The 550,833-nt window shown below is 45.6% G+C and overlaps 11 protein-coding genes and 1 long non-coding RNA gene across 22 annotated transcripts in view; 6 read left to right on the forward strand and 6 right to left on the reverse strand.

Moving 5' to 3' along the window:
- Positions 1 to 12,271, reverse strand: part of TBX4 (T-box transcription factor 4) — a 31,118-nt gene extending 18,847 nt beyond the window's left edge. Inside the window, exons 1-2 of the mRNA XM_058037725.1 lie at positions 12,070 to 12,271; positions 11,180 to 11,274 (exon numbers count right to left, since the gene is read on the reverse strand). Of these exons, the coding sequence (XP_057893708.1) occupies positions 11,180 to 11,274; positions 12,070 to 12,225 (251 nt within the window). The 5' untranslated portion in view covers positions 12,226 to 12,271. The remainder of the gene's footprint in view (positions 1 to 11,179; positions 11,275 to 12,069) is intronic.
- A 29,659-nt stretch (positions 12,272 to 41,930) lies between these two features.
- TBX2 (T-box transcription factor 2) lies at positions 41,931 to 50,319 on the reverse strand. The gene is made up of 7 exons (XM_058037669.1): positions 49,949 to 50,319; positions 49,047 to 49,314; positions 46,616 to 46,762; positions 45,328 to 45,404; positions 45,069 to 45,253; positions 43,202 to 43,809; positions 41,931 to 42,371 (listed from the first exon to the last, which is right to left on the reverse strand). Exons 1-7 carry the CDS (start codon positions 50,311 to 50,313, stop codon positions 41,931 to 41,933), a joined length of 2,091 nt encoding a protein of 696 aa, XP_057893652.1. The 5' UTR covers positions 50,314 to 50,319.
- A 13,539-nt stretch (positions 50,320 to 63,858) lies between these two features.
- BCAS3 (BCAS3 microtubule associated cell migration factor) lies at positions 63,859 to 357,721 on the reverse strand. Of its 9 annotated transcripts, XM_058037743.1 has the most exons (26): positions 357,640 to 357,721; positions 356,134 to 356,220; positions 353,482 to 353,536; positions 352,077 to 352,149; positions 351,161 to 351,267; positions 343,323 to 343,404; positions 336,756 to 336,828; positions 324,020 to 324,127; positions 321,575 to 321,651; positions 311,305 to 311,381; positions 309,567 to 309,650; positions 304,131 to 304,301; positions 297,192 to 297,285; positions 287,754 to 287,887; positions 280,155 to 280,419; positions 265,355 to 265,505; positions 258,498 to 258,542; positions 252,757 to 252,881; positions 251,996 to 252,161; positions 250,819 to 250,919; positions 239,957 to 240,057; positions 235,894 to 236,090; positions 234,146 to 234,243; positions 84,209 to 84,376; positions 78,914 to 78,979; positions 63,859 to 64,791 (listed from the first exon to the last, which is right to left on the reverse strand). In XM_058037743.1, the coding sequence occupies exons 2-26, from the start codon at positions 356,202 to 356,204 to the stop codon at positions 64,643 to 64,645; spliced, it is 2,838 nt and encodes a 945-aa protein (XP_057893726.1). In that variant the 5' UTR covers positions 356,205 to 356,220; positions 357,640 to 357,721; the 3' UTR covers positions 63,859 to 64,642. The 9 variants fall into 9 exon arrangements, with proteins under 9 accessions (XP_057893726.1, XP_057893718.1, XP_057893719.1 ...); XM_058037735.1 differs by lacking the exon at positions 78,914 to 78,979; XM_058037736.1 differs by lacking the exons at positions 78,914 to 78,979; positions 357,640 to 357,721 and adding an exon at positions 357,118 to 357,138.
- Positions 357,722 to 359,944: 2,223 nt separating this feature from the next.
- On the reverse strand, positions 359,945 to 379,862 carry PPM1D (protein phosphatase, Mg2+/Mn2+ dependent 1D). Its single transcript, XM_058037769.1, has 6 exons — positions 379,318 to 379,862; positions 375,061 to 375,289; positions 372,376 to 372,500; positions 366,421 to 366,611; positions 364,370 to 364,609; positions 359,945 to 361,348 (listed from the first exon to the last, which is right to left on the reverse strand). Exons 1-6 carry the CDS (start codon positions 379,754 to 379,756, stop codon positions 360,818 to 360,820), a joined length of 1,755 nt encoding a protein of 584 aa, XP_057893752.1. The 5' UTR covers positions 379,757 to 379,862; the 3' UTR covers positions 359,945 to 360,817.
- Positions 379,863 to 388,146: 8,284 nt separating this feature from the next.
- Positions 388,147 to 408,926, forward strand: APPBP2 (amyloid beta precursor protein binding protein 2). The gene is made up of 13 exons (XM_058037749.1): positions 388,147 to 388,306; positions 397,365 to 397,453; positions 398,116 to 398,267; positions 398,790 to 398,913; positions 402,929 to 403,097; positions 403,760 to 403,849; positions 404,293 to 404,360; positions 404,439 to 404,544; positions 404,836 to 404,960; positions 405,095 to 405,180; positions 405,482 to 405,672; positions 406,028 to 406,193; positions 406,382 to 408,926. The coding sequence occupies exons 1-13, from the start codon at positions 388,166 to 388,168 to the stop codon at positions 406,633 to 406,635; spliced, it is 1,761 nt and encodes a 586-aa protein (XP_057893732.1). The 5' UTR covers positions 388,147 to 388,165; the 3' UTR covers positions 406,636 to 408,926.
- Positions 408,927 to 416,648: 7,722 nt separating this feature from the next.
- LOC131091582 (uncharacterized) lies at positions 416,649 to 425,937 on the forward strand. The gene is made up of 3 exons (XR_009115407.1): positions 416,649 to 417,000; positions 423,575 to 423,631; positions 425,863 to 425,937. It is a non-coding gene; the product is annotated as an uncharacterized LOC131091582 (long non-coding RNA).
- A 4,300-nt stretch (positions 425,938 to 430,237) lies between these two features.
- On the forward strand, positions 430,238 to 493,526 carry USP32 (ubiquitin specific peptidase 32). Of its 2 annotated transcripts, none has more exons than XM_058037589.1 (34): positions 430,238 to 430,340; positions 450,399 to 450,526; positions 453,968 to 454,073; positions 454,594 to 454,712; positions 457,572 to 457,731; positions 464,844 to 464,975; positions 466,357 to 466,464; positions 467,206 to 467,321; positions 467,874 to 467,936; positions 469,492 to 469,575; positions 471,871 to 471,932; positions 472,043 to 472,145; positions 473,422 to 473,614; positions 474,703 to 474,878; positions 475,582 to 475,722; positions 477,374 to 477,491; positions 480,131 to 480,285; positions 480,909 to 480,990; positions 481,478 to 481,552; positions 482,032 to 482,170; positions 482,415 to 482,520; positions 482,941 to 483,114; positions 483,586 to 483,760; positions 484,364 to 484,515; positions 485,108 to 485,219; positions 485,416 to 485,618; positions 485,923 to 486,107; positions 486,461 to 486,547; positions 487,460 to 487,580; positions 488,252 to 488,443; positions 488,999 to 489,290; positions 489,705 to 490,114; positions 490,388 to 490,480; positions 491,146 to 493,526. In XM_058037589.1, the coding sequence occupies exons 1-34, from the start codon at positions 430,283 to 430,285 to the stop codon at positions 491,317 to 491,319; spliced, it is 4,794 nt and encodes a 1,597-aa protein (XP_057893572.1). In that variant the 5' UTR covers positions 430,238 to 430,282; the 3' UTR covers positions 491,320 to 493,526. The 2 variants fall into 2 exon arrangements, with proteins under 2 accessions (XP_057893572.1, XP_057893573.1); XM_058037590.1 differs by having other exon boundaries at positions 473,422 to 473,467.
- A 10,163-nt stretch (positions 493,527 to 503,689) lies between these two features.
- CA4 (carbonic anhydrase 4) lies at positions 503,690 to 517,955 on the reverse strand. The gene is made up of 8 exons (XM_058037584.1): positions 517,835 to 517,955; positions 509,669 to 509,719; positions 509,020 to 509,190; positions 507,076 to 507,236; positions 506,845 to 506,937; positions 506,495 to 506,558; positions 506,235 to 506,398; positions 503,690 to 505,271 (listed from the first exon to the last, which is right to left on the reverse strand). The coding sequence occupies exons 1-8, from the start codon at positions 517,890 to 517,892 to the stop codon at positions 505,083 to 505,085; spliced, it is 951 nt and encodes a 316-aa protein (XP_057893567.1). The 5' UTR covers positions 517,893 to 517,955; the 3' UTR covers positions 503,690 to 505,082.
- Positions 517,956 to 523,355: 5,400 nt separating this feature from the next.
- On the forward strand, positions 523,356 to 524,564 carry LOC131091656 (lysophosphatidic acid receptor 1-like). Its single transcript, XM_058037838.1, has one exon. The coding sequence runs from the start codon at positions 523,356 to 523,358 to the stop codon at positions 524,562 to 524,564; it is 1,209 nt and encodes a 402-aa protein (XP_057893821.1).
- A 2,266-nt stretch (positions 524,565 to 526,830) lies between these two features.
- On the forward strand, positions 526,831 to 528,767 carry ZNHIT3 (zinc finger HIT-type containing 3). The gene is made up of 4 exons (XM_058037649.1): positions 526,831 to 526,911; positions 527,255 to 527,286; positions 527,363 to 527,512; positions 528,292 to 528,767. Exons 1-4 carry the CDS (start codon positions 526,832 to 526,834, stop codon positions 528,492 to 528,494), a joined length of 465 nt encoding a protein of 154 aa, XP_057893632.1. The 5' UTR covers position 526,831; the 3' UTR covers positions 528,495 to 528,767.
- A 91-nt stretch (positions 528,768 to 528,858) lies between these two features.
- MYO19 (myosin XIX) lies at positions 528,859 to 546,456 on the reverse strand. Of its 2 annotated transcripts, XM_058037512.1 has the most exons (25): positions 546,409 to 546,456; positions 545,314 to 545,403; positions 543,621 to 543,765; positions 543,103 to 543,251; positions 542,758 to 542,871; positions 541,916 to 542,048; positions 541,632 to 541,701; positions 541,159 to 541,261; positions 540,850 to 540,946; positions 540,336 to 540,412; positions 539,884 to 539,974; positions 538,389 to 538,560; positions 538,120 to 538,193; positions 537,905 to 538,026; positions 536,187 to 536,300; positions 535,651 to 535,827; positions 534,656 to 534,802; positions 534,355 to 534,462; positions 533,774 to 533,844; positions 533,301 to 533,410; positions 531,395 to 531,558; positions 530,731 to 530,860; positions 530,511 to 530,596; positions 529,943 to 530,212; positions 528,859 to 529,583 (listed from the first exon to the last, which is right to left on the reverse strand). In XM_058037512.1, exons 2-25 carry the CDS (start codon positions 545,323 to 545,325, stop codon positions 529,455 to 529,457), a joined length of 2,865 nt encoding a protein of 954 aa, XP_057893495.1. In that variant the 5' UTR covers positions 545,326 to 545,403; positions 546,409 to 546,456; the 3' UTR covers positions 528,859 to 529,454. The 2 variants fall into 2 exon arrangements, with proteins under 2 accessions (XP_057893495.1, XP_057893496.1); XM_058037513.1 differs by lacking the exons at positions 528,859 to 529,583; positions 529,943 to 530,212; positions 530,511 to 530,596; positions 530,731 to 530,860; positions 531,395 to 531,558 and adding an exon at positions 531,647 to 532,947.
- A 163-nt stretch (positions 546,457 to 546,619) lies between these two features.
- PIGW (phosphatidylinositol glycan anchor biosynthesis class W) lies at positions 546,620 to 548,713 on the forward strand. The gene is made up of 2 exons (XM_058037665.1): positions 546,620 to 546,694; positions 547,179 to 548,713. The coding sequence occupies exon 2, from the start codon at positions 547,193 to 547,195 to the stop codon at positions 548,711 to 548,713; it is 1,521 nt and encodes a 506-aa protein (XP_057893648.1). The 5' UTR covers positions 546,620 to 546,694; positions 547,179 to 547,192.
- Positions 548,714 to 550,833: the final 2,120 nt, after the last annotated feature.

A 550,833-nucleotide genomic window follows, 5' to 3' on the forward strand; every position in this document is an offset into this window, starting at 1 on the left:
GTCAACACATCCCTGTTTGTGGGAGGCCTGGACAAGGAGCCCTCACTTCTACAGGAGGCTCTGCCTGGCTTATGGCAGCACCAAAATTGCAGATTTCTTGCTGCTGTGGAAGTGTTTGAAAAGTCTGGAGACATGACTGCCTTTCAGAGGAAACAGAGCACAGGCTTTGTCATCCAAATGATCCCAATATCCACCAGGTCCCACCACTCCTCCTGTGTTCCCTCCAACAAATAGAACTGAGGATCTGCAAAGCCTGGGGGAAACAAAGGGTTAAACCCTGAGGTGGTGCAGACAGGCTCCTCTGGCATTCCCAGATTTCCCAAATTCACAGCACACCCCTTAAACCTTGCTGGAGCCTGGCAGAGCTTCCCACCAAAATGTGCCTGTCCCACTGGCTCCAGCAACCAACACCAAACTAGAGCATCCCATAAACCAGTGCATCACAGAGAACATTGACATGCCTTACAGTTCTAAAGACTCTTTGTGATATTAAATGATACTTTTTTATAAAGCTATTGCTGTGAAAACAGCCGGTTCCGTCCCAGTCCAGCCCTGCAATCCAAAGGAGAGGGCCCTAATGGATACTGACACTGCCATGGGCTTCCCAATCCCCCGAGGCCGCATCAGCAGCCAGGATTTGCAGGATTAGGCACTTCACATCCTCAGAATAACTGTTTTCTTGGCTCCATCTTCCCCACCTCCTCCTCATCCAGTAAAAACACCCGAGTCAATAGAGCAAACTGGCTCACCACAGCCCTCCAGCCAGGACACAAAGTTCTCCTTCCACAGGGGATGGAGGATGAGAATTGCCACATCCCGGCCGCGTTCGAATTGCGTGAATTAAGATGGGCCCAAATCCTGATGTCATTTCTCCATCAGACATCAAGGCCACTCTGTCCCCCACTTTATCCCTCTTTTCCTGAGCTGGTCCAAGTCTGCAGCACCATTTTGTCGCTGCTTGGGGAGAAGGCAACAAAATGGGCCCTGTTCAAAATCCTTTCAATTGACTCTTTTAACCGCCCTGCATAAATTCCAGATGTTTACCATGTAATTAGCCTGGACTAAAAAGGGGTGGTTTAGCAATGTCCCTCTTTGATTTTCATTCATAAACTCTGCACTCCTCTTAACCTTGTCCTCCTACAGGTAAGCACCTGGGTAAATACAGTAGGACATTTCAATTTGTGAATACACAGCCCAATTCACACATCGAAAAAAAATTGTATAAGGAATCCAATCTGAATGCCAAGATTTTTTTTAATTAGGCCTTAAAATGGCATTTTAAAATGAAACAAAAAAGGAAAAAAAGAAAATTTAAAAAAGAGGATAAAATTATTTAAAAACATAAACGAAATGAACACAATTTGACAGTATCATACCTGCACTGGGGATTTTTATAACATTGAGCTTCTGAATTTCTTTTTCCCTCAATCATTTCATTTACTGTAGAACATCCAAGCTGCTAAAGTAGCTGAACTGATATATTGTAAATGTTAAGTGCTTTTTTAATGGCATTTAAAATTAAGCTTCAGCATATGGAGTTCATATAGCATGGACATGCCTGAGTTTATAATGTTCTTTAGTATAGCCCTCTAAAATAAATACAAAGAGCCAAAGTACTACTATAATATATACAGCTGAAATTCTTTAAGGATAACAAATGGGGACTCACATCTGATTGAAGGTGTTGCTTAACTTGCAAACCACTCACTATCTCGCAGTGGTAGCATTGTGCTCAGCAGTCCACAGGCCCAGCTACAACCAAGTTTGCCAACTCTCCACATTCTTTTCCAGGAAAACATGGGTAGATTTTAGTAATTTGGCTGTGCACGGACATTTCATCATTATTATTAGCTGCTGCATTTTGGCCTTAAAGAAAAAATATGCGACTAATGTGCTGTCCAGGGACTTGTCAGTTTAATTTTCTTAATGAAAACATATTTCTCAACCCCTTGGCAGAGGCTCGTTTAGTAAATATCTCTGCAATATGATACAAACATGGGTTGTGCATCTCTGATGGGAAGGCATGACAAACCCAAGAGCTGGGGCCAAGGAAATGCAGTCATAGAGATTGAATTAAAATGAAAAAAAAAGAAAGCAAGAGACAGCACCTAACATCATGTCCTGGCCTTTATTAAAAGTCCCATTTTTAAGAAGGGAGCAGAACCCCCCGGTGGAGCTGCACCAGCCCTGCTACAGTGGCTCTATAGAGCTCCCTGGGAAGGGGCCAGGAACCTGCCTGCTTCCCCAGATTTACTACAGGTCAGTGGAGCTGCTCAGAGGCACGAGGAGCCGCGGCTCAGCAGCAGCCTTGCCCGCGCAGCCCCTCCGGCAGCCGGGGCAGGCAGAGCCCGGCGGATGGGCGGCTCCGGGGATGCTCCGCTCGCCCGGCTCCCGCACAATGGGCTGTTTCATCATCCCTCGCTCGGGGACCGGCAGAGGCACAAGAAGCACCCAGTGCTGCAATAAAACTTGCCAAAGTCTTGCCAAGCTCTGGGAAAGCTCAGCCTGGCTTTGGTGGGAGGTCTGAAGCAAGAGCCGGGCAGATCTCTGTTTTATCCACCCTGCTACCCACATGGCTCCAAACCGGGCCAGAGCATTGCTGTGCAGAAACTGGGGACAAAAACTGGGAATTTGGGGCTTCTGGGGAGTGTGTGCAAGCAGGTGACACCTGATGCTCAGGGCACCCCCTGTGCCAAGGACAGCTGCAGCCCTGCCTGGGCAAACGGGACTCAGTGAGGTTCAGTGATGGGCACCAGTGCAGCACAGATACACTCAAGTCTGAGCCACCAGCACTCAGGAGATTCATTGCAGCAATTCCTGGCCCCATCACCTTTTGCTCAGACCCAAAACCTGCTTGGACACAGTGTCCATGGGCTGCAGCAAATGCCCTGAATGTGCCAATGACAACACCATCCCTGGAGTGGGGATGTCCAGCACTGGACCCATTTCCTCCCAGTTTATATTCCTATTTTTGAAATCCACTCCGGGTGTGTGTCCAGCCCTCAGGTGGAGGCAGCAGGGCCACTCAGGGAGCAGGGCCCAGCAGCAGCCCCACAGCTGCCCTGCCCACCCAGGGACCAGCCACGAGCCCTGGAGCACCCAGGGATGCACAAGGCACTCAGCACAAGCAGCCAAGCACCAGCCCCAACAGCCTCCTCTGCAAAACACCAAAATTGACTCCAGTTTTAGGCACATTCAAACCCATTTATCCCTCCCTCCAGCTCCAGCCAGAGCAGAAGGGACCATCCAGGCTCCCCAGCCCTATCCTGAGGGTCTCCTGCTGGGTTTAGTGGCTCTGTCAGGCACATTCCTGTCCCACCCCTGCACTGGGACAAAGGGACAAAGTGCTGCTGTGCCATGGCAGCAGCTCTCACTGCCCTTCACAAGGCAACACTTAAATCAGATTTTATGTTCACAAAAGAAAGGCACCCTCAAAGAAAGCAATCATGGGGGAAAGGCTGCGGTGCCTCCTGTGGCATTAAAACCCCACAGTCACTGAGTGATGCCCAGGGGAGGGCAGAGGGGCTGAGCCTGGCACTGGGACCGTGGGCAGTGGGAGCAGGGCTGGCATCACCAGAGCTTGGCACCACACTGCCACAGCCTCAGCTAAACCCTTCCCTGCAGATGAAATGTAGCAAAAACAGTAAAAGCCAGGAAAATAAACAAGCAGCACAATTCCACAGGCCTCCCAAGCTTCAAAGATGATGTGCTAGTGAATTATTTGTTCTGATAATGAAGCAGTCACTGCTTAGCTAAGTTTATGCTAGGCACATTTTATCTCTACATGATATTCACAAATTGTTTTAAAATGAACTGTTAGAATAAGCATCTCTTGTTTATTTATTTATACTATTACTATCCAATCCCCTTAAATGTGGAGCAGTTGCTGACATGGAGCCAAAGCTTCTATTATTGTTCAAACAAAGTTTAATTGATGTGTAATTGGCTGGTTGGGTTGGAAGTGAGAGATAAGAGAAAAGCTTTGCTTTTCTTTGGGGCAGCAGTTCCCAGCCTCTCGGGCTCTCCAGCCTTGGCCTCTCTGTGGGCATCTCACGTGTGTTTCAATGCCCAGATGAGCAGGTCTGGTTGATCCTGGAGGGATGGGTGGCTGAAAGTCTCCCATATCCAGCAAAATCTTATTTTTTTGGGCTGGGGATGGCAAACCAGAAAAGTGGAATCAGAGCTGAGTGAAGAGCTCAGATACTCACCTGAACAATGACTGTGCTGTGCCACAGTGCACATCAGCAACAAACCCTCACTGCCCTCCTGCTCACCAGGATGGAATCTGACCTTCACTTAGATGCCAACACCGTTCCTGATGTCCCTGTGGATGCATTGGCTGGGAGGGGATGTCTCTGACCAGCACAGGGCAAGCAAGGAATTCAAACAGTATTTCCATAGAGAAAACTGCACAGAACCAGGACACCTGAGCAACCCAAGCCATGCCTCACCAAAGGTTGCCAGTGCTCTCTGAAACCCATGGATTTTTGAGGATTGGTACTCACTGCACGTCCCTGAGGTGTGAATGGGCCTTCAGATACCACTGAGTGCTTGCTTCTGTCTTTTCAAGGGGATAAAGACATCCTCAAGCACTTCAGCAGCTCAGCAGCTGACATTCTACTTTTTAAGACAATAAGACAAAGATTTCAAAAGACAAACAGAGATTTTACAGTCCTTGCTTTTGGGATGGGTCAAGTAAAGCAGTGACTGGAGTTTTGGAACTCCGGTGCTGTGGTGAAAGGTTGTTTTCTGATCCTCAGGTTGTGAAAGGATCAGAAAACAACTGCTCACTCAACATCTTGGCTAACAAACCATGTCATGGCTGAGCAAGCACCTCCTCAGAACCTGCTGGGCATGCTGAGATGCCTCCAGCAATGCTTCCAGAACACCAAGGCAGGTGAACACCTGCATCCCTGATAACGACTCATGTGGCCCCAAATTCCTCCTGAGACTTGGCCATGGCTGCTTGAGGATGTTCTCCTTGTCTTCACTGTTAGAAGGGAAAAGAATGGCGTGCAGAGCCTCCAAGAACTATGTCTCCATTTTGATGACCTTTCTTCATTTTTTTCCAATTTCCCTTCTTTCGACAAGTATTTCTTCCACTGACTTAACGCATCTTTAAAAAGAATATTCTCCAGGGCAGATTAAAACAAATTTGGGGATGTCAGCTGTTTCTTTTAGCCTTTTAAATGGCATTTCCTTTTTGATAGATTCTTGCTTTCAGAAAATACTTTAAAGAGATCAAAGAGTTTTTCAACAGGGTCCCATTTTCCCAGTGTATCCTAAGCCTCAGTCCCTTATTTCTCTTATCACCCACGCCACTCCGTTATGACGCTCTGTATACAAAGTAAGAGCAGTTAACTTTGAAGTGCTGGATTAGCCCATGCCAGATCCTTGCCTCAGAATAACAAACAATACAGGTTCAACAGGAGTTCTCATCAGTAGTTCATTTTTCAGCCCCAAATTCACTGTCACTAACACAAGCAACATTGAACTCTCAGTCTATGGGCAGATAGCAGAGATTTATCTGGTGGCAGGACCATGACCTAGTGATGAGAAGGTCAGACAGTTAAGGGATTTTTATATTTTGGAATGGCGAGGTTGTATTTTTTCCTTCTGGCTAGCACATCTCATTTTTAAATAAAACATTGTTTCTCACATACTTGAGAACTTGGTGAGCTGGATGGCTGCTTTCATGGTCTAGAAACATTTCCTTTCTTTGCCCCATGGTGACTCCAGGCACGGGCAGGCTCCTGGCCATGGGCTGCTTCTCTGGGCTTTCATTTTGCTGCAGCTCAAGTTGAGCAGAGAAAGTCCCAACGTGCAGGAGGATGGGAGAGGTGGTGCCAGCAGCACCAGCAGCACAGCACAGAGGTACCTCAGAGAGAACCTGGTCACCAACAGCATTTCAGGGCAGGTTTGCTCCCTGTCCAGCCCAGCTGCCTGGCCATGGGCTGAGGGAGGAGCTGAGGCAGCCTTGGCACTGCTGGAGCCACAGCCCCGGTGTCCAGGAGCCTCTGGGGCAGCAGCAGAGCCCCAGCAATGGTTGGGACCTTCCCCAGCTGATCTGGGCTTGACCAAAGCTTCCCCTCACTGTGCCACAGCTCCAGCACAAGGACAAGCAGGGAAAGCTTTGGGAACACCCTTAGCTGTGAGCATCCCATGTCTTTAAACAGCAGGGATGAAGAGAGAAGTGGATGAGGAACCAGACTCCCATCCCTGCCCTCCTCGGCGTGCACAAGCTCTGTCTCCCCTGCCAAAGCTGTCTGACAGCTTCAGCAGCACAGCCAAGAGCCATTGGAGTTCGCTCCTGCTTTTTCTCTAAAAGCAGGAGTTTGCCTGAACAGGATAATTCCAGGACCCCAAATTTAGGAGCAAGCAGATCAAACATTCCTCAAATATCTATTTTATTTCTATGTTTTATATTGATGGTTCACATTCCTTCGCTGATCTCGGATATTAAGGTTTGCTTTTGAATCAAAAAACATCAGTAGAAATTCTTGTAACTGCCTCAAAAGATTCTGGACAAATATTTCCCTTTAATTGTAATGAGAACTGGGCATCCATATGCCCTACAGAGCCATGGAAAATTTAACTTTTAAAGGATTATTCACACAGGAAAGCTGCACCAGCTTAGCCAAAGCATTTATACTTCTTCAGACCTTGATGTCCTAAAAACTAGTTTTATTTTGGTTTACTAAAGTTGATTGGGAACAGATTTTTTTAAAAAAACTGAAATAAGCCACTTTTAAAATGAAACCTGAACATCTAGAGGGGATTTGGGTCTTTTCCGCACGTGCAAGATGCTTTATCAATTCTATTTTTTTCCTCTGCAGCATTTTCCTACTTATGCTTCTTAAAACCTGCTACCATAGAGAGCAAAGCTGGCTTTGTACCTGTGCATACCCTGCACTCCAGCCAAAACTCAAATTCAGCATCTCGAGCCTCCTGTTTCGCCTCAGGGGCAGTTCTGCTGCCACAGAGAAATGACACATTATTTTCTCTTCAGGAGCTGCTCACAAAAACTTGACCAGACACCCTATGAACTGGCATTTTTTTACTGATGAAACAGAAACTTTATCAAATGGTTTATCCTTGGCAATACCTGGATAGAAATCACAATGCTGCAAAGACTGGCACCTTGGGAAAAAACCCTAGGGAAGAGCTAAATAAATAATCTAACAGAAAGAAGAAATCCTGAGCCAGGAAAGCTGTGGAAGCAAAGATTAACTTCCAGCAGAAATAAAGCCTGAAAGATGAGATTTCACAAAGAATGGTTTGCCACGAGCTACAAAAGAATCTACAATTGTTCAGTCAAATAATAGCACATAAAAGTGAGAGGAAGAAATCGGAAAGCCAGATTTATAACGAAATCCCTCATTTGCTTTCTGCTTTCCCCACCCCTCGCACAATTTCACAAGTGTGGAATTCCTGAGATCCCGCAGGAAAGGTGTGCACCCTGCTAGGACACAGCGATGCCCCCACAGCAGGGCGGCCAGAGGGGAGGAATCCAGATGTGCAGCTGCATCTGCATCCTCTAATGCACCCCGTGCCCTTCATCAGCGTCTAGATTGATTTGATTAATTTCATTTAACAGGATCTCACCCGCTGGAACTTTTCAATGGATTTTTAGGGTATTTTTTGGTTCTGTAGTTTTTCTGGGAGAAGGGATTTTTTGGTTGGTTGGTTTGGTTTTGGAGCGGTTTTTGTTTGTTTTAACAAACACATATATATAAATACACACACACGGGAAAGTTTGTGAACAATCATTTCCAAAACCAGGCACTCACAGCTCGCTGTGGGCGCTGGATTCATTCCCCCATCCCTGGAATGGGCTGTGAGCAGGGGTGGGGACCGGGAGCGGGGACCGGGAGCGGCCGGGACTCCGCAAAGAGAGGATGCTCAAACAAGAGGGGTTCCCTCCGAGGAAAGGGGCTGCTCAAACAACGGGATTCCCTCTGCCTCCCGAGAAACCTGCCCTGCAAAACGCCCCTCGAGACGGGCAGTGCCCGAAGGGATCCCCCGTGCCCGCTTTGCCTCTCGTTCCCCCCGGCTCGGGCAGCCGCGGGTACCCAGGGCAGCGCCGGGGACGGGCAATCTCTGCACCGCAGACTTCCAGCCCTTTAAAACCACCAGCAGATAATCCTCCGGAGGAGAAAAGCGGAATTAGAGCGAACCTCAAAGAGGAGGAAGGAGAGGAAGGCTCTGAGTGATGGAGCCGGCGCCCATCCCGCTGCCACGGGCGCTCGGAGGGATCCGAGCGCTTTTCTCCAAAGTTCAGGGAACTTTGCTAACATAAACTTTTAATCTTTTGATGATCCTTTTAATATAAAATAATCTCTTTTTTTCCCCTCCCACAATGAAGCAGTCGGACATTAAAAAGATAGCGAGTGCATTTTAAAGATGTTTCCACTTTATAAATCAAACTTTCTTGGCAACAACATGATTTCTATTTCAATGCTGAGCTTGCTGTGTTCTCCTAATATCTCCTACAGATCAGTCCTAAGAGGGAGTAATAATCCCCTAAAGTAATTCTCAGCCCTAAATTCTCGATAATTTATAGTTGGCTCGTTCCGTGGAGCTCCACAAAGAACGAAACAAATGACTCCCCCTTTCTCCCCCAACCAAGTTATCAATATTTGCCTTGTTTATACAAAAAAAGCAATTTTACACCATTGCCATGGAATTAACGCTTCCGCTGAGCTTTACATTTCCTCCCCATTGAGTGAACTTGTCATTAAAGTCACTCTCTTTTTTTGTTGTTGTTTGAAATTTAAAAATTAGCCCTCCATTTCTTTTCGTTTGTGCCCCTTGAGGTCAGACAGACCTACATTTAAGTGATTTCAACTAACGGCATTCAGGGGCATCTCTGTGCCTGCTGGGAGGGGGATTAGAGTCCTGATTAGTGCCTGCAATTAGCCGCTTTCCCTCTTTCCACACCCCCCCAATGCTAAATGCAAGTGCACACAAATCTCCATTAACCATCGTTTTTTTAATTGGCTCAAGAGGAGGTTTATTATTGCGACTCCCTATTTAAAAAGCCTGGGTAAAATAAAATCTGCACGAAGTAATAATTTTCATTTTGTCCTTTGCATGGGGATTAGCAGCAGACTGCAGCTCGTGGGCTGCCCTGCCCTCAGCACGGCCACGCGTGGCATCGCTGTGAACCGGGACTCGAGGCACCGCGGCATTTCAGTTGTTCTATTTTCATGCTAATTATTTTGTGTGTTTTTGCTGTCGGTGCTGCGGCAGAGCCCAGCCAGGCCGGGGAACCGAGCCGGGTCCGGCACCGGCGGCAAAGGGGCTGCGGGGCTGCTAAAAACACCGATAAAAGCCCTCGTCCTGGATTTTGACACCATTTGCAGCTGAATCCAGTGAAAAAAAATAATATTCTTTTGTTCCGTGTTATTCATCAGCATTTCAGCCACTTCTTTCATTATTTTTTCTAAATTCAAAACCCTTCATGATAAAAAAAAATTAAATTATTTTAGCTCGATGGTGCTGCACTGAATTTCACTAATGGTGAGTTTGACTCAATAACGTAAAAAAACTAAATTTTTGTACATCTTGTGGTCTATCCCACCTCCTGAAAGGTGCACTGCCAGCCCCACCGGACAAGGAATGTGGGACTGAGCCCTGTCCATCTGGAGCTGTTTAAACAAGCCACGTTCAGACTTCCAGAGAGATAACATGCACGTTTGGGATGCTTAGGGTCCAGAATTTGGTACAGATATTACACATCTCCACAGGCACACTCAGATACTATAAATTAAGGGTGAAATATCTGAGGTCTTGATCCCCTCATCCGAGCTGACTTAGGGAGCAGAGCCATCCAAATGAAGCCGGCTCTTCCCGTCAGCAGACGCTGCAGAACAAGCCCTGGGATTTTATACGCCAAAATAAGGTGCGAAAAGGACAGAGTTACCTGCACCACCACTCCATAAACAGCCACAGAGCAAATAAATGGAAGATTTCTGGGACATACAGCCCCTCTCCAGCGGGAATAATGGGAATTTATTGCTTATTAGAGTCCAACTTCCCTACACCAAGCAGCACTGCCGGGATGGGGGAAAGCAGAGGGAAAGTGCTCAAATCAATCCCAAAAATCCAACGCCGAGGGTTGGGTTCTGGGTCTCACAGTGGGAGCAGCAAACAGGGGAGAAAAGTCACACACACACTCCATGAGCACCCACGGCCGCTCTGCACGAAGGATCCGAGACCACAGAGAAATAAATACTGCACAGAAATTATTTGTGGGGTTTTATTCTCTGTTTTCTCCCCGTTGTTTGAGTGCCTGGCTGCACAGCTCGCTAGCACGGTGTAAAACAGCAGTGGCAGGGCAGGCAGAAGCGCTGAGCCGTGCTGGAGTTAAATGTTAATGCCTCAATTTTCCTCCCCAGCAGCAGCGAGGTGAGCCCGCTGCCGCAGAAGCCAAGGGCAGATACTTTGGTGCCCACAGTGACACCCGGCTAATTTTCTTGGGAATTAACTGATTCCCGAGCTGGTAATGGTCTGAGGTTTAATTCTGATTCTTAATTTTCAGGCATTTATTCTGCCTTCTCCCACCAGAGCAGCCCGGGCAGAAAATGAGCCCTGAGCAGAGGCAGGGCTGAGTTCTCTGGGCAATTGAAGCCTCTGGTCTCCCTTCCTGGGTGTGCACACTGAGGGGGCTTTGTTTTGATAAAAATAATTATTTGTTTCCAAGGGAAAACAGATGATTTTTTTTTTATCCAGAAGTGGCACCCTTTTCTCTTTCAGTTTTGAGATTAAAAGAACCTTCGTACTGCTAAAACTTTGGTGCAGAGTGTCCCAGCACAGGTCTTAGTGCACAGCACAGAAAAGAGAAACGGGGTTTGCTTTGTTTTGGAAAAAAACCAAAACATCATAATTACGCTAATTTCCTAATTTAAAAATAATTAAAAAAAAAAACCTTACCAGAGAGAATCAGGACTAAACGTTTCAAACAACCCCACAACATTTTCTTGCATCTACATTCCAACTGCCACACTCAAACACATATACAGTTTACACTGAAAAAATGATCTTACTGAAATCTGCAATCACAATAATATTTTTTAAATGCCACTGATTGTACCAACTCTGCAAAACCCCGTCTTGGCAAACAGGACATTTCATAGAGATCAGAAGCAATACATGTTTGCAGGGAATTTTCACTAACCTGCCTGCTTTGGTTATTATCATTTCCGTGCCAGCTTCATGAAATTTCTTCCATAGCTCCTTCTCATGGAGATAGACTTTGATATTTTCTATTGTCTGCAAAAAAAAATAAGATCATGAGAACAGCAAGAAACGATGGAGAAAACGTGCGAGGAGGGCTGGGCAGGGCCGGGGAAGGGCTGGGGACACTCAGGGCCCGCGCTGCCGCCGAGGCTCCGGGCGAAGCCACCAGCCTGAGCGGGAGGAGGATGGAGTCTCAAAAATTCCGATCTCCTTTGCCAAAAATAAGAGAAACAAATGGAGGCCGGTTTTAATTGCAGACTTTCACAACCAGGCAGGACACTGCGGCTAAATGGAATTTTTTTCTTTTTTTTTTTTTTTTTTTTTCTTTCTTTTTCCTCGGGGGGAAAAAAGTCTTTTGGGGTAGACTCGCCCTAAGCCTCCCAAAAAACGGGGACAGGAGCAGCCTCAGGGATAACGGATCCGCGTCCAGGGCCGCGCTTCGTGCGTTCCGCGGGATGCCGGGGACATCGCATCCTTGTGCGGAGCGAAGGCACAGAAACCGCGTTTATTCAGGGGTGGAAAACCCGCAGTGAATTCCGGGCCGGGCCGCAGCCCCGGGAGGAGCGGGGCGGCTCCGCCACGGGTCGGGCCCTGCCGGCCGCGGCTCTCAGCGCTCGGGTTCGCCTTTTACCGACAGCGGCCCGGCCGGCCTGCTACGGACAGGGAAAATAGAATTATAACAATAAAAAATGAAAACAAATAAAAGTGAAGAAAAATGGGCTTTCCTCGCAATCCCTCCCCGTGTCGTGGCCGGGGGAGATGGATGCGCGGTGTCGGGCCGGGGAGATGCAGCAGGGCAGGACGCGGGGCCGGCCGGACGGAGCGTACCTGCTCGGGGTCGGGGAGCTGCGGGCTGCTGAGCGGCGTGCTGCTCCCCCCGGCTACGCCGAGGACGGGGGAGCCGGCGGAGGTGTCCGCATGGCCGGGCGCGGGGGCTGTTGGAAACCCTTCCTCGGTTTCAGACAGGCTTTTCTCCTGGAGCATTTCCTTGGGGGAAGAGAGGATCAATGTTAGCTCGCAGCACCGGGGGCCACGTCCTGCCCCTCGCCCAGCCCCGGGCACAGCCACCTGCGAGGTCAGGCCCTCCCGGGCCGGCCCGTGCTCGCTCCTCGGGCGGCGGCCCTGCGATGTGACACCGCGGGCCCCGGGGGAAGCCGCTGTGCCCGGCTGAGCCCCCGCGGGGGAGCCGCCCACGCGTGAGGCCAGGGCAGCTCAGCTCTGTTGTGGCCGCAGCCCCCCAGCCCCGATGGTTTCTCCCCTCCGGTACCCGTCGGGAAGGGCGGCCCGGCCCGGTCGGTCTCTCTGCCCCGTCCCGTCGGGGCTGCGGGGGCTCCGCGCTGAAGAGCTGCGGCGGAGCCGGACGGTGTAAACAGGGGGAGTGCTGGGCTCCGAGATAAAAGGGCCCCTCTTAAACTTGGACGGAGACTGGGAAAAGCCAATAAAGATAAGGCCTGACAGCTCCGCCGGGGCTGCCGCGCATCAACGCCGACTTTTACAGCGCGGAGGGACGCGGCCGCCCGCCCCGCCTGACGGACAGACAGACGGACGGACGGACGGACGGGCAGCGGCGGTGCGGAGGGGGAGCAGCTCCGGGGGGCTGCGGGGTGCCGGTCCCGGGGACCGAAAGCGGCGCTGGCCGCAGTCCTGCGGCCCCCGAGGGAGCGCTCCTGAGCCCGGCCCGCAGCCCCGGTGCCTGCCCCGCGCCGCCAAGGCCGAGCCGCGCTTCGGGACAGCGGCTGTGAACGGGGAGAGAGGGGCGGGGAGCCCAAAGTGCAGCTCCAGCACAGCTCCGGTGAGAGCGCGGCTGGGACTCCCAGCTCCATTCGCACCAGAATTCCAGGGACAGCTCCCGCCGAGGAGCCGGACAGCCAGCCCGGCTGTGTGCGAGCGGACACACATACCCCAGCGACCAGCCGCGATCCCCGGGGCAGGGAGCACCGAGCGGGGAGCACGGTACAGGGCTCAATGCCCTGAGAACGCCACCGGTCCCTCCGCCCGGTGCTCGGGGTGTCGGGACGGAACAGCCCCAGCCGAGGCGCGGATGTGTCCCGGTGCCCAACCGCAGAGCGGAGCCGGGTGACCGGGAGGGCACAGGTGGGAGGGAGGCGTCCGCGGCGAAGCCCGAGGGCAAGGCTCCAGCCCGGAGCTGTGCTCCCGGTAGGTAGGGAGCAGGTTGGCTGGCGGGGAGAGCGGGGAGCAGCAGGGAGCAGCGGGGAGCAGCGGGGAGCAGCGGGGCAGGCTGGCGGCTGTGTCCCGCCCAGGCCGGGGCTCGGCGGGCTGCGGGGAGCCCCGCGCCCTTGGATCCCCCGCTCCCTCCCGTCCTTCCCCCCGCACCCCGGGAACTCACACGGCCGGCCGAGGGGCAGGAGGCGCAGCGGGGGGCTCCGGGCTTGGCCTGGGGGCGGCTGCGGCATGAAGGGCATCCGCGGGGTGCTCAGGCCGGGAGCGGCTCCGCGGCCCCCGATGGCAGCGGCGTGCGGAGCATCCCCCGCTGCGCGGATTCACTTTCCCTTGATCTCGGCGGAAAATGTTCCATAAAGATCCAGTTTGGGGCCTTTCGACTCCCTCCCTCTTTGTCTCCCCCCCCCTCCCTTTTCCTTCCCCTCCTGTTGCTGACGTTGCCGCTGTCAATCACGTCCCCTTACACCGACTCTGGCCCGCTCCGCCCGGCCCGGCTCGGCCCGCCCGGCCCGGCCCCGCGCCCGCCCGACGGTCGGCACCGGGGGGCACCGGCGGGGGTAGCGGCCGCCCGGCTCCAGCGCACCAGAGCCGGCCGCGGCCTTCCCCGGCCTGCCTCGGCGCTGCGCCGGGCCTGGCGGCGAGCGGAGCCGCTCGTTGCTCCGGGAGGAGCCCGGGGAGAGGGGACATCCTCGGCACCACCGCCCCCTCACAGCCCCGACGGTCCTGGGGCTCCCCACTGCCCGCCGTGGAGCCGGGCAAGGCCGAGGCTGCAGCGGAGGGCATAGGCCGCGCATGGAAAGGCACCCGGTTCGGCGGGACCCCGCGGCGGGAGCCGGGCTAGCCCGGGAGAGGTGATGGGGAAGAGCCGAAATCACGCCTGGGCAGGGGTCCCGCCTCAGGAGGGGCCCACAATCCCCGTGGGGTTCCCTGACCCTGCACTGCAACCAAAGTATCCCTGTCCCGCGGCCTGCGGCCTGCCTTCCTTTGCGAGTCTCCCTTGCGAGTCCGGGGACGAGGACAGGGCTCTCCCTCCTCTCCATGTCGCGACAGAGAGCCCCGAGCCTTTCCACAAGGCAGGCAAGACCTGGGGGCCACAACAAAGCCAGGCCAGGCCGCCCCGAGGTGAGGGCGGCAAGGGAAGAGGCCGCCCCGCTGGAGCTCCCTCACCGTGCGGCACCGGCACCGCCTGCCCGGGGCTCCCACCGCCCCACTAAACCCCCAAATCAGGAGGAGAACCCTTGGGGGAGAGTTCCCGAGTGCTGTCGCGACTTAAAGGGCCACTTCAGCTCGGCTGTCGCGATTACCGAGCCCCACACACACAGAGCCCCGCAGCGCTGCCGAGCCGCCCCTCACATCCGAACCGTGCCTAGGCCGCGCTAACCCCTCTACACACAGGCCTGTCGCGACAACTCCACCTCTGTGCCCCGCGCTATGTCGCGACAGCACCAGGCTCTGCGCTTCACCGTGCCCCCCGAGCCCCTGCTCATCGCCTTACCCGAGCCGGGGGTCCCGGGCGGGCGCCGAGGCGCCGCTCGCTGCCGCAGCGCCGGGCTCACAGGGACCCCGCCATGGGCCGGCAGGGGCAGGGGTCTTATCGGGGTTTTCTTGAAAGTGAATTTAAACCCAAACTCACTCCCACCGTCACGTGGTGCCGAAATTGGGAACAGGAGCAGAATAAAAAGTAAAGTGGGGTCAACCTCGTAATGAACCTTTTCCCCACTCCTACCAAAAAAAAAAAAAAAAAAAAAAAAAAAAAAAAAGAAAGAAAAGAAAAAAAGAAAGGGGAAAAAAAAAAAGTACCCGAGCGGGCCGGGAGATGTGAGGCGAGTGGAACTCGCAGGAGCCAGCGGGATGGGGCAGGTGAGACCGGGCCGCGGCGGGCCCCGACGGGGCCGGGGCGAGAGGGGACCCGCGGCCGTCCTGTCCCTGCACGGAGCGAGCGGGGACTGAGAGGGGGCGAAGGGTGAGGGGGCAGCGAGAGGCCCGGCTCAGCCAGGGCTCCCGGAGCGCCGCTCCCGCCGCTGACCTGCCCCGCTCGCTTCGGCTCGGCTCCCGCTGGTTCCGCGGTCGCAGCCGCCTCTGAGCCCCGGGCCCTGGCCGTGCCCCAGCCCTGCGGCCCCTCGCTCGGTCCCGCCGCCGGTTCCCACCCGCGGGCCGGGCTCTCCCCGTGGGCTGCAGGACCGGGCTCCACGGCAAGGTGAATTTTGGTGTGACTCTGCTGCCTCAGAGGGACCGGGGGCTCGGCTTTGTCTGGATGGGTCTCCCCTCAGCCCTTCCTGCCGCAATCGCGGCAAGGGGAAACGCCGGCTGCTACCTGAGCTTCCCGACGTTAAATGCAGTGTTTTCCCCCTTGAACAACAACAAAAAAAGGGCGGAGGGGCAATCCCAGGTGGGGAGGATTTAATTAAGGTAAATCCAAAGGCTCTCAGGCCTGATTTCCCCGTCGGTGCGTACAGGGATGCAGGAGCGGAGGGGTCGGGCCCATTCCCCGCCGTGCGGCCCCGGCTGAGTCCGGCCGCGCTCGGCTCACCGTGCCCTGAGCCCGGGCAGCACCTGCCCCTAGCGGGCTCCGGGATCGGTTCCTCCGGGACCGCAGAGATTCCCTCATCCCCCGAGCACGGGGACGGGGCCGACGCCGAGGGGTGAAACGTTCTGGTCGGACGGAGCCCCCGGCTGCGGCAGCTCCGTGCGCTTCCCGAAGGCTGCGGCAATTGACGGCGAGGCGAAACCAGCCCGACTGTCATCACCCGGCAGATAAACGGCCGGATCCCCGACGGCAGGGTGGCTCCTATTCACGGCTCATCAACGCCGAGCCAAGGGAGCGCTTTCAGGGACCAGCGCTCCAAACCACTCATCACTGTCACCGAGCTCGCTCATGCCTTGGCCCTGAACACCGGCGATTAATAAAAGTTCGCTGTCGCTTTTCTCCGAAGTTACACTCAGTCCGCGGGCCGGGGAAACCCGAGTGGGATCCGTCCCGCGGATGCTCCAGCGCTCTTCCTTCCAGCCGCTGCCCCTTTCCGTGGCTCCTCTTTCCCCGAAGATAACCTACTTCTCTTTCCCCCCGAGAAAAGCTGCCAAGCTCGACGGAGACGAGGGGAGCAGCGAACCCCGAGCCCGCACCCGACGGGACCCGACGGCGGCGGCTCCGAGGCGGGGGGAAAGTCAGGACCGAGCCTCGACCGCGTGGGCTGGCACAGATTTACTGACTTGAGAGGAAACTCACCGGTTTACACAGCTGAGAAGGGTTTGAATGGATGAGTACTGAGAAAAAGTTGCCGAATTTGGCCAGTAACAAAGCTGGAAGAATGGAAGGCTAATACTGAGTTATGCATGAACTCGGGAGGAATTACACAGCATCAGAGCCTTGCTTCTAAACAGCGACAGTGCCAAATTTCTAATAACTGTGTAATATGCTTACTTATACCATACAAGGACTTACAAACCTCATTGTGCATAGCAGCTGGGTCATATTTCTTTACCCTTCCATTCCTCAGGCTCTTTTGCCAAGAGACTGGTACCAAACACTTCTAGGCTGAAAGGAAAACACAAAATTTAATCGCAAAGAAACGATGACAAGGAAGGGTGGGTAAGATACGGGCTGACGTGCAGCCCTTTAATCTTAAGCATCTGCCTAAAATAGATGCACGAAGGGGGCATTGGAAATATGCACGGTTTGAAATGCGAGTGATTCTCTGCTTCTAAATCGTTCCCCCAATTATCCACATGTATTTCCCTGACCTGGGCACGTTTGTAGGCTCTAAGGCTTTGTTTTAAACTGTTAAATAAATATTTTAACGAATGTTTTAAAACGTTGTAAACGAATGTGCTGCTCAGTCTCGCACCATGCTCCGCTGGATCCGGGTAAATCAAACGAGGAACCATATTCCCATTTGTTTTTAAATATTTGGGGGGGGTATTTGTTAATTTTATCCCAGCGAACCAAGTGTACTTACCCGTCATAATTTCCAACAAAGCTATGCAAGATGCAGCCTTGAAATGTTAAACCTGTATCCAGAAATAATTAAACTATGAACGAATATTCATGTATGTAGACATTTTTTGAAAACTTAAGTATTTTAGAAAGAAAAGCTAACAATCGTGGAATTGGTTTAATTTTTAAAACTAAGCCTAATTTTGTCCAAATGTTCTACATTTTTATATTTGAATATGCTCACTTACTATTTTTTGAAGTAGCATCTAAAATACTAACATTTCAAATCAATCGCACAATTTTGAAGGGAGAGATTTTACCATGAGCTTGGCAAAGTCTTTGTAAGAATGAATAGTCCAGAGATCTCTGCCCTGCTGAGCGTCAGACTGAGATAGTCCCCAGTGGCATTTCCAGCCAAAGCTCTGATTTAACTTCAAAATTTACATATATTAAAAAAAAAAAAAAAAAAAAAAAAAAAAAAGCTCCATCTATTTTGCAATAACTTTTTTGATTTAAAAAGCCCTAAAGCTGCAACATGCTGGAGGATGGGAGCAGGCAAATGGAGCTGGAGTGGGAATGATGGTTTAAAAAATAAAAGGAGAACAAAGCCCAGTGCTCAGAGCTGGTGATTTCTCTGCAGCCTGGCTTCCAGTGCCACAGCAGCCCCAGCTCTGCTCCTGCACCCACCAAACTCTGCTGCGGGGTGGGCTCTGAGCAGGACCCGCTGTTGGCACAGGATGGGGGCCAAGCAGGCTGTGCCACTCGGAGCAGGTCAGTGCCTCTGCTCACACCATCCCGAGGCCTGGAGGGCAGCCTGGGAGAGAGGGGACCCAGCTGTGGGTCAGGGTGGCAGCCAGATGTGGGCATGGAGAGGGGACAGCAGCCCCCGGGCAGCTCAGGGTGCTGCAGGGAGGAGGACACGTGGCACCTCCTGCTGAAGCTGCTCTGGAGCTGCGGGCAAAAAGCAGAGAGGCACATCAATCCAGCAAGGGACAGCACAGCGAGTCACTGCCACGGGCAGGGAGAAAAGAGGAGAGCAGGAAAGCGCCTTAAGGAATGGCAACTCCAGGCCAGCACACTGGCAGAGCAACGTGCTGTGGCTCTGCCCAGAGTCCTTGGCATCGCCCACCCATCTCCGTGCAGGGATGAGGGACTGGCAGAGTCCTGCCCAAAGTGATTATTCAATTTGTGCTGGGCATGAGGAGGAGGTTATTGCTGTGGGAAATCGCTGTCCTCCAGGGTAAACAGAGGGAAATGCTGGTCTGGGTGAGAAATTCCCAGTGTGAGGAATGAGGACAGGCAGCTGCCAGCTCTGCCTCTGCCCTGGAGCTGGGCACAGACGCTGTCCAAGCCCCCAGTGTGGCACAGTGACAGAGCGACCAGGGCCAGTGGGGCCAAACAATCCTGTTCAAACATCAGAGCCCCCTGAGGGGCCAGAACCCCTGCCCACAGCCCGAGCAAGGCAGCACAGCAATCCTTCACAGCCACCAGAGCCTGCTGCTCCTTTGGCCTGTCCCTTACCCCACGGTGCTGCCCACAGGGAACCTTTCCTCTTTCTCCTCATCCAGGGCTGGACCCAGCATGGCAGGGGGTCAAAGCAGGGCTCAGCACTGCAGCTCTGGGGAGGGAACAGAAAACACTCAGCCAGGAGCAAACAGGGGCCCTGGGGGATTAAACCCTTGCCAGAGAGCAATCACCCTCCCAGGGACCAGTCCTGTCCTGCCTAAATCACCCAGGGCAGCTTTAGGGCTGTGAGGTTTCAGAGATGGGGAGGCAGCTGGGATTTCACGGGGCAGAGGGGAGCAGGGAGCAGCAGGAGCTGGAGTGGAGAGGCTGGAGCAGAGGCACAAACATTCATCCGGGTGTGGAGCTGCTGGGGAGGAGGAGGAGGCAGCACAAGGGCATGGAGGAAGGAGAGGGGAGAGGGAGATGAGGGCAGAGAGGAAGGGAGTTTGGGGGTCTGGGGAGCAGGAGGCCACCCTGGGGAAGGGCTTTGCCTCAAGGGCAGCACACATCCCCAGCCAGCCCCTGGATGTGGCAGCTTGCTCCCTGCTCAGTCACATCCCTCCCACGGCTCTGTCCCACTCCCGGACCCTGACGTGAAACACAATCCTTGGGCTGCAGGGGACAGGGCCAGGCCTGGGACAAATGCTCTTCTCCATTTTGGGGACTGTCCTCCCTGCCCAGGGAGTGGGTTTGCTCTCAAAACAGGGCTCAGCCTTAGGGGTGCTGTTGTCCCCCCAGTAAAGGGACAAGAACTGCAAAAAGGCCCCACATTCCCATTCCTGGGGAAGGTTCTCAACAGAAGCAAACAGGAAGGGAAAGGACAGCCAACTGGGATGGGGCCCAGAAGCTGGGAATTTCCTCCTCCTGGCACATGATTTGCTGTGGGACCCCAAATTTGCTGCAGGTAGAAGGAGGGAAGCTGGAGAGAGGGGAGGGATGAAATGCTGGAGCAGCATCTGCCCCTGGCTCCAGCAAGGAGAGAAAGGATGGCTGAGATTCATTAAATAAAGAGACAGGAAAACCTTGCTTAAGGAGCTGTCTGGGAAAGGGGCCATTTCAGGCCTGCTGTATACAAGTGCCAGTGATTTGGGGCCAGAACAGACAATTGCTAAAATTTCCTCCAGGCTCCGCTGTGCAAGGAGCTTCTCAAGCAAAGCAGTTACAGAAAGTTGTGGGGAGCTCGTTGGTGTTTTCTGCTTGGGTTCTGCTTTTCTGCTGGCTCCATCAGAAGGGAAGGGAAAAGATCCCTCAAATTAGGAATTTTTTCTCACACAACAGCTCAGAGCACTGACCTGGTGGTGCAGAGAGGACGAGGCAGCTCCTGCTGGAGGAAGCATCTCACCATGCAGTGGGAACAGAGAGGGATGGAAAAGGGATTTCATGATCCTCAGGATCAGTCTGCACCTGTCAAAAACAACAGGGTGAAACTGGGGGAGAAGCAGGAGCAGAGGGGACAGCAGAGCTGTTCCCATGGAGAAGGTTTGCACCACTGAACCTCAGCACAGCCACAGCCACGGAGCCCAGGTGCTTCTGCCCCTGCCATTCCCTGCTCTGACCTGGCAGCCAGGCAGGGAAGAGACCAAAATGGGCTCTGCCCCAAACCCCAACACTGCTCCACCTCCAGAAAAGAGGGATCCACGCTGGGATCTCTCACCTTGCCCCAGGTGGTGAGGCTGCTGCAGGTCAGCCAGCTGCTCAAGGGGCTGGCCTGGCTGCTTTGGGACATCCTCAAGATCATTCCCCACCTCTGCCACATGATGTTCATCCATTTCCATGCTGGTAAATGGCTGGAAAATGCTTGCCTGGTTTGGGAATATCAACCTGAGGAATCACCTTGGCCATGGAGCCTCAGGGACTGTGGGGACAGAGCCAGCAGCAGGATGATCCTCTCTGATCCTGACACAGAAATCAGGAGCTGGGGAGGGTCCATCCCCTCTCTCCTGCTTTGCCATGTTCCTGCTCCGATTTGAACCTAAAAAGCGTAAAAAATCTGGGTAAGAAATGCTGCTCAGTGCTTTCCATAGCAGCACCCCCCATCTACAGCACATTCTCACCACAAGGAGAACGCTGTGGTTTTGCCTCGGTGCTGGTGCCACCGACAAAGTGCAGAAAAGCCTCAGAGCTGGAGATAAATGCCCTGAACCAGATGAGATCAGCCGGGAACACCTGATCCTCATTCCCACAAGGTTATGGTCGAGGTTGCGAAACGAAGGAAGTGCCGCACTGGCATGCTGGCAGCAAATCAAAGCAAATGACATTAATTAAAGCAGATGTTAGGAATAGGAAATTAAGCTAAAGCAACATTTCATCTGCAGCGTCTTCTCTGGGCACTTCAGAGAGGGTATAAGTTTACTGTAGGGAAAGAGAAATGAGGAGGCTGGTGCAGAGGATAGATGTGCGGGAAGTTAAAAGAATTAGAGGAGAGTTTTAAAAGCTTTAGACTATACATTCAAGGTCATGTTCACTCTCTGTATTTATTTTGAATTGTGGGTGAGGGGGAAGGCTGAGAGTGCTGGCTGGCACTGCAGGGAGACTCAGGCTAACATGGACCAGCATCCTTGACAAGGGGGCTCAGCTCTGAAATTGGCACCCTCCACACTCCTCCCTGCACGGCACTGATGGACCTTGTTACCGGTTTTGTAAAAATAATCTCCAAATTTTGCTCTTTTTCGCTCACTCAGGCCCTGGATTCACCAAAGCTCAGCGCATTTCTCTGGGCAGTGGGGACAAGGGCACCACTGTCCCCTGCACAGAGGGGAAACTGAGGCACAGCACGATTAACAGCTTTGGAGCACGCAGCACGCACAGGGCTGGCAGCACCCACCAGAGCTGCCCTCCAACCCCGTGAGGAACCACGAGAAGCCCCTCAGACCCTCTCCCGTGGTCTGCCTCACCCACAGACCCTTCCTCCTGCTCCCATGCTCGGGGCTGGCAGCGATGGGGGCGCGGCTGGGGCTGCACTGACGCACCCGTGTCATCCCGGGTCACCCAGCCTGTCCCAATCAGGGCCACACGCCTGTCCGTGCCGGGCTGCGAGCCCGGGGCCGCTTCCACGTGGCCCCTGTGCCAGCTCACACGGCGCACGTAGGTGTCCCCATGTCCCCAAGGGAAGGGGGTGACATCGCTGCTATGTCCAAACTGTGCCAGGAGCTGTGCCAGGAGCTGTGCCATGCGGTGTGCCAGGAGCTGTGCTAGGAGCTGGGTCAGGAGCTGGGCCAGGAGCTGGGCCATGCAGAGTGCCAAAAGCTGGGCCATGCCATGTGCCAGGAGCTGTGCCAGCAGCTGGGCCATGCCATGTGCCAGGAGCTGTGCCAGCAGCTGGGCCAAGCCATGTGCCAGGAGCTGTGCTATGCGGTGTGCCAGGAGCTGTGCCATGGGCTATGCCAGGACCTGTGCCAGGGGCTGTGCCATGGGCTATGCCAGGAGCTGTGCCATGAGCTGGGCCATGCCGTGTGCCAGGAGCTGTGCCAGGAGCTGTGCCAGCAGCTGGGCCATGCTGCGTGCCAGGAGCTGTGCTAGGAGCTGTGCCAGGAGCTGTGCCATGCCGTGTGCCAGGAGCTGTGCCAGGGGCTGTGCCATGCGGTGTGCCATGTGGAGTGCCAGTAGCTGTGCCAGGAGCTGTGCCATGCCGTGTGCCAGGAGCTGTGCCATGCCATGGGCCATGCCGTGTGCCCGGAGCTGTGCCATGCCATGTGCCATGCCGTGTCCCATGCCGTGTGCCAGGAGCTGTGCCATGCCATGGGCCATGCGCCATGCCATGTGCCATGCCGTGTCCCGTGCCGTGTGCCAGGAGCTGTGCCATGCGGTGTGCCATGCCATGTGCCATGCCGTGTGCCATGCCGTGTGCCAGGAGCTGTGCCATGCGCCATGCCATGTGCCATGCCGTGTGCCATGCCGTGTGCCAGGAGCTGTGCCATGCCGTGTCCCATGCCGTGTGCCGGGAGCTGTGCCATGCGGTGTGCCATGCCATGTGCCATGCCGTGTCCCATGCCGTGTGCCAGGAGCTGTGCCATGCCCTGTGCCCTGAGCACGGCAGAATTTCCATTTCTCCCTCCGCCGTGCCCCGGGCGCGGAGCGATGCGGGAGCCAGGGTCGCTGGAGCAGCTCCCGCTCCCGGCGCTCTCGTCCCGCCCTGCCCCGCTCCCGGAGCGGCTGCCGCGCTTCCCCCGAGCCAGAACTCGCTGCGGGGCCCCGGGCACGCTCCCCATCGCGGCGTCTCCGCCGTGGGTTACGAGGAGCGAGCGGCTCCGCTCCAGAGCCCCAGCGAGGCAGCGCCGCTCGCTCCCTCCTCCCGCGCCCCTGTGCCCCCTGTGCCACCTGTGCCACCCTGCCCTGCAGGGTTCCGCCCCGTGGCACCCCCTGCGCGCCCCGGAGTGCCGAGCAGCGCCGGCTGGAGCCGCTGTTTACCCAGGGCGAGCGGGCAGATGGCTTGCTGACAGCTTCAGGAACACCTTGTAGCAGTTGCGGTGATTCCCGAGATCCGTTGCTTCCCATTTCAATTCACACATCATGATTTCTAAACCTCAGCTCGTACCTTCCCAGCAGAGCTCCCCACCTCCGCTCCTGCCTGCTCGCAGTCGCTGCCGGCCCGGGAAGGACGGGGAAGGGGATCCTGTGAACCACCCTGCCACCGCCTCCTTCACCAGCCCTAAACCTGCCAAAGAAAGGGGAACGAGCAGCGCAGAGGCTGGAAATCGCTTTGAGGGTGTAAGTGCTTCTTAGGGACGGAGAATTAATTTCCCAGCTGAACGATGGTTGTAAATGCATGGACAGAAAACAGGGAATTGGGGCCTGAGGTTGCCATGTGGCAGTCTCTTTTGCTGTGGAGCATCTCCGCTTGGGATGGGTCCCTGCCACCCCTGCTGGGACCAGCATTGTGCCCAGAGGGCTGTGGCAGCCTGCTCAGCCCCTGGTGGTGTTTGCCAGCAGCTCAAAGAGCCAGACTGAAGCTGGGATGGAGCCTGGCCGTGGTGGCTCCTGTAAACAGCCCAGGTTCGGTCAGCAGGAGGCTCAGCCCCAGCTTCCCCACCTGGGATGGCTGCTGGCCCCACCTGCCCTCCAGGAATTGCTCTCTGGGCCTGGTGGGACCCCAGAGCTGGTTCTGGGACCTTTGTGCTCCCACAGCAAGTGTGCAGCAGAGCATCTCACACTTGTGTGCGTTCCCTGCCCTCCTTGTGCTGCTGTGGCAGAGCCTTGGCCTCGGGGTGACAAAAGGAGTATGTTTTTCCAATTAAAGGAGCCAAATGTGTTTTCCTGCCAGTATTTAGTCCAGCCTAACATGCAATGTCTACATTTTAACCTTGAAGAAGCCTCTGGAGACACTGCAAAATAAATCAATACTAGTCCACGTGCTGGAAAACAGAACCAATAAATAACTTCAGAGCAGCTTTTCTGTTTACCCTGTGAAATTCCCACTCTTGGCCGTGTGCTTCAAAACAGAGTCTCAAAATAAAATAGAAAAGAAAAACAACCCCCTGAACCCTTCATTAGTGGCCCAGCGTGAGGCTCTCCAGCCAGGCAGGGCTGGTTTCAGATTGCAGGTGCAGGGCCAATTCTCCACTGACCTCTGGGCTGGGATTTGGGATTGAGGTTGCCTGTGCAATGCTTTAAAAATATTAAATAAAAACGTGAAAAAAAAATTATATATACACACCCTGTATGGTTTCTTATGGCATGGAAAGGAAAACAAGCACCTGGGTTCTTGGATAGGACATCCCCAGCCTGGTTCCTGAGCCTGATCCCAGCTCCAGGGGCTGCAGCCAGGATTCCCTGAGCCCATCCCAGCCACGGGGACCTGCACCCCACGGGTTTTACCTGGTGTCATTGCTGTGTCCCCAGATGATGAGGGATAACTGTGTCCCTCAACCTTCTCCCTCTGCTCTTCCCAGGTTGGTTTGGGGCCAGTCAGGGATTCACCAGCTCTTCCTCCTTTCTGACAACAATAAACGTGTCTTTAGCATTAAACAAGATTTACAGGAGCTATTAAAAGGCAACTCAAAGGCATTTTCCTGCATCCTGCTGAGGAAAGGTCTCATGTGGGAGGCAGGTGGGGCTGCAGGGACACACACAGGGCAGCTGGGGACCCACCTGAGCATGCAGGCACTGCTGGTGCCACCAACAGCCCGTGCTGGTGCCACCAGTGATGCCATGGACACATACACAGCAGTGCCATGGACACACAGCAGTGCCATGGACACACAAGGGCACACCCTGGACGGGGCAGATCCCACACAGAGTGACCCCACACTGCACAGACTGCCCTGGGATGGACAGATGGACACACAGCAGTGCCATGGACACACACACAGCAGGGACAGGACACACAGGGACGCCTCCTGCACAGGGCAAACCCCACACAGTGACCCCACGCTGCACAGATTTATCCCCAAAGGCAAGGCCAGCAGGACACCAGGAGCACAGAGCAGGAGGAGACATTCCCACCAAGGGGGCAAAAGTGGGAAAACTTCAGCTCCTGCACCCAGGAAGGTCCCTGTCCCTGCAGGGACCCAGCAGAGGATCCGTGCATGGGGTGGGTGTCAGCCTTGCTTTGGGCAGGCTCTGTGCCATGCAGCAGCTCCAGGAACTCTGTGGGAAATGGGACAGAGGCAGGGTTGGGTTTTATAGCTGGGAAAAGGAGCACACAAACCTGCAGCTCACACAAGGTAAGCACCAAATGCACCCCAGACTTCAGCTCACACATTCACATCCCTGTCCTGCTTCCCCTGCTGCACCCCAGGTCCTGGTGGCACCACTGCCACCCCTCTGCTCCTGTCCCTGCCCTGCACAATGAGGGGAGAGGGGACAATGATGACCTGGCAGGGTGTGTGTCACACTCGTCACTGCCCAGTTTATACCCGTGGGTAGAAATTTATACCTGTGGGTATAAACTGGGCAGATTTAGCAACTCCAGGGCCTTCTGTTCTTCCTTACATCTCTGGGCCATTTCCCCACCCCTTAAATGCTTCACATTATTTATTACATTTCATTTAACCCCAGCCACGTCCTCCAAATAAAATTTATTTTGCAGCTGTCATTCAGGTTTACTCCAGCCTTAACCTCGTAATCCTATTGATTCCCTCATTATTCTGGGAGTGGGGATTGATTTCATGCCTTCTGTGCCGTGGAGAAGCCTTTGCTCATTAATCTCACCCACGTTTACAAACAGCCCATCCTGCTCATTCATCATTTCCTCATTCCCTGACTCACGAGGTGCTCAGCTTGTCTGCTTTGCCTCCTGGTTTTGGGGTGTGGATGGAGAGGGAATATAATCCCTGTCCTAAAGGGCATCCTCACAGCCTGGATCTCCGTGTCCAGAGGAATTCCCGTGCAGGGAATCTGCAGAAAATCCCGCAGAGCTGTGCTCTGCATCACCTCTGGGACATGCCCCAGGTCTGCATCCTCACAGGAAACCACTGACACCAACTGGGCTGGGAAAAGCAGAACCAATGGCTGAGAACCAGAACAAATCCAGCTCAGGAAGGTCTCCAGATGAGCATCCTGCACCCACAGCCAGGCCCCGCTGCTCAGGGCTGTTGGACAGGTACCAGCAGTGCCTGTTGCTGATGCACACGCGTGTGCACACTCCAAACACACCACAAGTGTGTTTATAGGGTGTTATTAATCACCCAGAGCATTTCATAGAGCCCCATCCCTGTGCACAGCACTGTACAGTGTATGGGGGAAGACATGACCCCTGTCAGGGAGGCTTAGAATAAAAAATAGGCAGACACTGTAGTTCAGACACGTAATAAATCCCCCAGAAGGGCCAGTCTCAAATATTTCAGCTCTTTCTCCCTCCCCTCCTATAATATATAATTGTCTTTGTTGGATCAATACAGAGGGGCTTTGTGGAAGGAGCAAGTTTAAGGGAAGATTAATGTAGTGAATTATACATGCAGCTAGGAAGAATTCTAATATTCAGCTTCCAGGAGGAGAGGGAAGGGTCTGTGGGATCAAATCCTCCCTGCAGGGTGGACACACAGTGCCTGGGGGTGCCTGAGGGATGGATGGATGGATGGATGGATGGATGGATGGATGGATGGATGGATGGATGGATGGAGGGATGGATGGATGGATGGATGATGGATGGATGGATGGATGGATGGATGGATGGATGGATGGATGGATGGATGGATGGATGGAGGGATGGATGGATGGATGGATGGATGGATGGATGGATGGATGGAGGGATGGATGGATGGATGGATGGATGGATGGATGGATGGAGGGAGGGAGGGAGGGATGGATGGATGGATGGATGGATGGATGGATGGATGGATGGATGGATGGATGGATGGATGGAGGGATGGATGGATGGATGGATGGATGGATGGATGGATGGATGGAGGGATGGAGGGATGGATGGATGGATGATGGATGGATGGATGGATGGATGGAGGGATGGATGGATGATGGATGGATGGATGGATGGATGGAGGGATGGATGGATGATGGATGGATGGATGGAGGGATGGATGGATGGAGGGATGGATTCAGTGAGTGTGATTTCAGCATGGCATAAATCAGAGTACCTGGGCTGCATCCCTCAGCCCCACCTGGCTTTGGGGCAGGTTTTGTCCCACCATGAGGCTGTGCACCACCTCACCCTGCAGACACAGCCAGCAGAGACCAGACAGGGCTCTGAAATATTTGTCACTGGGATATTTGCCACTAAACACCCATTATTCATCCACAGCAAAGCCCTGTGGGTTTTCATTTTCATAATTTCACTTTATCGTTTCTCTGGGCGCACAGACACTCCCCATCCTCTGCTCAGAGCATCCTACAAATGAATGCCCCCAACCCCATGAATTGCAGTGCCACAGGGTGAGCAGCACAGGGCTGGCTGAGCCTCCCCAGCAAGGTGTGCATCCTGGGCAGCACAGGCCTATCATATGGAATAAATTTAACTGAATCAAGTTTTGATTAAATGCCATAAACATGATTGATTTGGTTACATACCCTCTGCATGACGGTCTGTTTAATTTATTTTTTCATTCTGAGAAGGGATGTTGCATTGATCCCAAACATTAGCTTTGACTGCCACCATAAATTCCCATTTTTTAGGGCGACCTGCAGCAGCCTTATTAATATTTTTACACTTAGCCAGCAGTTGGCAGGGTTAACCCTTCCACAGCGTGCCCAAATTGTGTTGTGGGGTGGGGTGACCTCAATGAGAACAGGGGAAAGTCACCTGCTTTAATGCCACCACTCCAAAGCCACCAAACCCTCCTGAAACTGCTCCCTGGAGCCCTCAGGACCAGGGGGATCAGCACAAACCCTGAGACAGCATCTCCACAAGGCCTTGGGAAATGAAATTTTGCCCATAGCTTGTCCTAAGTGAGCTGTTTGCTCTCTGAAATCCCACAAAACCCAGCCTCTGAACCAACACTACCTCAGAATTCCTCACAACAGCTTCTATATCTTTCTTTTTATCAAGGGTAAGGGGAAAAAAATCCTGCCCAAATATATATATTTTTTAATATTACTAATAAATCGGAAGAATGCTTTATGCTTTCAATATATTTTCAATTTGCTGCCATGGTCAGTATCTTGGTTGCTACGTGTATTTTATAAACAACATCAATGATAACCAGATTTAGCTGTTGGTTTCTCCATAAATATTGTGTTATCCACCAGAAGTGATCTCTGGGAACACAGTGCCATTAAAAATAATGCTGAAAATCACCAGGGAAACACCAAAAGCAAAAAAGAATAAATCACTTCCAAGCACCTCTTGGAGAGACTGGAATTTTTGAGGGTTAATATGGAAGATAAGCTGATTTTTAACACATATTTTGGACAGATCCTGCAATCCCAGTGCCCATAAACCCCTCAAAGAACACGTGAGCTCGTTGCAGGCCAAAGCAGGAAGGGTTTCTGTGCATTTGCACTCAGGACAGTGACAAAGGACACTTGGAGCCTGCCCAGGTCTCATCCCTGGTAGGTGGGACTCTGCACAGACCTACTCAATATCACTCTTGCCTCCTGTGTGGTTTTGCATCATTCCTTTCACAAAATCCCAGGATGTTTTGGGTTGGAAGGGACCTCAAGGATCATCTCATTCCACTCCCACCATCCCAGGCTGCTCCAAGCCCCCTTCAAGGCTCTGAAGAGCTGAGCAGGGCAAGAATGTGAGGGCATCTCCAAATACTGAATTATTCAACAGAAACATTCCTGCTGCTCTCCTTCCAACCCAATTTATCTGTGTTTAATTTAATTGCAAAGCACATTCCCTCTGTTTTCATACAACCTCTGGGAGCTGGGCTGGTGATTCTTAGTGAGAAATCAGCAAGGATTTCACTTAGGATTAAAACTTTTACCTGCAGGAGTCCAGCCCAAGGATTTGGGCCAATTTGACCTGGATTCCAGGAGCAAAGCTGGCAAATGATGCTGTGTCCAGGCTTGGTGCAGGAACAGGAGCAGTGCACTGCCACCTTCCTTCTTCCTGGGGGAGAGCAGCCCAAAATCACCCAAACTCACCCAAACCCACCCATCCCCATCAGGCCAATTTTAGCCTTGCTGCAGGCAGATCTCTCACTCACCTCAGCTCTCTTTTATGAGCTGGACAGTTTGTTCTCACTGAGGTCAGGTCCATCTTTCCAGGGTGCTCAAGGGAAAACATCCAAATCTCTCAGCAAACAATCCAGCACAGCCTGAACCACCACAGCTCCTCAAATCCCAGCAGCCCTCAGCCAGCACCTGCTGGGGGGGGGGGGGGATGTTTAATTAATGAATTAATCGATTTAATTATTGATTTAATGAATTAAATTAATGAATTAATGAATTTAATTAATGAATTAATGAATTTAATTAATGAATTTATGAATTTATTTAATGAATTAACGAATGCTGCGCAGTAAATCCACAAATTATGAATAACAAACGTCCCAGGACCCTGCAAATATCACCCAGGAGATAAATCCTCACATCACCAGCTACACAGGGGGAGTGTGGATGGGTGCTGGCACCCTCTGAGTCCAGTGAACCTCGTGCTACAGCCCTGGAAACACAAAAACCACCACAAAGCCATGGCAGCATCAGGGGTTTGTCTCCCTTCACCCTTGGCAGAAGCCAGGAAAACCTCAGCTCTGTATTTTCCCATGGTATTCTGGCTTTCTTGCTTTGAAGAAAAAAAAAAATTTAATTATTTAATGGATTTAAAGGTTTCATAGCCTCTTTTCATCTAATATTTAACGTGAAAGAGTTTCTGCGTACCCCAGGTTAGGTAAACATTAGAGAAGATTGTTTATAGAAATTATATACAGAGCGGCGCTGGTTTAATTTATCAAAAAAGGTTTTGTTGAAATAAATTCATTTTACAGTGAAACCCACTTAAACCTGTGAAAGGAGTGACCTGCTTGCAGTGAACCTGTTTGTGCCTCACCTCAGGGGACAGCTTGAGCTGCACCACGATAGCATCTCCCATGTAAATATTCCCTGCCCTCCCAGAGAGTGGGACAGGGCAGGAAAGGTGCCAAGGAGAGGGGTGCCAGGCCCCACAGGGATGGAAGGATGTGGCCTTGGAGCTCACATTTGGGAAATTTGGGCACCACTGCAGTGATTTAATGCTGAATCCACCTCTCTTGTGGGGGAGATGGGAGCAGGGGGTGACAGAGGGGTTCTGGGCTGCACTGGGATGCTGCAGAGGGAATGAAGGGGAATGCAAGGGGGAAATAAATAATGCTGGGGAAAATAAATAATGCTGGGGAAAACAAATAATGCTGGGGGAAGGCAGGGGGAATGCTGGGGAAGTGCAGGGGGAAATGCAAGGGGGAAATGCAAAGGGGGAAATGCAAGGGGGAAATGCAGAGGGGGGAATGCAAAGGGGGGAATGCAAAGGGGGGAATGCAAAAGGGAGAATGAAAGGGGGAAATGAAAGGGGGAAATGAAAGGGGGAAAGGCAAAGGGGAGAAAAGCTAAGGGGGAAATGCAAGGGGAAAAAACAAGGGGAAAAAAACAAGGGGGAAATGCAAAGGGGGAAATGCAAAGGGGGAAAGGCAAAGGGGGGAAATGCTGTGGGAGGGAGGGAAAATTCAGGCAAAATGCAGGAGAAATGAATGCAGCTCTAGCAGGCATAAAGGATGTCAAAACCCCTCCAGCCTCTGCCTGCCCCTCAGCCTCGTCTGCCACTGCTGGTTTGCCATGATCGATTGCCATTGATATTGATAACTGCCGTTATCAGGCTCTTATTGTGGGAAATTACCAGAAATAACCCAGCAACCATTTTTCCCTTCCCCCGAAGCTTACTGCGAGGTGGGGAAAGGCAGAATCTCTGCTCTCGCCTCCCCTCTGCTGGCTCCAGCAGCTCTTGGCTCACGGATGGTTTTTCTGCTCTATTTTAAAAGTGAAGCTCGGGGAGGACAAACAGAACAGAGGGGGAAAAGCCCACCAGCATTCCTCCCTCACGACACAGGTCAGATTAACAGGGGGAAATTAATGCTAGCAGCTTTAAGGGAGATGAAATGCCTTGGGAATGAGCAGATGCATTAATTTATAGCATGTGGCTTTAAGAGTTAATTTCAGTACCGGGAATCACACTCATTCATCCATCCTTTGAGGAGGCATAGCCAGGTACAGGGCTTTGTGCAGTTCCCACAGTCTGGCCTAAAGGTATTTATAGTCTAGAGCTGGGGGAAAGAAAACACAGAAAAAAGGGATGGGATAAGGGAAACTGTGCTTTGGAAGAAGTCTGTGCAAAATCCACCAAGGCAGAATTGTCTCGTTAACGGAGGGAGCAATTTGAAATTATATAGGAAAGGTGGATAAAACCTGGAAAGCATAAGAGCCAGCTCTGATTTCAAAGTCCATGGGAGCATTCCAAGGCAGAGCTTTAAAATTAGAAACAGCATGCAAAGGTACTTTTCCACTGAAATGTCATGTTTTCCTTGAAAGGAGCTTTTTCCATCTCGAGAACGCGTTTTGTCACCGAGCAGTGAGTGCACTTCTCCCTACAGGCCTGCTGAGGCAAAAACCCTGGGAGAAAATGGACAATCACATCCAGGGGCTTGGCAAACAAATAAAAGCCAAGGATAGAAGGGATTGAGCAGCACGTTTCCATCAGGGATGTTTGCAGATCGTCCTGGGCTCCTCTGCTCTCTGTTGTCTGTCCTGGAGACAAATTCAGGTGTTGTTTTCACCAGGTGGGGTGAAATCACTTGTGCAAGGTCCAGGAGGATCTCAATATCATTCCTGCCTCCTGTGTGGTTTTGTATCATTCCTTCACAAAATCCCAGCATGTTTTGGGTTGGAAGGGCCCTCAAAGGTCATCTCATTCCACCTCCCACCACCCAAGGCTGCTCCAAGCCCCCTCCAAGGCTCTCAAGAGCTGAGCAGGACAAGCAGGGAGCAGATCCCATTCCCAGCTGTCACTTGGATGCAGGAGAACCCCTCTGTGGGTTTTCAGGTCCCTCTGTGCTGGGGGTGATCCACCAGCACCCTCTGAGCTGTGGCAGCCACAGCCACCACCCCGAAGGCCAGCACAGTCCCAGCTCTGCTGCACCCCGTTGTTTCCAGGTGATTCAAGTGCCAAACCCCACAAACACACCCTGAGGGACCCCCTTGTGTCCCCCCAACACCGGGTATGTGACAGAGGTGCCACCAACCACCCCTGGCTGCGCTCATCCACAGAGAGCTGCAGAGGGAGAACAGGAAATTTAGGAAAGCGGGAATGTAAAGGGGGATGCAAAACTCCAGAAAGTTCCTGGCTTGGCAGAGATCCCCTGCAAGGCTGAGCTCACCAGGGGACAAGAAGGGGCTGGAGGAGGAGCCCCTGTGCTGTGTCCCCCACAAAGAGCCCTGTCCTTCCGTGCTTTCCAGAGCAGCCGCGAACACACGGAGGGAGCGAATTCCCGGGGCAGGGGGGATGCTGGGGGGCATCCCCTGTCCCAGCCCTGTCCCAGCCCTGTCCCCGTCCCTGTCCCCTCCCGGGGCCGGCAGGTGCCCTGGGGACGCGGCTCCCCCCGCACAGACAGCCCCTCTTTGAAGCGCTGCCGAGGCTGGCGGCAGCGGCGGGGCTGCGATGCGATGGCTTTTAAACTGGGAGCGAGATGAAAAGCAGCCGGAAACGCATCTGAAGGGTGACTGCGGGGCTAAGCCTGCTTTTCTCATGCTCGCTTATCCCGGGCTGCTCCGCCACAGACCGGGTCCCCCGGGAGATGCTTTCTCAAGCTCTGCTGCCTGTCCCGGCTTTTGCTGCTCACATCTCTGCTCTGCCGGGAGGTGAAGCAGCAACAGAGATGTAGACAGAGATGTAGATGACATCTCTTTCAGCAGAGATGTAAAAAACCTTTTTTTAATTTTTTTTTAATCATTAAAGGTCCTGTGTTGTTTCCTGCCACGGCTCCCAGGAGCCCAAGCCTGGTCCTGAAGCAGCAGGCGAGGTGCTGCCGTGGTTCTGGAGCAAGGGAAACTCCTGTGCTGCTTCTTGGGGTGATTTGGGAGGAGGAATGGGAGACTGGAGGGTGGCACTGCCCAGGAGTGGGCAGCACTCAGCAGTCATGCACAGCACCAGCAGGAGAAAAATAATTCCCTTCCCCAAAGCATTCCAGGCTAAATCTACTATTCCTGAGCACTGACCACCTCCTCCACTGCACCCCAATGGAACATGCCATAAAACCATGGCCAGACAGCCCCATTCCCCACGGTGCCAGGCCACCAGGCAGCCAAGGCCAAGCAGAGCTGTCTGGGGCACACCAGAGCACAGAAACCACCCTGTGCCTGTTGCTCAACAGGGGAGACACCCCTGGGCACCATCAGCTGAATCATTGCTCTGACAGAGCAGCCAAAACTTTCCAATCAGGTTTAAAACACCCAAGGGCCTTGAATGGCTTGTTACCTATCAGATTTCTGCTCTCCTGTGCATTGACTGTCGTGGAAATGGCTCTGAGAAGAGCAAACCCAGAATGCTACGGCTTGGAAGGAATTTCATTGCTTGTCGCCTGCACAGAGCCCCTGTGAGGGGCATTAGGAACACAGGAGGCCAGGAGAAGCCTGGATCTAATGAGATTTGTGCTAATTCATGTGATTGTTTATAAGAACTACGCTGCTCTAAGCCTGTTAAGCCACCCTGCCTGGCCAGGACTATCCCAGCTCTGGGCTGAGCACCCTCCAGAGCCTGAGGTTTGCTCAGAGCAGCTGGGCACACGTCGTGCCTGGGAGAACACACAGAAATCTTTGCTATTTCTCCTAAGGAAAGCCCTCAGAGCACTCTTAGGAGAAATCTCCCCCTGTTTTGCCGAGGATGCTGTCCCTGCACAGCGCCAGGCTCTGGGATTCACGGGCTGGGAGCTCTGCAGGGACAGCAAAGCAGGAGCAGCCCCGGGGCTTTTCTGCCTCCTGCAGCTGCCAGCCCACCACCCCTGGGCTTCTCAGTGGGTTCTCCATCAGGAATTCCCAGCACCAAGTGGGTGCTGGAGAAGAACGCTGGGACAAACCCTCCCAGTCACTCACTCCCCGACCCAGATCACACAAACCGGGGCCTGAATTTCCTCCCACCACCCTGCTGGAATAAACTGCTGCTGCTGTTGTTGTTGTTGTGTGTCCCCTTCTCTTTTCCTTTGTTCCTTCCCTTGGTTGGAGCTTGTCTGAGTCTTCCTCTGCTCTCCCAGCCAAGCCAGAGGTTACCCCAGCAATCAGCCCCTGGTGCCAAAGAGTCTGCGCCGAGCTCAGCCCCGGCTCTGGGGGAGCCAGACACGAAGAGGGGGCTTTAATCTCAGATGTGCAGGCTGATAATCTGCTCTGCAGTTTGCAGATAGGGCGGTCTGGGCTCTCCCAGGCTCCAGGGAGGGCAGGGGCAGCCAGGACCACGTTCCCATGCAGGCCTTGGGCTGGACTGTGCATCCAAACCACCCACAGCTCGTGTGGCCACCACGGCACCCGGACATGATCCTGTGCCCCCAGAGGTGGGAGATTTGGCCTTGGGTTTGCTGCAGTCACTTGGGAAATTATAAACAGCCTGTTCCTGTTCTGGAATGATCACCAGCATTGGGGGGAGTCTCTGAGTGACTCAAAGAGGGGAGCAGTGAGACTGGGGAGGGTGGGATCCCCCTCAGTCCTGAAATGGGGTCCCACAGACCACCCCAGGCCACAGCTGAGCTGCCAAAGCCATTTTGTGCCACGAGGAGCCCCAATGGGTCAGGGTCCCCCCAGCCATCCCTGCCTGGGGACCCGGGCAAGCCCAACCCAGGGCTCCCCACGGTTCAGGGCTGGCTTGGCTGCTCCTGCCCTGCCCCACACCTGACCAAGACCAGGCACACCCCTCCCCCAGGCACCCCAGTAAGAAGGAATTCTCCTTTTTGATAACCCCAAAAGGAGGAAAGCATCCTCCTGTCCATGGGGGACAGGACCCTCCACCCAGCCAGGGAGGGAGCAGAGCATCCCCTCTGCCCAGCGTTCCCCCACGCCAGGAAAACGGGAATTCCATGCAGGCAGAGGGCCCAGACGGCCCCGGGGATGGGCTGCGCTTTAAAACAACCGGGGAAAGCCAAAACAGCCCGGCTGGAACCAAAACCCCTGCAAACGCTCCCTCTCGTGGAGGATGGCTGCTCTCCTGCCCGCGGCACACCGGGAGAGGTCTGGCCCCAAAAATGCCCCAAAACTGTCCCAAAATGAGGAGCTCTGTGGGAACAAAGGGGGCTGGTGACACCTTCTCCTCGCAGCATCCTCATGGTGCCAGCCCCCGGTGCCCAGTGGGATCTCTGGAGCGAGCAGGACACAGCAGGCTGAGCTGGGGGCACATCTGAGTCCAACACTGAGGGGCCTGGAGGCCTTCGAGGCTTCAACAGCCAAATTCTGCCCCTTTTCCCTGCTGTGGGCAGCCAGGAGTGCAGGGAAACCCCAGGAACTCCTGTTGGCATGGCCTTGGCTGAGCCCCTCGTGGAACTGACCCATTTTGAGGGTGTCCCCAAGGCCTGGAAGGGGAGGACGGCTGGAGCTGGCCCAGGGACAGCAGCACTGCAGTGTCCCCTCCAGGTCATTATTTCCCAAAAGTCTTTAGCTGATTCCCCCCCCCCCAGCCACGCAGGATTTTTGCACTGACAACACCTTTGTGCTGGGAGCCGAGCCAGGATCTCCACAAGGTCATTTTGCAAAGACAATTAGGTAGTGCCTCGACAGAGCTGTCTCATTTTAATTAGATCTTATTTCCAAAGAATTACCGAGCGTGCCAGGCCCGGGGCTGGAGGCAAGGGCCATTTACAGGAATCAATGGGAAGCAAAGGACAGATGTACCTGCGCTCACAGCAGCGCCAGGGGGAGAGGAGCAGCCTTTCCTGCATGATTTCATCCATGAATTCCCCAGGCAGTGCGAGACCTTCCGTGCAGAGCACAGAGCATCGCTGCTGCAAGCTGCTTGTGGGGGCTCAGGCACCGCGGAGTGAGCACTCCCTGCCTTCCGAGGGGCTCTGGGCATGCAAAATCCCAAGGGATCCTGGCTTGGCAGAGATCCCCTGCAAGGCTGAGCTCACCAGGGGGACAAGAAGGGGCTGGAGGAAGAGCCCCTGTGCTGTGTCCCCTACAAAGAGCCCTGTCCCTCCAGGCTTTCCAGAGCAGCCACGAGCACACGGAGGGAGCAACTCCTGGGTTGGTGGTGGGTTTGTGGCAGAACCCCGACAGCTGCTAGCATGGACACATGGACAGAAAAAGTGATCAGATACCCACATGAACCTCAGAAAGGTGGCCATGCAGGTGGCAGGACACAGGGGACAGACGGACAGGAGGGCGGGCACAGCGTGGGGTACCTGCCAGAGACCCCCCCACTCCTTCGGGCTGCAGGAAGCCAAACCCCTGGGATCGCTCATAGCGGCACCCATACGGGCTGCTGCCTCTGGGGAACCCCATGAGGACCCCCGGGACCCTCCCGAGACCCTTTGGGGACCCCCAGGACCCTCCCGAGACCCTTTGGGGACCCCCGGGAACCTCCCGAGACCCTTTGGGGACCCTTAGGGGACCCCCGGGACCCTTTGGGGATCCCCGAGACCCTCCCAGGACTCTCTGAGGACCCTTTGGGGACCCCCAGGACCCTCCCAGGACTCTCTGAGGACCCTTTGGAGACCCCCAGGACCCTTTGGGGACCCCCGGGACCCTCCCAGGACTCTCTGAGGACCCTTTGGGGACCCCCGGGACCTTTGGAGACCCCCGGGACCCTTTGGAGACCCCCGGGACCCTTTGGGGTCCCCGGCTCGGCCGCGCCCCCGGGGCCGCCCCTCGGTGCGACGCCGCTGCGCCACCTGGCGGCCGAGCCTGGGACAGCGCCGGGATTCCCTGCCCGGGTCTGGGGCGCGTCTCGGGAAAAACCCGGGATTGGTTTGGGATTGGTTTGGGATTGGTTTGGGATTGGTTTGGGATTGGGTTTTCTACCACCTCACAACCAAGCGGTGCCGTTCCCGTGCCGCGGGCTGGGAGCGCTGTGGATTCACCGGAGGGGCCAGCGGGGCTCCCCCCGCCGGAGCCTCCTCTCCTCCGCTCCATCCCGTCGGATGTCCCGAGCTGAGCCTCCTCCCTTCCCGGCTCCGAGCGAGGCTTGGGAAAAGGCCCCGGCGGGCGCCGAGGGGCGACGGAGCTGGCTCTGCCTCGGCATCACCCGCCGCTGTAAACAACCGGGATAAACCGAGAGCCTCCCCTTTCCCCTTTCCCACCCTGCCCGAAGAGCAAGGACGGAGCAAACAGTGCCTGCGGCTAAGAACCGGCTCCGTATCAAAATAAACAGCTGCTTTTACACTGATAATTCTTTACCCCCCTCCCCTCCGCCCCCCAGACACCCACACGGATCAAAGCGGCTCTGGGAACCTTGCGGGACAGCCTGGGCGTGCGTCCTTCCCACAGCCCCGGCCCGGGACAAGGACCGTGCCCCGGCGGGGATAACGGGGCAGAACGGAGGAATGGAGGGGCTAAGGAGCCCGGAGGAAGGACCCAGGCAGAGGGTCCAGGGGCTCAGCCCTGGAGCAGGCAGGACAGGCAAAGAGCAGCTGAACTCCCCACCGGAGCTCACCCCACCGCCCCATAAACCCCGTCCGGCCGCAGGTGCGGCCGCGCATCCGCCCCGAGCGCGCAGGTGCGCGGGGATGCCGGGCCGGGATGGGGCCGAGGATCCGCCGGGAGCGGGGGCAGAGCCCGGCGGGCCCCGCCGCTGCCATTGTCCATTGATCCGCCATCGGGAGCCGCAGACAGAGCGGCGGCCCCGCCGGTAATTGGGGTCCGGGGCCGTGACCGCGCCCCCCTCGCCCCTGCGCTCCGCGGGGCCCTCACTGGGAGCGGGGCCGGGGCTGGGCCCGCTCCGCTCTGTCCCGGCTGCGGAGGCAGCGCGGCGCCAGCCCGGCACAGGGAGCTGCCGCCCACCCGCCCGTTCCGTCCGTCCGTCCGTCCGTCCGTCCGTCCGTCCGTCCGTCCGTGCGGGGCTCCCTTTCCCCGACGGCCGCACCCCGCGCTCGCACGGGCGGGAGAGGCGGATGCTCGCTGGAAAGTTCCAGCGGGGATTGGATCCTGTGTCCCCAGGCCCTGGGCTGGGAGCAGCTCCTGGTGCGGGGCAGGATGCGGGCACCAGGCATGCCCAGCTCCATGGCATCGTTTCAGACCCTCACCCCTTCTGCGACTTTCAGTATTAAAGGGGAGCTTGTAAAAAAATAGAGAGTGACATTTTACACAGACAAGGCAAGGGAGATGATTTTAAGCTAAAGGAGGTGAGATTTACATTAAATGTTGGTGGGAAATCCTTCCCTGTGAGGGTGGCGAGGGCCTGGCACAGCTTGCCCAGAGAACCTGTGGCTGTTCCATCCCTGGGAGAGTCCAAGGCCAGGTTAGATGGGGCTTGGAACAACCTGGAATAGTAGAAATTGTCCCTATCCCCAGCAGGATCTTGGAACACGATGGGTTTTATGATTCCTCCCAACCATTATTTGGTTCTGCTATTCTGCCCCACGCCCAAAATGCACAGTGGCCCTGGGGTAACACACAAACACAGCAGCCCAGATGAGGGGCGGGGGTCCTGCAGAGCCCCCCTGGGCTGCCCAGGGACGAGAGCCGGGGCAGCATTCCCCTCTGCAGGGCTGTGAGATGCTCTGGCATGAGCTCCTGTTCCTGTTTACAAACAGCCGCCCATGGAGCCCTTCCAGCAGCGCTATTGTGCTGCACGGCAGCTCGGCCAAGGCGCTTTGTCCGCCGGGCCCACGGAGCCCTCGGGGCAGCTCTGCTATTTTTAGTGCCTGGCCAAGCACCTCGTGCATCGAGCTGAAGAAATCCAGAACTCGCCACTAACCCAGTGAGGATTTCGGTGTGTGAGGATCTCGCTGCTCTGCGGACACGGCACCAGCGTTTAGGTGGGGAAACAGCGGCTCCAGAGCACCCAGAGCTTTGTTTTTGTGACAGGACAGTGGCATGGCCGGGCCAGGCTTTGCCAGGTGCTGAGCCGGGTGTGCCCCTGTGGGGCCTCCCAGCGCCCTTTCCCAGCTGAGGAGCAGAAATCCCAGCCCAGTGCGTGACTAATCGGGAGCTGCTCATCGAGCTGCTTCAATGGGGCTGCTCAGAGCCCGGGGAAGGCCAGGGAGCAGCTTGGCTCCTGCTGGATCAGCCTGGCTGGGGGGGCCGGGCCCTGCTCCCTGCCTTTGGGCACTGTTCCTCAGGGTCACCATCATAACCCACAGAACACCCTTCCCCTCCCCAGTGAAGGGCAGCTTTGTGCTCTGTGGGCAGGTTGGGATGTCCCGCTGGCACCAGGGCTTGGTCCCCATTCCAGGATGGGTGACGGGGTTGTCCCTGAGCCACCAGGATGGCAGGGACCCATCGTGAGGCTGCCCCAGCATATTCTGCAGTACCAGCACCATCTCCTCGCTGTGATTTTCCCAACCACCTTTGCCTAAATCCAGCCTGGATGGATTAGAGGGAAAGGGCCAGAGGAGCCCCCACACTGGAACAGGTTGTCCCCCTCCCTAAACACACAGCCCATTAAATTGCTGCTCATCCTGAGTCCTGTTTATTCCAAAATAATCCTGCCAGCCTAACTTTAGTCACCACTCTTCCCTCCTCCTGGTGAAACCATTTCCACCTGGCTGCTCCCCCTCAAGCAGAAATACCCACAGAGGCAGCATCCCCTCTCCCCCACCGAATAACCCCCCAAGGCCTCTCCTCACACCCTGGGGGCGTTCAGAGCCCCTTCCCGGCCCGCGGCACCGGGAGCGCGGGGGAGGCCGAGAGGGGCCGGGCCCGCCCCGTCGGGGCCGCGCGGCGGAGCCAGCAGAGGGCGCCCTGCGCCCGGCCCAGGGCCGCGAACCGGCACGGGAACGGGAACGGGAACGGGAACGGATGGGGAACGGATGGGGAACGGCGCCGCTCCTTCCTCCGGGGCCGCGAACCCCGATGGGAACGGGGAATGGCTGAGGAACCAAAAAATGGAGGCCCCGCGACGGCCCCACCGGCCTCGGGGCGAACGGGGGGATTTAAAGCCCACCGCTAGCAGCGGCCCCATCCCCGACAGCACCGGCGCGCCCGGGTCGCTCCGCCACCATCCCGGACGGCACCGGCGTGCCCGGGTCATCCCCTCCCCATCACCCTTTCCCCATCATTCCCTCCCCATCACCCTTTCCCCGTGCCCGCCGGTGCCGCTCCGCCCCGCTGCCTCCATCCTGCGGGCAGCGCTCCCGGTCCCCGCCGCTCCCGCAGCGTCCCCGCAGCCCCGGCGGGGCCAGCCCGGCACCCGCGGAAGGTCCGTCCCGGTGCCGCTCCCGCGGTGCCTCCGCGCACCTGCCGGCCCGGGAGGGCGAGCCCCGACGGGCAGAGCCCTGCGCGGTTCGTGCCCTGCGCTCCGCGGCCGCGCAAACCGGGGCGTTCCCCTCTCTCCCCGTCTATCACGGAGACTCCGCGCCCGCGGAAGGGCAGGGGCGCTCCCAGCGCTGCGCACCTGCGGAGCAGCGGCGGCCCCGCGGGAATGAAACAGGCGGGAGCCGGCAGGACTTCTACGAGTAGAGGCTTTTTTTTTTTTTATTGAAAGATGTGAGAATTCATCAAAACTGAACAGACAGATACCCGAGTAACCAGCACGTTGCAAATCATGTATCTTTTTATTTTAAAACAAATATAGAGCACAGTCCTGTGATATTTAAATTTATTATACTTTTTTTTTTTGTTCTGGAGTGAAAAATAAAAACCTGAGGTTTATTCCTGCATTCTCTATACCCCGCACTGTAACAATAGTTTAGTTAACTTTTGGATTCGTTAGTTTATTTTTTTTCTTCCAAAAGTCCGTTAAAGCATTGAAATCTTAGTTTTAATAACTCCAAAAATTGTTTTATCAGTGGCACATGATTGTCCTAGAGAACAGGCGGGATAAACAATATTTTAAAACACAGAGAAACCCTATCTCCTTCAATCACAAAGAGCTAAATAGTTTTCATTTACAATATATATGTTCATGTAAAATGAAAAAAAAACCGAAAAAAAAAACTTAAATGCGAGGAGTTAAACTCTAAATATTATGTACACACCAATGTACAACTCTGAATAAATTAATACCAATTTGCATATTCTGGGATCCTTATAGCTTATTTACACAAATTACCATTTATTTCATAAATATCTGCCCAGGTACCCAGGAGGCCGTGCCCGCCCTGCTCGGCGGCGGCTGCTGCCGAGGCGGTTTGGTTTCCACCTTCCTTTTCTTATCTCTCTTTTATTTTTATTTTTTTTTTTCTTTTTAAATTATTTTTTCCTTCCCCCTCCCCTTGCACAGATGAGGGTTTGGCGATGAGGGTTGGGCCCTTCTCGCCGCTCACCGAAGCAGGGGCCGCCCCGTCCATCAGGTGTGTCGGTACCAGCTCCTCACCGTGCCCCTGGAGCGGGGGGCTGGGGGGTCCTGGGGGCTCCGCGGCCTGGCTGGGGCGGGGGGAGCCGCTCCCAGCCCCCCCAGCCCGGGGGTGGGCGAGCCCCGCGCTCCGGCTGCTCCCTCCGGGCTCTGGGGCGGCGGCTCCGTCCCTCCGCTCGCCGCCAGCCCTCGCTCTCCGCAATAAATATTTATACTGTGCTGTACAGAACGCCAGTGCTTCTCCGCCCCGCCGGGAGGGCTCGCTGCCCGCCCCGCCGCTCACTTCGGGGACTCCCTGCCCGGGGACAGCTCCCGCTGGCTCTCCAGCCCGCTCACCAGTCTCTGGATGTTCTGCAGTTCATTGAGCGACTCCTTCAGGGAGCCCTTGGGGGAGGCGGCGGCGCGCTGGGCGCCCCCCTTGTGCAGGGGCGGCTCGGGCAGCGGGCTGGGCTCCCGGCTGCCGCCCTTGGAGCCCTCGGCGCTGAGGCTGGCGGGCAGGCCGGTGGTCAGCAGGTTGGTGCTGGGCGGGATGCCCACCGGCAGCTGGTAGGGGCTGAAGCGCAGGCGGGGCCGGCTGCTGCCCAGGAAGGGGTTGCGGGACAGCGGCCCCGCCGCGGCCGCAGCGCTGGTGGCCGGCATGGCCGAGGCGGCGGCTGCGGCCGCTGCCATGTAGGTGTAGGGGTAGGGGAAGAGTCCGCCGAAGGTGGGCATCGGGATTCCCTGAGGAGAGAGAGAGAGAGAGAGAAAGAGCTGTCAGAGCTGTGCCGCTGCTCTGCTGCATCCCACCCTCCCCCCCAAAAAAAAGCCAAGGCAAAGGTGGAACAGCCCAGTGTCGCCCTAAAACCAGAGTGTGGGGGTATCAGCCCGTTCCACGCAAAGAGAGGGGGTACAGCCCCTGGCACCCCATCCCGAGCCAGGCTGGTGCCACCGAGCACAAACCCCTGCCTGAGATCTGCCCCATCCCCTCCCCGCACGCTGCCTGAGCAGCATCGCAGCCCCTTAACCACATTAAAACACATTGTTAAGCAGGATGGATAAATTAGGGGAGTTCAAAGACATCTTCATGTGTTCCACCAGAGGAGATGGGAAGGCAGCACCAGGGCAGGCGCTGTGGGAGCCCTTCAGAGCTGACAGGAAGACAGGGAGCTGCTGGATGGGGACAGCCAGGTCAGGCAGGGCCACAGCTCCTGACTCTGCCCTTGACTATGGAGGAGCCATAGCAGCTGCAAAAAATCGAGATTCCTTCTCAAATCAACCTCAAAGCCGCCTTCAAAATGTCCTCCGCGTTCTGCCTGTGCCAAATCTGGTAACTTCTCAGAAGTGTGTCACCCCTTGTCCCTGTGGGCTGCAGAGGGCCTGGGCGAGGCTGGGGGCACCAGCAGCTCCTTCCCCACAATGGGGCCACGCTGGATGTCCCCACACTGGGGGTGACACTGGCCAGGCCTGACCTGCACCCCCAAAGTGCTGCGCTCACTCAAGGGGTGAACACAAAGAGGAGATTCCAGAGCCCAGCCGGACAGCAGGGACAGGGATGGCGACACAGGGCTTACCTGAGAGGCCAACATGTGCTGGGAGAGGTGGAAAGGGAAGGGGGTGGCCGTCCCTGCTGCGCCCGGGGCGGACGAGAGGGCTCCGTTCTCCAGGCTGCCCCCGCCGGTCACCGAGGCCAGCAAGTGTCCCATGCCCATGGCCGAGAAGGCGCCGGGCGCCATGGCAAACTGTCCCGGGTGGATGAAGAGGGGCTGCCCGGCGCCCAGCGGGCTGAAGAACTGCTGCCCGTGGAGGCCAGAGAGCGCCAGGCTCTGCAGGTGCCCGGTGCTCAGGTGCGGGGGGCTGTCCGTGTGCACCATCAGCGGCGCGAACGCCTCCTTGCCCAGCCCGCCGCCCTCCGCGTCCTTCTTGCCCGGCTCCGTCTCTTTCCTCCTTCCCTCCACCTTGTCCTTCTCCAGGCCCCGTGCGCCGAACAGGCCCTCGCCAGGAGCCTCCCGGTCCCGGGGGGATGCCCCGTCCTTGGCTTTCTCCGGGCTGTGCCTCTCCTTGCTCCGCTCCTCCGGGCACCGGGGGCTGCCCCGGGGCGTCGCGTCCTCGGCGCTGGGGCTGGCTGCTGCCACCGGCCGCTCCTCGGGCACCTTCTCCGCCTCCGTGTCGCTGTCAGCCCCTGGCTTCTCCTCTGCAAGGGGATGGAGGGGCACAGGTCAGAGCAGAAGCGCCAGGGGAGGTGACAAAGGGGTCACTCACAAGAGTCCTGGTGTCAGGAGGAGGGGGGACAGCGAAGCCGCGATCGTTATTTATGGGAGAGACTCATTTTGGGGGTCCTCGTGCTGTGGTCACTCTGGAGGATGGGGATTAACAACACCAAGTCCTGTGGCCGTGCCAGGCAGGAAAACCTGTTCGATGGAGAAGCAGAAGCTGTCCCAGCATCGCTCTCCTCAGCTGCACAGTCCGAGCGGGCTGCAGAGAGCGGGCGCTGGGCAGCGCGGGAGGAAATGCTCCTGCGTGTATTTAATTACATGGAGCTGATTGCCAGCGCACCGTGGATTTATTCCAAATGCGCAGGTTGAGACAGGTTAAAGAGGCAGTTTTAAGGCTGGGAGTATGGTACAGACTTCTCTAAAAAGGGCTTTAATTTAAAAAATCTCATTGAGCTCTCAGAGGAGGCAGGGGATGCGAGGCGAGGGGAGCTGAGCCCCTGCCTGAACGGCTCCACTAAACGAGAAAAGCCTTTTGCTGCGGGTGAGGTGAAGCTCTGCAGGCTGGGGCAAATATTCAGGGAAGCCTTTGAAAGTGGAGAGGGGTGTAATAAACCCTCCCTGCAGCTCGGGTGGGGGGTTGCAGTTTTGATGAAGGTTTGCAGGGAATGGAGTTGGTGGAAAGTTTAAAGAGCAGATTGATAGTGCTGCGAGACAAAACCCAGCATCAGCAACTGCAGCGTGGGAGATGCTGGTTGATTTTCATTTACCAGCCTGAAGCCCTGGAGTTACAACATTTTTTTTTCCTCTTTCAAATGTACTAATTCTTTTTCTTTTCCCTTTTTTCTCTCTTTTTTAGGGGAGGGTGAGATTCCCATGGAAGGAAGGAAGGGCGTGCCAGGCTAATGTGGTGAGCACACAGGGTGCTTTGCCATTTCTTCTTGTATAATTTAAATACAAGAAGTATTATATCCACATCAGGTGTACAGAGGATCAAATATATATTGATATATATTGATCAATCAAATATATATTCCAAAGAAAATACATAAAGAGAAAAACGCGGCAACTCGCGAATGCCGTTTGCGTTTCCTCAGATTTTATCTTTTTGAACCCCGAGCTCCGCTGTGCGCATCCCCATCTTTATTTTCCCCAATGTTTTGCCTCGCTGCCCACAGGAAATCAGCACGAGCAGGAGGTTTGGGGACATTCGGGGACATTTGGGGACCGCATCCTGCCTTACCTCTGCCGCTGCCCTTGAGGCGCAGGGGGCTGGGCAGGGCGCCCACGGGCGAGTGCAGGGCATCGCGCACGGCCGAGGGCTCGCACGACGAGGCGTCCGACTCTCCGCCGTCGCGGTCGGGCTTGCAGGGCTCCTCGTACATCCGCAGGGACGGCAGCGAGAGCTGCTTCCTGCGGGACAAGGCAGCGTCGGGCCCGGCCGTGCCCCGCGGGCGCGGAGCCGGGGGCACGGGCGCGCCCCTTACCTCTTCTCCCGCCGGCCATTGCCCGTGTCCCGAAAGCCCTTGGCGAAGGGGTTGTTATCGATTTTCAGCTGCGTGATCTGAGGAGGAGAAGGAGAGAAGGGGCGATGTGAAGCCCCGGCCGTCGGGGAGCGCGGGGGGCGCGGCGCAGGCTGCGGAGCCCGCGTTAACACACCGCACGCTTTATTAAAAACGATGCTGAGGTTTGGCCTTGAATTATTAATAGCGTCTTAATGATAGGAAGTTATTTTTCACGGCCCCCCGGAGGGAAGATGGCGACCGAGCCGCTCGGCGCTGGTTAAAAGCTATTCTTATCCCTGCCTGCCACGGGCTGCCGGGGCCGGCGACACCGGGGCGCTCAATAATGCATGGCCCTGCGACACGGCCCCGGGAGGGCTCTGCAAAGGGCCCGGCTGCCCGGCCCCGCCGCGACCCCCGGCCCGAGCATCCCCCGCCCGACGGGGCCCACGGCCGGCCCCAGCCGAGCAAACAAAGTGCTCTTTAATCGATTGTGACTCTTCGCCATAAACTTTACGAGGGAAACAAGCCCACCAGGACCCTCAGCCAGAGCTGTCAATTAGCATCAGCAGCCAGGGCTGGAGGTGGGGGTCAGCTTTTGGGTTAAGACACACACACAACGCTTGGAAGGGGATGGCAGAGGCTCCCTGCTCCCCATGGTGCTCTGCCTGCTCACGGAGTGACACTCGCTAAATCATGAAAGCGACTAAAATTAGCTTATCTGCCTCTTTTTTTTGGCTCCTCCAGAGCCCTGGGCACCTCCTTGGTGAGGCTGCCCAGGCCTGGTGCTGCTCTTCAGAGCCTGGGCCTGCAGCAGAGGCTCCCAGGGCCCAGAAAGGCGCAACAAACTCCATGAGGGAATTATCGATAGCAATAACAAAAATACTGACAACAGCATTAATGCTAACACTAAAAACAGCCACAATAATACAAGCAGTGTGAGGGTGCATCCTCCTCTGAGGGCTCGGGGTTTAACCTTTTGAGTGTTTCTGCTTTTTGCCCTGAAATATCCTCGCCAACACGCAGAGACAGAAAAATACCCTGATAGAGGGTGAGGGATGGGACAGGGGTGGGAACGGGGAGAGGGGCAGGGATGGGGACAGGGCAGGGACAGGGCAGGGACAGGGCAGGGATGGGGACAAGGGTGGGGACAGGGCAGGGACAGGGATGGGGACAGGGCAGGGACAGGGCAGGGGCAGGGACAGGGATGGGGACAGGGCAGGGACAGGGATGGGGACAGGGCAGGGACAGGGCCAGGGGTGCCCGGCCGTACCTTGTCGTTCTGGTAGGCGGTGACGGCGATGAAGTCGGTCTCGGGGAACACGTAGGTGCGGAAGGTGCTGTAGGGCAGCTTGAGGATGTCGTTGGCCCGGACGATGTGGAACCTGGGCTGGTACTTGTGCATGGAGTTCAGGATGGTCTGGGATGGGCGAGAGAGAGCACAGCCCGCGGCTGCCGTCAGCCTCCAGCTCCCTCCCTAAAAAAACCCTTTTCTCCCGAAAACAGCCCCAAAAAACACTCAAATTCACCATGCCGGCCGATGCCAGAGAAGGAGATTTCTTTTTTTTTTTTTTTTTGCTGATGCCATTGCAGGATCTGTCCCCAAAGAAGGAGGTCAGGGAACGCAGGCAGAGCAGCATCTTTGCGGGTGTTAAGCACGGCAATAAAGCAGCAAAAGGGATCTCCCAGTTTTATTACAACCCTGCAAACGCGAGGCGACTTTTCGACACGTTTCTCACCGCTTTTCATATTTCCGTCCTTAAAAATAAATTACTATCCCTCGCCACCACAAAAAAAAAAAAAAAAAAAAAATGTTGAAAGGCTCTGGGTGAGTGTCGGGGGCGGCAGGAGCCGGTGCCAGCCCCAGGCAGCGCCTGCGACCTGAAAGGAGCGTTTCACCACGAGCCATGGCAAATTTATGTCTCGGAGCAACGCTGCAGAAGGAACAGACTTTTTTTTTTTCTTTTCCAGCCAGGTGTCTGAAAGCCTCGCCAACACTCCAATCCGTTCTCTACTCTTTCGTTTTTTTTATTTTATTTATTTTTTTTTTTTAGTTTGGTTTGTTGGTTTTTTATAGTAAAACCCGAATTCCCCGTGATTTGGCTGAGGATTTTTGGAAGCGGCTGAACACCCCAAGCCGCTCCGACCCCTGGCCCCTCGCTGCCTGCTTTCCTGCACGATAGCTTTTAAATAATTCCCCAACCTGCTGTGGTCGGGCTGAAATGCAGAATTCGCTGCCCAGAATTCGGAGAGGGACGGCGAAAGCTTGAGTAATTATTGTCAAATAACGTCAGCCAAATGGCTAAATAATTATCACTTCATTTCGGTTTAGAAGGTAATAAAAAAAATCCCCTCCTTTTTTTTAACCCAAGCAATAATCACCTGCTGATGAACTGTCGGATCGGTGTTATATTGATATAATCTAGATGGGATTTATCATAAAAATGGTGCAAAAAGTCTCATTCAGGCGTGCAAATCTGCATTCCTTTAAAAAAAATAATCATCCCTCTCTGACCAGATGGGCACTGGCTAAACCCTCATCTCGCAGATTTAACAGTCCGGATTTTGGACAACGACAGACACCAGAAATCTTTAATTGAAGCAGGCGAACCGTTAAAAGCGCTGAATCAAACTAGTTTTTCACCAGTACAAAAAAAAGAAGACGTTTTTTAAACTCCTTCTCTATCGATTTACCTTTCTGGCTATAAATAACCTCGCAATGTATTATTTAACAAAGACGCTGTTTCCTGCCTTAGGAGAAAAAAATAAAAGTGAGAGAGAAAAAATGAAAAAAAAAATTAGAGAGAGTGGAAAAATAGAGAAGAAAAAAATAAAAGGAGAGAGGGGAAAGAAAGTTCTGCGGGAGATGCGGAGCTGCTCGGAGCGGGGTCCCGCAGCCCCCGGGGTTTTACCGTAAATTACCGCACCGGCAGCGCTGCACGATGAACTTTCCCTTTATCGCCCCGAATGCTCGCTCGGAGGAAGGAGAGCCGGCTGGGGCGCTGGCATTTCCCCCTGCGAGCGTTCCCGCAGGATCGCGCTCTGACCCTGCGGCCGCGGGTCTCTGCAAATGGCCAGCGCTGCCTCCCTCACTGCCCGCCGCCTTTCCTTTCGCTCTCCCTCTCTCCTTTTCCTTTCTCTGTTTGTTTTGGTTCGTGGCTTTTTTGGCTTAATTCCTTCGTTTTGTTTTTACCTCCTTTAGGTGATGCAGACAGCATCAACAGGGGTACAAACAGGGGCTTTCTGTGGCAGATGGTGCCAACGATTCCGGCGCTTCTCCCGCCTGCGGGCACCCAGCGCAGGTGCGGCCGGCCCGGGCAGCGACAGCCCCGGCTGCAGTCCCCGCACACCCACCTCCCCAGATTCCTCTCCCAAAGAGCCTCCAAGGCTGGCAAGAAGCACCAGGACAGGCCAGGGGATGCGGGAGCCAAGGGGAGCCTGAGGCCGCCCGCAGCTCAACCCTTATTTTCCCCCGGAGAACCGGAGCTGCCCCTCGGAGCCGGGCAGGACCAGGGGCTGCGGGACAGCCGGGGCACCGCAAGGCCCGGCCAGGCCCCGCCGCGCAGCCCGACACGGCTGGAGGAGGCTCTAAAGCCTCACGGTTTCTCCAGGGATATCACGGGCAGAGCCCGCGCCGGGCAGAGCCCGCTCCTGCCCAGGGTCCCTGCCCGGGGCGCTCCGCTCTGCCCCGCAGCCGCACTTACAAAGCCGTGCTTATCCGAGATGTTGTTGGTGAGCTTGAGCTTGTGAAAGGCAACAGGTTTGGCCATCCACTGCTCCCCCGTGGCCGGGCTGTCGGGGTGGATGTACATGCGCTTGGGCATCTCCGGGTCGGCCTTGCCAGCCACCATCCAGCGGGAGTTGTGGAATTTGTACCGGCAGTCGTCGGCCGCCACTATATCCATCAGCAAAATGTACTTGGCCTTCTTGTCCAGGCCGCTGACCCGCACCTTGAACGGGGGGAACATCCTCCTGCGGAGAGACCCAGAGCGGTACCGGGCTGCCCCCGCCCGCCGCCGGCCCCGGCCGCGCTCCCAAACCTCCATCTTTCAGCTCAGGATCCCCAGCCTTCCTCCCGTCCCACCTCTTCTCACCCCGCTGTGCTGCCCACACCGTGGCAGAAAGCAGGGGAAGAGCTCAAAAATGCCATTTCGGGAAATAAGGGGAGAAAATATATTCTTGTTTTCCTCTGTTTCTCTGCCCTTCGCCAGGCCGCTCGCTCGGCACCTCGGGCTGCCTCCCCCGGGCCCGGGGCCACGGGCAGGGCCGGGCACGACCCCGGACGTGGGGAAAGTTTGGCAGGAGGGAAGGAAGCGGCGGGAAGCGGCGAAAACAACGGGAGCGGGGGGTTCCGAGCGCTCAATTAACGCGCACGAATTTAACTTGGGATCGCGCTCGGAAAAGCAGCAATGGGAGGCGGAGGGGAGCGGTGACGGGAAAGCTCGGAGGAGCCGGGGGGAAACACCTCCGAAAAACTCCAGGGATCGAAACTCCCCGCGTTAATTCACGGCAGGGATGGGGAGCGGGATGGAGCGAGGGGCGAGGGCGCTGCGCGGCCGCGCAGGTGCGGGGCGGGCTGGGGGGGCTGCGCGGGGCCGGCTCTCACCTCCCGGACTTGGTGATCACCATCTCGGTGCCCAGCTTGTGGAACTGGTCCCAAAGCTCTTTGGCTTCCAGCGTTACTTTGGGGTCGTCCTCGACCTCCTCCTCGGGTTCCAGGCTTTTGAGCGAGCGCAGATGGGCGGCTTGGTGGTGGTGTCCCAGGGCCGAGACGTGCAGCCCGGCCTCGGCCGCCCCGGCCAGCCCCGGGTCCGGCATGGGCTTCGCCAACGCCGCCGGAGGCAGAGCCAGAGCCGGGAAAAAGGACGGCTGGGCGGCTGCGAGGAAAGCGGACATGGGGAAGTCAGCCGGCCGGGGTGCGTGGAAGGGGTGGTAAGCCATGGCAGTCCCTGGGAAGGCTGGATCTCTCATCGGTGCATCCACAAATCCAGGAGAAAAAGAGGGATTCCCTTTACAAAAATGCTGTGTGCGTGTGTATTTGTTGGGTTTTATTTTTTTCCCCTCTCCTGCCCAGCCAACTCGCTCGAGTCTCTGGAAGAGGAAGGAAAATCAACAACACACACACACTCTCCAAAAAAAAAAAAAAAAAGAAAAAAGAAAGCATAAAAAAAAGAGGCGAAAATCAGCCGAACTAGATTCGGGATTTAAAAAAAGAAAAAATATAAAAAGAAAGAAAAAAATAAGAAGGGAAAAAAAAAAAAAAGGAAAAGCGAGGCAGTTCCCGGCTCCTGGGACTCCCGGTCTGCGGAGGGGAGACAGTAGGTCCTTATTTTTTGTTGTTGTTGTTGCAGCGAGGGAGAGCGAGCGAGGGAGCAAGCCCTCCCAGGAAAGTCCTTCCCGACACTAAAATAGAAACAAAAGCCGGGCCGGGCTGCGCGGGGCTGCGCGGGCGCGGCGGAGCAGGGGCGGCCGCGCTGCCCTCACACCCCCGCGGGCCCGGGCTGCGCCCCGGCGGGGCCGCGCCGGCTCCGCGCTCCGCGCTCGGCGCTGCGGCTCGGGCTGCTCATGGCCAAGGGAGCCGAGTGCGAGCGGCGAGATCTTGTCCTGATCTCTGTAAAACTGTGACTATCTCACATGTCCTTCCTGCTCTGATCCGCCCGCTAATGAGCCAAGCCCCCTTGATTGCTGATTTTACGCGTTTCAGACCAATTGTGGATCTGCATAGGCGGGGTTTTGACAGCTCCGGCCAAGCTCCGGGCGCGGGGGGGCGGGGGGCGCGGAGGGAGGGAGGAAGGGAAGAAGGGAAAAAAAAAAGAAAGGGAGAAAAAAAAAAAAAAAAAGAAGAAGGTGTCGGAAGCATCGGCAGTAAGAAAACATGTCAACAGAATAAAATATTAACCAATGACAGAGAAAAGTGCTCGAAATCCCACCCCCGGCTCCTTTCCGCATACCGGGTCAGCCGCCGGTGCGGGGCCAGCGCGGAGCCGCCTCGGCGGAGCGGGGAGCGGAGCCTCGGGGGCGGGGGGCGCGGCTGAGGCCCCCGCCGGTCTGCGCGGGGGCGGCGGGCCGGGAACGGGGGGGAGAGGCCGGGGGAGCCCGGCGGCGGCCGCCTTGCGACAGATCCTGGAGAGCGGATCGCGGTGGGGCGCGCCCTGCCCGCCGCTCCAGCCGCGCACAGCCCGCGCAGAGCCGCGCAGAGCCCGCGCAGAGCCCGCGCAGAGCCCGCGCAGAGCCCGCGCAGAGCCCGCAGAGCCGACGGGGCGGCCGCCGGAAGCGCGGCCCGGCGAGAGCTGCGGGCGAGGCCCCGAGCCCCGAGCTCCAGGCGGGTGAGTCGCTCCCAGGGGTCGCCCCCCACCCTGCCCGCAGCCGCCCCGACCCGGAGCGGGGGGTCCCGCCCGCAGCTCCGCGCCCGCGGAGGAGGCGCAGAGCCCCGGACCCCGCCGTCGGGGCGCGCCGGGTGCGCGGCGGTGCCCGGCCGGAGGGGCTGTTTACCCGGGCGGGGGGAGGCAGATAAGAGGAGGGGGGACACTCCGGGGCTGTTTGCTGAGGGATTAGGGCCGGTCCCGCCGCGCCGGGGCCCGGGGGGGCGGCGGGCGCGGTGGGTGTCCCCTCGGAGAGGCCGGTTTGGAGATCTGCGCTGATTAACTGAGGGCCGCGGTGGCTGAAGAGGGCCCTGGCGCCAGGCGGCTGAGCCCTCACAATAAAGACCCGTCTCTTGTCACTTCATATTTACCCCCAAATCTTCAAAAAGCGCCCTGCCATCCTTCCAAGGCTCCTGCCCCCGCCGCCTGCGCTGCGACCAGGCGGGACGGGGGGGTGGCGGCCGGCCCCCTGCTCTTCCCCCGGCCTGTCCCCCCTCGTTCCCGGGCCCCGCCGCTCCGCGGGTGCGCAGCGAGGCGCGGCCGCCGCCGCTCGGAGCCCTCGGGGTTCTGTGGCGCGATGCGGGGACCCCCGGGTGTCCCCTTCCCATCCCGAGTGCTCCTCTCTGTTCCCCCGCCCCGGTTCATCCTGCAGGCAGCGCCCCCCGCCCGCAGAGCCCCATTCCCATCTCCATCCCCATCGCGGGGATCCCGGGGCCGATCTCCACCTGCCCCGGCCCCGCGGCAGGTTCACCTCTGCCCGCGCCGCGCCCCGCCCCGGGGGGGTCCCGCTGACCATTGAACGGGCAACGGGGACTGAAATTTAAACCCAATTTGGACTTTGCTTCCTCGCCGCCGTGGAAAACTGCTGACGGCAGCTTTGGCAAAAGTGGGGCTTGCTTGATTTTTTTTTTCCCCAATTTCCCCCCCACCCACGACAAGGAAAAAGCGGAGCCTTTCCTTGCCTCGGGGCGATCTCCCCACGCCGGGACGGTTCTCCCGCGGACTCCTCGCCCTCTGCTCCGCGGGAGGACCCGGGGCCGGCCCTTCATGGCATGGAGCGGCCGCGTTTCCGCGGGGAAAGGTCGCCTGTCCTCGGGCCACGGTCCCGCACACCGCTGTAACGCCGCAGAATAAAACCGATCCAGAGCAGCCTCGGCTCCCGACCTTCCCTGGCGACGGCCGCCGGTGGGGCTGCGGGATGGGGGCGAACGGGGGCGGGGAACAGCGGGGGCCGGGGAACCAACGGGGGCCGGGGAACCAACGGGGGCCGGGGAGCAACGGGGACCGGGGAACCAACGAGGGCCGGGGAACCGACTGCGCTGCCACCCACGCGGGCCCGGACAACATCCAGGAGCCCGCGCCCATGGACGGGCCGTGCCCGCATCGCCCGTCGGTGACCGGGCACCCGGCAGGGACAGAGGAGGCACCGGGCAGGGACAGAGGAGGCACCGGCCTCGGTTCCCGTCCCGAGGGCAGCCGTGCAGTGTCCCCGCTCTGTCCCCTGTCAGGGAAGGTGTTCCAGCCTGCCTTCCAGCGCTCGGGGCCGCCGTGCCTGGCTCCTGGGAGCCGTCCCGGTCCCCAATCCCCGCGCCGGGGGTGTGGAGACCGGGCTTGTCCCGTCCTGGGATCCGTCCCGGGGATCTGTCCCGGTCCAGCCCGGGTGAACCGTCCCGTCGGGCCGCCCCCGCCCCCCGGCCGCCCCACACCGCGGCCCCGCTCGCTCTTCCCCTTTCATCTCTGCCCATCTCCACTCATCATCCCTTTTCTATTTTTAGCCGGTAGACTTAGGCCTTGGCGCCAGGCCGTTTAAGACCTGTCAAAGTCCTTCATATTTCCCTCATGTCACATGGACCTTTCGCTCTCTTCCCCGCGCCATGCGAGGGCCGTAATTTGGATCTGTGAGCTGGTGAGCAAATGCAATTTGCTCTTCTCCATCGCTGTGTTGTCTCCGTGACCCCAGCCAGCAGGACGGCTGGTGTCCTGTCCGGGGCACTTACACAAATTGCGGGTGATTGATGAAAAATAACAATTCTCACAAGCAGCCGGGCCTCCGCCTTCCCCTCCTCCCGCTGCAGCGGCCCCGCGCCCCGGGGAGCGCTGCCCCCGACGGCTGCACCGGCCCAAAGGGGTTTTCTCGTGCCCAGGGCGACCCGTCGGGCCCCCCATGCCCTCAGTGATGCCACGGCAAGAGGAGACCCCCGGGCCCTTGGGGAGGGCGGCCCGGCCGCTCGCACCGTCCCAAACCGGGGTGGAAACATCACGGAATGGGGGAAGGACGCGGTGCCACGGGGCTGGGCTCTGCTGTCCGTCCCCGGGAGCAGCCGGACACACAGACAGACCTGGGGACGTCAGAAATTCCCTGAGAGAAGCCACAGGTGCGGCGTGGGGGAGCTCCCTCTGTTCCCAAGGGAATTCGGTCCCCCAAGCCCCGGGTGCGTCCCCCGGTCCGAGCCGGCCCTGCAGCCCCAGCCGGGCCGTGGGGAGGCGGGGAGGAGGCGAGAGCAGCCCCAGCAGCTTCGCAGCCCCTTTTCCCCGCTCCACCTAGGGGGGAAAAGAGCTCCACTTGTGACGGGACTGTCCTCGTTTGATCTCACCCACCTGCGCCCAGGACACCCCCGCTCCCCATCTCCCCTCGCACCCCTGGGAATCCCCTAAAAAACCCCCCGGGAGATCCCGGGAAAACGACTCCGCTGCCCCGCCGTGCCCCGGTGCCCGCGGGAGGGGACGGGGAGGGGTGGATGGGCACCGGGGCCCGGCTGGTGCCCTTTAATCGACAGCTGCCCTGGGAGATGCTCGCTCCGACACCGGCCTCGGCACCGCCACCCCGCTTCTCCTCCCTGTGCGCTGCCCTAGGGTGCGCAGGGAACCCCGCGGAGCCCCCCCAGATCCCCCTGCCCTCAGATTGTTTAGATTTCCCTCCAGCTTTAAAGAAAATATTTCCAGTAATCCAGATTTCTGGAAAATAACAACATGCGGGGAGACGCAGACACAAACGCCGCTGAAGTTTATGCAGAGTTTGAACAATTTATAAACACATTTCCCAGCCTGTTTGGCGGGGCGGGCGGCGAGTGACCCCGGCCCGGCCGGGAGGAGACGCACGCATCCTCCATCCTCCCGTTACACCGCGCCGCTTGGAGCTGTGAACCTGCACTTCATTGAATTTTAAATTATTTTATAATTTTTTGAGTTACGGAGCGCCGTCCCTGCGCGGGGGCGGAGTGACCCCTCCAGCCCAGCGCCCCCGGGGCTCTCCACGTCGGGGCGCGGCTCCGAGCCCGCACCGAGCCCGCTGCCTTAAAAGGAGACGGGAGCCCCGGTCCGGGCCGTGCAGAGCGAGGGGACCCGCCTGGAAGCGGGGCTGGCCCCGGGGATGGGGACGGGAACGGGGATGGGGATGGAGGGGCGCGGTGGGGGATCGCGCAAATCCCTCTGTTTAAAAAACTTCCATTCGAGAAAGTGTGTCACATCCCGGCGCGGGCGCCTAATCCCGGCCTAATGGCATTATCGCCGCCTCATCGCCGTCATGGGACGGGGCCGGGGCCGAGCACAGCACCCCCCGCCCGCCGCCACGCGTGACCGCGGCTCGGTGCTGCGGGGAAACGGAGCCGCGGAGCCCCCGCGCCGTCGGGGCGCTCCCTGCCGGGAGCCGGGCTCGGGGTCGCTGCCCCTCGGGTCCCGCTGTCCCCTGGAGGGTTCAATCGGCCCCTATCGATAATCGGGATCCCGCTGTCCCCTCGGGGCTCTATCGGCCCCTATCGATAATCGGGTCCCGCTGTCCCCTGGAGGGTTCAATCGGCCCCTATCGATAATCGGGGACCCGCTGTCCCCTGGAGGGTTCAATCGGCCCCTATCGATAATCGGGTCCCGCTGTGCCCTGGTCCCTCCAGGGGCTTTATCGGCCCCTATCGATAATCGGGTCCCGCTGTCCCCTCGGGGCTCTATCGGCTCCTATCGATAATCGGGTCCCGCTGTCCCCTCGGGGCTCTATCGGCTCCTATCGATAATCGGGTCCCGCTGTCCCTTCAGGGGCTCTATCGGCCCCTATCGATAATCGGGTCCCGCTGTCCCCTCGGGGCTCTATCGGCCCCTATCGATAATCGGGTCCCGCTGTCCCCTGGTCCCTTCAGGGGCTCTATCGGTTCCTATCGATAATCAGGTCCCGCTGTCCCCTGGTCCCTTCAGGGGCTCTATCGGCCCCTATCGATAATCGGGGTCCCGCTGTCCCCTCGGGGCTCTATCGGCCCCTATCGATAATCGGGTCCCGCTGTCCCTTCAGGGGCTCTATCGGCCCCTATCGATATCGATAATCGGGTCCCGCTGTCTGCCCGCGTTCCCCAGGCGGAGCCGGTCTCGGGAGGGACGAGCCGGGGCTCCTCTCTCAAATCCAGCAGCTCCACAAACGGCGTTGTTTGATACAATGATATTGTTGGGGTCCTCTTTCTGCTCCCTCTCTGCATTAACAGCGAGGATTTGGGGTCCGGAGTGGCCGGGACGAGGCCGCCCCACTCCCGCAGCCTGAGACCTCCTGGTGAACAGGGGAAAAGCGACAGAATCGGTTCTGGAGCAGAGAGAGAAAAAAATCACTGGGGGCTCCAAGCACGGTGCAACCTCCCCAGTCGGCCAAAAAATCCCGTTCTGAGAGGGGACCCTGCCTGTACAACAAAATCCTCGAGGACAGGGGACATCCCGGTTTCTCTCCCTTGTTAGTTTTAATTTTCAAGCTGTTCCTGGTGGGTGCAGTCCCCTCTGAAAGGGGGAAGGAGCAGGGCAGCCCCAGCCCTAGAGGGTCACTCAGCCCCCCTGGTCCCCAGAATCCATTTTCTCCCTGTTTGGGGCCAGGAGTTTGGCAGAAGTTGGAGGATCAAAGGAAGGACGGGTGAGCCGGCCCTGCGTGGGCAGAGCTGACAGGGTCTCACATCTCGGCCTGTTTGCTTCAGACGGGATCTGGGAACTTGTCTGGAATCACATCTGAAGCAGGATCTGACGCCGCTGGTCCCACGTCACGTGAGTTGTGGTTTTGGTCTAGGTTCGACTTTTAGAATTGCAGAAAATCACTGTCTCGTGTTTATTGGAGAGAGCATTCACTGGCCAGAGAATAAAACCAGCCAGAATAAATCACGAGCTGGTCCTGGGCAGGAGCAACGCTTTTCATTGCTTCTGTCCCTGTCCTGGGTGTTTCACCATGGTAAATTTGATGCACACCAGCCCTGCGTGGAAGGGCCAACTCCCATAACCTTGATTTACATTTCCTCCAAAACCCAGAGCTCCTCCAAGCCAGAGAGGTGGAACATGCCCCTGCAGGCAGCACAGGCTCTTCCCATCCTTCACTTCTTAAAACCAGTCTGAAAACTCAAACTGCGCTGGGGCAAGGCCTCACCTCAGCCCTGCATCCAGCCCCATTCCCGGGCACCTCTGCATTTAATTTAATTTTCTCATTGCCCAGATTTTCCCTCATTTCCCTGTAGGTGCTGGGCTCTTGCACTGACCATCCTGGGGCATTGGGGGATTTTGGCACGGGCGGATATGCTGAAACCCGCTTTTCCAGCCTCCTCGCCCTCAGGAGCTCGGCGGTGCAGGCAGATCGCTCTCCATGTGTTTTCCATGGATACCTCAACGGAGGCAGCCCCAAATCACAAGTGAATAACAGCCCGACGCCGGCACAAAGCCAGCAATTGCCCTGCCCGCAGGTCACCAAGCTCTTGACACGCGGTCTTTGAGACCTGGCCACGGGGAGCGAGGCTGAAAAGGAAGCAGAGATAGTGGGGACAATGGCTGGCTAATAACCCTCGTCCCAGCTTTGTCTGGGACACTCGGGGTGGCGCTGGGGCCGATTCATCCCCGCAGACAGAACCGCGGGACGGTGCCGCTCCCCGGGCTCCGCGCAGGGCTGGAGCTGCCGCAGGTACCAACAGCCCCCGTTTTGTGGCCGGCAGTATTCCCCGCTGTGTTTTCCCCTGCACGCTGAACACAAACCCTTCACTTGATCCGTTTGTCCTCTCCGGTTGCCATCTGTCTTGCATCCTTCAAATCTCACCTTAAACCAGCGCCTCTCGAGCAAATCCTCGCCGCCAGCCCCGGGGCCGCCTCGCCCGCTCCGGGCCCGGCGCTCCGAGCGCTCATTGAGGCGGAGGGGATTTGAGATTAAGGGCACAGATTGCTCTGCCCGGGCTGCAGCTCTGCCTGCCCGAGCCTCTGCTCCCTCCCCTTGGCCCCAGCGAGGTGCCAGCCCCATCCCTCGGCCCTTCAGGTGCTGGTGGGATGCAGGGATGCACCCGAGCCGCCCCCCGGCTCCTCCTGCTTCCCCTGCAGGTGTGGGAACAGGAGAGGCGGCACCGGGGGCTTCACACACGGGGCTGCTCTTTGGGTCTCGGGAGGTTTTGCTGTTAATGGCAGCCCCGTGAAAAGTCTCTGTTTCTGCCTGCATGTCTGAAGAACACGCAGGATTTCTTCAGTTTTCATTCTTAAAGTTGTTTATTAAATCTTATCTATAAATTTTTTCTCCCTGCCCAGACGAGATCTGCTCAGCAGGGCAGCCAAAGGCGCTCTGACCGCCCCCGGGGCAGTGTTGTCTTTTTATACTACAAACTACATATAACATATTTACACTTAATTCCCAATACCTATCACCTTTATAACATATCTACAATTACTATCTAATACCTATCACCTATGTTAGACAGTGCCCTTCTATTCTAAACCAATCCCAAAGTGCCAACATCACTGCAGAAAATGGAGGTAGAGAAGAAGAAGGAGGACTGGACACGCCCGAGTCTCTCCATCTTGTCCCCAAAACCCCCTTTCTAAAAATCCCAAAATCTACCTTTTCACCAGGTCATAATTTTATTATTGTACTATTTAAACTTCTGGGACTTTCAGGTCCTCATACAAAGCTGGCAATTTGCTCCATGGGTCAAAATCAAATCCACAGGTGTTCTGGGCTGTGTGCCAGGGTCTGCGAGCCTGTCGGCAACTCTGGGCACCCAGAGGGATGCACTGAGTTCTGGCATCTGTACAGATGTGCAGGTGCTGTCTCACCTCACATATCCCACCCCATCCCATCCCATCCCATCCCATCCCATCCCATCCCATCCCATCCCATCCCATCCCATCCCATCCCTTTATCCAAAGGGCAAAGGGCTCACACATCCCGTGAAGGTTCAGACCAGCACATCTCCCCGTGCCTCCATTTTAGCTTCTGAATTATATTTAATTACCTCACATCCCCCTCCAGCCCTTGCTGTGGTGGGGATCACCTGCTCCCATCAAAATCTTGCTCTTCTTTAGGAAAACCCCTCCTTGCTGGGCTTCATGGGCACTGAGAGGAGCTCAGAATTCTGATCCAATCCTCTGGAACTGGTGAGATTCCTCCTGGAAAATCAACCCACGGCAAAGCTGATGGTGTGAGCCACAGCAGGGTGACACGTGGTGGTTTTTGGCTGGCAAGGACAGCCCTGATCCTGCCCAGCTCCACGGACACTGTGGATAACCAGAGCAGGAGTGTCACAGTCTGGCCAGTCACCCGGGCAGGACAATGGCATCACTGCCACATGACAGCTGGACTTTCCCCTTTCCACAGCAAAAAGAGCAAAATTCAGTGTACCTTGAGAGGTGGCTGCAGCAAAAAGAGCAAAATTCAGTGTACCTTGAGGTGGCTGCAGCAAAAAGAGCAAAATTCAATGTACTTTGGGAGGTGGCAGCAGCGTGGGCACCCTGGCATGGGAGGAGAGGCCGTGGGACATTCCTGACTTTCCCACTGGGGCTCATGGGATGGGGAGCACGGGCAGTGGCATCACCTTTTATTAATGTCCTGTAATAATATTGAAAATACTCACTGGGAAATAATTATGTCCCACAAAAGAAGCAGCAGCCTGTGGTTTGAGCCAAGACTGGTTAGCAATACTTGTTTTTATTAAAGAGACGTTTCATGTCTCGTTTACAGATTAGATTTTAACCTGACAACCTTTTAACATTGTATTAAATTAGAAATTAACTTTGTACGGCTGCTCACCGAATAATTGAGCCACCGATAGGCCGAGTGCTAGGGAATATTTCAGATAGCAAAGTTCCCAAGAAAATTCAGAGCCTCCTCCTTGATCCAGACCAGGGCTTTGCTATTAATTAGTATTTATGACCAGGTGGCAGGAACGCTCTCCAGGGAGCATCCCCGCGCTGTGCCCATCCCCAGGGACGTGATGGAGGGATGCTGCAAGCCCCTGACCCTGCTGCCAGGATTTCAGCACAATTTCCTGCAGCAGAAACTCCCAAGAAAGGCAAAAATTCAGCCTGGGAACTCCCTGACAGATGCTGTGCCCGGCTGGGCAGGGACAGGGACGGGGGACAGGTGACAGGGACAGGTGAGGGGCACAGCTGAACCTCCCTTCCCTTCCCTTCCCTTCCCTTCCCTTCCCTTCCCTTCCCTTCCCTTCCCTTCCCTTCCCTTCCCTTCCCTTCCCTTCCCTTCCCTTCCCTTCCCTTCCCTTCCCTTCCCTTCCCTTCCCTTCCCTTCCCTTCCCTTCCCTTCCCTTCCCTTCCCTTCCCTTCCCTTCCCTTCCCTTCCCTTCCCTTCCCTTCCCTTCCCTTCCCTTCCCTTCCCTTCCCTTCCCTTCCCTTCCCCATTCTGCTCCCAGCAGCTCCTGCAGTCCCGGCAGACAAATCCTTGTCCCGCTGCCTTTTCCATCTGTGACACAGGCCAAGCAGTGGATCCAATTATTTTTTTTTCCTAGCACACAAGCCACTAATCATTTATTGCATTAAAAAAAAAAAAAAAAACAAAAAAAACCCAAAAAAAACCTCGTCTCCTCAACTTTTGTTCCCCTTTTATCCAATTAAAACTCAAGGCAAAAAAAAAAGGAAAAAAAAAAAAGAAGTTTCGTTTTCTCCTTTTTGCAATCACAAAGACCCGATCTCAGCCCCATTGACTCGCTAATTGTAAGCACTCAAATGGTCGGGTTTAAAGTTACACTTAGCAGCTGTGAAACATTAGGGTGAAGTGATTACAACCTACTGGAGGATACCGAACATTTTTACAATATCTCAGGAGCACGAGGGAAAGACAACAGGAAATGGCGCAAACTTTCCTACCCTGCACAGCAACAGGCCAGAGCAAAGGAGCGAGGAGAGAGAAAATAAATGTAGAGACGTGGCGCAGACGTGGTTTGGATGCTCAGAAAGTCCCTGAGGAAGCCGTGGTGGGAGCACCATGGATTTCCCCAGGGAAGATGGGGAGCAGCATCCAGGGATTGCACAGGGTGCAAAGTGTGCAAGGTGTGCAAAGCGTGCACGGTGTGTGTGCCAAGCTCTGCCCCGGGCTCTCTGCTGAGGAAGGAGATCCTGGCAGTGTTTTGCCCTTGGCCAGACCTTTGCCTTGTCCCAGCAAATATTCTGGGCCCGGGGAAGCTGCTCAGGGCAGGACAGAGCAGAGCCTGTCCCTCAGAGGGACGGGATGGGGTTTGCCTGGGCTGGGGCTCAGCATCCCCAGCAAAGCCACCAAACCCTGAGCTCCACGAGCTCTGCAAAGCTCCAGGAGACCCTGATGGTGACACCCAGGCCCTGGACTGCTCCTGGGATCTGATTTCATTTGAACTCCGAGCTGTCACGATGGAAAACCACTGATTTCCCACTCCTTTTCCAGCAGCCCAATGTCCCCCTCCCATGATTTAAGCTTGCTACACGTGTGTGTGTATTACAGAAACCAGGGTAGGATAAGAAAGCAATATTTCATGTTAATTCATGAAATCTGAACTCAACTTTTAATAGAAGAGCCCCACTTTATGCCCAGAGTGATATACAGTCAGCCCTGCTTTAAATGAGACATTTTGCCTTTTGAACTCAGCAGGAGCCCTCTGCTTACAACTACTGGAAAGAGTTTAAAAACCTGCAAGTCCCCGTGTCTCTTGGGCTCTTTGGTTTATGTCATGGCACAGCATTCTTGCTGGGCTGCCAGCTGCTGTGCTGGGAACCTGGCGTGTCAGAAACTCACCTGGAGAATTTCCACCGCGAAATCCTGCAAAGCCCACGAGCCTCTGGCTGCTTTCAAGAGGGGTTTGGATCAAGTTCCCAGGCTGAAAACCTGGTTCTGTTAAAGCCAGGGGTGAACCTCCCTTAAGAGCAGCTTCTAGACTTACCAAGGAGCAGAAATGTTCTCTCCTGGTGCCTGGAAATGAGCTCTCATTTGGCTGCTGAGGCTGAGGAGGAGGAAGGGTGCTGTGGCCACCTGGCACCCAGCTGAAATGGGGCTTTTAGGGCCATGGGTGTGAGTGAAGAACACAGTGCAGGGATGTCTTGCATTTACTAATGAATCAGATCCTACAGAGTTATTATTGAATGAAATCCTACAAAGTTATCATTAAATCAGACCCTAAAGACCTTAGAGTGAGTGATAATTCAGACCTCATGGAGTTATCAATGAATCAGATCCTATACAGTCATCACTGCAACACACTCAGTTTTCTCTGGCTCACAGAAGGGCTGGAGCTCAGTGGTTATTCTGCTGGGTCATCTGTGAAAGTATCAAATTAAAGTTAAATTAGCCACCTCATGGCAATGCTTATTTTTTTTTTTTTTTTAGGCTCTAGACTTTCTTAACAGTTTGGCTACAGGGCTATCAACAGCAGAGAATTTAGGACATTCTTTTCAATGAACCAGACTGAAAATATTTTGGTACAGCCCCAGTTTGTAGGGTTTTTTTGAATCTCTTCCCCCCCACTTTAAACAAAACATCCTGATTCAAAGGAGCTTCTTGCAGACTGGGAATTTCCACATGGCCATATTGCAGCACTTATAAAAAGTGATTTAATGCCTGCCAACAACAAATACATTTGCAATGACACCACTGTGTGTTATGTGCTATCCCACTCGGTGTGCTCAGCCAGAAGCAGCCAGGCTGTCCCAGGCAGGAGGGAGAGGAGCTCTTTCCTTCCTTCCTCTCTCCCTCCAGGAGAACTTTATCCCTTTCCTCGCTCCTTGGAAAGCCTGGGAGGAAACAAGCATCACGGTGACAACACAGTCCCTTCTGTATGTGTTAATCTGGATTTTGTTTGAACTTTTGGAGCTGACCTTGGCTTGAACTGTGTTAAAAACCCTGACTGGTGTGGACTGACTTGACCCTGCGGTCCCATTTGTCCGCGGTGCCAGTCCTGCCCTCAGCCCTGCACTTCAAGCCTTTATTTTACAGACAAAAAGGAACATAACATTACAGCAGATATAGCCAGCAGGCCAGAGCTGCAAGTACTTACTTAGAGGCAAAACTCTCCTCTGATTTCGTCCCAAGGAAGTTATTTTTTTGCTTGAGAAGAGACTGACTGAAAACCAAGCAAGAAACTGAAATTATTGCTGTAAACTCTCACTTTTTATTAGCGGTTTCCAAGCCTGAAGAAAACAAAACCTTCTGAGTGGCTGTGTCACAGTCAAAAGCAAAAAAAAACCCAACAAAACCAACCCAAACCAAGCCCAAGACTGAACTGGGTGTTTGGGGATGGAGTAGGAAGAGGGTGGTTGGTTCTGCATCCCTTGGTGTGGCTGGCTGGAGCTGTAAGATTTGTGGCTTTCGATAGTTTCCTCTCCCTGCCATGACTCAAACGGCTTCTATTAAAAACAAGTAGTGGGAAGGAAATTTCATAAGCTGACAGCCCCATCTCACTCTGCTGCTAGACACAAGTTGGCTGAGATGTAGGAATTTGTGTGGTTATGATGTGTGAGCCCAGAACTGTTTTATCAGCAGGGTTATGCAGTGCTAGCTCTGACTGTGCACGTTCAGAAGGGTGCAGAGGTTCAGGCTGCTCTGCAAATCCTCTGGTCCATGATCCTACAACAGAACAGATGGAGATGGGGGCTCCGCCTCCTGCACCTGGTCCTTGTCCCACTGGAGTCAGTGGGATGAAAAAGCAGAGCCCCAACCAGAGCATGGTGTTGGTTTCAGAGGAGCCAAGTGGGTGCAAGGCACACCCCCTAAATACCTTGTTTTAAAAATCCTGTCTGTGCACACAAGGACAAGGAAATGGGGAGACAAAACCATGCTAGACTGGCTGCATAACAGCCACTGATGGCTTTAATTAAAGCCCTCAAGTCAGTAAATACACACGGAGTCTGGTCCAGGGAGGTACACAAAGCCCACAGTCAGCCCAGTAACACTCCATGAACATTGCCATTTAAGCAGTTTTTTGTTTAACTTAGATTTATTCAATGACACATGCATTTCTGGACAGATAATCTGAGTTCCAATGAACAACTTTTATAACCAAATATGAGAAATCCGTGACTGCAATTAGTCAATTAAGTACATTTCTAAAATACATGACTAGAAGAAAATCGGAGCGAGAGAGAGAGAATTCTTCCAAAGAACAAAAAGAAACATTTCCATTGGTAATACTCCTGGCATTGATGAGTATCAGAGGGGAAGAAGGGCAGCAAGGAGACATGATGAGGAAGGAATAACATCATCAACCCTGTCCACAGAAAGTCCTCCAGTTTCCAGTCTCTCCAGTTCATCCAATAATGCTCGGCACTTTCACGAATGGTGAGAGCTCCCCTGATTTACAGAGATTCATCTCTCAGCACGAAAAAAAAGCAGAGAACAGTTGTGAAACCTTGTGCTTGACCCAAGATGGCTATAGGAGTATTTCTCCTCACCCAACCTCCTCCTGAAGACAGCGAGAAAAGAAGCTGCAGAGCTCTCAGGACTGAAGATGGAGCCTCTTCGTATTGCACAGGAACACAGAGTCAAGATTTCATGAGGATGCTTCGGGAAGGTTTAAGAGTCATCAATATTCATCAGGGTAACGAGAACCATCCCGGGAGCTGGCAGGTGACAGACACAGCTGGATTGACGGGGGAGAGGCGGCTCCATCCCCCGGCTGGGTGTGTCCCTGCATCACTGGGGAGTCCCGCGGGGAACAGGCTGGACGTGTCCCCTCCTGGAGCGTCCCCGAGGGGCGGCGGCTTCAGGGGAATCCCGTGGGGAACAGGCTCAGGGGCTGGTTCTCGTTGGTGGGCAGCGGGGAGCGGTAGCCGTCGAAGTTGCGGGGGATGCTGCCGCTGGTGGAGCCCGAGCTGTTACTGAGCGTCTCTATGCTTCCCTCTCGCTGAAGCTCTGCAAGGGAGAAAGAGAGAGAGAGAGAGAGCAGCTCCCGGTTAGAGTTTGGGATAAACCCCCAGAGCCGTCAGACAGATGCTTTACTGACAAATCCCTTTGTTGTTGCATTGCTCTGAGATTTGCTCATCGTCCTTTCCTGGGCTGGTTGGGGAATGGCTCCTGAGGAACGCCAGCTCCTGCTTCCACCTCTCTCCAGATGGAGACATTGCTGCTGCCCTTCCCTGGGGCCGAGGGGACAGGACAGGGCTCCATGGTGGGGATGTCACAGTTAAACTCAGCAGGGTCTGAAGGGGACAACTGCAGATGATGGAAAACGCTGGGAAGGGCCATTGGCAGAGTGTGAACCACTGCCATTCCTCACTTGGAAACACCAGGACTTTCCACAGCCCTTAATCCTGCCCAAATGGATGTAAACAACTCAGCTCTTTCAACTCAAAGAGAAAATATCCCCTTTCCTGAGCTGTGCCCCAAAGCACAGAGGAAGCAGCCTGGCTGTGGCTCTCCCTATCCCAGCCATCTCCCCTTGCTGACCTCCAGGAGCCTTTGGTGCTCCCTCATCTTCCAGAGGATTTCTGGGTGTGCAGGGCATGGCTTCCAGCCCTGTGAGCCACTTGAACCCTGCAGTGGGCTCGGTGGCCACACTGGCAGCACTCAGCAGGGACAGCAGGCAGAGCCCCAGGGAGGGCACAGGAATCCTCCCCCAGGGTGACAGTGGTGACAGGAGACACAAAATACTCTGGGGAGTTGTGATGTGGGACCCCGAGCATGACCTGGTCTAGGGATGGGGTGGGGACAGGAGTTCTGGGCAAATTCCTCTGCTGCCAAGGGGGAAATGGGACCTGGAGGGGCTACAGGAGAGCTGGAGAAGGATTTTTTATAAGGGCATAGAGTAACAGGACAAGGAGGAATGGCTTTAAATGGGAAGAGAAGTTTAGAGGGGATACTGGAAAAAAATATTCCCTGTGAGGGAGGCGAGAGAGCAGAACAGAGAAACTGTGGCTGCCCCATGCCTGGAAATCCTCAAGGCCAGGTTGGATGGGGCTGGAAGCAGCCTGGGATGGTGGGAGGGGTCCCTGCCCATGGCAAAGGATGGAATGAGATGAGATTTAAGGTCCCTTCCCACCCAAACCTTTCTCTGGTTCCATGTACGACTTGTCTGGAGTGGAAAGGAGCCTCAGGAGCTGCAGGGGCAGTGCTTGCTCTGCTCTCTGCTAAATCTGCTAAACATTCCTGCCCTTCCACTGCCTCACCTGGGATATTTAACCTCCTTTAACTTTGCCTGCAGTGGGACCCTGTGATAAGGACAGATCTATACACAAAGAACAGGGAACAGCAAAAATTCAGCTTTTCCCTAAAACGTAAAGTATCCATCCCAGCCCAGCATCCCAGGGCACTGCAGCCCTGCCCACACCTGGCACTGAGGGCTGGGGGATTTAATCCCTTATCCAGGAGGGAACCTGTAAGGAGATAATCTGCCCAGCATACACGGAAAACAAATCAGCAGGAAGCTGATCACCCTGCAAGCAGCGCTGGCAACGACCTCAGCTGCATTCAGCACCATCTCCTGCCAGTATCTGGTGAAGGAATGTCCATGTCTAAACCTCTTCATTTTCCTCACATCCTCACTCTCCCCTGAGTCCAGGAAGTAAAAACAGTAATTTAAATCAGAAATGAGTGGCGTATCCCACACTAATACTGTGCTTATCCTGTCTGATTTGGGGCTTTCATCTCCCTCAGCACACAGCTGGCTTTGCTTAGAGGTCCCACGTCAGAGCTGGGGATGCTGGGCAGTGCTGCTGGGCTCCCCCACACCCAGCACTGCTCCTCCTGGGGTGATCCCACTCTCTTTTCCACCCACAATGGATTTCCAGGCAAAGTGTTTCCAGCACGGCAAGGGAGAGGGACAGAGAGAGGAGTTTTGTTTTCCAGTGGCTCCTGTTCGTCCCTGGGGTTGAGCTCCTGCCTGGTGTGGGACCCTGCACCCTGTCTGGGTGGGATTTGGGTTTTTCTGGGTTCTGCAGGAGCTGGCAGCTCCTGTCAGCTCTGCGGGGCCTGCCAGGGGGTGGCACTGCAGAGACTGATGCCAGGCAGGGAAAGGCAGGGAGCAGGAATCCGGGATGCAGGGCTGCGGGCACAGGGCCGGGATGGATGCAGGCAGGGAAGGGAATCCTGTCCTGGCTGTGTCCCACAGCTCCGAGCTGTCCTGAGCTCCCCTTGCAGCTGCCAGGCAGGAAAACCTGGCAATTCCCGATGGAGAGGGACAAAAAGCAGGGCACAGGAGGGGCAGAGGCTCTGCAGAGCATTTCCCAGCCCAGTCCAGGTTAGGGGGTGCCAGGCTAAAACCCAGGGAGCTCCCACATGCGAGCTGCCATCCCTGGGCACACATTCCCCATGGAACCCCAGTGCTCTCTCACAGCCCAGCTCTCTCTCTGGAACTAATTACCAGGCAGGCAGACGAGCAGTGAATTCTGATACCCGAGGAAGCCCTGGAAAAGTGCTTGGCTGCCACAGGGAGCTCTGCTGTGCTCAGGAAATTGGGCTCTTGCCCTCACCCTGGCTGGCTCTGCAGCCTGGCTGGGTCACACCAGGGGGGCAATTAGCCATGACATGGTCACCAGGGACCACCTGCCCACACAGCTGAGCCTGCACACAGGCTGAGAACAGCCTGTGCTCCCCCAAACTGCTCTGTTTCATTAATAAAAAATAGTAATAATAAAAAAAATCCAGTGTATGTTATTATTGTTCCTCCCAGCCCCTAGAGCAGAGCACAGGAACATCAATGAGATTCCCATGGGAAGCACAGACCAGACTGGGAATGGCTCCGTGGCATGGGGACACCCTTCCTGTCACAGGGGGAAAACTGCAGGACAATTTCTCACAGATCTGGAGAGACCAAGCAAGTGCAGCAGGAGCTGCAGGGTGGGGCTGTCAGGAGAGACAGGTCCCTAAAGCCACCCTGGGATGGGACAGCTAAAAAACCTGGAAGGACCTGATGTCACACAGTCAGACCACTGGGAAAACACAAAACAGGAGCAAATCTCCATGAGAAGGAGGGGAGTGGGTGTCAGGAGAGCAGCAGGACTAGGGAGCAGCAGCACCCCAGGGCTGCCCAGGCAGTGATTCCCTCCTCTCCAGTGGAGTTAGGCCAGGAATGGACTTGGCCCCAGCAAGTCTGAGGGTTATTGTATCTGCATTCCCCCATGCACACACTGTCGAGATGTATTAACTTCCTTAAATGTACCAGTGAAACAACCTCTTATGATACACTTTAATGAACTTGTACAGTAGCCAACAAATTGTGCATCATATAAAACCCATTCGGCCTTATAGACTCCCTGGCTATTTTGTAATAACTGCAATTTGCTTCTGCTGAAGCAAGATAACCAGGGTTGAGAAGTCAGGCTCTGCAGAAACCTAAATATTTGATTTGGGGGGGAGTGGGTGGGAGAAGGAAGAAAGGGGCCTCTGGGAGCTATTTATGGGGTCAAAATAACATGAGACCTGCTCTTCTTGTAGCATTTCCACCATCAAGGAAATGAAATACTGTGAGAAGACCAGCACTTGCATTATTTTGGCCCCATAAATGGCTCCCTGAGGCTTTCAGAAGCCCGTGAAAAACAAACACAAATACAAATAAATGCTAATACTGGAAACGTAAATACTAAAACCTGCCCATGTCCCCGGAGGAAACAAATCACAAAGTCCTGCCTGCCCTAAAAAAAAAAAAAAAAAAAAAAAAAAAGGGAAAAAAAGTGAAGGAGCTGGAACATCTGCTGAAGCCATGAGGAGAAAGTCACTTCAGGGGAGCTGGGAACAGCCCTGCCTGCGCTTTTGACAGTAACAGTAATGGGCACTGCTGGCATCACCCAGGGTCCCAGAGAAACGGGATTTTCAGGGCACACACACACTTTGCACCGTGCTGGAGGCAGCAGCAGCAGCAGCAGTGAAAATCCTCGTGGCTGCTGGTGTGGGATGGCAAGTGGCCATCCTGAGTCCCTGGGCCAGCCCAGGGCAGCCATCCCCTCTCATGGCACGGCTCTGGGCCTGGGGGAGCACTGGGACAGCAATGGGGCACCAGAGGAGCTGGGAGCAGATCCTGGCTGCTCCCTGCCTGCCATGGGTGCCAGCAGGGCTGCCCTGCAGTGTGGAGGGTGTTCCATGAGCAGCCGGCAAGGAAACCTTGTAGGAAAGGTTTATTTGTGCTGATATTCCCAAGTGCCACGCTGCAGCCGGCCTGTGCTGTCCCTTGTTCCTCTGCCCCAGCCACGCTGCTCTCCTGAGGTGCCTGCTGAGGTGGAGGGAGGAAGAAGGGGAAGAGGAGGAAGATGAGGAGGAGGAGGACGAAGAGGAAGAGGAAGAGGAGGAGGAAGAGGAGGAGGAGCTGCTCTGGGCACAGCCCGGGGTCTGCAGGCCTGGGAGAGCGCTGCCGCTCGAGGCCCAGCTGCACCCTCCATTCCAGAAAGCTCCAGGAACTGTCAAAGGACCCCATCAAATCCAAGGTACAAAGGCCTGCCAAGCCTAAATGTGAAACCATTTTATAGGGCACATTAATTCAATGCCTGAAGAAAATCTATACAGGCCTCTTTTGCCCGGAACACTCATAAATTATGCTGCCTTTCTTAGCCGTGCCGCTCTCCTGTAGTGGCCCACTCGAAGCCCTGGTATCTCCTTTATGTCCACTCAAAAATCTCCTCTCCAGTGCATTATTATTTCTTCTAATGGTTTTTCCTTTCTCTCTGTTTGCCTTTCCCCTCTTTAAGCCCAGTTTCAAAACATCCCAAATCGTTTGCTGCAGGAGCTGACCCTTTCCTCTTACCTACGGAGGGGCTGCCCGGGATAAGTGATCCAATGACAGCAGCCTGATGTGTCAGGGCAGCGGGAAGCGGCAGCAACTCTGAATACAAGAATTATTCTTCATCATCTCAAACTGTCACAACACATTACCCTCAAAGCCGCAGCTCGCTGAAGGAGTGACCCTGCACTGAATGGGAGAGTGCTCGGGGAAAGAACTAATTGTAGCCTCTTTTCACACGTCAGTCACTTTTCACAGCACCGAGCCTTTCAAGCTCAACTAATGTCAAGTTCCCTTTTCCTTTTGCTGGGCTGAGTATTTCTGATTTTTAAGGATGGCATTTTTAAAGGAACAAGGTCTCCGGTGAGGGATGAGGCCGGGGAGGGGAGGGAAGGAAGCGTCGCAGTGAGCATGCATCAGAAAGTCCATCAGACGCCCCAAGACTCGTTAGGAATTAGACAATTAACAAGTAGGAATGCAGGAAGTGGGGTAATGGCCAGCAGAGCTCGAATCTCCTCGATTTCATTTCTGTCATTCACAGCAATTACTCTGGAGGACTTTTCAGGCTCTGCCGTGAGGGGGAATGTGTTCAACCCCTTCCCGAAATGTGGGACAGGAATTTTCCAGGGCTGGGGCACAGACACAAGGTGCTGCTCACCAAACCCACCTCTCCCCATCCACGGGGGCTTCTGAATAAACTAAATAAGCTAAAAGGCAAAAATTCAAGCCTGTTTTTAAAATCAGACATTTCCCTTTCGTTTTGGAGGAGAGTCCCTGCGGAGAGAGCTCTGGGAATGCCAGCCTGGTCCATGATCTGGGGCAGGCACACATAAGGGCCCTCCACAGCTCCTTGTCTGACTGGAATCCTGACAGATTCTGTGGCAAGGATATTTTTTCACCCTTACATTTACACAATGCCCATCATAGGGGACTTGCAGAACTGACTGGGGCTTCCCGAGTGTTATTTATTAACTGTAATGAATAATAATTATGGAGCTTCTGCCATCTGGATTCTCATTCAAAAGGGCCCTATTTAAAAGGAACGCTAAAAGGCAATTTGTATTAACACAATGGAAGTCTTGAGGATCTCTTAAACTGTTTGTAATTTACACAACGCTCCCCAGTGAATGGGTGAGTTAAACATTTTAATTTCCCTGATTGCTGCTGAAGGGAGCGGGATGTGCTCCCCCCAGGAGCTCACACGGGCACTTGTGCAGGAAAGGCTCCATCCTTCAGGATTCAGACAACATCCCGAACTCTGCTGGGTGCTTCTGGCACTGTTTCTGCAGGAAACATTCACTCTGAGCATCATCCCTGTGCCCAGGGCAGCGGGAGCTGCTGCTGGGACACACAAGGTGGAGAAGAACTCAAGAACTGATGTGAGCTGGGAAACCACACTGGGATGAGGCAATATCAGAGTACTGGGAAATTACATCAATTACATCGCTGCTACTGCACTTGGAGGTTTTTCTTATTTCCCTTTTTATTTTTTATGAAATGCAATTATGCTAACGAGGGAGCTCTAATTATAATCCATCTCCAGCACCCTTGGCGGCTGCTCGGAGCGAGGGGCTCTGGGGATCTGCTGGCAGGGAGGGCACAGGGGGGCACTGCACCCCCTGGGCAACCTGTGCTCTTGGGGATTTGGATGAACAAAAATTGTAATATTCAACTGCAGTGAAATGACAGCACTGAGTCCTCGTTAAAAATCTTAATTTTTCCAAGTTGGTTTTGATTTAAGATGGCCAGAAATTTCTGGGCAAATGTGTGTTGCTCCTTTCCAGAGGGAGCACAGGCAAAAAGTCAGTTCCCAGTTTTATATATGGCTATGATTACAATTTCCCAGTTTTATATATTGCTATGATTACAATTTCAGCTTATTATGATAATGTTCCAAAGTCAGTTAAAGCTGCTCTCTGCCCCAAGCCTTGTTCACCTGCACTCAGCACAGTGGGACTGACTTCCTGCCATGCTCTGGGTGACAGCCTGACACACCTCAGAAATGCTTATTCTTCCTTTTTCATAAACTCAGCAGATTCACAAAAGAGATTTTAAACTCTTTTCAAATGAGGAAATTAAAAAAAAAAAAATCCTGTCATCTGAGCATTGAAAATCAATTCCTGTGTTAAAACTGTCTCATCCTGTCACAACCTGAAAGATGCTGAGATGCCACAAAAGCACCTCCATTAAATTTGCAAGTAAAGAAGACTCGGAAACACTGCCTGAGCAACTTCTGTGAAATCAGGATTCAGTGGCCTATGTAAAATATTAGTTCCTGTCAAACTGCCTTACAGTAACTCCAGTGCTGAATCCACCCAGAGCTGGCTCGTGCCATGCACTTGGAGATGAAAGCTGGCATCCTGGAACAAAGGTGGCAGCAAGGAGATGGGGAAAGGAGAGATCCAGGGGAATGGAGACAGAGCCTTGTGAACATCAGAGTCCCTCTGAGAGCCCAAATCTCATTCCTAGTGCCTGATTTCACTGCAGGGATGCCAAACAATTTAACACTTGCACAACAGGGAGGACACCTGAGCTTACAGAAATGCCCAGGTCTGCTTCAGTACAAAGAGATCAGTGAGAAAAGGACAAGACTTCCTGCAAGAACTTCTAAACAGGTTGTTTACTCCTTTAAAAAGAGCAAATGTGACCTGAGCCCATGGAGTAGGAGACCCAAGACTCTGGCATCTCGCCAGACTTGACTCTGAGCATTTTATGGAAGGTTAAAAGTGCACCAGATAAAGGATTGGTATTTAGAGGGAGAATATTCTTCAAGATAGGCACTTTCACAATGACTTCCAGTGCTTTTAAAAAATAATCTCAAGTTTCCTAGAGCTGTATATTTTTGTAAAGAGGTTTAGGATGTTTTCCTACATAAATGGCTCTTCAGAAGGATGAGTTGCCCATTTCAGCCAGCATGTGAAATCTCAAAAGCTAGGACAGCCAAATAGAAAATAATTTCTGCAGCCCATCACATCCTGCAAGCCTACAACTCCTTGTGCAAGATTTACAGATGAGGTTTTTGAATGAATATGCAGCAGTGCTTGGGTTTAAAGGAATTCTGTCTTACCCCATCCTGAAAGTTTCACTGTGCTGCTACTCCAAATTCCTGTAAGATATCCTATGTGGAATACATGATTTCCTGTGCCAGCCAGCGTGTGTGGACAAGTTTTTGGATGCACTTAGGCAGAACTATCTTGCATCTTTGGTTACGCAAGCAGCACATCTGTGTATATCAGACCAAAAGCATTTGCAGAGAAAACACTGTATTAAAATTCCTGAGTTTGCTCTCTCATTCCCAGGGTTATGGGAGTGCCTTGGATTGCTCAACACTGACCCCTCTGTCAGCCTCTAGTCCACGAAGGAAATTACAAATGCAAAGTGAAATGCATGTTTATGACACCTACCACGTCCTGCACCCACTGAACCCTGGGGATATTGCTCAGAAATGCTGGAGGCAATGCTCCTATTCCTGGAACATCTTCTGGCCAGAGCAGGTGTGGATCTGAGCATCCCCCTTCCCTCCAGAGCTGGAGTCACTCGTGTTTCAGGACACAGAGGTAAGGACAGGGATGGCCAGGAGCCCCCAGCGAGTGCTGGGCTCAGCCAAACAGTGCCAGCAAAAACCTGGGTTAGGAAATGCTGCCTGAAGGTCAAACCCACAAACCTGGTGATGACCTCGGGGTCTGAGCAGTGACTGCTGACACTCTGCATGAGAGTTTCACACCTGACCCTCCAAATTTCAGTTCCTTTCCCATCTAAGACCTAATTCTCTCCTCTCTGTGATGCCACCTCAGCATTTGGCCTCCTTAAAGGCAGGAAGGGAGCCCTGGGGTGGACTCAGTGCTCAGAGAGCCTCTGTGCAGCTCCCACATGTGCTCTCTGTGCTCTGACACACACGCACTGCTGAGCTGATTTTAAAAGTATAGGATTACAAAGCAAAGCCATTCTGGCACAACTTCTAGTGCTTCTGACACAAAGTGGCCTTTTGGGCCAGTCAGAGGCTCTGGGCTGCTCCCCTGGTGCAGATTGATGCTGAGGAGGAAGCTAGACCAGACTGGAATTTGGGTTTGATTCAAAGGAAAAGTTAAAAAGTTTTGGGGGGGGAGCAGATGCTCAGCTGGTCCAAATCAGGAGAGTTTTGCTGAAGCTCACGAAATGATGTCACCCCAGGCTCAGCCCTGGCTGCTCATCTAAACACTTCAAGGCTCTTGAGCTGGGAGAGCTCAGGTGGAGCTCAGGACCAGTCTCCTCCTCCCACTGCCCTGGCAGAGGTTCAGTGTCACAGGAGCTCCAAACCCATCCAAACCATCCCAGCTCCAAATGCAATTTATTTAGTCTATTCGCTCAATTTTTAAAAAGATTATGTTGACATGGCTGCTTCAAGCAGACCAGCTTTGTAAACACAGCCCTGATTTTACAGAGCACTCAGAGCTTGCAGCCATTCCCTTAAAATCACAGCTCTACCTTGACTGAGCGTTAACCCAGCCTGGAAAAACAGCACGCAGTCTTGTGGGCTCTTTCTCTTGCAGGGCTGCTTGAGGCTCTAAATTATATTTATATTTATATTTATATTTATATTTATATTTATATTTATATTTATATTTATATTTATATTTATATTTATATTTATATTTTATATCTATAATTATTTTCATATTTATAGTTATATATTTATATTAAAATATCTATAGAAATAATCTATAAAATTATAGATATAATATACATACAATAAAATATATTTTAAAAAGATATAATATATTTTAAATACATATTATATTTAATAGATATTTATAAATATAGAAAATTATATATTATATATAATATATTATATATAATATATATAGTATATAAATATATAAAAATATGATTTTTCATATATATATATTAAAAAAAAATCTCTTATTTACATAGCTCCAAATTCTGATGTGGGACATAAATATCAAAGAGCCTTGATAAAAATGGCATTCAAAGCTTAATTTGCCACTTTGTTCACGGAGCTGTTGAACACAGCAATTCACATTTGTGCTCCTGAAACCAGAAGGCAGCTGGAAATAGTAAATTCAAGGTTTTTGCTTTTTGAAAGTCGTATTTTAAAAATTGTTCCAAGCACTGATTCTATTACACTCCATCTTTGTAGCTGCACTCTTACAAACGTGGGGATGAGCTGCAGCTGGTGGAGGAGCTGGTGGAAGGCAACCCTGTGTGAAACCTGAAAAACCTAATGGCAAACCAAGGCATTCCTCTGGTCACAGCCCCCAGAAAAAGCAATTTAAATCATGATTCTGCCCTGTATTTAGGCACCTGGCAGTGAAGTTCACACAAGTGCCCTCTCCTTGTGTTATGCTCCTCTGCAGACTTTTTGCTCCCATTTTGGTGGGTGACCAGCCACATTTCCAAAAGATAAACCAAAGAGAAAACACAGTCCTGGCATGATTTAACCAAAAATTTTTTTCCAGAGGGTGTGGATAAAAGTAGCCCTGAGTGGAGGACAAAAAGCACCCCAAATATAACATCAGGGATCTGTCCCTGCACAATTCACCTCCCACTGCTGCCTCCGTGGCTGCAGGAGAGGGAAGAAGGCTGCAAGGTTAATTTGTCTCTTGATTTGTGCTTCCAAATTAATTTCTACCTGACAAGGTGGGGAACAGCTGTGCCATGTGGGAATAGATGGGAGAAGCCACCCATGGGGATGCTGTGCTCTGCCTGAGGAGAATTCCAGCACAGCAACACATCCAAGCCTCTCCACAACACAGGGCAGTGGAATCTTTTCAGGAAAATTCCATCATTTCCATTTCCACCCCAACCAGGGCTCTCCATCCCCAGCCCCTCTGGCTCCTGCATCCCCTGCTATGCCCCTGAGCTGGAGCAGAGCCTTCCCACAAAAAACATCTTTGGAAAGGGTCAGAAAAGTGATACTGACCCTTTGTCTTTCACAACACCATCGAGTTTTGGTGTAAACACAGAGTTCATGTCTTGGGCAGTTACTGAGAAAGTCACTGGCCAAGGGAACAACAAATAAATATCCCAAATAAGTAAATAAACAAATAAAAGAAGATGGTGTTTAAGCTGTGGGGGTCTTTTTGGGAAATGGCATGAAATGGGTCACACAGAAAAAGGCAGCATAACTTTTACAGAGCCCCATTTTTACTGAAAGAATCTCCCTTTTGGAGGCTCAGCTACCTGCATGAACATCTGCAGGGGGCTGAACACATTCCCCATTTATGGGGACCCTTCAAACAGGGTTTTCTTCATTTTCAAAACGTTCCAAACCAATTTGTCATTTTCCTTCCTCTTCATTTTTTTTTTTTGGTCAGTGGATGGTGCACACAAAATTGAGCAATAATAACCAGAGGAGGATGAAAACTGCAGCTTGAGAAGGAGCTCAGGATATGATTCCTCCTCACCGGATGCCTGGAAGATGTCACTGAAATTCCCTCTCCCTTAGTGCAACCCGTGTGGAGCCAATATGAACTCCCAGCAAAGTGCTTAAAACCCCATTATTTATAATAACTGTTAAATGATGAGACATTGTTTACCCAGATTGGAAGATAAATTCTCACTTACAGAATGCTCGCCTGACCGTCCTGAACGTCATCTGGTTTTTATTTAAATGCAAAATGAAATTAGGCTCCCAATAACACAGCAGAAGAATTCAATAAGATGGGGCTTTTCACTTACAGTTTAATATTAACATTTTCCCATAAATGTTAATGAATAAAAGTCTACTGTTTTATATATTATCCATGGTGGGGAGACAGCAGGCTAGGGATGGAAGGAAAGCTAATCTTTTCATACCACAAATTAGGATATATACTTCAAGGAGGACTAAGTGTTCCCAGCATTGCCAGGGACCTGGCCCCAACCCTCCTTCCCCTGGGGGCAGCCACCAGAGCTGATCCCATGGGGATGCTCAGGGAGTCTCCACTGATCACAAGATCCTCCCCCAGCCCAAATCCCTTTGGCTTTGCTTCTCATTTTCCCTGGCCCTCTCCTTCTGCCTGCACACTGTGAACATCAAACACCCAACACCATCACTGTCCAGCACGTCCTGATGCTCTCAGACTCCAGGATGGAGAACAAGGCAGGATTACTGGGAAAATCAGGTGGCTCTTTGTGTGATATCCTGTTAGAGAAAGGGACAGGGCTGATGGGAGGTGAGGGCACAGCTGCAGGCCACAGTGACAGGGAATGATCCAGCATCCAAAGGGAGAAGCACCAGGAGCAGATCCTGTGCTGGAAGAGGGGCTGGGATTGCTGGAAGCTGCAGGGCCACAGGGTTGGCTCACACTGCAACCTTGCATTGCCTTGGCACTTGACTTCCCACTTACTGCAGAGGGTTTGCTGTGTTAATGTCTATTTTGCTGTTTGGTGACTCATACTTCACCCTACCTCTCTAATTAGTGTTCATTTAACAGTTTGACTGCTTAACAATTTATTGCACAAATGGGTTTCCATTCCACAGCCTGCTCTCCCATCTCCCCTGGAGAGGGGAATGCATTGTTTATGAGATCTCTGTGATGGCCTGTGCTGCACATCCCAAAAATCAGCAAATACTCAACGGCTCTCTGGGGCTGCTGGGCTTGGGAGGAGGGACAGGAACTGTCTTGTCTTTATTCTGCCACCACCTCAGCAGCTGCAAGAGGTTTTGGCTCACAAAACAGCTGTAAAAATACCAGTCCTGGTTCAAATGCTGGGACCCGAGGGCTCTTATACTTACTGAGAGAGATATGCCTGCCATAAGTCATATCCTACACAAAAACACCATAGAAAGACTCCTAAAAGGAATGACAAGGTAATTATAGGAATTACAGATGGAAAAATCCCCTTGTCTCTGCCCCCTTCCCAGTGTGGGACCGCTCGGTGTGGGGCAGGCTTCAGGCCTCAGACTTTTAAAGGGAAGATTTAATAAACACTGAGAAATATTTCCAAATATTTAGAAAACCCAAAATAACACATTTCCAAGCCAAGCTGTGCAAACAGAAAATGAATTTAGAAAACTTGTTAAAAACCCAACAGCTTTTGCGTGCACCAAAACATGTTTGGGTAGCAGGAATCACCTCGTGGGCAGGATGCTGCAAGCAGAGCTGGAGGATGCTCAGCCCTGGTGCAATACCTACCATGGCTCTCCTCTTGCTGCCCCTGGAATCACCAGCAGAAGCCTCAGGGATGCAAAAAGCTCCATGCTTTAGGAGGGACTCAGCAGACAATTAAATGTGAGCAAAGCCAAGCTAGACAGGACAAAGCTTTGAATTTTCCTGTGAAATTCTGGAGCATTGCAGTTAATTTGCTTAATCATTAGGAGGAAAAACCACAACCCCAAGCAAACAAAACAAAAAAAAAAACCCAACACAGCAGCAAATCTGCAAGGAAAAAAGGGAATTGTGTCTCTGTTCACTGCTTTTGAGACAAAGCACTGGAAGAAAAATGTCCAGTTCCAATAATGTCATAACCTGATTACAGCCTGACCAGAAGAGCTAAAACACTTGCAGAACAATGAGTAAGAAATTAAGTTTTAAATTGAGTGCTGGCCCTATCTCGTGTCACTTCTTTATGTTCCAGTGGAAAGGACAGTGCTGAGCTCATTTCATATCGAGCAGAGTGAGATGCCTGGATGCAGACACCATTTAGTCATCTCCTATATGTTCCTCCCCATTTCTTTCTCTGGGAGGAATGACAAATCCAGGAATGTGACTGCACTTTGTTTTATTATGATATTGATTTTCCCTGCAGAGGGGAAAGTGCATTTATCCCCCAGGTCTGTGTGCTGGCAGGGAAGGGTTAACAAAATGTTTATCACAAAGCTGGCTTCAGAGTTGAAAGTAATGTGATCAGTAATGAATTTTGTGTTACATTAGGTTGTATAAATGGACAGACAAGCGCAGACAACAAGTGGCCAGGAGTCGGGGCTAATCTAATGATGTAAAAATAGAGACAGCACCAATTATACTTGGGGCCAGCTCAGAGCTCCTGCAGGGACTGCAAATGAATAGGTACAAATCAAATTACTGACTAATAGACGCACTACAAGAGAGGGCAGTCAATGCTAAATACATTAGGGCCTTGTGACCTCTCTGCTCTGAACAGCAGAATCCTAAATTTGACTTAAAAAAAAAAATCAAAGAAACTCTTGCTCATTTAAGGAGAGCAACAGAACAATGTTATTTGTGAAATGACTTGAGACACTTTGATATTTTTTGGTTTGTCCCCCTATGGCCATGTTAGGTACATGGCCCTTGGAAAGCTGAGAGAGGGTTTGCTTTTAGAACAAGGGAAAATACTTTTTGTGCAAAAGTTAAGACCTGATAACAATACAGTTATGTTACATACCAAAACATTTCAAAGCCATGTGCCTCTTTGTGGTGATGTTTTTTACTGCTACTTCACCGGCTGTGTCTGTATCAAAAATAAAATATTTCTTAAATAAAAAGGCCTTGATTTAATAAGAAGAAAAAGAAAAGGAATCTCCCCACACCACAGTTGATAATAGGCAAATGCAGTTGATCAAGATTGTTATCAAATGGCAGAAAGTCAGAGGTGTCTTGTGGCATCAGTGCTCCCGTTAGAGTTTTCCTACAAACAGCAATGAACCTGAATTCACATCAGAAATATTCATGGTATCAGCATTCACACCCTCTCCCCCTGAAATAATGCATGACCTGGAAGAAATTCCAGTAAAACCTCCCAGGGCTGGTGGCAAGATTGGATTTGGAGACATGGGAAACTACTGGGAAATTAAAAATGTCCTTGTTGGACCTGCCCAGGGCTGTGGGATGGGGCTGCTCAGGGACACCCTTAGACAGGAGAGAGTAAAAATCCCACACTGAAGTGTCTGAAATCCCAAAATGTGTGCAAGGCCAATGCTCCTCTCATCCAGTACTTCCAAAATGGTGGCTCCTAAAGAGTCTGAATTTTCCTTTCTTTTCAACCAGGCTCATCCAAATAAACCTTTTGTAGGAAGAACTGAGCTCCCAGACTTATTGGAGGGGGTAATTTAATCTCTGACCCTGGGATGAATATTGTGAAAGTTCAAAGGCTGCTTTTAGCATCGATGTTATTTGATCCACCAGTGGGTTTGCTGCCCAAGCTGGTTTTGCACTGAACCTATGCAGAAATCTCCTGGCAGAAATGCTCTTCAGGGGGAAAATAATTTACTTTGTGTATCTGTAGCCCATGTCTGAGTTAGGATAAAACACAGTTGAGGAGAGAGAAGGGGAAATTGTCTTAGAAAGATTAAAGAGGAAGGCAGAAAGGAAAGAAGGGAGGGAGGGAAGGAGAGAGGGAGGGGAAGGCACCACTGAAAGCTCTACCTCTATAAAGGGTTAATCCCATTCCTCAATGTACAGGTACATCAGTGTCCAGGTGGCTGCTGATCCTCGAATAAAGCCTGTGAGCATGGATATTTTCTCCTCTGGACAAAACCCCAGGAAGGATGGTCCTGGAACAGCAGCCACCTTGCTCTCCTCCCTTTGCTTCCACCTTGGCCAGGCACTGCAGGAAATGTGTGACTTCCCTTCTCCAACCCCCAAATCTCTCAGGAAGGTTCCAAACCCATACCTCTGCAAAGCTCAGAGGTGTCCAGACCCAAGTTAGGCTCAGCCTTGGGGCTCTGGCTGAGGACCAGGACCCAAAGTGCCCAGAGCCCCAATCCTGGGTATCCTACAGGCCATTCCCTAACACACATCTAATTAGCTCCACTTACTTACATCCCATTAATCAGGTTAAAGAGTTTGCTTCAACATATGAGCTTCCTTCAGCACATTATGAGCCTGTTGATGAAATTTGGAAGGAATCCAGGCAGTTTCCTGAGGGCCAGAGGTGCTCCTCCCTGTGCCACCTGTGGGTGAGGGCTGACCTGGAGGCTTGCAGGAGTTTTGGAAGAAAGATGCATCTCAAAAACCATCCTGCTGCTCCCCTACCATAGGCTGATTTCAAATATTAAGCCTAGAAGTGATCAAAATACACTGGAAAGCTTAAAAATGTACTTGCTGAAGGAGTAGGTAAGCAGAGGATTTATTAATTACAGTATTTTTGGAGGGAAAGATTTCTAGCCTGAGCTGATAATTCCTTCCTGTCCAGTTTGAGTGGAATCCTGTCAGGGATATTTGTCTTCTGGAAGCAGAGTTTCATAAATCACAGTCCTAGGGTGGTTTTTTTTTGGGGGGGGGTGGGGAATGCAATATGAAGCTCCAGCACACACTTAAGAACTGCACTGCAAATGTAAATATTGTAGCTGCTTGAAAACAAAGCTTTGCAAGCAAAAGAGGGCACTGACCACTAACATTTGTGTCTAGACTTGCATAATTTTTTTCTTTTCAGTGAGAGTTTGACAGAAACTGGAACAGCAAAAACATCTTTTTTGCATCTTTGCCAATTTATGCCTTCCTTGGAATTAAATGTGTATCTGGGCTGACAGCTTATGTACAGCAGACTCCACTTCAGATAGACATGGGTCATCTGAATAATTGGATAACAAGGGGAAAAGCTGGTTTCCCAATCAAGCCAGCTAGCTGGACAACTGCAGTTATCATTTAGGTCACAAGGAAAGGAGGTTTTTGGGGGCTGTTTCCAGCCCTGGTTCTTCTCCCACCCTGTATCCGACAGCCCTTGGCACGGAGTCAGAGGTGGAACAGCCCCATCCAATCCCCCTTCCTGCAATGCCAGATTATTCCTGATGTTTTCAGCATCCTCCAGCTGGATGTTGGTGCTGTGACCAACTTTTGGGTATTTCTGCCTCTGCCAGTGGCCAGAGCCAGGTTGGTGTTGCCACCCCTGCTTTGCAATGCAATGGGGCAGGTACAAAACAGAGATTGTGGGAATGTCAGCTCTCCAGAGTGGTCTGTGCACCACGAGCACACACTGCCTGCACACCCCTGCAGCCTATCAGCCCTGATTTCTATATAAACCTACGTGTCAGCTATGCCCTAACAGTTAAGGCATTAAAAGAATCTACTTATCTCCTGCCATTAAGTGCATGTCAGGACCAGTCGAGCACTTGACAAAGTCTCACTGTCCACCCTACTGCCCAGTTTGTGTCCACACATTGGACCCCAGCACTGCACATGCACAGATCTTCAAATTCCCAGCTAGAAATATTCATTAGTTTGTGCTGAAGTTTGAGTAAGATTTTGCAAGTTTTGTTAAAACTCTGCAAAATCCATTTAAGGACTGAAGAGAATGCACAGAGCACAATCAGAGGTTAAAGCATGCAAAACATAAAGGCGTGAATAAATTAAACTATTTTAGGATTATTAAAAGGATTATAAATTCCACAATTTTGAGTCCAATGCAGAAATATAAACACTGGTTTTGAAAGAAGCAGCAAGACAGAAATCAGTTACCAACAAACAAACCTCCAGTGTCCTTTCTGCTGAACTCTTTGCTGTCATTTGACTGTGGTGAGTGGGCAGCAGAGAACCCAAGGAGGAAAACTGAGTTTTTTCAAAGATAATTCAGTTCAGCCAAGCTTGGTTATGATATAAGTGGTTTGAGGGAAGTGAAAACTCTCCTACTTGTTATGAGCCAACAAAGACACCTCTTTTTTGAAGTGAGGGTAATGCAGCTCCACGCTTATCTCTGCCCATTTATTAGGCAGCAGACAGATGAGAGCCCTGTGGTGGAATGGTGCTGGCAGCCAGCTCCAGCCCTCTCCCTCAGTGAGTGCAGCTCTCCAGGTACATCTGAGCAGGAGGGAACTTTTTCTGTCTGTCTGCTAAAGAGGAACAGCTCAAGAGCTGTTAGGGGATGGAAGTGGAAAGGGCACGGGAGTTCACCCTCTTATCACTAGGTTTTCTCTGCTGCTCTGAGTCACCACATGCCCAAATCCTGAGAATAAAGTGTGTTAGTGGTGGAGAGAGTCCCAGGACAGGCAGGGCAGCACAGAGTGTTAATGACAGGGAGAGGAGGGTGCTGGGATGGGGTGAGCTGGGTCAGTGCTCATGTTACTCATTATTGCTGCGTAAAATCGCTGCTCTGAGATGGCATCTATCTTACACTCATTAGGGAGATTTATGGGGCTGGGGCAAGGGCTGGGAGAAATCTCTCTGGATGAATATTAACTCAGTGATGGCATCTCTATAAACAGCTCCTTTCTGTCTTTACACCTGCAGGACTCTGAGCCTCATGCCAAAGAAGCTGGCACTGGCTGCCATCAGCTGGGTTTGGTGAAAATGGAAGGAAAATACAGAGCCCTGTCTCTGACAAAGTTCTTGCTTTACAATATAATACACTGTCAAGTCTCCAGGGCAGCCAGTCACCCTAACCTGGCACATCTGGAAGGCTTCAGCTTTCAGAGGAGCTATTCCCCTCACCTTTCCCCTTCCACACACAGCCTGAGGGGTGCTGACCCATTATCAGCAGTGGACACCCTCCCAAAGTTCACACTGATCACAGCCTGGGTCAGTGAGTGATGAAATATGTGCCTTTCTCTATTTTCATAGCCTGCTTCTTCCACCTTCCCAGCCCTTTACAGACATGAGCTGATTGAAGTCCACACCAGCAATGTGAGGGAGGCATCTCTGTCCTCAGTGCACTGGTGGCAAAAAGCTGGTGAGGATTTGCACCAGAGTGCAGCAGACCCACCCTTAGTGCTCAACCAAGCCTTTCAGTTAATTCCAACTCTAACTCCTTTGGTTTCATCTCTCTCAAGATGGAAAGCAGAGGAAGGACAGCTGGCAAGGTGACCAGCTGGGTTATGGAGGGGTTTCTGCTGCCTGGACCTACAGACAAGGGCTAAAATCCTACTCCTCACATCCCCCTCCTGCAGGCTGTGGGAAGCTGCTGCAGTTTGGTACCTGCTCCACAGAGGGCAAAGTTAGGATGAGCCCTGATGGGAGAGGAGCAGGGAGAGCTCAGAGCAGCACAAGGCCCTCAGTGATACATGAGGGCAAGAGCAAAAGGAAGAGACAGCTCCTGCTCTTCCTGGAAAACCCATAAGTGGGCATTCTCACACCTTGCTGCTGGTTTCTCCTCTTTTGCCTTCCCAGGGAAGCTGCCAGGAGAGTGACAAGTGAGTTGGCAGCTGATGTTAGGGGCCAGCATCACTCTGAGGTGTTTTTACTGGAGGTGTTTTTTGGAACAAGTAGAAATTGATGGAGACAATAAACCCACAGTAACTGTGCTTTAATTCCTGAGCATCTCCTGCCACGAGGCCCCTCCTGACAGCCTAATCTCTGATGTGCCATTCCATTTACTTAAACAGATGATACAATTTATCAATATAATGGACACTGATGAAGATGGATTAATTTGGATTACAGAACCAGCGCTTCACAGTGGCTCTATTGAGGACACAAAATGAGGATATGTGTGATGATGGCATTGTTTGGAGCAGGGCAGCAATCTGCACTGGAGGGGATGCAGGGGAGCCCTTGTCCTGGCTATATGATAAGGAAGCTTCATGTGCCAATATCTCAGGCTGTGTTTATGTGATCTACCACTAAGTTCCTTTTAGAAATGACTTCTGAGATCCCCACAAAGAGAGAGAGATAAATAGAGAAATAGAGAGAGAGGGGGAGAGAGAAGCGTACAGAGAAAAAAAAGCGAAACTTAAAAAAAAAAAAAATTAAATCAAAATCACCATTGGGTGAGATGTACGTGATCTCTGATCACACCTCTTCTTTGTACCTGTTCCTGATCCCACCATGTCCCTGCTGGGGGACTCGCACATGGCGTCGGCCAGGCGCTCGCGCAGCCCCTCCTCGCTGGGCTCCATGGAGGACATGTGGCGCAGACCGAAGCTCTCGGGCCAGCTCCCACACACCTCCAGCAGCGTCACGCTCCGGTCGAAGGCACCTGTGGCACACACAGACACAGGGGACACGTGAGGGATGCTGGGGGAAATGGCTGCTGGCTTTGGAAATGCAAAAACCTTAACAAAAATACAACAAAGGAAAAGTTCGCGGCGGTGGGAACCACCCCTCGTGGATACCATGCTGCTGGTTCATCTTCAAAATGGATGTTCACCCTTTTATACCCCTGGGGTTTGATCACCCAGCCCTGGCCCCTCCCAAAGTCTATCACTCAGCTCTTTTTTGCCATTTATCGGCGCAAACTGCTTTCCTGTAACTGGATTGGAGGTCAGGTGTTGCCTGCCTCACCCCCTAAGCATCCCCAAGCTTTTCCATTCCCACCTGCCCTGTGGATGCCATGGGACAGAGAGACAAATGACAAGTGTTTCTCACAGTGGATTGTGAGAAGTTTTAGGGAGCTGGAAAGATGTGATAACCTGTTGGCTATAAACAATTTGCAGGTAGTGTTTTTCTCCTTTATTTTTCTGTTCCTCTCAAGGACAGTGTCTGAGAAAGATGTTTCTGTTAAGTTAGCCAATAGAACAGAATCTATGGTACCACTCCATAAAAACCATGTGGTTCTTTTGAATAAAGCCTTCTTTGCCTTTGCTACCATCCTGCCTCTCACCTGTTCCTGTCCCAACCTCAGTGCAAGAGTGACACTGGCCCAGGTAAGGGACACCTGTGCAGCCTCATTGTACCTGTCCTAGACACCCCAGGCTGTCTGATGGCAACAATAGAGAGGAAAAGGGAACCATGGGGAGAACAGAGGGCATCTAAACTACAATAACATAACTATACATCACTAAAGCTTTTCTTAATATTCACCCAATAGTTATCCCTTAATTGTGAGAGTCAATTATCTCATTATCCATCTGTAACAGACACCCTGGCACCAGCTTCCTCCTGTGTGTGCTGGTTTTGGGTGCCTGAAAAGCTGATTTTAGCACATGAGTTAAAGGTTGGTGTTACAGCACAGCAGAACCCTAAGTATAAACCAACTTCTATCAAGTAGCTGTAATCAAAAAGGTGAAATTAAAATATAGATTGGTATTAAAATACATAATAAATACATACTGAAATTAAAATACAGACTGGTGAGAGTCAGGAAAGCAGTACAATAACACAAATGTAAATGGCATGCAGGTATTTTTATGTTAGACAATTAGGAATTATTTTTGATCAGTCTTCCACTGGGATGCTGCAGAGATGCTTCTTCCCCCTCCTCATCTTGGACAATGGAAAGAGTAATTTTGTCTTTGCTAATGGGAAAAAAATTTACCTAAATTCCCGTTCTTGCTCTGAAACAGAGAAGAAGCAGAGCTGCCTTGTGTCTGATGAAGGAACAAATGGATCAATTCCCTCAGTCTGGGATATCTGTGGGTTTTCTCTGGGAAGTTTTAGCTCAAACGTGCTCTAACAGAGGCTTTTCTACCAGCAGCCCCTACTGAAGACTGGCTCTTGTGAGGGAGTGCACGTACCTACAAAAGATCCTTCAAATAATTCTCTGACTGCAGTTATTACCTCATTCACAGCAGGGTATGATGTTCTGCCGAATGCAAAGATTAGATTCTGAATTCAGGATCACTTCAAAGTACAAATTAAAATTATTCTCCTTTATTATACAGCAAGTCTTCTGCGAAGGCTTACTTAAATCATTCCCACTTGGAACAAGATTACAGTTATGCTTTGTTCCTTCAAGCACATACCATTTACTCCACTATTAGGTAACTGAATATGCAGCGTTTATTGTGCCTGGTTTCTGCCAGCCTAGCGAGGGGAAAAAATGCAAATGCCAATGTTTCTCAGAGTTAAAAGTACATGAAACACGTCCTTGTTATCAGCCCTTTGGTTTTCCCCTTTGATCAGCCGTCAGAAACTATCTACACTTGTAGTCTGTGACTGTACAGCCTCACAGCACACCCCCTGCCTCTGACAGGTGGTAATAGAAAGGGTGAGAGACCAAGCCCCGCGGCAGGCGGCCCTTCCTCTGATAACGCCCCGAGCACGGGCTGATAACGATGGTAAACACTCGGGCAGCCAGCGAATCCATCCATCAGCAAAGAGGGGCTGATAATTCCGAGCTCTAATGGCACGGGCTGCAGCGCCAGGGCTGGCATTCAGGGATTTATATGGGCTGCACTGGTGACTCCTGGCTCCTGAATTTCATCGGCGCTGATTTATCTGCTGGCCTGGCTGCAGAGTGGATTCCTGGCACTAGAGAACCATCAGCACTGAGAGGGACCTCTAGAAAACACTGAGGTGGATCTTTGCAAAATGGGGGAGTGGATTCCTGGCACTAGAGAACCATCAACACTGAGAGGGACTTCTAGAAAATAGGGGAATGGATTCCTGGCACTAGAGAACCATCAGCACTGAGAGGGACCTCTAGAAAATAGGGGAATGGATTCCTGGCTCTAGAGAACCATCAGCACTGAGAGGGACCTCTAGAAAACACTGAGGTGGATCTTTGCAAAATGGGGGAGTGGATTCCTGGCATAAGAATACCATCAACACTGAGAGGGACCTCTAGAAAATGGGGGAATGGATTCCTGGCACTAGAAAACCAAAACCGTCAACTGAGATGGATCTATGCAGAACAGGGGAGTGGATTCCTGGCTCTAGAAAACCATCAAAACCATCAACACTGAGAGGGACCTCTAGAAAACACTGAGATGGAGCTTTGCAAAATGGGGGAGTGGATTCCTGGCACTAGAAAGCCACAAACACTGAGAGGGACCTCTAGAAAACGGGGGAATGGAATTCCTGGCACTAGAAAACCATCAGCACTGAGAGGGACCTCTAGAAAACGGGGGAATGGATTCCTGGCACTAGAAAACCATCAGCACTGAGAGGGATCTCTAGAAAACACTGAGATGGACCTCTGCAAAATGGGGGAATGGATTCCTGGCACTAGAAAACCAAAACCAACACTGAGAGGGTTCTCTAGAAAATGGGGAGTGGATTCCTGGCACTAGAAAACCATCAACATGAGAGGTACCTTGACACAACGGGACTGTGGCTCTCTGTGATACACACACTTGAACTCTGGATGAGTCCCAGTTTCAACCCAGACGAGGAATGACCAAATATTTCAACTTTTAATGGCTCTCTGGATTTATAAAGATGCTCCAGTCTACTAATTTGTTTTAAAGCGAGGGTTCTTGAAGCTTGTTTGAGAGAATGCAGGGAGGAGGCAAAGTAATTGCGATGATGTTTAAATCTCTACAGCATTTTCATGATGTCAGCTCTCCTAAAGGCAGGAGGAAAGGCAAAATTTGGGGTTTTTTTTAAAGCTTTTTTCCCCCAAGTAATCCTTCTACAGTTTCATGCAGCTCTGAGACGCCCTCTCAAGACCCCACAGATTTCAGGTGTTTTTGACAGAGCTGTTCATGTACCCTGAGAGTGATCAGGACTTTTAAACCTGCTTCCCAAACCCCAGGGAAGCAGCAGGGACACGATGAGCTCCCACAGGTTTGCAGGGCTGTGCCAGAGATGAGAAATCTCCTCTTTCCTGGTGTCAGCCCTTATTCCAAAAGTGAGAAATGGGAGCATTTCTGCTCCTATAAGCAGACATATGAATAATAAGGCAAATGGCTTTTGAAGCTCTGCCAAGATGCCTGCTTGTGTGTACAGGGAGAAACTTCATGGAGTGCTGGGCTCTGGCTCCTGAGATCCTTGAGTGAGAGCAGAGGAGACAAGTGCAGTGTTACCTCTGCAATCAGGGCCAGGAGCTGCCAAAACTTCTTAGCAGCAACGTGTGAGGCTGCAAGTGTTAATGCAAATGCAGGTTAGAGGGATTAACTGCACTGAAAGTTTGCTTGTTAAAAAAATGCAGGGCTGGGGAAGCTGTAGTTTTATCTTTCCTCCCTTTTCACTCCTTCTCCGTGGTAGCAGTGCACATCTGGCAAGAGCATTGATATCCAGACATCCAGCTGGGATTCAGCAGCCACCGCTGCAGCCCGTGGGTGATCACTGAATCAGGCAGAGGAGCTCCTTGCTCCATCATCTGCTCTGTGCTGCAGTGGAACCCATAAATTCCCCCTCATTTCAATGGGTGATCACTGCCTGAATCAGGCAGAGGAGGTCCTTGCTCCATCATCTGCTCTGTGCTGCAGTGGAACCCACAGATTCCCCCTAAATTCAATACAGACATTGATAGAATGGGTTCCAGGTAAAGCTGAACATGCAGAGTGTGACTCAGGTTATTCAGGATGTGGGGGTGGAAAAGGGGACCTTGCTTGGGCAGGCAGGTTCCTTCCTCCTGTAAATCCCTGGCTCTGTCCCTCTCTGATGTAAAACAAAACTGTTTCAAGAAAAACAAGATTTATTGTCATGCACCTTCCTGTTCCTCCTGCCAGTGCATCAGCAGACACCACATGTAGCAGAGTAAAAGAATTAAATAATTTTTTCAAGGCAGAATGAAGTTCTGGGTATTTTTACACCTTGCAGAGTGACTCTGGAGAGTGTGCCATGGCCATAGGCTGGCTGCTGCCAGGAGCCTTGGGTTGCTTTGCCCTGCCTACATCATTCCCAAAGGCACAGGGGCTAATGGCATTAAACTTCCACTGATAGCAGCCCAGCCTATCTCTGCTATTTATTATATTGTAATCTCTCCTTGTGGCTGCCTCACTCTCCCCTTTTCAATCCCAATATCTCACTTGATAAGGTATCAGATTCTCCATCACTGACCAGCGAGGAGTTTACAACCAACTTCTTCTGGCTGGAGAGTCCTGCCCCCAGAATGGCCAAACCAGAACAGAACCAGGGCACCCACAGGGCTGAGAAAGCTCCTGCTGATCCAGGGACTACTGAGGGCTGAGGGGAGCCCTCCTGCCAGCCACCAATGCCAGCCCCTGACGTGGGAACCCAGATTCCCCCTGTCCCCAGCCTGGACACAGCATGGGTGGGGAACAGGTCCCACCTCAAAGGAGAAATTCATTTAGGAGCAGCTCAAGGGTGAGCAAAGTAGGCATGATGTGAGGCTGGCAATTACTTGTGAAATCCTGGTGAAATCTCATTAAATCACCCTAAAGAAATCTTATTGACTTAAAATTGTGTCAATATTTCATCTTATTGCACAGTGCTTTCAAGCCTGCAGAACACTCATTCTGCTTTATTTATTGAAGATGAAACTGGGTGGGAATGAAGATCATCAGTCTCCTGTGTATGATATCCAGGCATCATCCCAGAACCCCAAATCACCCAAATGGAACAAGCAGGACCCTTGTCTTGACCATACAGGTCCACAGTGCTCAGTTTTACAATTCCAGCCCAAATGCTCTGAGCTAATTCTGCTTCATACACAGAATTGTCCTAATAAAACTTTAATTTTTGCCTGAAATCAATCTCCCACTTTCTTTCCACAGATATTTGCCTCTCAAGGAGCACCACCCTTTTCTCTTGCCACTGCTGATGGAGCAGAACCAGGTTCCCATCTTTCTGCTCAATATTTTATTAATGGCAAAGGCTTCTGTCATTACTCACACCAAATTACCTTGCTTAGACACACAGGATTTGTCTCTAGCATTGCAATTGTTTCAAGGCTTTTAATATAAAAGCAAAATAAATTTTACTGAAGAAAGGAAAAGAAAACCCACCCTAAAGCTTGGAAATGCCCTTTCATTTCAAAGCCGAGAAAACCAGAGAAACTTCTTCTCTCTACTAGTAAAAAGTATTTTTACAAAATGTTTTAATGCTTTTAGTGTGTTATTTTTCTAAGTCAAAATAGCTAAGCTAAATCTTTCACCATAGCTCTTTAATTCAAAAGCCAGGGGAAATTTTTTTCATTAAACCTCTGGACGGCTTTGTTTAAAATATGAAATCAAGTAGCTCCATTTCCTGTCTTCTAAGGAACAGTAAATCAAAAAAGAGAATGTTCTCCAAAAATATAGTAATGGTTCTATTAAAGAGCTTGACAGTTTTGAGCCTCACCTTGCATATTGCAACATACATGTGAGCAAAAATACCAGAGCAAAGAGGAGGGGAAAGAACCTGCCAGTTTTAATTGATAAAAGATGCACCCTGATCAATGGCATGCATTGACCCTGGTGATGTCAGACCCTGAGGAGCCACCAAGAGGGACAGAAGGGTTTTCCATCCCCTCTCCTGCTTTTCCTGGCCTTTCCAGAAGCAGGAGTGGATTTTGGAGGGGCTCTTGGTGACTTCGGCCAGGAGCAGGAACCCCTGGGTGTGTGAGGAGCCAGCACACGGAAACTCCTGGCCCAAAGCAGTGACTCAAACTGCACATACCTCCTTTGAACATGAAAGGTTGAACTTTCCTACAGGCCCTGCCAATTCCCTTCTGTGCCACAACTCTGTGATTCCAGCGGGAATGCCACAAAGCGGCCGCTCTGAGCACTTGAAGGGGAGTCCAAGCAAATATTTGAGTGTGGAGAAGGAACATCCCCCTGAGCTGCCCTGGATCTGGTGGCTCTGGGCTCATGGCACGTGCTGCTGCTGCTCCTGTGCTTGGCTCACATGTTGCCACCCCTGTGTCCCACAGCACACCAGGCACCAAGGGACAGAACACTGGTACACGAGGTGTGAGTGTTAATTATTGCCTCTGGAAACCATGGCAGGAGCCACAGCCTTTGGAGTGACTCTGCTCCCTGTCATCCTCCCTCCCACAGGGTTGCTTTTTTTCCAGAACCGCTCACAGTTCTGCTATAAACAGGACATTACTCACCAGCTCTGTATCCTGTGAGTGCATTTAATTAATGGAGCCTTCAGCCAGGGTACCCCGTCCCACAGCAACCAACACTTCCAAATGCTGAATGCCTTTGAACTCTTGGCTAAGTCAGGCTGAGAAGTTGCTCATCCCTCCTCAGCACCACAGACTTGTAAACAGAATTGCTGTTTGTCCCTCTGTCAGGATTTCTAGAGGAGGTTGGGCCCAGCAGCCTCAGGAGCTCCATGCCCAGCATCTCCAGGGATGGATGCTCAGGGAGGAGGTGCCACAAACTCAGCACGGTGGCCCAGGCAGAGTTGGTGATGTCCAGGATCATGGGGCAGGTCCTTAGGGACCATCCCACCCTCCTCCTCCTCCTCCCCACATCCCAACAAACTCCCAACGCCCCAGTGCTCCTGCACAAAGGGTTAACCAGGGGCTCAGGAGATTTGGGATGCTCAGGAGCACAGCCAGCCATCACAGCCGTCCTTGAAGGCTTTCAAATGCGAGCAAGGCTGCAATTTTCAGAGCTGGAGCAGCGAGATATTTTTATAAATACATAAATCTTTTCAAGGAAAAACAAATACAGAGAAAAGAATGTAAACATTATTGTAAAATGCATAATAAAATGTCTGTTGTTTGTTAATTTTGCTCCTTATTATCCAGCCTATCTGTACCACCGATGTTGAAACATTTGCCTTTAAAAAAATTTTTTTTATACTCCCTTATTCATTTAAAAATAGTTTCCTGCATGTTATATGAATAAGCAAAACCTAAGGTTCTAAATCCAGGGGAACTTTGAAGTATGAAACCCATGGTCTATGGGAACTATGTTTTCATTAATCAAAGTAGATGTTTCTAAAGCCATCAGATTTATCATGACTGGATTTCATATGTGAAACCCAATATACACACAGACATACACTGCTTGTCCTTTTGGATTAGTGCTGACCTTTTACTCTCCTTTCTGAAGGATCTGCCTTTCCTCAGAGCGGGGCTGCCCTGCTTTGCCAGAGCAGCCTTGACAGAGTGCGTTTCCAGCTCTCTGTGTCTGACTGCGAGTCTGGGCTAAGGTCAAAACATTAATGATTAAGTGTATTTATTAAACTCTGCCTTTGCCTTGAATGCTCCCAGTGCCTGTCAGATGCCATCCAATTGTGCAGATTCCTGCTGCCAGCACACCTGGCCACCAAACCCGGGGCCCTGGTGCCTCCACAGCCCTGTGACCCCAAAAGCAGAACAGAGCCCCCCAAAGCTCCCCCAGCACTGCCAAGGGCTCCTCCAGCCCTTACTGAGCTCCTGGCTTCCCCAAGACATTGAGGTGAGTGCAAGGACACAGGATGGGTTAAACACTGGAGGCAGGATGCGACAGCCACCCAAAGCAGGGAGAGAAACAAGAAAACGCAACAAAATGCGTGCTTAGCGTCAACAGGGAAATTGGTGTGGTGGTACCAGAATTTGGAAGTATTTTGCAGAATTTTGCAGTGCCAGAAGCACAGAACTTTGTCATCTTGCCTCACACAACAACACAAGGGGCTGGGGCACAGGTGGGTGCAGCTCACCCATAGCCTGAGGAGCACAGTGCAGTGAACAATCAGCTGAGAGCATTTTCCCAATACTGGATGCTCTTTATTGAGCTGCCCAAAAGCAAAAAGAGATGGGATCTCCAGTATAAATGGATGCTATTATGATTTTGAAAACAAAATCGCCCTCTGTAATAAAATTAATTTCCAAGCAAAAACTTTCCCCCTCCCCCTTGAATACCAAGATTTGTGCATATTTTAATGCTCTACAGGATCAGAATGCCTGGAATAAATCAGGAATGCTACAACCAGCCCCAAGCCCCCTTAGAGATTAACATTTCTTTATATTTAATCCTGGCATAAGGCAGAGTGTCCTGAAGAACCCAGGGTTCTGCACAAGCCTGAGTTCCCAGGTATGAATCTGCACAGCAAAAAACTTCACCTGATGTTCTTTCAACCTCCAGGTTTGGAAATTTCATTAAAAAAGGATTCACTAAAGATCTTCAGCACTTTTTAAGTTTTTGCAAGGTTGGAAATGTTTTCTTGTGGTATTCACATACTTATAATTCTCAGTCCTGGTTAAAATTAGAAAATCCAGTAACTTTTTTTCCCCCCCTAGTAAATTTTCCCACTCTCCAAAGATCTACGACTTAGCTAAGCTTACAATAAGATGATTATTGAGATTTTCAACAATGCCTAGGAAATTTAAACACAGAATGAATTCCATTAAATCTCAGTGGAGGCTTTTTTAGACAAGCCTTTATTTTGTTTGACTTCTCCTCTGAATAAAAGCAGCGATTTTAGGATGCTGAAGCCTTTTGTGCTGGCTTCGGTGGGGAAAACGCTGTGTGAGATGCAGGAAGGATACATCTGGTATTTCTGTGACACCACATAATGATCCTTATTCCTTTACATGCCAAGTAATTTCTGAACTCTTGGGAAGAGGTTTGCAGCCATACCCTGTCTTAATGAGGGAGGAATATGCCAACTCCACTGCAGGGGCTGCAATAATGCATTACTTCCCTTAAGAAAACAGATTTATCTTGCTTATTATCAATCTGGGGGCATGTGCAAATGCATAGCCATATACACATGTACAAAGGACACACAATGGATTAGAAAAGGCTCATATTTACCCACAAGTAAGGAAAGATCTGACAACTCATTGGGGTTTTTGGGATAACTGAGATCTTATGTTACACTTTGAGACACAAGCGTGGATTTGTCATCTTGCTTGAGCCTTAGTGGTGGCTGTGTGAGCCAAGGAATTTAATTCTGATTGTTTCATTTGAATTAAAAAAAGAAATCTTAGTGTTGAAAAAACATTGGAACTGTGCTATGTACTAATACATCACTCAAATTGTAACAGGAGACTCCTCCTTGTGTAATAGCAACAGAGAGTGTGGGAAGGCCAAGTTCATCATGGGGAGAGTTTATCTGAGCTAAATGTTGGGGAGACCTGTTTGAAACCTGCTGCAAAGGAGGGGTGAAGGCTTCCCCATGCCCATCCCAGCTGGATGGAGCTGCACAGCAGGGCTGGGTGTGGTTCTGTGCCCAAACCCTGGCCCAGGATCCTCAGCATCCTCCCCACAGCTCTGCTGGGCTTTGGATCATTTCTCCTCTATAATATAAGCAATTTGCAGCCTGAGAGATGTTCACAAACAAGGGGGGACAATGAGCAGTTTCTTGTCAGCCAGGACAGGAGAGCTCAGAGCAGAGCATCTGTGGGGAAGCAGCTGAGCACTGAGCTCCGGAAAGCAGAAATTTGGTTTATATCACTAACAACCCGTTAGGAGAGAGAAACTGGAATATTTTCTGCATTATAAGAGCAAATATTTCTCTGGTCTCATATCACCTTTCCCAGATGAAACATTTCACAACCCAGCTGACTTATAAACAGAAACCAAAATATTTTCCTAAGGTGGATCAGTGATCCCACTCGGTGCTTCCAAGCTGTAATTTATTTGTCTTACCTCACTGTGAGATAATGTGCACGCTGGTTCCAAGCTACTGTCTAATCACTGCCTGGACATGGATAAAGGAATCTCACTTACAAACACCAGGCACCCTCTGGGTGTTTGGGAATTGGCCACAGGGTGACTCTTCCAGCACGGGGGTGGCAGTGCCCAGCTCCTGCAGCACAGGGTACAGAATTCCAGAATGGTTTGGGTTGGAAGGAACCCTCAGGACCATCCTGTTCCATCCTGTCATTGTCAGGGACACCTTCCACTATCCCAGGGTGCTCCAAGCTCTGTCCAAGCTGGCCCTGGACACTTCCAGGGATCCAGGGACAGCCACAGCTTCTCACCCTGTGCCAGGGCTTCCCACCCTCACAGGAAAGAGCTTCTTCCTAATGATGAACCTTCTGGAGGAAATCTGAATTACCATACAATTTATTAGGGTTATATCCAACGGGATGAGCAGAGCCTGCTGGAATCACAGCTTCCCCTCAAGTATTTTAACATATTTCAAACCTGGCCCAGATGGATTCAGGTGTTAAAGCAGAGTGATGGAAATGTTTGTGTTTGGGGCAGCTGAGCAGGATACAGCACCATTAACTTCAGGAATTCGTTTGGAAACTCAGCAACTTCTTAACTGAATGACCAAGACCAGGGGATGGAGAAGAGGTTACAAAATACACCTAAAGCACTGAGGCAAAATGAGTTTTCAGGGCTGATGGAGAGAATTTTGTTGTTTACACCAGGGAAGAGCTGGAACATCGAGGTTTAAGTGAAGGTGACCACAATGAAATCTGCCTGAGGACAACCCAGTGCAATGCCACATCTTCGTACAAGGTGTGAAAACACAGATGGGACCTCCAGAGCCACTCCTGCCCTGGCCAGGCAGCACATCCCAGCACCTCTGAGCATTTTGGAAATTGCTCACTCCAAGTCTCAGGATCCCCCCAAGAACACCAGAAAAATGTGTTTCTTTAAGGACTACAGAGAAACATGAAATTTTATGTTTAGAAAGTAATAAAAACTCAACAAAACCTTAAACTTGTTTCCTTGTAATCCTTCCAAGGCAGGGAAGATAAATTTTTTTGGCCCGGTTCTGAATTCATTAAAAGCCTGTGCCAAGTTGCACGAGCAAATTATCTGAGCTCCAGCAAGGACTGGACCTACAAAGCACTGAAACCTCTGGTCCTGAGCCAGCTTAAGCATACACTTACTTTTAAGCATGCAAACAGCCCCAGTGACTTCAATGGGAGTATATATGCTGGAAGTTAAGTGTGTGCTTAAGTGTGCTGCTGGAGCGTGGCCAGAGAACTCACAGCACCAAGGCCTGATCTCCTCCCAAAGGCCATGCAAGGCAGGGATTTCACTGCAGCCAGGCAGGACACGGCTGGGCAGCAGCCAGCAGCCCCTGAAGTTCTCCTCTGCATCCATGGAGGAGGTTTTGCCCTTGTCACTTGTGTTATCCATCAGGCATCTGCTGGCTGGATAAGGCAGAGCGACGTGGCAAGGTGAGATGATGGAGTGAAAAAATGATCACGGCTGGCACATCCCAGCCCGAGGCTTTTGGTCACTGAACTCATCTCCCTCTCATCCTCAGCACACACTCAGCTCTGAGGGACTCAGCCTTTCCCAGCTCCACGGTGGCTGCAGCAGCTCCGAGTGCAGAGAGGAGCCAGGGCTGCACTCCCTGCACTCCCTGCTCGTGGCTCTCAGCAAAGCTCTCAGGAGCCAGCAAGAACTCCTGAAAAAAGTCACACAAGGTCTTTGAGTGCCTTGAGTGACAACAGCATTTTGGCACTTGACAATGGCACTGACCTCCTGCTACAGCAATCACTAAAAGGTGACTGGAAGGGTGTGCCTGTAGGGTATCACCCTAATGGGGATGGATTAAAAGGGAAATTTTCCTTACTCTTTCTTACTTTCCTTCCCACAAAACCAGGAAAAAAAAGATGAAAGAGGGTGCATCAACCCAAAATAATGCAAAATAAATCATAGTTAAAAGGGAAGTCTGATAATTCATATTGATGAATCACAGTGAGCCCTAAGTTGGAAAGAAAAGAAGTGGATTTTTATGGTCAATTTTTTTTTCTTCCTTCACTAAACTTTCTTCCTTCACTTCCATTTTGGAGCACTGATGGCAAGGACATGCTTTGCTCTGATTTATGATGCAATAAAACCTCTAATGTCAACTGAGATGGACTAGGAGTCACCTGGTACAGACAGAGGGAAGAAGGAGACATTTCAGTAGAAGTCCAAACCATGCCAACCCCAAATCCCTGCCTGAACCAACAGATTTCCCTGGATCTAGGAAGAACCATTTCAGTTTTCATGGCACTGTGGCCCTGTCCTAGCATGGCCCAAACGGGTGTTTCTCACTTCCCACTTCCCCAGGAAGTCCTGATTCAGCTTCACAGCACCTTCAAAACACTTTACAGCAACTGATTTAAGGATGGGAAATGTGGGATCACCCCCACCTGGAGCTGGAGCTGCCCCAAAATACAGGGCAGAGGAGCCCCAGGTCTCTCCTCATGGACCAAAGCATCAAAAACCAGCACTGTGACTGTGACTTTCTGGGTTTCAACACCTAAATCCTGCTGCAAAATCAGCTTCAACCCACGAGAAGAATTTGATGATTATAAAGATGCTGCTTGCAAAGGCAAGATGGATTCTGAGAGCTGCAGCCTCCCATTCTGGTGGACAATAAATATTCCGCTTAAATCATGGCTTGTACATATTTGAAAGGATAAACCTGCTACTAATAACCACGAATCAAAAGAGAAGATTCCAATTTTTATGCCAGAAAGCTAGCAAAAATCTTCAGTGTGTTATAAACAAGTATCCATCATTATAAACTAAGTTCAACATGTAAAAATCCAAAGATGGAGTTTATTGTCTTTAATGGCTGAGAAATGACAAGAGTGTTTGGTTGAAAAGGAATTTAGCAAGAAGTAGTTCTGTACAAGAACCAAAATCTGTCTTTAAACAAGAAAATCACTGCTGACAGTTTTACAGTAGAATTAAGCTGTGGTGAACTCTCAGAAGTGGGGCTAATCACAAGTTTCTGGGGAATTTAATGTGGAAAAGAAAGCTGATTATTAGGGAGACTGACATAATTCAGGTAGAAGCTGCTCCCATACCTTTTCCAGACCAAAATGATGAGTGAAATTTGATGTTTTTCAGAGGGAATTCTGCAGCCTGCAGAACCACCTCCTTTGGGGAGGATCTGAGATCCCATGGGATCCAGTGCTGCTCCAGCTCCAACCACCCTCCCAGCAGCTCAAAGCTTCAGCAGGAAAAACTGACTCCAAAGCAGAGAGAAGCAAATCCAAGGAGGCAAGGGAGCTAATGAAGATATGAGAGGGACGCAGCACTCGTGATGATGTGGCTGTGTAAATTCAAGGGGAAGTATTTCCTCCAGTGGGCAAGCTCAGAGGTGGAAGTTGTCCAAGGGGAATCTCTCAAAAGCCCTGGACAGCAGCAAAAAAACACGACAAGGAACTTGCCAAATGTTTTAGTGCTGTGCTGAAAGATCAAGGTGAAAGGAGCCTCTGCGCTGGCAGCCGCGGAACAAAGACAGAATTTCCTGGAACAGAGAGTGGAGCTGTGCAAACCCATCATCCCAGCTGTGAACTGAAGAAATAACAATAATAACTTTATAGAGGGAGAAGCAAAAGGGAAGGGGGGAGAAATGAAGTAAAATCTTTTGCCAGATCTAGGTAACACCACCGTCCCAATCTGCAGATTAATTTAAATCAAGGAATGAGAAAAAAAAATGATGATGAAGGAAAAGAAATATTTCTAAGCCCATTAAGCGACCAGATTGGGAATGTATCCTGGGAGAAGTCACTTTTGCTAAGCACAATTATTACCTTTGATACATTAAAAACTCAAGAGAGGCACCAGGAGTTTCCTACATGGAGAAAAGATTCCAAAAGTGTGTGAGGGCACGTTCAAAGCACCGGGGGAACAGCGGGGCAGCTCTGGTGTCTATCAAGCCATGTTTATTGATGTTCTTGCTAGCTGAGGCAAGGTTTGGGAACATGGATCATAACACCATTTTTATACCCTATAAAATACACTGTGAAGTGATGAGAAATGGGAATTGCTGAGCTGCACCAGGCAGGTCCTTTAGAAAGGAGCGAGCTCTTTCGTGAGAGTTTTTACAGTGCACACAGCAATTCTCTTCTTGCTGTGAAAAAAAAATTGGGAAGCCTCCAAGGCATATGTTTCACAAATCTCCAAAAAGTGGAAAACAAGATTCCAAGAGGAGAAGTGTGAGAACAGAAGTTCAGGGCGAGCTTCCTGTGTGTCCCACACTGGGGACAGATGGGGCAGGGACCAGCCCAGGACATGTGCAGCCTTCCCAAGCTGCTTGCCTCATAACTGGTGTTAGGATGAGATTTGGGACTGCACTGGAAGCTGGTTATTCTCCCCGTAGTCACAGCAGATTTTATTTAATTGCATTCAAAACAGAAGGCAAAAAATGGAGATGTTTAAGCCCACCTGCATTTTCTGCTCAATTGAGCAGAGAACTGCCTTCCCATTGCAGGGGAGAATTAGCATCTTAGCACCTTGTTTCTCCAGGACATTTGACCTTTGCAGCTCCACAAACCAAGACACTGGCTAATTTTCATCTAGTTGGACACTGTTAGGAAGCTACTGAGGAAGCGGGAGACCTTGGAGGTGTTTTGGTGAAATATTTAAACTGCAGAGTTGCCACTGAGCTGGAGGCACCTTGTCCCCAGAGCCCCTGAAGCCCTGCCAGGCCTGGAGATGATAATGACCTTCATGGGTATAATTCCATCTTTTCCAAAAGTCAGAACCAAATCTGTGCCCAAAGCTCATCAGGTGGGACAAGAGAGAGCATCACCTGAGAATGTTATACCAATATGATAATTTTTGAGGAGATGCAATAAGGATCTCCTTATTGGAAATGTTTCCAACACACTCTGAATACTGCGGACACCAGAGTAAAATAACTTTTATAGTTATTTTCCTTAGTAAAAGACTCAGCTTTATGTCTGAGTCCTGTTGATACTGCTCTGCCCAGTCCAGGGGAGTCACCTGTCCATCTTATGGCTCAATTTCCCCATCTGTCTAATAGACAGCAGCTACCTGACTTCAGTTTTCCAAAAACAGGTATGTGGGAATGCTCTGAGGGCTCAGCAGTAAGTCAGTGCATGCTGCTGCTCACAGCAGACCCCCTGTAGTTAACAATATGGCTCTGGAACACCTTGAAAATCTAAACCAGATGAGTACAGTGCCCATCTACATCAAAAAGCTGCTTTTTTCCAGACTGTGCTGTTGTTAGGTCAGAGAGCTGCGAGGCCCTGGCTTCTGAGGGATGAGCATCAAAAGGTTCCAGCAGGTTCAGAGCCCCCATCCTAATTCTCACAGCAGCAGAGACAAACAGCCTTGAGCTGAACTGGAAATCTCACTGCTCACACAGAATGCACTTCACCTCTGTGCTGAGAAGGCCAATATAACATTTAAGACTCATTTTCAGGGCTTAGCAAGACTTAAGTGGTGCAGAGACCTAAGGGCAGCCTCTGGCACAGGAGGGGATTTTATTCCCAATAAACTACCAAGAGCCCACAGTGCAAATTTCTGCAGGACCCTTGACAGGATGACAGCTACAGAAACACAATAATCCAAGAGACTTGTAACCACCAATCCACCTACCCTTCTCCTATAAATAACAGGTCCAAGACAAAGGAAGTGGGAATTAGATGCTTGTGGTGAATCGCAGAGAGCCAAAGACCTTAAATGATACCCAGTACTTACATCTACACTTAATTAGGAGTGAAACTGCAGACATGAGACCTCAACATGTGGTATTCACATGTGGGCTCAAGAACACTGTCAAAGGCACTTTTCCTAGGGTTGAAGCAGCGAGGGGATGATGCAGAGGGGAGGTCTGGAGGTGCCTGCTGGACGTCCCTGGCTGCCTGGGTAACACCCTGTGCCCAGAGCTCCTGCTCTGTCCCCACACAGCTCCAGAGAGGTCCTGAGGTGCCTGCTGCATGCACTGACTGAGCAGCTCAACCTAAACAATCTGAAATTCAGATGTTAGTGTCAGCACTAATGGGAAACAGGAGGCAGCTCCAGCACAGCTCCACTGGTCCAAACTCTGCTCTCAGTTATGACCTGGCCAGCCCAGTAAGGGCTCAGGGAATCTGCATTCTGCTGTGCTTTAATGACTTTGTCTTGTAGACTTAAAAATAAACTTGTAACTTTTTTTTGACCCTCCATAAAACCCCAGCTTGATTTTCTCCAGGAATAGACACAGGTTTCCTTGTTATCCTGATATTACTTCAGAGATGCCTGCAACCAAGTCAGGGGTCTACTGCTGAAATCCCAGTTCCACCAAAACCAACAGGACTTTTACCAAGGCATTCAGAGAAGGCAAGGTTTCAAAGAGAAAAATACATCAAAAAAATACATCAAAACCCAAACAAAACCTTTTCTACAGATATTTTAAATAGATTTGAAAGAAGGTATTCTGAGAGTGCAACTCCGTGGATGTCACCATCACATTGTGGATGAACAATTCATCATTTCTACAACACTGTAGTGAGTTGGACAAGCTCTCTGCCAACAAAACCAGAGACATCTGCAAATCGGATTTAAAACCTTTTTTTTTTTTTTTTTTTAAACAAAATGATTAAAAGTTGAAGAAACACTTCCATATGGAAGAATCTTACCCCAACAGGTCACCACAAAGACACTTCAAACACAATAAAACAGGAAGTGCTAAAAAAAGCATAGCAGCTCACAAAAACCCCCACAACCTTTTCCACAGAAAAAATATATGTCACCCTGTGTAGAAAAACCATTTGGCAGCATAATGTGTCTTTAATCTGCTCAATTTGCTTATTATAGTAAAGGGTTAGAGGAATTTTCAAGCAGTGGCCAAAAATACTACAATGATATCCTCCCCTTGCAAAGTAAACTTACTTAAAGTGAATTAACTTCTTCAACTTAAATATTTCAAAGCTGAAAGTGCCCCCACTGAAAAAAAGCAAAGCTCCTGGCCACAAAGGATGGTTTAACTGCTCAAAGGCAGGAGCAGCAGTGTCTGCCCAAGCTGGGCTGTGCCAGGCTTTTGCAGAACTCGAGGTAGGAGAGCAGCAAACACCCAGCTGAGCTTTTCATGTGCCTCTTACTGGACTTTAGGAAGGCAGATGCACTTTGAGGCAGCAGGAAAATGTAATATCCCAATATTTCTCAACCCTAATCCTGGTGGTTGCATGCACAGGGCTGGGAGCAGAGCTCTGCTGGCGGCAGAGCCAAACTCAGGATTACCCCATGTCAGAAACAAATTGATTCTGAGCCTATTGATCTGCCAAATTGCTTATCAGGTTTGAGAGCCTTTAAAAGTCAAGATAATAGTTAGAGGGGATGGAAATGACCCAGGGAAACCACGTTCCTTTAGTGCCTGCCCTGACACAAACGGGGCACGGGGCATTGCAGTGACCATCGCTCCTGATCTCTGCTCTCCTGACCCAAGTGCTTGGTCCTGTTAAAGCTGATAATTTATACAACTGCTGTGGCAATTTCCCATCTTATCTACAGTTAGGAAACTGTGCATGTGACCAACTTGCAGCTGCCTGTGGCACAGCTGGGCACAGCACTGACCCAGGGCAAAGCAGCATCCCCTGTCCTGCACTACAGAGATGCCTGGAAGGGGCCAACAAAGACAATAAGAGGAAAAATTAAGGAAATCAAGGCTGCCTGCTCTTGATATTTAATATCCATGGGCTAAATACACAAAGGTGCAAAAAGCTTAATAGTATTTGTGGCTGAAATTAAAACTTTAGAAGAAACTTATAGTGAGCAGTAATGTATGCAATGACATCTGGGGCTGTAATCAGCAAACTGCTTTCAAGAGCTGCCAAAGCAAACAGCCAAATAACAAATCCACTTTACAGATCATCAATCTGGTCGGGCACTTGCCAAGGTAAATAGTACAAGGCTGAAGTTTGCTTTGCAAACCAGTGAGCTGGGAGTTTAGCAAGGCCTGCTTCCAGGACAGCCAGGCTGGGGCAGGGTCCTTGAGGGAGAAGTTCAACAATCTGAATTCAGCCAGTGATCAGGGGGGCAGAAAGATGAAATATAACAACATCAGGGATTAAAAGAAATGATAAAAGGGACTCAGGTTATGCCCTTAACTCATTCACAATGGTGATTATTAGTGCTGGTACAACTCAGACCCAAAGGCTCAGCTGAAGCAGAGTTTACTGTAACGCTGCTTTGCAGATTGGGCAACACTTCATGGGAACTCCAAACCTAAGACTGAAAAAAATTAGTAGGAAATGAACCTTCTTTTATTTTCAAATGAGATAAAATCTGGCTCCAACTACCATATTTTACATTTTAGTGAAGAGGATATAAAACATCAAAACAGTGATTTTCTTTTTTCATTATGAATGCAAGAAAGATAATTTATGGCGGCTGCAAAACATTTATTTAAGAAGTAAAGCCTTTATGTTCTGTATACAATTTATGGGGCTGTAAAAGAAAGAAGTGAAACAACTGCAGCCATAACATGTGCATTTATGAATAATAATTGTAAGTCCATTTTGCTAAATACAACTTCTGCTGCAGAGTTCATTCCTCAGTTGATTGGGAAGTCCTCGAGTGCAACCTCAAATTTTTTAAGCTTATATTCTTGGCTCAAAAGGGAGCTCAAGACAAAATTGCTCAGCAGTTTATGTCAAGAACTGGACAGAATAATAGCACAATGACTGCATAATATTATTCAAGTGGTGAGAGATGGCATATTCCTGGTGGGAATTGCCTCAGCTCTGTCTTCAAGCACAAATATTTGATTTTGGTTGCAACACAGACTGAGGAGCCTCCAAGCCAGGACACCCCACGCATGGCTCCTCATCCCTCACCTCAGGGCGAGACAGAGATGGACTCATTCCCTCCCTGCAACCAAAGCCCCATTGCTTAAGTGCTGTGTTGATAAACATGAGCCAAAAGTGATGAAATTGGCCCAATACTGACTGCAGGAAAGGTGACCATTAGCACAGCTGGAACACGATGGGGACTCAGGGGCTATGCCTGCATGTTTGTGTGGGCAGTTAATGCACACTGAGCCTGGATTTTGGGCATTTATTTGCCATTTCTCCTGGGCAACAACACACAGCATGGTGAAAGCTGCAGGTGGTTTGTCCTTCAGTGCTCAGGAACCTGTGCAGGGGTTACCTCCAACCCCATCCTCCCCCAGCAGCTCCTTCTCCCCACCCTAAATCCCCACGAGTTCCCACTCCACACCCTCTGGTTTGATCACTGTCACCTGTTTTTTTTTGGTCACGGTGAGAGCCTCAAACAGTTACAGCAAAATTTCAGCTAATCAAAGCACGATGCAGCATGGGAACAATTTAGAGCTGTAGTTGGAAGTAACTAAGTGGATCCCCCACAGGCACAGAAAACAATTCTGATGACGAATCTTTCACAGTAATCAAGAGGTCCTGGACCCGTAATGAGTCGAGTCTCACGAACCTCCAGTGGGTTTTTATGACACTGCCTGCTTTGAAGGGCTCAGAAAAGGCATTTTCCTCTCTTTATCCCACAGATTGTTCTGACCCCAAAGAGTTCCCTGCCTTCTGTCCAGTGGTCATCTCTCCATCCCTGCCTTAAGCTCCAGCCCTACCAAGCTTAAGCTGACCCTCATCTTTCCCTGGCTTTTACTGACAGGGCTATTTTCTATTTTGGGAATTTTCCCCTTCTACTTCTGTTACACTGAAGAAAGCCAGCATCTGCTGTGACAAGACAAACAGATATGGCTGCCCCAAACCCTGAGCTTTCAGAGGCTTGGCAGGAGCCCCACGAGGAGCTGCCGGTGGCCAAAAACCCTGATAAAAAGGATGTGTAAGTCCTCAACACTATCCATGATGGAAACAACTGCAGCTCTCACTGGAGGTCAGGATGCACACAAAAACAAGGCTACATGTGTAGCAGATTACAACAAACACATGGCTGAGATGGACTCGACAGATCAAATGTTGGACTCGGACGATGACACATGGAAAAGTGGAGTTTAGCAGGGGGGAAAAAGCAAGGGAGAGCCCATATGTTCAATTAGTGAGATACAAAGCTTTTGTTGTATACCAAAAATAGCAAATAAAAGTCTGTTGTCATTTTGGGATAGCCAGATGTGTTTCATTTCCAGCTTCACATCTGAACGTGTGGACCTGCCTGGAGATGAAAGGGAGGAAAGTGTGGCAATGGCTGAGGGGTATAATTACATCAAAACTCTTCCTTCCAAACAATGCCTGAGCACGCTCCCCCGCACCTTGCACAGCCCTGCTCGGCATCCAGCACGATTCTACAGGATTCCACAGGATTTTACAGGATTCTACAGGACTTTACCTGCTTCCCAGAGCAGGGACTGCTCCTTCCAGGCCTTTCCTCACCAACAGAACCCCTCCTCATGCCAGCAGCTGCCTCTCATGTGCTGCCAGCCCAGCTCCTTGGCTCCTGTGCAATGACATCCCATGGGAGACGCAGGCTGCAAGGGGGAGTGCTCAGTGGCCAATTTTTGATGGTTACTTGGAAAGATCCCACCTTTCCAGAGAACAGGACCGGGATTTGTACCCCCTGAGCAGACTCCCAAAGGGCAGAAGTGGGTGCCAAGTCATGAGCAGAGCAAGAGCTACCTGGCCTGTGAGTGTATAAAGCAAACACGAGTCTATAACCAATAAACACAACTCACTTAGGTAGCACTCAACCAAAACCAGATGGGCTCATCCACTGCAGGTTTCCCTTCCTTTTCCTCATTATTCCCCCCTCACTGCTTTTGAGTTTAAGTTATGTTCAAACCAGGAACGCTTGCCAAGGATGTGACTTCCCAGAGTTCAGGTGTGCTCCCTGGTTTGACATGCTAATTTAGGCAGGAGTTTATTCACCCAGCTTTTGGAGAAGGAGAGGAGAAAATGAATCCCAGTGGCAGTGGAGCAGTGTGTGTCCTCAGCAGAGCACCTGGGCAGATTTTCCTGGTGGCCACCAGCACCATCTCCCAGCCCTCACCTCCCACACAGCAACGTGCTTCCCCTCCCAGCTTGGGGCAGTGTTATTATCTCCCATTCCCAAATGGAAAAAGTGAAATATGCAGGGATTCAGTTACATGCCCAGGATCACCCAAGAAGCCTGTGGCTGAGCAGGGATTAGACCCTGGAGCTCCCCAGCCCTTGCCCAGCTCTTAACCACAACGCCATCCTTCCTGAGTGCTTTCATGTAGTTATATTTATCTTTATGTAGGGTCATCTTGGCTCCCATCATGAAAAGCACATATGGTTTCCAGTCCTCAAATTGCCTGGGTAAGGGTTAAATATTCAAATATAATGTTATTCCTGGCATTTATGGAAAAGTTTCTCAGTGCTGATTCCAAAATCCCATGGCATTTTTGGAGCTGCTGCTCTGTATCACTGATAGTTATAAACAGGCTTGTCACTTCCAAGCCTGTGAATTGATAAAAACAAAGTACTTTATCCAAAGAATTAAAATTAGGGTAAATGACGAGAATGTGGCCACACATTTGCATTTGCTAATGTTCTAATATGAATTTTATGATCACTTAACTGCGATCCACAGAATTACAGGAAGAAGGAAAGCAGTGAATGCTGCTGCAATTACCTATGGACACCCAGGTTAATCTTGATAAAATTCCTTGTGTTAGAGCACTTTACATAAATTCTCAACTCATAAACCCCCTCTGGATTGCAGTGAACAGCTGCAGTACACAAAAGGTTAATCAAAAAAGAAATCACACAAACACCAAATGCACACAAACCCCTCGAACCACCCTGATCTCATTGGTGCTGCTGCAAAAAATGATTACTAAAGAAATCCAAATGGCAAAGCCACTGGTCCCAATCTGTACTTAGGGGATATTCAGGGCACTGCCTCCACCTGGGGCTGTGGTTAAGCACTTTATTCCTGATTCAGCTAAACCAGAACTGCTACACTTCACCTCACAGCCCCTTTGGCTTAATCCAGACCATTCCAATACCCACCCAAACAACTTAATTCCTCTTGTGTTCCTACTGCTGTGTGCAAAGCCCAGAAAGAAGACGACAAAAGGAAGATTTACTATCACAGTCTATCTTCTGGGTTAGCAATGATTGATGGACTCTGTGTTTCTATCTGATTTTTGTTTCCACTCAGGGTAATGTATAAAGGAATAAGAGGGTGAGCAATAGATCTTTTCCCAGGGAGCAGCAGAGAAGCAAAGCCAGGCTGGGCATCACTGCCAACACTGTGCTGGGCATTCCAAGGGACAGGAGCTGCCCAGCAAATGCCAAACTGCCACCCAGAGAGGAGGCATTATGTGTCCTCGTGTTTTTCAGCTCCTTCAGAAAGGCTGTGGAACGCTATCAGCAGCAGGATTTGGGGAGCACTGATAACCACACCACAGATGAAGGAAGCTCTGTGTTTGCACCTCATCTGCACCACGTGCAGGTCTCAGATACCACCACCCTGTGTTGCTGCTGCAACTGTTCACTTCAGTGTTTTTAAACAGATCAGCCACAAGACCCATCCAGTCAAAACAAGGGGAAAACACATTCCACATACAGAAGGCAGTTGGATAAAAACCCTTCCTGCACTCATTAAATACTGTGTCAGACACTCACCAGGCACCACACTTTTCAAAGAGCTGCCTGTTTACTCCATCATTGCTAATATTCAAGATACATTTAAAGTAAATAGGTTAGGAAAGCATTTGATCTCATTGCTGCCTGGTGCAGAGGCTGGGCAGGCTGGGTTTCCTGGTAGAGTGAAGCACTCTGAGATTCCTTGAAATCTCCACTGGTTCTCCTCTATTCCAGCACTAACACCAGGGGAAAGGAAACTGCTGTGGAGAACAGAAAATCTGTGTGATTCACTCCACAGCTCATAGCTGTGGGCCCAGCTCAGCAGAGCTCCAGGAACTGTAACTGCTCCAGCTGACTCAAAAGCTCAGCCCACATCTTAGGATGCCCAGGGAGGTGGAAAGTGCCCCATCCCTGGAAACGTCAGCTGGATGGGGCTCTGAGCAGCCTGGTCATGCAGGAGCCTTTAGAAGCCCCTTCCACTCCAAGCTTTCAGTGATTCTGGTGGGGTGTGAGCCCACACCCCTGCCCCAAGGCAGAGCCAGCAGTGCTCACTCAGCTCTCACCTGCCTGGCTCTTCAAAATGAGCTCCAAAGGTCATTTGGGCTCAGTGGCAGCTGCAGGAAACCCATTTTGCTACCAGAGTTCATTGGAAAAAATGAAAACCTGCCTCTGCTGCATCCCTTGTCATCCTTCCCCTTGCCCTTCATGGCCTTCCCTCTGCTGCACCACCCCATGTGCTCCATCTCCTGCTTGATCACTGAAACAATGCAAGAAACGCGAAAAAAACCCAACCCAAAGCCACAAACACCAAAAAGTTGCAGCAGCAAAGCTGAGGGGAAATGAAGTGTGGGGTTGGAAGGAGAAGGCAGGGTCAGGGAAGGGCTGGGAGCCTCTTAAACTGGCTTTGCTGCGGGATAAGATGCTCATGTAACTACACCCTTATTAGTGTTATTTTTTTAAAGCTGGATCATTTCACAGATCTGCTTTAAAAACATGTCATAAATGAGATCTGCTGCAATGGAGCAGTAATATGTGCCTACAGCTGGAGCCTGAGCAGAGCTGGGCTAATTTAGCCCAGCTGAAGACCTGAGCCTGCACTACCCCAAACTTTGCTTCACCACTCTGAAGGGGGAAAAGTCCTAATTGCCCATGCACTGCTCTTCCCTCAAATGTAACCCCTGTCTGGAAGATTAATTTGCTTGGTACTAAAGATTTAAAAAGAAAAAATTAAACCACCCCTCCAAGCCATCGATTTAATTTAAGGTTTCGTTTCGAAATACTTGGACAATTTCCAGATCTTCAAAGTTTTGACCAAAAATAGAAAGCATATTCTGCGACTGATTTTAAAGATCTGTTCTGTTTATTTACTTATTCTAATATTACCACAAGTGCTCTTAAATAAAAAAAAAAAAAAGAATCCCAAGGGATTCCTTGCCATTCAGCCCCTGACAGGGAGGCACCTGTACTCCTCATCCTCGTGCAGGTGCTGCTGGCAGGGAAATGCCCCTAACTACATAAAGGGATTACCTGGCACTCTTTAATGGGGTGGATGAGAGCCCTTTGGCTTTTTAAGTACCTCAGTGCCTGAGAAGTGCCTGAGAAGAAGTCCTGGCATCCCTGCAATCCCACTGGACACAGGCGGGGAGGCAGAGGTGTGGGAGCTGGAGCTGCAAGGCTCAGCGTGACCACACAGCCTGGGCATTGCTGCTGGGGGACCAGACAGGTCCCTTCCCACACACAGACCCCTGCAGAGGGGGAAGAGAAGAAAAACAACCCGCCCAGACAGCCTGTCCTGTCAAAGGCTGTGTGTTTGCTCTCTGGAAGAGGCACAAGCACAGCTCCCTCCTCACCGCGGCATCCCCAGCGCAGCCTGGGGCAGGTCACTGCAGCTCTGGAGCTGTTCCCCAGCTGCACAGACAGTCAAGCCCTCCTTGCAGTGCAGAGCAGGACTCACTAATGCCTATAAAACAGTTGGTGCTTTCCACATGCAAGTGTGAGGAGGAGGAGGGGTGCTGCTGCTCTTTCAAGGAAATGTTCTGCGGCAATTACACCGTGAGAGACGCCCCGGGACTGCCAAGTGACAGTGCTAGGAAACTATGTAGACAAAAGCCAAAAGACAAAACCTTTTTAATTATAATTCTGGCACTCCAGCAAGGATTCATATTTACAAGCCTCTATGGAAGTGACTGGTGCTGCTGCTGAGGGATGCACGTGGCTCCAATGGGGTTTGCACGGGGCTGGGACCCTCACCAGTTTCCCAGGAACTTTCTGCTGCACAGGAGGAGGAAAAGGGGATGGGGAGGGCAGAAAATGTCCTGTCACTCCTGTAGGATGGCTGGCAAGTGGATTATGGAGCCAGGATGCAGGGATGCTCAAGCAGGACCTTCCCTGCTCCTTAAATATTTATGACCCTTGTTTTTCCCTGACCTTCTTGTTCATACCCTGGTAGCTGCTGCTCTAACACTCCACAGGTTTTTAAAGCCATTCCAGCATTTATAGGTGTTGTGGTACTTCTGAGGGGTTGAGTTCCACTGGGACACTGCCATGGGAAGCAGCAGCATTCCCATAGGAAAAGCAGGAATGTGAGCAGAGAGGGGAGCCTGGATCCCAGCTGGGGTCTGTGCCACCCTCCTGGGCAGCACCATGGTCCCCCTGCCTTCACCCAGCACAGCAGCAACCCCTGCTCTGCCACATCTGCCTTTCTGACATGTTCTGCATCAGTAATTTACTGGGGAGGCAAGGCTAAAGTTACAAGGCATTAAATCTTGCACTTCCAGCTTCACACAAGTTTTCAGGACTGCTGGGCCTGGGGCTTGTTTGGAGTAGCCCAGAGGGGGAAAAATCCACAGTGTTCCCATGATATATGTTAAAGTAAGCTGCTCTTTATTTCAATTTAGGGAAAGTTAAGTAAAGCAAACCCTCAGATCTAAGCTGCAGGATTGAAGGAACAGGTCACAAGGAAGCGAGGAAATTCAACCATATCCACATGAATGACTTAATTTTGGTTTCTAAACCCATATCTGATTAACCAAAGACCTCCATTTTCATCTAGTGACTACATTAAATATAAACAGACATCCATCACAGAGAAAAAAACAATAATTACTATCTGTTGAAGCCATCACTTCCGTGCCATTTGGCAGAGACCTTTCCATGACATCCCCATAATTTGGCATTTTAGGGCAGTGAGAGACACTGCTCGACTCTGCTGCTGCTGCAGCTCACTCCACTCACAGGAAGAGCCAAAAGGCATCAATTTCTATAAACCCCTGAGCATCAGTAGAGTGTAGTAAAAGCACAAAACTCCGGCCAGATGCTTTGAAAGCCACCAAGCCACTTCTTTATTTTCCCCTTTCTCTCTGGAGCAGCTGCACCCAGTGAGTTCTCAGCACGCTCAAGAGTCAGGGAGAGAGTTTCAGTCTGACTGATGCAAAATTTAAGGACTTGTCACCACAGCCATCCTCTGGGAAGTCTTTCAACACTTGGCTTTTGTGCCTATTAAGATCCTTTTCAGACCTAGCATTATCTGTGAAAAATCAGCATATGGAGCAATGTTTCTCAGAGACTTTTAAAAAAGCAAAATCCAAGTGGGGAACTTCTAACAGTGCAAAATGTCACTAATACAAATGTACCCTAAGGAACAATTTTACTGGGGTCACGTAATATTCTTCAGTTTTTTATTCCAAAATATTTTTCACAGTTGTCATTAGATGGCACTTTTGTTTGTTGGCTGAGCAGAGATACCAAAACCCAAAGCAATTACACAGAAATAGGATTTCAGGCTATTTCTCCCTTCTAAAGCTGGTCCCTGTACACTGGGATGGAGCCTTCCCCTTGCCCCTCACCCAGCCAAAGCCATCCTGTGCTCAGGGCTACCAACACAGTGCTCTCCTGACCTCCAAATTCACTTATTTTAATAAAACATGCTACTCCAGCCATCTGACATTTATTATGCTTAAGCAACATAAAATAGAAAAGAAACATCTATGACCAGAAACAACCCTTCAGCTCCCTTTTATTGCCAAGGTTCTGAAATTCTTTTTTCCCCCTTTTCTCTCTGCTAATAACAGCCTCCCTGCTCCACCTTGGTGCTGCAATATTGCAGGAAATTCCCCCAAAAAACCCCTAATGTGGATGGCAGCTGTGCAGCTTAAAGCTGCTTTCATTTCAGGGTTGAGCTGGACTGTTCCTGTCCCCATTCCAAAGGTGCTGACACTTTTCCTGCTCCTCACAGAGCTTTCTGCATGGGAAGGGTGGTCAGGCATTGGAAGGTGGTGGAGTCCCCATCCCTGGAGGTGTCAAAGGAGTGACAGATGTGGCACTGAGGGTTGTGACAAGGTGATGATCAGTCACAGGTTGGATTCAAAAATCTTGGAGGGCTTTCCCAGCCTCAATAATTCTGGCATTCAGAGCTGAATGAATGAATGAATGAATGCACAGAGAGCCACTCTGGAAAACCCTGGAGCACCAAGGATGCTGAATCTCACTTTTCAGATCCATCTTGCTCCCAATCTGGGAGCCAGGCAGGCGAGCAGAGGAGCTGTGACTTTAAGATCCCAACCCTTTTCCCTGTGCCCATATATCACTGCTCCATGCTGTGGTGGCTTTCCTGCCTGCTGCTCAAATTTGTCCAATTAGACACGGCCCCACAGGGTGGAATTCAGTGTGAAATGTGCCTACTGATGTCTGCAAATGAACCAACACTGACCTGCTGCTTTAAGGCCTGCAAGTGACAGGCAGAAAAATGCCTGCCTGGGACAAAAGCAGGAGGGCTGGCTGTGCAAAAGCCCAGATCAGCCTGTTAAGGGATTGCCAGACTCAGCAAGGTAAAGTGTGTGAGCTGCTGTGGCACTTCGCACCTCAAGCTGTGCTGTCTCACACCCCTGACCCCTCCATGGCGACATAAGTCTCAAGAAGAAGCCAGGATTATCTGTCTAAGAGTCTTACATGTGTCATGTAAGGTCAGGTGCCAACTGCAATGTAAATTAGTAGTTAAGAGTATTGCTAGCTAGACAGATGCTGGGAGCCTCAATTAGAAAGAAAAGTCAGATTATAAGTAATTAAGAGATACAAAAAACGCTTCAGGAGCTAAATACCTAAACTGCCTCCAGTGTTGTGTTTTGTTTTTTGTTTTTTTTTTGTTTTTTTTTTTAAATAAAGCACGCATTCCTGAGCTCTCCCAGATTCTGTTTGGAACATCTCTGTAGACTCCAAAGCTGGTCTCCATACAGACAAAAATCCCTGGTGTGCTGTGGCCAGAAGGAGCAGGAGGGGAATTTTGGATGCAGGTGTCTTTATTGGGCACAGCCATGGCTTTTGCTGCCCAGCTGCTGGAAAAGGGGGAGCTGCTCATCCTCTGCCACCAATGGGTCAAACAGCTTTCCAAATACATGTGTAATTTAATAATTTAATAATTTCTGGTGTGAATATTGTTAAAGAAGAAGAGTGACATCTATCTCCCTGCTGTCCATCCCAGATCCAGCTAAACATGGGCACATGCACTCCCAAGTTGCTCATGGCCTGGTGACCTGAATCTACTTTATAAATATAAAGACCTATAATATCTGCAGCACAGGAAGAAAATAAAACCATGAATCTCCTTTTAGAGACAGGAAAACCAGAGTGGAAAATCTGAATGTCACATCCAGGTGAGTTTGTGGATGAGCTGGGAAAGCTCCTGCAGCGCTCCACCTCCCTGCTTCAGCTACACAATATTTGTTTTAAGGACTGCGTTTAAAAGCTTTGCTCAGCCTGGAAGAAGCCAAACAGGCACTTAAGGACGTTCTGGATGTGGGGGCAGAGCCATGACCCCGTGGGATGGGGGCTGTGGGAAGCACTGGCCCCAAGGGGTGTGTGTTACACTGCAGAGAGCGTTAGGACACATGGAAACCACACACTTGGGCTCCTTATCAGGGAGCTCCAGCTTTGAAGAAGCCACTCACCATTTTAAAGTGTTTTTCCTTTTCTTTTTTTTTTTTTTCCAAGCCAAAAGACTGTAATGGGCTCCTGAGAGCTCTGTGACACTACAGTAGCACCTGCAAAGGACTAAGGAACACTTATGTCAACAGGGAGTTCAAGGCTAAGGCAAGCACTTCAAAATCCGGAGAAAATTCTTCCAGAATTTCAGTGTTTCAGTTTGCTTTGTTTTCAAAACATCCCATTTGGTGGGGGAGATGCTCCTTGTTATTTTACAAACCATTCTGTATTTCCCCAGCCATATATCATGGAAGGAATTGACAACCTCCTGACGTTGATTAAATGGCAGCTGATCCCTCAAATTGTATTACCACTGTTTGTACAACACCTAAGGTTCCCAAATGCTGTTAGCTCTGGACAAGACCTATAAAAATCTTCTGGCCATGGACCTTACTCATGTTTTCTAGCACAGCAAATGATTAGGAAAAAATAAGTTCAGGCAGAAGAGCGTGGAACTGAAAATGCTGTTGCTGCCATGCAAGTGAATGGGGTAAAAGAGAATCATATAAAATATATGGTCTGTGAAAAAAGGATAACTGGATTTTTTTTCTTCCAAAAAAAAGCATATTTATGGTAAAAGTATTACAATGCTACTGTATGACCTTCCCACCAGAGGCAAAGGCCCTGAACTGCCCTGGGATGTCGAAGGATGCCTAAGACAGAAGCATCAATCACTCAGATAAATGAAACTATCTCTGGGTTTTTATTTTTTTTTTCTGTTATTTAGAATCACAGAATAGTCTGGACTGCAAGGAACATTTAAAGGTGATTTAATCCAGATCAGGGCAGGGACACCTTGCACTAGACCAGGCTGCCCCAAGCTCCGTCCAACCTGGCCTCGAACACTTTCAGGAACGGCATCAATTTTTCACCAATTTCTTGGTGAAAAGGCTGTTTTTCTCATTCAATTACAGCTCTGGAAAAGTTCTCCACCAGCTGCACACACAGGGAGCAGGGCAGAGAGACTGGGAGGAAAATCCCTTTGGGAGGTGGTGGGGAGGAGGAGGCGCTGGCAGGGGCGCCGAGCCCCTTCCTGCAGAACAAGGAGCCCTTGGTTATCAGCAGGGACAGGGCTAACTGCAGAGCCCATCTTATGCTCACAAGTTTTGCCATAGGACACGGAGCACAACAAACTTCTTTGTAATTTAGATCACAAGTTACAGAGATATCATCCTGTGACGATAAAACTTCCCTTCTGTGACAAGCCGGGCCTGAATGAAGGCAGGGCAAAGACTGGGGAAGTATTGTTAACACGAACCTTTGGAAGGGTTTCTGCATTTTTTTGTCACCCTTTTGTCCTTTCAGAAGCTGTGTGGATGGTTATGGCAGGGCTGCCTATGTTATCTTATGTACTAAATCCGCCTAGATCTGTAGATGATGTCTTAGGGGGTGAAAAAGATTAATAAGGAATCACTCCAATGGCTTTAGGACAGCTAAGAATCTTAACCCATTTAACCTCCCCTAAAACACACAATCAGATCAGAGGAAGTTGTAGGAAACTCATTTCAAAGACTCCAGGCGACACTTTTTAGGTCAGATTTACAAAGCTCATTAGAATGAAGGTCTGTTACTTTGGATTTTAATACTAAGACACACTAAGAAACCCTCTTGCCCCATTTAGGAAACACACAAAGCAAAGAATGCAAATTTTAAAAAGAAACTTAATCTTAATGCATGTGTTCTGCCACCAAATCTGTGTAAAACCCTCCTAGCTTATGTTCTTATGGAAAATGGGAGGAAACGCATCAAAAAGGGACAACAAATGCCTATTTATTGACATTTTTATCCTTTCAAGTGGAATGTACAAAGAATGTGATTCTTTGCAAATTATATTTGCTTGGGAAGGAACTGTACTATTGAAGTACTGATTCTCCTGGTCCCTGCCACCTTCCTAAAAATCTGTTTTTCCTAAAGGGGTGAGTGTGGAGGAGCTGGAAAGATGTTCATGGATTTATGGCCGCTTAATTGGACCCTGATTGGGGTTGGGTCCAAACCCAGCCACAAAAAGAGGGGAAAGAATGGGGGGGGCAAACTCCTGCTCTGTTTTGTGCAGAAAGCACAAGAACTGAAGGTGAGCTCTTCCTTATCTTCTTTGTGATAAGACAGTGCCTCTTAAGCAGAGGAATTAGGACAGAAAAATGGAAAAAAAATACAGGAGGAACCTGTAATTTCATAGCTTAATATAATTGTACTTATCTGGCCAGATTTTGGTATCCTGAAGTTGAAATAAAAAGGAAGAGATCACTTTGTGCAGCATCAGAATGACAAGCCATCAAAATTCTGTGGTTAATTAGGAGGAAAAAGCCCTGTGTAGAATGAGCTAGATGGCTTGGCAAACTTTAATTTTAATCTTGTGATATCTCCTAATAACAAAAGGCCTCCATGATATATCAAACAAATTTATAAATGTATGATCAATGCCTTTGACATGTTATTTAATTAGGATTCTTCGTGACAGAGACAATATGAAAAACTAGTGTCAACATTGTGACAGTGGAATAAATAAATAGATGTAATTATTTCTCATCCTGATCCCTGATGAATTGTAATGTATCAGGCCAGACTGCAGCCCAGAGTTCTAAGGTTTCCCTAATATGATAGAGTTTGATGTAAGGGGTGTCATGTATCCAATATTTTGCTGTTTTATTAGAATAAAAAGCTCTCTGGGGATTTCAAGTTCAAATGGTCACAAGTCTCCCCCCTCCATTCCTATTGTGCCTAATGCAAGGATAAGCACTGAAATATGTTTAGAAAAATGCTAGTGCAGCTGGAAAAAGCCAAACATTAGCCTGCATGAACCTGAGAAAAACCCAAAACACCCTGGGCCAGCTCCAAATTTACCCCTAAATACAATATTTTGGTAATTTTTCTCTACCTTAAGCCCAGTCTTGGAAAAGAGTTTTGGCCATACCAGATAAGGGATGCGTAAGGACAGTTCTCAGGGCTAAGCACTGAAATAAGGATAAGCACAGAAATATGTTTAGAAAAAGCCAAACATTAGCTTGCATGAATCTGAGAAAAACCCAAAACACCCTGGGCTTGGCAATATGATAATTTTGGTAATTTTATACGATATTTTGGTAATTTTTCTCTACCTCAAGCCCAGTCTTGGAAGAGAGGTTAGCCCGTACAAGAGAAGGGATGTGTAAGGACAGTTCTCAGGGCTAAGCTGAGTTTTTCTGCTGGACAAACCCACTCCCTGCAGCAGAGCCGGGCCTGGAAATTCCTTCTGGAGGAGATTGAGGATCCGGAGCCGAGGGCAGCCAGCACAAGTGTGGCCATTATCACACAGACAGGAAAGAATGCACTATCTGTTCCCTTGGCCAAGAGAAATTAGAGTTAACATTTAATATGAGGGAAAGGACTTCAAAGGGAGAGGCAGCTGGATTTGAATAATGGCAGATGAAAATGCTAACAGCAGCACAAACTCGCAGGTGGTCGTGTTTGGCTGGAGAGAACACATCCGCCGCCGAGGAGCCTGATGGAGCAGCCCTGAGAGAACCCTGCTGGAGAGCAGAGAGGAGCAGAGAGCTCTGGGGAGCTGCTCTGGGCTGGGACATGAGCCTTGGAATGCCAGCACGTGGAATGGTTTGGCTTGGAAAGACCTTAGAGGTTGGCTGCTCCATGGGCAGGGACACCGTGCACTAGAGCAGGTTGCTGCAAGACCTGCAGATAATCAATATTTCTATAAAATTCCTCACTAACTCCTGCAGAACCACACCTTCCTCATGGATTACATCCCAAATCCAGCTCTCTGCACAGCATCAGATTTGGAAGAAGGCCTGACCCTTTTTAACTTGGAAAAAGCTGGAGCTGGTTCCTCTGGGTTTATTTCTGAAGCTGAACTACCCCAGAGATCCTTTCAAAAGCCATGGATGTGCCACCTCCTTTCCTGTCAGCTGCTGCTTCATACACAAGAGCATTTTAGACAAATACCCACATTGCCACAAATTACATCAATTAACTCTGCTCAATTAAACACAGGTATTATAATGACATGATTATTACCAGGAGAAGGTGCCAGAAGCAGTGAGATTATGCAGAAATCATCCTCTCAAGTGAGTTTTGCAGGATTTTTCATTACTTTTAAAGGCAGCTGAATGTTCTGATATCTCTGTTCATATTGACCTTACCAGAGCACTTATAAACAAATAACACCTGTAAAACTGGGATAAAAGTAACTACTTACTGCCCATTTATAGTATAAAAACTCTTCAAATTGTAATGATTTGGCTTCTCTTCTTCAACTTCAGCCTGAATACAAGGGACAAAAGGCAAATACAGAGTGGCACCAGTCCCTGAGGGAACATTTCATTCTCAGCCTGTATCAGAAGCCAAACAGATCTCAAATATTGGCTTACAGAAGCTCCTGATGGTGGGAAGAACCTGCACATTCAGTACCTGAATTTACCTGTGCATTGTGAGCCAGTCCTGCCCTCAGCTCCCTTCAAGCAGCTGGGATGCAGATAAATAAATCCTTGGCCTGCTGCATGGACACAGCAGGGCCAGAAATATCTGCAAGACAAGGGAAGGAAAGTGCCACAGTGCTGTGTGGCAGGAATTTAAAATGGAATATTAATAAGGAATGTGAAGAAGAATTAATATTGCTGCAAAGTGAGTTTTAGACAACCCTGCACGAGGCAGCAGGGCAAGATTTGCTGCAGTTCCTGTTTTGAAGTGTTCCCAGTGTTCCCTTAGTCCCTAAGCAGATGATGCTAGTTTTAACAAACGAAGCTGGATTAATTTAAAGTATTTAAAGTGATCAGCGGCCCTTAGGTTAACAAACATATGTCATCTTCTTTTTGGATGAAAATATCCTGCCAATCTGGGCTCCTTGGGCAGGGAGCTACCTGAATCCTTGGCTACCTGCCTTGGTACCTCGAGAGGCAGCTGGTGCTGTGGGATTAATGGGCAGCAACCTCCAGGGAGATGGACTGGGGAGGTCAGGGAGCTGCAAGCGGCCGTGCCACGTGCCATGGATCACTGTCTGCCCTGCCCAAACGGCACAGCCAGCCCGCCCCACGGGCCTAATGGGTAAATGCATAAAACTATTAAATGCATGAGGATCCTCTTCACCAAATGGCAAAATAGAAGGAAAGTTTAAACTGTTAATTGAATAAACCTCTTAAGGACAGAGTGCATCAGTGCGTGCGGTTTCGCCGCTTCCCTGGGAGGTGCTGTGGGATTCCTGAGGATGGAGAGTGCCTGGATCACTCTCCCTTCCCAAAAATCAGGCTCAGCACCATAATTAGCACTGTGAGCTGCCTCCTTGCACTTGCTTTGAAATGCAGAAAGGCCTAAAATTGTTATTAATGTTTAGGTAAAGGCAATAAGCTGTAAATTCCTGCTGCATCAGGCAGGAAATCCTCCTCCTGCAGCCTGAGTTAAAGACACCTGGAAGGAGAGCAGAAACCAGGAATTCCCTGCTGGGTTACAGGAGGATGGGTTGTCCTTGTCCTGTTTGGTTTTGGTGGTGCTGGTGCCTGAGGATGCTCTGTGAGCAGAGCAGCCCTGAGGAACAGCCCAGGATTTTGGCCTTTGCTAATCAAACACACTTATTTCAGAGGCCTGGGAACTAATTGCAAAAGTATCCCCCCAATACTGCATTTGGGCTTCATTTTGGACTCTTTTGGACACAGAACCCTCATTGCTGCTGTCTCAGAGGGGTGGAACCTGTGATAATTGATGTTTTGTAGAGATTTCCTGGGCTATAACTGGCTTCTCCAGAGATAAGCACTGCCTTTGGCCTCACGCTTTATCCTCACAGCAACAAGATTACTGCCTCATAAAACAATTGCAAAGCTACAGCACCATTATCCTATAAACAGTAAAAGAAGAAGGGGGGGAAAAAATGATTTATGAAAAATACCATGATCCTCCCTCCCTAACCAGGGGTGAACAACAGCAATTGCAGCGACAGTAACTAATCTAATGGTGCATTAGGAGAGCACAGGGAAGGAGATTTGGCCACTGAGCCCAAGTCATTAAAGATTAGAGCAGCTGGTTTCACAGTTAGGAAGTGCTTTTGCCTATCTGGGCCCAGGATACAATGGGAGTTGTTTTTTGATTTAATGTCTGTGCTGTAAACAACACAACTCCTTGGGTAAATCAATGGCTGACATTGACGGGACACAAAACTTATGGAGCTGAGAGAGCCTTTGAAATGCAGCTCTCCAAAGCTCTGCTGAGAAAAACACTCAGATTCCAGCTCAAAGTAAATCTGCATTCATGTATTCTATAATAAATGTATGCAATATGAGCCCACAGCATTGCTTTTTTTTTTTTAATTGATGCAAATGCTGTATTTATTTATATGGAAGGAGAGTGTGCCTGGCCACCTTTATGCCAACAGATTAAAGGGGAAAAAAAGGGGAAGAAAAAGGAAATTAAGGCAAAAATAGGAAGAGAAGGAAAAGAAAAAAGGAAAATAAGGAAAAAAAGGAAAAGAAAAGAAAATAGAAAAGGAGATAAAAGGAAAGGGAAATAAGGGGAAAAGGAAAAGAAGAAAAGGGAAAAATAAGGGGAAAAGAAAAATAAGAAAAAAGGAAAGGGAAAAGAATAATAATAAAGGGCAAAACAGGAAAAGAAGTGAGAAAGAAAATCTAATCTCTATCTATATATTGCTACAAAGGAGAGCAGCCTTGAAGGAAAGGCACAACACCATTATTCTTTTGCCCTAAGAAAAGCTTTTGCCCTTTGAGAGCCACATAAAGTTTCCAGTATATTCAAATAATAAATAATATAATAACATATAATAAATCTCTGCCTGGTGGTCAGAGCACCACCAAAATGTGAGCTCCTGGAAGTGTGGAAGAGTCACAGGACAGCAGATAAAATCTGTTCCTACTCCTGATAATTATCCTTAGTTCAGACTCACACTAAGAGGAGCTCCCTACTGAGCAAAAAATTGGAAAAAAGGGCAGGAAATGATTCCAGTGCCCAAAAAACAGAGCCTCTGGGATGGAAGGGCACTAAATAAGACTGATTAGTTTGTGGCACTTAAGTGACCAAAGGGGAATCCAGGAAAACAGTGCTGGATGTGGACCAAGATGCTCTGGTGCCAGGAGTACACTGGGATATTGTTGATGGGACACAGGGAACTCAAACATAAATAGTGAGTGGGATTTTCCTTGCCTTGCCTACAATACATATGTTTGTCCAAGAAAGAAATAGCTGGAGCAAGAAGACATGCACGTCTGGTGTCAAAGAAAAGCCTGTCTGTGTCACACACAGTGGGGAAATTGTTCCAGAATAGCTCATCTTTAAAGGAGGATCCCCCAGAGATGCTGCCAAGGTCCCTGGCACTTGGGCTTCTGGCTGTGGAAGGGCTGCAGCACGAGGAAAACCCACCCTGGTCGGGGCTTTAAATGTGGATATCTGACATTTCACTGCCTTTTCAAGGCTTGGGTCAAGCCCTCTCTTTGTCACCAACGGTGCCACTGAGCCTTGGGCCACCAGGGACAGTGGCCATGGCACAGGTGATGCCAGGTAAGAGCCAGGACACCAATCCCCGCTCAATAAACAGTTTGGAAAGAGCAGCATCTGTCAGATTTTCAGAATTGTGTTCTGGACCATAATCAGTGAATAGAATTATGAATCAGAGAGCTAAAATGTTTCCTATCTTCATCCTATGCTGACCATGAATCCTCTTCTTCCTCCAAGTGTCTCCCCCCACTGACAGAGACATCCTTGGGGCACTGCAGACACTAAACCCCTGAACCCCCTGCCACACTCACACTGCTCCAACACCTCTGGAAATAAAAGGGAAAGACTCCCTTCAAAAGCCCAAGTTTTGGTCTTCATGAGACCAGAAATGCCTGTAATTCACTGCCAACATTTTTCACTTGTGACCTCTTTATTTGGAGTTCCTGATTTTCTTCATTATGTGTTTCTAATTTATCATAAGCTGAAGTGCTTCAAAAGCCTTGCACATTCTGACACAACCACGGGCAAGGTATTCCAATGAAATCTCAGAGCTGATTCATTTTCCCTCCCCTCTGACACCAGAGGTTTAGTTAATTTAGGAATAACAGAGCTGCTAAAATTAATGGCTGAAGGGCAAGGCATTCTCCTTGTCACATTATATATAATGCTCTGGTTCAGCAAAAGAGTAGCTGGATTATTTTGATTCTTTACTCCTAGTTAATTACAATTAAAAGTAAGACTGTAATTACCTTTCTTGTAAACTTTGGCCTGAACTGCTGAGCACAGCAGAACAGAAGGAGGCTTGGTTAACCTCAGTGGAAAAAAAAAAGAAAGGTTTTCATCTGAAATAGCTGGAGCTGGGCATTCAGGGGGAACGTTCCTGGGAGGGTGAGACAAAAGGCAAACCAAGAGCCAGCATCAGACAGATCATTTATAAACCAGCCCAGCTTCAGGTGGGAGGGGGCACCAAGGACTCCCTGACCCCTCGTGGGGACACTGGAGCTCCCAACAGCTGCATTTCCAACCCAGGGAGCTCAGTACAAACCTGCCCTCTTTCTGCTTCTCACTTTGTATTCATTTGAACAGTTCTCCACCGTGCTGCTGGGGAAAGCAGCAGCTCCCTGTGCCTCTGCATGGATCCCCCAGGGATTGATTCCCTGTTCCCCCTGCTGCAGCCTGGACAAACCCCACACTCTGTCCTGACTTTGCTGCCACCAGAATTCCACCAGCCCCATTTCCCTTATGTACCCACACAATCCCTTATTTCTCTCCCTAAACACAGAAGGGGCATCTCAAGGGTGTTCCCAACACCAGCCAAAGGATTTTCCTGTGCACATTGGAGGAGCTTTCTAGAAAAACAAACACGTCCATGCTGGGCTGCTCCGAGCAGACCCACAGAGAGGCTGAACTGGTCGGCCAGGACACAACAATCCATAGGGAAAGGAGACTATTTTATTCCATTTTATTCCATTTTATCCCATGTTACTCATGTCTGTGCCAGGCCCAGCACAGCCTGGCACTGGGGGCCAGGCAGGGGAAGGCTCAGGGGCTGCCATGAGCCCCCAGCCATGGTGACAAATGTGCCATTGTGGCTCCATCGCCTGGGGATAGGGGCACAGACAGCAGGGAGGAAGGAGGGAAGGAAGGAAGGAGCTCTGCAAGACAAAAGTTGTTCTTTGGACAGCAATTATGGATATTTAGAGCTTTGAATGGGCAGTCATAGGGTGAACTTTTGATTTCACAGTGTGTAAACACTTCCCCATCTATGATTCAACACTGAGGATTCTGGGGAGCACAGTTAAGCCTTGGAATAGCCTCAGTCTTAAGCATCATTATTTTTTATTATTATTGAGAGAATATCTAAAATGTATGCACATTAAAAACTCTGCTTCTCCAGAATTAATTAATTTTTCAAGCATTCCAATCTACTCCAGGGTATTATATTTGGTGTCTTTTTAAAATCTTTATAAGCATTTGTATATAGATTTAGTAATAAGAAGTGTAGGAGGGAAGAAACATAAAATAACCCAAATCCCTGCCCAACAAATGCTGCTAGTACATAAACTTTATAAATACAATGTTGGCAGATTCCTATATATAAAAAGGTAGCTAAAAAAAAGTAAGAGCCATAAATAATGCCAAGTAATAAAGGAGGTGAATGTTTTTGTTATTAGATTCTTTCATTGTATAAATCTGTTTAATAAGCTGGCTAGGAATCATTGATAGAAAACAGACTGCTCGTGGTGTTACAGATCAACCTGTTCTAAATGTTCTTTCCTACGCTCCATGCCAAGCAATACTTTTTACAAATACAATTTAAAAATTGAATTTTCTTTCATCATCCAAAGGGAGCAAATAGCACTAAAAGTCAGAATGCACCTTTTGAAGAAGGCATGACACGTGTCTGTACCAGCAAAGCAGAAAATCTTGGTTTTCTAATTGTTTAAGTCTGCTCTGCTCTGATTCAGGGTAATTAATTCCATACATCTGATTCGTCAAATGTGATCAGTGGATGTGTAAAACTCTTGATTTAAAAGTCTTATTTCCCAACACGTGTGTATTTTTGGAAAGCCCTATCATATATTTTTCTTCAGAAGTTCATGTAAAAAAGCCTGCAGTAACATTGCACTGTAATGAAAACTAAATGTTGTGAAATGTTATTGAGGTCAGTGATGGGTTTGTGACGTTAATCTTTGTACACTATTGGTTCTCATTACTGTGGGGTATTTTTGGTTTTCATTACTCCTCCAGGAAAGGACAGAAAAAAAATGGGATGCTGTAACTAGGAAAAGAATAAACGCTCAAATGCAAAAATGAAGATGATAATAACAGTGAAAAAAAGAAGAACCCGTAAGGATGTTATTATTAATAAATTGCTGAACTTAAAAAAGTCGCCCACATTAAAATGTTAAAATCCAAGACAGGATTTTGTGTATTATTATCCCACAGATATCCTTATTACTGCTTTACATTTTTTTATTGCTGCCTCAACTTCTAGAACAGGTGGTTCAAGTGTGCAGCTCTCAATATCCTCATAATCATTTCAGGTTCTGACCCTGATATGAGGAAATGCAGCCCAAACAGCCCCAGCTCCCCTGGCTCCTCAGCTTTGGGAATTTCATCCAGTGATTCACCAAGTGCTGCTCAGGAAGACACTGAGGTCTCCAGCAGAGAGCCCATTCTTGGAGTACATCAGAGAAAATATAGAGAAAATTAAATTAAAAGAGAAATTACATCACCAGAAACATCAGAAACAGAAATTGCATCATCAGAAACGGAAATTCAGCCAGGACGTGATCATTACCTGAATTTATGGGGAGTAGATTTGCTCTCAGTGGTGAAAACTCAGCTGAACTAAGGGCAGGAAAGCCTCTGCCTGTGCAGCCACTCCCTGGAACTCCTGGCATGTCCAGGGTTCCCTGAGCATCACATCCAGGCTGGCAGGGACTCCCTGGACCCCCTGACACATCCAGGATTCCCTGGGCATCACATCCAGGGATGCTCCCAGCACCTCCCCAGCAGCATCCTCACACCCTGTGGGGACACACACCCCACTGGTGTCCAATGAGAAACTGGTTTAAAAACTGGAATAAACCCTTTCCCAATGAACCTGACCTCTAAAGGGATGAGATTGATCAGAGGGAGCCCTGGGAGGAACCAAACTGGATAAAAAGGGCAGAAATCAGCAAACACCAGGGACCAAACCCATCTCTGGACATATAACCAATGAGCTGTGCCCGAGCACAAGCTGGTATGCTCAGGGGCCAGGCCACAGAGGGTTCAGCTCTAAATCACTGCTTTAAACCAGCCCAGGTGGCCGTGACTGGGAGCAGCCACCACCTGTGGCCACTGTGCCCTCCTGGCATCCCCACCCTGGCAGGGCTGGCACGGATGGAAGAGGGGCAGGGATGGATCAGGGCTGATCCCAAAGCTCCAGGAAGGGAGGACAGCTCCTTTCACCCTCCCCCAGTGCCCCAAGGGGGCACAGAGACCTCAGGGTGCCCCAGGTGCCACTGTCACAGCTGCCACTGAGCTGCTGTCCCCGTGTCAGTGAGCACTGTTTGTAATACTCCCAGGAATGCAGAGATTCCCTCAAGTGTTGTGCACAAACATCAGAATATAATCCTCAGGGCTTCAAAGCCAATCCCAACCACTAATCCCACAGATAAACAAAGCTAAATCTCCATTTGCCTGCAAAAATAATGAGCAAACATTAGGGCTATCAGTGCATTGGAGGTCCTCAATCTTCTGAGGGAAGGTCTCAACCTTCACCCAATTTGTACAGTGACACTCTAATCTACTACAAATTGTAAAATCTAATTAAAATCAGGGAAATTGAGGTAGGGAAACCTTTCAGAGCAGCTCTGCTAAGATTCATAGCTGTGCTCCTCTTCATTTCAGAGAGCTGTTTGCAAACCTTGTACTCCTGGTGAGGCACTCCATCCCTCTGCCTGGTCTAAGTGTTTCTCCATGCTGTATAAAATAGATTTACAGCTTGACTCCCTACTTAGGGTGGAACATTATTGGTCAGGCTGCCTATGACATGCTCAGGCTCTCTAAAATAACAGCATTAAACTTCCTTCAGTCCCAAGAGACACTGAGATGGGTTTGAGCTCTGCTGCAAAGAACTCCTTCACACAGACACCAATCTATAGATTTAGTATGAGTTTAAGGCATTAACAGGAAACAAGAGCCACACTTGTGTGACACCAAAGCCATAAAGAATGGATATTTCTAGGGGAAAAGGAACTAATCTGCATAGGTGTCACTCCAACAACTGATGATCACAGCTGCTACAGCAGCAAGGCAAGGAGAAGATAAATCAGGTGGTTGCCAGAGGTCTGCTGAATAATTGAAGGAAGTAACACACTGCAAAATAAACAAAGTTTTCATCTCTTTCCACATACTTGCAGTGCAAGATAGTTTAGATCCTAAACCAAGGCACTTGAGCAACTTTGTGCATCCCCTTAGGACTCCTTGTGTGGATAATGCTCCTCAGCAGAGACACCAGCACTGAATCTGCTGTATTTGTTTCAAGATTTTCCAGCTGATGAGACTAAGAGCCTGTCAGAAATCCAACCAGGACAGGACTCACCAAAGCATTTCTGCACCACTCCCTGGCCGTGAGCTCAATCCTTCACCTGCACTACTCCCTGCTCTTACCAGGATCATTCCATCCTCAGGTTTTATTTTTAAATTAACCTCAAAATCCAATGGCAACAATAAATATCAATCCAGCTGCAGCTGCAATCAGGGCCAGAAAACCACGACAGCAAAGCTCACCCACACCTGAGTAACAGCCCAGGAGCTCTTCCATCCCCACCATCAGCTCCAGGTGGGTTCCTGCAAGCATCCCTTCAAACCACCCATATTTTGAGGAAGATTCCTAGAAAACAGCAGTTCCCACTGTCCTTCCCAAGGCAGCTCTTGGAGGATCCATGCAAACCCAGTTCTGGCAGCTCCTCCTTGCACTGACAAACCCTGGGAGCTGCTGACGTGGCAGATTTATGAGTGTTTTCTTTCTCAGGAAATGTTTTCTGGCTGGGACACCCCTGAGTTGGGGTTTCCTCTTTTTTTTTTTTCCTTCAGATTTACTGATCAGAGCTGATAATGGCAACTCAACTGCTTTTCCATCAGCCGTGACCAAAATCAAAAGGGAAAATTCAGTGAAAAAGGAAAAAAATTGGTGCTGGTGGAGCAAGGTTTGCCTGAAGAATGTGAGGCAAAGTGGAAGTGCCAGTGTGTTCAGGAAACTTCTGTCAAAACCAGTAACAACATGTTGAAGTGGATATTAATGGATGCTTAAATCACCCTGAAATTCTTAAAGAAATACAAATCTGTGTTACCATGAAAATGTAAATACACTTGGAGAATAGAGCAGTAAGGAAACTATTCTTGCCTTCCTACTATTAAATAAAGCCTAAATATTCAGTAAAATTAGATACTGAATTATTCTAAACCCAAGGAAATAATGGAATGGAAATAATGGCTCTGAATAACTTGGCCCAGTGGGAGCTATCCCCCTAATTCATGTTGGAATGAGATGATCTTTAAGGTGCCTGAAAAGCTAAACCATTCTATGATTCCATGACTGAAAAGCCTCTATTTTAATTTGAAAAGGTAGTAAATGAAATTCTAGGATTTTCAGCATATTCTAATTATTTACGAAAAAAAATTCCCCTCAAAACCCCAAATAATAAATGCTTTTTCTGAATCCAAACCGAACCACTGAGCTTTAGGTAAAAGAAGGACTATTTGTAGGATCAGTGATGGCAGGATCTAGTCTGCATAGAGAAGGCACGTGGGTTTGGCAATTACAAATGGGTTTAGAGATCAAATGGAAGGAGGTTTGTTGCTGAGATTCAAGTTCAAGGCTCTGGAGCTGTGTACAACACAGAGTTTTACTTATCTCTTCCAGGAACAGCACAGTAGAAGGGAAGCATGAAATAAATCCCCATTTGCTAATCTGGTAAATGTTGTAAAAAAGGAAAAAAAAAGGAAAAAAAAATCCTGATATTTGTCTGGTTTATCTCACTTCTAAGATCATGGAGCAGGAGAAGCTATTTTTAAAAGCAGTCACAGGACTGTGAAATAAGATGTAGATTTCGTGGAAAAAGAGTTAGAGTTCTTGGCCGCCCTGCATCTCCAGACTTGATTATTTCAAAGAATTCTTAAGGAGAATTAATGGGAAGTGACCACAAGACTTTGACCAGGATCTGATTAGGAAATGAGACAGAAAAGTTTGGCACAGAATGGGTGGTGAGGCTTCAGACACCGTCAGGACTGGCTGGTGACCCCAGGGTTTGTCACTGTGCTTGGGGCACAGAAGGAAGCAAGGGAGAAGGAAAGGAAGGAAAGGAGAGATTCAGAAATGGAAAGGCAGCAGTGGTTTTATCAAGTGGCTCCTGAAATGAGAGCACCCACTCCTGACAGAGGCTCAATCCCCTTTGCTGGGCTCTGGGAGCTGAGCACGGTGCTCAGGCCGCGCCGGCGTCTGCTGGGCCTGGCTTCCAACAAACCAACAGCAAAGCTCCCAACTTCAAAGGGAATGAATGAGGCCAATGCCAGGAGAGTTCCAAAGAATCATCCTTAAATCCTTCGTGCTCATAACTCTTCCTGAGGGAAAGCAGAGAGTCAGGGCTGTGTGTTCACACAGGCACTGGAGCCCTCAGTAAAGGGGCTGGACCTGGGTGAGCCCCACACATGAATTTACCCTCTGAATAAACTTAATCTTGCCCAATTTTCAATACTGAGCAGGTTTAAAGTGAGAGAAGAACCTGGAAAGAGAGAAACCCATTAAGGAGAGGCTGCTCAGGGAGAGCAATGTCTGAGAGAGCTGGGTAAGGGTCCCTCAGCCCTTTCAAGGCGCAGGCTCCAGTCCCCTGCCTTCCTCGGAGAAGAAACCCATGGAACAAAAGGGAAAAGTCCTTAAAAACCAGTCTCTCTTTGGAAGATCTGCTGCAATTTAATTCCTGCTAAAGGCCCTTCCCCAGTGCTGGGCACACACCTGCCCCTGGGCAGGCGTCTGTGGCACATCCAGGGCTGTGTGAAATCCAGCCCCGCTCTCTGAACGGCACCAGGGAGGCTCTGGGGTCCAGTGAAGAGGCTGCACACATCTGGCTCTTCAGTTCGAATCAAATTGATTTTCTTTAATGTAAAAATCTACATTAAAGCCAAATCAGACATGTAAACATCTGACTAAAAACCCCTCCTGGCTGGAGAGGCAATTTGCAGAGAACAAGGCTGTGCAAGCAGCTCTGAGCAGCAGCAGCAATGAGATCACAGCCCCTCCTCTGTGAGCCACCTGAGCAGCACCAGCTCTGAATTCACCCATTTATCTCACAAACCACCCTGTCCTCAGCCTGCTAGGGCTGCCAGGCACTCCTCACCCTGCAGCAGAGCAGTGCTTCAGTCACAGGTTCAACTTGAGAATGAGGGCATTTGTTTTCTTGTCTGATCAAGGTCAAAACTATTAAAATACCCTTAGGTTCTCAGCCTAGTGAAATGAACTGGTAATACATTTGGCAAGTTAATCTGTGGATTGCCTTCTCACATGAGACCAGCTGTTGTGTTTCTAAGTACAAGCAGTATTTACCTCCAATAATGAAATGACTGAATATAATATGAAAAAAATTAAAAAAAAACCCCAAAACAGTGTTGCCTTGCCTACTGCAGAGCCCTGGGTTACACTTACAGTCCTAATAAACTGATTTGTCAAACCCATCAGAAGCGAGGATGATCATCTGGACACCAGATGAACTAAAATTCGTGTAATTAGAAGTTGCCCATTTGTTCTCTTTTATCTCCCACATATCTCTGCTTTGCTCTCAGCTACGTGTGCATGTTTATGTGTAACCAAGCATTTAGCTACAGGCCTAAACTCCAGCCTTTTATTGCCACTTTTACTGTAGTCTGACACGAGAGAGCTCTTACTTCATGGCACACTCAGGCAAAATAAAATCCTGGTGACGTTGCTTTTGTATTTTAATGCACAGCACGTGCACATGGACTCACTGTGCATATATGAACAAATAAAAAAATACAGCTACAGTCAGACAGAACATGTTTCCAATCCCAAATACACACTCAGCTTGTCAATTAAACATGTCCACAGATGAAAATTACAGAATCAAATGTGATTTGATTCTACTTCACCTAATTTCCTAAACAGTACTATTATAATTACTATTATAATATCTATATTAATATAATATAAATATAATTCATATTATATAGTAATAGAACAAGGCTATATTAATAATATTATAATATTTATATTAATATAAATAGTAATATAATATTTATATTAATTAATTTACAATTACTATTATAATGTTTAATACGACCCCACTGCTATGCAGGAACTGGTGTTTAATTCTACCCTTTGAATTAGGATGGCAAAAAGCACCAGAGGTGTATTGGTGAATATTTATAAAGGCAGAATATTATCTCTTTTGAATGTATTATATTAATAATATTTCATAGCATGTATTTAAAATATTTATATGATAAGGAACAATCTGAACAGGCACACTCACAAAAAGTCTGACAGGAAAACAGAGAACAGGACAGAGGAGAAATGATAAAGAAGGAAGCAGCCGAGATTGTAAGTGACAGTGGAGGAGGATGAATTTCCTGGAAGATGTTATTTTTAAGGAGGGATTTGAATGAACAGACAACTGCTGGCAAAGTGGTGGGAGACCTGCAAACCTAAGGAAATGATACCTGAGGGTGAGTAAGGAGAACACAAATGAAGAGAGATATGGAAATAAAATCAGGCATGGAAATCAGTCTGGGGACAGACATGACAAATGAGCTCCAATTCTGAGGACTCAGCCCCTCTCTAATAAGGGATTGCCATGATATCCAGAATTTCCTGCAGCCTGCCCTGGAGAAAGGGGAGGGCTGAAACACTGAGCCCAGGGGTTGCAGTAATGAAGGGGTTTTGCTGAACTCCTCAGTCAAAGAAAAGCCATTTTCCATCAACTTGGGGTACAAAGCTCACTCTGAGCCTACCTGAAGCAAATTCAGACCAAATCAACCCCACATACTTATGTGCAGGCAGGTTATAACTTCCATGAAAAAAATCAGAACTCTTTGCATGCTGGAACAGTTTCAGCCTGCTTCTAAAAGCACTGGCTTCAGAGAACTCCTTTTTATTTTTTTTTTTCTTATTTCCCTGATAAAGAAGATGTCTCTATACAGATCTGCACAGAGTCACCAGGGGTATCCAGCTGCATTAGAACATCCTGCTCAGATGAGCCATAAAGATTTCAGTGGCCACTGCAAAACAGCATCTCCTTCAAGGTATTGAAGATATTCCTGCTTATGAAGCTGTCAGAATTGCTCTGTGCCCCGAATTTAAACCAGAAGTTTTTGATCTCCTCTACTGAGCTGCATCCAGGTGCTCCAAAAGCAGGAAAGAGTTTGGCTACTGGAGGAAGCTGGCATTTTGGACACTGGAATTACACACCAACTTATCTGAAAATTAAATGCCCACTGCTAATAGACAAAAAAAAACCAACTTTTTTGCCTGGCTTGTTTGAGGCACAGAATGGTGACCAAGTTATGGACACAGTTTCTGTAAGTTCCTCTTAAAAAGTCAGTGGAGGAGATAAAACAATTCAAGCTCTTTTTCTCAGGTGCTGAGTCCCAGCTGGGATGGATCCCAGCCTTGGGGCATTCATAAACACCCACAATTTTTTCCAGATATAATAACAGTTCACACTTATTGCCTCCCATGTGGTCATTTAAAAACACTGAATGGAAATAGTCTTGCTCTCAGTTTTTAAGGGGAGAGGGAATTCAACCATGTACCATGAGAAATAGTAAAATAATCACAAACAAAACTCCTGTCTTCTGCATCTTCCTTCTGCCCTCTAGTTCCCACTTCTTCCCCCACATCTCTGAACTTTAATTTTAAATATCCACACACCAACGACCAGCCTCAAAATCCAGATTTTTATCCATCTCCCTCCTCCCAGTAGTGAAAAATCCCCATGTTTGTTTACAGGCTTGGGAAGGTAGCTTTGCAGTCAGAAGAAATTCTCTCTCAACATCCTGAGTGGGAAGATGGAAGCAATGCCAAGAGGAAATCTGTCCAGGGACTGGACACAGCCTCTGAAATCTGCCTCCAGTGCAGCTCCTACAGGCCTTCTCTAAATAGATCTTTTCCATGCAGGAATCCCAAGTTTCTCCCTACACCTTTCTATATATTTAGCTCATTAGAAATCCCCTCTGCAGAGGTGCTAGAACAGAAAAGCAGGATGGAATACTTCAGCCCTGGCAGATAAACGGCGAGGCTGAGCTCCCCAAACTCCTCCAGACTTCAAAGCCCTGCAGATATTGTTTAATCAATGAGAGAGCTGCAAGGCCAGCTGTGTTCTTCTGTTTGTTCTTACATGCTAATCCAAGTTTACCAAAACTCAGGGATTTTGCATCTGGGCTATTTGGATCCAGGCCCACTCCTCTGCTAACCTGTCCTTGGCCTCTCCTTCCGTCTCCGTGGCACGTTCCACCCTCTCTCTGCTGTCCCTGGTGCTTTTTTAGTGCTGCTTTCCCTGTCTGGGAGATCAATAATTGCTTTGTCATGCTTCAGGACAAGACCTCTGTGCTCCTGGGTTTCTGTGTGAGCCCACTGCGGGTTGGGACAGGGCTGACGTTTATAAACAGCATCTGAAAGCTCTGTGGGCCCTTCCCTCGTAAATCTCCTCCCCAAATCTCAGTTCTCTGCAGCTTCCTGCTCTGTTTGAGGCATGGTAAAAACAATCAAGTGTTTCTAAGCTAATTATATGCAAAGCTGAAATACATAAAACTGAAGTTTTCAGGTTTCAGAGCCCCTTGCAGGCGTCACCTCTGTCCCCACAGCAGCATCAATCTTTTCCCTGCTCTGCTTTGCCCTCTGCTTCCTTGTGTTTTACCATTTCCTATTTTATTTGGGAGAGCCTGAACAGACACCAAGTGCCACCAGAAGAAAAACAAAGCCCAAATGGATGTCAGGTAAACAAGGCACGGGGGTCCAGCGCTGTTTGGGGCTGGCACTCTCAAGAACAATGCAGTTTGGCTGGGTGCCTGTGGGGCAGGAAATAACCTCTGCGAGCCCGTGACCCCACTGCTGCCACAGGGAAAAACAACCTGGTAAAACCAGCTTCTTGCAATGATCTGCCCCAACAAGGAGCTCAGGGCTCTGCTGAGGGCAGGCAAGCTCTGCTCAGAGCCTTCAGCAGAAGCGTGATCACCAGTTTTGGCTTTTATCCTGTGGGGTTTTTATCTTTTCTACAGAGCTATTCTAACAGAGGGCAGCTTTTCCTCTGAGTGCTTCACATTTTTCAAGTTTCAGTCAGTTGTGTTTCTAAATCCTCTCAAGGTCACCATTCTGGGAGCACAGGTTGCCTGTGCAAAGAGGATTCTTTGCCATAAAACTGCTGTTACCATTAGAGTGTGAAAAACCCCCCAATTTCATGGCTTCAGGAGCCAAGACTGATCTGTCCCCATCCCACCTGATGTCCTGGCAGAGGAGAGGGAGCAGGGACAGGATACAGCCTCTGCTGAGCAGGGAGAGCACCGGGGGCTCCTCTGGAACAGCCCCTTCTCAGGGTGCTCCACCTGAGAGGAAGGAAATTGAGATTCCACCCCAAATCCCAGCAGGCAGTTTTGAGGATTCCCACATCTTCCAAAGATTAAATCACCACATGTACAGCTGAAGTGCCTCGAGGTCTGGAGCAAGGCCCCGTTTTTGGAAGGCTCTGTGGGAGGAGCTGCTAAGAGGTTAAAATCCTTTGTGTTTGCCCCAAAAACATTCACAAAGGGATTGCAAGAGCAGAAATGAGAGCCAGCTCTGAGGTGGGGTGAAAGAAGGACCCAAATGAGCCAAAAAGAACATGTCCTTTCCCTCACAACCAAGAGGGCTCAGTAGAAGAGGTTTTAATGAATTTGTTTTAAATTTTGACACCAGGCCTGCTATCTACACTGCTCACAGAGAAAATATCCTGCCCCCTGCACAAACACAGAAAAAAAATATTCTGCTCTCTGCCCAGTTTGGATCCCCCTGATCCAAACTGGATCCCCTTCAGCAGAGGGGAAGAGCAGGAAGGTCCCTACCCACTACACCATGACTCAAAGCTCCACGTGGCTTCTAAAACAAATTATTTTCTAAATAATTTTCAAGCCTTGGGATTATTTAAATTGCCTCCAAGAAAGCAGAAGACTAAAGCACAGAAGAGCACGGTGTCATTTTAACAGCGGTCAAAACGCATCCCTGATTTCAAATCTATGTTTTTAAGGCAGGGATGAAGTTTTGAGCATTCCTAGCCCATCCTGCCATACTTTTCCAGCCAGCCACCCACGAGGGATGTGCAGGGCACACCAGGAGTCCCTGCCAGGCTGGCACACAGGGGAGAAGCCCACGGGAAGCAGTCGGTGCTACCCCAGCAGGATCACGCTCGTAATCCCAACGAGATAATCACAGATGTTGTGACCCACTTAAAAAATGAGTTCATTTTCCACAGATCCAATTTCAGTGGCTTTTTAGGACATTACCCCCCTGTAGGTTTACGGGCAAATGAGTGCTCAGCTTATTCTCCATCATTTTCTGCACCAGTAATGCTATGCCATGGGAAGTGTGAAATTAGTCCATAATCTTTATAAGCCCCTTGTTTTCTGGATGACAGATACTTGCTTTGCTAACAACCCCAACCTCCTTGCAGAGCTCCACTCCCTGGGCAGAGCAGCACATGGAATTCTATGTTACCTTGCCAGGCATAAATATGGGGAGATACAACAGCAGCAAACAACCCCCAACTTTTCACACCCCACAAAAAATGCCTTTTTAGATCAACCATTCCTACTCAATCCCTTTTGCCATGGGATGCAGCACCTTAGAGAAATCAGGGAATTCTAAAAAGAAGGGGAATGAAGGAACCAAGTGGCACAAGGAGCACAGAACATGGTTTTTCATCAAGCTGTCCTTGCACTCTGTGCTCAAACCATGCCAAACTCCAGTGCTCAGAAGATGCCACTGAGGGCAGGAAACCTTTCCCCACCCCAGAGTTCATTTTTCACCTCTCTGTGTCAGTGTCACCAGGTGCCCAATTTAAAGTCAATTCCATGCAATGCTGAGGCTGATGGGGTAGCCTGGATTTCCTAATTCTACCTGTGCCTCTGGTTTTTTCAACAAATACAATCGGTATGGAATTTTTTAATAAAAAAAGGAATCCCAAACACTTACTGTAACTATTTTGATTCTGCTTCTAATGCAGGTAAATTAAAAATGAAATATTCACTTGTTTGAGGGATTTTTTTTCAGTGCTGGCTACTTTTCCCCCATGTATGGAAGCAGCACAAACCACTGTGTTAATTATGAAATTTTCTTTACACAGTATTTGTGTTGCCCCTGTAGAAGAGAACACGCAGAAATTCCTTGTAATTACTCAGAAAACCCAGTGATATTTGTTTTAATCATGCTTCTCTTTGAGCTCCTTTCTATGCAATGCATTTTTGTGTGACAGAACCCTCATAAGAACAACTAAAAAAAAAAAAGAAAAAGTTGTTTATTCCTAAATTAGCATTACCTTCTACCAGGGAGAAGATGACCTTTTCTGACATAAATTGACATGCTACTTCCAGCCAAAATATCAGTTAATTTTGATTTGGATCATAGTTGAGTAGAAATCTGGCCAACTTCTCTCTAGATACAGACACCACCCTTGCTGATATTGCTGCCCTTGGAAAATCCATCTTGGGAAGTCCATCCAGCTGTCAGTCACTTCCCAGTAAAGCCACCACCACATGAGAGCAGATTTCTTTTAAAAAATGCAAATTCAACAATCTTTAGAAGTACATTCTTAGGCTGGACACACTAGAGTATCCTATTTCCAAAATATTCCAGTTCAATTACTTGGGTTTCAGCAGTCCCAAACCAAACCAGTTCTGGCACAGCAAAGTTTATACTTTTAAATGTTCCAGTCTTTGCCTTAGATTTAGAAGGGCTTTGCACCTCTCAGGACTTGGCTCATGGGTTTCAGAGGAAGAGAGATGAAAGACAAGTCAGTGCTGGTCATGGAATCACAGAATTATTGAGGTTGGAAAAGACCTCCAAGATCATCAAGTCCAACCTTTGGCCTAACACCCCCATGCCCACTAAACCACACTTGGAAGTACCACATCTACTGATTTTTTTGGACACTTCCAAGGACAGTGACTCCACCACCTCCCTGGGGAATGTTCCATCCAGCAGAGGCGACTCAAAGAACAGTCACTTACTGAACTGCCAGATGGCAGAAAGAATTAAGGGGAAGAAAATAATATTTTAAAAATTTTTATTTTAAATTGCATTTAACTTCTTCATGTGTCATTAAAAATCCCCTAATTGGAGCACTTTCCCTTTCCAAAATGGCCCTTCTTGGAAGCATCTGCAAACCCCTCCAGAAGAACACGCTCCGCCACCTCGCAGCCAGCGCTTCGCTCCCCTCTCTTTCCAACCCAAACCACCAGACTGGTCATTGCTTCCCTCTTCTCCCCAAACCACTTTCAGCAGGAAAAACACACACAAACACGGGGTGAGAGATCTTTCCCAGCCCTGCCTGTGGGTGGTAAGGAGGGCCCAGCCCAGCCCAGCCTTTCCGTGCGAGGCGACGGCTCCGCTCGGGAACACGAATCCGCAGGGCTGTGGCAGGTTCTGCTTTTTTCCAAACCGCTCTCCCCAGCTGCAGCACATTACTTGTGGCAACTTTTCTTGGATCTTAAATGGGTTTTGAAGCCATGCTGTCAGCTGCCTTCATGTCACCCCGCTATATTATGATTGAATCTCCTGTTCCTTTTATAGAGTTGTTCTCTCCTAATAAAACACCAACTGCCGGTCGGAGCATCGGCATCGCCGCTCGGGGATGTGATAACCTCCTGCTCTGCTCCACCGTGCTCCTGGCATCCTCCAGTGCATCCAGCCAGCCCCAGAAACTCGCCCTGTTTATACAAAATCCTGACCCCACCCCCATTTCCAGTTATTTTAAGAGCTCATACTTTGGAACTGGGCAATATTCCTGAGCACATGAAAGAACACACGGAGTACAAACAGCTATAAATGAATATCTGCAGTTCATTGCGGCAGCCGCCCACAAAGGTGATACCTTCAAGCTGTTTGTCAGAGCAGAGCAGCAAAAAAAGCTGTTACTTGTCAACTTTTGGATAAGATGCATTGCAAAACAATATTCATTTTCCCTGGCAAAGGCAAAACCGCATTTTATAGGTGTGAACTATTTCCAAACTTCAAAACTGTATCGTAAATGAACTGTGAACGGGTAGAAAAACACGCCGGGCACGGTGGCAAGGAAGCAAATGACTTCAAATGTAGAGAATTAAAATAATCACAGTTTATTTTTAATACGTTTAAAGACTAAAAATATTTTCACCTTCCATCCTACTGCATTTGAACAGAATCCATCAACAAGAGCTTATAAATCTGTTATTCTTAATGGGTTTCATGCCAATGTTGTGTTTAAAGTCATGAGACTAAAAGAAAAACTACATTCCTGGGGCATAATGCTGCACAGTGAAACAGAAATGCTTCGCTGAAATCTAACTTGACAACATTTGTTGTTAGGATTTCCAGGACTTTCATCAGGGATGTTTCTCAAAGAATCCTGTCTCTCAGAAATTGTTTTTGTCGTGGTAAGAGACTCGACTATTAATGAGAAAACAGTAAGAAGCTTTAGTGTCCTAATGGATACTAAATGACCTGGAGGATCTGAAACACTTATGTGCAGAAAAAATACATATGTGCAATTCCTCTGCCTCGGGAGATTTGTTAGGTGGGATGCAAAGCACTAAAGGAGGTAACGAAATACATGTGGAAAAACAACAGTGTTTTACATAAAAACAATCCCATTAACCTCACACTTGAAAAAAAAAAAATCATATCCTGCCTAATGTGACTTTCACAAATCAGAAGAAACCAGGTCATAATAGCAGATAAATATGCAGTGCCTGGAAGCCTCTCAATGTCCTCAAGACAGCGAGGCTACGGGCAAACGCTGACATTTGACACAGATACAGCTGTTTAAAATATGTCTTCATCATACTCAGATGGAGATAGAGACAGAATAAAATTCCTCTAGAATAAATCCAGAGGTTAAAAAAAAGTAATCTAAAACCATATGCTGCAGGACGTGCAAAAATGAAGATGCAAATTTAATTTTGCAGACCTGGAGGGAAATCCCCGCCGGCATTCACGCTCAGTCCACCTTTACTGAGGAGCCCACAAAAGCTCCTCAAAATCAACAGCAATAAATATTTTGAAGGAGGAAAACTCTGTAAAGTCTATTCATTTTACTTTCTGAAATGGTGCAAAAATGTTACCTACTCCCTGTGCAGTTATTATTCTCCGTAATGTAACATAACAGATACTTTCTAAATCCTTTTAGACCTTCTCCCCCTCACTGGAAAGATCATCATTTTTTTTATTTCAAAGTGGATTTAATAAAGAAAAGGAGTGCTGTTAAAGTAATACGTGAGGCTTTGACATTAAGCAGTGCAACCCTGCAGAGTCGGCAAGAACAGGGTCTCTAATCTCCAGTGATTTATAGAGGGCTCTTCCTTCATCTCTGCACTCAGGGAGGGCCAAAAAGTTTAGAGACAGGCTGGCGTCCCCCCTGCTCCACACCGCCAGCTCCTGCTGGCCAGGCTGCCGGCACAAACCTTTAACCACTTCACTGCTGGCTTCCCCTCACCCATTAAAGGGCCTTCTATTTATTTGTATTTATAGAACAAAGTGAGCTCAGAGTTAAGTAATGCCCACGGAGGTAAATGTTTATGTCTGTCATCAGAAATTTATAAGCAGAGGGGGAGAAGCTAATAGGCAGAGAGGAAAGAGCAAAACTGTGGAGTGTTTGATGCTCCTCTGAGTAAGCTCTGAAAAGCTCCGAGTAGAAACACATCTTAATTAAAAACTTACAAATATATACAGTTAATTTTAAAGCTAAATAACTGAATTACAGACACCAGACAGCCTATTACCAGCTGAAGAAGAATGTTTGCCTTACACTGGCTGAACGTTACACAAAAGTTCAAAGAATACGTTTCCAAACACAAATGCAAGAAGCTATTAAGCTCTTGTCACAAGACAGAAATATCTCATTTGAATGGATTTCAAATCCATCATTTTTTAGGGAAATGACCAATTCCTTCTGCACTGTAAAACCACAGAAGCCTCTGCTGCTCATCCAAAAATTAAGCCTGGGTCTAACATGAACTCAGTGCTGGGAGATTTGCATCACCAGAGGGAATTCCATTGGGTCAAGAGGATCAGATGCGCAAAGAATAAAACTTCAGGCACTGCTGAAGTCAAGCCTGGGAATTCAAGCACCTTTCCCTGCACAGGTGACCCCTCTGAGAGAGGGCAGCTCACAGCCAGGTGCCCACAAAGCCCAGCAATGCCCTTCCCTGTCCCTGTATCTCTTTAAGCTCTCCTCTCCCCCAGAACCCCAGCAATCCCAGCAGAGCAGGACCCCACACAAGAACACAAAAATCAAGCTGAAATTCACCACAGTGTTGATAGGATTTGATGTTCCCATCTGCAGGAACACACAGAGAAGCCACAAAACACGTGCAGAGCCACCCTGCACTTTCCCAGGCCCACAGAGGTGACAGTGGCATCTCTCAGCTGCCACTGCTTGGACTGAAGCTTTCTGGCCAGATCAAGCTGCCCTTGAAAACTGAATCCTGCACAAACATCTGCTGGATGTTTTAGGGCTTTTTTTTTTTTTTTTTTAATATTCATGTGAAATTACCCTAAAAGGTTGGAGAATGGGAATATTGACATCCTAATTCAACATTCATTAACCAGCATCTTGCAACCTATACAACATATTGGCATTCAAGATGCATTATCTGAAAAGTTTGCTGAATTTTCCTTTGAGTGACTGAGCTCATTCCTTACCCCTCCTCTTCTCAGTGAGGCTGAAATTCCTCTGTGGAGCTGTCTTGGGGACAACCTTGGGGAATAAAATCACTCCTAAATGGATGTTCTGCTCACAGGGCACTTTTCCTGTGTTTCCAGCTTGGATTTCAGATCATCACAGGATATTTCTTTATCATCAAGGTTTTCTGATATTTCTTTATCACCAAGGTTTTCTGCAGGTTGTATCACAACTCTATATGTTGTATTTTTGATGTATACATGGATGGTCAAGTGGGGTTGTTCAAGGGTGTGAAAGAACACCCAGAATGTTCAAAACCCCATGCCATGATGCTGCTTTTATTCCAATTTAGGGGAAAACCAGCAATCTGAGCCTGCTGGGTACAATCAGCTTTTCCCATACATGTATGAGAGGGGTTTAAAGCTCTGGTTAAGATTTTTCACACAAGGAATGGTTTAGGAGCAGCCCTCACCCTCTGCAATGGTGTTTCATGAGAATTTATTTTAAGGTTTCTTGGTGTTGCTGCAGACAGCACCGGGGCAGTGACAAGCTGAGGAAGATGGAAGAGAAAAAACACTAAAGAAAGAAAAACCCCAGTGGGGACAAGGGGAAGGGGATGCACTCCCAGGCTGTGCCCCACACCCCCTGCACAACATTTATTTGTGGAGGCTCATCCTTCCCCTCCTGCGTGAACCTTCCAGGGAAGGAAGGGTGCTGGAGCTGCCCTGGATGCTGCCCTTTCCCTCCCATGCCCAGGCACCAGCATGTGCCTACAAAAGGAGTGGAAACTTGGCAGGGTGGGAGCGAGGAGAGCAGCCCAGGGTGGGAGCTGCTCCTGTGGGAATCACACCAGGAAGGTACCAGGGCATGGGGAACGGGCTTGGATTTTCCTTGGAGCCTCCAGCAGCATCCCTGACAGCTGAGGAGGCAGCAATGGCATCTCCACAGGCATCCCCAGAGTCTGGGCACTCTGCTCCACAGCATTGCCCTAAAATGCCCCAATTCCCTGGGATGGGCAGGGTCACTCCATGCAGGCACCAGCTTCAGCCCTTCATTAGCTCAAAAATGCTGTCTATAATTAAGAATCCTCCCAAACATGCATTTTCAGATGAGTTAACCCTTTAACACTTTGGCTCCCTGAGGGTATCTGCGGAGAAGAGCCTGGAATGGGAATTTCAGTCCTGAGCAGGCTGGAGATGATGGCATTTTGATTTCTCCTGCACGAAGCCTTGCAGCAGTAAGCAGAATAGGTAATCAAGCCTTCCATCAGGCCGTGCTGATGCTCAGCAGGCCTGGGACAAGCTGATGTGGCAGTAAACAAGTCTTATCAGGGCAGCCACAATTAACTGCTGTAACCAGGGGATGTAAATCACTCCACTCCAGAACGTGCGATCCCAATTTGCACCTCATCCACCCCACATTATTTACACAGCCTCGGATCTCAGCTGTACCTGCTGGGGGATGAAGGTCCGTACTTAAAATAAGTGTAAAAATTTTTTAAAAATTGAAGTAGGGGGAAAAAAATTTCTAAGATGACTTTTAGGGAGACCCACTCAGTTTTGATCATGACACACCTTCCAACTCCATTCTCAAAGTAATTTTTACAGTAGTGAAGGGACAAGGTCTCACATGAAACACACTTTTATTCCCAGATACAATTGGGAAGCCACAACTTTCCTCAAGGCTCCTGAAGTAGCAATAATCTTGTTTTCCCTGTACAGCTCCTGGCACATGTGAACCCAGTGTACAGCTGGTGTCTAAAGACACTACTCCAGAATAAATCTGAAATGCAAATAACTTATTTAAACTATAATACAATCACATTTCTTTTTATAGCAATCATAAATCTCTTTCCTTATTATAATCACATCTTATCACATATAAAGTAATTTAATACAAGTCCTACCTTCCTACATATTATTGCATTAAAGTGAGCAAACTTTTTCATTGTTATTTATTTCCAGGAGAATTTTCAGGAGGCACTCTGGCTCTGGAAGGATTGTGGCCTAACTTGGAGTAAATTCTTTAGCCTGAATTAGGTTAAGAGTTGTTAAATGAAGTTTAGTTAGAGCTTTTTGTAAGGGAGAAAGTTCCTGAACACCCAGAGCAATGTGGGAGATGGCACGTGCGAGACACCCTGAAACCACACAGGGGACGGAAGCAGACTCCCAAAATCCATGTGAAAATCACTGGAATTCTGGTGAGTGCTCACACAACTGCTCTGACCAGGCTACAGAGCAGCTCCAGGGCAAGCAGAGCCTAAAGAGTGAGGAGAACTTCCCAGAGATTTCCCCACCAGCTGCCCCAAACCATCTGCCAAGAGCAGGAGCGCCACGAGCTGCCCTGGCACTGCTGGGGCTCAGTCCCTGGAGCTGCTGCAATTTGCTCTCATTTCTGATGAGGGGAGGCTCTGGGCAGGGGAAGAGGCTGGAGCAGAGACTGCCAGGAGCCCCCAGAGGCTGCCAGGAGCCTCCAGCCCAGCCCAGCCAAGTGAGCAGGGAAAGCCAAGCCCAGCCCAGCCCTGCCACAGCTCCCCAAGGCTGGCCAAGGCTGCCTTGTGGTTACCTGCCCCACTCTCTGTTGCACAACAGGAGATCCCAACATTCCCCCAGTCTCTGTGGCACCACGGGTTAGGTCACCATTAGGAACATATTTTGCAAGCCACATAATAAACACTTTATCCAACTTACTAAAACAAGCCCGGAGGCAAAATGAGTGTAAACACAGGCACAAAACTACTGATATGTGGACAAATACTTGACAAAGTGAGGAGCAAAATTTGCCAAGCGTCATTCTGCAAAGCCCATGGCTTTCTAAAACAAGCTTTGCTTTTTATCTTTGGTTTACCAAAGATTATGTGCAGCAGCCAATACAGTATCAAAGCTTAAACCTCAAGTCCCTGCAATCTCCTAGCCATCAAAACATTTCCCATGGTTTTATTAGCACTAACAATGAAGTCAATGGGAGAAGAATCTGGCCAAAGCCAAAACAAAAACCTCACACGCCATTATTTTGCACAAAATGAGCAAAAGACTTGTGAGAAAGGCAGTATCACCTAGCAGGGAACCACAGATGTAATATTAGATATTACCAGTTCCATCCCCAAGGAAAGGATAATAAAAAAGGATTAAAAAAAATAAATGCAAGGGAATAAACAATCCCACCCCTCCTGATGCCAGGAAAACCAACATGGGCAGATAAATGCACTGAAACTCAGTGTCTGCAACAGGTACCAAGGAGAGAGATTTAATAAAGGTTGGAAAACCAGCTGGTGATCTGTCAGCAAAACCCCAGCACCTTTCTCCTGAAAATCAGTTTTGAAGTGAATAAAGGAAGGAGATTCTCCCCCAAACCTTCCTTTTGATGTTTTTTTTTTTTTTTTCATTTTTGGTGTCTTTTACAGCAGTAGCCACATTAAGTTCTAGTTGGGCTCTGGCTGTTCTTATTTTCTCCCTCCCAAAATCCTTCATCCTCATCCTTGGATAAGCTGAACCAGCACAAGATTTACTTTCTTTTGTAAGCACTCCAGTGTTTAGAGATTGAATTCTGCCTATGAATGGGTGTGTGTATGTTACCAACACACATGAGTAAGTGCATCGTACACTTTTATATAAGTGATTTAAACTACATGAATCAGGAATTCTCCAGCTCAGATCCCTCAGCATCTAGGGGAGCTAAAGGCTGTCTCAGCCACTGTTACAATGCAGAGAAACAGCTGTGGATTGGGATGCTATGAGAAGTTTGAATTTTCAGCAAAGTTTGCAGCCTTGCCTCTCCTGGTGATCCCAGCCCGAGCTGCCGTGTTTATGGATCCAGAGCCAGGAGCTGCTTGATGAGCTCAGATTTGTCTAATTACAGCTCAGCAGCCATAAGCAGAAACCCAGAGTATAAAATCAAACATTCTGGTCAGCTACAAAGCAGACCTGAGCACTGAATCAAGCAGTAAAGTGCCTTGGAGTCTCCTCCAACAACTTCTCACTGTCACACGCGGTGCCACCAGCAGCTAGCACCAACTTGTCATCCCAAACTTTATTTACAAACTCAGCCATAGAGTTTATTCATGGCAAGAAGTGCTCTGGACTCCTAAATGGCCAAGCTGGACAAAATGGTGGGAGTTTTCCCTTTGAATTTCTAAGGAGTTTACAGGCTGCTGGGTTTGGAAATCATCTTTCTTCATGAGAAGACGACGAGAGGCTGCCTGAGGACATTGTTTATTAAAGCCTTTTGTTCAATTTACAAATTGAAACAAATAATTGTGGAGACATTTGCAGCTATGGAAAAAACGTGTTTACAAAGTGGAATAAAATACAGACTAAATACATTTGGATTATAGTGGATCAAAACATCTGAGTTTCTAACATAGCATAAAGGGCTCGACACTACGGGGACAGGAGGAGAGGCGCCACTGACTCATGGATTTTATAACAATCTGGTCACTTGAAAGACTTTGGAGGGTTTTACTCTCAGAGTCCTTGACATGCAAGAAACTCAGAGCCACTCTGAGCAGCGAGCAGCCCTTGAGATCACAGACAATCCATCCCAGGGACACCCACCTGCTCCTCACACATGACAGGAGCTTCCTCAGAGGTGAGAGAGCTCCCTGAACATTCCCCTGGAATATTTCTCAATCTTCACTTGGGTTTGGGTTCAGCTTCCTCACTTGGTCTCACATGGAAACCCCAAATGCATCCAGAGATTGCAGAGCCATCTCATCTCCTCCTCCCTCACACACAGCACTGCTCTCTACAGACATCTGTCTCACTTTAAATGTTTCACATGGTGAGGCTTTCACCTCTTGAGAGATTATTCCGCAGTTTACCCTCATGTTCTTGGGAAAACATATTCTGGATATTGGATAAATAATACTGATTGCCAATCCAGGGAAGAATTTCCTCCCTGTGAGGGTGCCCCGAGCAGCTGTGGCTGCCCCTGGGTCCCTGGCAGTGCCCAAGGCCAGGCTGGAAGGGGCTTGGATGAACCTGGGACAGTGGGAGGTGTCCCTGCCATGCACTGGGTGATCTTTAATGTCCCTTCCAGCCCAAACCATTCTGGGATCCTGTGATTTGGTATGGAGTAAAGGGTATTGTATCAGAAATAAACCTCAAAGAGCCCAAAGGAGGCAGGGGAATTAGATCAGTGGAAAAATGGCACAAGAGGGATGAAGTGCTGCTCCTAACTGTGAGCTCTCAAAAGCTTATCTAAACAGCAATTTCCTCTAATATCTTAATTAACAGCACAATGACAGAATCAAGGGCTGTCTGTAACTCTGATGGGAATTTCCAATAGAAGAAATCTATCACCATTAAAAGAAGGGACAGAATTAATCAACCAAATTGTTCTCCAGTTTACAAACTCCAAGCAAAGGAAAAGAGCCTTTGCTGCCAGTGGAATACCATGGCTAAGGAGCTCTTAGTAGCACACAAGTGTTTTCTTAACATCAGTAAAGTATGTTAACTAATATTATATTTAGTTAGCTGAACTCCTCCGGGGATTAAAGGCCCACTGTGCCTAACAAAACTTTGTCTTGAAACAGCCTAGCAAATGTTATTTTAGCACAGAGTATTTGATAGCTAATCGTGCTATAAAACTATAAAATAAAGTTGTGTTTATTGGTACAATTAATCCCTCCATAGCCCACAGGGCTAGGAAAGAAAATGGGGGGATGAGGGAGATCAGATCAGGGGGGTGGGGGAGAAAGGAGGGGTAGGGAAGGACCAGGAGTCAGCAGTGGTGGGGCTTGGAGGAATAATAATAAAATAGTTATTATTATTATTATTATTATTATTATTATTATTATTATTATTATTACTACTACACTTGTAATCAAGAACATCATCTCCATCTGGGAGTGACTGAGTGAGAAAAAAGGTGAATTTCAAAATTTTGCCCCCCAACCACAGCTAAATGTGTCACTGCACAGCAGAACATCCCCACCCCGTTCCAACAAATAGATTCCCTATAAATAATATAATAATGCAATAAAATAAAATAATACAAATTACAATTCCTCCCCACTGCCTGAATGTGTTCACAGCTTTTCCAACTAGGAGCAATCTGAAGAAAAGCACCAAAGGAAAAAACCCCATTCTGTGATAGAAGAAACATATGCTTGAAATCTAGAGAGCAGGTTAATTGTGGTTAATATGTGATTTAAATTAGGAATGTACACAACACTAACACTCAGAGCCCATGCAGGGACTTCCTATTTTCATTTTTACAGCTTTGGCATTAATAACCAGCAATTGCTGACAGTTGCCAAAGGCCTCTCCTGCACTTCTAGCAGAGGTTACTGGATACTAATGGAGAGCAAATGTTTCTAAGGCAGAATGTGCAGGGCCTTCATCTTGAATAAAATAAATAAATAAAGTACCTGAGGACAACAAGGAGAAAACTGCAAATTTTGATAAAATACAACACAATAAAATACAATTTTATATCCCTTTGAGCTGTCCATGTAGGACATGGTGAGGGAGCAGAGCCAGAAGTTTCCTGTGACTGCCTTTGGGATGGACACTTCATGCACAAACAGCTTTAAATCCCCAGTGACTGATGCAGTTCTGATGCACAGAACCCAGAACCACCTGTGGGGTCAGGATCTGTCCCCAGAGTCCCCAGGAATTCAGCCCCCAGAGCCCTGCTTGGTTCTGCTGAAGCCACATCAGCACCCAGGCGGGCAGCACAGCCTCGGTCACAGGGCAGAGCATTTCCCCTCTCATGATTTTTCCAGGAAAAAACTCTCCTCCGCAGATTTTGCAACAGATACCAATTGAATTTTTAAGGTTGATTAGCCACATGCACAAAATTTTCTCATCTGTAGGAAATGTCCACTGTTGCAATGAGAAAAAGGGGAAATTAATGATAAATAGCACATGGTGTGTTTGTGGATTTCTTACCCTAAATTCCAAGCTGGATTAAACACAGGAGAGCTCTGCTAACCCCACCTCGTGTTCCTGTGTGGAATTTGGGATCACATTGACTATTCCCATGGCACAGGCACCTGATGGTCCCAGCCCAAGCAAATATTTTAGATATTTTATTAATACAGACCAAAAATCAGCCAGACCCCAAACACCCTGCTATGAAACTGGGAGCAGGAACTACAGGTGGCAAAAAATATCACACAGACCTGCCCAAACCATGGGATAAGAGTGAGATAAGCTCGATGATCACCCTGGAAAGTGAAATCACAGACATTTCAGCATCCTCAGACAGTTGTTAGACTAGCCATGGGCTCAGGGTAATATTTGTACTAAAGAAAAGCTCTTTGGTTCAATTGGCATTAGACAAATATTGTGTGAGGTTCTGTGCAAGCAGGCAAGGGACAAAAGCTCTTCTCAGCAGAGCATCCTCCTAAATTATAGTATTTGTGTTATTTTCATAAGAAATTGAAATTACAAACAGCATTCCCAGCACAGCATCTCTGAACTCAACAGCAGCTTCTCAGGGCTGTTGGTGGTATCAGTCTGTGGACAAAGTCAGTGCTAGCAACAACTAATATACAGGAAAAATTGATAGATGGTGGTTTCTCTAAAATAAATCATGGTTTGATGGAGTTGTTGCATTAATTCAAAAGATAAAAAAATAAACTCTCAGCATGGAAATAAACACAGCTCTTTCAATGAACCTAATAACATGAAAGTAATGAGTTTGGAAAACAGATGTGGGAAAAGGCAAGGCAAGGCTACAACACACTCCAACGCAATCTGGGAAGGGATGATAAAAAAATTTACAAGCTGTTTTGAGTCCTGAATAAAAGGGGTAATCAAGGCAGGCTGGGCTCGGAGCGGGACGGGCACAGCAGAGGCTAAGCAGAACACCTCACCCTCCTGGCCTGTGTGCCCATGCTGCCACAGCTCCAATTCCTGCAAAATTCCTGCCCTTGCAGCCCATAACTCACGGCACTTACTGTAAGGCCTTGTCACCCACTCCTTCCCCCTTGCTTGTTTGATTTCTGGCTTTCTGCTGGGGCAGAAACTGCTTCACAAGCGTGGGGCAGGAGGGGAAACCGTGAGAAACGCAGAAATCGACCCAAAATGCAACGCAACACCCTGAACAAAGACACCTCACTGCAAGAGAAAGCACCCACAGAGATGATTTCCATGCTGCCCAGTTGCCTCTGTTGCTGACCATGATTTATGAAAACATTTAGGCAAGAGAGCCGTCGGTTCACGGAGGACGTTCCTGTGCGCAGAGCGCTTCTCAAAATGGCACTGTGAGAAAACTCCCCTCTGCAGTTGTTTTACTTTTGCCTCTGAAAAAGCTTTCAAATTGAACTGCTAAAGTTCAGCCAGCATCTAATTTTAACCGTGAGTTCCAGGAGAGAGTAAAGCTGGTGGGAAGATTACAGAGTTCCTTGAAGCTCTGACCTACAACAGGAAGAGAGTTGTCAGCCTTCATGTCTCTCACTCTAAATCCCAAGGGAAACAACACTGGCAGAATGTTTTATAACACGTTCCCACTGTAAAAATTCTGTATTTGAGAAATATGATGCTTGCTCACTCCTTCTCCTAGACCTTTGGTGTGTCAGTAAAAACAGATGACCTTAAATGAGTAATTTTAGTTTTGCCTTTACACCGCAGTTCGGGTACTCAGGGTTCACAGGGCTCTGTTTACAAAATCAGAGAGAACTGATACTACACAAGAGCAACACATGCACCCACACCTTTAAAATATTAGTGAGGAGCTGGCAGCTTGTAGCAGTGTAATAAGCTCTTTTTCTGCCTTCTCAGGTTAACTCTATAACTCAAGAAATACCCCCACGGAAGGCTGCAATCTGGGATTTTCATAAGGAAGGCTGAAAGGCTTCTGTCAAAGGGCCAGAAAGCAGCATCTGCAAAAGAGCTCAGGAAAGAGAAATTAAAAATAAAATAATTGGATTATGATCTCTCAGCTAATGAAATCAGACCTACTGTTTTTCTCCGAGTCAGGGGTTTTAGACAATGCACAGTGGTGCAGGTCTGGATCCTTCCCCACTGCCCAAAGGCTCAGGGTTTCAGGTGCTGCACAACGCCAGGAAGCAAAGCAGGAGTACAGCAAAGAAACTGAAAACGTTTTCATCCCGATGGTAATGAAGGTGTGGTGACAAATAACCAGGAACTGGGCAGGATGTGAACAATAACTACGGGAAAACTGCTATTCCAGGAGCAGGTCTGGGAGCACACGGACAGCTGAGGGAATCCAGTCACCCTGGAGCAGCTGAAAAATCAGAATTGCCCTGTTCTTTCCCATTCCTCAGCTTTTTAGCTGCTGGGAATGATGCCCTGAGCAAAGCCACGTTCCCTGGCTCCTGGCACTGGGTGTGAGCAGGGGCAGGAGCAGCTCCTGAACTTTCTCCTCCCCTCCATTCCTGCAGATAATGAAATCCAGAAACACCATTCTGGGACACAGTTGTTACAGACCTCACTTTATCTGCTGCTGACCCTCAATTGAGACATCTCTTAGTCGGGGATGATGATTTTTGCGCTCATGAATAATTAGTTTTGCTGGTTTTAAGGGGAAAAAAAACCCCCACCAAGCGTATCTTTTAATCAGAATCTAAATGAAAAAATGCTAAAAGCTATTCCCCAACATCTGCCAGTCCAGCATAGATTTAGAAATAAAAATCAAGAGGTATAGACTCATCTCAGGGAATTATGTGTTCAAATCCTCATTTATGGAGATGAGAATGGAAGTGTTAACGTTCCCAGTCTTCTGCTGCATATCCAGGCATTAGGGTGGCTTAATGAGGCACTGTCTGAGACCAAGAACAAGCTCAAGTTCCTCCCTCACATGCACATTGAATTTTGTATGTAATTACTCAGTTCTGAGTAACAGCAATTTATTAGATTTTCCCATCAAACGGATGAGTTGTTGATGTACAACATCTCACAAATACCCAGGGCTCTTTCCAAAGAAAGGCAGGAGTTTTTAGGAACCCGAACACTGAATGGAACCACACACTTTATCCACCCCATTTCTCTATAAAAACGTTTTTGAGGTGAACTTAGTGGCTGTGAAAAGCAGATTTTTCTAACCAGGGAATCAATTTCTAAGGGCAGAAGAGTGGCTGCAAACAGCCTGTACAAATGATCAACATTTATTTCTACAGGGAAATGAAGCACAGCCAAAGGACAACGCTCAGGAAGGAGTGACTGGAGAGCAATTGTGTTCCCTCTGCATTTAATATAAATTATACCATTGCAGGATTGAAGAAAAATAAAGTTTCTCTGTTGTATTACTCTTAACACAGAGCTGGCTGCTAGAGAAAAAGGGAAATGTGGACAGCAGAGATCCTGAAGAAGGACACCCTGTGCTAGGGTCCCATTTTGACCCTTTCCCAATTGAGAACAGCAATGAAAAAGTCCCCAGGAGTGGCAGAAATCATGACACCATGAACTAAACTGACTCCAGGCCAATGCTATTTCCCCCCATTCCTGTGACTACAAAAATCAAGAAGACAGTGCATGGAGGGAACACTTTGGGATGAGAATGGGAATTTGTGGGATTATGTGGAGAAGTTCTTGTGTGGATAAACCAGGCTGAGGGCAGGAGAGGAGCTCAGGCACCTTCCACTGTCCCAGAGGGATAATTCAGACAGAGGGATGGACACCAGAGACATGTAAAGTTGTGGGTTCACCATCATGCACCCAAGTTTCAATGTCTTTTTACAGCTGAGCATCCAGACAGGATGGGAGAGTAAAAAGCAGAGCCTGCTTCCAGTGGTGGCTGCAAGGCTCCAGCCTGGCCTTGGGCACTGCCAGGGCTCCAGGGCAGCCACAGCTCCTCTGGGCACCTGTGCCAGGCCCTCATGGGGAACAATTCCTGCCCTGCATGCCACCCAAACCCACCCTCCTCTCTCGGCTCCAGGCCATTCCCCCTCGTCCTGTCACTGCCTGTCCCACCCCACACAGATCTGGGGACAATGTCCTGCTGCTCCTCCAGTGAGAGGCACAGCTGGCACAGGCCTGGGGAGGGCAGAGGATGAGGATGAGGAGGAGCAGAGGGACCAGGGCCCTCAGCAGCGGGACCGAGGCCCTGCTCCATTCCCAGGCCTGTTTTATTTATCCATTTCTATTTTAATAAGCTGCCTCCCTCCCCCTGGAGCCCTGGGTTATGTGAAAATGCTGGTGCCAAGGGCGGGGGCGTGGTGGGGCTCCTGCTCCTGACGTACTGTGTGGTCAAGGAGCCGGGACTGGGGGGCCTGAACCAGGGCCAAGCCTTGCACTTCAGCTTCCTGACCTGGCAGCCATTCAGAGAGACCCTGCTAAGTGCTATTTCCTAAATACACCAGCTTTTCATAACAATCTTACCACATTGCTTTCCTTTACAAGCTCTCTTAAAAGAGAACTGGACTCCTTCTGGTTAATCTACACAGACTGCATTTGGAAGCCATCAGAAACTGAACTGTAAACAAAACGTTATTAATGTGTTGTAATCTGCCCTCAATGTTCCAGATGAAAAGAAAATGTTTTATAGTTTTGGAGTATACATTTTAATTGCCTTTTAAGAGTGCATATACTTTTAGTGCTCTCTGTTATAAAATTGCAGTATCTGTTTCTTGATAACTGTTGAATGATCTCAGCTATTTTTATTAGGTTTTCTCCCCCACCCTGGTCCCCTTCCTTAAGCTACCACCACTGGAAGGCTTTTCCAGACTGTTCCTGATACTAGGCTGGCAAAAAGTTCCATGCCTGAGATACTAACTCCATTATAAACAACTCCTTTACAACATCCCCTCACTATAAAAACACTCGGATCTAGAAAATTAGTTCTTTAAATGAACTTAGAATCCAGTTACTTTCAGTAAAAATCTGAACTAAATAAGGGCTAAACTGAATTTTCCAGACTTTGAGCTCTTTCATGCTTGGTTTCCTTTGGTGCCTTGCTGGAAGAGCTTGGCTTGGGAGGAGATGCAGGAATTCAGCCCTGGAGATGTCACAGCTGTCCCCAGCCCATCAAATGAAGGCTGGTCCATGGTGAGATCCTGCCTGAGCTCTAAGCCCCAAATTCCTCCCAAAGCAATTCCCCCCTGGAAATGCTGAGCAGAGCTCAGGAGGTTTTGTTTTGCTGTCTCCCCTTGCAGCAGACACTGCCTCACACAAAAAGGGCTTTCAGTGCTTCTGGGATAAATGGGAAATGATCACCAAGGTACCTGGCAGCCTTTCCAGGTATCTTCTTACTAGGGAAATACTTGGGAAAATAAATAGAAATCCAGGGTCATAAAACTAACCATGGGGTTTGCTGTTCATGAAGCTGCAGCTCCAGAAGGTGAAGAGAACCCTTCAAATCCTGCATTTCAGGAAATATCAGGCATGTGGACATCACTGTTACCCTGTTTGTACCAACAAAAGTGCCAGGAAAAACAGGCTCAGCTCTCCAGCTCCAGCTGTGCACTCCTGAGTCCCAAATCCTGCTCTCCTGGCACTTGGCTCTTACACACCTCCCCTATTAATTTCTTCTCAGGGTAATTAACTTTCTCAGCAGCCCAAACTTCACCTCCAGCTCCTCCTGTGATGTCTCTAACACTTCCCTAATACCTTTTTGACTTGCAAGATACTATTACTTGATGCAACACAGGCCAGAGTATTTCACAGTGGGAACTGCTTGGAGAACGACCACTTTTCAATGTTTTCCTCTTATTCAATGAAAATATTTGAAGTGACAAAGCCCCTCTCTCACGTTGGGTTAGGATTCACATCATGCAAGTTTATTGTCACTCTTTTTAAGTTCTTTTTATCTTCAAAATTATCAGCGCCCGTAATTTCTTTTTTTTTTTTTTTTTAATGTTGTTTTTAAAAACATTTTTCAGTATGCAGATGTGCTTGTGGAGATTAATGGACTGGGAACACTGAAATCTTGTATTAATCAACTTCAAGGGAAGGGAACTGCTGAGTAAAATTTTCCACAGTGCTGCACACAGGAGTTTATCCAGAGAGCTCCTTGTCTTGGAGGAGCCCTCTGTGAGTTCTGCACTGGGACCAGCCTTGGGTGGCTCTTCCTGAATTATTCCCTGAGCACTGAGCAAGCCACACTGTGGGGAACCCTGTCCAGCGTTTATCACAACCCCTGTTATCAGAAATAGCTGATTTCTTCCATGTGCCAGTTAATCCTTGGGCTCTGTGATGGGAACCATCCCTCCCTGGAGGATCATCCCTCCAAAAACGCAGCTGCACGCGACCTCAGGGTGCAGAGCCACGAGAAGCCCAGGAACCAGAGAAGTTCTCCTCAAGAGGAGACCCCAGCCCACCACCAGAGGGGAAAGGAGCTGGGGAAGGGGCTGGAGCTCCAGGAGAGGCTCAGGGAGCTGGGAAGGGGCTCAGCCTGGAGAAAAGGATGCTCAGGGGGAACCTGTTCACTGCCCAGCTCAGTGTGAGCAGCTTTGGAGCAAGGTGGGGTTCACCTCCCAGGGAACAAGCAAAGGGATGGGAGGAAATGACCTCAAGGTTGGATATTTGGGAAAATTCCTTCACACCAAGGGTTGTCCAGCCCTGGCACAGCTGCCCATGGCAGTGGTGGAGTCCCCAGCCCTGGAGGGATTGAAACACCCTGTGAATGTGGCACTTGGGGACATGGGTTAGTGGTGGCCTGGCACTGCTGGGGAATGCTTGAACTCCATGATCTTGGACTATTTTCCAATTTAAATTATTTTATCCTAAATGCTTTAAATATAGATTATATGGAGCTAAATCTGCTTTCTGCAGCAGGGTAATGACAAGAACCCAAGCCCAAAGCAGGGGCTGCAGGCAGCGTGCGTGCACACATTTCATTAACTGATAGGTTAATTACCCCAATTTCGTTACTAATTGGATCAGTTTAAACCTGCTGCATTGGGAGTCTCTTGGCAGACACAAACATCCCCATAATTACAAAAACAACTGGTTTCTCCAGTTACATAATGCTGCCAATTAAGTAATTCCTCCACATGTAAAGCAAACCCAACCAAAGCCATTTGGGTAGTTTTGCCTCATTTTCAGCAACGTGCTCCTTCCCAGTGCTGGTGCCTACAGAATCCAGCAGCATTCCTCGTGGCAATCCTCTCCAAGGGCAGACCCATTCCTGCTGGGGGAAATGGAATTTGCCAGAGTGATGGCAAAGCAAGTTCTGTGAGAAGGAAAAGCCACCTAAGCTTTCAAGTGCAGCTTTTGGCAGAAATCTTTGAGGTTTGATCCCAGTTTGAGGGACACCACCACCCTTGCTTTGAGCCTTTCTCCCTGGGCTTGCTACAAAGCAAAACTTCCCTGCAGCAGCACAAGGCTCCAAATAGTTTGGGATTTGCCAAAACCAGGGAGAGTTGGATATCTCACAAGAAAAGCTGGGTTTTACTGATCGTGTTAAATAGTTTGTCAAGGCAGACTGTGGTGAGTGATAAAGCTGCTGGGTGTGCTCAGCTCTCCTCTTACCAGCAGGTACTACCCAGGTCAACTGAAATTATTACACCAACAGAAATTACTGAAAGGAACAAATGTGAGTAAATTGTTTCTGATTCTATGAAAACAAAAGGCCATACCAATTTAATTTTTTTTTTTAGCTTCCTAAGCTAAATAGAAATTCTGTAATTCTTTACAAAATTAAAAAGCACAAATAAATCTCTGTTTTTCATGACTGAGATTTGCAATTTAAAGCCCAGGGAGCTCCAGAATGAGTATTTCCAAGGACTGTGCTCCTGACAAGTTGCTGTTAATGCTGATTGAACAGTTCCTATAGGCAGCAGGAGTTTCAAGTATTTCCTTCTAAAAAGAAATTGCAGAGCTCAATACGAAACCAAGAAACCCACAAAAATTATATTTAGCTGCTCCCTATATCACACAGCTTTATCTCCAGGGAGTTTCTGCCATCACATCTCTAAAATGAGATTTCATGGGAAGTTCTGGAAGTCAAATAATGTCCCACCTACCAAGGCATTAACACTGAATTAAGAGTCTCCCTTCCCCTACATATAATAATAGTGAATGTTCATCTGCTGAAAAAAGCAGATAAATTAAAAAGCACTGCAGTTTGTAAGAGAACACTGCTTGGGAAATAACCTTTGGAGGCACTGGAAAAACTCAGAGTTCAATCAACTTTATTTCCAGTACAAAAGCAATTAGATTTTTCCCATCAGAAATCAGATGAAGTAGTAAATTAGGATTTGCTGGTGATGGGAATTCTAAACTTGTGGCATAAATAGAATTTCCTTATTATTATTTTCAGCTATGGCCATCCATCTAAACCCCCATTCCAAGCACAATTTGTGAGAAAAAAGCTGCATTACAGAGTTATCACAGATATCTACATTTGAGTTTTCCTCCTCCTTTTAAAGCAGAAGTTACTTTAATTAAGCTTTAAACAACAAACAATCAACCCACAAGAACCAACAAATTTGGCTTCTGTTCCATTCACCAAAAACTCTGACTGTACTGAGAAATCTGATTTAAACAACTCCCAAACCATTTGCATCCCTGTGACCCTCAGAAGGCTGCAAATATTTTTGTGTGTTCCACCAGTCCTGAGAAATCAAAACACAGATAAAAATGCAAATTTTGAACTGTTTTTTGTGCTTGCACAGAAAATATTTTACATCTAATATTAATTAAGAATAAATAAGTTCAAAATAATTTTGCTTGTTATAACGCATCTGGAGCATCAAGAGTGGCTCCTGTAGCAACAATTTCAGTGAGAAAAAAGTTCAAAATCTTCTCTTTCTGTTTCCTAACACAGGGGGCATTTTGAATACAGAGAAATACATTTCCTTTGTAATGAGAACACATTTCCTTTCCCTTTACATATCTCTTTACATGAGATACATTTTTTTCCCAAGCACAGCTCTGACTGCCTGGTGAAATTTTACTTCTCACTTTGACTCCTTCACTGTGAAATTTCTTCTTTTTTCCTCTGTGATTTAATCTGAACTGGTTTAAGGTTAAGGTGAATATTAATTCCCAGTAAGTCCATGAAATAAAAAGGATGAGAATTGTAATTTCCAGAGAGCTCTGCAATGGCACCCAAGTCCTGCCCTGCTTCCTCTCCTTCCCTCCCTGCTGATCCAGGAGTAAATCCACCAAACAGAGCAAGAGGGAGAAAGAGGAGATGAATTCAGGCCACAGATGAGAAAAATCAAGACTGGGAATAATTTCTGAATACAATATTGGCTCCCTAAAATCCAAGACTGTTTCCTAATTACCATTACAGGAAATATTTGAAGAGCAAAGCTGCTGAACTGTGTCCTGCACACAGAGCTCCTTGCTCACAACTATCCATGGATCATTCCTGTTGATTCCTCCTTGGCAGCTGGGAGTATATTCCAACTGTCTGAAAAGAGTCTAAAACCTGAGATTGCCTCTGTCAGCACCTCTCTGATCAATCCCAATCCTGTGGATTCCTGTTCTGTTGAAATCCAAGGATATTTCCTTGATGGACACACAGGCCTGCACGTGGATCCAGGTTGGAAACCTCCTTTAGCCAGGAAAGCTGATTACAGAGTTATCACAGATATCTACATTTGATTTGAGTTTTCCTCCACTCCAGCCATCTCACTGTGCCTTCAGAGGAGTCTGTTCAGCACAGACAGCAGGCAAGGAGAGCAGATGGAATAAACAGAGATTTCTTCTAGCCAGAAAGCAAATGCTGGTGCTGGAAATGAAATATTGTCATGGAAAAGACTCATGGGGGCATCCCTGCTGCTCCTCAGGGCTGGCTGAGAGCAAAGGACTGGGGACACAGAGCAAGAACCAAATTCCTCCCCAAAACTGGGAAAGAAGCTCTTGATGGCCTCCCAGGCACACAGCAGGAAACCTCAAAAAAATCCAAATATTCCCCCTCAGACTGCAGGTTTGGGTTCCTCCTCCTGCAGGCCCCATGGCCCCCAGCAGAAATTCAGGAGTTTTATGGAAATTGGCCCAAAGTTGCCCAATGTCCTGGTTCCTGGGGAGAAATTCTCCCTTGAGCCACGAGCATGGGAAATGCTGAGTGTTGGATCCAAATCCAAGAGCTCCTGGAGCCCAGGGTGCCCAAATCCCCCCTTCCAAAGCAGCCACCACTGAGAAGGTCACGTTATAAAGCCACTCCATTAAAACAGTAATTAAAGAATAAACATTAACCAGCAATTTTTCCTTAGGACTTTCTTACTTGCAGTTGGTATCATTCCTCCCAGAGCGAGCTGTACCTTATGGATCTGCACGTTTATCTTGATGAAAAATCTTTAACTTCTTGGTGTTCAAGGCAAGAAAAGCCCTGTCCTTCCATTGAGAGAAATCCTGCTCCCTGCTCTCCCAGCTGCAGCAATCCTGTTATCTTTATTATTTATCCCTGACAAAAGTACATTGGGACATGGTAAAACTGCCATGAGAAAGAAAATCAACTTCTCCATGCTTTAATAAATGGGAATTTTAATTATCTGTGAAGAAGACCAAAGATAAAACTCCAGGTAGAGCCTGCTAACCATTATCTAGCAGGTGGGCTCTTGCAAACTGGATAGTCCTGACTGCTTCAATTTCAATCCTTATTCCTCACTAAGGCTTTCAGAAAATGCCAACAACAAACACTTTCTTAAAAAAGAAGCTGAGATGAATCCATGCTCAGAGCTCCAGCAGGGGAAGCTGTCAACTGGCCCCACTCCATGGGAATTAATGCAGAGGCATTGATTTGTTCTAGGCTAATGATAAGGGCTCTTGGTTTAATTTTAGGAGAAGAACTTTCATTTTCTGACTGGCAAACAGAGCTATTTATTACACAACCAGAAAGCCAAAGTTCAGCTTTGCAAGTGACTAATCAAAGCCAAGCCCTCCCCGTAGGAAAGGAGGGAAAACAAGTCTGGAATGGTCAACAGCAGTTTGCTAAAACAAAACCCAACTTCTGCCTCTCACCCCCTGCCCACCCTGGAGCAGCTCCACCAGGATTCCAGGCCAGTATTGAAGGCACTTTTCCAGAGGGATGAAAATCACAGCAATTCCAGGGATCACCCAGATCCTTCAAGGACACAAACCTCTCTCACAGCAACAGGAAACACACAAAAAAAGACAGAAATTCAAACAAAACCACAACAACGCTGTTGAAAAGACAACAGGAAGACAAGGGAGTTGAACAAGCTGCTGCTGGTGTTCTTGCTCCTTATCTCAGAGGAATCCTGGATGATGAACATCACTGCAAGTGCCACAGCAGCCACCCTGTGCTGGCAGGGACAAACTGCTCATCTCTGTGCTGGCCAGCAGCTCTGTGTCAGCACTGAATGCAATTTCTGGCACTCTGCATCCAAAGAGTTAAGCTATGTCCTGTAAAGATAAAAATCTCCACTTTTATTACTTTGTAGGGCTCCTGCCAAACGAGGATCCAGCTGTAATTGTAACATTCCAAGCTCTGGAGGTGCCAAGTTTTACTAACTATAATTTAACTGGTCCAGCTGATGCAGTCCAAATTCTTGTTTGGATAATCAGCCTTTGTTTAAATATGGACTTTCAAAAAAAAAAAAAAATTAAAAAAAATAGAAAGAAAGAAAGCCCAGGCCAGCATTAGCCTGCAGGCATGTCATGTGAGCTGATTACCCTGCAGCAGTAGCAGACACTCATGCACAAGAGGAGGATTATTGTGCCAGAATTACTGTTACGGTAACACAGAATCAGAGCTCCTCTCCCCCCAGCCCCCACCCTTCTTCTTTTCTTTCTTTTTTTTTCTTTTTTCCTCCCCCCTCCACAATTCACAAGTCTTCTTTCCAAGTTCAAATGAAGTTTAAAGGTGAAAAGGGCAAGAAAGTTTCATGACTGGCTGTTGAAAGAGGGAGAAATAACCAGGGTCTCCAAGTTTGCGTTTACTAAAAGCTCAACAATTTTGTATTTTGCTGCAATTCATAACTGCACAAATCCCTTTTGTTGGGTCTGTTTGGACTGAAATTAAACACTTGTCAATAATTTATAACTTAATATCATTAGAAAATAATAATAACTGTCAAGCAACTACATTCAATACATAAAGCAAGTTGAGTGGCTCGTTAGATTATTTGTCAAAGCAACAATTTCTATATATTTCAGCTTATTTCTACTGGGAAGAATGGTTAAAGAGCCACCCAGCTTGCTTGGAAATCATTTCTCCACCAGCTGGGAGCAATTCCCAAATTGCTGCACCTCAGCCACATCCAAGTGATGCTGGCTCCCTTTAAAAGCACTCCAGCCTGACTCCAGGAGGTGCCTTCAAAGTGCTGCAGGAGGGAGGGCCAAGGGCCTTTGCTGCTCCCTGCCCAAAAATGCAGGGATTATGCAGGAAATGCAAAAATACCCCGCACTGCCCATGCTCTGCTCTGAATTTGACATCTGAATGGAACTGAGACAGTGGCCAGCAAACCAACTGTCAAAATGAGCAAAATGAGGCATTTGGGAAGAGAAAATTCTTAATTCAGTTTCATGGTCAAGGACCTGAGCTGCACAAAGCTGGGGCTGCCCTCCCCAGGGCTGAGTGCAAACAGAAGAAATACTTGTGTGTGTTTGTACGTGTGAGGAATTTTGGGAGCAAACTCACTTGTCAAATGTCACAGGCTGTGTTCTTCTCGGGAAGCCGTGAGAGTGGCTTTTTGCAAAAACAGAAATGGAGAATCCCAGAATGGTTTGGGTTGGAAGGGACCTCAAAGCCCACCCAGTGCCACCCCTGCCATGTCAGGGACAGCTCCCACTGTCCCAGGTGCTCCCAGCCCTGTCCAGCCTGGCCTTGGGCACTGCCAGGGATGGAACAACCACAGCTCCCCTGGGCACCTGTGCCAGGGCCAAGAATTCTTCCCCATATCCCACCCAACCCATGGGATCCAGTTTGACATCAAAGCTCATCAGACATCTGACCTATTTTATCACTTTTCTCTCCATGTGAGCACCTGTGGCAATTCTATTTTTGTTGCACATTAATCTATGAAGTTGAAAACATAAAATTTAAGTATACTAAGCAAGGAAGTTGGAAATTCAGATTAAAAACTTTATCTGAGCCAGTCTGCCCCGACCCTGGGCTCGTGTAAACTGATTTAAGGCAGTGGTGCCACCAGAACTGACATCAGTCAGGGGTCTGCTCTTGCTTCCATCCATTTACCTGAGATCATTTCTAATGTACTTAGTGAATGAGAATTCTCCTTTATTTCCTTCCAAACTCCTTCTGTTGATTTTGTCCCTTCTGCCCCTTTGCAGAGTGAGGACTGCACACACACCCAGACAGAGCCACCTCCTCCCACCCTCAGCTCTTCCCTCCTCAGCCTCTCCTGTTTTCTTCCCATGATTTCTTCTATTTCTTATATTCCTGCAATATTTCAAGGAAGCAGAGGAAGGCTCCAAACACTGCAGGTTATTTACAGCTCTCAAAATATTATTTCATTCACCTTGAGGAGCTGCCCAGGGTCCTCATGCACAAACAGGCTTTGGGGTCCTTTAAAGTGGCCATACAAATAGGAAAGGCAATAAGAGAAATGGTATTTTATTGAATTGACTTTTAAAGTCTCCCATGCTTCTCCCAGAAATCAAATGGTGCCTACAGAGGAACCAGAAATGTCACTCTGGTTAGTGACAGTAGGTCATTATAGGTTGTAATTAACTTTTTTAATTCTCCAATTTTTAGTTAAATGTGGAAGGTTCCTTTTTTTTTTTTAAAGTGAACACTCTCAAACACATGGAAAAAATACAGGAATTTATAAAATTGATCTATAACATATTTTTACTTGAGAAAGGATTACAAGGTTGAATCTTAACATTATACACTTAAAACCATTTCTTGTTCCACTGCCTTTACAGTTCCAAAAAAAATGTACATTTTGGAGACAAAGGCCTTTATCCTCTTAAGTGCTGTGGATTTCATGCCAATCTCCCAATATAAAGCAGACTTCAGAGTCAGACCCCAGAGAAATGGTCTCGGAAAGATTAGATTTTCCACCACAAAATAAAACCCTTGTGTGGGGAGCCACACCACTCCAACACCTCCTTCCTCCTGAGCTCTTGTCTGACAGGGAGAACACCCAGCCCATCCCGTGCCCCCTGCTCCAAATGGAAGTGGTTGGATCATTCCTCTGCTCTTGTGCCAGTTTTTCCATGTGCAATACACCCAGAATTGTCACAAATCAGGATTTTTCTAGGTTTTTTCCTTATTCTGTATAATTTTGCAACACGAAGTTTGCTATTAATATTAGAGTACAAAGTGAATTCTGACTGGTGATGGAAAATAGACAAACTCAGTGTAAGGGGCACATGAAGAACATAATGATGAAAAATTCTTGTAAACCAGCAAGATAATTTTAGGAGTTGCCCATCAAGTTGTGCACATCTAATAGCAACAGCATAATACATGAAATTAATGATGCCAAGCCAAATAAATACAAGAAGAAACTTAAATTTCTCATGAGGTAGAAATGCATTGTAATCAATCATCCCCGTATTAGAAAACACAGATTTTTCAGGATATTTCAAACTCAATTGCCAGTAATAAAATAGGACAAGCAAGGAAAAGAGAGAAATATAGATTCAATACAATGTAGCTCCTGAGGATTCAATTTTAACACCACCAGAAAAGAATGAATTCAAGAATCAGAATGTACCCAGCTCAGGATTGCAGATGGGAACTTTCTTGAGAACACACAGTTTAAATTCTAGTTAGGATATTCTGTGATTAAATGCTCCTCCAATTTTTGAGTACATCACTTTTTTCCCTACTGGCTACTGTGATACAAAAGACATCTCCTGCAAACACTGGTAAAAAAAAGAAAAGTGCAAGTAAAAGCCATTTAGGTTTCCAGCAAAGACATCAAAGCAAAGCAGCTAATGGACATCCAGGGTAGTCAAATCACTCCTGCAAAATCCATTAGTTACTAAAAGTTCTGGAGGGCTCAGTTTTTACAGTAAAACCTGTAAAAACTCAGTATCCAGTTTCTCTGTTGGGACACTGAGGTGTGAAGATCCAAACGATGCTGGAACTGAACTTGTATATTTGAACCTTTTGAACTCCAGCTGCCCTTCATAAATTACTTTACCACCAGCTTTAACACGTTCCTGACCCACCGTGCAAGAAAAGGGAGGAACCATTAAAAACCCCTGGAAATGGAACTGAACTTTCCAACACTTGAAGTGGAATTTGTCTTGGTTCAAGAGACAAGCACCTACGGCAGGGCTGGGGGAGGAGGAGGAGGAGAAGCTTCCAGATAGAGCAGTGAAATTCCATCTGTGCTCAGGCTATGAAAACAGAGTGGCCAAGCCCCCTCCCCAGCCCAAAGTGACTGAAATGGCCCCAGCCAGGAACAGGGAGCTGCTCCTTCCCATCTGGAAATGCTTCAGGGAAGAAAACCCCCAAAATTCCCAAGAAGTTTGTTCTGCACCTCAGAATGGGATGTGCTGTCCTGGATGGGCAGAATTTTGGGATGCAGAGGGTTCTCACCACATCCCATCCACAAGGAGACAGGTTCACCCTTCCCCTGAGGGAACCTCAAATATCCAACTCCAAGACAATGGCAATAAAGACTCTTAATTAATTTTAATGTGAATTAAACTGCAGGACAGCAGCTCAAGAGCTCAAACACAACATTTCCTGCTTTCCATGGGAAATGAGGACAACCAATAAATACAAGAGGAAACTTTCTTAAACTTCTCATGAGATAGAAAGGTATTTTTATCAATCATCCTCATATTAGAAAACACAGATTTTTCAGGGTATTTCAAACCCAATTGCCAATAATAAAGAAGGACAAGCAGCAGGTCCCTCCTCATTATTTTTTAGACTCAGTGTGTTTATAGACAGTTGGTCACTGAGATGCTGGGGAAAAGTAAAGGTTTTGAGTCCAGAAGAATGGAAAGGCCTTTCCCAAACAGGACAGCACATTATCCTATAACCAAACCAGATATTCCTTCCTCCCACACCTTTCCCTGCCTGCAGAGAGCTCAGCAGCCAAAGCATCAGCACAGAATCCAAATCTCCACAGGAACTCTTCAGCCCCAGCCCTGCTTGCTCAGGAAAGTCACCAATTTTTCCCCACCTGAGATTTGTCATTTACAAATGAGGAAACTGTCCATCTTAGAGGTACGTGCTTTCAATGGGTCAGCTAATATAAAAATACTACTTTTCTCTTTGGATGATGATGTTATCACATTAAATCTGGACACTGCATTTCACTTTCTGTTTAAAATGATCTTGCTAAGCAGCAAAGGGACCCAGCAGCTCCCATTTTCAGGTCACCTCAGGTCTCCTGAACAAACTGTGCCCCAGGGTTTCAGTGAAACTCAGGAATTCCAAAAGCAAAGCACATTGCCCTTAGCACACAAAATGCTTCTGATTCGCAGAATGACACAAATGTACAAGAAAAAAAAAGGATGTCTGATTATTTTTTGTAATGGATGGCTTTTAGATGGGCAGAACACACTCAGGCATTTCTTAAAGCCCCAACCACGGGTGATTTCCAACAAAGGCCTTGTGTGAAGTGCTGCTTGCTTATCACAAAGACTGGGAAAAAGAATTTTCAGGGGTTGAACTCTTGAGTTTTAACCCTGGACAAAGAATCAGATGCTGTACAAGTGTGTGCTCCTTAGTCCTGTGGTGCTGCCACACCGCTGATCTTGAATCCTTCGGATTGATAAATTTGTGTGAAATTATTTGACATTTCAAAAGAAAATAAATAAAAAAGGAAAATGACACAACTTTCTGAGTAAAGTCCATGGCACAGTTTGCCTGCTTAAGGAATAAGATACATGAAATCTTATTAAAAGTGGGCTTGCAATTTATGAAATTACCATCTCCATTAATTACAGCTGCTAACGAGACATTACAATGAACCATGTGGACAGTCCGATTCAGATGAATAACACAGATGTTTAAAAAAAAAATAAATCACTAAATCTCACATAATTGAACCTGTTTTGCTTCCCACTTGCATGAAGAAACACTGGTGGTTTCTCCTTCCCTGTCCCCCAGCACAGACTGCCTTTCTTTCCCTGCCTTCCCCCTTGGAAATGAGCCGGGGATCATTTACAGACTTCTGAGCTTTGCTGGGACACTTTCTGAGGATCCCTTTGGAAAATGGAACCACATTTCAAACCAGAGGGACGCAAGTAGGAACCTTGAATAAACAGGCCAGCAGCCAGAGTGGTCATCAGTAATTTTTGTTTAAATGTATTAACAACATAATTTAGAGCATTCACATCATGCAAGCACCCCCAGTCTGTGCAGGGGGATCTGCACTCATTACGTCTCATCAGCCAGGAAGGACCCACATTTCTGACATCAAACCAGCAGCAGGCAAGGTCCCAAACCCAAATGTCAGCAGGAACCCCTGTGCCCAGGGCAGTCCCACAGAGGCACATCCCAGCTCTCAGCCCTGGGACTCCTGAACAGCAGCAGTGGGAAATGCCCAGGCTGATCTCCTCTGAGAGAGGCTTCATCTGCTGGGGGGCATTACCAAATAGCAGAGATCAGTCCTGCCTGATGCAGAGGTTAAGTGACAAGAATAACATTACATATTGTACAACAAAATGTTAATTTACAAGACTCAAATGGAGGCCGGGACGCACCAGCCCCACGACGAGAGGGCACGGAGGAACCAGAGAGGTCTCAGAACACTTCTGTCTCTTAGGCCATTTTTGGTTTATATATTTTGTTTCACTCGTTGATAATCTTACAGACAAGGGAAACCATGCTGCTGGGGAAGTACTAAATCACACCAAAAGAGCTAAGGTTTTTAGATGAAACAAGAAGCTGATTACACATGCACTGAGTATACCAGTCACTAAGCGTTTCTGGATTGCAGGGATAAGATACTCTCTTTGCTTATTACTGCCTCCTTGATCCAAAGAGATTTAAGCAACTGTTTTCAATTAGATGTTTTTAAGCTAGTAAAACTACATCCATAAAGACATATTTATAGAACAACTTAAAACGAGAAGAATTAAAACGACTGCAAAACTGATGAATTCCATTCCCCCACCAACCCTCCCCCCCCCACCCCGAATCATTTACTGACCATTAACGAGCAAAAAGCACTGCAATTTTAAGAATTAATCCAGTGTTGCAAAATTAAATCAGATACACTAGGAGGGATAATGACAAACTGGTGGCTCCAGCGTTGTCAGTTTGCGGGTGATACAAGTTCAAGTCGTCTGTGCTAGTGGTCACTCTGTTGGAACAAACATGAACATAAAAGGGAACATTAAAAGTGCAGCAGCACCAACTGAATCAATTCTGTCACTGAGGGTGCAGGCTCACAAGTGGCACAGGGTGAATATTTTGGGATGTATTTTGGAAAGGAGCTGCCCAGTTCCACAACTGTGAGATCTCAGTATATGTTAATAAAGGAAGAGGCAGCAATGGAAGTAAACGAAGGGACAGGATCCTCATTTCCCTCTGAATTCCAGAGCACAAGGGCCTGGCAGTGTGGCTTTGCCACACATGACTGCTTCCAGCCCCAGGAACCCATGAGGAATATTCTGAGAGCTCCAGGAACAAAACTGAGCTTTGATAGTTTTCATCCAACAGCTGCTTACACAGAATTTGCCTAAAATGCTCTGCAGCATGTGACTGGAACTGGAACAGCAGGATGAGCTGGAGAACACAGGGCCATGGCAGAGGTCTGGGATGGTCACAGCCACAACAGGGACAGCCTCACCCCTGCCACAGCCTCCAGCTGCTCACTGACATCTCCCTTTTGTACCTGCCTGGCCCATGCTGCAGGTAAATAACTGGAAAGGAAAGCCCCACTCCAGTCCTGCCTCTCCTGCTGCCAAATCCATCTCAAAAAGCTCAAGGCATCCTAAATTTTATCTTCCCTAAACTTCCCTACAAGCTCAATTTGTTCCCACCTAAGCACATCATCATGAAAACACTTAACGGTGGAGTGACTTGGAGATTCAAACACATCACTTAAACAGATATTTTATACATTTAACACCCTTCAGAATCTGGCCATAAATACAAATGGATGTTACAATGACCCAGAGCCTCAGTCTGTCACTGTGGTGTTGGCCTGGGCTCCTGGGGTGATGGGTGCTGTGCCTGGACCTGGGAACCTCAGGGAAGCACAAGAGACATTTTATTTTCCCTCTTTTTTTTTTTTAATTTGCAGTTTACATCTTCTCCATGGGCAGCATAAGGAAATTTCAGCCATTATTTTGGGTGATTGAACCCAGAGTTACACACAGGGTATGTAAGTTTTTAAGGGAACTCTTCAACCCTGAAGGAAGGAAGTGCCCTTTGGCTACGCAGCACCTTGCCTGGCCCCAGACAGGTGGGATAAAAACTTATTTGGGAATAAAGGAAAGGAGACAGGGAGGATTCAAGCAGTGACATAACCCGTGCAAATGCAGGCTGGTTCCTGTTCCATGATGTTCAGGAAAAGCTGCAGTGATGAATTCATCCCTTAAATCTCTGTACTGATCCTGCACAGCCCAAACCCTCAGGCTAGGCAGATCCTCACGCATCCTCTGGAACCACTTTGTGCATCCAGATGAGCCTTGGGGTCATTGAGGTTGGGAAAGACCTCCAGGACCATGGAATCCAACATCAGAGGCATCATTACATCAGAGTCCCCCTTCTGAATGAATGTGCCTGACTCTCTGACTTTTAATTGGTTTTGATCATGTTTAGAATGTGTTAAGAAACAAGATTAGAAATATTAATTTTTGTTTATGGGAAATTCAGGAATGATCAGGCCAAACCAATGCCTTTCATCCACCAAGGTTCTTTCTGCTGGTGTGAGCAAAAGCTCCAGGATAAAACCAAAAGCCAAGTTTCATCCAATTACATCCAAATTGGCAGAGCCAATCTGTGAGATAGAAGGGAACATAAAAGCAAGTGAAATAACATGGACAGGGAGGCAGCAAACAACCTTGCCTAAGGCACAACACTAATGCCAGACTAACTTCAAAGCAGCCACTGAACCAGCACAGGTGACAAACAATCTGCATAAAAATAAGTCTAAAGCAGCTCTGGCTCCTTTCCTTCCATCCCTTCTGCTCTTGCTCATTGCAACTCTTTTTTATTTTAATTTTAGACATGGAACAATGTGTATAAATGAGAATGCAGCATTGTGGCTACAGGTTCCCTCAAATAAACTCTTCTAAGAGAAGCCCACCACATCCAAAGCTTTACTCTGCCTATTTCTTTTTTACTCTGCCTATTTCTTTTTGTTTTGCTCATTGTAATTTATAATGAAGCTCTTCCACAGTAAGCTGACTCAGGGAAAAACCACTCTGAAAGGCATCAGCTACTGATGAATTGTTTTTATTAATTAAGTTAGAGAAACAAAAACCACAGTGGTTTTCAGTGCTGCAACTTGCAGCAGAACCCACAGGCTTGGAGGCAGAAAGTGTGAAAATCACAGCTCTGCTCTGAACATCTCCATTTCTCCACTGAGGGGCTGAAATTCCAGAGACAAGGGGTTTTTTCCTCTCTCTTAACCTAAAGATTTGGTCCTTTGAGCAGCTGCTTTGCACTGAAGAAAGCACCACAAAAGCCACTGCCTTTAGTGCATTAAAAGCTGAAATAATGGGCATTAAGCAGAAGTGGCTTTTATATACCCTGATATTTGAGAGGTTCAGCCTGCACAGGGCTTTGCTAGAGAAGAGTGGATGGAAGAACAGAGTTAAGAAAAGCATTTAATCCCGCTGACTTCCAAAGACCTTTGGATTTTCCTTTCAAGTTTTAGCAGCCAGGAGATTCAAGTTTTATTTTCACTCAGAGGCTGAGGATATTGAGGAGAATCTCTGAATTTTGGGACATCACACCAAGGAAGGTGAGGTTCTCTTGCTGGGATTTCTTCCCTTAAACATGCAGTTGGTGAATAAATTATTAATTTTCAATATTAAAATTTAGGGATTCCCTTCTTTAAGCTAGACTCCTCTTTGAGTAGTGACATTTTATTTATGAGCCTCTACCTTTGGCCATCAGCTCTTCTCCTGCTCACCCACTCACCACTATTTTATCCAATCCCACACATCTCTCATGGAAAGAAACAAAAATACCCTAAAATTGCACATGCAATCAAAAGGAAGCTTATTCACACAGTTAGGACATGCTTTTTCATGCACTGCTGGTTACTGGAAAGTTTAACTTTTGTTAGAGGATAGAAATAAAACAAAACAGGAAAGTGGATATTTTTCTTACTTATTTCAAGTGTACATATTTTGGGTAATTTTATTTTTTCCCTGTGACACAGAATAGAGACTCTTCTTGGAGACTGTTTTAGCCCTCAGCGTGTTTTCCACCAAGAATGCAAAAAAGAAACACTTTTGCTGCAGAAGTCATGGAAACTGCTAAATTGAAGACACAAGCCCTCATTGAAAAGCTATAATTTTTTAATTAAATTTACATGTCAGTGGATCTTTTGAGCTGGGCCTGTGTGTTTTTTGTAATGTACATTTCTCGTGCTTTTTCCCATGGGTGTTTCTGCACTATTTCCAAACTGGGATTGCTCAAGTTGAAGTGTGATAAAGGGCACATTATAGTTATATTAAGCAAAATAGGGAGGAGAAAGCTTTTCCATAGTGCAAAGAAAGCCTCTCCAAGCCTCATTTCTGGTAACAAGCAGAGCAAGGCAACCACTCAGCTAGAAACTGCTGCCATCAAACCAAGGCTTTGTCCTGAGCAAAGGGGGGATTTATTCCATCCTATCCTGTTTTCTGCTGAAAATTAAACGTTGTTTCCTTCAGAATTGTTAAATCTTGCTCTGGGGTACCACAAAAAACACGTTGTGAGTAACAGAACCAGGGGAAACTGTGTGTTGTCAGGTTGTGTGCGGCTGTTTGGGGGATGCAGAGGAGGGGATGAGGAGGGATTTGGGTTCCCTGCCCTGCCCAGAGCTTTCACAGCTCCCCTGGAAGATGCAGAAGCTGCTCAGGAGCATTTGTCAGCAGTGCTGCAGCCACAGGGACAGGCAGCAGCTGCATGGGGAAGGGAAGGAAGGGAAGGAAAGGAGGGCATGTCAGCTCAGAGCTGCAGAAAAGGTTTTTCACAGCAGCTATTTGCAACCCTCCAAGGAGCTGCAGAGGCTGCCCATTAAAACCCTGTTAAAACACTTCTGATGTTGTCAGCAGAGGAGAGCTGAAATAGCACAGTGATCACTGAGATACTATCTGCCTCAAGCAGTTCAGTGGTACTGTCAATAATATGAGCAAGAAGGTACAAGATGAGCAACAACCTAATTCCTGCATCAAAATTTCATAAACTCCCTCAGCTGGCAAACGCTGGAGATGTGGGCAAACACAGGGCAGCCAATAAACCACCCAGGAAAGATGACCTCAGGTCTGGAACCTTTCCCAAAAGCTTTGAAGCTTTAAGTTAATTTACACTTTGAAAGCAAAGCAGGGTGATGCTGAGGGGAAGGGGTGAGGTGATGCCTCTCCCAGCAGAGCTCCTGAGCTGCTCCTCAGAGCCCAAGGAAAATACACAGCACCACTTTCAGGCATTCACCCTGCCAAATATCCCAGGACAGAGTTTCTCCTCACTTTTCCCTGCTTTAATTTTTATTTTCAGTACTAATTCCTTGGGATAATTTCTCCAAGTGCAGTTTTACCAGGTAGGAAAACTTGCCACTTCTTGAGGAAAGCTCCTTGTTTGAAAACAGCTCCTGATGTGCCAGGGAGCTCAAACTGTGAGTAATGCCAGCAGGATCATCTCCTGCTCTGCTACTCCATGGTAGTAAGGGCTACTCACAGTGAGTAATGGCTGCAGAAGCAGGGCCAAGGTGAAGAGTTATTTATAATGCAGCAGCCACTGAGTAAGAGCTCAGCTATGAATTCACTGCTCTGGCTACAATTTCGTGAGAAAACAAACAGAGCCAGCTCCTGGTTTTCCAGTTTTAAAAGTTACACACACAAAAATGACTCAGGAAGGATTGGGGTGGTTATTTGTGAAGCAGCCATAGCAGGGATCAGGTGGATGTAGGACAAGCAGGATGCTTTAATTCCTTAGGTGCTTCCTCAGGGTGGCTGTGGCAGGCAGGGAAACTCCTAGACTTGGCTTAAACCAGTCTCAGGTGTTTTTATGCAATAAATTTCCACTGCAGAGAGCCAGAGCTTGCTGGAAATCAAGCAAAGACTCAGACTGTCACCTGCTCAGCAGTGTTTGGGTTAGGGGTCAGAAAAATCCCCCACTTTTAATAGGAAGTGACTGTGCCAAGGGTCTCAGAACCAACTCCTGCATCTGCACACATCCAGCATGCCCAGCAATATTTCTGAATTGCTTCTGTCAGCCCACAATGAAGCCCACAAAGGAATAGTAACATATGTGGGCACTAAAAAAGAAAAAAAAAGGGATTGGGAAAACACTGGGATAAAGGATCAAGCTCAGCACTCCTGAATTTCCTACACAGGAACATGTGATTTCCCAGTGCACTCTGCAGAATAAATGGATATTTTCCAACTCCCACATTACAGGTCATGACTTCCTGGTGCTAATTTGGATTCTGCTGAGGAACTTTTGATCCACTGCAGTTGGGAGAGGAGGCACAGCAGAGCCTTTGGGCTGGGCACTGTGCATTTCAAGGCTGCCCTACAGAAAACTCTGATTTTCATCCCCCAAGGACACGTAGCTCAGATTTGGGATGGAAGCAGACACTTGGAAAACCAGAAGGAACAATTCCCCAGTTTAATTCTGAATTGGAAGCACAAAAGGGATGGGTTCTTAGGGGATTTTTAAACCAACTGCCAGCTTTGCTATCTGTTGTGGTTCCAGTTTGGAGTGTCCAAGGGGGATATTTTCACCTTGACACAAGAGTTCTACATCAAACTGAGCTCTCCCACCTTTTTGGCAGGGAGTTGGTTGTTTTAGTGCCACTGAGCCCTTTGCAAGTGGCCAAAATTCCTCTTAGATGAGCCCTGAGTTCAGACAGAACCACCTGAAAAGCAGATTAAAAACCTACAAATCCTAAAACTAAGTATCATGTACTTTTTACATGTCTTATGATTTAAAAAAAGTTGTCTTTTCCCCTTTCCTTATCTAAAATAAAATTAAAACCATTCGTTGTTAGGGAGAAGGAATACAAAGAGTAATGACAACTTCTCTCACGAGCCTGAAGTTAAATGCCTGCCTTTGTACAACTGCTCCCCTCCTTTTATGAGCTAAATATTGTGGCACCAGAGCACCAAGAATAAAATTACAAGCATTTGAGATGAGTGTAACTTTTACAAGAGTCAGATATCCCCAACAAGCCGACAGTCAATAACCCAGCACAAATTAACTCTGGCAAATAATAGGTGTGTTGACCCTAAATTCATGAGGCAATAAAACCTACCAACAGCCTCTTGTTTTTAAAATACTCAGGCACTTCTCAAAGACAATATAGTTTTTGTTTGGGTGCAAGAAGATCATTAATTAGGAAAGCTTTTAAAGGAAGTTTTAGTATCATTAGCAAAAGCTAATGGGAAAATAAATTAAGTTACAACATCTGACACCAAGTATGGGAAAGAAAGGCACTAAAACCCCAAAGCTGCCTTACACATCCCAAGAATAGCAGCCTTCCCCACAGACCTCCATAATCACAAAAAACTTAAATTTCTTCCATTTTTTGTTGCATTTTGAGTTAGACACACGTTGCTGCCAACACACTGCAGTCCCAGAGATAAAATTGGAACCAACTTTGTTCACCCCTCCAACTCCATCACAGTGAAATTAGCCTTAGAAACACAATCTAACAATCTGTTCTTCCCAATTTGCTTTTTATTTCCAGAGAGCTTTCCAAGCATAGCAAAGCTCAGGTAGAGTTGTCCTGTTGTGAGCTCCTGTGCACATTCTTATTCCATGTAGAAAAACAAATTTTCTGAATTTTTTGAGATTCTGTTTTAAAAAAATAATTAAATAATACACTATGAAAAGTGACCTAAAATATTTCATGGCTTGGAGGAAAATTTTCTTTTCCCCTGCCCCGGATGCTTTGCTCAGAGACGCCACAGTGTCTGTCAAACAATTGTTGCACACGAAGGAAGGCACATAATGCCACTGTCCATTATTTCAACCATGTCAGCTGAGGAATTATGAAAGATTTATACCTATTCCATATTAAAACTATTTAGTAAATGTCACACAGCACAGCAAAAAACCACGTTATTGGGAGGGCACCACAGAGCTCTGCAGGATGCCCAGCCAGAGCAAACTCTGCAAGCAAAGGGTTTGTGTGGCCATAAAACACCTCAGTGACACCTTTTTTTAGGAAAACAGAAAACACACAATTTAAATATTATATAATTTTAAGAGGAAGGTGTGCAGAAATTAAAATTAAATATTAATAACATTAAAAAATTTGGAAAATTAACTGAGGAGATTAGAATTGCAGCAGCTCAGGACATCATAGCCCTGTTCCTGCACAGGCTGCCTAATTTAAGCCCAAGATGCATTTTCCTCTTCCCTTTTCCTTCAAGCTTTGCTCCTATGAGAAGTCAAGTAATTAACTTGCCAGGGAAAGACATTTTCCTCTTCGATACCTTTACATTTGTGGAAAGCAAAATTATCCAAAATGCTGCTGCCAGCCCCCAAGGGAGGATTCCGTGTGGAGCCCACCCTGAGCTGCTGCTGGCCCTGGGATGCAGCAGGGCCCGGGTTCTCCTGCTGGGATGCAGTTCATCCACAGGAAATAAGAAGGGAAAATTCATGCTCAGCTGCTTAATGGGAACTGACGTGGCCTCTCCAGAGAGGGAGAAACTTTGGATGTCAGGCAGGTTAGCACAGGGCAAGCAGACGGTCAATAAAATATTCAATAAAGGACTCTGATATGATAGATCTAATATTGTGGAAAAAGCCAGGAGTCTTTCTTATTTTCCTTTTCTTTTTTTTGGTGATAAAACAAGTTTTAAATGGTGGTTAAAATGGTCTATACAATATTAACCTCCTAAAGCTTGAAAACAATTGTGGCTGGGTTTTGAACTTGTTAGAAAAGGTAAAAACAACTAAAGGCTTGTGTAGCACATGACACATTTCTGGGCACAGGAAAAATGGGTAATTCACAATAAAAGCACTGCAGTTTTTATAAAATCTGTTAAAAATTATTTCAAAACCTTTTTAATAATATTTAATTATTAAAAATAAAAAGAAGAAGAGTATCTACTGATCACAAATCCACAGGATGCTCAGGAAAACAGGCACAAACCTCCCCCAGGCTGCCAGCACAGATCCCAACCCCAGTCCCAGGGCTTGCTCCTCTCCTCCCCAGCAGATCCAACCTGCTGCTCATTTTCCCAAGCAGGATTCCAACCAGATTTCCTCTCTGAGCAACTTTTCCAGCCCAGCTCTTCCGTGCCCTGCAGTTCTGCCCCCTCAGCACCAGGGGTTGGTAGGAAAGCCCTGGAGGGATCAGGGAGCAGCCAGCCATGAGCAGGGAATCCCTGCAATCATTCTGATGAAGCTAAATCTTGGGAGTTTACATAAAAGGAAAATTAAATCAAGCACTGGAGTGGATTGGAAAGAAATGCACCAGGAGATGGATAAAGTTAATCACGTTTAGGGGAGGCTGATGCTGACCTACTCAGCCCTGCCTTGGAGATCCCCTGCACTTGCTGAAGTTTCATTATTTGGGGACACAGAGCAGCACAGGGGGCTGTGGCAGCTGCCCTGAACTCCTGCAGTGCTCTCTGTGTGCAGTAAATCCCACCTCAGCCTGCAGCACCACTGCTGGGAATGCAGGAGAGCAGGGCTGTGGATTCTCATGCGGGGGCTCCCAAAGTCTGGCTCTGTCCTTCAAACCCAGGGGAAAACTTCACCTAAATAAAATAATGGCAGCAAAATGTCACTGTTGCATTCTAGCAGGGAATCACTGAGGTTGGAAAAGCCCTCTAAGATCATCCAGGCCAACTGTTCCACTGCCAAAGCCACCAGGAAAGGTCCCCAAGTGCCACAGCCACACATCCCTTCAATCCCTGCTTGATGGGGACTCCACACTGCCCTGGGCAGCTGTGCAGTGCTTTGACACATTCACAGGAGGCCCAAACTCTCCTCAGTGGCCTGGCAGGAGCCAAAATTCTGGTAGACACAAGGTACTGGGTGTTTTGGGGATGTACTCAGCCCACAGGGCCCCATGCTGAGTTCCAGCTGACATTTATAATTTAAGAAATTGAGTTGTATTCCTCAAAATGCAGTGCTGGAGCAAATGTCTCCTCCTAACTCCTGCTTTTACCAGTATCAGCTACACAAACCACACAGTCTCCTGATGAAGGAGCAAAAGATTAGGATATGAATCTGTCAAGTTTGGAATATTTTTTTCTGTATAGCTCTGTTAAGTCACTGAGGACAGTAACGCTTCAGTTTGTTCTGAGAATAGCTCATTTGTTCTTTATTTCAGTGTCACAGAAAAGATTATTTGCAACTATTCACTTCCTTACAAAATATTCAGATTCTTCAATGAAAAGCGTTTCCCACATTGTGGAGCCACCCACACAGCTCCATTTGAACGTGAATGAAAAGCTCTGCTTGATGCTGCTGAATATGTTAACCTCTCCTGGATCCCCAGCCCTGCTGAGCCACTCTGCTCCTGCATCTGCACAAGGGACAGCCTGGAAAACAAGCTGGATTCTGTTGATTCCAGACAAATAAAGACAACAAAGGCATCAGATGATTATGACTGAAATATCCTAATCTGTGCCCCAAGTTGTTTCATTTCTGGCAAACCAACCCTGAATTTCAGTTTACTACGTGCAACAGATCATAATTAGTAATGGGATATGAATAATTTTCCCTTCCACTTTGCGCTGCTGGTGTCAGCTTTGCCCAGCTTTAACTCAATCAGAAATCATCACCATTTAATGACCAGTGGTCAGTGTGAAGCAGCCTGGTGACTGAAGTCCTTTCCCAATCACACTGTCACAATCAGCACTCACAGAGCAACCTAAACCAAATTTTTGTGGGAACATCTGTTCCAGTCCTTGTGTCTTTGTTAGAAAAGTGCAGTTTGCACTGAAGTGCTGCTGTTTGAAATGTCTCCTTGGCTTGTCACCACCCTGGCAGCCCACCAAGCTCGTTTGTGATGCCCAGGGAGAACAGGAGGGGCAGGACACTGCTGGGTACAGCTACAAATCCCAGAGCAGCTCATTCCAAACCAGCAAAGCCTCCTGTGTGCTCCCTGCCATTTAATAAATGGCTTTAAACCTGAATTCCACCTCTTTAGGCCTCCCGTGCACAAGGATCTCCCTGTGGGCACACCAGGGTCACCTGCCCCTGGTGCTGTCCCCTCATAACATCCAACACTGAGCTCCTCCACATGCTGCCTAGCACCTCCCCAGCACCAAACATGGGCATGGATGGCCAGGATGAACCATCCAGAGTGTCCAAACAACACCAAACACCCCTGGAATCTGACCAAATATTCTGCAGTCTCTTGTTCTCCTGAGCACATCCTGACCCGGACATCAGCTCTTTACTGCCTCCATTTCCTCCCTGTTTTCCTGCTTTCCCTCCTCACACATCCCTGAATGTGAATCCCAAGGATGTGCACGAGGTTTAGGTACCACTTTTCCCTTCCATCATCCCATTTCCCTGGGAAATCTGACTCTCCCCTCTGTCCCTCCCCTCCTGACGCTGCAGCGCCCGCCCGGCTCCTTTAAGGGATCACTAAAAGAGATGGCAAAGAAGAAATTCAGAAGGGAAAAAAATAAAAAAGAAAAAAAAAAAAAAAGGAAAGAGAAAGAAAGAAAGAGTTGCTCTTCTTTGAGAGCTGGCTGGAGTGCAGAGCTATCTTCATAAATAGACAGGAAACAGAAAAGACTAATGTTGGGCAGATGACAGATCCCTGAATTCAGTTAACTGGCCTTCAAGATATGAACTGTTCTATTAAACATAGAGGCATTATGTTGGTCATCCACTTTAAGCCCAAGAGTGATTAAAATGCTGGCAGAAAATAAAAACTGGCTATTGAAGAGCTTGCCCCGAGGTCCTAATTTCAAATCAAATTTTACAGCGCCGCACAGGAACAATGGCAGCCCAGTACTCCAAGTCTTCTTTTTGTCACTTTGTACAAAGAAACCCCCTCAAACTCTCTCAAAGAACAATGGCCCCTCTAGATTCACAACTACGCCAAGAATGGGCTCAAACCATACAAAAACACATTTTAAAAATACATTTTACACTGCCCTTGACATTTGAGATAAATAGAAGCCAATGCATTGCAATTCCAAGTATTTTTTATATCCTTTCACAATGTGAATTTTTTATTTTCTCCAGTCTACTTGATCTTTGACATTCTGGCCTCTGCAAGTGAAGGACACAGCAGAGCAGTCAAAGAAATTAATTATGCAGATAATTGCATTTTATTAAAATGATTACTGTAGCAGGGAACGCCACAAACGACAGCGACACGGCCCTGGCCCCCTGAAGAAATCAAGAGGACACAAACAGTTCACTTTTAATTGAAAAACTTCTCAGCTATTAGCATTTAATTATCTGTTACCGATATATGGCACTAAGTTTAATTAGCATTTTTCCTTACATCAGGTTGGCTCCTCAGTAAAAATCCTCTCTTTTATCCTCTGAGCTGCTGCAGATTCCCCCTTCCTACAGCCCAAGTTTATGTGAATTTGGCAGCCTGGAAACAGCCAGTTGTTTCCTAGTGAACAGCACACAAGACCATATGTTTCAACATTTAAGCAATCTAGTATCAGAGGTATAATTCTGAGTGTCCTTAGCAGAAATTGTACATTAAATACCCAAAGGATGGGAGCTCTACAAGAGCTCCAGCCTTTTTTAGCACTTTTCCCATAGCAACAAAACCACTCCACACTACTTATATCATCCCCTGGAACCACAAGCATGTGCACAGCAGTGTGAGCAGCAGGGACAAGCAACTGGATCATTTTCCTTTCCTCCTTCCTGCACCTCTCTGCCATCAGGATTCATCCCAAACTCCCTCTGAAACACACCTGTGGCCAGCACGTGTACCTGCTTCCTTGATGTGGGGACATCTATTTGATAAGAGACCATTAATCAATAATTTCTTTTGCTAAACGCATTTCTTGGGTTGTTCTCTTCATTTCTGGGGTGATGGAGATGAGCAGAACTGTGGATTTAAATCAGATACAGCACATCCAGCAGGATGGTGCTGGTTTGTCTGCTCTGCTTCTCCTCGTGTCAGGTCCCACAGCCTCCAAAGGAATATTTAAATATTTTAAAAGGAATATTTTAAAAGCATATTCAGAGAGAGACAGAAACTCAACAAATCCTGAGAGGGCTCACACCAGTGAATCCATCAGTAAATATTCATTGTGCTAACCACAACAACTGGGGAAAAAAAGAAAGAAAAGGACAATCCAAGATGAAAATTCAGTGATATTTCCCACACATGGCTAGTTCATTTTCTTGAATTTATGTAATTTGCATGGAGTAAATAATAATTTACTTCGGTATTCAAACCCATTTCCTCCTAGCTTTCAACATAACACTGGCATTAAATAACAGACATTACATTAATAATTATAATTTCCAGACAAAAAGTATTTTCAAAGTATTTTTTGTCAGTATCTAAAGCTTGTTTCCTTTTGGGGAAGGTTCTCTTATTTTGACTTGGTAGCCTGGCACAGAAAATTCCCTTTGAATGCCTGAGTGATTCTGAGTGATTAAAACAAGCAAACAAACCCTCCAGAAATAATTCCATTTGTGGGTATTTCCTTTAACAGCATTAATAATCTAATGCATTTAAAAGGAAGATTTAGAATTCTAATTCACTTGTATTTCACAGGATTAAAAATGCAATATATGTAATATAGCCACAGGACAGAAACAGAACCAGAGCAAGGAGGTATTTCAACAATATCCATTCCTGTTGAGCAGGAGCTCAATGTCAACACCTCTCCAGGTCATTTAAATTTTACTTCACCAATCTGTAAAATGCAAAGAAAACATTTATTTTTCAGCTAGGCCTGAAAATATGCATTCAGTGGGATACAGCTCAAAGAACAAACTGATCAGGACTGAAAACAAAACTATATTCTCATTTGAAACTAGATTTAAATTCAATACCCAGTCCTGAGTGATCTGTACAGAGGACATGACCTGCCCTTAATGTCTTTACCTTCTGCACCATCAATTGCCAATTTACAAAAAAATATTCCATGAAAGATCTCTTTTTATTTCCTTACTCTGAAAAGCAGAGAGAAACGATATTTCAGAACTAAGAACGCTGAAAGAGACTTTCTGTAGTGCAGTGTGTCTGTCCTGTGCTGAAACCAGCAGCATTAGCAAATATATTATAAATACAGGAATTATAAATATGGGAAATAAATGTAGGTTTTGAAAGGAAAAGAGGGAACAGAGAGAAATTCCCAGTCTGGGAGCAGCACGTGGCTACCTGGGCACGAGGAGCCCTCGTGCCCTCCCCAGGCAGCCCAGGTTATTCCTGTCTCCTTTTTCCCTAGAAATTCCACCCTGACCCTGAGAAACTGTCATTCATCACAGCAAGGCCATTTCCATGAAACATATCTCCACTGTGAAAACATTTAATAAAAACATTCCCATCCCATTCTAATTTTAATTTGCACTAAGTTGCAACGCAAAGACCAGGCACAGCTGCCTGATTTCCTTCTCCAAAGCATCCCAAGTTTCAAGTTCCCTGCCCAAAACATGAAATTAAATCTGTGGGACTTCAAGGCGCATGAGGCAAATTAGCATTTAGGAAAATTAAGCTTTTAATGAAATAAAAATGCCACTTAAATATTACTGGACTCTTTGGGTAGGGTACTAAATGTTATTTAGCGAGGGTACTAAATAAAGCCTTTATAAGAGAAAAAAAAATGCACACTGAGGGAAAATAGGACTGTTATTTTTAACACTGATAATTTTGTTTAAAAGAAGATTCCTTCCTGTGTTTCATCATTTTACGTTATGCTCTATTATAGAAACTAATGTGGGAAAAAAAGTTCAGAAAAATCCAGGCCCAGAATATTATGGAAAAAAGAAGCACCAAATGTAAAGGTCCTGTAATATTTGGTATCTTCAGATTTTTCTGCACTGGTTCACATGACCCCCCATGTATTTTTAGAAAGGCAGCAATTCCCACTTGGACACGGTGCAATACCTTGTACCCAAATGTTGCTTTGCACAAATAAACCATAGAAAGTGTTGACTTAAAAATAAAACATTGGAAAAGGAGAAAGTTTTTTTTCCCTGCGAAAATTTCCGGCAAAGCTGTAAACAAAGGCAGGTTTGGCTCGGTGGCTGAGTGGCTCTGCTGAGCTGTTGGGGATGGGGAACATCTCAAACCTCACAGAGTGAGGAAATGTTTGTAAAACAGTTAGTAAATCACGGGCAGCGGGGTCAGCGTGTTTAACAGCGGGGGTGACGCTCTGCCAAAAGCCCAGCTGGGCCAGGGCGGGGACACCCAGCCCCTCCTGCACATCCCAAACCTCAGCTCAGAACCAACCCAACTCTTGGAAAGCAGGGACAACCTGCAGGGTTTCCAGCGGGGAGCTGTGCCAGGGTGACACACTCACCCACTGGGTAGCTTCAACACCTGGGTCTGGTTCACCAGAGCTGTGAAATCACCAAGAAAATCTCTGCAATTGGTGCTGCCTGACCTTTTATCACAGGGATGGAGCTCTGAGTTCCTGCTCCAAATTCCCACACTGAAACAACCCCAAAAACCTGAGAACTGGCACAGGCAGGAGGTGAAATCACACATTTTAAACGCAGACACTGCGAACCCACGTACGAACAGCAAGAGTTTAATTCATCTGGTGCCAAAAAAGCCAGGAATGGTTATTTGGAGCTGAAAAGTTGTCATGCAATCACTTCATAATATGGAGAGATTTATGGAATGACTCACCTGCTACTGCAGGACCCAAACCCTGTCCTGGGGCTGGCAGGGAATGCAGAGGAAACACTTGAGCACACACTTGACTTCAGCTCCCTCGTGTTTGAAGTTAAGCATGGACCTAAGTGCTGGACAACCATGATTTAAAAAAAAAAAAAATCCTTCCAAATTTCTTAGATGTGTAAGAAATTTCTTATCTGTGTTAAAACGCGGGGGTTTAAATGAGAGTTTATGATTAATTTTGTCAGTGTCCTGCTCCTCTCTTCACCACGTTATGAGATCACACTATCAGGAATCAGGGGAAAAAAGTTGGTGTGCAGTGGTGAAAACAGTTTTTGCTTTTTGAGAAGAACCCATGGGGCACTGCTCCTTCCTTTAGGTGGCAGAAAAGGGACACTGCAGTTGGAAGGAGCAGGGCTGGGAAGGGAGAGATTAAATAAGAAATAATTTGCTCAGTGCCTGTTAAACCATAGGGAGGAACTGCCCCATGAAGCCAGTGAAGTTTAATGACAAAGTTAAATGTTCTCCTGCTTCCTACTGGAGGAAAAAGAAAGAATAAAGAAATATTCCATTTGAGGGGGCAGTTTTTTTCTTTTACCCTTTCTGCTTTGCACTATGAATTCTTTCTTTTGCTCTCACTCTGCTACTTTTTATTATAAAGTAAAAGTTTCAGTTAAAATGACTCCTGAATCCAAATTCTACATCTTTTGGACAAACACAGTGTGGTTAGAAGGGTTTTCCTTATCACCAACCCAACCAAACCCTTAAGTAATTTTTTTTGTGTTTTTGGGGATTGGTAAAGATTTCAACTTTGCCAGTAAAACTCACACTGCCCTCAAAGGCACTTCCAGTCCTGCAGCCACTACTGAGTTCCACAGTGCCCCTTTGCCAGGGGCTCCAGGGCAGGTGTGCATTTCAATTGTCAAGGAAAAGGAAGGAAATGACTTTAGGCTACACTCAGGTTATTATTTTCACTGGTTTTGCTGCTTCAAACCCAAAGATGACTGCTAAGGAAAAATATTCACAGAGTAAATTTCATCCAGGGAAGTGCTAAAGACTAATTAAGGAGTGAAGTTACATTTATAGGAGACTTGAAAGGATCAAGTTAACACAAAATAATAAAAAACTGAGGCCAACATTATATAAATTCACAGGACAAAGCACTAATTCTCCTGACACTACATTTAGAGAAACAGGAGTTTCTATGTGAATATGGTCATATTTAACACAAACTCCACAATCAATGCAACATTAGGAAGAGGAAATTTATCCTAAAGGCAAGGAAAAGGAGAACAGCAGAGGTTAGGTCAGTACTCCATAAACCTGAGAGTGACTTAAAATAATTAAGCCACAGTAGTGCAACTTCAATCATTTCACCTGCTCTGTTTTAAGAAGAGAGACTTTCTTAAATGGAAAATCCTACAGGGAACTGATGGACCTGACTATTAATTAACCAGTCCTGTATGTTGAACATTTCCATTTGGTTAATCTTCTGGAAAGGAATTACTGCTTCATTTTATGAAATCTTCTTATTTACTCATTCCACGAAGCTTTGGGCATGTCTGCTACTGTGTAGTTTATTTTTCATTCTTTTCTTCTTCTTTGGTCCTTCCTGGGCAGGTTTTGGTCAGTACTATGGATCAGTTGAGCAGTTCAATGAGATTAAATCAACAATATGTTTCAAACTGCCAGTACATAAGTTAAATTTTACCTCCCTTAATCCATCTTATGTGCTTCAGAATTGTGCTCCAAGAACCAGAGATATTAATTAACAGACAATAAATGCACTATTTAACAGCCACAATGTCTGAGGAGAGCTCTGGCTGCCCGATATGATTTTGTTTAGCACACAACCCTTCCTCCCACTTCAGCATTTGGGATAATCTTGGGTCTCTCCTGTCTGCAGGATATTTAGGGACTATCCCAGGAACTGGAATTTGTTTATTTGTTACCAGTAAGGATAAAACTGTCCTGAAACACTCCTCAGAAGGGACTGGAGGGGCTCAGACATTCCCATGGAGAGCTGTTGTTGCAGGTGTTGCCTGCTCCTCGTGGAGAAGCTGCAGATCACTGCTGCTCCCAGCCCAGCCCTGCATTTCCCTTGGCTCAGCCTCAAGGAACATTTCCCTGCTCTCCCTGCTCCCAGCACCACGTTTGGTACAGGCAGGAGCAACCAGACTTGCTCAGGTTTTTCTGAGGTGGGCTGTGTGTCCTGCAAGGGAAGTTGGTGGGACCTGGATTGTGGAATTGGAATTGTTCAAGCACATCCTGTGGATGTCACCAGTCCTGGACACTCTACCTCTCACTTCATGGAATATACCTGAAATACTTTAAATTTGCTTTCTGCTTCTATTAAACAATGTAAAGAAACAAATTTACAATAATTTTCTCATTGTTACTTCTGAGGGTTTCCAGCAGTAAAATTGCCACCCTCAGACAGTGTCTTACACTTATTTAGCTTTATATACCTTAATTTTTGTTGTCTATCTGAATTATCATTTTGTAAACAGAGAGCCTTCAATGCAGATGTCTTAATGAGCAATTTTGAGTTTCAACAGAACACATGGCTCTGTTTTTAACTTGATACACCATCACCATCTACTGCTTTAAACTCCTTGTCCCATTCAGACTCCACACTCAACTACTGAGCTCTGTTTCACAAAACTAAACAAAAAAAATAAAGTTTAACCCTGTCAAGACAGAAGTCCAGCAAAAATCTTTAGAAGAAACAACACTGCTTGGCTTTGATGGAACCCTGCTCTCTTTTCCCCTCCAAGGCTGAGTCTTTCCATGGAACTCACATGCTTGTACCTGAGCTTATCTTCCAAACCCCACTTCAGCAAGGCAAGAGTTAAGAGAAAAAACAGAGAAAGCAACCGAAATAGAGAAAGCAAAAGAAATCAAGCAGCTTATTAATACTTCTATTAATCCTCCTGCCAATCCTTTATGGAATTAGAACCTCTCCAAACTACACTGATTTTTATATTCTGATTTTTACGTGCATTCTTTCGAGCTGTACAAGTCTCGGTGTATGTTTTTCACTTTAAAAAGTCAAATGACTGTATCTGTGTAAAAATATAAAAATATACAGTAATTTCTTGAGTAAATGCATTCCTAACTGGCACTGCAAAGCCAGTCGAGCTGCCCCCATACCCTGGGTGCTCATTTCTATTTAAAACCAGCCCTCTTGCACCAGTGCCCTTATCTGCAGAGGAGATTGCTGCGCAGGCTGCTCGGTGTTTCCAATTTCCTTATATAACAAGGCTCCAATGTCAGGAGGAAGTGGGCAGATACTGGGAAATCAGGGTGGATAAAGAGCACTAGACCTGTAACCCCAGGGTCAGGAGGTTACCACTCCAGGGCCCTGCAGTAAGGTGGAAGGATGTGTTCAGGTAGTTTTAAATTACCTTGTTTTACTGCTCTTTTCCAAGAGGAAAAGAGATAAGATCAAATCCAGAAGATTCATATCATCCATGTGAATATACACACAGAGCCAACACAAGCTTTACTTCTCATTTCCCACTGTAAATAGCCTCAATGTGCAGAGGTTGAAAATTCCTCTCTCCCCTGCAACTGTGATTTCACAGCTAGGAGAGCTCAGTGCTGCCCAGATATTGAGAGCTTTCTTACCCCTTCTGCAAATAACTGTTCTCAGAACCTAAAGACGAATTTATGTGACCCCAAGTTGGTTTCCAAACCCTGACAGGCTCGGGGACAGCTGCAGATGGAAAAATGGAGCTTCAGTCCCACGTGAGGGATTTTATGGATCTGCACATGCAGCAGACAGCACAGAAATCCTCTCCCCACCAAAGAAGGAGTAGAGAAATCCCAGTTTGCAGCTTGGATGCTCAAGTTATGACATCATGACCATCAAAGAACCAGCACTACTGGTCAGGATGGCAGGAAACTAAAGTCAGAATGCAAAATTCATGTGCACAAAACACACCAGCAGCAACCGTGGAAGGCCTTTCTGGCCATCACTGTGTGGATGGACACGATGCTGAAGGAAAGAACATTTAATGCCAAAGTTTCTGGACAGAAAAAGGCTTTGATTGGGCAGGTCAAAACATGCTAAGAGACAGGTACAAGTAAAAGCAAATTGTAGGAAGAACAAAGTGTATCTGTGATTTAGACCTCAAAGCCATGACCAGCAACTCCTTTGTCTCTCCTTCTGTTGAATCTGATGATATGAACACTCAGAAAACATAAATCTTCACATGATTCTTCAATCTGTCTACAAATGACCATGACATTACACATAAACCATTCCCTGGAATCTATCTGCTCCCCTTTGAAAGAGTTAAGGAGTGTATCAGACACCGTGATAAACACAGAAAACCCAGCGTGAATACCAATAAATGCAAGCCTTCCGTCTCGGAAACTCTTCACTTATTTGATTAAGTTAGGTGAAAAACAGAGCAGTCATGCTTGTAGCTTTTCTTCCTTTTTCCTTCCCTGCACTCTTTTTATTCCTAATGCGAATCGGAAGTCTATGTGGAGCAGCCTGGCTACCCCCGGTGTAACCTCCCCATCTGGAAGGGAACTAACCAGCCTTGGGGCTACTTCCAACCCTTCCCAGCTGTTGGCTTTGGGATTTTTGTTTTTGTGGGCTTGAGAAAGCATATTTATATAAATGATTGCCATATCCTTTGCCAGCTGTTGACCCCGCTCTGGGTCTGTTTGGGGCATGTTTTTCATTTCTGGCGGCCGCGGCGCGGGGCTGACCCTGGCGGAGGCAGCGCCCTGTGCAAACAGCTTCACGCGCCCCGGCCCGGGCTGCAGCACAATGGGTGCCCAGTGCTGCCCCGGTGTTTCCCTCTGGGCTAAAATCCCCCCAGCTCGGAGCTGGGAGCAGCAAAAATAAATGATGAGATTCACAGCGCTGGCCCGAGCCTTCCTGGCCCCGGCAGAAGCGCTCGGCGCTTTCGGACGCTCAAAGTTGGACAAAAACACACAAATGTGGAGAGGCATTTTCACCTCAGATGCAGCTCCTGTTAGCAGAAAGGTTAATGGAAACACACGTGGGAAGGCATTTTCACTTGGCCACCTCTTATTTGGGAGCAGAAAGTTCCCTGAGCTGAGCTGTCAAAACAGCCTGGGCTGGTTTGTCTAGACTTGGTTCTCCTCGTGTGGAACTGCAAGGTGATGGATCTGCACTGAAGTTCTTGAAAAACTGAAGCTTAATCAACATCATCATCACAAGGTTCTACTTCAATAATTTTAAACTTTTAGCTGAAATACATCTGAGGAAGGAAACCACCTTCTCCACATCCCAAAGCACTGCTCAGAGTGCATCCATGTTTCCCCATCACCTGTAGCTATGCTGAAACAAAAGTTTTGATTTCCATTGAAGAAATACTCTGTAAAAAAGGAATTCTCTCAACAAATCCTTCTGAAGCAACAGCAGCCACTCACCTTGGCTGCCACCTCACCAGCCAATACTGCTGAAGTTAAATGGGACACAGACAATGAACTCCAGCCAGCCCTTACAACTTTCATAAGCATTATCAGATTTTTTGATAATAAGTGGAGGTGGCATATGTGTTCTGTTTAGTATGCAGAAGAGCCTCATTTTATTCTCAATGCACAGATTTAATTAAAAATAAATTTACTGTTAACGCTTAAAGTGGTGCCAAGATTATCCAAACAGAAGGTTTATGATACTTAATAATTGATAAGGGGAGGGAAATTCACAGATTGCAAGTGATTATTATTTAGCAGGTCTGTTTGCAAAGGTGAAAGTGGAATAACAGCCAGCCAAAATGAAAAAAAAATTCCCTAGAATTTGTAAAGTTGGAAAAATTTGAATTTAGCAAACACTTTTTGGAAGCATTTGGAATGAAACCGATTCCAGATCCCGACAGTTTGAGCAACAACTCCGGATAATATTGAAAGTACTCAAAGTGTTTCTCAAACATCAGCTTCTGCCCAAATCCACACAAGGGAGGGGTTATTTTATCTTTTTTTTTTTTAATTTGGACACATGCAGGAGATCAGCTTCTTTAAGGCGCTGATTCTCTGCTTGGATTTCAGACCAGCTTTAGCACAATGTGCCAGAAATTTCCACAAGTGCTGAGAGAATTAACTGATGGGATCTTTGAAGCCTCTCTATCCCAGATTAACTAATGCAAAATCTGTGAAATCACAGTTCAATCTTCTTTTTTTCCTGGCTGGATGTGTTTGCAGCAGCCAGGACGACAAGATGCTCCCAAGCCATCTGGCCCCTCGCACAGGATTTGATTCAGAAAATTAATAGTAACACCATTGGTGTGCACAGATTGCAGCAATCCAGACACGTAGGCCTGTTACACAACCCAGCCTTTTGTAACTCCCCCATAGGTTACACACACTGAGAACACTGAAAAGATTTCCATAAAATCCTCTGAGTAACCAGGGAGAAATTCCACTGAACACCGAGCCCGGGGCTGCCCTGCTCTGCCTCAGCAGCAGGCCAGGGAACTCACTGCTTCTGTGGGGAAAAGCCGGACTTTGAGCCCTTCCTACAGCACAAAAAATGTAATTATTTTTTTTTTTTTTACTTTCATGTATTATGCAAATATAATGTTTATAAATAATGCAGCCCCCTGCTCTCAATAAGTGCCACCTCGCACGTATTGGCCGAGGAATTAAATCTTTGTTTTTTAGGACTATCAACCTCTGCCCGTTTCCATGGCTGAGCAAAGGCTCTGTTGGAGGCAAGCTGCAAGTTTTATTTACAAACCAAATTCTGAACATCCAAACAACAGGGCTGGGAGAATGTAAAGGCAGCTTTGGACAACTTTTCCTGCACGATCCAGAAAAACCCCTATTCTGTATGGAAAAGAAAAGCTTTTTGGCAGAAGTGCTGCTTCCTGGAACAGACTAGGGGTTAGAGGAAACTTGTATAAATTATCTATGTTAGATAAATTGTGTATTAAAATGTTACTTTAAAAGATTATTTTTGTTTGGTTCAAGCCGAACATCTCACTATATTTTACATAATTCAAAGCTTATTCCCATTAAAATTCATTAGATCTGTGTATTCAAACCCACGAGGTACCTTTGGAAACACTGAGCTCGTGTTTAACTGCAACTGTGAATTTTCAGCTTTCTTTAAAGGTTTCTAAAGAGGGATTTTGTGCTGCACCAGAGGCTGCCTGGCAGAGGAGGAGGAGGAGGAGAACTCCTGGGAAATCCTGCTGTGTCAAACGCACGGCAGAGATGGGAACAGAGGGGATTTCAAACAGGTACATCCACTCTCAGAGTGGAGAAGATGGGAACAGAGGGGATTTCAAACAGGTACATCCACTCTCAGAGTGTGCCCTGCTGAAGGGATGTTGAGGGCTGTACATGGCTCCAAACACAGAGTAACTTGTAAATACAGGGAACATTAATGGGAACAGTTTTGTCTCTTTTACCGGCGCTGATGGATTTCACCGCTGCGTGTGAAAAGAGGGGGAGCCTTGCACTCCTTGGCATGAATTCTTAAGCCCCTTAAGGGGTCCAGAAAACACAGTACACAAAGTATACAATAAAAAAAAACGGCCTTTGGAGCATTAAAAGCAGCAGCATCTATAAAAGCCAGGGAGGTGAGAGGTCCTGGGGGAATCGCCGCTGCCCGAAGCTGCAGCGGGAGAGCTCTGAATGAACCAGGCAGGAACAGCCATCCATCCCCGGGGTCTTTTGGGCAGCACTCCCGTGTTTTCCCTCTCAGAGCTCGTTTGGAAACACCTTCAGGGGAAGTGTTTTTGGAGGGCTGCACTTTCTCAAAGGCAGGTCCCTTCAACGTGCCGGGCTGCTCACCCCAAACTGCTCATCACCGCTGCAAACCCCATCTCAGGCTCCTCTGGGCTTGCACATTCCTTAAAAAACTGACAAAAGTGGAAAACTTCACTTTTTTTGTTTTATAACGAGCCTCCACCTCATCAGTCCTGAGTTCAGGTTTCAATCACTGCTGCTGCTGATCATTTTTATTCTGTGATGTGCTGGATTAGTCCGACCCTGACCCACCGAAGCCAAAGGAGCATAAGGCACATTCCCCCTTCCTCCAAACAGATTTAAGCCATAAATGAGCAATTTTCCTTTTTTTTTTTTTTAAACCATACAGGGATAGCCACAAAATGCACAAGACTTTACCCTCCCAAAACCCCCTAAAATTCAAACCCTAGAAAAACCTTTCACAGCCAAATTCCTTGAGATACAGAAGTTTTCCTAAGTCTGGAAGGTGCTGAGGCCCCTGCACGTCCAGGGCTGCTAAACTTAGGTTAATAGCTGATGACCCTTTCCATTCTTAACCCTGAGCTCTGACCTCCTGACCCACCCCTGGTGACGGTGTTTATAAGCGTGTTGCCACTGGTGTAAATAAAAAAGGAACACAATGTGCTGAAATTGTTACTGGTGATGACAACTGACACACATTTTACACCGCCAGTGGGCAAACCCATCAATAAATAACTCCAAATCTGCTGCTCATGTGCTCAGGGCTTCTTGCAGTGCTCCTGTCATTTGTGCTGCTTTTTCTTCTTTTTCTCTATTTTTGTACAACAAGCAAAAGGTTTCCAATAAGGAAACAGACCCAAATTAAGGATAAGGTTTGCTGTTAGCATCAGGCAACAGCTGGATTTTCTACCTTCAGAGGTGCTCCTTCAGATATGAAAAAACCCACGAAAATCTCCTGCACCACAGATCAAGCAGGACAGCCTGTTTTCTAAAAGCTTCCAAGTGAAAAACCATGTGGCTTGTGATGAAAATAAAGGTTTTTGAAAATCCCTGGCTCTGGGGTACTGTGAAAACTCTTGTTCTCCATGCTGTCCACAAGTTAACCAAAGCAAACTTTTAAAAAAGCCAAAACCTATTAGAATGCTTTGTATAAAAATAAGATAAAAGGACAGATGCTACAATTGCACCCATCTCTTTAAAAATCCCTTGGATTTTTTTATTTAAATAATTTTTTCTAAGTTTCCTGCAAATTAAATTTCAATCCAGATTAGAATTACAGAGTTCCAGTAAAAATTTACAATATAAACAACCACATTCTGCACCAGAACATGAGCTCCTGTGATTGAAATTTGCCTCTTTTACTGGAGATACTGCAATGGCAAATACAGACTTTCTTAATTTATATGAATTATTTAAAATTATAAACGATGTAGGGCACAAGGGCTCTTTTTTGGAGTCCTCAATCCCATTCTTAGCTCTGGCAGTCCCTGGCAATGGCTGAGATGAAAACACAGAAGAAAAACAAAGGGGAACCACCAATCAAAAAAATATACATAGATTTTAACATTTCTGAGTTGGAAATCTTCTGATCACCTCCACCAATTTGTCAAGGGACTGTGAAATCCTGCAAGGCCAGTAAGAAAAAACCCTGGTAAAATGTGGATTCCTGAGAACCAGTTGATATGAAATGCAGGAAAATGTAATAGCAAAATGTAATATTTTCTCAAAGTCCTGCCAACTAACATACAAAATCTTGCATTTAGTGGTGAGCAGTTGAAATCTTTTTTTTTTCTTCTTACTGTTGCTGCTACAATTTGATGAGGCAAAAGCTCCATGAACGTGTTCCTAAAGGAACAAGTTCTAAAAGTGATTCTAGTAGATGTAACAACTATAAAACATGGTCAGATAACAGTCATCTGTCTTCCTCCAAAAAGAAAAATCAGATTACACGTAATTGCAAAATCTAATTTACATTCCCCTCTTTTCCATTTCAATTTCCACTTTTAGGAAATATTCCCTTGCTCCCGAGTAGTGCCTGTGTAAAAGCTGCTGTGGCAGGTTTCTAATTGATTCGTTTTACACTATGGAAAGGATAACAGTGATTTCCCAAGGAATTCTTTCTGCCTTGCACACATCTCTCATTTGCCCATCTTAATTCAATTAAAGGAAGTAAGGACGGTTTGACCCATGAATGAACCATATTTTAACTGAGGACATTTCTGTGTAAACTGGAATATACCAAGCACTAATTCTCAGCCAGTTACTTCCGAGCTGCAACTTTTATTTTGAAAGGTCACGGCTTGGTCACTGAAAAGACAGAGGATATTAAATGCTGGCAAGCATTGTACAACAGTGCAAAACTGCAGGCTGATATCAAAAGATTTTAAACTCAAATGCAATTTATATGCAAACAGTCTGTATTTATTCTTAGCTATCAGTAGCTGGAAGTCAAAACTTGAAAGCAACTCCTCTTTAAAAAACAAGAAATCTTAAAAAAAAAACCTTTTAAACCAACCCAGCTCAGTGCATTGTGTGTCTGGTCCTTGGAAGGACATTAAGGAAAATATAATTTCTCTGTTTCCCATAGGATTTATATTATATTGCTGGGAATTGCTATGCTCTGGACACTAAATAGATCACTTCTGTGGGCTGTTAAAGGAAATATGTACAGAAACACTGAGCCCAGCTAGCAAAATTTATTTACAGGTGTGAAGCAGGGACAGGTTGCTGTGGATATCCAGAGGTAGCTGGAATATAATTTCTGCCCTTTCACAAATTTCATTCTCTACATTGACCTGGAACACCCTGGAATATTGGGATAAATTTTAATCTGTCAGAGAGGTTAAAAGTGAAACAAAAAGCAACGCCTTCAAAGCTTAATTTAAACACACACATCTATTTTCTAAGACTGTAAAGAGAATGCTGCCACCCCTGCTGTGAACTTAATGAGAGCATTTATTTCTACATCAAGTAGAGAATTCTCCATCCTCTCCCCAGACATGGACACTTTGCTGCCTCCTTCAAGTTCAAGGAAAATACAGCAGATTTGCTGAGGAGCAGCAACACTTTCTGTGAAGTATTATTAGACACAGACAGCATTTCAAGGACAAACAGGTATTAATATATTTCCGGGATTGTTCCCTCAGCACATTTTGGCCACTGCTCTCAACCTCACTGCACAACAGGAGGTGTCTGCAGACGATGGCAGAAGAGGGAATGGTCAAATAAGGATATTTTTAAGGAAATACTTGCTGACAGCACGCTGAAATGAGGATAAACACATGCCTACTGTTTCAAACCAGCTGCAAAGGCTGAACTTTTATTAAATAAACACAGCAAACAAGGCAGCTACAGCCCACAGGCAAGATGCTCTGTCACCAGGGAGGTGAGGATGATGAGGTGTGTCCTTGACCAACTGCTTGGGAAGTTCCTCCTGAATCTGAGGGTTTAAATCTGAATTTCCACTGAGAACAACAAAGCATGGGGGGACACATTTGCACCAATGATAGGGATAAATTCCAGGTAAGTTTGGGGCTCTAAATGTGCCTTCTCTCACTGCCACTGGTGCCCTCAAGGAGACAGAGACACAGGGCTCTCCCCAGAACAGACCTCACACAAGAGATGGGGTTTTTGTGGGTTTAATTTCAGATCAGTCTCACACATTTGTCCCTTTAACAAACAGCCAAGTTAAAAGGGATGCAACAAGTTTTAATCAGGATGGTGACAGAATTACCTGCTGGAAATACAAAACCCCTGACAGGTTTTAGAGCTCACATTTTGGTGATCAGGTAAAATCTGAGTCACTTGTGGAAAGCTCCCATTTGCATCTAACACCACAGAGAGGACATTTCTGTCACCAAGCAGCGCTGAAACCAAAAAGTTACAGCTCCAGTCCCACGGAGGGAGAATTCAGAGCAGCAGGAACAGCTCCTGATGCTGGCCAGCATTATAAATAAAGGACATCCAGCCTGTGCCACGGGGAAGAGTTATTCCCATTTGTGAGTTTTTCCTAGAGTGAGAGCAAACCCCACTAAATATTCCTGTCTGCCTCGGTGTGCACAAAGAGCCCGGAGCACATAAATCTGGAGGAATATTGCTGCTAGAAGGACCAAGCCACACTCACAGAGATGCCCAGGGAGATGATTGAGGGCACAGAAGGATTTTTGGGGTGGCTCTGAGGGATGCCACAGCCACGGGGTGGGTGGCAGCACCCGGTGGGTGGCAGTGGCACTGCCAGCCTGGCCAGGCCGTGTGTTAATGACCTCGCAGCAGCAGACAGATCCAGTCCTTCTGCTTTTCTTTCTCACTGAATGATTTCCCTAAAGCCAAAGCCGGGCAAAATGCCACTAATGCTGCCGTAAAACTCCCGCTGCGTGAGGAGGGAGGGAGGCAGGCGACTGAGGGTTAGGAGGTAATCAAGCTTACAGATTAAGGCTCGCTAAAGCTACAAGATCAGCACGGCTCGGGGTGTTTATTAACTCTTTGGAAACCAAGATGCAACCACTTCCTAGCACGTCGAGGAAAAGGAGGTTTTCTAACCAGCCCTGACAGCTGAAGTGTTTTGCAAGATTAATTCTAATTTGTGCCAAGCCAGGAGCGCAGAAGAGATGCGCTTGAAATCTATTTGGAGAAGTTTCAGTATAAATTGTGCTTCAAACTATGAGAGCACATGGCAAAAACCTCCCCAAAATTACAGACAAGGAAAATTTACAATCATTCTTTCAGTTAAAAACGTTGCTTTTTAAATTAAATCAGGTAAGCTGAAAATCAGTGAGTTCAACATCCTGCTGCCCCCTGGGCGCATCAAAGCTGTGACCTGGGAATTCCTCATTTGGAGCAGAGCAGAACGGGTTAATTTCTGAATATAAAATGAGGTTGCTGCAATCTGGGTGTTTTTTGTTTTGTTTTGTTTGTAACACAAAGCAAAATATACTCTACAGATGCTTGATTAAAATGCAACAGCTGTTTATGGCGGTGCATTTTCCGCTAATTTACTGGCGCAGATTTTTGAAGGAGCCTTGTTTTATTGCATCTTCATTTGCATAAACATCCATAGACCACAGCAGTCTGGCCACTTGTCACTGCCTTGGCGGATATTTAAGGTTTAAGTTCAAATTTGGCCAAGCCATGCACTCTCAGAAGGGAATAAGGTGTTCCACCTCTGCCCTGGGATCCAACCTGCACTTTGCACATATTTCACTTCCCAATCCAAAATATTTCATGTTTTTGGCATCGTACACAACTAGTTGTTAATCTGCTCTTCACATCTGTCTGGGTAGGTCTGGTGCCACTTTTTTTTTTTTAATATATATTATTATTTCCCTTTTGTTTATTTGATCTGTTACATTCCTTAAGCTTGATGACTAATCCAAATTATTCACAAATACAAAAGGGTTTATGTAAATTATTGTGGCCAACAAACCCAAATCACAATTAAAACATTGTTAAGTGAATTAGACAACAATGGCTGCAGCTTCCCTATCATAGATTGAGGCAGAGGGATTTGAACTTTATTGACAGTAGCAGCAGAAAGCCTTAATCACTAAGCACCAGCCCAGACTGGGTTTCGTAGGGTAATGACCCATCTATATATTCATAACAAGGGTCTCATTCATCATAATTCATATTTAAAACAAAAACAAAAAAACTTCATGCAAAACTAATGGAGGGAATGTGTGAAAAGTGATTGGATGGGTAAAGCTCTGTGGGGCTGGAAAGGCTTTAATTGATTTTATTGTGCCGTGTCTAAGCCTCCTTGCCCAGTACATCAGATCTGTATCTAACTGCATTTCAATTGATTTTCACTGATAGGCTTCTTTCTTATGTCTAGGGCTTAAGTACTAAACTAATAAAAGGATAAAAGACTTTGTAATACAGATTTTGAAAATAATGTGCACACATGATTTCCAGGGAAGAAAATTGTGTGATGTGTTTGTCCTCCCCAAGTGACTACAACCAAATGTAATAGAAAAAAAATGCAACTAATATGAAGAAGATTACTGAGGTGAGAGGGGGAAAGGGAAGAAAAAGAAAGAAAATAAGGAAAAAATGTCCCTTGGCTAAAATCAGCTTGATTGTAAGCAGACTTGACTTCAATGGAGTTGTACCTGCTCACATTAGGGGTGATTTTGACTGATACCTCAAACTTGATTGAAAGAGATTTTATAACTCATTTCAGATGTGGGTTAACTCTTCATCATTTTAAATAATGAATCATATTCTGATAGAAGTACCTAATGTAGATGTCCTGATAAAACAACCTGAAGCAAAATGAGCTGGGCTTTAACTGCTTAGGGAAGATTGTTTGCTTGGACCTTTAAAATATATTTTAAAATTTTTAAGCCTCTAACTTGTGGCATATCCATGGGACAGATACAAAACTCATTTTAATGCAGCTGCATCTACACCCAGGTCAGACTCAGCTTGTTCAAGCCCCAGGATGTTGCTGATGGGGCTTTTTATCAAATAACGACTCAAAGGAGGTGATAACACACTTTGAATAACTGATTATAAAAGCAACAGGTTCACCTTAAGCAAACACATATGAAATGCAAATACCCAACCACAGGTGGAAAACCAAAACACTGCACAAGTGAAAACATCCCCAAAAAGCCATTTTTTCCCCATTTTTCATTCTCCACACCCTGCTATCATTTGCTAATCTATTGCAAACTGCACTATCTGCCCGTCAGATGGTTTGGAACATCTGTATAACAAATGATAATGTACAATAGTTGTTCTGGGTTTGTGTTCCTTTATGAGGCTTGGTGTTGATAATCTCCAAAGCACACCCATGATTCTTTAAATTAAACATAAGAATCTTGTCTCACAGTACAGCTAGGTTATCCATGTGTAAGAGCCCAAGCCAAGTAATTACACATCCGCTCAAAGGATTAGACACATAAGATTTCTTTAAATTTTTAATAAAAGTGCACAGCTGTTGTAGGGAAAAAACTCTTTTGTTCTAGATTTTTTTTTGAAAACCATTAAGCTCAAAGTGATTCACAGTTATGCTTCAAGAAAAGTACTTTCAAACTATTTCTGTTAGGCACTTTTTTTTTAGTAAATTTAACATCACTTTAACCTCATTGCAACGGATTTGAGCCAGGAATAAGCTCATGGAGAGGTATTTGGTCAAGTTTTAAAGAACATTTCTCTGCTCTTCCCTGGATACCTGCAGATGCAATACAAGCACGTGAAGTGCACATAAAACCATGTGGCATTTGCTCCATGAAATCAGGCTGGGGGATGGGTGGAAAATTGGGGTTGGGGTGGCACCTCCTGATGGGAGTGAGGGACACAGGGACAGCCCAGGGACACAGCTGGGACTGCCTTGGACTGAGAAATAATTCTGGGGGGGTGGAATGGGCAGTGAAGCACCCAAATGATGCTGCAAACATCCTGGGTTCTGCCCCTGGAGTGCTCCCAGTGGGCTGCATTCCCTGGAACCACACCAGGAAAACCACCACAAACACAGAACCAGAGCTGGGAGGGACAAGAGCAGAGCAGCAGAAATACTGGAGCAGCACAAGTGTTCTTCAAAAGAGAAATGAGGGGCTGGGATGAAATCAGGGAGATAGAGGCAGAGGGTGACACCAGACAGGTGACAGCATCCACACAAGCTCCAGCAAAGTCAGCAAGGACTGGGGGAGACCAACAACAGGACAATGAAAAATCTTTACATGGCCTTCAAATGTCATGGTTCTGGACAGAGAGGAAGAAACCTGGACAACTATCATGAGGATCCAGAAGAGAATGTGGGGACTATAATGATTAAAAGTTGAATTAGCAGAGAGTGAGAGGTCACTGGGTGCAGCCTGAGGACAGGGATGGGACAGAGCAGAAAACAGGAATATTGTCCTGCTCAGCTCAGATGTCACCTCAAACACGTGTACCAAAACTCCTGTTCCAGCTGGGAACTTGAGAGAGATCCAGAGCAGCCTGATGGGGGAACAGAGAGCCTGGCTCTGCTAAGGAGGGAGCAGCAGGGCTCCTTCCACTGCAGCTGGGAGCCAGGACAAGCACACAGCCCTGCTCCACAGGCACTCCAGGGAAGGAAAAACTGCTTTACTGAAGGGCAGCATGGCCACAGACCCTGGTGTGCCTTAAAAGATTAAATACAAAGTTTGAGAGTGTCAAATCCAAGTCTCATCACCCATGTCCATCCTGATTTTCTCACTGAAATGTCTGAACTTTGGCTCTGCACCTTGGTGTAAATGTACACCATAAACATTTGCTAGAATGTGCAATCTTACCAACCAACAATATGCAGGATTTACAGATAAACTATGGTATGTGGGTATATTTACAGCAAATCTAAATCTCTGAAGGTTTTAATGAACTGCAGCTGACCTTCATCAGTGATTCAAAGCCCAAAGCAGCTTCTACTCTCTCACACATTACTAACCTTTGCTACAACATTTATCAATTTACCTTCTTGATCTCTCAAGCAGGTCATGTTTTCTAATCAGCCACTAGCTCAAAGACCTACATCCCAATTAAATTACTGAATGAAGACATGCTGGAATGTAGGCTTCTTTTGAAAGAATTAGCACAAAATACACTTAAATACTGGATTTGCCATGTCTGAACTGATTTTTTTTAAACACTCAAATAGAATATGCAAGCACAAATACATATCCTGCTCAGAACTGTTAATGTCATCCCTGAAACACTCTGTTTCCTTGGATGTTTTCTGTTTTTGCTTCCCCAAGTGTTCTGTGCATTAATACTGACCTGAGCTTTAAATCATCTATGCTGAGCCGTGAGCTCCTCAGACACTGGCTTGTCTGAAATCTTTGGGTAGAAAAAAACACACAGATGTTTATTATTAAGCATAAGAGCAGCTTCACAGACTTAAAACCACTTGCAACTTAAGTTAGACACTTATTAAAATGTCCCTGAGATCTGAGCCTCATTTTTTTTTTTTTCTCTTTCAGTGCAGCATTTTTTTCTCTCTACATACAGCGAGGGGCTGAATGTCCAGCTGAGGGGTGAAATGTCCATCTGAGGGGGTTCTGTACACCCTCTCAGGGTGGTGGATTAAGAGCAGAGTGCCCAGAATTCCCTTCCCAAGGGATCTGGGGCACTGGCAGCAGCCACCCTCAAGACTGCAGCCAGCCTTGCTTTGGTTTCACAAGCAGTCAGTGCAAACAGTTGCTCTGTGCTGGCCAGGGCAGGGTGCTGACAGAGGCTGGATGTGCAGTAGCTCAGGCACACAGAAGCTCTGATGCTGCTGCCTGGATGTGCTGCACATGTTGGGAATGCTGTGCCCAGCATGTGCAAAACCAGGAGGGGGAAAGGAGGGGAGCCTCACAGCATGGCTGATGGATAAATATATAAATAAATAAATAAATATCCTCCCCATTGCTGCTGCTTCTAACAGCACTGCTGCAAACAGGTGAGAAGGAATCCTCTAAAAGAGAATCCCTTGTTTTGTTGTTTGTTTTTTAAATTTCCTATTTTTTGCCACTCTCAGAATCAGTAATGACAGGCACTGACAAACCTCAAACACCCAACACTTCCCAGACACACACAAATCATATTCCTGGTCACTGAGACAGGTGACAGACATTCAGAGCATCAAAGAAGCAGCAGTTTCAGATGAAATTTTGATTCCAACAGGGATTCCTCTGATTTTGGAAAGTAGTTTGCTTCCCCTCACAGCCCTAACTTACACCAGTTGTTTCTACCACACTCAAACCATCCAAGTCCCTTTATCAAACATTTCACAGGGAATTCAGACTCATCAATAAGCCAAGAAAGAAATGTAAAGCCACATTTTATGCAACACAGAGAGCTTGGATTATTTTAGATTGCAGGAAGGTGGAGGAGATGCCAAATCTGCAGGTGCAGCCTGTGAGAGCAGCTTTGGTGCTGCTGAATTCACCTTGTCCCTGCTGGGAATTTGCTGGGAATTTCCAGGAGGCAGCACCAGGAATCCCACAGCTCCAAATGGATAAGAAAGCTCAGTAAGGTAAAGGGATTTGAGGTATGGAAAAGGGTGAGAACTCCTAAATTAGGGAAATGCAATCAGGATTATTGCAAGGATCAGTTAGTTGAAAAAGATGTGACGTTTGCAGAATAAAAATGCTACTTAAACACCAACTGATTTTCTATTTTAATTTTCCTTCCTCCTGCACATTATTCAGTTGTGGGATGAATTAAATTTAATGCATAAAATACTTCTGATATTTCAAAAGGGGTGTGTTGAACCCCAACACTTTGGGAATTGAATGATGTAATACTGTCCCCTTGTCCATCCTCCTGCCCCTCTCTATGTCACTCTGTGCACGCAGTAAAACTGCTTCATTAAATTGATTTTTTTCCCCTGCACTAATACAAGGGCTCTGCCATGGGGAACAGCTCAGGAAATCTCCCTTTAAGGAGCATTTTAGGATACTTAAACCTCACAGGTATTGTATTTTGATGCTGCTGTCACAGGAAAACAAAAACATGCTGCAAAAACTGCCCCACAACACGCACAAGAAAACACTCCTCGCTCCAAGTTTAATTTATTTGTTGACAGAGAAGATCTACTGTGCTTAATGCAAAGTTCAATAGGAACCCATGGAATACAGATACCCAGAGTCAGAACTGCAATAAAATCAGCTCCGCGTTTATCTGGCCGTTAAACGCAATCCAAAAAATTTATTGGTAAAAAGGAATCAAATTCACTTATGGCATAAAATGTATTTCTTGCCTTCCAGGAGAGCAAGCTCCCTGAGCCCCATCCATCACAACAAATCAGAGCTGCTCATCTCTCCCAGGTCTGTCCCTGCACACGGAGCCGGGCACCGCTGCCCTCCCACCCTGCTCCACCCCTGAAAAAGGCTCCAAAAACCCTCACCCACAGCAGAGCTCAGCCCTGCAGATGGCTGGCTTTGCCCCTGGTTTGTTGTTTTTTCAATGAAGCCATCAGCTGAGGGCTGGCTTTGGGGTGGATGCTCTGAGGTTTGCTGTTAGAGCGCTTCCAGGCTGGTGCTCGGAGTGGATCCGCGCCGACCCGGGCGCTGCCTGCTCAGCTCCTTTTTATGGAGTGCTTTTAAAAGGTGGCAGTAATAATTCACAGGCAACGTTTATGACAGAAAAGGAAAGAAAGAAAAAAAGTATTTCATCAGCTCCTCCAGCTGCTGTTTCAGAAAGTTCTCCTCAGAAATGATCCACATTAAACACTGAGCACTTGCAGTTATTGTGCATATCTCCCCTAATTACAAATTCATAAGAGTGGAGACTTCCTTGGTGAGAGATCCAACATGTGTCTTTTTGCCTTGAGCTTACTACTCTGGCTACTGAAAACACAAATATACTAAAAATGAAATAACTTTCCCATTTTAATGTGGCCATAAGCTTCCTGCCAGGCTGCGACCTAATTGAGACTTTTGATCTGAGCTTTTCCCAAACATGTTATTCTTCAGAGTCTGTAAACCATTTTAACTGCAGCTCTCCTGCAATCATTACAGAAAGCTACGGGGAATAAAATAATAAAAATAATTAAAAAAAAGGGGGGGGGGGGGGAAAGGGAATACTCAGTTTATCAAAGTCAATGGAAATACAAGGTATTAATTATGCTAAATGAAGAAATATGGGCGTTTTGGTTACTTTTGGGGCTCAGGAGTGTTTCAATGCTGCCTGTGCCTGTGACCTGCGCATCCCCGGCACATCAAAGCAGGAGGGGGTGAGGAAAGCGGTGCCAAGGTCACCAAGCTGCCTCCAACCAGCACGTTGTTATCAATTACAAGCACTGATAAGGACGTGACCCCTGGGTGAGGCACAGAAATGGGGGATATCCGTGTGTGCCTGCCTGCCCGCCCCCGGAGCCAGGATAAAACTGCCCAGCACATTTCAATTCTCCAACAGGCTCTGAGGGAAAATAGGAGCCAGAGTCCAGTGCTGATAAGATGCACTCAGATCCCCGAGTGCAGCTCCCTTGATTGGGTTAACTGAGCCAAGCGCACGGCAGAGCACAATTAAAGCACAGGGGAAATTTTATTTCTCCCCTACAGACGGCTCTTGTGAAGTTTCATCAAAGCAAACCCAAAAATGTCTTTATTATAGTGAGACCTACAGCAGGAGCACATGTAACCCCAAATAAGGGGTGTTACACAGTAGTAAGTCACCTAGTAAAATAAAAGTATATTTTCAATAAAGATTAGCTCTGCATTTTATTTCTTGAAATTCTTTGATCAAGTAATTTTGAACTACATAAAACCAGCCAGACCTCCCTAACTGAGCATTCCTCAAGAGATTGCTCTGCTGCACTCAGAATGCTACAATTGCATCTGAGTCTACTTCAGGTGAGTTTGCTCCTGTTCATTTTAAACCCATAGCTGTTTTTGCTCACATTTGTTGAAGATATTTTCTTTTAGAGAAAAGGAAAGCTCCAGATACAGACCATCCTATTTTTCAAAAGGAAAGCTCCAGATACAGACCATCCTATTTTCCAACTGGAGTGCAAAATATTTTTTCAGTACTCTAGCATTTAAAACGTTCTCAAAAGTGCTGAGAAAATTATACAGACAAAGGTGGAATATAATTAAACCCTTAATGATTCAAAATGCCAAATTTAATTCATTCCCATTGCATTCAGAATGAACAAGAAATTAAAATGTTAACACTGTGAATCATCTTGGTTTCTGCAAGCCAAAGTTAAACACTAACCAGTTTACTCTGTGTGCCCAAAATATTTACTAGCTCTGACTCAGATTTAAACAGTATAAAACATGATCATTCTGGAGTGCAGAACAGTTCTTACACATACAAAAGAGGTAATGAGGTGAAACTGGAAGGTACAGAGCTGTATCTTTCCAATCTACCTACAGGTTTGGATTTTACAACGTTTTTTTCCCCCTGAGGGGACCAAAAGGGCTGTATGTGGTGCTATGGAATTAAAGAGCTACGATTATTTCATGTACCTTTGGAATTTAGCATGAAGTTAAGCATATAAAATACAGTCAGGGAGACTGTTTAAAAGCCTGTGGAATGGGGAAGGGAGGAACAGTAGGATGTAGCCTTTAATCCTTTAACAAACTTCACTGTCTGTGCCAAGAAGCAGAGAGAAAAATACATTTTACATTTTATAAATAGTCGTGAACATAAGCTAAAGCATTTTGCCACTTCTGGGAAATCAATAGGCAAAAACAAGCCACTCATTTGCAAATAATTTATGTGGCTTTTTTTGCTAATGCAGGACAATCTCTCTGTGAAAACGAGGGCAATAACTTTATTATGCTCATAAATGCAATGCAAAGCAAAGAGAGACTGATGCCCCTGCTCTGTCTGCTGAACAAAAGCTCAGCTTCGATCACATCCATCAGACTCTGGAGCTGCACAACTTTGTCTTAAGTCAGGCAAAATTACAGAGCCTATGGAACCAAAAAAGCCACAATTATTCCAAAGACGTGAGATAAGCTGCCATTTGTCATTGCTGATATCTGCACTGGAGTTTCTGGGGAGGAAACACCTCCAGAGCTGCCTCTCACATGGGCATGGCAGCAGCCCTGCCATCCCAAGGCGAAGCTTCTCCTGGGGAGGGAGAGCAGAACGAGGACAACCACCTCCTGAGTGGGCAGAAATGAATGCCATGGCACAGATCCTGCTGGGGCAGGGCAGGGCAGCCCCCGCTCCATCAGCACGAGACACACAAAGCTCCTTAGCCAGGTCTGTATGTAGGGCAGGGAGGAGCAGCAGCATCCCCGTGCCCAGCTGGGTGGGACACAGGCTGCACCACGAACACCCCCTGCCCTGACACCCTGGAAATCCTCCTTTGGCAAGGGGCAGAGCAGCTCTGGGGGGCTCCCATGGCAGTGCTGCCCTCCCAGCACCCCTCACCTGCGCCAGCCCTGTGGGACACAGCAGCAGCATTTTCTGTGCCATTTTCTTGTCTTTTTATGATTAATCCTGTTTCTCAAAAGTGCTGAAACTTCAACAGAAACTTTGCTCTGAAGGGGAGACAGGGAGCAGCTCTCAGGTATTCTGCTGCTCAATTCCCTGTCAGGAACCCAGCTCACAAGTCCAACCTGCCCTGTATCCCACTGTTGAGGATTTTTTAAAGCTCAGCCATTATTCCATAAGAAGAAATCTAAAGAAAAATAGTAACTTGTGTAAAGCTGGTACTTGCCACAGGCTGTTAATGCATTGTGTTACTGCTCTGCTTGCAAATGTCTAATAAATTACAAGAGCTGCATAAAGCCCTTATAGGAAACATCACCTCATGGGTCTCCTAAACAGCACAGAGACAACTGATACAAAACACAATTAATGCAAAGGCAGCTTGAAAGTATTTCAGAAACTCATCCAGCTTTGTTATGGATTTGAAGGTTTTATTTCAAAGGACAAAATGCTAAACTTCTCCAAGACTAAAGGGGGGGGGGGAAGAGTTTCCATTTGTGCAAGAGAAATGCACAAAACATCCATGATTAAATAAAACTTCCTGTGATTGAATCTGACTACCATTTTACAATATTAATGCTAATGGATTATCATCCTCTTGTTTGCATGTTTAACTTCGGTTCCCATAAAAGTTGCTTGTACACAGGATCAGAGGGAAATGGCATTTCAGAAACTAAAAACAAAACACACACGCTAAGAAGCAAAGCCAATTTTAAGAGCTACAAAATCAGCAACATCCAGACAATAATCAGTTTCCAATGTCAGACCAGGAAGTCAGGCAGCAAAAAAAGAAAAGATGCGCCCGAAAAAAGAAAAAGACTTTTAGGAAACAGCAAAATTAAAGCAGGAGCAGATATGTAAAATAGATGAATGAAGACAAGGTCTTCCTGCACCGAGGGAGTTGTTTAAGGAGAAGCAGTGTCCGTTTGTGGCCACGATAATACTTTCCATTCAATAGAGTTTGCAGCTTGCTGATTCATATGATTGCAGGCTGGCGCCCCGCTGGCGAGCCCCCTCCGCTGAAATTAAATCCACTCTCTTCAGTTATAAATTATAATGCTCTATAAACAACACTCCCACTGGGAACGGGGAGAGAGAGAGAGCTCTCTGCATAGTCCACTCACTGTTTAATGCTCTGCTCTTCTGCCACAAACAAGGACTGTATGTCTGCCACAGACAGCACTCTTGCTGTAATTTATAGACTGTTTGATGTTGAGAGCAGGGGAAGGAAAGCAGGATTGTAATGTGAGTCAAAGAGGAAAAGAAGTTGGAAGTGGGTGAGTGTGCAAGAAAGAGGAAGGGCAGAATACATTTTACACACATATTTTAGAGATACATCACTGGATGTATCTTTGCTGCCCCTTAGGAATTGTCTCCTCCAAAAAGAAAGGGAAAAACAATCTGGAATACCACTTAAAATAAATGAGACGTCCACGCCGCAGCGTGCGACGCCAGGATCATTCCATATCAATCAGGAGCCATCTCCGTGGCTGAGACTTGAAGTCTGTTATCACAGAGAATATGAAAACATTAAAATGATAAGGATTTAACAAAAACTGACAGCAGCCCAGAAATTCCCAGCCTGGGCTGACGAGCTCTTCCCGGAGCAGCGTCCCAGGGAGCCCATGAGGCAAAGAGAGCCAGATTGGAGCAAAAATCCCAGCCCAGGGCAGCTCCCTGCTCACTGCCACCTTCCTCATCTGTGTGGGGCACAGGGAGATCACTCTGGCTCTTCTTCATGGTTGTTATGAAATCTTTTTAAATGCACATGCAACAGGCACCCAACTGCTCCGAACGCACGCACTAATCCAACTTCTTTTCTTTTTTTTTTTTAACCAAATGGATTTAAAAATGCCAGCGAAACTATTTCTGCTGTGGGAAAGATGAAGATTCCAAGTAAAAAGTATATTATTATCTCTAAGAACAGCCTGCATTACCCAGCTGACAGAGTACTGGGAAATACCCCATGGGCCAGCGAGAGCTTGAGCCTGAGCAGAAACCAGCACGAATTTCAGAGCAGAACCCCTTCATTATTGTCATGGAAATTGCAAACTAAACTGTGAGGGAATGACAGAGTGTTTAAGAAAATGGACCCCAGGATTGAGATGTCCATCACTCAAGATTTTGATGAATGGCTACAAGTCAGTGATCCCCTGCCCGACCAAAAACCCCAAATCTCCTAAAATTGGCACAGCACAGTCACATAAAGGTCTCCACAGGATTTTTAGAGTTACTTAGGACATTGGCCCAAGGCTTTTTTTTTTTTTTTGCTTAATAATATTTTTTTTTGCTTAATAATATTTTCCAATTTTCCCCCAAACCCCACCACTACACCTTTCTCTTCCTTTTCTTTATTTGAAGAAAGGTTTTAGGCAGTAGCTGAGCAGCTTTTAGGTTGGAAGGAGGGAGGGCAGAAACCTCCTTTACTGTGAGGTTGAGCCCTTGTATGTCAAATCTGGCCTGGAGCAAATTTTCACAGCTGAATTATAAACCCTGTAAACAAGGGTTTATGATGGAAATGCTGACACAACCTTAATTACAAACAGCGTGAAGTGGGGGGAGGCTCTGTAACACACACTCCTTTTCACTGCCAGTCCTCTGGCACACCAGCCTGCCATCCACAGAAAAACCCCTCCAAAAACCACTCCAAAAACCACTCCTGCTCCTCACTGCTCAGGCAGGAGCATTTTTATCAAATCTGCTTGCTCAATACTGTCCTTTAGAAAAGGAAAAAAAAAAAAAAACCAACAAACCTTGATTTTGTAATAAAAGTATAATGTATAGCTTAAAAATAAATTAAATAAAGGAAACATTAAAAGACAAATGGAGCAGGATGCTCTATGGCTGAGGTAATTTGAGTGGAAAGGGAAGGAGGGAGTTTACATTAATAAATGATTAAAGGCCTTAACGAGGGCCTATCTGGTTGAAGAGAGGAGCAGAGTTCTCCACCTCTCCTCCTTCAGCCCAGCTTTTTTACATTTGTTCTCAATGCTGATCAATATGGTTTTCATTTAGTGATTTCCATAATGCCATATGTGATCTGCAAGGCTGACATAATGAAGGCAGAAAGAGAGCTGAAGTCATTTGAACGTTCTCGCTTGCATGTCTGTCGCCAATTTAGAAAATAAATATCTATTGAGAGTTAGGGTTTCCTCCTGTCTAGGAGAATCACAGCAAGATTTGCATATGCAGATTGCAGAGCCCGCTTTTCTCCCTTCTCCCCCTGCCCCTCTTTGAACAAATAAAAATGATGTTGAAGAATTTCTTCCCCTCTTGTGTTGCAGTGAGTTTGTGTTTTTATAATGAAGAGGAAATATTAATAAAGTTTAAAACTGAATGAAGGTTGGCTCCTCTCTGTTCTGGCTGAGATCTGCTTGGCAGCCCAAAAAAGCAAAGGTTTTCTGTCTGCTGAGTCACACTGACCTGCTGGATCCCATCAGAGACCACCTCCGTTTGAAATATAATATTTAAAAATACAAATAAGGTCTGTACTAAGCAATATTTGGTTTCATCACACCATTGTCATCATGGGCAGAGTCTCAATCAATGCTGCAGAGGTATCACCCTTGTGAACTGACTTCTTCTGCCCCTCAGAGGTGTGAATTGCATTTATATAGCAGCATTTCTATAAATTGTATGTTTAATAAAAAACCAGGACTGGTAGGTACATTGTGGAGGGCTGGAACTGGGGTTCCTGTGTAACACCCCTGGCACAGGAACAGTGTAAGGGCCATAATGAAATTGTAAAAACGTCAATGGCTCATGGCAGACAAGATGCCACAGCAGATTAAAAGGTGTTTGGCAGCCAGCTGAGCTCTCAGATCTCACAGAAAGGATGAACTGGAGGTTTCCAAACCCTCACCCTTCACCTGCAATCCCTTCTCACAGACACCCGACTTCAGGGCTTAATTCTATTTATAAAAACAAGCAACAGGTTAAAAGCTGCGCTTGAGACTGTCATTATTTGTGTGACTCCTCCCTGATCCAAATTCCCAATTCCTCACCAGAGCAGGGAGATCTCCTGAGCTACATCCCCACACCAGCACACAGCATTTGCTGCTGCTGGGAGGGAGCAGCACACCCTGGGATGCTGCAGCTGCAGCACAGAGCTCCACTTGCTGCACAGGGAGGATCCTCCCCACAAGAGCTTCTGCTTTTAATGCCCCAACGTGAAAACAGCAAAACAACCCAGGAGAAATCATAGTTTGCAGTAAATTTTAGGATCCAGGCTGCTGCTTTGGCTACTTTGAGCACGTACATGGAGTTGTACTACAAAGGTTTCAGAGCTTTGCCAATGCTGAGTTGAACATTGAGCCATCAAAGTATTATCTGAGCTGCTGTTAATAAAACTAGCAGTTCATTATGGGTATCTGACAGAGAAAAACCAATGTAAATAGGGATTTTGTGAGTGGTGAGCAAGCTTTCCATCATAAACAAAGTTTCTTTGAGGTTCAAAGAGTTTAGTTAACGATTTAAAGATTTTTTTTTTCTCTCATTGTTTTCAGGCATTGCCAACTCTTTGTCTACAAGAAAATAGCTCGAAAAAGCTGCTCTTTGCACACATTTTTCCAAGTTCCACAAATTGCTATAGATATAAAATGCAACCATGGAAAAAAAAAAAAAACCCACTGCTGAATTCCAAGAAGGTTGTCAAAATTAAAATACCCTGATGATATTGTTAAAATTATAAAGGTTCTCCCTCTCTGGAAGTGCAAACCAACATTAAAAGAATTTCTTCTCCTTCTGTTCATATCACACTTCTGCATCTCTGTTTACCCAGTGTAACTAATGCTAAGGGATTTCAGCTCCCCAATTATGATATTGCACTGACCTAATTGGGTTTCTGGAGGGCTTCAGGGAATTCCAGCCTTAAAGACTTTGTTCCCACTAAATTAAGAAAGATGTGCAAGTGTGGAGCTTTCAGAAAGGGACACACGAACCTAGAGAGGAATAGATCCTGGAATAAACCGGGTTGTGAGCAGCAAAGCCCTGAGCTGTGCAGCCTGGCTGGGATGGATGAATGAGAGAAATGAGGAGAAATGAGGAGAAATCGGGGACGGGAGAGCAGCGAGGGCTGAGCGGAGCCGGGGCTGCCGCTGACCTCCCGCCCAATTACAGCCTCATTGGCAAAGCAAACAAGGAATTATTGCCTCTTTAGTCGGGCTTTTCTTCTCCCGAGCCGGGCCCTGCTTCTCATTCTGGTTTTTTCTCCCCTTTTCCTGTTAGGTGAAAAAAAAAAAAACCAAAAAAAAAACCAACCCAAAAAACAACCCAAATCTCCCCCCCAACCCATCCCATCTGCAAACACCTGATTTTCATCTGAGTCCTGCAGTCGTACAGTCTTGTTAAATTGTTACCACCTTTTCCACGAGCAGTTTTGGCAATTAACCTCGTGGCCATACACTTCAAAGGGAACAACTGTTGAGTTTAACCTCCTTGAGCTACCATGGATTCCTTTATGATTTTTCTTCAAACACTTTCATCCCCAACAAAAAAAAAAAAAAAAGCAGACTGATAAGATTGGTGTTTATTTTTCCATTTTGTCAGTTTATTGGGATGACAAATACCTCGACCAGTCACCACTAGTTTGTGCTCCTCCAAGTCTGAGCAGAAGGAAGCTCTCCTATTAATTCACATTTCTCTCTGCTTTGTGGAATCCATGGATTTGATACATCTGACCCTTCCTTGCCCCTGTTTGCAAATCTCTCATATATTTCTCACAATGCCCAAAAGCTCCAAAAACAGAACATACAAGCAGAGTTAATGCTGAGGACATGTGATCCCATTACAAATAATACATATTCTACCTATTTATTTTGTAAAACCCCACCATTACTGAGAGACAGAACTGCTTTGCACATGAAAAAGGAAAAAGAGACTCCTCTCCCCTCAATTAGAATACCAGTTAACAGGATCAGGATCTGTGTTAGTACAAACCACACTTTCTCTTCTGTCTAAACTTCTGCCTACAACATTTATTAATTTACCAGACCGTGCAGCTGCTCCTTAAGCAACTGGACAGCAAATGACAGGAAAGTACCAAAGCAAATACTACAGGAGTGTGATCAGGTTACTTGGAATGTTGTTTCCCCCTGCATTTACATTCTGGTATTATAGCACATTTTTTCCTCCAAAGTAATCACAGAAATGTAAAATGCTTTATTCTTAGGAGAAGCTTTCAAGAGAGAGCCAAAGAATCCCAAAAAAAGTGTCTGAGTGACCTTTTGGTAGGAGGCTGTGGCCAGGGGAAGCATCACTTTTCTCTGGCTGCAAACTGCCTTGGGTGGGAGAGGGAACAAAATCCCTCTCCAGGAAAACAACGGAACAAAAGTTTCGCAGTGCAAGAAGGGGAAGCATTTGGGCAAGCATATGGCATGTGTTTCAGGTTGTGAGGGAGGCAAAAAAAAAAAAAAAAAAAAATCACGATGTTCCGTGCAGTTCAGACCAAATAGAAAACTTATTCTGACTATTCTCATTTGTCAGAGGCTTTTCAAAACTAAGCAGATCTCTCCATGGCTCTGATGTCAAAGGAGGAAGGAATCGGCGGGTATCGAGTTTACATTTTTAGGTTCTCTTTTAACTGTTCCCACTTTTAATTTTAATGTGCTTGTCAACAAAATGAGAAACTCCTTCACTCAGAGGGGGGAAAAAAAAAAAAAAAAAAACAAACCAAAAACCAAAGCAGAAATTAGCACATTAAATGATACATGGGTCTGGTGCTATGCTGCACAGTTCAGTGAACCCCAGCACAGATCAGCAAGATGGCTGGAAATGTCTCTTTCCGTCTGTTTTTCATCTGGCAGGGCTGTGCACTCAGCAGAGTGTGAAGAGAGCCTCTCTCCCCTCCGACCGCTCCTGCCCGCCCCCCCAAAGCCCCTGCAGCAGAGAGCAGGAACTGGAGCAAATGCTTTTGTGAATTAAGAGATCTTGTGAGCGTAAATTTGGTCAGGCTGCTCCTTTCTGCAGGCCAGCCCCGGCTGCTGCCCCAGGATGTGAACTGTCAGTTCGCATAGCTGGTGATGAGTTGCAGAACCATCAGTAAAGGTGAAGACGGCAGAAGCAAGAAAGATTCAAGACTGGTGGAAATCATTTCACAAGGAAAATTTCAGCCATCAGTGGGAGGAAGCTTTGAAAAATGCTGCCATTTCCGAGTCAGAACGAAGGAAAAATTAAATTACTGCCGGTGAGGCGAGCCAAAGTCGCATCTTACCCTAGGGAGAGGTTTGATAATGGTAAACATTTGACAGCTGGCCTGAAGTTGTTATCTTGTTCTAACAGTTGTTATAGTCTGAGTGAACATTTCTGATAAGAGAACAGAAAGAAAAACACTAACCCATTTTTAATTTCTTGCTCTCTGTATTTGAGGCTGCGGTGCCCAAAGCCAAACAGGTTTAAAGCCGTTTGCCACCATCACTCCCATTAAAGCCTTGGCTTTTACACCGAGCTCAGGCTTGGGAGGGAACAACATCACTGGGTACAGCAATACCTCAGCAATGATTTAAAATAACTTCAACCTCTCCCTCTCAATATCCCTTAAATACCCCTCCTCTGCTTCACCACAAGCAATTACAAGAATTAGCCCTAAATTAGAGTGAAAGTGGAAAAATTAATTAGTTTAAGTATTGAACTTCAAGATCTACCACAAAATCTTGTTTTGGTATTACTTTACTCCAAGCTGTTGATGTACAACCACAAAACTTGAATTCCTTTATTATTCTTTACTAAAGAATACTTATTCAGACACATTAGAAAGACAGCAAGCTGGGTTCCACCTGAGTGGAGCAATAATAAATGAAAACCAGTTCTGTTTAAGCAGAAATAGGTATGCTATCTTCACAGGAAATTTAATTATACATCAGAATTTTTTTTGTGCTCAGTTGTTACTGACAAAGCATGTATTGAGGAGGGAGACAGGGCTCTGCTCCCTCCTGCCATTAGCAGCTTCTCCTTTAGGAAAACACAGCATGGGTATGGAAAGTACATTACATGTATGTCAAAATCAAACTACCATGGGCTGCTTGGGTTTTTTGTTGTTTTTTTTTTTTCTTTTTTAAATCAGGAATGCATTTCTAAGCTGTTTAACACAGCTTAACCTCACAGAACACATAAACAAAGCATTCACCTCCCATTAAAAATAATTAAGATTAATATTTGCCATGGCTATTAAACTCTGTTCAATAACTTATTGATATGGACTAGGGGTAAATCTTCCTATTCCTGAGCACCTAAAGCTTCCCTGTCCCATGTGCCTCCTCCTGCAGGGAAAGCTGACAGAGAGCTTTTCCCTGATGGTCACGATCCCGATCCCAATCCCAACCCCAGGCACAGGATAAAACCCCAATTAGACAGGCAGCATGTCCCTTAGACACCTAAATTAACTCCAAAACTCTTTCTCTATCTCCTGCATTAACAGGTAGAAAGTGTTTCATTACTTTTTCCAGCGACTCTGCCCCTCTCTTAAAGCAAGAGTGTATAAATTGATATTAAAGTATGGTATTTTGAGAATGTTTCAAAGTAAGGTCAACCTCGTATTAAAAACCTACTAGTGTAGGCTAAAATAACAGTCTGGCTGAGCAGCCCTGGGTGCATCTGGGTTCAATTACCCACTACATCCTTGCTGTGTTTTCTAGCAGCAAGAACAACGCAAGCACGGCTCGGAGTTCACGGGTAATGTCAACGTTGGGTTACTCAAAGAGGAACCAGATAAATCATCCAAATATCACAGTCATATTGGCAGCCCGTTTTTCCCCCCCTTCATCACTGAAAGCAGCACAAGGTTGCATAACAACAAATAGAGGACAAAAGTCCTCACCTCGGGAGGAGGAGGGAGCCCAGCTGGAGCCCTGCTCTCCCTCACACACAGGAGTGAAAAGCACACGCTGAAAACGCCTCACAAAAAAGGAGGCAGAACCCAACCTAATGCACAAAGCAAACAAACACAATTTACCATGCTGGCACCCTGACTGATTCCTTTTTATTTGGTGTTTGACCCTGGAACAATGAGGCTGGATTAACATTCATTATTTGCATTCAAGGAGCTGTCGTGGGGAGCAGGAACTGCTCCAGCACCAGCCTGAGAAACAAGAGAGCCTGGGACACTTGTGGAGTCATTGGCTCTCTCCTTTCTGACCCCCTCCACGGTGCCCAAAAATATTGGACTAAATAAAAGCCCCCCCATGTGTTGCTTTCATGTTGTCAAGCTGGTTAACAAGGATTTAAGAGTTGCCTGAGTAAACATCACACTGGGGCTCCATCAGCAGCATCCTGGGAAAGGGGATGAGGGATTGGGAGCAGCCATCCCGAGCATCCCATCCCAGCCAGGCTGCCACAAACTACACAAAAACACACTCCAGTGTCACCAGCCCTCCCAGGGGACAGTGCCACATCCCTGCACCCCAGCTCCACCTCCCCAACTGGTCCCAAACTGGGACCATGCACTCAGAGCCTGCATAAAACCTCAGCAGTGTCTCTGTCTGCAAAGGCAGATGCTCCTCCAGGGAATGCAAGATTGTCCTCTGCTTCCATCAAGGCCCATAAAAAAGCAATTGTCAGTAAAGTTGCTCAAAATTATGTATGTTCTGGGAGTGCTGCACCAAGTATTTTTAAAGCAGCATGTTTAATTCTGAGCAGCTCTGTATGCAACATGGTAAAAGGCAGCAATAAATCACCAGCATCCAAACTGCCTCTGTGGTGCATGAGGATCAGTTCATCCAGTCTGGAATTCTGTTTGCATCAAAGTAATAACACATTTGCACAGTGATCAATCAGATTAAATTTAGAGGAAAATGTGTTTTTTACCCAAACAGTGCTTGTCAGAACACTTCCAAGTTAGAACATAAGATTTTACTCCAATTTTCCAATGCTCCATATTATACATATATATATATAATAAATTCATGTCGCTGTAATGTACCTAATTATATAAGGTCATTTCTTATAGAAAAGCACAGGTATAAAAGTTTGATGCCAGAACAGTCTGGCTGTTTATTAATTTACTATTGCAGATGAGAAACCCTCCTCTGGCTGCTACAGGGATGGATGCAATGCACTCCTGCCTTCCAGAACAGCAACCTGCCAGCTTACAAACATCACCCAGGCTGCAGAATGCCAGGCTGGGGCACCCCAAGGCTCAGGGCTGTGCTGGAGCCTCCTCTGCCTCTCCCAGCACTGCCCTGAGCTCACCTGTTTCCCTGGAGACCAGCATTTGCAATCAGGGCTACAAATACTATAAATACACACAGCGACTGGGCATCTTTGGAAGCAAACCTTCCGAGCCATTTGCCACCTCAGGAATGTTTTAACTTTTGGCTAGAGAATGATTTTGGTCGAAAAAGAATATGAATGCAGCCCTCAGATGGGCTCAGAGCTGCAGTGAGGGGAAATGTGAGGGGAAAGTGATCCCTGGACAGGCCATCACTGCTGCCAGGGAATGGAGAATTTTATCAATGAATCCAGACTTTGCTGCCTGTTCTCAATTGGGAAAAAAAAGCTTAATATCACTGTGAATCACTATAAAATAAGAAACTGAGATTATAAACTTATTTCTCACCACCTACTGCTAATGGGCAAGGAAAGGCCCTAAAGCATCAGCTGATGCTGAAGGAACTGATCCAACAGCAGCTCCAAACCTCTGCCTGCCTTGTCAGCTCCTTGCAAAGGCTGCAGGATTTACACAATTCCTTTTGCCAAGTCCTGGTGGAGATCTACCAGCATTCAAAGAAGTCATTTACACTTTGTTGGGCTCAGATTATCCACACAGTTCCTACTGACTAAACAGGGAGGGGCAGCTTGTCTACTAAATAACAAATAATTTATTTTCTGGACAGGACATGGTCCAGTGGAAAGTGTCAGGAGTAGAATTAGATGAGCTTTAAGGTCCCCTCCAATCCAAACCAATGCAGAATTCTGTGGTTTGATGTTTCTGAGGCAACCAAAACAAACTGGAAAGATGCAGAGGTGTGTGCACACAGACAGATGCAGTAACAATACCTTCTAACTCCAGCAGATTCTCTGTCATGTCCTTTAATTTTATTTATTCTTCCATCTTATCATGTGAAGGTTTCAAGATCCTTTCAAATACCAGTTGTAAATCACGAAATAGTATCTTCAGTAAAATGCCCAATTTTAGGCTATGATTGAAGATACCCATTTACATCAGTGGAATTTCAACTTTGCCAAGCACTGAGCACTTCTCCAGCCAGGAAAAAGGAATTTCTTTTGCACATAGCACTTCACTAAAACTTTGGCAGGTTGGGCATTAATGACCAGAGAAACAGAAGATTCATATTTAGTTCTTACTGACCCTTAACATCTGACTGGCACAGTGGTAAATCAAATACAATTTCATGCTGAAAACTAAAGTTTCAGGTGCACAGTTAAATACAGCCTGGCGGGAGGGAACAGAGCTTCCTTCCCTGCCTCTTGGAGCAGACAGAATTTTCAGCAGGTTCCATCAGATCCATGTTTGGTACCTTGACACAAACCTGCTTACAAAGGTACAGGGACTGATGTTGGCTTTCAGGCCTTGATCTTGCTCCAAAAATTCATATTCCCAAGGGAAAGCACCCCAGTAAATAAATATTGAGACACACTATTAAAAACCCCAGTCACTGTTTTCCTGCTGAGTGCACTGGGGAGAGCTCAAGACCCTCAGCTGTGCAGGGGCAGAGATGAAGTCTCCCCTCACAGGACACTTTTAGTGCCAGGAGGGGAGTGGGGCTTTTTAACCCTGCTTGGGGCTGAATTTACTTCCAGAATTTCAACCTTTCCCTTGCACTGCAGGCTGGAATTGGGAGTTCTGGCAGAAGGGGGCTTTGGGGAGTGTATTTTAGGAAGAACAAAGGGAAGCAACTTCAATACAGCCCTGAGCAGACTGCGCAGGCAGAATTGGTTTTTGTAAGAACAATATTCCTCTGACAAGGACGTGTAAGTGTCTGCTCTCATCTAACACAAAGCCCTTTTGAAGTAGGTGGTTTGGGTGCCAGTGCTGGTGCTCCTGACACACAAGAAAGGGTGGCTGAATGCAGCAAAAGCTTTGTCTGATCTGCATCACTTTGAACCATAAAAGCAGCAAGAGGGAAAACAGAGGGGAAGGCAAGTGCTTAATCCTGGACAGCGACTTTCTTTAAACCTCCTCCAGTGCCCAATTAACTGCAGCAAACCTGCCCTGCCACAGCACTGGGTGCTGCTGCAAAAGGACCACTGAGGCTGCAAACACATGTAAATGATAAGTTTGTCTAGAATTTAGCCAGCATTTCTTAAGTGGTTACTTTTATTTCTGTAGCGTTGGCACTGCTGAGATGCCAGCACAGAGGAGCATCCATCACTCACCCTGGTATTTATGAAGAATTCATGGGGACACCTCTGCAGACACTCTGGCATCATTCTGAAGCACCATGAATTCCACAATCATCTTTTGGGAGGAGTTGGGAACTTCGTTTCCAGTACATTAAGAATGAATGTGGGTTTTTTTTGGACATTCAAGTTTATTTTCTACTGCACATCCTTGAGTCCATCTTTACAGACTATTTGCCCACAGTCTCTGTCAAAGAGGCTACTGAGCAGCTCAGAAATAAGAATCCAGGTGATTTTATTTAATTCTGGCCCAGCTGAGAGGAGTTGCTGAGATCTGCTGAAGTATCACATCCCCTAACACTGAATTTCTCCAAAAGGATCTCAGACCAAACCATCCAAGTTCTGGATGATCTGAAGAGCTCCTGCAGATGGAGCACACACAGAATCCCACTTTGCTGAACACATCTCCATCCCAGAATTAGCAAATTCTTTTTAAACACTTTCCATGTGATTATGCCTAATGAATAAACAAACACACATTTACGATGGGGAGATGTCACGGTTCAAAAAAGCAACACAACATCTTTCAGCTACCCTTTCTCAAAGCCCTAATAAGCCTGTGCATAAATCAAACCCTTCCTTGCTTGGATAGACTCTCACTGAGACGTGCCCATGGTGCTAATTCAGAGCAGAAAACACTCTTATTCCAGGCCACTGCAGTGAAGTGACATTTACCTAATGCAGCTATAAATTTCCTGATAATTAGTGGGCAGCTGATGGTGATGCAAACTGACTAGTGCAGCAATGCCAGTCTCAAACTAGCTCTCCAACACCCACAAGTTAATCAGATTGAAACCCAAAAATTCCCCAAATTCTGACTGGTGCAGTGGCTCAGGGACAAAGGCTGGTGCCACCGAGCTCCCACCAGTGCTGTGATCTCTTCATGGTGCAGACACAGCCACTAACGAGGTGGAGCTCCCCTCAACACTCCATTTCTCACATCAAACAGCTCACGTGACTCTTCACTTAGCCACAAGTAATCAGCATTTCCTGAATTCTGCATGATTGTGGAGCAAATGTAGATTAGTTCACTTGGAATTAAAATAATGGGATTTGGAGGGGTACAAAATGGTGCTTTCTAAAGTAACTTGCAAAAGCCACTTCTAAAATTTCACAGCCAGGTTTGAAAGCTTCTGATGTCAAGCTGGATTTTCAATGTTAAGTAGGTGAGCAATTAAAAAAAAAGTTTAAAAATAAAAGTTAAGGAATCTGGCATCAAATCACACAACCTTTCACTCATCATGAAGTGCACACTCTGCAGTGCTGCTTCACTCTTTGTCTCTACCCTAAAAAATAATTCAGTTGGACAAAAATATATTAAGGAGCCTTAATTTTAGTTTTCTTTTTCCAACGTTTACATTCTAATACTTTGGAAGTATCAGAATTAGAATCAGACTAAAGAGCAGCCTTAGATGCACAGTGAGTTTATTTAACTCTGCAGGAACTACCATGGAAGCTCAAGTAGCTTCTCAGACAGAGAGAAAACACAGACCCATCCTTTAAAATACTTTCTCAAAACAGTCTTTGACCTTTTGGGTGCATCATGAACGAGGCCAGTCAATCAGAGAAAACCCTTCTCCCTGTTTTTTTTTTTTTTTCTTGGATGAACTGTTCCTTTATCACACTATTTTAGGAAGAAAAAAAACCTTTTGGCATGATAGGTCAGAATGTTGTTCTAAAGCAAAGCACGAGCTAAAATTTCATGAGAAAGTTAATTAACATTTGGAAAATACCCTGAAATTCTCCCTGAATGCAAAGGGCCATGCACATCTGTCACTGGTCAGAAGTGCCCAGCTCTGCACTGATTCCCAAAGGAGGGAACAAGGAGTGCTGGCACAGCTGGCACAGCTGGAGGGGGGCACAGGGACAGTGCCCAGCACAGCTCCCAGCCCTGGGGTGCAGCAGGCTCAGCTGAGATGCAGGATCACAGTTTGCACTTTCCCAGCTGCACTTTGGGTTTTGCTTTCCTGTTGTTTTGGATAACCAAGCTCAGGGAGGAGGGACAGACAGGTCCGAGTGGAGCAACCTGGGCTGGGAATTGAAGCCTTGAAGAAAACAGGGAGGAAACTCTGCTCAACTTTCCAGACAACCCCAAACTGGAGGGGGTGTGGGAGAGCTCCAGGGGACTCAGAGGAACCTGGTGAGACCCCACAGGACAAGTGCAAAGTGCTGCTCCTTCCCCAGCAGCTCCTGTTGAGGAGCCACAGCTCAGTCCCTGCTGCTCTGAGGAACTCCTGCACCTCACACAGCTCCTCCCTGCATCCACAGCATCCTCACACCAGCACAAACCTGACAGCAAAGTGCCTGCAGAGATCAGGATGGATTTTAACAGACCCATCTAGTCCCTGCATGAGGAATGCACAGACCAATAAAGGCAGGGCACATTTTTCCACATACTCAGCTTTTACTTCATGCACTAATTATAGCCCAGGCTGGTCTTTAAAAGTGGGAAAAACCACAGAGTTAAAACCAAAAAAACTACAATAGGGTGAAATAATTGCATTTATTTTTGTTCTGAATTCCTGATTAATAGAAGTGTCAGACCATGCAGAACCTACCAATGTGCTTCTGAGACTTGTCTCTGGTTACACAGCCAACACTAGATAGGAACTTTATGACCTCTCTGATTTAAAGCCTGGTTTGTAAGCATTACTTTTTGTCATTCTTTTTCCTTATTAAAAAGGGCAGTGTGGAAAAAAGATGATTAAAGATATCAAACAAACACCAAACCTCCTGTGAATGGACTGTTGGAAAATAAAGTACGATTTAATGACGTGAGAAATTAGATGAAACTGTCAAGTTTAAAGAATCTTAAAATGGTTAACAGGTCAAAACATAAAAACTTCTTTATGTATAGACTGAATATAAAGGGAACATGGTAAGTATCTGCCAAGGGTTAATTGCAACCCTGCATGAAAAGCAGTTAACAAGTGAGAGTTAGAACACCCAGGAGGAAAAGAAAAATTTTTCCAGTGCCATGAGAAATAAACAACAAGGGGGAAATATTTCCTTTGGCCACTGTTACCTCCTCTCCAAAAGCTCAGAGGAGCAGTGGGAATGCCAGGGCCTGGTTTGCTCTTGACTCCCTCTGCAACATTTGTCTTCATTACCACTCTTTTTAATCAGGGCTCCTTCATGAGTGTTTCTGCGGGGCCCCCAGGGGCGGCTCCGCGCTGCGATAAATCAGCGGCCGCACCGCAAGGCACCGATCAGCGCTCTCAGGGAAAGAACAACACTCAGCGCCGACCACGAAAGGCTTGCAGCAACCTGAGGGCTCGCTGGCCTCCAGGAAGGAGGGCCCACATCAAAACCATCAGCCACTGAACCATCCCTACCTCCTAGGCTCGGCGGGACTTGCACTCGGAGATATTATTGAAAAGCGTCCTGCGCGCAAATTGGTCTCGCTGGGTAAAGGGACTTTCTGATAAAGCTCTCACCCCCTGAGCTTGGTTCCTCCAATTCAGTGGATTGTACTTGTGCCTCCTGCTAGAAAGCATTCAGAGAAACAAACTTGGTAATGGATATCTTGTGCTGCCGTCCTAACGCATCTTGAGGGAAAAAAAATCAGTGTACAATGAACTGAAAGAGGAGGAAAAGGAAATGGATAGAAGATAACACACTCCCAAGGCACCTCATGTATTACTGCAATGGAAAAAGAAAATATTTCGCCCATTTCTTTTGTTTTCAAAGGTTATTTATAAACACAACTAAACAGATGTCCTCTCAAAAGGAAAATATCTGCATAGGTTATCTGTGCTCACACCCATCCCACTGGATCCAATCCCTTTAAAACTCCTGCATGATGTTCCAACAGCAGAAACAATTGATATTTCAATAGCTCTTATTATTCCTTAAAAGTGTCCAAAACCCCCACGCTGCATCAGTGCTTGCCAAGGACACCACAGAAAAAGCTGAATGCACACCCAAGCCCTTGTGCCTCCCCCAGCTGCCAGCACCTCTGAGAAATAACCCTGAGCTGTAAAGCTGAGCACTGGCACCCAAATTAGCAAACTAAGCATCCTCCCATCCAAGGGCTCTTGAACAAAAATGCCAGAGCAAGCTTTTCCAAAACCACAACTGCAGCCATCCATGGGTTTGGTTTCTTTTCCTTGTTAAGGCTCATCTCTATGGTACCTGGAAATCTGGCCCATGGAGATAAAGAGATTGTGGAAAGATCACAGAAAAAAAAAAAATCTTCCACTGTTCCTACTTCCAAAACTCAGGAAGGTCCAGGAATCACATCCCTGCAGTGAACTGACTCCAGCACTGAAATTCAGGCTAATGTAGGAAAATCTCCAGTCCTAAAGCAACAAACCAGAATTATTTACTGTTGTCTCCTATTCTTTTTGGGCTATACAAACTGCAGGATGGATTCCCTTTGAGCTGAGGGAATCAAAAAGCCTCCTCATGACTCTGAGTGGCAGCACCTTGGGCCTGACCTCTGCCAAACTGTTCCCAAACCCAGAAAGCACCACTGGGACAGAGCAGCTCCTGACTGCAGGTTTAATCCTGAGCACCAAAAAGGGAAGGAAAGAGAGACAATCTTTGCTGTGAACTCATTGTGAACTTCTGCAGAGTTGCAGGCTCACACTCAGGTTTATTACCATGAGCAAGATTAAATATTTACTGTGGTAATTAAAATACAAGTAAATAATCTAATTATGCTTGTTGATGAATAGTAATTTGAATTTTGGAGTTATCTAAGTAGCTATTTTCAGATCACTGAAAGGAGCATAGAGTATTCAGTTAAGGGGACACACTGTGCTCCAAAGCCCAATCTTTGAGCACTATAAATAGGTGGTTTAGGAAAGTTAGGGCCGGGTTCTATTAGAGGAGCTGCTAAACCAGAGCATGGAATGCAGCAGAAATATTCCCTGCACCAACAGTGCTCCTTACTTCAAAGAATTCAATATACCCCAGCACTCCCTTCCCAGAGATGAAAATCGCCATTTGAACTTGTCTGGTCCCACTCCACTTAAATGATCCTTTAATTTCCTTTCTGATCCCGAGCCCTCAGGTGCCCGGGGTCGCATGAGGAGTTCACAGCTCCTCTGCTGAGCTCCTGATCCTCTCCCCAGCAGCCCTTTCCTGTCTCGCTGTGCCTTGCGTGCTCCGCGTCAGCTGCCAGCCCCAATCCCCCTCCTGCAACGCCCCTTCCCCCTCCAGCCCGGGCCTGACGTCCGGAACTCACTTAGGAAGTGCTCTAATGGTTACCAAATTTTTTGGGAACTGCCTCAGCTTTTGGGAGCTGAACATGTGTTCAGGGCAGGCAGCATCCACCGGCACCACTTGACCTCACGGCAGCCTTCGACTTGCTGATTTTTCTTTTCTTTTTTTTTTGTTCTTTTATCCCCCCCCCCCCCCTCCTTGAAAAAACAAGAAAACTTTTACCAGATAACACATGATGTAAATGCAAAATTATGTTGTGAAATGACTGCAAACATGCTGTTTTCCAGATGTCTGACGAGACAGTAAAGAACCAGCACAAAGAAGGGTCAACGCTTTCCGTCAGAGACTCTGCTGGGTTCCACGTGAAAAAAAAACAAACCCCAAACCCCAACATTCAGATCTCATCAATTCAAGGGGCTCTGCACAGCTGACAAGCTATTTAGGCTTTAAAAAATAAAACGTGAGCTTGCTCTGTCATCTGCCAAATTTCACTCCATCCATAGGTGGTTAAAAGCCATTTGACTGTTAACATTCTATGAATTTCCTAAAGCCATTATTGCCTCAAATGCAAGAGACTGCCTGGGAATCTCTGCTCCTGGGAAAAGCTATCTGAGGTAAGCAGGGCTGCACCCTCTGCTTGCTTATAAACACAAATCTCCCTGCACAAGCCCAAAACTTTGCAGGAGAAAACGATCAAAAAGAGTTGGAAGAAGAGATGAAAGAGCAGAGCAGCTGCCAGGCACTTCCCCTCATCCCCACCGTGCCAAGAATGCCTGACTATTGCCACAAGGAAAACCAGCTTTTGTTCTCATCCCAGCTGATGCCAGAGGCACAGACAGATCACCCTGGCAAGCTGGGACCAGGGGCCATCTCTGCATCCAGCCATCAGCACTGGCAGGGCTGCAATTCCATTTTCTTTCCAGCTCTGCTTCCTCTCCCAGGACACAAACCTGTCCTGTTGCGCCAGGCCATCAGCAGCAGGGATTATAAAATTATTGCTACTCTTTTCTTCTCTCCCCTTTTCCACTTAAATAATTATTATGGAGTATATGACTTGTGATGGGCTGGGTGATGCTTTTTACAGAAATTCAACAAATTAATCTTGAATTTCAGCACGTTTCTACACAGGGAATCACCAACCATAATTCACAGACAGCTGTGCAGAAGTGGAAGCTGCAGTTCCAGACCCACTCATTTATTAGTGTGGGATCCACCCTGTGCAGGATCACTTTGGACACCTTTTAAAGACCTGTGGTCATGACATGACCTGGGATGTCTGCATGGTGCCTGCAGCTCAGTGAGGCCAGGCTGCTGCTCTCAACAGCCTCTGTGCAGCTCCAGGCTGCATCCCTGAGGTTCTGGGAGCAAGGAAAGGCATCCCCTGAGATCCCCTACACGAGGACACCACGGTGTGATTCCAGTGAGTTATGGTTTGTCTTTATGTGAAAGCAACACCACTGAAAACATTTTAACTGCAGACAGAGCATCTATGGATGTCTCTGAAACTCCTGGTTCTGTTCTAGATGCACTCATCAATTCCCCTGCAGACAAACCCCAAGCCCACAATGAATTCATTCACTGCACTCAGCAGCCAGCAGTAGCCAGTAGTTGGCAGCACGGTCCCTCCACCTCAGCCACAAGCCTTGGGGAAATCTCCCCTGGCTGGCAGGAATCTGCATCTGACAGTATTTCAGGAACATATTTGTTCTCCCTCCCTGCAGTAATCAGGATAAAAAGTTCCTGTGCTCTGCCTGCCTCTCTGACAAGGCAGGATGTTCCTCTTCCAGGAGAGTCTGACACACGAGGAGCTGGATTTCCCCGTGTTACTGAACCAATAAAATCCACAGCTTGTCTCTCTCTCTGTTATTACAGCACTAAAATATTGCAGGAATTGAAATATGTACTTAATTTTATTTACAGTGAAGGAAATAATTCATTTGGTTGTGAAAGAGTTAATAAGGAAGAAAATCACACACAGTGCGTGTTAAAGGTTAGAGGAATAATCAGTCATTTGAAAAACACTACATAAACATTTTTCCGGATGCAATTTTCAGTCCAAGGATACATTTCCCAGTAGAAATCAGCAGCTAAAAAGGAAATCATTTAGTCTCCATAAGTGCCAAATTGTATCCTGATTTTTCCTGGTCTGGCTCAACTTTCAAAACTAGTGGTTCAACTTCTGCAATCTTTCACCCAATGACTATATAAACACATCCTTATAAGACAGACATAATCCTTGGGTGGGCCAATTTATGTTGGATTATGAAAATACTTAAAGTACAGAATCGTATAATGACTGTTGTCCTTTGGTTTCCACTAAAAGGAAAAAATCCCCTCCAACACAGACAGTGTCTGCTCCTTCCAACGGCTCTCCACGACACTCATCTCTGGCAACTGTGTCAACATCTCCTCAAAGTGATTAGGTACCACTCCATTTATTATTTAGTTATCACAAGCTCTGTTTTAATGACACCTAATGTGACAGGTATCTATTTTGAGCTTTCACATGCAAAAGGAAAAAGAAAATAATCCCTGGCAAATTGTCTGCACATCAGTGTGGTGAGTCCCTGCTGCACAAGGGGAGGGGGCAAGTTGTTCCCCACCCCAGGCAGAAAAACAGTTCTCACTCTCAGAAATCCTCTGGCTACTCTCTGTTTGGTTAAAGGTTATATAAATAGTAGCTTTAAGAAGGATAAAACAATCTCCATACAAAGCAAACATATTCATTGGTAATTTATTGCTGCCTGATGCACATATACACATACCCAAGTATAGATGTTAAATCCAAAAAATTATCTGTTCCTGCCTGCTTGTGCTTTCAGCGATGGAACTGAGGAACAATGGAAACTTTTATTCTTTGTGGAAAGGTAAATTCTGTTTTTTCACTTCCCCTCTGAAACTCTAGAGTTTTTACAGGCAACTACAAAAGTCAGCGTGTTAAAGCCAACAGTATCCCATCTTCAACACTTCCATGTGGTAGAACAAAACTTTCCTTTCCCTCCAATGTATAAAGTTATGTGAAAGAAGACATTTTTTTCAAGTCTACAGAGAGTAAAGAATAAATTATAGTGATAAGATCTGGAAAAGTTTGGTTGGAAGTTAAGAGATTTTCACATCTGTGTCTACACATCCATGCCTTGGGAATAATGTATCTCGAGTACCAGTCACATAAAAATGCAAGAAATTGTTCCTCTCTCAAAGGCAGCCAAATCATTCATTGTACTCATGTCTACACTTTGACTGGTAGCTTCCAGCAGAGATCTGAGCTAGCAAACTCCAAGGTTTCCCCTGATTTCAAACCCTGCCTGTTTAACGTGTGGCTGCATTGAAAAATACATAATTAGTAACATATACACAGCTTAATTCACCGTGGCATTATTCCCTCTTTGAGCTGGAATAAGTTAATTTATTCATGCTGTTCAAACATAAACCGAGTGATAGTGCAGGGGCTGTGCCTGCAACACCCTGAGCCTGATTTATACCCCTGCAGCCAGTGACCATCCTTCCCTGCCTTCTGAGGGCTTTGGGATTCTCTGCTTTTCCAGGCAGATTCTCACACTGTGCTGGGAATAACAGCCCAGTGTGATGTCAGCCAGGCTGAGAAATTCCTGCTCATTTATTGAGACAAACGTGGCACAGCCTTTCATGCCTGCTGCAGAACCCTTGGGTGCATCCCACGGCAGGAACAGGAGGATTGAGCTGTTTGAAATGCTCCTCAAAGCTTTCCTGAGCTAGCTCAAGATGGGAGAAGAGCTGAAAATAAAGCAAAATGTGCAGCCTAACCCTGTATGGGCATTGCCCCCTGCCCAGTACAGCTGCTCAGGTAACATGATGCACACCTTGACACACATTCCACAGCTTTATTTCCATAAAGAATAAAATTATTTCAGCCATCAAGACTCCAATGCTTTCCTCTGGCTGTCTTGTATAATGTATGACTTATTTACACAGATCATATGATGAACCTCTAATCCACAGATATTAATATTAATTAATAAATACCTCATATTCCAGAGAACACACACTGAGATCCTCCAACAATGAAATCTAAGTACCTCACATGCTCACTTTATCCTAATTTTTGACAGGGCAAAACATCCCAACAGGTTCAGCAGGGCAGAATTGTAGCAGGCACACTAAGAAATGCCCCAGTAGCTCTTTGAGGCACAAAAGAAAAGTTTTTGTTCAAAATCAAGAATTTCTGGCTGACATATTTCACGTTCCTTTTGGATTTAAAACACCCTGCTCTGAAAGCCACCATTATTTCCAAGTGAAGAAAGAAAAGGGAATTTGCCCCATTTCTCCCCACTCCTCACTCTGCTATTGTCCCCTGTATCTATTTCCAGGAAGCCAGATTCATTAGGGTTAATCTGCCTACTAAATGAATAAACAAAGGATTTCTCTGTCACTGAGGGGCCAGGTGAGCTGATATCATCTTCTAACCCAGAAAATCACCCACAAAAATACAGAGCAGGAAATTACCTGCTGCAATCCCACACCTGGGATCATTTGGCAAGTGCCTTAGAAATGTTGAGTAGATGACTGAAATCAAACTAATTATGTGGGGTTTTTTTAATGCAGATCTTCTATCAGGAGGGAAAAATGGCCTTTCTGAAAATGTGATGTAAAAAGGGCTCGAATGTCTTGGTTTACCTCACTTAGTGAAAATGCAGAGAACTTCCCTGGATGAAAATGTTACAGGATTTGTGCAATTAAAATATTCTGCTTCCTCACAATGACAGTCACCTCTGGCTGTCCCCAGCAGTGCCCTCACTGCACAAACAGCCAGGTTTACAAATTGTTGCTGTGAGAATCTAATAAAAGATACAGAAAAAGGGATCTGGTGGAGCTGAGATAAATATAATTTCTAACACCACAACACCCACCTGCCCAGGGAACTCCTCACACAGACCCAGCTCCAGGAGCTGTCAGTTCTCACATTCCTGGTGGGGGTCCCCAGCTTTGGGATTTGACACCTGAAGGAGGAGTGGAGATCTGGAAAAGGTTCAGATTTTACTTCCCAGATCTTGTGGAAAAAGTAAATCAAACCATGGGATGGTCTGGGTGGGAAAGGACCTTAAACACCATCAATTCCCACCCCCTGCCATGGGCAGGAACATCTTCCACTACCCCAGATTGCCCCAAACCCTGGACCTGGGACACTTCCAGGGATGGGGCAGCCACTTCTCCAGGCAAACACTGACAGGCACCAGGAGCAGGAAGAGAAGTTGGGGGAATTTACCAAAAAACTCCAAAGATGAGACAGGAACAAGAATTCCTTCAATGCAGGGTGTGAGCTGGGCATGTGTTAGAGCAGAAAAGGAGCCAACACAGGGATTAAGAATACAGAAAACACCATAACAAAAGTGAAGATGTGTTCAGCTGTAGCTGGAGGCAAGAAAATCTGAGGAAAAACGAAACAAAAATGGAAGAGGTCCCAAGATTCAAAGAAAGAAGGCACAGCTGGGTAGAAACACAGGCACAGAGCCCAAAATTCAGAGCTTGGCAATGCTGTGGAGGAAGAAAGGGCAGGATTTGAAGCTTTGGGCTGAATGCTGCTCCCAAAATTACCCAGCAAAGTGCTCCCTTCCCTCCTGCAAACATGGATTGCATTTGATGCTCCTTCTACAGCAAGCAAGAAGAGATAAATTAAAGCTGAGAACCTCGAGAGGGCTTTGATCCTATTGCCTGCAAATATGTAGAAGGATATTTTCTCCAGACATACTCGTGCTATATATGGGAACCAAATGCTGACTAATCATACAAAGCCTCTGGTGCCTGAGCACAGCTGGGATCTGCACAGAACACTGCCACAAGGGCCCAGGAAAATGGGGAAAGCCAAGAAATTGCTGAGAAAGAGGAGAAAATGGTGATCAAAGGCACTGGAGGCCGCCTCAGAGAGGAGGGAGAGTTTCAGGCTGCTGAGCTTTAAGATCAAATTGACACATTTATTCTTGTATTACTGAAATCCAACAGGCCAAGTCATGATTATCTCTTTTCCAAGAGAAAAATGATCCTATCTGAGACCTGCTGACTCAGGACAGCAGCAACGGGATGCAAAAGGCTGAATTTTGGTTTATTGGTTCATAGACAGCAGCAGCTGGCAGGGATGGAGCTGTTCATCAGGACATGGCCTCACGTCCCCGGCACAGACAGGGATGGGATGGGGACAGAAGCTCAGATGTGGCATTGTCACTGTGCTGATGGCCAGGGCACAGTCAGGGCCTCACAGCTTGAGTGTGCTGAGGAAATGGGGGTTTCATTTCTCTGGGTACTCCTTATCCTCTGAAGGGGGAGAAACACCAACTCAAAGAGCAGCATCAATTCTTGCCTTTCACTTAAAGTGCTCATCAGCGTGGCATAGCTAATTAATGCTTTCAATAGGTGTTAAAAATTCCTGGGCTGCAAGGCAGTAAATGCATTATGAGCAGGCAAAGGCAAGTGGCTCCAGTTTAGAGGCACAAAGGTGAGATAATGGCCTTCCACATCACTGAACTGTCAAGCTCATTTAGCACAAAGCCTGGCATCTGGAGATTTCAAATCATACAGCCGTTTAAAAATATATAGAATGTTAAATTAAATGACAAACACGGGACATGTCACCTTTTACAGGCAGAAATGTAAAACCAAAGCATATGTTCTCCAACTGGATTTGCTTCAGGATCAGCAATATTTTTGTAACCTCATTAGTTTCTTGACTTGGTTTTAAACATGCAAGGATGGATATACAAATAAGTTGCAGGTCCTCCACGTGACATCCTCAATTATAAGTCAATCTTTACCAGCAAAGTAAATTAAGAACTGGAAGTTTAACTCTTGTGGAAGGTGAAGACAACGAGGAAAATTTCTGAAGGCTGTTAGGGATGAAACTCCCTGTGAATCCAAGAGATGAGTGCAAATCCCCCAGTTTCAAAGCTACATTTACAATGTGGCTCTGTGTGTGCCAAACTGGCCCTGCCACCCCCAGGGCTCAGAGGCAGCAGTGGACCCAAGCTCTGGCTGTGTGACAGAGCCCAGGCTGTGGCTGGCTCCTCACAGGGCAGCTCTGGGTGTCATCGTGTCCTGTCACCTCTCTGGTGGCAGTGCCACATCAGGGCAGCTCTGTGGGACGAGGGGAAGGTGACGAAGCCCAGTTCCCTGCACCATTGGGTACCTCTGCGTGGTGCTGCTGCTCTGCACAGACCAGTTCTGTGTCCCCTGGCAAAGGAGGCAGCCCTCACCTGCCACCCCTGTGTCCCCTGGCAAAGGAACACCCCTCACCTGTCCCCCATGCCAATTCCATGTCCCCTGGCAAAGGAACACCCCTTACCTGTCCCCTGGCAAAGGAACATCCCTCACCTGTCCCCCATGCCAATTCCATGTCCCCTGGCAAAGGAACACCCCTCACCTGTCCCCTGGCAAAGGGAGGAGCCCTCACCTGTGCCCCATGCCAATTCCATGTCCCCTGTGCCACCTCCCTGTCCCTCCCCGAGCTGTGACCCGCGCGGGTGCTCTCCCTTCACGCCTTGCACAATCCCTCACTCAAGGGTTATTAAAAGGCCAGAACTGGGCCAATAAAGCTGATTTTATTTGTTCATGCACAGCAGTGGGGGAGTGCTGCCTGCTGATGGCACCATGACACCCCCAGTCTGAGCTCCTTGTCAGCTCCTGCTGGAGCAGCTCCGAGTTTATCAGAGCAGTGCTGGAAATGGCCACATCAGGCAGAGCTGGTGCCCCTTCACCTTCCCCTCCTCAGCCCCAACAAAAACCATTTTACAGCATGGGGAATATTTGATATACCACCTAATCATCACCAATTAATAATCTTACTGAGCCCTGATCACCTTTAAGCTGTGCATCCTCCCACGACCTTCCTTTGCAGGAACCAGCACAAACCAACTCCAGTAAAATTTAATTTTTTTGGGTTTTTTTGGTCAGGCAGATTCACAAAGTTTCAATCATGTTCCATTGGAGAGAAAGGAAAAAAGCATGAGCCAAACTTTGAAATTAAATCATGAAATAGTGAAGCACTGCTGGCAGTTCAGCTTACTGGGCATCAAAGTTTAAACTTTGCTTTCAACCTCAGTTTTCCAAACATGCTGTCACTCACCATAATATGGGTTAAAAATAAGAGAAAGCAAAGATGAAATGTAAATGATTTAAATGCATGCATATGTTCTTTTGTAAAATGCATAATGCAGCTGCAAGATTTTTCCTCATATTTTGGACACAAATCAAGGGGGAAATGGTTCACTTACAATACAGTGAATTTTTAACTTCAGTGCTAAGATGCAGCTCCCTGCAAGCATTTCTGTGTATACTGAATTGCTTTTATTTGGGCTTTTTCCCTAGAGTTTAAATACAAACACCAAAAGACTACCAGAGCACTTTTTGCTTCTCCAAATTCTTTCACACCAACTTTTGGCTTGTTATAAATCCACCAGCAACACAAAAACTTTGCAGATGATCTATGGCCATTTACCACATCTTACATTCAATCCCAAGTAAAATCATCCTTGTTTTTAAAATATATTTTAAGTGATGGGCAAAAAGTAGAGTACTCAGTGGTTTGCTCAGTAAATAGCAGAGGCAGGGAATGGGAGCAGGGAAAGGAGGCCCTGATTGTCACCATCCTCCTCCTCAGCTGCTCTGGGGTGCAAGGAGAGTCCTGGAGCTCCCAGCCTCAGCTTTGGGGTTTTTATTCCATCTTGGAGGAGCCCAGCTGGGATGTGCTCGTCCCAAAGGGACCATGGTGACCATCAGGAGCTCCTTTCCCTGCTCTCTGCAGCAGGCACTTGCTGGCACCAGCTTTGGCCTTTCAGAGCTCTCCAGGCAGAGCTGGAGCAGTAACCAGCACCCAATTTAGCCTGGCTTGTAATAAAAAGTGAAAGTTAAAAGCAATGCAAGCAGCAGATAAAGAACTATTAAAATCTGGCTGGGGTGGTGCCAGGGATGGAGTCCAAGGCAGGGGAGGAGCCACAGCCCCAAGCCAATGGCTATCCCACAGTGGTGGGTAATTAGGGAAAACAAAATATTTTCCATCTGTTTCTTTACCCCTGACGTCACCGAGGCAATAAAATATATACACAAGTGAGCACCAACAGGCTGTATTTCAACTTAAATATAAATATTTATTCCCAGCAGAGAACATCTTTACTCCAGTGAGTAGCCAGGGTGAGGAGGCTGTGATTGGAGCACCCTCAAGGTATTAAACTGCACCTTGGAGTAGATGAAATGCCTGGCTAACTTATCATGCCAAATAGCTCAGTTTTATGCGTCACATCCCCAAATCCACACTTCTGCTCACTCATCCTTATCACACTCTAATGGACAACTGCTAAAACCTGCTCCTTTTGGGTTAACAGTGGTGAAAATAAGTGCTTATGCTGATATTACATTAAAAATTACAGCAGGAGGAAGCTGAGAGACAAAAGGAAGGGTCTGCAGAGCCCTGAGGACAAGGGCTGATGTTCTGGAACACCTCCTGAAAACAGGGCAGGACAAGCTGCAGGATCTCAGGATGATCAGAAGCACAATCCTGAAACCATTAACATCCAACAGACACTGCAGGCCAAAGTGGCAACAAGAAAAAACTGAGGCATATTTAGTTGCTTTCAAAGCAAACATGGGAAATGGTGAGCAAATACTTTGAAAGACAAAGCCTAATTAATGAAATCACTAAATAAAAATGTCTCTATTATAAACTGATCACAAATAAAGCTTTCCCTGAAACAATACTCCCTCCAAAACTCAAACACTCTTTTAATTTGCACATTCATTTTAAGGCCATTTCAAGCAGTCTAGATTATTAGATGAGCTTAGCATATGTTACAAGCTTATAAAAATATAAAGATTTGCAAAATGCCTCCTTTAAGCAGTGGAGGAAAAGAGCAGAAATGTCAATGCACACGCTGCCTGCAAATACCAGTGGTGTGTTATTTCTGTGCAATCTCTCAAAACACAAGTACAGACACTGAGGTTTCTGGATCTCTTGTAAGTTTAACAGTAGCTGGGAGCTCTTAGATCTCCAGCTATAATAAATATTGTATCCTACAGGAGCCCATCGGGAATCTCAGCTCATGTGTTGCTCCACAGAAGATTGTGGTGTCAGATATGATTAGAATCAACACTTCCCACTTCTTCAGAGCTTTAAAGCTACCTACACACAGCATTAACAAAGATAATTAAGGGGCACATCAGAATCTCACATTAATAATGAGTTTTTGTTAACCAGCACAAAACACCCAGGATAACAAGATTATTTTTTCCCCCCTAAATAAACCCATGGCATTTCTGTGCTCACGCCGTGCTCCAGCCCAGTGCAATTGTTCAGCTGATGTGAACTGAAGGTGCCTTCCCCAGCTGGAAGGTGGAGGCTCACACTTGAGCAGTGAGACACTGCAGGGGCTGCACTAATGGAGCCTGAACACACGTCAGGCAGGTTGTGTGACACAGGAACAACTGTCTGGGAGCAGCAGCACCGTGCCAGGGACCATTACCAGGGCCCTGGGGCCACGCTGCAACTCATCCTGCTGGGGAAGGAAAACCCCATCCCCTGCATTTTAACCATGCTGGGGAGGACACAGCTCACCCAGGGAGCTGGGACATAACACAGGAACTGCTGGGCCAAAAATCACCTGGGACAGGTGAACAGGGAGAGCAGCATCCCAGGAACCTCACCTGCTTAAAGCCAAATTCCACCCAATACAGCAGGGCCTAGGAATTTAGAAACTGCTGAGTTTTGATTTTCATTCCCACCACTGGAATCAGATGCACACAGCAGTGGTTTTTAAGCTGATACAGGCTTGGTTTGAAATGCAACCATCTCAGAAGAGATGAACTGCTTCAGTCACTGCCAGACTGCTCAGCTGTACCACAGGCACACTGGGATGAGGAGACTCCTCTGTCCCTTGCAGGGCAAAGCTGCCCCACATCACCACACTGTGCTGTGGGGAGTGAGCTGCCACCTCCAGAACTGACTAAACCACCCACAATCATCACAGGCTGGAAAATTAAATCAGCATCTAATGATTCTGCTGCCTTTCACTGACTGCTGCCATGCCTGTCCTCTCCAGTGTACTTCTCCTGCCTGCAGAAAACACCCACCAGTGTTTGCAGACATTAATGCTGCTCCATGGGCCCCTGCAGCTGAGTCTTTTCCCAGTCCAGGCAGAGATCCAGCAGCAAGTGCCCCATCAGTAGTGTCAGGTCATTTCAATTTCTCCTCACATCTCCCCAGTCTATAGGGCATGGCTGTTTGCAGATGTAATCATGAACACTGCACCGGCATCTTGGAGCCTGGTGGAGTCACTTCTGTCTTAAGGCTCTCTTCAAAAAATCATCAGATAACATTTTCTCAAATTAGATGAAATAAATCAAGTTGAAAACATTCTAAGTACCAGGATTTTGCATTATGCAGCTCATGCACACACACACTTAGCAAGGCAGATGAGCTGGATGGAGACAGCAGGAGCACATGTGAGGAAACAAAGATACCTGAGATATCCCACATGCTGTCACCAGGCAGGGAATAATGCAGAAAATGTTATGCAAATAGGTAACATAATAAGCATTTTAAATAGATACATTAACAGGATCAGCACAGAAGTTATTCCAGGAAAGCAAAATAACTTAAACTCATGTAAATTCAGGCTGACAGCATGAGTAACACAAACCAAGCAGCACTGGGTTGGCTTTTCTGTGTTCCTGAACAGGTGATGCCCCCTAAGAGCAGCTTGTTCTCTGCCCATTATTAAAACCTCTCAATTACTGTGAAGAACAGCCCAGGGGCCAAAGCCCTTCCTTGCCTTCAAAGCTCAGCATTATCCCCTGCAGCCCCGAGTGCAATCTCTATCTGCCACAACAAACCACCTTTATCCCAGGCAGGTAATTACAGGTTCAGGTCAAGGGCTGCAGCCGGATCCATTTCACGGCAGGGAGCTCAGCAGCCCTGACACCCGAGCTGTGTCCCCTGCCCCAGCCTGGCACTCATCGCCTGTGGCAGCAGGGACAGCCTGGGAATTCACAATGCTGGTGACTTCATCTGCCAGCTGCATTCACACATCTTTACTACCTGAATAACTGAGCTGCGCTGCTCCCAGGCAGCACTTTGTGCTCTACAGCGTTTGGGAATAAATATTTGATTGTGCGTACAACAGAAAGGAGCTCAGATGGTTTAAGGTGTGATGGCAGAAGTGTTTATTAAACTCCAAGTGAGAGCATTGCTGGACAGTAAAAATTTGTCCCGTGGTCTGTGCCTCACAGGTGTGGCGATGAACAATAAAAGGACAGCTCCCTCCCCAACAAAGGCCCAGTCAATTCTTCTGTTCATTAAACCCTCTGCAGGCAGAACTCCCTGTCCATGACCAGCCAGTCACACACAAAAGAGAGGGAAGTACTAAATTACAAGCTGATTTTAAGTGGGCATTGATTGAAGTAACCAGAAGAGAGCTTAGTGTTGTCAGAGTTTCATACAACAGTAATAAACAATCTTCATTAAAAAATGATGTGTGCATCCCCCTGCAGCACAGCACTCACCAGGTTTCAGCTGAGAACATTAAGGTTCCCCCCACCCCACACACAATTAATGAGGAAAAGAATCCTCAGGATCTTTATTTAATGAATAAAATTAATTTGTAGAGAAAAATGTCATTCACTGAAATCCTTCCCACTCAATTTCTGCATTTATTCTAGGCAAGAAAGAAATAAATTTATGATTCTATTCTGTGACCTCCTCCCAGCAGGAAAGGAAGAGGTTGATGCAGAAAAACAGATTAGACAATTCCTCTGTCAATGTTCTCATCCTGCACTAGCAATGCAACCAAATCATTACTTGGCTGATGGGTAAGTGTGCAAAAGCTCTTTGTGTGAGGGAACAAACAAGGCTTTCCATAGACAGACACACAGATGCAGCCACTTCTCTGAAATGAGCAGGGCTGAGTCCCTGAGCACACCTGAGGACCTGAGCCCACACCTGGGTGCAGCTGAAGCCAAACACTCAGTGCAGCTGTGTGGGCAAACTCCCTGACCAGCAACTGCTGCAAAATCCTTTCCTGGAGCTGTTCCAGCTCTGCAAGCTCAGAATTTACTGTACAGATACCCTAACCTGCCCCTAATTTCTGCATCTCTCATTATTCAGAGAGCCCCACCAGGTCTGTTTTTTCAGATATGTCACACATATGATGTATGTCATCTCCACAGGTCACAGAATGAAAAATTCAGAGAGGTGCTGGTTGGGGTGGGTGTGCAAAGATGTGACCTTCAGCTGCAGCATCACCTGCACACTTTAAGGTTCCTGTTTAATTTCTGGGCTCATAAATAAAACCTGACCCACTAAGGCTTAACCCAAAGCCTGAGCACACCTTTGGGGAGGAAGGACAGACAGACAGACACCCTCTGCCTGCTGCACACAGTGAGCAGCTCTGGCCTTGCAGTGGCTCTGCTGCTGCATTATCACCAAAACCTTCCTGCTTTACAGAGATTTAAACTCACTCTTGTCCCCCTTTAACATTTCCAACTCCAATCTGGAACAGCATCTGGAATTCCAGTGCATTTCATCCTTCAGGGTACATTCTCTGTGATGCATATGACTCAAATATGTGCACTGAGGGACAAGTGTCCAGTTGCTTTAGGTGACTGAATTTTTGCAAACTTTTCTTGAAAAAAATAAACCAGAGAAGAGTCTTGGGAGAATTTTGAGTTGAGAGAACCAAGCTGTAATATATATATTTAAAATACATCCAAGTAACCTTTACAGATTCACCCACCTTGAGAATGACACTAAGTTTTCATTATTGATTACCAGCATTAGAGTTTTGCACTTTTTAAATTGAGACTTTTCCAAGTGATCCAATGAGATTGTCCTTAGCACAGCTTTACAGACACATGAGGAAAAAAACATGCTTTAAAAAAAACATACAAACTGCTTAATAAATGCACCAAGAGGAATTGTCACCAAAGGGGGAGAGGGAAGGAAGCTATTGGGGATGGCAGAAGGATAATGGAGATGATAAACATGTACTTGGAGTCTTTTGATAGGAAGGAGAAGTGATGAGTCAGATAAGCAGAGGCGCCACACGGTTGCATCTCCAAGCAACAGGCAATCAAAGCTCCAGATAAAATCTTCATAAAGTGCAACAGGCCCCAGTGCAGGGCCAGAGCTCAGCAATCACTTCCTGGTTCAGCTCAGGCAGCAGAAATTTATGACCTACTTAAAAATCCTTCAAACCTAAAAATGTCTTTTCCATAAAGAACATCAGCAACGTGGGAAGAGCAGGAAATGAGAATACTCAAAGTGGTGGACTGGAACACAAAAAGCCAATGCTGTACATGAGTGGTGCTAAAACCAAACCCTTCCCATCCACAGCTGAGATTAATGGAGTTTTCTGCACATCTCACAGGTGGGAGGAGAAGAAAATAAGCATTAAGTACTCTTCTTTTCTTTTCTGGACCCTGTTACAAATACAGTTTGAAACCTCAAAACCAGTGTGTATATTTTCCTTGTATCTTCTTTACTCTGCAACAATTCACACCCCTAAACCATCACACAATTCAGACTCTGAACCCCTAAGTTCTGCATGGGAAAGAGTGAGGATCAGGCAATACAAAAGCTGCAAGGAGATGCTAAAATTCCAGAATCAAAAATCAATTCCAACCCAAGCTGTCTGGGTGAAGCGAATAAAACTCTGCCATCAGCACGTCCCTGACAAAAGCCATGTATTGTTTACAAGAAACTTATGGAGTGTTATAACCAAACTGAGTCATACTGCACAGTAAATATATTCTCAGTGTCCTAACAATGTATACAATGGATTTTGGCAATTTTAATATAGACACACATGTTAAAGGCATTACAAATGAGGCTTCACCACACTCACGTGGGTCAGTTCATATTAAAGCCCCATCCACACCTGAGGAACTGTTCAGCATGGAGGAGGCACAGCCCTGTGTGCCCGTTGTTGCTGCTGAGGATGGGGTAACACAGCTTCAGAAATGCTGCAGTCACAGAATGATCACATTTCAGAATTACTGCACAGCCCTGTTACAGGTGAAGGCACTGCTCCTGCACAGGAGGGAAAATCCCCACCCTGACAATGCTGATATCTCTCTCTGCATCAGCTGATAGTGAGCACAACTCTGCCATTAATCACTCTGAATCTCAAGTGTCACAAATACAGCCTGAAGCTCTCCTGTGATTCCAACTTGGAACCTTTTAGGAGCAATAAGCATAGATGAACTAGGCAACAAAAAAAAAAATCATAACTGATGCATTAATATTTTCTTCTGTATCAAACAATTATTTTCAAAATTACTTTGCCATGTAGTAAAACAAACAAATTCCCCTTCAATAACCAACACCAGATGTTTGTCTAAGCCCAACAGGAATTAATTTAACAACTTTTAAATATTTGAAATGGAATTTATAAGGACAATTCTCAATATCCAAAGTAAATGTGGTTACTATTGAACTCTGTTATAAACACATACATGAAATATCCTGTAATACCCAAATAAATTCATTTGGCAAACAATGAAGTATCTTGGACTCAGCATTTATATCAAACAGCAAACAGAGTCTGAAACAGGAGCTTTTATTTTAACTCTCTTTAAACCAACCTTCAGAAACCCCTTTCTGTATGTGTTACAGTCTCTTTTTACAGTTTAACCTCAATCCAATCAGGAGTCTCCAGGGATTTTCAAATCACTGAAGATTAAAATCCTCTCCGACTTGACTGTTTGACTAATGCTGTGTGTTTAATAATTCTACTTGTGAGAGATTTTATTTGACAAAATCCTGCTGTGTGGACCCTCAGACACTGCACAGCTGCACTGGAACATAAAGCTCTGCTGCTGCCATTGTTTCTTTAGACAGGCTATTCCCCAGCACTGAGGGGAACAGAGAACTTTATAGCACATCTATTACTCTGTTGATATTAACACAACCACTGTAGTATTAAATCCACACACTCTTTTCAGAGCAGAGCAGTGAAAATGTGCCTATTACACAAACATAGATAAACTCTCCTGTTGTCCCAACTGCTCACAGAAATCAATTACATTTATGATTACATTTCAATGAAAGCTACTTTATAAACGAGACAGAACTGTAATAATCTCTGCTTTAGGCATTCATTAATAAAAGCATTTCAGTGTTAGTATTTGTAAATGTTCTGCTTTTTAGTTTAGGCAATTTTTAGTATTCTATAGCTCATGTTAAACTTTACATAAATATGTGTCCAGACCTTACCACAATGCTGTAACTTCACATTTGAGTGGTAAGAGGAGGGAGAAATAAAAATCATCATTATGGCAGGATCGAGCATTTGTATGAGACAGCACTTACCCTGTGGTGCAGAAAACCAGGACAACTTTGATGGCAACAATTAGTACACATATTACCAGGCAGAACCAAAGAGCAGGTTGATGATATGGAGCAGAAAACGAGGCTGTTCCTACCTGAAGTAGCATCGATGACCGTGGAGACGCCGCGCCGGTCGGCCGCAGGCCGCGGGGACCCCGGCATGCTGACGGGCTCCGAGCGCACGGGCTGGATCCTGGCGAGCACAGAAACCACAGTGAGCCAGGCTGGAGAGCAGGTGAAGGGCATCAAATCCAGCCTGTGACCTGCCACCTCCTCATCCACTAAACCATGGCACTGAATCCACATAAACCACAGTGAGCCAGGCTGGAGAGCAGCCTGAAGGGCATCAGATCCAACCTATGGCCTGCCATCTCCTCATCCAGTAAATCATAGCACTGAGTCCACACAATCACAGTGAGGCAGGCTGGAGAGCAGCCTGAAGGGCATCCAGTTCAACCCATGGCCTGCCACCTCCTCATCCACAGCACTAAGTCCACACAAACACGGTGAACCAGGCTGGAGAACACCCTAAAAAATCATCCAGTCCAACTTCTTACCTGCTACCTCCTCGCCAACTAAACCATGGCACTGAGGGCCACCTCCAGTCCTACTCTGAGCAGGTCCAGGGATGGTGGCTCCACCCCTCCATGGGCAGAATATTAACAGCCACCACCTGGCCACAATCCCACCCAAACGAGAATCACCTGGGACAAGCAGCAATTTCATTGTCAAGTGGCTTAAAAGCCGTTGGAAAGTTCTGGTTTCCCTTGATTGGTTGCAGCTGAGATTGGGATGATCTGCCCAGAGACTCAAAGTGGGTACTCCCAAAGAATGGCTCAGATGGGAGCTCTCAGGGAGCCTCAAAGGATAAAGATCACCCTACCCAAACTTGGTTAAAAGCCTCCATTGCTCTCCTCAACAGCAGAATTTTAAAGACCCATTTGTAACTGTTGATTCCTTTTATAACAAAGATCTGTATTATTTCTTTTTATTTCTGCTTTCTTTCTGTATATGCATACATATATATTTTTATATTTTTTAAAAATTTGACAGCTACATCCTTACTCGTGGCAATAATTACACACAAGGAGAAATCAAACATTTCAAACCCATGGATTTCCAGTCCAAGGGTAATCTGCCCACTTTTCATGGGACAAGTCATATTATCCAGCTCTCTTGATTTAATCCTAAGAATTTCAGACACAGTCCCAAAGAATCCAAGTCCCTACCACAGAACTTTGGACTTCAAATCACATGCAGAGTCAGGAGCATGGAAACTTGTTAAATCTGGAGTCACTGGGCAGGACACAAACACTTAGAGCATAAATCTTTTCTACAAATCACCAGTAAATGTAAACCCACAGTTACCTTCACTCTCCTTCCTTCCCTTCCCTAAGCCCATCCCCTGCCCCTAGTTCCAAATCAGCTGATGTCCAAAACCAGATGAATTAAATACATGAAAAATAATTACAAAGAAGGAAAAAAAGGAGTGGGAAAAAACAAAAACAGGGAGGAGGAAAACATTCCAGAAGTTCACTTACTGTTCCAACACACTGACCGCTGTCTAAATTCATGGCACAAAGCTCCCACTCACGTCTGGGAAAATGAATTTATTAAGCAATGCAGAAACTGTGAAAGGCAAGAGCACACTGAGCAAGGCCACCAGACTTTGTGCTGTCTTTGTCCGACAGCAAAAGGAATCTGAGCTGCTCAGCCTGGATGGACCTTTCCCACTGGCGCATCACCACTCTTCCAAGACCTTCCTCTGGACAAGCCTGATAAAAACTGTGACACATCCCACAGAAGCAAACGCCAGGCAGCTGGGAATTGGTGTTACTGTTACCTGAGGCTGTTGAGATCGAGATCATCGGTGTCAAAGTCCAGCAGGGGCTGGGGGGTGTCGCTGGGCCCGTGCGACTGCAGCACGGAGGAGCTGGAGGAGATGACGGTGGTCTGGCCCGACGGGTGGATGGTCTTGAACTGGAACTGGGGGCCCATCCACAGGCGCCGGTGAGGCCCCGTGTGAGTCACAATTTCCACCTGTGCGAGGGGAGATGGCCAGGGATTAACACTGAGCTGCAGCTCCAGGTAATGAGGGGCTCTGTGGTGGTGATCACAGGGGTCACAGGATGAGGGGAGACATGGGAATCTGACTCCATGCTTCAGAAGGCTGATTTGTTATTTTATAATGTATGTTATACTAAAATGATATTTTAAAATGATACTAAAAGACTAGAAGAAAGGATTTCATCAGAAGACTAGCAAGGAAAGGCAAAGAAAAGAATGATTATAAAATCTTGTGACTGACCAGAGAGTCTGAGCCACCTGACTGTGATTGGCCATTAATTAGAAGCAACCACATGAGACCAATCACAGATGCACCTGTTGCATTCCACAGCAGCAGATAATCAATGTTTGCATTTTGTTCCTGAGGCCTCTCAGATTCTCAGGAGAAAAATCCTGGCAAAGGTACTTCAGAAAATATCAGGGCTACAGAGTTCTTTTGGTGTGCTGGACTCCTGGAATCCCACTGTTCTCAGAGAAGGGTGCTCTGAGCCAGGGTGCTTGCAGGAATGTTTAACAAAGGAAAATTGGAGACGTCTTTGCTGGAGAATGATGCTTCAGCCAAAGCCAAGACCTTCTTGCAGAGACTTGAGAGCTCGTGAACCACCAGCCTCAGGACACTGAACTCCAGATCTTAAGTTGTTCTAAAGATCAAAGCTTCATCCTGGCCTGATCCTGTTAATTCTCCCCCTTGCCATGATGAAATACACCCCAAAACTCAAATGCCATGACTGACAGGGAACACATTTCTGCCTGAATCTGCATGGAGCAGAGAGAGGAACCAAGGGCCCACATCCCGCAGAGATCCCCAAGCAGGGGAGGGAGCACTTCCAGAGAGCTCCTCCCAGCTTTGTCACAGCTGCTGTCTCAAAGTTCTCAGCTTCAGCTGCTTCCCATGGATCCAGTGAGAGCTGGATGGTAAATCACAGCTCCTAATTCCTGTTGGCACATGCAAGGAGAGGCTGGCACAGAGCACCTTGTGGGAAGCACAAAATCCATAACCCAGAGCCATGGGAAGAGTGCTGGGATGAGCCCAGGTCACACTAAGCACAGGAACACAACCATGGATGTGCCACAAACACGTCCATTTAACCAAAATTCTGACAATTAAACAGGAGCAGGGTGTTTGTGATCAGGGAAACCGTAAATAAAAGGGTGAACAAAGCATTCAACTTCTCTAATCACGAGAATAGAATCATTAAGGCTGGAAAGATAATGCAATACAAGACTAAAAATCAAAAAGAGCTTTTAAATATCAGGAAAATGAAAGGTAAAATGAAATTATTAAGCTCTGGTGAACTCATACTTTTAGAACAGAAAATAGACTATAAAGTACCTATTAGTTTCTGCTAAAACAATCAGCATCACAGCAGAAATGCAAATTAGCAGGGAATTCACGAAAACAGATTTTTATATAGGTACACAGATGTGCACTAGTAGTGACTCTCCATCTTCAAGGAGCAATTGGAAACCCTGGCTGATGTCAGTTCTCTGCTCATGTCAGACAACAACCACAGCAGCTCTATTTCCATCCTTGCATTTAGCTCAGCCTAACCCAGCTTGGCTGCAGCCCTTTCTGAGGCAAGTAGCTTTTATGTAGCAGCGTAAATTAGGCCACAGATAAAGTAATCTGTGTATTTTAAGCTTGAAACCATCAGTGTCACAGAGCCCAGAGGTAAACAGATGCCTCTGCAATTTCACTGAGGCTATGGCCAGATGTTCCTATTCACTCTCCTGTTGTGTGCAGGACAAACATATTGTATCTACTTCCCACTGACAGCACCCATTACCCACTGTTCTAATTGAAAAGTTGAAGTGAAGGGCGGTGTTTTTTCACTGCTTGCTGTTGCTGTTGATAACAACACTTTAATTTTGAAAAACATCCTTGCACTTTAGGCTTAATCTGAAGTGGCTGGCTCGGGGAGAGCCAGCGTTGCTGTGCTCCAAGGGCTCTCATCACTGCTGCTCTCAGCAGGAATTAAACATTCCAGGAGCATTCTCAGAATTATCCCTGTTCTGTGACATCACTTGGGATTTTTATTTCCTTTTATAAATTTATTTATTCTTCTAGGGGGATGGATGTGGTGAAGTTCGAGCAGGCTAAGTTCTGCTGACATCTTGTATCTTCTAAGAATTATTAATAAACAAAAAGCCATAATGTAGGTTTGCCATAATCTCTTTTTCCCTGAGGTTTCACCAGAACAGTAAAATAAGGAAATGCCTCCAAACAGTCCTGGAGAGGTGGAAAACTACAGAAACTACAGGTGAAATCTGCTCCCAGTGAACTCAGAGATAAAATTCCTGTTGACTGCCCTGACTGAGGAGTTTCATCATCTTTGTGCTCTGAGAAATCAGACACAGCACAAACAAATGAGACACCTCAAAGTGCAACCACATCTGAAACCTCAGACAGGTAAATGAATTCACATGACTGGATTCCCCAGTGAATGCTCCTCCTGGACAGGTCCATGTGGAAACCTAACCTCTCATTTCAGGAAAAAGCTGTGTATGATTTATTCACCAGTGGGAGAAGCAAATCCCATCCATAAATATTTCATATTTATGCCATACACCCCAGCAACACATTTAATGCATCACTCCCATAACAACATTGTTCTTAAACCAGAGGAAACCCACCTAATTTGTCAGGGTGAATTCCATGGATCAGGTACCTTGTAATTGCTCTGGCAAATCCAGAGCATTTGTAAATTTTATTTATTTATTTAACTCTAACCTTTCATTTCTAACAGGAACTAATTCTCAGTGTATTATTCATGACCTACATTCTTACACTGAGGTTCTGAGCCAAATGCTCAAGTATTTACTGAGTTCTTACAGAGAAGCTTCATGGACTGAGACAAAGCAAGACTGGATAACAAGACAAAGATTAGTCCTAAAGATATAAAAATCCTCCACCAAGCATGATAGTTTTAAAGCAATAGAATATTTATATCTGGCTAGAAGTCACAGGGAAGGAAGGAAGGAAGGAAGGAAGGAAGGAAGGAAGGAAGGAAGGAAGGAAGGAAGGAAGGAAGGAAGGAAGGAAGGAAGGAAGGAAGGAAGGAAGGAAGGAAGGAAGGAAGGAAGGAAGGAAGGAAGGAAGGAAGGAAGGAAGGAAGGAAGGAAGGAAGGAAGGAAGGAAGGAAGGAAGGAAGGAAGGAAGGAAGGAAGGAAGGAAGGAAGGAAGGAAGGAAGGAAGGAAGGAAGGAAGGAAGGAAGGAAGGAAGGAAGGAAGGAAGGAAGGAAGGAAGGAAGGAAGGAAGGAAGGAAGGAAGGAAGGAAGGAAGGAAGGAAGGAAGGAAGGAAGGAAGGAAGGAAGGAAGGAAGGAAGGAAGGAAGGAAGGAAGGAAGGAAGGAAGGAAGGAAGGAAGGAAGGAAGGAAGGAAGGAAGGAAGGAAGGAAGGAAGGAAGGAAGGAAGGAAGGAAGGAAGGAAGGAAGGAAGGAAGGAAGGAAGGAAGGAAGGAAGGAAGGAAGGAAGGAAGGAAGGAAGGAAGGAAGGAAGGAAGGAAGGAAGGAAGGAAGGGTCACCACCGTTCTGCCAACTTCCTTTATCCCTGCCCTAAAAGGACCATGCCAGGAGACAAAGGGAGGCAGATCACTTGTTACTGCCAGCTGAAACTTCCCACTTCATGCTGGGCTTCCCAGGGATGTGTCAGGAATGCTGGGGCTCTGTCAGCTCTGGCACCATCAGATCCATTCCCACACCCACAGCAGAGTCACCTTCACACACACCAACACCCTGCCTGCAGGAAGGTTAATTCCCACTTGGGGGAAAGTTGGGAATTTTGCTTCCAGAGGCTCCCACTGCTGTTCTGCTGAGCTGGGAGCCCCCAGAGCCTACCTGGGACAGCCACTCCTCATCCTCCTGCCCGCTGTGGTCGGAGGCCAGGCTGTCGTAGGACTCGTGCCGGGTGATGGGCCCAGGGCTCCCCGGGGGCACCACTGCAAAAAACCCACAAAACACAAATCAGACTTACTGCTGAATGCTTTATTAAAAAAAAAAAAAGCTTTTAAAGTAAGTTAATGGCACAGCAATGTATGTTTTCTTGAGGATTCACAGTACACTCAGAATATGAAATCACAGCACCCACTTCTCTTCCTTGAAACCACACAAGTACAAACCAAACCCAATATTTTGACCCATTTTGCTGCTGCCCTCATGCTCCCCACATCTCCTGGCTCCCTGAATCCTGCTGCCTGTTTCAGAGAGCACAGCTGATCAACTGCAGGCTTTCCTGTTACTGAACTCCCTAACAAACTCCATGGCTCCAGCAGATGGTTTTGCTTTCAAACCAACAGGAACTTTATGGACTGATCTGAATTTTTTTTTTTTTTTGTTCTTTCTGTCCCAGGGGCAACTACCAGAGCTGTCAAGATTAGGGAAGCTGCAAAACCACAGCCCAGGGAGCAGCATCCCCCCTGTCTGCTCGCTGGATTTCTCCCTTGGGGAATACTTTCACATTTTACTGGAGATTCAAGATGGCTTTACAGTGAGAAAAAAATTTGAAAAAACAACAGAAAAGCTGAACAAATGATTCGTTTTGGTGGTGCCCTGGAAGCCTTTCCCTGAGGAGCCACAGCTCTTGTGTTTCCACGCAGCATTAACCCCTTCCAGCCAGGAGTGATGGAAATGCTGAATTCCATGGAAAAGCTCTGCCTGGGAGTTCAGCAGCAGGGCAGCAGTGATAAAGGCTCAGCTGAGGTCAGCCCTCAGCCATTTATTTGGCTGTTTAATAAAGCTGCATTTCTGTGCCACACCTAGCACAGAAGCAGTTTGGAGGGGCTGGTTGGGATGGGGGATCCCCACTCCCACCATTCCCAGTGGGAATGTGCAGTGAGCTGGGAGAAATGACCTTACAGACAAGTGATCCTGGCTGGATCTGCCACCCCTCTGCTGCTTCTTACACACGTTCATATGGGCAATCTTTCCAACCTGAAAATGCCCTTGGAATTGTAGGAACAAACACAGTGTAAAAATGCAAAGCCCCTTTTCCTGTTTCCCCCTTTCCTGGGCACACACCTCTCACATCCATATCAAGCTCCAAGATGAGATTAATTTAACCCTGGTAGGCCATTTCCAGGAATTTGAGTAATCTTTTATCTTCCAGCTCAATTCCTTGAAAATCTGAATTCCCACTGGAAATTACAACAGATTCTCACTCACCACTGAGGTTATTCTGATGCTGCAACACAGAGTATTTTAAATTTCTGAAGAATTTCCCAACCATGCAGGATAACAAACAATAAAATTCCAATTCTTGCAAAGCTTTGTAGCAAGTTTTTTACTGGTTCTCCTGTAATTTCTCCTTCATTGGGAAAAGTCACAAATGGAGCAGACACAGAGCAGGAGCAAGAAAGCCTTGGCTGCACAATTTTACTGCAATTGCAGGTGGCTTGTACCTTCTTAAAATAATCAAATCAATTAAATGCCTTGTGTCTGAGCTATGCTAAATTTTAACTTGTTCTCACATCAATATCTGGAACAAACACATCAAATTTCTGCAACTGAGTTTCTTTAACCTAGAAATACACAAACACAAAAGTGAAAAAAATACAAAAAAAATAAGTGCTTACTAAAAATCTAAGGTGAGAATTCAAACATACAACTTCTGTCTGACAGTATGACAGGACATGAGTTCTTACAGTTTGCTTATTAAATTAATAAAAAAATGAGCATTCAAGGACACTTCTGAAAAACTGGACTGATACCTATAGCAAAAATCAGTTTTGCCATCAATATTTGGCAAAAAGGATCTTTGAGCTGCTCAAAAGTAATAATGGCACCTTTAGTCTCTGTCCTCCATCAAGGTTCCTTTCTCTGCACTGACAGAATTGGTGTTACCATGATATTGAAGGAAGGTTGTATCTGGAAAAAGCACATTGCAAATGAAGTTATTTGTGATGATTGTTAGTGCCAGGAAAACTGCACAGAAGGGACTGTGAGACACAAGAGTCACCACAAAGCAAAGCAAAGGCTGGAACACAGCAGAGCTGATATTCCTCTGGAGTTCCAGACCTGATTCACACAGCTCCATGAATGAGTATGAAAAACTCCCCTCATTGTTTAAAAGCTTCTCCTTGATATTTACTGACAAGTAAAGAAAACAAACAATTTGTATTAATCTCAAATAATTTGCATAGACATTCCTGCCACGTGAGCAAGATAAATACACATTGAGGAATATTGGAATTAACACAGTGGGTTTGTTCATGGATGGGCTAATTGTACAATAAATACCTAAAGCTAAGACAAATCTTCCTTCAAGGATTATAAATTATCATCTTTCAGCAGCATAAAAGTGTTGGAACAAAGAACCACTACAGTTCAATTGTAGTGTGTGCACTTATGGCTTTAATTTGGGAACAATAAATCATTAGTTTTACTTAGTTTTGTGTACTTCTTGAACCAAAAGGTTTTAATTTTCTCATTTATAGAAATAAGCTTTGCACAATTCAATTTAATTGAGAGTTATATATGAAATTCCCAGTGTGCTCTTCTCTAAGGGCTGCATGTTTGTCCAAATTAAGAGCAAACAAAGGCATTTGAGCACCACAAAGCCTGTTTGTTTGGTGCACATGCCTGCAGACACCCAGAGCTTGCCTCTTCCATCTCCAGAATTATCATTTAATATAATTAACGTTAATAATGTCAGATGAGTTTCTAAAATGCAGTAGCAACAGGTCAATGTACTCTTAAATAACCTCTCCAGTCTCCAGGGATGTCTGTGGTGAACAGGTACACAAGATAAAAATGATATGTACCTTATTTTCATAAAAACCCCACCCTAACACCTGATTTTGATGCTTTTCCTCTGATTCCTCAGTTACATCTAGGTGGGGTAGAGACTTGAGGAAATCATAAGTTTCTCAACAAACTTCAGGAGTCCTTGTGCTGGAAAATTCAGCTCCACAATTTGAATTACTTCCTTCATGCCTTTGTTCCAGAGCATCACCAGCAGAATGTGATGGTTCTGGCTCACCCCAAATTCACCACATTCACCTTTTTCCCCTGTAATTGATGTGATCTCAGCTCTGCCAGGGTGGTTTTGGTGCCCCACAGTTGTGTAGCTCACATCCAGCTCGTGCTCTGTGGGTTTGTGTCAGAGCTGCTGCCTCTGGCTCTACCTCTGCCCAAGTGGGACAGCAAAGCAAAGCGCAGGATTTCATTCTGGGCAGAACACTCACAGCCATGTTAACAATAAACTGTTTGTAGGCTGGAGATATGCTCCATGTAAGTTTTCTTGTGGCTACACGTTACTGAACAAAGTTCTGGTTTTAATGCAGTTTTCAGCTTGTAAACTCCCACAGGAGCATGGCACACAGATTAAAATATCCTCTTTTACCCAAAATACTCCCTGCTCATTTTTTTTCCTGTTAGGACTTTCTGAGACTCTCATATGCATAAATATAATAAAATTAAGCTAAAAAAGGGCTATAAAGCAGGAGTTTAGCCAGACTAACAGCTATTCCACAGCACCAGTTGATTAGAGCTGGATTCATTCATTATTTGTGTTCTGTCCACAGTTTATTTGGTGCTTTATGGACCATCCACTCTCTGTATCAGCACTTTAATAAAGATATAGGTAGGTCTGTAATTAGGAAATTAATTCTTAGATTTTTTTTATGACTGCTTTACTTACTCCTTACTCACCCTGGTCTGACAGTCAACAGCCTGGATTTTTTCCCCCCAAGTTAAAAATTCCCTGGGCTTAATTTCAGCTTCCATCTCCAAAGTTCCCTTAGGAGGCCAGCCTAGCACAATGCACTTCTAAATCTGTGCAGAGCTAGACCCTGATATTATTCACAGCATGGAGAACCTTAAAGCTGCTCAACACTCAGACTGCGAGCAGACAATCAGTTGGGCACCACAACAGAACAAACATATTCTTTTCTGAGTTAAAGAACAATTTGAACTGCACGAAGGCACGGTGAAATCCATCTGATGGCCATCTTTAAAGAATTATGGAAGAGGTAACTATTTCTATAATTCACCGACTTCAAAAGTATGTTTGACATTATTGTCGGGAAAATTATGTTAACCATGGATTACTGTTACAATCAAAGTATGTAGTGAGAAGTCAAGAGGCTTAGTAGTAAATTTTCAAAGCGGAGCGTGGGGATTTACCCGTTTGACTCCCATTAGCGGCAATGGGAGGCGCGCGGCGAAATCCCCGCACGCCGCTTTGAAAACTGACCCTGCGTGCTCACGGACCCTGCTCTAAGGACTTCCAGATGACCATGCAGCAGGAGGAAAGAACCATTTCAGCATGTGCCCTTGTTCATTACTGTTGTTTGTACACATCTGAAAGTGTTTGAGGGGCTGTGCTGGCGCTGTTTGCAGCGCTGGGTTCGTAACGCGCGCGTCGGGGCGGGAGAGCTGGGGCTGAGGAAACCAAGCCCGGGCCCAGGGCTGTCCCTGCAGCACAACCTCGACAGGCACATCCCCAGCAGCCAAGGCACCTTGCAGAGCTCATTGCCATCTCTATTATTTCACAAATACTTCACAAGAATGTATCGTGAGTTATTCCGCTGCTCACTCAATGATTTACCTACAGTGCTCTGCCAGAAATTAAATTTTCTTCCTTTAACACTCAGTCCTGGTTCTTGCAGAGAGCAGAAAGTGCAGGCTACAGTCTTAGTTTTCCCTAAAAAAAAACCACCATGAACTCAGTTTCATTAGAAACACCTTTTCTGGAAGAGGAAAGGGAGGCAGTTTAACCTGCAATCTGTCACGCCTCCGAGTGTGAGAAGCAAACTTGAAAACTCCATTTTCACCATTTGTGACTCTTTCCAGGAAACCCCAAACACATTCTCTATGAGAAAGGCCTGCTTGGAATCAGTTTTCAACAGGAATACTGTAACCATAGTTGTTTTTTTTTTTTAATTATATATATATATATATATATATATATACACACATTCATATAATACAGTAGTACTATAATAAAGTAGAATTTAATGAAAATTATTAACTGACTTGAGGCAACATTGGGTAGAAAGAATAAAATGGCAAAGTGGGAATCTAGAAGATGGAATCTCTGGCCCTCTGATTTTGCAGTTTTAAGCCTGGAACACTCAGCTGACACAACCTGGTGGCAAGGCCCTCACCTGTGGCACTGGGCACAGCTGAAGGGCAGGGGTTTGGGCACCATTCACACAACCAGCACAGGAAAATGAGGTGGAAATGTGCACCCATATCCCATGGCTTGTTCCAGCTCCTCTCCACAGCAGCTTGGGTGAGCTCAGGTGAAACTCCCCCACTCCAGGGCAAGGTCAGAGCTGGGTTTGGACAGGGATGGACTCCAGAAGTGGGCTGTGTTCAACTGGCCAAGTGCAGAACCAGTAAAGCCCAGCAGAGATGCTGGAATGAAGCTGAAACTGCCCCAAGCTCCTGCTTGAGCGTGGCCCTGCCACAGAGGCTTTGAACACCTCATAACCACACAGCAGAGTAATTGTTGTTACTGCACAGGCTCTGCTTTTGATCAGTTTTACTGTCTGAAACCCAGCTTGCTGTGACAGACATTGAACATACCCAGAGCAAGAGCAGCTCTGGCCTCCCAGAAATGCTACACAACTCTCTGGTTACACCCACAGAAAGGGATGTACCAGCACCTGCATTCCTCCATCCCAAACCCATGGCTAAAGATGTAAAACTCTCAATGAGGAGAGGAAGGAGAAAGAAGAGGTACAGCACAAAATGGGATTATCAATCCAGCTCATTCAGCAACGAGTGAGCAGCACCTCACTCTGCTGGGCACTGAGGAGGGCTGGAGGACCACAATGTCCAGATTCCTCCTGTGGCACTCCTTGGCTGCCACTCCAGGCATCACAGCTTGGTTTTCATGGTGTCTGTGTTTACAGAACATATTCACAGCTATTTCGTACACTCTCCATCTTACTTTCAGACTTCCCACAATACTCACTAGCTCTGTGGATGTATTTTTTATTTCTGTCAATGGAATGTATGAAAGGAACATAAAAGGGGCCATAAAGAACCACGATGCTGCTTGGAGACAGAAGTCTTGCCCAGGGTGAAGAGCTTTCATTAGAGGGAGCAGGAAGTGCAAACATGATGTCAGAGCTACAGAGATTATCTGTATAAATGGTGTTATCATTTAACCCAAACAAACAGCAGGGAAAGGCTCACCCCCTCCCTGTGAAGACAATGGACAGTTACTAAATTGGACTTGTAATGAAAGCCATTTTCAGTGAAACACAAGATATGTGCAACAGTTGGTCCAGAAATAAAAATCTGTCGTAACAGCCAAAAGTCAAAGGCAGCTATAAATACAGGCCTTAATCTTTTCAAGAATCCCTTAACAAAGCCTATAAAACTGATTGTATCTTACTCAAGTGCAAATTCTTACTCAGAAAAATGTAACAGCCCTGCAAGTATGACTTGGAGAGCAGTACAGGGACAAGGAAGGAGAATACAGAGTGCTGGTTAGCATACTCACATCTTGGAATACAAATGACATTGCATTAAGAATAAACAATTAATGAGACAGCAGAAGCCTCAGCTACAGGTCCATTTTTCTGAGAGAGAAACAATTTCCAGAAGCGGTCAGAGCGGGATGCAGGAACACTGCATCTTTCCTTTTAACACAACAGAAATGCTCTTTGATTATTTAAAAGCCAATTGCAAAGATCTGTCTTCAAAACCTCCTATTGCAGGTTTAATAGCAAAGAGGTGCAAGTACACTTACCAGCAACACGGGAGTAAAGCACAGACTTCTGTTTTAACAAAATCTATATTTATACGATTACATTTCCTATGGTTGAGGGCAGCTGTAATTAATGGATTTCCCTCCTTCCCCTAATGCAGTCATTTGTCAATTTAAACACAGAATGCCCAATCAATTTTGATGTATTTAGTAAGCAATTTGTCAGAGTACTGCACACCAGTTAATATATTAATTCTTGTCACTGGCCCATTCTGACAACTGCAGGCCCTGTCCATGAAATTGGTCCTGATGAGCCAAAACTCTTGCCTGGAATGTGAAGGTGCCCTTTGCAGAGCCAGAGGAGAGAAATCAGATCTCAATCCATTCAATACCTTTTTGGGGCAGTTTTTGGACAATTTTAGGGGGTTTATTCATTAATGTGTTAATTTGCCATATTTCAGGTATTGCATCTACTGTGCAATGGAAAAGTGAATTCAGAGTGGAGAGATGAGGAAGAAAGGAAATAAACATGAAATGAGGATGTCAGACTTTCTGGTGATTACCTGTTTCCATGGCAATTCCACTGTGTGCCATGAACACTGGCTGTGTCAATTCAAACATGCAAAAAACATGTGAAAGACACAGAAGTCACACAAAGGAAACAAGGGGTAAGCCAGGCAAATATGCAAAACTTCAGGGCCTGGTGAAAGAGGAAAGAATTCATTTGAAAGAAACCTGAACACAACCAGGGGATTGTCATGGACATCTTAGCAGCATCCTCAGAAGTTTATACAACCCAAAGCACCTTAATTCCTAAGTAGCAAACAGCAGGAAGAAGGCAGGATTTAAAGAGTAATTAATGACAAAACTTGGAAATTCTGTGGAAAAAGCTTTAACGTTGCAAGGTCCTGTGGACACCAAATCCCTCCTGTGCACACATGCAGTGCCTGGCACAACTCTCCTCCCACTGCCAGGACACTTTAACTACATGAAGCTATTTATGCTATAGCAAAAACATCTAGGTAGAATAAAATGTGACTTAGATTTCCTCTGTTGTGGTTAGATGTGGAAGTTGCTCAGGACACAGGTGAATAAAGACACAAATAAGGTAGAATACTGTGTATTAAATGTGAGGAGTGCAGAGAAATATCTGATACCTAAAAGCCAGCACTGAAGACCTGAGGATTGTCATTAATCCAGGGGTTTGTGGGATGGACTCATGGGAATCTCTCTGTCAGAAGCAGCTCTCAGGACTGGTGACACTTTCTCTGCAGAGTTTGGAGCAGGATCCTGACACTTCCAGCAGGCCAGCAGGTTGTGGAATTGAATGTGCAAGTTCACTTTCAAGCCATGAACTTACAGAAAGCTGTAAATCCCTCACTTCCACTTTCTCACCTGTGCAGCAGCCCTGAGCTGTGCTGACATGCTCAGGTAGACAGAGCTGCACACACTGATGCAGGTTTCTGCAGCAGATGTCACAGATGACCTCAAAGCAAGGAAACAGCTGTGCTGATCCACTTACAAATACCCTTGGGATAAAGGTCTTGGACACTTGTTGTACAAAACATTTCTTCAAACAATGGCTCCTTGTTCCTTCCTTTCTAGCTGCAAATAAAACTTTCAGATTCTTTAAAGATATTAAAAGCTGAACCATGTGTTGATAACCTAAAGCAGGATTTTTTGAATATCCTCTGTTTAGCACAAGAAGTCACTGGCCTGGTTTATATTTTTCCAAAGACTAAGGAAGGTTTTGGCCCTGTGTTTTGGCATCAAACCTCTTATTTATGAAAACCTGGCCGTGCAGCCCTCCAAGCAGCCTGCCAGACGTCTCATTGTTCTGCCCGGCTGCTGACAGAGGTACTCTGTGCTAAAAAGCACACTGAGGGTTTTTCAATGACCCAGGGGGCAGAGGTCACTTATTATAAATGGATAATGAGACCTAATGCAATGTTCTGAGTGTGGACAAAGAAAGGGTCTATCCATACCCCCTTGTGACTTGGTCATTCAGGCTTTTATTTCCCCTGCACACTTAATGGAGCCAAACAATCGGCAGAAATGCTATACAGAGAGGGAGAGAAACTGCTGCATTCTACCTCCAGAGACAGCCACAAATAGTGACCCTGAAACGGCGCCACGGCTCCTGTGCCCTGACGTGGCAGACAGATGGAGCAGCCCCCCTCAGCCCCGGCTGGGCCATTTGCTGGCAATTAGAGCACAGCACAGCCAGGCTGCAGCTAAAGCCAGCCCAGGTAAGCACAGCCTGAGCCGGGCTCAGCAGCTCCTTAACAGGTGGCTTTTGTGGGAAACTCCATTGTCAGGGACTTCACTGAGGAGCTTTGGCCTGAATAAATCCAGAAGACAAAAGTTCAAAGACAATCAGACACAAGTTTCACTGATATTGCCATTTGCATAATGTCCTCTAGATACTGTGTTGTCCTTAGTGGTTATTATTCTATTATTCTTTCTGTTTCACATCCAGCTTAAATTCTTAATATGTGAGTTAAAATCTGAGTTAAAAGTCTAATAATTCAAATAACACAAGTTGTTTAATTGGCCACGTGCAATGGAAAAATGAATTCAAAGTGGAGAGATGAGGAAGAAAGGAAATAAACATGAAATGAGGATGTCAGACTTTCTGGTGATGCAAAGTTACCTATTTCCATGGCAATTCCATTATGTGGCATGAATGTGACTGTATCAATTCAAACATGCAAAAAACATGCAAGGTACAGAAGTCACATAAAGGAAACAAGGGATAATTCAACCAAATATGCAAAACCTCTTTAAGTTCATTAATTTGCTGGAATTTAGCTACTACTCATTATTTTTTCTTTAAAAAGTTTTCAGCACTAAATCATTTGAAATGTGTACAATGGATTTGTACACATTGTATACTGTACTGTGTAACAATACTTGAGCTGTTAATAAAATACACAAAATGAGCCCATCCATCCCTGGTTTCACTCTGTGGGATACAAGTGAAACAAGGCAGGAATCTAGCAAAAAAAATCCAGCCAAAATGCAAATCCAGTGACGCTGTGCACTACTAAATACTTTTTAATCTTCTTTTGTACCTTTTGAGTTTATCCCAATTTTCTGTGCAGCACAGAAGAAGGCAGACTCAAGCTCTGCAGGTTTCCAGAGCACTCAGATGCAGCAGCAGATGGACATGTAGAAGCAGCAGACCCAGTCTGGCCCCAGTGTCCCTTTCCCCAGCCCCATCCAAGGAGCCTCCTTCTGCCCCCCATGGCCCTGGTGCAGCTGAAGTGTCCCTGTCACACAAGGCTGCCTGCACTGACAACTGTGCTCAGCTCTGGTTTCCCCTGGAGAACCTCAGCAGATGCCATGAGCTGCTCCTTTGGGAGACTTCAGCTGCTGCATCACTGTGATCCTGGACAGAACAGAGACCTGCTCCTCACTGTTAGCACTCCTCTCTCTTATCAATTGTCAAATCAAAGAGAAATACTCATTTTTCTACAAAACCATTATAAAAATGTGTGGGTCTGTGTATTTATATAATATAGATATATCATATGTACAGAGCTATGGGTGTGTGAATGTTTCTGAACGTGCCATGCCATGCAATATTGGCTCTCTGGGAATGATGTGGCTGGGCAAGGCCCAGGCCAAGGCAGGTGGGCAAGCAGCCCTGGCAGCAGTGCCAGGGCTCCTGAGGGAGGCAGCTGGCTGAGACTGGGGCTGGAAGGAGCCCAGCAACCAGGAGCTCCCAGGGACAGGGAAATGCAGATGCACTCATTCCTGGGTGTGGAATTCACAGGAGGAAATGGCTGAAAGCATGAGAAGGAGTGAGGTGAGGAAACCCTGAGGATTTCAGGGATCTGGTGGGTGACTCTCACTGCCCCACAACTCTTGATTCATGGCAAAAATCCCAACACTTCATCCACTGCTCCCTCCTTACTAACAGAGTTACACACGGGGGTTGAACATCCACTGAAATTGGCTGGAAAATGAACTTGGAAAATCACCCTCTGCTCAAAACGTGCACATGAGACAAGACAAGAAGTTGTCAGCTACTCACAGCCAGCCAGAAGATACTGGTAGTACTGCACAGCATCTGCAGCCAGGAGCAGAGGATGGTTTGCATTAAATGGTGGTTGGAGTTCATTCCACTGAGGAGTTCTGAGGTAAAACACAAGACTATTAATATTTCAGCTAATACAGAGAATGTAAATCAGTGTTTCTGTCATCACATGCAATTATCTATACAAGCTCACAAAATGTTTGTAATTATTTAAATTAGCTTGTTCAAACACTGCAATCCACCACAGGCAGTGGAGCAGCAGGGCCAAATTGTGCAGATTGTGAGGCAAAGACAATACTTGGTTGTTGACTGCAGCAGGGATTGCATTCAAAAACCCAGGAAGGAGGTTTAGATTAAGTTGGTAAATATGTTTAGGACCATTGTATGTCATGCTGACGTTATATAAACACACAAGAGAAACTGGGGGACTTTTTTGTTCTGTTAACTACCACTGCTTCCATCCTGTGAAGTCATTGAGCACTTACTGTGAAAATAAAGCTGTGTAAAGTTATGGATTATTGATCCAATTAGAATTTTCAATTCCATTACAACCTAGTCGTTTCAACAATAATGGTCCCAAAGTCTGTGTTGTAATTTTAATTAGGGTGGGCCATTCCTAAATAGCTTGGTAAATCAAGTATTGATCACTCCAGTGCAGCCATAAGCAGCACTAAGGAATGTAGGAGCCAAGAAAAATCGATAGAAAAATATTTTAAAACGTCAAAAGCACTGACAACACTTTCTCATCAATTTTTCTTTACTTTCTTCCACATGTCAGGAATAATTTCTTCTACTGTCTTTAGAAATGGTACCTTCAGCTGCTCACATGAAAACTCACAATGCTTCATCGTGGGAACCTTGCTCATGTCTCACAGCAGAATTCTGTACTTCAACACTACCAAAATAATCGTTCCTAGCCCTTATATAAAAAGAAAATTACAACCTGATCATTTAAAATCACCAATTAATGAGGATCTCTATTGATTCACAGACATGTTCATGCCTAGCTCCACGTGTAGAGAAGGACTGAGAAGCTCAGTTCCCCTTGAGGCACATCAACAGCGATAGAAGTGCATGGAAAGCAAGGCTTGAATCTCCCTCCTTCAACAAAAAACTCATTCAAAAGGCAAGATCCCGGGCATGAAAGGAAGGAGAGGGCCCAGCAGTGAGGTACCTGACCAAAGCCCAGCTGGCCCTGGGGCAGGTGAGCATCTCCAGGGGGGTGTCGTCGCTGATCTTGGGCGCGGTGCTGAGCGGCCGCGGCTCCAGCACGTGCTCCACCAGGCTCCCGTAGCAGCTGATGATGTACAGGGACTCCACCACAAACTGCTTGGACTGGTCTGGGGCAGAGAGAGAGAAAATCTGATTGGAACAGCACAGCAGCAACAGGAAAAGCTTCTGCAGAAATAGCAGGGTCTGCGTTATTTTAAGTCTCTTGCTTGCAGCTAAAAAGGTGAATTGAAAGTAGCAAAAGGGCTGGAGAGACAAAGAGAAAATCGTACAAAACACAGAATATTCACATAATTGTATGAATATCTCAATCAAGAGAAGTTTCTCACCAAGGTGTGTTCAGGTGATTACACATTTCCAAACATATCTGGTACATTTGCTTTAGCAAAGGTGTTTCATCTTTATCTCACAATTTTTTCAGTGTCACTTCGCACCTTTGGACTGACCTATCAAAGTTGGGTTTTTGTCACTGTATCATAATAAAATATCAATTATGCATTTCACTAATTAAAATTTCAATTACTCATTTCACTAATTAAAATTTCTTGTACATTTTACAAAAAGGACCCCTAAGAATATTCCTAAAATTCTCGATTGCCCCTGAGTTTAAGGAACAAAATCCACAAATTGCTTCAAACCTGTCACAAAATAAGAATTTATGTTTAAATGCAACTTAATACAATCCCAAATCTGTGAGGTACCAACCTTTTTCTCGTTTGAGGCCAGAATTGTTTGCAAACCACGACCTTGAAGCTCCAAAGACTGCAGCGACACAAAACTCCCCTCCCACAGACTTACTGGGTGAAATCTGTGGGGCTGGTTTGGATTTGCTTTGAAGAAAGAACAAAATAAAATTATATAAGTTAATTCTCAAAAAATAAAGATGTCCTTTGCTTAGCAACAATTTTAAGATATTACTTCAGAAAAGGGGAATATCTGCAGTTCCCATAAGGCTGAGCAGGGTTTACAGATGCTCAGTTTCCCAAATTCCCCTGGAATACTGAACTCATTGACTTGAAGAACAGCACTGGCTCATAATGAAGAACTGAACTGTTTAAAAGACCCAATAGTGAACATTTGCATTAAATAGAAACAACTTCTGAAGTAAATCCAAAGAAATCCTAAATCCTTTGGGAATGAAAATGCAGATTCTGGGCCAGCCATTGCAGTGTCAATATTTCCTTGTTTTTCCAAAGGAAGTCAGGAGCAGCCAGGGGTGTGGGTGACACAGGTGGCAGGGAAGGACATGCAGAGGGTACAGGACAAGGAGAGGATGCACACACACACTCATGAGCACTGTTAGAGCACACCAGGAATTCTATAATGGAAAAGCAAACTGAGGCACTGTGCCCTGACCCCACGATGTGCCAGGAGCAGATCCAGGGGGTGAGGATCTGAGATTATTGAGATATTCTATTTATTGAGATATTCTGAGGTGTTTCTCCTCACAGGGACCTGCAGGTTTCTGTTCTGCACAAACTCAAAACTATGGGCAGAGCATTGTCCATGCCTCACTTCATTACATCAGAATTTTACCCTTTCTTCAAGAGAAAAGCTGTTTGACAAACCCACACAGGATTTTTCCTTCTTCATGTTCCCCTTGTTCTAGTCCTTTTAATTGAATTATTTTATATTTTTCTCTCTACTCCACTGCTCCCTTCTCTTCCTACCTATCCCTCCTTTCCATTTTTCTTCTACCACACAATTTCAGCCTGTGATCAGACCATCCCATTAACCTGGTTTTTACATAACAAATCTCCAATTCTGAGAAGTGTGTGTGCATGGAATTCAGCACTAGAAGAATATTTTTAACCAGCAGAAATCAATTAAAACACTGTATGGTTATATTGATATTTAATTTATACTAACAGATCATACACATGGCAAGCCTATGGTCACATGGACTTGGATCAGAGCTGAACCTCTTGTGCATGTGGGAGAAGCTGGAATGTCCCAAAAGAGCAGTTGGAATTTATAGTCAGTAACTCTGGTATTGAACCACCACAAAGCACTTAATATCCAACTGTTAAACCTACAGCTCCAGATGACTGGGTCAGAAATCTGTGCTCCAAAAAGGTCCTGGCTATAAATGTATTCTCTGGCTTGCAATGGCACACCAGGTTTCTATATTAGAATATTTAAATTGTGATTGTGTTAACTAATAAGTTTTTATTAGCTACTCAGGAAAAAAAATCAGAATGGATTTCTTTCACTTTGAAATAATCATCTATCACAGAAAGAATATTTTTAACCTAATTGTACCTTGAGAATTATTTTAGCTCTCACTTTCCAAGTATTCACATACTCATATTCCTTCAGAAATGAAAATATGAATGTACCAGAGAATTAGAGTCTTGTTGTTTAGTTCAATTCATAAATGATTGTGTTTAATACAGAATTCAGGACAGGGCAACCCATCAATCACTACAGAGCAAACCAGAGGCACAGGTATGACTCTGCCATGTTCACTTCCTCTTGACTAAAGGATCTTTCTGCACTGTCCTAATAGTCTTAATATTCTCAATTTTTACTGAATACAATCTGAGGTTATTAAAATTATTTTTCAATGTTAATGAAGTAATTAAAAATGGGAAAAAAATTAGAAGCAAATACAATTTTGAGCTACAAACTGGATTAAAGTTCTACAGAGACAGAACTGAAGCAGAAGTGAACCTGGGACTCAACACATTTTCTAGAGCTCTCCACACTCTGAGTCCCCAGACCTGAGTTTGACCAAACACAATTCTAAACAGCCTTGGAGGAAATGGTCTGAGCTCAGTTCTATTTCCATCTTGTCTTTAGGATGTGCATCTTTCAAGGCAAGCACTTAAGTGTTGGTTTCAGTGCCAGGAGCTTTTCCCTTCGAGGATGATGTTTTGTAGGCAGAAAGAGCAGACCTTGTAAAACACGATTACTCATGTGGTTAAACTCAGCCCTGCTAGCAAACAAAGGCAAGCAAACAAACAAAAAAGGTTTCTGCATCTTATTGGTTTGGACAGATCTCTGAAAATGCTGCTGAGATGTCAACAAGTCTGTTCTGAAGTCTCTTGCAGCTGAGGAATCTTTCATTTGAGCATCATTTTAGTCAATTCTGAGTTTTCATCGATAAATTCCAGCACAAATTTCATTCCTCCAGCAAATCTCCAAAGCCCAGTTATTTTCAGTAACAGTAATGCCATTAGAGAAATATCTTTACATGTCATTGTGATATTTTAACAACTTGGAAACTATAAATCCTCATTATTCTGCAGATGCAAACACCCTCTCAGCTCTATAAATGATAACAAAACAATAATGTTGAAGGTAGGTGCTGAATGACTTGTTTCTGCTATGAACTCCTGCTCTTTCCTTGCTCTTGGCTTGTCAGCACTTCATAAATTATTCCAAGAGCTGAAATTTGGACACATTTGGCCTCACTTTTACAAAACAGTTACTTTAAAAGAATCTTCATAATACAGTAACTCCCAAAGATTGGACCATAGTTTTCCTGAGAAGGGATGCAGCAAGAAATTCAGATTTTTGGGAGTCAATGTTAAAACCAAGCCAGTGAAGCACATGGGACCACAACATTCCCCATTATAATTCCACTCCTCATTTCTCCCAAATGTTAGCAACAGCAGCATTGCATTTAAGACATCAGGAGGATGAAAAGGCAGTTTGCTTTCTCCTCTCTGCATCTACTCCACTGTGCCACCACACCTGGGATTCAGTGAGACACAGCAGCAGTTTCACCCCAATTAGATCTGTACAGAAATCTAAATCAGGAATAGAATCTATCTGGGAAAATTTGTATTATTATTAAATGTTCTAACATAATTTTGGAGGATTATTTCTATACTAAATGCAAAAGCACCAAGATGTTGATACAGACATTTTCTACTGGAATGGCACAAAAGGAGATGGGAGGGACCTGAAGAAGAAAATGAAGACATCACTTTGTCAGAGCTTAAACAGCAATGAAGAGACTGAGCTCAGCATGCAAGTTCTTTCATGTTGCCAGCACAGTAAGAACAGATTAAGACCTACTGAAACCATTCAGAGCTCCCACTTGTCAGCTTTGTAACACATCAAACTCTGCCATAATCTCTGGAAATGCACTGTGGTAGCTCTTTGTAAAACCACTAAATAGTTACTAATATTTTAATTAGTTTACATACTAATTAAATATTATTATTTAACTAGTAAGATTAATACTCACAATATTTTAAAAACCAAAGCAGCACAGTTCATGATGGAGCTTTATGTCTCACAAAATTCTTCTGGCTCTTAAATGAATCTTTAAAGCTATTGTCAAACAAGTGTCATGACTTCAAAACAATAAATAAATTGCATATATGTGATATGAAGGAGCTGCCTTATATATATTCAAATATTTATAGTCAAATAGTACCAGTCTGCAAAGACTGAAAATTGCTTTGATTTTATATTCCCAACAAACAGGCTCCAAATATATGAGATTCATAAAAACAAAAGCACTTATTCCACACTAAATCCACTGAATGGAAACATCCATGACCGCTGATGGAAAAAGTTTTATCTTGACCACATAAACAGCAACAGAAGTATCAGGAGAAAAATACTGCATGAAATTTGCATTTACACATAAAGTTACAAAAAAAATCTGTCTCAAAGTCTAGAAATTTTAATTCATTTATCATTGTGCCTAAAACATGAAAACAAAGATGTTTCCAGTTGTCAGATCATGAATAAAGCAAGAAAAAGCACGAAAAGCAATGGTAGGATCCTTTATTCACCAGGCACTTAGCTGTCAAATCAACATCCATTTTGTTTACAGAATTTTAGGTCTCATTAAGACCTTAATGGAAACAACATGATTTCTTCCCCCACCCAAAGTGTGTTTTTTATCCTAATTTCTCTGTAGACGAGCAAGGACCATATTTTTGAGCTAGCACTGGCATTAAACAAACCACAAAAAGAGTCTTGTGAAAGACAGGCAACAATTTTGGAGCGTATTTCATACATTCCCCTCTTTAATCTCAGCCTTTTAATCTTCCTTCAATCTAAAACCATTTCTGGTTGACGTCTCCTGCTTCGTGCAGGGGTGACCTACACAGCCTTTGCTCAGAAATCCATAGCCAAAACTCTTCTGCCAGAGCCTCTGCACTTCTTACATCACCAGCAGGCAAAATTCTTTGGTGCACCATAAACTACATTTAGAAATGGTTCTGAGGGAGGTACTTGAGGAGTTAGAAATTCTCAACGAATAAGGAATTCCTCTTTCCTTTCCTTTCCTTTCCTTTCCTTTCCTTTCCTTTCCTTTCCTTTCCTTTCCTTTCCTTTCCTTTCCTTTCCTTTCCTTTCCTTTCCTTTCCTTTCCTTTCCTTTCCTTTCCTTTCCTTTCCTTTCCTTTCCTTTCCTTTCCTTTCCTTTCCTTTCCTTTCCTTTCCTTTCCTTTCCTTTCCTTTCCTTTCCTTTCCTTTCCTTTCCTTTCCCTACAAAGCTCTTAACAATTTCTTTTCCTGAAGAGAATATTCTGATAGAGACATTGAGGGTGATATTCATGTACATGAGCCATGTACAAATATTCTAACAGATACTGGTGGATATAGTTAGAAGATACCCTTTGTTAAATTAAAAACAAAGAGAAAAACCTAAACCCACAGAAAAACCCCCAAACCCAAGCCCCAGAAAACTTGCTGGAAGCTTTAAAATTTTCTAAAGTGTTCCTGCTTCTTCCGTTCTTATTATCCAAATTTCCAGCATCTAAGGCCAATCCTGTTATAAAGTGGTGATGAGGTGATGCAGCACTGCCCAAGTATTGAACCAAACTCCAACATCAAAAATCTTGTTAAAACTTAAATGAAACCCCTTTTATTTCAAATATCCCAGTTTTAACAGAACTGTTTCCCATGTCGGAACGAGATGATCTTGAAGATCCCTTTCACCCCAGACAGTTCTCTGATTTTTTTTCTCCAGAGTAATCAGCTTTTCTTTTTTTCCAGTACCCATTTTACTGCTTCACCTCTCACTGCAGTACTTTACTGCCTACTCACTGCTAATCTGGCTTATTTCTCAGAGGTCATCATCGATGTTTTCTGTCTGTAAGCAACTTAGTGCTACAATAATAAAGGAAGCAATATAGAAAAAAAAGAGAGAGGCTTGTTTGGAAAGACATTGCAATCATTTCTGCCCACTTAGAAATAATTTATTTTTTCAACTTCCCTGCTACTTAAAAATTAAATGCACTCTCAAAGGTAAAAAGAAGGGAGGAAAAAAAGTGAATTCAATTCCTTGCAATGCTCGATGGTGAACAGCATCCATAGTTTAAAAGTGAAATTATGTGCATGGAAACCTATGGATCAGCCATGCAGGTAAACAAATGAAACAAAAAATTAATCCAAAATTAAAAAGTCTAAGCACAGAGTTATTTTCAGCAAGGACAGCAAATGGAGTATAGGCATGCTGGGTTTGAAGTGGGAACTCACCAAGGAGCTTTTATGGAAAAACATCCTGCTCCAAACAGGTAAGGTCTTCACAGAAAGGGGAAAAATGCACAGAAATTAGATGAGAACTCAATTCCCAACAAGTACACTGTATATCATGCTATTAAAATTTCTGCAGAGAGTGAACAGATCATTGCTAGAGCCTTGCTGTGGCCTTGAGGAGCTGCCAGGGGAGCAGCAGAGCCCAGGGCTGGGAGGGCTCCGTGTGCCAGGACATGTGGGGACATTGCTGAAAGCTGGGCTCAGAGTTAGGGCTGGGCTCAGGGCTGGGTTCAGAGCTGGGCTCAGAGTTAGGGCTGGGCTCAGAGTCAGGGCTGGGCTCAGAGTCAGGGCTGGGCTCAGTCAGAGCTGGGCTGAGAGCTGGGATCAGAGCTGGGATCAGTCAGAGCTGGGCTCAGAGCTGGGCTTAGGCACAGCTCAGGGCCCCTCCAATCTGCTGCCAAAGCTGGGCTGCAGCAGGTCCTGCAGTCAGAACTGACAGGAAAAGGGAATGAGCACCCAAATCAGTCACGGGGGGTTTGCCATGGAACACTGAGGGGCAGAGTGGGGCAGTTCTACAGAGTTACTGAGAGGAGGTCAAATAAAACCAACAGGTGCAATCAGAACCTTTCAGGGACAATTACTGAGCCTTTTGCTAGGACAGAAACACCCCGTGGAATTCAGCTTTCCTTCCCCCCTTAAAAGCTTGCACAGATGCAGGAAAGAGAGCCCTAACTTACTTCACAAGCATTTGATGCTCAGTCACCAGATCTACAGCTGAGTGCTTTTGGCCACCCAACAATTTACACCATGATCTGATTTCATTTGTTCAAGTATTTTGCACAGTGGAGAGTTTTTAACCCAATATTAATCTGAGGGAATTTTCAATGGGTATCTCCCTTTAAAAGGCCATTGCCATAGTGACATTTGCATAAATTCTGAAAAGGAGGCAAATTTAGAGCCACTCACAGGCTCAAGGTTTCTTCTGAGTCTCATTTGGGATGTAACATCATCCACAAAATCACTAAATAATTGATTTTGTAAATGCCAGTGGTTCTGTTTTCTTTTCATACTCTGACTCAGCAGTAAGTTCTGGGTAGTTGAAACAGGTGAAATATTTCCAGGCCATGAATTACCAGAAAAGGTCCAGCACTGAAGGATGTGTAAAGCACTCAGCCATAGACCAACACAATTAAAAGGATACCAGCCTGATAAAAAAGAATTCAGTGAACTAAATCTGACATGAGCACATCAATGAATGAAGGGATCCTCTCAAAAAACATTCAGGTGAAGGTACAAACCTAAGACAAATATTCTTCAACATGCAAAGATGCAAACATCCAATAAAGAACAGAATATTACAGAAAAAAACTCCTAATTTTAATTAGTACTATAGGCCAAAAAACCAATTTTTTGAGCTCCATATAAGGGACTGGCCTTTAACTTTCTGTATTTAATAAACTGGTTAACATTTTTGGGGACAGAGCTCATTTGACAGCACCAACCACCCTTCTAGACCTAATGTATCATCTTTGAACAGTGGTAAAACCCAATTAAGTTGTCTGAACTGAATGATCTCCCATAAAGTCAGCACATCCAGTCCCCGAGTCAAAGGCCAGTCTAGAAGATGAGTCCAGCACTTTGCACTGCTTAAATATTTAATTGAAAGCTAAATCTCCTGCATAACCCAAAGCCAACGTGATTTAAAACCCAAAATGTATTGAGTGTAAATTTGAAGAGTCATTGGAGAGGGGTTGGATCTGCCTGGGAGCTTAGAATTCAATTTCTAAATGATGATCAGGGATGTTTTGGACACTATTTCTTTTCCTTCTTCTCTGCCTCAGTTGCTCTGCCTTCAAACCAAGGCAAATAACCCTTAGCTGAGCCCATTAAACATTTCAGAAGATAACATCAGCTTTTTCTTCTTCCACTACTCCTATATTGACCTGATTGTACAAATTAACAAATTCTCTTTACTTTCATTACAAACTGGCCCAGGTAGGCTTCAACTGAAGGTTTTGTTCAATTAATTTTGGATAGAAAATTTTGTATCATGAAGAAAATGTAATTACACTTCCAAAGACTACAGCAGAGTCTTATTAAAATGCTTTATGTGTAAGAAAACCAAGTTGGCACCTCCTTTCTGTTCAAAAGACCTGATTTCTTTAAAGACAACCATTTTTTCCCCATGATATTTATATAAGCAATTATTTTCCCCTATTTCCCTCCCATAATGTGGATGGAATGCTAATTGAGAGCGAGGGAGAATTCACAAATTATAGGATAACCCAACCTTGAAGTGACAGCACCAGATGGCAGCGCTCGGTGACAGCAAGAGAGCAGAGCCAAGGCAGGAACTCACCCAGGTCCCCTTTCCCAGAGCCAGGAGAAATTCCAAAGGAAATCATGCAATGAGGACGATTTACCATTCAAAGTTCTGACAGAATTTTCCCAGTTTCTTACCTGGTTCTGAGTTTTACCAAATTGAAAACTGAAACACTTTGATTTTGTGGGGTTATTTTTAATAAATCTATTTAAGCTGTTAATAAGCTGTGCAATATCCATTTATTCTAACCCTCCTCATGCCAAATTGAGAATCCTTCAGTGCAAATAATTGTATTTTGTATCAATTACAAATCATTACAGCAGTTGCTTTGTTACTAAAATATACTATAAAAACGAATAATTATATAAAATATGTCCGAGAAATGTGCCAGAAAGAGAATGTCTGGCTTCAGACAATTTTGCTGAATTCTTTACATTTTTTTCCCTCTACTTTTTCAGTTATTTTTTCCTAATTAATTGTACCATAATGTGGTGATTTTGCACCACTTATTTTCGTTTGCTGCAGTAGCTGACTCTGGGATAAATGAAGCTCCCTGAGACAAAACAAACCCAAGATATATCAATGACTTTCTGTGCACAGAAAATTTAACTTATAAAATTGCCTCAGACATTTTAGCTACTTCCCCCTTTCTCAGTGAGGGTGGAATGAGGGAAGGGGTGAAGAAGGGATAGAGTTTCATGTTTAAAAATACACTATCCAAATCTCCTGCCTGGAAAAAAAGCAAGGTTTATCCTTTTCCTGCAAGGCACACTGGATTTCTGTGCTTTGACCAGACTCAGCTAATGCAGGTTCCATCGTGCTGCTCACCCCAGCAAGGATGAACTGGGGAGTGAAGTTTGATACAAATACAATGACCCTGTCCCTTGAGGAGTTAAAACAAATGCTGCTGTCACAGGAGCCAACTTTGGGGCAATTGTTGTATCTTTTCTTTCCCTCCTTCCCATTACAGCTCATCCATGTCCCCAGTGGAAACCAACTACAACTCATCCCACAAACCCAGGGAGCTCTTATGGAGCTACTGTGGGGCACAAAGCTGAATTCTAGAATGTTCTGATTCACTGCCCTTTATGGACAATGAGATGGATCATACAGCTCTCCCCCTTTCCAGTCTATAAGCTCTTTGTAAAAGAGCAATGAATTAACCCATTCACCAGCCCTGACAAGGAATTCAGCATTACTATCAAAATTTGGAGAGGGAAACTGAGGCATGAATATAGAAAAACTTATTAAACCCAGCTCTTGTGCTGTCCTGCATCTCCCCTAATCTTTAAAACATCAGAAGCTTCCTTGCTCATTAGTGTTAGAGCCCCTCTGGGAAAGGCTGAATGTGCTGACAGCACAAAGTACAGGAAAGCCAGTCAATGGGATGACAAAATGTAGGGACAAAAATGAAGTGCTTGATGAAGGTGCAGAAATTACAGTGAGAGACTTGGAAAGGCAAAGGCAGAAGCAGAGGGCAGGGAAGGAGGGATGGAAGGCAGAGGGGATGCTCCAGGACACTCCATGCTGACAATGGAACTTGCATTCAGAGCAGTGACTGATCAGAACATGTTCCAAAATCCACATGTTTGCAGGGGGAAAAAAAAGCATCTGTGATGAACAGCACGGTCATGAGACAATTCCAGACTCCGTCTTTCATTCCCATAGGGCTACAGGGAACACTTTTAAAAAATTTACTGCCATTCCACCTGTCAAGCAACATGACATGCTTTGCAGCTCTGCTCCAGACACATGATATTAACAGCACTGATCAGTCCTTTCAGTACCTGGAAAATATTTTGCTGTCTTGGATACTGGCAGAACAAACCCCAGCTCGATTTTTTTTTGGTTAATAAAATCTACAAGCCTTCGTGAAGATTTAATATTAAAGCAGCTGATGTTAAGAGAAATAAAAGGGACAAATGCAGCCCTCTCATTATACGGCATTTGAGCCTTGCTGTAAGAGATTAAATTTTTAATTCTTTCATAGTCAGAAGCACGGGAGAAGAGGAATCTTTGACTGGAGGAGCCCAGCTCCCTTTCTGATGGCTGCACACTGGAGGTTCAGCAGCTGCTCCCAAGGAAGAGCCTTGTTTCCTCGGAGCAGCGCTTAGAGGTGCTGACCATGGAGGTGTAAATACATCTGTCTTTTGCCATTTGCAGTAATACATGCCTCCTCCACTTCTCCCAGCGAGGCAGATGGTCCCTGTCCTGTCGAAATCTTACACTGCACAGACTTCCAGTGCTATGTGTTTGCAGAAATATGAGGGCAGATGTTAAATATGTTAAACACACGCTTTGCCCCCTGGAGGTTTAAGTTAAGGCTGCTGTCTCAATTTGGTCATTTTAGGCATGCCAGGCTTCTTGGATCCTAGGCATTCCTCTTAAATCCCTGCTTTATAAATAACAGCTTTTCATGTTAATTTTGTGTACTTTCATCAAATATTTTGGATGCAGAACAAATGAAGGAAGCTCTCGGCTTACCGTTACAAGGCTACGTGGGCTGTGCTGAAAATTATGATCCTCATTCATGAAAACTCTATTTACACAGCAGGGTATTTCCCATGACTGTTGTTTTCCCCCCTTACATAAGCCTCATTGAGCATTTTAAATTTAATTAGTTTTAAAAATTACATAAAACGGAACAGAGACAGTTTGTGACTAGTATAATTTACCATAAATATGAACACTCCAAATATGTTTTAGATGTTTAAGGATAAAACATTAAATAAAATACTGCAGACTTATTACAATTGCAATAATTTTAGAAAGGTTCCTTGGTATAACACAACATTAAGGAAACCTTTGTAAAGAATTTCACATTAAATATGACTGTAAATCAAGAGCTTTTTCCCAAATCCTTCTTCTCACTGCTCCTATTACCTACCTCCCCTGGCAGGCCCTCAGGTGAATTTTTAATTTTTTTCTCTGTTGTGTCTCACCTAATTCTAAGTGTCTATTCTAGTTCTGAGAGCTCACATTTATATTTCTGCCCTTCACTGGCCATATTCTTCAAGTCAGGTTTTTGGTATTTCCCCTCTGTGAGGAACTGTGACCTCCTGCCTCCCCCAGATCCCATCTCCCTTCCTGTCCTCATCCAGCCTCACACCTGGATATTCTTCCAAAATTCACCTGAGCAGCAGCAAAATCTTTTTTCACTGAACTTAAACTGAGCAGAAAATTAAAAAGGCAAAAAATAAGCAACTGAAATGCGTCTGTGGAGGAAGCTAAACCTCAACATGACCTTCAAACTGTTTCTTCGCTGTTCCTTGAGTTCCATTTGCAATTATCTGTGAAGCTGAGGAATTCCTCCCCGTGCTCGGGGCAGCTGTGTGTCTGTGGCCGTGTCTGTGGCCCACGTTTGGCTCAGCGAGCGCCGTGAAATTCCCGTTTCACGGCAGGGCCAGCGGGGATTGTTGGGCAGACAGGAAGGGATGCACACGTGCACAGCTCCTGAGTGCCAGCACTCACACCCCGAGCACCCAGCTATGGGGGATTTACAGCACGCCCTGAACTCCAGCACAGAGATGGGAGTCACACAGGGAGAGAGGGAACAGCCTGGAAAATAATTCCTGGTTCATGAAATGCAGGGAAAATTCACCTCACGAGCAGGGTTTGAGCAAGGAGCACGGAAGCAAGGGAGGCAGTGCCTGTGTTTGTCAAAATGCAGGAAAAGGTTAGGAAGCTGCAGGATTCACAGTTGTTTTGTCTAACCACATGCCATGCTCAGATCTACTTTCCTTAAAAATGTAAAAGCCCTCTGAAAACTAACAGATCAATCAGATTTTTAACTGGAAAATATTCAGGAATTCCAACAACCAGAAAATGAGAGAGGAAAAATAAAATCATCACCCTGTAGCTTTAATTACAATAAAAGAATATTTAAAGTTTAGCAAGACAAAAATGTCAGCTGTTGGACAGTATTAATTAATTTTAAATTGCTATGATTTACAAAGCTCATAAAATTTTATAATACATATATTTAGAGAAGCTTTTCCCAAGAAATACTTTTAAGTGTTTTATCATGGCACATGGGAAATGCCAAAGTGCAGCTGACTCTGGAGTGGAAACCCACCCAGTCCAGAACAGTACAACCGTGGAAAAACAAGGTCAAGAAAACAGTGGGATTAAGTTTTGCCTTTCTGCTGAACCTGGCTTACTGTCTTTCTACTTCTGATGGTCAAAAATCGTTTCTGCTTGAAAAGGTTGGAAATCAAAATAAACAAACTTGGGGAAAAAAGTAAAGCCATATTTAATTCTGATTGAATACAGCTCTGCTTATGTTTCACTCCAATTCCTGGTGTGAAAATGTCTTCTGACCCACCCCAATGAATATTCCTGAATTTACAGAGGTTTGTTTTCAGGTTGTAGTTATTTATCTGACGGTTTCTGTCTCCTCTTCCTCCCACCCCTCTTCTGCTGCTATTAAATTACATACACTGAAATTAAAATATGGAATAAAACTAATTGTCACTAATAACACAAATGATTTCCCCATGAATCCCAAAGGCTGAGGAAGGTTTGTGCCACTTACCCTGTGCGTTTGGTGATGGTCCCTAATGTCATTGGCTGCTTGATCTGAGCCAGAGGCAACACCACAGTCAGGCTTGGGAGAGGCAGGAGCCGAGGATTGCCAGGGTTGTTGTTTGTGAAGTTATTGTAAGTGTCTTGGCTGTTCAATTTACCTTGATGGGATAGAGATGCAATAAAACACATTATTGGAATTTTTTCTTCATTTATCATTTCTACGTCTGCCTGAAGTAAGAGAAAAAAGATTTTAAAAAATCCAAAAAAAAAAAAAAACACAAACAAGCTGCTGTTGTAATAAAAGAAAAAAAATCTAAAAATTATCTTCATTTCAGATAAAGAATAAATTACAATGGAAGAAGCAATTACTAATTTTAGATATGAGGATAAGGAAGGATTCCTTTCCACACACGGGAAATTATTCCTGCTGCTGCTGCTGCTTGCCTGGCAGTTTTGTTCACCGAAAAGTTTTCGAGTTCGATTTGAAGGACAAGCTCTGGATTCCAATTCTCTATTTAAAAAAGAAGGAGTAGCTGGAAGGGAATTATTTTCCTAAAGTACCACATACAGTGTTGGTAATTGGAAGTCCTGAAAAGGTCGCTTTTGTTGTCTCGACGGATAAAGACATACAGAATAATCATCTGCAGAACTGAGGCTGCAGGGAAATATCAAGTAACTATGTCAAATAAAGCCACGCCAAACTAGATGTAAAAATCAAAAAAGTATCAAAAAAGTAACAAATTTCATATTCATTCAAAAAAGACGAAAATGAAACACAGGTACCGAAAAAAGGAAAAGGAAAACATAACAAAAAAAGCCCTCAACAACCCTAAATTTAGCTGATTTCAAAGAGGTCTGTGCTGGATGGACGCCCAGTTTGGATACGCTTTCTTACTCGCTGTATCACTCTGTAGTCACAACCTTTCATTCTTCAGTTGGAAAAGGAAACTAGCTCCAAATTTCATGGACAGTAAAGAAAGAAATGTGAAGAAACCAAAGAAAGAAGTTAAACAAAAAAAGGGGCCAGTCTGTTTATAGCAGAATCAAAAGTACTTTAAATAGACAAGCAACCATGAATTAAAAGGTTTAGATCATTAACTTGTTTTTCTGTGCTCCTATAATGCTGTGAAACGCTGGCTTTGTTCTTAATCAAAAGGGAACCATATTGGGAATTAGGTTCCTAAACAACTGATGCATTCTACACAGATATTATACAAATCCCAGGCCAAATCCATACAATCTGCCTCAAGAGCAGCCACCTTTTTTCAAGGAAGAAAAACAGCACAGCAAAGGGTTTCTCACAGGAAGCTGCCTGAAAAGCTTTAATGGTACTTCAGATGGATTGAAAATAGGAAAAGGAAGGCGGAAAAATCTTAATGAATGTCTCATCATCCTAAAGACACTCAATGCTTCCTTCACCCTTCTTTTAATACTATATAACTGTAAGCTTGGGGGTTTTATTTGGGTTTTTCTGCAAAGCCCCCAGACCTCAGCATCTCAGAGAAGCACAATAACAGAAATGATGAAATTACAAAGTGTATTTTGTGATAAGTATCTGGCCTGAGCATCCATCAATACGTTTTAAGAGAAATAGAAAGGCTTTAATGAAGAACAAGCCTATTGAAGTTCCCAGGGAGCAGATTTCATTAATAGCAATTTTCCTGCACCAACTCGGAATACAAAGAAAAAGGAAAAGGAAAAAAAAACTCAGCTCAGTTTTAAATCAGACTGAGATGCAATTAATTTTTTTTTAGATCAGTTTAATAATGCATTTTTGTTTTTTTTAGAAAGGCATATGAATAGTTTTGTGCATGATTGTCTAATTAGTCACTGTTCCTGCAGCCAAGGCCTCTCTGGAAGTGTTTCCCTCTCCCATATTCCCCTGGATCCACACAGGCACAGCAAACACCACAGGTACCAACTGAGGGAGCTCCAAATGTCTGTAAATTGTTTTCTATTACTCGTTCAGAATCTAATGATTAACTCTGAACTGCTGATCCACAGGCTGGGCTGGAACAGCCCCTCTCCCCTCTCAAGGCACATTTCATGTCTCAGTGACCTCTGCTCCCAGCTTCATGTGGTTTTCCATGTGCAAAGCCTTCAGCTGATTCCATGGATTATTTGCATGCAGAGAAATGAGGAATTTACAGACGTTCCTACACAAGGATGAGCTGCTTTGCTTCCATACAAGCTGAGGACTCCCAGAGCAGTGAAGGATACTTAGAAAACTGCAGGATTATCTCATCCCTTCAGATGTTTTTATTAATTGTAGGAACAACATCTTACAAATTCTTGAGTCTTGAGTTCATAGACTCATATATAAGGAAGCAAAATAACCCCCCAAAAAAGTACTAAATAAAAAAAATAAGAATGAAATTGTGAAAAATATATTCTGAAAGGGACTAAAATATGAGATGATTCTTCTTTGAGAAAGAAACCAAAAAACATCAGAAGGTCAAGCATTTAATTTGTAACTATGTATTTGGAAGTATAGCTAAATCTGATGTATACAAACTTCAATAAAAAATTAACTAAACCAGACCTCAGAACGCACAGCACTTCACAGCACAAACATGATAAAAAAAATTCTGCTGTGACAAACGGAAAAGCTGTAAATACCAAACATATGTCACAATAACCATTGCCTGCCAACCTGCATTTTCTGCTGCAACAGTCAGTTGCTTCACTGCAAAAATTGTAATTAAAAGTGATAGTAGTCAAAAATTTAAAGTTGGAATGCTACAAAGAGAAGAGAAATTATTTTTGACAGGAAAGTTGTTCTTGTAAATCTGACTACAATAGTATTAAGATGGTGGGGATGATTAAGGTTAAAGAAAACCCCCTAATTTTCTGGTGTGCTGCTGTACCCATCCAGGAATCCCAAAAATTACCCTTTCATTTCTCCAGCCCTTCCAAGGAGGAAGCTCCTGCAGCAAACAGGAGTTGTGTGTGCACAGGGCAGTCAGATCAGGCCAAAAGAGCACAAAGAATGCAGCCAAGCATCAACATTATTTCTACAGCTCCAGCCGTTGTTGATTCACTGTCAAAGGACAAGCAACAAATAAGCCAAAGTTTAGGTCTGGTAGAAATATCCAGGATTTTTCATCCAGCAGAATGCTGAACTCAAGTTACCTCCCAACATGTGGACAGTGCATTTAACTGTAAATGGCTGGAGACTGACACACACAGATCTCACCCTACAGACTAGCCCAGGAATGCTTTTATTGCCATCAATCATCACCACCACAATTCCAGGGCAAAGGTGTTCTCTCAAGGATCATTTCCAGTGGAGCATCCCAAGGAAGGAGGCACTTTCCCCTGGTAATCACCCTGAGCCCTCAGGACCCCGTGCAAGGCATGGGGTCAAGTATTTGTCTTTCCTTGGGCTGCCATAGAGGAGGTTTTCATATTGGAGCTGTGCATGGGATACATTAGAGCCAGTCTAGGCCGGTAAATCTCTTACTAATTTTACCAAGGGACTTCCAAAAAGCTGAGGATGCCATGGCTCTGGAGTCTGACAAGTTTATTTGCAAGTGCAGCCTTACCTTGGGCAAACATTGCCTACTGAGACACAGAAAACCCAATGCACTGGGTTTGGACCTGTTTGCTGAGAGTCTGCAAAACCACCACCATCTCACCCCCCAAACCTGAGCCACTCTTTTCCAGACATTTTACTCCACTGACACTCAAAGGAGAAATGGATTAAGCTGAGGATAAAAGTGAAGAAAGCAAACAACAATGGGCTTTGTTGTCAGAGGGAGGGAGCGGCCGGGCCGAGCCCAATTCCCACAGCGGCCATCACTGACAGACTCACTTCCAGCGAGGAAAAGAGGGAGGCCTGCAAGCGCCGGACAAAAGAAATCCCAGCAGACAAAGGAAAAACAAATTAAAAGCACCATTATAAAATACAGATGCTATAAGGAAAATAAACTTCACAAGATTTAGGGGCTTTTGACAAAGCTGGACATCTGTGGAAAAGCCATCAGGAGCAGCTCTCCCAGGTACGGCTGGACAGGCTCGGGGTGCCACAGCACCGCTGCTCTCCTCACCCCCTGGGCAGAGACACCCACAGCTCGCCACAAACCTCAGATGTTACATCTCTAAGTTACTCTGTATGAGATCAAAACGTTTGATCAAACCACACTTTTTAAAGTTTTCAATCTGTATTTTTGGATAAGAAATGAAAGCTACATCAAGGGGAAAACATTCAAGACTTGCAAGCTTCTAACACTGCTCAAAAAGCAATCAAACAACTGAAAGCAATTAATACAGTTACATGTCCTCCTCTGATCAACTAAGAGCCTTGATGAATGCAGGCCAGATTTCAAATTGGTCAGTGTTTGAGCAGAGCACTTGAGGGCACTGCTGTCAGAGATCATCTCTGAGGAGAGAGGAGGAGAAACACCCTGATTTTTGGCACTACTAATGACACAATCAGACATCCAAATGCAGCTTGGCAGAGACATTCCCCAGCCCCAAGGATTGCACTCAGCAGCAACACAGTGTGGCAAAAAGGCTTTATAGGATCCTGAAGAATGATGTGGAGGAAGCTCTTGCTCCTCTGTTCTTCAGTCCATGCACAGCACCACATTATTGCAAGCAAATCACTTCTTATCTGATTTCAAATGAGTTTGAATCTATCAGTACCACAGATCCTATTGGTGCATAGAAATGAACTCCTAAATCACAGCCAAGCTTAAAACCAAAACTATACCCTCATACCTAAGGGATGCAAACACCAACTTATCAACAAACTGAAATTAAATCCTTTTAGCTGGTAAATTTCAGCCTGTGTATGACATGTCTCCAAGTGCTGCAGGATTTTCTTTGGTGTAAACTGTCAGTGAGCAAAGCAAAGAGGACTTGGCCTAGACAATTTTTTTTTTCTGGTAGGAAAGCAATGATCAGAAGGATTTTAGCTTCACTGTACACTTTATTTGAAAAACTAAAGTGGTATCAAGCACCTCTCAGCCTTATAATAAAATGCTGCTATGTTGATTTTTTCCATTTTTCCATTACTCCAATACAAAAAGCTTAGTAATGCAGTGTCATTAAAATTCAAACCCTACTTGATTAGCTTTTATATCTTCCAGTATTTAACAGACTCCATTTCAAAGGGTACCACGAAGTCTACTGACATTAACACTACATATAAACATCTATAATTTGGTAAATAAAAATGCAGTAACTCCAGGCTATGCAATCATGTGGAGGCCAAGTTACAGGAAAATTAACCATGTTTGGCCATTATTTCTGTTTAGTGTAACACTGAGGATTCCTCGGCTAAACATTCCCTAATTGTATAATGCAAGGGAAATAAAATCCTCTCTAACTGGTAGGCAACAAACGGCAGGAAAACCAGAAGTGTCATGGATGTGGTGGTTTATTTTGCTTTGCTTTTTATTCAACACAAGAAGTTTCCCGGATGAGAATGGAAAGCTTCCCAGCTTCAGTTCCAAGACTTTCACCCTCGTTTCTGACCTTTCCTCAGACATGTTCCAGTATAATCTGTAATCTACTACAGTCGGAAGAGGAAACAGCAGCGCCCTGGTGAGAAACGCTGCCTTGTGACCCGAGCGGAGAAGGCAGCGGAAGCAATGCTGGCTCACGGAGCCCTTGCAAGAGCCTGACAGACAAACCCAGCAACGGGAAACACACCCAGCACCACGAGCCCTAATTACTGCCAAAGTGGGCTCCTGCTTTCATGTTTTGTTTTATTCAGTCCAACATGTGTTATCTTTCTTTGTAGAATGCTAGACATTTTCCTAGAAAAAGTCAGGAAACGGATTATTTTAGTTAACGATCGCCTCTCAATTAAAGTTACATTGCCATTTCCTTGAATTGTGTCCTATCAAATTTAAACTCATTTCACACCCTAACCCTCAATATTCCCAGTACAATTAGACCCATTAAAGGAGGAATATTATGTCTTAGCTCCTGTACACATTTCAAGTAGCTACTCAGAGCTAAACCTATCGCTAACTTGCTTCCATTGGAATGGACGGGAGAAAATAACGTAGCTGGTTGTTATTGTAACATTTAAATCCGTTTGATACGGAACCTTTGGAAACACAGCTGCACTAAATCTCACGGTCACCCTAAGAGAGCAGAGCTTGCTCTCTGCTTGCATCCAGGCAAGGCATGTGATGGTGACAGCCCCAAAGTCAGAGTGCTCAGCAGAGACACACAAGCGCCAGCCCAAGTGTCTCGGTCACTGCTGGGACAGAGTCCCCTGCCCTCTCACCCCAGCTCCTTGAACTTCAGCAACATCCACTCAAAATCTGAACATGGCCTCATAACAGTCCCTTTCTCCCTCTGGAGTTTTTCTACTATCTTCAGTTTCAGGAACTTTGTCCCTCAGTTATGAAGTGTCCCACTCACTGATACTCAATAATCTCCTTTTGTGCTCAGCAGAGAAGGAACTTCCATGACCCCTTTGCTGCCTCTACCTGAACAAAGATGGATTTCCTTAGAGAACAACCCCTCCACCATCACACACACAAATCTGGCAAAATAATCATCTTTCAGGACTTATTTAACTAAAAATACTGTTTGTGCAAGGCTCAGGTCCATGTATGGGCAAAACTCGAAATAAACCCAACCAAACTGGTTTGCCAGCTGTTGGCTCCAGGCTCTGTGCAGGCAGAGGCGGCAACGCTTCAGCTGGGCTGTTCCAGATGGTGTTACCAGCCAGAACAGCCAATCTGGCCACCCTCTGCTGGGCCCTCTCCAGCAAAGGCCAGGGCCAAGCCCATCCTCTTTGAAACAGATCTTGCACCTTCAGCTCTCCACTGACGGGAACAGTGCAGGATTAGTTTCTTACAAGTACTACAGGTATGGCAGGACGGTGTGCTGCAAACAAGCCCCAAGGAGCAGTGCCATCCTCCCCAGCACGTGGCTCTAAGGCAGCTCTGGAACAGAGGCCGTGGCTACCACAGCTCTGGGCTGGGGTTTGCAAACTCTTGAGAGGACAGGACTGTGTGAGCTCAGACTAACAGTGCACTAATGAGGTTATCGTGCAGGCAGCCTCCGGGCGCTGGGGAGAGGCTCTGTTGCTCCGATTTCTTGCACATGGGAATTTTGCTAACACTGTCTGCTGGTGAATGATGAAGCGCTTGAGAAAACAAGAATGCACTATTGCTGCCCCTCGTTGTGTCCATCCATCATAATTCACATCAGCACAGACTTCAATTCAAAGCCTTCTTTCAGAACGACTCCGAGATGCTTCAGCATTGTAAACTTTGGAAAGTTTTGGTGTCTCAGACTTCTCTTCCAAATGATACAGAATAAAATTATTTTTATGAGCTTAATGTCTTTTGTACTGAGACAGCACAGTCAGAAAAACTCATCTGCTGGTCATAGAAACTGCAGAATGAACTGGGCTGGGAATTTCTGAAGGACATCTCTGTGTGCAAAAGTGTTCAGTGAGGAGATAGGGAAAGTTTAATGGCATCCCCTTACCCAAAGGGCTGAGCTAACTACAATTTATTTTGATGATAAACTACATGTTAATACATTTGTGATTTTTTTATCCTCACCTTTCCATCTCTGCCTTATTTTCCCTCCAGTTGCAACCATAAGAACAAATATTTCCACATCTGAATTCAATCCCGGTTGAATACAGGAGATTTATCCCAAGACATGCAGGAAAAAAAAAAGTGCCTTGAGAACCACTGCATTTGAGAACTTGATAATAATATCCATGGGTAATTATAATAAATGGCTTGTCTGAAACACCCATAGGATAGGAACTGAAGAAATCTGTCCCTCCTGCACCCACCACACACCCTTGGCAGCTCTGCTCTTTTACCCATGACCGTTGAGGATGTTTTCTGGCTCCGTGACAGCATCGTGACTCAGGTCATGAGAAGTGTCAAAGATGCATTTCCTTGAGATGGGAAAAAGCAACTGATTTTAACAGCCCACAAGGGCTAAGTGAAAAAGAATAAGCTCAATCAGCATATTTAAGGGTAAAGATAAACCTTTTAAAAGATAGAAGTATATTTTATTTCTAATCTTAATGCTTACACTTCTTTTCATAAAGTGTTTACATTTTTCAGGCTACCAAAGATGCACAGTTGATTAAATGCCTTACTTAAGAATAATAAACTGGAAAAAAAAAGAGGGCAGCAAGGGCGACACCCATTTACTGCATAATCCATCACCAATCATACAGACAGAAAGTCTGATTCAGGCTGCAGACACCAGGGAGCAGCCCTGGATTCCCAGAATACCCACGGCCAGGGGAAGTGGAAGGTGTTGGGGCTTGAACTCAGCATGTCCATCAGATAAAATGATTGTTCCCACCAGCTCTTGCCCCATTCCTTCCCCTCGTTGGTTACTTACACGGAGCTTCACATGCTTTCACCTTCCCTCATGCCAAACCTCCCTTGTCATGCAACACCCTCCATGCTCAAACCTCCTCCTTCAGCTGATACAGTCTCTTGAAAAACTCTAGATTCTACTTTCTCACCTTCTGATCCAACATATTACAGGCTTGTATCAGGTGAGCAAAGCTACTTTCTGTCATTTCACTGATGGCAGCTCCCTTGAACCACTTACATTCCTTGACCCACCAACAAATGTCTGGACTGCAGTGTCTCCCCTGTGCTCGCCCACTCTTCTCCTGACCTAATTCCAGCCTTTCCCCTTTGTGCTTTGGCCATGAACCATGCAGAGAACCTTTCCTGCGTCACTCCTTCAGTGACCAACTCTTTTCAGCTGCTCTGTAACTCCAAATCTCAATCCCAGTGATGGCTTTTATGCTGATCACACTCATTTCAGCTGTACATAAGTGTACCTAACCCTCTGAGCTGAGGCACTGAGAAAATGTAAAGTCAAGCATGTTCCTTCTCATAGGTCATTCATATAATTATTTATCAATTTCCAATTGGCAACTGCAAAACCCGATCAAAGCACTGCATCAGCTGCAGGATGTCTTTATTACTTGCAGTGTACAAAAAGGAAATGCACTAGCCTGCTTTTTATGTACCTGGTTAGCTGGGGAGATTTGCAGATGGAAAAACATGGGTTTACTGTAAACTAAGAGGGAGTAATCAAAGGAACAATTGAAATAACCATAGAATTACAAACTGTCATTCAGTAAGTCGTTTTCAGATAAACACTTAAAATTCCAGTTACCACTTTGTGGACTCCCTCACTACCTGACTCTGACACATCAGCACTTGACCCTCTCAAAATTTCCTTCCATTTGATGTTACCAAGACTGAAATCATCCATCTTGACAGGCAAACTTCAGTGGGACGCTCACATCTGTGGTAATCCCACTCCTCTCTGCCTTCCCCTTTCCCTTCACCTCATGATCCATCTCTGCCATCACAGTCTCCTGTGTGCTGCTGATTATTTCCCCTCTGTCTGTCTGCCCACAACCTTACTGAAACAGTTTGCTCTGACCACTGCTGCAGCATTTGCTGTGCTAAATCACTCAGTCATAGATTTTTACACTCCCTCTCTCCAGAGCTGCAATTCCCTTCTGATGTCCGTCTCCTTCAATTTTCAATCTATCCACAATATTTGACATTTTTCCTTCAAATATCAACACAAACATGCCCCAGTCTTCGATCTGCGCTGTTTACAAAAACCTGCTTCAGAAACACTTGATGTTCAGACACGAACTTCCCTTGTGACAGAATTTATCAGTCTACTTCCCTACTTATCTGAAGGGAATGGATCTTTTCCTTCCACTTCAGGAACTATCCAAAATACACCACCCACTTCTGTCACTCCACTGATTCTCTACCGATTATCAAAAAAAAAAAAAAAAAAAAAAGGGAGGAGGGGAAAAAAGGCAGCTAAACCACAGCAAACACAGCTTCCTAAAATCCAGTTAGCTGCTGGCCAATTCCCAAATTGGTGATTCCAGCTCTTCCCACCTCTTCTCCCAGCCCTACATATGGGACCTTCCATCACCACCACCGGGACTGCTTAAGAAAGAAAGAATCATCATAGAATCACAGAATGGTGTCTAAAAGTCACTAGCAGAAAATTCCCACCAGGTAAATTAATTTTGGGCTTTTTCTCAACTGCCTTAAAACCGTGAAGTGAAACTTCAGGTGAAGGTGTAAAGGGAATCGCTCGATGCTTCAGGCAGCACAGCGAATGTGGAGGGTTTCTATTTGGAAGTAAATAAATATTTACGATGCCTATGCAAGCAGCTCAGTGCCTGAATTAGTGAAAAAGAGAGGGGTTTATTCTCATCGCCACCATTTGTCCGTGTTACGGCGGCTTCACGCCGGGTCCCCCCTCAGGGCCGGCCCCGCCTGAGGCGCCATGGCCGGGGAGAGGGCGCCCCCTGCAGGCCCCGGCCGTGAAGCGGGAGCGCTGAGGGAGCCGGCGCGGCCGGGCCGAAATCTGCGCTAAGAAACGCAGCTGCAAAAGGAAGTATTTCAAATTGTTTGAAATGACGCTTAAATTAAAAAAGAGCCGAGTGTGACGCTGTGGAGAAGCACGACAATAATACAAATAGGAATGTTAAAAGGACGATAAAACAACGCGGGCCGATGCTGCAGCTCGCTCTGCTGTTTCTGCGCAAACTGCTACAAAGAGGAAACTTAATAGAGAGTTTTTCAAGAACCGTTGTCAGCTCGTGTTCTCAGCGTTTCGTGAAGGAACTGCCCTCCAGTGCTTTAAGTTATTATACAGTTAATTTTCTTTGAAACTATTTTTGTCTGCCTCTCTCTAAATAGGTGGTTTCTTAAGTGAGTGTTACTTAAAGGAAACCAATCTGTTTTTCAGGAAGGGCTGATGATGTCAGTCCTTTCAACTCTGCTTTCCCATAAGAATTCTTCTAGTAAAAGGAGTTTCACTCTGGGAAATAGTGAAAAGTAACGTGAAAATATGTAAAGCATCTCAGGCTGCATGTTTATCAAACTTCCAGTCTTATGCTTGGATTTTAATCATATTATGATTGTGACAAATTAAGGAAAAGCAAGAGAAAACCTTTTGATTTTTAAACTTAGAAAAGATTTTGCAATGAAAAACGTGCCATACTAAAATATTTATAAAGAGATAAATACAAGCCTGAATACACTGTATAGAGAACAACATGGTTTTTTAGTAATTCTAAATTTATATACTCCCTCTCAGTGTCGGTATTAAATCTGAAACAGAACCACAGCGTACTATGAACAGTTTTTTGGCAAATAAATAAATACTTCAATCCCCAATGAAATGCAAGGCAAATTCAGAGAGTATCATATTATTATGGAATATTTTTAGTAGGTGTGGATGTGTAGCTGTAGATCCAACGTTAACTTACTGGATTATTATTTGTTCTGGTGCTGGAAATTCCTGCAGCCAACAGCAGAGAAAACCGAATGAGCAGAGCTGCAGACTTTATTTCACTTACTGGTGGTGCAAGAACCAATAACATTCTGTAAGTTTTAATTTGCAGGATTAAAATAATTGGAGTTACGTGTAGTTTTCAACCGTCCAAGTAAAGCATTGCATTTTTACAGCTAAATTCTCCTTGCTATTCATATGTGTCCTGAAGAGAACACAGAGAAGTTTGCAACACCAAGGGCATGCTCTGCTTTAACAACTCATCCCTTAATCCTCACAGCCTACCTGTGAGATAGGTAAGGACCCTAAACCCAATTTTATACAAATGAAATGGTCACATAAGGCCACATTTTACCCTAATGTTCACCCCAACAACCAACCGATGCTGTAATAGTCTTATAATAGTAAAAGCCCATAAAAGGCTCCCGACATAACTCAGATATTCCCGACAACACACTCTGGCAATCCAAGGGAATGACAAAATACAACCTCGCTGCATTAACAGACAGAACAGCCCAAACAAAATCTCTGTCGGCTGTTAAAGGTGCAAAGGAAATATCTCTTTATCATCCTCTATTTAACAGTTTACTTCATTCTGCTAGAAAGAACAAAGCCAAACAATGATTCATTTGGAAATGAAATCATCCCTACCCCCAGCAAAGGCTGACATTGTGTGGGTAAACAGTCCTAGGGTGCTCCAACACAATGTAAATAGATTGCCTTGCTACTATATACACAAACAGTTGCAAACAGTTTCATTTTGAGACTTGGAGGAAAAAAACAAGTGAGAAACATACGACAGAGCCTGAGCTCTGGAAATATTTACAAGAACAAAAGCTAATCACAAGTTACTATCAATAAGTTACAATTGCTAAGCAAAAGGGAAGATAAGACAGATATCAGCATAAAGATTAAAAGTAGTTTTTTAATGTAGGGTTTACTGAAAATTGGAAAAGATGTAAGAGGAAAATCGTGATGACGTGACTCCACACAGAAAAATCCTCCAGTTTGCCACAATCTCCTCTGAATCAGTCACTTAATCAACACCTTGTCCCAGAGCAGTGGTGCTCTCCAGGACATGGTCTCTGGTTTTATTTCCATTCTAATCATCTGCACTTAAAGGGGTGATTAAGGAACATAACAGTTATTCTTCTTGAAGAAAGCTGCAAAATTAAAGTCATTCCACACGCGGGGAACACAGAGATTATTGCTGTTGTCACACAGCAGAGAGCTGACAGACAAAATCAGCTGAATAAAATTCACCAAGGGTTGCAGAGCTTAGAAGTGAAGCAAAGAATGAAACCCAGAACTGCTCTTTTCAGTTTCGAGTACTCGTTTACACTTCTGTCACCAGACTGCCGGGACTCCTCCAAACAACAATAATTTAACATTATAATATGGTAAGGAGCTGTTACAATCTGAGTAAACACATCTTAGCTCACAAATTAAAATAATCATCGGTCTCTGCCTAATCCTGCTGCCACACACACACACACACACACACACACACAATCCCTCTGCTGAAAGTCGCTCTGAACTTCAGGGGTCTTTTACAAGTTGATGATAAATGGCTTTTTATAAAAAGCTTAGAATAGGGTTCAATATCCTGCCTGCCTTCAGCCAGGGGAACTCAAAGATTACTGAAATGAAAATGCGGCAATAAAATTACTGAAAATATTACAGTATTTTACCAAATGGACTCTTTCAAACACAACTATTTTTTTTCCTTGATTTTTTAAGGCATCTGTGCTAACTCCTCTACAAATCCCCACAAATTTCTCATGGAAAAGATTCGTATGAAGTTTTGCAAGTTCCCAACACACAATCATAGCACGTGTCCAACTTCTGCCCTGCAGAAGTGATGAGCACAATCTGAGTGAAGTCCTCCAGGAATCAAAGGCACCTTCCTGCCTTAATTCTCAGCACCCATGTGCAGACTTCCAGTGGAGCTGTTTGTTTAAACAGATCTCATTTTCAAGCACTGATGGCTGCACAGAGATCTTGAAAGAAATCTGATTTATTATCTTTCAAGACAGACATCTGCAAACTGAAGGCCCAGAACTCTTGAACACTGCCCTGAAAGCTGCTGCCTTTCTCTGTGGCTCGTCCATGCACGCCTGTCTCCCACCTCCACCACTGAGCATCCTGAAACTGCTGATTCTTCTTTTTAGAAAGTGTCAAATCTATTCAAAACTTCAAATGTACCTTGGAGGATTGTAAAGGCAACAACTCACTGCAATTTCCCTGGACAGAAAATAGAATTGGCTGGGTGATAGCCACAAATTGACAGTTCCTTCCTCTCCTCTCCATGATGCTCACAGTTACAAGCAGTTGGATGTGCCATAGCAAACCTTTGGAGCACTCCCCAGCCTGCTTCAGGCTGAGCTGCTGTACAGAGATGAGAGGAAGTGAAATGGTGGATGCACAACTGGCTCCAAAGAGGAAGAAAGTTTAGAGCACGTTTTGGGTGCCTTCCAGTGGCTCCAGGCAGAAGAGGATGGCTCCAGAACAGCCACGCACAAACCTTTGTTCAGAGAAGTCCAAAGAAAGGCAAAAATAGAGAGGGTTGTTCTGAGACAAGTCTGGTTCCCTTAATAATCACCAAGTCATAAAGCAGTTCCTTTGATTCAGAAATCCCACAAAGGTTCTCTCTATAGCAGAAAGCCCAGCACATAGTTGGGCTTTCACAAGAGCTCCTAATCCTACTCATAATTAGGGCAGAGGGACTGTTCCTGGCCATTTTTAATACTCTCAGGCTGGAAAAGGGTGGCTACCCCAAACAAGCTGCTATTCAAACTTCCACTTCCATGGAACTTGTGACTTACTCTCAACAGAAAGGAGGCATAAGGATGCAGCAAATCCTGAATGCAAGCAAAACAGCTTCTAGCACAGACCCCATGAAAGAGGAAGGCTGAAAGCAAAGATAAACTGGAAAAGCTGTGACATTGATAATTTTTGAACATTTTTTTGAAGCTCCCCTTCACATCCTTCGAGTTTCTCCAGGAACAGGATGGACAGATCAATTCTGACAGATTTCTTTACCTTTACACATTATTTGTCACATTGTTCCCACACACACAAAAAGTAGACACAGATCTGTGCCATCAGCTCCCCACTGCCTTGTTCCCACATTTCTCCTCAAGCAGTACTATTGTAGATATCCAGATGTGCTTTGTGATCATCAAGGCCAATGAGCAACGAGAATTTTAGGCAATAAAATTCTTTGAATACAGACCAGTTTACTGCCTGTGTGCTACATGGAAACCAAACTTGAAACGTAAAGACTCCCAACCTTTCAGTTTTGAGTAGAAATTATTAACCCATCTGTGATAGGACTGTTTACTTAAAGCAAAGTGCAAAACTAGAACTGATTTTTCCGAAGCGTTTCCACCTCGGCTCGTTCCTGCAGTATCTGCATACATAACATATTTTTGCACAGTATCTACAGCATTTTATGAAATGCATAGCATGCTCACGACAGAAAGGAAGGAAGGAAGTGGATTTACCATGGAGAGGTGAGCCAGAGGGGCTGCTGGACAGGCCGGGCACGGGGCTGCAGCGCCCGCCCTGCTTCGACGTCAGCTCCTGCTCGATCTCCTCCAGCCCCGCGCTCTTCTGGAAGCGGCTCATGCGATTGACCACCCGTGGGGACATGTGGGTCCTGACACAGGGCTGGCCCCCGTAGGGATTGATGGGGAACACGTGGGAGGTGCCTCGGAGCGTGCTGACCACCACCCAGCGGCAGTCGTGGCTGAAGGAGATGTCCTGTACCTGCAAAAAAGGGTGACAGGGGAATGAAGCCGCCAACGTGCACGCCTCCAACACAGGGGGCGTGTCTCAAACACAAATCTGAACTGGAAATGGCAAAAAAAACCCCTTCACATTTAGGCAATAACTTGAATTTTGGTGCATTTATCAATGGACTTAGTATTCAGTATATACACTGTAATTCACAGCTCCAAATTTTGTGTACTTTTCAACATATTCTGAGATTATGACAACAAACCATGCTGCAAAGTGCTGCAGAAAGCCACAAGATCTTGATATAGTTTTCAAACAGAATTTTGTTCTAAAAAGAGCTGGGAAATTGTTTCAATTACATGTTTTGTATTTGCTTGTTTAATCTTCAGAGATTGCCCAAAAACGGGAAAAGGGAGGGATGAGAACAAAAGAGAGAGATCTCACCACTGGGCCTGATTTTGACAAATACTGGCACAAGTCTTATTTTAGCTTAAAATGGTCAGTTTTGAAGCAAATATAAAAATACAGTTAAACATTTTCCACTAGGGTTACTCCTTGCATAGATCTCAGATATGAAGTCCAGAAGGATTTAATTCTCTTTCAAGTGTGCTTTACACAACGCTTTGATGGAAAGCAAATTCTTGTTCCTGAAGGAATGCTTTAAAAGAGAGATTAAAGTTTGTTTCCAAGCCCGTCCTGGCAGACAACTCAAGAAAACAAGTAGTCGAAGTTAAAATGATTTATCATAGAGAAAAAAAGTCCTGAAACAATTCTTCCAAAAATGTTTTTAAAGGTAAAAGCTGACTAAAAGGAACCGTGGACACAAGTGGGATTTACCACGGCAAACAAATATATAGACGAAGGATTAGTTTTCATTATATTATTAAACAGCATAAGCTAAATAAAATTCTTTAAGATTTCACTGAAGCCAGTTTTACAATGCACTAGGTACTCAAATTGGAGTAAACACTGATAAAATCTTGACAAATATTCCAGAAATGCACTCCAGCTATTCCAGACAAAAGCAGCAAAGTATTCATCCAAGTGCAAGTTTCCAACTGAGCCTGAAGCCTCGGAGATAAAAAAAGGATTTAAGTCTGGTGACTTGTGACAAGATATTTGATTGGCAGACTGTCACTACACAAAATGCTTCATCAACATTACCGAGATCAACTAAAACCAGCGCTGCACACCTGCTCCTTTCAGTCCTGGTGATATCCCCAAGGAGGCAGCTCAGAGAGCTCCCAAGCCTGACAGCTTTGGCACTTCCAGGATTCAGCTCTGAACACCTACAGTGCAGCACTCGGAGCTCTGAGCTGGCTTACAAAGTGTTTCACCTTAACAGGCTGCTCAGAAGGGATTAGAGACCCCACAGGGATTAATAAGGACTCCAAAAAATCCCAAAGGCCGTGGAAATTTTCCCCAAAGGGAAAATGATGGCTCCAAAAGTATTTCAGTACTTTCTGTTAAAGTGGCAAATTCTCCTGGTCAAAACCAAACATATGAACTGTTTAAAAACTGCCACTCTCAGTTACAACAGAACTATGAGATGACAGAAAAAAATTCCATCTCACTGTAGCATGCAATAAAATGTGTGTTTCTACTTTAGTACTCAGTTTCCAGTTGGCACCCTGAGGGTTATGTTCTTTCAAAAACTACACACAACAGCCCTGGCAAATGACAACCCCAGCCAAGAAATGGGAAACAATCACTACAGGATGTTTTTTTTTCCTCAGTGTAAACATTACACAGAAAAAAGTATTCCTGATCTACAGGAAGAAAGTGTGGAACTCCGTAATCCCAAACGCTCTCTTTAAAAAAGTGCTCACAAACACTGGCTGCAGTCAGAGTGGGCATCGTGGCCATGGCTGCCTGAAACATGGCTGAAACCTCAAAGGCAGAAGGGTTGTGATGCTCAGGAATAACATGGGGAAAGTGCTGACAGGAGAGTGTGCAATGAATAAAGATTTACAGGAACAAAGCTATGAAACCCCGCTCAGCAGTGGCAGAGTATTTTGGAAGCTGCTGTTCCTCGTGATTCACCTATTGCTCACTGGTCTCATTTGTCTTTCACAGACCCAGGAGGAGCAGCAGAACCACAGGCAGTCCAAGGAGCTGATTCAGAGAATACTTCCAATTCCAAGGGCATGAATTAAACACGCTCACACCAAACCGGCACAAACCCATCTGCGCAACGCGAAGGAGCCCAGAACTCTCCAGGAGAACTGGAAGAAGGCTTGGACCAGGCTGAAAGGACAATGCTCATCGTGGCAGTCTCAGAAACAACTTCAAAAATCAGCTGTGTCCATGAATAAAGCCCTATAAATTATGCCTGGGCTGAGCTGTTCCCCACCACGTTCCTGTACATTACGCCGAGTTCTCGACTGCTCAGAGTATAAACAAACTGCACAGTGGCCCATTAGTGGTTTTCAAGTTTATGCTAAGCGTTGCAGTTTATTGCTGTTCTTTAGGTTAATGTACTATTATTTCATGTATTTATAATATATTTCTGGATTTGTTGTTAATTATGATGTAATGTTTAGATACCAAAGATCAATCAAGACCCCATAGTGTTTACAGATATATGTTAATAAAGTACAAAGTACAGCAGATCTCTCACGATGCAAAGTTTATTCCATAGCTCAAGGTCAATGCCACATTTAATACTCATGTCTGTATTTTAAAATTTTATCTATCCTCCTCTGTCTGGACCAGTAAAGGGAGTTACAGACCTGAAATTTTGTTTAATTTGGGAACCTATAAGATGTTTTCAAATTCTTTTCAGTCTAGACTCTCCATCTTTCTTGCAGGCTCCCTTCAGGTACTGCAAGGACACAAATGCACCACTCCAAAGCCTCTTTTGCAGGCTGAACAATCCCAATTCTCTCAGTCTTTCCTCATATGAGAGGGGCTCCAGCTCTCTAAACATTTTGGTGGCCCCCTCTGGACATCCTCCAAAAGGTCAGTGTGCTTCCTGTCTTCTCCTGCTTCCCTCCAATTATTCTTCTTTATAACTTCCACTTCTCTGTTTCCCTGTGTTTTGAACATTATGATGTAAAATCCTCCAGAAAACTGAATTAAAATGTAGCTACCACTCAGAGCCTGCCCTGAGTGACACAGTCAGGTAATTTAATATACAGAGTCCTCCAAGGACACAGCACATGTGAGCAGCTCCACAGAGGATCAGCTTTCAATACTGTACAGATCAAAAAATAATTTCTGAATCACAGAATCACAGGATGGGTTGGGTTGGAAGGGCCACAGAAGCTCATCTGGCCCAAGCTCCCTGCTCAAACAGGGTCAGCCCAGAGCACCTGGCACAGGACTGTGTCCAGGTAAATCACATAACAGAAAACCAGCCTCAGTGCTGAACCCTGGATTTCAACAATAATGATCAGGAATAAACCGCATTTTGATCTTCCTAGCACTCTTTTTTTCCTTCTTACCACCCCTCTGTCAGTTGTGTGGAGTTACACCAGGTGCAATCTGTGTATTCTTGTGCATTTTACTGCATTTAATTAAACCTGGAGAGTAGGAGCAGCAGTGCTGCAACAGGAACGTGACCTGTTCATGATCACTGTGCTGTGTCACAGAGAAAAAACACCCTGATTTGAAGCACAGGACTCAAGTATTGAATTATGCTGTGCAGGGAGATGGCAGAAAGAAAACACCAGTATCATTAAGCAATGAGAAAGAGCAGCAGTCCCGAGGAGGTAAGGGTCAAAATAAATTAGAAAACTGGTCTGTATGTGAATTTTCTTGGCTGAGAAAATTAAGGAAATGATGTAGCAACAAACATAAATGAAAAAATAATAAAATCATGGTCTACACAATATGATTTATCAGACCCACACAGACCCAACTGTGTCTCCCCAAGTCCTCAACAGTGATTTCAGTTCTGTGTAAAGCAAGGGCAGAATGTGGGCACAGGAGAGATCCACGTGGGGCCTTTAACAGAGCTGAGCTCTCTGTCAATGTCTGAGCCTGCAAATGTTGCTCAGGGCTCAGCTCCCCAGGGCAGCCAAGCTGCTTCTGACTGCAGCAGCTTCTTCTTGGCAGCTCTCATCTGACACTGATCAACTTCCCAAACCAATCTTGATTATTTCAAGCCCATCCCCAGCTTCTTTCCTAGAAATAAGAAAGTCTTCCTAGTTTTACAGAGTCTATTTCAATAACTGCATCTATGAGCATGTCACAGACAGGAAGGGATTTCTCAAGGCCATGAAGATTCACATCCAATACCTGGAAGTTGTTCCAGTGTTTCACTACCTGGGCACAGGGTATGACACAACCTTGAGCAGTCTCTGTGGAATCACTTCACTGAAACATTCCTGCATTCCCTGGAAAAGCCTCACGTCAGCAGCCAGGCTGGAATGTTTTTATCATTCCCTGTTCACCTTCTCCAGCTGAAGGCAGTCCTAGCTGCAGTTTGGGAGTGGGAATAACAGGAGTCTGACAGAGTACAGGATTACAGAGGGGCTGGCCAGCAGCCAGCTGATGCTATCGTTACGTTTATTTGTCCTAGGCTGAGATAATGCTGTTTTCAGGGATTTTGTTTTTGCTGTTTACAATTTCAGATCAAAGAGAAAGGATCATCAGGTGACAGGCTAACTTTCATCTGCAAGTAAATGAGCTTCCTCAGTTCGGAACATGCTATGCCTTCATTAGAAACCTTCCAGAATGCTCTTGGGTAAAAATATGAGTGCAGTAAGTGTTGCCTCACAATGCAGGAGCTGGAGGACAAGCAGATGTATCCTTAACCAAAATGTGCAGCACATACACGTGCACATTTCTCCTCTTTCCAGCTGAACTGTGCAAGCACAGATCCTCTGAGAGGTTCAGCTCTGACTCAGTAAAATACAGCCAGCCCTTGCAATGGACCCTCCTGGTGTTACCCAGTGCTGCTCTTTGTCCTCTTAAGGGAAAAAAAATATAAAATCTAGAGCACAAGTGGCACTCAAAGGCTAAAAGATCTTAATCTGGTACAACCAAACAGGGATTCTGTCTGTGCTTGCAGAACAGTGACTGTGAACACTGTGACCTTGGGACTCAGTGAATTATCTGAGCACTTCACATTCTGCCATGGTCTCTGTCTTCACAACTCCCTTCTGAGGCAGAGGCCCACCTTCCATCCCACCCCATCTCCATCTGAGTCACAAAAAGGAGATTTTGGGAAAAGTGGGTGAAGCTCTGTCAGCCAAAATCTCACATACAAAAGCAGAGCTGATTTCAGCAGGGACATTAAAATCCCACATATAACATGGCCATAATGATGATGTTTAAACAATTTATAATGGGTACTAGCTAAACAAATTCTGACACTGATAATCACTCATGTCCATCAACACAAATTAGAACTTTTTATAGCTCCAGTACAGAAGGTGACCTTTAAGACCATTGGCCTTGATTCACAGTTAGTTTTAAACCAGAGGGGAAAAAAAGAAAAAAGGAAAAAGGTCTGGTAGCAAATGTATAAATACTGTTCTAACCAGACAGGAGGTACAGAGGCTCCCAGTGTGGGCTGCACTGAGAGTTTTATATTGAACAGCCTCCAAAATTCTCGTCTAATGCTCCTCATACATGAAATTCACACAACAAAAGAGCAGCACCAGCAAACGCTCCTCTCATTGAACAGCTACAAGTGCTGTTATTCCAAAAGAAAAAAAAGTGAAACAATCCTTCATATTATATAAATATTTCAAACTATGTGTGTTGAGAATCACAGGTACCAATGCAATATTGTTTAATTATCCAGGGAGCTGTGAAATCCACCAACACACCTCAGACTGGTACGAATTTTCTCCATTTTATGCCATTCCAAAAGCTATACTGTTCACATCCCAAAAGAAAACTGTGTGGCAAACTAGGAAAAAATTTTACTATGTTGATTCTGCGAATTTTAATGCAAAGCTTTCACAGAGATGCTAATACTATAACCCAAAAAAACATGTATCAATAAGGGTTTCTTCTCTAAAACATGTTCTGTTTGGTTTCCAATGTGTGCCTTGAAAACAAATTTATCAGCTGTAAAAACCAGAAGAACATCTTTGTTCCTCATGACTGAAGTCCTGTGCTTTGGGTTTCAATATTGAGTCTTTGTATGAAGGGAGAACAAAAATAACTCTAAAACATTAAACACGTTATAGAATGTGCCCAAGTAGATGGCAGAGTATGTATATACACACAGATCTCACTGCTGTTTGTAATATTTATAAAAACTACTTGTTAGAACTATATATATTATCCCAAATGAACAGTTTTTCCTAATTTCCTCTCACTTTCCAGACTGGTTTTTCTTCTTATAGCACACTATTGCCTGTAACAGCAATTTCACTTTTCCAGAATGGCAGCAGGAAAGCTTTAGAGTATTTAAACTACCAGAAATGTAAATTCACCCAGATCAAAACTTGATCAACCACTGCTAAGTTCAATAAAGCTTTCACATTCCACTTGTTACAAAGGTATGGTGAGAAACTTGAGGGAAACTGCTCAACTCACAGCAAAAAAAAAGGTTTGAAGGAACTGTTATCAGGTACCAGAACCAGCCAAAGCTCCCAGTGCCAGGGTGACAATCCCAGAGCCCCAGGCTGTCCCTGTCACTGTGCTTTACATCTGTGCTGCCCGTGTGTAATTGCATCAGCAAGTGCAATACTCATTCCTTACCCTGTGGTGACATTTTTATTCCTGTGCTTAAAGCAGGTTCCTCAGCAGTTCCTCATGCTCCAAAGGTGAGGCTCTGCCATAAGGACTCGAGCAGAACTCGCTGCTGCCACAGGCACAGCTCTGCCAGTGAGAGCAGATCCCTTTTCCCCACCTCACAGCAAATCACTTCACTGAGCATTGCTTAAAATACAATTCCACACTTCCCCACCCTTGGACAATATCCTAACTTAGCCCTCCATCTCTGACAGGGGGATTTTTCAACAGGGAAGTTAAACTGGGGAGTCTCTGCAGGTTCCCCCACCGTGCCAAGAAAAGTTAATCACAGCCTTTTGATTAACTCTTCCTTTCAACTCTTTAATTGTCTGTCTGTGGCTTTTACCACCAGAGTCAGGCAAACGCTGACAGTTCCCTCACGGGCACGAGACAAATGTTGAACATGTTACATGAGAAAAGGTTAAGTGCAAACACAGCCAATAATCAGGGCTCTTTGGAGGCAGTGCCAGATCTGAATAAATCTGACAGCACCTCATTGCAAAGGGCAAGAATTTATTATTGTCCAGGTTAAACGCTCTGCTCTTATCCCTTCTGTGGCTGGAGCACAAGAAAGGCTCTTTGTGTGCTGAAACAAACATTAAGGTGCCAACATACACAGAATGTATAAGGTGCCTGGGGATTATTCCTCAGCAAAGAGTTTCACTTACTTTGGCTTCGGTCTCTCCCCTGTGAAGTGTGTACAAGTGATGGACGGCACTTTGTGATGATGACCAAGGATGTGTCAGGATTTGGAAAACATGGAAATCATGGCCTAATGTGTCAGTGGTGACCAGCAACATCCCTGGGGAAAAAAAAGAGAGAAAAGAAACACAAAAGAGCAAAAGATTAATCACTGCAAAAGAGGCTTAAAGTGTCTGTGTAAAAAACACTGAGTGTGGCTTACATTTGGGGTTTGGAAACAGAAGAAAACACAGAAAATTACTGAATTGAAAGGGATTCACCTCATAAAAATGAATCAGGACTTCAACCGAAATCATATTCACAGTACTACTACTTAAGTATTAATATATTAAGATAATATTACAACACAAATCTATAAAAACATCTGAAAAATCTGAATATTCCAACTAAATCTGAGAACTGTGCAACCAATATGAAGCATTGAAGTGATGAATGTTACAGCAAAACCCCAAAATGCTCTTCCCTGGGCAAAAGCCAGTCTAAAAAAGATTGATGTCTCCACAATAACAATTTTTGGAAGAAGAGATTATCGAAATCCAGCCAAAACAGCCCATACCAAAACAATCCTGAAGAAGCATCTTCCTTGTAAATGAAAGGAACTGTCTGATTTATTGATGAAAAGCAGAGTTGAGAGCTTCAAATTAAACACTAAATGAGGTACCAGGTTCATTGAAAACAGGTCACTGGTGGAGGTACTGAAATGATTCAATTAGATCAACAGAACCACAGTAACTTACATTTGCTATTTACTTTTTTTTATCCCACAATGTCTCAGCCCACACCATAACCCAGTTTTTTTACAAAGATACTTGAAGTCAATTTGCTATAAATTTATAGCAATTTGTACAAAAAATGAAGTATTTTTGTACACACAGGGACAATACAGCATTATGGCAGAACTTGGGATTACAGTAACAAACTACAGATTTATTTTTCTGTTATTAATGAAATTTAAAAGGTTACCACCCAAAGTAACCCTCTAACATTTAGTTAACGTCAAGTAAAAGTGATTTTAGCAGTTTAATAGTGACATTCTAAATATTTTTCAAGGTACTCATCTATTAAAGAAAAACCAGGAATTCCCACTTGGGTCTGTTGCAACATTTCTCCACATAAAGCTCAACTGAAATCTTTTATCCTGCAGGAAGAGAACTTAGTCCCCATGTTTTACATGACACTTATTCAGAGGTTATCTTATTTCTGCCATAAATGAGTGTCCATTGCCTTCATTTATTTACAGGTGATACCTGAAATTGCTTTTCTCTCTGCTGCCCCAGATACCAACAGCACACAACTGAAACTTCTCACATGTTCCCACTGATTCTCTACCTTATGACAGTTGTAAAATTCCAGTATTAAACAGTAAAATTCTAGTATTAAACTGTAAAATTCTAGTACTAAACTGTAAAAAGCATGCCAAGCAGCAGAGTAAAAATTAAGTGTGATCAGCTTTTCTATGGGACACCATTTCATCACTAGCTTGGTATCCTGAGTGCTCTCCCTCTGTGGCAATGCTGGAATCCAAGAGATTGGGTCCTTTAGGCCCAGACAGAAAAAATTTCTGTCTTTTCTTCCTGGTCTTTAGGCCCAGAAAGAAAAATTCCTTTGGCCTCAGAGGCTGAAGGCTTGGCCCTGTGGGTCCCATGTCCTGAAACCTCACCCAGGGTAACACAGCACCCTCAGAGCCTGCGTGGCACCAACAGGGCACACTCAGCTTCTCCAAAACCTCTGAAAGAAGGATCCTGTGAAGGCAAACACGCAATTCCAAGGTGCTGAGGCCCACCAGCAGCAAGGTACAAAATCCAAATTACTCTCAGAGACACAACTGCCTCCAAGCCTCCCCTGAGCTTGACCACTGGGGCTGGCAGGGCCGGGCCCGGCACGGCCACCCACGCTGCACCCAGGCATTTCCTGCAGCTCGCACAAACGCAGCAGCTCACATCTGAGCTCAGCAAGATTCCCTCCAGCAGACACACTTTTACTGTTCCCGGCTGTTCCTCCGGCCCCGAGTGTTAGAAATGAAAGGGAGTTTGTTATGGAGCTGAGAAATCCGGGAGAGCGCTGGGGTATTATGTTTGGGCGGTAAGGCATGTGAGCTGAGGTTGGTCTGGATGTTAATGTTGGCTTAACTGGCAATTTCCTTGATTTGTAGTGACTGTGTTGATAGGAAATACAGCTCAAGTTGCTCCGGTGCGAGGCAGCCAAGCCTTTCGTGTGGGATTATGCACACAATTTGCATTAATTCTGTTCTGCAACATCACAAACTACACTTCCCCTCCAGTGAAGTGTGCGGTCCTCAATAATATATAGCATTTCCAGCAGAGAAAGCTGGAAGCAAAGAGGGGTTTGTGTGCTGGAATCAGGCTGCTGCTGTTACTGGAGTGAGGATATTCCAAAAGATCTAATTCAACCCAGTAAGAATTTATCTTCTCTATTCCCATGCTTGTCTCTCCTCATGCTTTAGACAGCTTTATACAGACGTGAAGGTGCTTTGGGTCCTTTTGTGCTCTCTCTTATTCCTGATGGAAAGGACCTTTGGAGAAGGAGAAGCTGGAGGAGATGGATCCATAAGACTTCTCTGAATACTGAGCAGACAAGCTCTGCAAACAGCTATTTTTTCCTCCCTCAAGGCTTGAGAAGTCTTTTATAAATACAGACCCAGGGCTGAGTGCACCCAGAGCTCCCAGCAGAGCCTTCTTCCTGTGGATCCCAGCGCACGGCACGATGCACTCAAGATGGTAAAAAACCCCTAAATCTGCCAAAACTCCGTCTGGAACTGGAGACAAAACGCTGTGCAATGATCCCAAGCCAGTGAAAACACAGGATCACCACCCTTGTTGTCCATGCAATCCAGGGGTGTTCAGCTCAGCAGGATCTGGTTTCCAGCGCTGGCGAGAGCCGCAGGTGTCTGTGGGCAGCTCAGGCAGGGCATCATCCCCCTGCTCCTCACAGGCTCCTTCCCAACCCTCAATGCTGTCACCAGGCACAGCAGGGCTCACTTTGGGCACAAACACCAAAACCTGTGGCACAGGAGCCCCCAGAACCCATGGTGGTCCCTGTTTGTTCCCACAGTGACACCCTGGATCCCAGAGGCACAGCTGTGACATCCACCTGTGTACCTGCAGCTCTGAGCAGCTCCAGATGATGCTCCCAGCTCTTGGTTCCATGTGTGCTTTGCCTTTGGGTTTTCTGGGTTTGGTTTGGGGTTTCTTTTCTCTGTTTATGCTAACTTGAAGGAGTACAGAGGTGAAAGATAATACATTTGTGGCTGGAAAGGAATTGATTTAAAAACAGAAAGATGAGTGGTATCTGATTTGGCAGTTTGTGTCTGATCTAAACTCCTGCTGCCTGTCCCATTTGGAATAAATGCATTTATTAGATGAAAGCCCAGGGAAAACAGGCCCTTCACTTGTATTAGAGACTCTTTTTCAGTAAGTTAAAGGAGGCCCTTTCACACCCACATTTGCATTTGAAGTACAAATATATTCTGGCAGGACTTGTATCAACACGGAGGTCCCAAGCACAACACCACAGATGGGAAAGAACGTGTATTTATAAAACAGCATTCTGAAATCTCTTCCTCGCCCCTGTTATTCAAACAATAAATCACCCATGTTTCAGAACACTGGGCTGGGGTTTGTGGTGGGATTTTCCAGCTCTCATTACTTCACACTGAAGAATCCCAGTTTTCATTATCACAGCTCAGCCATTTTGTTTCTCTCTCCATCTCCCTGCAGCATCCCAGCAGGAATTCCTAATCCCAGTGGAGAAACACGAACCAGAATCCTGGTCCTACCTCACTTTCACTTTCAAGTGCAGGAAACTTCAACTCAGACTTCTGAAGAGGCCTTGTGACAGTTTTCCCAAAGTTGTTTAGAAGGAAATACAGGTTAAAGCCATGCTAAGTTCAGTCTGAATGTTTTCTCCTATGAGGGACTTTATGGGTGAATAATCAGAGATGAAAAGTGAATAATTCTTGAGGATTTCCTGCTTATTTTTCCAACTGGCATTAATCCCTGTTTAACAGATAACAGCTGAAATCCATTGGAAGTCTTGCATACACAGGACCCAGTGGAAATTTATGTGTAAACCAGACTTCATTTAGTATATATCTCATTGCAAAAATTCTGATTTTGCTTATCCACAGTACGAGGGTGCAGCCAGATTAAATTAATGACTGTTTTACTGTGTGGTTGTTTTAAGTCCACAGAGATGATTAAAATCCAGTTTCAAAGGAAGAGATATCCTAGACAGGGAAAAAAAAATTAGCAAAGCTTTGTTTTACCTGCCCTAATTTACAGCTTCCTACTTTTCCTGCATTCTGTTTGGGGAAACAATCAGCTTCTTTCAGGACAGAAATAAAAACACGAGGAATATATGCATAAAAGGAAAAACCAGTACAGATGTAGACTGTGGCTTAAGAGCTATTTCTGCAGTATCAGAAGACTAAACCAGACTCTGGCCTGGCCATAAACTAAGCCCACGCCCTAAATGAGGTGCCAAGCCACAAAAAGCATTTGCGTCAACTGGGAATACAAGGAGAAGAAAAGGCTGCTAATTATAGGGGCTGGAAGCGGAAGGGGAGCGCTGGGAGCCGAGGCTGCGCCGTGTTTATGTGGGAGCTTCCTCCCCTGCGAGCCGGGCCCCGGGCTGGGATGGGACACCCGCTCTCAACTCCCCAGGGCAGCCCCACCACATCCTATCTGCAACACCTCCTAATTACAGAGCTGCTGATTGCTTGCATATCAATGAGGTCCTCACGCTTGGAGCTTCACCAGGAGCTTCCCTTCAGTTCTCAGAGGGTTCTCCATTTCCCCAAACTGTGTCACTGCCAGCACTCGCTGAAGGATCCAACACCTTCAAGCTCTGTTGGATTTCTGTTCAAAACACCAAGGGCACAAGTGCTGGGGATCAGGCACACATCTGTGGGGAGGAAATGTGGATCCATGGGCAGACTGGATTTAGGAATGCAACCCTCAGATTTCCATGCCCAGACATGGAGAGACCAGTCAGCCACTGCACCAACTCACTGCCTGTCCAAAAAGTGATAAAAAATACGAACTCTCACACTTCAGTTTGGAAATCTGCACTGGGATCCCACACAAGGCTGGTACTGAGCTTTGGAGAGTCCCAAATTACAGGCTCAGAGTGCTCAATGACATAGAGCAGCCCCTGGTTCTGTCCATACAGATTTCTCCTGGCACTGCCACCTTCCACAGGTTCCCTGGGACAGGATTCCTGTTCCACGGAGCTCCCTGGGCTGAGCAATTGCATTCATGGGACAAAGTTTATATGGCCCGATCCAGAACAGCAGCTTTATTTATACCCACTCAGCCCCTCTCCCAGGCAAGTGAAAATACAGCCAAACATCAGAGCTGCTCAAGCCCTGGGTACTCCCAAGTGGACCATGTGCTGCAGTTAAAAAATTTGGCCTCAAAAAAACCTTAACTAAATAATGAAATTCTGATTTTAGCAAAATTCACCGCAAAATAAACGCAAGCACGTAAAGATTTAATGTAAATATTTTAAAAATCCCAAGAAGTCAAAAGAAAGACAAGAAAAATAAAATATTATTTTGCGAATAAATAACTCCCTATGACTCCTTTAACTCCTAAAATAATCCATGGCTACAGCTCTTCCTTCACAACCAACCCAAAATGAAATTCTTGATCAATCATGAAAGATTCCTCCTTTTGGTGACATGGGACAGAGGGACACAACATTTGTAACTGCAGCTCACCAAACTGCCTTAATTTGAACATATTTGTCTTCCAAGGGAATAATTCAAGCTGAAAACCAGAAGAAAATTAACAGAAAAGCTGAAGAATTATTCTGTCATTAAATAATTACAGCTTGATTGACTCTCCAGAAGTGTTTTCCTGCCCACTTTCTCTGATCAATGGGAAAAAACTTGAGCAGAGATGTTCCAATTTCACCCTCTTTAACGATTAACTCAAGGCCACTGTCACATTTCAATATAGAACATTAAAATAATCAGAGCAATTTCAGGTCTGTTAAAGGTGCAGTCAGGCATCCCAAGGGGGACACAGTTTAATTTGTTTTACTGCTGGCCCAACATTAATTTTCTTGTTATTAATGGGTGGAAAATCTCTTTTGTAGCCAAGGAAGCGTAATTATTTTACGTTTTCAATGTCTTGCACTTCACAGCTCTCAGCTGCCAAGCTGGCAGGAGCAACACTTCTGGAAAGCAGATCATTTATTTACCACACTTAAAAGAAAAAAAAAAACCCAGGTATTTATAAACCAGCACCATTTTTTAGCTGTTTACTAACTGAGAATCTTATTTGAAAATTTTCCTCTTTGACACTAAACTTGGAATGTACCTGCCCTATCTCACTGATTTAAAAGCTGGTCCTACTCCCAAATTGAGTGTGGATTTAGTTATAGCTAGAGAAATGTTTTAATCATTGTATTTTCAGTTTGTTTTAAGGGCTTTTATTGAAAAATGTTGTGTCTTTTGCTCTCTCTAGAAGGGTGAGAAGCCAGGATTGAGTCCTGCAGCTGGAAAATCCCTCTATGCTGAATCTGAATGCAGAGAAAAGCTTTTATTGGGAAAAGCTGTCCCAGGAGAAGACCACCAGGAAGCTTAGGTAACAAAATGTCCTTTTCAGAGGCTCTAAGGCAACTTACTTGCCTTAACAAATTGGAAGTTGAAGCAGAAGCCCTAAAAAAATCCAAGGGGATAATTCTCATCTTTCCTGGCAGCCCACAGGGTTTGTTGTACATATAGTTCTTGGCAGGGCAGCCTGACAGGGAAACCAGGCCCAAACCTTCCAAAAACAGGAGTGAATGATTGAAACAACCTTTGAACAGACATGAAAACTCCTACACTTCACTTGCCTCCCAAAGCAGATCCAGGGGATGGAGATGTTTGTATGGATGCTTCTGGAAATCCCACCTGGAGCCCAGGAGGCAAATCCAGCTCAGGCTCAGCACTGACCACAGCAGGAATTCCCACAGGAATCGGGATCCCACACAATCCCCTGCTCTGGTGGGCTCAGAAGCTATAATGACCAAAATTAAGTCATTATTGGTCTGCATCCCTCGAGGCTCCCATGGAAAATGGAACTCCAGAGGAAGAGCAGGAAATGTCTTGGCATCCTCCAACTCCAAGCTCAACACTGGAACACCAAGGCTCCAGAATTATTGATCATATATAAAATTTAGGGCTGATTTCTCTACACTGTATTTCATCTATAAATTGTGAAAATAACATCTCTACAGGTTTTCATGCTCCACTTATTCCCACATTGCATCCTCGAGGCCTTGTGCCCCAAACACCTTCCCTGGGGAGCCCAGGGGATCTGACCCTTCCTCTCCTCTGCAGGGGCAGCAGGAAGAAACTTTATGGGCTGAAAGAACAGATTGTCCACTGGATGTGGAGAACTTGCCCAAGTGCAGACAACAACGTATTTAGCAACTCAGCTTTAGCACAAATAAAACATCTGTACCTTGCTTTTAAATGTGGTGAAGTAAAGACAATTGACTGACATAAAGCTGCAGCCCAGTAGACTTTAAAACTACTCTCAAAAGCACAAAAACCAATTCCTGTAGTGTGGAGAGATGTGGATCATTTACACACAAGTTGGTTTTCATTATCACAGTTCATAAAGGCCTTTATACCTCTGATCTGCCCAAATGAAGGGAGGATTCTGCTCGTTTTTAACACCATAAAAACCTATACAGGGATCCTCCCAAAACCCAGGCCTGAGCACCTGTGCAGTTCCTGTGGTGAGACACGATGGCATTAAGGGGTTTATCAGCCCCAGAAAGTAAAATTCTCAGTCAATCAGCCCTGCAGGCACTGTGTGCTGGTCACTGCCTGGAATTAGGAGTAAAAGTGGGGTTTCAGAGCAAGCAGCCAAGGACAGAATCAAAAGGCACCTCTTGTTTTGTTCTCTGTAATGAGCCCAGCCTGATTGCCAATGAGCACTGCAGAATGAGCTGGGATGATGCTTCAGCCCTGGCTTCAAACAAAATCCTGCCTTGATGTTAAATAAAGAGCTCACGATGCTGGCTAAGTGCTGCTCTCACTGGAGGAAGAGTTCTCTGCTGGTTTGTCCCCATCCCTCCTGCACATCTCACACAGCCAAGAATAACACCACTTAAACAAGTATTTTGCCATTAAACACCATTTGATCTAAGTGTCACTCTCTAAGTTATTGTCATCCCAGTACCTGAGCAAACCAAAGAATTTGATCACAAAAGAAGAATACAGCAATTTGCAAAAATATCCTTCCTTTTGAAAAATAATAGTTAATTTGGTTTTGCATAAACATTCTGCTGCCCTTTAAATTACACAATCCTAGAAACTCTCTTAAGGAGGCATTTAATTAATATCAATTTACTATTCCAATTTAAGCAGCTGTATTTATTTCATTTATTTATTTCATTTCATTAGCATTGCTCCACTTTAGGTATCATCCTTCTTCCAGAGCACAGAGCAAAATGACTGTTCTGGAACTGAGGATTCTCAGTTCACTGCACAGAGCTCCATGAAAAATCCCCTTCCAAGAAAATCCAGGCAGATGAGAATGCAGCTTTCCTGTCACAAAATCCCAGTGAACTGCACTGCACTGTTAAAGAGTTCTGACACAACAGATGGGGTGTCAGAATGACACCAACTGGTCAGCAAAAGTGAAAACATAAATGACAGACATTTAGTTTTATTCTCTGAAATGTGGCTTCACCCTCCTGATCTTCATGGCATTTGCTACATCTTAGAAATTGTTAATTTAGGCACTGGAAGCTGCTGATTCCCTGACCATTTCCCTGAGAGCTGCTGCAATCAGCCAGAACATTATTTATCTGCAGATAATGAAATGTTAATTGTCAGATTAATAAGATCAATTAATACACAAGGTTTGCAGCTGCACCTGCTGCCCACAGTGACTGTTCATGTCTAAAGAGGAAGGAGACAAACAGGTACTTTGGAGGAGTTTCTTACAAGTATTTTCAGATTTTAGTTGATTTCACTCAGGAGAGAGGGTAAGATCACAAACTCTTCATTAGCAAACAAATAATAAGTTACTTTAAAAACCAGTGAAATGATTTTATTTCTGTATTCATGGAGGACTACAATTTAATCCATGCTCTGATCCCCTGGATCCCTGAGGATCACAACCATGTGTGCACCTGGCTGGCAGGAATAATTCCTCAGCAGTGGAAGAGGGACTGAATGTCCTCTCTCTTAGTAAAAGAGTTGCTAGAGTTTGAAATTTCCAGCAAGGACAAATCTGAAATTCCAGAAAAGACAAATTCCACATCCAGCACTCCACAGAGCAGGTCACCTGCAGTGTCCCAGTGGGACCAGCCAGGGGACACGTTCCCATGGGATTTCCTGCCTTGTTTACATCCACCCCAAACCCAGGAGGATCTCTTACCACTGGGGTTGAAGGCCATGCAGCAGATGGGCTTCTCATGGGCAGGGAAATGGGCCACGATGCCGTCGCTGTCCGAGTCCTCGCTCACCAGCACCTGGGGACAGAGCACAGCCCAGTCAGGGCACAGACACTGCAGGGGGAAAATCCCATTCACTGACCCTGGAAATCCCCATTTCCTGACCCAGGGACTGCTCTGTAAGGTGTCACATCCACAGTGTCCCTGCCTGTCAGCTCGGCACCAACAATCCTGGGAATTCTCTCACATACAGAGACATGAGACTGCTCTAATAACCAGAAAGGATTATCCACGCTATGCCTTCATTTATCCTATTTATTTCCTATTCATTTATTTCCTATTTTATTTATTTCCTATTTATTTATCCTATTCAAATTAGGGAAAATAGAAAAATAGTCCTGTTTTGCTCCATGAATTATTGCTGACTGCAAAAGAGCTCAACACACCATGCTGTGCAGGAATAAATAAGAATAAGAAGAATAAGAAAATTAAATAAGAATATTCAATCAGAAATGTGTAGGTATCCCAGGAGCTAAATCATTGCTAGAAAGAGTTATATAGGATACTTCATATGTAGCCTCTTCTACAGGATTAATTCAACATGGCTTTATTTGAGAAAAAAATAAAAATGATAAATGTACTGCTGTTATCACTCCTGCAACATAAACCCCTGTGCAGCAGGCAGGAGCAATGGATGGCAACCTGATCCTTAAATATTTTTCCTCTGGAAATATGACACAAAGCAAAAGTCACAACATCAAAAACTGCAAAACACCTAAGACTTAGAAACAGACTTAGATAACTTGAGAACTCAAAAAAGGCCAAATCTCTATTTGTATATTATGTTAACTGATCCCATGCTTTCAATTCTTTTGTCATTTACTGCTTAAAAATATCTTCTAAAGCAAAATAAAAGGCAAAAACACCAACCATAAAAGTACCTTCATCACTCAAAAACTGAATGTGACACTCAGGGCTCCTTTCTCAGCACCTGATGTGTGTCACTGCTGTGGCAGAATGGACAGAACTGGCTTTGGGAACACACAAGGAAACAACACCTGCTTGTGCATGGAAAAATGAAAATATATTCTTCCTCTTCTTAAAAGCAGCAGGAAAAACTAGATCCTTTAGGAACAGAGAAAAGTGCTTTGTTTAAATCACCAATCTACTGAAATCTTCAGGATTTGTCAGGTCCTCCCCCTGCTCTTCTGCACTGCACTTGGGTATAACAAATATCACTTTTTACAATTCCAACACTACAAAGAAAGGAGGAAAAAACTGGACTTAACTCCATCATCAACCAAATGTCCCTCACAAAGATGCCACCACAGCAAGGCCTGGCTCCCATCCCAGTTCAGGGCTTGCACAGCTGTAAATCCCAGCATGATTTCCCTTTTTTACAGAACCTCAGGAAATCAAAACGACACTGATACAACACCCGGTACTTTAGGAACATCAAACCAGCTCCTCCAGCCAGGGGAGGATTCCGTGCCCCTGCAAACAGCAGAGTTGGGAATTTTTCCTGGAAATCCAACCAGAGGGACAATTTCCCCAATAAGACACACAGGGCTGTCAGGGAGCTCAAGGGAAGCAGCTCATTCTCCCTCCCAGAGCCCACAGGAATCCCAAGGCTGCAATTTTTCTCCTCCCAAACAGGCTCCCTTCTCCAAGGTAGTGGCTCTAAGAACTCTGCTAAAAAACCTTCCAAAGCCTCTCACTGAGAAAGGTTCAGAGATGCCAGCATGGCTCTGGTGATCACAGAGCTCCAGCAGGATCCTCCTTGCAGAGCTCCCAGCAAGAGACCAACACTGAGAATTTTCCTGAACGAGCCCTCAGCTGCTCCTGATGCCCAAAAATATTTTATCAAGAGTTCAACAGGATTTTCCCCAAACCTGCCCAGCCCGTGGCTGGGTGTGCTGAGCCAAATCAGCTCCCAAAGCAGCTCTGTCACAGCAGAACTCTGCATTTATCAAAGATTCAGCAAATCATTTATCAAAGATTTATCAAATCATTTAGCAAAGATTCATCAAATCACCTTTATCTCACCCTAAAAGAGACAAAGCACTGAGGGCAGTGTTGCATTTACTACCCCAGCAGTGTTTGCTGCCAGGGCAGGGGAGAACTGCAGCCAGAGCTTTTTCCTCCCATGCCATATTTTCCTTCCTCTGTGGTATTTTCAGTACTGCTGAGCAGAAGCCACTCGTAATTATGACTTTAATTATTTTAATCTTTAAAGGCAAATTACACCACTTATCCCAGTGGAGACATGTTTTTAAATAAAACATGAAAGTAACACAAATAAAAATGGACCCAAATCTAATCAAGCAGGTCCTACTCTTAATACAATTAAGAAAAGAGTAATCCCATCATCATAAAAACAAATAGGTTTGGCAATAATTATAAATATGAATATTGTATAACAAATATTTGCTGTACACTTGAGATCCCCAATGCTTTAAAGAGCTGGAGTTTGATTCACAAAGAGCCTCCCCCAAGTTACAGCCAAGGTCAGACTTCAGTGGAAAGGGGCTAAAAGTGATAGATCTGTGGCATTAACTACTGCACTCCTTTTAATAGAATCCAGCATAAACTCAAACCAGCCTCACGCTCAGCCTGAACCATTTATCTGAGACAAAAATGTCTTCTTGACAAAAACCAGATCTCCTTTAATAAAAGTGAGGCAGACAGTATTATGCTCTGAGGGAATCCTGTTGCTCTTTTTATATTTATATATAAAAAGAATTCTTCTGTAATACACGGAGATATAAAAAGTGAAGAAAATTGAGGCCAAATCTCTGAGCATCAGAACATCACATCAGCCTTTGCCAAAGCTGCTCCTAAAATAAAAGCCCTGGTGTTAATGACCAGTGGAATTATGGCTGTACTTAAAGTTTTATTATTGAATATGCTTCACTCTCTGAGCTTCTTTTTACTTCAGACCAAAACTTCACAACAATTCCTGCTCCTGATAAGCATCTTGATTTGGTTCAATTGCTATCAGCTCCTCACCAAATCAAAATGAACTTTGAAAACTGTGGCTGCTTTTTCCCTGAAAATTCTCTTTAATGCAATAAAAAGTTAATAGGGAACAGGAAAAAAAAAAAAAACCTGATCACATTTTCAAACATAAATAGATCAACATTTTATCTTATTTTGCTGAGCTGTTTTGCAAATATTCCCTGCAATATTGCTGAGCTGTGGAGGAGCTGCACAGGGAGATTCCACCAAGCACAACCCCAGTTTTGGGGTTTGAACTGGCCATATCTTTCTCTGTCAGCCAACTGCTGGATGTTGAACAGATTTACATTCTGCCCCAAAACTGGTGACTTTTGAGCAAGGTCATTATTGCAGCCTGCATGTGGGTGGCCCAGTGGATGAATTAATTAAGAATACAGAAACAAAGGTCGAAAGAAAATAATTTTTCTTTCAAACCCAAGCCAATAAAGTCTTACACGTTTAATTCCAATTACTGAAAAAGAGGACATCTGTACAGCTTTAGGTTTATCCATTTCAACTAATTAAGGGATTCAAATAAATAGTCCTTCCGTCTAACTGAAAAGTTTGCTAACACTTCATTAGAAGGAAGTTTAAACAAGCACACAACCTTGTTAACATATTTTGGTTTACCACAAAGTTACTTGGGCATCTCGATAATTATTTTTATTCCTTTTACAAATATCTCCTGACAGCCAATGTCAATAATTCTGCATTCCTCTGCATTTATTTAATTACCTCATAATTCAAATTTTCTTAAAGTAGCACCAATTCTGAAAGTAGGAGCTATCACATAAACAACTGCTGGGGATGAGAGCTTTACATTCATAAGGTTTATTAAAAATACTTTCCCTGCAGATTTAATCCTGCAAGATTACATTAGGAGAGTTCTTTGGTCTTAAATTGTGGATTTCTCTGTGGTGAGTTTGCATTTCAGCCTCTGCCATGGCAGCACAGGGCAGTGAATGAGACACATCGAGCTCCCTCTCTCATCCCTCATATTTAATGACTTTGAAATGGGAGAAATTGCTAAAAATTAGTGAAAATTATAGTTAGTCCTCCTGGTTTGTGTCCCAAACATTTCCCTTCATCATCCTCCTGGCACAGAAATTGTTATATTTGTACACATGCACAGAGCAGCTCAATCCACCTTTAGAACCTGTGTCTGTGCTTGAAATAACTGAAAAAGTAATGGGGTCATTAATTTGCAAAACTTTAGTCACATTTATTTAAAAAAAAACTATGCTTCCCCAGTCAAAAAAAGTTCCTATTTCTCCTTCAAAATTATGTATTTGTCTGCCTTAGATTTATTGCTGCCTTCCATTTTCTTTCTCTTTTTAAAACATATTCTTTTTTTTTTTTTTACTGTGTCTTATCTCTCAGGCATATTTTATTACTTGGAAAATGCATCTTTCACTGCAACACCCAAATTCTCAGTCAGGCTGTGCAGGTGACAGAAATCTTTACTGACCTGAAGGAGCTGAGGTATTTATTTTACATCAGGAGGGCACTGATGATAGGAAAAGAATTCCTCCCTGCTTCTGAAACTGCCCTCAGCTGTGACAGGGCTGGAACCTGTGTGAGCACACACCAGCCCCTGCTGGATTCAGGGATTCAGGGATTTCCAAGTGCTCATTTAGCCCAGAAATATCTAGTTGGAATTTTAAATTCAGGGTTTGTCAGTGAGAGGAGGAAGAGCCTGATGGGCACAGCCATGAACATTCCAAACCAGACACCTCAAACAGAAGGAGGGGTTGGTGATTCCACTCAGAACTCTTCATGAATCTGAAAACTGGGGGGATAAAACAAGTTAAAATCCTCTCACTGAGTGCTTCAGCACTGGAACAGGAGTTCCCTCACAGCAAAGTGGAGTCCCCATCCCTGGGAGGATTCAAGAAATTAGCAAATCTGGCAATTTGTTTTCATGGGAACGGCAGAATTCAGTCAAAGGCTGGACTTGATGATCCTGCAGGACTTTTCCAAATGTACTGATTGTGTGAATCTGTGATTCTATAAAGCAGTAACTTTATAAAAATCACTGAAAACAGACAGTGACCCTAAAACTCAGGATTTTACAGGGCCTGGCATCACCAGCCTGTCTTACCACCCCTCAGCCAAAGTGGGGATGGAGCTCAGGGGATGAGCCACGTACAAAGTGCATTTATTTATTTTTAATCAGCTTTCTTTTTGCCAGAGGGACATTTCAGTAAGAAAAAATTGTTTAAAAAATCTCCACCATGAAAATCTAACAACACAAAAAATAAGTTATTTTCTTTTTTCCTGGAAATAAATACAATTCTGGAAATAAATATAATTCTGAAAGCAAACTGCAGCTGTAAATAAATTATATAATTTACCAGCATTTAAAAACTTCAGATCAAAAAAATATGAATGCAATAAACACAATTAGAATATCCAACTTCCTAGAGGTTCAAGACAAAACTTATTTTCCTAGAGCTGATGGTTTATTTATGTTAGAGCAGCAGGGTTTGGACAAGACAAACGTTATCATTTTTACAGCTCCTCTCCTGGAGTGCCCTTTAGGCTTTGAGAGCTCCCTACCATTGTTAGGGTCAGAGGACAAGTTCATAAAAACTCTAAATCATATATAACAAGCCTTAAAAACCTAAGATCTATCATTTTTTCCCCCTAGGCCAATGCAGAAGAATCAAAGCACAGACAGGGACCAGCAGAAATAATGACCACATTAAACAGCTTCATCAGAAATTTATGAAGTCAAATTTGGCTTTTTTTTTTTCCTTATAGCATATGAAGAGCCAAAAAATTATTTTTTTCCTGGAAACAAAAACAAATCCCAGAATTATTTTAAAACCTGACTACAAGATCCTAATTTTTTTTTTCCATTATGTTTTTTCTTTTATTTCAATTTTGGAAGAAAATGTCTATAGTGCTTTATGAACAACTCCCTTTCAATGCAACATTGCTTGGCTAAATACTGCCAAAAATAATTCTCAGGGAACAACCATAACAAAGTTTTTCTTTGTTTTGTGTTGCTTTTTTCAAGTAAAAGATTTTATTTTCCTGTCAAGAAAAAAATAAAATAACTTTGCTAATCATTTGACTTCTGATGTGTCCTTAATACCTCAAAACTTACCTGCAATGAGCTTCATAAAGATAGGGGAAAACAAGAAAAAACTAAAGTTTTTTTTGCTTTAAATTCAATAAATGTGACCATGAGAAAAAAAATTCTCACAGACTAGTTACAGAATAATGAAGTGTGTGGGAGTTCTGCATAAACACTGAATCCAGGACCAGCCACTTTAAAAATAAATGAGTGGTAGAAACAAACAAAAAAGACATGGATATCTTCCCTGGCATAAAGACAGAAAAATCCAGCAATTTAGAAATTGTCTGATAATGGTGTGGAGTTTGTAACAAATTATTCTTCCTGATGCACTGCACTGTGTATTAGTATATATAGTAAATTTATTCTATTATTATAAAACAGTGCAAATGCCTCACAAACAGCATTGTGCTCCACTACATTTGGGATTTACATAAAATTATAACTTGCACACTTCACACCCACCTTCCCCCATCGTTTTTTTTAGCCTGGAATTCAGCAAGTCCCCCATTCCCAAACAGCCCCACATTCCAGTTCTGTATTAATAAAGATCATCAGACTCCATCTCCACTTCCACTGATCAGCATCAATCAATGTCAATTAGGAACAAGTGTTGGGGAGACAAAATGTGACACTTCACACTTGATCTTGTCAAAGTGTCACATAAATATGCTGCAAGGACAATATATATTTTGGCTGCATTTCAGCCCCAAACAGGATTTTATCCCAGCTCTGTGCGCCTGTAAAACTCCTCCGGTTGATTTTCCACTCCCACCAGCACACAGAGGATTTCCCCGGGGCTGGGGTGGCCATGCAGGCTCTGGCTGGGTGCACACACTGTTACCTGTCCCTCTGCCACCGTCTCGGTGTCGATGATGGTGACAATGCCAGGCACCAGGGGACTCCTGCGCAGGTTGCTGTGAGCCAGGATCTCCTCCTCGGTGGCTCCCGACGGCAGCGTCCCCGTCAGCTGCGTCACCACCTTCCCCACCATGGTCAGCCCAGTCTTTATTGTCTGCAAAAAAAAGGGAAAAGACTCCTTCAAATGGTGTTTGGGGCTGTGCTGTGGGATCGGCTCGGATTCTTTCTGGAAGTGGATTGTTTTAGGAGTGGTTATCAGCTGCAAATGCTGCAACAAAACAGCTTGGAAAAACCTGGTGCGATAGCAAATGGAAGAATTCACCTTTCTTTTGGAAGTCAATTATGCCAAAGTATTACTGAAAAAAGAAGCATTTTAATGTTCAAATAATTTAATGTGTTTGTATTTTAAATATTCCAGTGCTGGGGTTTGTTTTAACTTTGATTTTAGTTACTCCCATAGCATGAGTGGTCAGAAGGATCAAAGACAAGACCACGATGGGTGTGAGGAGGGTACTGCTCACACAAAACACAACAGCCCCCAATGCTCACAGAGTTTTGTCTTCTGCACAGTGCAAGAGACCAAGAATTTGTCTTTTGCTACATCTGACACACTCATTTTTTACTCAGTAATTAAGCATTAAAACTAGATATGAGACTCAAATCCAGGAAAATTAAAAATGCCACCCGTGAAGTCCTGGAACTCCCAGGCACGTCCCAGCACAAGGGATGGGACTTTCCAGGCTCTGCATGTTTCCCAGACAGGGGTTTCAAAACACATTCACTGCACTTGTTTTAGCAGCTAAAGATGCTGAAGATTATTTTTATTTTGCTTTATTTTATTTGGAGAAAGAGGCAGAGTAGACACAGTAGGAGAGATGCAGACTGAAAGAAAAACAAGCCCAACTACAACTTTAAATATTTTCTCCTTGAACCAAGGACTGTGCCTTATTTGCCTGTAAAGAATTGAGCAGATTTATTATGCAATATAAATAAGAAATAGCAAAAGAGATCAGAATGGAATGACACTGTAACAAGCCAATTCTTAACTAAAAAGACAAGCTAAGCTGCCTGCTAAATTGAAAAGGAAAAACATGTCCAGATCCCAGGCTGAAACCAAGAAGCAGCCACAAATCAATTGCAACTGCTTTGTTTAGTGCTAAAATCTCAAACTGCAGTGATTAGAAAACACATTAGTGTTCATCAATTAGCAGCCAAACGTTTGTTTTAATAATTCATGGGAAATGACTTACACAAAGTCTGTTAGTGTGCTGTCAGGAAAGCCTCTGAAGGGCCAACAGCAGCAGGCGCCACACGGTATCGATGGCCACAGCCAGCCAGGAAGGCTGATTAACCTCTGAGATGCCTCTGCTGATGGACTCACCCCATTAATGCTAATGGAGATACTTCCACTTAAAATCGAGCCAGGCCTTTAGCACAGCAATGGCTTTGGGGGTTTAAAGTCTTTAGTAATATCCTGCCATTTGTTTCTTGTTATTTCTTTTTATACCCGGCTACGGCAGAGGAGAATAAAACGGGTTTTAGCAGTGGCCAGCTCAGGAGGCTGGGAGAGGTAACATAAAGCAGATATTGACAGCTGAGGAATAAACCTAAAATAGCCCCAGTGCCATCACAGGGATGCATTCCAGCTCTCCTGGCAAAAACTGACAAGGCAGTTTTTTGGCCAATAGCTAAAATCCTAGAAAATGATTCGTTCTCAGTTTAGAAAGCAGTAAATGCTACATGGCAAAATACCTGAGCAAGGGAGAAGGCTAAAAACTGTAACTGACCTGTTTTAGAAAATATCTTTAATATTTATAATGAGAGCAATGGGATGGCAAAGCACCAAGCATAAACTGACAGCTCTCCAGAAGGAAATGAGCAGTGTGGGAGCAGCGTGGGGCTGCAGCAGGCAGAGGTGTGCAGAGATGTGGCCAAGGCCATTAGCTCAGAAATATCAGTGCATGACCATTACAGCACTTACTGCCCTGTGCTGTTGTGTATATTTGCAAAAACTTCTGGGGTAATCTTTAACCTTTCCCATGCCATATCAGCTGTCCCCTCCATCCATTAGGGCTAATGACCTTGCTCTCACATAAGCTGTTAGTCCTCATTAAGAAGTTATCAGGTAACAAGAGAAAACAGATGCAGCCTTTGCTAAATCACTTTACCAGTACAGGATTAAAAGATACGGAGAAGGAATCAAGCAAAGGAGTTATGAGGTGAGAAGGACTTGGTTTATAATTTGATGTGAGACATGTGACAGAGCAAATACATTTTAAATGAAATGGGTTCAAGTTTGCACTGTCTCAGTCCCTTTGTCACTGATGGGAACCCGCCAGTGAAGTCTGCTGATAAATACAATTAAAATACTTGATCCAGTTTCTTTTGTACCCAATGATCCACAGTATGCAGAAACACACATTATTTATATGCTCATGTGCACCCTATCTACTTCAAAATATGACTGTTCACATCTATTTGAATATAAAGAAATACATATATTTAATTAAAATAGATGTATGCCCTCATACCTCATTTAATTGAAAAGTAAGTACAACTTTAATTAGATGAAAAGAATTAAAATGCACCATTCAATGCCTGTTAGGATGCTTTGTTCCAACAAAGGCCTTGCATCCTTTTAGTGACAACACAATATATTGTTCCTGTTTCTCATAATAAATACATTTTATATGATCTATTTGATTGCAAATGAAAAACCTATAGACAGCAGAAAGAGACATCAAAAAGATCTGCCTTGGGTGTCAACACAGTGAGGCTGAGCCTCACACTTAGTTTGAACAAAGGGATAACAGGGTTTATTCTGAAAGAAATTCCGTGTCCATGCCACCGTTTGTTCAACTGAAAAGAATCTTTATCCCATGGAAGGGACTTCCCTGTGTGCATGCCCTGAGTGCATTCTACAACACCTCTAAGGAATGATACTTTCATTTTTCCAGACACATCCATTTTTATCTGCACCCATCATTAATCCAAATGTGAATCTTGACACATTTTTCTGCTTCCCAAAATTTTCTGCTTGGTCAAGTCACAGAAACTACCAGAGCTTTTAGAACATGAACACTCAGAAAGGCACCAACACAATCACAACCTTGACCTTGGTGATTTTGGTGAACAGGGACCTTCCCAAATGACTCCCAAAGTATTTGATTAAGGAGGAAATTTATTTGCTGCACCAAGAGCAGCAGCTCCCACTGAGGACAAACCCCTGGCCCCACCAGGACATGGGTCAGCAAAGGGAAAATCATTACAGAAAATATTCTGTGTTGCCACCAAGACCTTCCAGAGAGGATCTGAAAGGCAATTCTGCAAAGTGACCCTGCTGAAAGCTCTCAGCTCTCCTTCTCTTTCATACAAAGGTTCTTTCCCTTCAGTAGAAAATTGGAAGCCAAGCAGAGAAAAGGCTGTAACCCAAGGTAACCTGGCAAAACAAGAACTTTAATGGAACCACTTCTGAACCAAACAGCAGCACTGCAGGGGAAAGGAAAGGACATCCACTTCCCAAAAAGCTGCTCCCGCACTAATCAAAGCAAAGAATTACAAACCCCTGCAGCTGATAGGACACAACAGCATAAATAGAGGTTCATAAATGAAGAGTTAAATAAGGAAAGAGTGAATTGATGATGAGGCAATGAAATGGACAAAGAGCAACAGATATATGGAGCATCTATTTGCCAGCAAGAAAGTCAGCCCTGCAGTTATCAGAGATGAAAACCTGCTAGACAGCAAGCCAAGACTCAATGAAATCACTAATAAATTAAACATTGCAGATTTACTGTGGCGTGCTCGTGGATAACAAATTAATACACTAAGGCTGAGACACTCCTCAAGAGCCAAATCATGCAAATATTTAAAACTATATTAGTATTAATCTTGTCTATTACAGTAACATCCAACAGGCAGGAGCATGAGCAATGTGCTGTGCAAACACAGAGCAGCAGCAGCCCGTGCCCTGGGGATTATCCCTTTTCCTAACTCTCACTGGGAGTTTATCTCTGTACAGAGGCTAACAATCTTTTCTTTCCTATGATTATAAACACATTTTATCTTCAATATCTACTCACATGATGCAATAGCACTACTTCAGTGTGATAAACTCAGCTTAACAGCAGAATTTGTGGATTATGATCCCTTGCTAGTACTACTCAGCAGGGAAGGCCATCAGCTACAGTGATCTGCTTGCAGGATTTTGCCACATCTGATCCAAACTGTGGCTGATCACACTAAGCCACTCAGTTTTTCAAACTTATCTGTGCTATAAAAAAGATGTTCACGATGCTGGGATTGAAGGAATCTGGGGAGATTTCCCCATACACATCTTTAACTGTGCTGATGGTGAAAGTACAGAGAGATCCAGCAAATCACCTCAGGAGAGGAGCAATTCCAGCTCCCCTCAAAAATGTAAAAAGCTGTGATTTTTCTCCTTCTCTGGCCACACAGTGATTGTGATGGACTGTGTTTGTTTTTCTGTTTTGCTTTCACATGAGCTGGCCTGCCCTGTCTCTCTCTGTGGCTTCTCCTAACTGTTGTTTTCCTCGGTGCCACCGAGCCCTCTGTCCCACGCTGTCATTTCATTCCTATTATTAGGTTTGTTTTGTTGCACATATCAGAAATGAAAAGGCTGGTGGTTACAAGGGAAGCTTGTAATCAGCACCGAGTTCACCCCACGGTGCCAGAACTCACTCTGTGTGTGTGTGTGAGAAAAAGAAATTGTTGTTGCAGCAAGGAAAGGAGCTGGGAGGGAGACAGTGAAACAAAAGTTGTGCTCGGTCTTGTTTAAGATTTTTCCAAGCCATGAGCTTCTTTTGATACTACAAAAGGCCAGACATTTCTCTGAAAACAGAGGGATTTTATAACATCATCTGAAGTACAAAAACGAGGCAATGGAACCTATATGTAAACAGTCATTAATAAGCTGTAACCTTCAAAGAAGGTAATTAATTAGCTCCAGTACTGTGCTGTCACCCTTCAGAGAGAGCAAAACGTATAATGGGGGTGTGATGGAGTCCAAAGAGCACCAGGCACTTGTAAAGTCACTTTTCATGATGCTAAAAGACTAATAATTCACAATGTTGATTTCTAACCATATAAACTTGTGCCACTACGAACAGCCATTATACAAATCCATCCCACTGTCACTTCCCTCTAATGTAAATAGCTGTTTGTAATAAATGAAATTTTTAAAAATCAGTTCAGAACCAGAAACAGTTTGTGGAAAGCTACAGTTAGTCAGGGATCTGCAGGATGGGGAGGGCAGGCACAGTGCTGCTGCTGCTGCAGGGCTCTCAGTGTGCTCTCCTCTCTGGGAAGGGAGGGGGTGATGACACACAGCCCAATTCAGCAGGGAAACCTCATAATTATGTTGCAGGAGCAGCTCTCCCAGGGCAGATGATGGACTCACTTTGGCAGCACTAATGACTGTGGCAGTGTAAGACTGAATGTTGTCTCCACAGGCTCCACCACGGGACTGATGGCATCGGATCAGCTACGAGAAGAAAGACAGCAACCAAGTCACTACTATTAAACTACACAAACCCAGAACCCATTACCAGAGCTCTTATTTATCATGTACAGTGGTGTGTTTTTTCCTACAAACAGCAAAAAGCCCTGCTGAGACACTTAACCCCTTTTTATAATCTTCTGGGTGCCACCCAGACTGTCGCGTCCCCCGCTCCAGTTTTCAATTACCAGATGAGTACTCACTAAGAATTCATAAACTTTGAAATGGTGGGATTTTTGGTCTGGCAGCAATACCACAAATAAATTTAAATAAATATAATCAAAAGCTTTAGCCGTGTATATGCAACATTAAATATCAGCCATTCTAAGAATCTGAGTGTGGCTTTCCCCTCCTTTTTATGACGAGCAAGCAAAGAAATGACAAAGGAAAAGAGTTGTTTGAAACTTTGCATTTAATAGATTAAAGGAATGTACATGGGGCTTGCTTTTTATTGCCTGCCTTCAAAATCAATAAATCAAAACAAGACTCTTGTACCTGCCATCACCCTACAAAAGTAGGTTTTGCCTTTGAACCCTAAGGAACAATAGAATCTGTGCTTCTATGCAAAATTAGGAAAAAATATAGGTATTCATTGCTTGCACACAAAACATGTTGCTTGTTGAACTATTTGAGCTAAAGAAAATTAAAAATTACTGTAAAATGTATTTGTTTCTAAAGGCTTTTCTGTCCTGCTTATATTTAAATATCCAAATAAAAATACCTAAACTAGGGAAAGCCCACAGTGAATTTACCTGGGCACACACAAGCCATTTAAACTCCCTTTGTGATATAATTCTTTTGCTGATATTTTTAATCCCATGCTGAGCAGGGTTAGGTTTTCCAGCATCAGCATGGTGTGGCACTAAAGAAAAGGCAAGCCTGAATTTGGGAAGAAATCATCTGTGCTGGAGGAGGTGTAACAGCAAATAGATTTCTAAAATCTGCCTCTGATAATTTCTGGCTCAGCTCTAGAAACAGCTTCTCCACTCACAGGTGGAAGGGAGAAAAAACATCTGCTTTGAAATAAAAATAAGGCATTAGGAGCCAAATTCAGGCTTCACTTCAAGCTTTAAATACACAACCATTCCTCTGGGTAAAAGCAATGATCATTTCTTTGCTTGGGAATCTATTTTCTTTGTCTCTAGAAAGATGAAAAAAAGTCTGAAATTTTTCATATTTTTTCTTGGAGCTTAACTTTTTCAAAGCTGTTCAAAAGTGGCCAATTTAATGCTGTTTTCTAAGCTACAGAGTGCATTGCTGTGTTGGCTCAGACAAACCCAGGCTCTGTCCAGACTCAGTTTCCCCAAAGAGAATTTAGGAAGTGTTTTTTTGCCTAGCTTCAGAAGTGGCTGTAATTAAATGTTTTAAACTTTTAAAGAACAAAGTGGGTTGATTATTGTGTTACCTCACTGAAAACACATGTTGATGGCTGTCTTCTCTACCTTCCAAGTTTCTTACACTGAGATTTAATCAAATGTGCAAAGATTTAATATTTTAAAGTACTTAGGACTGTCATTTTAAAGCAACTCCTCTTACAGACTTTCTTTTGCACATAGCTTTTTCCTGAGACTTTTTCTTTTCTTTTTCCCCCATATTTACAAAATTTAGAAGTGTTTTTTGATATCAAACCCCTCCTTACCTTGTTTTCCGCATAAGCAAGCCAACGGCTTCCAAGAGCAATAGGATTCATGTTTGGCCCTGGACAAGGATAGCAGCCTGCAAAGTTTAAAAAGGCAACATTAAGAAATATCTCAATGACTTCTTCCAAAGAATTTTATTTATTGCCAAGAAAACAAAAAGTCTAAACAAAAGCCTTGCAGTTGCTAATATCACTCAGTGGATGCTTGCATTTTTGTTTCTAGAGATAAGGCTGTGGTTAGATGAGCTATTTTGAACATTTAATTATGTGTAAATATTCATTTCTCCTTTTGTTTGTATTTTTAAAGTAATTTTGATACAAAAATGACATTCTGGGGTGAGGGAGTAGTGATGTTTGACTCGATTGGTTTTGTATCTTCACATTTTAATTAATTTTATTTGATTGACACCTTTCTGTTGGTGAACAGTTCACTCACTTCAACCCCTTCTGGATTTTTACTGTATGAAAGGATGTATTGTACTCTTGGTTTCAGTTTTAGTAATTCTATATACAAACCCTCAGACTTTCAAAATGCTTTTGCTTTTGATTTTACCAATTCTCTATACAAGCCCTCAGTCTCTTCATATACTTTTTTCACAAACTTTACAGTGTGAAAATTTGTAATTTATTTAAAATTGGCAGCAATATTTCCACTGTTACCTGCTTTCCATTACCTTTATATTATCATTAAAAATAGATTTACACATATGGATAAAAATGAGCATAGAAAAGAGAATTATTCCTGAGGATTTAAACATGAAAATATCTGTTAGACAAAATAGCTGTGAATGAAAACATGGAAAGGCTTAAAATAAATCACATTAAATGGCATTTCATATATAAAGTTTTTAAAATATGTATTTTTATAAAATGTTGTAAGTAAAATAAATTTTTAGTAAATAAAATAATCTGTATTTGTAAAAATAATTTCTATTTAAAAATAAGCATTTTTACATTAAAAAATAAGGAGTAAAAAACAGGCGGAAGGAGGAGGCTATCAAGCAAATGGTTAATCTCACTTTTCATCACATCTTAGGCTAATACAGTCAATTTAGCAATTTAAGTTCTCTCACTGACTGGGCAAGAAACAAAATATTGAAGACCTTGCAGACATGTGTGTCTGATTTAAAGGAGCCCTGGGCAGCTGCTCCTGTACCCAGGCTGAGGGAGCGCAGGCAAACTGCATTTCAGAACACATCCAACACAACTTTTATTCAGTGTATTGCTCAAAATCCAAATAAAAAATAAACCCCAAACCCAGTCAAGTGAAGTTTTCTATTTTCTGAATCTCTGATGTGAGACTCTGACCCTGCTCTGCACCCACAGCAGGGAAAAGAACCTGATCCCACAAATGCCCAGCTCTGTTCCAGCAGACTCAGGAAGAGTCCAGAACATTTCCTGAGCACAGCAGAACTTCCAGAAGGGGACGGGTTTTATTTCCCACACCTGCAAAGCAGTGAGAAGCAGTGTGGGAGGTGTTAGCACCTTTCTGGAAGGTTCCATGGACATTTGACAATGCTTTGGATGCGGGTTTGGCCCCGCCGAGATAAACAAGCCTGGATTTCATTTTCCAGAGCAGAGCACGGAGGGAATTGCAAAATTCCAAAGATCACAGCGAGCTGCTCGAAAGGTCAGAAAGGAAGGGAAGGAGAGAATGAATTCACCCAGTTAAACCCAGTATGAATTCACCCAGTTAAAGCCAGTTAAATCCAGAATGAATTCACCCAGTTAAAGCCAGAACGAATTCACCCAGTTAAAGCCGGATAAACCCAGAATGAATTCACCAGTTAAAGCCAGAATGAATTCACCCAGTTAAAGCCAGAATGAATTCACCCAGTTAAAGCCAGTCAAACCCAGAATGAATTCACCCAGTTAAACCCAGAATGAATTCACCAGTCAAACCCAGAATGAATTCACCCAGTTAAACCCATCCCAGACAGGGTTTGTGAGCCCTTATCGCCGGCCCGATCTCAGGAAGGAAAGCGAATTCTGAAGAGATGATGCCACAATTGTTATTGCATTCCAGGAGTGCATAAAATGTGGGTAGCCAGAGCCTCTTAAGGAACAAAGCAAGCAAAAAAAAAGGTTGTAAATACAGCCCTGGGTTGTAAATACAAACGTGTTCTTCCGATGACATTATAGATCAGGAGCGCTGAGGTTTTAATGCCGACTTCTGCCTCGGCAGCTCTTATCTGGGTCAGGAAAGGAATTCAGGTCCCCAAACCTTTCTTTTACCTTCCCTTTTATGTATAAAATACAGCACTAAAAGTTGCCAGATGATAACCCTCCTCATGTAAATCTCTACAGTGACTTCAGAACCAGTGACTTGCACTTCCCAAATTCAGAACATCCCTGCAGGAGAAAACTAAAGGAGTCTCAGCAATTCATAGCAAAAAAACAAGTCCTGCTTGGAAAAGGGAGCTGTTCTCAATTACTTCAGTGAACTGAAGCCATTGAAGAACTGCAAGAAGAATTCTTCCAATCCAAAATTGATCACTGAACAGAAGAGTTACTTGGAAAAGCTGGGACTGCCCTCCCCAAATGCACTGCCCGTGGTTTGTCCCATGAACTGGGCTCAGTCAATCAGACTCCACACACAAATCAACCAATTCTAAGAATAAACTCCACAAAGGTCAACAATTCAGCTCGGTCCTAAACTCTACTCTTCGATACGAAAAACAGCGTTAAAAAAAAGGAGCCATTTCCTCCCTTTCTTTTCTTTGCAAGTCTTTGCATTTTGGAAACTTGCAGCAGCACAAGGATAAACAAAGGGTTATACTTTATGGGAAGGAAAAGCAAATTGTTTTTCTGCTTTCCAAAAAAACAGCTGGAGTCAGCAGAACATCATCTATGAGGCAAATGAAAAGACAGACACGGCGTGACCCATCGAGCTGGGCCATCCAATCCTCAGCAGCCCCACTCTCTTAAAGATTAACTTCTATTTCTACCAGACTTCAAAACAACAGAGGAAAAAGCCATTCTAAGCAATAACAGCAGCAACTTTAGTGTGTTTACAATAGCAATGAACATAATGAGAATGCAGAACTAACTGTCAAGAAGACCAAAGTTTCCAAGCTTTAACGACAGCATGGAGAGGTCATCCAAGAAAGGATCACTCAGGGAAAGTCCTTCCAAAAGTGCAGCAAACCAAGCAAGTACTAAAAAATATCTGATCTTAGAACAAGCTTAACTGGGCCTATAACTCACAAAAATATAGGTGAAAACCTACTGGAAACTACTTCATAACTTTAGAGTACACACTGTTATCTTCTACCTCTGTGCAGAGGAAATGAGAACTTCAAAGCTGGGAAAAAAGGAAGAAAAATTGCATTTTGAAAATCAGAATCAAAGTCTAAGTTTTTCTGCTAATCTTATTTTGTGATTACTGGCATTCAAAAAAGCATTAAACTTACTTGTTGCTGTGCTGATTTTATATATTTCGTTTTACTGAGAATACAGGAATCCCACATTACCTGAAGCTCTCCAAAGAGCTACACAAATGTTTGCTTTGTGAGTGGGCAGAGAGAAGGTTGACTTATTTTCCATTAATTATCCATTTATTTCCATTAATTTTAACTATTACCCTTATGGTAGTGATGAAAATCTCTACCACCCTCTGGAGATTCAAATCCATAAGCTCATAATAAACCAAACCATCTCCCCAACTCATCTTTGAAAATTCACACAAATAAATATCCCCTCCTCTGACTCTGGATCTTTCCATCAGTCTTGAGCTCCTTCAAGAAACCCAAGGCTCCAGTGCTTTCCTTGAATTGTTTTCCAAAAGCTGATCCTGGATCTTCAGCGATGGCAATGTGAACACAAGGAGAGCAGCCAAGAGGAGAAAAGCAACACATTCCTGTCCTCTGCCTTGTCCTTTAAACAAACAGCTCACAGGGAAAGCTCTGCTCAGAGCAACGGAGTCACTCCAGGCTGTGTCAGCTCCAACACAGCCTGGGCCAATAAATCACAATAAACCTGAACCACTTCCACTGGGGCAGCTCCTCAGCATCTCCACAGCTTCTTCAGAAAATCAAGATTTAAAGGAGATACAGGAATACAATATTCTCTCCAGAAAAATCTGATGTCAACAGTCAGAACTTGTCTGAGCTAAGTCAGGGCTTATTTTCAGTTTGCAGAATGATGCACTCAGAACTCCCCACCCACAATTTTATTTCTTTCTTAAACCTCACTAAAACACACTGGAAAATGACATCTGATAAACTATTGCAAATTAATACATGAATTAATAAAGCTGAGGGAATGAAAGAGCCAAATCAGAATCACCTAACATTGCTTTCCTTCCAGCACATCCCATCATGTTCATCTTAAGACACTACTGGTTGATTTTTAATTTCACAGCACATTATAAGAACTTTATTCCCTACAACAGTATTTATAGCACTGAAAAAAAAATCTGGTTTTGGTATTTTCCAGACTTTCATCCTCTCTATCTTGACTTTGTTCTTGCTTTTTAATGAAAAACATTTTAAGTTCTTTTCTGTCTTGTTTCAGTCTTTTTCCCTATCAGTTTAATAGGAAAACTTCCTTTTTCCAGCATTTTCACTGCTTTCTTTGCACCAATTCTCTCCAGTTTCCTTTGCAGTGGTCCATACTCATCCATTTTATAATTATTTTTGATTTCCTGTTTCCTAGGGGGGGAATTTTAATGGATATGTCACACCATGCCCCTGTGAGGAATCCATACCAGAGGTTTTATTTCAAGCTGAGGGGATGGGCAGTTATTAATACAAAAGCCTTTTAGGATTTTGTCTCTAATCCCAAATTAAGGCAGAAACAGCATCTTTTGGGTCCCAGGGAATGCCATGTAGGCAGAGATTCCCAGGCTCACCTCCATCCTAAGGAAACCTCTGCAGAAAGAAGGATTTTTCTGTTCAGTGCCTGGCAAGGTTCATTAAAGATGACACATGTCAGCTGAAGTGTCCAGCAGTTTTAAACACAGTTTTCTAAACAAATTCCAAAAGAAGTAACTCATTTCAACAGAAATTCTTTGCCTTTAATCATTCAAAGGACTTGCTGGATTATCACTCCCAAAATCAGTGAAGCAGGGCCATTGTGTATTTTTAAATAAATAGCTCCAAGAACTCACTGAAGTGATGCTACTTCTCTAATAATCAATCTGCAATTCTTTTTGGTTCTTACAAAACACAGAGCTCTCCATAAGAATGGAATTACAAAACTCCATCCTTAATTCAGAAAGCAGATCCATGGCAGAGAGCACAGTGAGGGAAAATGCAATAAATAATGGGTAGAGTGATACTGTTGTAGCAAAAAGCCTTGTTTATTACAAGAAAAACAAATCATATAAGTTGTTTTATCTAATATTTTTTTTGGTTGGTTGTTTTGTTTTTTTGTTTTTTTTAGCAAACCAAATTTTTTGTTGTTTATAAACTGTATAAAGCAATATTGTTTATAAATTCCTCTGGGCTCCTTCTAGATGAAAGGCCCTGTGTAAATGTTATTACTCTCACACTGTCACATACTTTCCAAAACTCTTCTATTGTTCTTGTACTTCCTCCTGTTTAAGTATCACTCATAAAATGGAGTAAAAGAGCAAAGGAGCAGGATGGACCCACTGAGAAATAAGGTTTGCCACCCAAGGCCTTTTTTTCTTACTTATTTATTATTATTATTGAATTATTATCATTATTATTACTACAGAGATCTCCTTCCCTGTCCACTGTACCATGGCAGTTTGAAGCATCTGCACTTTGATGGTCCCAGTGGGTCCCTTCCAGCTCACAAATTCCATCATTTTATAATTTTACTGTTACTCCACAGGTCCAAGCACAATCCCAGAGCTTTCACTAAAAATAGCAGTGGCCTTTCATATTCATTAGGCCTTGCTGTTTAATTTAGCACCAATTTGATTGATTTCAAGGCAATGTTTAATCTCAGGTTTACTTTCTTATTTTGTTCAGACTTGGACAGTGACAAATAATAAAAGTTGCCACTGAGGTTGTTGTTTCTGCACAGGACAATGTCAGATGGCTTTGCTTGCCCTTTAACATTAAGGATTTGGGTGCTTTAGATAAAAATAACTTCTATAGAAACAAAGAGCACTTCCTGTTTTACATCTAATTTGTAAAACTGTCAGAGCCTGCAGATATGACAGACAGACATCTTGGGGACTGAGGCCTCTGTTGTGGCTTTATGCAGCTTTTCTGTTGTATTTACATTTTCCTGCAGTGGAGCAAAACCTCCTGCAAGCACCAAAGCTGTTTGTTCCCATAAATCCACCATAGTACCCTAAAAACCTCTCCAAAAAGTGTTCCAGCATTATCCTGGAATGGTGAGACACTGGTTCTCACAGCCAGGAATAATTAAAAAAAAAAATCTTATAAATAATGCTGTTAGAAAAAAAAAAGAAAAATTAAATCAACATTTCCCAGGGAAAAACACCATGAAGGGGTAGGTGCTGATATAAATGTGTGTGTATAAAAATTAAAAGTGCTTATAGCAATCCACAGGGACATACTTGGCTCTTCTTCACTGATCAAGAAAATCCTGTGACTCAGGAGCTCCCTTCCCACCTGCCCTGAGGACTTTCGATCAGGGCTGACCCCCACAGACAAAGGAATCCTGTCAATTATTACCCCGTGTGGGACAGCAGCAGAAATGCCCACAGCTCAGGAGGGAAACACACACAACTCCTGCAAGAATGTGACTCTTCAGGCATTAAACCTCCTCATAAGACACCCAGAGTTTTCACTTTGAAGTCAAGAGCTCAAACTGCTTCCTGTGAGCCCGACAGGGAAAGGAATTCCAACAGAAATGTCCAAAAAAGCCTTGAAGATTTCCAGACCAGCCCTGGGACAAACTGAAACCACCAAATTATTCCTTTGTGTGAATGTGAGAGCACGCAGCAATCCCAAATCCAAAGTGCAGATCAGAGCATCCAACACCATTTGCTTTGGGGTTTTACTCACTTGGAGAGGTGCAGGACATTCAACATCCACAGACTGATTTTGGCTTGTGGGGAGAAGCCTTTCCAGAATTTCTATACAATAAAATACTCTGACTAAAATCTGCAGAATTACCTCTCAGGGCTCTCCAGAAGAGCATCAATAGAAACGTGGTGCCAGCTAATGGCTGCAGTAAGTGTCTCCATCCCTGGGGAACCCTGGATGGAGAATTTATCAATATGAGGAGTGAAGGGCCAGGGAGGCTGAGCAGGAGCTCCTCATCAGACACAGGGATGATGCCACGTGCATGATGTTATCTGGGAGCAACTGTGCTCAGCCCAGGGGGTGGGCAGGATGTTCTTTATGGACAAGGAAAGGATCCATCAGGCCATATTCATAATCAGCAGTGTTGCACTAAGTAAGCAGTTTTGGGGTGAGGAGCACTGATGGAATAGAAATCAATGGAATTCAGCTTTTCTGCAGCTTTTCTTTAGAGCAAAGGAGGGGCAAAAAAAGCCTGAGCATCACTTTGGTTTCTGTGCATCACTTTGGTTTCTGATCCTTCAGCCACTGAAGGAAATCTGAAGTGAACCACAATAAAACTCTGAGCTATTTAAGAATCTATTTAAAATCCACACCTTGACACTCACCACTAGTAAAGGAAATACATTCTTCGCATAAGCATCAAAAGAAATTTTGGGGTTTTTTTAGTTTGGCCACATGAGCACCTAAGGCAGTGCAGGATGTGAAATTCCTGCTGGGCTTTCTCCTCCCCTTGGTGTCTTTCCTTAGGGAAAGGAGCTGGCTCCAAGCACCAGGAGAGCAGTGATGGATGGAAGTGACTGCCTTGAGACTTATGTTCTGCCTTCTCCTAGCAGACATTTGAAAATCAGAACACCCCACAGGGTAGATTAGGGGATATCCTGGTAATTTTTCTACAATAGTTACAGCGTGTTTTCTCTCCAGTTTAAGCACCTGTCTTAAATTCCCTCTCCCAGTCTGGAGCACCTGTACACTGAGGTTTTGTTACAAAAGGCACAAATAAAACATTCTGGCTCCCTGCCATGCAAGTCAAATCAGTACAATTCCATGTAATCCCAAGCAGGGGAAAACAAAGGTTGGTTCCATGTCAAACTTGCTCAGGAAAAATCAGGAAATGCAGGAGTTAAAACGTTCCAACAGCAGCACGAACTTGTCCATCTACATCCTGAATATTTTATGGCATATTTATTGTAACAATATATTAAGCTACACATCCAACCACAAAAACAAAAACAGAAAGACAAACACTCCTCATGTGCACAGCAGCTGCATTAGCATTTCTGAGGAACTTCAGAATTCCTGACACTGCTTTTAATTGGACATTCTGCATTTCATTTCTATCTATAATCAACAAAACAGAGCAGAGCTTCTGCTTCACATTTGTGCTGTCTCAGTGAGGTTCTAAGGCTCCCACACCACTTAGGCATGGAAGATGCAATTTCCACACCAAATCTTCTTGAAAATAAAGATTTTCTTTTCCCTAAAAGCAACACAAAACCCTTCAAAGAGTCAGTGATCCTCAGCAATATTTCTGCCCTTTGTGCCCTCCCTCCTGACCAAAACCAGTCAGAGAATTTTTTCCATGCTGTCACATTCTCTGGGCAGGCAGTGACACCCTCACAGCTGAGGTGCACCAGTCTGGGCAGGACACAGGCTGCCCCAACAATGCAAAAAGGAATTCAAGACCTTTCCCTCAGCTTCCTTCTCAAGGATTTCTATTTTTTAATTGATACTGGCACTGTCCTTTAATAATTTGTTCAAAGGCACAGCCAAGGAAGGCAGTGGTGGCCAGTTGGCTGCCTCCCAGAAGTGCCTGCAGCTAACAAGGGAGCTCATTTCCATCCCCCTGCAAACACAGCAGAGCAGTTTAAGCCTTTAAAGATGCACTCTCAGGTCCAGGAGACTTCAGCACATGAAATGGGGAAGCTCAGACAAAAGCTCTGCCGTGCCCCGACGTGCCAGGGCACAGCACCTGCCTGGCAGCAGGACCCAGGGAATGGCTGAGCTTGGCATCCTCAGCACAGGCCCCAGAACCCCTAAATCCAGGGGAAAACCACAGCTCTGCCCACTCACAGCATGGCACTGCCAGAGGGAAGGGCTGGGCTGGCTCCAGCGCTGGCAGCATCCAAAATGCCCCAAAAATGAGCTTGTCCTTAATTAAACCAGAGGAAAGTTTCAGAAAATCTTGAATTTTTCATATTAAAAAGCAGCACAGCTGGAGAAATACACTGGCATTAGTGACATTTTAGGAAGTTTTGGACTTTCTAAAAAAATAGTTTCTTCATTCCTCCAGAAGTATTAATTTATCCTCTTTATATTCCACAGCTGCTCCACAAAAGGCAAATCAAAGTTATGTTTAAAAAGCAGAGTATCCCTGCTTCTCAAAATTAACTTCAGGACTTACATTTTTAAAAATAAATTGCAGTATCTTAAACCCAATAAAATAAGTCCAGAAATTCTCAGAATACACATTTAACTGAGGTTTTTTTTTTCACTTTTGGTCTAAAATAAAGCAAGGCTTGTACTCTAATTCTTTTTGATGAAATAAAAGGGAGTGATGAATAGGACAGAAATAAGTCCTTCCCCATTTGGATCTTGTCACTGAATCCCAGCAGATTCCCAGTGTCTCACATCCATGGATAGGAAGAAACTGACACCTATTGGCAACTTTAATATTACTGCATGTGGCTGCTTTCCCTCAAACTATGACAAAAACAGCTTCTCCTAAGGAGATTTTTCTATAAATACAGAGAAAATATTAAAAAAATAATTTCAACTTTTTGAATTGTGATTGAAAATACATTCACAAAAACGCAGACTCTTCTTAAATAATAAAATTCTGACTTTTCCAAAGTAAATTATGAACTGTAAAGTCACATAAAAAAAGCCAATGTGCCTAAGGAACAAACAAACATGAACAGTGGGTAGATCATTGTTGATGTGGGTTTAACTGCTACTGATGTGATAACCTGGAACTGTGTAATATGTGAGGCTGTATGTAAACATGTAAATATGTAAAAGCTGAGGCTTTTACACATATTTGTGCAAAATGAACAAAAGAATTGCTCAGCTACTGATGGATTGCAGTGTGGGTGCCCATTACATTTAGTTACAGCAATAATAAACACAGAAAAGAGCTAAATATTCACAGAAAAGCATTTGGGTTTGGGGTTTTTTTTCTAAGCAAGTTTTCCTGAAGCTCCAAATTATTAATTGAGACCTGCTCTGAGGATTTAGAAATAAAAAAAAAAACAAACAAAAAGATCTGTTCTGTCCACCTCTGAGCCCAAAACTGTACGTACTGGTGACGAAGAATTTTTTGGTGAAAGTGCAGCTGTCAAAGGCGGCGATTTTCTCCTGCAGGACCACAACGAGGATCCTGAAAACACAGAAATGGAAGGGCCACTTCAGACATTAAATGCATTGGTTTAAAGATTCAATATCTAAATGTAATTATTCCAAAAGCATCAATAGAAACTGTGCAGTGATGAAGTGCCAGGTTACCAGTCCCTGGCAGTTATTGAGGGCTCTCTCTGCTCCCAACCACACCAACTCCAGCGCAGGAAGTGCAGGGGGCTGAGCCACAGCAGCACAGCACTTTTGTGCTAAAGCTCTTGCACTCAAAGCTCCATTAAAAAGCAAGAATGGAGCTGCAAAGACCCTGAATTACTGTCACTGACTCAAACAATCGGCAGAACGTGAGCTAAATGTCAAATAATCCCACTGCCCACCTCAGTGCAAATCTATTAAAACATTTTATTTGCTAAAAGCAGGGGGGAGTGTAATACCAAGAACATCAGCACACAAACAGAGCTGAGAGAGGCAGAATTTGGGTCAATTAGCATATTGAAGATGTATGTTTATACATTTATTTGTTTGTTTGTACATTACACTTTTATTGTAAAGGCCAAAAACCACAAGGTAACAGGAAACATGGTGCTGCCTCAAAACACTGAGCCCAGAGATGCAAATGTGGAAGCAGAGCAGCACCTTGGAAATTTCAGAACCAGGGAATGCTTTCTCCCACACTGATGACTCCCAAAATCAAGTTTTTAAAAGCCTGGCATGAAAGAAGCACCTGGGAAACCAACACATAAAACCTACATTTAGCAATATGACATAATTAATAATCTGTTATTCTCTCATTAGGCAGACTGTGAGAAAGCATTTTTTAATTAGCTGTCAATATAGAGCATTATTAAATATTGTTTTAATGGTTTTAATTGTAAAGATACAACATGGAAAAAAATTAATCACATCTCTCAGTGACTGAAACACACCTAATGCCTCATGTGAACATTATGACTGTGTGTTACAGCCTGGAACAGTCACCTTTAAAAAGGGGATGAATCACCTCAGCCTCAACTCATATCCTTGGGGAAAGGGTGATGATTATTTCCCACAAGTGTGAAATCAGCCTTAACCCCTTTTTCCCTGTTTTTATCTGTTTTAGTTAAACAACATCTTCCAATTGCTGAAACTGCAGGAGAGAAAACCAAAGAAAATGTATCAATTCTAACTTTTCCTACATTGCCTAAAACAAAGGAAACCAATGAATAATGGGAAGGCTTTGACTGCAGGTGGAAGTGTAATGTGTATATATTGCAAACCTATGGATATTTAATGGGAATATTTCCCAGCCCTGGAAATTTTTGTTTTCTCCTCCTTGAAGCCACTCTGTCTTTCTGCAGAAATGAACTCCCCAGATGGATGATTCCAGAGCAATTATTGATCTATTTATTTTTAGTAGCAGGTTACACTTAGTCGCACAAGTTTGATGCATAGTCACCATCTGCATCAAAACCAGGCACAAAAACCAAATCATTTGCAATTTTCCAAAGATTTGTGTTACTATTTACTGAAGGACCATCCATTCTGGCATGGCAATATGGATTCCCAAAGAACTGCAGGAATTTCTCCATCCAGGGCTCTCCCTTTACCCCAGGAACTGGATTGCACCACTCCTCAGGGCACCTGAGGCCACAGTGACTCACGGCAGTCATGGGAGGGTGAAGGGAGCAGAGCTCAGCAGGGCTTGGACCAAAGTCACCACTCCAAACTCTCCCATCAGCAGTGCCAAGCGCAGGATCCTCACACAGGGATCCTGGCATTTCTCTTCTGCCTTAAAAAGATGCGGCAAACTACAAAGCAAACCACAAAATTCCAGTTTGGTGTGTCTGGGAGAGATGGGGATTTCACATTAACTCAGCAAAACTGGATTCCATGGACACAACAGATGCTGTTCTCTTGGAGCTCTGTGATCCTCAGCCTCCAGAGCCATTTTCTGTCTATCCCAACCCAGAGATGCTGCTTTGTTATCTGACTCACTGGAACATTATTCCCTGCAAACCACAGACTGCACACCAGGAATGTTTTGGATGTGCAGGGAGGCAAAATCTGACAGACCAACACATAGAAGAGACATAAACTCCTTAGTGCTCCGTGCTGTTTAAACTCTCTGTGATCCCATTTCCCCAGCTGTAGGTGGATCATCGAGGATTTCAGCAATTCCTGCTCACCCTTTAGCACAACTGAAAGAAGCTTAAATGATTTTTTTGGTTTGAGCTTCTTAAACCAAAGCCATGGGGGAAGCACACTGATGTATTCCAACTGAAATACTCCTTGAGAAACAGAGAACCAGGAGGGTGAAAAAAAGAAAATCAGGGAGGTAATACACCAGAAATTGTATTTATCACCAAACTCTGGCATGCCCTAACACATAAAGAATGCAGACAGAGCACCCTTACCTTTTATTGCAATGCAGGTCATAAATAGGAGTTTTGAACTGGATGGACTTGACCATCTCTCCTGTTCTCAGGGAATACAGATCCACACAGCAGTAGGGTGGGCTGGTGCTGAAAGGAATTTAAAGAAGATTTTAGTGGAAATCAGGGCATTTTAAAAACTGGGGTTTAATTCTTTCTGCCTCCTTATGCTACTTAGCACGCTGAATGAAAAGTCAGAGAACCACAGAATTACTGAGATTGGAAAAGACCTCCAAGAACATCAAGTCCTGGACCAGAATTCCAACAATCCCAGCAGAACCCTGGAGAACAAAGGGTCAATATAAACCTCCTACATTAAGAAGGAAAACTGAATAATGATCTCCACGATGGCCATCAACCTGTATTGCGCAATTGATTATCAAACACTTGGTTTCTTTTACCCCCAGGAAGACTTGGGAAGTTTTAAACCACATCCTAGCACAAAACTACTCCTCAGAGTAACTCTCTCCTACAGGGAGGACTCTCCCAGAGCAGCAGCTGAGCTGCCTGGGGCTGATGGAGACACCTCACCCAGAATTTACATTACATCCCTGATGGACTTTTGTTTGAACCATACAGATCTTTTCAACTCTTTGTGTCACTTTTATCATTTTTATATAAATAAAAGCTTTAAGGCCATTTCTTAATAAAAAAGGCTGAGTGGGAAAAGTGCTGAGTGTTGGATAGGGCCGAGGAAGGCAGTGGTGGAAACCCTTTTAGGGGCTGAGGAGAGGCTTTGATGTGGCAGCTCTGCTCCACAACACCTTTCTCCCCCTCCAGGAACGCATTAAAACCTTGGCTATTTCTAGGTCAAGGAATATGAAGGAGCACAAATTGCCAGCTGTACAAACACATCCTGAGCATTGGTAAAAGAGGGTGCTCCCCCCTGCCCAGATCTGTTTTATTTTACAGAGTTTCACACAATTCCTGCCCCAGCACTCACTTGTCTCTTGGATCTGCTCAAGCTGCTCGAGAATTTTCTGGAAAGCTGGAGGACAAATGCCAACTGTTTACCCCCAATGCTTCAAGATCATAAAATGGTTTATACAGTAATGCATAATATACAGTAATGTATGATACACAGTAAATGCATAGCAAGACAACTGTCAGAAAAATAAATGAAAAAAATACCTTCTGACATTTTGCCCACTGAAATTTTTCCCAAAATATACATTTTTCTAGGCTAATAACTAGAGGGTGCAATTCATTACTTCAAGCACTTCAAAGGCCCTTCAAAAACACCTTTAAACCAGTGAAACTCGAGTCAGTTCCCTCACATTAAATTCACTCTGCTCAAAAACACAGAAAGCCACTGCAAGATCTATGTACAAACTTTTTAAAATTAAGTGATTTATTACCTCTAGCAAATTGTAATATTGATAGAAGGGGAATTTCAAAACAGGAATCTCCAAAGTAGATATAGCTAAAATTATATCAACACACTTAGTACTGATTACTATTTCCACATCAGCCTGTTTTGAACAGTTTTTCCAATTTACAGGTAATAATTCTGCCACTCAAATGCACCATTATTATTATTATTATCATCTCTTGGCTGATCATGTAAGGCCATTTTACCAATGCGTTCGTCAACCATAGTGAGTAAAACCTTGAGTTCAAGTGCCAATAACCAAAGAATATCATGGAATTCCAGACTGGGTTGGGTGGGAAAGGACTTTCAAAGAAAGCTCATCCACTTCATGGGGACACCTTCCACTATTCCCAGGCTGCTCCCTGTTCCCTAGCCTGGAATAGTTTATATGGATAGGCCAGAAAGACTCTGAAATTCTCTCTGAAATAAAATTCTTCTGAATTACTCCCACAGATTATCAACAAATATTTATTATGTATCTTGATTGTTCAAACAGCTGCAGAGATCAACAACTTCTTTAAAGGCAATGGACACAAATCCACCAACAACTCTAAGATGTGACAATAATAAATGTATAAATACTCTCAGGCCTTTTTATCTTCCTCTATGTGAGTGCTGCAGTGCAGGGATGGAAGGACAGAGCAGATGCCTCATCCAGCTGGCACTTGGTGACATCTGTGCTCGTGCCCCACGCCAGCATCAGCTCCTCCCAGATCTGCTGGGTGCCACCACGGCAGAAAAGCTCTGTGCAGAATGTTTGCACAGAGACACACACACCACCCACAACACTCGTGCTTTTTAAACAGAAAAAAAAAAAAAAAATTAAAAGGAGAAGAGTGATGGAATCAACACAAGGCTGATTTTTCTGTGCCTTGGAGGCTTTGATTTATCAAGGGTGGATTTTCCTCCTCTCTGCCACATGATGAACATCCCACTCAAAGAGAGATGGACCCAGTGACAGGCTGGTCTCATGAGTCTAGAAAGGAAAAAAAAGGGCTTGGAGGTGTAAAACTGAAATAAAACTTTTGCTGGGAAAGCTGCCCTGTACGAAATATTCTTTATGTGAGGATTTTCCAGTCAATTGAGGCCTTTAATAAAATCTCTGGCCAATATCACTGCACTTTATACCACCTTCACAAAGTTTCTTTAAAGCCCAGCCTAAAGCACAGACTTGTTTTTATTAATTAGTTTTGGTGCCTTTAAGAGGAGACAAAAATATTAAAATTTACACTGAAATCCTATTTAAAGTAACTAATAGTTCAAGATAATCTCTTACTAGGCCCAGCTTTAACAACCTGCAGAAGTAAAAAAAAAAAAATAGAATTTGCTGTAAATATTAGGTTGCTAAGAGCCTGAACTGGAATATAATTTCCAAACTTGTAGAGACAACAGGTGAGAGAGAAGTGACAGCAATTGCAAGGAACTGGCTGCTCAAGGTATATCCAAAGGATTTGCACAGAAAATTACTCCACAAAGTTTGGTTTGCTTTTTTAAATTATACTCTATAAAGCATCAAATCTACCAATAAATTGCTGCTTTAAAAAGGCTATTTCCATGTGGGCATGAGGAGGATGCTGACAGTGACCCAAGTCTTTAATCAGCAGGAGTGCTTACAATTCTCCTGTTCCACCTCTCTGGTGCTTCACAGAAGGGGAAGAGAAGCAAAACAAACCAGAGCACAGAGTTAATTAATTGAATATTGGAAAAATTCCTGCCTGAACCTTTACACTGGAAAGTTGAAGCATGAGATTTGATTATGATCTTTGTAGCAATATTAGGAACGCGGTGAGACCACAAAGACAATTCTGTTCTCCTCAAGGGCCCTGAAGAAAGTTTGCTCAGATTAACAGATTTCAATTCTGGAAGGATCATCTTCTCTTTCCAGGCCATGCACAAAATGTCCCAGAAGCTCAAAGAAATTATTTTTTACCAAGCAACCTAATCTTGTCTTAAAAGACTCTGACCAACAATGAGCCCTCTATTTTTATGGTGAGTTGTTCCAACATTTTGATCCTTTTATTTTTATGAAATGACTTCTTAGTGCCTGACAGAATTGGTGCATATTCTGCTTTTTGGCTTCTGTGTCTCTGTCAAGGACACAAAAAGGTTTAGTGCCCTCAGTTACCTTTTGTCAGTGATCATCCAGAGCAGTCCAGGCACCAAGAAAGTGAAAAAAACTTTTGAGCCTTAAGTTGTAAGGTTTGTTTTCCAGGCCTAGCACCAAACTCCTGTAAACCCTCCTCAGCAGAGCAATTCTCTCCCTCCTTCTGAGGGATGCACACCAGAATGAAAACTTTAAAAAAAATAATAAATTCAGTTATTTCTTTCTAAACACCACTGCAGAAAGAGCTTCCATTAGGACTTTCATCATCTACAGGCTCTCCGCATCCCATCTTTTCACAATAAAAAACTCCACTCTGTAAGTAATTTTCTAATTTATGGTACTTAATAGATTCATTCAAAATCAGTAAAAGCAGCACAAAATTTCTCAGAAAGTGACACTTCCCCCAAAATGTGTGTGCAGCACTGAATCACAAAGCAGCAGAGACATTTTAAGTGCACCACAAATTGCAAAAAGCATGGAAACACTTATTTCTAAATAAGAAAAACCTGTACCAACCTTAGACACATGTTACTAAATCTAATCCTGGAAATACAAGGGAGTTATTTGATACAGCACTAAAATAGATGTGTTGAACACCAGGAGATACAAACTTCACCTTTGCATCTTCCTCAAATGGTTTGATCAAGTCTATCAGCCCAGGAAAAAAACTCACCTTATCTGTGTACTTCACCAAAAATATTTTCATTGCTTGCCCATGACACAAAAAAATCACCAAGTCTGCAGAAATAATTTTGTAACAGGTAAAATGAGTCAGGGTTCAGGCTTAGGAATCTCCTGTTTTCTCACCATAAGGAATAATTTTATTTCTGTTAGCTCATCACTGAGGCATTCCTTCACAGGGCAGGGTCTAAGTGCACCTGGAATGACCCAGGAAGGTCTGGCTGAAGGATTGATTGAGGGATTGGTTGAAGGACTGGTTTCTGTCTCCTGAATAACTCTGGCCATGGTCTGTGAGAGAACCTGAGACTCCTCAGTGACTTTTCCATTTCTGAGTACTTTCAACAACCATTACCCCGCTGCTGTTCCATGAAACCAACAGCTCCTTCACTTCCCATCTGTAGCTGAGGTGACAGACATCAATTAGGGGGGAAATTTTAAAACTGGGTTTTTGCAAATATTGATTATTGCAACAGATTCTATGAGAGAAAATAAAAGAGGAACCCTTAAAAATATCAAATAGCAACCACCAAATTCCTTATTTTGGCAGCTCCTCCCACATCCAGCAGCACATAACATGCTTTGAGTGTTGTGCTCTCTCTGCTATCCCTCACCTTCATCATCAGAAGATTCTTTCTGGGTTTGAGGGGGTTTTATGGGGTTTGTTTTTACATTTCAGAGCTGACGAGAGCCCAGAGCCACCTCGGTGTCCCCAGCATGTGGCACTCCCGCCATGGAGTGTAAAACCCAGCACAAGCTGCCTCCTCAGCTGTGCCTGTGCAGGGAGAGCCGGGTGTGACACACTTTCCACTGCGGTGACATGTGCCACATGTTCCAGAGCAGAGCTGTCCCATCACGTTGCCACTGGGTAATGCAGGCAGATTAGCGGCAGCTCCCGAGACCTGGCTGTCTGCTTGGCCGTGGCTATCACTGAGGGGAAAGTACAGCTGGAGCTCCACTTGAGAATCAGGATTATTTTTTCTGGTATATTCTAGACTAGATTTTGCTTGTTTGTAGCCAAACAAGCTTTTTATACACAATTTATGAACCTGCACTGGCTGGTTGATCATCCTATGAACACGCACAAAAGCGAACACATTTCTGTAAATCTTTGCTTATGTTCATGAAGATTAAGTTGTGACAGAATACAACTGCATTTATCATACCTCTATGAACCCCTAATATTTCTGTGATCAGCTGATTAAGCCACAATCTGATGTGTTTCCCCCCAAAAATACAAAATTTAAGAGTTGTCTTGCCCTTCCTACTGTCAAATGAAGCAGAACTCACCACTAAAATAAATGCACATAATTTGTATTGCAGTAAGAGCCCCACAGATCTCCAAGATCATGCAAGATGGACCAAAATCAAAAATGTAGCAATTTTTGCATACTAAGAGACAGCCACACATCACAGCTTAAGAGGAAAAGATCAAATTTCTGGAAGCACAGCTCTGAGAACAAATTGATGCTGAAATACCTCAGCTCCAGCCAAATTCCACCAAGCACATGTAGAACCCAAACTGAGCGTTTTGTGGAGCCACTTACAGCCTCAGCTAGACACAGATTTTTTGAAGTGCCAGAATTTCTAACACTCCAAAGCAGTATCAGCTTTTTTCTTTGTTCTGAGGCATTTGCAGCTGATTATTTAAGTATATATACAATTATTGTATATATCTGAGGCATGTTCCTCCTCAACCTGTGATCATCAGAATCCCCACCTCGTGTGGGACTGCACATTCAACAACCAGCACTGAAAAATTTTCCTGCTACCACCAAAACTTCATGAAGGACCAAATATTTCATCCTGTTGGTTCTTGTAACCCATTTCCAGCTCATTTTTTCCCCCCTTTCTGCGCTCTCCCCTCATGATTCACGCGCCTCACAGGCCCCTCGGCCTCTCCCCTCAGCACCAACAAAGGCCGCGCTAAGCCGGCGGCTCCAGGCCGCCCTCAGAACCACTCTGGGGCTTCACCACTAAGCACAAAACCTTGCCCTGACCTGTCTAAACTAAAATTCTTTTGCCCTCGGTGTCATTAACGGCGTAAGAAACCCGTGGGGTTGTGCAACACTTCATCACCTCGGCATTAGGCAGCCGCTGCCGGCAGTTGCGTGACGGAGATCATTAGAAGATGTCTGTCAGCTGCACAGGACTCTGCTAAATCTTCATTGTTTATATGCCAGTTTATGGCTCAAATGACAATTTCTGAGGAGCTTGAAAACAATACTGATTCCAAGAAATAATTAGAGGGTTTTAGAGTGCGTATGACTGAAGCTGAGCAGGAATGAGCTCAGATGTTCTGGTTAAAGCACTTGAAAAGTGCTCTGAACAGCAAAGCTGCTCCGAGGTTCTGGTCACATCAGGTAGGCCAGAATTTCCCCAAGTGCCCATTAATTATATGTTCTTTGGCATTTCTAACTCTTTTATGACTCGGATCACAGACCACGTTCTACAGATGTGCAGAGTTCTCACCGTAGCTGAACTCACCAAAAGCTGGGTTGAAATGATGAAATAATACCTGAAAATAATTACTTGTAGAGCCCCATGAGCAGCAAAAGGAATATTCTGCTTTTCCTTAAATTGGTCTTAAAGCTGAAATCCTCCATTGAATTGCTTAACATCAAAAACAAACTTCAGTTTATTTTATATCCTTTCTCTCAATGAAGACAACGATGCAGCCACCTCCTCTACTGGAGCACTTTTCATTACATTTGGAGGAATTTCCTAGTTAAAGGTGGTTGATATTCCCAGGAGGAATTACAATTGCTAAGGAAAGGCACACAGCAACACAGCATTCTCCCCAGAGTCACCTGATGCTGAAATGGGAGATGCAGCTCTTCCAGTTGTGCAGGCAAAATTGATTAAAACATTGTGTTATTTCATTATTGCCTCACTGTAAAATATTATCATTTAAATGCTCTATTAATAATTTTAATCGCCATTAATTTTCAAAATAAGTCTCTGAGCAGCCATCCAAAAATGCGTGAGGGGTCTCCTCAGGTGATATTCTAATACATTACCTAGTCAGAATTAAAAGAAAGAAGGCATTAAGGAAGATCTCTTTTTAAGCACATTACTTACTGCTTTTTCACAAAGCAGGAGCCTTCTAAATCTCTAGTTTGAATTACTGAAGAAATATTCACTGCGTTATAAACTGAAATTTGCAAAATTGAAATTTAAAGCTAAGATACATTCATTCTGTTTAAAAAAGCAAACTAAAGAAAAATAATAATTATATCAGATTTTTTTATTTGTATTTTATTTTTTCCTCTAATGTAAATATTTAAAAGGAGCTCATCCATACATGAATGGTTGAGCTCAGCTAACTCCCATGATATTTTGTCTGTATATTAAACATTTTTGAAGAAAGGAAAGGAAAAGCACAGGAAGGACTGGAGAGAGCCCGTGCTAAGGGAGAAAAGGGCACTCAGTAACAGATGCAGAGTTCAAATACTGCCAAGTTGTAGGGAATGGCTTGAGTGGCAGCAGTTGTGTAACAACACAGAAACAGGGGCTGGAAGTTGAAGCTGTTTGCAAACAGCTGCTCCAACTACGAGCAAGAAGTGACTGCACTTGTTTAGGAAAAAACATATTAAAGAGCATCCTCTGTGAACCCACTGGGATCTGATGGCTTTAAGAGTCCTCAAGAAAAGAGAGCAACTTCAATCACCCTGAAATTTCTGCTTTCCAATGTCCTTTAAATCCTTCCTACACTACAGAACACAGGAATAACCCTAAAACATACAAAAAAGAAAATATAATCCTCAACTGCTCTCCGGCTCTGTCACATTGATTTATAACAGTTATTTCTAAGACAGACAAAAACACACAGATGCAAACAATTACTCTATTTTTGTAGGCAACAAGTGAGGTGGGTGGTAACTGAGAAATTTTGAAAAATCCTGTCACAATATTCCGTTTTTTCTGAAGTAACCCTCAGCACACAACAAACGCTCGCCACATCAGAGACTTTCCAGGGCCTGAAGGGCCACTTTGATTCCAGCCCGCTGCAGGCATTAGTGGGGACGTAATTAGGGTAAAAAGTTCAACCACAGTTCCATGTCTAGAGTGCTGCCAGAAATAAATTTCCTCTCATTCACTGGTTTCTACTGTACCCTCCCTGAGAAACATATTGAAAACACATTTATCTTTGTAGAGTTTGTTCCTCTTCTAATTAACTTTATAGCGTTTACAGTATTTAATAATTTAAAGTGGAATTTAAAGTGGCCCTGGAAGTGGCAGCCCTGCCTGTAATGGTGCTGTGCATTATCTTTTCCCTGTGGTGCTTCTTTTGACAAGTTACTGGGGGCAGCTTTGTGCTCCAGCTGGTTTTATCTGGACTTCCTTCCCTCCGTCCTTCCCATCCCTTCATCACAACACACAAAGGGGTTGGAGCAGCAGTAAAACAAAACTTTGCCTCAGCTCAGAAATCTGCTGTTCCAAACCTCCACTGCATCCCAAGGATGCCTTGGAAAAGGTTCATCTTTTTACAGCTTCATAAATCAAAGCTTTAGAAGGTCAAAACTACCCATGGTTCTCACCAGCTGGTCAAGGTTTGACCCCAAATACTCATTTTCTCCCAGTTTTGATCCAAGATTAACAGTTTATTATAGTTCAAAGGTTATTTCTTACTCTAGGTTCACTGAGACAAACATTTGGAGTACCAGAGGAACTCCAGAGCTTTCCTGCCCTTGGTATTTACACATGGAAACGCCACCTTATTCCATTAAAGCTCCATCTCCTGGCATTGGAATCCATGAGAAAATTCACAGAATTACCAGCAAACATCACTTCAACATTACAAAAAAGCACCTTTTTATAATCACAGAATAAACTTACAAGAAAATATGAAGAGCTCTTTTTAAGATGGAGATTCTATCTTTAGCACACCAAAAGGAATTTAAACTACTTTATTCCTGCCTCTCTCAGGATCTTAAAAGCCACCACACAACCTGCTAAGGCTAAACTGAATTCTCCCAAAAGAAATCAGAGAGGAAAATGTTTTTCATCTACTGGAAGGGAAGGAAGTGTTTGCAAGGCAGCTGACACCACACAGCTCTGCAGTTAATGAGGCTTTGCAGTTATGCAGCAGCACAAGAACCTCTGGGACTCAAATCCCCAAAGGTAGCAGAAATGAGAGAGTTTTGCCCAACTTTAGAGATCTTACTGTACTTTTCTGAACATAATAATTAAATAAAATTTGCTTTCTAGGCTTGAGTCTTCACAAAATCTAAATTTTGCACAGTCTTCAATAAAAGGCCACAAGTACTTCACAAACTTAATGAAATCTAATTTCACAGTGCCCAACACAATTGAAAATCACAACCATGTGGCCCAGACCATTTTTCTGTGTGATTTCAGAAAACAAAGTGCATTTTCTATCTGCAGTGAGCACACTCTTTGCACAGCCCATGGCAGGGCTGAGCCAGGTGAGCCCTCACCATCACCACAAGGAAAAAACAGAGGAAATTTCTGGAATTTCAGGGCAGTCCAGAAAGAGCTCCCCTGAGCAGTGTCCGGGAACAAAAACTTCATTCACCAGAGCTCATTTCCTCCTCCTGGGTGATCCTTGCAGGGGCTTTGCTGTCTGTGTCTGACAATTCATTTCTCAGCCAGCTCATCTGAGGCACTAAAGGCTACAAACACTTGGAGTGGACACTGGATTTTAGCACTACCCAGAGCCTGACCAGGCTCACATGACTCTGAAATATAAAATGAGAAAATATTAATGCTTTAATTGTGCTGTTACTCATGGGAAGCTGCTTCCTAAACCTGAGCACTCCCACAAACACATTCCTGAGCTGAAGCTGGGTTAGGGGTAGCAGGATTTCATCTACAGTAGCCCTGAGAATAAAGCACACGCTTCCTGAAAATCCACTGTCAATTGATTTGCCTTGTAAACAGATCAGCAGGAGAAAAAAATGCTGGCTAGCCAAAGTTACACATTTTGTTTGCTCCAACTACTCCTCCTTCTTTAATTTACCCTAATTTCCTCTCTCCTCCCATGATTAATAAAGATTACCTCTTGCTTCTCATGCCCTTGAATGACCTCCATCCAATTCTTCAAGTCATCCAAAATTTTCCACCACTTGATAGCATCAAACTCATTCATCTTTCTAAAAATATACACTGAAACACCAGTACAGGCTAGAAGGTGCTGAAGGGGCCATTCCTGAGCTGCACTCTCCCCAAAGGCCTCAAACTCTTACATTTTAATCATCTATTACTGATTGTTTAATTAGTTACACCTGCAGCATCAGCTGATTATCATACAGCCTATGTGAGATTATGGCATAATCTGTTAATCTTTAGCAAAATGATTTGGCTGTTTGGACACAGGACAAGGGAACCAAAATATCAAATGTTTTTTGTAAGGAAGGCTTAGAGATGCAGATCTGGAGAAAGGCTTTAGGAGCATGTGGTGACCCTGCCCCCTCGTCCTCCACGTGCTTTTATTTCCCTCCTGGAATGGTCCTTTTGATTCTTTTCATCTTTCTTGTTACCTGTATTATCTACTGAAGGGCAAATTTGCAATCTCTCTATTTATTCTCACCTGTTTTTTTTAATAACCTGAATTAAAACAGAATTATCCTGGTTGGTTTCCCTTTCAACTTCTCCATTAGTTAAACTGAAGTATTTATTTAACATTCACATTTGAACAGAATAAAAGTCATGTATTTTGGACCTCTCTGGTGTATTTGAAAGTGTTTTTACAGATCCAGTCTGTTCCAAAGTATGGCTTAAACAACCCATGTGGGGAAAATAGAGATATCTTAATGTTTCACCACCTAGGAAATGCATTCATGTGCACCAAACCCATCCATTAATTTTGTGTGTCTATAAAGATTTGTTTGTCTTATCACCAGGAACAAGCAGGCATGTCTTTACAACCCTCCACAACCCCAACATTTAGTCAGATATTCTTTCTTTTTTGGTTTTCCTTTTAATTTGCAAATCTGTAATCTAAGACTGAAGCTGACTGAACCAGCCTCTAAACCAGCAGGGAAATACCAGCCAAAAACCACAATCTGTTTCCCATTTCTGTGTCAGGACTGCATCTTTTGGGGGGCTGTGAAAACAATTGTTTTGAAAAGATTATACAGTGAATCATAGACTGGTTTGGGTTGGAAAGGGACCCTTAAAAATCATCCAGGCCAACCCCCCTGTGAAACATTTCAGTCATTTTACTAGCTGGAAAAATGTGATTTTAAAATACAAAAATGTGTGTACCAGAAAATCAGATATGAGGCAGAAGTTCCATCTTGTTGCTGAGTATGAAATGATCACATACAGGAATAGAAAACAAAATCTATTAGCAGGAAATTCATCTGGGAGTTAATTAATAATGGTAACAACAAAGAATGATTTAGAAATTACAATATTATGGTGTTGAAAACACATGAGGGGCTTTTTTCTGAGGAAAGCAGAAAGTGCCCAGAATCTTTGAATTATTTTCCATTAACGGGAATACAACAACACAGTGAAAATAATTATCTTCAGGGTTTGTTCATTCCTCAGGTACCTCAGCTTCTAAAACAAGACTGTAAGGAAGATTTTTACTAAACCAACACATGCTTTACATATATAAATGTATATAAATACACTGACTGGAAAAAGACAGAGCAATATTTGCACCTCTAATTTATAAATAGTTAAAAGGTAGGGAAGAAAAGGAGAAAAATCACCATAAACCAGTTTTTTCAAGTTGTAAATACATAAAGAAAAAATTCACTTCTCTGCCTTATGTAGATTTTAATTCAAACATTTAAGGCAGGCAATATTAAAATTGCAATTTAACACAGCAATACCAGAGAAAGGTAAAGATTTGACAGTTCTTCCTTCACACACACAGTGATTAATTCTTAATTGAAAAAGGTGTGGCACAGAATTAGTCTTACAACTGTAAGAAGATTTACTTCAGCTGCTCAGCCATTAAATGGCTGTGTAGAGGATTACTCCTGAAAAGCAAATATTTTCCTGTAGGTAGAGATATAAATCCTGTGCATTGTCTGAATCAACCATAAAATATCTCAAGGGCCTCTTTTATAAGAGCAGTGATACAACAGTTCTGGAGAGAGCAAAAACAAGAGTGTAAACTGATTTTTGTAACTCAAGGAAGGAGGTTTAACGTGTATTTTGTTAATACATGTGTATTAATACAGTGTGTGGCTGCAACAATGAAATGCTTGGTATTTGTAATTCATTTGCTGCTTGAAAAATTACTTTTTAAGACACAGAGATTGCTTTAAACACTTCACAATAATAATTCTGACCTGGCTTAATATCAGAAAAGGTTAATCATAAAGTTGTGATTCCACTGAGAATAAAATAAACTTTAAATACCTCTTTATTTATTTTATATCAAGAGTCTCTTTTTCATTCCTTTCCAAAAGCTTAAGTCATAGGAAAATATATGTTGACACACCAAAAAAAATAGTTTAAAGCCACATCCCAGTGTTATCTCATGAAGAAAAAAGGAACAAAGTTTAAAGATGTCATCTGCTGGGCTTTTCAGATGGCAATACAATTTCTATATTCCTTTTATCCACAGAAAACGTTCTTACCCAGAAGACCCAATGCTTTTGCACACACCAAGCAGAGGCCTCTTCTCAGCAAAATTATCACATTTCTGAGCACCTGGCAAGAGGGAAAACACAAGAAAAGAAAAAGCAAATCACCACGTGCTGTTTGTACAGTTTCCAAGTTCAGGTTGGGGCCCAATATTCTGAATATAACACAGAACTCCCAGCTTGTGCAGGGAGGGGACAGAAATTCACATCACAGGCAGAGCTGGGAGAGAGATGAAAATGAGAAACAACACAAGCAGCAAAACATGGCCAGGCTTTGGGAGTGATTTTCTGTTCATCCCACCGGGGCTGGGGTTCTGGACTGAAACAAGTGGTTCCTTCTCACTTTTCGTTGTATTTTAGGAATTTCTCTGCAGCTCAGCCTGGGTTCACACCTTGGTTTCCAGTTTGCAGAAATGGAACCAGGAGTGCCAAGCTCAGAGCAGCCCCTGCAGCCCCTGCCCAAGCAAACAGGAGGAGAAACCCAAACCACATCAATCTGTTCCACCAGCAGGAGAGCTGAACCTTTAAAAGAACAACCTCCAAGTGGAACCACAGCTCCTACAGCACATCCCATCCCCTCCCAGGGCTGCTGAGCCCACAGAGCTGGTTTGGGCCAGGCTGGGCCAGCTGTGCCTGCCCTGGGACCCTGTCCCACTGCAGTGCCACCAGCCTGGCACTGGGACCCTGTCCCACCCCAGTGCCACCAGCCTGGAAGTGAGATCCTGTCCCACCCCAGTGCCACCAGCCTGGCACTGGGACCTTGTCCCCCCAGCCTGGCACTGGGACCCTGTCCCACACCTGTGCCACCAGCCTGGCATTGGAACCCTGTCCCACACCTGTGCCACCAGCCTGGCACTGGGATCCTGTCCCACACCAGTGCCACTAGCCTGGCATTGGGACCCTGTCCCCCCAGCCTGGCACTGGGATCCTGTACCACCCCAGTGCCACCAGCCTGGCATTGGGATCCAGCCCTGGCACCGGGATCCAGCCCTGGCACCGGGATCCAGCCCTGCTGTGCCCCCAGGCTCACTCACACCTCCACCCCAGCACAACCAGACTGTTAAAGACGCCACACTTCTTAAAATGGGGTTTTAAGAGTTTGGAGAGCTTTGCTTTATTGCTGTGTAAACAGAAATAAAACTGAAATTGAGTTTTTAAAGAAAAAAAAAAAAAAATCTCACTTCTGCTTGTGAACAATGTTTAACTGAATTCCAGGGTATGTTTCTACCCAACTTAAATAACAAAGTAACAACCAATACCACGACTACTAAATTTCATCCACTTTCTTTCAACCTTTGCCTTTTTCATTATCTATCTATAGGTCTGCACATGTGAAGTGAATAATGGAATTTTTTTTCTCCGTTATACACCAAACCCTTTGATCTCTAAAGAATATTAGTGATATAGTCTGCTCAAAATTGAAATCTTGAATAGTGCTGTACAGAACTAAATCATTTATTCAGAAAGGCACAACAATTAACAATATATATTTTGACACAGCAGACTGTTAATTATTAATGACTCCGGTACATGCATTTAATTTGTAACAAACACTGCTGAGTCCTCTCAACTGTACCAGGAAAAATCTTCCCTCCTACACCTCTGGGTATTTATAAAGTCAAATGGATCCCATCAATAACTCCACCATCAACAATGGCTTTACAAATAACCTAAACCAGCCAGATGGATTTTCCTTTTATTCCTATTATTCCAAGCTCTTTGGTGAGTCAAACCTGTACTGTATGTACTGACCTGGAAATTGATAAATGAAACATAAAAGTCTTCTTAAGAGTCTGGCAACCCATTTGTTTCCCTCGATGCAGGTAACAGATGAGTCCCATTTGTTCTGCTCCCAGCACCAGGGTGAAATGCTGACTGCCAGCACTGCTGACACTGATTCAAGTGCAGCCAGGATTTCACCTGAAGGATTTAACTCTACCTTTTTCCTTCTTTTTTTTCACTAGGATATATTAGAGACACAAATTCAGGTGTTTATTTATGGTCTAATTTAATGACAAGGAAGGAGAGAGAAGGAGGAAAAATGTGGGGGGGAGTCAGGGAATCACGTGCCCAAAATCAAAAGCAATGCCAGATTTAATACCCACGGCACAGATTTGCAAAATTTCTGCAATAGGTGCTTAAACTTCTGATTTCTGTCTATAATGACTCGAGTCCCTCAATTTTAAAAAATCCATTTCCTACTCCAGTACTTTCAGAATGTAAATATTAATAGTGCAGCAAAGGATCATTACTGGAGGCCTCTGAGGGCATTAAATCAGGTTAATAGCTGTCCCATCCACGAGATTGCACAGTGACATGTGTTGGGCTCTAATGGAGGCAGGAGCCTCTCCCAGGTCTGGGGTGGCATTTAATCCCCCAAGTTCTGCTGGATTAATTTTCATTTGTAAAATTGTGTTTATTTGCATGTGCGAGGCGCTGACGTGGCACACACCTGCTGCACACACAGTGTTTAACAAAATTGAAATGAAAAACAGCTCTCTAAATCCCCCCAAATACAAAAAGTATTGAAATCCTGTTGCAAAGTCTCTTTCTTAAACTCCTTTTATTCTAAATCCTTTTAACTCTGTCATATAACACTACAGCATTTATAAAATGCTGGAAATCCTGACAAATCACACAATTAAAGTAATGAAAACTGCCCTTCCTGCCAACAAGGCACCACCTTATCTACAGCTCCATTTAGCTAAATGATAGGTTGGGTTTTTTAAAAACCTCACTTCAGTTAGTGTGCTTAAAACTGAAAAAAAAAAAAAAAAGGAGGGGAAAAAATCTCTCTGTGGCTAAATGAAATTCCATACAAATCAACATTTAGAAGTTTATGAAGTCAAAAGGTTACCCACACTAAGCTCAAAGCAGCTTAGAGCCTGTCCTGCTGATGAAACTGTGAATTGGGAGCCCAGGGCCTGCTAAGGCCACCCAATAATGCCAATCAAAAGAGTGACAGCAGCACCCAAAGCTGCACATCTTGGTGCACAAAGAAAAGGGAGCCCAGAGGATGGCACAGGAACTCAAAGCTGCCCAGAACCCTGGGGATGCCCCTGGTTTGCCACCAGGACGGCACTCCTGGGTGAATTTCACACTCTGACCTATTTAGCAGCGCTCAGAGGCACCATGTGTGGATTTCCCTGGTGTGTAATTCCACTGCTCAGTCCCATTTCATAATGAGTGCTGCTCCTGCTCCACTAAACCCCTCTCATTCCCATCTTTTCCTTGGAAACCTTGTGGCATTCATGGTCCTGGAGCCCATACCTGGGAATGCCCCAACTGGAATTCCCTCTCAGCCCAGCGGGGTGAAGGTTTCAGGTGCACTGGTCTAAAGCACCAGAAAACAATGAAATAATGAATTTATTTCATTTATGGTGTGATGAGGAAACACAGGTCAGGCCAAAGCTTCGAAGAAATTGTGATTTTACAGTGTTGCACCCCAAAATTCTCCCCTGTGATCTCTCTAAAAGAGACCAACTTGGAGAATTCCAGTCTGTAATTTCTAGAATCCACAGCCACTGCCATTCATTATCGCCAAAAGCCCAGCAGAGCTCAGACACACACCTGCACAACCAGCCCAAACCCTGCTTGTCCATCCAGCAGGGCCAGCCCCTCCACACAGAACCTGGGATTATTTTGGCCTTTTTGGGGATTTCAAACCACTGAGCCACCCAAGTGGCTGAACATACCCAAACCTCACATCTGCCTTCCTTTAGAAAGCAACCTAAACATTAAAGCTCTTTAAGTGTACCTGCACATAAAGCTGAGTCAGCTGTTGAGGTTCCAATCTGAATTTTACCAACATCAAAGATGGGAGCAGTGGAGAACAGGGATAAATCTGCTGCAATATTTCAACTCTCAATGGGTTTTAGTACCTCTAAATTCTTTCTATTTCCTTTTTTTATTTGCTTTTTTCCCCACTTATAAGTCAATTTGAGAGAACAGTCAAATTCACTGAGAGATGTAGGGCTATTATATCATCTTTCTGCAAGCAGCATAATCTAGAAAATGGCAATAAATTAATTCAGCTGGCTGGAGGAATTTATTTTCATAATGCTGAGACATGGAAATAGGTTTTACAGACAACCACTGATGTAAACTTCACCAAGCAGCCTGTCACCCCTGTGAGCAGGAACTGCCACACACAGAGCTGCTCCCTGCCTTTCTGAGTCTCTTGATTGATTTTTAAACTTGACAAATGGGACAGCACAAGGCAAAGCAGGTATTTGGCCAGGGGCTTGTAAAATGACCTGGGATAAGTAATAAAAAATGGGAGATTGTAGCACTGACTTCCTTCAGAAAGCATCAATATTCTGATTTTGTAGGCGAAAGAACCACAAAGGTACCTGAAATAAATGTATCACTGCCTCAGCACTGAGAGAAAATCCAGACCTGGACACACAGAAACAACCTCAACCCCAGCCCAGCCCAGATGTGGAAGTGGAGAAGAGCCACAGATGGCTCAGAGGAATTCCAGCTCAGAATTCCTGTCCCTGAGGCTGCCAGAGTCCAGACTGAGATGTTCTCATGGTCTAAACATGAGCTCTGCAAGCCCAAAATCTGCTCACAGTGCAAAGCCTCAGTCTCCAAAACCACCACATATACTGTGAACTGCACAGAATAATTAAAGCCCTGCCTAATGAGGGCCCTGGTGGGTGTGACCTGACCATGGAGAGGGGCTGATATCTGGAGGGTTTAGCATTAGTTTACAGAAATCCCTCCATTTCTCATGGCCATCTGCTCCAGGCTGCTGAGCAGGACATCAAAGTGATGCAGCAGAGCTGGGCCAGCTTCTCTGGGTGCCTCAGAGCAGAACAGAGCAGAGCAGAGCTGGGCCAGCCCAGGCTGGGTGCCTCAGAGCAGGGCACAGGTGCCACAGATGCCAGTCCCAGCAGCTCCAGGAGCTGGCCCAGCCCCTGAGCTCACAAACCTGCCCAGGAGCTGCTGCAGGAGATGCCCTGCATGAAAGAACCCCTCTGAAACAAGGCTGCATTATGCCACGAGGCACACCACGAGGCAGAGGATCTAACATCAAAGGGCTGCAGTTTTTTAATGAAATAGTTGACAAACTATTAAGTTCTGCTGCTGTAAAGTCACCAAGTTAAAGCCATGAGCTTTCCTTTCACACCTGGGAATGAGCTGCTTATCACCAGCTCAGATCTGTTTCTAGAAACGTGCCAAATCCATCCACCAGGAGACTCCTATTTTCAATAATTCCCTTTTTACAGCTTTACAGTAAAACAGTGTTTGAGCCTGCTGATGGTAATCAGCTTCTCCTTTACAAATTCCTTTTATTTCGTTCAGAATCATTAAAGCTCATGAGTTAGTTATCTCAGGCCTCTTATTACAGCTTTACTTTTATCTGATTCCAGATACTGGTCAATGATACATTCATGTACTTTTAATCAAAGATTTATTTAAACCAAGCCATGTAAAAAGAGACCAAAACATGTTTTTAAAAGGTTTGGTTTAATTTAATATGAGTTAATTTAAATTGTTTTCTAATGTAGCAACTATCATTGTCAGATGCTAAATATATGGAATTTAGGGGCAGAAAGACAATAACTGCTTGAAGGAGTTCATGAGTGTGATTTACTTGATTAAAAAATCAAAACTTGCTTTAATACCAGAAAAAAACAGAACTCCCAGGTTCTTCAATTAATTTACTTCATTTTCATTTCCACTTCTCTTTCTCCTTTTTTTTCCCTTTTAGAGAGGAAGGGGCACAGACATCCATCACTCAATGACACAAATAACAGCAGCTCACTGGGAATTATGCAGGGTTCCAGTAAATGGAATAAAGGAACAACAAGCTTGGAAAGTATTTCACTCTAGGTTACTTTAACCTGTAACAGTTACACACCCACGCTTACTTTGTATATTCCTCTGCTTAGAAGATCATTAAAACAATATATAATATGTCCATCAAACATTCTTCATTTACTTTCTTTGAAACACACAAAATCAGTACAATTTACTAGGAATAATTTAAATTATAAGATTTTAGGCTGTATTTTTTGAGTTCATTAATTAATTCATAATATAATTACTAGAAATTCTAAACCAGCATAGTCCCCAAACTATGGGGTCATACTAGAAATACATTCTTTTAATCCACAAAGTAAAACTACCAATTTAATTTAAACCTAAACACTTCTTTCAGAAATCAACAATTAGATTGGGTTTGGATAGAACAGAATAATTTTTTAGAGGAATTTGCTTGTTTATGGACATTTGCTCAGATTTTGCAGCAAGTTCTTCTCAGGGTTAACTCAACTTCTGGAAGAATCCTGTTAAATGAAGCAGCTTGGTTTAGAATTTGATAAAATGTTATTTAAGCAGAGGCAGAGAGGAGCTGCACTCAAGAGATGATAAAATGTAAACGACTGAAAGGGTCAGAGTGAGTAAAGTTAATATAAAACAAGGAGAAATTGAACAAACCAGAAGCCAGTGGCACCCCAAAACACAAACCCTGTTTTGTGAGTTTAACTGGAGTGGATGAGCAGAGTTTTTAGAGAGTTCTGTGGATGCTGAAGGGCTTGGGGCTGTACTCACTGATCTGAGGAGCTGGCAGGATCCGAGCGGCTCGCACCGGCCCGTGGCGCACCGAGAACAGCTCCTGGGCCTCCCCACTGATCTGCAAGGGCCAAAAAACAACTTACACCTGCAAAAATACATCCATCCAATGGCTAAAATACATCCATTCAATGGCTAAAAATACATCTCTTCAGTGGCTAAAAATACATCTCTTCAATGGCTAAAAAGGAAGGTAGAAAGCCATTGTAGAGAGGTACATTGGTAACACTCTGCCTAAACAACCACTGCCTTTTCTCCAATTGAAAATATAAATATAAAAAGTCTTGAATTGACTGTTCATGACCACACAGGTTTTGGAAGAAGCAAGACTTGAAGCTGATTAAAATTCACCAAAGTTCATCCCACATTTCACACGGTTCTAAAGGAAAATGCCAGCTCGCCAGAAATCAGTCAAGAGTGGCAAACATGGCTGAAAAAAGTGGGAGAATTTCATATATTGGTTCATTTCAAATTCACCAGGTGTGAAAACCATGTTTAAAAATTGGTGGTCAGGCTACTTTAAGCCTGTCACTGATGGCAATGTTGAAAAGATTAAACCAGAAGCAGCTCAGATGAATTTCCAGACTTCCTGCAATGGTCACTCAATGTATTTTCATAAGTGCCTGGAAATGGATCCGATATGGAACGTCAAACTGCAGGAAAATGGCAAACATTATGGAGCTCATTTCCAGCTAACCAACAACTTAAAACAGATGTAATGAGCCTCAGAACACGGCCAAGGCTGGCATCAAGTTTTGCCAAACAAGCAGCTTACAATATCAGAAGAGAACATGATTTGGAATAAGGTTCTTAGGAATCAATAAACTATAAATTCAAGAGAACTTTTGGAAATGTCATTTTATGGTTGTTTCCATTTCTTTCTGCACTTCAGCTCACACGTCCAAAAAAGTTAAAATACTCCTACTGTTTGAGCAGCAAATCCCAAGTACAGGACTCCTGGCTCTCAGCTTACATCCACTCTTGCCTGGTTATTTATTATCACTGCTCTAGGTCATGGAGGAGAATTAAACCCACCCCATGAAGCACAATTATAAATAAAATTACTTTGAAAATACCATTTACTGCAGACCTAAGCCACCTTTCTGCACACAATACAGAGAAGTGCTGCTTCTCCCTGTTAAGCCTGGAATTACACACAAGCTGCACAAATGTGGGGAAATAACATTTTAAGCCATTTTAGCCCAGCAGTTTATCAATTAAAATCACTGTTAATGACATCAACTCACTAAAGGTTTGCTGATGGCTTTTATCTGATCATGAGCTTGGAGTGCAGTGTGGGGATAAAATGGATGAAAACATCTGTATCCACAAAAAACAGCTCAGGAAAATGTAGAGCACAGCTAAGCAGAAAATGAGGAAAATTAAAGAGGGGCAGAGTAACAAAGAGATTTCAGAAATTAAGACAGCAGCACGTTCTCTGTCCACTGGAACACAGCAGCTCTATGCAAAGGGAAAGGAGGAAATGGAAAAGAAGAAAAATAGAAGGTTTGGGAACTATTATTCTTGGCAATTAAAGATTTTCCCCCAAACCATGCAAATGCTGTTTCACACGTGTGTGCACATCTCTGTGGAATGAAAACACGAGGCAAAGGAACCAGCACAACAAAGGTAAGGAAGGAGTGATTCCCATAAAATATCCAAAGAGCTCAGACACCTCCCTCTCCTTTTGAACCCTGCCAGCAACCAGCCCCAGCTCCAACCTACTTCAAACAGAGCTCCAGTCCCCAAAGGAGGACACACTGAGAGGGCCAAACCTTCCTGACTCAGGTTCTGCTCTTAAATATCCTCAACTCCAGGAGAATGTTTATCCAGCCTGGGGTGCCAAGACCTGGTGGAGCTTAAACCTGAGACTTGCAAAGAAAAGCTGGAAATGTCCAAATGCAAATGAAGTTTGTGTGTGCTGAAGCATTTCACATGGAAATGCCAGCCCAGCTCTTCTCATGCATACAATGCAGTAACTTTTGAATAATTAATATTCGTTATTTAGAGATAATTTATTATTTCATACTGGGGGGAGATTACAGAAAGTAAGGTTAAATGAGTAACAAAAGGCACAGGATCCAACAGTGACTAAAATGAGATTACAGGTATCTAGCCCCTGTTTTGAGAGCACTGTGGGTTATAACAGGCCCTCTGCTCAGTCCCTGCAGCATTCTAAACCATGGAATGGTTTGGGTTCAGCCTCTACAGCTCAAGTGCTCAGCATTTGCTGACTCCTGGGAGCTAAAAAGGATCAAATCTGAAGATACACCCCCACTGGAGGCTTTGTAATTAAAATACAAGATGCCACCCAACCACCAGCACCTCGCCAGTAAAGAAAATTCAAATTCTCTAACAGGCACAAAATAAAGTTTCCAACAAATCTGGATGTGACGCTACACCACTGATCACATTAAAACACTAATATTTAATCCAGCAGAGTTTCACCTGGAAAAGTATCACCTTTTTCAGGAGATTTAAGCTGTGTGTCCTTAAGTGTCCTGCTGAGCCAGGGACTCATGGAAGACACTGCATCCTGTGCCTGCCATGAATTAGTGAGAGCTTGGCTGCTCCTTGGTTTGCTTGGCACTGAAAAATGCATTAGGGCTTCGAGTTCAGATTTTCTTTGAATTCCAATTAACTTCTTTCAAACACCAGAAGGTTGTGCTGCTTGCAGACTTACAAACCCCTGAATTAACTGTGGTTAATTTAATGCCCTTCATTTATCCATGGATAAAACTTCATGGCTGAGGTCACATTTGGTGGTGTTTGCAGGGTCTCAGGGTGAGGGAAGAGATGAGGATCTGACTCCATGTTTCAGAAGGCTTGATTTATTATTTTATTATATATATTACATTAAAACTTTACTAAAAGAATAGAAGAAGGGTTTTCATCAGAAGGCTGGCTAAGAATAGAATAAGAATGATAACAAAGGTTTGTGCCTGACTGAGACTGTGATTGTGATTGGCCACTAATTAGAAACAACCACATGAGACCAATCCCAGATCCACCTGCTGCAGATAATCATTGTTTACATTTTGTTCCTGAGGCCTCTCAGCTTCTCAGGAGGAAAAACCCTAAGGAAAGGATTTTTTCATAAAATATCATGGCTACAGTCACACAGATCCAATCTGCCTGCAAACACCTCCCAGGGGGCACAGAGATGGTGTGGCCTGATCTTCTGCCACTCCCTTATCTCAGCTCATCCCCTGGGAATGGGACACTCACCCCAGCAGGAACCCAAAAGGGACCAGGAGCTGCCCACGGAGGGGACAGGGGGTCAGTTGTGGGCTGGGAACCCTCAGCCAAAGGCTCCACATCCCTTTACCAGCCCCTGGAGCTCCACAGTCTCACATGCACAGACAAAACACAAATAGAGCTCATGAATTGAAAACAGAGCTCTAAATTCTTCAAAAAGCACCTGTGAGCAGCGAGGCTGTGGCTGCCATTTTGGATTGCATCCAGCTAAGTAGCAAGTCCCCGTGGCAGCTCTCAGAGCTCTTAAAAGTTTTTCTTTCCCATTCCAAAAGCCAAGAATATTTCCAAACAGGTTTCAAGAATTGGATATTAAGCTGTAAAAGCAGCTTCAGGTACTGGTTGCAGGGAAGAGGGAATCCAAAATGAGGGCTCCAAGCTGCTCGGGTAGAACATCTCAGCTCTCCCAAAACCTGGCATCAACCACAACCCCCAGACCTACAGGGAAGGCTGGAAGTGAAGGATTCAAACCCCCAAAAAAGTCTTCATTAAAAGAGGAAGAAGAATCCTCTTCTTCACTTAAGAGACCTTGAGTTACTGCTCAGAACATGACAGCCCAGGAGTCTGCAGCACTGGGTAATTTTTGATGGCATTGTTTGGAGCACACCAGTTTGCACCCATTAAAAAAAACTGAACAAAGGAAGTTTTGTTCACACCAAGGACAAGTAATAGTTTCCAACCAGAGAAAATGATTTTCACGTGGGGAAAAAAAATTTAAAACAAAAAAAAAGGCAAACATATACCAAAGTGAAATGAAATGGAGTTTGGAACTCAATGCTTGAACTACTGTGCAACTCCAGAAATGGAAACTGGGGAATGTGTAACAGGAAAAGGGAATCTAACAAGAAAAGGGATCTGGAGGTTGTTTTAAATAATCTCATGTATGTTTTATACATGAAGATATCATGATAGGATGTTATAATATGATAATAAGCCATTAATAGATACCACCACCCAATATTGCTGCATATGGGTTAAAGGCATCTTGCTGGGAAAGCAAGGAAGGACTGGAAACAAATGAACAAATTTTATCACTTTAGTTTAGAAATTCTCTCAGCTTTTCTATTCAAACCAGATTTCTGTAATTATCAAGAGATTGTGAGAGTTTAGATGCCCAAGGAATGTTACTCTAGTAGCATGAGGATGAAGTTGCACCTAGTGCTTTACATTATGGCAGTGCTAATGGAATCAGAAGTTTTATAAAACCACATTTCTGGCACACTGGTGCCTCTTCAGTGTAAAAAACCCAAAGCCTCAGCAAATTATTTGCATAGAAGGTCTGCAAAGTCCTCAGACATTTTCCAGGGTCACTAGGTCAGGTCTTCACTCCATTTTTCTGAGTGCACATGCCAGTGGTTCCCTATGGGAAGAGGCCTGGACAGAGCAAAGACTGCACCTTGGCATGTGATAAGCTTCTAATTGTCACTTTAAGATGATTTTTCTACTTCTGAAACTCCCAGCCTACCATGAAAAACAAAACCAACGTGCATTCCCTGCACAGGAACACCCAGAACAGACACTCAGACACCACATCAGGCAGGAACCAGCTCCAGTTGTCTCTGAAACACCAAACTGGGAGCAAGGCACAAAACAAACTCCAAACCAAACACACCACTCCAGGAACTCCCAGTGCATCCCCAGATTCCTCCCCACTCAGCCAGGAGCATTTCAAGGCCACTTTTAACCCTCCCACCCCTGCTGGAGAGCAGAGATCAAAGCCCAGCCCTGTGGTGGACACCTTGTGCTGCACCAAACACCACCCCGGCCCTTTGAAGCCTCCCTAATGGGATCTCCCATCCTGCAAATCACACTTTTGTGCTCCAAAGCTCTTCCTCCGAGGAGATGGTAATGGGAAAGCTCTCTCAGCTCCAGAGAGGTGTGGGCAAGGCCGTGCAGCACCATTAGCAGGAGTGTGGGCTTAGGAGCTGTCATAAACACTTCATAATCACTCACACACAACCCCTGCTGCCTGCAACACGTTATTAAGTGCTGAATAGAGGGCCAATTGTAGGAATAAAAAAGCACAATGCTACAGATAATGACTTTCCTGAGGAGATTTGCACATAAATGTCAGATTGTTGCTTTTGCAGATTAGGCTGGAGAATGCAGAGTTGGTTATTTTTTTCCTTAGCTGGAATAACATTGCTTAATTACAAGCTAAATAATCAGTGGGGCCAAGAAGGAAGGTTTGTGTAATAGCAAAGGGCACAAAAAAGTGTTGCCAAATAAGCTCTTAAATATTAAGTCAATCACAGAGCTGCCAGGCTTTATTGTGCTCAGGCTAAGCAAGGGGGGGAAACACAAAGGAGAAGCAACAATGTGGAAAACCCCTTCCAGTTTATGAAAAACCCCTCCAGTTTATGAAAAACCCCTCCAGTTTATAAGAAAACCCTTCCAGTTTATGAAAACCCTCTCCAGTTTACGTTCCCTCTAAATGTGTTGGGTACACAAATCCTGCTCTGCAAAGATATTTAAAGCTGATGTTAAAGATCATTTTTCTGTGAAAATCTGCACTGACAGAGGAGCCATTCCAACACTGCCACAGTGTCCAGGTCCAGGCTGCACCTCCCTGGCTGAGCTCTCAGAATTTCACAGAATATCCAAATAAAGGGCTGCTAAAATGATGCAATATCCCCACAGCTGACATTCTGAAGGTGCATGGTAAAATATTTCCACATTTGGCATTTTCTCCATTTCACTGCACTTCCCCTCTGCTCATACTTCTGCAAAGGTTGAACAACACTAAGAGAAGCTGTCCTGCAACTTAATTTTTATTATTTTTCCTGAAATAGCAAATACTATCAAAAGCTAGGAATGATGAAGTGAAATACATTGGGGGAAAAAAAAGACAGCCTGGATGCGTGGTCCTACTAAAAAGAAGGCAAAATCAGGTATTCCATGGCCTAACTTGTGGCTCATTTGGACACAAGGAAGGAAAAAAAAAGAAATAAAAAGATATAAAGAAAAATGAAAACATCTATCCATGGCAGATAAAACATCTATCCTTTTTTTAGCAGAAAACACAGGTTCATCCGGATAAAAACATTTCAGCTGGGTAAAATGGGGTGTTTTGGTACGATAATTGAGCTCCAGCCGCTGTGATGCTCAGGGTATGGTAATTAATTAATTAATTAATGATTGATGAGGCGGCGCTGCCGCTCTTAGCTCGGTGTCCCAGCGCCCCCGTGTGGCCGCTTCGTGTAACGCACCCCGACAGAAAATCCCATTTTTGGCTGAAATGTTCCCAAGTTTCAGTTAAAGTTCCTAAATTTTAATAAACAGTGACAAAATACTGAAATTTAGCGAGGTATATTCGGTCTCACTCCATTTCTGTTAAACATTCCTTCAAGCACAAAACCTCATCAGCTTATTTCCTCATTTGTGCTAACGAGATGCAATCACGAGGATAATAAGATGCAATAAAGAGGGGGAAAGCCCTACCACACCCATAAAATCAATTAAACTGAAATTTTGCTGTGGAAATTAACATTATTTTCTAAGCTGCTGGTATATAAACACATGTCCTACATAGCTAACCAGAAAGTTGTAGAATGTACACATTTTTTTAAAAAACAATGTATTTTACAAAGGGAAAGAACTCCATCCTCTCTGCTTTATTCTGAAGGATAAGGTGTTGTGAGCAACTTTGCTTTTTTAAGTTCAGAATTTTTATGACCTACTGTATTCAACTTTATTCTCTCATTTTGAGCAGTTTGGGGGGAATTCCCCAAATGAAGACCACGTGCCCATAAACCACTGTGCAACACAAGCCAGGGCGTGGGGATGACAGCATGAAATCAAAGCCATGTGCACACAGAGGCCTTCAGCAAATTAAAATTGCAAATCATGGCCATGACAAACATGTGACTGTAAAATACTATAAACACTGTCATACTGGAGTTCCTGGGACAAACAAATCCTGTTGGTGTTTTAAAATCCTTATCCTTTTCTGTTAAAAATATCCAGTTTTGTTTTGGGGCTAGAAACGATTCCAGAATGGCAAACAAGGGGTTTTTTTAAACCCTTATTCTTTTCTATTAAAAAACAAATTCCAGTTTTGTTTTGGGTTTATAAACTGCTCCAGAATGGCAAACACTGCTCCCAGTTTGAGTCAGGAAATGGACTTATCAGGAATAATGTGTAAAAAGCCCTCAAAAATCTGCAGGTACATGAACTGAAGTGTTTGAGCTGTGCTCAGGATTATCTGAAGATAAGAACATTACACACAACCCCTGAGACATGGATGGGAAGTGTTGGCTCTTTCCCTTCAGTGGGAGAAATTCAAGGCAAAATATTAAAGTTGGAACACAAAACAGAGAGAGAAAAGGAGAAGGAAGGAGGGGAGAGCTCTGCACTCACAGGTATTTCTCCAATGGGAGAAATTCAAGGTAAAATATTAAAATTGGAACACAAAACTGAGAGAGAAAAGGAGAAGGAAGGAGGGGAGAGCTCTGCACTCACAGGCATTTCTCCAATGGGGGAAATTCAAGGTAAAATATTAAAGTTGGAACACAAAACTGACAGAGAGAAGGAGAAGGAAGGAGGGTGAGCTCTGCACTCACAGGAATGCTCCAGACTTGCATCCCATCACTGTAGCCAATCATCAGCAGCAGCGGGGGCTCATTCCCAGTGCTGTGGATCTCATGGAATTCCATATTCCTGGAGGTATCTGAAGGACATTTCAACAGCAAAACCACATTAGAAGTCAGGATCCAGCTCTCAGCAACACTAGATTGTGTTCCCTCAGTTGTTAGACCTAAAAGCAACCAAAGTGCTTTACATTTCCATGCTGGAGCAATACTGAAATATATTCTTTCATGCAAACACCACTGTTGAAGATTCACAATGAGAAAGCTTCAAAATTTAAAATATTGGAGAAAAATTTTCTGCACACCAACATGGTCTAGGAGAAAATGGTGATTGATTCCCCTTTCAGACCTGAGCTCCTCCACCTGTTTATCCCTGTTCCTTTTTTGTTTTAAGGAAGGTTAGGGATGGAGTGAGAGAGAACCCAAATCAGGGTTATTAGAATTAGAAATTATCTATAATCTCTATGTGACCATATACATATATATATATATCTTTATGGCCATCTTTGGCAGTTAAGTTTTGTTTGTTTGTGGGTTTGTTTTCCCTTTATTTTTTATAAAATCTCAGACATTCCCTTTATAGGTTCATATAACAAAACTCCTTAGAATATTCTTCATGTTGTGTTTAAATTTATTTTATGCAGCCTGTTCTGACTGGGCCTGGACACATCCTCTTTTACCACCCTCAATAAATCTTCTCTATCTCTGATGCTTCCATGCTTTCAGTGAGCTCTGTTCATTTCCTCATGGTTGAAAATGTCATTTAAGAGGGGTTTTACTCAAGAAAATCATAATATTTATGATTATTCCATTACAGAGAAAGCTGACTGGAATTATTGCACATGGACCCAAAACTCACAAGTACAAGTGAGAGAAAATGAAGCCATACCATTTAAATCTGCATTTTCAAATCTGACCCAGACAATTTTCTCTTTTTCTTCTGGTGGGGTTCCACTGTAGGCCTGGACAAAAAGCAAAAGGGTTGAAACAGGGAAGATTTACAGTGATTTTTCTCCCCCTGTAAGAAGGAATCCTATTAAAAAACACAACTATGATCCATGGAGTTCATTGTCACCAGTTCTCACACAACATAACCTGGCTGAACATCACTCACTGAGGGAGGAATGACAAAACATTTGTGACAATAAATCTGGGGCAGCTAAGAGATGCCTTAGAAATGACTTGGAGGGAGTTAATAAAGTTAAACACAGTGGCTTCTACAGTCTTTAATTTCAGCAGTGTTGGAGGTTCTCACATGAGGTGCTTCATCATTAAAATTCTCTTTAATTCACTAAAAAGCTTTGCAAGGCAGACTGAGGAAAGAAAGAGACCTTTACTCCACAGTTTATATTACTGACACCTCTCAGCTCTGTTTGTGACAACTTTAATGCAGCCATTTAAAAGAGAATAAACTGCAATTCCAGGAGAACAGGTCCATGTTTCAGCCCTGTGTTCTACAGATCCCCATAAAAAGATGAGATACAAGAAGGAATTGTGGAGTGAGACCTGCAGTGTTTCCAGGCTGGAGGTTTTATAGTCCTCAGGAGAAGCTGAAACACCATCCCTGCCAAGTGAATTTACCAAAACACTGAGCACCATTTGGGATTAAACATGAACACATCTTGTATAATCACCTCATAGATGCCAGAAAAGCAACAACGTGGACTAAAAATACAAATGTGAAAAATGAGTGTGGGGTTTACTTTTCAAAACAAATCACATTCCACGCTTCCCAGGCAAGCTGATGTGGAAAATAAAACACAGACTGTGTCCTTTACCCAGCCAGGGGCAATGGGGGGCTGTGGAATGCAGCAATCTCCTCACTGAAACTTTCATTATGTTTCATTTTAACCCTGAGTCCAAAAATACATTTCACAAATTGGTATTACTGAGGGCATTGTTTTTGTATCGTCACAGAATAAATGCACTGGGAATTCCTAAGAGGAAACTCATGAGGAAACAAGACACTAAATCATTCCTTGGAATCAGAATCAGGATCATTTCCTGAAGCTGCAATCAGCTGCAGGGCTCCTCCACCAGGAACTACAGCTTTCCTAAAGAGTAAAACAAAATTAATTCCCTTCTGCTACTGGGAGGCAACCAGGAAGGGACAATTCCACTGCCATATTTATTACATATAAATATATTAAAATATATAAATATATATACTAAAAGTATTTATTTGTTTGTTTGTTTATTTATTTATTTGGTGACATAAGAAATGCACAAAGCACAGTGAGGATTCCTGACAAGTGTGCACTGAAGAAAAGTCATTTCAAAGATGCACACCCTACCTGTGGCACAACATCCTGGAGGAAGGTAACAACACTTTCCATGTAGGATTGTTCCCTGGAAAACAGAAGGAGAGTTTCAGCCAAAGGAGCTCAGAAATGGTGATGAATTATTAAATTAGATCAGCAAAAGGAAGCATGGGCAACCTTTAGCACATAGCAGAATGCTAAACATGCAATGCAGGCATTTAATTTTACTGCCAAATTCTGATAATGTAAATTGTGGCCTGTAAGCTATGACAGGACTGAGTAAGAGCAATAAAAGTCTGTAAAAAACCTGCTGATGGAATAACTGCTTGGGGGGAAAGAACAAACTCTAAATTCAAGGAATAAGCCTTGTTCTCCACATCAGAGGGGCCTGAAGTGCTGCAGGGATTTGGAAATCACTCCTCAGGATTTTTCTTCTTGAATGAAACTTGCAAATGAGATTTCAACAATGACTGGGGCTCTCCTGGCAGCACAAACAAACTCCCAGAGCTCCTGTGCAGGATGGACAATGCTGGCAGGGGCAGGGATGGAACAAAACCCTCCCTAACAGCAAGGAGAGGCATTTCCAGAGGAGAATTTACAGCTTGGGAAGGTTATTCCCTGCTGGAAGCTCATCAGCAGCATCAGCTGGGGAGGGTTTAAAGTGCAAGACACATTTATTGGGGCAGAGTTAAGGCAGTGCTCTGAGCAGTCCCTGTGTAAGTGCTGAGTAACCACAGTGTGGGCTGAGAGCAGCACACAGATGGTGCTGAAACCCTGCAGAAACTGCTGCTGTGAGCCACGAGGAACACTTGAGCTGCCTTCAGAAACTCTGAGATTACTTCAGAAAAGCCTTCAGGTATGTCTTTAGGCAACAGCTTTGGCAGCCCTGAAATTAACTTTTGTGCTGTTGCAATTTTTCCTGTGCCAGCTCAAGGTTTCTCATAGCAGCAAAGGAGAACTGTAAATTAGGAACTCTGGATGGCCAAAGGTGCTGTTTTTTCCTGAAGATTGTTTTAATAAAACCAGGAGTGTTTAGCACTGAAAATGCAGCACTCTGGAGAATTTAGGTCTACACACAACCCCACAGAAGATACCTGAACCCAAATGCTGCAACACGTCTTTGAAAAGAGAGCTAAATCTAAAATATGAAGTTTTACATTCCAGAGAGTCTATTCCAAACCAAACCAGCCATCCCAGGATTTCTGCATCCCACACTGTCCCACTCAGCTTTAGGCTCAGCCCTTACAAATGAGCTGTGCTTCCTCCTGGGCTGATTCCTCTCTGATTTATGTAGGTCAGCCCAGCTGCCCCTGCACACCTTTATTAAAATGCCTGGCCACAGGTGAGAATTAAACACAGTGTCTGAGGCTGATGCCAAGCAGCCACAGTCATGCTGCCTTTGTGGCTCAGCTGCAATGTACATTTTCCCCTCTGCCCAAGCACATCTTGAACACCAGCTGATGTTTGGGAGGTGTTTTATTCACAGTGTGTGCTCTAAATCTCCTCCAAAGTTGAAAAAAAAAATCCAGGGAGATGTCTTGAAAGTGGTTAAAAACAACATAACCCACAAAAAAAGCCCAATCTTCCTTTAATAATGATGTAGAATATTAACATGAGCAGCAGAAGGCTGCTGGGTGCTCAGCACACACAGATTCATCAAAAAAATGACATTTTTGAGGCACAAACAGGTACCTCCAGAACAAAACATGATGCTTAAAAAAAGAACAAATAATCATCTTCAGAACAATCAACTTCTTACAGTATTTTTTCTATTATAATACATTTAAAGCACATTTTGAAGAAAATGTTGTTACAGAGAGGAAATGCATTTGTTGAGGAATTTTGGCACATTAAAAAAAATGGCTGCAGGACAAAGTTCAAACACAATTTTTTGTGCTACAACAATCAGTTTCTTGTGATCTCCAATAAAAATGAAGTGAACCTTGTTTCTGGAAATACAGAGTTATCTCCAAGGGCACAGTAACACCCCCTGAAGTGGACATTTCCATATGATACATTTTGTAGCAGCATAAACATCCCAAGGAAGGAAGAAAATTGCTACAAAACTCCTTTAACAGACAAAGACCATAAATCTTCTGGGCTGTCTTACAGCCAAAGGGCTTTTTTGCCATGAATCATTCCATGTGCACACAGGGTGCCCAGCACAAAAAGTGTTTGGCAGGTGCTCTGATCAGAAGAATGGAGCTTCTTCCTTTTTTCTTGGTTTTGTTCTTTTAATAAAATAAAATTTTAAAAATCCACAATTCTTCTTCCTGGAGGACTTTAATGACAAGTTTTGTGTGCTTTAACACATCCACTCCTGGGGCAAGGTGTTGTTTAAAAGAAGAGCCAGAAAGGATCACAAGTGGCACATCCCTCTGGCCTAAGGATGGCATCACTCTTCTACACTGCAATGTTTGTACAGCAAAATGGTGCAAATAACAACAAAACTTGGCAGTAATTAGCTGTTAAATATGCAGCTTTGGTGTGTAAAAGATGGGATCCCAGTTAGGGAGACAGAACTGCCACGTGCTGACTTTATTGGACAACACTCAACACAGCCAAACTGCAGCGTCAACACAAGCTGGATTTGGGGGGGAAAATCCCAAACCAGCTCAGGCTGGGCTCTTCCACAAGAAAATCAACCCCTTTTCAGAAAGGGCTGCTCTTCTAGAAGGTTCTTACGTGGCAGCTTGAGGGCGAACCACCACTCCTCCAGTGCAGCGGCTGGGGCGGCGCGGGGACTCGGTCGCCATCGTTGCGGGCACACACCTGCAGCAAACACAGCACTTTCAATAAAATTGCCACAAAATTGGTTATTCCACAAGTTCTTTGTATGTTCTTCAGTGTGGTGAGAGAGAAATTTCACTCACACAGACCTAGAGGTCTCTTTACAGCACTTTTTTAATGAGAAAAAGAAAATGGCGCACCAAGCGGGAAACTCCTATCACTGCAGCTCCTGGAATGTTTGTGAAAATATAAAACCAAACCTCACACACCTGCATGATAAAGTGGAAAGTTATCTCAAACTGTGCTGGGTGATCTTTAAGGAGACCTCCAACCCAAACCACTCTGTGATTCCATGATTAAAGATAGTGGTACAGGGACACAGCTGTCATCACCATTACACAAACCCACTATTTCCTAATGGGCTGCTGGCTCAGAAAACAATTATATAAAAATAACATGCAGTCACAATTGCAATGTACTGTACTTATGAAAACATGGGTTACATTGCAGCTCACACATTCTGCTGCTTTATGCCAGCTTTTTGTGCCATCCTCAAGCTTTTCTTCACAGTTCTGCTCTCCAGGGGAAATTTCTGTGTGACATTCCTACAGGCAGAAAGCACCTGAGGAGCACCCCAGATCCCAGCCAGCTCCTCAGGGAACCCCTCAGCTGCTCTGTGCTGTCCTCCCACCCCAAACCTGTTTTACTTTTCCAAAGTAAAAGAAAAGGCCAAATCCCCAAGGAGGTATCAGTTATCAGCATCATTTCACGTCAGGCCAGACTCTGCAAGGACCAGCCCATTAAGGGAGGGAGGAAAACCGCTCAGAAATTAACAGCAAAGCAATAATTAGTAACAAAACGTTCAGCAACACAACAGCAGCCTGACACACGCGCCGAGGAACCTCGAAAGGCGAAATGTCACGGAAAGAATGAAATCACCTCACGGAAAGGATGAAATCACCCACGGACACCCGCCCGTGCCGTGCCCCGAGTGCCAGCACCTTGCGGCACCCCGGCCCGAGGGAAGCGAGCCCGGGACCGTCCCAGCCCCGGCTCTGGGCCTGGGCACGGCCGCGCCTCAGCGCGGGGCACCCGCGGGGCCGCCCGACCCTGCGGAGCCCCGGCAGCGGCCGGGCCGGCCTGGGCACCTCCGCCGCCGCTATTGAGCAACTCCGCACAAACACCGCCACCTGCCCGGCCTCTCTCCCGCCGCCGCCCGGAGAGCGGGGCCGCGGCCTCCCGGAGCGCGCCCACCCCGCCGGCCGCCCCTCGCTCCGCACCCCGCGCCCTCCGCCCGCAGCTGCCGGGGGTCCCCCAGGCCTCACGGGCGGGCCTGCCCTGCCCGCCGCCCCCCGCTCCGGCCGCTGCCCGGCCCGGCCGCCCCGCGGGGCCGCTCCGAGCCGCCGCAGCGCTGCCCCGAGCGCGGCCCCGCCGCGCGCCCCCGGCCCGGGCCGCCCTCACCTGCCGGGCTCCCGGCGCCACTGACACTGTTTGGGACCCCCCGGGCAATGACACCCAGCGCACCGCGCCCGCAGCCAATCGGAGCGCGCTGGGGGCGGGCCGCGTCCCGCTCTCAACCAATCGGCAGCCGCGCTGCTCGGCAGTGGGCGGGGCGCGGCGGGACGCGGCCGGGGCGGCGAAAGGCGGGCGGCGCTGCCCCCCCCGCCGCGCGCCCCGCGGCTTTGTTTACATCGGGGATCTCGCGAGAGCCGCCGCGCGCCGGGGCCCGCCCCGCGCACGTGGGGCGGGGAGGGGCGGTAGGGAGAGGCGGGGCCGGATTGGCGGGGAGGAGTGGGCGGATCCGCGCGCGGTGACGTCACTGGGAGGGCGGGGTTTTGTGGGCGGGACCGTGAGGGACCCTGAGGGACCCTGAGGGACCGTGAGGGACCCTGAGGGACCGTGAGGGCGGGACCCGCTCGGAGGGGTCTGGGGAAGGTGCGGAACGAGCAGAACGCCGCAGGCAGACAGCCCCGGCAAGGGGGAAAGGCCGCGGGGCCGAGGCGTCCCCCAGCTGGAGGTCTCCAGGCTGCAGAGCCCGGGGACAGCGCAGGATCCTGAGGGACAGGAGCTGCTGCTCCTCAGAGCTGGGGTGCTGCGGCAGCGCTGGAGACACGGCTGAGGAGCGGCCTCAAAAGCCCCAAAGGGGCTCCGAGAGCCATGGAGAGAGACTTTGGACAAGGGCCTGGAGTGACAGGACACAGGGTATGGCTTCACACTGTCACAGGGTGGGTTTTGATTATACAAATAAATCGTTCCCTGTGAGGGAATTGAGGTCCTGGCACAGGGTGCCCAGAGCAGCTGTGGCTGCCCCATCCCTGGAGTGTCCAAGGCCAGCTCGGAGCAGCCTGGGACAGTGGGAGGTGACCCTGCCCCTGATGTTTAAGTTCTCCTCCAGCCCAGCGCAGTGTGTGATTTATGTTTGCAGGTGTCCAGCACTGCCCAGATGCCTCAGGGTGACACACGGGGCCCTGGTTCAGGTTTCCAGACAGTGGCACCAGGTCAGGAGGGGGTGACCTGCTCTAGGAATGCACCTGACTCCTGTGACAGCACCATCATCCACATACCAGAAGAATGAAACAGTGACTGAAAACATCCACCAAGTGCCTGTGAGCAGCTTTGTACAGATTACAGCTTTATTTCGCAAGAAAAAGTTGGAACTCAGGTTTGATCTTACCAAAGGAGCCTCTGTGAACATACCAGGTGTAAATTCTCAGCTTTGAATATTCATTTCAGAGAAGTCAAATGATAGAAGAGGTGGGCAAAGCATACCCAGGAGTAAAACACTGGCAGTTTCTGTCATCAGGGCACTTTCTGTCCAGTGCAGTTAATCCTCACCATCATCCAGGAGATTCCCCAGGAAAAATTGTAGGGTTGGGTTCATTTATTAAGAGTAAAAAAGAAAAAACAAAAGGTGGGGAAGCCCAAGTTTATAATGGCTTGAGGAAACTTCAATGAAGCTCACATTTCTGAGTGCAGCAGAACTCCATGGAAACTTGAATTTTGCTTCTGTGTAGAGCAAAAACCCTGGGAAATTCACTATAAATCTTTTAATTTTGCATATTTCCCTTATTAGTAGTAACACAGTCATCTAACCGAGGTGTTAGAGTCACTCTTTGGAAGGTTCAATGCAGACTAATTGGAAACAGGTAATTATAGTTGTTGCCAGGCAGTCACCCCACACAGTTGTGGCCTCTGCAGCCTTTCCTGCCCATCTGGGGCAGAATTTCAACATCACAGCAATACTTTATGAAGTGAAGTTTCACAGAAATAAATCCTTGCAGGATCCAATTTGGACAGGCTGCTTCTTTCATCTCCTGAGGCAGCGCTGTGTTCCCAGCATGGATGAAAGGGAATATTTTCAGGAATAAAATCCCCTGGGATTTCTGTCACCATGGTAACACATATAGATAGCAGGCCTGCTTCCAAACCAGGTTTTATTGTTCCAGCAGTAAAGAACTGGCTTCTACAAATAACCAGCCTGGAATAAAGTACTGCCCTTTTGCTTTCCCAGCAAAATAAAATTTTAAAAATTTAATATATTGCTACAGTTAACTATTCAAGATAAAGTGCCAAGATCAGCTCTGCCATAAATCTAACTGGGATGACTTGTTTCCTAAGCCACAGTGAGAAAGGGGAGAGTATTCACATATTTAATTAACACCAGATAAATATGAATATCTTTGTAATAATAAATTCATATTTCACTGCTGAATACATACCAGAACTCAAGCTTGAAATACAAATAAAAAAATAAAAAGCATCCCCATCAAATTTTCATGTGTTTTATTGAGGTGAACATACACATGGTCCACATAGTCAATGAAAATAGTCATAAAATAATTTAAGAACTTGTGTGGAAAGGTATTAGCAGCACCATTGGTATTGGAATAGCAGAAAACACATCTCAGGAGGGCAGTGATGCCTGGAGAAAATGCCATCATTGGAACAGGGATGGGAATGGCTCTGTGGGATGCTCTGGGGAGGTGGAGTTTTTAAAACACACTTTTTTTGCTAAATACTTTTGACGATTATTGTTACAAAAAATACAACTAAATAAGATACTGCATAGTATTTTAATTAACATAAAATCGACATTGAGGTGTGTAAAGCAAGACTCAAATCTCTGCTTCCACATACATTTCATTTCTGAGTAGAGAAATCTAAAATTTAAAACGAAAATATAGACCTAGTGTATTCTCTAAAAGACACACTTTAGGTGGAACGTATCAGACTACGAAAATACATATCTTCCATTCTGTTTAATAATTTACTTTAGTTAAAAAGTTGTGAAATTCTCCTCACAAGAAGCGTATACAAATTGATGACTTTAGTAAATTAACAAAAAGGATTATTTTACTTTTTGTTTTGTTTTTGTGGGTTTTTTTTTTAAAACAAGGCTTAGCCCCGCAGTAACAATTATACAAGGAAGAAAAGAGACTACATTTATATGAAGGAATACAAATTTACACACATTTTACAGTGACTTTTACCCTACACATCTACAAAATTCACAGTTATAATACAAGCAAGTACAAGGCTGGGATAAAGCTGTCGGATACCAAAAAAAGTTCCTACTTTAAAAAAACCAAACCGATCAGGGGGAAGAGCTGGCATCGGGCGCGGCCGCGGCGGGGGAGGCTCAGCAGACGCACAGCGCTTTGCGGGGCGGGTGGAACAGGGAGCTGCTGAGCTTCTTCTGCCCGCGGAGGCTGCGCCGCATGGCCAGCCTGCCGGGGCTGCCGCGGGCCGGGGCCGCCGCCGCGCCCTCCCCCGGCCCCCGCGCCGGGCCCCGCCGCGGCTTCTTCAGCGCCGGGCCCGAGTTGGATTCCTCCAGAGTCCGCTTAAAGCTGCCCGGGGGCGGCCGCTCCGCCTCCTGCGCCTTGCCGTGCCCGCCAGGGGACACCTTGAAGCCTTTTTGGTCCGAGTTGGAAGGGGAGAGGCTGACCGACAAACCATTGCTGTAGGATTCCTGGAGCCTCAGCGCCAGGGCTTTGCTGCACTTCTCCTCCTGCGGGGCTGAATCCTTGGGGGTTCCTCCTGAGGAAGGTAAACTGCTTTTGGCAATCTCGTTTGGCAGCTCCAGGTATTTTTCTGAGAGCGTGTTGCTGTGCAGGAGGGGAGGAATGGGCTCAGCAGAGTTCAGCCGTGGCCAGGGGTCATCTTCTGTGAGCTGAGGAAAACAAAAACAAAATACTTAAGAATAAATATAACGATAGAATCGCAAAATTATTTGGGAAGGATCTGCAGGACCACTTATTCCAAACTCTGCCATGAGCACAGACACCTCCCACCATCCCAGCTTGCTCCCATCCCACCTGGCCTTGGACACTGCCAGGGACTGACTTTGTCCCGTGAGAGTACAGACAGTGCGTGGCACTTTCAGAATTCCCCTAAACCTTATCAAAAGCAGGAAAATCCTGCTCCACAGCAGGCTCAGCTTCTCTCCCTGCTGAGAGGGGGAAACAATTCCAGCTGGGGCTGTCAAGTGCAGCTGCAGAACATGAGGGATCTGCAGGCAGCTGCTGGGAACTCAGGGAAAAGCAGAGCCTGAAACCTCCGTGATCCTCAGCAGCATTTCCACACCCAGCCAGGACTCCCCACCAGACCTGGCAGAGGCACTGCCCTCTGATTTGTGTGTGGTCAGTGGCCAAAGGGCAGCAAGAGCCTCCTGACCTTGGTCATGTCCAGCACCCTCAGTTACTGCACAACCAGGTCAGCAGGGCTGGACAAACTCCTGCTCAGCTGCCACACAGAGGGGCAGTGGGAGACACAAAAATATTCCTGATTGCAGTGCAAAGTGACACTTTCACTGCCCATGGATCCCTCACAGCACATCCCCTGGGAAGCACAGGCACCCAGGTGCCAGGAACCAGGCACTTCCTAAACCCTGACCCTCATCTCTTCTGTGGTTCTGCCTCATTCTCAGTTCTACCAACAGGAAAATGGGGACAAGACTTGCTCTCACTATCCACAGGGGGATTATGGAAATTAGTGTTTATGCAGCACCCTGAAGATAGGAATTCTGACCTTATTAAAGATTTAATTGTAATTGTCCCTGGTTACTCGGTGAGGCCTCCAGAAGTGAATTTCAAGGCCACACTCCACTCCCCCAGTGGAAGGCAAATGGCAGTTATTATTTTAAGAAAATCATGTGCTGCAGAGTGAAATGCACCCAGCTGAATCAGTCAGGGACACATCTCAGGTGAGTAAACAGATGCTTCTGAACCCACAACCCAGAACAACTCCAGGTTTAACAAAATGCATTCCAAAAGAAAAGATAATCAGGATTGTTCCCAGCATCCACACTGGTTTTCCAGTGGCTGTCCATGTGTGGACAAAACCATTTGGATACCATTCCTTTACCACATTTAGCAACAAGAGGGAAGACCCTTATGAATGGAATTTTAAAGGTTATTCTCCATCTCAGTTGCTGCAGAACCCAGGGGGAACCAGATCACACACAGAGAGCAGCTCTGGCAACGCTCCTTCAGCTGCTCCATTTAATTTCTGACATTGTGTCACATAAAACTTCATTTTATGGTTTTTATTGTGCAAGACCTTTCATGTTGTGGCTCTTTTCCCCAGCATCTCCTGCTGGTGCAAACAGCTGAGACTGCAGCAGCTCTGGGGAGCCAAGGAGAGGCACAGGATGGAGTGCAGGAGAGTGATGGAACAACACAGGAAAACAAACCACCAATCACCAACTGAATTTCTCAACAATCCAATCAATCTTCCTCACTGGCCTCAGGAACACTGAAATTAATTTGGTATTAGTAATTGCTGCCAGAAGGACAAGCAATTAAGAAATACTTTTGTTTAATTAAGAAACTTTGGTTTCTATCTATTTCTGAATTAATTGTTTTGGCAGGTAGCAGCTGTCAGGCATCAAGGCCACCCCTGCTTCTCTCACAGAAACTGTGATTGAAAATTTTAGGAGCACTTACAATTTAATTTTTTCCTCAAGATTTTGCTAGGTTTAAAACCCTTTCCATGGATTTTGCTCTGCTAGATGAAAGGGGAGGAGACAAAGTTGAAGCTTGCCATTTTATTAGCAGCTTGTTTCTCCCAAGGGAATGTTTAAAACTCCCTTTCTAATTTCTGCTTTCTTTTCCTTTGCCCAAAGGACAATTATCTGAAGATTCTGCAGAACATCAAAGGACAGTGACTTAAATCAGGAGCAGCTGGTAATTACTGAAACAAACAGCCACTCATAACTACACTCCAGTTCTTCGAGGGGGGGAAGAAAAGCCACAAAACAACAAAACAAAAACCCTCTGAAGAGCTCTGCTTTATGTTAACAGCTCAAACTTGCAGCCTCCAGAAAGACCTTATGTTATGATGTCACTGCTTCAACAAAGAACATCACATCAACCAAAGGAAGATAATGAGATCTCCTAGTACAGAAAGAAAATGTTCTTTACAGCAACATGTGTTGGAACCAATTTAACCTTAAAAGAAATAAAATAAAAGCCCAACACCAGCACAACCACACCAACCCAAATGAAAGCACACCCTGTCAGGAACAGGTTCACAATCTGCAATCCCTGGGCTGGGCAAGCTACACAAGCACCTGGCAAGGCAGGAAGAGAAACTGCAGCGCAGCCTTGTTTTCTAAGGGGGTGTGTTGGATGGGTTTTTAATACCTCTGAGCCCCACTCTGCTTCCTGTCTGTCTCAAAAGGCTGCCTTCAATCTTGGGGAGGACCTCAGGAAACTTTAAGAAACAATGCATTTCAAGGTTTGTAAAGTAACTGCACTAATTTCTTCCAGATTAGGGAGGAAGCACAGATCAACAACCAGCAGCAATTCTAGAATTCATACATTGGAACACCAAAGGCAGAGTGCTAAAGTTCTTTAATAAACATGGTTAAAAGTTGGTCCAGTCCTCAAACCTTTGCAGGTAGAAGTATTGAGGATATAACTGTAGCTTTCACAGAATATCCAGAGCTGGAAGAGACCCACAAAGGCAACACCAGGTTTTAACTGACTGAGCCAATCTCAGTGATAGATTATCTAGACGTATGCAGTTCAAAATTAAAATTAAAAATTAATTAAAAATTTAAAATAGCAACATTCAACAGCGATGCCAATTGACAGCTCAGGAGTTCCTGCGAGTGTTTCTGCATCTCTGGCAGCGCTCCAGTCACCCCGGGCAGCCGGGGGAGGCAGAGGGGGGCCTGGGGCACCCTTACCTTGAGGGGGGGTGTGCAGCAGCGGGAGGGGGGCAGGCTGCTGCAGTCGGGGCTGCTGTAGCTGGGCCCCTCGGCCAGGTTGAGCACCAGCTCCTCGTCGCCGTCCCAGCGGCCGCGCTCGCGCAGGGGCGCGATGCAGATGACGATGGCGCTCGTGTTGTCCGCCCGCAGCATCCGCTGCCTCCAGCGGCCCAGGGCACGGCCCACCAGCATCCGGGCACAGGACTGCCGGGCCTCGCCCTGGGGACAGAGGGACAGAGGGACAGAGTCACACAGAGCCACCAGCATCCGGGCACAGGACTGCCGGGCCTCACCCTGGGGACATGGGGACAGAGGGACAGTGTCACACAGAGCCACCAAACACACACAGAGCCACCAGCATCCGGGCACAGGACTGCCGGGCCTCGCCCTGGGGACAGAGGGACAGTGTCACACAGAGCCACCAAACACACACAGAGCCACCAAACACACACAGAGCCACCACACACACACAGAGCCATCAGCATCCGGGCACAGGACTGCCGGGCCTCGCCCTGGGGACAGAGGGACAGAGTCACACAGGGTGTCACACACACAGAGCCACCACACACACACAGAGCCACCAGCATCCGGGCACAGGACCGCCGGGCCTCGCCCTGGGGACAGAGGGACAGAGTCACACAGAGCATCACACACACAGAGCCACCTGGGCACAGGACTGCCGGGCCTCGCCCTGGGGACAGAGGGACAGAGTCACACAGAGCCACCAAACACACACACAGCCACCAAACACACACAGAGCCACCAGCATCCGGGCACAGGACTGCCGGGCCTCGCCCTGGGGACAGAGGGACAGAGGGACAGAGTCACACAGAGCCACCAGCATCCGGGCACAGGACTGCCGGGCCTCGCCCTGGGGACACACAGGGACAGTGTCACACAGAGCCACCAAACACACACAGAGCCACCAGCATCCGGGCACAGGACCGCCATGCCTCGCTCTGGGGACAGAGGGACAGTGTCACACAGAGCATCACACACACAGAGCCACCAAACACACACAGAGCCACCAGCATCCGGGCACAGGACTGCCGGGCCTCGCCCTGGGGACAGAGGGACAGTGTCACACAGGGTGTCACACACACACACAGCCACCAGCATCCGGGCGCAGGACTGCCGTGCCTTGCCCTGGGGACATGGGAACAGATGGACAGTGTCACACAGAGCCACCACACACACACACAGAGCCACCAAACACACACAGAGCCACCAGCATCCAGGCACAGGACTGCCATGCCTCACCCTGGGGACACAGGGACAATGTTACACAGAGCATCACACACACAGAGCCACCCGGGCACAGGACTGCCACGCCTCACCCTGGGGACACACAGGGGACACTGTCACACAGAGCTACCCCCAAGGCACCTTGGGCCACACACACTCCTACAAACCATGCCCACAGCAGCCCCAGAAATGCCAATTAAAACACATCTTCCTTCTCAAATCCACCTTAAGTCAGTTTGTGGCACGTTCCACATACACACAGAGCTTTAAACAGCATAAGGAGCTCGTAACACAGCAGTAGCTTGTCAGAGGTTGGAACACAACCTACAGGCTTTGCAAAGTCTCTCATGGGGCTCACAGAGTGTTTACTCTCTGATGCTCCAATATAAATTCTCAACTGTTTGGTAAAATAAATCAGAGAGTAATTTAATTCAGTCTAAACAGTCTGCATTATAGCATGCACCTTAATGTGAAATAAATTTAATGTTCAGACAGCATTTTGTGTAACTTCCTTAGAGAAGAAACTCATTATCTCCTTTATTACTCACAGACAGCACCCTGCCAGTCAAATTTCCCCAAAACATAAGGCAAATAATTTAAACAATGTTAGTACCCATGGTATTTACCATCAGCCACATTGTAACAGCTTTTATGTCATGGCAAAACCATCAATCTGCCCCAACCCCAACAACTCCATCGGGTGCTTTTCATCCCCACCAGGCTGAACAGTTTTTAGAGGTAACAAGGATGAGATTTCCACCCTGACTTCTGGCCACTGCCCTCACCATGAAATATTTCTTCTCCTCGTGATCCTGGCACATGGAGATGGCATCCTGAGGGGGGATCATGTTCCAGAGCCCGTCACTGCCAAGGATGATGTACTTGTGCTTCTGGGGGTCAATGGTGTGCACGCTGGTGTCGGGCTCAGGGGACACCACAAACTCCCCACTGTAGAAGTCATAGCTCCAGAGATCACCTGGCAAAGCACAAAATGGGTTGGAATTGTTAAACAGCACGTGAGGAATCCCACTCTTGGAAAACAGAGGAAAATGTTCCTTCCCAGGAAATCCATCAAAATCAGCCTTGAGTCACCAGCAGGAACGTAAAGAAATTCCAGCCCAGTCACTGCTCAGCTGCTGCCACCTTTTAATCCTCTTTAGACTAAACCAAGCTGTAATCAGAGGTGTTCCACTCTCTTAAAACAAGTATTTGTGGAAAAAGGAGAAATGAAACAGATTAATGCCTAGAAAATGGTGAAACCTTAACCACTCTCCAAACAAAAATCTATCTGAATTGAGCCTCTCCTTAAACAGAAATAAAACCTGATTTTGTTGATCCCACACCAAACATGCCAATATTCGTGTGTGCAGGTGCCACAGGGAAGGCACAAAGCAAAAAGCAAAGGAGGAGCCTGAAGCCTTTTCCCTGCTCAATTCCCTGTGCCATCGCTGGAGCATCCCTGCAGGGCACGGGGGGCAGGAACAGCCCGTGCCGGGGCTGGGCAGCAGCCACAGGAACAGGGCCCTGCAGGGAGGCAGCACAGAGCAGCTCCAGCCTCTCCCCAGGACGGCCCTGTGCAGGGAACATTGCTATTTTTAAATCCCTCTCACCGTGTGAATGGATCTGGGGTCACCTCAGCAGAAACAAAGCTGAACAACGCAGCAAATCATGCCCTGGCTCAAGAGCTCCCTCCAAACCATCCTCGAGTAAAAACCACTCCAGGAGAAAAATGCACTGCCACAGCAATTTATTTCAATTATATTTATCAAGTACTCTTGAAAAATTAAAAACCTTTTCTAAGGCTAGGCCTTCAAATCAAGAATAATAATAATTTGTCCTAACACCTCTTTTAAAAATTTATTTCCAGGTTCGCAAACAGCTTCCTGTGGCGATAAGCAGCAAAAAGTAACATTATTATTACTTGCAAGCACTGGTTACATTTTTGTGTGCGGAACACACAGCTTTAAAAGCAGAAATTAATTGAACTGTCAGAGCCGAGCAGCAAACAGAAGCTCCACAACTCGAGAGTCAGGTTTTGTCAGGCTCTTCCTTTGCTTTCTGCTGGACAAAGCCTGGAGCTTCTTCCACATCCATCAGCACCCTTTTAAAGACAATAAATAAGCTTTTTGTCTTCCTCCTCGCCTCCATTAGCTTTGCCCTAAGCTATCAACCAGTTGAAAAGACTTTTCCAGAAGCAGGAAAGGGAATACTCCAACTCAATTACCCCACTCCAGCGCAGCCCGTCCTCATTAGAGCCCCGATTGTCCCTCCGCAGCCCCACAAGCGCACGCTGCTAATGAGCGCTAATTAAAAGCCAAGCCCGCTCCTACAGAGGTGCACTCGGGCTCCCGACACAGCCAGCTGGCAGCGAGATCAAAATAAACACTGGAAACAGGAGAGCTGAGCAAGGAGTGCAGGTGAATTGCCATGGAAAGTGCCCCTGCACCCCTCACATCCTGTCAGCCGCAGCGGGTAAAAACAGCAAACAGCAAAATATGCGATATCCTTACACCTCCAGTTTGTTCGTGCTCATGTAGGAGAAATGACAAAACGTTATGAGCTGAATCGGGTTTTTAATTAAAAACACCGTGCTGGGTGATAAAAATAACCCGATGTTCATTAATTTGGGTTCTTTAGCCCGTGTGTGTGTCATCCTGTCCATCTGCTCCCTCCCCGAGGAAACAGCCAAGCCATGCCCACGCTGACTGCAGGGATCTGCTCCAAAATCCTCACAGGAGAGCTGGGAATATCACCAGGGGCTGCTCCGAGGATTCCAAACTCCTGAGGGCACACAGAGACCCCCAGAGACCCTCCAACCCTGAGCCCACCAAGGCCAGCCCATGGGGAGAAGGACATTTACAGCTTTATTTTGTGTTTTCCCCTGAAGGGCAGAGCTCCCCAGCCTAAGGCAAAGCTTTTTGGAGCTGCTGCCCAGCTGTGCCCCCCATCCCTGCCCAGCTGGAGAGTTTTACAGCCCAGCAGTACCAACCTGCAGAGGAATTTTCTGAGGCAGCCTCTGTCACAGCTCTGGGAAGGGCAAAGGGAGAGGAGAGCAGCCAGAGAGCACAGAACACGTTTCCCTGAGCATTGCAGAGTTTCCCTGAGCACTTCAGAGCTCTCTGAAGTCTTTAATTGTGTTCCAAAGCAAGCAGACAGAGCAGTGACCCTCTGGGATGTGCCAGAGGCTGCAGTGCCAGGCTCTCAGGATTCCATTTCAGAGCCAGACTATTTTTGTTCTGAATTAAAACCCAAACATTTACAAAACTCTTGACAATCTTGTTCTTTAAAAACTTACACACTGGGAGTATTCCTTTGCATATTTCTTTTCCAAACCAAAGGGAAATAAAGTTATTAATGCAGTTCCTTCCATATCTTCCAGAAAAACCTGTTTCTTAGAATAATATACAGAGATCTACACTGCATCTCACAAAGTGAAATAGATGTTTGAAATCAGATACTAAAGGAGCAGGAAACTAATTTAGCTGCCTGTGAGAATATATCAAACTAGGCAGTCTCTCTTACTGTTACCTTATAAAATCCTACAACAAAGCCACTCCTAAGTCAAGTGCTGCCAGGGAACAATGGCAGCTACAAACAAAAACACCCTCACGTAAGTGGGCTGGATTGGATTAAACCCAAAGCCTTCTTAGAGCTAAAGCATGTCCAGAAATTACATAAATCAAGTCTTTCATTTCAGTTGCTGGAGATGCCGTTTTGCATATAAAAGGGGCTTTTGATTTTAATAGAGGAAAGAATACTTTCATAACTCAGTCCAAAATGAAACCTCAGACTGATTAATCCCAGATCTTTTTAAACCAAAGTTTTTCTCCACAGGTGCCCTCACAGGATGTGTTACACACAGATCCCAGAGCAATGCACACACATTGTTTTGTCTCAGGGCTGGAGAAAATTGTACGAGATATCCTGAGGACAAGAGAGGAATCCCAAATGCACCCCAAGTTTGTCTGGTTTTATAGAGATAAAACAGAAAAGCAATTATCAATAGGAGCTGGAAATTGCTGTAAATACAACTTCTACAATTCCATGTGATTCAGGTTCATAGCCTGCAACGGAGCAGGAAGGAAAAACTGAGTGGCAGCTGTGCCCACTCTGTTTGGTAATTTAATGTGAAAAACAGTAAAATAAACAACCCTAAAATCTTACACAGCAATTTCCTCAGATCATTTGAGGCCAGCCATAGCCTCTTGCCCAGGATTTCATGGAATGTGCATTCAGAGAGCTCCACAAAGCAGCTCTGGCACGCAGTCAGATGTTCTGGAACAGCTCCCCTGGCCCTGTCAAAGATCCTGCAGCAGCTCCACGTGCATCCCCTGCTCTGGTTCACAACTGCTCCTAGAGGGCAGCAGGAAATTCCTGCATGCTGGAGGCTGCTCCACTGAAACAGGGCTGAGCCTGATTCGTTCCTACAGAAAACCCAGGGAGAGCAGAGTTCACGTTCCCACAGGAGGGAGTGCTTGAACCAAGGGGCTCCTGCCTCAGCTTTCATCATTCATTCATTGCAACACCTCCCAAACAGCTCCAACAGTGCCAGGCAATCCCTCAGCACACATTCAAGAGTATCTATTGCAGGGCAAATCAGTATTAAAAAAAAAAAAAAAAGAAAATATGTTCTCATTGCCCAGAAAAGGTCAGCAGAAGTAGCTGTGAAAACACAGAACCACAGATTGAAATGGTTTGTTAGGAGACACAGAAAGCTGCTGGGTGCATTAAACATCTCACAGATGCTCTACAGGGACAGCACAAAGCCCAAATAGTTCTGACTTGTTCTGGGGCTATAAATAAATCAAGCATTATTTAAATACTTAAACACAGCCACTGTGCATACCAGAAATTATTATTTTAGGGCAGAAGGGCACTTCTGACAATCAGAATGGGGAAGGGTATGTCAGCAGAATTCATCTGGCCACAAGGATTTCTTCTGCACCAGGAATTTCTGCTGCCTGAGTGCAGCTTTTCCACAGTGCTTTACTCCTGTATTCCTATTTTATTTCCAAAACCTTTCCTCAACTCCTTAACAGTGCACTAGACCTAAAGACTGGGGGATGACATTGCATCAAAATATTTTAAAGTGTGGTCAGAGAGAGACACTTAAAACATCATTTGTGATCTAAATTTTAGGGATTTTAATCAGATAATCTCCCAGATTCTAAATATAAATTCCCAACTCTAAGTTTTTCTCATTGTCCTGCTAAAATTTTTTACCCAGGTTGGGACCAGGCAGGAGGGGAGGCTGTCCCAGCATGGGGTTTGAGCTTTCAAATCCCAGAATTGATAAGAGATAGGTGCTCCCATTTTTGGACCTGAAAACTCTCATTAATCCTCTCTTCATGCACTTGCTGGCCAAGAATGCACTGGGGGCTACCAAATGCATGGCTCCCTGAATTCCCATCTGCACAGAAACCCCAGCCAAACCCTTCTGTTCAGCTGCTGGGAGCAATCAGACCAAAGGCCAGCCAGTTCTTTGGACAGGCAACAATCCCAGGAAGAAATGATGAATCCAAATTAAGTGTTCACATTTTGCAATCCAGGAGGAACACCTCCCTGTCCTGCAGGAGTGTGCTGCTCAGGGGATGAAGGTTTTTTGCTACTCATCTATTAGCTCCAAAGGATTCACTCAAATTCTTAAGTCAGTTCTCCTGACCACAAAATAAATTCTATCCTACCTGAAATATGACACATAAGGACTTTCAAATACTGAGAAAAAGTCCTTAAAATTAAAATTTTCAGTTTTCAGGCACCTGTGACTCCTTGCTTGACACACAGCTGACTCTTCCATGTTCATTGTCACTGCAAAATTCTCCTTAACTCTGGACAAACCCCTGTGGCACAGCTATTCCTGCCTGTGAAATCAGACACAGGCAGGCTGTGGAATGAGGCTCCCAGAACAGCCTGTCCCCATGGGCACTGCCAGCACTGCCAAGCTGCCAGCCAGGAATTCCAGCACAGCTCCCACAGGGAAACCACAATCCCATCAAACAAACTATGCTGGGGGTACCTGCACAGAAAACTCCTCACTGCACAAAGGAGAGAACATGAACAGCCAAAGACTGGCATTCTGCAGTGGAATTTAAGGAGAAAAATGACCAGAAACACTAACACTCATGGGTAAGAGATACCAAATAATTCAGTGAAGAATACTTCCCAAAAAAAAAATCATCACAGGATATTGCAGGACAATTTCTAGTCCTGCAAGATCCCTTTCTGTCCTTGGAATGAGGTGCTCATCAAAGACAGCTCCTCTCATTTCTAGTGCTCTCATAAAGGCAAGTTAAAATTAAATAGATTTAACTTTCACTTCATTCTGTGCCAAAATATTCTCCACAAAAGAAACACTGAAGCAATTCATACACCATCCAGCAAAACTTCATTTCTGGTGCAAATGGAAACGTGCAAGCCCTGTGTGTCTCCAGGAGGGAGAGCACATTTGTCTCCTCCTCACTGAGATAATGTGGCTGTAATTTTTGACTAGCTGGTGGTAAAATTAAATCCCATCCTTGTAGGGCTGACACTGAAAACCCTGAAAGTTAGAAGTCAGGTTCTTTCCTCTCCAATTTTAATCTCTTTTTAATCTCTCCGCAATCACAGCATTATTCAAAAAACACAGTATAATTGCATTAAAAACACACTTCCAAGGGCCAGACTGTGAGAAGGCAGGTGAGGAGAGCCCTGTGCATTGTGTGCTGGGCAAAGGCAGGGCTGAGCAGAGCTCAGGGACTCACCCAGGGCTCTGGCCACGGCCAGGAAGGGGATCTGGTCGATGACGGTGCTGCGGCGCACGGGGCCGTTGTGGCTCAGCCGGGGCCTCTTCCACACCACACGGTTCACACCAGACTTGTTGATCACACTGCAAGCACACACAGGGACAGGGGTTAGCAACAGCAGTGGTGCCAATGAGGAAAAGCAGGTAAATGTGCAAATGTGGAGGTAATAATGATGGCAAGTTCCTATTTCAAAACACATGACAGCACTTTGTTTGATATCGTCCCATATCCAAGGGGAAAAGTGAGAGATGAAGGGCAGAAGAAAATAAAAACCAAGGTAATGAAGACCTGGAAGAAATTCTGGCTGGTTACAAAATATGCAAGAGTGTCTTTTTAATCGGTCAGAGTCAGAGCAGAACTGAATTTGCCTCCCTCAGATGAGGACCATCAACACCAGCTCATCAGGTGTCAATTCCTCCTTCACTCTTCTCCATCTCCCAAAGTCTGGCTGCACAGAGCAGCATGGCACCCTTGAAACAACAGCAAAGAAAGAGCAGCCTCCTGGAAGGATTTGCTTGATGGAAGGAACACCAACAGGAGGCAGACACAAAAGAGGAATTGTCCTGGGCCGGTGTGTGCAGGAAGCAGGAGATGGGAGAACTGCTCTGCATTTGCATGTGAACACCTGCTCTGAGCACTGAGCACTGCTTTGGCTCTCCCAGGTGGCACTGCAGGAGCTGCAGAGCAAATAACTGGGGCAGCTGTGTCAGGCAGGGAAGGGAGAAGAACAAATATGAACCATCAAGGAATAAGAGCTAATGAACCCAGGCACCAGCAAAGCTCAGTCCCAACCAAGTTAGGAGCTGGATACTTGAAAGTTCCTTTCATCCAAGGAACAGCCATTGGTAATTAGAAACTGAGCAGCTCTGGAACAGCCTCAGGATTCCTCATGCTGAAGCCATTCAAGATGCACTTCCTGACACTTCAAAGGCCTTAACAACAAGGGCATGTTCTGCTCCATCCAGAGCACGGCACAGTCACAAACACCACATCCTAAAACCTGATCTCATCCACTCGTACAGCTGATGACCACACAGAGCTCACTATTGGAAAAAAAACCTCATCCCACACTCAGACTGTTACTGGGAAATGGCATTTTAATGGAAGACTCCCTCATGCTCTCTCATTAAGGGTTCCCAGTTTGCTCTGATGAAAGACAAGGCATTCCCAAGCACAGCTGCACTTCCACCTCACTCCCACCACATGCCTCACAGCCAACCTGGGAAAAACAGGAGGAGCACCAGCAAAAATTTTTGAAAAATTAAAAATTAACCATTCCTGTCAATACTAAGCTTCAGGGAATGGTTTTCTGCACCTTCAGACTTCCAACCTCTGAGAAACCTACAGCAAAAGTGCCCCTGATTAACTCCCACCTGGCAGAGCCACAAATATCTGCAGGTTAATGGCTGACAGGGCTCCCACGTGAAAGATGTCAGCAGGAAAACCTCCAGTGATCCCTGCTGGAGGAGCAGACCGTGCCCATCCATCTGGTGAGCACCAGGAGGACACAGAGCTCCCAGAGCCCAGCCCTGGGGCTGTCCCCAGACATTTGTGCCACCTGAGAGAGCCCTGCCTGCTCCCCCTGACTGCCAGGGAGCACACCCAGCCCAGCTCTGCCAGGGGAGGAATGGCTCCTGCAAGGACAGCTGCTAAACTGTGCTGTCAGAACAGCAAAGGGGGGATTTTGTTGCAAATCCAGGATTTTTCTCAGGTTCCCTAAGCAGAGGCTTTGAGGAGTCCATTCAAGAGCTGCCATTGTCATCTCAGGGACAATGCAGCATGCCTGAGAAATCAGAGTGCTGGGACAAACTGGATATTCTAGACCTCCTATCATTTCACCCACAAGAAAAGGCAATTTGCACAACCTGAAGGTTCCTCAGAATTTAAAGGGAAATAGGCCAAAAATTAACATCTCTGCTTGCAAAGTTGTTGGTGAACATTTAGAACTGTAAGCACACCTCAGCTGTGTGATCCACCAGGAAATTAAAGTTCTGGATACACCATAAACCACTAACAAAAAACACAACCATGTAACAATGGATCCCTGTATTTATTCCCCAGTAAGCTGTAAGAAAAATTAAGAGGACAAAAGAGAAATAGCTGAGATTCAGCTCCTTGTGTGCCCTCCCACAACAAGCTCAGGCTTAGCTCAGTGAGAGCAGACAAACCTACCTGTGGTATTTTCTGGGGTCCCCTGTGGCAGGGAGGAATAAATCTGATTCCATGTTCTAATTTATTATTTTATTATAAGACTAATTTATTAATTATATTATTTAATTTATTAATTACTTTATGATAAGACTAATTTATTACTTTATGATATTATATAAAAGAATGCTATACTAAAGAATAGAGAAAGGATACAGACAGAAGGCTGAAAGACAATAACTAAAAACTTGTGACTCTCTTCAGAGCCTCGACACAGCTGGGCCATAATTGGCCAATAAGTAAAAACAATTCACATTAAATCAATGAACAATCACCTGTTGGTAAACAATGTCCAAACCACATTCCAAAGCAGCAAAACACAGGAGAAGCAATGAGATAATATTGTTTTCCTTTTTCTCTGAGGCTTTCTCAGCTTCCCAGGAGAAGAATCCTGGGCAAGGGGATTTTCCCAGAAAATAAGACAGTGCCACCTACCTGCCCCCAAGGCCTTCAATCCTCTCCCTCTCCTTGGGAAGCTCTGGCTTGTGGTCCTGTGTCACCTCCACAGCTCTCACAAAGTCATCCTTGGGGTCGTCCTGCACCCCCAGCACCACCCCCGAGTCCCCCACGTGTGCCACGTACATCTTGGAGCCGCGGATGATCACCACGCTGGCCGTGGTGCCCGACGTGCTGGGCAGCCCTGTCATGGTCTTGGGCCACTCTGCTGCAGGGAGAAACCAGGCAAAAAACACAGAGAAAGCACAGGGTTAGCTCTGGGGAACTGGGAATGGGGTCTCAGGGGTTTGTGGGGTGTGATAACAACGGGCAGGCCCAGCAGTGTCCCCCCACTCATTTAACATCCTTCCCCAGCCTCAGGATCAAAGCACCACAACAGGGTTCTAAAAACTGCCCCCTCTGGTTTGATATGCCAAGCATCACTAGAAGAACATGGGGAAGATGTTGTGCTCCTTGGGGCTGAACGGGATCAATCCAGTGTTTCATTGAGATTCACTCTTCACTTCCCTGTCTGAAGTAGTAGAAATGTCCTAAATTCAGTTACTTTGTCTGGGTATTTGATTGGCAATCAGGATTTGTGGACATTCCTGATTCCCTTGGAAGGAAGAAAAACTACTTTACTTTCATAGGCGGAACAGCAAAATTTTGTGCTGAATGACATCTCAAATGTTTTACTCACGCTTCCCTTTGGAGAGCTGCATAATTCAGACTATCTCAGTGTGCTCCCCTTAAATTCTACAGGAGATATCCCTGGAATTCAGAGCAATAACACAGCTACACCTGGTGAGGGAAATCTCCTTCCTCAGCTGCTCTGCCCTCAAAGCACTTCTATGAACTTGCTGTTACACTACACTCTCCAATTACATCCCATCTCAGTTTTTCTTTTACTCCTTCTCTATTTTTGTGTCAACACAACTTGATTTTTCCCCCAAAGTGCACAAACTGACAGAGACAACAACCCCATGGAGCCACAAACCCAGCCACACCACCCTCCTGCCAGCCCAGCACCCACAAAGGCAGGCTCAGCTCCCAGTTATCAGTTGGTTCCCAGTGCCAGCAGCAGCCTCATGTTTCTCCTTGGCTGCACCCACTCAGACAAGCTCCAAAGGGAGCCTCATCTCCCTGTCACATTCTATCTCCTGCTCTTCACAAGTCAGGCTCACACAGCACCACACAAAAACTCCACTGTGACACAAGCTGTTTGCAGGAAATACCCAGCTCAGGCTGCCAAAGCACTGCATCCTCGGTTTCTGCCTGTGGCACAACAAACACACGGCAAATGAACACACCAGGAGAGAAAAGGAAAGCACAGTTATACCTTACCCTCTGTGAAAACTGATATTTTAACCTTCTAAAGCGTTAAACAAAATCAAAACAAAATGAAGACCTTAAGTTCTAGTAGCATCGATTGATGCTCAGGTGCCTGAGGGAAGAAGACATGGAAGAGAGCTGATGGAAAAGGAGAATTTGGAGATGTAGAATTCACAGGCAGTATGAAGGTAAAAGTTGCATTTCAAGCTACCAAGACAGCCAGCACAATTTAATCATTTAAGTTCCAACAGTTCCAGCTTTGTGCTCAAAATACTAAAATGCACTTTCTCCCTAGGAGCAGCTTTATTTCAAGAACACAAACATTCAATCAGCTTATTGGAAGTACTTTGTCTGGCAGTTTTAACTGAGGATATTAAATCTAACACATTCCAAAAGGAAAGCAAACAAGGGATGGAGCCAAGTGGTAATGAGGACTTCAACCATGCACTTAACAGAAAACAAGCTGCAACTAATGAGTTTCTGTCAGTGTAACAATCCCTGAACAGCAATAAAATGTATTAGAGAGTCAAATCAGTCTTTATGGGGATGGGGAGCAGAGAGAAGGAAATCACCCACTTGTGGGAGAAGGAATGATGCAGCAGCCTCAGATTTTAGGCTCAATAAAATCAGGAATTATCTGCCTGCCTATCCAGAGACTGCAGTTCATGCCTTGCTCCCAGTTCTCTCCAGAGATTGTGTCTCACCAGGAGACACCAAAGTGCCAGAACTGCTGGGTTTTCTTCTGATCTCAAGCATTAAAATCAAATCCACGGACCCAGCTCCTCCAGGGATCAGGAGCACCAACAGCACATCTTTCTAAAACATACCCCTCCCCGTGCTTGAAAACCACTGCCCTTCACACTCAGCTTTGTAACTTTGACCTCATAAACTCAACCCATTCAGTACCTTCCAAAATGAACTCTCACTCCAGAAGACCTTTGGCATTCAGAGAATTTTATTACTACAGAATTAATGCCAAAAATGATCACCGGTGACAAATGGGCATTTTTCTGGTACTGTCATGATCAGTGTGGTTTGTGTCTATCAGGGGACACCTACAGAACCTCCAACAACCAAGAGAGCAGCTGAGTCCAAGTTCCCTTCCAACAGCCCACTGAAAGCTCCATCCTCCACCCCAAAATCCCAAACCATTCTCCCACACACCTCAAGGCACCAACACAGCCAGTCTCCATTTGGTGCCCACAGTGTCACCAACACACAGATAAAAGCTGCTGCTTTACACATGGTAATGTGGAAAATGATTGCCTGTCAGTAGAATTCCCACTGGGCCTCCAGAACAGGATGAAGTAATAAAGCAGAGATAATGATGGGCCTGTCCCACAGAGCTCGGGCTGCTCAGCACGTGCAGCAGGAACCAGGAGGAGCAAACACGCTCTGGAGTTTACCAAACAGCCCACCTCGGAGTGCCACCAAAGCCAGAGCTGGGCTGTTTCTCACAACAATTCCAATTGCTTCCACAACCCCGGTGCTGTTTGCTAAACACCATCACTGAACAGAGCTCCCTGCACTCTCCCCCTCCTGCCTCGGTGCTCACACAGAGTTCCAGTGACAAATTACACACCAGGGACTCGACAGCCAGAAAACTGAGCTCCTTATCTGCCCCCACCCCGTGCCACGTCCCCTGTTCACACATTTTGCTCCTTATCAGCCAGCCCTGCAGCCCAGGAGGCTGCACACCCCATTGCCAAGGATGTGGGCAAGTTCTGGTGCTTCTAAAACTCACACCCTTCCCTCTGTACCCTCAAACTTACCGTTCCTTCCCCCAATATCTCCTCAAGTATCTGACATTTGCACAACTTCTCTATTTTGCTATTCAAGAAAAAGGAAAATGAAACTGTTTTGAAACTATAATTACCCCACACCCCTCCTGAATCACCCACTGAAAGCTCAAGGTGCACTGAGTGCAATTCTTGCTTTTCAGGTTTCCCTCCCAAGCCCAGCTGTCACTGTCACTATTCTGGATCCAGTTCTACCGTGTTCCACACCTCCCTTCACACACTGAATCCTGCTCTTGCTTTTTCTCTGAGGCTTTTGCATGCCTAAATGCACAAATAATACACTCACATTCTACACATTCTATATAAACAACGCTCTAAGTCAGAACCTTCACCTCAGGAAGAAAAAAAAAAAAAACCCTTCAGAAACTTCAACTGCGGCCTCAGAAGACCTCGGGGAGAGGGATGAGTACAGGAATGGTGACTGTCACTTGTCTGGGCATGCTCCTGTCCTTAACTCATGGACTTATTTACAGCGTCCATGCTACTGCACCTAATCAACTAACACATACATAAATACAAAATAACGATATATATAGCTATATCTATCAAAACCATCCTGAGGATACTAAGTGCGTTTTCTATTTATCAGGGACATTGAGTATTCCCCAACGCTCACACATGAACGAGTTATAAACCAGACACAATTTCAATCCTTCCATCAGGACTCAGAAAAACAGTCAGAAGCACTGTTATGGAAAAAACCACCGTTCCCAGCCCATTTCAGTTTGTTAAAATTACTTTTTTCCCCCTTTTCATGACGCAAGGGAAATGCAAGGGGGGAGTTCAGTGCGATTACCCAAGGCAACAAGATTAAGACCTTCCTAATGAATCGAAGTTGGAAATTAACGCCTAACACCCCGAAAACAAACTGCAGCCCTAGCATCGCCCCATCCCCAGCTACGTAACACAGCAGCGTATGCTCGCCCCGTGTTTACATCTCTGCTCTCCCAGCGTGCCATCCAGTGTTCCTCGTTCTCCCGAATTATCGGCCGGGCTGCCCTCCCGCCTCCGCCGCGATTCCCGGCGCGGGGACGGCAGCAGGGATTTAGGGAGGGAGGCGCTCACAATAGTGCGGGAGAGGGGCAGCAAAGGCGGCGGGGGCAGCGGAGGCTCCGCGGGCACTTACGCAGCTTTTTCCACATGGCGCGGTGGCAGGCGATGAAGCCCTTGCGCAGGGCCGCGCACACCTCGGCGGGCTCGGCCGAGCAGAATCCCTTCTGCTTCTTGATGAAGCCCCACAGGTTCTCCCGGGCGAACTGGGCCGCCTCCCGCCCGCCGTGCCCGTCGCACACGGCGAAGAAGGCGACGGAGCGGCGCGGCCGCCGCCCGGGGCCGGTGCCGGGGGGCTGCGCTCCGTCCTCGGCCGCCCGCGGGGTCCCTCCCCGCCGCCGCCCGCTCTCGGCCGGGGGCTCGGCGGCGCCGGGGCCTGCGGGCGCCGCTCCGCCTTTGTGCGCCCCGGCCGGCGGCGGCTCGGGCTCCACCACGATGTGGGTCACGTCCTCCATGTATTTCCTGCCGCCCTGGTCGGAGAACACGCTCACCCCGAGCGCGTACGGCCCCTCCATGGGGAGAAGGGGGGGCGGCTCCGCGCGGCGCTCCCGCCGCTGCCCGCCCGCCGACGACTATTGCCGGAGACGGCGGCGCTCGGGCATGTCCGCGGCGGCCCGGGCCGCTCCCGCTGCCGCTCGCTGCGCCCGCCGGAACGGGAACGGGCCCGGCCCGCCCAGCGCCCCCTGCCGGCCCCGCCGCGGCGGAAGGGGCGGCGGGCGCGGCCCGGGCTCCGCGGCGCCCCCTGCGGCCGGCGGAGATCGCAAAACCGCGACCGCGACCGAGCCCGGGCAGGACGGGACGGGACCCAGCGGGAGCCTCCGGTCCTGCTGCTGACACCGCAATAACCCTCGCTGGGCAGCCCTGGCAGCGCTGTGCGAACGCTCCGGGAGCTCCGGCAGCCTCGGGGCCGTGCCCGTTCCCTGGGGAGCACGGGCAGTGCCAGCGCTGGGGGGAAGAGCCTTTCCCTGATCTCCCGCCCGACACAAGTTCAGGCCGCTCCCTCCGGTGCTGTCGCTGCTCAGCAGAGATCGGGGTCTGCCCCTGCTGTCGCCCTCACAAGAAAGGTGTAGAGAGCCATGAGTGTCCCCCGGGTCCCTTCCACCACACGAGCTCCAAAAGGGCTTCACAGAGCTCAGCATCGCAAGCAGGATGAAGAACGGGAAGCGCGATATTGCTCCCCTTGCTCCAGGCACTGTTACTCAGCCCTCCTGTCTCCCCCTGCTCCAGGAGCCCCACTGTTACTCAGACCCCCATCTTTCCCTGCTCAGGATCCTCACTGTTACTCAGATCCCCATCTTTCCCTGCTCCAGGAGCCCCACTGTTACTCAGACCCCCATCTTTCCCTGCTCCTTGCTTTCATTCCTATTTTCCCACTCGATTCCCACCCATGACCCCTCTGGAATTACACATCCCAGCACCGTTTTATGCTCGTGACCATTTCAGACGTTTCCTTCACGCTGGAGGGGTTTGTGCATTTCGTTTTTACAGCTGAAATTCCAGAGATTGTTTTACTGCCAGCTCCCAGAGCCCCTTCTCACTACAGCGAAAACCACCACGGCATTTTGCAAAAATACTTGCCTGGAGATAATTGTTTGGCTTAAGGACTGCAAGCCCTTTGGATTTCCTTCCATCAACCACATTAAAGTCAGCAGTATTTTAAAAATAAAAAGGATACAACAAAGCTTTGGGTTCCTGGAGAGCTGAGGGATTTGCAAACCTGTTACAACCATTAATGAATTAATCCACACTAATCCTATCAGGTAAGGATCCCTTCCTACTTTACAGGTGTTTATACCCTCAGATCAATCACCAGATCATCAACCCCAATATAGAATTGCTTTAAAAATCTGACCATGGAGTTTCATAGCAGTATTTTATATAAATATATTGGGCATTTCAGCAGTGTGTAAAGGGGACAAAGACCAAATTGAGCTTTATGCAATCCCAAACATCACAATGTATCACTATTTCCCTCTTAATTAACATTAAAACCATGGACATGACACATCAATGGTTAGGCCTGCATTGCCACACACATCACACGACATTTTTAATTACAAAGTAGCCAGAAAACAAACAAACTTGAAACTGTCAACCAAAAAAAAAAACACCAAAACATTGTCACAGAGACATCTAAAGCACATTGCTCCCAAAAAAGCACAATATCCCTATTTCATAGCTGGATAAGTGCAGCCAGAGACATTGTCATGTGTGGAATAGCCTCATTCAATAAAGGCAATGCTTTCCTGAATAATTTTGAGTGGAAAATCACAGTCTACTCCAGGAACAGAACCACACAGAGAGGCTCCTACCCCTGCTCTTTACAGAAACATACTTTAGGTAGTCTGGTAAAAAGAAGGAAACAAAGGAAAAAACCAATTATTATGGAAGAAATACCTTTCCAAACCTTAAGATATTTCTGTATTTTTATATCCAAGTGTTGCTTTTGCCTTCCCAAGTGAAAAAAATGCCTCATTTCTGTCACTACTCCTACAATTGAGACAATAGCCATATAAATCCTACCTACACTCACAAATTCAATCAAATTACAATGCATTAAAGATGGTTTTGCCTGCAACAACTGCACTCTCCAAACTGCTGTTTGGAAAAGCAAACTGCTTCAAGATTTACAGGGCACACAACCAGCAGATCCTGCAGCAACTCAAACCATATTTCTGCATTTTCTTCTGAAGTCCTTCAGCTCACAAAAAAACCCCTTCAACTAAACCAGACCCTCACAGAAATAGGAACATATAAAACTTGAAGATGTAGGGAGAAAAATTTCTAATAAAGGTAAAGTTTGATGCATGGAGAAAAACTTTGAATAAAGATGAAGCTTGACAGAAAGTGCCACTGCCATTTCCAAACCCCAGGACCTAAGGAACAGGCAATAACTGAAGGGCAATTTAGCAATTTTTATGCACCCTTGATGCTTTTATAAAAATGAGGAGTGCTTTTCTTGGTTTATGCATAAAGGAAGCAAATGCTAAGCAGAAACTGCCCTTGGTTCTTCAGCTATCTATTTCTGTTGCAGAAGTCAGGTTAAACCACTCACAGTTAAAAGCTTTTTTATGTAAAAATTAAATTCATTTCACATAAAATGTTTCTAACCCAAACACAATCAGATATTTACTTTACTGTAATGATAGCTTATCCTCATTTTGTCTAAGCTGCTGAAACAAACCTCCCTCAGAATGCTCTGGTTCAACTGACTTAAATAATTTCTCAAAATTAAAGGCAATGGTTCCTTTTGTGATGAACAGTTCTGTTTTTCTTCTAACTGGGGCCTAAAAAAAATCTCAAATAGGCTTAAACTAAATTAGTTACATTTTTTACACCAGAATTCTATCTTTTCAGCTGTATCAGACAATCAAAAGAAACAAGCCAGGTACATTTAAATTCTTCCTAATTCCCCACCCCAGTGTGCTGCTGGGTGGGCAGCATCCTGCCCTTTCTCTCCCCAACCTCCTGCCCTCTCCTCCCTGGCAGCTTTAAAGAAACTCCAAGTTATATTTTCCAAAAACCATGACTCATTTTGTCTGACAGATTAGATATATGTAATTATCAACACATCAAAATTCACGTCAGCTTAAAGGCAGACACAGAAAATTTCATCATTTAGGTACAAAGTTATTAATTATGGGACAGCAGAAAGCAGCAGTGCCCACCTGGCTTTGGCAAACCCACGTTCTTAAAGCCTTTTGCACCTAAAAATCATCTCTGCATTTGGGGACTCACCTTCATACCTTGCTGCTTCCAGACACCTCAGAATGCTTCTCCTTCCCCCAGCCCCTAATTAAGCACCTAATTAAGCTCCATCAGCCCAGCTGACAGTGCCCAAAGGTTGTTCCACCTCTTGGATAGCCCATGTGAAACGTGCCAATCACCTCAGCAAGGGGCTCAGATAAAGCATGGAAATCTCATGTAAAAGAGGAAACTAAAAGTGAACAACATGCACATTTTTAAAGGTTTTTTCCCAGTCAGTGAAGGAACAAGGACCCCACAAGGAGTTAACACCCCTGGGTCAATGGAAAATGTGAATTTCCCCATTTGCTGTGAGGTCTAACAGTAAGGGCACTGGTTTCACATCTCATTCAGAATGGGACCCTCAACTGATGCACATGAAAAACAGAAATTAAAATGTATTGATATGTGTTGCAGTAAACATGAAAGGAAAGGAAACAAAAATTTAAAAAGATGTGACAAGTTCATGTGGATGCTCTGCATTTAGCTCTTGTTTTAGAGCAACAGTCTGTTATGTTGGCTCCTCTACAGTTTAATGATTTCCTGTTAAGAATTTAAAATTAGAAGCCTCCAACAACTTCCCCATAAACTATTTTCAAGGTTCCTTTAATATCCACATCAAGGAGATATAGTAGGTTCATATGTTATCCATGTCAGTTCACTTCCTTCCCACTTCAAAATAAGCATATTGGAAGGAAATTCAGCAGGTTTTTATTGTTTTCTTGGAACCTCTTTTTCCACTAACTATGCCCAGCTATAGTAATTTAAAAAATAAAGCTGTCCACAAACAAGCTCACATTTAACCCATAACAAAACAAAAACTGCTGGTCCAATCTGAAAATCCTAAACTGTGCCAGATAATGATCCAAATCTTAATTTCCCATTGATGAGTTAGCTCAAATTTTCAACTCCATCCAATGTGAACTTCCTCTTTGTTACCACATGAATTTTACAAACAGCTTTTTGTTCTCTGACAAGTACCTTACCTTTGAGGAAAGCCTGCAAACAACGTTTTTTCACTGGCAGCACATTAAATAGATTCCATATTTTTCATCCAGGCTTTCTAGAACCATATTCCTGGAAAAGAAAAACATATAGTACTTATTTATTTACTAAATCATTTGAGACAGTCATTAAAGGCAGAGCCCCTCTCAGTTCCTCACTGGGTCAGTGAGAGGGCTCCAAACACAAATCAGCACTTCCCTGACAGAAATCACCTCCCACATCCACCCACCAGAAACGCTCCTGATGTGAGCACTCCCCGATTGGTTTCAGTCACAAATGAGTCAGGTGAAGCTGCAGGTGGCTTAACCTGACCTGAGGCCACAGCAGTGACAAAAAGCAGCAGCAGGAGAGACAATTCTGTTGCTTGGGTTTTAATGAACATACAGCTCCTAATTGGGCTGAAATAGAAATCTATGAGTACAACAGGGGGGGAAAAAACCACAAAAAATCCCTATTTTCAGTTTGAAGCTCGGTGTGAGATGAAGGCAACACTGCTGCTTTCTGCAGTAATTTTCAGACCAAATTGATTTGTCAGTGATCCATCCACATCTGGGAAGGAATCATGGAATGATTTGGGTTGGAAGGAACCTTAAAGCCCATCCCATTCTCACCCCTGCCATGGGCAGGGACACCTTCCATTGTCCCAGGCTGCTCCAGTCCCTTTCAGCCTGGCCTTGGGCACTGCCAGGGATCCAGGGGCAGCCACAGCTGCTCTGTGCACCCTGTGTCACCCTCCCAAAGACGAATTTCTTCCTAAAATCTAATCTAAACCCATCCTATCGGTGTGAAGCCATTCCCTGTGGAAAGAGTGCCTCTCCCTTGCAGGCACCTGCAGGTGCTGGAAGCTGAAGCTGGGTCACCCTGAACCTTCTCTTTCCCAGGCTGAGCAATCCCAACTCTCAGCCTTCCGTGGGAACAGCCTCTTCCAGCAGAGGGGAGCTTCAGCACCTCGCTGGTGTCCAGAAATAGCAACTCAATGCCAGTATCTGGTTGGGATTTGGGATTTTTAAGAGTTTTGAGCTTTTTAGGGGGGGGCAGAACATCACCAGGCTGCACTGCCACTCTCCTGAAATCCCACAACCATGTCTGCAGATGTAAAATCCCTTCCACATGATCTCCTTCCACACAGGGAGATCTGACAGCCCCAGAGGTCGTTTGATCTCTGAGGGCAGTTCAGTTTCTCTTTTTTACAGCAACCGCCATTAGATTTTCTTCCTACATTCACCCCTTGTGATCCCTGCCTGCATCCTCTTCCCCTGCAGTGACACCCAGATGTCCCACACTCCAGATTCTGTGCCTGTGAGGGGCTCAGGCACCCAGCTGCATCTTCAAACAGCTCAGATTGCAGCAGCCAGGCTGACTGAAGGCTTTTCCCCAAACAACATCCATACCCTCTCTGCTCTCAGGCATTGGCAGCCTGTGGAAAAGTCCTTTTTAATTTTCCTATTTCTCCATATAAAAAAAAAAGACAAAAGGAAAGAGTAAGATACCAACAAAGATAAGGATATCCATCAGAAGTTCTGCCAGCAAGCACTGGAAGGATTTTCCAACATCTGCAATGATTAATGAGTGATTGCATTAAAATAATTTACGGATGTGAAAAAAGCATTATTGAATGGAGTTGTTTTGTTAATAAGCTCCCAATATGGTTTAAGGGGGAAAAAAAAAGGAATTAAACAATTAAAGAAACATTACAACTAAGGAGGAACCAATTATTCAATAAAACAGTCTGCTATAACTCAGTTTTTCTGCTAAATCTGTTATTTTTATGCTTACCTGCTATCTCAACACAGTGGCTGAGGACTTCACCAACTCTCTGTAACACATTCAACAACAAAAAAAACTGTTTATGATAAAAGAGCACCAAAATGTTCAACATACAAATATATAAAAACATGGAGTATTAATAAAAAAACCAAGTGCTTGTATATTTAAATGCTACCCCTATGTAGAGATTAAATTGCTTATGCCATAAAGGTTATTTTTCAGGCTCCACCAAAATAAGTTACAGACTGAATATATAACACACTCCAGAGAGGCTTTATATAACATTCTTCCTTCATAGACACATTTATTTTTCTGAGTGGGCACTCGAGGTTTGTCTACAAAAGATTGCCAGGCAGTAGAAGGTGCAGCCTAACTCATTTTTCAAAACACAATAATTTATCAAGAAAATAAAGCCCTTTACCACAGTGCTTAAGAAGCATATTTACCTTCACTGATTTTTTTAAAGAAAACATGCTACATACTTTATTTTAAAGTAAAATAAAGAGCATTATAAGCTAAAAAAATATCCTTTTTGATACATTATCAATACTATTTCATTTATGCATAAAAATTTTAAAAATTCTAAAAAAAAAAACCCCAAAACCAACAGCTCTTTCCTGCTTTTAACAGACCTCCAACCTTCCCAAACCAGGCCTCTAAAAATAACTGAGCTAAATAGCCTCGACCCCTGGGGGGGTTAATTGCCAACAGGATTCCCTCAGCTGCATTCCCTCAGGTGAAATAAATCCTCATCAATTCAGAAAATACAAGAAAAACCTGAAGCCACTAAAAGGAAAAGCAAAGGGAAAAAAAAAAAAAAGACAAAACAATCTTCCATGGTCTGTTTATCTCACATTCCTTTCTTCCCACTCCATAACACTTCTTTGTGCAAGTAAAGGACAAAGAATAATGTCCTCTCACAAAAACGGGAGGAATAGCAACAACCTGGGTTTTAAAAATAACGTGCCCAAAGCAAAACAGCAGGAGATCTGCCTCCTATATATATTTTTTTTAATTAAAAAGAACAGTAGTGGTCCTATATCAGCTAAGAAAACACCAGCAACAGAAATTTCATACAATAATAAAATTTCTTTCATACTTATGACCACTATGTCCTGTAACAGCAAACTCCAGGTGCCCAAACAGTGCTCACATGAGCTGCCAGCACACCTGCAGGTCATAGAAAGCCCAATGTTAGCTGGGTGTTAGCACAGGTGAGCTGTCAATGATATTTACGCGCTGTGAGAAGTTTGGGCTGGGTGGGGCTCAGGGTGTGAGGGTGATATTTGATCTTTGCTGCTCAGCCCCAAAAGATAAAGCCCCTCGGGCTGGTGTGGACTGTGAGGGTCATGGGCAATTCTACCTCACTCATCACAGCTGCCTGTAGGGATTCACAGAATCCAAAGGTTTGGAAGGGGCTTTAAAGCCCATCCAGTCCAAGGCAGGGTCACCTGCAGCAGGAATGAGTCCAGGTGGGTTTGGGATGGCTCCAGAGAGGGAGATTCCATTCGCTCCCAGGGCTTTACCTCCTTCATACAAAGTTCTTCCTTGCATTGGGGTGGAACTTGTGTTTTAGCTTATGGCCACTGCTCCTTGTCCTGGCGCTGGGTATCACCGGAGAGAGTCTGGCACCATCCTCTGACGGCTCTGAGAGCTTCATTACATCTTAACGAGATTCCCTCTGTGTCTTCTCCAGACTAACCAGGCCCAGCTGCAGCAGCTTCTTCTCATCAGGGAGCTGCTCCAGACCCTCCATAAAACCCCACCCCACAGTACTGCCTTGCTTCCCCCTAAGTCTGTTCCCTCATTCCTCCCTCACGGTGCCCAGTACTGCTGCCACCGCTCAGGCAGGGCTCTGGGGTGCGAGGGGGAGCAGGCAGGGAGCTGAGAGCCCTGGGGCGAGACGGCGGGCGGGCAGGGGGATGAGAGCCGCAGGGTGTGAGGCAGAGCTGGCAGGGGGATGAGAGCCGCAGGGCGTGAGGCAGAGCTGGCAGGGGGACGACAGCCGTAAGACAGAGCGGGCAGAGCTGCGGGAGCTACGGGGTGTGAGGCGGGTAGGGCTGCAGGAGCCCCGTGAGGCGGAGCGGGCAGGGCTGCGGGAACCTCTGGGCGTGAGGCGGGCAGGGCTGCGGGAGCCCCGTGAGACGGTGCGGGCAGGGTTGCGGGAGCCCCGCGAGGCGGAGCGGGCAGGGCTGGGGGAGCTGCGGGAGCCCCGCGAGGCGGAGCGGGCAGGGCTGTGAGGCGCGCAGGGCTGCGGGAGCCCCGCGAGGCGGAGCGGGCAGGGCCGCGGCAGCCGCGGGGCGCGAGGCGGAGCGGGCAGGCGGCGGGAGCCCCGTGAGGCGGAGCGGGCGGGAGGCGGCGGGGCGGGGGGAGGGAGGGAGGGGGGAAGGCGGCTCCGCACAGCCAAGATGGCGGCGGTGGAGCTGGAGTGGGTGCCCGAGACGCTCTACAACACGGCCATCTCGGCCGTCGTGGACAGCTACGGGCGGGCGCGGCGCCGCGACATCCGCTCGCTGCCCGAGAACATCCAGTTCGACGTGTACTATAAGGTACGGCGGCGGCCGAGCGGGGCCGGGCCCGGCCGGGCCTGCGGGACGTGGAAGGAGAAGCGGCCCGGGGGGCGGCCCGGGCCTGGCCTGGCCGGGGGCGCGGGGCTGAGGGGCCTCGCCGGTACCGGGCACGGGCCGGGGGCTCAGGGTCTGTGGGGCCGCCCGAGCTGCGGCTGGAGGAGCGGCGGCTCCGGGCTCCGGCCGTGCCGGGGCCTTGTGGCTGCCCCCGGGAGCCGCCCCGAGGCCGCGGTGAGGGGCTGGGAGCCCCTGAGGGGGACGCGGAGCCGGGGCCTGGCCTGGGGGGCCGTGTGGGGAAGGTGCCTCTCCCCATTGGGAAGCGGTGCGGGCAGGATGAAGCCAAGCTGGCTGTGCTGGAATATGTTTTTTCCTTTTCTCCTTTTTTTTTTTTTTTTTTTTCAATAATGAATTGGGCACGGTGATGTCAGTGGTTGAGGGAGCAGTTTGCTGTGATCGAGTATAAATGAGCTGGTAGGAACCAGATGGAAAGAACTGACAGTTGTTTAATGCTGTAGTTTTATTAGCATTAAATTATTCCTTGGTGAAAGGGCTGTTCTTCGTTTAGCTGCCCCTGGAATATACGGATTTGGTGTAAAAGGTGCACTGAGATGCTCCATTAATTTCTTATTGTCCACTAAACAGGCATTTCATTCATGTGCAGGAACAGCTAGAAATGAGCATTCATCGGGGAGAAGCAATGTCTGTAAAAACCCCCAACAACCTACCATGAGGAATAACCTTCCTTTCCTCTGCCAGCAGATTTCTGAAAATTTAGGTGTTTTTAAATGAAGTAAATCTTTAGTCTTTATGAACCAGGGGTAATGACCCATCATATACGTGGAGAGCAGTAGTATTTACTGGAGACAGGGAAATTGCTTCTCAGGCACTGAAACAGACATGTGCATTTTCTGTGTCCTGGTTATTTTGTGTCTGCCTTAGGTGCTAAGAAGGATGGAAACCCATTTTTCTGACATATGAGCATGCTCACAGATAATGATGTGATTGACACATCAGCTAAAGGCTAGAGATATGAAAATCACAATGTGGAAGAATATTTGGGGGGTGACTTTCAGCTGTTAATGACATAAACTTCTTTGGCATTGCCTGGTCTCATGTTCATTCAGGTGAGAGAATGGTGCTCTGTGGTTTTTAGAAGCATGAAACAAAACCTCCTTCTGATATAGAAATGTGCAAGGGTGGGTTATTCCCAGCTGCTTAAAAACTTATCTGTAGGTGAGCTTAATAGATCACTGACTTTGATTCTGTTGGTACTCTTCAGTGGTTGCTTTGAACCAGGTTCACGTGGAGTTGTTCCCTGCTGAAGAGGATCCAGCAGCACATCTGATTTCTGAGGAGACTCCAGCATGGTTCCTCTGCTGGGGTGTCTGGTTTGTCACCTTGCTGGGTAGATGGTGACAGAGGTGATAAGTGCCTGTCCCCAAGTCAGTGTTTGTGCTGTGGGGGCAGTGTTTGTGCTGTTAATGGCAGTGATTGCCTGGAGTCACAGCCTGGGTTGGGTTGGAGGGGACATTTGTGCCCATCTCATTCCATCCCAGCCATGGCAGGACACCTTCCCCTGTCCCAGGTGCTCCCAGCCCTGCCCAGCCTGGCCTTGGGCACTGCCAGGGGTCAGGGGCAGCCACAGCTGCTCTGGGCACCTGTGCCAGGGCCGCACCCACCTCAGGCATCTTTTTCTAATTTAAACCTGTTCTCTGACAATTTGAAGCTTTTCCCCTTGCTTTTCCTCCAATTTCTGTGTTTCACAACAGGAGTTTTTGTCCTGTGTAAGGGGCACTGATATTCCTCTTACCAGCCCTCATCCATGGGGTGTCCTCTCACAGAATGACCCAAGGTGGGCCATGCCTGCAGTGAGTGTTCTGTGCCTGTGAGAGTGGGCTGGGCTCCCACGTGCTCAGTGTCACCTTTCTGTGGAGGACAGCCAGCCTGGATGGGGCCTGCAGTGCATCCCTGGAGCTGCTCCCGTGTCCTCCTGTGAGTCCCTGTGCTCCTACAGAACACTGGTGACTCTTCTTGGGTCTCAGCAGCCTCAGAAGTGTCATTTGGGGTGGATGAAGGATGTTAGGGACAGCATCCCCTCTCAGTGTGTGCGGTGCTTGCTTTGCTGGTTTGGCTCTGGGTAGTTATTTTGAATATCAGGTGGATGTTAAACCCCAGCTCATCATGGTGAGCCATATTCTGTGTGTCCTGGTCACGGAGTTCTTTAAAGCAGAATTTCCAAAGCTATTAAGTCTTTGGAGTAAGACAGACTAGAAAACTTCTAAATATTTGTTTGACTGCATGGTGTTTGTTGCTGCTGTGTTGGAGGATGTCAATTGTTTGTTAGCATCCTGTATTACTTTTGTTCTGTGATGAGTAAAAGGAATAAAAAATGTTTCTAATCTTTCATATAACTTGTAAGTAATAGTTTTTTATCTGGGTATTAGTCATGGTTTGTGGTACTTGAGAAACTGCCACTGATTTTTGCAAAAAAATAAAAGTCAGATTTTGTTTTGTTCTGTAGATGTTAATTGTCTGTGGCTATACAAAAATGTTTTCATCGTGTTCATTGGTATTAATGCTTAACACTTGCCAGGTTTGCCCAGTTTTGCCAACATGTCCAGGCTGATTCAGGAGCAGGAGGTGAGATCCCCCAGCAGAGCCAGTTGTGTGCTGCTGTTTAAAAGGGGGAAAATGCCAGCAGGGTCTTGGTGCTGTTCCCCAGGGCACTCTCTGGTCCAGGCTTTGGCTCTGTTCTCATAACCTACTGCCTTTATTTCCTACTCCTTAACAAATCCTATTTGGTTTACCTGTACGTCTTCTAGAATTACTGACTCTTGGGACATCCCTCACAAACCTGAGTGGGGAGTGGGGCTGGGGTGGCTGCAGGATGTTCGTGTGGGTTCTGCTGCAAGGTGACAGAACAGGCAGGTTCCTCATACTGAGCATATTTATCTTTCTGGAGCATTCTCTACCAGTGACTAAAGCTCCAAACAAGGCACTATCAAATAACCATGATTGTGGTAAAACAACAAACCTGCTCTGCTGCAGCAGGGTATCACTGCATATCTCTTTTTCAAGCACTGTTTGACTCTTCCTTGCAACCATTGGGAAATTAAGAGGCAGAGCAGGATGCTTGTGAGGATATCCTGGAAATTTCCAAGCCTACATTTGAGCTACAAAATGTTTAAAAGTTTTATTAATGGCAGCTGTGTTTTGAGGAGACTAATAACCAGTATTGATACAAGTAACACCTGCCTCTGGGGGGCAAAAATAAAAATGTGCACACATGTCATACTTTGTTTCCTTTGGTTGTTTGCCAGGTTTGTGTGTATCCTGGTTGGTTTTTCCTAGTTGAACTAGTCAGATTCTCTTGCTTAATTTTTTTGGGGGGGAGTTATGAGAGAGAGGGTGTGTAGGTTTTAGAAGCCAAAGAAATATGCTGAATCTCGCATAACTCGGACTTAGCATATGAACAAAATGCCAAAATTGTGTATTAAAAAGCTGGAATAAACTGCAAGTCCAAAAAAACCCCAACAAACCCAAAACAAAAGAACCCAATCAGCCAATAAAAACTCCACACTGAAATCTCTGAAAAAATCAACTTCTTAATTCTGTAGTTTGTTGGGGTGAGGATAATGTTTTGAGAGAGGCTGTCCCTATAAAGAACCAAGGTTGTTGGCAGAAGTCAGGCTTTGAACTCTCTAGTCAGTGTCTTGGACAGATTTCATTTTTTCCCCTTGTGCCTCTGCCTTACACTCTATTTTGCATAATTATCTCATGGCTTTGGTTCTCAAGGTGCTTTGGTGCTTTAGTGTTCTGTCCCAGGTATTTGTTGCAGTTGCCCAGTGCCAGCTTCATCGTGGACTTGGATTTGGTTAACAAGGAGTTTGATCCCATGCTCATTTTCCTTTTGGAATGACTTTTCTGGATTGTGTTTCTCTTTCCTTCCAATTGATTTTTCTTGAAAATAATTTGTTCTTGGAACATTTTCTGGTGAGATCATTAACCACAGGAGCAGCTGGAGATGGCATTAATTTGGTTTCTGTCACATTTAGGTATTCCTTGAACCAAAGAAAAGGAACAAGCAGGAATTTGCTGACTGTTGACAGCAGGCAGCAGAACGTTGGTTCTCTGCATTGCAGCAGAGGTTGGGTTCACTGATGGAGAATCATTGCAAGCACCATTCCTGTCCATTAGGATACAGCAGGCTTTGGTCTCCAGGGGTTTGGTGAGAGGGAGAAGGTGAACTCCCCCTGAAATGAAGAGTGGCTGTGCTTCTGCTTCAGTTCTGAGCTTCCCTGCCTGGGGAAGCACAGCCAAGGTCACAGCACAGGGTGTGATTGGGGCAGAGCACCCCAGAGCTCTGTGTGAGGGGGGCAGAGCACCCCAGGGCTCTGTGTGAGGGGAACAGAGCACCCCAGAGCTCTGTGTGAGGGGGGCAGAGCACCCCAGGGCTCTGTGTGAGGGGGGCAGAGCACCCCAGGGCTCTGTGTGAGGGGGGCAGAGCACCCCAGCGCTCTGTGTGAGGGGGGCAGAGCACCCCAGCGCTCTGTGTGAGGGGGGCAGAGCACCCCAGGGCTCTGTGTGAGGGGAACAGAGCACCCCAGAGCTCTGTGTGATTGGGGCAGAGCACCCCAGAGCTCTGTGTGAGGGGGGCAGAGCACCCCAGTGCTCTGTGTGAGGGGAACAGAGCACCCCAGTGCTCTGTGTGAGGGGAACAGGGCACCCCAGAGCTCTGTGTGATTGGGGCAGAGCACCCCAGAGCTCTGTGTGAGGGGAACAGAGCACCCCAGAGCTCTGTGTGTGAGGGGAACAGAGCACCCCAGCGCTCTGTGTGAGGGGGGCAGAGCACCCCAGCGCTCTGTGTGAGGGGGGCAGAGCACCCCAGCGCTCTGTGTGAGGGGAACAGAGCACCCCAGAGCTCTGTGTGAGGGGAACAGAGCACCCCAGGGCTCTGTGTGAGGGGGGCAGAGCACCCCAGAGCTCTGTGTGAGGGGAACAGAGCACCCCAGAGCTCTCTGAGGGGTCCTGCTCTGACCCCAGGGTGAGCTCCCAGGACTGAGCTCCCCTGGCTCTGCTGTGGGTTGGGGTTAGGCATTCAGTGTGTGTGGGAAGCAGGGATGGTTTCACACTCGTGTGCAGCCTCTGTGTCGCTGGCAGGGGCAGGGTGTGCAGCACTGCTGGGCTGCCATCACATCCTTCCAGCACCTCTTCAATTAAAGCCTCTCACTGAAGGAGAATCATTACCTCATGAGTTTTTGCCAGTTATTATTATTATTAACACATGCCTTATTTCTGCAATCTAAATTTAGATGTGAACTGAACTGTGCTTCCTTGTTATGTCTTTACTGGTTTGAACCTTCTTGCATTCTAACTTGTACTACTCAGACTTTTTTATTTTAACCTCTAACCATGGGGCACGTTTCCTCATCCCGGTGTCTTCCTTACCTTTCCAGTGACCTTGTTGAGTCTGAGACACCAGAACTCATCATTATTGAGATAATGAGGTCACATCACGAACAGAGGTGTTGAGCTCCTGCTGAACCATAATTCCTGTTTCCACTTCATTTCCTCTGGGCTGATTGAGCTCCAGGCAGGCTGGGATTTCCCAGTTCCTGAGGAGAATCACACATGTGTGAGGCTCAGACTTTGTCTTCTTTGTGGAACACAAACTCTGCTGCTCTGGCCCAGAGAGCAGAGCAGTGGGAATGTTTGGGGTGTGCAAGCATTGGCCTCTAGAAACTGTCTCTGATTTCATGCTAGTTCAGTGACATTGGGGTTTTTTTCTTGGTTATTTGATTGAGGTTTGTACAGATCAGCCTGGCAGTTGGCATTGTGCTTTCCAAGGAGAGCTGGAATTTTCTTTTTTTTTTTAATGCCTTGAACAATATCCAGTAGAAGCTTGTCCAGAGGGTTTGTAGATTATTTTGAAATTGATTTAAAAGCATGGAATGTACCTAAACTTCAAACTGATTGTTTTTGGTAATGAGGCTTTGTCACCAGATTGAATCCAGTGAACTGTTGACTCAGGAAAACGTTTTCCTTCCTTGTGGAGTGGGGAAGGAAGATGTGGTTTCAGCCCAAAGCTTTCCCAAACTCTGCTCTCTGTTTAGCACACTGGCCTGATACTCCATCACATTATTGGGCATTACAAAACATCCTGGGGAGCTTCTTGGATTTCCTCTGTAATTCTTACTGAAACATCCATGTTTATCAATCCCTTTCCAAACTGGAGCATCAGGAACATATTTTTCTAGTTGCGTCTTCTTCAGTTCCTCTTCTAGAGGATCCTTTTACAGCTGGCTGGAATTACCCTCATCTGCTTTAAAAAATTATTTTTATTATGTTTAGAGAAAGTTTGGTTGTTTGTTTGCTTTTTTAGCTTAATCTACCCAGAGGGAGAAAGACAAGAACTTTAATAGAAAGGTGATGCAATAATAAAGTTACGAGTCAATGTCATGAATATGTTCAGCTGGGGACACCGCAGTGTGCAGCTTTTGTCACACACCCACCTGGACATGCAATTCAGCATTCAGCCTTGGCTCCTAGGAAGGGCTGTGGTGAGTTTCTCACAGCTGTGCACAACAGCTGGATTGGGCAGGGTAATAATCCACCTGTATATTAAATTTATACCTCAGTGCCAGAACTCATGTGTGAGCTGATGGAGCTGGGAGTCACCTTGCAGGCTGTGAGTCATTTTTCCATAGTTAAAGAAAAATAAATCCCTGGTAGGTTCCAAATAGGTTAAGCTGGTGTCTAAAAGACATTTCTCTCTTCAGAACAGAATAGTTCTTTAGAGGTCCAAAGCTCAGTGTTCATGTCAGGGCATGTTTTTCTTGAATCACTGTTTTGTTTTGTTTTCATGTGATGTAGCAAGGCTGTGGTCAGGAATTCTGTCTCCCTGGAGCTTTAACCAGAGAATCATTTCTTCAGTCCTCCCAACAGCTTCTCAATGAGTGTTACTGCATCTCCTGAATTACTTCACGGTTTGACGTACACTCACTATTTCCATGTCAAATTTTGTTTGAAAATATTGCTGTAACAGCCACAACAGTTCCAAGAGGCTTCCAGCTGAGTTAATTCCTCAAAATGTTTGCCAGTATGTCGAGGGAAGGGGTTAGAGGGGTAGGGGAAGTCCCAGAGATGTTGTATTTCAAGTTAGAGCAGTGAAAATTGCAGCTTGAACTTTGGGGCCCGAGCCAAACCTGACGTGTGCCTGAAGTTATTGATGTCCCAAAGCTGAGATCCTGTGGGACCTTCCCCCTCCCTGCCACCCCACCAGGCCGTTTGCTCCTTGGCAGTCTCAGAGTCTCTTGTAAGAGGGATTCTCTCCTTACAAGAAGTGTTTATGTAACCTCATAAATATATAAGTGTTTCAAAGTCTTACTGTGGTTAATTTTTGATAAACCAGGAATCTCTGGGATTTTGGGTTGGTGATGGGAGGGAGTGATGACACTGTGCTCAGTTCTGTGAAACCTGATACTGTTTTTGGTTCCCTTAAATCCTGCTCCAGTGCTTTGGGGATGTGTCTGAGCTTCCTCCAGAAACCATCTCATCAATTATTGATGGCATGCCCACCTTCCCTTTGAGCGTGGAATACCAGGCAATTTAAACAGCTGCTTTTTGGGTTTTTTACTGCAGAATGCACATTTTAGGTTTTATAGAGCATTTGCTATGAGACAGCTGTGCTGAAGGAATGAGAACATTTAAGCATGGCTGTGGCTGTTAAATACAGCAGCCTGGCTGTTCCTTCAGTGCCAGAGAGAATCCAGCAGGAGCTCTGATCCCTTTGAAGTGCAGGGACACGCTGCTTTATCTGAGCTGTAACTTTGCATGCAAACTTGCTCTGGTTTTTAAAAGACTTCCCTTTTTTTTTTTTTTTTTTTTTATGTTCCCTCAGCAAAATAGATAACGAAGAGGAAAACATTCATTTCTGGCAATTGACATTATTAGGTCAAAGTATTTTTGAAGTTTTTTTTTTGTAGGTTGTGTTGTTAAAATAACAAATTTGCTGTGCTCTAGAGCCAGTGTTGTGTGCTTTTATAAGAGTTGACTAGAACTAAATTTCTGGCTGGAGATGTTCTCACGTGCTGTGTTTGGAATATGAATTCATCAGCTCCCAGTGTTTGTGGAGAAAAAGGTGAACCAGGCAGCAGATGCTTATCACTGGAAGCATTTGAAGGCATTATTAAAGCTGGGGGAATATGAATGTTTTCATTAAAGCACTGCTGGTGCCTGTGGCAGGTGTGGAGTGCTGCTTCCTCAGGTCATCTCTGGGGCAGGGCCTTTCAGATAATGGGAATTAATAGTTCACAATGGATTTCTGACATTTATTTGCACAGTCCCTCTGTACCTGTGTAAATCCATGGCATTTATAGCCTGATGTGGCAGAACTTAACCATGCACTGCATGGACAGCACTCTGTGGTTTGTTGTGAGCAGCTCAGCTGATAGATTCACTTATCTGCAGGCACAAATCACTGTGGGCATTAAAGAAGCAGTGCTTTGAATAAATGCATGAACAGGCTCCATTTTCCCATTGACTGCTGGGGGAGTCACCTGTGCAGCTCAGGTGTCATGGGGAGGGGCTGCTGCCTTCTGTAGTGCTGGCATTGGTCAGTGGTCCCTTGCAGAACTTGTGGGTTTGGGTTTATTTTTATCTGACATATTTGCATTGCTGCATCTTTGCTTGTGTGTCATTTAAACTTGTTCTGAAAGCACTTGGTATCAAAACTGCCAATTGGATTTGTGGCTCACGTGTGGCAGTGCTTTGGTGTTGCAGGGCACAAACACCTGGAGATACATCCATAGATGATAAAACCCCCTTGAAACCCTCTATGGACCTCTGACAGCTCAGGTTTTAACACTGAAATTTTGCTCCTGAGGTGAAATCTTCTGGTACAGGAAGCTACTTTTTAGCCTGCTAAATTTCAATGCTTTAAAGTCTAGATTTCATCATAAGTTATCTCTGCTAGTAAGCTGAGTTTCCCGGAAGAACTCAATCTTACATATTAAGATAAATTTCCCTGGTTTTTTTTCAGCTTTACCAACAGGGCCGCTTGTGCCAGCTGGGTAGTGAATTTTGTGAACTAGAAGTTTTTGCAAAGGTGCTACGGGCTTTAGATAAAAGGTGAGTATCTCAATAGCTCAATAATTCTCATTTCAGCTCTCAATCTCTCCATCTAGGAAGAGATGTTAAAGAAAGGCACAAACAAGAAAAAGCAAACGATGCAAAACAAACCCCCCCAGCTGCTCAACACCACAGGTTGTGCCCAGTCCCTGGGAGCAGCAGTCACAGCACCCATTTCCTGCTGATTTAGCAGATCCTGAGGGAAGCCGATAGGATTGCCCCAGTTTGAAGCGTTTTGCTGTCATTAAATATTCCAATTAGTGGAATTACAGAACCTGAGTGTTTTAGATCAGATTCTGTGGGACCGGGCTGAGCTCTGAGGCTGCAGGCCCTGGTCCCGCCCAGGCTGTGTGATGTTAATGGAGCCATCGCTGCTGGTTTGTCGGGAGGGCTGGGGGAGGGACGGGGGTTGGAGCCTCCCCCGGTGACTCTGAGCTGGGAACTCTCCAGTTTGGGTCCCACCGAGGGTGTCCCTGCACAGAACCTGGTGTGCATCACCCACTGCCTGAGGTCCATTGCTGCAGCCTCACAGGAGGGCTTGCACTCAGCTGCTTTGGCTTTGAGGAGGTTTGGGCTTGATTTCTGTCCTTGGGATTCATGAGAGCCAACTGACTGCCTTCAGACCTTCGTGAGTAACCAAACTCTGCTTGTCTTTGTTGCAGACATCTGCTCCACCACTGTTTCCAGGCTCTGATGGACCATGGAGTCAAGGTTGCTTCAGTCCTGGCCTATTCCTTCAGCAGACGGTGCTCCTACATTGCAGAGTCAGATGCTGCTGTGAAAGAAAAAGCAATCCAGATTGGCTTTGTCTTAGGTAACTGCTGCTCTTGGGCTCTTTGCTTTCTCTCTTGCAAGTTTCAGTTATTGTAACAATAATTTTTTTCCTGTTAAAGATAGGCCTTTTAAAGAACTGTGTGTTTTGGAATGGAATTTTTAGAAAGCTATTTTTGTCTTAAATATATGGGATTTTAATATCTAAGAATGTATAGACTTTTTAGTTCAAACTGTTTAGGGTTAAAATTGGCTTGCAGATGTGATGAGGAATTTGAATGATTTTAGTGCAGGTAAGTTCTGGGGTTTTTGGACAGAAATGTAGGAAGACTCTGCAATACTAAGAAACCATCCTAAACCCAAGTATTATTTCCTTCAGCTGTAGGAGAATTCTCCTCTTACATTTCATCCTTTCCAGGTCAGGAGGGTTTGACCTTGACAGGATTTCTGTCTGTTGGAGCAGGTCCATGAAATAAGTGATCATCTTGTAAGACCTGAGCAAACCCTTTTTCTCTTGAAAACGAGTTTTACTCTTCAAATTGGTGTTTGTTGCTGGCTTTTGCAGGGGGGTTCCTGTCAGATGCAGGCTGGTACAGTGATGCTGAGAAGGTTTTCCTTTCCTGCCTTCAGCTGTGCACCCTCCACGATGAAATCCTTCACTGGTTCCGTGCTGTGGAGTGCTGTGTGAGGTGAGCTCACCTTGAATTCCCAGGATACCTTGGAGCCCTCCAGCTCCAGGTGCTCCTTTGGTGTTCTGCTGCACCAAACACTTTCCTGCTGGAGATCAGGAGGTGCTTGTTTTACACTAATCCCTGGATTTTCAGCTTCTAAGTTGGCAGCACAGTACAATGGATTAAAAACCCAATGTTTTGCTATCCTGTGTAATCTCTCATGAGTAACACTGCTGGATAATAAGAGTGGCCCAGCAGTTCTTGTTTCCCAAGGATTTTTGCACATGAAGGAATGTTCTGTGTTGGACTTTGCTGAAGTTCTGTTTACTACAAAGAGAATTGGCCAAATCCAAATGCAAACAACATAGATACAATTGAGCAGAGATAAAGGCAAAACTTCCCTTTCCTGATTCCAGATCCAGCAAGTTCTCTTGCTCCATGCTGAGTGCTTAGCTCTGGGCCTGGGAAAAGATCTGGGTGTCCAGTTCCTGTGGGCACCTCTGGCCACAGCTGAAAACATTTGGAAAAGTTGGGGTTTTTTTGCTGTTAGAGTTTTGAAGCTGCCTTGTTCCTCAGGGCCTGCAGAGGTTCACTTTTCATTGACAGAGCCTCTGTTGCTGTTCCCCTGTGTGTTGAGGTGTGATGAGCTGCAGGCAGGAGCTGGCTGGGTTTTGTTGCTCTCACCATGACCAGGCTGTTTCTGCCCACTCCAGATGTGCCCATGGGCACCTGGAGGCTGCTGGGCAGAGTTAAAGTAGGATTTTTTTTTTTTTTTTTAGCAGCTCTAACAAAGAACAAAGCATGTGCTGTATTTGTCTGAATCTAGAGCAAAACTTGTTTGGAAAGCTGCTCCCAAAAAAGCTCTGCATCTTGTTTATGGTTGGGCAAACACGAAGAGTGGAGAGGCTTTGCCAAGAGCTGCTGATGTCCTGTGCCAGCCCAGGGCCATGGCAACGCTGCCCTGCCTGGTTCTGCTGGCTGGCATTCCAGAAATGATGCCAGGAGCTTGGGAACACAATCCAGCTTCCTGGAGCTGGGGAGTGATGGACATGGAGCCACAGTCACTGCTTGGTCCTTTGCCTTCTAATTAATCTAAAAAAAGTTTACTCGTTACATCAGGCTCTTTGGCAAGCTGGAGAAGTTGCTTAAAAATAACTGTCACCTTCTGCAAATAGACATGAAAAGAGGGGAAAGAAAGGAAGGGAAAAAAGGAACAGTCTCTGCTGGACAGTAGTGTGGAAAGGAGATTTCATTCTGTGCAGGAGAAAGCAGCCTGGGTTGGGCTGAGCCCTCCTGACCTGGGGTGTTGTTAGACACTTCCACTGCTCCCTGGGAGCTCTGCTGGGACATCACCCTCTGGGCAGCAGGAAATGTTCTGGCATCTCCCAAACCCTCAGCGTGGCTGGTTTGGAGTTGTATCAACCTGAAAAATCTCAAACACTTTGGAAAGGGCTCAATCTGTAAGATCTAAACACCTCTGTGTGGCAGAGAGCAGTCATTAGACTGATTTTTCTGCCTTTCAGCTTGAGAGTAAATGGTGCTGTAACCACCTGATCCCACTGCAGGAGGCTCTCACACTGGAGCTGGGAGAGTTTTAAGGAAACAAAATTCAAGTCCAGCTTTTGAAAGTGTGACACTTTCTTTGGCAAGCCAGACCTCTGGGAGTTGAATTAATGCATTGCACTATTAATAGAACACAGTTTGAAAACGTGTGAAGCTTTGTGTTGTTTAAGCACAACTTGGTGTTTCCTTGTCCTGGCAGTGGTGAATTCTGTGGAGAAGCTGGGAAGGTTTCTCTGGGCTTGTACCCTGCTTTTCTGGAGTGTGGTGCTCCTTTGGTTTGCCTTCTCTCATTATTCTGTGCTGAACAAAGAGGTACAAGTGCATTACACAAATACGTGGTTCTCCCACTTCATTGTTGCACATTTGGCTGATTCCTGGATTGTTTTCTTCTGGTGGTTTTAGACTTGCTAAGCTGCTGTGTTGGCTCGGAGAGACTGGGTTTGTTGGGGGAGGTTAGTCCCCAAAAGCTGTTATTGCAGACATCAAAGGAGCTTCAGAGCCATTAGCATAAACGTCCCGAGGCCTCTTCTCTTCCTCTTGGCTTTATCTCCTAAGATTCCTTTGGATTAATAAAGGATTTTTTGTTACTCAGAACTGGATCACATAAACTCTGCTTATCCTAGAGGATTGGCTTAGGTTTAGCTTGGGTTTTGGGGAGATTTCTTTGTTTCTAGACACTATCACTGAAGCATCCAGACCCTGGATATGATCTTTCCCAGGAGCTTATCTAAATTGCAGTGCTATCCCCACTGGCTTATTCCATTACATGGGATTTGGGCTCTGTGGTTTTGATGTTGCAGAGCAGCTCCCAACTGAATGGTGTTGGCAAAATGGTTTTTTCTCTTTAGGAAAACTGTTTACTTAATTCTTCTCTCTTTTCTTTATAATTCCTGTCTCTTGTTGCTGGAATGTTCCTGTGACCAGGCACACAATGCACTTGTACATGGTGTTTGCTTCTGGGGCTTTATTTAAGGGAAAATGTGGGTGTTGCTTTTTGCTGTCTTGTTGTTGAGCCACGGTGCTGGTTCCCACCAGAGAGCTGGAATTTGTGTAGCTTTTGCAGGGTTTTGAAGGGCTTTGCTTTTGATGTTCTCTTTGTGCAGCAAATCCACATCTGTCATGTGCCTGCCTTCAGGCCCTGCTTAGGAAAATGGAAACCTTATTTCCTTTCTTGTTACTGTTGGGGTTTGGTGATGCATTTGGGTGGGAAATGGAGGGACAGTGTTGGACAGGCAGCTCTTGGATGAGCTGAGCTGTGTCACTGGGGGAATGGCTGCATAGCTTGCATCTCTATTTGGGGCGAGTGGAAACAGGCTTAGAAAATAAATTGAGCAAAAATTTCATTGTTTGCTCCTTCCCCTTTAACAATTGCTTGGAAGTTTTATCCCAGTGTGTGATATCAGGACTAAAATGCAGTTCCTGCACATTAACCCACATAGTCAGAGTTTGGGCCTCCTTGCAGTGCAGCCTCACTTTGTGCTTCCCTTCCCTCTGTGCAGTTCTCCCTGTGCTGTGTTGCCCTGATTTCCCCAGCCTTGCCTGGTGTGTTCAGTCTCTGTTACTCACTGTCTAATGACACATTTCCAGCAGGGACAGTGGAGTTAATTCAGCACAATCCATGTCTGCTCACTGGCAGGTGTTTGCCATGGAGCAGGAGCAGCTGCCCTGGCTGGGAATCCAGCTCTGCCCTTGGGGCTTGGAATATCAGCACACACCCATTCCAAATTTCCAAATGCACCTCCTTACAGCCAGGGAGCACCAGCCTGCTCTCATGCACAGATTCTTTGGTTTTATCTGTAACAAGTGCCACAAGCTGGAACTGTTACTCTGGAGAAACAGGAGGAGGTTTCACCAGTGCTGGGTGTTGCTGACTGTGTTTGGTGTCAGTCCTTCAGATGGGAAGGCAGCAGCATAGCAGAGGAAGAGCAGGGGATGTTTGAGTTGTTGTGATCAATGAAATGGTGGTGCTGGTTCTCATGTGGAATGAATGTGATGAAATCTCACATGAAAACCTCCCCCAAGCCCCAAAGCACAGAAATGCCCACTTGGAGCTACTCAGGGTTTGGGGGGAAGTGCAGGGATGCAGGAAAATGAGCTGTGGTGTACTTACTGTGGCTGCTTGGGGTTCCACCCTTTGGGGAGGAGGTGGAAGGGATTTCAGGCTGTGTAGGGCAGGGCTTTGGGAATGGAATCTCATCAGTATTGGGAAGAGTAGATTTTATGGAAAATTAACACAGAAAGGCACCACACCAGAGTGGTTCAATATGAAACTGTATCAATAGGTAAAATCCTGTGGCATCTCCAGCAGGAGACATTCCTGCCCTGTGCCAGCTGAGTGTGACTGAGCCAGGCAGGGCAGCTGTGCTGGGCTGGCAGAGCTCCAGCCCTGGGAGTGTCACTGAGAGATCCCTGGTGCTGCTGCAGGCAGAGCCTCCCCAGCTCCCTCAGCAGCTCCCTCTGCATCCCCCAGGTTGCTGCACGTCCGGAACGGGAACTGCAAGTACCACCTGGGAGAGGAGACCTTCAAGCTGGCGCAGTCCTACATGGACAAGCTGGCCAAGCACGGGCAGCAGGCCAACAAGGCGGCGCTGTACGGGGAGCTGTGCGCGCTGCTCTTCGCCAAGAGCCACTACGACGAGGTGAGGCCCTGGGCTCCCTGGCACTGCCACCTCCTGGCTGTGCTGCACCAGCCCTGCTTCTGCTCTCCTTGGCACCTGTGTGGCACTGCCAGAGCGATCATTCATTTATCCACTCCCGTTTCCATGGGTTGTTCTGTGTTAGTCCGTGAGCTCCTGAAGCACTTAGACCAACATGAACATACAGGTGTTACCTTGCCTGTATGTGTTGACCACCTGGAAATGAAATATTATGAAAGCTTATTTTAATAATTGGAAATGAATAGCAGAACCTGGTTTATTAAACTCTGTGTGAAGTGTAACTACTCCATAAACTGGTTTTCCTTTAAAACCCCTAAGTTCACTGACAGAATGTTGTCCTGCACATTGGGAATTGTGAGGATTGCTTAATGATTATAAAATATCCTGTTCTGTCTGTAAAAGTCATTGTAATATAAGCCTAAGATTAATATGAAATACTTATATGTTCACTATTAACCTTAAAAGTGGTTTTTAAGTCTGTCTTTGAAGGCATAGCTGGACAATTCATTACACATAAGCGCTCAAACTGCATATTTTAAATTTTGGAATGTAAATGATCAGCTTTTCAGAGGCAGGTAATATTTTAATGTTGCAATGTTGTGAAGTTCCAGCTTCCATTGTGTTGGTGCCTCTCTGTCCCACAGGCCTATAAGTGGTGCATAGAAGCCATGAAGGAGATCACAGTTGGGCTGCCTGTGAAAGTGGTGGTGGATGTGCTACGACAAGCATCAAAGGTGATTCTGCAATCTCCTCTTTGCTTTGGGTACCAAATTAGTGCCAGGAATGGCTGAGGAGAGGTTGTTACCTCCAGAATTCTCCTCAGGAGCACTAAGGGTTGTTGTTTGTGTTTGTCCCAGAATGGGTGGGGGAGTTTGTTTGTTTGTGTCTCTCTGAAATGGAGTCAGAGCTGCCCAGGGGACCATTGTGACAATGTTAACCTGTGAACTTCCCTGGAAGGGCTCTGACCCCTCTTTGGTCTGGACTGGGTACAGCACAATCCCTTCAGTCAGGCAGGATAAAATCAGTTTATTAATGCTGTGCTCCTTCTCCTAAATAACCAAAAAGTCCTTTAATAAGCACAATGACATTTTGAAATTAAAACCAAGAGTAAGTGTGGCAGTGTCTGGGGCTGAGCTGTGAGTGCTCAGCTGCTCACTGCTTCCCCTCCCCTGCCCAGGCCTGCGTGGTGAAACGGGAGTTCAAGAAGGCAGAGCAGCTCATAAAGCACGCCGTGTACCTTGCCAGGTAAGGGCCATTCCAGAAAAACCCTTCTGAAATTGTGCTCAGCTGGCCTCAGTTTGTGATGGAGGTGTGTTTGTGCAGGGAGCATTTTGGAGCCAAGCACCCCAAATACTCTGACACGCTACTAGACTACGGATTTTACCTGCTCAATGTAGACAACATCTGCCAATCTGTTGCCATCTATCAGGTAGGCAGCAGGACTTGTTTGTCTTGCTGGTTTTCATCTCTTAGATGTTGTAGTTAATTCATGGAGATAGAGAATAGTTGATTTCATTACTGCAATTGTGATGTTTAAAAAATCCCCAAACACTTCCAGCTATGGGGTTTTGCTTTCTTTGTCTTCCTCTGACTCCTGTCCTTTATATAAGTAGTGTCTCAAATATGTAGAGACTTTCAGAGCCAGTGGATTCATCATAGAGATGAATTTGGGTTTTTTTCTATGTTACCTGATGAAATTGTGTTTTCGGACCCCTTGCAGACAGCGCTCGATATCCGGCAGTCGGTGTTTGGAGGTAAAAACATCCACGTAGCCACAGCTCATGAAGACTTGGCTTATTCTTCATATGTTCACCAGTACAGCTCTGGCAAATTTGACAATGCACTGTGAGTACAGCACACAGCAGCACAGTTAGTGCTGTAAATGAAGAAAAATATTCATTGCATTAATATTTCTAATTTTTTGTCAATCAACTGCTGGCATACATAAACAGATCCTGAATTTATTTCGTCTCTCCCAGATTCCATGCTGAACGTGCTATTGGCATTATCACTCACATTCTCCCAGAAGACCATCTCCTCTTGGCCTCTTCAAAGAGAGTTAAAGGTAGTTCCCTTTTGTTGTTTGAACCATTTGGTTGTGCTCATCCTGGTCCTTTCCAGGCAATGCAGCTTGAGTTGTCTTTTTCAGTGGAGGTGTTTGTAGTCCTTGGTGTTTAAAGCACACTTGTAACAAAAAAAAAAAAAAAACTTAGATGAATTGGAGCAGGGTGGGGGTGAAATTATAGAATATAAAAATGTACTGGGAGCTTGACACAGCAGCGTGACAGACACAGAGCCTGGTGGGCTGGGTCCCTGGCTCTGAGCTGGCTGTGGGCACAGTAACAGTTCCTGTCTCCTGCCCCCAGCACTTATCCTGGAGGAGATTGCCATAGACTGTCACAACAAGGAGACAGAGCAGAGGCTGCTCCAGGAGGCTCATGACCTGCACCTCTCCTCGCTCCAGTTGGCTAAAAAAGCCTTTGGGGAGTTCAACGTGCAAACAGCCAAGCACTACGGCAACCTGGGCAGACTGTATCAGTCCATGAGGAAGTTCAAGGTAAGACTTTACTCCTGACCTAAAATCTGCAAGACCCCTGAAATCTGTCACTACAAATGAGGGGTTCCAATGTCCATCATTCCCAAGTTCAGTTGGTAGTTCTGTGCTTGGAAAACTTGTGCTTTATCTTTCACCCCAAAAGCAAAAACAATCCATGGAGATGGATGATACCCTCAGAGGGTGACCGGGATGAATTTGGAGAACTTGGTTTATGTTTGGCTTTGTTACTTTTTGCCTGTTACAAAATGCTACTGTTTGAGCTGCTACATAGTTAAGTTTATTTAAACTAACTTTCCCCTCCTTCTGTGGGGTGGTGAGTGGTAACTGACTGACTTGTGTGACTCTGCCCTGACAGGAAGCAGAGGAAATGCACATCAAGGCCATCCAGATCAAGGAGCAGCTCCTAGGGCAGGAGGATTATGAAGTTGCCCTCTCCGTGGGCCATCTCGCCTCCCTCTACAACTATGACATGAACCAGTATGAAAATGCTGAAAAGCTTTATCTGAGATCCATAGCAATTGGTAAGTGACTACAGGAAACTTAAAATTTTTAGAAAATAACTTGGCTGTTAATCTCTAGACAACATTCTGTGGCTAGAACATAAGTGGAGAGTGTAGGCAAATTTTGTTGGTAAAAATAACGTGATAACTCAAATGCAGCCCATGGAGATCTTACCTCTCAACTCGGCTTTTCTCTTGGGTTTCTCTAGGAAAGAAGCTTTTTGGTGAAGGATACAGTGGACTTGAATACGATTACAGAGGTCTCATTAAACTGTACAATTCCATTGGCAATTATGAGAAGGTGTTTGAGTACCACAACATTTTGGCCAACTGGAACCGGTTGCGGGACCGGCAGTTCTCGGTCACGGATGCGCTGGAGGACGTCAGCACCAGCCCCCAGTCCACGGAGGAAGTGGTCCAGTCTTTTCTGATGTCTCAGAACCTCGAGGGACAGAGCAGCTAAGAACTTGGTCAATTAACCAGTTAAGGTTTTTTCCCCCAGGTTACAGGGGGAAAAGTCATACTGTGAAATCTAAACCATGTAGTTCTCTGGGGGCTGGAATTTGCGTTGAAACACTGGTCCAGTCTACTGAAGAGTGCCCATACGGATGAATGTGTGTTAAATTCCTCTCAGCATGTGTATGGCATGTTTAGTTCGGCTCACGTTTTTAACTTGGTATTCCCAAAAAACCCCCTTCTCTCTCTCTTCTTTCAAAAGAAGCTACTTTGCAGAAAGTCTGCAAGAAAACATTAAATAAAACTGTTTGAGTTCAAAAGAGTTGCATTCTTATTATGGATGGAAGGTTTCATCGAGAGCTTTCTGCTGATTGACAGAGAGAACAAAAGCTGTACTCTGAGGAGCTGTAGGAGAAAGGTCTTGCTGCTGTATCATTGTAGCAAAGTGCATGGTAAATAGCCAGCAAAGGGAGATGTGCTGGCCTTGGCTGCTGCCTTACCAAGAAAAGTGGCAAAGACCCACTCTGGAGAGCACCATCGCTCGTTGAGTGCCAGCTGTGCTGTTGTGGATGCCCTGAACTGGACCAGTACAGATCCCACAGACCAGCAAGCACAGTGTCCTCGGTGCCACCACCAGTGCTCCCCTGAGCAGGACCAGGACACCACGGTGGACCAGCCTGCTAGAGACCCCTTTTGGACCAGTGGCTTTAATTTAATGTTTCTGCCCCTGCATTCACTTTGACAGTAGAACTCTCTCATTTAGGTGTCTGATCAGTGCAAATGATATCCATGTGATAGATCCAGAGCTAGGAAGTGAATTGATGGTTTGTCTGTACCCAGTGAGCTTCTGCAGAGATTCCTGGCAGTGCCACAGCTCCACCCTCTCCCTCTGCTGCAGCCACTCCTCCTTTCCTCTCCCATGGGCTCTCTCTGCTACCAGAGGCCATACTGTGTTATACCAGTGAAGAGTTTTGTATTCCAGTCCAGTTCCATTTTCTGTTTCTGGAGAACACAACTTACTGTACAGGTTGCAGGGGTCAGTGAAAATGCCAAAAAGCACAACAGGTTTTTTTTTTGTGATGCTTCATTTCTACATTAAACAAGAGTACAACCAGAAACTGATTCCTTACGTTAATTTACGAAGCAGAGCTCAGCTGTACAGACCCTCTGAGAATGCCTCTCTCACTAGCTTGTCTTAATTCTTCTGTTGGGGGCTGCGTGCTTGTGTGGGTTTGGGTTCAGGTGTTGTTTTGGGGTTTGTTTTATTTCCTAATGTTGGGTAAGATTTGCAAGTCTGTGTGACACAAACTGGAACTGACTCGCTGCTGTTACCTCAGCTGTGCCCTGGATCTGGGATTCTGTGGCTTCTGTCACTTTGGGGGTTTCTCTCCCCCTCTTTTCAGGGTTTGTACCTTGGCCAGTCCTGCAGGGCTGGGACTGGATGTTCTGTTTGGGGTCTGGTTTTTGTTGGTTTATGGGGTTTGTGGCAGGGAAAGCTGCTGGATGATCTTCAGGGAAGAAATAGAGGTTTTGGACATGACTTGGAGCTTAATGGCTCTTCTAAGTGAAATTTTACAGGCCAATAGTTCATATTCTGGTGCCTTCAAGTGTTTTTTTTTGGGGCGGGAAAAGCTGGGTAATATCAACTTTAAAATGCAATGACATAATTAGTGAATGCAGATTAATGATTGCATATTTAGAATATCTTCACTGAGGTGAAAAGAAGTATTTGCATAAAACCCCCTGTGGTATTAGGACTTAACTGCAGTGTGTCTGCAACAGCTGCTCAGTGAAAATCCAACTTAGTTATGTGTGGATTTAAAATGTGATTTATTTATAGCAGTTTTTGTTTATGACTGTGTAGGAGCTACAGACAAATTCAGCTATACAAGGCAAAACCTTCTCCCTGAATGCCCATGGCACTGACAAGTTATAAAGTTCTTATGAGTTCTTAAATCTTTTTAAAAGGTATTTAAAGTTAAACAAAGTTTGTAGCAGTGTCAGGACCTGGGCAGGAATGTGGCTTAAAGCTGTCCTAAAGAACCTGAGTGATTCTGTACTGCAGAAGTGTTGGGGCTGCCAGCTGGGTCCCTGGGTTGCACTGACCTGGGCTGGAGATCCTTTACCCACTCTGTTCCCAGTCCTGGGCTCTGCAGCTTTTGGCCCAGGAGCCCCAGAGGTGTTTGGGGTGAGGAGCATTGTTTGGCTGACAGCAGTCCCTGCCTGCCTGAGCCCCTGCTCCTGCTCCAGCCCTGGCTGTGTCCCTGGTTGTGGTTTCATTCAGGTGGGGGCAGCTGTGCTGGATGTGCCTGCATTGGTTTGTGGTGCCCCAGTCCCGGCTCTGGTGGCTGTTCCCGTGTCCTTCCAGAGCTGCCTCCGCGCTGGCAGGAAGGGGAGGGAGGTCCCAAAGCTCCCTGGGAGCCCCTTTGGCAGAGCCCTGGCCCAGGGGCTGTGGTGGTGGCCCGAGAGGGCTCCAGGGCTCCTCCTGTGCCTGCGGGGAGTCCTGCCTGGGGCTGAGCTGCCCTGCAGCTCCATCGGGCCCGGGCAGGTCCCTCCTGCAGCAGGGCAGCTGTGGCTGATTGCTGACACTGCTGGGGCAGGGCGTTGGCAGGATGATGCTGCAGCTGCAGGGACAGCACAGGAGTGACCCCGGGGGGGTTTGGTGCTGCTGGAAGGTTCTGTGTTGGCACCTGGAGCCTGTCTGGGATGCTGTGCTGCTGCTGTTTGTTGCTCTCTCTGCTCCCAGTGTGTTTGATGCTGTTGAGCAGTGGGAAGCTGCTGGGATGGTGCCAGAGGCAGGTAAAGGACTCGCTGGGGGGGATCTTGCAGCGTGAGCCCAGTGCTGCCCCGCTCTGCCCCTGCAGAGTTGTGAGCAGGGCCTGCAGTGCCCTCTGCTCCCCTCTGGGGGTTTCCAGCACCCCGTGGCTCCTCTCCCCCTCCTGCCCTAGCCCAGGGCAGGTTTTCCATGGGTCAGTACCGGGGTGGGGGCCTGGCAGGTGGAACATCCATCCAGGAAGGAATGGTTGGCATTTCCAGACACACGAGGTGCCCACACAGGGGCTGTGTGGTGCTGGCAGTGAAAGGGCAGACCTGGGAGTGGCAATCCTGTGAAATGCATCTTCTCCTTGAAGGTGAGTAAAGGAATCACCCCAGAGTCACTGGGTGCAAGTGGTGAGCACGGGTGTCACCTTAAGGTAAATTATTTTCACTCTTGATGAAGTTAAACCCTCAATATTTGATTTTGTGTGAGGTTGTTTGGGTCAGTGAGGGGGGAGCTTGCTCGAGGTGCCATTGCTGCTTCTCATGGTACAAAATGCACATTGCAGTTCATTCCCTTTCAGTCCTGAGTGTGGGAGAGCACAGGAGGAAGAACTGACTGTGCCTCAAACGGGGGAAGCTGTTGGCAAAGCCTCCCTCGGGTGATGTGGATGGACTCGGGCAGGGCAGGTGCTGCTGGTACCAACCTTTCAGCAGATCCTTCCTCCTGCTGCCTGTGCAGAGCCTGATTTTATCTGGGACTCCTTGTTCCCTTATCAGATAATTCCTGGCCAGTGTCAGTTCAAAGCTGCCTCTGCATTGAGGGGGTGTTTGACACTCCTGGCCTGGGGCCCTTGAGCTGCTGGGCCCCGGGAGGGCTTTGGGGAGAAGTGGGGGAAATTTCCTTTAGAAATCAACTCCAGGACCTACAGAGAATTGGCAGCACTGGGAATGCTTTGTCCCTAAATCTCAGGAACGTTGTGGGCAGTGGCACAGGTGTCCCTGGGTGTGTCGAGTGTGTGCTCTGGGCTCTCGTATTCCACTACTCCTTGCAATCCTCGGTATCTATAGCATGAGTGGCCTTAGTGAGTTTGTTGAAGTGCACATTTTTTTTTTCTTTTCAAAAGTAAATTTTAAGATGAAAAAGATATATACTATATAAATATATAGAGATATTTAGAAACTTGGTTTGTGGTGCACAAGTTCAGTGTTGGATCGCTAAATACTCGTCGCAGGTACCATATGTGTAACTTTTCTTTTCTGTATATTCCTTTCTGGGAAGCAATGTTGCCATGGTAACTACAACTTTACAATTTCTTTACTACTTAATGATGTGAATGAATTCTACATTTTATTGAATATTACCGGGTTCAGTACTATTTTTATACTTTATTGAACTACAGGGGATTTTAATTTAATAGCATTAAAAAAAAAAAAAAAAGAAAAAGATGTTGCTTGAACTGTATAACTGTATAAATTGAACTAATTACACAAAGCCACCTCTAAACCAGAATCTCCACCTGTAGTGCCACATTCATTTATATAAAAGTATCTTGCTCATTACCAGACCCTGCAGCCCCTCCCTGTTGTGTCAGGACAGTTTCCTACCCCACCTCCCCTGCCATCCTTTGTGCCCACGGAGCCATCTCTGTTTGTAACCAGCATTGTGATATTCTGTAACTGTATTGCTCAATTGAAATATTGACCTAATAAATAGAGTGTTCCTGCAGCCTGGAGTACCTGCAGTGAATTGGTTCCAGCCTCCCTCAGTGCCTGTCCTGGCCAGGAGAAGGTGAAATTCCTGCCTTTGGGGTCATGGGGCTTGTGTTGGTACCTGTGCAATGTGGGCAGGGGCAGGGGGGAGCCTGGTGTACTTGCAAGATGTGGATCCTGCCCAGATCCTTCCCTGTTCTTGGGGTTTTCCCCCCAAGCAGCCATGGGAACACAAATTCTCTCCTGCAAGTGTGCACTGGCAGCACCAAACATCTCCTGTGGCTGCCTGAGCACAGAGTGGGTGAAAAGTCAGCATTTCTGGGAGTTTTTATTTTTAAACCATCAAGTTTGTGTGACCTGCAGCTGCCCAGCTGTGCAGAGGCCTCCCCTGGTCTCACAGGGTGAGATTTCCATTTTTGAAGGCCCTGGGACACTGCCCAGGCTCACGAGGGTGACCCCAGAGGCCCTGGGGCTGAGGCAGGGCCAGCTCTGCTCCTGCAGCCTGAATTCCAGGATGGAAATGGATATCCCTGCGTGTCTGTCTGGCTCCTGCAGCTTTCTCAATTCTTCCCCAGGGAAAGGACAACTGGGGACTGCTGGATCCAGGCTGCCAAGGAAAAGCCAACAACAGCAGACTGCAAATCATTCTGTTAGCTGGTGTAAAAGAAGAATTAACAGCAGCAACCCTGAAACTTCTGCCCAGGTGAAGGGAAAACTGAGGTATGAATGAGGTGTTCTGCTGATTTTTGGGGAGAGCAAGTCCAGCTGCCTCTGCCATCTTCTAAAATCCAGCAGCAGGAAAGGCAATCCCTGTAACATTGCACCCTGTTGTTTATTCCAAAGATTTTCTGATCCTACTTGGAGCAGGAACCCCTGAAGGTGAAATCTTTCCTCTTTGTCACCTGGTCAGGAATCTGAGGTTATTTCTGGCAGAGCTCAGTTTTCCTTGAGAGCTTTCCTGTCACTTCGAAGTCACCTCAAGTCCTACTGGAAAAACTGTGGGATAATCCAAGTCCTGAGCAGCCTTGCTGAGTTCCCTCTTAAACCAGTGTGACACTTTGAGGGCAGACAGCCTTTTCCTAAGGCAGCCACAGCCATTCCTGCATTGGGGTTACCTTTAGCTGGAGGCATTATTCTGTTATCCAGGGAAAATCCCTCAAGATCCAGGTCAGCACCACACCAGTGTCTGCCCTGCTGCCTGGGAGGGTGAGACACCACAGCCTCTCAAGGCAGGGCAGCACAGGCAGGAATCCCAGGCCCCTGGCCAGCTGTGGGGATGGGATCCACATTTAGAAAGGAAATCTGTTGTCCTGATTCTGAGAATGATTCCCCAAAGGAATCCAGGAGAGTTTTTCTTGCTTGGGTTCAGAGGTGAGGGCAGTAACTGAGCCCCCACCCAGCTGTCCCATTCCAGCACGTGGCAGTGAAGGATCTTTGGGGGATTTGCTGGTCAGACTGAAAGATTTTAGGGGTAATTATTGATATTTCTGGTGTTTCCTCAAAGCCTGGATTGAACAATGAATCAAATGTGGCCAACCCCAAAGCCCAGCCAGAGTCATCCAGAATCCCGGAACCATTCAGGTTGGAAAAACCTTTGGGATCATCAAGCCCAATGGTGATCCAGCCCAGCCAAGTCCCTGCAAGAGGAGTTTCTGCTCCAGCTGGGAAAGGAGCAGCTGCTGCTTCCTCCAGAAGCTGCTCTGCCATGGTTGGGGTTTGTACAAGAGGGAAGGATGCACTGAAGGTAGGTCTGGTACTTTCAGAGCCTTAATCCAGTTTTGGTGCTGATGCACAACTCTAAGGGATCTCCAGGATCATCATAAATAAGATCCCATGGTCTAAAAGGACAGAATTTTCATTTGGCTGGAGCTTGTTGCTATGACACTGCAAATATTGCAGGACTTTGTGGTTCTGGGAAACCATGGAGACAGTCTGGATTCCCTGCTTTTGTTCAGGTGAGGATGCTGCACTGATTAATTTCCATCGACCTCTCTGATGGTGTCTGCGAACCTGAAAAACCCCTTAGAGTAACTGGGAGGCAGAATGATCCTGGTGAGCCCAGTCTGTCCCCTGGGGTTTGACCGGTGGCTTCTGCATCCCGCAGCTGCCTTGGCTGCAGGAGCCCGGGGAGCAGCAGCGCTGGGGCGGCTCTGCGGGCCCGGCCCCGGGCTCTGGGCACGGAGCAGTCCCAAGCCCAGGGCTGCTCTCGCATTTCAATGGCGCAGATCTGGGGCGTTTCAGGCGCTGTGTGTCTCTGGTGCCTCTCTCCCCGCAGGAATTGGCGGCCTGGTGTTCCCCAGCCGGCCGGGGAGGATCGCCCGGAGCCGCCAGGGCACCGAGGGACTCCTGCTCAGCCTCCCGGATCGCGATGTCTGGCAGCTCCTGGGGTCTGACTTTTAGTTTCCCTATTTATATTTAAAGCGCTCCCTCTGAGCTGTTACAGACCAGATTGGACATTTCAGAGGTAAAGAGAGACTGGGGAGAAAAGAGATGAGAAACGAGCTGGTTCTGAGTGCCTGAGAACTCCCACAGGACAGGTGGCTGTGTTTTAGCAGCTTGAAAATGGGTTTGTGTGGGACAGAGCCTCCTTCCCGGACACCTGTTTGTGGCAGGGCCGGCGCTGTCAGCAGCTGCCTCTCCTGTCTCTGTCTCATTCCACCTTTGGGGTGTGCAGGGACTGGGAGGCACAAACACCCCTGCTACAGGTCAGGCTGCATTTTTGCTGGAGAAGACAAACGTGTGGCTGGGCTGGGGTGGGCCCAGAGCAAACCACAACTATGCTGGAGCACCCAGATTGCAAGGTAGGGACACCCTAATTACCAGGGCTGCCAACAAAGCCATGGCTCATTCCTCACTCCCTCCCTCCCTGCTGGAGCAGCTCCTCCAGCTGCTGCTCTCCCTGTCTGGGACAGCAGCTCAGCCTGCCCAGCTCCTCCAGCACCGATCCCATCTGCACCTGCCCATCCTTCTGTAAAAATGCCAGGTGAAAAGGCTCTGTGTGAGCAGGAAATGCTCCCCCTGCTCAGTGGCAGTGGCTGTGTGAGTGCCTCACCTGTCCCTGAGCAGGAGAATGTTCCCCCTGCTCTGTGACAGTGTGACAATGGCCGTGTGAGTGCCTCACCTGTCCCTGAGCAGGAGAATGTTCACTCTGCTTGGTGACAGTGTGACAGTGGCTGTGTGAGTGTCTCACCTGACCCTGAGCAGGAGAATGTTCCCCCTGCTCTGTGACAGTGTGACAATGGCTGTGTGAGTGCCTCACCTGTCCCTGCTGGGCGGTGACTCGCAGGTGTTGGTGGTGACAGTCTCTCTCTTACCTGGCTGTTCCTGAAGGTACAACTGGTTTAAAGCTGCTTCCGAATCTTTCCTGTGAGTCCTGGAACCGACTCGGGTGTTCTGAAGGAGAGCAGGATTGCTTAAACGGAAAAGAAGGAACATAAAGGCACATTCAGAGGTGTTAACGTGACCGACTCGCACTTGGGCAACAGCTCTTGCTTAACCTCGGCCCGCGGGGCGGCAGCAGCGGCAATGAGCCGAGGGGCGACGCTCCCGTCCCTGCGCTGGGTTTGTCCCTGCAGGGGACCCGGGGCTCCGCGCCGTGCTGGCAGTGCCAGTGCCAGCCGTGTGTCCGTGCTGTCCCTGCTCGCTCGGTGCCGCCCTGCCCAAGCAGCTCCCGGAGCGTTCCAAGCCCGGCCCTTTCCCGGCGCAGGGAATTGGCACTGCCCGGGCTCTGCGGGAGCTGCTCGGTGCCTGCGCTCCGCGGGGTGCGGACGGGTGCGCGCTGCCGCTGGATGTCACTGTCGCCGTGTGGCACCGGCGGGGGTGGCGCTGGGCAGGGCGGGCCGGGGAGCTGCGCATCCCTTGGGCAGTGTGGGCATGAGGAACCTTCCCGATGCCAGAGGTCACGCTGCTTGCGTTTTTATTTTTTAACCAAACGCTTGCAGGGTCTCCGAGAGCGCAGGAGCCGGATTCCTTCCCCGGAGCGGGATGCGAGGCTGATTTCTGCAGCTTTCAGCCACCCACAGGAGCCAGGAGAGGGCAGAGGATTCTCGCTTCTAGCTCGGAGCTGAGAATAGAATTGGAGCTGGGATTTCCACCGAGTGTAAAAACAGAGCTGGGACCAGAGCTTAAATTCAGATGTGTGTGGCTTTTGGGTTTATTAGTTTTATTACGAAATTATATTAATACCAATTTAAAATTTTAATTAAAAAAGCCTCGAATCCCAAATGCTGAGCAAGGGGGATGAATATCCTCATTTTAGATGACTGATGAGCAAGGCTGGTGGATGGCTGCCCACTGGCCTCTCTCCTTAACAACAACCCCAAAATTATCAAATGACCGTGCTGACAACCTCAATCCCTTCAAATTAAATATTGATTCTGCATTTTTCTGTTGACTCATGTGAATCAGGAGGCGTTTCCAAGGCATCTCTTTCTGCTGCTCGGAGCTGGTGCCCCCCGGAGCCGGAGCCTGTTGTTTGTGCTCGAGCAGGGAGCCGAAAATGCTGATTTTTCTCCCACTTGTCTTGCATAACAAAAGGCATTTGTCACCCGTTACATAACGGCGGGTTTGTCACTGCTCCCGCCCGGCCCGGCCTCGCTGGAGGCTCCTCAGCATCCCCGGGTCCCCACGGGCTGATCCTGGCCCAGCTCCTGGCCCGGCCTTTATTCCCTCTTGTATGGGCAGATGGGGAGCTGCGGGGTTGGCTGGTGGCTTTTTAGGGAGCAAAAGGATGGAAGGGTGTTTGGAGGATTTTTTGCTTTTTAATACTCATTTGAGGGGCAATGCTGTTTGTCCTTAGCTGAGGGGCTGTCCCAGGCCTGCAGGGAGGGCTGTGCTGGAATGGAGCTGAGTTTCCTCTCTGCAGCCCCCCAGGTTTCAGGGAGCAGGGGCATCTGTCACCAGCTGCCTCCCCGGGCTGCTCCTTTAGTGCCTCTCCTCTAATCTCGGCTGTCTCTGCTACCAGCAGGAATTTGGGTTTGGTTTTTTCTTTACAGTAGGTTTGATTCCCTCCTGGATGGAATATCTTCTTGGAGCCTTAGGAAGAAATAAATGGTTTTGTTTCCCCAGGAACTAAAAGCAAAAGCTGGCTGGCTTCCCCTTTGTCTCTAGCTGGAGGAGAGAGCTGTTTACCTGTGGCCTCACACTTTTTTGTGGTCTTATCACTTCCAGCTATCAAATGACCACAGCTCCCTTCTAAACATGAAGCAGGCAAATGTTCCAGTAACCCAACAAAGTAGTCCCTGTTTTCAGGTTTCCTCAAAACAGTTTCTTGGTTGACACTTTTTTCTTTTTTTTTCCCTGTGTCTATCTGATTCTAATTATTTTTTAATGAACTCCCTCAAGTCCATGTTCCTTGTGGACCTCTGAACTTCCTGGAGCACCCAGCCTTTGCTCAGGAGATGTTTATGGTTGGCTCTGAGTTAACCCTTTGGAGTTTGTGTTCTCAGGGAGCCTTTCCTGCCCTTGTACAGGTGATGCTCAGGTGCAGGCTGTGACTGGTCTTGTGACCTGTTTCAAAGTTTAATTCCTATAGAATCAGATAAAGCTATGGATCAGATTGGATCTGTAAAGCTTGACCGGAAGCATGGGATGAGCAAACAGCTCTGAAGACCGTAAACATCACTCAGCCACCCAGAGCAGCAGGGAAAGTACTGCTGATAAACAGATTTCTCAGTAACAGGCTTCTCCTTTGACATGGATCAAGCCACAGTTGCTGCAGGTATGGTCATACCCTTAAATCAGTACAGCAGGAACACCTTTTGGGGATTAAATTTCCCATTTTCTCATCCATTTGCTTGTTCTTGATGTGCTTTTACAGACTGTGCAGTTGCTTTGTGTCCATCTTGAGAAGAGGGAGACAAATTCCCCCCCAAGAGCAGAAGGCAGGATGTGGATTGTGCATGTGAGTACAAACTTCATCCTTTTCCTTCTCCTTCTGCTGCCCAGGTCTGGCTTGGGAGTGTAACCACTGACAGACCCCTTGCACAAAAATAAACTTTTGTTCTGATGGGGAACAGGGACCTTGGGCTGCATCTTGGGTGTTCTTAGGGAGCTGGCTGGAGCTGAGACTTCAATTCCATCCCAGTGTAATGGGAATTCAGGGTTATCTCCTTCACAGGTGATGGTGCAAGCCAACAGCAGTGAGATTTCTTTCTCCTGCATGACATCTCTCGGTAAACTGCCCTTGCCAGGGAGAAGCCTGGAAAGGCTTGGAGTTGAAGGGATTTTGTTTTGGAAGTTTACTTGCAGGCTTTCACAAAGAGAACTGCCCTGTGCTGCTGCCATGGGCTGACCAGTCAGACAAGTGCAATTGTTGTGTCCCTGGGACAATTGGTGCAATTGCTGCAGCTGTGACTCAGCTGTGCTCCTGTGCCAGGTCGCTTCTGGCACCCTCAGTCATCCCCAGGCTGCACAAAGGCCTCTCTCTGTCTCTCTCTCTCCGAGGTCTCTCTGGCCTGGTGCTGCTCCTGGCAGAGTTGGGATGATCTTGCTCAGGAATTCCTCTGGTGGTGCTGAGCTCCAGCTGAGCCCAGTGCCCACAGCAGGTACCACCTTGGGAAGGCACCTATGGGTGGGTTTGAAACAAAGGCAGGTTCTTGATCTCAGGCTGTCTTAGGGAAGTTTGGCTTTTACCCATGGCTGCATTCAATAATGACAAAAATCCATGAAGACAAGCCCTCCCCCTTAAGATGTCTGTGGCATTTTGCCTCCTGTGTTTTCTTCCTCCTCCTTGTCTGGGTTTTGTTGTCAGCTCTGGATGCAGGAGCCTTTCACAGGCAGGTGCTGAGCAGATGCAAAGGGAATTTCTTGCTAACCTTGCAGTGAGGTTTGCTTGGCCCACCTGAGGTACATTACAATTGTTTAATTCAGATTAGGATTTTAGTGTTAGGTGTTGCTTTACACAAGATAAGCTCTGCAGAGGGAAGCAGAGGTGATAGCTGAGAGTGTAGCTGTGCTGCCTCAGCCTGGCTGTTGTGAGGACTCTGTTAGAAGTGGTTTGGGTGAAGGGGGTGCTGCAAATGCAGCTGTTTCTCAATGCCTGTTCCCAACCACCCTCTCGCTGTGCCAGCTGCCTGCAGTTGTGTCACCTGTCCCCACTGTGACAGGCAGCTCCTCTCCTCCTCACCTGCAGAGACTGGAACAAGGAGCAGCCAGCTGATGTCCTCACCTCTCCAGTCAAGGTGCCAAAGGGCAGCAGGGTCCTGGCTGGTCAGAGCCAGGAGAAATGCAGCCTCTCCAGCACAAGCTTTCTCCTGTATTAGCAGCCAGATTAAAGCCCTTTAGGAGCTCCAGGGACAGGAGCTGGATGTTAGCACAGGCATAACCCATATTTGCATGGCCATATCTGTGTCCTTGTGAGATTATAGCCCACATGGCATGTGACTGCAGTGTGGAATGGCTCTCCTGGCTTATCATGTGTACACTTGGCTCTGCAGAGGTCTGAGAGGGCCTTGAGTTCCCCTTGCAAACCCAAGGCTTTGTTCTCCCTTTCAGTGCTGGCTGCACTCGGAGCTCAGCCAAAGCCAGGGATGTGCAAGTGGGAGGCACAGATGGACTTCTCTGGCCAGCCTTCATCTGAGGAGCTTGCTGGATTTAGAAGTTGTCCATCACCCTGGTTCACTCCTGAGAGATCAGGCATGAGAGAAGCCTGTGGCTGTGTCCTTCCCCCTCCTTGGGGAGACAACACTGATTTCTCCTGGGAAGCCTCTCTGCTGGAAGGTGGCATAAGACAGACCACATCTCTGGAAATCTATCACATTATCCTGCCTACCTACAACAGGAATGCTTTGAAAGGATGTTCTAATTGGATGGGGAAAATCAGAGTACAAACAGATTATGTCTCTCCTGTTTCTTCCCATGAAGGAAAGGAGCCCAAGTGCCAGTCAAACACACTGTACTGAAACAGTGCACCTCAGGGAAAACTCATCCCCTGACAGCTCTCCTGTGAATATTAATTTCTCTATTTGAGTGTCTTCATCTTCCAGGAGCTGTGCAAGTGCAAACATTAACCAACTCCTCTGGTGCAGCAGCTCTTGCAGGGCAGAGCAGGCATGGAGCCAAAAAGGAAGCAGTTGTGAAGATGTTGTGTGTCTGCTGCTGGTTGTTATTTGCTGCTTTGGGCAGATCTACCACGATTACCACGTGTGATGTGATGAATCTGGTGTATGTAATATATGCAGGCATTTGATATGGTATTTATGTACTGATAGGTCACAGGAAGGAGAGCTGATAACACAGATAAACGTACAGGTATTCTGCATTGTACTTAAACCAACTACCTGTACATGTGGTTAAACATCAACCCCAAACACTGCTGCCAGATGTACTGCAGTGCAATGCTAAATAGGAATTGTAATGGGGAATGTTTTCCAGCAACCTGTCCTTACCAGGAGGGTGGTGAATGCTCTGTTTGATGGAATGATTAATGATATTCAGCTACTGCTCGAACTGTAGGGATGGAGGCTTTGCTAATTCCACCTGGAAATTCCTTTCCTGGAGCTGAAGGGTGATGAAGATGTTCTCCCTGCAGCTGGGTGCCTATTGGCTCCAGTTACCAAATCTTGTGTCAGGGAAAGGGAGCTGAAAAAGAATTTGGGCCAGTTTTTGTTTCTGTGTGGCATCATTAGAGGCATCTGAACTGCCAGAGCAGTTCCTTTCTGGTACCTGCAGGGAGCTGCTCATTTAATCACTTGTTTGCAATTAATGTGGTCTAAACACAAGTGTGAATGGTGAGCAGTGTTGTGGGGAAACCAGAAACACATCTGCATCTCTTTTATCCACCTCTGGCACAATCAGGTGTGTTCCAAGTGTTCCCAGACTGGGAGACACAGGCAGCCAAACCCTCCAGAGTGCCCAAAGGGATAAGTGACCAACCTCTGGTGCTGGTGCTCCTTCTCAATAGTTGTATTTTCAGGTATTCCTGCACTGTTTTAGTTCTCTAGATGTTTGTCTCCAACTTCCCAGCCAGCTGTTTGTGAGCTGATTGTTGGTGTTTGCCAATGTCCTATCACTTTTTTAGCTGCCTGAAGTCCTCAGGAACTGAAAGAGCATTATCAGCTTCCTCCACGTTTCTTCAGCTTGCAGCCTGTGAGAAACAGGATAGTTAAAGGCTTTTGTTTTTATTGTGCTTTGTAAGTTTTTAGGGGTTTATGCAAATTAAAATAGGCATTATTAATGAGATGTTAATGAGCCCATCCCTTAGGTGCTACTTATAAAATCAAATCTGTAACAAGTTAGGTATCTCTCTGAACTGAAAATAATTTGACTTCTTTTGTTAATCTTTTGGATGATGAAATATGAACTCTCTAGGTGATACCAACCTTGGTCACTTCCTCTCCCCAACGACTCAGAGAAGGCTGGAAAATGATGAGCCTGCTACACATCTCCCAGTTGGTGCTGCCTGGGGAATGGGGCAGGGGACAGCATCTCCCCTCTCTGAGCCATGGCACCCCCCAGTTTCACAGCCCCCTTGGTGGCAGAGGCTCTCAGTTCTGTATCTCCTTTGCAGGATTTTGGTGTCTGTCCCAGCCATGTTCTTTGTTTGTTTTTGGTTTTTGTGTACTGGGGTTCCAAGGGCAGTGAAGCTCAGGCTCGTGGCAGCATTCAGCTCCTGTCCCTGTGCTGCCACTGCTGCCCTTTGCGTGCTCACCCTGCCTCTCCTCTCCCTGCTGTGCTCCCACCCCAGTGCCCTGAGCCTGACCCTCGTGCACAAAGGTGGCTCTGCTTGGAGTGCTGCTAAACTCCCACTTAGCGCTCACTTCAGTTCATGGATATTCTAGAGGAAGTCAAGTTTTGGTTTTCCTTGTATTTTGGCTTTATCCAAAGGAAAAAGCAAGGAAGTTCCCCTCCAGTCTGTCAGGAGAAGTGGCTTCATTTCTCTTTCTTAAAGCTTTGAGCAGCCTGTTATTCTTTAAATAAACCAAAAAAAGGGCAGTCTTCTTTATGGTCTCTTGTATGGTGGTGCAGGGGAGTAGCTGGAGTGAAACAGGCTCTGCTGAGATTGGCAGGAGGAAAAAAAAGCAGAGCATGGATTTTATTTCTGTGATGTTCTGATGCCCTCCTACCAGGCTGGAAATGCTGAACGTGAGCCTTTGTCTGGCATATGGGGATTTGGAGAACAGTTGCTAATTACAGCAGTTGTGCTATCTTGCTTAAATGGCTTAAATAATATATTAAGTGCCTTTATGATCTCCCACAACATGCTGGAATGCACAGAAGTGCATATTCTGCTGTTTATAGCTTATGGCAGGAGTAACTTAGAGAATATTAATCTGCCCCAAAAATGGGGTTTGAAATTTATTGCTTGTGTAACTCCCCATGGGGTCTCTAGATGCTCAGATCCCCTGTGCAGGGTGTTATCCATGAATTTCCATCTTGGAAGGTGAAGTTTAATCAAAAGGAAAGACACTGTGGATGGCTGTAGGGATGACAGGGAAGGGTCATGGCACACTGCTGGTCAAGCATTGTGGAGTTAGTCTCAAACTGGCAAAGGTAAAAAATATGGGACCTGGAGGAGACCACAGGAAGTCTCATTCTATCTTATTTAAGGGATATTCTCATTATTTTCATTAAAATCTAATTTGAAATTAGAAACATGTTACTAAGCATCATATCTAGAAGTGGGAGTGTTCCAGGGCCTAGATTAGCACTTATCCGGAAAAAGAAAGGTATTATGTCTGCTCAGGAATCTTTTTTTTACCCCTTTTCATGTTTTTATTTAGCAAAAATTCTGTTAGTCATCTGTTTCCACCCAGATTTCCGTGTCTCTTGCTTCTAAATCTCCAATTTCTATTTCTGCTGTTGTACCTAATGTTTAGAGAAAATGTGAGAAGAGCGTGCTGTGAATGTCTGGTGTGAGGAATAACTGTGGAGCAGCTGAGCAGTGCTAGCCAAGGGCTCCAAGAACCTGGGAGGGCACATGCTGAGGGGGAACACAAATCACAAAGTGACAACAATGAAAAGATTGGCACATTCTGACCCCTAATCTGGTTTAGTTTGACATAGCTCTCTGTAAAATCACAAGTTCTGTTAGAATATGCTACTAATTAGCAATATTTCACCTATCTGAAATTAACAGGCTCGGCAGAGTAGGAAAAAAGAAGTATTTTTGTCTGGTTTATCTTGCTAGTAGCTTGAAAACAGGGAGGTGAGAAACTTGTGTCAAATCTTGAAGTATAATTTTGCAATTAAAAGACTGAGGAGAAAGTGTGATCTGAAGACCTTCAGTTTCCTCACCGTGCCATAAAATTAACAGCTCTCTTCATTCTCATTCTGGTTTAATATTCCTGCAGAGAAGGAAGCAGAAAGAACTCCCTGGGCTGGCTGCAGGGGAATGGAGGAGCTGTTACTTAGGCAATAACAGGGCACAGGCTGGGAGGGGTTTGGGCTGGCATTAGCTGGGTAATGCCTGCACAATGCTCTGGATGTTAGAATGTGATTTATATCTAAAGCTAAAAACAGAGAGATGCTCTCTGGGAGATAGGAAACTGTTTGCAAGCACCTCCTGATTGGCTTCCCAGAAATTTTCAAGGTCATACATGCACCAGCTTGCAGGGATGCACAGCTGGCACCTCAGCACTAAAGCCAGAAGAATCTCAACTCAAAGGCTGTTAGTGAAATGTGTGGGTAAAAATAGAAGGATAAATTGAAACTACCTGAAAGTGGAAGAAACAGCTGGGAAGTGATAAGAGAAAGCCAAATGAGTGAAGAAACTCTTGCCCATCATTGTGGTGTCCAAGTGCTTTATAAAAACTTCAAATTGCTCCTTCCTTGAATATACCAATTTTCTTTGTTAAACTGTGACAATCTGGCAACCTTCATCTACCCTGAACTTGTCTTCTATTGCTAAGAATCTACTCAAGACTCTACTCCATACTCCAGGCCTAAATTTTATTCCAATTGCTGGGTCAAAAGCTCTTCTGAGAGTACCTGGACTTTTACCCAGAGGCTGAGTGAGTACCAAAGGCTTTTATGGATCAATTAACCATACATTTTAGAAAATAAATATACATGCAAATACTTAATAAGGTAGGCAAAATTCTGATTAACCCCTAATGCTTTACCTTGCTGCATGTGCACAACCAATCCATAAGAGTGCAAAGCAAAATGTTGTCAGAACTGCATGTTCAGCACTGATCTCTAATGTTTGGGTTTGGGAATCCTCTGGAACACAGGGACAGGCACCGAGTGTTCAGCTGAAATGACAGGAAAACAACCTGGTTGTCAGTGTCCTGCAGGGGCTCTCTGCTGGATTCAGGGGTGGGGTGGCTTGAGCAGATGGCAACTCATCAGACTGTTTTAGTTGCCTTCTTGGCTTGATCAAACAGTTTTTCATTGGCTCTGATTACAGGCATGATGCCATCTTAGATAATGCCTCTTGATAAAGGACTTTAAGGTCCTTAATTACTATTATTAGCCATTTGACACCATAAAATAGAGGTCTGTTGTTTTAATGCCTGTTTCCTCCCTGTCTGCAGGGTGTCTGGAGTCTTTAACAAAAACAGGGAGGTGGAACATTTAGAACCTGATCAGAGGTAATGTGTGCATGCCAGCAGAAAAATGTGTGTGTGCACATTTGGATGTGCCATTGTCCAGAGCTCTTTCACTCTGTGTTGGGAGAGCACTGAACTGAGACATCAGCCTTTGGCAGGGGCACCAAGGCTGGCAGGTTTCTCTGTTTGGGGATGTCCTTTGTTCAATGTTTGAATCGTGTGAAACCTTAATTAGCAAATAAGAAGCTTTGGCCTTCCCTTGCAAGTTCTGAAGCAGAATTAAGGCAAGTGCCAGGATGTGCCAAATGACACAACAGCTCTGGCTCTGTGGCTTTTGTTTTGCTCTGCTGCCCTGCTGTTTTGAGATGTGCTTCCCACTGCATCAGCTGCTGGCAAAATGTTCCCCAAGTTGGTCTGTGTTTGATGCTTTGGTGTTGCTTTCTCTGTACACAACAATCAAAGTGCTGCAGTGCTGGGGACGCTGTGAGCAGCAGCCTTTGAGCTGAGAAGAAAGCAGCCCTTTCTTTGCAGGGGAGAGGTGCCCTGTGGTGCATCCCTGCCCGCTGTGTGCTGTGCTCTGGGGCCACACAAGCTCCTCCTTCCACCAGGCAATCTGGGCCTTCCCAGAGCACAGTCAACATGAGTCACTTCTTGCAAAGCCACTCCTTTCATTTGATCTTCTGGTATTAGTTATGTGCACTTCCTCCTGTCACAACGCTGGTGTTTTTTACTGCCCTGGATGGAACTGCAGAGAAATCCTTTACCTCCATTCCAACACCACAGTGGTTTCTGTCTACAAGGGAGCACAGAATTGCTTTTACCAAATACATTTCTTCTCCCATTGTTTCCTGATGACAGATACTACTCTTAATCTACACAGAGACAACACTTTGAAATGGGAGATCTCTATTTCCCTCAATTGTTGGTACGTTGATAAATCATAGCATGTCTCATTTTCTGAATGACACGTGTCTGGATTGCAGTCTGCCTCTTTTTTGTCACAGTTTTTCAGTGCTAACAACAGTCTTGCCAAAGCTCATCTGTTCCCTTAGTGTGCACTCCAGCAGGCTGATTAATTCTGTCACACTTTCCCTGTATAAGGCATAATCAAACAGGTTGATAGAAAAGGGAAGGACGTGATGTTTTTATAAATATCCAAGGCATTACCCTTAATTCCTGACTGCCATTAGCTGTGGCACCCTGTTACTCCTGGGTTGGAGGAGCAGCAGCAGAGTCTGCCAGGAAGGAAGAGTTTGTCACTGTTCTTTGTGGGCCTCAAGTGTGATCGTGCCATCCTTCCACGCACAGGGAAGCCTTGCTTAGGAGAATATCAAGAGTGGAGGGTGCCTTATGGTGTTTTCTTCTCTGTCTCTCAAAGGCAACTGCAGGAAAAGTGGGGGACCACTTACCCACAAACCTTAAAATAGCTGTGAACGTGTGTGATGTGCCTCACTTTCCTGGGTGGTGGAGATCCTACTATTAATAACAGGAGTGAGATTATGGATTGAGCAGTGATGTGAGCAGCGCTTCTGAGCAGCTTTAAACCTGTCACGGGCTCCCTGAACACAAACAGCCAGGGCTCAGTGGCTCAGCAGAAACATTCATTAATTCTCTCCTAAAGGGGTGGCAGAATAAAACAGAGGTAGCCCACAGGTCAGATGAGGTCTGAGGGATGCTCCCACTTCCCTTGCTGCCCTTTCCAGAGCCTGGGCAGTGCCATCCAAACCCCGTTCCTGTACCTGCCACAACCTGATGTACAGGTCTGGCATTTGGCGTGTGTGGGTGTGCAGAGCAGGGCTGTCACTCCTGCCTGTGCAGCAGTGCCTGTCACCCCCACACTGAGCTGTCACCAGAGCTCAGCCCTCTGGGACAGAGGGACGCTGTTCTCTCCCTGTCCCCGCCCCGCTTGGAGCTCACCAGGAAAAAGGAGGGGATGAGGTGGCTGCTGCTGCTGCTGCTGGGAACCAGCAGGGGATGATGCCAGGACAAGGGCCTGGCTGCTGGGACAGGGGGTGGGGATGGGCAGCTGCTCCAAAAAGTCTTGAGAGTTCTGGGAAGAAGGGATCTCTAGGGCAGGTGTGAAAAGAGAAGTGCCCTCAAACTGGAAATGAGGGAAAAATCCCAATCAGCTCACTCTGAGAGTCCCCTGGCTACACCACACTGCAGCCCTGGTGAGCACTGCCCTCATTAGCATGTCCCTTCAACAAGGGGGATGACTTTAATTTCATTTTTAAATACTTTTAATAAATTACATTTTTCATTTTCCCCTGCAGTATTCCACTACAAAGCTCATACTGGCAATAGTGTGGGAGTACAGCCTACATGACAACAGTAGGAGGGACCTGGTAAGAATCTGCTCCTTTTATTTCCCCCTGAGTTCATATGAATCTGTCACCCTCTGCTACCACCCTAAGCCACTTGTTTCCTAGAAAATGTGGGATGTGATAGAAGTTTCACTTTGAATATTGTTCTGTTGTACTCTGAGGAAGCCTTTTGTATTTCCTCTCTCTCTGATAACATCAGAACCAACTGGCAGATGATGATTCGGGGTATTTTTCTCATTCACCAGTTCACTGTAATTAGATATGAAGCCATTTAGCTCTGACCACTGCAGACCTGATTGAACCCTCTTATTGCATCTTGGTCTCTCTCCCACTTTCTACTCTTCTCAAATATTTGGGATGTGCTCTGCCACAATCCTGTCAGGGCTGTTTGAAGCAGGAAGGGGTAAAAGTTGTCCTGTGTTTGTCCAGTGCCAAGAAAAGTCCTTAAAAAAATAACAATATCCAGGGTGGGGAGACAGGTATTGGGGCAAGAGGCACAGGTTTAGAGGCCAGCAACAAAGTTGCATTTCTGGCTTCTGTTTTAGTGACTATGAATCAGGAAATCCTAAGGCCTTACAGTGCTGTTCTCAGAAGTGTTTTTGAGGCACTGCAGCAGTTCCTCTGCTGTTTGGCTCATCCCTTCTGAGTTCAGGCCTTTGCAGTGCAGCTCCAAGCCCCCTCTCCTCGCAGTGCCTGCTGTGGGCTGAGCTGGAGCCAGGGCTGTGGATTTTCCCTGTTCTCAGCCCTGGACTGCAGCAGCCTGGCAGAGCCCCACAGCTGCTGTGCTGCCAGGCTCCTGCTGCTCCTGTGCAGCAGTAAATACCTGCTCTGCCTCAGATCCTTGACAGTGATGCAGAGACACTTAAAGATATTTGCTAAGTGCTCGTGAATTAGTTTTTGATTAGTGAATAATTAAATAAATTCCAGCAATCCAAAGGACACGTGCCCAGTTCAATTTGCATATGCAGCACTTCTCTGTGACAAGAGAGGAGCTCCATTCATCCAATGCAAGTCTCAATTCGCTGTATCTTAATTTGATTTACCTTTGACACAGCATTTAAATAGCAGCAACATTTAATCTTGTGCTCTCCAATAAGGCTTCAGTAAAAACTTACTGCCAGACCTAACCCAGGGTTAGCACACACAGCCTTATCTCTGGGTTCTTGCTTCAGTGCCTTTGAGAACATGCTTAATTTAATCTGAACAAAGACACTGCCATCGGGAGCTCCAGCCTGGCTCTCCAATCCAGGGGATCTTTGTGATTAAATTTGGTGCAGGCCACCGTGTGTACAATGGATCCAGTAAATGATTTTGAAGTGCACTTCAAACAGAATTCTGCTGGTTCTTGGACACTGTCTGTACCTCTGGCACATGAGGGATGCTGCTGTAGTTGGGTTTTTCCTGAAGTGTCACACCTAAAGTGTCACACCTTTTCTTTGGAAAGGGGTCTGGGTTTTTTGTCAATAGGAAGTGTTAGCCATTATTAAGAACCATCACTCCATCCTTTTTCCTTCCCACAGTGGAAGGAACTCCTCCCAGAGGGTTCTGCTTCCTCGTTGCACCAAATACCCAGTCAGCTGTTTGTGACTGTAACCTGGTGGAAGGGTCTGAGTTGTAATTATAATTTCAGTCATTCATTTTTTTCATGATTTAGCTGTCATTAAACCCCCCATACTGCCTGATAATCTCTACTGCCTGAGAGGGGGGTTTGTGTGAACTGTAAGTAGAGGCTCTGCCTTGACATCACAGATAAAAATGGAATAATTCTGCAAACTGTGGTGGCTGCAGAGGCGTTGGGTCAGAGTTGTCCTGGCAGGGTCCCTCAGTGCTGGGTGCAGACAAAACAGGGCTGGCAGTGTCCTGTGATCTCTGGTGAGCCCTGGTGCTCAGGGGCTGGCTGTTGCTCTCTAGTAAGAGCCTGAGGATAAACAGCCATGGAGAAATTGGCCTGAAAAGCAGCAGGAATTGGTGTGGAGCTGCCCTACCCCAGCACTGAAGCTGCTTCCTGCTCTAATTGCTTTCTCTAACTGCTCTGCCAGCTCAGGGCTGGCTGGGTCCCAGTGCTGCTCCTTCCAGGCAAAATGGGACTCGGTCATTATTTTTGTAATTTAGAGGAGAAACCAAAACATTAAAATATTATTACTGGACCTAAGGTCACACAGGAACACGACAGAGAAGTCAGCAATTAAACCCCATCTCCTCAGCTGAGAGTCAACGCTTTAAGAAAGGGATCCATCACAAACAGACCATGGCTCTAGGGATGCCATGGAATATTTCTCTTAATCACAAGATAAAACAGATTTCTCCAGCTGTTTCTGGTATTGCCAACTTAGGCTTTTGATTGACATGTTGCCATGTTTGTTGAATTCACTCTCAGATGTTTTAAAGATGTATTTTGTATCTAAACTGAAAGCTGGTTGGTGAGGAACTACGTTGAGAAGAGAAATGTAAAGGTAGAGTAGGAATAAGAGGAGATATATATATATATCAAGGCAGCTTGTATCCTCTTATTCCTCTGCTGCCTTTACATTTACCTTTACTCTTTAAATGATAAATACATAATCAGTGGCTGATGAGTGAAGCATATTTCCACCAATTAAATTTATATTTTTAAAAATCACTTAAGTTCTCCCCATCACCCTCAGGAGAGAGGTAAAAGGTCCCTTTGTGGCAGATTTTATGCTTGAAAATTATATGGTTTTTTTGATATGCCACAAATCTAAGATAAAAAAAGAATTCGGAAAAGATACAAGGAGGCTTTATGGAGCTTATTTCATTTGTAGTGTGTTTGCACTTGGATTACATGAGGAGAAATTTGGCCTTGGAGCCTGTGTCTCTGTAAGCAGCATTCCTGGCTTTGCATATCAGATATGAAATTTGTTTGGAATGTTTGCTATAAAAATACCTACGCATGAACTTACATCAGCGAGAAAGCAACTCCAGCTTGACCTTTCTGCAGCTCGATGTGGCAAGATCACTCCGTGCGGAAACAGTAACCGAGGGAATGGCTCGCAACTGGTGTTTTCACAGGCTTTGTTTCAGGGCAGGAACAATCCTTGGAACAAGCTGCCCTTAGAAATCAGTGTTTTCTTTCAAACTCCTTATTTTCTGCTCGGGAGTGACCCAGGGTAGGTTACCAGGCTTAATGTTGTAACAAAGCCATTTGGGAAATCCTCCCATTCTGTGTCAGTCCTGGGCTGAATACTAAAAGCAAACATGCTGGAGAACAGCAAAGGGCAGGGGTGGTTTTGATCCTTTTACAATTCAGCCCGTGTTTCTGTTTCAGACAGTGAAAAGACATTTTAATGGAACAGGAACCTCCTACTGTCACCCCATGCCTGCAGCCCTGCGACTTAGAGGACTTTTTGAGGAGAACCACCGTGCCCTGAGAGGTTTGAGGGGGCTGAGGGGCTGCTCCCCCTGAGAGGTTTGAGGGGCTGATCCCGTAAGGTTTGAGAGGCTGATCCCCTATTATTTTTGGGGGGGTTGAAGAGCTGATTCCCTGTGTGGTTTCAGGGCACAGAGGGGATGATTCCTGTGAGGTTTTGTGGGGCTGATCCCCTGTGATGATCCGAGGGGACTGAGGGGCCGTTCTCTGGCGGTTTGAGGGGCCTGAGGGCTGATCCCCTGTGAGGATCTGAGGGGATTGAGGGGCTGTTCCCGGTGAGGATTGAGGGGGCTGAGGGCTGATTCCCTCTGAGGATCCGAGGGGATTGAGGGGCTGTTCCCTGTGAGGTTTGAGGGGGCTGAGGGCTGATTCCCTCTGAGGATCTGAGGGGATTGAGGGGCTGTTCGCTGTGCACTTCGAGGGTGCTGCGACTCTCACCCTCCCACCAGGGCTGTTCCGCCGGGGGCCCCATCGCACCGCAGCCTTTCTCCTCTCGCCGCTGCACGCTACGGGAAGCGCTGACAGCTTTCGCAAGCGACACCTTCCGAAGCGCCTGTGCCGGGGCAGAGCCAGGTCGTTCCTCGTCACACCTCCTTCTTCTGCGGCCGCGGAGCCAACCCGGAGCCGAGGGGGCACCGGCGCGGCCGCAGCGCTGCAGAGCCCCGACCATCGCAGCCGCGGCTGCTGCGGCTCCCCCTCGGCCGCCCCTGAGGGGACGCGCGACGGCGCCGCCGGGTGGGCGGGCGGGAGCGGGGGGCTCGGCGTTGGCCAATCAGAGCCCCGCCCCGGCCTCCCCGCGCCCCACGTGACGCGGCGCGCGCGCCCCACGTGACCCGCGATGGAGGCTGCGGCGGCGGCGGCGGGGCGGGCGCGCGGCCGCCGCCTCCTCCTCCCCCCGCCCCCCCCGGGCGGCCCCGCCCCCCCTCCCCCGTCGGTAGCGGCTCCGGCGGGCGCCGCCGCGGCCATGGACTGAGCGGCACCATGGGCGCCAAGGAGTCCCGCATCGGCTTCCTCGGCTACGACGAGGCCCTGCGGAGGGGTGAGGATAGGCGGCGGCGGGGACGGGAGGCTGGGTGGAGGTTGGCGGGGAGGGGTGCGGGGGCCCCGCGCTGCCCCCCGGCAGCGGGCGGTGAGGCGGCACCTCCATGACGGACCCCGCGCGGAGGCACTCGCGCCGTTCGGCGGCTCCTTCCCCGCTGCCTTCGCCCCTCCGCCGCGCCGTTTATTTATTTATCTTACCTATTTATTTATTTATCTCTCTCCCCTTCTTTAAGGCGGCCCCGGCAGGGCCCGGTGCCGTGCCCTCCCCGCCGCCCCTCGGCCCGGCCTCCGCCTGTGGCCGGCCGGCATGAGGCGGGCAGCGGCGGGCTCCCGGTGTGGCGGGGCTTTCACCCGGCTGCCGGCCCTCCCGCTCCTCGTGTTTACCTCCCCGTGCTCGGGGATCACGCAGCCGCGGCTCCGCATGGCAAGATGGATGTGGCGTGCGTGGCCCGGGCTCGGTGTCGCCGCTGTAGCCCGGTTTAGGGTCCCCCCGGAGGATTTAAAGAGCGACTAGCGAAGGGAAAACATAAACAAGCTGAACGGGGAACGCTCGCAGCTGCGGGGCTCCAAGGCGACGGCAAGCTACACCCTGGGAGCTCCCTGGCTCTGGAAGCGATAGCCAAGTCCAAGGACAAAGAGGGACAGGAATTGTCAGCAGTAAATGCTGTGCAGGCAGGACAGGTGTCGGTAATTGTTGCCCTGTTGTGCGTTCCCGTGATGCAGCGCAGGTAAAGCAGCTCACCTGTTTGATATTTAAAGCCCTGATAAAATTCATAAGCTCGAGCCAGTCTATGGCTGCCCTTTTTATTCCTGCTCGCATGTGAGAGGCATGTCAGGAGTGATAAGGGAGAACTGGGAGGAACCGCTGGGTGTTAACTGAAAAAGAAACAAATTGACGTGAAATGGGGTTTTTGTTAAATATTTTCTTTTTTTTCTTTTTTTTTTTTTTTTTTATCTGGTGGAGCCTCTGAGGGATGCCATGTCAGATAGGAAATGGAGCAACGTAGTGTCAAGCAGGAGAAACAAACGTATGATTCAAAGTCACTTGTTACAGAATTTAAACATAACAGCCCTGAAGGATTTTCGCTGCTAGTGAAAGTATGGGAAGTCTTTGAAAGCTCTGGTGCACGTATTTTTAGAAGAGCTGGAGTTATAAATGCAGCTTGGTAGAGGTGTGAAGTTAAATATATCAGGGAGCGTTTGAAATAAGCTGTTTGGTGGAGAATACAGTCATTTGGTCACAATGTATATTCCAGGATTCCTAAATAAGAAAAAACAAGTGTTTTGAATTCAAAAGTTAGATTTAAACTCTTACATTGCTTCAAAATCAAAGCAGTTGTTCTTGATGCTTCATAAGTAATAAGATTGATTTCTTCTTAATAAGAAATTATTTCTGTGCAGTGAATATAATGCTTTTCTTTGTTATTTTTTTGGATGTTTTTCTTCTCTATATGAGACCTTCAATACTGTTTTTCTGTAGGAGACCAGAAAGGTTGTTTTAGGCACTCTGTTATAAATTGATGTTTTGCTAAATAACTATGTTGTTTACTTAACCAGTGAATCACTGTATGTATAAAACAGGCCAGTTATCAAAACATTATTTGTTAGACCATTCCTACTTCCACAGAACCTTGCTGCTACTTGTGGCATTTCTGTGGACACAGAGATAATGGATGAACGCAAATGTTAAAGAAAATCAAATATATTTATCTCCAGTTAGATCCAGCTTCTCTACCACTGTTTCCTGGTTCTTAAATGGTGAGAAAGTTTTGGATTAGGTGGTATTTGTACAGATTTTTCTGCTGGGAATTCTTTGTGAGCAATCAGTGCTGGTTACCTGTACTTGTGCTAATCATTCAGAATGCTGTGATCGTATTTTTGAGTCACCAGTTTGGATTTCAGTTGTTCAGAATATCTGGGGAAAATGCTGCTTCTGTCAGCTTCAGAAAATAAGGCTGACTTTTAGGCAGCTTCATTTATTGCAATTCATTTTGGTAGTAAGCAAAGGTTGTGAAGGTGAGGGGAGTTGTGGTTAAAGGCTCACAATATAAATAACAGTAGCTAAAATGTAACTTCTGCTCAAGGAGATGAAAGTGCCAGAGCGGCCTGGTGCTGATGGCATGTTCCACCCTTGAACAGGAGACAATCCTGCTGCTTTATTTTCCCCTTTTTCCTTGGCACAGGCAGCTGACAGTGCTGAGGTGACGTGGCCCTGAGGATGGGCACACTGGGGTTGTCCTGTGTCCACCAGTGCAGGTCACAGCAGTGTCACCAGCCCCCCTGAGATCTGTCTGCAGTGGAAAGCAGGATGCTATTTCAGACATCTCTTTTTATGAATTTTGCCAATTGTGGTCATCTTATTTATAGTAGCCAGAGGCACAGAGTGGTGTTGCTGTGGAAAAGGTATGAGATGAGAAGTGAGGAGAGCTATTCCTGACCCCTCAGACCTCCTTCTGAGGATGGATTCTTTGTGAGGAGATGAAATCCTTGGGCAGGTCATTAGAGGTGAAGCCAGAAGTGCTTTGTTCCAAACTGAGCATAAAATTGTCAGTTATTTTATCAAACTGAATTTGTGGTGGCATGAACTGGTACTGTGGCTCTTGAGCTTGTTGCTTTTTTCTTAGCCAACAGCAGTTTTCTGCTAAGGGCAGTGCTGCAAGTCAGCCAGTTCTTGTTTTGGTGGATTTTCCAATGTTTGTCCCTGATTTCCCACTCCTGTCCTATCACTGTGTCCATCAGGCTGGCTGGGTGCTCTGGCCTTGCCAGGGAGATGGTGCTCTAAAGTCTGCCTTGTCTTTTAGTTCTCTCAAAGAGCAGTCTTTATAAAAACTTTATAAAATAAATAATTTTATCACTATTGTGTTAGCTCCTGTATTAGCACAGCAGCTCCTGCACTGTCCTGTGTTGTACATGCAATATTTTAATAAGAGTTCTAGGAAAGAGATTCCTGTGTGGTATTGGTGGCCAGTTTATCTCAGATCCCTATGGACTGTATTTTTCAGTGGCTGTTAATGTGTTTTGCTTCAGTAACTTTGAGAAGATAATTGTAGTCCGGGCATAAATTTATGGAGGTACTTGTGAATTAGGAAACTGTAGAATCTGTAGTCAAAGTTTCTGTGAATGCTACTTAGAGCAGGTGTAATTCAGGCCATTTCCAGCTAAATTATCTATGCTAAATATTGAGTCAGGGAACCACTTAAAAGAAATGTTGGTGCATAATCATGGATCTGTCAAATTTGGGCCAGAGAGGAAGGCAGAGTTTTCCTTCTGCTCAAAGCAAGGTAAAATTTTTGTTTCATGAATGCACCACATCAGCATGGTCAGTGAGCATAGAATTTGGAGAAATGAGTGACTGCTGATAAATCCATTTAATTGTGTTTGGTCCTGTGCTCAGTGATCTCTGAGAAAAAGAGCAGGATGAAAGCACAGAAACAGTGCTGGTGTTGGAAAATGTGCATGCAGCTGAAATGCCAGCTAGCAGCGAGGCAGAACTTGCAGGTGTATCAATTGCACAGGTTTTGCCTCTGGAGAGCTCGTGGCATGGTGGTTTTTAGGGCAGTTTTCTTCCTTGGTTTTGTGTCTCTGAGATGGCACCAGCTGGAGAACACCAAAGTAACAAAAACCCCTCTAGCCCACGAGGAGCTCGGTGAGTGTGTGCAGTAATGAGTGATGTGTGATGGGCAGGGGATAAATCTTGCTAATGACCTTTTGTGTCTTGATTGAATTTGAAAAATAGCTGCATTTGTTTTATTTAAATCAAGGCAAATATATCTGGTGTCTGATCATTAACATCCTCCAGCGTTCAGATGTCATAAATGTGACAGGAGGATGATGGAAAACTTGTGCAAATATATCATCATCTAGTTGAGGCTGTCGATCTCAGCCTGGTGACAAATCCATGGACTCAACCCTTCAGCCCATGGAAAACTGCTTTTTATTACTCCAGATGATGAAATTAACTTTTTAAATCCCAGCCATCTTTTAGGAAAAACACTCAGGGAACCATTTTAGTGGTTTATTCTCTTCTTTCTATATTCCATGAAGGAGAGCGTTCTGCTTTATTTTCTCTCATAGCTGAAAACCAGAGCTTGACCATGATAGGGAGGTGAAGGTTCTTTGGGATATGTTATTTTCTAAGAGTACAAACCTGTGCTTTTCTGAGCCTTGAGTTCCAGAGGCGTGTGCTGAAAATGCCTAGAAGTCTCTCAGCCTTTTTTTTAGCTATCAGAATGAATAGAATCCACTGTGGAGACAGTCTGGATTCTACAGCGAGGCTTGTTCTGTCAGCCAGTATTTGATGGCTTCAGGGCTCTGTCATATGATGAAAGCAGGTATGAATGCAGAGCTTCACACTTCCTGTTTATAGAGCTGCAGAGCTGCAAGTGGCTGCTCAAATTCACAGAGCAGTAATTATTTCACAACTCTGGCATTCAGTTGTGGTGCTTGTTTTGGGAGGGCACCTCAGCAGGCTCTGCTGAACATGTATTTCAAAGGCAGGAGTGACTGGGGGAATTCTGCTGAAACTTCCATGAACTGGTGAGAAGATGCTCCTTAGAATCACAGACTGGTTTGGGTTGGAAGGAACCTCAGAGATCATCTTGTTCCACCCCCCTGCCATGGACACCTTCCATGAGACCAGGTTGCTCCAGCTGGCCTTGGACACTTCTCTGAGCAGCCTGTGCCAGGGCCTCACCACCTCACAGGGAGGAATTTCTCCTAATATCCAATCTAACCCATTCTCTGTCAGTGTGAAGCCATTCCCCTTGTCCTGGCACTCCCTTGTGGAAAGTCTCTCCCTGTGTTTCCTGTCAGCTCCTTCAGGAACTGAGGGGGCTGCAGTTAGGTCACCCCAAATCTTCTCTTCTCCAGGCTGAACCATCCCAGTTCCCTCACCCTTTCCTCCTAGCAGAGCTGCTCCATCTCTCTGATGATCTGGACTGACTCCAGCAGCTCCAGCTCCTTCTGGATTGTCCCTCAGGTCTGGGGGCAGCTGTGCAGGTGGGATCCCACCTGAGGGATCAGAATCCCCCATTCCTGCTGCCCACGCTTTGGGGTCAGCCCAGGGCACAGGGCATGTGCAGCCTCTCACCCACAGCACTCCCAAATCCCTCTCCCTGCAGCTGATCTGTTGGACCAGAGTTGGGTTTTCATCTGTAATTCTGCAGCTGCTGAGTTGCAGCCACCACTTTCTCCTTTAGCTCAGGTTCCAAGTTTGGGGAAGTGAGCTCAGGGGGTTTCAGCCTCTTGCTCAGGACTCCCCACGTTATTTCCTACTGGAAATGAGGAACAGTGCTGGAGGGAACTTCAGCCAGCTAACGGTAAATTTCCTTTCCTGAGGTACCTTTGTGGTCTTTAGAGGCTCTTTATGAAATACCAGTTGAAAACTTACAAATTAGGGGCAAATATTGCCTCCTGCTTAGGCTGCTGCAAGTGCTGTGGTGCTATGGGAGCTGATTGCACCCTTTTAGGAGGTTTTCAGTAATTCTTAGATGGTTCCCAAGCACAGCAGAAACTTGGTGATTGCACAAGTGTTGAGTGTGCAGGGAGTGATGCAAGTCTGAGAAAAGAGGATTTGAGAACATAGGTGTTTCATAAATAAGAAAAGGTTGATCATCTTAAAGGAAAAAAAACCCTCAGAAAGTTGAATTATGATTCAGTAAATGTTGGGAATCCTCTGGTTTCTCACTTCTCAGGTGAATCATGTCCCTAAATAGGAGCAGGCTCACAATATTAGCTGCAGTTTTGTCCTGTCAGTGTGTTACTGAAGACTCCGATCAGGGCAGGCAGGAAAGCTGCCAGGGGAGTTTAAATAGATATCGTTCCAGCCATGGGGCTGGAGGTCACAGGATAAGCTGGACAAATCCTCATTTTGAGTGTTAAATATCTTGATATAAGTGAAAAGACCACTGTCAGGCTATTCTGTATGTAATACATTTTCTTATCTTGATGTAGACTGAAACTGAGTCCTCAAAACATTTATTTGGATTATAGATTATATGCCTGTGTATCTCCCAGGTCATAAACCTGAGCTTTATTTCTTGGATTTTAATCAATGACATCAGTGGTTTTATAGTTTCTAATCAGTTTCTAGTTTTTCCTCCTGTAACATCAGGGTTTTTTTTAAAATGTACTTGCCCAGAGAAAGTTGTTGAACTTTCATCCTTGGAGATTTCCCAGCCCTGCCTGGACAAAACCCTCTGGAAGCTGGTTTGAGTTCAGCCTTGACCCAGTTTCAAGCAGAAGGCTGAACCAAGTGACCTCCTGAGATACTTTCCAACCTGATAGATTCTATAAAATATTTCTGTTCAGCTTGAATTTTGTGAAGTCTTGTTTTGACGAAGTCCTAAATCTACCTGACAGTGTCCTACAGAGGAAAAAAAACCCCAAAAGGACAAAAATAGAAACTAGGAAGTTGTTCAGTGTGAGATGAAGCATCTCTAATGAAATGTGAAAGAAAAAAAAATAAGAGGGGACTACTTTGAATCCTGTTTACTTGACTTGTAACAGTTTCAGGCTTTCTGGCTGCTGGCACTATGGCAGGAATGAGTAAAACAGCCCTCACCCCTTTGCTCTGCTCAAGGGAACTCAGCCCACTGTCTCCTTTCATAAAATAAGGAAGGCATTCAGTTCTTTAGTACTCAAGAAAATGAAATCAGATTCAAAAATGGGCCTCAGAAGGGATGACAAGGCTGAGAATGAAAAAGAACGCAGTAATGTGATGAGGTGAGGCATGAAGTGTCTATTGAATTCTCTAAGTTAGGATTATTGTACAACTCCTGCTTTGAGGTGGGACTGGGTAGGGTTTTTCTGTATTTAAAAACCCGGGTGTTACTAATATCTGTCATTCAGAAAGTGTCACTGTCTCCTGAAAAGTGAGTGTGTCCTTGGTTAGCTTGTGAAGTCATACATTGCTATAAATCATTTGCTCTATGGGAGGTCTGATGAGTGCAGAGCTCTCATGACATCCCATCACTTAGTTATTAATTATTATTAACATAATCCTGCTCTGTTCTGGTCCAGGAAGAAGTTCTGAACGCTGTGAGCACACAGAAAGCTGATGGAGCAGGGGTAGGATAAGTGTGGCATTTTCAGACAGCAGAGCTGTTTCTGCCCACTGCCTTTGGTTATTTCCAACCTGATGTAAGGCAGACCTGCCCAGCTGGGGTTTTTAGGGCCTCCTTCAGGCTCCTCTTTGCCTGATGCTTTCCTAGTTTGAGTTTCTGTATAGAAAAGAAAGTTCTGTGGGTTAATTCTAATTAAGACTTTCAATTCTTAGTCATTTAAAACCAAGTTATTTCTTAATTTGTTCCATTCCTTGAAGCAGGTGCTTTTTCTATAAGTTGTACTTAGTCTGAATTATTGTGAATGTCCATGTGATATTTGCAGTATTGAAGAACTACAAAAAGCATCTTTAACATTTAATTTTCATATGAAAAGGTCATTTACATAATGAGACAATGAAGCCTTTGGGCAAAGATGAATGTAGGAGAAAAATCCATTAAGGTAGATTCTGCCTAAGAGTTTGAAAGGGCCTAATTCACCAAACTTTGAATGCTGGATTATTGCTAGCACTTACTGGAATAAAATTCCCTGCTTGCCTAAAAAGAGTGGCAAAATCCTAATGCACATTTTCTTTTGTGATTTCTTCAGGGACACCTTACCTTTGTTAGTGATGGCTCCATATCTCATAGGCTGTGTTGCTTTAATGTTTGCAGCAGAGCTGTCTAATAGTAATTTTAATTTCTTTTTTTATATAATGAATTTGAGCACCTCTGAGAAATGGGGATTTTTATGGGGTTGTATTTACAGCTGAGCAGGGCTGCCATGGTCCCTGCAGGTGGGGCTTGTGTGGCAAGTGCATCACTTTGAAATGCTGCTTTATTGAACTGATGTGGAATCTCTTCTGCATTTCTGATTTTCAGTGGCTGTAAACTGAGTTCAGGTCTTGATTTGACACTAAATGTGTCTGCATGTGGGTTTTGTAGGGGCAGCTCTGCAGGTAGGATCCCTCCTGAGGGATCAGAATCCCCCTGATTCTGATGTGAATTATAATCAATCAGAATTTTTCTATGTAGTCTATTATTTGATTCATCAGCATTAAAGGAAATTCCTTAGTTATTTTAGTGTATTACTGACACTCTAAGTCCTAGAGATGTGAGACTCTTGGTTTAATAATCTAAAAGTTTAACAAAGCCATTTTTCTTATAAAAATAAGGTAACATTTGCAACAGGGCCTTTATTTGGTGTTGAATAAAAGGAGCTGGCTGAGAAAGGTTGGGACAAGGGCTAAGCAGGCAGTTTGTAGTGCCCAGAGTTCATTTCCCATATAAATGTTATTTAATGTGGGGCCGGTACAAGCCCAGCAATGGTTCCTCACTGAGTCATTGCCTCCCCTGTGCTCAGCTCTCACAGCTGGGGTGACCTGGCAGAGGCAGTGACAGCCCTGATCCCCAGGGTGTTTAAATCCCCCTTTAACCTCTCCCATCCCGTGGAAATGTGGTTCTGAGGAGAAGCAAGGTGTTAACGGTGGTGTTGATGAAGTGCCCGGGTTCCTGTGCCCAGCAGAGTTCCTGGGGCAGGGATGCTCCTGGGAAGCAGCAGGACCAGCCCTCCCTGGTGCTGGAGCCCTGGGCAGGCTGAGCTGGGCAGAAGGGATGTCTGGCTGTGTCAGGCTCTGTGCTTCTGACTTTGGAGTGGTTTTAAGCAGTCCCTGAGACATCTGTACCTCCCAGAGAGCTCTGACTTCCTCTGCTCAGGGCTGCAGCCTCAGGGCCAGGCAGGGCAGCTGCTCTGAGCCAGCCACCAGCAGCAGCTACAAAGGCAAAAGGAACCTCTGCCATTTATTTTGGTCATTTTTTAAAATGTCCAAATCCTTTGAAGCTGTTTCACTCAGTTTAGAGCTGAATTGGGCCCACAAGCGACGAGAGGCAATGTCATTGGGCCAAAATAAGAGAGAATTATATTCTGTATAAAAATGTAGGCTTCATCCTTTGCAAATAAAACCTACTACAAGCCCTTTGGAATTCTTCCTCAGAACCAGTGATTTTATTCACATGGTGTCTCTCTTTTTGTCAGCTGGTCTTTCAGTTGTCATCCACTCACAGTTTAATTTCATGTTAAGTGTTTAATATAGAATGGATGCTTATGTTTCTTTTGTGTTTGAATGGATGTTCCTTATCTCAAATCTGGTGGCAATGGCAGTGCTCAGGGTTTGTGACAGATTCCTGAGCTGAAATATTTTAACAGGAATTCCTATCTGATTTAAGCTTGCCTCTTCCAGTTGGAACCCATTGCTACCACCACAGTTCCTGATGGAGAGTCCTTCCTTCTCCAGCTTCCCTGTAAGCTCCCTTCACATGCTGGAATGGTTTCAGATGATTAATTTTACTCCATTAGTTTGCAAAATTTGTTCTTTTAAAATTCTGAGACCTTGAATGAAATAAAAAAGTGGAAGAAACACAGAAAGCCCTAAACAGAACAGGAAGTACCAGATTGAATAAGTCTGTGGATGTGGGGGAAAAAGAACTGAAAGTATTGGGATAGTAATTATGAGAACTTGAGTTTGCAGATTGAATTTGTTCTAAAAATGAACTTGAATGTGGCATCATGAATGTATTTTGGGCTGAAGAAGCATTTCTTTTCAATCCCTGTTTCTGGCTGTTAGGTGTTATCCAGAAGCAAAATCTTACCCTGGAAATTTCCTAGTCTTGTCAAGATTTCTGGCACGTTTTCCCTCGTGATGTGATACAGTTAAATCCCAGATTTCAGTTTAAAAATTGAAAAAGTGGATTTGCACTTTGTGCAGCTGAAGCAGGAGTGCTTTGGGATGAATGAGCAGCAGTTGGTGCAGCCTGGTCTGTGTTGTGCCAGGATTTAGGGAGGGTTGTTATCACTGGAACAGTAATGGCAGAACTTTTTGGTCCCAATTCTGCAGCTATCAACATGATTTGTCTCTGCCTAAAGAATTATAATTGATCTTTTTGCCATTAACCAATTCCCCACTTTTTTGTTGCCTGCAATTCAGCGTTGTCTTCTGATCACCTTGGTTAGAGAACTGTGGTGTAAATGTGTTGTGAGAACCAATGTTATTTTTAAAATAGTGAGTAGATTGCAACATTGATGGGGCAGAGCAGGAAGAAACCACACCATGCACTAATTCCAGTGCAGAAGACAGGATAAATATCTGCAGAGGCCACAGTGTTACAGGGACGGAGGTTAAAAAGCAGAATAGAAAATATTTGATAAATATAGAATCGTAAAATGTTCATCATTTATTATGCAAATGTACTGCTGCTAAGAGAGCCTGTGATGTCCTTGAGGATATCTTGTGAGTCTCTCCAGGGATGCAGGGAGAGATCCCAGCTGCTGCCTCTCCTCAGGGCTCTTTGGGGGGAAGGCATTGTGCCATTTTCTGTTTGTGTGGGACAATGGGCAGGGTGTTCACAGCCATCCCTGCAATCCCTGCAGCCATCCCACCCATGCAGGTGCTCGGGGAGCTGCTCCCATGCAGCTGTTCCAGGGTGGCTCTGAATGTGCTGCTTGATCCTTCCCATGGGGAGCCTGAGGAGCAGTGCACAGTGATGCTGAGTGTCTGCACTGTGAAAAATGCCATGCACTTGGGTTGAAAATGTTACATGTTTAATAGTAATAAAATGGCTGTAAAAATAGTAATGCAATTAGAGTAATAATAATTTGGACAATTTGAATTAGGACAATATGAGACAATAAAAACAAAGCGTTACAGATGTCCAGGTCCCTTTTCTGGGCAAAATAAGCCTGGAAAAGGACACAGTTAACAGAGGATTAACCCTTAAAAACAACAGCCTGTTCATATTCATACACCTCATCCATGATACATAAATTCCATTCAAACACAGGATTCTGTCTGGTCATCCTCAACTTCTTCCTCTCACTCCCAACAGTGCCTTTGAGGCAGGGAGAAGTTCATTTCTTCTGATAATGGGGCTGTAAATTCTCGTTCTCTGAAAGATTCAGGTGTCCTGTGATTGCTATCTTACTGCAAGTCCTTTCTTTAAAAAATAATATATCCTACATAGCACAGTTTCTATTTTAACATTTTTATAACCTAAAACTATGTTTAACACAGTACTTAATAGAATTAATACAGCATTACTTTCTAACACAACACGTATAATATTCATTTGAATATTTGTGAAAAGCCAATCATAAAATACACATTTTTCACATGCACTGAGGAATTTTCTAATGTAAAACTAGCATGGCAACTTCCAGGATAATCCTAAATATGAATCCTGGGATGTTGATTGAGGATTCTCTTAACAGGAGGTGCAGCAGTGGGGATGGAGTTTGGAAATAGTAATGCTAATTGTTTGCTATTGTCTGTTAAAAAATAAAGCTCTGATTCAGTTCTTGGTGTTCTACCAACCATGTAATGGGGTCCCAGAACTAAACACGTGCTGGTTTTTATTTTATTTCTTCACTGCCTAGTGCAGTGGCTGTGTTTGTGGTTGTGCTGGTGTTTTTCAGCCTTTCACAGGTTGGATATCAAGCTTGCCATTGTGTGTTTGTAACAGTGTGACAGGAGACAGAAATTTGGGACCTGACACTGAAATATTCCCTTTACAGCTGAGTTTGAGGTGATATTTTGGACAGATGTGTCCCCAAGAGTTGGGGATAGGAAGGCTGGAGGCAGAGAGCCTTTTCTTGGCCATAAGAACCCACACGTGTGGAGGGTTTGTGCCAGAGCACCTGACTTGCAAGTGAGTCATATTTTCTCTCTGACTTCAGAAATTAAGTTGTAGCAATGTATAACTATTATCTGAATCTTTTATTATTGGTGTCACAGTGTGTAAGTGCTGAGCTTTACCAGAGTTGGCTCTTTCAGCTGCCAGAGGCCAGCACTGCAGTGAATATTTGATCAAAACTTTGCCAGCAATCCCAAACTGGAGCTCCTACCTTGCCTCTCATCCTCACTGAAGGTGCTGGGGAGCTCTGCCTTCCTGTGCAGAAGTTGTAGCTTCTGTTTAACTTTCAGGCTTAGATTATAATATTTTATTTAAAAAACAATTCATGTTACAGCTGCATTTAGTATCTTTGGCACTGTTGGGAGACAGGATATGAAATATTTGTTATATTTCAATTTATTTTGTAGCTCGGTCCTTATGTGGTGTTTGCATTTACATAGTTGGCACTTGCTTTTCATTTGAGCTGGGTGTTTATTTCTTGGAAATGAGTTTTATATTGTAATTTTGTGAATCTTAACAAGCATAAATGTCTCGATGATTTTGATGGTGGCAATAAAACAGAAGCAGCTTTTTTGAATGGTGACAGAAGCTGCTCTGCTCACCTATAACAACACAAACTTCAGTGTGTTTGCCAGGAAAACTGATGAAGGGATAGCTGAGAAAAGCAGAGTTAAATTTCTGATCTAAACAGGACTAAACATTAATTCAAAATGCTGGAAAGATTGAGAGCTGAAACATTCATCTGGGAAATCATGGACAAACCAGAACTCTGAGGGTGCATCAGAGGAAAACAGCAGAGGAAAGGGAGAGCAAATATTGGGAATTCAGGGGAAGGTGAGCATCCCAGACTCCTGATTCATTCTTAGGCCATGTTATCTCAGGGTTCTCAGTGATCTGAGATGATGTGTGCTCTGTTAAAACCATTTAAAACCATTGTAAATCGTTTAAAACTTGTCCCCCTTTTCCCAGCCAGCAGAGGACAGGAGCCTGTGGGTGGGAAAGGACATCCTGGGATGATCCAGGGCTGGGAATTGCTCCTGGAGAATGAGTATCAATTCCTTACTTGATAACAGGAGTCCCTATTTGTCCCTAATATATAACATTGCAGTTGATTGTGCGTAAATTTACAGTTGTAAAAATGCTGAAATAGATTTTTGCTGATCTGCAAGGTTTTGTGAATTTTCAGGTTCTTTGAGGTTTATCCTGTGGCTCATATGGATGGACCAGGGAGCTCCTTTAATTCATGAGGATCTAAAATATGGCCAGTAAGATTTCTGTGCTCAGATAGTGGCAGGATTATTTCATTGTATTATTATTATTATTATTATTATTATTATTATTATTATTATTATTATTATTATTATTATTATTATTATTATTATTATTATTACTATTATTATTATTATTATTATTATTATTATTTCTTCACTGTTTGTTATGTCCCAGTTGCTCTCCACACTGGGCTTACTGGGAGAGTTCATCCAAGCAGCAATGTGCCCTGATGGAGATAGAGAGGGATAAACCAGGCTGGGAATGCTGGCATTCTTTTGGGAATGGGAACTGTGAGGAGGAAGCTCTTTGAAGATTAAAAGCATCACATAAATGCTCAGTATTCCTGTTAGAGAAAATTGGCAAATCCCATTGTAATGACTGAATCTGCCTGCACAGGAGATGTTAAACCTTTGATATGCATCAGGGAAGGTCTGATAGAGCCAGGGAAAGCTTTATCCACAGGGTGAGCCACTGCTACCCAAAACAAAGAGTAGGTGGGAGGAAGAAATACAGCTGGATTGAATAATTCCATTTTTTTAATATCCCCAAACCGTGGTGTTGTTATCCTTAAATTCCTGGTAAATGTGTGAAGCCCTTGTGGAGGTGCCCTGTGTGCACTGAGTGGTTCCATTTCTGATGTTCCACTCATGAAAGATTCCTCAGGAGTGGGTTCATTTTGCCATTAGGGAAGGCAGGAGTTTTTAGTCTGTGTTTTCTCCCAAAATATTCCCAAATGGATTCCTTTTTAGCAAGAGTGTGGGGGCGTGGGGTTGACTTTTTAGTCATAGCTGGTTCATTTATCTCAATTGCATTTTGCAGTTGGTTCCTCCAATTTGGGGTTGTTCCCAAACACACTTTTCTTTCACTTGCACATTTTACCTCTTTGAAGCTTTTTAGTAATTGCTTTGGTTCTTGACAACTTCATAACCACAGCCATTAAGTCACAATAAAGACTAATGAAAAAAGTAATAAAATTTCCATGTATAACTAGGATGAAGATTCCTAAGGGAAATATTGAGCGAGTGATTACAGGGAAGATAATTGTCTGGTTAGAGAATTATATGCCCTGTGAGTTTGATATTGAACCTCAAAAATTGTCACTTAGAAATCAAAATATTGGAATGATGAAAAAACCTGAGCTGGAAGTGAGGAAGAACTTGAGACAGGTGATTTTTTTTTTCTTGCTTTCTGAAGGATGAGCAAGTTGTCAGTTTTATTAGAATTCAGGTTTGGTTATTTTTAGTGAAGAATAAATGCAATGTTATGCTGATGGTTGCAAATTATTGCTTGCTTTGTGTACTTGTGATGTGCAGGGCTGGTGAGATTTTGTTTTTTAAGGCACTGACTTATCAAGCTGCTTTTCATCCAGTAGTGACATTGGAAATTCAGATTTTGGGATGTGTTTGGAGGGTATTTGGGGCATTTTGCTGCTTCCATTTCTGGGGGAAATCACCAGTGCTTCAGTCAGATGAGCTGGAAAGGTTCCTGACCCTTCACCTTGCCTGACCTTCTTATCCTGTGTTTTCTCTTCCTGCTTATGCAATGTTTTGTTTCCTGTTGTGACTTTCAGCACTGTCAATACATTGTGGTTTTCTCCCTTGGCTGGGCTGGTTTGGGTTTTGTGCTGGCAGCCTGTGAACCAGAATAAATCCTTTATTTTCCTGTAGTCCAATGAAGTATTTCAGGCTCCTGGGACAAAGATTTTGCTGTGGTTACTGCTGCTCCTAATGGCACTGATGGTTTGCAGGCAGCTTTTGTCATTCTGGAGCTGTTTCTGTGTCCAATTAGTTCTACCTGATGTTAATTGGTCAGTTTATAGTAGCCAGGACAGATTAATTCCACTTTCCCCTCAGTTAAACACTTGGAGTTCTGCCCTTTTCACTGATTAAATCAGCTTTTTAGTAGTAGCTTGTGGTGCTTTTACACAATATCTTAGCTCATTTATCACACATGTGTCTGATGCAGGCTGGAATTTGGATCCATTTCAGAGCTGAGACAAGACATGGAGAGGTTAAGTGTCTCTTGCCTGCATGGCTCAGGCAGTGCTGAGAGTTCAAATGCTTTTATTTGTCACCTTTGCTCCACAGACAAGTGGCTGCTGTGCAAAGCTGTGCTTTGCTCTCAGCTGCTGTTTCTCAGCATTTTAATTTTGCTTTAATTTTGAAAGAAATATGGAAAAGTGTTGTAAGGGAAGGTGTTTTTATGGCTGATCTGACTTTGCAAATAAATACTAAATAGGAATTTTAAATGCATTTATTGTGCTTGCTCTTGATGCATGTATCACAGGTAAGGTGTATATCTTTTTCTAAGCTGTAATAACTCCACTAGGCCTGACCAACCACTCCTTTTAACTTTTAAGCAGAGTGTGTAGCAGTTCTTATATTCCTTATGTTCAGTAGTTATATCATCAAAAATATGTATAATTAAGGAAGATTCCAAGTTCCTTCTTACAGTATTTGAATAAAACACTTTCTTGAGGTAATTTTTGCAAAGCTTAGCTCAGATTCAGAGGCCTCTGAGGAAGTATCACAGAATGTGCAGTGCAGGTGCTTTGAGTAGTGAGGAATTGGCTTTGATGGAACCATTTTCTCCTCTCTCTTTTTCCAAAACAGGACATGAAAAAGCAAAAATATCAATATTACTTGTATTTAGCCATGCAGTTATATTTTTATGATGACTCTTAATAATTTTCACTAGCAGCCTGATAACAGCAGAGCAGCTTTTGCTGAGGCAGGTATTTGCTGCCCAGTTTTTGTTGTTAAAAATTGTCCTTTCAGTGGGATTTTTGGAGGGGACAGAGGTGGTGCCATACCCCAAACACTGCATTGCTCACAGGGTATTTTAGAACCTTCCCAGAAGGTGGGGGTGGGATCAGAGCTACAGGATGTGGAAAGAAAAAAAGTCTGAAGTGCATAGAGGTTCTAAAATGAATGGAGAATGTGGCAGCAGAACTTGCAGAGCTCCACTGGAAGGGTTGATTTCCTCCAGCTTGGTTTGAGCAGTTTTATTGGGGTGGCAAAACAAGGTTTAAATCTAGAGCTGGACTTGTATAATCTGAGTTTAGATACAGTTTTAGTCCAAAAGGAAAAGCCCAGGATGCCTTGGTGACAGATATGTGGAAGCAGAGCAGAAAGAGGTGGTTCCCAGCAGGGAAGGTTTGGAAGGCGCTGCACATTTCATTACCTGGATAGATGGGAATTAAAACAAAAAATGTGGAATAGCACATCCATATAAACAGCCTGAAGTTTAAGTAACACAGGGAAACTAAAAATACCTTGAGCAGTTGGTGAGCTGAAGGTTTGTTACAATTACTGTGAGCAGGGTGACATTTTTAGCTGAGGTTGCGTGGTTTCATTTAAACTTTATTAAACAAACTGGAGCTGCAATATTCCCTGGAGAGCTGGATGCAGCACTAATCTCCTGCTCAAGTGTCTGCAGCTTGGCTGGAAACCCTCCAGCTGAGGTGGCACAGGAGCTTTGTGTTAGCAGAGTTACCACAGGCACCCTGACAGGCTGGGATTGCTTTCACTGGTGGCTTTGGAAGTGGGCAGGTGGATTTTTAAGGATTATCACACAGTATCTCGGTATTGAAACTTGGTTTTGTTCCCTTGAATCAACATCACAATCAAAAGGTCACTGGTGTGCTCTGGAGGTGTGAAGAATGAGATGTGCAGGTAGATTTTTAAGGATTATCACACAGTATCCAAATATTGAAACTTGGTTTTGTTACCTGGTCACTTCTGTAAGTGGGCAGGTGGATTTTTAAGGGTTATCATGCAGTATCTAGGTATTGAAACTTGGTTTTGTTACTGGAAGTGGGCAGATGAATTTTTAAGGATTATCTCACAGTATCTAAGTACTGAAACTTGGTTTTCTTACCTTGAATCGACCTCACAGTCATAAGGTCACTGGTGTGCTCTGGAGGTGTGAAGAATGAGATGTGCAGGTGGATTTTTAAGGATTATCACACAGTATCTAAGTACTGAAACTTGGTTTTGTTACCTGGTGATTTTTGTAAGTTGTCAGGTGGATTTTTAAAGATTATCACACAGTGTCTAAGTAGTGAAACTTGGTTTTCTTCCCTTGAATCGACCTCACAGTCAGAAGGTCACCTGTGTGCTCTGGAGGTGCAGAATGAGATGTGCAGTTCCATTTGAGTCACTTTCCCTACAGTGCCATCGAGGCAGTGGCACCTGTTGGAGGCAGGTGGGATGTGGAGATGCTTTTTGCTGTGCCCACCACCTCAGACTCCTCCTGGGGAGTTGTCAGGGTCTGTTTTCCCCTGTCAGGCTGTGAATCCAGCACTCATAGTGTGGTGGCTGGCTCCTGTGTCTGTGACAGCAGCCTGTGAATGCTCCTCTCAGAGGTGTTTGGAGACAACTGGCTCCTGGAAGTGTTTGGGGAATCTGTGCCTTTGGAAAAAGTGAATATTCCTAATGAAAGGACTTCAGTCAGTGGAGGAAACAGTGCAGGAGACAGGCTGGTGTCTAAGGCAGCATGAAAAACCCTTCTGTGTTCTCTGGTGCTTCCTGTGTGTTGGGCTCGTGGAACTGAGAGGAAAAAGGCAGCTTCTGGGGATGGGAGTGTTCTAATTTCTGAAATTATTATAGTTATTATAGTAATAGATGTATTGCTTCTAGAAATGTTCCTTTAATAATTGAAGACTTAGTTTTATTTCCTCTGAAAATGCCGTCGTGCTCTATCTCTGTTGAATAATTGGTGCTTTGGTGCTGGGATTTTGAATTCAAATATTTTGCCTTCCAGACTCATAGTAAACATTGATAATATCTTTGATTTATGCTCTGCTCATTTCAGTTGTACTTTCATGTGCATGGATCTAAATGTATAATGAACTTATCTTTACAAAGCTTTGCAGATGATTTTAAATGGGCAGCATCAGTCATTTGAATGGCTCCTGGGGAAGGGATGGCAGTAATTACCTTGCCTGTTATTCCATGACCTTTTTTGTAGTTTCTGTATGCAAACAATAATACTGAGTGGGCTCTGGCAATAATAATTTGCTTTTGAAATATAACATGGACTGGCACTATCAACTTATCACCCCTATTAAGTACACTGATGGTGCAGTTCTTTCTGAAGGTCTTGGGAGTATTGCTGGACAAGTCTTGTTCCCAACCTTCTCCTCACCTTGGCTGGCACTCCAGTCACTCCCATGGATTATGGGAGGAGCATTTATATGGATTTTCCTGCTCCTGAGCACTGGAGTGCACACTGGGCAGTCAGGGTGCTGTAAGCATCAGCTTAGCAAATGTTTGTGTAGAAACTTCTGCCAAATAACCCCAAACCAGACTGGATTCAGTGGTGGGGAGATCAAAGAATTGAGAGAGAGAGAAGAAACCAGAGCACAGAGTTTATTTTTGTTAAAGATATGTGTGTATGAGCAGGCATATAAAACCTGCAATAAAAGGGAATAATTTAATCCCAGAACTGTTGGATTTAGTCTAGGATCCAGGTTGTTGGCTTTGCTTTGCCCAAATTACAAAGCCAGGAGTTTCCCCTTTCCATGATCCTGAGCAATCCCAACACTCATTGAATTTGGGGAGTTGTCCCTGGTTGTGCTTACAGGTGAAAGGAGGTGAAGCACCTCCCTTCATCCCTCCTGGTTTGGGATGTTAATGTGAAATAAAGGAATTTAAACACCTTATAAGGCAGGTAACAGAATGAGACCAACATTCCTCTGCCATGTAATTACAGTAGGCTCGGTTCAGTCAAACAAGAGATGTGCTAATGATAATCACCACTGTGCTAATTGATAGCTCTGGTGCTGTGTGGGTCACACTTGAGCTTTGTCTCTCACATACTTTGATTTTTTTTTTCTTTATGGTTAGACGTACCCAGAATCTGTAATATAATTTAAGAGGAAACATAACCCAATTTCTGTTTTTACACAATTGTTAAGTGGAGCTAACATCTGTTTCCATGTTGACTCGGATTAAAATGAGGGAGGAATGTTTTAATGTGATTTACTTTTAAGGATTGATTTTTGCTTTTGATGAATGAATTAACTGACAAGGAGAAGTTTTACTGAGTGCTGGATGAAGCCCTCGAGTGCTCTGTTTTATTTTGGCTGACAGAAAGCTCCACAAGCCTTTGGCCATGGCAGTGTTTGTGTCTGGCTGGTGATAGCAGAGTAAGGAAAATGCCTTGCTATAAATACAGTGACACAGCTCCCGTGTGCAGCATCACTTCCCTGGGCTCTGCATGGAAATTGCTTTTTCTGCACCACAGGAACTTCCACAGGTCCTGTGCCATTCCCCGCAGCCTGCCTTGGGACACAGGGCTTGTTTTGTTCCACGAGATCCTCCCCTTCTTAAACACTTTCTTAGAAAGTTGCTTTGTGCTTGTACAGTCTGAAGGCAGCCCTGCTTTCCAGGAGCTCCCAGGCCAGGCTGAGTGGGATGGCATCACATTTTCCACCTTTGCAGTTGTGGACAGGTTTGAACAGGTGTAGCTGGCAAGCAGATTTTGGCTGTGCAAGGGGATCTTGGGGGAAGAATTACATGTAGTCCAACACTTTATTCCTGTTAAATCACACCTCACTGCACTGTCTCATGAACTTGTGGTGATGATAAAGTATTTTATTTGTTTTAATACAGCAAGACAGACTGGTTAATAGATGGAACTGCTTGAAAGATGCTGCTCTTAATAATATTCACCACTGTTGGTTGCAGATAATTTCCCTGGCTTGCATGCAATGCAGAATTGATCATAAAGCTGCCTCATTTTCCTTTGTGTGACAAGAATGGTGCTGAATTTAGAACAAATTACAATCCACTATTGTAGTCAGAAAACTTAGCAGTGGGCTGTTGTTGCCATTGATGGTAACCACAGGTCTGCTTCCCTTCCCTCTTTTCAAACAAGATTAGATGATTAGAGCTCATTTTCCCACTCTTAAGGGGAAATCATGCATTTAATTTCTTGGTGTCTTTTCATTGTAAAGGTAAACGTAAGGAGTGGAGGATTTTGAGATTCCTTGAGCTGTTATCTTTCTGTAATATCTTTACTGACCAATTTTTGTTTCTTTCCTCTGTTCTCAGTTACAGACATAGAACTGAAGAGGCTCAAAGATGCTTTCAAGAGAACTTGTGGCCTCTCCTATTATATGACCCAGCAGTGCTTCATCAGGGAAGTTCTGGGTGATGGGGTCCCTCCCAAAGTTGCTGAGGTGAGCTGGGAATTGCTGCTTTCCTGGGAGCCAAAGGCAGTGGATAAAGGGCACGTGGATCTGCTGTGCACACACAAATGTTTAGGAGTTGATGGAATTGTTTCCTATTTTTATACAACATCACAATGCACCTTCTCTGGCTGGAGATGGTGTTCCAGACTTGGATCCTGGGTGGTCAGGGATGTGCTCCCAACCCTATTAATACCTGGTAGATGACTTGGAATAAACCTAAATATCCAGATGTAAATTTGGGCAATTAAAAGACTGGGAATTTGTAACAAGACCATAATAACATATTTTATTTACTCCAGAGATGCACTTGCTGTTGGTTCCTTTGAGATTCCATTGGCTGTTACTTTGTTTTCTTATGATGAATCTTTACAAGCTCTTAAAAATAAATTTGCTCACAACAGATGTATGAATGAGCTGAAAAATAACCAGAATCAAAATTTACAACATGGATATAAACATATATCTATCTAAAAAATAAAATAGCAATACCATCCTACACATAGTCATGTTTAAAAAAAGATTTTGTTTTATGGAGTTCCCCCTTTCTTGAGAGAGATATCAAAATATTCTTGGTAGAGAGACAAAGATTAGGCAGACCTTTCAGCTGATCTCTTGCTCCATGTCATTCCCAGTCACAGCCTCTATTTTTGGCACCCTCAGAGCTGTTGACCTCAGAGGATGGTGCAAGTCCCCAGTTTTATTTAGATAATGTGAGTGCTGAGGTGTTGCATTGCTGAGGGTTTTACACTCTGGCAGAGTTCCTTTTCCTCAACTTCATCTTTCCTCCATTCTTTTTCTCCCCTTTTTTCCTAAATTTTGGCAAAGAGGATGATACTACTTTATTTCTGTAAACAGCTGGCTTTTTGTGTGGGTGTTTAAGGCTTAGCAGGAGAATTTGCAGTGGAGAAGGAGGGGTCTGATTTGCCCAGAGCTTAAAGCCTGTCTTCAGCATGAATTTTTGAGTTTGAGAGTTGGTAACCCCTAAGATTAAACAAAAAATGTATCTTGGTTTGAAATAGTATAAAATATTGAGAATTTTATGTTCTGTGTTACCTTATACCTTTATATCCCTTTCATGTATTAAGGTTTAATTTACTGATTTGGTCACAAATAGAGATTCTGGGGTTTCAAATTCTGCTGCCTGGTTTTTATTTTATTTTTTTTAGAAATCTGTCCTTAAAGACACAATTTTGGTGATGATTCTCTCTTTTAACACTCATGATGGTTATAGAGCAGTTCTTGGTTTCCAGGTGGTGAAATAAAATTAATGGAAGACTCCTAATTGGTTTTTGATGGCTTCTCATCAGAACTCATCTCAAAATCCGAGTACAAATTATGATGTACTTGTAGCATTCATACTCAGTATCAAATCTGTGAGCCTGAAAACTGAAAACTGGGCCAAAATTGGGATTTGAGTCAAGGGATGCTTTGTAATTCCTGGCTTCAGGATGGGGAGAGGCAGGCAAAGTCATTAGGCAGCTGAAAACCCTGAGTCTTCAGCCCTTCAGTCACTAAAGCTGATCATTTGGAGTCTTGGAGCTGGGCTGAGGGCTCTGCATGCTGAAATAATGGATTTTCATATCTGAGGAGAGAGAGGCCTTCAGGAATTGGTTAAATTAAAAACACAGGAGTTTCAAACTGGACATGAAACAGAGAAGTGAAACCAGTGGAACTTTAATCCAACAATCTGGGTGATTGTCCTGTACACAAAACATTTTTTAAATGTTCAGGGCAGTGATGTTCTGGGAGGATCCCTTGGGAGAATGGGGTTGAAGATATTAAGAAAAAAGGAAATTTAGAGATGTGTCTGTGGTGTTAAACTGCAGGAAAGCTGCTCAGGTGGGGGAAGCAGGAGCGCAGCTTTGGCTTTTCAATCTTGTTATGCTCTTCAGTTGCCCATGGAACAGAACATGTCAGGCTTAAATTTTATTTTAAAAAGTACTCTGTGCCTTATAATGATAGTGAATTGTACATTCTGAAATGCAGATTGCTGTCATTCTGCCTGGGTGGGGCTGGTTTAGCAAAGCTGCAACCGCATTAAGTCATTTTGGAAGACACAAAATTGCATCACATTTTCATGGTGCGTGTTATTAGAAGTTTTCCAAATGCCACACCAACATGAAAAAATGTGGAGAAATGATGTGTTACATGACTAGAACACTATTTTATAAGTGTTTATTAGCTCTTCCCAAGGAGTGATTGAGCAGCTAAACTCCAAGCAATTCCATATATTGAATGCTGATACATTGGACATTGTCCATGGAATTCCTTTCCTCTGTTTGTCTCATGACCAATCCTTGTGTTGTGTTGAAACAATGTATAAATGTAATGTTTGCTGCTCATCTGCTATCACAGCTGGGATGTACAAAGTTCAGCACAAGTGAGTGGATATTTCAGCTGCATATTTAAAAAAAATAATTATTCCAGTGTAAAATGAAGGTAAATTGCTCACGTGGGCTGTGTAGCCTTGAAGGCATGTGGTGAAGACAGAAGGATTAGACATAAAAAGTGCAGAATTCAAATCTCTGCCTTGAAGCCTCTACAATTGTTGTGTCCAAACAAAGCACAACTTCAGTTTCAATAATTCAGCCCTTCAAGCATTTGTGAGTGGATTAAAGCTGAGGAACAGAAGAGGCTGATGTGAGCCCCTGTGGCAGTGAAAGTGTTTGGGTGATGCTGGCTCAGGGTGGGATGGCAGTGAGGCCCAGGGTGTTCTGTGCAGAATGAGATCCTGCTGTGCCTGCATTGACATTGCCTGCAGACAGATGTTAGTAGTCCCGAGGGATGGATGGACAGACAGACAAGGAGAGGGTTCCTGCAGGTGGCACAGCACTGCTGAGGTGTCTGAGCAGCAGTAAATCTGGTGCTCCTCTCTGTGTCAGGTGTTCCCTTCCTGCCCCCACAGCCCTGGGAGGCTTGGCCGGCTCTGGCCTTGCCAGGCCCAGGACTGGTTTTGTTTGGGCACTCCCAGTCCTGGCTTAGTTCTGACTCTACTGGAAATCACCCTGTGGTGGAGCAGGGACTCCCAGGGCTCTGGTGTTCCCCTCCCTGCTGCCAGCCTGCCCTGGGGATTCCTGCTGCATCCCCGTGGTGCCTTGGGGATTGTCAGAGCCCAGCCTGGGGCACAGTTCAGCCCTGATGAAGAAATCTGGGGAAACACCACCACGAGCAAGTGAGGAGTGTCTTCACTGGAGGTTCTAATGTGGAGTTTTTATATTGCTATTCATGACTTACACCTGTGTTTCACTAAATAAAGGTTGTTCAGTACCAGAAGAGCTACAAAAGGGTAACACAATGAATAATTGAAGTTCTTTAGCTGAATGTGAGGTGATCGGCCTAAAAACCACATAAGGTGGAGCCTCAGTGTAAGCTGCTGGTTTTACTTCTGACATCTCTGTTCTGGTTAACTTCTCTGTTTCATTCTTCTAGGTTATCTACTGTTCATTTGGAGGAATATCCAAAGGGCTGCACTTCAATAACTTGATAGTTGGATTAGTTCTACTCACAAGAGGCAAAGAGGAGGAGAAAACAAAATGTAAGTGATGTAACTTAGTAACAATGAGACAGTGGATTGTGAGTGTAAAGTGTGACCATTTTACAGTGAAGATAGGATTTTTGGAAGCATTTTTAGCTGTATTTTTGGAAATTAAGTGCACTTTTGTTTTCTGTATTCATCAAAATGAAATATTTGCCAAGTCATCATGAATGTCAGTGTTGGGATGCTACAGAAAGCCTGATGGTCTCTGTGTGTGGGCAGAGGAAGGAGGATGGCATTGATATTTTTCAAAAAAATAGAAAACATCTGCCTACTGACTTCTGTTGTTTTGTCTTCTCTGTTAATCTCACTTGATAATACTCATTTTTATTTTGATTAAAATGGTAAAAGAAAAGGAAGGTCTTGACCTAAACCTTGTGGACCTGTATTGACCTTGGATCAACCCAAGTGTTTAGTCCTTTAGCTGTTGCACAGCCTTTGACATTCTCAGTCAGTTATAGACCTTACATTTGAAAAATGTCCCTGCCATGGATGTTTACACATATTTCTGTTTCCCCAGATATTTTCAGCCTCTTCTCTAATGAATCTGGGAGTTATGTGGTCCGTGAAGAGATGGAGAAGATGCTGCATGTGGTTGATGGGAAAGTCCCAGAGTCACTCAAGAAATGCTTCTCTGAGGTGTGTCATGCACCTTTCCTCCTGCTGCAGTTACAAAAAAGTCAAGATTCCATTAAGTAGCTTCTTTTTCTTACTCATGCACCTATGGGAACAAATTGGCTTTGTTTAAATGGGGTAAAAGCTCATGGGGTTTTGTGTTGTGGTATTCCATGTAATTTATATTGATGGGAACAGTGTTTGGTGTATAAATTCTGTGTGCTCCTGTACTCACTGTGCTCCTTGGAAAGAGATCATTTCCCAATGGGAATCCTGTCATCAGGTGAATTTAAATACTAACATTGCTGGTGGGAACTTTGTCATTAGTGTGAACATTTTATTGCAATCAGGGAAGAAATCAAGAACACAGAGAAATCTGCACCCTGGATTTAAAAATGCCTGACAGCCATGGTTGCTTCAAGATAATAATTTTATATTATTGCTTTTGTATCATTTTCCTGCCAGGAGCTACAACATTTAATTATGCTTTAGGTTGTTTGAGAGATGCAATCTTTGTGGAGCTTGCTGAAGTCCTCCTCTAAAGCAGAGCATTGGTGCTTTCCTGTTCAAGGATGATTCTTTGTCTCCAGGGATCCTGATGAATTTTCAGGGGTTTTTGCTTGGTTTGTTATCAGATGACTGAGACCAGCAAAATGGAGACATCATTGTACATTCCCCTGGCAAAAGGATTGACCAGATTGACTGGGAGCTTTAATTGTGGCTATCAGGTTACTTAATTAGTTCAGATTTGATTGTTCTGTGCTGGAGATAGCTCTGGCTGTGGGCAGTGCCTGGGCCAGACTCTGCTCTGGCCCTGTTGGCTCTGGAGGCAGTGATTGCATTCCTGAGCCCTGGCTGCAATGGAAATCCTGACTCCACTGCCCTGCAGCTTCTGCACTGCCCCTCAGGGCCATTTCCTATTTCTGATTTCCCATCAGTGTGCTGTGATGAATGGCACCCTCCAAGTTAATTGCACACTGTCCAAGAAATGCAGAGATACTTTATGAAGCCTTGCAGGAAGATGAGTATCAACCTGGGCTTCAGAGCATTTTCCTGTTCAAGAAAATGCTGCATATTGATTTTTGTTTTAAAATGAAAATAGTGTAATAACCCACTCAGCAGGATTTACTGGGCTCTTAATCATCCATGGGCATTGCTCATTGCTGGAGAGTGACAAAGTTTAACGTTCCTGCTGTGGGCCTTCCTGCCTGCCTTCTGGAGGATGCCTTTGATTTCAAGGATGATGTTTATAGGCACTTCTGTTCATCAGAATTATTGCATCTACTCAGCTAGAAATAGATGGTTTAGAATATATCTGCGTTTCCCTTTTGTTTCTGAAATACAGGGGGAAAATTCAGTGATAACTGCATTGCTCAGGTTCCACCACAATTCAGCTGTCACATTGCTTGCTTCAAATGCTTTCTTCCTTCTGTCCAAAGTTTTTCTGTTCCTCTTCATTGTCCTTCCAGGGAAAATTGGAGTTTTAATGACCCAGCTCTTGCTGCCTTTACAAAGAGCAGTGCAAAAACAAGAGGAAAAAGGTGGAACAGAGAGGGAGAAAATGTTCTTTTCTCTTAATCCAAACTGTTGGAGAAATGGAAGAATAAGAAATCAAAGTGAGGGTGGGGAGGGCCTGGCACAGGGTGCCCAATGCCAGGCTGGACAGGGCTGGGAGCACCCTGGGACAGTGGAAGGTGTCCCTGCCATGCCAGGGGTGGCACTGGATGGGCTTTAATGTCCCTTCCAACCCAAACCAGTCTGTGATTTGTTGGATGAAAATATAAAACTCTTCAGTCTAGAAAAAGAAGCATAAAAAGAATGAGTATCTGGAGCTGAAACAACCCCCTGCAATGGGAATAGGAAGCAAATGTTTCAGCAGTGTGGTGATGAGCCACTGGAGCAGCCTGGCAAAGGGAATAGAGCGAATTTTCAATTTTCTGCACTTGGCAGTTGCAGACAGTCCGTGGCCAAATGCAAATTGTTGGATTCTGTAGAGATGTAATTCAGTGAAGTTTAATGGTCTGTGATATGAGGGGAGTTTAAATAATCAATGACTTGAAACCTCTTCCACTTTGCAGACCCCTGTTTATTTCCCCTGGAGATGAGAATCTCCATATAATGAGTTTGTCTACTGATAATGGGTTTGCTTTTATTTGAGGTATTTTTGTAGGTCCTGTAGAAATTAGTCTGCTGATCCCCATGGTTTCATGGGCACAGCTTGGCAAGGATCCAAATAAATGGTTTAAACAGCGCTGGAATTGTGTGAATGTGGAGTTTTTGTGTGTTCCTGAACAGGGAGCTGCAGGAGACAGGGAGTGAGGAGATCCTGGGAATGTCATGTTCATTTTTATGCTCCAGTGTGGATTTTGGTCAGTAGAGGCAAAAAATTCAGTGATAAAAAGTCCCCGTGTTCCTGCAGTAATTAATCACAGCATCAGTTATTCCCAAATGTGATTTTTCTGTGTTGTTTGTATACCTGCACAGATAGAACAGAATGTTTATGATTTTTATAGCACCTGTTTTTTTTGGTGCAGCAGAGCTGGTATCTATAATAATACATTTAAATTCATCCAAATAACCTCTGCTCTTTTGAATTGCAAGTAACCATTTTTCTTTTCATCCCTTTCACCTGAGGTTCAGAGTAAATGAGTTTCCAAAGGCCACATTGAGTAGGTGGCTGAAATGCAGAGAGAACTTAAAGTTAATTTCCCTCCCATTGCTGTTTCAAAAGGAAAGGGAAAAACAGGCATGGCTCCAAGCAGAAAAATTACATTAGCACTTATTTTTCTAGGAGATTGTCCCAATTTTTTGTTCATACAGCTGGATGGTTCCTGTTTACTGGCAGTGAGGAAAACAGCTCCCATTTTCTGGTTTTTCTTGCAGGGTGAGAAGGTGAACTATGAGAAGTTCAGGGTTTGGCTGCTGCACAACAAAGACGCTTTCACCTTCTCGCGGTGGCTGCTCTCAGGAGGGGTCTATGTCACCCTCACTGATGACAGTGACACCCCAACCTTCTACCAGACCCTGGCTGGAGTCACACACTGTGAGTAAAGGTGCTTCTTGTCCTGCACACCCTAAAAAGAGCCCTGCCAGAGTTCACAGGCAGAGCTGTTGTTCATTGAACTCCCTGCTCCACCACGTTGGGCTCAGTGAGAGAAATTCCTTCTCTGAGCTCATCTCCTCTCTGCTGGGATGTAAAATGTTGTGTGCAAGGACACTGGGTTGTTATTTTTAAGAGATAATAATGCTGAGGCTACAACACTTCTCTAGAAGTTTGCTACCAAGCAAGCTAAAAAAAAATAAAAATTTCTGAAGTGGTTGGCTGGTAATACTGGGTTTATTTTTGGTCTTTATATAGTGGGTTGTAAAACTACTGAGAGAGTTGAGAAAATAATATTTGTTTCAAAAATAAGTGTTACCTCTTAATTTGCTTCTCCAGTAAAATAAATCATATTCCTGGCATGTGGTAGAATTAACTAAAGAGAAGCATCCTCAGGAGTTGTCTCCAGAGAAGAAGTGCTTCCTTATGTCTATGTTAATGTAAAAGAAGGAACAGCTGGTTTTTAAATTAAATCCAAAAGCAAAAGGCTGATAAATGACACTTGATGTAGCAGTGTAATGCAAGCATGCATTCCATCCCTGAGGAGGAGGGAGGTGGTTCTGGAGGCGTCAGGGATCTCAGCACTCTGGTTGTGTTTGCTGTGCTCTCGTGGATTTTCCTCACATTTAATCCTCTCATGGTGGGTTAACTGAATAAAGCAACACACCCTTTTTATCCTCTTGGTTTTAAAAGTGGGCATTCAAACTCTTTCCTGACCATCTGAAATGAAAATGCATAATGAAGTCAGGAGTTTATGAACAGGTAATTTATTTGCATTACATGGAAGGGTGAAAGGAGACATTGAGGTTACAGAAAACCACTGAGTATTCTGAGGTCTCTCAGAAAGGTGGAGAAAGAGGAATGTGAAAAAAACCCCAACCCTCTGAGTGTTCTGGAGCTCAGCTCTGGGAAAGATCTTGACCTGTGTCAAACTGAGATCTGCTCTTTTTTATGCTTTGAAATTGAAACTTTCAGAACAGTTTTTACTGAGCTTTTCACTGAAAGTTTATTTATACTGAAACAGAGGTTTGGAATAAAAAAAAAATAAATGTAACAGCTACTGTTTTAATAGGTTTTATTTACTATTTATTATCGTTCTCAGTTCTGGTTTTGATATCCCTATCACTGGTACCATCATGTCAGAGCTGGGATTGAGCTTTTCAGTGAATTCCAGAAATACATGGAGGTGATGCTGTCCACAGAATTGGGAAGTTCATGGGACAGTGAAGTTGGACCTCTAGATAAAATTAAATTTTACTGAATTCCCTTGTGATTTACAACAGTGTAGGAATCTCATCCAACAGATGCAAAACTAAGGAAAATGTAAGTGCTTGAGCACTTGGAAGTAATTTCAGCCTAATCAGGTCACTCCAAGGAGTAAGAAACTCAGTACAGAAGTATTTTTAACACAGCTGAATGTGTCAAACACTGAGAGCTGTTGGAGGCTGGTTCTTAGTGTTTTTCCTGGGGGAATGGTTGCCTTTGGAAGGACCAGGAAGTGAGATAATGTTTGGTAAACTGAGGCAAGCACCATAACACACAGAGAGAGGGAAAGGTTTCCACTTTGTTCTGTTGTAAAACGCAGAGTAATTTGTGCCACTCCCTGTGCAATCAGGAATTTCTCAGTCCTGCTGCATCTCCTGGCACAAGCCCAGACCCCCTCCCCAGCCTTACCTCACACTCTGCTTCCCATCCAGCTTCTGGGACAATATGTCAGAGCCAAGAGAAATGGCAGTGATAACCAGGGGAAGTTATTCCCTGTGCTTTAGGAACAGCCCCATTTCATGCAAGGCACCAGTGACTCCATTTAAATTTGCTTAATGAGCCAGGCTAGCAGGGAAACAAAGGAATACTAATTTTTCATTTGTAAATAGCATTTGTTTTGGTGTGCAGATGACTTTAATTACATTTCTCAACACATAATTAGAAATGAAATTTTAAAGTTACAGGAAGTTGCACACACTTGCTGCTTTTAATCAAATTTTGTTCCATTTCACTTAAATCAGAAATATGAATAATTTTATTTGAAAGCTGCCAAAATAGGTGGCCTTTGTTCCTAAAAAAGCAGTTCCAGGGGTATGGATTTGTCTTGCACCTGAGGAGTGACCAAGTAGCAGTAGTTTGGATTTTCTTAATTCTGTAGTATGATCACATGCATTTAAATTCATTTAATATATATATATTTTTTGAAGCCATCCCATTGAACAGCACTGTGGTGGAGCCTGTAAATCCCACATTTCTGTCACACTGACTCAGGGGACACCTCACTGATTTCCTTCATTTAGCTGGAACTGTTTTTTCTGCTGCAACATAGGTGCTGGGTGCCTTTTTTATGTGTCATTTTGGTGTGACTCAGTGTCATGCAGTGGGCTTAGACACTCAAGTTTCCAGCCCTTTTCCATGGGGAAAGTAATTCTGTTCATCAGGTTGCTGGTTTTGAACTGACAGAATGTTTAATTTGTACCTTTTTGTCACCCAGTCCTTGTGTCACTGAGTTCTGATTAAATAACATCCAAATTCCCCTTTGAATGGAGGAGATTCCTGTGTTGTCAGAAAAATTCACCTTTTCTTTCTGGGAGCTCTCACCCACCCAGGGCAGTTCTGACTGCAATCAGTACAAACAATTCTATTTTAGAATATGCATTTATCACTATTTAATAAAAAAGAGAGGAGTTCTGGGTGAGCAGGCAGGGTGGCTGAAATGGGAGAGGAACTTTTGGGAACAGCACAAAATCCAAGCTGGGATTGTCAGCTCTGGGGGAGGATGGGATGGGAGGCTGAAAGCAAAGTGCAGTCAGGGCATTGGAAGGCTGGGGGTTAAATTTAAATCCATTTTCTGCTCCACAACTGCCATGTGGGGAAGGCACTAAAGGCAATCCTGAAGGTTTTGGCTCTGTGGAATTTGCTTGGCAGGGCTGGTTCCATTCTGTGCTGGGAGAGGAGCTCCTGGCACCTCCCTGCTCCCACCTTGAGGTACTGCTCCCCCCCATTCTGCTCTGTGAGCACCTGGGAGACCACACCTGACACACAGGGATCCCTCCTGGCTGAGGGTTCGACATCCCCTTCCCCGTGAGTTTGTTTTTAATCAGCCAGAGCACAAAGATGAAAGTCTGACAGCAGCCCAGGCCAATAAGTAAAAGCCTTGGTGTCACTTAATCTGTATTTTGCCACTTGTTATCCTCTTAGTTCCAGGCTATTTTGTGTCTTGCAAAGCAGCTCTCAGTCCCAGAGTGTTCTGGGGGTTAATTTGGAAGGCACAAAGGAGAGTTTGCAGTGTTTGGTGTCACTTTGGAGCACGTCCTGGTGAGCAGGGAGCAACCCAAGGCCTGGTAAAATGTTGGGAATATGGTATGTCTCTGCTGCTGTGAGCCAGACAGGATTGTACCCATAGGTGGGTAAATCTTGAACTTCTCTCATGTGCTGCAATACCTGGGGAATTGTGGTGCTATAAAGAATTGTAATAAGCAGTGGCTGGAATGAAAATATGCTTTTAAATTTGTTTTCTAAGGTAGGAGATTATTCATGGCTTGGTATCTGTGGAGTATTTTAGAGGGGCATTTTGTGGGAATGGCATTAAAATGTAACATGGGGGTTTAGTGTTTATCACTGCCATGCACCTGCCTGTTGATCAACGTTCTAAATCAACTCATTTTTAGTAGTTTTACAGTTTTAGATGATATTTTGATTTAAAATGTTAATTTGTTCTTCCTTTACAAGAGGAGGACTGTGCTTCAGTTTTTTACTTATTATCCCTCTGATTATATTGGTCTAATTCTTAGAGAATTGAACAAAAAAAGTATTCATAGTTTTGGAGTTCTGAAAGCTTTTCATATTTCTAATGGGCAAGTGATGAGGGAGACATAAATCAGCATGTGGTAGTAAACTGCTTAAATTTCTCAGGTGCATCATGTCCATGTGACCTCAAATAATCATATCATGTATTTAATTACCAAAATGAATAATTACTTGGCCTAGAAAGCCTGTGTGTCCTGAGGTTTTGGCCTATATTGTGTATATAAAATACATCTTTTAAAATAATCTGAATGAAAGGCCAGTTTACAGTTTGATGTGATATGAACAGACATTAGGGAAAAAAAAGTATTTATTTTGGAAAGATAAAATCTTTTATCTGTACCAACCCTCAGTGGAATGTGGTGTTTTGTCATGCACACTGCTGTGTTTGGGTATTGAGTGTGGTGTGCCTGTCCCATGCTTCACTGAACTTCAGTAACAAATATGATTATTTGTATAATCATAAAGTGCCAGAGATTTCTTTTAGTTTGCCCTCATAGAGGAATAGATGGTGCACTGCATATCCTGAGACTGATTTACAAGATTATGTGAAAAGTTAGTCTGGAGAAATCAAATTATGCAACAGCTGCTGCTCAGCTGCAGTTGGACCTCCCTGTGCTGCAATCCAAGAATTGCTGCTCCCTTTACCCACTGAATGCTGCCCTGGGTGCAGTTTGTTACAGCTCTGAATGAGAAATTGTCTTTCGTCCCATTTTTACTCATGGTTAACCTGATTTGTGAAAGGCTAATCAGTGCTAAGAATGTTATTTACTGCATGGTTTTACTTTCTAAAGTGCTTGTGCAGAAAGTCAGTGCAGTTGGGCTGGAATAAAAATATAACACTTGTGCTAACACTTACCAGCTGTTCTTTTAAAGGTGATTATTTGAAAATTCTCTCTCTTCAAGTGACAATGATGTCAGTTTATGTGAACACAAACACAGACAAGATGCTTTCTGATAACCTTTCTTTTCTGAGCTGAAATAACAAAACAATGGAGTTACCTCTGTACAAACATCTGTGAAGTACAAGCAAAAAAAATCAGAATACAACCAACTTCTACCGGAGGTATTTGAAAGAGGTTCTCTGGCAAAATACAACATTCTTGCAGTTCTTAATTACTAAAGATAAATATTGCACCTGCCAGAGAGAGGTTTCTGCAGATTTACTCTTCAGTGAGGACAATTGGAGCTTCCTGCTGGCTTTTGAATATTCTCAGTGTTGCATCACTTGAAGAATGAAGTGCAGCTCACACATTTGTTATTCTTCCTACTTAGAGAGGTGGATTAAAAGGAAGCAAAGTGATTTACATGGTCATGCACAAGAGAACATAAATAATCTTTTGTGTTTGCTAGTAAGAGCAGTAACGTGGAAGTGGAATTCCTGTAAATGGCAGCACCAGCTCCCCTCTCCCATTGTTTGGGGAGGGGAAGAGCCCTGGGATTCTCCTCACATCTCTGATATTAAAAGAAATAATTCCTCTGTTCCTCTTTCTTGATTTTAGTAGAATAATATTCCTTCATAAATCTGGATTTCTGCTTCCTCATGTCCTGAGACCAGACTTTCAGTAGGTGATAGGACATGGGGAAATGGGTTTGAACTCAGAGTAGATGTGAGGGAGGAAGTTTTTGTGATGAGGTGGTGGATTCCCCATCCAGGAAACCCCAGGCCAGGTTGGATGGAGAAGCCTGATCCAGTGGAAGGTGTCCCTGGAGGAGCTGGGGGTGACCTTTAAAGGTCCCTTCCAACCCAAATAACTCTGTGATTGCAGCCCAGCCAGGAGCCAGGGGACGGTAACAGATATGGGGTTGGTCCCTCTGGGAAGGAGGGAGAGGAGAAAGGAAATGAGTTTTTCTCCTGGATCCTGGAAATGAGTTTTTCTCCTCTCTCCCTGTGTGCCTGCCCAGGAGCTGGCAGTGGTGCCCTGAGGAACTGGGGAGGCAGGGCTGGGGTTGTCACCTCTGCCCCTTCTGCTCTGAAGGCACTCAGGAAAGGGACATTTGGCACTGATGTCCAAAAACACCTGACAGGGAAATGCAAACCCTTCCACTCCTCCAACTCCAGATATTTTATTCAGATTTCTCTGCTCTTTGTGCTGCTGAGGGTGAGGCTTGTGTAAGTTTTGGTGCCTCACATGATGCTCCTGCTGGGCACTTCCAACCCCTTCATACTCATTGCAGGTTACCTAAGTTACTATTTTAAGTAAATTACTGCCACTAATGACAGAAACGGGCAAAGAAATCAATAAATCTTCAATTTGACACAACTTTTTAGGTGGAGCCTTTCAGTTCTTAAGCCTTACAGGATTATTATTGTTTCTGTGGACTAAACCAGGCCAAATAGCTCAAGTTAAACCTATTAGAAAACTGGCATGGATTTAAGGGCTCAGAACCATCTGGGAATGAGATCACACGTAGTGCTTCTTAATATAGACAGCTTTGTCATTACAGATCTATTTGAGAACCAATTAATTGGCACTGACCTAAAGCACTGTTGTGACACACTTGCATATGTAAAAAGGTTAAAAGTATTGTTGGGCAGAAATTTAATCTTGTTTTATACCTATGTATATATTTAATTTCAAGGATAAAACATAAAGAGAGCATTTGTATAGAATGTTTTGAAGGAAGACACAAATTCTTCCTCTGGCTATTTTTATCCATCCTTGCACCTTGTTTTATTTCTTGGGTTTGGGGTTTTTTCCCTTTTTAAATTGCCTTTTAAGTTCCTCTGCATTGTAGATTTGTGTGGCCATTCCCTAGTGTTTACTGTATATTAAATAATTATAAATAATTCTATAGTATAAATAATAAAGTGAACCAAACTATTTTATATTTGGAAAAAAATAATGCTGAGATACAACATTTAAATGCCACATTAAAATTTTGCCTTATTACCGTATAAAAAAGTTAAAAATTTCAAATAGGATTTTTTTAAGGGCAGCCAAGTACTGCATAATTATTTTCCATAAAAGATCTGGGTTGGTTTTTTTTTTTTAATGCTACTTCGCATCTTTTTTGAGGATTTTAATATTGAATATCCTGGGAAAGGAAGCCACTGCACATAAGCTGCCTGTTCAAATCACCAAAGAGAAATAGGTGAAAAATGGGAAAAATTTCTGAGTTTCTGCACACTTGTGATGATGTTATTGATGGTGAACTCCTCGGTGGCGGATGGGTGAGAAGGTTCTGTGGCCAAGGAAGGCAATTTATTAATTTCTTTCTATTTCTTTGATTTATTTATTTCTGTTTATTTGGTTCTGCAGTGGAGGAATCCGACATCATCGACCTGGAGAAGCGCTACTGGCTGCTGAAGGCTCAGTCCCGGACCGGGCGCTTCGATTTGGAGACTTTTGCCCCCCTGGTGTCCCCCCCAATCCATCAATCCCTGAGTGAAGGTATGGGGGAGAGCAGGGAGCAGCCTCTGCTGCCTCACAGCTGGGGTGGCTTTGGGGGTGTCTGTTCTGAAATGCCCTTTCGGTTCCAGGACAGAATCACTTCACTGGAAAATGGGAAAAGAGGGAAAATCTCTGCTGGGAAATCTGGGATGCTGAATCTGGGATTGTTATCAGTTGGCAGGAAATATGGCAGATTTTAGGTAGAAGTTGCCCTGTATTTGCTTAAAATTATTTCTTAAGATTCTGTAAAGACCAAATAAACTGCTGGGCCTGAATGAGAGAAAACTGAGCATTCTAAACTGACAAATGGGAGTTTCAGCTATTAAATGCACCTCAAGTGTGCAAATCAGCTATTGTATCATGCAGCCAATGAAACACTCCTCCCTGAAAAGTAAATTAAGGAAGATTTCATTCAGGAGACTCAGGAGATTTGCAGGTTGTTATTTCTACTGAGAACCAAACTGGTCTGTCCAGTGGAAGCCACTCTGGTAATAACTGGAGCTGTCCCATTGCCATTTGCTGTATGACATGGGGACATCCAGGGACATTCCACTTGCACTCCAGTTCTGCTCTGCAGTCCTGGAGTGAAAATTTTATTATTACCAAAAGGTTGGCTTTACTGGTAAGTGGCAGCAGTGAGTAACAAAGGGGAAAGTCATCTGCAATGGTAAAAAATCAGAATTTATGTCCAGTTCTATAGGGATGTATCCCCACATCCTTTTTTTTCTGAGTGTTTTTTATCTACTTAGTGATTTAAACTTCCACAGCTGCTGTGGGGAAACTTGAATGGTTTCTGCTCATTCTTTCCCTTCTGTAGAGTCATTGTTGCTAAAAAAAAAATATAAGTTATGGGATAAATAATGCTGAATGATTTGAACTCTTAAATGCTTTGAAAGCTGGTGGCTACAGCTCTTAACTTAGGGCCAAATTTGCAGTGCAGTTCAGTGATTTCCACAGGGATTTCTGTTCAGTGATTTCCACAGGGATTTCTGTTCAGTGATTTCCACGGGAATTTCTGTTCAGTGATTTCTGTTCAGTGATGTCCACAGGAATTTCTGTTCAGTGATTTCCACGGGAATCTCTGCCAGGCACGTGGGAAGGGCTGCCCATACAGGTTCTCTCCATCACTCATCACAAGGAGGGTGTGAGGAGCAGGCAGCTGCTCAGAATTCTTGATTCCCTCCCCACCCCTGACTGGATCAGCCATCCCTGAGACATCTAATTCACCTTTAAATGGCCTTAGTAGTGCTTAATTACCGTTATTACACTTAATGAGAGTAAATGACAAGTGTTTGTACCTGTCCTTGGCCATGAGCCCCTGGTGGAGGTGCAGGGTGCCTCTCTCAGGTGCTGTAACAGGAGATGCTTTTGTGGTTTGCAGGTTTGTTTAATGCTTTTGATGAAAACCGAGACAATCACATAGATTTTAAAGAAATTTCCTGTGGGCTCTCAGCATGTTGCAGGGGACCCTTGGCAGAGAGACAGAAGTGTAAGTATGCAAAATTTAACTGTTAATTTGGGAGCAGTTTTTCAGTTTGAACAATGAGGTTTAGTTGTTTTCACCTTTTGAGATTCTTTTCCCACTGAACAAGTCTGTGAAAAGTGACTTTAAAAGTTAAAAAAAATAGAGTAATTTTAAATATCAAGGTCTCCTTTTATAAAGGATGATTAAACCTAATTCCAATGTATTTTACAGTGGTTCCATGTAAATTATCTAACTGGGGAAAACTACATTTCAGAAGTTATTTTTTCAGTGTTCTGCATTTTGAGGCAGAAGTGTGTATCTCAATATAGAAAGTGCAAACACTTAACTACTCATTATCTATAATAGAAAACAAATGTCCTATTTGATTGTCTTGTGGTAAATAGCATGTTGTGGCTTTTCACTGCCCAGTCCCAGCTGGCTCCCTGCAAGGTTCCTGTGTTTTGAAACACTTTTTGTTCCCTATTTCTCCAAAACCACATTGTTGCAACTTCCAAGCTGCAATTCCCTGGAAATTTCTGGATGCACACGTGTTCCCTGCTAGGTCCCATCAGCCAACACAGCGAGCAGAGCATTGCAGGGGTGTGGGTTTGAGTTTGTGAAACAGCTGCTCCATTTCCTCACCTCCACACGTGCATCCCCCCTTCAGAGCTGTATCAGCTGCTCTGCAGCCTCAGGGGCTGCAAGGAATAAAGAAACAAGAGTTGTGGAATGGTTCTGACAGCAAAGTCCTTCCCTTTCCCTCAGTTTGCTTCAAGGTGTTTGACGTGGACCGAGATGGGGTCTTGTCCCGCACCGAGCTCAAGGACATGGTGGTGGCACTTTTAGAGGTCTGGAAAGACAACAGGACAGACAAAATACCTGTGAGTGGTGCTGGGGTTGGTTTCCTTCTGTTTCCTGAGCCATCCTGCCAAAGGATGAATGTGCATCTTGTTTGGGTGGGGGTCACTGAGGTACAGGCTCCCCTCAGCTGGGGAGGGGGACACGTGGCTGTCCCTTGGCTTACAGAGATGTCACCTGTCCCAAGGACAGGGTTGGGTTAGAATGTGTGTTCTGACCTGCCCAAATCCCAAGGCTGGGTTAGAATGTGTGTTCTGACCTGCCCAAATCCCAAGGTTTGGTTAGAATGTGTGTTCTGAGCTGCCCAAATCCCAAGGTTGGGTTAAATGTGAGTTCTAACCTCTCCAAATCCCAAGGTTGGGTTAAATGTGTGTTCTGAGCTGCCCAAAGCTCAGTGGTCTGTCTTTAATGTGTGTTCTTTTATATAAAGAAAGGTACAAAAGCACAGATTTTTTTATCTGGGAGCCCTTGGTTTGAATTACTGAGAGTTTCCAGCATCTCTTACAGTTTTATTTTTATTCTGAGCACATCCTGCTGGGAGACTTTAACTCTGATTTCTAATCCTTTTGTTGAAGGAGTTGGACATGGGTTTGTCTGAAATTGTGGAAGATATTTTACATGTGCATGATAACACAAAGGTAGGAATTTGCTGTTCTTCCCTTGTCATTTTTATACCCCAGCATCTTCAGTTTATTTATAAGGAAGTGCTTTCTTTAGAGCAGAGATCTGTCAATAAAAGAATCTTTTTCAAGAAATGTCAGTTTTCCATTAAAATTTACCAGATTGTTCTGTGAAAGAAAGGATGTGTTTGACTTTTATAAGCCATTTTAATATATGAGGCTAAGCCCAAAATGCATAATCAGGTGAAATTAATTGGAAGCCTGCACTGTTTGCAAGGCTTTGCTGTGCATAACTAACACCAGTTTTAAATCTGATGCTTGACTTCTGTTCTGGGGAAACTGTTCTTTGTTTCCTGTTAAAATTGATCTTGAGGGAGAGTGCAGAAGTTTCTCTTATATTTTATGCTGTGTCAAGACACATTATCCTCCTATGGAAGCATCTGTCATGACACAGCAGAAAGTCCTGGTGGTTTATATTGTGCTTTAAATGTAGCTGGGTGTAAATCTGTAATTATCTGTAATTCTCCTCCTTGCTCTCTGGAAATAGGAGATTTGAAGATATCCACAAAAAAAATTGTTGAAGTTGCTTCCATTATTTCATCCTTTGCTTCACTAATTGGGAAGAGTGTCTGGAAATGATAAATAATTTATTAAAAACTATAAAGAATGTCTAGAAATGCTTAATTATGTGTGTGAATAGTTGTCTTGCCTGCTTGTACTCCAACAAAGTGGTGGGCAAATACTTTATTGTAATTCTTTAATTGCCAAAGCAGTGGAAATTGTGGCTTCTCTCAGTTTCATCCTTTGAGGTTTTTATTGTTTGGCTTCTTGAAAGAAAGCAGTTTATGAGCAAGTGTACAGCAGTCCTGAATCCACAAAGGGTTAAAAAAGAAGACTTCAGTCCTCAGGGGATTTTTTTAGTGGCATCATCAGTGTAGTGCTGGAAAGAGCTGATGGTGCAGTAATTACATAAATTATTTAACCTCTTTTCGTGTGTTAGCTTTGACCTGGGTTAACTCTGGAGAAGATGGTCTGGAAGGAGAGGCAGAGTACCTGGCAGTGCTGTAAAATTGGCTCTGAATTCTAGTGCCAGATAAAAACTCAGCCTGATCCCTTCAGTGAGCCAGAGACCCCTCTGACACGGGCAGTGTTGCACCTCTGGGACTGCAGGGGATGAGGAATTACAGGCATTTGTGTTGTTGGTGAGATCACAGGGGCTGGGTGACCCAAACTGGTTTTTCCTCCCCTCAGAGGAGGCTGTGGGTGTGTGAGGGGTGCAGGGATGGGCACTGGGTGGGAGTGAGGAGTGAGGAGAGGTTCCACACAGGGCACTGCTCACCTAACAACACAAATCTGCACTCTGAGCTGCTCAGCTCTCTAGGCAGCCTGTGTTATGCTAGAACTGGAATTGTTTTCTTTTACTGGATCAAATTTTATTTAAATAGTGGTACAGCCAATTTTTATCATTCCCTGGTTTTGTCCTGCCCTGAATGAGACAGGTAATGAATATTTTACCAGAACCAGGTTCATGTTTTGATGGTTTTCCCTTCCCTTTCTTTCTCCTCCCTTCCAGCTTGGACACCTCACTCTGGAGGACTACCAGATATGGAGTGTGAAGAGTGCTCTTGCCAATGAATTTTTAAATCTGCTTTTTCAGGTGTGTTTAGGGGAAATCTAAGGTTGTAATTTACAGTAATTAACTGCCGAGCTTTCTGCATGGCCACGAAGTGCAGCATCAGCATTTGTGTGCACAGGAGGGGATGTGGCTCTGCAGCTCTGGGCTGCCTTGGCAGATGATTCTCTCTCTGATTCTCTCTTTGGTTGTTGTTCTTGCAGTGCATGGAATGCCCAGAGCCTCATCTGTTCTACAGAACCTGGTGCACTGCTCAGAAAATGAAATTTCGAGTGCATCAGCAATTATGTTTTCCATTAGACAAAGGCTGTATTTGAAATGATTTTTGTGGCAAACCTTTGCCAAGAAAGTAACCCAGGGAATGAGAGAAAAATCTCTAATAGTTTCATTTTTCATTTTACAACCAGTTTCCCTTTCCATTTTCTGTTAAGGCCCTCTAAGGTGCCTCTCATTGCTTCCTTAATGAAGCAGGCCTGGAAAGCTGGGATATCCTATCACTGCTCACTTGCAGAAGCTGAGGATTAAGTGTGTGCTGAATTGGGTTTTAATTGAGCTTGAATTGGATTTCTCTAAATCCTTGAAAGCCATATTTTAGCTGGCTCACTTTGTGCAGAAAATAACCCTAAAGAGCATTTTCATCCACTGCAGTTTGTTCCTTACCTGTTTTCCTTTGAGGTGATACTTGGAGTTTGAATTATAATAATAATAATCCTAATTGGCCTGTGACTAATTTATAAATTGCATTTTGAATGACACTTTCCCAAGAGCTTCAGGGTGACTGAGTGAGGGTATCCTGAGGCCACCAGCTACACCACAGCTGGAAAGAATAACACCAGAAATTTCTTCAAATTCATTTTATCTCTAATTACATCAAGTTTGCTGAAGTTGCAACCTTCTCCAGAAGGGCTGTCTTTATTTTTGGCCTGTCTGGCATCAAACATCCCCTCATAACTAAATATTGATGAACTAACAAATATCCCTGCAATCTTGACAAAGAATGAATGAAGATATAATAAATCTGTCCTAATGCTGATTACACATCACCAGTGTTGCACATTGCTCATTGGAAGTCTCATTTACAATGTTTTTTTTCCTCTTGGCATAGATGCTGTGTTTTCATTTTAGATTTTAATTTCAATTTTTTTTTTGATAACTTTATCCCGTAAAGCACAGGGCAGAGCCTGCCATTGATTTATCTGGGCATTTATTTGAGGTGTCATGTGCCTCATCTGCAGACAGAAAAGCCAAATATTCTGAGTGGAAAGCTTGTCAACAAGTGGTGTTGTTTGCAGAGGGCTTGGTTTATCTGAGGAATCTCATTTTAGCTACACAAATTTAAAAAGAAACACCAGGCCCAGCTGTGTTGTGTGTGCTGGAAAATCTGTTGCTACCCCCTGGCTAATGGCCTTTGTTTCATTCAGAATGTGAAATGGTCTCTCTCACTGTAATATAAATTTAAATAAGACATCTTAGCAGTGATTAGAAATCTCCAGCTGAGTTACAAATTGATAGCCTCAAAAGAGACATGAGGAGAAGGCTGTAAATCATGGGGGGAGCAGCAAAACCATCTGGGAGGGTTGAGAGCTGCCCCTGCTCCCTGGCAGCCTCCTGAGGAGCCCTTCCCTCCTCTCCTCCTGCCCAGCTCTACTGGGAAGGGGTGAAATAGGAGCCATCTGACACTGGTTTGTACTGGGAATGAAACCCCTCCCAGCTGCCCAGGAGATGGGGCCTTTCCTTCGAGTCCAGTTCAAAACTGAATTAAAAAAGAGAGAGAAAATTAGCCCCAGACATCCAGAGCATGCCCTGCACTTGCAGAGTGCTTCTGGCTGTGCTTTGGGTTGGTTGCTCTGCTCTGAAGTTCTCCCTCAGCCTCTCCAGTGCTTGTTTCCCTTTCAATCCCATCTAGAACCACTCATTCCCACTTTCTTCCCTTTCAGTTCCTTTTTAACTTTTAGTTCATCCTCTTCCAACCACTTGCGCTGTCCCAGTTCCTCATTCCCTGTCCCCAGCACACCCAGACACCCTGATTTGTGTGTCTGATCCACTGCAGCCCTGGCATCTGGCACAGCCTGAAATGATGAGAACTTTTGCTTTTCTCTTCACCTCAGCATTGGTCTTGGGGCATTTCACATTCTTGGTGCCTTTCTCTTAACAGTGGGAACAAGGTGAGCAGCTCACAGCTCAAAAGACTTTATCAGTGATTTATTCAATTTTAAGTAAAATTAAATCTTGCTCCATTATAAAATGATGAAAAAGTCTCATCTGAGTTGTTTATTTGCTTTTATTTCCCTGTTAATAAGAATTTCTTTCTTTTTCCAGGTGTGTCACATCGTTCTGGGCCTGCGACCTGCCACCCCAGAGGAGGAGGGACAGATTATTAGGTGTGTGCTTTGCTCAGGGGCTTAAATGCCTTTCAAATCCACCTTTGAGTATTTGTAAAAGATCTGGAAATTCCCTGTTTGTGCTAAAAATTCCCATTCTCTCTGTGCAGAGGCTGGTTGGAAAGGGAGAGCAGGTATGGCCTCCAGCCAGGGCACAACTGGTTTCTCATTGCTATGCCCTGGTGGCACCAGTGGAAAGAATATGTCAAATATGTAAGTAAAATAATAATAATAATAATCTATACTGAAGAAGTGATTTCTTGTCTTTCTGAATGTGTTGATGGAAAAAACAGTGTGGAGGAAATGTCTGCTGAAGCAATAATGCTCAGAACTGAGCATCTCCTGTCTCTTGGTGGAAAATAATTGTTCTGCTGAATCATTGTTATGTGGGGAGCTTTGCACTGTAATTTCATTAAATCCTCATCTCTTTCATCATTCCTGCATCTTAAGATTATTTTTGAATAAAAACCATGCTCACAGGAGTATTTATTTCACATTTTCTGATCCATTTGATAATGAAGCTGCCCACTTTGAGTTTGACTTGGCTTGGGCCACAAATCCACTCTGAATTTTCTGGACAAAGGAGGAAATTGCTATAATTAGCTTAAGAGGCAATGACACAAAATAGCCTAATACCCAATCAAAGGAGCCCTACTAAAACTTTTTAGATACAGGGTGCTCTTTAATAACCTTTAATTGAAATATTTAAGCTAAAGCACCACTGAATTGTACAAAATAGAGAATATTTAATAAAATGTAATTGGAGATAAATATTATTTGCAGGCTAAACAAGTGAAATAAACCTCTCAATAGAGTTTTTATGCACTCATAAGTAATCATGTACTTGATTTGTTTAATAAAAAAAATAGCTGAAAGTACTCAGAAAACTGCAATGTGTGCATTAATTACCCTTGTAAAGACTATTATACTTTGTACACAATGAATTGGCCAAATGAGGTTTGAGATGCCAGAAATGCCAGGTAATTTGATCCCTAGCCTGGTGTGAGTGCTCAGATGTGCTCAGGATTTTCTCCCTAATCCTTTGCATAATGGCACAAGGCCATTACTCACTGCACTTCTCAAAAACCACCAGAATTTCTGTGAAATGCTGCATGTTTGAGGGAAAAAAGTGATTTTTGTTGTTGTGCTTGCTGTTCTCATGTAACCACATGAACTTCAAGTATTCAAATAATTACAGTCTGTAATTACAGCTGTTTAAAACCAGGTATATTTTTATGTATCTATTATTCCAAATAATTTTGGAATTCTGACTCTGTGCAGGATGGTTTATTTGATTGTTTTAACAATTTTGGGAGTTGTTTTCTGCTGACTTTTTTTTTTATTTGTACATGTAGAAAACATTTTTCCATCAGCAAATCTTGTGATGTGCAGAAGCAGTCACAGAACTGTGAATTTTAGGTGGCTGCTTTGACTGACACATCTTTGATCTTGGCTCTTAATTAACTTTTGTGCTTTTTCCCACCTCTAGGATGCAAACCCAGTTGTGATAGAGCCTTCATCTGTCTTGAGTGGAGGTAAGAATCCCCTGGTAGCTGCTGCAGCCAATACCCCAGAACAGGGAGAAGACAAAATGGGAGGTCTTAATGACTTCAGTGCTCCAGAAGAAAAGTTTTCAGATAATATTTCCACTGCCTCAGAAGCCTCAGAGTCCACCAGCAGCAGTAAGCATCTTATTTCCTTGGAGGTTTAATGTAGAACAGCTTTTGGGAAAACTGCACACTGCATGGACCCCTCCAGGAGAGACATAGCACAGCTTGCATTGCAGGGGGGTTTAGGATTTTTTTAGCATTTTTTTTAGGAGTTTTAAGGATTTTTTTTTAGGGTTTTTTAAGGATTTTTTTTGTTTGTGGTGGCTAAACACAAAGTCTTGTTTAACAGCAGTTCATCTGTTATGCTGGGATTCATTTCCAGGATTATTTTCAAGGTATTTTTTTGTCCTGTGGTTTAGTTTCTCAGTGGATTTTCCCCCTCACTTTCACATTAAGTTGTTTTAAGCTGGTTGATCCTATACTCTGCAAAAAGGGAAGAAACAGCAAAAAACCATGAGGAAAAGCACAGTTGTACTTTTACAGGGCATGTGATTTAAATGTGAATGAGTTTGTGCAGATCCTAAGAGCCATCTTTGTGAAAGAAGAGATTTTAGTCCTGATTTTCAAGGAGTTCTTGTGAGAATTGGAGATTTTTTTCTTGTAAGGTTGCATCTGACATTTTAAAATTGTCACTTCAGTTGAAATTAGGTAAATTACTGTGATGTTTTTTGGGTATAGGGGTTGGGGGAAACAAAGGGTACAGAGACAAAGGATCTTTCTTTTTATTTTTATTGAAATTTCCATTTAGTTCTGCATGACCAAAGCAGCTTCTATAAGAATCATTTGCCTTTTCAAGGAAAAACAAACCAAGGCATTATTGGATTTATCTTCAGTTCTGTTTGTGAGTTTTTTAGGAGTTTGATATCCAAACATCCAGACAACAAAATTCTCACCACATTTGCTCATGCAAAGAGCTGTGTTTATGTAATCATGATGTAAAATATATAAGATATAATATAAAATCATAAATCCCTTTCTGAGAGATAGCAGATTTATCCCTCTGGAGGTGGAAGAGTTGCATGTTTCACTGCAGGAGGAAGGGCAACAAACTTGGTATTTTTTAAAACAAGGATACAAGAGTGTAACTCATTCCTTTGTGGTTTATGGGATCACAAGTGAATTATTTCTAATTATTTCTGTTTCTTCTGCTTTGTGCTCAGATACTCTGTACCCTGGCAGCCCAGGCTCTGAGGTGAGCTTTGCAAGGCAGCACAACACTTCAGACAATAACAACCAGTGTTTCCTGGGCTCCAATGGGAATGCTCTGCTCCAGCTGAACCCCCAGAAACCAGGAGCTATTGATAACCAGCCCCTGGTGACCCAGGAGCCAGTCAAGGTAAAGGCACCCAAGGCATGGCAATAGAGGAAAAGCACATTTTAGCTATCTTTTATCACTGCTTTTTTATGTTGGGTTTTTTCAGCTTAATTCTGGATCAATGCTGCTCTGTCCCACAGCAAAATTGAGGTTTCTTACTCTTATTCTAAGAGGGGAAAACTTGTGTTCTGCTTCTACAGCTACTCTTGTGTTTTGTGAGAAAAGAAACATTCAAAACATTCTTACAATTGGGAAGGTATTTATGAAAAGGCAGCTTGCAGCATTAAATGTAAAATACTTGGATAATCAAACACTTCAGCATTTCCATCTGAATATGAATTTGCTGCTGCTGTATAACAAGACAGTAAAACAAAGCTGACAGTTTGTGCAGTATGGGTGCAAACAGAACATGAAACACAGCAGCAGCATCAGTGCTGAGCAGAGCTGGAACTTCTCTGTCCAGAATTGTTGGAGTAGGTGACACAAGAGCAAAAGACATGAATTTTATACTGCACAAGCTTTTAGAGAACCAGTAAACAATGAGACTTGAACGTTAATTACTGTTACATTTAACCACCATCTCTCAGTGTGAAAAGCAGCTGCTAATTGTTACTTAGAAGCCTTTTAATAATTAAAGAGTGTTCAGTGTTCATGAACTAAAATCACTGTGGCCATGTACTCATTTCTTCCCTTGAGATATGACAAAAACCCTTTTTTTTTAAAGGCTGCATCATTAACCATGGAGGGTGGAAGGTTGAAGAGATCCCCACAGCTGGTGGAAGGAAAGGACTATGTCATGGTGCCAGAGCCAGTGTGGAGAGCACTTTACCACTGGTATGGAGCAAACCTGTCCTTGCCCAGGCCGGTGAGTTGTGATTTTTGGCACTTTTTAATTTGGTTTGTCCAGAGGTAACCTCCTACAATCATCTCCCACTTCATCCTGTGTCTGGCAGAGCAAACTGGGGAAAAGCAGCCTCCAGGCTGGCCCTGGGTGGAAAGTTGTGCTGTTTAGGAGGAGTTTTAGCTTGCAGCACAATCTCAATCCCACGGCTCTGGCAGCAGGGCTTGCTAAAGCACACAAAACTAAACCTGAGCTCAGGTTAAAAGGCTTGGCATCAAAACTCCCATCCTTAAGGCTGAGATAGAGTTAAAAAGCTATAAAATGGAAAGTGGGACACCTGCAGCTCTGAAAACCTGTTCCTTCTCTCTGACAATTTCATCAAGTGGGGGGAAAGCAACAATTGCTGCTTCAGGTTCAGCATCACAAACACAACGTGCAGGGTTTGGGGGAGAGCTCAAAAGCAGCTGGCAATAGGTGAGGCCAGGACTCTCCTCTGCCTGAATGGCTGCTCAAGAACACCTGGGAGCTGGAGCTGCAGGAGTCTGCTCTCTTGGAAATGTTGGAAACTTTTTCTTCAATTTCTCTTGAGCGTATTTATTCCACAGACTGGTTGTTTTGTTCTGTGTCAGGTAGTCCCTTGTAGGAGATGCACTTAAAAAATTGATATGAAGGGTTTTTTGTGCTGGTAGCAATAGGTTTTTGGTGGTTGATGTCACAAACATTCAGTGTCACAGATGGGAGAGGATTATCTCTATATTTTTGACAATTTGGTCTGTTGGCTCTAGTGCCGACAATTATTTTAGAGGGAAAAATCACTGGCTTCTTACCTCCTCCCACACATTCTCCATGGAAACAAACACCTTTCATGATCCAGAAAAGGCCACATCACTTTATACACAAAGCAATGTGCTTTTTTTCCCCTCAGAAAATGTCATCACCATTGTTTTTGTTGTAGCTGAAGTTGAATACTGTGGCACTTGAGTGTGGTACCTTCCTTCTCACAGCTTGAGCCGCTTTCTTCTGCTTCACGTGGTCACACAAAGACTGAACATTCCTTCCATTTCTGATTGTATATTTGGACAGATCTAAGTAGCAAAATCTTTGTAGAAATGGTGGCTGAAAAGCTGCAAAATCTGTTTTGGGGTAATTTCAGCTTTTCCTGTAAAGACAGCAAAATGTAACAAAAGGAGGTTGCAGCCTGTTTGTACAATATGAAGGCTTTAAGTCAATCCTGTGGTTGACAAAGTTCAAACCAAATGTCTTATCCTGCATTTGTCAGTTCTTTCAACAGCTGTGAAACTTTATGTGCAAGTATTATACACTGAGTGGAATTAATGAGGTTCATTGTGGATTCACATATATTCCAGGAGTTATAAGAATATTCTTTCCATGGTGTGGTGCAGAGAGTGATGCTGCACTAAATAAGGTGTTTGCTTTTGACAACCTGCAGCTAATAAGCTCCAAAAAGTGCTTAGGAATCAGGAAATTGTCATTCCTGGGGATATTTGCCTAAAACCCCACAAGAAGTTTGGATTTTTTGTCTCCTCATTAAAGAGTTTGGCTTTTTAATAATTTAACCACTTTTTAATGAATGAATCACTGCTGTTCCTATTGCTATTCCCTCCACACTTGCAAGGTGAGTCTCTGCAATGTTCCTCACATTTTTGTTCTGCAGGTGATCAAGAACAGCAAGACCAACGTGCCTGAGCTGGAGCTGTTCCCTCGGTACCTGCTGTTCCTGCGGCAGCAGCCGGCCACGCGCACCCAGCAGTCCAACGTCTGGGTCAATATGGGTATGATGAGCCTCAGAATGTTCCCTCAGCATTTGCCCAGAGGTAACTTAAGAATGCAGCAAGAACCACCATCCCCTGTGCAGTTTCTAGGCCAGCCCAGGCTGGGGGAGCTTCCTGTGCTGTGCTTGTGCTCCAGCTCGATCGCCCTGCGGCACCATCGGCGCTCGGGAGCTTCCAGGGCTGCCCTGCCTCGAGGGAAAAGGCTCCGGGGCTTTCCCTGCCCTCTCCTCGAGGGAAAAGGCTCCAGGGCTTTCCCTGCCCTCTCCTCAAGGGAAAAGGCTCCAGGGCTTTCCCTGCCCTCTCCTCGAGGGAAAAGGCTCCGGGGCTTTCCCTGCTCTTTCCTCGAGGGAAAAGGCTCCGGGGCTTTCCCTGCCCTTTCCTCGAGGGAAAAGGCTCCAGGGCTTTCCCTGCCCTTTCCTCGAGGGAAAAGGCTCCGGGGCTTTCCCTGCCCTTTCCTCGAGGGAAAAGGCTCCGGGGCTTTCCCTGCCCTCTCCTTGAGGAAAAGGCTGCAAGGCTTTCCCTGCCCTCTCCTCGAGGGAAAAGGCTCCAGGGCTTTCCCTGCCCTCTCCTCGAGGGAAAAGGCTCCGGGGCTTTCCCTGCCCTCTCCTCGAGGGAAAAGGCTCCAGGAAGCACTTGCAGGGCTTTCCCCTGCCCTCTTCTCAAGGGAAAAGGTTCCAGGGAGTATTTGCAGGGAAATCTGTTGATTGCCATGTTTATGGATGAGTTGAAGGTGAGAAATGAGCACTGCAGAAGCTGAACTGATCAGGAGAGCCAGAGCTGGGCGTTCCCATTTTGGGAGTGATTGCTGTAGCCATGGAATAGGTGCCTCTGTGCCTCTCTGATATTGCAATGGCACAATAAATTCAATTAATGCTCAGCCAAATGCTTCTGAGTTACTTGGGCAGCTGGGCTTTGATGCCCAAAATTATTTAATGCTCTTTAGAGAGTGGTGAAATGAATGGAATATGAAGGCTATTGTTTGGTGTAGTTCAAAAAGACAATTAAATACAAAGCCTAAACACCCAGCTAAAATCTATTTGTCATAATTGTGCTGGTAATGCTCACCAAAAGATTGTACAAGGGTAATCTTAGGTTGTGGCTTCACATTTCAGCTGAGGTGTTGCAGGAATTGTCTCCAGTCCCCAGTTTGCCTCACACAGAGGCTGGAAGGAATCCCTGCACTCACATTTGGGCATCCACAGTAACATGTCCAAAAATGGGCTCACCTGACTGCTGAAAACTCAGCAAATCCTTCAGCCTTGCCAGAGTCAGGATGTGGGTAGAACCTGGTGCAGATGCTCAGTTTTTCATTGCTTTGGGAGGATCTCAGCCCTGCCTGTGCCATCGAGCTGTGCTGCACAAACTGCTCTGCCCAAACTCAGCTTTCCTGCCTGACCTAATCCAATGGAAACTGCTTTGTTTGGACATCCTAAAATGCCCAAATTCCAATGAACAGAATCTTCTCATGTGCCAAATTTGATCTTGATTTGGAATTACTTTGCACTGCACTAATTTGATTGTCCAATCTGTTATTAATCTTGTGGAGTTCTCAAATGTGCTTTCTTGCTGTAATCTTACAACTAATCCTCTGATCCCTAATCTCAGAAAATGTTGTTTTCTTTTAAAAAACTGTGTACTTTTCTTGGTACACTGAAGCCAGATTGATGCTTTGCTGATTTATAAGGTATCATTTACTCTCTTGTCAAATTGCATGTGATAATGTAATACTGCACCTTTTCATGTTGTACTTTTTATTTTATTGTAATCTTTTAACAGTGAAAATAGAATTGTGTCACTCCTCGGGCTACTTAAGTAATGCAGTTGGGCTGGATAAAAATGCTTGTCATGTTTGTAAGGAATGGGGAACTTCTGAGTTTTAAACAAAAAAAGCTCAAAAGAAATTCCCCTCTTTAAAGTTGGTCTCATCTCTAGTGCAAATCTTTTATTTAAAGATGAGCTCCCAAATCTTTTATTTAAAGATGAGCTCCCATTAGAAAGAGCAACAATCTCGACCAATTAATCTTTTGTTGCAAGTGTGAACTTGTTGAGAAATTTTGGTGGAAGTCCCAGGTATCTTCACAGAATGTTTTGAGGAATTTAGTTTTTAAGAAACTTAGTTATTAAGAGTGTTTCTGGTTTGAGCTGCCAGGCTGATTTCATGTCCCCAGATCAGCATTCGTCCCCACAGATGAGCTGAAGCAAAGTCGTGTTACTCCCAAAAATAGTCAAACTGGTTTTTGTACTTTATATTTTACTTCTCTCAAAAAGGAAATCCTAATGAAATTTTGAAATCCTTTATTTTGAAAATTCCCTTTGCCTCTCCTACTGTGTCTTTGAGAGACAAAAAGAATTGTGGAAACTTGTAAAACACCATTGAATTATTAAATTTCCTATGAGAATCTCAGAGAAGCAACTTTCTAATAGGTTTTACTAAGAAGGGAGCTATTTTACCTGCTTTGTGACAGCAAATTTGTTGTCCCAAAGGGTCAGTAACAACTACTCTTACACCTAACTGCTAAACACTACGAGTGTAGAACACTTTTTGCAGAGAGTACATTCAGTGTACAGTTGTTGATGTGACCTGTGGGTAAATGCAGTTGTTTTTGAAATCTTTTCCTGCTGTCCCACTGTGAATGCAGGCAATGTCCCCTCCCCAAATGCCCCTCTGAAGAGGGTTCTGGCTTACACTGGCTGCTTCAGCCGCATGCAGACCATCAAGGAGATCCACGAGTACCTGTCGCAGCGGCTGCGCATCAAGGAGGAGGACATGCGCCTCTGGCTCTACAACAGCGAGGTAACCCTGCTCCTCTGCCTGCCCTCGTGCTTTGTTTTTTGTTTTATGTGCTCTTATTCCTCTCCAGAATCTACTAACTGCACGTGCACAGGGAAATGAGAACGGCCATAAAGATCCTTTACAGTTAAAGGCTCTTGGTGTTTGTTTATCAGAGGGTTTTGTGATTTAATTCCCATTGGAGGTGAGAGGACCCTCAGAGTGTAGAGGATCCTTTCAGTACATGCAGAGGATCCTCAGAGTGTAGAGGATCTTTTCAGTACATGCAGGGGATCCTCAGAGTGTACAGGATCCTTTCAGTAGATGTAGGGGATCCTCAGAGTGTAGAGGATCTTCTCTGTACCTCTGGAGAATCCTCAGAGTGCAGAGGATCCTTTCATTAGATGTGGAGGATCCTCAGAGTGTAGAGGATCCTTTCAGTACATGTAGCGAATCCTCAGTACATGTAGGGGATCCTTTCAGTACATGCAGAGGATCCTCAGAGTGCAGAGGATCTTTTCAGTGATGTAGGGGATCCTTGGTTCATGTAGGGGATCCTCAGAGTGTACAGCATCCTTTCAGGACCTGTAGATGATCCTCAGTTCATGTACAACTCTAAATCTATGATGTGTTTTTTTCTCCTGCAGAACTATCTCACCTTGCTGGATGATGAAGATCACAGACTGGAATACCTTAAAATCCAAGATGAGCAGCATTTAGTAATAGAAGGTATAAAAAGGATAATATACTATTCTAAAAATAGAGGTTTGCAGCGGGAACCTGTGGGGAGGTGGTGACAAAGCTAATTTAGGAAAGTTTACATGTGTTTTGCCCCTGTTTTGAAATACATTTGGATCTTTTGTTAGTTTGCAACAACATAAAATAATAATGGTGGCTCATGAACTGATTTGTTCAGAGCTGGTGGATCTTTATTGAGAATAAGAATAAGCACTGAAAAATTTGCTATTCAAGAGCAAAAGCAATCCCAAGGCTGCTTCCTAAAGATGTTACTGGTGTGGCTGGAGGGATGCCAGTGTTAGAATGAGTTCCAATAATGATTAGAAACATTGAAATGAAAACTAGCAAAAATAATAGCTAGAAGTAAGCACATTTCTAATCCCAAATATTAGAAAATTTTAATTAAACCTCTTCAGCTGTGTAAGCTCTCTGGAGTGAGTAACAATTTTTAAAAGCCCCTTTTCATGTCCTTTTCTAGTTCGAAACAAAGACATGAGCTGGCCAGAAGAGATGTCTTTTATAGCAAACAGCAGCAAAATAGACAGACACAAAGGTGAGTCTCTGACAGAGTCACTGGATTATGATGAGAAGAAAAATCCCAAAAAACAGTTGACATGTTGAAACAATCCTTTTAAACCCAATTCTTGTTAACACTGAGTGAAGTCTTGGCCTTTGCATGAACTTAAGTGCTGGAGATGTGGGAGGGTGGGATTTTTTGTTTATTCCCTTGGATTTTGTTAAAGCAAGGAATAATTAAGATTTTAACAAACAAATCCAGAATTTTGAATACCATAATTACCTGTAAATATTCTGTGTGGGTTGCACTGCTGTCTGTGGTGGATCAGGTCAACAAAATACTCAATTTCTGTGAGGCAGAGTTGAGAGAGCAGATATTTTAAACATCTACTGCATCCATGTAGTGTCATAACTGGGAGCAGGTTCCATTAAACTGCTTACTGTGAGAAGATGCTGCTACAACATTCTGAATTTTCTCATGTGCACAACTGCTAAAATGATGATCTTTTTGCTCAGTTCCTACTGAGAAGGGTGCTACAGGCCTGAGCAACCTGGGGAACACGTGTTTCATGAACTCCAGCATCCAGTGTGTCAGCAACACACAGCCCCTGACCCGGTACTTCATCTCAGGGAGGCATCTCTACGAGCTGAACAGGTAATCCTGGGGAGAGCAGTGGAGTTTGGTGCTGGAACATTTATTCAGGGCTGTCTGCTTCTGCAAGCTGCAATTCAGGGGGAAGGAATGATTTAAATTCAGTGTTAGCAGCTCTGCAGCAGATACTGCTTCAGAGGCATGGAAACACAACCTCCTGTTGCTTGAAGCTTTTCTGCTTCCTTCATCTCCATTCTTGAGCTGTGGTTACATTTGAGTCTGGTGTTAATTCCTTTGTGATTTCCAGGACAAATCCCATAGGAATGAAAGGACACATGGCCAAGTGCTATGGGGATTTGGTGCAGGAGCTGTGGAGTGGCACCCAGAAGAACATAGCCCCCTTAAAGCTGAGGGTGAGTTATTCTGGGGTTATTCTGGGGTGGAAAACAAGGATTGCATGGAAAAGCAGAAATTCAGTGCACTTTTTCCTGGTGTTACCTGCATTGTAGCAGTTTGGGGACTCAGTTTTCCCTGGAAGGAGCCAGTGTTCATCAGACCTGGTGGAATTTGTGGTTATAAAGGAGTTATGTGGTATGACACAAGTTGTGCCATAACAAGTGGCTTTTGTAGCCCTTTTTAAGTACAAAAAAAGGTACATTTTTACCTGTAAATGAGCTTTTCTTCTGAAAGCAAAGGGGCTCCCTTCAGCTCTTGGCAATTGAATTTGTGTTCATTGACAGCACATATCTCATCTACAATATTTTGATTTATTTTTACATTTTTTACATGATAATAAATAAATTTCTGCTCTTTTTTTTTTTTTTTTTTTTTAGTGGACAATAGCAAAATATGCTCCAAGATTTAATGGCTTTCAACAGCAAGACTCCCAGGAGCTTCTGGCTTTTCTCCTGGATGGGCTCCATGAGGACTTGAACAGAGTTCATGATAAGCCATATGTGGAGCTGAAGGACAGTGATGGGCGGCCGGACTGGGAGGTGGCAGCAGAGGTGGGGCTTCAGTCTTTGGGGCTTTTTGTGTGTTTCTTCTTTTCCTCACAGTACTAAGCTGAGAAATTGTTCATGAGGCTGCCTATGGCAACATTTTGGGACTCTAGCACCTTTGGGATCTTGTCAGAGCTGTGATTTACAGAGATAATTTCACTTTTGAGCTGAAAATTAATTTTAATTGTTGTAATAAAATTATGAAGATGATACTTGACAACAATTTTGAACAACTCAAAATTAGAGAGTATCAAAATATTTCAAGATGCCTGATGATCTCCTCAGAAATTTTAAATTGTGTCATACCTTGATTATTGTGTTGAGAACTTTACTTGTTCTGTAACTAAATTTATTAGAAATTAGGAAGTAACTTTTGTGGAAATACTTTGACTCCCATAGGCCAATGAAACTTTGGAGACCAATGAAATAGTGTCCAGTTTCTAACTTGGTATTCTATTTTTTTGTGCTTCATTTCAGGCCTGGGAAAACCATCTGAGAAGAAACAGATCCATTGTTGTAGATTTATTTCATGGGCAGCTGAAGTCACAAGTGAAATGTAAAACTTGTGGGCATATAAGTGTTAGGTTTGACCCTTTTAATTTTTTATCCTTGCCTTTGCCAATGGACAGCTACATGCACCTAGAAATTACAGGTGAGTGCTGTAAATGTGCCATTCCTCAGATGAAATCTGTATGAGTGGAACAGCTATAAACCATCAAATTTTGTTTGTGTTACTACTTATTTACAATAATACAGTAATTTTAATATAAAAGTGCAAGAATTTTCATTGGAACACAGTTAAAACAAGATAAAACCTTTAGAAACAGAAAAGGATGGCCCATTTTTAGTCTTGATTGAAGGATTTTATAATAAATCTTTTTAAAATGGGAATTTTGAGAACTTCCCTCTCTTGTGGAGGTTGTACTAAATCTGTCCAGAGGAAAAACAGGGGCTGGACAGTATGGGTCATGAACTGTGCTCTGAAGGAGCTGTGGATTGCTGGAAAAGGGGCAAAAGGAAAGATGGTAAAACAGTGAAACAAATTTTGAAACCATTTTTTACTGCCTGTGCAGCAAGAGACTTTCTGACATTGTGACATTGCCTGCAGACCTTAAAAATTGACTGGGAAAATGAAATAAATCATCTGTTCAAGTTGGGGAAAAAATATTTTCCAATAAGTAGAGAGCTGTAATGTATTATTGTCATTAAAACCTGCCTGGGCTGCTGACCAGGGTGTTTCCTTTCCCCTTTAAAGTAATTAAATTAGATGGTACCACTCCTGTTCGATATGGGCTGAGACTGAACATGGATGAGAAGTACACAGGCTTGAAAAAGCAGCTGAGTGAACTCTGTGGCCTCAAACCAGAGCAGATTCTGCTTGCAGAGGTGCACAGCTCCAATATAAAGGTAAAAAGAAGAAAAAGTTAATTATTGCTGCAACTCGCTTTGGGTGTTTTGTTTTTTTTCCTTCTTTGTTATTTTTAACATTTAAACTTTACTTACAAGAGCTGTGAAATAATTTAACTAAAAGTATGGTAAAAAATCAGCTTAGTTATGTCTCTAGATGAACTTTTATTTCATTCTTAAACAGTAATTTAGCTTGCTGTAAATAGATTAAATTGATTGCTAATGATATTTTTAGGGGGAAAAAAATCATCTTGAGGTGATAAATCTCAAGTTAAGGTGCTGTGATGAATCTAAACACTGTCAAGACATCAGGACCATAAGTAATGACTGGCTTACAGTGTGTGTGGTTATTTCCAGGGGCATTTTTTTGCTGTAGATTAAAAGTGCTTGAAATGAGGTGCTGTGGGTGTGGTTAGAGAGCACTGATAGCTCCTGCAGAGGGCTTGGGCTCCTTTATTCTCCTGGAAAGGTGTAAGGAGGCAGATGGGAGGGAGGGAGGAGCTGAAAAACGCAGCTTGCAGAAGAACAGAACACATTCTGGTCCCAGATGAAGGTGTCCAAGTGCCTGAGCAGCTTTCCCTCTCTCCTGAAGAACTTCCCCCAGGACAACCAGAAGGTCCGTCTGTCCGTCAGCGGCTTCCTGTGTGCGTTTGAGATCCCCATCCCAGGCTCCCCCACCTCAGCATCCAGCCCTGTGCAGACAGGTGAGACCAAACTCTGCTTTTCCTCTCCTCTGAGCTGCGCTCTGTGGAGAAGCTCAGCACCAAAGTTTATCATTAAGTGAGGATTACAGACAGGAGCGTGCGGGTTGTGCTCGGCGTCCACACGGAACGGAAGGGATGAAAACCCTGCTCAGCTGTGGCTGCTGTGATAATTGATAATTGATTTGTCTGCCTGCAGAGACCTCCACTGGGCCATCAGCCAACGGAGCCCCCACCATCCTGATGAATGGGGACATCCCCAAGCCAAGCCTCATTCCCAACGGGATGCCAAACACTGTGGTGCCATGCGGGACAGAGCGCAGCTGGACCCTCAATGGCCACGTGCCCTCGCTGTGTGACAGCCCCTGCACAGGCTACATCATTGCAGTGCACAGGAAAATGGTCAGTGCCTTTGCACACTTGGCAAGAAATTTGGAAAAAGCAGATTTTTTTTTTTTTTTCATGTCCGCACAACAATTACACACATTTATGTGAGATGTGGTCAGATAACCCCATCATCATGTCATAAAATAGAAACGTTTTTCAATCCAGTATTTAATATTGGAATTAAGAGTACTTTTAATACAATTGTTGACTAATTTTAATTGCCAAGGTCTGAAATAAGTCACAAGGCCAGCAATCCAGGTGATTATTGCACTGTGAGTTAATGCACCTTCACATCTGACTCCTCCTTTTGCTCCCACAGATGAGGACAGAGCTGTATTTTCTCTCATCTCAGAAGAACAGGCCCAGTCTCTTTGGGATGCCCCTGATTGTTCCCTGCACAGTTCACACCCGGAAAAGGGACCTCTATGATGCTGTGTGGATCCAGGTTTCCAGGCTGGCCAGCCCCCTCCCTCCTCAGGAAGCCAGTAACCATGCACAGGACTGGTGAGTTGGGCACCTCAGCCTTGCATCTGAGTTACACTGCAGTGCCTTACACTTGCTTGCAAGATTGAAAATTGTGTTCATTTGGTTTCTCACAATAATGGCAGTAATTAAAATTAAATTCTTTTTAGTACAGTTAAATGTAGCTGCACTTAAATGTTGGCTGTGTTCTTATCCAGTGATTGATAATTATTTATATCTCATGAATTTAAGCCATGGAAAGGCAGCTTTTAATAGTAAATTGTAACCAAAATTATAATTTTGAGGGTTTTCTTTAAGTAATCATAACAAGGCCAGTGAAGGGAGGTAATTGCAGTGAGTGCTGCTGTTTGATGTTGTGTTCTCCTCTGTTGCAGTGATGACAGCATGGGGTATCAGTACCCCTTCACCCTCAGGGTAGTTCAGAAGGATGGAAATTCTTGTGCTTGGTGTCCATGGTACAGGTAAATTGTCCTTTTTTCCATTTACAGCAGGGAATCACTCCAGCAGAAAGGTAATTTATGGTAATGGGGCTGTGGTACATTTCAGACTTCAGAGGTAATATCAAACAATAAGAATCTGGAATGTAATTTCACCAGAGCTCTCTCCGGGCAGGCTTGCTCTGCAGCACAGCTTTTATGACTTGCAGAGCTGAAAGTTCTGCTGCCACAGAAACTTTAAATTAGGAGACAGAAATGAGATTATCCAGAACCTGTTAACCCCTTACAATATTCTGTCTGTGTGCAGCCTTGGATGTCCACAGACCTGCATGGTTTGGGGGGATTCACACAAACCCAAATTTTTATATGTAATTCATCTGCCCCTGTGGGTTCCTTGCCATTTGAAGGGTAAGATCTAAAATGGGCAATGGGAAACTCACCCTGGAAGGATGCTTGGAATTTCCCATAAACAAAGACTTGTTAATGAAAATTCCAGACCTTTGCTGGAAGGTATTCAGGCCACAAACTAATTTTTTAAAAAGTGTTTTATAGCTCTTAGAATTATTTATCATGGTGAAAATGACTTGTGGAGACAGAGCAGTGGAGTTTTTGGGGTTGTAGTTGGGTTTGGTCAGCACTGGATCATAATGGAATGGACCTTAAAGATCATCCCATGCCAACCCCTCCATGGGCAGGGACACCTTCCAGTGGATCATGTGCAGGCAGATGGTGGAGCTCACCCAGCTGCTTCCCTTTCTCACTCTGGTAAAGTTTTGCATTAAAAGCACAAATAACCCTGAGCATTGCTGCATAAAAATGTCTCACACTGAAGGTGAGGCCTGGAGCTTGGAGGGTGCAGAGGAGCCAAAACAGGAGCAGAACTGAAATGTAGAAATGATTGGAGCCTGCACTGACCACAGCCAATTTGTGCCCCAGGTTCTGCCGTGGCTGCAGGATTGAGTGCTCAGAGGACAGGGCCTGTGTGGGCAATGCCTGCATCGCTGTGGACTGGGACCCCACCGCGCTGCACCTGCGCTACCAGACCTCGCAGGAACGGGTAAACGCCAGCAGGAGCCTTTGTTCTCTGCCAGCACCTGAACACCACCCCCTGCAGCCCTTTGGGCTCTGTGATGCTGCTTTTGTCCCTTCCTGTCAAACCAAAGGCAGCAATCGTGGGACAGTATATTCTGGATAAATCAATGTCTTGATGTTAGGCCTCTTATGTGCTCTAATGGTGTGGAAGGGAAGCTTTTAAAGAACCACAGCAGTGCATTTGCTGTCTGTCGTGAGTTGGTTTTAAGCTAGTCAAGATATATAATAATATATTACATAATACATTACAAAATATTTTAATTTGGTAAATTTTCTGTAACTATAAACAGTTATGCATGTGAGCAAACCTATTTCCTCATTAAGCAAACAAAACTCATCTGAAGGTGAGCCTGTAGCTGGGTGAATCTGGAATAACTGTTCCAGTTTGTGAGTTTTATCTATAAAGTTGTGCTTTATGGATAATTTATAAGCAGAGCCCAAGTATAAGAACAGTGAATTATTTTTATCTGCCTCTTCATAGCTGAAATGAAATTCCTGCTAAAACTTAACCACATCTCATTTTTATCTTTAATTCTGAACAACCCAGTGAAGTTATTTGTGATACTGTGAGGAGAGCCCTCCTCTGAGCAGTGTGTGTTACATTTCCAAGTCAGAGAGAGTTTTCTCTCCCTTCAGATTGTGGAAGAACATGAAAGTGTTGAGCAAAGCCGCCGAGCCCAGGCAGAGCCCATCAACCTGGACAGCTGCCTGAGAGCCTTCACCAGCGAGGAGGAGCTGGGGGAGGATGAGATGTACTACTGCTCCAAGTGCAAGACCCACTGTCTGGCCACCAAGAAACTGGATCTCTGGAGACTTCCCCCTATTTTGGTAGGATCTTGTGTCATTTTCCTCCTCAGCAGCAAACCCAAAGCACGTTGTCCCCAAATCTGCCAAGTTGCCTTGCTGTGAATAAGATGGTTTGCTTTGTTCACACTCTGAGGTGGGGCACTGACTGAGTTTGCAGGCAAATAAAGCAAACCTCAAATCCCTCAGAATGTTTTTAGCTGCTGCCTTGCAGGAAATGGTGGTGGTTTGTGTTCAGTGTCAGCTGCTCTGACACAGCTCATGCTCAGATGGTGACAAGATCTCCTCTCTGGTTGTGGGACACCTGCAGTTCTTATTTTTCGCATTTGGTAGCTTATTCAAAACAGACAGTGCTGATCACTGAATTGAAGCAACCTTTGCCATCATTTCCACATGAAAATATTAATTTCATATTTTACCAGCTCGATCCCAAAATCCACACTGTCACACAGAGCATGATTTTTACTAGCTTAGATAAAATGTGTATGTTTTGGGAAAAACTCTCTTTGAACAATAAAATTACTCACTGGGATGTCATTGCCCCCCTTTAATAATTTTCTCTACCTTGTTTCCCCTTAGATCATCCACCTGAAAAGATTTCAGTTCGTTAACGGCCGCTGGATAAAATCCCAGAAAATTGTTAAATTTCCCAGAGAAAACTTTGACCCAAGTGCCTTTTTGGTACAAAGGGATCCGAGTCATTTCCAAAGGAAGCAGCTCACCCTGCAGGTTGAGAGCCTTCCTGAAGCACGGCCTGGCCAGGGGGACAGCAGGAAAGCAGATGTGCAGAGCAGTGGCACAGCAGGAGAAGGGGACACACTGAACAGGAGTCCATCCTCCCTAAACACTTCTGTCCTCAATAACGTCAAAGGTAGGGAATGACTGGGGAAAATTCCACTCTGTGCTGGTGTTTGGAAGGGAAAAATGTTATGTACAAAATGTTAATGTTTGGGTTTTTTTTTTTGCCAAAGCACTACACTTGGAAATGGTCCTTAGTGAAGCTTTAGCATAAAAAATGAAAGAAAATTTAAGAAGTTGCTCAGTGACAACAGATATTGGTACTTGTGTAAATGGGCTGGAATTAGTGAGGCATGTGCTTTAGCATAAAATAATATAATTACAGTTTTTAGGTGTGCACAAAGATGAGGTTTTATTTCTATATATTACTCATGAGGTGCAGGGAAATAGTGGGGTTAAATGTTTGGTTATTCAAAAAAATAGCTTTAAAAAGAAATCTAAACTGTGTTTGTACTCATCTTAGTCATCTCTGTGCTTTCTGTCCCAGCATCTCCATCCTTGGGGAGGAAAAGTGGAACCAGCTGCCCCTCAAGTAAAAACAGCAGCCCCAACAGCAGCCCAAGGACTTTGGGGAGAGGCAAAGGGCGCCTGCGGCTGCCCCAGCTGGGGAAAAACAAACTGTCCAGCAGCAAGGAAAACCTGGCTGCTAGCAGGGAGAACGGTGCTGAGCACGAGCAGGGGGATGGCCTGACTAAAGGACAGGCCCTGGGGGGCAGCCAGAGCGAGCTGTACCCCGGGCAGGACAGCGAGGGGGCTCTGGCCAACGGGTACCTGTGGGAGCAGAGCTCGCTCAGCAACGGGCAGGGCGAGAACCACAGCGAGGACGACACCGCCGACGACCAAAGAGACAGAGACGACGTCTGGGTCAACCCCATCTACAACCTATATGCAATCTCGGTAGGTGCTGCTCCTCCTTGGCACACTGCTCTGACCAAATGCCTGCCTTGGGTTTGTGCCAGCACAGGCATCTGTAGGGAAGGAGGGCGAAAGTCAGCGCTGTAAAGTCGCTGTAAAACTGGGGATGAATTATGTGTCTGCTAATTTGCATGTGTTTTTCAAAAGTTAGTCAGCTCCAGCTGATGTCATGATGGCTCATTCACAGATAACGAACTTGGGAATTATTTACTGGATGTTTGATCCAGGATTTCTTTTCTTCTTCCTTTTCCTCAGTGCCATTCAGGAATTATGGGAGGGGGTCATTACGTCACTTATGCCAAAAACCCGAACAACAAGTGGTACTGCTACAATGACAGCAGCTGCAAGGTAAAGCACTTCTTTTCCTCATTATTTCACATCATTATTCTTATTATTTCAAATAATTTTTGCCTTCATTAACCAGAGCTGAATAAATTTAGAATCAGAAATTCTAGCTAAAGAAATTTTAGAATCACAGAATGGTTTGGATTGGAAGGAACCTTAAAGTTCATCCCATTCCACTCCTCTGCTATGGGCAAGGACACCTTCCACTAACTTAAACATTTGTGGAGAGCTGCTGTTTGAAATCAGAAGCATCTCCAAAGCTGTACCAGATAAATATTAAAATTATTAGCTGAAATTGTACGTGAGGTTTTTTCCCAAGGTAACATCTGTTCATCAGCTGCTCCCACAGTTAAGGGAAGATGCTTGTTTTGTACAAAGATGTAAAAATGACTAAGAATGGAAAGCCAGGAATACATTTCCATGATGGCAGCAGTTTGTATTCAATTGGTGAATAACTCAGCTCTGACACTTCTAAGTATTTGCATTCATCACCATAAAGTTGTCAGAGTTCCCAAGTAATTCATGGAGCGAGATAACAAAGAGGGGAGACAGAACATGGGATTCCTTCTGTTGCACCCAGTTAAAAACACCCTTTTTGGGGCAGCAGTGTGTGTCTGAAGTGCAGCAGCTGTCCCATGGGGTTTTTGTGGGTGTTTTCCCTGTGTCAGGAGTTGCACCCGGACGAGATCGACACGGACTCTGCCTACATTCTGTTCTACGAGCAGCAGGGGGTGGACTATGCCCAGTTCCTGCCCAAGATCGATGGCAAGAAGATGGCAGACACGAGCAGCATGGACGAGGACTTCGAGTCCGACTACAAGAAGTACTGTGTGCTGCAGTGAGCCTGAGCTCCTGGGCTGGGCTGGACTGGGGGAGAAACCCTGGGATGTGCCCCTGGGGAGGCCCTGACTGAGCCAGAGAGCAGCTTGTGGTTGTCATTGTCCCCTGTGAGCTGAAAGCACAAAAAGAGCCCCTGGTTAAGCAGTTAATATCCAGTAGTATTGTTTTGTTCTGTTTTCTCACTACATGCTCGAAACGTTTCTGATGTTGGACATCTGAGACTGCCACTGGCCTTTAAATCCAATGGTTTGAGAAAAGCCAACTAGGACCAAATAAGAGCTAAATTAAACATCCAAATAAGAGCTAAACAGAGTAGTGTAGAGTTTACCAACTGTTCTAACACCCCCCGAGGCTCTGGTTAGGTTTAAGGTAACGGGGAAAAACAATTTCTAGTGTTGTCTTTGGACAACATGATATTGCTACCTCCTTTTTCCTGCAGTTTTATTGCATTTTATTGGCAAAACAGAGAAGGCAAGAGAAGGAAAAGTGCACAAATGGAAACAAATTATTGCCATGGGGAAGAGAAGTTTCCAGTTTTGCCACCACTAATGTGTGTCAGTTGCTTTCTTTCTGTATGTTGGGAGCACAACCAAATCATCATTTGAGAGGAGATTAATTTCTACACTTGAATGGTTTTATTATACTTGTGTTTTCTCCACGTGTTGGCTGTGCAGATCAACATGTTTCAGGAATGGCTTTTCTGCCTGAAGAGTGCTGGCTCAAACTTTTTTGAGCTGCCTCAAGAAGAAACTTCAGGTTGGAGAGAGTAGTTGTGATTACACTCACGGTGTCTTAAAATGTGCACATTGCACAGAACGTTCCCAGCTTTTGGAAGGAGAGATGCTTGAGCTTATGTTTCATGACTGGTGTTGCTTTTGAAATTTGCACTTTTGAAAATGCATCTGATTCAATTGAAAGCCACGTTTGTTTGGTTTTGTTGTTGTTGTTGTAAGGGCTCTGGAGTGAATGGCTGTGAGTATCCACTGTGTATTTCCAAGGAAGAAGCTGTGGCTGTCAGGTAGCTGTCGTAGCATTCATGGATGGAGGTTTTTTTTTTATTGGTTTCCTAACTCAGTTTCTTGCTTTCAAAAAATTTGATTGCCTTTTGAAATTATCTTCTTTTTGTTTGTTTGTTACACCAGGTTATGCAAATACTTGCAATTAAACCAGACTTGCTTTCCATGCCCTTGCAACATGCTCTGTAATTCAAGGGGCTTCTTGCATGAAGGGAAGTGTAACTGAGTCTTAGCAGAGACTGGAAAAAAAGAGAGTTGGTTTTTTTTGAGCAGGCATTTCTTTAAACATTTTCAGTGTTAAATTGTTTGCATATCTGAATGAAGATAAAATTTTCACTCTTTTGGCCTTTTGTTCTTCAGCTGAGCTTGAGCAGCTTATTAATTTTGTCATGCATCATCTTCCCAGTTCTCTAGATTTTTGTACCTTCACTAACAAAACTGTTACTCACATGGTTCTCTGCCATTAATGTTTGGGTTCATTTTGGGGTGTTTGACAAGAATGCCAAACCTTCAGCAGTTTATCATTTCCAGGAGGATCTGGGGTTTATCCATGGAGGAAATGCTATCAGCTGGTGTGGCTGTCTGCTCAGGCAGAGCCCTGCCAGCCCGTGGAGGTTGTGCCTCTTTGGGGACAGCAGATCTGTTCCAAAATGAGTCTTGTCTTACCTGTCAGGTGTTGCTCCTTATCCTCTATGGTCTTTTATCTTTAAAGTGGTCTGAACATTGAGCCTAAAGAGAAGCAGACATGACTAGTGAATTTCTAGGTTAGAAGCTTTTTCAACACCCACTTGTCTACTCCTCCCTCCGCAAACTCCATGAAAAGTGAAAGATTTTCAACTGATTTACTTTAAAATGTTTTATTTAAGCAGGTAGCACAATCTACTAATGTTATTTGATCTTCTGTGTTTGTTACATTGGTTGTAATTAATTTTTTAAATTAAATTAATTCAAGAATTAGTAGTAAATTTATTAAGTTAACTATTAACTACATTCACTTTGTAAATTATTGTATAAAACTTATTGACAATGCACTGACTTTAGAAAGATGTTAATGTACATAAATGCCTTGTAAATAAAATAGTGTTGATGTACTGGAATATGAGCTGTATTAAAACAAAGGTATTGGTAATTGTATATGGAGTGAACCTGTTTATCTGTAACTATATTATTCAAACAAATTAAATACTGTGGATGCAGATGAAGTGTCACTTCTTGTCAGATAATTTTTAATAACTGTTTTCCTGCTTTGAAGTGTCTGTGCTGCTTCTATGAAGCTTAAATGCCTTTGTCAATCCAAAAGCTGAAGCACGGGCAGGCATCCAGCAATTCTTTACAGCTTCTTCATTGTTTATGAAAGGTAAGTTGGGTATTTTGTTGATGATAATAACACTTATTACTTGAAAACAATCCTTGTCAGCAGTGAAGTGATCCCTCAGGTACAGGAAGGCTTTGCTCTGTCTTTGGACAGGATCTGCAGGTACCTGACGTGCAGTCCTGGTGCCTGAGGTGTCCCTGGGCAGGCAGGGACAGCCCTGCTGCCCTCCCAGCCCTGCTGCACTCACTTCTCCCCTAGCAGGAAGTGGCTCTGGTTGAGCTGGCAACCAGACCAAAGTCTGCACAGGGCTGATGTCAGGAGCACACATCACCTGCCTTCTTTAGCTGGAAATGAACCATTGTTCTGTTTTTACAGCCCCTGAAGATGCTCAGTGGGTATTTACCCAAGGATTAGCACGCAGCAGCATCCCCAGAGTGTGTCTGGAAGTGAAGCCATCTGTGGCTGGGATGGGAGGTTGGTGCAGCACTGGGTGGTGGCACTTTCCTGGTGATAACTCTCAGAGCACTGGTCATTCTTGGTCATTCTTACCGGATGTGGTCACCTCATGGCTCCACTGGGGTCACTTGGGCATTTTCAAGGTTGAAAATTTCATTTCAGTATAAAGAAGTTCCTGTCATGAATTTCCCTCTGTTACTTTGAAGTATTGAAAGGGGAATTTAAAAGGATGAAACACTCTAATTACTAAGGATGTTGATACATGCTGCTGTCAGTGGTAAAGTTTTATTGATTTAGTGCAGCAGGGGACATTGGAGAGATGAAGGTGTCACATCCCTGCCCAAGCTGCAGCCATGTGCTGCTGCTGAATCCCTCTGATTCCCAGATCAGAACTGTGCAGGTGTTGCAGGAGGGCTCAGAAGTGAGCAGGGGGAATGGGCTCTGCTGTGGTTTCCCTGCTCCCTTTGTGTGTGGGCAGTGCTGGAAGCACCTCTCCTGTTTTTGGGCTGGGTCAGCCAAACTTCTGCAAACCTGGGGGGGCTTTTGGTGCTTCTGCTGGGAGGGAGGGGAAGGGACAGCAGGGACAGCACCTCTTGTGCCAAACCCTCTGATTCCCCCCAGAGAGAGGGGAGGGATGGGAGCACCAACCCTGCAGGGCCCTGCTGCCCACAGGAGTGACCACTGTCCCTTCCCTTCCCTGAACCCCAAAGCCAAAGGCATTTTCCATCCTGATCCAAGTGTTGGATCTGTTCTGGAGCTGCTGTTCCAGCCCTGCTCCCTGTCCTCCCCTGGGCTGCCACAGGAGGCTCTATCCCTGCTTTTCCCTGTATCTAAACATCAAAATATCCCAGATTTATCTGTGATCATGTCCTGAGAACGTGCTGGGCTCCAGGCACAGCCTCTGGCCCGGGGCCCGGAGCATCCACGTAGATATTAATTATATTAATTATGCCTTTTGTTACCCTTTTTCCCTCAGGTCCTGTAAATTGAAGCCAGAAGTGAGTAAAATGCAGTCATCCATGCTTGCTGATTTATCGTTTCAGGAAAATAAAAACCTGTCAGGAGTTGGGGAGATTGTGCCTTTTGTTTGGGACAAGGCTCTGGCTTCCTCGATCGTGTGTAAAAGATTTCCTGTTTGTGAAAATGAAAAGCAATGTTTGATAAGGTCCCTTCAGCAAAATGAGTCACAAAGGAGAAAATAGATTAAGGATGCTTCTAGATTTGAAAGAAATTAAATTTCACTGGGAGTTGTGAGCATAGAAAACCAATAAGGAAATCTTGTGGCAAAATCCAGGTTTTATTTATATTTGGGGTCATTTCAGACACACCTGAAGACTGAACCTCACCCAACTTTTATCAGTGCATTTAAAACTCGTGATGAGAGCACAGAGATGTCCCCAGGTGGGTCACAAGCTGCTTTGGGTGGTCAGAGTTCATGCACTTCCCTGCCCTGCAAAAAAAAAAATAAACAGCAGATGCTTCAGAGCCTTTGTCAGAGTGTTTGTGAGAGCTGGCCATGCAGCACTCTCTGTACTCTGATATTTTTTTTATCTCAGTGCTGCTGAAATTTTTTTCACCATTAGGTTTTTATTGGGTGCAAAGTCCAAATGAAGTGGCTGAGAGAGCTGTGGTGTGTGATGACTTCTTTTGGATTTTGAAAATAGTGTCTGTGAACAGCTGTGAACATTCTCAGTGTTGTTTCTCAGCTCTGTGTGAGGTTAAAATCCTCTGCTTTTCCCTGATCCTGAGCAGGGGAAAGCACAGGCAGCTCCTGGGGCCCTTACCAAGGTATTATTTTGCATAGAGCTATTAAATCCCAAGTGTTTTCTGACTCTTCTCCAGCTTCTTATTCCCTCAAAGTACCTTGCAAATTACATTGTCTTTACACTGTGAATTTGAGAGGTTTTGGTCAAACTGAGGTTGAAGGAAGGAACTAAACCAACAAATAGGTGGTGGATTATATACTATGTTTGGAGTCAATGAAAAGGTTTGAGGCAACAGGTTTGGCTCAGTTTTTACATCCCACAGAAGTTTGTCCAGGAATTGCTGCATCTCTGGGTAATCTGGTTTAAATTTTGCTGAAATGTGATATAGAAAGCAGAGTTTTAGATTAAATCTCCTGTGTGTTTAGCATGTAATGAAATTGTGCCTTCACCTAACGCAGCATTTTGTTGGGGAAAATATTTATGTGTCTTATAAATAAACCTTGGTATCCCAAGGAGAAGCTGCAGGAAAGCTGGAGCGTGGGTGTTGGTTGGGAGCTGGAGAAAACAAAGGGAAGCTGCTACTGCTGCTGGGCCAGAAAAGGATCCAACACCAGCACAGGCAAATCAAACCCCTTACAAATGGTGTTTGTGCTGTGATGTTTGGAGTAGGGAGACAATGCAAGGAACCGGGTGATTACAGAGCTCAGCCCGGACATTGTGAGGCAGATCCCTCCTCCAGGGCTCGGTGACACGGTGACAGCTGTCCCCTGCTGCCTGGGGAGGGCACAGCACATCAAGGGCTTGTCCAGAGCAGCTGGGGCTGCCCCTGGATCCCTGGAGGTGCCCAAAGCCAGGTTGGACAGGGCTTGGAGCAGCCTGGGATGGTGGCAGGTGTCCCTGCCATGGCAGGGCTGGCATGAGGATGTTTCATGTCCCTTCCAACCCAAACCATCCTGGCATTCCAAGAGAGAGAGGAATGGCTCAGCAATGGGGCAGGATGATCATACCCCAGTGTGATGCAGACTCAAATATTCAGGAATACTTGGCAGGAGCAGAGCCATTAAATGTGGGCTGTGATGATGTCCCTCAGCTCAGCACTGTCAGGACACAGCTGGGGCACAGCCCCAGCCCAAACCAGCCCGGGGGAACTGCAGAGATCGGGGCTGAGCTGGCTGCAGTTGGAGCTCCGGGCTCAGCAGTCCATGCAGGGATGATTTCAACCACAGCAGGGCTGAGCTGGCTGCAGTTGGAGCTCCGGGCTCAGCAGTTCATGCAGGGATGATTTCAACCACAGCAGGGCTGAGCTGGCTGCAGTTGGAGCTCCGGGCTCAGCAGTCCATGCAGGGATGATTTCAACCACAGCTCAGTGCTGGAGGTTTGTGCTGAGAGCCCCCAGCAAGCAGAACTGAAAGGTGGATGGATTTTTGTTCTGTGGTGCTTTCCTTCTGATATGGAATAAAAACCCCTTTAAATCAAAGCCACTCCTGTTGTACCCAAACTCTCCTTGAAGGGCAGGGAAGGATTCCACTCAGGAATTCCACCTGGGAAGGCCCTGGAGCTGCACACTGGCTGTGAGCTCGTGTTTGGGACCTTGCTTAGGAGCTAACATGTTGGAAATGTTTGCTTGCCATGTGGCTGTGCCTTTTTATCTGCAGGTTTGATTATATAAATGTTCCTGTTTAAGAGACACACGCCAGGGAATAAATCTCCGGGCCCACAGACTCTTTGAGCGCAGGCAGCCCCAGCGTTTAACTGGTAACAAAGAGTTGGAGTGGAAGCTTTTTGATGAAGAGTTGGCAGCATATCAGAGGAGCAGCTTGGCCACGAGATGTGAGCAAGGATGTCACACTGGGTGTTTAAACTTCTTACCTTTCCTTCCAATTCCTTTTTATTTTTTTTTTCTTTAAGTGATTATGAATGAATTATAGGAGGGATGGTGATTGTTTTCAGTGTGTATGTGTTCAGATACTGGCTCAGTTAAAAAAGACATTAACTTTGGATTTTAACATAATCCAGAGATCTGGCTGCTCTGACTGCACTTCAAGTAGTAAGAATTAAGAGTGGCCTGAAGAATGATCAGCTTTTACCACAAAATCTCTTGTTTAACTGATTTAACTGGGCCCAAACCTCTGGCTGTAATTTGAGGTTTGCTTCCATGAGAGTGGCAGGCGCTGCCACACAGCAAAAGCCAAGTGGAGTGTGAGGAAGAGTAGAGTTCAAATAAACAAAATACACTAAGGAATGACTAAAGGGAGGTAAAGGGGGATAGAACACAGATGTGAATTTCCCTTCTGAGTATCTTCCCCTGCCTTTGGCTGCCGGCCTTTGATGTGGCAGAGCACAAAGAGGCTCCTCCTGTACCTGAGCTCTGTGTTCCAGGCAGAGCCCAGCCAGGTTATAAATCTGTAACGTTGCACTTCACCTTTTGTGTCTTGCTTAATGACCTTTTAAAAATAAATGCAGGATGGCTGAGGGGAACAGGATCAGTGGTGGAAAAGCTGACACGTCCGCAACCTGAGCTCTGATCCCTCTGATTGCTGCAGACTGTTAAACAAAACTTCTTTTGCTTTGTGCTTTAAAAAAAATGAAAGAGGGAAAAGGGGGACAGGGAAGGGTTTTCTTAGCTGGGTTCTCTGTCTTAAAATGCTGCTGGGAAGTGCTTTACTGGGGAAATGCTGCATGGAGTTACCTGCCTAAAGAACAAGGGTGCAGTCACCCAAATATCAAAATATATTCTATCTGCTATTTCTTTTTCATTGAAAGCTGCAGTTTTAAGGTGCTTCTGCCCCTTTGGAAGTGTCATCCTTCATTTCTCTTGCATAAAAATGACCATTTAAGATCCTCATCAGGCTCTTATTCTGTTTCCCACAGTACTAAATTTAATATGCATAGCCGTAATATGAATTAATGTCTGATAACGCTTACTCAAATCCTTGAAAATGTCAGGAATATCTTTCCATAAAATGTCCTCCACTTGAATGAAAGGAAAACTGCAGTTTCCCACCATTCCAGACCGGGACAATAATTTATTTTGGTGATTATTATAGTGGATATTTTTGATTCATGTGTACAATAGTAAAACTGACACTATTTTCTTTTGTTTGTGTATTTTGCTTAAAATAAAAGATTACTCCAAAGGAAGGCATTTGAGGAAGACTGCTTGCAGAGAGGAGCCAGATTTATTTTGGCTGGCTGTGCTGTCCTGTCAGCTGGACACCAACCTGCACCATTCCCAGTCCTTCAATCCCTCTCAGCTGCCTTTGGCACAATAATTTCCCTGCTGGAGCTCAGCTGACTGATGCTGACAATCCTTTGCAAGCTGTACCAAAAACTTCCCAGCAATTTTACTGCTTAGGATTCCCCAAATCCTTTTGGAACACTAAAATCCCAGTGTGTTGTGGGAAGGTCCCTTGTATTACCTTTAATTTCTGCAGTTGTGCTGTGCCCTGTCTGGGATTTTATTTCTTTTAGTAGGGCCCTAATTAATTTTTTCTTTCAGAATATTGCTGTTTCCACCTAATCTTTGCATTTTCCTCCTCCTGGTTCTTCCCTGGCTGTGCATTCCAGCCTGTGCTGCCACCCTGGTTTGCTCCTATGAGCAGCTGAGAGTCCCAGCAGTCATTGCTGGGGATTCTTTTTTAAACAAAAGGGGTAAAGGATGGGAGAAGAGGAAATTAATGCCATGTTATAAAATCTTGCTGGTTTTCTGTAGAAAATGAACCGAACTCTGTGAGGGGGTGCTGAATCCCTGCGTCCATGAGGGAGCTCCTCCTGTGCTTTCACCTCTGTCCCAAGGCTCAATCCTTGCCGAGCTCTGCTCAGGACCACACAGGCAGGATTTTGGTCTGTGATAAACTTTACCTGAGGCATTTGCAAACTTTACCTGAGGCATTTGGAAACTTTTTACCTGAGGCATTTGGAAATCGCGGCCTGGGCACTGCCCGCGGTCCCACCGGGCCTTCACTGCCACTGCCGGGAATTGCAGCGGATTTCAAAGGGTGATCGGAGTGTTTGTGCTTTAAGAGTTTAATGACCTTTTTTTTTTTTTTTTTTAGAATAAATCCATCGGGTTCCTTCACATGTGCGCTCCTATCTGTTGGATCATAAACCCCAACATCCCGTTTATGGCCTGGCACTGCCACACGAACAAAGGGACAGCAGGAACCTGGCCCAGGGGGGTGAGGTGACACCAGAGCCCTTTTGCAATGCTTGATAAGACACTGGGCTCCTGCCAATCAAAAAAAAAAAATGTTTAAAAATAGGGTTATAAAACCCTTGGAGGAAATGGAACCTTGGCAATTTTTCTGCTTTTTTTGTGGGCTGAGCTCTCTCCACGTTGCTGGGACTGTCCCAATGCCCCAAATATCTGAGCTGTACCAAGGGTTTGGAGCCCTGGAATTCCCTAAGGAGGTGGAAATGAGAGGTGAATCCTCCCCAAAATGTCTGAGCTGTACCAAGGGAGGTGAATCCTCCCCAAAATGTCTGAGCTGTGCCAAGGATTGGGAGCCCTGGAAGTCCCTGAGGAGGTGGAAATGAGAGGTGAATCCTCCTCTCCTCAGATGTGTTTGGCAGAAAGGGAATGTGGGGCACCATCAGTCACAGAGGGTCCCAGCTTCACAGAGAAGCTTCAGCACCTCCACAGTCGATTTTTTTGTCTTTATCCTGCTCTTTTTAAGACTTAAATTCCTTTTCCTCAGGGAGGTCACTGCTCTCTACCATGATTATTCTCATGTTCCCCAGTGGCTGCTGGGCTCCGGGACACGAGCCATTGTGTTTTACTGCCTGTAAGAAAAGCATTTTGTGTAAAGCTGAGAGCTTTGTGTACCACAAACTCCAATGACTGGAGGCTTACAAAGATACTGCACTCTTGATAGAGATTGTCTATGATTTATCTGGAGTTTAATCTCGACATCAGCACAATCAGCAAAATGTAAAAGTTCTCTGCCTTTTTTCTCTCTCATAAATTCTTCATAACCACCCCCAATCTGCAAACTCATCCATCAAGATCTCTCAGTGCTGGGAACAAGGAGCAGCCCTGGTGGGGAGGGGAAGGGTGGTGACCTTCTAAAGGTGATTCCATTCGATGGAAACCAATGTATTTTTGTGAAGCAATAAAAAGGAAGGGCAGGGAAAAGTTTAGATGGCTTGGAGTGGATTATGGGGAAACAATAATCATTAAAACAGTGCTGGATGTCTAAATCGCTTCAGAAGATATTCATAGGTAAAAGGTAATAAAATAACCCAAATTGATTACCATCTTATACCCTTTATGATATAACTTTAAATGCAAATTGCACTCAACTGCAAGAAGGGAAATAACGTGCCAAAGGCATTTCAATTAATTGCTGTAGTTAATTACACTCATAATTTTACTTGTGTGACTAATTATAATCAGCTTTTAGTGGTGTATATGGATTTATTTCTGATACTGAAACCCCCAAACAGCAGGTTATTTTTAGGAAATGCATTTAAACCTTGTAATGAAAACTGCATGTCCTCATTCTCAGCAGTTGTCTTGAAGGAGCTGTGTCTGTTCAGGAGGAGTTTGGAGGAGATCAGGAAGGAAAAGTGTCCTGGCTGGGGTCACTGTGGCCCTGCTGTGCCTCCAGCTGGGGTTTCATTGCCTTTTCCACAGGTACACATCATCTACCAGCAAATCCTACATTTCCTTTCTTTAAAAATCCAATTTACATATGAATTTCTCCCACACAAAGCATTTTCCACAGCCACCTCAGTTCCCAGGTAATTTGTTTTTCTGTCATTGCAGTGTTTTTAAATTCCATCTCATTTTGGTGCTTTGTGGAAGAAAATCACCAAGTCCACTTTTAACTCTATCAAAAAGAGCCTCCTATCTCCAAAAGTAATGATTTTTCATGGAATCATTTATAGAATAATAGAACCATTTAGGTTGGAAGAGACCTTTAAGATCATTGAGTCCAGCTGTGATTTTGGGGTGTTGCTCCTGTGCAATGGGATCCCTGTCCCTGGAGGAGAGGGTGTTGATGTTATACCTGGTATTTATGAAACTCCATATTTCTAAACTCTAAAACCAGCCTGGAAAGTTTAATAGGCTTCCCTGTATGCTTTTTTCTTCTTTTTTTTTTTTTTTTTTTTTTGACTACAGGTGGATGAAGGTTTTTTTTTACATGGATTTGCTGTGTGACATCTTTGTAATGGGGAGGGTGCTGGCAAGTGCTGTTTTCCCTGTGGAATCCATATCTGGCTGGGCAAAGAAGGAAAGGATGAAGGAAAAACCTTTGTCCTCCTCTCCCAGCAGTCACAGAAAACTAATTTTATCCAGACAAGTTCATTCTGAGCTGCTGTTTTGTCACAGGAGGAGCTGACTGTAAGTGGAGTTGCCAAATTCGTCAGAATTCTTTGTGGATAATGTAAATACATTTCTAGTGAGTAATGGTTTGGTTTCCTTGTCTCTCTGCGCTTCCTGAGAGAAATGTTTTGCTGAAAACACATTGTATTGGGGTTTTTTTTGTGCCTGCCCCTGCTGTCACCCCCTGCCCCTCTGATGACTGGGAAGGAGCAGTGCCTTCACCTCTCACACCTCTGGAGCTGCTCTCCAACCAAGGCGCAGCCCAAACCTGGGAAAGGATTGCTTATGGATGGGTTGTACAAACCCCTGTTTGTTTTATTGGTTTTAACCCCAATTTTAATTGCCAGTGTTGTTTCATTTTCCCTGGGACTGCAGCTTTCAGCCCCACAGCCTTCAGCTCTGGCTCCAACATATGTGAAATATATCAGTGCAGTTCTGTGCTAGCCCCAATGGACATGGGAAAATAATGTTCCTGCTGGATCCTTCCAAATGCCTCTGTTCCTCCCCCCACCCTTTCCTGTATCATGCCTTGGCTATTTGTCCTTCAGGAGTGACTGTCATTTCCTGGTGTCTTCACAATAAAAGAATTTCATGCCAAACGCAGCCGAGACAAAATTCCTGAAAACCGGCACCTCAGGCTACCTGTGGAGCAGCAAATTGCTTTTCCATAACCATCCTCACAAAGCAGATCTGATGTCCCACTCAAAGCCTTCTTGTCTTTTCCTGGGAACAGCTTTTGCTGGGGTTTTTGCTTATTCCCTGCATTATTGCTGCTCCTGTCCTTGTCCCTGCCTGCCCCAGAGCAGAACCTGGGTGCCGTGGCAGAGCACAGACTGATCTCAATCCCTGTGAAAGGAGCAGAGGGAGAATTTCCCTGTCCCTTTCTGCCACAGCACTGAGCCACTCAGTAAAAGCATTGATCCTTGCCCAGGGAGATCTTATTCACATGGGGTTGGTGCTGAAGGGCTCTTAGAGGGACTCACCCTCTTTTCAGCAGAATTTTTTCTTCCTTGTAGTTCTGTTTTCATCTGGTTCATTGAGGCTGTGCCCTGTGATATATCACTGATGATTAGCAATACGTGACAGCTGAGCCAGATGAGGGTTTATTCCAATTGGCCCTTGAAGAGCTGCCTGTGAAAGGAGAATTGAGGAAATAACCTGAAGGAGAGGGATGGTGGCTCCTGCATGCCTTGGCCAGTGCAAAAGGCATTTCTCAGGTACCCCAAGGGGTGTTCCCATCTCTGCCTTTAAAGCAGGAGTTCCCTGTCCCGGGGGCTGGGTGGGGGTGGCACACCTGGGCAAGGTGCCAGACCCAGGAATCTGCTGAGTGCAGAGAAGCTGTGAGACAGAGCCCCCGACCCTGCTGACACTGCAAACATCCCAAGGCACTGCACATCCCTGTCCCAAAACTGCAAACCCAGCCCTAAACCCAACCCCAAATATTGTGAAGAAAACAGCGGGGGGGGGAAAGTCACGTTCCTCTTCTGAAAGGGTTTGTGCATTCCCCTTCAGCAAGGACAAAAGAAATAAAAACTCAGAACAATTCAAATATAGGTCTGTTGTTCACCTTTAATATTTCATTTCTGTTTGCTCCTCCAAAGATTTTCAGTTACATAAAAACATAGTTAAAGTATTAATCTTTCCTTTAAACTTAAATAGGTTCATTTGCTTTCCCATGTGTGTTTTTTGTTTGTTTTTTTTTAAAGCTTTACTGATTGATTAATATGAAAATAATTTCCCTGCTTTTGGTGAGCTGTGGTTGCTCTCACTGCCAGGATTTTCCTGAAAATATATAAAGTCATCTCTGCAAACATTGCCCTTAAAGGAAAAAAAAATACAAATCTGCTAATATGAAATCCTATTTTGGTGTGGCCAAAATCTAAAACCCTAAAAGAAGCTGTAACATGTTATATGGCACTAGCCAAAGAGAAATGTTATGTCCCTCTTCAGAGGGAGAACTAGAATGATACAAGGAAACCCCATTTCCCAATGTATTTTCTATAAGTAATTGGGTAAGATCTGAAGGAATTGGTTCAAACCACAATTTTCTTGGAAAAAACTATGAATCTTGACCATATTGTGAATATTGCAGGTATGCTACTATAAAAATTATATTTATAAAAGAAATATATATATATTTATATGTAAGAAAGAGCCATTTCTCAAGCTGTCCTATTTTATTAGGCAAATAACAACTACAAAGGATGATCAGAGTCTCCTGCTTCAGAAGCAGCCCTCCAAAGAGAGGGAATTTCCACAGATGTGCCTCTGGTGGTGGGGATGAGCCTCCCTGCTGCTCCCCAGCACATCACATTGGCCATGGCATCCCAGAGAGGGATGAATAAATAACAGAGGAACCTGACAGCGCCAGCAGCAGGTGGGGTGGAAGGAATCCATTGTCCTTATCTGAAATTAGCTGAGATGTTCTGAAGGAAGGAGGGGGATTTATGTGTTGGGTGAGGGGGTGATCCAGGTGCTGCTCTTGTGTGTGAGCATTTGATCTTTGCTCTGTGTTGTACCTTCGGGCAGGACAGTGTGGGCTTGTGGGAATTACTCCCCATTTCACTGCCAGATTTGCAGTGTTGGATGTAAACGTGCTCCAAACCAACCCTTCACAGGCACTTAGGAACAGATTCCTCTCCAAGATTCTCTGGGCAGCTCCTTCCAGTGCTGCCTTAAAACTACAGCATAATGCAGACTTAGCTTTCTCTGAGTCTATTGGTTTTTCAAATTGAATTTTCATTGCTTTATCTCCCAGTTCCTTTGAGTTCTGGTGGTTTGGGTTTCCCCAGAGCAGCACAGAAGCCCTTGGTTAATGTCTGGCGGAGGACAAGGCTATTCTGTGTTGGGACACAATTCGTGAGAGGCTGAGGCAAAGAACAGCAAAAATAAGGCTGAAAAGCAAGAAATTAAGGCCCAGGAGGTTGAGTGAGGTGGGAAGGGCTCAGCGGGACAGAGAGCTGAGGGTGCAGGCCAGGGCCAGGGCCAGCAGCAGCAGCTGTGCCCCGGGCAGGGCCATGCTGGTCCCTGACCAGAGCACCTCGCGCCCGTTCAGGGGCTGTGCAGGTCGGAAATTCTCCATCATGGGAGTGGAGTTCTTCCCATCAAAGTGCAGTGCTGCGAACTGGGACAGCTGCAAAACACAACAGCTTGTTAAATCCGCTCCGACAGCTCTGGGAGCTGTGCTGCCAACTCAACCCGTGCTGCCTCGCTCTGGTTTGGAACCTGAGGGGTTAATGGGTGCCTTGAACCTCTCAGGAAAGGCCACAGGAGAGGTCACTGAGTGATGGCTCCTTCCAGCCTTGGCAATCACGGAGAGGGAGCCAAATGCTGCGTGCAGCCCCAGGACTGGCTCCCCAGAGGTCCTGATGCCAGCCCCGGCCCCGGCCACCATGGCAGGGTGACACCAGGCAGGAACAGCAGGAATTAGAGGCAGGAACAGCAGGAATTCTGTCCTTGCTCAGGTTCCTGGCTGACACAAGGCAGGAATTCTGTCCTTGCTCAGGTTCCTGGCTGCTCTGAGTGCCCCTGGGCAGTGCTGGGGGCACTGTGACAGCGCTCAGGGCACGCTGTGAGTGAGGAGCTGAGCTGGCTCTGGGCCAGGCTGTGTGATCTCTGCACAGCCTGTGTTTCCCAAGCATTCTTAATTCCATCCCCTCTTCCTGCCTGCAGGTCAAAAATGGGCTGCTTGATGCTGATGGGCCCAAGGTTTGGGTTTGGAATTATTGTGTTCTGCTGCCCTGACAACGGGAGAAAAGCTGTGGAGGGAGCAGGTGGCAGCAGTGGAAGCGCTGCTGACGGAGCCCTGAGCTTGGGGAGGGGGGGGTTTGGCTCTCTCCTCACGCCGTCATTTCCCCTTCCTGCCCCTTTCCTGCCATTTTCTGAGGGATGATTTAACAGGGTCAATCAGCTGGGGGGAGCAGGGAGCTCCTTGAGGCTGCTGCCAAGCAGGGGTGTGTGGGGAACAAGGCACTGAGGTGGCACCCTGGCCAGGGACAGGGCACTGAGGTGTCACCTGCCCAGGGACAGGGCACTGAGGTGTCACCCTGCCCAGGGACACGGCACAGACCCTCCAGGCTGTGCCTCTGCCACCCACCTGTTTCAGGCTGAGCTGAACTGGCGTCTCAAAGATGGTCCAGATGACGCCCTGGTAGCAGTCCGGGGTGGTGAGGGACCCCTGGTAGCGATAGTACCTCTCAAGGTCTTCCTCAGGTGGGAGGAGAGAGCTCAGTGGCAAAGGATCCACCTTTGCTGATCCCCCTGGAAAAACCACAGGGGAAAATCCCTCGTAATGCTTGTGGCTGCAGGTTTTGCCCACATTTATCCTCTCCCCACAGAGCTTGTGAAATCCCTTACCTTTGGATTCAATATTCTTTAATTTGCTCAACAGAGTTTCATAGTTTTTATTTTCTTTGCCAGCCTGAAAGGGAAATATTTTCATTCCATGTTGTGTATTTCTCTACAAGTGGTTGCTTTTAAGCAGTGGTGAATAATACAGAAAAGGGTCACAAGAAGAGATAACAGCAAGCAGGATGTAGAAAAGGGGAGAGTGAACTCAGTGCTGGCAGAATGCCTGCACAAGATAGGGAGGTTAAACCTTGGGCTACTGTAATATTGGCATAAACATAAAATACTGACATAAACAATCCCTCAGCCAAGCTGCTGGTTGAGATTTGAGAGGGGCAGTTGAAAATTTCCCTGCCTACCTCTACAAAGAAGGCCAACACAGCCAAACCATCCGGACTTTTCTTGGCTTCTGACACATCTGAAGCATCTTCTCTGATGTGGACGATGTGAAACTGGAACACAACAGCCAAGGACAATGATTTCCACCCTCAGAGCTCCCGTGGGAAGCTAGCCAAGAGTTTTTCTGAGCAGGATCTCAGAATTCCAGGGTTCTGGAGTGAAACCCACGCTCCACGTGCAGTCCCACCTACCTCCATGGGGTATTTCTCTCCATCTATGCTGTGCTCTGAGCCAGGACTCAGCACTTGTTGCTCAGCCAGGACTCCCCAGTGAAAATGGAATTCTACTGCCTTGTATTTTCTCTCCAGGCCTCCTCCTCCGATTTTAGGGGATGAGTCTAGTGCCACTTTAACTGGGGAAAAAGCATGAATTGTTTTACAGGAGAAGAGCAGGTCCTACATGAACAGAATGTGAGAGCAGAGATGTTCTTGAGATTCAAATTTATCTTCAAGTTCTCGCTTGGCTTTTCAGACCGAGTGTTCCAGAAATTCTGTTCTGCAGAAACTGAACTCTTACAAAATCATCCCTGAGTTTAATTTGAGATTAATTCTAACCATTATGACCTCTGGAGTCAGAGCTTCTTATACCTCTCAGAAGACCCTATATTCCTTCAGTTTTTTTCCTAAAAAAGACCCTCTATCAAAGTAAATTGGATCCCAGTTTATTTGGGTTTTAACCATCATTTTAACCTCCAGTTTTCTGCGCTGTAACATTTCCTTTGGGCAGGGTTTAAAGATATCCTGCTTTAATTTAAAGTAGTGTTGCAATTTAAGCCTTGATCACACATATTTGAGATATACTTTAAATTTTTTCTTTTTGCGACCCCCACGTTAAGCGCAGCACTTCTCTTTGCATAGGAAAATTCTGGATTGCAGCCCCAGAGATTTCATTTCTGTTCTGAATTCCAAATGAACTTGGAGAGTGCATGAGTCATTTAGTTCCTTTGCTTTTTAATCTGTAAATGGATGAGTCAGATGTCTTTGTGGGCTTTGTTTGTTTAGGTTAAGACCGTTGAGACAGCGACCTTTGCTATGTGTCCATCACGGAACATAATGAGGGTCTAATCTCACCTGCAGCCTCTAACTGCAGCTGTAATTTAGGCAATAACCTCCTCATTTAGCACAGGAATCGGTTGCTCTCAGAAGGAAGAAATTTTAAAAGCCCAGATTGAGCCCCTAATCCTTATGCATGGCTGGGGAAGATGAGGAGCAGTCCTTATAAATATTAATTTTGATGTTAAAGGGACTGTAATTGGACATTCTGGAGTATCACCCTGTAATGGGAAAGTCATTAATGCATATATTAATGAAAAGTCAAAACATTCTTTTTTCTTGTGGTCTGCCACGACATGAGAATTTCTGGCTGTTAAAATCTCCCTCAGCTGCCTTCCCACCTTTCCCTTTTACATCAGGAAATATTTGCCACGTGCTGCTTTCTGCTTTGAGGATTTGGCAGTTAAAACAACCCATCCAAGACTTTAAAAAAACCTACATATAACTTAAAAAAAAAAGAAAAATATTAGACTACATGTTTATTTTTAAAGTCGAAGTAATTGAACATCATTTTTTTGGAGCAGCATCCTCAGTATTGTGAAGGAAGGTGGAGGAAGTGGAACAGTTCTAAATTACTGTTAATTGATTCAAGGTTTACTGATTCACTAAGTAGCTGATCAACATCGGATAACTTCTGTGTGCAGAGAAAACAGGTCTGAATCTGAGAAGAATATAGCTCATTATTTAAAGAACTAATAACAGCCAGCACTGAGAGTGACTTTCCCACACCAGGCTTTTCTCCAGCAGGATTCTCTTTGTGCAGAGGCAAGATTTGGAAAGGGCCAGCCCAGGAATGGCTTCAGCAGAAAATGATAAAATTCTGCCCAAATTGTCCTGCCCACCTGCCCCCAGCCCTGGACTCTGTTTGGGTTGGGGGTTTTTTGCTTTAGAGCTCCTGTACAGAAATTTCTGCACAGAAATTCCTGCTGGGATACTCACGAACCCCAAACCTTCATCACTCCCACAAACCTCCCAAGAAAATATTGATGCAAAAAGGTTCTGGGAGCTTCATTTCTGGAGCAGAGGGGTGGGATCCCATCAGTGCCCAACGCCCACCCCAGGGGCAGGCTGGGCAGTACTTGCCTGTGTGCCCGTTGTTCTGCACGTCCCACTGGGCAGAGCCCTTCGCATCGTACCCCTCAAAGCTCAGGGCCTTCAGGCTCTTCTCGTACACCACATTTCGGGTGACAATGTTGACAGGGGACTGCCTGTCCCCTCTGCAATCCTTGTACGACTGGTGCCACTGGGCAGGACCTGCTCAGGGATGAAGAAAATGGGTTTATTATTTATTTTTTTCCTCTGTAGACAGCAAATCCTCGAGGAAGCCAAACCACCCAACCAGAATGGGGCATCTGAGACATCACCCCAACTTCTGGGGTGAGTTTTACATTCATGTAATTGATTTTTACATTTGTGCATTTGATTTTTACACTTGTGTATTTGATTTTTAAACTTGTGTATTTACATTTTTACTAATGTATTAGTAAAAATTTTAGTAACTAATGTATCTGTACATTTCTACATTATCCTTGGTCAACACAAAACGAGCAGTTACCACAAACACCAAGGGCTTCAAAATACCCTGTTTGGCACTGAAATGGTCACAATTAATGTGATCACGAGGCATTAAAGGCTGAGTGCTGTGAATTTTTTGCATTATTTCTCTCAGCAGCCCCTTTGCAGAGCAGAAGGATCACCAATGTGATTGGAAAAAGAAATTGCTTGGCAGTACCTTCACACTGTGGCTGCTCACACTTCTGGGACTGATAGCACCAGTGGCCCACTAAAAAACAATAAATAAAACAGGTGAGTGAAAATCTCTACAAATTATGCCCCCAAAAAGCAGCAGGGGAATGGATTGGCAGCTCTGCCCTCTCTGTATCTCTTTCTGATCTCTCATAAATCACTTTATAGCCATTAAATCACCCCAAACCCGTGCTGGCAGCAATCTTTAGGACATCAGAATTCTGAATGGGTTGCAGTCCTGAAGAATTTGATTTTCAAACCTTGGCCTCCTCAACTTCTTGAGGCAAAAGTTCCACATTTGAATATATGCAGTGTTAAAATAAATTTCCATTTATCAGCTCTGCACTTGCCAGCCTCTCACAGACTTGTAAATTCACTTGTGCAAGAGGACTTATCTCAGCCTGTTCCAGGAACTCCTTTGAAGGTTACCTGGGGAAGAATTCTGAGAAACGAAGGATCTCACTTCCTGCAGGACCCGCAGGAGCTTCGGGCTAACTCACAGGGATGGTCGCAAAATTCTTCAGCAGAACATCTGAATTTTGCTTTTTCATGGTCATAAGAAATACAAAATTCAGAGGACAAGAGCTGATTTAACTTTATGTGTTTATCTAGTTAGGACAGCAGGATTGTCTTGTTTATCCCAAGTGGCTTCAGTGGCTCTTTATTTATTCTAAACTTTAAATTGACTTTGACAGGGTCATTCTCTTTGGCTATTTAACTTCAATCCATAACAATTCAAACCCTCTTGTAATGATGATTAATACCATACCTTCTGTTTGCTTGTGATTAGTAAATTATAGACATTTTAATAAATGGCTAATCAATTTTAAGGATAATTATGGAGGAGCCCTGTCACTTGACTGGTAATTACCTTAATTTGTAATTTATAACACACCTGCTGGAAGGCTTTTAACACCTTTATCTTTATATCAGTGGCATAACAATGCATCCATCTATTAAGGATTTAGAAGTTATAAATAGAGAATTGTTGTGGAACCTGAGCAGCTGTGACACAGAGGGAGACCTCATGGCAATTAATATAACCTTTAAAAAAATGACAGTTTTGGTTTTTCTTTCACAAAAACGAAATTTCTGCTGAAAACTACAAACAATATTGCCTCACTTTGTACTTTAGCAAGACTGGGAAGAAAAGCAAACTTTGCTTTTTCTGTGTGGTAAGAACTGCGGGGATTTCTATATTGTTACCCAAAAACTGAATTTGATAAGGTTTTATCCTTTTAGCAGATTTCTAACACACAAAAAACTTCACTTTCCATCCCTCACTGTTGCTTTTTCTAATTTTTCCAGGACAGTGGCACCGAGTTCTTCCTCATCTCCACTGGGAAATGCAGAAGTTCCAAGCACAGGGTGTCCCCAAGTGCCTTAATCGATATTTTAATCAATGAATTAAAATGATTAATTTGAATTCAGTGCAGAGTGCCAGCCGAGCTGCTCTCCACCCTTCCTCCAGGTGGGTTTTCACGCGGATCAAAGGCTCCAGGTGTGGTTCTGGCAGCTCCCTGGGGTCGCTGTGAACTTTTAACAATCCCAGCCTGGGACTGGGAGTCTCTTGGCCATTTACACACCGAGGGACCTTCAGGTGTGAAAACAGCAGCAGGAATAGCCTGGAGGGATTTGCTGCCAAATCTTTGGGATGGAAAGCAGAGGGGGAAGGGGAGAGCTCCAGGCTGGGCAGTTCCAGGAGGTTTCACAGTGGAGAGGGAGCATGGCCTGGACATGAAAGCATTTCTGCACTGAAAATCCGATTTTCCAGCCAGTCTGAGGCACAGCTGGGAGCCAGGGCAGCAGGTTCGAGGCTCTGGAGATTTTAAACATCTACAGTGGAGCCACCAAATTCAAACAGAGCCACAGGGGGAAGGGGAGTTGTCCCCAGGTTGTGCTGAGCCAGGGTCTGTGTGCCAGGGGGATGGAAATGGGTTTTGTCCCTTCTCAAACAGAAATCACTGAGATTTTACCCCCTGAACAGGTGTCTGGCAAATTGTGACAAATAAATTGTGGGTTTCAATCACCTCTCAGCAAACTGACACTTGAGCATACCACAGATCTTCCAGCCTGGGCATCAAAATGATGGGGAGGAAAAGTTGAATAAAATAAAATTTAATTTTGAGAATCCCACCCTCAGTGGCTACAGCTGCCTCACATCCAGCACTCAGGAGATTTAATAATTATTATCTGATTTTTGCATCTTTCCACCAAATTCCCAATGTCTCTGAACAAGGTAAGGATTGTGTTTTCTACCAAGTCCTTACCACACTTGTGGCTGGATGATATCAGTGAAGTAGAACAGCACATAAACCCAGCATTTCATAAGAAAAGTGTCCTTGAAGCTGTTAAACTCTAAAGCATGAGGTAATTAAACATTACAGAATGCCTGAGCAAACAGTGGGTTCATGTTTAGTGTGAATTAGGGCTGGTTCATTTGGTTCTTTTGGTTTGTTTTTTCTTTTGTGACTGGCAGCGGCGGAACACTGGGGATCAGGAGCCTTTGTGTGGGCGCTGCTCAGGAGGAACCAGAGTGTCCTTGGGGAGGAGAACGTGCCTTTGGATGTGCCGAGAGTGGGATGGGAGCCTCCCTCCCTGCAGGAGCCTCTCCTCACAATGGCTCTCTCTTCCCCTGAGCTCTGGGGCTTTCTTTCCGTGCCCAAAGGGAAGGTCCCTGTCGCATCCAGGCAGCCCTCCCTGCTTTGGGCAGGATGATGCCCTCAGGCACGTTGTCCAGGCCGCTTTTAATTGTCCAGAGGCTCCTGCCACTTCCCTTGGAGGAGTTTTTGCACAGTGCATTAGCCCACGCTGGCAGGAAATGTTTCCTATTTAATAGCTTACATTTTCCACTTCCTTATCTGCGTCCCATCACTCCTAGAAATATCACCGAACCACCCTAAACAATTCCTTTCCCTGCCTGGTGTTTACAGCATCCAAACAGTTCCCTCTTCATCTGCAATTCCTGTCCTGGCTTCGTGCATCTTTTGTCCCATCTGACCAGGCTTCACCTTCCCCCTGTTCCCTCTTCAAAATCTCCCTCTGATCCCATTTTTATGGGGTCTGGGGCTCCTCAGATCACCCCTGCCCTGCTCCCACGCTCTCTTCCCTGTAGCTCATTTTATTGCTGGAAAAACACGGCAGAAAATGGGGTTTTCAGTGTTTTAGGGAGGTTTTTTTGGGTTTGTTTTTGTGGTTGAGGTGCTGAAATCATTGCTATATAGATATATAGATATAGATATATAGATATAGATATATAGATATATAGATATATACAGATATAGATATGTATTTTAAAAATATATAGATAGAGATATGCACACCTGGACTGACTTATCAATTATATATTTCTCCTCAATTTTATTATGGATTTATCCTTGATTTCAGTGGTTCTGTCCCATCCCACAGGTGTCACCTTGACTTTATTTGGTTTAATTTAGAGTGGGGCTGGACAGGGCTGGCTCTTCCTCCACAGAGTTCAGGACAGTTAAATTTAGGGAGTCTCTCTTGGCACGTGAGCAGTCCCACTTATCTCTGCCTCTTCCTCCTGGAATTTACAACTGCTTCCTGCCCAAGCTGCTTCTTGGCACGGGGCTGGCCGAAGAAACAATACAAATTACGTATTGTTTTCATTTTACTGCAAGCCTCTTCAATTGTTTTAGCTATCAAGCCTCGTTTGGAACTCGAGGCAAAAAAAAAAAAAAAATAAAATAAAATAAATAAAATATTGCAGAGACCTCGCTCTGCTGCCCAGGGAGGCAGGAGGTGCTGCTGGCCAAGGGCCAGGCTGGAGCAGCCCTGCCAAGGTGCTATTGTGGGATCTGGGAAAAGACCCTTCAGCTCTTTGGACCACGCTCAGATTGTCTGAATTCCATAAAAGCTCCCAAATCTGCTCTGTCCCACTGTGCTCTGCTTGCTGCCCTACTTGGAGCTGCTTGGTGTGCTGGAAATGCCATTTAACCTGTGCACTCAGAGTTACTGAAACACTGAACTGCCTCAGTTCCTGCTTCTGACACAGTGGCTGTGCTTTAGTCAGCTTCCAGTTTGCCATCTTTATTATTATTATTGTGTTTTTATTATTATTTTTCAATTTTTATTATGATTTTTGCTGGGTTTATGCTGGTTGTATTAACAATATTGAGCCTTTGAGAGTGTCCATGACCTTTTTGCCTGGGACACCAGGAATGTTCTGTGTTGATTTTTAATTCAAATCCTTTCTCTTGTTCACCTGAGTCCTCTGTTTGTCCCTTTAGCCTCCTGTCCCCCTTCCAGCCATCCTGCCTGGCCATTCCCTGTTATCCTGGTGGTCCCAGAGCTCTCCCTGCTCTGCCATCCTCATCCTCAAACCCATCCCCAAAATCTGCTCTCACCTCTGCATCCTTTTCCACCAAAATGCCTAAAGCTGGGTCTGCATGGGGTTTATTTTTAGGTTTGGCTTGTGTTGGGCTCATCCTATTTTTAGCTGGCTTTGTGAAACTTTCTATTTTTAGTGCAAAAGGCAAAACAAAAGCAATTGTTATCTAAGCCTGTCTTTCTAATTAATGGGATTGCTGAGCATATAGGCATGAGAATATTTATCCCTCCTGGAGCATTACACATCCTCAGGAAGCCCCAGTCACCCCTTGGACAGACAGAACCAGTTCCAAAAGTTCAAATTTTTGTGTCCCCACAAGCGTTCCTGGCCATTCATTGCTCTTCACTTTTAACCTTAATTTGATTTTCCCCAGGGAAAACGCACATCTTTATGCAGGAGAGGATGGGGAGTTAGCCCTGGAAATCAGCTTTACCGTGGTGCTGAGGCCTTGCAAGGCAGCACATCTGATGTTTATCATCTGCACACACAAATCACAGGCTGGATGAGGCCCTTGGAACAGACACAAACTGCAGGGAAAACCCAAAGGGGCTCAGGGGTTCTGGGTTTGCCCTGTTCACATCTGCAAACGACTTCCTCTGTGTCAGGGAGCAGGGGAAGGGTTTCAGCTGTGACCCGTGGGGCTCTGCTGCAGATAATGTGCCCTCAGAAATGTCCTGTATCAAAGGCAGGGGCTGTAACAAAAAATGAGCATCCAGGGCTAAGGTGATTTCCTCCTGTGAGAGGTTTTGCCTTGCTTTCTGTCATAAAAATGCAATTCAGATTTATTTATTTTAAAGCACTTTTAAAATTTAATTCAAACAAATCACTTGGTAGCTGTGCTGGCCTTTTGCAGCCTTTTATGCTGAGCTTTTGATGGCTGATCCTGTGGCTAAAAATATGACTAAAAATCTAATAACAGGCCATTGGATAGATGCTGGAGCACAGCAAAGCATCTCCTGCAACGCCACAAGCAGGGAAAAGAGCCTGCCCAGAGACAGACCCTGGACTTGCCAGCTTTTCTAGGAGACCTCAAGGTTTCTGCTGGTTTTTCAAAGTGCCAAAAGCTTTTCTGCTTCCAACATCCCAGTGGGAGAGCCAGGAGGATCCATGGGGAAATGATGGATAAAACTGAGCAGGATCATCCTCATCCCTGGGGAAGAGGCAGCTTGGATCCCGACCTGATGGAGACTCCAGGGGTGCCCTAAACCCCTCACAGGGGTAATTCCACAATTCCTGTGGCTCTCTGCCTTTTCTCTGCCTTCCAGGTCTGACATTGCATTTATTATCCTTTCTTTCATCAGCTGAAAACGCAGCTTTTCCCCCCAGAGTGTGTCCAAGTGCTGCAGCATCCCAACTTTGCCAGCCCCAAAATGGATTTGGAGCCCAACCATAAATCTGTGTGCAGTCCACACCATTGGAACTGGAAAGGCAAGAAGTCCCAGCATCTTTTATTTTTATTATTTTTAAGCTGCTGATGGAGCTCTCAGGGGTGTTTTGTACCTGAATGGCCCTGAGGAAACCCCAGAGTGAGAACTGACGCCAATGTCCGCATGGTTATGTAAATGTAATGTTTGTGACATAAAAGCAAGTGAGCAGAAATATAGAGAATTAGGGGCATCTAATCTCATCTAAATTAGAGGAATGTCCTATCAGGCATCAATCTTTAGGAGCAGCAGAGCATGGACTGTGGGAGATTTGTCTCCTCATGGCTGAGTCCTGCTCTGTGATAAAGCAAAAGGTTAAAACGTGCTGGGGTTCATTCCATTCCCCCTGAAGAAAATTAATTTTCAGTGACTTTGCTGTAACCCCACCCCAGAGCTGCTGGAGGAATGGATGGATGGATGGATGGATGGATGGATGGATGGATGGATGGATGGATGGATGGATGGATGGATGGATGGATGGACGGACGGACCTATGGACATCCCTCACTCTCACAATTTCCTGCTGGAAATTGCAGACACTTTGTGTCTCTTTTCCCCCAAAACAGCACCAGAGAGTCCCTGATCTCTCAAAGGAACCAGACAAGAAACCTGAGGGGGATCAGAGCAGCTGTAAATGGAACACACTGAGACCTGGCTGAGGATGAGGAGCTGGGGGTGATGGTTCCATCCCTGGGCAGGTGCCTGCACCAGCGTGCCTCAGTTTCCCTCTCCTACAGCAGGGATAATGCTCCTTCCTTCCTTCCCTAAGGATTAACAGGGGTTTTACACCACAGGTGCTGTGCTGCTCTGACAAGGCTGGCAGCAATTCCAGATTAGCAATCAGTATTTGGCTGTTTCTGGGTGGTGAGTTCTCAGCTGCCCAGCTGGAGCTGGGCTCAATGAGCTGCTCAGAGCCAGGCTGGTTCTGGCAAGTGGCAAGACAGGAGGGAAAGGTTTATTTGTTAAAAAAAAATATGGATAACAAGAAGGAATACCACAAGAAGGAATTTCAGCTGATTCTCAAAAGTGGAGTTTCTGAAATGCATAGCCTTTAATTTAATAAATTGTATCCTGAGGAGCTGCTGCCTGAGGAAAGTTTGGAGAAGAAGGAGCAGAGAGCAAGGTTAGGGTGTATTAATTGCTGTAATTTGGTCCACACCACATTAATGACTTTGTAATTTGGTCAAGGAAAAACGTGCAAATTATCGAAATTATCAAATTATTATTTATGTATTCCCTGTGTTACTTCCTTCTGATAGAGGGGTAAACCCTAATTATTGACACCAATCTAATCAAGTCACAAGGGTTTCCTAGATTGTGTTTAGGTTTGCCCAATGGAGCCCCTAATGGGGCAGTAAATGCAGCAAGGTGTTGATAGGCAGGGATCAATCAGAGGCAAACACGAGGGCAGACTCTGGAAAAGCAAAAGTTTTTGTGGTGTTTGTGTTTGTGTTTACCTGGCCCAGGCGTGGCAGGCACAGGGAAGGGTTTGGAACGGCAGCTTAGGAGAACCTGGGAAAGCCAAGCGCCGAGGGACAGGGAATGCACTGGGAACAGGGAAATGAACACAGGGAAACCCTGCGGGAATTTCTGAGCAGCTCTGAACCTTGATCTGCTCTAACACCATCTCCCTTCAGCAGCTCTCAGGGCAGCCCTTCCCCTGACCAAGCTGGGTCCCTTCTCCCTGCACTCTGCTCTGTTTCATGCAAACAATGGACCCTCGGCACTCCAGAGCTGCCGTGTTTAATTTGGAGCCTCCCTGCCGGTATTTGCATAGGAAAAGGGATTTATTCAGTGCTGCTGATTGAACAGAAGCAGGGGGGGAAATACCTCCTGCATTCATCAATACTAATTATAGATCACTCTTTAATTGAGCCATCCTAAGTGCACAGTGTACTCACGGTGCCCAGGGAGCAAAAATAGATGGGGCTGATGCAGCAAAGACATATTGTTCTTTCTCCCTCAGCACAATTTCATCTTGGATCATACACAGCAAAGGAAAGGCAGGAGAAATTTCAAACAAACAATTTTCTTTCAAGTTTAAAGAGATAAAAAAATTAAGTTTTGGTATTTTAAATGCACGTACATAATAAAATACAGAGATCAAGTCAAAGCTCATTGATTTTTCTTGGAGGAGGAAGGCAGATAGAATCTCTAAAGGTGAAAAGAAACCCCCAAAGCACTCATTCATTCATGAGAAAAGCTTGTCCTTGATATTTTAACACAAATAATAAAAGGCAGAGAAATAAATAAATCAATCATCCTTCATTTACCAGAGAGAAGAGAGCCTGCAGTGCACGTCCTGGTAGTAACAAACAGATCAGAAATCAGAGTAACCTTGAGGTGGGGTGAGAAAGAGCAGGCAAGGACTTACCTACTGCCTCTGTCTTGAGAATGTGCAGGCAGAGCCCAGCAAGGAACAGCAATTCCATTCTCTAGCTTAAATAGGCTCAGTGTTGAAACCAGAATTGATTAGACTCCTCAGGATGTGATCATATTTCTGCTCTCAGTTTTATACTGGAGTAAGTAGTCCAGGACAGACCTGAAAGCCATAGCAGGAAGGTGAACTCCTCCCCTTTGTAATTTCTCCAGATTTGCCCTGCTCCTGATTTGCCTGAATTTATTCATTCTCCAAAGTGGATGGCAAAAGGAGAGAGGCTTTCTGGCACTGAGCAAGGAGCCTTCAGTGAATTACTGAGGTTTTGCAGCCTGCACAGGTCCAGCAGCCCAAATAAAATGCTGCATTTTTATTTACTGGGAGTTTTTCTCCTGGCAGCCCCGTGACATTCAATTAATATGTGTGTTAATGTTTCCTTTAAAAAAAAACCCAGGGGGACAAATCAAACCCCAGCTCCCCCTCACTTCTACCCCGCAGCTCTCCAAACAGGATTGGAGTTGATTTGGGACTGGAAAATGGGAATTCCATGTGCAGCAACAGGAAATGTTAATTAGGTGACATACAACACCTTACGTAGGTAATTAAGCAACAATACATTTTTTTTTAATAATCCTTTTTCTCAGCTTTCTGCTTCTGCTACTGTAGAATGATAAATACACAGATTTTTGGTTTGGTCCCCTTAATTCTCCCATCTAATTTTTTTTTTTTTGGAATTAAATATGATTCAGGGGCAACTCAGACTTTACATTCAGCAAAGAAAAGCGACACAGCTTTATTACAGACACAGCATCATCTCTGGGATTTTTGGGGCTGGGCTGAGGAATCCAAATGAAGCAAACTCCTTCCCCAAACGTCCCTGGGGGTGCAGAGCTGGGCTGGGAGGAAGAGGAGGATGCCCGTGAGGGATGGGCAGAGTGAAGTGATGCCAACCCAGCCCAGCTGAGCTTGCAGAGTCATCCAGCAGAGGCTGCATCCCACAAAAATGAGCTCAGGAATCCCTGCCTGCCCTGCTGCTCCCCCAGAGGGGTCTCGGGGGCTGCAGGCACACCCAGAGCAGCCCCTCTACTGATAAAAACGCTGGCAATAACATTCCCGCAGTGCAGGTCTGCCGGGGAGGGCGATGGGGTAAATAATTCCTGCAGGGAGAACAACGAGGGGTTGGAGGAGCGGTGTCCCTGCGGGGCCGGGGGGATGCTGAGCACGCAGAGCAGCTCCAAGGGCATCCAGGAGAGTTCCCTTGGGCTGCTCCTCATCTGGGAGCTGAACCAGCACCTCGGGAGTGTTGTTCTGCTCTATTTCTTCAAAGTCCTCTGTTCAGGACGGAAAAGCTGAGGGTCAGAAATTCTGGGCTTGAAAATCAGGATCCTTGATTTATTTATTTATTGAGTTTTTTCTTTCTTATTTTTCTTTTTTGTTTGTTTATTCGTTTTTGTTTTATTTTGTTCTTTTGGGGTTTTTTCCCCTCTTCTTTTTGTTTGTAAGCCTCCCAGCCTGTCATTACCAAAGTGGTAATAAACTGCACTGCAGTCACGTTAATTAAGCCTTCATTTGAGCTCCGAAGTGAAGGCACGCTCAGGCAAAGGCATTCCCTTTCCTTCCAAAGCCTGGCATCTAAATAAGCAGGGCTGGCATAATTTGAGCTCCTCATTTTTATATATTTATTTTCCTAAGGAAATTCCACTGACAGGTGATTGGATATCAGTTCTTGATGGCATTGCTGCACTTCAGGGTAGTTCTGATTCCTTTTCAAAACTAAAACTGAGATGCAATGATGCCATCAAAAACTGGGTGCATTTTACACAAAGATTTTTGGATACTGAACCTGAAGATGTGAGACCATCTTGGTCAGAGGAGAAGACACAAAGTTAAGCAGCTCTCTGAATTCCAGGCTGGTTTTTCCTGGTACAGGGAAGGGAAGGACAGCTGGGAATATCAAATCCAGTAAAAGCTGCACTTATTTCGTGGCCTGGAGAGCCACAGCAGCAAGGGCTGAGAGGGGGAGACTGGCTGGAGGCCAAACCCTGGTCAGAGCTGAGCTGACCCAGCAGGGATTGCCCAGGAATTTAAAGCCCAGATGGGTTCCAGGATTAGCGGGTGGGTGATTGGGAATTCCACCCTGCAGGGTGAGAAAACGCAGAGTGCTCTTCATGGCTGTCGTTTTACTGCTGAGAGCTCCCACGCCCCTGAGGAGGAAATCTGGAATTTCAGAGCTCTGGGTGAAGCACAAACATTGCAGCTTCATCTCCCATGTGCAAACGTGGGCTGGCTCTGGCTGTGCTGGGAATGCTGTCCCAGCACAAGGTGGGACACTGCCATGGGTTCTGCTTTATTCACCCACAGCTGACCCTGGACAGGCTTTATTTGCCTCTCACCTGCTCCAGGTGTTTGTCTCCCATCACTCCAAACCTGGGAGGCAAAAATTCCTCCAAGAGAGAGAGGCTGGACAGGGGAGGAGGAGCAGAGCTTTGTGTTTTCAAAACAGCTCCAAAAAATCTTGGACGGAGATCACACACCCTGTTTGTGTCTCCCTCTCCAGAAAGGAAGGCTTTAATCTGCATTAATTGAAACATAAATTGGATAAATTATTTGTATCACTCCCTTTCCTGAGTGTTTCTCCCTTGCAGGCCTCGTGATGGCCATGGAGAGCAGGGCAGGGGGACACTGTGATCCCACAGCCCTGCTGAGGGCCCTGGCACTGAAACTGGGACTCATGGTGTGATCCTGCTGAGCTGCTCAGGACTCTTGGCAATTTGGTTTGGTGTCTGCAGCGTGGTGACAGTGCAGGGCTGAGTGCAGGGACAATGGGGAGAAAGCAGAACCATCCCAATCCCCAGGATTTGGGGTCAGGAATGGAGAATGTGACAGGACACGGAAACCCCTCATCCTGTTTGGACTGTCCTGCGTGCACACTGAAATAGAGGTGTTTGGAGTTCACTTGAGTTAGCAATGTGAATTAAGCATTTAAAGTCTCCTCCCTGAGCTGTGGCACTCCTGTTTCATCACAAGGATGCAGTTTTTCCCTGGAATTCCAGGCACAGTTCCAGTTCCAGCTCAGAGGACACTGGGCCACAGTGCCTCACCCCAGGGTGAGGGTGGGAGTTGTCCAAGGGCTCCTGGGCAGGGCTGGGCTCAGCTCCTGCATGAATTCCTGTTTTGGGATCAATTTTGGTGTGTCCCAGAGGGGGCCTGTCCCTCTGAGCCCTTGTGGGTCCCACTGGAGGCTGAGAGCTGCAGCTGGGGGCAGTTCTGAGCCTGTGAGATCAGCTGGGTGAACTTGGATTTTCCACACCTGAACCATCACTAAAAATTCAGCCTGAAGCCTCTCCAGTGTGGTCAGTGGTTATTGCCTTCCCCACAGGCACAATCAACAGATAATTCCACAAAATGAGGCCGTTTCTTACACATACATCAAAACAAATTGGGCATTCAGGTAAAGACGTGTCAATACAATCACAGAACTCAAAGAAAAGCAATCACAGAACTAAAAACAAAGTGTTACAGAAGGTGAAATCTGGGTAAATATAAACCTAAAGCTGCCCACAGCAAGGTGCAGTCAGTGTCTGAGGTGTCAGCCTGAGATCCTGGAGATTAGATTGAGTTGCCTGGAATCCTGTGTCACCTTAAACAAACAATGGGATTGTTCTTTCCCCATTTATAGGATGCAGATAACAATTCCTCACAAGGGTCTGGTGAGGTAAGCACGGGAATGCTGCACAGTTCCTGGAATACAGGAGTACAAAAACGTCCTTGGATTGAGGCTGTTCCATTAAAAGGTTGGGCTTTAGATTTAAAGTGTTTTTCATCTGGTTTTGGGGGCTCCAGCTGCATCACAGAGGGCTGGAATGTACAAATCTGGGGGTTTCTGTGTGTTAAACCCACTAAAAAGCAGCTTCCACACTATTGTCTCCCTTAATCCAGCAACATGATGGTAATTTGTATGCGATTCTATTAGGGAAATCAGATTACAGATCTTTTGTGGAGAGCTATTTATACCACTTGATATTACTTTAATTACATTCTGATCTCACAACATTTAGCATTTTGTGCTCGAGCACCAAATTTTCAAATTAGAGCAACTTCAAGCAGCATTTTCAGGAATATCTAGAGCCCTTTGGAGCCCAAATTCACAGATAAATTATTTTTTAGCCACCGGGGTGTTTTCAAAACCGTTTTGCTCTGTGGATGTTGTGCTCATCACAGGTGTCCTGTGCCCACCTGGGCTGTGCTGCCACCTCTGCTGGGAGGGAAAGGATTTGCTGGGCTGGCTCAGGGGTGGCAGAAATAGTGGGGCCCTTGTTCAGCAGCAACCTCACACCCGAGGTGTGGCTGCCAGGGCTGGGATTACAAAGGGAGTTTTATCTGGGACACTGGGAGAGGAATATTTTATAGGATGTTAATACAGCCCCAGGCTTGACTGGTCATTTCTCAGCCCTTATTTCTATGTTATCATTCCCTTGTGACCATCTGAAATGCTTATTGCTTACTTAGACTTGTATAAAATATAATAATCGCAATTTAAAAGTGTATTAATTAATTATAAAGTATTCCTGATACACAAAAATCGTGGATGCTGACTGCAGGTTAAACTGAATATACTTTCATACACTACAATAGAAAAAAAAAGCCCTAAAAGTCCCCTTTTTAAACTCAAAATTATAGCCTAAATTTCTTACATTTTAACCTTGGCAGAGCTATCAGAGTTCACAGATTCCCACCTGTGGGGCTGGAATTGCTGCTGTAAGATCAGTGCTGAATGTGGGAGCCCATCAATTCAACTGAGCTGCTTGGCAAGGCCGTGGTAGAAAATTGTGAACAACAAAGGTGAATCCTTTGTTAAGGCAACAATGAAATACGATTGAATCAGAATAAATAATGTGGATAAATGGATAATTTACCTGGTAATTGTCCTGCTCATCTGGTCTGCTTAGCTGGTTAAAATCTCCCTGCTGCCTCTGTACCCTGTATTTTATTCCAGCAGTGCCCTCTGCTGAGAGCATGGAATGTGTGTTCTGTGAGCTTTTTTCTCCCCCAGCTCTCAGGTACTTTCAGTCTAAGTTCTCAGAAATAATTTGCATTTAAAAAGTTGGAGAAAGAGAAGCTACACTGGTGTGGGTACTGGTTTATTAATGACCAAGCCACATGAAATAAACAGAAAATATCCTGTGGCAAAGGCAGGGGTAGTGGTGTTGGCTGTTTTAGCTGTGTTATCATGAAAGGATTAAGTGGGAAAAGGCATTTTTGGGCTGTTGGGGTCCAGGCTGGAGACACAGCACTGATGTTTTATTTCAGTTCCCTCAGCCCTCCAAACCCACAAAACTCTGCTCCTCCTTTCCTGCCTCTCTAATCCTTTACGATGTAATTAATTTGTGAGTGACAGCTGGGTTCACTTCACTCCATTTGAGAACACCCTGAAGAATTTTCAACTGCAGGCGTCACCACCCATCGCCCCAAGCCCTGGGCAGGCTTTGCTCTTGTCAAAGGTTGCTTCCAGCAGCTCATGCGTGTGGGAAATGTGCTCTGCAGTTTGGGCTATCCTAGCAACTCCTGGGGATTGGCACAGCCCCCAGCTGGCAACCCAAATATTAAAAAACACAGCTGGTTAAAGTTTAACCCCCCTGGCGACGATGATGTGGCAGCAGGAGCTGTGTGTCAGGAGAGGATCCGCGCCCGGGGATTGGGGTGGGAGCTCCGGGGAGAATGGGATGAGCAGAGCCGGCCCAAAGGAGCATTCCCCACCATGAATAGGTTCCTGAACTGCTCTGCCAACCACACCAAGATCTGGAGTCACTACTTGGTGCTGGCCCTGGGCATCCCCCAGCTGACCATCAACATCGTCTCCATCATCTTCAACTGCACCGCCATCTTCACCCGCCTGGCCACCAGGGACCTGCACAAGCCCATCTCCATCCTCTTCTGCAACCTGGCTGTCTCTGACCTCTTCACCAGCTTCTCTGGCTTCTGGATTTCCATGCTGTTCATCACCTACCCTGACATCACCATCTTCGGCTCCTGGGACATGCTGGCTCCCTACTCCCTGTACACCACCTCCATCCTGTCCACCATATACAACCTGGTGAGCATCGGTATCGAGCGCTACCTGGCTGTGGCCGAGAGCATGAGGACGAGGTTCAGGGTGGCCAGGAACCACTCCGTTGCCGTGGTCTTCATCAACTGGGTCCTGGCCTTCTTCCTGGGCTGCCTGCCCCTGATGGGCTGGAACTGCCTGCACGCGCAGAGCAACATCTCGGTGCTCTACAGCCCCTTCTGCGTCAACTACCTCGTCTTCATCGCCATGCCCAACGTGGCCATGGCCTTCCTCGTGCCCCTCTTCACCTACCTGAGGATCATCATCATCCTGAGGAAGAGGAAGCTGAGGATGCAGGCGTGCGGCCAAGCCATGGGCACCTATAGGTCGGCAGAGACGCAGGTGGCCAGGACCAGCATCTCCATCTGGCTGCTGGCCCTGGTGTCCTACGCGCCATTCCTGGCCGGCGTCGTCTTCGACGCGGCCAACCGGCGCTGCCACGGCGAGCTGTACCCAGGGGTGTACATCTTCAGGAACTGCACGGCCATACTGATCACCCTCACCTGCCTGGGCAACCCCTTGCTCTACACGCTGCGGCTCCGGGCGCTGGGGGCCCGGCTGAAGGCGCTGCGCGGCCTCTGGGCCTCGCGCGTGAGGGCCTGCACTGTCGACCATGTCTGAGCAAACCCACCCACCCCATCCCAGGGTGGTGTAGTGGGATAAATGAGTGATGCCATGATTGACTCTCACAATTAACAGACAAATATCGTGTGTATAGGTTGAGAAAAGTTGTATAGATTTATAGTTGTGTTGTGCATGGCCTCTGGGCCTCACGTGTGAGGGCCTGTGCTGCCATCGGCCACGTCTGAGCAAACCCACCCACCCCATCCCAGGGTGATGTGTTGTGATAAATGAGGAATGTCGTGGTGGACTCTCACAATGAATAGACAAATATCGTATGTGTAGGTTGAGAAAAGTTGTATAGGTTTATGGTTGTGTTGTGTGCGGCCTCTGGGCCTCACGTGTGAGGGTCTGTGCCGCCATCGGCCATGTCTGAGCAAACCCACCCTCCCCATCCCAGGGTGGTGTATTGGATAAACGAGGAATGCCATGGTGGACTCTCACAATTAACAGACAAATAGCATGTGATAAGTTGAGAAAAGTTGTATGGTTTATGGTTGTGTTGTACCCCCTCGCGTGGGTACAATTTAACAAGGGACAGCTGTCAAGGGAGGGCTGGGAGGGCTGGCTTGTCACTGCGGTGACACCTGAGCTCCAGTCAGGATTTGAGGAGGAGATCTCCACCACTGGACAGTGAAGAAGGGGTTGATGAACAGAACTTTGGGAGGGGTTAAAGGGTTAAAAAGGAAAAACCTCCATTGTGAGGGGGCTGAGCACATGGTGGGGAAAATCTTTTGTTCCCAGCGCCGTAACCTTTTTTCTTTCTTCAGCCTTCTGCTGCATTTTTGGTAAGGTTTAATAGACCTTCCTAAACTATGAAAAGTGAGTAGCTATTTCTCACATTATGATGCTTGTATCCCAGCTGTGTGCTGTGTTAATGCTGGATATTCTATTCCGTGCCTGCAGTGCTGGTTCTGAGAGCAAAGGTGGGGAGAAGCAGCAGCACGGAGTTTGTTATCAGAGGCTGCACTCACTGCTCTAAAAGCAGCACTGCTCCACATGCTGAGCTGCACTGTGCTGTCTGGGCACTGACAGAGCACAACAGAGCACTCCTTTGCTGTTCAGTTGCTTTAGCTGGCTGAGGCAGAGTTTTCCCTGGACTGTTCATTTTTATTTCCCTTTTCTTGGAACTGTTCAAACCTGCTTTGCTCTGGGACCCGGGGAGCACTGAGAGCTTGCACTCTGTGGCCTCAGGGCTCCTCTGGGCAGCAGCTTTCCCAGAGCCACAGGGACTGATAACAGAGTGTGAACAGTGCATATGCTGTGGCTCCACGCAGATGTTTACTGGATGTGTTTTGTTGTAGTGATTAGCAGTGCTGTGTTAACATTTTAGTAGGATGGAAAATGTAGTTTTGTAGGGAAATGGTAACTTTTGTAGTTAAAATAGGAACTATGTAAGTGGGATATTTTTTGAAGAAAGGAATGAGGCACTTGCACCAGACAGCAGCCACAGGACACCTCAATCTTTCAGAGAAAAATCATTTATTGCTCCATTATCAGAAGAAGCTGACTTGTTCCAGAAAGACGTACCCAGACCGTCTGTAACTCTTTGTTTCTATTGTCTCATATTGTCCTAATCCCAATTAACAAAATTATCATTACTCTAATTATATTACTATTTTTATAACCATTTTATTGCTATTAAACTTTGGAAATTTTAAAACCAAGTGATTGGTGTTTTTCACATGACATCAGCTCATGCTTCTGGCTCTGCTGCTGCTCTGTGCTATTTCATCAACGCACAGCAACAAAATCCCATGGAAACCCACACAGTGAGGATGTTCTGACATTGATCACACACAATCCCAGCCACTTGGGGTTTTCAGGGATTTCTTTCCAGTTTCTTTGCTTTGTTGTTTCCTAATCTTTATATTTATCTATATTCCTCTCTAACTCTCTATATTTCTCTATTTTTTATATATATATATATATACAATTTTATTTATTTATCTATTTATTTATTTTCTATTAATATATGTTATACATGCCCATATCTATACCTCTACCCCTATCTCGATATATACATCTCTCTCTCCACTCCTCCTTCTTTCTTCCCCCATACACAGCGCTCTCTCTATATATATCTATATCCGTATATCTCTTTATGTTTATCTATTTATAGAAATATCTCTAAATAGCTCGATAAATCGCCCTGGCTGCGGCTGCGCTCGGCGGTCGATTAACCACGCCTGCCTGGCGGCGCTCGATTGGCAGCCCTGACCGGTGGAGCGGAAGCGGAAGTGGGAGCGGAAGCGGCGGGAGCGGCCATGAGGGCGCCGGGGCCGTGCGCGGAGTGCGGGGCGGGGGCCGCGGCCCGGTACCGCTGTCCGCGCTGCGGCAGCGCCTAGTGAGCGAGGGACGGGCTGGGGGGAGCGGGGGCACGGCCCGGTACCGCTCAGTGAGCGAGGGACGGGCTGGGGGGAGCGGGGGCACGGCCCGGTACCGCTCAGTGAGCGAGGGACGGGCTGGGGGGAGCGGGGGCATGGCCCGGTACCGCTCAGTGAGCGAGGGACGGGCTGGGGGGAGCGGGGGCATGGCCCGGTACCGCTCAGTGAGCGAGGGACGGGCTGGGGGGAGCGGGGGCACGGCCCGGTACCGCTCAGTGAGCGAGGGACGGGCTGGGGTCACGGCCGGTACCGCGGGCTGAGGGTGCGGTCCCGGGCCCGTTTCTCACGCCGTTCTCCCCGCAGCTGCTCCGTGCCGTGCTGCCGGACCCACCGCGGTGAGTGCGGGCCGGGCTAACCGGGGCTAACCGGGGCTCACCAGGGATAAGCGGGGCTGACCGGCTGTGTCCGCAGAGCGCTGCGCGCCCGGTGCCCGGCGGGAGGAGGAGGCGGCCGGGCCCGGATCCCCCCCTGCCCCCGCCGGCAGCCCCGCGGCCCCGGAGGAAATCGCGGGCGAGGAGGAGGAGCAGGACCGCGTCCCGCCGCAGAAGCTGCAGCTGCTGGGTAACAAACCCCGCTCCTGGCAAATACTGAGATAGACACGGGGTGTGGGAGAGCGATGCTGTGCTCGTCTCCTTTGGTGTTAAATTCCTTTAGGTAGTGCTGTGTTAATCTCCTTTAAGTGGTGTGGTAAATGCCGTTTTTAGGCTGTAGCATAACATTAAAATAGAAGCGATGTGATGTGAGATACTCCTTGTAACTAGCTCAAAGAATGGAAAAGATAATCGAGAATCTCCTCACATTATCCTCTCTGGATGGAGATAACAACAAACGGGCACCATGATACCGAGAAAAGAATTATTGCTTCCTTATCAGGAAAGCTCAGACTTGGAGGAACCAACAAAACTGATTTACAAGATGAAGGGGGGAAGCTGAAATTGAGCAGAAACACCCTGGTTTGAGAGGAATGATTGAATCATCTATGAGATATATAATTATACAATAAGCTGTTGCATTTAAGGGGTAATCCTTTGTTAGCAAGGGCTGCTTTGGGGCAGAGTGGGAGTCTGTAATTCTTTGTTTTTCATTGCCCAAACTTTAATTGTCTAAATTCTTATTGTCCTGATTTTCCTGCCTCTTTTCCCCACTCTTTTCCAACTTCTAACACTTTAACACCAGTGCCTGGGTTTTCCGGGGAGCCGAGCTTTCCCTGAGAGCACTGTTACATTTCCCTGGCAGTCGCTGTGTCCCCGGGAAGGTTTGCTGGCCGCGGGCCCTGCTGTAACTCAGCTGTAACTCAGCTGTAACTCCGCTGTAACTCCGTTTTTCCCCTCCCTGCGCAGGGGAATCGGCGGAGCTGCGGGAGTTGCTGCGGAACCCGCACCTGCGGCAGCTGCTGCTGGCCCTGGAGCAGGCTCGGGACAAGAGCTCCCTCCTGAGGCGGCTGATGCAGGAGCCGCTGTTCCTCGAGTTCGCCGACTGCTGCCTGGGCATCGTGGAGCCTCCCGAGGAGAAGGAGAACGTGCTCCCCGTCCTCGCCGAGTGAGCTTTGCTGCTGGGGCAGTGGGCGTTGTGTCGTTCGTGCCGGGGATTTGAGCTTGGTGAGGTTTGGGTGCACTCTGCTCTGTGCCTTGGCTGCTGTGCCCCTGGGTGTCGCTGCTCTGAGCTCAGGCTGGAGCTGACAAACAGGGGCAGAGCTGTGCTGGGACTTTCCTTTTTACATCTGGGGCTTGGCCTTGGTACTCTGTGGAATTCTTGGGCAGCCACAGGAAATGTTGCTTCACAGTGACAATATTAAATATATTTACATTAATTTTAATCCATGAGCACTCTGAAATTTTTTGTTTTTTACTCTAAAATGTTTTTGTTGGGAAGGGTCAGACACCTTGAGAAGGCATTGAGCAGTTTATTTTAAATGACATACACAGAGCAGCTGAACATTTTCAAGATCCATGGGCAACAAAGGAGGGTTCAGAGCACTCCTGGGCAGGGTGGTGCTGTCTGGGAGCTCTGCACACACATGGCAGCTGTGAGAGCTCTCTGATTTTGGTCCTGTAGATAAAAGCAAGAGCCCAGCCCTGCTTTTCCCTGAGACATCTGCCCCAGCTGGCTGCTCCTCACCCCCCTGGGACACTGGTGCTCACTCAGGACGGTTGCAGGAATCAGGAATGTTTATTGGCATTATTATTTGCTCACTCTGCCTGCTGCAGGCAGCTCAGTTCAAGTATTCATTGCTTCAAGCACCTGATCTGTTTGGCATTGATTTGTTCCCATAGTGTTGATATTTCCTGTAACGTGGGGGGGAGCAGGAGCTGCTCCCAGCCACAGCAAATGCAATTTAATGTTATTTAAGGTTATTACGATGTGCATTATGAGGTGTGTCCCTGTCCCTCACGCTGGACGTACAAGGCAGCGCTGGGGAAGCTCTGAGGTAGCAGCAGAAGGGGACACTGAGTGATGTGGAAGCAGCAGCTTGCAGGGAGCCCCCCTGGAGGCCAGGCCAGGGCTATGTGGGCAGGAGCTCCTGTCTGTCCAGCAGGATCTGGTTGAGTCCTGTGATGGAAAATGCCTCCGTGTGGGGGCTGACGGTGGCAAAGTGCAGGGGGGACCTCCTGCAGTGGAACCTGACAGGGCCCTGCGGGGACAAGAGAGGAGAGTTCAGCCAGGTGGGCAGCTGGTTTGGTTACATTTAGCTCTGGGGTGTGTGAACCACTGGGCCATGAGGACAGAGGAGTCCTCACAAATGGGCTGAAGAGAAATGGTCACTGCAGAGATGCCAGCACTGAACTGGACTGAGATCAGCTCACACTCTGGAGGTTGGGGTGCTCAGCACTGCCCTTGCAGCAGCTCTGGCATTTCCTGCACGCAGAATTTGATGCCAACACAACAATGTCCCCCCCCAGACCCGAGGGAGATTTGTAAGTGCAGTTTCTGAGGGCAGGCAGTGGGAGATGCCACCCCAAGCTGCAGACAGGAGGGAGGGGTGGTGGGTACCTGTGGGAGGGCTCTGATGGAGGCGATGCCACAGCCCAGGTGTCCCCTGGGGCTCTCCTGCAGCGCCCTGAGGCAGCCCAGCAGCGCCAGCGCCCGCCGGGGCCCCGTGGCACTGCCAGGAGCTGCAGCCAGCACCAGCCCCAGGGGCCAGAGCTGCACAGCTGCCTGCAGGGCCCACGCTGTGCCCGGGGGACAGGCAGCTCCAGGGGCTGCCAGCTCCTCTCCTTCCCCCTCATCCAGCTCAGCTGCTGCCAGCGCTGCCGCTTTTGCCTGAAAGACACAACAACAGCAACGGCAATTCTCAAATGTCCTGGGCACAACTCAGGACTGCAAAGCTGAGTCTGTAAAGAGGGAGTCTGCAAGGACAGCACACCCCAGTTTCCATGCAGGTAAGGAGTGAGTTTGTGCTACAGGATGAGCCAGAAGCAGCTCTACAGGACTGGCATCTGCTCTTCAGCTGGAGAAGAGTTTTCTGGAGCTGGGTTTGCAGTTCTCAGAGCTGTGACTCTTTCTCAGACCCCAAGAAGCCTCAGGCTCCTTTCAGTGCTGTCTTGTGCCCCAGGCTCACCTGGCACCTCCTCCAGCCCCGCTGGATGGCGCGGGCAGCCCTGCGCAGCCTCTGGAAGCGACTCTTGGCCAGCCAGGAGCGAACAGCTGGGGATGCAATGAGAGAAACAAACCTGAGTGCTCAGAATCTCTGGGGATGGCACTTGGCCACTTGTGCCACTGTGATCCCCCAGGGTGACTGGAAATGTCCCTGGCTCTGTTATCTCAGCCCCACGAGTCACCTGCTTGGATGAGAGTTGCAGAGCGTTTCTCCTTTGCTGTTTTCTTCTCTTTAAATCTTCTCCAGCAGCACTGGATGCAAAATGCCTTCTCATTTAACACCTCTGCTCTCCTGGCTTCCAGGAGCTCCAGCTGCAGTGGGGAACAGGAGCCTGGAGTTAGGGATGGGATTGTGCTCACAGCTCTTCCCTCTCTCACAGCCTCTTGGTGTTTGCCAGGGGAGCACAGCCTCATTCACAGTGTCCTGTGACTGCTGGATTTGGTTTGGGACATGTCCTCACTTCATTTGTGCTTTTCAGGTAACATGGAAATGAAAATGGAAGTTCCTGGGGAGGAAAGTGGAGCCAGCAGCAGCAGGTTCATACCCAGCTCCACTGAAGGGGCTGCTTCTAGGCAGCAAGCCTGGCAGAAGTGCCTTTGACTCCCTCCTCTCTTTCCCAGCCAAACGTGTCCTGTGGAGCTGAGGAAAGCTGCCATCCTTACTGGAATTCTGACACAAGTGCAGCTCCTTTCCAACACAGAGCCCATTACACAAAGTGCTCTGCAGAGCTGGGTTCTGATGGGTGCTTGATTGGGTTTAATAATTGGATGGAAAATGCCCAGTTCTGGTCACACTGGCTTGGCAGGAGTTTGGCCCTGAGGCAGGAGCCAAGGAACAGCACTTACCAGGGAATTGGCCAGGAACACTTTGGTTTTGCCACAGAAGACTGAGGGGATTCCTGCTCCATCCCCTGCTGCCTGAGCAGGGCTTTGTCCCCTGAGAGCATCCTGGAGGATCTCCAGAACAGCAGCACGTGGTGCTTTGTCATCACCCATCGCTGCAGTCTCACCTGGAAGGGAAACACTGAGGAGAAGGCACCACAACATTTGGAACTGGGGCCAGGGCATTGTCTTTGCACTGAGATTTCTGTCTTGTCTTTGCACTGAGATTTCTTGGCCACTTAGAGGGGAAACCCCTGCAGCAAGGGGGGGGATGGCTGAGAGCACTTGATGCTGCTCTGTTTAAGGCTGAAATGTGACAGCACAGATTGCAGCAAACCAGAGTGGGGTGTTTGAACTGGGCTGTGCCTGGGTGCTGCCCTCTCATCTGTCACCACCTCTGTTCTCCACAGGTAAAACTCATCTGGGGCAGATCTAGGCTGAACCAGGGAGGCTCGGGTGTTCTCCCACCCCAAACATCCCACAGGGAAGCAGGAGAAAGCAGCAGCAATGCCATTAAGAATAGACTGAGCAGCAAGAAAATCCCATTAAATACTCAAAACTCAAAGCTGTGGGAGCAAAGAACAAAAGGCAGGGAATTGTAGCCTTAATGTACTGAAAAGTGCAGGAAGGGGAAGCAAATTCTACACAATTGTACAGCTGTGACAGAGCACTGGGAGCAGCTTTGGGGTCCTGGACTGAGCAGGAATTTATGGCAGCAATTACAGGTTATTAAAGCCATTTCTGGGACACAGTGCACAATTTTTTACATCACAAACAGCTCATCCAGATGAATCTCTTTGGAAATGGAGACAGACTTAATTCAGACCTGGAACAAGAGATTGTTGCAGGAGTTCCTGCATGCACAGAGCTGGATGGGTTTTGCATCATTCCATCCTGGATACTGTTTGCTTTTCTGCTATAAATATTTCTAAGGAGATGAGAGCATTTTAAGGTCCTGAAAACAAATAGAAGCAATTCTTGCTTGCAGGAAGACATCTGGTGGCTCTGATGGTGTTCATGGGGCTGGGCTGATAAGGGAACCCAAAGCTTATGCCTGTGTTTGGGCAATTGTTTTGCTTTGTTTGCAGCTTATTACCCCTCAAGATAAAAAGGACTAAAAACCCATCACAAAGAGGCTTTGCACTTAATGGGTTTGTAACTGAGGGGGAAAGATCCACTGTGTAAGTAATTTTCCAACCTGCCCTTCCTTGCTTCACCCCATTTCCACAGGGTGAACAGATTTCCACCAGTTTTACTCATCTGAACAAGCTGGTCCTGCTTCCCACAGCTGCTGCTCGTTGAACTGACCCAGTGGGTGAATTGGGGAATCAACTGGGGCACAGAAAGGGGCTGCAATAACCTTTAACATTAAATGTAACCACCTGATGAGCTCCTCCTTTCAGCAGCTCATAGCAAAGGCTTTACCTGTGGGTTGTGTTTGTTAAAGTCCATCCTCACTCTTGCTTAGAAAAAGAGAAGAGTGCAAAAGGTGCAAGAAGCAGCAGAGTCCAGGTAAGCTGGAAAGTCAGTGATTCAGCAAGGAAACAAGGAGGGGGGAAAGAAAGGAAGGAAAAGGAAAATAAAGCAAAAGGTAAGTGGCTTTCAAGTCTACTAAAGAATCAAATTATATTGGGTGAGGGGAACCCCAGACACCTCTGAAACTGATTGTTCCACCCAGGAGGAGCACAGAAAACCAGCAGTGAGGGGTAAGATTTTAAGGGTTAAGCAAATTAGAAACTCAGGTTGGTGATAGGTTAAAGAAATATTTTAGAATAGTGGTGAATACAGTAATTACCTAATCTGTGTGATAGCAAATGGCTGCAGTGACAAGTTTTACTTGATGGCAGAGGGATTACCTGAAGAAACTTACCTGTGTTCTCAGCAGGATGAGAGCTGCTTTTATCCCACACTCTTTTTTTGCTGCAGCCCCAGGATTTCCTCAGCAGTTCGTAGCGCTCAGTGAAACTTTGGAAAGGGATCCTGGGAGACAAAATGTAAAATGTGCAGTGAATTCCAGGCCAGAACCATTACTGTAAATATCTGATCCTTTTTGCTGAATGGTAATAACTCATCCTCTGAGGAGGGAAAATTCCAGAATGGCTTTGTGGGTCCAGTGCATGGGATGCAAACAGACTGATGCCTGAATGGTCAAACAGGCCAGAAAGTTCAGAACTTGTGAAGAAATTCAGATTTCCCAGTAACAGCAGTAAAGCCAGGGCAGGGATTGTGCTTGGATATGCTGATGGTGCAAAATATTTGGGTTTCCTGCTTATAAGCTCTTCTGAATAACTAAATGCCACTAATTGCTATGGAAATGGGTAATGCTGAAGAGGCTGGACTTACCTGACTGGGAAACCTGCTGCACTGATGCTGATGGCTTCCACTATGCCACAGGCCTGGAGCTGGCTGAGAACCTGAGGCACAAATTGAGATGGTTTAGGCATAGCTGACTTTGGTGGAAGCTGCTCCTTGTGTGCCCAGTCCTGGGCATCCACAGCCAGGGTTGGTGTTTCCAGGCTCAGGGTTGGTGTTTCCAGGCTCAGTGTTGGTGTTTCCAGGCTCAGCAGATTCCAGGGGTGTTTAAAGCCTCACTGCCCATCAGATGAGGCTCTCTAGTTACAGCTTTAGCATCTGCTGCTCTGCTCCCAAAGCTTCTCAGCTTCCTGGAGTGAGCAGAGTTTTGTTTTGAAGGTGTTTGTGTGCCCAGGGCTGCTGTTGGGAGGGCAGCACCCAAATCACCCCAGGCACGAGGAAGGTGCAGCTGGAAGAGCTGCTGTGCTTGGGAGCTGTGTTGGACAAGCACCTCAGTGACTCTGGAAGGGGGTTTATCTGTTCCAAAATGTGCTGTGCAAAGAGCTTTGTAAGTGAGTCAAGGTGCTAAGAAACTCAGTGCAGAGCCCTGGGGCAGGCTCTGGAGGAGTTACCTCTTCTCTCCTGAAGGTCATGGCCCTGCAGTCAGCGTTGGGCTTGATGCAGCGGATGTAGTGGGGTGTGGTTCTGCTCAGAATCTCCATCAGGTGCTCCAGGGAGCTCTGCAGGAACAAACAGAGCTCAGCAGGGCTCCTCCTCCTCCTCAGGGACCTCCCACCCACCCCATGGAGCTGCTCTAGGCAAGGATGGCTTTACAGACTCAGTGTTAGAGCACAAAATCCACTCTGTGGATGCATTTCATCAAATTGTTGATGGTAAATCCAGAATTACAGCAGAGACCTGAATAGGAGGTACCTTGAACTTGGACACCACTGTAACAACAGCTGCTCTGTTCTGGGTTTTGGTGTTATTTTGGTTGTTTTCTGTCACAGGGAATAATTTTTGAAGCAAAGGATCCTTTGAGTTCTGCAAAACGTGGATCAGCTCTGGAGGAACAGCATCCTGCAAACAGACATGACCTGTCAGTACCTGGACCTGGCAGGCAGCTGCACCTCTGAAAATAATTAAGAATTGCACATTTAGAGACAGAACAGAATTTCTGATGCCAGATTTGATGTGACCACAGCTGCAGTCTCAAATCTGATGATGTGCATTCATTCACAGTCAGATTTAGGAACAGAAAACAATGTTTGGCTGAACATTCTGCAAATGTACAACTGCTCCCATCACTGCTCTTGTTACACAGCCTAAGGGAGCTGCAGCTCTCAGGAGTGGCTTAATCCCTGAAGGACAGACTGCAGCAGGCATTAGAAATATTCCTTTGAATTAAGAGATGGAGTTTTATTGCTAAATAAATAACAGCACTTGCCATAATTGCTGGGGATGTCAGAGCTGAGAAGGGACCCTGCTCTCTGCAGACTATTTCACATTTCACTTATTCTTTGATGGCCAAAATTTGAGTACTTTGAGTACTTTCAGCAGTTAAGCCCAGCTCTTGTTTCTCATAAATTTATCAGAATTTTTTTGGGAATTAAGTGCTGTATTTGCAGTTATAAAAATGCCCTGATGCCATTAACAATTCTGCATCCCCCAGGAATGGAAGAAGCCCTGATTTGGTGATGGTTCACCTCAACCCCAGCTCAAAGCTGTCACAAAGCATCTGCTGGTGCCAGTGGTGGTTCAGAGATCCCACCAAGGACATCACCCAGTTTCACATGGCCTGAAGGATTTATTTGCAGCAAGGTATGTCCAGTACCCAGCACTGAATAGATTTGTTTGACTTAAATCACTTTAGGCCTGTAGGATACTTTTAAGATTTTTTTTAAACAGCTCTTTCTGCAAACACCTACCTTATTTTTCTCCACCATTGCTGCCAGCTGATAGCAGACTTTGCCAGCATAATGTGAAATGATAAAGTTTGGCTTCTTACTGAATTTATCTCGACTTAAACACTGATTACTGGACAAGGCCTTCTCAATCCTGGTCTGGAACAGGTGAGTGTTGGAGGCTCTGTTCAGGCGACACTCCTGCAAGGACACACAACTGCAGCATCTCTTGTTTGGCACAAAGATCTGACTCTAAAAGCTACAGCATTTAACATTCAAATTGTGGCAATTTTACCTTTAGAGCTGCTTTGAGTATGAAAGGCCTGAAAAATTGGGGAGGAAAGAAGTAATTGAGGTTTCATATTTGAATCAGAACATCCAGGATCAGAGGGAAAAACACAGCTCAGAACAGGAGGAAGCAGATTTTGTGAAACTGAAACCCTGCAGAAATGTTACAGCTGACAGGTTTTCTATTAATTTACTGTTTGTGTTTTCTTTGATGGTGTGGGACAAAGACAGAAACCTGGGCCCAAAAAATGAAAGGTTTGGATCACACTTACCTCATTCAGCAAGGAAAAAATGCTGAGGGGATTTCCCTCTATCAGGTCAAGGCAGTTCTGGTTATCCTGGTAGTTTATGAATGACCACTGCAGGCCCTCAGCTGCATATTCCTCCTGCAGGGAGAAGGGAAGGGGTTATTCTGCAGCAGAGGGCACCAGAGCTCAGAGCTCTGTGCCTTGGGCAGCTGATCCAGGTCCTGTTTGAGGAGTTAATCCCAGCTCAGCTCCAGGTCAACACCAAGCTTGAGAAAAAAAAACAACTCACATGAGGATATCCTACCCCAGGTAGCTTTTGGGTGTGGATCAGAACCTGCTGGAACAATTTATCTGAGGATTTGGGAACCCCATGGATTTATCAGAGTGAGCTGCAAGGCTGCTTTAGAGAGCAAACAAAGGCCACAGTCACACAAAGCCTCTCCTGGCTGTGCTGAGATTTTCCCTGAAGGACAAGGAACAAGCAGAACTCCTTCCCTGGACTGGGACACAGCCCCAGCCCAACCTTTGTGTGCCAGCCTTTACTGCCTGAGCTCCATTTAGAGCAAAGCCTGATCTGAAAGGAAGTGCAGGGAGATACTGGCTGGAATAATTGGTACAATATTTATGCTGAATTACAGGACAAACTGTCAGCAGTGTTTAACAAGCACAAGCTCTGGGCAGTTATTTGAAAAGCCTCCTGCCAAAAGCTTGCTCAGCACAGCCACTAATGGCATTTAAGTGGTTTGGGGGACAGCCAGATCCAGAGGTAAGAGGGCAGGCAGTGAGTGGGAGGGGTGCTATAAACAGAGGTCATGGAGCCATTTCAAGCAAAGCAATTGTGTGCCTGAACTTGCTTTCCATCTTCCCTGACCATTAACCCCTGGCATGCTGACCAGGGCAGGCAGGGAAAGCAGCCTGGCAACAGCAAAGCACAAATGGCAGTCAAAGAAATACTTGACTCCTGAATAAATTGACAAAACCCTGCCGTGAGGCAGGAGGTGCCAGCACGCTGCTGCCATAAAGAAAATAATTTCCCTGATTCCAGTTAATGGCAAAGAGCATTTTGGTAATGGATCTGCAGTGGGGAGGGGCAGAGCAGCAGCTCTGGCAGGGACTCTGCACCTTGCAGGGCACTCAGATGAGAGCTGGAATGAGCAGTGTGTGACCACTGAGGGACTGCATAGTGCAGAAAAACCTTCTCTGCTGTGAAACAACATTTGTGTCCCTCCTCACTCAAGGATAAAGCTGCAGCACACTGGGGGTTGTTTTAAAGGCACCAGCATGGCTGGGGTCAGGGAGCTGTGCCCCTGGGGCAGGAGGGCTCCACAGGTCCCACATGCCCAGGTGTGGGTGACAGGGCTCTGGTGGGCTCTGCCTTCACACCAAGCTCAGCCCAGAACTCCACTCTTCAGGGACTTTATGCTTCATGGCTGTAAGCAGAAACTTCCAAGAGAATCTCAATTCAGGCTGCTCTTAGCCTAAGAATTTAGTCTCAAGTGTTCAGCTCTCTGAGGAGAAGCAAGCAGAGATCCAGTGGGGCTGGGAACAGATTTCCAGTGCCCAGGAGACAAAGCTGGGCCATTCCCACTGCCCCAAAGGCATTGCTCCCTCCCACTGCTTTCTGTGCCATTACTGACTGAAGGTTCCATCTGACCACGGGCACAGCAATGCAATCAAAGTGACAAAAAAGATGCTGGTTTAAATCAGATATTGAAGATTTGATCCTCACTTTGGGATATTACCTGCTGTGCCTTCAGGTAGTGAGCTACAAAGTGCTGCTGCAGTTTCTCATTGGCATAATTAATGCAGAGCTGCTCCAAGTTGTTTTCAGGGAAGGCTTCAAACCCATAAACATCCAACAAACCTGGAAGCAGTGTGGGAGGACAGGGAGCTTTAGTTTAGGAGCAGCCTGGAGGGCTGCTGGCCCCTGAGCTAAAGCAGGGTGGGATATCCATACCTATGAAGCTGGTCCACACTGAGGGATCTGTGTAGATGTTTTCATTTATGACCAACACCAGCCACTCAAACAACCTGCAGACAGCAACAGAGGGATTAGCTGGAAGCTGCTTGCTTGCAATAATCAGAATTGTTTCTTTTACTGCTGTTTCCATCAGCGTCACTTGGAAGGAAGAGGAATTTCTGATGTGCTGCCACAAAACAGCAGCAAGTGAATCCTTCTGGCCTCCCCATTCCCTCCAAAAATCACCTGGATGAGGCCACCCTTACCTGGCATAGATGACTTTGGCCAGGCAGTCCCTCCTGGTCTCACACTCAGCTCTGGAGCATGGCTTCTTGAACACCTGCTGCTGTTTCCCAGCAGTGATTGTTCTGATCCTCAAACATTCCAGGAGCTCCTCAGTGGGAATCTGGAGCAGCTCCCCCGTGGTCTTCACAAACTCTTGTTCAGGAGAACAAACAGTGCAAGGTTACCTGCTGTGCTCACACCTCTGAAGGTAAGGAAGGTCTGGAGATTGTGTGTGAAAATGCCACTTCCGACAGCTCTCAAATTAAATGTGGATTTTGGATCTTTCTATCCAAACTTGGGAGTAAGGTTTGCAAAACCAGACTCTTAATTTGGATGCAGAATGCCCCTGGAATTCTGGATCCTCTCTTTAGAATGAATACCAGAAAAAGCTGAAGTTTGCCACACTGAAGTTGATTTTCGCTCTAGGTGTATCTTTGTTACTTTTTCACCTACTTGAGCAGGGACCTCAAAATCCAGACAGACAAATCAATCAGTCATAACCAGGGAACAAGCAGGGATTTGGGGATAGAAAGGAAGTGTAGAAGAATGTGTATTTGCTGGCAAAGCATTTATCTTTCTCAGCTAAGCTGCATTCAAAATTATTTGAATATTAAGTAGTTTGATTTCAGAGCATGCCCTGAAATTGTAGCAGGAACCTTCACTATTCATGGCAGTTTTATCTCTGAAGGAAATCCAGATCCACAAACCTCCTGAAGACAGGCAGAACAACCTCTGTTTCTGCTGCAATTTAACAGATTTGTTGTCACAGCCTTTTGGCCTTTATCATGAAAACTTCCAAGCTTTCCTGTGAAAAGCCCTGCTCTGCCTCTGGGTCAGATTTCTGCCAGCCCTGTGATGGCAGAGTAAGATTACAGACAAGAGGCACAGTTCTGCCAATAATCCTCCTGAAATCACTGGGTAGTGCTGCAGTTGCCCTGACCTGTCAGGGAGGGATATTATCTCTCAGGGCAGGGGAGCATTAGGTTTTTGTTTGTTCACAAAATCACACTTAATTTTGGGTTGCTCATGGCTTTGATTGTATCCTATCAGCAGGAGAGTTATTGTTCAAATTCTTTTCTTTAATAAGGAATTCTTTCTGAATTAAATTAAGAAATTAAATGAATTTAAATTAAACAAATCCGATTTAATAATTTAAAATGCAGTAAATTCAGTACAGTTTAAACAAATTTATTAATTTTCAAAATTAAGTTATTAATAAAGTAATTAGACTTATTAGTAGTTAAAAGGAATTAATAATGAAAATGAATAATAGTTAAAATTACTCAAGTGAAAATTTGGTAGATTTAATAAATTTTAAGAAATGTTAATAATGAAATAAATATAATAAGTAAATCTAAATTAACTAACTAAATAAAGGAAAGAATTCTCTCCATTCTTTCCTTTCTCTAATCCTTTCCCTTGGGCATCTGCACTGAACTAACAAGACTCTGGAGCATGGCATGGTTGTTGCCTCACCTTTGGTTTTGTCTTCCAGCTCACAAGGCTGAGATTCATCCAGTGGATTGGAGAACTGAACATTCCCGAGGTGCAGGAGGCCTGATAACACCTGCAATGCAATCAGGGAGTTTTTCAGGACAGCTGCCCCCAGGGCAGGCTCCCCTGAGCTCTCCTTTAGCCTGGAACAGGGCAGCTCCTGCACATTCCTGCACAGAAGGCAGGAGCAGGAATTCTGCAAGAAGCAAACAGACCCCAAACTTCTGTGTGCTCTGCGGTCCCTGAAGGCAGACTGAAATTCAGAGGTGCACACTTTTACCTCTGACCTAACCTCTGTGCAGCCTGATGTGGGGCTGAGGGCCCTGCAGCGAGGAGCAGCAGCTCTGCCCAGGGGCAGGGATTTATCCCAGCAGCAATCCCACCCTGGGAACACATTCCCAACACCCTCCTGCTGTCCCTGCTGGGTGCCTGACCTTGAAAATATTGCTCTGCGTGGCACGGCCGATGCCCAGGTGGAACATTGCCCCTCTGGTCACCTCGAAGCAGTCCTCTGGAAAGCCAAACAGTGCTCTTGAACAACCCAAGCACACACACAGGGGCAAGCAGAACATCTCAGCACATCCCATCCAGCTGGAGTGGTCAGTGCAGAGCAGGGGAGCTGTCTGGGTAAATCCCACACACAGACTGCAGAACCAACCCACTGGGTTTTTCTGTCAGCTGAAGCACCAGCAAAGACAAGAGAGTTTCTAAACAAAGCCACAAAGATGCAAATTTGCCAGGCCAGATGGTTTAAGCCAGGTGACTGATTTTAAGCTTTAATAGTGCCAAGTGAAACTTAGAAAGAATCCCATTAATGCAGGTGGCTTTGCAAAACATCTGCTGTTGGCTGAGCAGGGCATTGAACAGGATCTATTTCTGCCTGCCTCCCTATAAAGCTCCAGCCATTATTAATGGATTGATTAATTAATTAGTGAGGCTAATCTTTACCATCTAAGTTTCTTTCAGAATTTGGCAGCCAGCGGTACTCAGCCCCTTCTGGAAGGTTCCACTCCAGCCTCTCCTCTGCTGTAGCACCTTTTGTGATCTGGAGGCAGAAAACAAGGTAAAAATTGAATTCTGCCTTTGGTGTTTACAGCTCCCAGACAGTGAGGAATAACATACTGGGAGGATGATTTAATTTGGAAGCCTGGGAGACAGGGAAACTGGTAATTATTAAGAGTTTCAACTGTGCTAAATCTGGTGATTCCATCCCTGCTGTGTGTCAGAAATACTCAGCAAAATTAACTGCAGGCAAACCTGATAAAAAATATGGAAGTTTCTTTCATTGGGAGCCTGATAGGCAACTCTTGTTTTCTCCAGAAGGAAAGTCTGGATGGAAGCACCAGTCAGATGATGGAATCTGGAGAGGGGAAAAAGAGCAAAGATTTCAACAAAACCTCTTCACAGAATCTGGGGGGTTGTGTTGTTATGAGACCAACTGACTGAGTACTTTGCAGTTCACCTTTAGTTTTGTTCATATTTTATTTAGAGTTCTTAAGTACATCTCTGTTTTTCCATTGCTCTCTTTTAGAGACCTTTAGGGTGAAAGCTTGTAGAAAAAAAAAAAAAAAAAAGGAAAATAATAAGTTTAAGCTGCCAGCAAACCAAAATACACTCTAAAAGACATACAATATTCTATGGCAGATTTCAGAAATAAGCTTTAAAGGAACGAGATGATGAAGATTTAAAGGACCAAGACAAGAGGTAAGGTTTTACCCAGTGATCCTTACCTGTCCAGCTGGAGCTGGATGTATTTCCCAAACCTGCTGCTGTTGCTGTTCCTCAGGGTGCAGGCGTTCCCTGTAAATTGCCAGAGGCAGACACAGAACATCAGAGTGGTCCCACTCTGCCAGGCAGCACACACAGGTATTTGGGGTGCTCTGTAAGCAGCTCCAGTATTTGAGGAGTTTGTTTGTAAGGAGAGGACCAAGAGACAGCTTAGACTCGTGTGGGAACAAAGGAAATTCCCACAGTGGCCATTACTTTAGTTTGCTGCTAAAAAAGCCACATTTACCAAATGCTTCCATGACAGGGTTGGAATCCAGCACTCTCCTCTCTATCCTCTCCACAGTTTCATTGCCTTTTGGGGAGATAACTGAGGCAGCCACAGAGGCATAGAACTTCATAAGGCAGCGAGAGGTCCAGGTCTGCAAGGGAGAGATGTGACAGCAGCTCTTTAACATCTTATCAGTTAAGGCAGTGGAGCACTCCTGCCTTCTGGAAACACAGTGTGCAGGTGGAGGGGAGGCTACAGAGAGGAACTGTGTCAGGTTTGGAGCTCTGGCTCAGTGGGAACTCCGTGCCACAGACACACATTTCAGTGCTGCTGCAGTGGCAGTCTCCATGGAGGTGTCACCGTCTGCAGGCTCAGCCAGGAGGAACAGCCACTGCCTTGGGATGGAGTGAATGTGAATGGATTTTGAGTCATTAACATTCAGCAAAGCATCCTGTTCTTGGGCTTTAAAATACCCTCAGTGCTGAGCAGGGATGGACCATCACAGGAGGGCCAGGGCAGGAGCTGCACCCACTGCTCCAAGTCTGCACAGAGGGTTTGCTGAGCTCCCTGACAGACCAGGCTGAACTCAGGTGCAATCCCTGCTGAATGATTCAAAGCCAGCCCTCCAGAAATGACAGATGTCACCTGAAGAGCTGCTATATTGAGCAGAGTGTGTTTAACTGCAGCAATCACTTAATGCTTCACACACATTTCAAGAGAGTCGTGCTGGGCAGATTGGCTACGTGCTGTGTCAGAGGGGTTTTAATTCATCTTTGCTCATTCACTGCACTACTCTGCACTACAAATCACTGGCAGAGCTCAAAACTTGAGAGCAATGTCACAGAAAAACATTTCCTTACCTTCCCAGCACCACTTTCTCCACTCACAATGATGGACTGGTTCACAGGGTCCATCTGCTTTTGGACATTCCTGTAGGTTTGCTCAGCCACTGCAAAGATGTGAGGTTTTAAATCCTGGCAGTGAAAGAGAATATTCATATTTAAGAGTATAGTAACCACACAGTTCAACAGCAATGGACAGCAAGGGTCATCTCACATTCACCTGAAAACAGCACTGCTCTTTTGACAGAACTAACATTTCACAAGAAATGGGGTTTATCCTGTGGGAATATTTTCTCAGATAAATTTGGAGCAGTTTGACACCTGGGCTGTGCAGAAGGACAGTGATCTCACACACAGGGTTACCTGAGGACAAAGTGCAACGTGGTACTCCCTCATCAGCTCAGGTGAGTAGAGGCAGGAGAAAGGCTGGAAAGGATTTAAAGCCACCAGGCTGCAGCCAGCATTTGTGTAGAACAGGTTGACTCTGTATCTTGCTTGAAGACATTTCAGGACTGAAAAGCAACAGCTTCTATTAGCATCTTTTGCAAAGTGTGTTTGACCCTTGCTGTGCCTGTTGCTAGCAAAAGTCTCAGGTGTGTTACCTGTCAGGTTTAACAGGGAATGAGGTGACAAAGAGAGTGCTGCAGGTGTAATGTACACAACTGCAGGTGTAATATACACAACTGCAGGTGTAATGTACACAACTGCAGGTGTTAAATACCCAACTGCAGGTGTTAAATACACAACTGCAGGTGGAATGCACACAACTGCAGGTGTAATGTGCACAACTCCTGTGCTGATGGTGTAAATGCAGTGAGAGCAGGAGCTGTCAGAGCCCAGCAGGGAGGGGATCCCTCAGCAGACACTCCCTGGCTGCTCACCTGTCCTGGTTGTCACCGGGTTCACCTTGGTGAGGTCATCAAAAAGATGCAGCTTCTCTTCATTGCCGAGGAAGGCTCTGACTTCTTCTTCAAATGATTCACTGAGGTCATTCTGGATGAGAGAATCTTCCCTTTGGCCATTTTCCTGGAGGGGATGGCAGATCAGCACCAGTGAAAGGTGAAGAGCTGGACTTTCACCTCATCCCCTCCTCCAGCTCTTCTGCTGCTTCCATGTCACTGAATTTCAGTCCCAGCAGGAGCCAGACCCCAGGGTGTGGGAGCTGCTCCTCCTCCTGCTCTGATCTTAGAAAAGGGTTCTGGCTGTGAGCAGAGGCACTCAGAGAACGTGGCCTAGGGCTCACACTGCACACACACACACCCCATGCTCTTTAAACTGGCTCATTTCTGAGCTCTGCATGTCATGCATTCAATCCAAGCAGTGCCCTGGGCTCAGGGAGGCAGGAAGGGCTGCAGGCACAGCTGGGAGCCCCTGCAGGCTAAAACAAATGCAGCTTTCCTAGCAGACACTCTTATTTACAGGGTGAAAGCTGCAGAGTGCACACATCACAGCCAGGGCACAGGAATGGTGCTGGGAGAGGAGCTGCCCTGCCTTAGCTGAAGTTTTGTCCCCTCTGAATCACTTAAAATATTCAAATCTCAGCCTCTGGGCTCCCATGTCCTTGACAACATTATTTGGAAGGGCACACTTGTTGTGTGTAATGGAAAACCAGCCAGAAGAGAGATTCCAGGACCTGTTTGCCATTGCTGGGGAAAGGAGAGGCTAGAAGAGAAAATGAAGAGTGGAAAAGGTGCCAGTCCTGATTTCTGCACTCTGTACACTCCTCTTGTTATCTCCTTGACAGAAAGTTCTCCAAACTATCCCTGCTCACCTGTACCACACGGGCAGCATCACCTTGTTTATACAGAAAATGCTAAATTTAGTCAGCAGCATTCTCTCTATGTGAGCTGAGCTCATTAATACAGGGGAAATGCACTGCAAACCCCACTTAGCATGGTCCTTAAAAGAAAAAAAAAAAAAAAAAAAGCTGCTCATTTAGGAGCATTTCTATCTTTTGCAGACAGCACAAATACTTCATTTCCAGTGATACAGAATTTTACACAGTAAGGGGAAAAAAAAAAGCTTAGCAACGCAGTAAAGCCCTGCCATCCAAGTGATTTCTGTTCTTCTCCTCTGAATGAGCACTAAGCAGCTTGCTGCTGTCAGAGAACAGAGAACAGACACCACAATTAGGAAACCCTGCATGGGCTGAGGAGTTCCTGCCATTCCCCTTTCCCCCCGTGCCCCTGTGTCACAGCAGGCAAGTCAAACCCACTGTGAGACTGCAAGGCCTGAGGAAGGGCTTGGCTCTGCTGCCCTGCTCAGCCAAAAGCAAAAGAATATTTGACAGTAAATCCCAACTCTCGTGTCCATTCACCTTCCTGCACAAACACCCTTAGGACGTGCTTGCTGCCTGCATGAACCCTGCCCTGTTAGAGCCCAGGGCACCACAAAAATGACTGCCTGGTGTCTCTGATTCAACTCAAACCCACAGTAAATAGTCCAGTCAATTCGTGAAGCAGGGGTGAATATTCATTAGTAGTTACCTAATCTTGACTGCGTGGAAATAAGCCAAGAATTCTCTCCTGGCAGTAACATTTAATTAGCACACACAATTCCTGCTTTTCTTTTTACCTGCTTTGGCATCTTGTCCAGGCCTGTGGACGGGAACACTGGAGAGGGCCTTTACTTTGGGGTACTTCATTCAAATCACACTGGAGAATGCTTAAATAAAGAAAATAAAAACAAATTTCGATAAAAATAACTCTGAGCATGTCATTCTCCAGTGAGTTCCACAAGCAAATCCCAAAGATTTCAGACAGAATTACTGATCCCAGTGGAGCACAAGTAACACCAGAGCTGGAAATCCTACCCAGAGTGATGGCCAAGTGCTGCTGCCCTGCAAATAAAGCTTTTTTGGAGGGAATTGTCCATCTTCCCTTCCATCAGAAATAAAATGCTTTGCTTTTCTTTAATAAATCAAATTTATTGGCAATAAACTGCAACTACTTGTTAAATTCCTCCTGTTTGGTTGGCGAAACAGGGCAGATCTAAGGGTCTGACAGCGCCAGAGAAGCCGGAGCGCTGGGAAGGGGAGTGACTCGGAGAAGTTTGTGTTGTTCCCTTCCTGCTTCCTCTGAAAATCCCTGGGAGCCAACCCAAGGTGAGTCAGGCCCTTTGAATTTCTGTGATAAACGCTGAGGTTCCAGTCACACCGCCAGCAAGAATTCCGTCCTTCCCGCAGCTCAGCCTGCCATTACTTCCATTCCTTTTCTATTCTAATTCTATTCTACTCCATTCTAATTCTATTCTAATTTTGTTCTATTATACTCTAACCGTTTTAACTCTATTCTAATTCCACTCTATACCGTTCCTATTGAGTTCCCTTTCCTGTTGCATTGTTATTCCTATCCATCCCTAATTTCCTTCCTAGCGCGGCACTCGCAGTCGGTTCGGAGCGCGGGGCGCGATCGCACGCCCAGAGCCCGGTCAGACCCATCCCTGCAGAGCCTTTTGTGCCGGCAGATCCCGGGGACACAGAGGACACGCGGGGGACACAGAGGACACACCGGGGACACGAGGGACACACCGGGGACACGCGGGGAGCCGGGCGGGCCGCGGCAGCTCCCGGCCGGGCGGGACCCCGGGGTGGCGGGCGCGGTGTCCCCTCAGGGCCGCGGCTGAGGCAGCACCGGGCGGGACGGGCGGGCAGGGCCCCTCGGGACTTACCGCGGGCGGCAGCGGGGCCGGAGCGGGAACGGGAGCGGGAGCGGGGCGGGCGGGCCGGGGAGGCGGAACCGGGGAGGGGCTCGGGCGCTGCGGAAGCGGCGAAAGTGCGGGCGGGGAACGCGGCCCGGCTTTACTGAGCCCGGCTCCACCCCGGCCCGGCTTTACCCCGGCCCCGCTTCACCGGGCCCCGGCTTTACCGCGGCCGCCTGTCCCGCCCTCACGGCCCCGGCCCGGCCGCGGGCCCCGCCGGCTCCGGCCCCTCAGCGCCATCCGTGCCCCGCTCCCGGTAAGCGGAACCCCTGGTTAATTCACGCTTTTTCCACCCCGCAGGGTTCTCCTGCTGTAAAAAGGCACCTGGGGGCTGCAGCTGCTGCTGGTACTGACCAGGCAGCACAAAGCTGGGTAGGATCACGTTGTTACATATCTGTGCACCACAGAGGATGTGGCAACGTGTGTTCTACAGAGCAGCAAGATTATTCACCATGTGAATGTTCAGTGAAGGATTTGATGTTTTAGAGATCTCCCTCAGAAATGTACGAAACATCTTGTTGGAACGCAGCAGGATGAAAAATGCCGGAGCTTCCTCAAGCCTAAGCCTGTGCCTGTCCTTGGCTTCCCAGGCCAGCTCCAGTGCTGCTCTGTGTTCTTTCAATTGAAAAGCAACTCAATTACTGCTGAAATCAATATTGTTTTAATGAAGTGATTCATTTATAACGAGTTCAGAGACCCGTTTTACAAAGCTACCTCAAGTTCACGGTTTGTGTTTTCAGAGGAAGGAAGAAGAATGTCCCAAAAACAGCTGAAAGAAGCTTTTATCAGCAATCTGAACGGAACGAGTTTGCTGGAAATTTCTGCAGGCTTATCCCTTCCTCCACTGTGCCTGCTGTGCAGAGGGCTCCTCCTGATCCTGCACTACCTGCACCATGGAAAACCTGTAAGCTCAAGGACGTACAGCCTGCTGCTGGACTTCCTGGTGCTGGTGTCTCCTCTCGTGTTCTCCTGCACTGTCTTGTCCCCAATCATCTTTTTCATTCCAGTTGTCCTTGCTGCCTTCTGTGCCGCAATATTTTCCAAAATATACAGCCAGACAAAATGGAAGGCCAGAGTGCCCTTGGGGCAAATTGTAAAAGAATTCCAGAAGGCACGCTTGGACCCCGAGTGCATTCCAGCAATAACTGTGTTCCGTGTTTATGTCAACGTGCTGACATCCATCAGCATTTTGGCCGTGGATTTCCCGCAGTACCCCCGGCGATACGCCAAGGCCGAGACCTACGGCACCGGGGCCATGGATTTGGGGGTGGGAGCCTTCATCTTTGGAAATGCTCTCGTCTGCCCTGAGGTTCGGCAGAAGCCTCACAGGACTCAGCCCAGGTTCTCCAGCCTGGCCAGGCAGGTGTTTTCTGTATGGCCACTGATTGCCCTCGGCGTCGGGCGGCTGCTGAGCGTTAAATCCATCGAGTACCACGAGCACACCTCGGAGTACGGCGTGCACTGGAACTTCTTCTTCACCCTGGCGCTGGTGAGACTCGCAGCCTCTCTGCTTTTAGCCATATTCCCCAAACACAAGGCTTGGCTCGTGGCTCTGGCTGTGGCTGTGCTCTACCAGCTGCTCCTCAGCACGACCTCTCTGAAGACGTTCATCCTGCACGGCAGCGACGGCCGGGGCTCCCGGCTCGGCTTCCTTGACGCCAACCGGGAAGGGCTCTTCTCCCTCTTTGGCTACCTGGCCATCTACCTGGCGAGCGTGCAGGTGGGGCTGTGGCTGCTGCAGCGCAGGAGCTTGGTCAGGGGCTGGCTGGAGGCCCTCGGGGGGCTGGCCCTGGCCGTGCTGGGGCTGTGGGCGCTGCTGCAGCCGTGCCAGGCGGGCACCGAGCCCGTGTCCCGCCGCATGGCCAACCTGCCCTTCTGCGCCTGGGTGCTCGCCCAGTGCCTGCTGCTGCTGGGCTTCTTCGTGCTCGCTGACCTCAGCCTGGTGTTCACAACGCTGCTGGTCAAGGGCTGCAGCGTGCCCTGCTGCTGGAAGGTTGTGCAGCCCCCTGATTCCAGGAAAAAGCAAGGAATGGAGGCTGAGCCGGTGGGAAGGCAGGACAAGCTGTCACAGCCATGCCTGATTAGTGCTATTAACAAAAATCAATTACTGTTTTTCTTGCTAGCAAACGTTATGACTGGTGCTGTGAACATCCTGATAGACACAATCCACAGCAAGGCTGCCTTTACATTATGCATACTGCACGGGTACATGTTTTTTAATTGTTTAATTATGTATATATTGCACGCCAGAAATATAGTATTAAAGTTTTGGTGATTCCACTTTGGCTGAGTGGACTAGCTGGACTTTGTTTGCTGTAGTTGGATGATGGCATTTAATGGAAAAATCAGTATTTTTCCTGAACGTGTTGCAATAATTTATAATTTAACAGAGCTTTTTATTATTTAGTCTTGATTACTCTTTAATGGTTAATTTCACCCGATTATACAGTTGATGATCTTACCTGTTGGGAGTTGTTGCACATTATCCTGAAAACTTAGGTTTGGAGATTGCTGAATATTCCTGCTGCTCCTGAGAGTAAATTGTTTTACAGTTAGTGAACTGTGCTCATACCCAAGGAATTAGATAACAAGGTATAGCAGAAACCAGATGAAAAGTAAGATGAGGAGTAATTATATGGAGAGAGAGGCCTAGCTGTGTCAAGATTTACCTAGTTAAGGCCCCTGCATAAATAATAGATAAGAATAATTCTTTATATAAAATGTATTTAATAAGTGGATACTTGAAAATGTTTTGGCCCCAGTCCTGCAGAGATTTATGCATATGCTTGACTTTGATGGTAGTAATTGTGGAATGTTAATCATATACTGAAACCTCAATTAGCCTTAGAATTAAAGCTAAATTTCACTTCCGTCCCCACTGATGAATATAAATGAAGACCTGAGATAAAGTGTGATGCTCTGAAGGATAAACTCAACTGCAGATGAATTCATAAAGCAGTTGTTGGAGGTTGTGGTGCAGATAAGAGCAGCACTTTATAAGAAAATACAAAGATAGCGAATGAATTCAGCTCCAACCTGCAGACCAGCACATTGAATGCTGCATTTTGCCAGCTGAGATGTCTCCAAGGGACGACATTTGGTATCAGTTTTTATTAGCAAACAAACAGGTTGCAGATGGAAAGAAGTGCAGTGCACTGGGTCAGGGTTCTGGCAATGGCTTGAGAAGGGAACTGCTCAGTTTGTCACTCTTCCTTGCCAGGCCAGAGCACAGCACCCTCTGTGTTCCCTTTCCTGACTGTGACAGTTCTTCCTGACCTCATCAGGTCGGTGGGAAGAGAAATACACTTAAAGATTGTGAGGAATTCAACAATGGGATTTAAATACTTTAGGAGTAGAATACCAATGGTAGTTGGTGATGGATGCCCAGTGTCAGTGGAGTTACAGCAGTACACATGGGCCATATTCCATATTTCTCCTTGTCTCTCACAAGTGATGAATCATCAAACCTTTGGAGAATAAGCCTCTAAATCAGATTCCTTAAGACAGACATGCTGTGGAAGAGTCATACATTTATTAAGTTCTCCAAGCCCCTGGCCAGCAGAAAGGTGAAGTCTGAGGATTGCAGGCTGTGGCCACGCTCAGTTCATGCTTGTTTGCTTCCAACTTTAAAGCCAAGTAGTCTTGAGAATGAAAGCAAAGCAGCCTGTGTTATCCTGGGGACAGATGCAAGAACTGGCAGCAACCTCTTAGAAACAGTTGTCAGTTTATAGCAGAGTTTTCTGCTAACTGGTGGATGTGTTTATTTTAAAACACTTCCTAGACTTGCCTAGGGAAGAAAGGTCTCCCTCGTGAACCAACTGGCACTACTCATTTATGCAGAATTACTCATGGATATTTATTTTTGAAATATTTAAAGCGCGGGACCTGCAGCGAGCCGTGCCTGTGAGCACAAGCCTGTGGTGTGATTCAGAGCGGGCTGGGTGTGCCAGGCAGAGCTGTGTCTGGGCAAGCACGGGGCACCCAGGTGCCAGCTGCTCTGGCTGGAGCAGGGAGGACGTGGGAGGCCGGGTGGGTGAGCTCCACACGGGCTGGTGGTGCCAGTTCAGGGTGCAGCTGTGCTTGGCACAACAGCAGCGAGAACAAACCTCTCACCAAGGCCGGCTTCTCATGCTGACACTTCTCCTGCTTCTAATGCTCTGAGGAGTAAGTTGGAGGTTGTAGCCAGGTGGTTTTGGTCCCTTCTCCCAGGCAGCAAGTGGCACAAACACAGGACATGGCCTCAAGCTGCACCAGAGGAGGTCCAGGTTGGACATCAGGAGGAATTTCTCCATGGGAAGCATGGTCAGGCACTGGAAGGTGTCCGAGGAGTGACTGGATGTGGCACTCAGTGCTCTGGGCTGGTCCACCAGTGGATCAAATGTTTGGCTTGATGGT

The sequence above is a fragment of the Melospiza georgiana genome, chromosome 19 (genome assembly GCF_028018845.1).
Source record: "Melospiza georgiana isolate bMelGeo1 chromosome 19, bMelGeo1.pri, whole genome shotgun sequence".
Lineage (NCBI taxonomy): Eukaryota > Metazoa > Chordata > Aves > Passeriformes > Passerellidae > Melospiza > Melospiza georgiana.

Excerpts from the sequence above, each read along its gene's own strand:
- TBX2 (XM_058037669.1), bottom strand. The coding sequence starts at position 50,313 with ATGAGAGATCCAGCCTTCCCAGGGACTGCCATGGCTTACCACCCCTTC. Across the intron at positions 45,405-46,615 it reads CCGCCTACCAGAACGACAAG|ATCACGCAGCTGAAAATCGA; the intron begins GTACGGCCGGGC and ends TCTCCTCCTCAG. Across the intron at positions 42,372-43,201 it reads AGCACATGTTGGCCTCTCAG|GGAATCCCGATGCCCACCTT; the intron begins GTAAGCCCTGTG and ends CTCTCTCCTCAG.
- BCAS3 (XM_058037743.1), bottom strand. The coding sequence starts at position 356,204 with ATGGCGACCGAGTCCCCGCGCCGCCCCAGCCGCTGCACTGGAGGAGTG. Across the intron at positions 351,268-352,076 it reads TGAAAATGCAGATTTAAATG|ATACCTCCAGGAATATGGAA; the intron begins GTATGGCTTCAT and ends AATGTCCTTCAG. Across the intron at positions 311,382-321,574 it reads CAAAAAATTCTTCGTCACCA|GCTGCTATCCTTGTCCAGGG; the intron begins GTACGTACAGTT and ends TAAACTTTGCAG.
- PPM1D (XM_058037769.1), bottom strand. The coding sequence starts at position 379,756 with ATGGAGGGGCCGTACGCGCTCGGGGTGAGCGTGTTCTCCGACCAGGGC. Across the intron at positions 372,501-375,060 it reads ATTGAAGGCCTTGGGGGCAG|TGTGATCAACAAGTCTGGTG; the intron begins GTAGGTGGCACT and ends GTGTGCTTGCAG. Across the intron at positions 361,349-364,369 it reads GCTGCACACCCCCCCTCAAG|CTCACAGAAGATGACCCCTG; the intron begins GTAAGGGTGCCC and ends TGTTTTCCTCAG.
- APPBP2 (XM_058037749.1), top strand. The coding sequence starts at position 388,166 with ATGGCGGCGGTGGAGCTGGAGTGGGTGCCCGAGACGCTCTACAACACG. Across the intron at positions 397,454-398,115 it reads CTACGGGCTTTAGATAAAAG|ACATCTGCTCCACCACTGTT; the intron begins GTGAGTATCTCA and ends TCTTTGTTGCAG. Across the intron at positions 404,961-405,094 it reads GGCAAATTTGACAATGCACT|ATTCCATGCTGAACGTGCTA; the intron begins GTGAGTACAGCA and ends CGTCTCTCCCAG.
- USP32 (XM_058037589.1), top strand. The coding sequence starts at position 430,283 with ATGGGCGCCAAGGAGTCCCGCATCGGCTTCCTCGGCTACGACGAGGCC. Across the intron at positions 466,465-467,205 it reads CTTGGCAGAGAGACAGAAGT|TTTGCTTCAAGGTGTTTGAC; the intron begins GTAAGTATGCAA and ends CCTTTCCCTCAG. Across the intron at positions 482,171-482,414 it reads CATCTCTACGAGCTGAACAG|GACAAATCCCATAGGAATGA; the intron begins GTAATCCTGGGG and ends TGTGATTTCCAG.
- CA4 (XM_058037584.1), bottom strand. The coding sequence starts at position 517,892 with ATGGAATTGCTGTTCCTTGCTGGGCTCTGCCTGCACATTCTCAAGACA. Across the intron at positions 507,237-509,019 it reads GCAGAACAACGGGCACACAG|TTAAAGTGGCACTAGACTCA; the intron begins GCAAGTACTGCC and ends CTTTTTCCCCAG. Across the intron at positions 506,559-506,844 it reads TGTTGGCCTTCTTTGTAGAG|GCTGGCAAAGAAAATAAAAA; the intron begins GTAGGCAGGGAA and ends TTTCCCTTTCAG.
- LOC131091656 (XM_058037838.1), top strand. The coding sequence starts at position 523,356 with ATGCGTGTGGGAAATGTGCTCTGCAGTTTGGGCTATCCTAGCAACTCC.
- ZNHIT3 (XM_058037649.1), top strand. The coding sequence starts at position 526,832 with ATGAGGGCGCCGGGGCCGTGCGCGGAGTGCGGGGCGGGGGCCGCGGCC. Across the intron at positions 526,912-527,254 it reads CCGCGCTGCGGCAGCGCCTA|CTGCTCCGTGCCGTGCTGCC; the intron begins GTGAGCGAGGGA and ends TTCTCCCCGCAG. Across the intron at positions 527,513-528,291 it reads GCAGAAGCTGCAGCTGCTGG|GGGAATCGGCGGAGCTGCGG; the intron begins GTAACAAACCCC and ends CTCCCTGCGCAG.
- MYO19 (XM_058037512.1), bottom strand. Across the intron at positions 536,301-537,904 it reads ACTACCTGAAGGCACAGCAG|GAGGAATATGCAGCTGAGGG; the intron begins GTAATATCCCAA and ends TTCTCCCTGCAG. Across the intron at positions 530,213-530,510 it reads GGGGCTGGAGGAGGTGCCAG|GCAAAAGCGGCAGCGCTGGC; the intron begins GTGAGCCTGGGG and ends TGTGTCTTTCAG.
- PIGW (XM_058037665.1), top strand. The coding sequence starts at position 547,193 with ATGTCCCAAAAACAGCTGAAAGAAGCTTTTATCAGCAATCTGAACGGA.